Raw genomic sequence first — 491,559 nt, 5'->3', positions numbered from 1 at the left:
CACAGCATCCAAAATAAAATGGGGGAACAGGAGGCAATAATCCGTAGCGAGGAACGAGACGTAGTAGGAATAACTGAAACATGGTTACATAAAGAACAGGACTGGCAACTAAATATTGTAGGTTATAACATAATCAGAAAGGATAGGGAAGGATGAAAGGGGGGGTGGAGTAGCTTTGCTAAGTAGAGATAACATAATAATGGCAGCAGAGAAAAGGGACATAACTGAAGGATAGAAACAGAATCCATATGGACTGAAATAAAATGGGTTCGATCACACTAATAGAGGTATTAAACAGACCACTTAATAGTGGAAGGAAGTGGAGAAAGAACTATGTAAGCAAATATGTGAAATGAGTAAAGGACATAAATTAATAATTATGGGAGATTTTAACTATTCCCAAATAAACTGGCAAGAGAGGTAGGTAAAGGGGTACAGGGAATGGAGTTTTTACAATATGTGCAGGACTCCTTTCTTACCCAGTATGTAAAAAGCCCAACAAGAGACAGAGCATTGCTGGATCTGGTAATGGGAAATGAACCAGAACAGATAAGAGAAGTAAGGGTAGGGGAACATCTAGGCAATAGCGATCACAACATAGTACAGTTTAAGATAAAAATTGAGAAGGAAATAAGCAAGACAGAGATCAAAGTAATAAACTGGAAAAAGCTGATTTTCAGGGGATGAGAATGGAACTAGGGAAAATAAATTGGAAAAATTTACTGATAACAAAAAAATAGAATAGCAGTGGGAAACCTTTGCAACGGTGATCAATAGGGCCCAGGAAAAATATATCCCACTAAAAATCAAGAACAAACTAACCAGTAATGATAAATAAAGAAATAAAAGCAAAATTGAAACTAAAGAAAAAGGCATACACTAAGTACATAGACAACAAAGGTGAGGATGATAAAAGGGAATACGAAAAGGTTAGGAAAGAAGTTTTAAAAAAATTAGGAAGGCAAAGAGAAACTACGAAATTAAATTATCAAGGACTATAAAAAGAAATAGTAAAGTATTCTACAGATACATAAATGACAAAAGAAAAATCAGGAAAGGGATAGAGCCACTAAGATACACACGATAAACTCACAGGTAATGACAGCGAAATGGCAGAAATATTAAATAATTACTTTGTCTCAGTATTTACCAAGGAGACTAACATGGTGGGCAAGACATTAGAAGAAGAGATCAAAAAAGATATAAAGACATTTAAGATAGAAAGGGGGGAGATAATTGATAAACTAATCAAACTTAGAAAGGATAAATCCTCTGGATCACATCTGTGCATATTAAAAGAAGTTAGAGGAGATAGCAGAGGCGTTAATACATATATATAAAAATTCATTAGAAAAGAGAATAGCGCCAGAGGACTGGCAGACAGATAATGTGATTTGTATATTTAAAAAAGGAGATAGAGCCAGACCAGGAAACTATAGACCAATTAGCTTAACATCAGTGGTAGGAATCCTTACTCAAAGATTTAATAGAAAAACATCTCGAAACAGAAAATATAATAAAGAATAGTCAGCACGGATTTCAAAAGGGAAGATCATACTTGACCAACCTTATTGAATTCTTTGAGGTAACAGAAAAGGCAGACATGGATAATGCAGTAGGTGTAATATATTTGGATTTTCAAAAAGCCTTCCATAAGGTACCGTCTTAGACTCATAACTAAGGTCAGAGCATGTGGAATCGGGACAAGTACCAGAATGTGTAGCAAGCTGGTTTTAAAACAGAAAACAGAGAGTAGGGATTAAAGGTAGTTACTCAGACTAGCAAAAGGTGGGAAATGGTGTTCCACAAGTTGCTGAGACCGTTGTTCACAATTTACATAAATTAATTGGACTTGGGAATCGGAAGTACAATTTCGAAATTTGCTGATGACACTAAATTGGGGGGTATAGTTAATACCGAGGAGGACTGCGACAAAATACAGGAGGGCTTGCAGAATGGGCGTGTAATTGGAAAATGAACTTCAATATAGATGTGTGAGGTATTACATTTTGGTAGGAAGAATAAGGGGGCCACATACTGCTTGGATAATAAGGGTCTAAATGGGGTAGAGGAGCAGAGGGATCTGGGAGTACAGATACACAAATCATTAAAAGTAGCGACGCAGGTTAATGAAGCCATCAAAAAAGCAAACCAAGCACTGGGGTTCATTTCTAGAGGGATAAAATTGAAAAGCAGACAAGTTATGTTAAACTTATTTAGAACCTTGGTTAGACCACACTTGGAGTACTGTGAACAGTTCTGGACTCCATATTATGAAAGGATATAGAGGCACTGGAGAAAATGCAAAAAAGGTTTCCTAGGATGATACCTATCAGGAAAGTTTGATCAGGCTGGGGCTCTTTTCTCTAGAAAAGAGAAGATTGAAGGGTGACCTGATAGAGATCTTTAAGATTATGAAAAGATTTGATAGGGTAGACGTGGAGATGTTTCCACCTGCAGGGAAGACCAGAACTAGAGACCATAAATATAAGATAGCCACTAATGAATCCAATAGGGAATTCAGGAGAAACTTCTTTACCCAGGGAGTAGTTAGAATGTGGAACTCGCTACCATAAGGAGTTGTTGAGGCAACTAGCATTGATGCATTTAAGGTGAAGCTAGATAAACACGAGTGAGAAAGGAATAGAAGGATTTGCTGATAGGGTTAGATAAAGTAGGGAGTGGCTATCTTATATTTATGGTCCCTAGTTCTGGTCTTCCCTGCAGGTGGAAACATCTCCACGTCTACCCTATCAAATCTTTTCATGATCTTAAAGACCTCTATCAGGTCACCCCTCAATCTTCTCTTTTCTAGAGAAAAGAGCCCCAGCCTGCTCAACCTTTCCTGATAGGAAACCTTTTTTGCACTAGGATGATACCTTTCTCCAGTGCCTCTATATCCTTTTTATAGTCCAGAACTCTTCACAGTACTACAAGTGTGGTCTAACCAAGATTCTCTAAGTTTAACATAACTTGTCTGCTTTTCAATTTTATCCCTCTAGAGGGTGAAGGCTCGTGTGCAGAATAAACACTGACATGAATCTGTAGGGCCAAATGGCCCATTTGTGCTATACATTCTACATAAGCCAGCAAAAGCCAACTCAGAATATCATAGCCTGATGGAATTTTAAAATACCTTTCAAAAGTTTAGTATTTCAGGAGATTTGATTTATTGCAGCACTTGAACAAAAAGGAGACAAGTATCAGAACATCCAAGTCTGCATAGTTAGGAACTCCTAGCCAAATAATTATTTCTGCCTTTTATTTCACCAAATCAGAAAAAGGAACTAGATTTATTAAAACCGCTTCCCTCCTGAAAAATGATGCACAAATTTGATTTGTTATCTTCCAAACCTATATAGCCAACTGTTCATACGCAGATGCAAATTATGCTGGCGAGTTTAAGTACAGCATTTTCCACTTTCAGTAGCAGGTCTCATTGCAAGGACTTGTTGACCACATAGCCATAGGACAGCTGAGGATGGTAGTTGGGCACAACATATCAACTAAATGGAAGGCGGGGTAGGGTGGAGTGGAGTTTACAAATGCCATACATATTGCAAGTGGTACCCCAGTAACAAAGCTATTTTCCCTCCCAAGAGTTTAACTTTTACATTAAAAAAATGCAAAAAAAAATTGAGTACTCATTTGGAAGCTATCAAAATACATTTTTTCCTAAATGAATTTTAAATTAAGTCAAAAGCTGGAAATATGACCCACTAGTCACCTTCGCTCCCAGGAAACAAAACTTTTGATGCCCATTGCCTGTTCTATTAAGGAGAAAGTGAGTACACCTCCCTTGAGTAAAGTAGAGCAGTGCTATCCAGTACAATAGAAACTAGCCATATGTAGCTAATTGGGAATCCAGATATGGCAAATTGTATTTGATTTGTAAATGAGTGATGAGCATATGATCTTAATACTCATATTAGCATGGTCTATGCACATGTACTCCAATCATCTTGTGTGCTTGTTGGTAAAATACCAAGATGAAAAGTTGGTTACTGAATGCTGGTAGATGTTTAAGTATGGCAGGACATTTAAATTTCACAGAAAAGCCATGCAGGAACACAACTACTTGTACTATATAGTGCCTTTAACAGAAGCATCTCAGTACTTCAGCGTAGCATAAATAAAAAAAAAAATGCATGCTGAGCCAAAGGAGGATATTAGGAAGCTTTGGTTTTAAAGGAGAGGTTTAGGGAGGGAATTCTAGAGTATAGGGCCAAGGCAGTTGAAGGCACAGCCATCAATGGTGGGGCAAAGAGGGAAGGGTGCCCAAGAGGCCAGAGATGGAGGAACTGTGAGGGGGTTGGAGGAGGTTATAGATATTGGGAGGGTGAGGCTATGAAGGGATTTAAACACATTGATAATTTAAATTGAGGATCAACAAGGTCAGAGGTGATGGTGCATGCATACAGGCAGCAGTTTTGGATGCTGGATGCCAGCCAGGAGAGTATTGGGATTATCGAGTCTGGAGGTGACAAAGACATGGAGTTTCAGCAGCATATAGGCTGAGGCAGGGATGGAAGACAGCAGTTACAGAGGTGAAAGTAGGCAATCTTTGATTGCCAAGTATATGGGATCAGAAACTCAGCTGTGTTGAATACAGTATTGGAGGTTGTAAAGTGTTTGGTTCAACCAGAGACAGTGGCTAGAATCAATAGCAAGAGGACAGGAGTTTATGGCAGGGGTGAAGCTGATAAACATTGGGAAAACTAAAGTTAACTCGAGGAATTTAGGGCTCATCCAGGACTGGATGTCAGACGTGCAGTCCTTCAACAGAGGCAGTGAAGGGTCGAGAGGTAGAGCTGGAAGTAGTCAGCGTGCATGTGAAAACTGACCATGTCTTTCAATGATGTTGCCAAGGGGCAGCACATAGACAAAGAAGAGGCCAAGGATAGATCTACGTATACTCAAGGAAACAGTGCAGGGGTGGGAAGAGAAGCCATTGCTGAACAAATGCTACAGTTTAACAGCCAAGATTGTAACCAAGTGAGGACAGTCCCACTGAGCTGGACAATAAAGGAGACTTGGGAGGAGGATGGAGAGGTCAATTACATCAAAGGTTACATAAAGTTAGATGAGTGCAAATGGACCATGGTCACAGTAGATGTCATTTGTGACTGATTAGGGCCATTTATGTTGTGGCAGGAGCAAAAATCTTGACTATTCAAACATGGAGTTGCAGGAAAGATTGGCACAGATTTGGGAAGTGACACGACCAAGGATTTATAGGGAAAAGGAAATATTAGGATTTCAGTTAAGAGGGAAAGCTATCTGAAATACCATTTTCAATTTCATGATCAAAACAATAAGCATCCAGCCCAAAGACAGTTGATGTGAAAAGGTTTTTAATTGCCATAAACAAGGAATCCAACAAAACAGTCCTAAGTTATTCTATACAATTGAATATTACAGGCAAGTTAATGGAATATGCAGCAAAGATCTGCAAGAAACTCAAACAAAATATACATCAGAATTTCCTCCAGGTGTGCGCATCACATTTGTCAGGTCCACTTTTCCATGTGTCAACAGGTTTAAAAGCAGATCATCATTGGCCTGGGTTGAAAAACCGATATAAATTCAGTAGATTGAGTTTGATTTCCACCAGCTGCTTACATTTGTCATTTATAGGTAATTGGGAAGATGATTTTCAATCACCTGTTTGAAATAAAGACAAACTAAATGTCAAATACTTGTGTTATGAGTACAACCTATTGTTTGATGTCACTTTTTTAAAATTCATGACCTAGGACTGGATTATGGACCAATGGTTATTAGAAGGTTACAATAGTGCCCACAACTGTACTTTGAGACAGACAGACAACCTCCAAGGTGGGAAAAACTTCTGCTGCAAGATTACAGATGTCTTTATTTTAATTGTATTTTTTTTTAAAAAGTGGATGTCAGATGCAATCATACCCATCAACACAGGCTTCCATTTACTAACCTGAGATTACACCAGATGGCAGGGCTACTTAAAAGCCGATTACAACCAAGACAATTAAAAAGCTACATTGCCTACCCTTCCTCCACCTAACTTTTTCCAGTGGTACAATCCATTTTAACGATTAAAGACCTAGTAATCTATGGTGTTGTGCATAAATGATGGCACTGTTCAGTCCCAATTCAGAGAATGGAGTTATGTTTGGGTTTAAAACACTCAGTAATATTGTGCCTTTAAGCAGAAAAACAAACAAACATTCACTTCAGAAGTGTCAGGTAAATGGACAATTAACTAGAGGATAACCAAAAGCTCTGTTAGAGCAGTGGATTTTAGAGGGTCTTAATCAGAGGAGGAGTTTATAGTAGGAATTCTAGAATGGAAGAGCAAGGTGGAAAAAGAGCACAAGAGGCTGAAGTCAGGAACAGACAGTTGGGAGAGGGGGCTGTACATGAGATAAGCCATAAAGGGATTTAAAAAGACAAGAATCTTAAGAGGCATTGGGGAGCCAACATAGGACAATGAAGGCAGGGGTGATGGGCAGGTGGGACAGGATAGCATTTAAGCAGCAGAGTTTTGGATGGGTTTACAGAAGGTGCAGGATAGGAGATTAGCAAAGAGAGCATTGGAGTTAAAGTCTAGGAGGCAACAAAGGCATGCGTGAGGATTTTAGTAGATGGACTGCAGCTCTCCCTCCTGTTACTGTTCCACCCTGAATACAGTAGTGTGCCTTGGGCACACTCCTTCCTGTTACTGTTCCATCTTGTATACAGTGATAGAAGTAGGCAGGCTTTGTGATGGAGAGGTTATGGGATAGTGACCTTAAATCAGGGTTAAATAGGAAGTAAATGGCCTGGTTCAGCCTGCAGCAGTGGTGAAGAGTCAAAGTTTGTGACTAGGCTGAAGACAATGGCTTTAGGGCTTCTCACATTTAGCTGGAGAAAGCTAAGACCCATCCAAGTCTGGCTGTCAGACAGGTTGCCTTGACAGCAGAGGGTTGAGTTGGGCATCAAAACTGGTGTACATGTGGAAACTGACCCCATGTCTGCATAGGATATTGACAGAGCATGAGGGGACCATGGACATCTTGCTGCCCCCTTTCAAATTGGGGAAACAATGGTTTTTTTTAAATAAAAAAGGTTTAAGTCATTTGCAAGCAAATACCTGCTTGTGTGGGTCAAAGCAAACAAAATGCACATTAGATATATCCTCAGCATCTCCTCCCCATTATAATTTCATTCAGCCATTTATGTGACAGTAGGGAAATATGAAATGATCCCTGCACCAATAGGACAGCAGCTGAATGCTGATGGACTATAAAATCTCAATACAAATTTCTGCCCTGTCTGAAAACTAAAAGGGCAGCAGTAGAAAAACTAAAGAGGCTACATAGGGCTGGTATACAAGGATTCAATCCAGACCTACAGGAATGCTGACTGGTTCCTTCACTGCAAAGAAATTTACATTTTTGGATTGACAATATTCCCATTCTGAAGATTTGGGATTATATTGAACCAGTGTCTAGGTAGAGCAAACATGAATCACTCCATCCAGGGAGGGAAATCGTACATTTTATAATTACGATGAGAAAGTGGAGATATTCATCTCTATCTCTAGCTAAGTACCATTTTCCTTTACCTGATTTTCTTGGTCCTTCCTGTTCTTTCTAGTAACTTGGTTTTCTGCTCCCTTTTGTCAATTCTTTTGTTGCCTTGCCTGCTGGTCTTTTTCCTTTCACTGCACTAAGTTGCTCATTGATAAAGCTTTCCTACTCAAGATATAAAGCCAAAACTATCAAATCTAACAGACCACTAATGCATCTCTTCTGGGAAGAGATGTAGAAAATTTAAAATGTAGGAGCTTATTCTGCAAGGAAACACCATAGAAGGGGGTTAGTTACAGCTAATTCAGAAACCCATGGGCACAGGAACACTAAGTGACCTTCATTAATTGTAATCTGAAGTCCTCAACAACCCTTAATGGGAAATAAAGTTCCCCCAGCTGTAATACAGAAACAGTTACACCAGAATTATTCAGCAGGTAACTTAGTTTTGCTTTTCTTGGAATGTGAAAACTATTATGTTTACATACGAGAAGCCATGCAAAAATTTAAAGAAAAAACCTCCCCAAAAGATAATAGAGTATGACAAATCCTACAGTTTGATGGTCACTCTGCACATTTACAGCATCAGAAGAGGCCTAAAGCAGAAGTGGTCAACTTTTCTCCATAACCCATAAGTCTGTTCAATACACATCCTGGATGGCTCAGTTAGCAATGCAGTATGTAACTGGTCCATATAAAATTAGGACGTTCGCTGTCCAATTCTTGGTCTGTGCCAATTGTCACTAGGGACAGCTGGGTTGTGACAATTGGCTTCAGTGCTCTTTGCTAAACAAAAAGGAATAAGAAAAACCCATACTAGAACTTTGCCACTTAATCACTATGCACCAGTTCTTGCTGGAAAGGGTCAGAAGGACTGGAGTAGGATCAGCAGTCAAGGTGATGTGGCCAATCAAATAGCCTGCCAGTCACTATGAGCTCCCACATGAATGTCCATTTGGGAGAGATACCAGATGTTGATCAATGCCCATGAAACCATACCTAAGTAGGTAGGGGGAGGGCAAGGGGAGAAACCCCATCCCCAGCATATTAATGGCAGGATCACTAATCTGTAACTTAACAATGCTTCAAATGTCTGTGGATAAAGTTCATAAAGACACTAACAGTAGCACAGCATGTTGTTATACAACATAATACAGTACCTTAGATTCCCCTAAAGGATAAGTATTCTATATCAAATGAATTTAGAAATAGATATGATTTTGCTGCACTAGGTGAACTTACTCACTTTCAATTACAACAAGATTCAATTAGACATTCATAGGAATATTGTACTCTGAACAGTAGTATTCTTCACACCACACATTTATGTAACAAGTGCATTTATTTTTATTATTTACCACTAGAAATAATATTTCTGATTTTAACTTTTGCACAAGCATCTATCCAAAACTGATACTGGGCAATGTGCATTTACACATCACAGGTTTAAAAAAAAGCTTGCTAAAAATCATCTGGAACACTGGCGTGGGACAAGACGAACGTGGTAGCCATTCCAAATCAGAAAGTGCCAGTACGAGACTGGGGTAAAGGGTACATCCTTTCGTACATCAAGCACGGGAGGCTTTAATCCAGTTGCAACTTCAAACCAAAAAGAGTTCCAGTTGTATAGATTTGGTCTATAGATGGCCTATTGACAATGCATCCTAAAGTTGCACAAATACAGTTCACATGGAGAACGTTGGTTTAAATTTACTTACCAGAGGGTCATCCATGGGAGAATACCTCTTGACAACCTGACCCTCTTTGTTAATCAGAAACTAGAAATGAAGGGAAAAATTGTTAGCAAGTTAATCATATGAAAAGTGTTGAACAACACTGTCCATTTTGGATTTTTATTGCATGTTCTATAGACAGATGTAGCTGACTGACATGAAAGCAACTAGTCGCCATACCTTGGTGAAGTTCCACTTGATGGCACTGTAAAAAAACAAATAAAGCTTTAGATTTCCTTGAAGACAGTTCAAAGTTTAACATGAATTGTGATAATTCTACATTTATTCCTGATAAACCAATGGAAGTTTATAAGTGAACTGGGTAGCACATCTTTAAGGAGCTTAACACTCTGGAACCAGAGGTTCAGCTTCTTAAGAGCTGAATGTCAATTTTAAGACACCATTATATTTTGGGTCAGAAATGCCCATAACAACTTGAGTTGCAATCAGTTTTTAAGGACTGAAACACCGAACTAGAGCGGGGGAAAAAAAAGGGACAATTATTCTGATCAGGTCACCCTCTCATGCAAGAAAGATTCTACACTTAATAAAAATGACAACATTCCATATTTAAATACGGGTACTGTTACTTGTAGATTCTACATACTTTCCCAAGAGCCCTTTCCCTTTGGGCTGCTCCTTCATCCATTTCCAGAGAGGGTGGGCATTATCACCATTTACATCAATTTTACTGTACATGTCGAACTCTACGTTGTACTGACTTGCAAACGCTTTAATTTGTTCCTCATTTCCAGGCTCCTGAAAATAAGCGACAGCATTTCAAGATGTATTAGTTCCAACTGGAAAATTTTAAATGTGAATTCTATTCAGTTTCCTATACATCAGACTGCAGTACTGTCCCAAATATATAGTTGAAATTCAGTAACCAAACTTTAGGTTTACCACAAGGATTTAGAGTGCATCTTGTACGTGGACAATATGATAGCACTTAGAGATTTGGGACGGGGACAAAATGTTTTCCTACTCTTTAGAAAATCAATAAGATTACACTACCCACTGCTGTATATGATTTTAAATAGTTCATTCAGTTCAAACTAGGTTCAAATCAGAAATGTAATGACAAGTTACAAACCCTAAATTTCTTAAAATTCTGGACCAAATTTAGATAGTTTAAAATACTGTGCCAAAAACTATGCATTACAAGAGATTCTTTTGAGAGAGACGACAGAAAGTCAAGACTTTTGAATGGAGGTAACTTTTAGCCTTGCTTAAACAGTATAATTATGAAAGGACAGTAAGCCAATGAAATTCATCCTTCTTTGTGACTACCTGTCAAGAAACTCCTAACTCAAATCGTTAATAATGGGATGGAAATGTTATAGAAAGGTCGCAAGAAATCTGCATGCATTGGATGTTCATCTTCCTACATTTTCCCAAAGCTTACCTGCTTACCAAACTGATTGCAGGGAAAAGCCAAAATCCGTAAACCCCTCTCAGCATACTGGGAATAAAGTTGAGCAAGCTGAGTGTAGTTTACGGCAGTCTTTCCTCATTTGGAGGCCACGTTTGTGATAATGCAGACAAATCCCCTAAAAAGCAGAACAAGATTTAAAAAGATTGCTGCTGGTTGGTTTGGCAGCACAGAACATAGATGCATGCACTGAAAACATAACCACTTCTCAGGGCAGTTATAGGTACTTGCACAGTATAACTATACCTTGATCACATCAAAGCATTGGGCTGGGTGGGTTTAATAGCCAGGAATTGCATCATAGACTAAAGAAACAATTGCAATATAAGCAAATACAATATTAAAGAAGAATTTACTGTTCTAAAACAAAATATATTTCCCTTGTTCACCAAAGAGCAATTTTTGAAATCCAACTCTTTAAAAAGAGAAATAGCCTTGGAACCAAACTAACTACTCTAGGGGATCAAAGTTTTCAAATCTTGGTAAAGAGTTTGGGGAGAACACCTGTGTCCTAGTGCATTATTCTGATACTAACATTAAAGCTGCATATTAGTGGTTTTCTACAGCTTTACTGTCTCTTGGGTTTATAAAGGCAGATGAACTTCCATATTTTGCCTTTTGAAATCTCATCTTGTCAGAATCATCCTCAGCCAAGTTTTGGGCTCATTGGAGCTAGCAAGATTAACCACCACTGGCCTTCATGTATCCTTCTGAAACTCTTAAAAACTTGCTCAACATCCTGCCACAAGATTTTGAATTGGCGTAGACCAGTCAGCTGAAACTGAACTAACCCAGTTTGGGAAAAAAAATTCTATCAACTCTACTAGTTCAGCTTCACATTTCTTGTACCAAAAAGATCCAGACTGCAACCAGTCATATCTGCTTCTGCATTCGTAGTGTCACAGGAGCAGGAGGGAAAAAAAAGCAGCAAGACAAGCCGATTGTGGTTTTCTAATTAAGACAGTCATTTTAAATTATTCAGTTCATCAGTCAAGTCAGAAAATGGTAGAGCATAAAAGTTTTTAAATTTTGAGTTGTTGCTAGAGGAAAGGAAGGAGACGCACCAAATTAGAACAGTCTGAAAACCCAAACATTAAGTAGCAATACTTGATTGCAATGTCCCATTTAACCACTGCCTTTAGGGTTTTTAAACTCATTAGTGTTCATTTTCTTGATGCCTTTGTGCAGAGGTATATAAAAAAAAAGTAACCCCTCAATTACAGCAACATAGAATTTTACAGAAGGAAGCCATTTGGCCCATGCTGACTCTTTGAAAGAGCTATCTAATTAGTCCCATCCCCTGCTCTTTCCATATAGCCCTGCAAATTTTTTCCCCTTCAAGTACAAATCCCTTTTAAAAAAGACTACTGAATCTGCTTCTAATGTCCTTACAGGCAGTGCATACTTGATCGTAACTCACTGCGTACAAAAGAGTTCTCCTCAGCTTTCCCCTTGGTTCTTTTGACAATTATCTTAAATCTGTGTCACCTGGTTACCAACCCTCCTGCCAGTGGAAACAGTTTCTTCTTATTTACTCTATCAAAACCCTTCATAATTTTGAACACCTCTATTAAATCTCCCATTAACCTTCCCTGATCCAAGGAGAACAATCTTAGCTTCTCTAGTCTCACCACATAACTCAAGTCCCTCATCACTGTGATCATCCTGGTAAATCTCCTCTGCACTCTCTCCTACCTAAAAAGTGTGCTGCCCAGAATTGGACACAATACTCCAGCTGAGGCCTAACCAGTGTTTTATAAAAGGTTTAACATAACTTCCTTGCTTTTATACTCTATGCCTTTATTTATAAAGCCACAGATCCTGTATGCTTTTTAAACAAGCTTATCAACTTGTCCTGCCATCTTCAAAGATTTGTGTATGTGAACCCCCAGGTCTCTGTTCCTGCACCCCCTTTAAAATTGTACCACTTAGTTTATATTGCCTCTCCTCATTCTTCCTCCCAAAATGCATCATTTCACATTTATTTGCATTAATTTCATTGCCATGTATCTGCCCATTTCACCAGTTTGTCTACATCCTCCTGAAGTCTGTTACTACATCTTGGCAAGGGTACTTTGAGATATTGCTGTAAACAATTGGGCATCTGATGCATTTCTGATCGACAATACTTCTCCAAGATTCTCAGTCAGTTTTGTGGATGTGGGTGGATTTAAGGTGACCAGAGAAATTCAGCCATCAGGAGCACTGGACACTACATTGAACGTTTAAAGCAGCTAGCCTCATTTACAATAGGAAAATGTGGTCAGTGATTCAGCAACACTATTCAGCTCAGATCTGAAATCAAGGCACTAAAAACAAAATCTATTAGTCTAATGTTCTTATCAGTTTGATAATGAATTAAGAAAATGCAGTATCATACACCACACAGGTTTATGGGCCAGAATCAAACTGCTGTCAGGAGATTCTTCTGCCTAGCATTTGTGGATGAATACAAGTCTGGCAATATAAATTTATGATTGAGAACCAAATATGTAGACAGACCCCACTGACTAAAAAACCAGCACCAATTGGAGGATAGCAACTTCATTAAAAAGGGAACATTCCTTTGCATTCAAGGGATGCCAAACATGCAAGAGTGCAATACCAGCCTAGGACTGTAAAACCCAGCATTCAGTCCCTTTTCACTTTTTTTTTTTTAAAATGAAAAAGATAATTGTATGCAACCTCTACCAGAATCATACATTGACACTAAAAGGTCATTTGAGAAGGCAAAGAAATCAGTTTATGTTTGGAAGGGGGGGGGGGGGAAAGAAAAGGAGGAGGAGTGTAAAGAGAAAGTAGTGTTTGCTAGGAGAAGATCTATTGGATACTCCCTTTTCTCACTGAATTCATTAATCGATCTTAGCCAGGGTGTCAGAGGTATTACAATTGAGCTAGCGTAGCGACGGGCTTGGCTGTGAAATCCCATAAGTAAACAGCACTCGCTCTCTGCACTCATACATAAAGGATGGCGAGCTGGGCAAAGTAGTGAAGAGTCTCGACCTGATGAACCATACTCGAGTGAGTTTGACTTCAAGAGAATGGAGGAAAAATAACAGCCATGGGAATTTAAAAGATTGTCTCTTCCCATCCTATTCAAGCCCGTGAGTTGACTGAAATAGTCCAAGACTAGGGTGTTTGTGGTGCTACTGTAGTGACTTTCGTTTAGTTCTTAATGGGATTTTATGAAAGATTTATTGTGGCAGCTGACTGTTCAATTGGGCTTTGCTCTTTCATTTGCTGTAATGGAAAGTCTACTGCCAGAGAGTCTTGGGAGAGGTTGTAAATGTAGATGTAAGCAAGCTTTAATAGAAGCAGTTATGATAATCTAGTGAATGGGATTGAGCTACACAGCAATACGCTTGGCTACTCACTTGTATTTTTCCAGAGAGACCTCATTGCCATCTATGTCCTTGGCACTAAACTCATAAATGGACGCGGCCTTTCGCCAGTCTTCTGGTTGTGCGCTCTGAAAGAGATTGTAGAGTATGAAGACATGTCCAATACAGCCAATCCATTTGTTGTTTCCTAAATTTAAACATCAGCTTCCAAGAAGAAATTGTTAACATTAGTATGGCTACATCATAGAATGATTACAGCATGGAATGAGACCATTCGGCCCATCGAGTCTGTGCAAGAGCAATCGAGCTAGTCCCATTCCCCTGCCCTATCCCCATAGCCCTGCAAATTTTTTCCTTTCAAGTACTTATCCAGTTCCCTTTTGGAGGCAATCACTGAATCTGCCTTCACCACCCCCTCGGGCAGTGCATTCCTGATCCTAACTCGGTGTAAAAACGTTTCTCATGTCACCTTTGGTGCTTTTGCCAAACACCTTAAATCTATGTATTCTGGTTCTTGACCCTTCTCCCAATGAGAACAGTTTCTCCCTATCTAGACCCTTCCTATTTTGAATACCTCTATTCAATCTCCTCTCAACGTTCTCCTTTGGAACAGAGAACAACCCCAGCTTCTCCAGTCTATCCACACAAGTCCCACATCCCTGGAAACAATCTAGTAAATCTCTTCTGCACCCTCTCTAAGGCCTTCACATCTTTCCTAAAGTGCAGTGCCCAGAACTGGACAATACTCCAGCTGTGGCTGAGCCAGTGTTCTATAAAGGTTAATCATGACTTCCTGATGAATTGATAAGTTTGAATACAAAAATTTATAGACAATCCCACAACAACTATTATAATTCAGCAGCCAGTTGGATCCAGTCTGGTCATGGCCATCAGCTTACAATCTGCAACTTGCAGTGAGGTGTTGAATGTAAAGTTGTTTAAAAACAAGTTATTTGTTTATCATTTGACACTGAATTATTAGGAACTATAACCAAACACATTTAGGTTTGAGAAAAATTAGGTATTTCACTTAAATACTGATGGCATTTTGCAGTCCAAAGCCTGATACTGAAATACTCATCCATTTCTTCTTCATCTTTGGTTTACAGCCAGAATGCACTTTTATGCATTGACATAAAAAAGGTGCACTGTTCAGTCTTCCCTAATCAACTAAGTCACCTAGTTATAGTTGAACAGGCCTCCAGTGCACTGAGGGATTAATTATGATCCACCATTAGCCAACAGACATTCCCAACAGTTCCAGACTGGTCAAAGCTTTCAACAGACTTCTGCTTAAAGTCAAATCCTATTTAATCCCCACTTAAGACAAATTCACTTAAACTTTAGATAGCCTACTTGCGACTACATTTCCAACCTCTCAGCACAAAGATTTCTAGGGCACTAGACTAGCAAATCAAAGCCCAATTCAGCAGTTAACTTACATCTGATACAGCTGTCACAATAAATCATTTGGTTCTTATAGGATTTTATGCAAGAAATTGCATCGCTATTATTCTACTCATGATCTAAATGAAAGTCACCACAATTGCACAACTAACATCCTACTCGGGCACTATTTCAGTCAATTCACCAGGCATGACTAGGATGGGACGAGGCAACCCTTTTAAAGTCACCATGGCTCAGTTATTTCTCCTCCCCTCTTCCATATCAAACTCATTCTGGGAGTATGGTTCCACAAGCAGAGACACTACACAACTTTGCATATCTCACTATCCTTTATGTAAAGGAGTGCAGATTGCAAGTGCTATTTACTTATGGGATATCACAGCCAAGCCCAGTCACTACCCTAGCTCAACTGCAGCACCCCTATCACCCTGCCTAAGATCAACTAATTTAGCAGAGGATTAAGCCAGAGACCTTGTGTGCTGGTTGCCATTAAGGCAGCCACCTGTTACTGATATGCATAGAGCAAGACTTGCCAAACTGAAGAAATTTGAATTGTATTCACTGTAGGGACTTTAGTGAAAGCTGCTGACCTCTGCCTTTTCTTGATCCCTGTCAATCAGTGTACAAGCCAAAAGGGAAGATAGTGATGCCCTTCCACATTGATTGACAGGTGCTCTATCTTGCAACTCATATTGCAAATTTAGATCTTGAAGGTTTGTTTTCAGACCATGGGAAGCAGCAAGATCAAATCAGCATTTCAGTCCACTTACAGTTCAGATGGGAAGGAAAACTGCTCACTTCATAAAGGATCCTAGATGAAGACTTCGGTCAATATTTCAAATAGTTTATTGCAATTGGCATCTTTAAATCATTTCAGTAATTTTCAGACTCTTGTCATCTTGAGGGAAACTAAAGCAACATTGGACCAGCTTCAAAAATAGTCAGCTACTGACACAAGCAGTAACTTAAAAGAGTTTAAGTAATAAGCCATTATATTTAAGATGACTATAATTAAGGCAGATGGCAATAGTTTATAAGTTTTAAGATTTAATTTGAGGCTAATGTCATGCAACCTAATTAACATGGCACTAAAAATCCATCTGTACAGCAAGGATTACTGAAAGATATTAAAAGTCTGAACCTCCAGTATTTATTACTCAAGGAATCAACCCTTGGCTGGTATCTAAAGCCAGCTTTAGGAAACAGTTGCTATTAATTAGAGCAGCTGAATTACTATGCAAGTACCCAATTAAATTAAAGCTAGCAGATCACCGATGGCATTGCCCACAGAAAGTCAACAGTGAACTTTCCCCTCAGAATGCATTAGTGACACTGAATCTATAGTTATGGGGATCTGCAGCTTCTGGAGCACATAACAGTCCATCTAGTGGTTGAAGTGTGCAGCTACAAGCATGATCACTCAATGGTGACACCCAAATAAGGAGTGTATGAAATGCAAATTTATATTTTGGATTTGTTCCTGCTATATCAGATGCCACAGTAAGCAACATTGATGTTATACAGTTAGACTTTGCTTTAATAGCAAATTGTCTGCAAGCATACTTCTGAACACAATCTATTGTACAACATATCATGGGTCATATTTTGATCACCAGTGGAACAAGTATGGTATTAGGGTTGCACTTGTGTTTAGATGATTCAAAATGGTGATTAGGCAGAAACAAGCAGAAGATCTTCACAATTTTGGGCCACCACAGATATTTCATATCGAACAGATTTCAACCAGGGCCTCTAGAACTTGCCTCAGGCCCCCCCCTCCCACAAGGGTAAATACAGGGTTCCTGCTCCAGAAGACCATCTAGTGTATCTGTTGAGTGTACATATGGATAGTGAGCACAGATATGATTAAGAGCTGATACCCTGCTGACATCTAAGAGAATGGACACTCTGACAAAGTACCAGAGAGTTAGTGCCTTGGAGGAATTGGAAAAAGGCTACAAAAAAAAGAGTAGAGTCTGGTAATTGATTCTAAAGCATATGAAACATTGACTGCCAACAAAATTATCTATATAGTTTACTAAAGGAACTAGTGTACAAACTGATGATATTCTAGAAGATCTGCTTGTGTTGGTATTGAGTGAATCCCAGATCCTAGACCATGTACAATCAAACTGTTTTGCATGGCAACTAATCTGAAGTCTGAAAAAAAGTTAAGAATCACCTAACGTTCCCAACAAAAAAAACTCTGAAAACACTCATTTCTGAAACAAGCAAAATCTCTGTCACAATCCTACAAGTACCAACAAGTCATCAGAAAATTTGTAAATGCTCTTTTAGCAGTCAACCATCCCATACTTTGATTCAAAGATAGAAAGGATTGAAATTTCAAAGTGATGTTTATGTACAGTGAAATTTGTAAACATGGTAATAAGATATCCAAAAAAAGGTTCTCCAATGGGTCAATAGTGGACTATGGAAAGTTTTTTTTTAATTGTAAACAAAGCAACCAGGGTTCCTTCACCTAATTGCTATCAAGTGACTCTTGAAGCGAAGGTGGGGTCAGGAATGGGACGATTCCAGTGTTCTGCTCTGTTCATAGCTCCTCCAATAATGAAACAGCCCATGTCAGCCTACAACAGGACTTGAGGACATCCACCATTGGACTGACATGTGGCAGGTAACATTCATACCACACAAGTGCCAACTAATGACCATCTCAAACAGAAGAAAGCTCAACCATCTACCCCTGACTTTCTACGGCATCACCATTGCCGAGTTCCCCACCAACACTTGTTGGTGTCACCACTGCCAAGAAGATTAATTGGACCAGGGTCATCACTGTGGCTACAAGACCAGGTTAAAGGCTGGGTACTCCAGAGAGTGGCTTCCCCTCTGGACGCCTGAATGCCTCAAACATCGACAAGGCTCAAGTCAGGAGTGTGATGGAATACTCACCGTTTGCCTGGACAGGTTCAACCATAACAAAATCTTGGAATTCCCCACCCAACATCATGAGCACTAAGAGCAACAGGACTGCCGCCATTCAGTGTAGTGGCCCCATCACTGTCTCAGGGCAAGACAATAAGTGTAACTTTGCCAGCATCACCCACATTCCATGAATCATTTTTTAAAAATATGAGAAGTCTCAGGTATGATCACTTCCACCTCCTCTCTTACATGGAAAAAAACATGACTGGATTTGTGACATTGGCCTACTGAACATGCAAAGCTGTTGCATTCATACTGCACGTCAGTTGCAGCTCACTTTCTTTACTGTTATAGAACTACTGTTGCCATATGTCTCTAATCCTATATTCATGGTCCACCCACTACAGTTGGTCACCAGGGCTGGACTCACTACTGTTCTCAAATGGAACAGCAAGTAGGGGGGCTGCTACCCTAATAGCAAGTGGGAAAATATTTTAAAAAGTGAAAGAAAATCTTTCAGTCCCTACGTTATTTCTTCTTTTCCCGCCCCCCCTGAAAGTGGGAGAGGTGGCACCTATAGTGTAACACACCTCAACGTGTGTAAAACTGCAGCCCATCACTCCATGGTACAGTAACCCTCAATAAAGTTAGTACACAGCAACCGTAACTATAAATAAGAGGGATCACAAAGAAACTCTGCAAAAACATGTCAAGCCCAACCGCAACTATGCCTTTCCTACAAACCAAGCATGCAAGGCATGACAGTTACACATACATTAATTTCTTTACAACCAAGAAAGATTATGCATTGTAGCTAGCACAAAATGTAGGAGGATTAGATTTATTTTAATTATATTTCCAATTAGTTTATTGCATTGTATTAAATAAAGGGATTTCTAGGTGCAAGGGGAGATACCATAGACAGATCTAAGTGAACATTTGTTCATAATATTTCTCACTACTTTTGTGAAATTACTTATAGTGTGGAAAGTAGTGAAAAAATGTTACTTGTTGAAGACATTAAAATACCCTTTGGCCAATGAACCCCAGCCAAGAAAAATTGTCACAGAAACTGCTTAATGTTTTGCACATCTTACACAATCCAAAAGGCTAATGCCATGATAGACCCAAGACTGGTCAAGATACAGAATTCAAATTTGGCTTGCAAAAGATTTAACAGAAATCATTTTAAACTGTTCAAATAACCTAGCTTGGTCAATATGAACTTTGGTTTATAGCAGTTCTAATCTGTTACAAATGACTTCGACCCCTTTAAAAGGAAAAGCAATATTGCAGATTAGGAATTCTTCATAATTTAAAAAGGTTGCTAAACTAAACCCTCAGTTTCAAGTCACCCACTTAGAACAAGCAATCATGAAGTAGCAAACTATCCAGTCATTTAAAGAGTGTACATTAGAGGACAGTATTGTACACTTACTGTGTTCCAATGACTCCTACTAGAGCAGAATGAATACTTCTGTTGCCACCGATTGCTTCCCACTATCAGCCTCATCCTCAGCATCCTATTCCACCAGAGTTAAGTTTCAAACCCCATACCCTCTCCATGACAAAGACCAGCTACTTCCACCTCCATAAAATCACTTGATCCCACTTTAACCCATCTACTGCTGAAATGCTCACCCCTGACTTTGTCACTTCCAGATGACTATTTCAATGCTCTCCTGGCCAGCCTCCCACCCTCCACACTTGAGCTCATCCAAACCAAAATCTCTGCTGCTATATCCTATTCTGCACCAAGTCTCACTCACCCATCACTCCTGTGCTCATTGACCTACATTGGCTCCAGATCCTCAAATTTAAAATTCTCATCTTAGCATCCCTTAATGACCTCACCTCTCCCCATCTTTAACCTACTCCAGACCTACAGCTCCCCAAACCCTCTGGCTCTGTCCTTGTGCATTCCCCCTCCCTTCATCCCACCATTCGTATCGGTGCTTTCAGATGCCTAGGCCCCATGCTCTAGAATCTCCTCCACCTCTCACCAAACTTTTGTTGACCACTCCTATCTCTATATATTGCCTCAATAGTAAATACATTATTGTAATATTAATTGGCTATGGTTTTTAAAAATTCATTCACTGAATGTGGGTGTCGTTGGCAAGGCCAGCATTTATTGCCCATCCCTGATTGCCCTCGAGAAGGTGGTGGTGAGCCGCCTTCTTGAACCGCTGCAGTCTGTGTGGTGACGGTTCTCCCACAGTGCTGTTAGGAAGGGAGTTCCAGGATTTTGACCCAGCGACAATGAAGGAACAGCGATATATTTCCAAGTCGGGATGGTGTGTGACTTGGAGGGGAACGTGCAGGTGGTGTTGTTCCCATGCGCCTGCTGCTCTTGTCCTTCTAGGTGGTAGAGGTCGCGGGTTTGGGAGGTGCTGTCGAAGAAGCCTTGGCGAGTTGCTGCAGTGAATCCTGTGGATGGTACACACTGCAGCCACAGGGTGCCGGTGGTGAAGGGAGTGAATGTTTAGGGTGGTGGATGGGGTGCCAATCAAGCAGGCTGCTTTGTCCTGGATGGTGTCAAGCTTCTTGAGTGTTGTTGGAGCTGCACTCATCCAGGCAAGTGGAGAGTATTCCATCACACTCCTGACTTGTGCCTTGTAGATGGTGGAAAGGCTTTGGGGAGTCAGGAGGTGAGTTACTCGCCGCAGAATACCCAGCCTCTGACCTGCTCTCGTAGCCAAAGTATTTATATGGCTGGTCCAGTTAAGTTTCTGGTCAATGGTGACCCCCAGGATGTTGATGGTGGGGGATTCGGCGATGGTAATGCCGTTGAATGTCAAGGGGAGGTGGTTAGACTCTCTTGTTTGAGATGGTCATTGCCTGGCACTTATCTGGCACGAATGTTACTTGCCACTTATGAGCCCAAGCCTGGATGTTGTCCAGGTCTTGCTGCATGCGGGCTCGGACTGCTTCATTATCTGAGGGGTTGCGAATGGAACTGAACACTGTGCAGTCATCAGCGAACATCCCCATTTCTGACCTTATGATGGAGGGAAGGTCATTGATGAAGCAGCTGAAGATGGTTGGGCCTAGGACACTGCCCTGAGGAACTCCTGCAGCAATGCCCTGGGGCTGAGATGATTGGCCTCCAACAACCACTACCATCTTCCTTTGTGCTAGGTATGACTCCAGCCACTGGAGAGTTTTCCCCCTGATTCCCATGGACTTCAATTTTACTAGGGCTCCTTGGTGCCACACTCGGTCAAATGCTGCCTTGATGTCAAGGGCAGTCACTCTCACCTCACCTCTGGAATTCAGCTCTTTTGTCCATGTTTGGACCAAGGCTGTAATGAGGTCTGGAGCAGATTGGTCCTGGCAGAACCCAAACTGAGCATCGGTGAGCAGGTTATTGGTGAGTAAGTGCCACTTGATAGCACTGTCGACGACACCGTCCATCACTTTGCTGATGATTGAGAGTAGACTGATGGGGCGGTAATTGGCCGGATTGGACTTGTCCTGCTTTTTGTGCCTGCTGCCCTTGTCCTTGTCCTTGTAGGTGGTAGAGGTCGCGGGTTTGGGAGGTGCTGTCGAAGAAGCCTTGGAGAGTTGCTGCAGTGAATCCTGTGGATGGTACACACTGCAGCCACAGGGTGCCGGTGGTGAAGGGAGTGAATGTTTAGGGTGGTGGATGGGGTGCCAATCAAGCAGGCTGCTTTGTCCTGGATGGTGTCAAGCTCCTTGAGTGTTGTTGGAGCTGCACTCATCCAGGCAAGTGGAGAGTATTCCATCACACTCCTGACTTGTGCCTTGTAGATGGTAGAAAGGCTTTGGGGAGGCAGGTGGTGAGTCACTCGCTGCAGAATACCCAGCCTCTGACCTGCTTTTTGTAGCCGCAGTATTTATATGGCTGGTCCAGTTAAGTTTCTGGTCAATGGTGACCCCCAGGAAGTTGATGGTGGGGGATTCAGCAATGGTAATGCCGTTGAATGTCAAGGGGAGGTTGTTAGACTCTCTTGTTGGTGATGGTCATTGCCTGGCACAAATGTTACTTGCCATTTATCAGCCCAAGCCTGGATGTTGTCCAGGTCTTGCTGCATGCAGGTACGGACTGAAGCAGCTGAAGATGTTTGGGCCTAGGTCACTGCCCTGAAGAACTCCTGCAGTGATGGCCAATCATCTCAGCCCCAGGACTCCAACAACATTAACATTAGCCATTGCCATTATTTATATGGATAAACAGTTATGTGGTTTCATAGCATTAAAAGAGATAAACCTAAAAACCAGTGAGAAAAATAATGCTCTGGGCCAACAAGTTTCAAATGGCATACTGAGGGCAAAATTTAAAAACCCTCTTTCAAGCAGTACCATGCATCAGTGGTCCAGTGCACTGCATGGTAGGAGGGGGAACAATACATAACTGGAAGGCCCCAGCTTCAAGCTCTGGTCTGTGCAGAGATAACCAATCTCAGCCAAGGCAGTGGTGGGACACTAAACTTGGCCTCACACCCAAAGAATATTTTGAACACAAATTCAGATTAAAAATTAGGTCAAAGTCAAGATTTTAAAAGCGGTTTCAAATAACAAGAGAAAACTCATCATATTGCCCAGTAGCTGGGAGCTTCTCTCGCTCCTCCCCCCCCCCCCCCCCCAAATAAAACTGCCATATTTTAAATTGGTAATCTTAAAAGAATTCAAATCCGATCAAACTATAACAACGGTCTTCAGTTGGCGAACCATAAATATCTGGTGGCTACAATAAAGATTGCGAGATGTTACAAAACACTTAACTGGTGCACTTTAGTCCCATTTCACAAGATAGGGGAATGTCTTGGACGAGTCCATGTACTGCAGGTCACTTACACCAATTCAGATTTACAAGCAATCTGAAACGCCATTTGCAGTAGTTTTGTATACAATTGCCTGAACTTGCAAGGGAGGACGCACAGGCTGGAATGGGGAAAGAAGCCTGGTTTACAAGTTGAAATATGTGTCCATTAATCTACTATTCCGTTGGATCGACAGTTTGTTTGGGCTGAAACTGCTGACCGTAATGCAAATATGTTCTTATCTGTTAATTTCATCACCGACTCGCCACCAGCTCCCAGGATATCGCACTCCTCCAGTTACCGTTAGAAACTAACCAGAGCTTTAATATGAATGATATGCAAGGGAAGGAGACTTTTTGTCCCTCCCAATGATGGTCACTGCACGTAAACAGGGGGGACAATTCATCTACTGGGGTCTCCTGAATTATAAATCTCCAGTATAAACTGCGATTAAAAAAAGGAAAGTAACCCGCAATCATTGAACCTGATACAATCAGACTTTACACCGAGTCCGCTTTCTGCACCCCCAGCCGCTCCAAGTCAAGTTAACAAATGTTACAGTTTTGAATCGCATTGGGGCTGAAAGCGAGTAAATCCGATCAAACATGTTCGAGCTGCTGGGTTTCAACAGGCCCGAAACGGGAGGAAAGCAGTTTTCGCAATGCGCCAGGATTTGGGATGGTGCTTTGTGGGACTTGTGGTTCAGGGGGGGGGGGGGAAAGGGTGAATTCTCCCGGGTTCCTAAATAGGATCAGCCCGAGACAACGCGACAAACTACAGCCACAACCGCATGCTGAGGAAGGCTCCATATTCAGACACGTCTTGCCTGATCTGTTCTCCCCACGGATACTACCTGACCTTGCTGGGTGTTTCCAGCCTCTTCTGCTTTTTGTTTCTAACTACAGCCCCCGAGAGTCTGTGCGGGCTGCAGAGGACCTGAGTCTATAACCTGTCCTTCAAACAAAAAGAAACATTCTTTCTGCAAAGCGATACAATTAATCTCAGCCGCCAAACCCAGTGACTGAAACATGGCAACACTGTGTAACCGATGTGAGCCACTCACCATCACTGCTGTCCTCTTTTGCTCTTTCACCGCCGCTAAACCCAGGAGAAAGATTCGCTTTATAAGGTCGCGGCTGCTGCTTATCATCCTTCTATAATAACACGAGACGGTGAGTCACCCCGGGGAGGGACCAGACACCCTCAAACCCGCCTCCGCTGACAGTCCATTGGCCCATCGCCATGAGCAGAATTGCAAAAGTACCGCCTATTCCCCAGCAAACAAAAGGCACTTTATTTCTCTGCAGTTGCTCTTATTAGAAGTTATAGCACATGCTGGTAGGTCTATGGCGCCTGTGCTGGCGATCTGAAAGAGCTTTGCGGCCAGCCTCACTCCTTTCCCCAAATATTTATGCACTTCACTTTTAAAGTTATTATGGATTCTGCTTCCACTACCATTTCTGGTGGGGCATTCCATATCACCACCTCTGTGTAAAAAAAATTCTACCCTCTCTTATTTTAGTGATGATCGTGAACATTTCTGCTCTCTACTCACCTACCAGCAGTAATAGTTTTACCCTTGTGCTACATTCTCATTAGCCCCGATTTTAACCTAATCCCTCTGGGGCAGGGTTGGGATAGGATTCTTGTCATTAATGTCAGTGGAGTGTAAAATTAGGCAAGATGTAAAACAGGCGTCGAATCTGAACAGGTTAAAATTGGGGCCACAGTATCTGAAGGCTGTAAATTCCATAAAAGGGAGAAGTTTTTTTTGCTGAAATTGCCTTTTTTTAAGAATACGTTACTCATCCCATAGTGGGACTTCCATAACATATAGCAAAACTATTGTTCAACCAATCAGATTGCTCAATTTATTGCACATATACACTGGATTAAAACTGCTTTGAAATGCTCAGTGTGTGATGTATCATTATGCTGTGTTCAAGCCTCTAGTTGAGCAGCAATTTAGTGATTAATCTGGGTTATAATATTGCTCTGCTGTCTTTGATTATGGATCAGTTTCTCTAGAGGACAGCCCCACACAGTGAATTAGTACACTTCTTGTTGCATGGAGTTAAATCCAGCCCAGACAGTGGTTACAAAACTTTAATCTCTGCTAGCTATAAAAGTTTTACATCAAATGAATTTGGATGGTTCTAACCCAAAAGCTCGTGGGTGGAGTGCACAGCACAAAGGAAATTGGTCAGCAGAAGTTGCCATTAAATTGCATTCTCAACCAGAAAATACAAAGGGATAATTATTCAATCAACAATAAGGGTGGCTACTGTGGGAACTTGAAAAATTAACATTAATACTTCAGGACGTACCCATCTGATGTTGCAGATGAGGCAAAAATTGGCTTTGCCCAGGTGAAAACATAGTTACTTTTAAAGCCATTTCTTGTTTAAACACAAGGAACTACATTTTACCTAAATTTTCACACTGTCAATAGCTTTAAAACCTCAACCATCACAGAGACGAGTCAAAGCAGAAGGTCTAAGTGTACACACCCCTTAATATTGCATGTGTAGACCAAACATTTTTTGTGTAAATAAGATATTAGAGCTCGTGACTGTTAAATTCTCTCAAATCATTTCATACAAATTGGATAGAAAGTTAATGAGTATATTTATTACAGATATAATGCGTACACAATTAGCATAAATATTTTAGACATCAGTTTCTAAATCAAAGACCTGCATATGCCACTAATGATGGAGATTAAATGAACATAGCTGTAAAAATACTATCTAATCTAACCTGCTAACTGTTGGAAAAACAGAACAGATGTCACAAAAACTTCAGTTTTTCCAACTATTAGTAGGTTAGATTAGATAGCTTTAGGTGCAATGCTAGTGCAAGGACACATGGATAAAAAGGGTAAGAATGCAGAATGCTGATTTTGGTGAAATAAAGACAGAGTTCCATTCTCTGCTATTTACTATTTAATGACAGACAGATTCCATCCAGCAGTCATATCATTCTTTCAAGTCTGAGACATCTATGCATGGTACTGCATTAAGTTAAAACATAATTAGAGAATGGTCTGGTGACCTCAAAAGGGAAAGATAAAGGGTTCTTGCTTATTTTAGTCAAGTTAAGAAAGTTGATACAAGATGATTGAAGGTGGAGTAATCTTTACCCATGCCAACAGAATCACTGAAAATTATAAATTAATCATGTGCACTGCAGCTAGGAAATGTAAACCATTTCTGGTCCATTCTGGAAAGGGCAAAAGTGATGTGGAACATCTAAATTTGATGCATCAGAAAAGAGGGTTTAAAACTTAAACTTCCAGATTAACATGTCAAAGAGTTTCAGATTAAAGTGAAAAACTGGCTGAGGCACCGATATGGGTAATAGCTTAACATTTTGAGGTGTTTAGCCAAGACAATAAGCCCATTGCAAGGAACCACCACCGCCACCTGATGTAAAATGTTTTTAATTACCATAAACAAGGAATCCAATAAGATGGTTCAAAGTTATTCAATACTTGTTATGAATGAGTTAATGGAATGTCCAGCAGAGATCTACAAAAAGCTCAAACACTATACAGGATTACACGTTATATTCATCAAGCCCAGTGTACCATGTTTATAGACAGACCATCATTGGCCTAAACTGAAAAACTAGTATAAATTCAATAGATTGAGTTTAACTTCAGATGATTTTACCAGCTGCTGGATCATTAATAGGTACTGTATTGGAAAGGTCCTTTTCAATAATCTGTTTGAAATAAAAATGATTGTAAGCTTCAGGATATTCCCAGGTCGGTTCTGATTTCAACCAGGGTGGTGAAAAGGATTGCTACAATTGGCCTCAATGCCCCAGATTATGGTTGGGGAAAAAAGCCAGGGTTCCCATCCCTGATTGCTATCCAGCAACTTCTGCTGGAAAAGCACATGCATCAGGGGAGGATAGAGTCAAGCTTGGCTGTAATCTTCCATAACCCCACCCCACTCATTGTTAAGGCTTATGTGAGAATAATGGCCACTTGGGTGAGGTGCAAGATGACAACCAGTGCCTGTGCAGTAATGTCCCATCAACCAACAAACACCTTCAGGAAAGGAGGAGAGGAGAGAAAATTGGTAAGAAAAATAACAAAAAAGTTTCATCATCGAGACTTCCAAGATCTAACATTTACCATACTAAACACAGTGGATTTAATACAGACAATTGAAGAGGCCAAAGTTGCCTTAACTTTCTCACTTCAAACAAAAATAAACCAGCATGTGCTCTTTACATTGATTATATTCAAATGTTCCCATACAATATTCTCCCTTCTCATCTGTGACTGGCCATTTACAAAGTACATCAAGGAAGTTAGTCTGAATTTAGAATGTAAAAAGACTAGCCAATAATCTTCTAGGTAGTTGCTCACAGAGAAATATCATGTTTTTCTTCCTGTAACTTTGTCTGTGTCATTCTGAAGCAAATTAAGGGACAGCTGTTATCATTGAGGTAAGATTGGACCTGTAATCTGTCAGACAGCTTGGCATATGACCAAAACAAATGTTATTTTTGTGGCAAAAGGTTTTTATAAAGTTGATGTTAGTGCAATTGTACCACTCAGCACAGGCTTCCATTTAGTAATCTGATAATTTGTAAGATTGCACTGGTAGTAATTTTCCGAGGCCGTCACTCCTGTTGCAGCTAGTGACAAATGCAGGACAGAAAATCGAGGCTAAAATGTTGTAGCCCGATCTCCACTACCATGCTTGCCAGTAACAAGACTCTGTAATGGAAGTAGAGCTTCATAAAATCACCCCTAGTTGTCAGGGTTCCATTGAAAGCCATTAGAGGCTGTAATTTCAATCATAATCTACAGTCTGACAGTTTTGACCAAACTAGTCTAAACTAATAAAGGTATAGCTACAGTAGTTAACCTATCACCTTTCAGCAGTATGATCTATTTTATGTGTACTTTTAAACATAATAATCTATACTACATGAATATTGAGTACCATTTCTAAAATTGAAGTCATGGTGAACATGTTACTACTAGAAAGATTGAATATAACATCACTGAACTGATATTCAGGCAGAGATGTTTAACCCTGTTATTTTATTGATAGTGTAATACTTCTTTACACGTTATTAGATTATTTAAACCTGAACTGCCTTGTCACTAATTTATTTGTTAAACACACAACATGACACAGGGGCTTGAGAGCATAGTGGAGGGGTAGCCAACTTTTCAAAACTCAAAAAGCATTAAAAAAAATTTGTATACCAAAAAATGCCACAATATGTACCATATTTTAAATATAGCATGTATTAATATTCTCACTGCTATTTTCAATATAACTACAAATAAATAATACGATAAATTTTGAAACCTAGCCTATCAATATGATTTTTGGCATGCTTTGCTTCCAACTATTTACTTGAAATCTGAACTGTACACTCTCATTTCCCTTCTCCTACAAGCCATCAATCACAATTCCTCTCATTTTCCTCAATGTTGAACTATATGTATAAAACTTTACAGATACTTTAAGTTTGTTTCTCACTTCCAGATTCCTGAAAATAAAGAAATTATAGCAATTCAAGGTGTTCAGATAATTTCAAATAAAAAGATTAAATATCTGAGGGGTGAAATTCATCTACATTAATGAACAGTCACAATATTTGACCCACACTAATAATTGCTCTAATAATTACTTGCACAGATCCAGAAATATTATTTTTTTGCTTCTTAAGGACTTGTTAATCACTAATTAAATGGATAGTCCAAATTTTGCTTAATTCGTATATGCATAAGATGACAGAGAAAGCCAACAGAGGTTGAGAATGAAGCAAACCAGAAGACATTGAAAGGAACAATTCAACTGTTTCAGTCCACACAGCAGCATCTGTGCAGGAACAAGACTCATTTTAACCAATGAGAAGCAGCCGGAGCAGTAGAGGAGAGCCAGGAAGGTCAGAAGTCACCTGAAGAAGATCACCAAGACTTGCTACTACCCATCTAGTCTGTGTTTCTGCAGACATGAGATCCAACTCAACCTCACAGAGAATACTTTGTGAGGAGGCTATGCCATTGATGAATTGTAACATCTTCCTAAAGTCAGACCTGCATCTAAGGAGTAGTATCAGCAACGCATTTCCGGTAGTGGTAAAAATGATGATGGCCCTGAACTTTGTTGCCACAGAGTCCTCCCAGGCAAGGACCAGCCAATTTACAGTTCCGCATTGCATTGTTGAGGTCACAAATATCATGTTTTAATGTTTTAGTAAGTAGATTAAAATCAGCACTGGATGCAGCAATTGGAGAAGCAACAACAACAATTTGTATATATATATATAATGTCTTTAACGTAATAAAATGTTCCAAGGCACTTCACAGGAGCGTAATCAGACAAAAATTGACATTGAGCCAAAGGAGACATTAGGATAGGGGATAGCTTGGTCAGAGAGATAGGTTTTAAAGAGCGCCTTAAAGGAGAAAGAAGTGGAGAGGCAGAGAGCTTTAGGGAGGCAATTCCAGAGCTTAGGCCCTAGACTGCTGAAGGCACAGCTGCCAATGGTGGGGCTAATGAAGTTGGGGATGCACAAGATGCCAGAATTGAAGGAATGCAGAGTTCTTGGAGGATTGTAGGGTTGGAGGAGATTACAGAGAAAGGGAGGGGCAAGGAATTTGAACACAAGGATGAGAATTTTAAAGTCGAGGCATTGGTGGACCAGGACCAATGTAGGTCAGCAAGCACAGAGGTGATGGTTGGACGGGATTTTGTGCATGTTAGGATACGGGCAGCAGAATTTTGGATGAGCTCAAGTTTATGGACGCTGGAAGATGGGACGCCAGCCAGGAGAGCATTGGGATATTCGAGTCTAGAGGTATCAAAAGTATGGATGATCATTTCTGTAGCAGATGGACTGAGGCAGGGGAGGAGACGGATGATATTATGGAGGTGGAAGTAGGCGGTCTTGGTGATGGAGAGGATATGGGGTCGGAAGCTCAGCTCAGGGTCAAATAGGATGCCGAGGTTGAGAACTGTTTGATTCAGCCTGAGACAGTGGCCAGGGAGAGGAATGGAATTGGTGGCTAGAGAATGGAGTTTGTGGTTGGGGCCTAAGACAATGGCTTTGGTCTTCCCTATGTTTAACTGGAGGAAATTTCTACTCATCCAGTTCTTGATTTCAGCCAAGTAGCCTAACATCACAGAGGCAGTGATGAGGTCAAAAGGTAGTGGTTTCATAGAAACACAAGTTTGTATTGAGATGCCTGTGGAGTTGGGGGAGTATTCCTGCTCCTTCTGACTCCATAGGAAGAGTTCTTTTACAAAAGAATTCTCAGACTTACTTTTCGTTGCCGGCCACAGGGGTCACTGATGAATCCTTAGTGGGCAGGCCCGACGCCTGCCCTATTCATCGGGAACTAATGCCTGTTTTAAGCGTCCGCCCGGCACACCGACAGACTGGGCCCCATGAACATAGCAATTGGTCCAACGCCTGCGCAGATTGGGCACAGGCCATCCCACTGCTAAAGTGTTATGCTTTGTACCCGTTTTACACCCGGAAAACAGGCACAACACCTAGCAATTTGATTGCCCTCCATTTTTTTCCCAGAATAGTGCATTTCACAAGTGGATTGGCCTAATGTGGGCTATTTATATCAATTACATGCCTATTTCATTAGTTCATTATCGAGCGTACATTCTCATTAGCTATCCAGTTGTACATTAGGTATAAGAACAGAAATTGTAAGGTGCCATTGCCAGCGTGGAGCCTTGCCAGACATGAGTATTGATTGGGGATAGGAATACTACTTTGTTGCCCCTGTTCTGATCCCTGCGCTTGCATCTAGCAAGGTGTGTCTCTGCAGTACAGCCTTGCAATTTCTGTCCTCCAATGCACCTGATATTTCAGAAAGCACACAGACTAAAGTTGTGTGTTCCTGAGAGTACATTAAAAATAAAGAAGAAAACATTAACTCCATTCAACACATTACCTGTGTGCTAGAAATAATTTCAATCCTCCGTACATTATCAGCTTGGGTTCTTGACAATGATCTAATATAAGTTGAACACCATGCATAATAGTTAAGATTTAGATCAAGCATTTCTTAAATTTGAAATGTATCTTTTATGTTGAGTATGTGATGGCATGGGGGAGGTGCAAAGAAAATACAGTTTAGAAATCATTAATAGGTGAAGAGCTACTAGCCACCCACGACTACCCACGTCTTTATATGCAACAACATGGCTTAGGCTTTCCACCTCCTCCCTGCCATATTTTGCAGCAGAGCTGAGGCAAAAAGTATTTTGGGGATGTGCTCTACTGCGTCTCTGTCTCTCAGCCAGTGTCCAGTCCCGCTAGGAGAAGCTACACTTATCCCCATAGTAAATGCATACATTTGCACTCTTCAAACACTGGACACAGGGGTTGCCTGTTGGGCCCTATTGTCCAGCATTCACAGATCAGTGAAGGGAACACTGGGGCAAAAACTGAGAGGAGCCTGTGCAAGCATTCTCACAGTGCAGCCATATTGGTAAAATCGATATTTTTAAGGCAAAAAAAAATCTTCCACCTCTTTCTCCCAAGGTCTGCCACAGCAAGACAGAAAACCTAGCTCAGATCCCTATTTATGAAAGTTAAGGTACCACATCAAGTGGTCATTGTAAAGCTAAGAAAGTGGCGTGCCCATTTCACTTAAAGAGATGTTAGCCTCTTTCATTCACACCCAATGACAGGACATTAATCGGTCCAAACTATGCTAGAAAAGTTAACACATGCCTGTTGTTGGCCTGACATGGAACAGCATGTGACACAGTACGTTAACAGATTCCTACTCTGTTTACAGACTAACCCTTCCACTTGCTCCAATCGGGCTTTACTCTGGTCGCAACCTCCTCCTGATGGTCCATGGACCCATCTACAGATCGATTGACTTTATTGGTCCCTTCACCAAGTTTCTGGGAAACTATGAGCATGCTCTTGTGGTGGTTGACCAATTTACTAAATGGATAGAGGCTTTCCCGAAAAGGAATAATAAGGCCCGCACAGCGGCACAAATTCTTTTGAGTGAGGTGTTCTGTAGGTGGGGAATACCGATACTGGTGGACAGTGACCAGGGTCCACACTTTAAAGGGGAAATCTTCACTGCCTTACAGGATATGCTGCAGATAAGGCATAAATTGCACATTGCTCACCATCCACAATCCTCAGGGATTGTGGAAAGGGGTAATTGGACCTTGAAAACCATGATACACAAGTTGTGTACAGAACACTCCACTCAATGGGCTGACATGATGCAATACGTTCTACCCCCCCATAATACAACAGGGGTGAGTCCATATGAGACTATGACTGGGAGACAAATGTGGATACCAGGACATGTAACTTTGAAGAATAACATGCCACTAAAACTACAGCCCTGCAGTCAGAAATGGCTCCAGACACTGATAGATCATGTGGACAAAGTAAACAGACTGGTATCAAGGAACATAGGATCCCGTGCTAGGATGACGTCTCGATCTCGTTCCGGGCAATATGAAGCTGCATAAGCGATCAAACCCAATGCTCTATCCAACTTCCACTTTTTAGCCGTAACCTGCTCTTTGATGAACGTCACTGCATCCTCAAGAGTTACCTTTGGTTCCTTACTCAGACATTCCATCAATAGCATCTGTACGTGTGTATTGTCACACCTCTTATCTAACTTCACTCTATACTCTTTCCAAAAATCGCCTTTCGGCATCTTGGTGTATTTAGAGAGACACTATCGGTCGGTAAGACTCTACTTTCCACAAGGATTTCGCCGGGTGGCCAACTGACAATCCTCACGTCTGTTATCTTATACACAACAATACCGGGTTTTAGGTTGTTTGTCAGAGAGTCCCTTCGTGGTCGCCAATTGTAACCTTTGTTGTTACTTTCAGGATTCAATTTAATCCAACTCAAGAGATTTGTTCGTGACAACAACAGACCACTATGGGTACAGGAATGTTGGTTATAAGCACAACAGATTTATTAAGTAATTTTACGTTCAGTACAAAGAAGTAATACTTAACAAAGACGATAGTCACAGTCTGTTCCTTGAAACCTCAGAAGTAGCCCTCCAAGTGGCTGCGGCGCGGTCTCTCTTTCTCTTGCTGTGCCCTGTTGACTGTAGATTCTCTTCTTCCTTCTTCTGGGTTTCGCGCTGCTTTCCGTGTTCAGTAACAGTTCTTTTATACCCTTTCCCTGCCTATGTGGCAATTAACACTTGCATGGGCTATCTCACCCTCGCTGTTAATCATCATTCCTAACCTTCAGCAATACATTGTAGGCTTAATCCTTGTATCACTCTGTTCCTTGCTTTTGCATACTAACCCATTCTTTATCTTTGAGAACTTTACACAAGCAGTCTTCCCATATTAGGTCTCAGATGTTTCAGACCTTCTGTTGATAATTTAATTAACGTTCTGTCCTTGGTTATCTGTTTATTTCAAACATCACGTTACTGCAGCACATTCCTTGCAGATTTTACTCAATACTGTCTGCTTCTTTTAAACATAATACTGCTTCAGCATATTCTTTGTTTTTAACATCCTTTTGGCTACATTAGCCATCATACTTTGCTTCTTAACCCTATGCCATGTTACACTAACGTTATACCTACTTATAACCACTGTTACAATATTTAGGAGTGCATTGCAAATACTCCTAACTCATTCTTACACATATTAAATGCTGAAAATGATCCTAAACAAGTGTATACACATTACTGCTACTCTAACAGGAAAAGACTACATATTAAGCATACTTAATATAAGCTGGTACATATAAAACCTTGCACCATACATGTATTCTAAAACACCACTAAGTAGGCTACATGTTACAGGTTTAAGAGACATAAGCACTTGGCTGCTTATCTATACTTTTCTACCGAGGACCTCAGTGTCATATATCCTTGGCACTTAAAACATAATTGGAGTTTGGCTTCTGCCAGTTTTCTGGTTGTGCACTGTGAAAATGAATTGTAGACCACAAAGGCATTAGTCTAAGTGCATTTACATTATCCGTGCCTTTCAGCACAAATAGGCTCCATGGCACTAGACTTTCAATTTCAACAAACGAGGGTGCAAAACCCATTTTTTATGCATAGCTGTCGATATTTTAGCATTAAATCTATTTCATTGGTAGTTCAGTTCTTCTGAACATCATGAGCGGTGCAGATGGAGGAGATAAACCATCGAACATGTATAGCTGGCAAATTGCGTTAGCACCAACGTGCCCACTATAAGTGGTAGGGACTGTGTTTTGAAAATTATACTGAAGCAGGCAGAAACTCTTGTATGAACTTATGTTTTTTTTAAAGCTTATTCTTTAATTTACTGCATTTTGAAGACTAACATTTCATGCAACATATCATTAACAAGGCACCGAAAAAATCTATCTTTCCTGAAAAAGCTTAATGCTTTCACCCTCAAAAATACTTTAAAATAAAATACAATAAAGCAGATAAAAGCTAAAGAGGTCAATTCCCAATGTGTGCCTGCTTAGCTACGGTGCAATGTTCATCGATAATCTTTTGTTGTGGTCGGTGAGCGGTTTGTGTTGGTTTGTGTGTGTTAAGTTTGCCTATTTCAGTTGTACTGTGTTAAAAGAACAAAAACATTTTGTTGTAATTTAAGTTCTCTGCTTTATTCCATCAATGTTTAATTTCCATGTTATTGTAGCAGCAACTTCTGTTGTCTATTGTAGAGGTAGAGTGGGCAGGATGAAGATTTTGAATTCAGTATGCTCAGAGACCATGTAGCCAATGTAGGTTGGCAAGGCCAGTTTGATAGAACTATAAAGCAAATGAAAGGAAAGAGCTTTATCTCCTATTCGCTGTTTCATGCCGTTTTATATTCCACTTGTCCAATCTACCAACGTTGTTTACTGGAGGACATCCCCACGCATGCGCACTAGTGCCGTATCGTCACCGGCTTCTTGGACGCACGCCAATCCTCAGTCGCGTTGATCTACTACGCACGCGCGGGCCGGCGTGCGGCGCGAGCGATGGTCGTCGAGCAAAATTAACGTAGTAAAGCGGCGCGGCCTGGCCTGGCCCAGCACTCACTCACTCAGCGGCGATGGATGATGAGGAGGAGACTTACCGGCTGTGGAAGATCCGTAAAACGATTATGCAGGTGAGGCCTGGCTTGACTAGTGTTTGCAGCGCCCGGGGGTAGGGGTGAGAGCTGGAGCATTTCCGACCACCTTGTGAGTGTTTTTCCCGGCTGCTGCGAAGTCGCGCTACTTGCTTTTTGTAATGGGGGCTCCTCATTATGAATGTCTCCTCTCAAAAAACCCCCCCAGGGAATTACATAGAATGTACAGCACAGAAACAGGCCGTTCGGCCCACCAGGTCCATGCCAGTTTTTGCTCCACAGGAGCGCCTCACCCTGTCAACATAACCTTCTATTCCTTTCTCCCTCACGTGTTTATCTAGCTTGCACTTAAATGCGCCTAAGTCTGTTTGCCTCAACCACTCCTTATGGTAGTGAAATAAAAACAGAAAATGCTGGAGAAGCTCAGCAAGTCGGGCAGCATCTGTGGAGAAAGAAACAGAGTAAACTTTTAAGGTTGAAGACCTTTTGTCAGAACTGGTTGTGAGTTCCACATAGAAGTTTCTCCTGAATTCATCATTGGATTTATTAGTGACTATCCTGTGTTTATGACTCCTAGTTTTGGTCTTCCCCACAAGTGCAAGCTAGATAACACACGAGGGAGAAAGGAGTAGAAGGATATGTTGATAGGGTGAGAGCCTCCTGTGGAGCATCCCCCATCTTCTCTACATTTAACCTATCAAACCTCTTCATAATTTTGATGACCTCTATTTGGTCACCCCTCAGCCTTCTCTTTTCTAGAGAAAAGAGCCTCAGCCTTTCCTGATGGTTCTAACTCTCAGTTCTGTAAAGAGTATTTTCTTGTATTGGTCTCTGGAATTAGGTCATGGCAGGACTGGAGACCTGGGGGGGAAAAAAAGTACATTTTTTTAAAGGAGCTTGACCTTCTAAAATCTAGAGAGGGAGCATCTTGAGAAAAAAAACTCTTTCTCCCTGGGTTTAAAGCACCTAACTCTTTTCTACTTCCTCTTTCCATGCACAAGAAGTATAGATTCACAACTTCAACCATTCCTCTCATTATGACAAGAGGTCATTGACCTGAAACATTAACTCTGTGAATCTCCACACACCTGAGCATTTTGTTTTTATTTTTGACTTTCAGCATCTACAGTATTTTGCTATTTATTAACTTTTCCTCTATATTGGTACTAATGTGAAAAATATGGTACTAATATTTATTTAAGAAAGGACATAATTTCTTTGGAGGTGGTTCAGAGAAGGTTCACTTGACTGATTCCTGGGGTGATGGGGTTATCTTATGAGGAAAGCTTGGACAGGTTTGGCCTGTATATGCTGGAATTTAGAAGAATGAGAGATGATCTTATTGAAACATATAAGATCCTGAGGGGAAAAGAAGGGGTAGATTCTGAGAGGATGTTTCCCCTTGTAGGAGAGACTAGAACTAGGGGCCACAGTTTAAAAATAAGGGGTCTCCCATTTAAGATGGAGATTGAGGAGAAAATTTTTCTGACGGTCGTGAGTCTGTGGAACTCCCTTCCCCAGAGAGTTGTGGAGGCAGGGTCATTGAATATTTTTAATTGTAAACAATTTTACAACACCAAGTTATAGTCCAGCAATTTTATTTTAAATTCACAAGCTTTCGGAGACTTCCTCCTTCCTCAGGTAAATTTACCTGAGGAAGGAGGAAGTCTCCGAAAGCTTGTGAATTTAAAATAAAATTGCTGGACTATAACTTGGTGTTGTAAAATTGTTTACAATTGTCAACCCCAGTCCATCACCGGCATCTCCACATCATGAATATTTTTAAGGCTGAGTTGGATGGATTCCTGATTAACAAGGGAGTCAGAAGTTATAGTAGGTAGATAGGAAAATAGGGTTGAAGTTACAATCAGATCAGACATGATCTTATCAAATGGCAGAACAGGCTCGAGGGGCTGAATAGCCTACTCCTGCTCTTAATTCGTATGCTAAATAAGTCTAGTGAGAACAGCAGTGTTGTCACCATGTTTATTTAGCACATTGGTACCAATATTCTTAATTCATGACTTCAAACTGCTTGCACTGCTATCACCACCACTATTTCATCTGCATGGTGTTAAGTTGGAAGAATAATATCTATAAATTGTACTGCTGAGTCTTTTATCAGTTCGTGGATGTAATTTGAAAATTTCAGGTGCCGATTATTAGACTTTAACGAAATCATAAAGTCATATAGATCAGAAGGAGGCCATTCAGCCCATCGTGCCTGTGCTGGCTCTTTGAAAGAGCATCCAGGTTTGGGCTCATAAGTGGCAAGTAACATTCGTGCCAGATAAGTGCCAGGCAATGACCATCTCCAACAAGAGAGAGTCTAACCACCTCCCCTTGACATTCAACGGCATTACCATCGCCTAATCCCCCACCATCAACATCCTGGGGGTCACCATTGACCAGAAACTTAACTGGACCAGCCATATAAATACTGTGGCTACGAGAGCAGGTCAGAGGCTGGGTATTCTGCGGCGAGTGACTCACCTCCTGACTCCCCAAAGCCTTTCCACCATCTACAAGGCACAAGTCAGGAGTGTGATGGAATGCTCTCCACTTGCTTGGATGAGTGCAGCTCCAACAACACTCAAGAAGCTTGACACCATCCAAGATAAAGCAGCCCGCTTGATTGGCACCCCATCCACCATCCTAAACATTCACTCCCTTCACCACCGGCGCACTGTGGCTGCAGTGTGTACCATCCACAGGATGCACTGCAGCAACTCGCCAAGGCTTCTTCGACAGCACCTCCCAAACCCACGACCTCTACCATCTAGAAGGACAAGAGCAGCAGGCACATGGGAACAACACCACCTGCACGTTCCCCTCCAAGTTACACACCATCCCGACTTGGAAATATATCACCGTTCCTTCATTGTCGCTGGGTCAAAATCCTGGAACTCCCTTCCTAACAGCACTGTGGGAGAACCGTCACCACACGGACTGCAGCGGTTCAAGAAGGCGGCTCACCACCACCTTCTCGAGGGCAATTAGGGATGGGCAATAAATGCTGGCCTCGCCAGCGACGCCCACAACCCGTGAACGAATAAAAAAAAATATCCAATTAGTCCCACTCCCTAGCTCTTTCTCCATAGTCCTGCAAATTTTTCCTTTTCAAGTATATATCCAATTCCCTTTTGAAAGTTACTACTGAATCTGCTTCCACCACCCTTTTAGGCAGTGCATTCCAGATCATAACGACTTGCTGCATAAAAAAAATTCTTGTCACCCCTCTGGTGATTTGACAATTACTGTAAATCTGTGTCCTCTGGTTACTGACCCATTTGCCAGTGGAAACAGTTTCTCTTTATTTACGCAATCAAAATTATCATAATTTTGAACACCTATTAAATGTCTGTGTTAGGGTGTTTTCATGCTCAAAGTTTAGTGTCACACCAGTGCTAAATTTAGTGCAAATTGGGTGCCAAGATGATTTCGATGCAAAGTGAGATTCCCTAAAGGAGACAGTCTCAATCAGCTTCCTTCCAGTGACAGGTTTGGCCCTGATTCAATCTGCATCTACATGTAACTGGCTTTGCTGACGCTGCAATCAACCACTTTGCGCGAAGGCTACAGTTGGATTCTGAATTCACCTGCAGTCTGTTGGGAACAAACCAGTTCCTTTCATTTACCATAATAACTATTGTTTTCTGAATAATTATGGGATAGATAGGAAACTTTCATGTTAAGGAAAAAGTACTTAATGAAATGCTTATCCTTTGTAATTTGCAGCTTTGCCATGATCGTGGATATTTAGTGACACAAGATGAATTGGATCAGACACTGGATGAATTTAGGGGTCAATTTGGAGATAAGCCAAGTGAAGGACGGCCACGACGTTCAGACCTGACTGTGCTTGTTGCTCATAATGATGACCCCACTGATCAGATGTTCATTTTCTTTCCAGGTACACAAACTAAATTATTTTGGGTTTTAACACTCCCACCTTGGAGAGGTGGGAAGGATACAGTTGACCTATGGATATATTAGTTTAGTCCATTCTTCTCAGTTAAGCAACCAGGACCGAATGTGAGGAGCAACATCTGCACCATTTTGGGCAGCTTCCCATCCTTCCTTAGGCAGAGATTAACTGTACAACTGGTCTGCCCTTTCCCTAGAATCGCAAGCCCAGAGTTTGAGCTCTGATTATCTAGCAATGATGAGCAGCCTGGCCTAGCTGCCATCCTACTTCTGGCCCTCTACCCATGCTGCTTTTAGTCAACTACTCTAAGTCAACTAGGCACACTACAACTACCCAGGAGCAACTGTCCTTTTTTTCTTATTCGTACATGGGATGTGGGCGTCGCTGGCAAGGCCAGCATTTATTGCCCATTCGTAATTGCCCTTGAGTAGGTGGTGGTGAGCCACCTTCTTGAGTTGGTGAAGGTTCTCCCACAGTGCTGTTAGGAAGGGCGTTCCAGGATTTTGACCCAGCGATGATGAAAGCTTGGCAATATATTTCCAAGTCGGGATGGTGTGTGACTTGGAGGGGAACATGCAGGTGGTGTTCCCATGTGCCTGCTGCTCTTGTCCTTCTAGGTGGCAGAGGTCACGGGTTTGGGAGGTGCTGTCAAAGAAGCCTTGGCGAGTTGCTGCAGTGCATCCTGTAGATGTTTCACACTGCAGTCACGGTGCGCCGATGATGAAGGGAGTGAATGTTTAGGGTGGTGGATGGGGTACCAATCAAGCGGGCTGCTTTGTTCAAGATGGTGTCGAGCTTCTTGAGTGTTGTTGGAGCTGCACTCGTCCAGGCAAGTGGAGAGTATTCCATCACACTCCTGACTTGTGCCTTGTAGATGGTAGAAAGGCTTTGGGGAGTCAGGTGGTGAGTCACTCACTGCAGAATACCCAGCCTCTGACCTGCTCTTGTAGCCACAGTATTTATATGTCTGGTCCAGTTAAGTTTCTGGTCAATGGTGACCCCCAGGATGTCGATGGTGGGGGATTTGGCGATGTTAATGCTGTTGAATGTCATGGGGAGGTGGCTAGACTTTCTCTTGTTGGAGATGGTCATTGCCTGGCACTTGTCTGCTGCGAATGTTACTTGCCACTTATGAGCCCAAGCCTGGATGTTGTCCAGCTCTTGCTGCATGCGGGCACGGACTGCTTCGTTATCTGAGGGGTTGCGAATGGAACTGAACACTGTGCAATCATCAGTGAACATCCCCACTTCTGACCTTATGATGGAGGGAAGATCATTGATGAAGCAGCTGAAGATGGTTGGGCCTAGGACACTGCCCTGAAGAACTCCTGCAGCAATGTCCTAGGGCTGAGATGATTGGCCTCCAACAACCACTACCACCTTCCTTTTGTGCTGGGTGTGACTCCAGCCACTGGAGAGTTTTCCCCCTGATTTCCATTGAGTTCAATTTGACTAGGGCTCCTTGGTGCCACACTCGGTCAAATGCTGCCTTGATGTCAAGGGCAGTCACTATCACCTCGCCTCTGGAATTCAGCTCTTTTGTCCATGTTTGGACGAAGGCTGTAATGAGGCCCTGTCGGAACCGAAACTGAGCATCGGTGAGCAGGTTATTGGTGAGCGAGTGTCGCTTGATAACACTGTTGACGGCACCTTCATCACTTTGCTGATGATTGAGAGTAGACTGATGGGGCGGTAATTGGCCGGATTGGATTTGTCCTGCTTTTTATGGACAGGACATACCTGGCAATTTTCCACATTGTCGGGTAGATGCCAGTGTTGTAGCTGTACTGGAACAGCTTGGCTAGAGGCGCGGCTAATTCTGGAGTACAAGTCTTCAGCACTACAGCCGGGATGTTGTCTGGGCCCATAGTCTTTGCTGTATTCAGTGCACTCAGCCGTTTCTTGATATCAAGTGGAGTGAATCAAATTGGCTGAAGACTGTTTTCTGTGAAGATGAGGATATCGGGAGGAGGCCGAAATGGACCATCCACTTGGCACTTCTGGCTGAAGATGGTTGCAAATGCTCATTTTATTGGGGCTGTGTATGTGTGTCTTCTACTAAATCCTCTATGTTCAAATTATTTTTAATGCTGCTTAATTTTAAGCAATGTTCGACTTAAAAGAAAAAGTTGAAATAGTATTGCCCATTAGCAATTTTAGCTTATTCTATTGTAAATTAATCTTTTTCAGAATATTACAGCTGGGGTGGGAAAATAAGAAATTAGTTTTGTGACACAGCCTTAGCGCAGTACTTGTCCCTGAAGGAAAATGTGCTAATGTGAATTTCCTTGTGTTTGCTAGTTACAAATGTATGCCTTGATGAAGTAGATGAATAACAAACAAGCATGTTGTTGCTTCTCAAAGCAGTTCTTCCTATTAATTGTGTGGATATGTTTGAGACTGATATTAAAAATTGTTCATTTTTATATCAGAGGAGCCTAAAGTTGGGATTAAAACCATTAAAATGTACTGTCAGCGCATGCAGGAAGAAAATATTACCAGAGCCATCATTGTGGTACAACAAGGGATGACACCATCAGCAAAACAGGTACAAAATGGCAGTTTAATTATATTACAGAAACTTGCTATTTTTTCTGTGTGCTAATTTGTAAGTATTGAATCATTAAATGAGAGGATGAAGAAGTAAACTAAATCATCCACTTTAATCAAAATACAAATCCACACCACGGTAGGAATTAGATGGTGTAAGCAACCACCACAAGGTCCTTGAACCTAGCTAGTTAAGTGCTGTCCATTCTAGACAGACTGAAATATGGAGTGCCATATAGTGAGTGAAGCGTTGTGCTCAGTGAGATGTTTCTCATGAATACTACTGCTAGCCTACTGTTGGTTTGACCTGAAGGGTACCAATGGTGCAGACCATCCTTCCCTTTTTACTGGATGAGAGGAATAGGAAAATTTCAGTATCTTCAAATATACTGTTTCACGTGTATTAGTTTTGGATCCTGTTACATGATCATGCTAGACTTCGGGGAAATTATGAAACAGAAAAAAGGGGAGCAGAGAGTGTTGCTTGCCCACAGGAGAGGAAATGTCTTGTCATCTCCTGAGACTGGGTGACCTGCTTATACTTTGTGGAGTGGTGCATGATACTAAGGCATAAAAGGGCAGTGATATGCAGGACTGAGGAAAATATCAGACGGTTCTTATATAGTAAAATAAAATGATACGAGCATAAGTTTTCCTAAGCTAAAGTATTAATGTTTCTATTTGATTTCTTATTTTTGCCCAGTCCCTCGTTGACATGGCTCCTAAGTACATACTTGAGCAATTCTTGCAACAGGAGCTCCTAATTAATATTACAGAACATGAGGTAAGTTTGGAAAAACCTTTCTTTGAAATTACTGCTCACCTTGAAGAGCAAAGGTACCACTAAAGTGTCAGGCAGGGATCAGGTGCATATAATCTGAGATGCTTAACCTAACTGTATCTAGTTTAATTTTTTTAAATGTGCTATCTTTGGAATTGTTTTTGTTAGTTTATTCTATATAATGTATATGATAGGGATGATAATGGGGTCATAGTGTAACTTTGGCATTCGGGTTGTATTCGACTGCTTCAGCCCCATGATTTGACTTTTAACTCTTAACACCAATACAGTTATTACACACACAATTGCACTTGGTTGTGCTATTCAATCGAGGCTATTTTTGGTTTCTCTCTGACATAAATTTGCTGATTATCCAGCAGAATGCTGTTCTTAAATGTTCTGCACAAGTACTGTAAAAACCTGGTACATAAGCCATCTGCCTTCATGCAAACTTTTACAAATGGTAATTTTGAAAATAAAATAAGTTTCCTTGTTTCCATGAAGTTCTTATTTGCAAAAATCCATTTCTTTGTTATAAAGTAAGACTCTCTGGTGCTACAGAGTAGTAATTAGATAAGTGTATATAATAAAAGTAGTTATCTAGTGTGAAGTCCTGGAGGTGAGATGCTTACTGACCTAATACGTTTGAGTTTTTATGAACCTTCTACTGAAGTTCAAGTGTCAGGACAGTTGATAGTTAATATTTCCGCCTTTTTAAACAAGGAATATTCCACTGAAGCATCTATTGAGGTTGGGAGAGTAGTACATTGGCTATACTATGTATGCCCTGGAGTCTTTGAAAAGTGAAAACTTTTTTAATTGCCTGGGACAATCCTTCCTCACAAAAAAGATGGAGTGAGACGACCATTCTTATAAAAAAGGGAGAAAGACAACTTGGAGCAACTGTGACAGTTCTAATAGAAAAAAAATTATACATTGAACAATACTTTAAATCTTTTGAGTTTAAAAATAAACTTGCAGAAGTGAAATCTCTATTGCAATTTTCCACCTCCTGACCCAATGGACCAGCATGGAAAGTGGAATCTGTGACTGTTCTTTTCCATTGACATGATTAGGCATGTACTGGGGAACGATTTTAAATTGAACATGTGCATCGTCAGACTATTTCTAAAGTGGACTCTGTTTCTGTAAATGAATTTAATTGTTTATGTATCTTAGCTTGTTCCAGAGCATATAGTCATGACCAAGGAGGAAGTTACAGAGCTGCTGGCACGATAGTATCCTTTCTCAACACGTTAAATTGTGAACTATGTAAACATTGCTGATATTCCAAATGATGGCAACTGTGATCTTTCTGTGGTGTATTAAAATTATGCTTTTCTATAGGCTACACTGTCAATATGAGAACCAAAGTTGATTGTGAGATTTGAACTTTAACACAATATGGTGACTTTTGGTTCTTATTCTCTGGAATTTATTGTACACAGGATGTCTTTAAAAATCTAATTTGTATAGTTTTACTGTGTAGAACTGATGGTTTTTGTGTTGCCTTTTCATAATCTATTTTGTATGCTTTTACCTTTTTGTTCGTCCTCTCGCAAGGATAGTGATCCCAGGTTATTTATTTATGCACTGTTTCCAGAACTTACTTAGTGCTCCCGAGTTTCTGTTTTCATCCCATGATATTCCTAGTGTTGCTTGAGTGACACCCTGCCCCAGTACTCCAGGGGGGCACTCCGCTTTAGCCTGATGCTTCTCTTTGTGGCCAGGCTGAGATTTAGAACTTGCCATATGACATCCTGGATTTTGAAACTCAAAGCATTTTTTTTTATTAATTTTTTCTCTGCCCTTCCCCTTCAAAGGCATGGACTCCTTACTGCTACCACATCCAAGAGCCTATTATTCTTGGCAGCCTTGAACATGTGTTGGCAGGATACATGACCACATTACAGATGTGCCAGAGTCTTTGATCATCTGATTTCCATACATAGACTTCCAGCAGGGATCACCAGATAGTGGTCAAGAATGAACAATTTTCCCCTTCCTAACTCAGGAAAATGGTAGTCAATTCTAACACTTCTACTGCTGTGCTGGCAGAAATGAGCTGTCTCCGCTACATCCAAGTGCTTTACATTTCCCACCTCTATTGCTCCCCCAGTAAAATTAGCACCACCACATTCTTAAATATGACTGTCAAAAGAAGGCCTGCATCATGTACCTCCTCCCATATCTCACCCCTACTGAAAGTGAAACCCACCACTACTCTGTACACTATTTTTATATTCACCTCCAGGAAGCACTTTGGGATGTTTTATTACATTAAAAATGCTATAAAATTGCAAGTTGTTACTCTGGATAAACTGTGGTGGTAGAAGATTGTTTTCACTTTTTAAGCTACATTCTTTTGTAATGAACATAGTTGCTTTTTAGTGGTAATTTGATCCCAGTTTTCCTTTTGGTCTTGCTGTGAAAAAAGTGGGAAGCAACGTGAGACATTATGCTTGGGGTAAATCGAAGATTAGCTGCAAATTAAAAGACCTGATTGTGCTATAGCAGAGATCATCCCTGATCCACCTGTTTAACATTACCGAACAAGTTATAATACGGGGAAAGTTGGCCTATTGCAATAAAATATTTAATTACTATCTCTGCATTTTGCTAAATAACCATGATATGCCTTAACAATGTTTACTAGTAAATTAAAGGAGAGCCAATTGCCAAGAATACAAGCAGGTGATCCTGTGGCACGATACTTTGGATTGAAAAGAGGACAGGTTTGTTGCAATGCATTGTACAATTCTCGAATTCGCAAGTTTATTTTGTTGTGCATTTTTGCTAATAAGAGACCTGTGAGTGGCACTCAGCTTTTCTCCTGTTTATAGGTGGTTAAGATTATAAGACCTAGTGAGACAGCTGGAAGGTACATCACCTACAGACTTGTACAGTGAAGCATACTGTAAGTATCTTTACAATTTTTGGACATACATGCCTGCTAATTTGTTCCTCATGGTTGTTGCATCCCATTTACAGCTAGTGTTTATAATCCTGTGGGAGAAATGGAAATACAGATATTTGCAAAGCTATATTATCCTCTCCCACACCCTAAAGAATTAGGGCCAGCATTTTTCCATTTATGAAGTGACTGACTCCATTTGTGGAGTGTTTATCATAATAGTGGCTGAAATGTTGTTACAATTCCAGGCTTTAACTAGATATTTCTTTCATGCTCTGTGCCAAAGGCCACTCCTGTAAGCAATCCCTCAGACCCTTGAAACTGGAGTGTGTCTTTACATACACAATATCTGGTAATGATCATCGACAACAACTACTTGCATTTATATAATGCCTTTTAACGTAGTAAAGCGTCCCAAGGCATTTCACAGCTTTATCAAACTACATTTGACACTGAGCCACATGGAGATATTAGGACTGGTAACCAAAAGCTTGGTCAGAGATCAGTTTTAAGGAGCGTCTTAAAAGAGGAGAGAAAGAGAAGTTTAGGGAGAGATTTCCAGAGCTTTGGGCCCAGGCAGCTGAAGGCACGGCTGCCAATAGTGGGGCGATTTAAAATTGGGGATGCACGAGGCAAGAATTGGAGTGCAGAGATCTCAGCGGGTTGTAGGACTGGAGGAGGTTAGAGATAGGGAGGGATGCGGCCATGGAGGGATTTGAAAACAAGGATGAGTATTTTAAAATCGAGGCCTTCCTGGATCGGGAGTCAATGGAGGGCAGGGAGCACTGGGATGATTGGTGAACGGGATTGGTGCAAGTTAGAATACGGGCAGCAGAGTTTTGGATGAGCTCAAGTTTATGGAGGGTGTAAGGTGGGAGGCTGGCCAGGAGAGTATCATTGCACAGGTGTCATTCAGAACCACCTGTTACTGTATGTACCTTACTGGATATGCCACAAGTCTTTGTCATTTCCTAGTCTTTGGATAATGGAAGAATAAACACTTTATCAGATTTGTGTTTAGGTTGTAAATGATGAAACAGACTTTTTGAAAGTAACTGATGAGCAGTAGCACTTTTCACTTGCACGCTACATGAATGCTACCCTTTGGTATAGAGAAAAGTGCTCCCTGTGCTAAATGGAAAAAGCTACTGTATGCTGACAATGTTCCCAGACTTTATTTGGTTTGACCCTAATTTTGGAATTCATCTCATATGGTTAAATCCAGTCGTGAATGGTGGTGGACAATTAAACAACTAACGGGAGGAGGAGGCTCTGCAAACATCCCCATCCTCAATGATGGCGGAGTCCAGCATGTGAGTGCAAAAGACAAGGCAGAAGCGTTTGCAACCATCTTCAGCCAGAAGTGTCGAGTGGATGATCCATCTCGATGATCTCCCAATATCCCCACCATCACAGAAGCCAGTCTTCAGCCAATTTGATTCACTCCACGTGATATCAAGAAACAGCTGAGTGCACTGGATACAGCAAAGGCTATGGGCCCCGACAACATCCCAGCTCTAGTGCTGGAGACTTGTGCTCCAGAACTAGCTGCGCCTCTAGCCAAGCTGTTCCAGTACAGCTACAACAATGGCATCTACCCGACAATGTGGAAAATTGCCCAGGTATTTCCTGTCCACAAAAAGCAGGACAAATCCAATCCAGCCAATTACCGTCCCATCAGTCTTAATCATCAGCAAAGTGATGGAAGGTGTCGTTGACAGTGCTATCAAGCGGCACTTACTCACCAATAATCGGCTCACCGATGCTCAGTTTGGGTTCCGCCAGGACCACTCAGCTCAAGACCTCGTTACAGCCTTGGTCCAAACATGGACACCAGAGGTGAGGTGAGAGTGACTGCCCTTGACATCAAGGCAGCATTTGACCGAGTGTGGCACCAAGGAGCCCTAGTCAAATTGAAGTAATTGGGAATCGGGGGGGAAAACTCTCCAGTGGCTGGAGTCATACCCAGCACAAAGGAAGATGGTAGTGGTTGTCGGAGGCCAATCATCTCAGCCCCAGGACATTGCTGCAGTAGTTCCTCAGGGCAGTGTCCTAGGCCCAACCATCTTCAGCTGCTTCATCAATGACCTTCCCTCCATCATAAGGTCAGAAATGGGGATGTTCGCTGATTGCACAGTGTTCAGTTCCACTCGCAACCCCTCAAATAATGAAGCAGTCCGAGCCCGCATTCAGCAAGACCTGGACAACATCCAGGCTTGGGCTGATAAGCGGCAAGTAACATTTGTGCCAGATAAGTGCCAGGCAATGACCATCTCAAACAAGAGAGTCTAACCATTTCCCCTTGACATTCAACAGCATTACCATTGCCGAATCCCCCACAATCAACAACCTGGGGGTCACCATTGACCAGAAACTTAACTGGACCAGCCATATAAATACTGTGGCTACAAGAGCAGGTCAGAGGCTGGGTATTCTGCAGCAAGTGACTCACCTCTTGACTCCCCAAAGCCTTTCTGCCATCTACAAGGCACAAGTCAGGAGTGTGATGGAATACTCTCCACTTGCTTGGATAAGTGCAGCTCCAACAACACTCAAGAAGCTTGACACCATCCAGGACAAAGCAGCCCGCTTGATTGGCACCCCATCCACCACCCTAAACATTCACTCCCTTCACCACCAGCGCACCATGGCTGCAATGTGTACCATCCACAGGATGCACTGCAGCAACTCGCCAAGGCTTCTTTGACAGCACCTCCCAAACCCGCGACCTCTGCCACTTAGAAGGACAAGGGCAGCAGGCACGTGGGAACAACACCACCTGCACGTTCCCCTCCAAGTCTCACCATCCCGACTTGGAAATATATCGCTGTTCCTTCTTCGTCGCTGTGTCAAAATCCTGGAACTCCCTTCCTAACAGTACTGTGGGAGAACCTTCACCACACGGACTGCAGCGGTTCAAGAAGGTGGCTCACCACCACCTTCTCGAGGGCAATTAGGGATGGGCAATAAATGCTGGCCTTGCCAGCAACGCCCACATCCCATGAACGAATTTATTTAAAAAATGATTGAACCCAAACATCAGAAATCTTACACATAAGAATCTAGCGATCAGATAAGGTAAAAAGTATCTTTGCCCCTTCAGAATGCTGAAAAACTGTCACCCTAAAATGATGTACTAGTAGAAGTATCTGTTATTTACTCCTAAGTAACATGGTGAATAAGATCAGTTTGACACGTCAGAAATACAGACGAAAGGCAGCACAGTAATCTTTCTCCTTTTGTTCTAGGCATGAAAATGACACACCGATTGAAGGCAGGCATTGAAAACTCAACTGTTGCCACTTTGTACTGATTCTTAACTTGAGCAAAGGGTGGTCTTTCAGTTAGTTCTATAACTGCATATGCCCTGTGATTTAATTGGGTTTTTTTTTTAAATAAATTGTGTATTCACAAACTGTTTAGTCTTTTTGCTTAAGTGTTAGAATTTGGTTGATATTTATTGATCAGCAGAAACCTGCCTCTCACATACATGTGCATTTTCTTCATCCTCCATGAAAGGGTTTAATACTGTGAATAGGGAAAGATGGTTTCCTCTGGGTTGGGGAGTCAATGACTGCGGGTCATGAACTTAACATGGTCATTGAAAGTGTGAGACGACAAACTAGGCAAAATTTCTTTACACAGTTGGAGTATAGAACACTTTGCCAGAGGGAATAGCTGACGCAGAGAACATTGCATCTTTTAAGGAAAAGTTGAATAATAACTTGCATTTACATAGAGCCTTTAACATAGGAAAGTATCACAAGGTGCTTCACAGGAACGTAACCAGACAAAATTCCAGAGCTTAGGGCCTAGATGGCTGAAGGCACGGCTCCTAATGGTGGGGTAAAGGGAGTGGGGGTTCCACAAGAGGCCCGAGTTGGCGGAACACAGTTCTTGAAGAGTTGTAGGGCTAATGTAGGTTGTATAGAGGTAAGTATTTGAAGCAAAAATGCAGGGCATTTGGAAGAGGGCAGGGTAATGATTTGTTTTGGATTGCTGTAGCAATGAGCTGGCACAGTCAAATTGTACCAAATGGCCTAATTCTGTCCTACAAACTTCTATGGTTTTATAGGGATGCAGTTCGTGTGTGTTTCTAATGGTTTATGCTTTTAAAAGTAACTAAACATTGCAAAAGCACCATTTTATGTGTGCAGAAGTGTCTAAAACATGTTGCCTTTTTTATTTTTCAACATGAAACATCACGAGCTATTTTTGTTTGTTTGTGCTTAAGTGCATTGCCCTATTTCCTCTAGTTCCTTTTCTAATGTTAAGCTGAACTATTGCAAGCTTTGGTTGTGTGCAATACTTGTAGCATTCAGAAAATGCTGGAAATACTCAAGTCTGACAGCATCTGTGGAGAAAGAAACAGTTAATGTTTCAGGTTGACCTTTCATCAGAACTGGAAGAAGTTGAAGAATTAACAGTTTTTAAGCAAGTATAGAGCCAGGCCAAAGGTGGGGGTGGGATGAATGGGAGGAAAACAAAATGGAAGGTCTCTAATAGGATGGAGGACAGGAGTGATTAAATGACAAAAGGGATGATGGTGCAAGGCAAGGAGAGTGGTAATGGGATAAAACTTTCTTGACCTCGTCCTCGCCAATCTACCTGTCGCAGATGCATCTGTCCATGATAGTATTGGTAGGAGTGACCACCGCACAGTCCTCGTGGGGACGAAGTCCCGTCTTTGTACAGAGGAGACTATCCAACGTGTTGTGTGGCACTATCACCTTGCTAAATGGGATAGATTCAGAACAGATCTAGCAGCTCAAAACTGGGCATCCATGAGGTGCTGTGGGCCATCAGCGGCAGCAGAATTGTATTCCAGCACAATCTGTAACCTCATGGTCTGGCATATTCCTCACTCTACCATTACCAACAAGCCAGGGGATCAACCCTGGCTCAAATGAGGAGTGTAGAAGAGCATGCCAGGAGCAGCACCAGGCATACCAAAAAGAGGTGCCAACCTGATGAAGCTACAACTCAGGACTACGTGCATGCTAAACAGCGGAGGCAACATGCTATAGACAGAGCTAAGCAATTCCACAACCAACGGATCAGATCAAAGCTATGCAGTCCTGCCACATCCAGTCGTGAATGGTGGTGGACGATTAAACAACTAACGGGAGGAGGCGGCTCTGTAAACATCCCCATCCTCAATGATGGCGGAGTCCAGCACGTGAGTGCAAAGGACAAGGCTAAAGCGTTTGCAACCATCTTCAGCCAGAAGTGCCAAGTGGATGATCCATCTCGGCCTCCTCCCGATATCCCCACCATCACAGAAGCCAGTCTTCAGCCAATTCGATTCACTCCACGTGACATCAAGAAACGGCTGAGTGCACTGGATACAGCAAAGGCTATGGGCCCTGACAACATCCCGGCTGTAGTGCTGAAGACTTGTGCTCCAGAACTAGCTGCGCCTCTAGCCAAACTGTTCCAGTACAGCTACAACACTGGCATCCACCCGACAATGTGGAAAATTGCCCAGGGATGTCCAGTCCACAAAAAGCAGGACAAATCCAATCCGGCCAATTACTGCCCCATCGGTCTACTCTTAATCATCAGCAAAGTGATGGAAGGTGTCGTCGACAATGCTATCAAGCGGCACTTACCAATAACCTGCTCACCGATGCTCAGTTTGGGTTCGGCCAGGACCACTCGGCGCAGCCTTGGTCCAAACATGGACAAAAGAGCTGAATTCCAGAGGTGAGGTGAGAGTGACTGCCCTTGACATCAAGGCAGCATTTGACAGAGCGTGGCACCAAGGAGCCCTAGTCAAATTGAAGTTAATGGGAATCAGGGGGAAAACTCTCCAGTGGCTGGAGTCATACCCAGCACAAAGGAAGATGGTAGTGGTTGTTGCAGGCCAATCATCTCAGCCCCAGGGCATTGCTGCAGTAGTTCCTCAGGGCAGTGTCCTAGGCCCAACCATCTTCAGTTGCTTCATCAATTACCTTCCCTCCATCATAAGGTCAGAAATGGGGAAGTTCGCTGATGATTGCACAGTGTTCAGTTCCATTCGCAACCCCTCAGATAATGAAGCAGTCCCCATCCACCACCCTAAACATTCACTCCCTTCACCACCGGCGCACAATGGCTGCACTATGTACCATCCACAGGATGCACTTCAGCAACTCGCCAAGGCTTCTTCGACAGCACTTCCCGAACCCGCGACCTCTACCACCTAGAAGGACAAGAGCAGCAGGTACATGGGAACAACACCACCTGCATGTTCCCCTCCAAGTCACACATCATTCCGACTTGGAAATATAGCACCGTTCCTTCATAGTCGTGGGTTCAAGAAGGCGGCATCACCACCTTCTCGAGGCCAATAAATGCTGGCCTCGCCTGTGATGCCCACATCCCATGAACGAATTTTTAAAAAAAGTAAAGAAACAAAAGACGGAGAATTAAAATGGCAAGTGACCGGAAGGTCAGGATCACTCTTGCGGACTGAACGGAGGTGTTCAACAAAGCAATTGCCCAATTTGTGTTTGATCTCCCCAATGTAGAGGAGACCGCATAGTGAGCAGCGAATACAGTATACTAAATTGAAAGAAGTACAAGTAAATTGCTGTTTCATCTGGAAGGAGTATTTGGGGCCCTGGACGGTGAGAAGGGAGGAGGTGAAAGAGCATGTGTTGCATCTCCTGGGTTCGCACGAGAAGGTGTCGTGGAGAGGAAAGCGGGTGATGGAAGAGTGGACCAGGATATCATGGAGGAAATGGGCCCTTCGAAATGCTGATGTGTTAGGTGGTGGCATCGCGCTGGAAATGGCGGAGAATGATACTTTGAAAGTGGAGGTGGGTGGGTGGAAGGCGAGGTCATGGGGGACCCTATCATGGTTCGAGGAGGGAGGAGAAGGGATGAGCGTAGAAGTGCGGGAAATGGGATGGGCATGGTCGAGGGCTCTGTCAACTACCATGGAGGGGAATCCTCGGTTGAGGAAAAAGGAAGACCTATTGGAAACACTGGTGTGGAAGGTGGCATTGTCAGAACAGATGTGATGGAGAAACTGGGAGAAGGTAATAAAGTCCTTACAGGAAGCGGGGTGGGAGGAAGTGTAATCAAGGTAACTGTAGGAGTCGGTGAGCTTGTAGTAGATGTTGATTGACAGCCTATCCCCAGAAATGGAGATAGAGAAATCAAAGAAGGGAAGAGTCAGAGATGGAGCATATGAAGGTGAGGAAAGGGTGGAAATTGGAAGCAAAGTTGATGAAATTTTCCAGTTCAGGGTGAGAGCAGGAAATGGCACGATACAGTCATCAACGTACCGAAAAAGAGGTGAGGAAGGGGGCCTGAGTAGGACTGGAACAAAATGTTCCACATATCTCACAAAAAAGGTAGGCATAGCTAGGACCCATACGGGTTCCCATAATGACCCCTTTTATTTGGAGGAAGCGAGTGGAGCCAAAGGAGAAGTTATTCAATGTAAGAACAAGTTCAGCCAGGTGGTGAATGGGGACTTGTTGGACCTCCGTTCAAGGAAGAAGTGGAGGGTCTGCAGGCTGTCCTGGTGAGGGATGGAGGTGTAGAGGGACTGGATGTCCATGGTGAGAAGGAGGTAAATAGGGACAAGGAACTGGGAACAGTTTGTGGCGGTGGGTGTCAGAAGAGTCGCGGATGTAGGACAGAAGAGACTGGACAAGGGGAGAAAAAAGTCACGATAGGAAGAAATAAGTTCCATGGGGCAAGAACAGGCTGAGACGATGGGTCTACCAGGGCAGTCCTGTTTGTGGATCTTGGGAAGGAGGTAGAAGCGGGCTGTGTGGGGTTGGGGGACTATGAGGTTGGAGGCCATGGGTGGAAAATCTCCAGAGGAGATGAGGTCAGTGAAGGTCTGGGAAACTAGCTTGATGTTCGGCATTGAGGTCATAGTCCAAGGGGAGGTAGGAGGAGGGGTCGGAGAGTTGCCGTTCAGCCACTGCACGGTTGTGGTCTGTTTGCCAAACAACAACAGCACCACCCTCATCAGCAGGTTTAGTGACAATGCCAGGGTTGGACCTGAGAGAATGGAGTGCTGCAAGTTCAGAGGGAAGTAGGTTAGAGTGAGTGAGGGGAGTAGAGAAATTGAGACAGGCTATGTCATGCTGGCAGTTCCCAATGAAAAGATCGAGAGGGTAAGAGGCCAGAGGGAGGGGTCCAGATGGAATGAGAATTCTGAAGGCGGGAGAAAGGGTCCGCTGTACAGGGGGAAAGCTCCTGGCCAAAGAAGTGGGCGCTGAGGCGAAGGCCACAGAAGAGTTCAGCATCGTGTCGAGCTCAATTCATTGAAGTGGGGGCGTAAGGGGATGAAGCTGAGGCCTTTGCTGAGGACTGATTTTTCAGGGTCAGAGAGGGGAAGGTCAGAGGGGACAGTGAAAACACAACTAAGGGTGAGATTGGAGGGAGGGATAGGGTCAGAGGAAAGTGAAGGGGAAGAAGGATCTGGAGGGGCGTTGGTATCTGAGTTGTTGAAGCTTGCGGTCCTTGACACCTGAATGGAAGAAATAAAGTTTTTTGTTAAAGTGCCGGATGAGGCGAAAGGTGAAATGGAACTGCGGACCAGGTCAACTCCTGAAGTAGCAAGTCGGTGCTGCTGAAGAGAGGTAGAGAGCGTGCATGCGGTGGCGCATAGTGTTGAGCGTGGCTCTCGGGAAGTGGCAAGAGCAGTGGTTCGAGGAATGCTGAATATCATGGAGATATCTGTAATCATGGGTGATCCGAAACATGAAGGGTGAAATTTAAATCCGAATCTCCGTGGAATAAGTCTGAGCCAGAGACATTTGCTGAGGAAATAGGTGTGGCTGTGAAAGTGAGCTTTAGTAGATATCTGGTCAAACACGAGACTGGAATCAGAAAGCAATGAAGGTGAACAAGATAAAAGAAACAAATGGAAATCCTGTCAGAGAGAAGGGCATAACTTCTGCAAGGTGGGCATTTCTAGAAGAGAAGTGGCCGTGAATTAAACATTAAATCAAAAGCAAAATACCGCGGATGCTGGAAATATGAAATAAAAACAGAAGATGCTGGAAATACTCTAAGTCTGACAGCATCTGTGGAGAAAGAAACAGGTTGACATTTCAGGTCGATGAACTGCAGTCTTCATATAGGTTTAGTTCCTCCCTGTCTCAAGTCTGACTCCTGTTGCTCAATGATCTGTGATGTTTATTAGTTTCTAAACTAGTCTGTTTCAGGTTAATTCAGCACTACATTGGAAGCACCAGCCTGTACCCCTTTGAGAATGTTAGCGTGCTAAAGCTTTCAATTGTAAGTTGCAGCTTGGATACATGTCTTGTTGGAGCATGGTAAGCAGTATAAAACTAGGGTGGTGTGAGAGCTTGGCATGGATCAGGAGTAAATGTGCAACAGGTTGACAGGCAGAACTTTGTGGCATGCATACTTGGATCATCAATCTATTAAATGATACAATTGGATAGTCTTACCTTGGCAGTTTCTACATCTGTTCTCTGGTCCTGTGGGTAGTGTACCCAACATTGACCCTCACTTCTTGCCAGGCATACTGCACTGTTGTCCTCATGGAGTACCACACAGGGCAACCCTCCTCACACCCACCTCATGTAGCAGCACCTTCACTTCACCAACCATCAAACCAAATTAATTTGGGTGCTATGCCAAACCATCACTTGCCTACAAACTTTTAATTTTTGCCTCCACATTTGTTTGGTATCCACTTGTTTTTGCTAGCCAATTCTTTTGCCTGAAATTGTCCCCACATGCAACCACTTACCTTTAATTGGCTGCTTCACTTTAATGTGACATGCAGCCCTTTAAGGGTTGAAATGCACTGGATTTTGCTCCTTTCAGTTTTCATAGTCTAAAGATGGAGTGGCATAGTTGTTTTGAAACCACCCATTTCCCTCCAAAGCTGTGGTTGATGAAATAGAAAAGCAAAGCACTAGCATCATTGGGTTTAACATTTCAGTTCTGGTATATTATTTATATGTAGGTATATGTATATACTTCCCCAATACATCTCTCTTACACCCTGTTTAAACACTAGCCTCAGATGCTACATCTTACTAATGCCCTATTGATGCTACTCCTTGATGAGTCCACTGGGGGGCATATTTGAGCAGTATTGCAGGCTACCCCTGAAACACCAATTAACAAGCAAAGAACGTTATTGTACTGATACTGATGATGCAACATATGTTTTAGCGGTTAACAGGATTTTTCAGACTTTATTGTTTTCTAAACTTTAGTAGGATTAAGAAAGAGAAGAGAGTGACCAGGAATAATTTAAAGTTAAGATTTTTGACTCAAGACATGAATTAAAAACGTAAAACTTGGAGACCAACCAGGAATCTGAATAATAATATAAGCCATTGATTTTATATAAACTAGGTAGTAATAATGTCCCATTTTTAGTTTTAAGGCAAATGGGTTGTCTCACAAGGATGTAGGAAAAATAGCTTTGTACAGGCATAATACAATAACATCTGAAATAAATTTTCATGATTTATTTTTGTAAAGGAATGTCTCAACTATGAGTTGTGAGAGCCCATCAGCTAATTCTAACGTGAATCTGAAAGAGACTAATACTGAAAGAGCCAAATAGTCTGGGTATTGCCTGTTGAACAATAAGCAAAGGCAGAAGGTGAAGCACAATAGCTGACCAGTTTGTGCATGTGAAAACTGCAAAAGTTGTCAACCATCAATTTATGTGTGCAGAAGTGTCACAAATCTTGTTTTTATTTTATTTTTCAACATGAAACATCACAGGAGCTGTTTTATTTGTACTTGAGTGCATTGCTCTATTTCCTCTAGTTCCTTTTCTAATGTTCAGCTGAACTATTGCAAGCTTTGGTTTTGTGCAATATTTGTAGCATTTATATAGGTTCAGTTCCTCCCCGTTTCAAGTCCGACACCTGTTGCACAATGATCACATTTATTACTTTCTAAACTCTTATAGTTATCAGTTCACTAGCCCCTGGCCTATATACAATTTTACACTAATTTCTGTAAAAACTAACATTGAGGAAGGATTATTAACTAAAGTAGGGATACTGTTTGAAGAAAACTCTTTATTCCCCAATTTTCACTCCTCTCTTGTATTCACTGAGTTTTGCTGGGGCACAGTTTAACAGGAACCTCACATAAGGGACCATTATTCATGTGTGAGCTCACAGCTTCTCACCCACAACCTCTGAAATCCTGCTCGATATATAATTAGCTCTTTGATGTTGTAGTGTTGTTTGTAAAATTGATAACAGCAAAACCTATAGAGGGGGTTTTTTGAGCTGTTGTTAGCATCCATGTAGGAGGCCATTAACAGATAATTAAAATTGGTTAAGTTTCAGGTTGTTCAATTGTACAGAGTATCACAGCTGAGCCTCTCCACACCCAGCGCCCTTGCGTGCATACCTTGTAGTAAAGATAATTAGAGGGCGATTAGGAGTGGTAATCTTTGCTCAATTTCCCCCTTTCTTGCCCTGAGCGTGAAGACCAATTGCAACCCTTCAGCCACTACCTTGACTGAAATCAGCTAACTGAACACACAAGAAACAAACCTAATCTGTGTGACTCAGTGCGACTATGGATGGTGAATTTACCCACTAAGCAACCTGGAGATCAAACTCAAATATTTTATGAGACATATATTATACTGGCATAATAGATGTGGGCCTGGGAATTCCACACTGTTTTCAGCGTAATCTCAGTGTATAATTGGGGCAAATAGCATTTTTTAGCATCAAAATGGGGTCGTTTCTACAAACTTTCTACCCCAAAAATGAATTCCCCTAAATTCCCTCATGCTTTTTGGCCTTTCCTGTGATCTGCCCGCCAAATCCAAATGAGTTTATTTACTACATTATCACAAGGGCCAGTGGTGCTGCAGTGCCAGGTTTCCTGCTTTTACACTCACAATCCAATTGGGGTAAGTTAGACTGAGAATTATAAGGTGCAGCTGTTGCCAGGATCGACTGGGACAGGCAGAAGTGAGGCTCCTCTTACATAGAATGTCATAGAAATTACAAAACAGGAACGGGTTGTTCGGCCCAATCAATCCTTGTCGGTATTTATCCTCCACATGAGCAGTAGTCCTAATGCCGTGTTCCCATATCCTTTTATTCTCTTTTCCTTCAACCGCCTTTCTAACCTGTTCTTAAATGTTGATATAGTCTCTGCTTCAATCATTAACTCCAGTAGTGCATTCCATAGCCTCACAGCCCTCTGTCCTAAATATCTTGCATTTAATCTTGTATCTATGTCCCCTCATTCTAGACCTCTCAATGACTGGAAAAAATCTGTTTCTATCTGCTCTTCATAATTTTAAACATCTCTGTCAAATCATCCAGTATTCTCCCTGTTTACAAGTGTTCATGTTTGTATTTCCTCATACCAGGCAACATTCTAGTGAATCTGCGTGGTACCCTCTGTGTTGCTTCAACATCCTTCCTATAGTGTGGAGCCAAAACTGCACACTGTACTACAACTGTGGCCTTACTGACATTTTATATAGTTTCGCCTTTACATCTCAACTTTATATTCCTCACCTCTTTCTATGAAACACTGTATTCTATTTATGGCCTTATCCACTTAATGTTTTGTGAACCCAAATCCCCCTGTTCTTCCACATTACCCAGCTGTTCCCCCATTCAAAGTATAATTACTTTTTTTTATTAAAATGTACAATGTTGCAATTACTGACATTAAATTCCATCTGACACTTTTCTGCTCATTCTTAACATTAGTGCCTTGCAGCTTCCTTTGGTTCTCAGAATTATTTACTACGCCTCCTATTTTAGTATCATCTTCAAATTTGGACACCACTCCCTCTAGCCTAGATCCAAATCATTGATGTATACAGTGAACAGAAGTGGTCCCAGAACAGAATCCTATGGGCCACGACTACCCATTTCCAATTACTCTGAGAAACTGCTCTCAACTCCTACTTTGCGAGCCAGAACAGTGTGGTGAGTTTCAATAGCGATTTCTGAAACTGGGAACAGCTTTTTGAAGTGATTATTTTGGAATTCTGCCTACACACACCTGGATTTGCTTCTCACTGTTTCTGACAGAGACCACCAGGAGATTTTCACCCCCTGCCACCCACAGTGAGACTTTTCAGGAGCAGGTATTGCCTTCCTTGTGGGCGTACCATTGTAATGAGGAGCAGCAGCAAAGGAGAATCAGGCAACGTTTAAGGAGCATGGACTCCAGCAGGTTTTAGCCCCACCCCTAGAACATGCAGGCAATACAGGTCATATAAGATCCTTAGTGAAGAGATATGTATCAGAAGAGTGCACTTCACTAAAGAGGCAATAGAGGAATGTTTCCACCTGCAGCCATGGTTATCTTCCCATCTGCTCTCCCTGTGGCTATGAAGGTGACAACTGCGTTCAACTTTTATGGCACAGACTCATTTCAGGCAGCCACAGGGGATCTCTATAATATCAGCCAGGATACATTGCCAGCATGTATTGAGCAGACATGTAACCCTATAATACATATTAGCCTACTTTAAATGTTATTGACTCTTAAGTCCAGACTTTCAAATAAAATGGCACTGAATTAAAACTACTAAAGTGCCCCTGTTGCTTGAGGTTTATTGGAATCACTATTGATTAACTGGTGTAAATATGGTAACTTTACCAGTTAGTAATTTATTGGTACTCAACAATCAGATTGTCTGGTTGGCAGGTATCAAGCACTTTAAGAATGTTTTTAGATAGATTCTAATAACCTATTTCAAATAAAAGCCAGCACTGTATGCATCCATTTAATTTACTGCTGGCTCCAGAGTCTGAGTAGATGGGTTCAATTTTGGAATAGAGACCTTAAGCTAGCTAAGGTCAGGTTGCACATGTATGCTGACAACACCTACTCTACCTCACCACCACCTCCCTTGACTCCTCCACTGTCTTTGATTTGTCATACTGCTTGTCCGGCACCTAGTACTGGATGAGCAAAAATTTCCTCCAACTAAATATTGGGCAGACTGAAGGCATTGTCTTCAGTGCCTGCCACAAATTCCGTTCCCTAGCCACTGACTCTATCGTTCTCCCTGGCCACTGTCTGAAGCTGAATCAGACCGTTCGCAACCTTGGCCTCCTATTTGACCCTGAAATGAGCTTCCGACCACATCACCGAGACCATCTACTTCCACCCTGTAACATCGGGCGTCTTCGCCCCTGCCTCAGGTCATCTGTTGCTGAAACCCTCATCCATGCATTTGTTACCTCCAGACTTGACTATTTCAATGCTCTCCTGGCCGGCCTCCCATCTTTCACTCTCCATAAACTTGAGCTCATCCAAAACTCTGCTGCCCGTATCGTATTTCATATCAAGTCCCGTTCAACCATCACCCCAATGCTCGCTGACCGACATTGGCTCCTGGTCCAGGAACGCCTCGATTTTAAAATTATCATTCTTGTTTTCAAATCCCTCCATGGCCCCACTCCTCCTTATCTCTGTAACCTCCTCCAGCCCTACAACCCTCCGAGATCTCTACACTCCTTAATTTTTGCATCTTGCGCATCCCCGATTTTAATCGCTCCACCATTGGTTGCCATGCCTTCAGCTGCCTAGGCCCTAAGCTCTAGAATTCCATTTCTAAACCTCTCCACCTCTCTCTCTGAGTGTCTTTAAGATGTTCCTTACATCCTATCTCTTTGACCTGTGAAGTGCCTTGGAACATTTTACTACGTTAAAGGCGCTATATAAATACAAGTTGTTGTTGTAAAGCAATTGGTTGTCACTTCCTACTTTAACCAGTTTTGTGTCCCATTTTTATAATTTTTACATACCAGGCTATGATCTGTTCTTAAGCAAAACGACATAGAATGGGTTGCAAGATTTAGGATAATAAGTAGTAACCCCCATGCTGCTGTATTGTTGAACAAAATATGGACTCATAGGAAGTCTGTATCAATGAGTACAAAAAGGAATAAAGGTGCAGACCCAGGGAGCAAAAGAAAATAAACATCTAATGGCAACCATTAGTTGTTTATTTTTTTTTGCTCCCTGGTATCAATGCTTTTATAAGAGGAGGGAGAAAAGGTGGGGAAACTTGAAAAAAGGGAAAACAATCCCAGTGAGAGTGTAAACCCGAGTGTGAGTGATACATTTTGGTAGGAAGAACGAGGAGAGGCAATATAAACTAGAGGGCACAATTCTAAAAAGGGTACAGGGACTGAGAGACCTGGGGGTATATGTACACCAATTGTTGAAAATGGCAGGGCAGGTTGAGAAATCAATTTAAAAAGCTTATGGGACACTGGGCTTTATAAATAGAGGCATAGAGTACAAAAGCAAGGAAGTCACGATGAACTTTTATAAAACACTGGTTCGACCACAACTGGAGTATTGTGTCCAGTTCTGGGCACCGCACTTTAGGAAAGATGTGAAGGCCTTAGGGTGCAAAAGAGATGTACTAGAGTGATTCCAGGGATGAGGGACTTTAGTTACATAGATAGACTGGAGAAGCTGGGCTTGTTCTCCTTGGAACAGAGAAGATTGAGAGGAGATTTGATAGAGGTATACAAAATCATGAAGGGTCTAGACAGACTAGAGAGAAGCTGTTCCCATTGGTGGAAGGGTCAAGAACCAAAACACATAGATTTAAGGTGATTGGCAAAAGAACCAAAGGTGACATGAGGAAAAACATTTTTACACAGCAAGTGGTTAGGATCCAGAATGTACTGCCAGGTGGGGTGATGGAGGCAGATTCAAATGTGGCATTCAAAAGGAAACTGGATAAGTACTCGAAAGGAAAAAAATTGCAGGGCTACGGGGATAGGGCGGGGGAGTGGGACTAGCTGGATTGTTCTTGCATAGAGCTGGCACGGACTCAATGGGCTGAATGGCCTCCTTCTGTGCTGTAACCTTTCTATGATTCTATTTCTTCTATATTGATACTAGCTTTAACTGTATCTTTTGAATTTGTACTAAACCAAACACTAGAAGCTCTCCCAATGGTTCAGAGAATACATGCATTGTGTTTTTTTTTATTCATTCATGGGATGTGGGCGTCGCTGGCGAGGCCAGCATTTATTGCCCATACCTAATTGCCCTCGAGAAGGTGGTGGTGAGCTGCCTTCTTGAACCGCTGCAGTCCGTCCCACAGTGATGTTAGGAAGGGAGTTCCAGGATTTTGACCCAGCGACGATGAAGGAATGGCGATATATTTCCAAGTCGGGATGGTGTGTGACTTGGAGGGGAACGTGCAGGTGGTGTTGTTCCCATGTATCTGCTGCCCTTGTCCTTCTAGGTGGTAGAGGTCGTGGGTTTGGGAGGTGCTGTCGAAGAAGCCTTGGCGAGTTGCTGCAATGCATCCTGCGGATGGTACACACTGCAGCCACAGTGTGGTATGGTACTGAAGGCTCAGATCTCAAGAAAGGTTCCAGGTTCGATTCTTGACTTTTGCTAAACCATTCCCATAAGGAAGATCCCAGCTTCAATCCCTGACTCGTTGAGTTAGCCAACTTTAAGCAACCAACCTCAAATGGGGAAAAATTGACTAGTGTTCCCACTTCTGATCTTTGTTTGATGATCCTATTGGAAGTTCTAGCTGTGTTCAATTGTGATGGACTCCATGGAAAATAATCCACTGGGACTCACTGTCCACGCTCATGTGAAGAATGGGTATTAGGTGAGGTACTAGATAGTCATTACTGCTGGTAGGACTGTTCTCTAGAATGATTTGCCACCTTTAAGATATAATGGTGGGAATGAAAATGTGAATTTAAAAAGAAATACATGAAGTAGCATTCAGAATGATTTTATAAAGGAAAAAATACCGTAAGCATTGCTTTGTAGAGTTACAAAATCTTTATGAAGTACGGAAAAACATGCCAGTTGTTCCTTAAGCCTCTACCAGATTTACATTTCCTGATGGAGAAAAGAGTCATTTGAACTTCTTCAGAAACAATCTTATTGAAAAGATTGTGACAGATATATAATCACTTACCATCTTGGGTATGACGTATATGAATTTCTGGTTCGAACAATTTTAAAGCCAATATCCACTAACTCTCTATACTGTGGTGCATTTTTCAAACAGTAGTGATTAATTGGTGCCCTGATCATTGTACCATTGAATCAATGCTTTTCCATTGAATGTACTGACTGCAGATTACTAATATAATGAGAAGACTGCTGTGAGCTATCCTCGTTAAACCTATTAAAAGGAGGCAATAAAAATATACTTAAATAAAATAAAAGTTGGATATTAGCTTTGTAAATTACAGAATTCATATTTTAAGGGACACAAAGATTTCAAGACAGAATTAAGCTGTTATTGAACAAAATTCTAGGCATTCATTACCGAGATTGGCCACAATCTGAAATATCAATGATAAGTGGAGTGACAAACTCTGAATGCCTCATTCCCAGAGAGAATGCTGGGACACTTGGCTTATTGATTGTCACTTTTTCAGGGCTATGTGCTCCAGGACCTGGCTTCTGAGTATAATAGGTGGGCAAATCATATCGACCCAGCATTGAGTAGGCTGGTAGTTTCTGCAGGTAAACATTGGGGTCGGTGCGATTGTACCTGCCAGGCCCAGGGGTTTTGGACAGATCTTCTCTTTTCGTCCTCCCAGAGACTGAAAAACTAGCACTGGAAGGCTTGGTAGGAACCTTTGGTCCCATTAGGGATGGAAGGGTATAACTATTAGGAGCAGGAACTGCATCTAACTTGCGATATCTAGTTCGGGATCCCATGGAATACGCTGGTGTTCTGTGTTCATTGAGACGGGGTGCACTCTCTGGATTATATGCGCCTGGCCCGGGTGTTCTTGGTGTCTGCGAAAAATCTAAATAATCCAAAAAATTTAAATTAGCCAGACAACAAGACTATAAAAGCAAATACTGTATTTTAGAGATTGAAATATGTTTCTTACATTTTTATTTTTATTTCAGTTTTTTTCTCTAACTTTCTCCCCTGACTCTTGTTACAAGAAGGCTCCACAGGTGCTCTCAGTCCTGTGGTACCTTGACCAAGTGACCATTCTTCATGCATGAACTTAGACAGTGGATGTTGGCTGGGCACTTGACTGTGAAGGAGCTGAGCCCATTCCTATTCTCACCCAACATCCACAGCCTTCGGTTTAGTCCCGACGACTGGAGACCAGAGTTCCAGCTCTGAATTCTGGGGTGACATCCAGCGAGATACTCATGTTTGGTGGGTGTGGATGAACTCCCCCCATTACATGGGTTGTGGGAGCCCATAAAACCCTCCCGATGGTTACAACCTGGAAGGAGCGTTCATGTCATGGCCTTCCAGACTGCTAATCAGCCTGAGAATCCTTCTACTACTTCATACTATTCTCCAAGGGAGAATCAGGAAAAGGATTCTAGGTGTATTTTCCAGTTGCCTACACCGGGGTATTGCAGCTAATTGTATCACCCAAACTGCTGCTCCAGATGAGAAAGGGGGTAAAATTTCCATCGGAGTTCCCCGATTGTCCACTGTAACTTCAGTCGATTATCGGCGGAAATCCTGGAAAAACAGCACAAACAGCTATTTGCACGTTTTCCTGCCAGGCCTCTGCTGAAGTTACGGCTGGAGATCAGGAGAAACACCCCCTCCGCCTCCATCCGTGGAAATTACTGGCACAGCTAACTTAGCAGAGATCAGGATCAGATTAGGGATGAAACCTGGGGCCTCCTTGGTCTGTGTGGCTCAGTACCACACCGGGCTCAGTGCATTTACCCACTAACCCATCAGAGAAACATTGGGGCAAATTTTCATCCTCCCACTGGGCGGGAATGGGGTGGTAGCACAATGAAAATAGCAGCACAGTACATACTCCCCCATTCCTACCACAACTGGATCTCCACCACTCTGGTGGGGGCCTTGAAATGGGTGGTCCAGATGTTCTGCAAGGAAAGGGTTGGTGCCTCATTAGCCCATTCAAATCAGGGGCCTATGACATGTAATTTTGAGGTACCAATGGGCAGAGCATAGGCCATGCATGGGCTGTCCATTGGTACTTGGCATTGAGTGGCCTAACCAATGGTTAAAGGGACCACTGCAGGCCACTCAAAATAATTTCCTAAAAAGGCTTTTGTGCAATTTTTATGGTTGGGGGGGGGGGGGGGAGGGGTGGTGTTGATGCTCCTCCTGGCTCCACAATTGATACCACTTGGATTACAGCCCCAGCAATGTGCTTTACCCAAGTACACATCTCCAATGTATTTTGTAGTGTGTTTCCTTTCTAATATTTTGTACTTAATTTTCTGTTTTTCTTTAGCTTAGCCAGTGCTCCAAGGTAGAATCATAGAATCATAGTAAATTTACAGCACGGAAGGAGACCATTCGGCCCATCGTGTCCACGCCGGCTGAGAAAGGAGCCATCCAGCCTAATCCCACTTTCCCGCATTTGGTCCGTAGCCCTGCAGGTCGCAGCTCTTCAGGTGCACATCCAGGTATTTTTTTAATGAGTTGAGGGTTTCTGCCTCTACCACCCTCTCAGGCAGTGAGTTCCAGTCCCCCTCAACCCTCTGGGTGAAAACATTTTTCCTCATTTCCATTCTAATCCTTCTACCAATCCCTTTAAATCTATGCCCCCTGGTTATTGGCCCCTCTGCTAAGGGAGGGGTCAATAACCAGGGGGTAATAAAATAAATAAAAGCTCTTTAAGAACCAAATGATGAGGACGCTTTAAAGAGTCTTTGTTTGAAACCGTCTCAGAATTTAAACTATATTTAATTACAGCTTTTCTCACCTGAAGTTTTTACTCTGCCCAACATGGAGTAAGCTGGTGTTCCATTTCTGCCAAATCGGGTGATCTTTGGATCAACATAATACTGAGGCCCTGGGCTGCAGTTGTCGTAATACACTGACGAGAGAAAGAAGAAAATTGCTTTCAGGTTTTTTTTGTCAGCTTACATATATTGAATTTGAACTGGGTAATGCTCCCATTTTCTTTTACATGTTCTACATTTGTTACCACTTGTAGGATTTGTTTGTAGATTGAGCTAATGTTGATACAGGCTGTACTATTGCCATCAAATACCTGCATTTATATTATATGGCTCCACACAAAGAAAAGAAACTGGGAAACTGCAGTAGGCACAGCTTTTACAGAACTATAGCCCAGGAATTATTGTGTGGAAAACTTGCATACAAACACTTAACATATTCATATAACACATTATTGTGTTCAAAATGGGTTAAACCTCCTTTAAAATAATGGAAAAGATAACATCACAGCCACATATTAAGCATTTAGACGCATACAATAATTTACAAAGTCGCATGTATATGTTTTTCAAAAGACTGTAGTGCATTATTTAAAAGTCTAAAAGTGCATCCGAAGGTGGGTACAGAATCTATTAATTATATAACAACAGTTTATTTTTAAATATAGTGGAAAGAACATTTGGTTGATTTGCTCTCAAAATATTTTTTGAAACATTTAATTTTGTCTACAAGTTCAAATATTTTAAAGCAGCTGCCTGTGTTATTTTCCAAAAAAAGTTTATTGGACATTCACGTACCCTTGTCCAGGTCATGTCATGTGACAAATTTGACAGTGAGCCTATCATATTGGATACTGTTGCATGCACTGCCTGGATAATGGAGTTAGGCTGAAGGTGGGTGAGGACATAGAGCTGGAGTCACTCAAACAGCCAACTGGCAAAATGGCAGCCCTGGTAGGGTAGCAGGAATTCTGCGCTGCTTCTGCTTTTTTATGCTCTTCGAAACGGCCAGTGCCGATTTTGTGAGAGACAGCTGTCCTAGTAACAGTTGGCATATAATATATACACAAACAATAATTTAAAGCAAAAATATAATTTTCTTTTTATTTGGCCGATTGTTAGTGGTAGAATTGGAATATTAGTCATTTTAGGAAGAGAATTTGCATTTATATAGCACCTTTCACGACCTCAGGACGTCCCAAAGCACTTTACAACCAATGAAGTACATTTGAAGAGTAGGCACTGTTGTAATGTAGGAAATGCGGCAGCCAGTTTGCACACAGCAAGGTCCCACAAACAACAATGAGATAATAACCAGAGAATCTGTTTTATCCTGTTGGTTGAAGGATAAATATTGGCCAGGACACCATGTGGAACTCCCCTGCTCATCTTTGAAATAGTGCTATGGGATCTTTTACGTTCACCTGAGATGGCAGATGGGCCCTCGGTTTAATATCTCGTCTGAAAGATGGCACCTCTGACAGTGCAGCATTCCATCAGTACTGCACTATTTTACCAAAGCAATGACAGAATAACGTATATAGCCCTCTTAATACTAAATTTTTGACTGAACATATTTAAATTGTTTTGCTTTGTCACGCTATGATGAAACAGACAGTTGTTTTATTATTTGAATTATAATCACTTACATGCACTGCTGTGTTTTTTCCCAAAAGTGTAAGCTGGATTGGTGTGTTTGGTATAATCATGGCCCACAAACCCAATTGCTGGGGGTAATCCATATCTTCCCGGTCCAGGACCTTTACAAAATCAGAGAATGAAAAGTCTTTTTAAAATGAAGATCACAGAAAAGATACTTCTCAAAGGAAGAGTTGGCAAATTTGCCTGCAGTGCACGAAAGGACCTTCTCGTGACTGGATACAGATGGAATCCTAATCTAAGAAAATATAAATTCATCCTGTGGAATTACTACTTTTAGAATATGTTGATACGTTTAACCAATGATGGTACCAGCAGGATGGAGGAAAAATATCACCGGCAGCAGGGACGGCAATTGGAAAAAAACATGGCTGCCACAAACTTGTCCGCCTGCTGAGCTCTTGCTTCAGATCTCACAAGAGGTCAAGTTTTTTCAGTAGGCCTACCTGTGACTTTTCACCTCTTGTCTAAAAGGAGCACAGTTTTGTTCTGTTTCTTTAAAAAGAATCAACCGTGTGTCAATGTACATTTGAAGTCAAAGTCTTAATTTGTTGGATGGTCACAGTTACTTTAATCATTAGCCCTGATTTGTTTCAACGTCTGAGCTTGGGTGTGAGCCAAATTGTGATTTGCCTGCATGGGGTACAATTCTAATAAATATATAATCTGGATTCCGCACAGATGCACTACAGGAGGTCCCTCACGAATGTGAAAAAATAAGTTTTTTTTCCAAGAGACCAAATAGATTGCACGTGGAAATGAGAAAACTGACTAGCAGTTAACAATTAATGGTACAGGTACAATACATTTTTTAATTAAAAATTTTCAAACAGAAAGGTCATGCACTAATTTTCACACTAACGTAGCACTAGTATATATTCTCAATACAGCATTTGCAGAGAGTACATTGACCAGCTGAGTTGTGCATATTTGTACAGTAGTTTAGGTTTGAGACAAACATAAGGTGCATTGGACCTTACATTGGACAGGGATGCACATGGGCTAGCTCAGCCCCTATATGAATGTCTTTTGGTTGGGTCACTTTTTCTGTAAATCTGGGGAGCAATGGTGCTGTGTGCATTCTTGGACATTAACACATTTCTCCATTTGCAGAGGTTTATTATGAGTTTGAGAGAGGGGATCGGTTGTATTAGTCTCCAGGAAGGGAGCCTCAACTGCTTGATTTACTTGCACTTCTAGGCAGAGTATATACATCACATTCTTTGACTGGCATATGTCCCATAGATAACTAATCCACATTTTTGTGGTGGGAGATAAAGGGCTATAAATTGGGCCATATAGCGTCCATTTTGTAGGTGCTACACGGCCTCCTAAGGACCCAAAATAGCGTAAGGAATGCGCGCGCATGTGTCTAGCGTGACGTGCACCAGACATCATCTTGGTAAAGGCGTTTGCGCACACGCAGGTAACGAATGCCGGCAGCATATAAAGTAAGGAGAATATGCGTTAGATCAGTGTGCAATGCTGATTTAAAGGGACAGATGCGATTTTGGAACTCAACGCTCCAGCCAAAACACTGTCTTAACCTCACGCAGCTGAACAGGTCGTAAACAGCATATTTAAAGGGATCATGCAGAATTTACAGGTTAGTTGCTGGATTATTGCTTCTGGCTGCTGTTGCATTTGTACCTGTTTTTGGACGTCTCCTATACTTGAATACTAGGATTAGTATTAGTGCCAGGACTTGCAGGAGTGAAGTTAGAGAACATTTCTACATGCAAAGGGTGGTAGAAGTTTGGAATGGTCTACTGCAAACGGCAGTTGATGCTAGCTCAGTTGTTAATTTTGAATCTGAGATTGATAGATTTTTGTTAACCAAAGGTATTAAGGGATATGGGGCTAAGGCGGGCACATGGAGTTAGGTCACAGATCAACCATGATCTAATTGAATGGCGGAACAGGCTTGAGGGGCTAAATGGCCTACTCCTGTTCCTATAATAAAGTTTCAATACTCTACAGGGAGTGGGCTGGCTAGCTGACAGGCAACAGCAAGTGGCAAGGGTGGGACAGGAATGTTGTCATCCTGAGAGAAGACAGGAGGTTTATGTTCCACAGAGCCATTGCTCTTGCTGCCTCCTGTTATGCACCATCTTCTCCTGCAAGAAAGCAGGACGTGTGTCAGTGAGTGTCCTGCAAAATGTTTGGTTGATGCGCCTGTTATGGTTGAATAGCTGCCAGTGTGTGTGACCTGTGAGTTGTTGGTGTGCAGCTTGCAAAAGTGGTAATGTGTGAGGGTGAGAGGAAGCATCTGATTGGAAGAGTTGAGTACTGATTGAAAGAGTTTGTTGGTAGGTGGGTGATGGGGGGGTGTAGTGCGTGGATCAGTGGATGCGGCTAGTTGGTAGGAGATGCCGCTTGACAGTTGACCTCACTCACCTTCACCACTCCTGTCAAAGCATTGAACTTCTTCCTGCACTGCATCCATGTTCGTGGTGCTATGCGCCTGGCATTGACTTCATCCCCTACTGCCGCCCACTGCCTCTTGATCCTATGAGGGCCTCTTGCCCCCGCTGTGGATATAGGATGCCCCTCCTTCTGTCCACCTCTTGCACCAAGGCCTCTAGTGCATCAGCAGAGGACTATGGTGCACGTCCTCTCACAGGCCTGGTACAAACTCAGATCGACAGATTGGTGCGGTCTAGCATGCTGATTGTAGGATGTGGGATTTAGTAGTGTGTAACCTTTATTCAATGTTTTAATATAACTAAACAGTTTGTAAACATAGGGATGGGTCTTGCATCTGTGTTTTACGTGTGCAATATCTGATGTCCATTCAGGCTCCGTGCGGACCTGTATCTTATATTTTGCAAATAAGAGGTGCAGGCTGCCTTTAAGAAGTGCAGGATACCTTTACTTGATGTTAGCCACTCGCGCGATATCGGAGCCCCCTTGTTGGTGAGCAGCCACTCAACAGCCGAGCTAGGCCAGGCTGCTCACAGATATTAGGTAAATGACCAGGCAGCACGAATTTTACGTACTGCCTGCATCTCAACGACCAAGCGCAGGTTAATCACCCCTGCGCCCAGTTTCGGAGGTTATCCAATTTAACCCCCATAGGATTTTGCCATAGAGAGTGAATGCATCTTCTTGCCACTGACAGTGAGTGCTGTGTTAGTCTGTGCATCTCATGTAGATGTTGCACCCCTCGGGGCAGGCTAATAGACAGGGGAATGGATCTGAGGAGACAGTAATGCTGATCATGGCCTTTATGGCAGCCCAGATCATTCTGCAAAATGGTTGGATTTGGGGGTAGGATGAGAAGGTGCAGATCAATATATAATTCTGACCACATCTTCTCCAGCTTTCATCCAAGGGGGAGAGGCAAAATCTTTAAGTAAAGTGTTAAATATCAGATGGGAGGTAACTCGGTAGTCCGGTCTGTTTTCTTTGAGATACATTCTGAAAGACACAAGGTCAAATTCTGTTCTTGGATGATATTCGCACTTTGCTTTCTCCCGATAGTGAGTTGTCAATCTCAACCAATTCAACAAAAAGCAAGGAAAAGTCAGCAAGGATTTCACTGACCCACACTTCAGCACGCATACTGGCCACAAAGCAGCAGTGACAGAGAAAATACGTAGAGATTGTGAAAAAGTCAGAAAAACCTTGCAGCTCAAAGGTTTCTTCTACACAAGTGAGTTATAAACAACACTGTCACAAGTGGAATAAAATGGCTGCTGCATCATTCTCAGTTTTTTTTTCTGTCTCAATCACAACAACTATTTAGACAAATAAGCCAGGTATTAATTTATTACAAAATAGTTTTCAAATATGTTGAAACCTTAAAACACTTGAGTCGCTTTATTATATTTTGAGGAAGTTAGTGCAACACCAGCCTATTGTGATATCTTAGAGAATTAATATTTTCCTGTAGAGGTGAAATATGCAAACAATGGAATAGATACTACAATGTTGCATGAAAGAACAGATACAGTAATGATTTCCATTTGTTGCCATTATCTGTGGTGAAACCGGTTTTATTTTCTGTGTAATGGCTTTCCATGGAATGAAGCTTTGCGGTGTACCCAGTAAGTAATTTATATAGTGCCTTATCACACCCTCAGGATGTTCCAAAGAACTTTACAACCGAGGAATTACTTTTTGTAGGCATGTAGGCAGGCATGGAGGCTAATTTGTGCTCAGCAAGGTCTGACAAGCAGCAAATTGATGGATGACTGGTTAATCTGTTCTTTGGTGATATTGGTTGAGACATTCGGAGAATTCCTTGTTTTTCTTCAAAGAATACTATGGGATCCTTGACATGCACCTGAGCAGGCAGACATGGCCTCATGTCTTATCTGCAATTCCGACAATGCAGCATTCCCTCAGTACTAGATTGTGTGCTCAAGCCCAGGAGTGGAATTTGAATCCACAACCTTCTGACTCAGAGTTGAGAGTGTTACCAACCCCAAATTGACACAGCTTGGCTCAGTTGGTAATGTGTTTTCCAGCAGCTTTAGTAGTTCTGGAACCATTCCAGGATGCTGTCCGTTCAGTGACATCACTGCAGCAGCTACCAGCAAGATGACCTGATATACTGGGTTTCTGCACTCTTGAGAAATTTGATGTCAATGAAAATTTTTATTCCCCTTTTTTAACAATAAAATGGAAGAATGCTTTGAGCAAAAAGCGATCCCCTTAGACTTTCCCTCTCATTTAAGGTTTCAGTATGAACTGTGCACCATACAACAGATGTTCATTCACTGGTGTAAAAGATCTTCACAATCTACAAACAAGTTGGACAGGATGCATAAATAATGACATGCACATGAAAAGAAATGGCACTATAACCCTGCCTGAACATTGAACAGAAAGAACAGGGTTTCATTTAAGGCTTCTCTGTGTCAATGAAGTGTAATTATCTTAATATTAATATATTCATCTAGCACATAATTTATGGTCTGGATACTAGTTTATACTTCAGTAATGACACACTCCTAATTTCTGACCTACAGTATTTTCTGCCATGTACACGCAAATTGTCGCAGTACTGACATCTTACGCAACTCAAAATATCCACTCTACCCTCGATCCAAGTGGTGACTATTATAAAACAGAATATGAGTGTTGTACAGAAGTACTGAGCCCTGCTTCTTTGCTTCCAGAATGAACACTGCAGATACTGGCTGCATCGTAGCACTGTGTTGAATTGTCTAGATACTTGAATATTGTACATAGTATTTGGATAGGTGAAAGAGCTTTACAAAATTAAACATTTAGCATTAAATGTGAACTATGATTTCATTCCACTATATAACTTCTTACACTCAAGCCTGTTATACAGTAGTAATCACAATTACATACCTATTTTGAATAATTATGCATGGATTTATTCAGCGCATCTTCCTTTCTTAATTTCTGTTACAATCTAATGTAGTTAATATAGCTTCATAATTACTATGATGTACATTTCTTAATACAACAGGTTACAAGAGCAGAAGGTTACCTCTCTCGCGAGCAGCAATTGTGGGATACACTCTCTCACTGTTATTGTCCATCTTCAAGGCAAAAAAATTTCTTTGTTGAAATTGCTGAGGCCGGAGTTGAGCAGTTCGAGTGATTACTGAAATGCCACCCTGATGGAGCAGTAATACAAATGTTGCTGTCTTTAACAACCACCAAGTTACCATGGAAGCAAATGCACTTAGCTCATCCAGGCATACAGTTACACATACTGTGAGTGGGACATGCGCTGCAGTACTGGATTCAGCTGACTATTCAATTCAATGCAGTGAGTGAACCTCTGACAGATGTACAATGCAGTCTAGTGGTTATGTTACTCGACTAGTAATCCAGAGGCCTGGACTAATAATCCAGGGAACGTGAGATGGCAGTTTGAGAATTTGAAATCAGTTAAAAAAATCTGGCAATCAAAAACTGATTATCAGTGAAAGTGACCATGAAGCTGTTGAATTGTCGTAAAAACCCAACCGGTTCACTAATGTCCTTTAGCGAAGGAAACTGGCCATCCTTACCTGGCCTGTGTCTATATTTAACTCCAGTCCCACGCCAACATGGTTGACTCTTAACTGCCCTCGGTTTTATCAAATTGCTTCAGTTCAAGAAGAAGGCTTGCCACCTTCTCAGGGCAACTAGGGACCAGCAATACATGCTGGCCTTGCCAGCAAATTGCACATCCTAAGAATGAATTTAAAAAAAAAATATGCTCAATTGTTCACATTAACTATGGTACACCTCAACATTTATTTAAGAAGTGCATAAATTATCCAATCAATATCTGTATCCATAAAATGCAAACTGTAAGCTTTGCAATGACTACATTTTCAAAAAATATTTCTTTAAAAAAGTTTGACAGAACTATTTCCAAAGTGAATCATCCAATTTTTTTTTCATTTACTGATCCTAACCCATTGTGAGATGTGGTGATTTGAGTGGAAATTTTCATAAAAGATATGTACGGAGACAGTGAAGTAGGAAAGTGAATGAATGAATAAATTGTATCTTTCTTACCAACAGCAGATAGATAAATAAAGCAATGTTTCCCCTTACATACCAAAGTAACATAAATGAATAAATTAGTGCATGTAACATGGAGGAGAAGGGTAGAGCAAAGCAAATTAGGACCATGTGGTCACATAATTCTTTTGTCCAGCAGAATGTTGTAGGAGATCAGGGTCACAGGTAATGCATTCAATTACTGGCCGGATTTAGTAAGGATGCAGGGAAAGGCCAAGAGCCTAGATATGGAAACCAAGCCTGCATATTGGGAGCAGGGTAGCTGAGGAAAGTGATTGGGGGAGTGGGAGGAATCTGTCTGTGGAACAGTATATAAGTACATGGCTGCTTTAATAAACAGAAATTGAATAAAAAATTCATGTATATATTATTTATGTCATTTTTCTGTCAAAACTCCAGGGGAGCAAAGCAAATTTTGTCCAGCAGAATGTTGTAGGAGATCAGGGCCACAGGTAATGCAGTCAATTACTGGTCAGATTTAGTAAGGATGCAGGGAAAGGCCAAGAGCCTTACTATTTACCAATATTTATTTTCAAACCCACAATAATGACTTCCTGGTTTTGTGCTGCCACTACTTTTCTATCACTGGACAGGGCAAGAGAGGAGGAGGGGGATGAATCTTACAAACAGCAAGTCCTTGCATTCTCCATGAATAGCCAGTCTTTTAGTCAATCATTGAAACAATTCTGGGAGTCGTCAGCACAGATGCATATTGGGAGCTGGAGCTGTACTACCTTGTTCAGTCTCTTCAGCTATGATCATACAATTTCAAGTGTGATACTTTGGAAACGTGATACTTTAAGGTGTGATAGACATAGGTCCACAGTAAACCCGAATCTCCTATATATAGATCAATGGAGTTGAAGTCTTTAGTATCAGTATTAAGTTTCTTTGGTTTATTGAGAGTCTGAGGTAGTGGCTGAAAGAATTTTAAAAAAATATTTGGAACAATTTCATTGGTTCCCTCTCTTTTTATATGTAGCTTTTGCTCATTGCTCAGTGCTGATTAGCAAATTTTGTTTCTGCTTGCTACCTGTTGTTTGGTACATCTTTAACCTGTTCAGTTGTGTTTGGTCAGTATTTTATTAAAATATATATTTAAACCCAATCAGGTACAAGTGTGACATGCTTCTCAAGTGTGATAAGCAAGGCTATTAAGGGTTATGAAACCAAGGCGGGTAGATAGAATTAAGATACAGATCAACCATGATCTAATTGAATGGTGGAACAGACTCGAGGGGCTGAATGGCCTATTCCTGTTCCTATGCTACTTTGAGGTATGTAATTTTGACGTGTGACAGACATAAGTGCACGGTAAACATAAATCTTTCATAATTAGATAGATGGCCTTGGATTCTTTAGTATCATTTCATGTTGAATTATGGGTAGTTTCATGCTGATTAGGAAATGAATTGAAATTGGTCATAAATGTGCTGCAAAAATCTAAACAAAGGTATATAAAAATGTTTGCCTTTATTTGTAATGTACACAGAACAGGACAACATATTAAGCCAAAGTTAAGCTTGTGGGGGTTCCTACTAAATTATGCAATTTTTTTTATTTGACTAGTTTGAACTCACCACTTATACTCCAAAACAGCCCATAAAAATGTTGTTGTAAAAACCAAGGGATTTGTGTTTTTGCCTCTGACTTTGATGTTTGTCATAGGTTTTACAATAAAGATGTTATGGATTCCCCCATTGGTGAAAGGGTTTCATCCAGTGAGAGACTGAGCCATACAGAAAGTCCAAGGGTTGATCCCCAGTCTGAATTAGTCAAACTGAATTGGAGTAAGCAGCCTCTGTATTCATAGGTTCAGGAATAGAAAATGGATCACGGTTGTCATGCCTGATCACTATCCAGTGATCCCAGATGGAAGTACGCATGTGTGAAGGGCAACTGAGGGCAGGATTGCACTTGCTGTGATGTTTAGCCAGACATAAAGAATAGCTGCCTGGGTAAGGTACTGGAGGGTGGCCTGGTGCCATTGAGAACCATACCCAGTATAGAATCAGTACCTTCAAATAAGGTGGGGAGGAAATTGGCAGAAAATGAAAATGAATCAAAAAGGGAGAACAAGTTGGTAGCGAAAATATTGCAGTTTTTATGATAAAAATGCGTGGAAAATATTTTCCTATATTGAAACTTGAACCTGCTCAAGATCAATATTATTGTATAAGTCGCAGTGAATCAGTGTTTCAACTTTGATTCTTTCCCAGCTTGCCATTATTTTTAATGAAGGAATTTCTGACCTGCAAGCCATTAATTCATGATTATTTTTTTGATGCCCTGCATTGCTTTTCATGCTTAATGTAACAGCCTGAGTCTGCAGCTCGCCTGGAAACTGCTTTAACAGTTAATTTTTAAAATAAGGATAGGAGTGAGCCTGGCATAAAGCTCATTTAAAAATTATTTATAACTTGGTGCTACTAAACCATAACAAAAAAAACTGATCATGATGAAATGTGCCATGTGGGTTTTTTAAAAAAATAAAACACTGAAATCAAAGAGATTTTAGGGATGAGAAATGTAATAATATTCAGTTTGGTCACTTTTCAATATCAAGTACTCTGGGTATAGAGATAGCAGTGCTCATCATTAATGTTGCTCAACCTTCTCCCTTGTCCCCCAGGAACCAAAATCCAACAAGTCCTGACCTGGCTGCTCACTCACAAGGTTCCTGCCTTCTCCTGGATTTTATGAATCAAGTTTGCCATTAACAGAGTGTAGCAATGAGCATTGGTATGTTTCATTTAAACTGGTGATGTAGTGATGAAAGCACCCCTTGTACTCTTGGACAACATCCAGTATAGATGACAAAATATGAAAGCAATAGCAGTGACTCAACTTCAAGCCACATAAGTAGGTGCAGTCCTAGCATCACCTGACTTACATGGAACCGAGTACAGGCATTAAGGTTTTTTGTTGAATTTCATGGTATGAATAGAATGTACTGAGAAGCAGTGAATACCAGAATATAGAATGATACAGCATAGAAGGAGACTATTGGTCCATCGTGCCTGGGCTGGCTCTTTGAAAGAGCTATCCAATTAGTCCCATTCCCCTGCTTTTTCCCCATGGCCCTGCAAATTTTTCCCATTCAAGTATTTATCCAATTCCCTTCTGAAAGTTACTACTGAATCTGCTTCCACCACCCTTTCAGGCAGTGCATTCCAGATCACAACAACTTGCTGCATTAAAAAAATTCTCCTCATTTGGTAGAAATGCATAGGATTTGAAAGAGATAAGTTAATGAGATATATCAGCCCAGAAATTCTAGTCAGAGTAATTTCCAATTAAGAGCAATTTAGACCAGGTGTGGGGTTTCTACCTGCTCATTTCTATAACATTAAGTGCCCGTTAGCTAACAGCTGCTTTTAAAAACATTAGCTACAACACACCCCAATAATCTAATATCATATTATGCTGTAAACCCAAGTTCAATTGATCCATTTTTGCCCCTGAAGTGAGTCTCAGTTACTTCAGTATCAGATCAGACTGGTAGAAGTAGGTAGTTTGTTAATGGCAAATACAAGTTGCACTTTGGGATGAATCCAACCTTGTTTTGCCACTCTAAGCTGACTATAAATTAGATCACTTTGCACCTTTATTCTGTAACTGGCTCCACCAATGATACATTAATTGCCAAGTCACAAAAGAAAAACCTCAGAATATATTAATAGAATCATCAAAATGTAAGATGCCATTTTTCCAGTATTGCTTCTGTTTCATGTCATTTGCCTACAGATGTTGCTGTCGCTTTAGAAAAATGAATGTTGTATTTTACAGTTGAATCCACTTAAAACCAAAGGATTTAAGGGACATTTAGTCCTGTGTGATCAGTCAGTGTGTTTCTGTAGAACATGGCAGTCTGTGCCCATTTCTTGTCTGTCAGATTGTGTGTTTTGCTACTGTGAACCCTTCCATTTCCCACCTCAGTCCGAGGGGGAGTCGGGGAGAAAATTAGTCCAGGTTGCTGTCCCTGATTGCCATCTGCTGGAATGAGCTTGCACAGAGATGCAGGATTGGGTACAAATGCGATGCTTTCCACAGTCAAATAGCCTGACACACAAGGGTAGAAATTGCATGAATTTTTTAGTGCAAACCTAGCATAATCTTGATGGGGGAGAAGATTGGAAAATGGGCAAGACCCAGACACAGACCTTTTACAGTTGAATCCACTTAAAATCAAAGAATGTAAGGGACAGTAAATTCTTCTGGGGGGTGGATGGTGGGGGGCCCCCGAATCTTTTTTTGCCCATCCCTTTATATTGTGGTAGCAATTTAAAAGTCTTGACTGAAGGTGTTTCCTGGCTATCTTAAGAGTTCTACCAGATACTCCTCTGATCCCTGATTGACTCAGTAGTACCTACGACTGCTGAGAGCACAAGTAGGTTCCTTCCTTGGCCTAAAGTGGGCCCCACAGTCACAGAGGGATCAACTGTCATCAGAACAAGAGTCTAACATTGTGGGAAATCACTAATTTGAAAATGTGGCATATTTACCTCTTCAGCCTGATCAACCTCTGGCTCTGATCTCTTGGGAATGGTAGGGTACACCCCTGAAAATACTCTGGCTCTGGGAGGGGTGTCTGCTCTGTTGTACCGCTACAGCCATGGGCACCCGCCCCTTTATTTAAATAACCCAGTCTCTGGGATTTGAGACGTGGTCATGTGGGATGAAAGCAGGAGGTGGAAGTTCTGCCCCACTGCACTAATTACTAGCCTCACTCGTGACAAATGGGCCCTTTGACATTGTTTTTGGCTCACTCGGAACTGGACCCCAGAATGGGGGGGAGGGGCGTCACTGCCCACAGGAGAGGTGAAGGGGTGTAAAAAGAGAAGAAACTGTCAAAGAAAAATAAGACAATAGATTAAGTAAATGCTATATGGACTGTTACATCTCTTACAGTATTACAAATAATGTGGGATATGGATGATCAGTTAGAACTGAGAGGTCACAATTCTGTATGCCAGCTAAAGAAAGTTTTTACAAAGCACATCTGCACCATTTTTAAATTATTTATCAAATCATCGTATTCTAATATACGACACATTGTTAGGTGATCTCTGTGACATTACTTCTATTGGAGTCAGCCCCTTTTACCCCCCACAGCCATGACCTTGTTTTTTTTGTGAAGTGGGAGAGGGGTTAAAAGGATGCTCTGATATATTCTGTTGTGATATTCATTTTAATAGTGTGCTTTCTTTGATTTGCTTTTCCTGATGTTAATTTGAATTTGGCACGTGTTGAAGCCAGAAAAAGCTTCAGGTTTTTACTCAAAACTGTGCAGTGAGTAATGGGAACATGTTAAACAGGTGTTATACTCAACAATAACAAAAACGTACATTTATATAGTGCCTTTAACGTAGTAAAACGTCCCAAGGGATTTCACAGGAGCGTTGCAAAGACTCCGAACCACATAAGGATATATTAGGACAAATGACCAAAAGCTTGGTCAAAGTGGTATGTTTTAAGGAGTGTATTAAAGGAGAGAGAGAGGTAGAGCTGTGGAGAGGTTAAGGGAGGGAATTCCTTCAACTTGGGGCCTACGCAGCTGAAGGCACAGCCACCAATGGTGGAACAATGAAAATCGGGGCTGCGCAAGAGGCCAGAATTGAAGGCCTGTAAATTTATTCTGTAAATGTTAGCGGACTAAACTAGGAAGGCACATTCAATGGTCTCCAAACAAAAGGTGTGTGCAATATCCTCATATGGCTCTCCGATTGGAGTTTAACACATTCAGTAATAACAATGCAGGTACAGAATAAATAATGACAGACACATCCATTATTAAAGAGCCTGAAATATAATGTCAGAAATATAAATCCATTTCAGCTTTTTCCCCAGGATGAATGCAAATACAGTATAAGAAAAAATTCTTATATTTACATAATCAAATAAAAATGTATAAAACAAACCCTGTTATACAGAACAATTGCTTTTACATTAAAAGTCCAACAAAAAAAAGAATCAATTCCCCCTTCTCCATTGTATATACACATCCACCATTGTACAGCTGGGAATTAAACTGTACTCGTTTGATGAGATCTCACACATGAAGTTACTTGAACTGCTGAATAATTACACAGATATGTTGCCATAAGGCTGCACATACACACACACATGTACATGCACACATACACACGTGTACACGTCATCGCACAAATGCTTATTTGCTCGCACACGGTATCTTCGATGAATCTGAAGCAAATTAAAAAAAAATAAATGTAGCCACAAAGCGTTCATGCCAAGGACCTGCTCAATACCCTGATCTAAAAATACAAGTGCGGTATCATTAGATAACATCAATAAAACTCATCAAAGGCTGTATTATAATAAGATGTTAAATCGCATTATATTGTACAACAAATGTGGCCATGTGATGATGAGGGTTATTTTAGTTATTTTGTGACCCTGAATTATGATTTCACAGGGCCTTCACTAACGGTAGTAACTGTACCATGTAACAGGTGGCATAAACAGAATTACCAAGTTGGAAACAAGGTGATTCAACACTAGAGATCGAGAAGTCTGAAGTATACTAACCTTTCCTTTATGTAAGCACATTAAAGTATTCCCTTTGATATGGAAAACTGCTCAAATACAATTGTATTTCGGAATTAGCATTTGCAAAACATGAAATGAAAACAGATGTTGGGAATACACATCAGGTGTGTCGGCATATGAAAGGAGGAAAGATAGGTTATCGTTTTTGGTGTAGACCTTCATCAGAAAAATATGGCACAAAATTCCAGTACTCCAAAGCAAGTTGCTGCAAAGTGGTAGGATTTGTGTTCATGATTCAACGAACGGGGAGTTCTGGATCTCACCTGTCACTGGAAGGTGGAAAAAGACTGGAGTTCTCAATCACCCTGGGCTCCTCTCCTGTACCTCCTAGTGGCTGGCTCCAGAACAGCAATGGCAGTGTCCTAGCAATAGGACTGCTCTTATAGCCCAGGAATGGTGACAGGGACTGGAGACTTAACAGTTGGGGAGAAAGCAACGTTTGCTATAAAAAATAAATAAACATGCTTCCTTTGGGAAGGAATCAATGTTCAGCATAATAATGTCCCCATTGCACAAGCTGCAGAAAGAACATTCTTAAACTGCAGCAGTTTGGATAAAAATAGAATGGATTTCTTCCATAATAATTTTAATATATTCATTATTTGTTATTACAGCTGTGAAATTTAAATGCTATTAATTTAATATTTTTTAAAACAACATGTTACTGGTAAATTTAATCTCTTTTCCAGTAATAAAAATCTCAGTTTGGCTGCTCTACTCGGCTGACCCGTTCCCATGCATTTGGGACACGGAGAGGCACAACTGTGCTAAATCCAGTTTGCCTGACTATCTGTAGTCACTAAAGAGTTCAGGTATATATTTTCTTCATTGATAAATTTTGGTTAATATTTGTTTTACCAGTTCATTTGTAAAGGAGATTACTGCAATTCACACTCTAGCCAAGCTTTTCCAGTTCAGCTACGACACTTGCATCTATCTACCCGACAATGTGGAAAATTGCCCAGGTATGTCTTGTCCACAAAAAGCAGGACAAATCCAACCCGGCCAATTACCGTCGTATCAGCCTACTCCCAATCATCAGCAAAATGATGGAAAGAGTCATCAACAGTACTATCAAGCAGCATTTACTCACCAATAATCTGCTCACCGATGCTCAGTTTGGGTTCTGCCAGGACCACTTGGCTACAGATCTCATTACAACCTTGGTTCAACCATGGACAAAAGAGCTGAATTCCAGAGCTGAGGTGAGAGTGACTGCCCTTGACATCAAGGCAGCATTTGACCGAGTAAAACTGAAGTCAATGGGGATCAGTGAGAAAAATCTCCAGTGGCTGGAGTCATACCTAGAGCAAAGGAAGATGGCCTTGGGTGTTGGAGACCAATCATCTCAGCGCCAGGACATCGCTGCAGGAGTTCCTCTGGGCAGCATCCTAGGCCCAACCATCTTCAGCTGCTTCATCAATGACCTTCCCTCCATCATAAGGTCAGAAGTGGAGATGTTTGCTGATGATCACACAGTGTTCAGGTCCATTCGCAATTCCTCAGATAATGAAGCAGTCCATGCCCGCCTGCAGCAGAACCTGGACAACATCCAGGCTTGGGCTCATAAGTGGCAAGTAACATTCGTGCCACACAAGTGCCAGGCAATGACCATCTCCAACAAGAGAGAGTCTAACCACCTCCCCTTGACATTCAATGGCATTATCATAGCCGAGTCACCCACCATCAACATCCTGGGGATCACCATTGACCAGAAACTGAACTGGACCATTCACATAGATGCCATGGCTACTAGAGCAGATCAGAGGTTGCGTATTCTCTGGCAAGTGGCTCACTTCCTGACTCCCCAAATCCTCCCCATCATCTACAAGGTACAAGTCAGGAGTGTGATGGAATATTCTCGACTTGCCTGGATGAGTGCAGCTCCAACAAATACTCAAGAAGCTCAACACCATCCAGAACAAAGCAGTCCGCCTGATCAGCAGCCCATCCACCACCTTAAAGTTCCACTCCCTCCACCACCGGCGCATCGTGGCTGCAGAGTGTACTATCTGCAAGATGTACTGCAGGAAATCGCCAAGGCAGCTTTGACTGTCCCTCCCAGACCCGCAACCTCCACCACCTATAAGGACAAGGGCAGCAGGTACATGGGAACACCATTAGCACCAAGTTCCCCCCTAGTCACACACCATCCTGACTTGGACATATATCGTTGTTCCTTCATCATTGCTGGGTTAAAATCCTGGAACTTCCTATCTAAGAGCAGTGGGTGTACCTTCACCACAAGGAGTGCAGTGGTTCAAGAATAAGGCTCACCACCAACATTTCAATGGCAGCTTGGGATGGGCAATAAATGCCGGCTTTGCCAGTGATACCCATATCCCGAGAATGAATTTAAAAAAATACACTCAGGTATTTCTCTCATTAAAAATCTATTGTTGAAATTTCAAAGTCCAGTTTGACTTATTCACATATTAAGTACAAAATTAAATTTCCTTTGATATTTGCTTTGATTTTTTAATAAAAATGTCAAATTAAAGTCGCTATTGTAATTAAAGGCTCCTCCAAACATGCTGGCTAATGTCAAAGAACACTAATTTAATATTCTTAAATCTAATAATTACAGTTCTGATCAGCTACACTGAAAAGTAGGCCTTGAAATTAGACAGTCAATTTTAGACTCTGTTTTGAGGCAACTAGTTGTATTTCTGAATGGAGAAAAGATTGAAGGATATGGGGTTTGGTGTGTGTGTGGGGGGACGGTGGGGAAGGTTTCCTCTATATAAAATTGTACACGTGTTTTACAGAACAGATTTCTACACCTGGCACACAGAGGAAATCTTCACACATGATGAGAAGGTGTGACCGAAACCTATGAAAAAGGAATGGATCTGTTGGGCTTAATGGTTCTCTGTGTTCTTAGCAGCTCTTGGGTCCACATTTGCAAGCTGGGTCAGACCACAACAACAAGCGCATGTGCACAGAAAATATGCACCTAAAGCCGGCTGTAATTTTCTCCATTTTGAGTTCAGCTATATGGCTACAACTGGATCCTGACAAAGAAGACAACAAGCTTGTTTCACTGCTCGGAGACAAGTCACTTACTTCAACCTAAGCAGCTGACGCTTCCTATTGCACTTCAACAAATCATGAACTCACACTGCAACAGACTTGCTTGGCCATATACAATATAAAAACAAAAAGCAAATCTGCTACTATGTCCCACAAACAGCTAAACTGTTGCTTTGACCACAATGCAGGTCTTCAGGATCTACTAGACTTCCTTGCAGTTTTGGTCCTTAGAACACTTCCACGCAGCTGAGCGTAGATTAGTGGGAGTATTGGCCACTATCCCCCGCACGGTCATTCTTGCCCTAAACGCTTCCTCATATGATAGTTGGCACTCCATTCTTCTGCACTCTAAATCATCTCCATCACTCCTAGCCCTTTCCTCTCTTCCACAGCCTTCTTAATAATCTACTCCTGCTGTCCTAATGGCGCAAAGATAAAGTCTTAATCTCTGAGCTATACAGAGCAGATGGTTCTAGGTTCAATCTCCTGTCTACACTAAGTTAGTTAATCTCATCCAGGGCAGTGATGCGGTGCTACATGGTTCCTGCGGTTTGGATGTGATGTTCTCCAAAGCAAGATGTGTCTTGGTTCACAACTGAAGCATAGCTACTTGGGCGAGGTACCATACAGCAAGCACTGCCTGTGAAATGATCTCCTTGTGTGGGGGTCAACAACTTCAGGAGAGGAGGGGAGGGGAGAAGAGAAAATATGTTTTAAAAATTCTCCCACAAAGACCTGACATCCACCTTACAATTCCATCCCACATTTCCATCTGCTGCTTAATGTTGATCTATACCTCATTGATATGATTTCATGAAGCAACACTTTTACCTATTAGGTCTGTTTCATTGTATTAATAAGAAAATGCAGCTTTTGTAAAGGCACATTTTCTCTCTGAATTCTAGAAATCTGTATTAAACCAAGGAGATTAATTTCCTGTTCCGCCAAAATACTTCAGGCTGGCTGAATACAGTCAGCTGACTGTAAAATGTAGATGCACCATCTTTGAGGCCCTGTAAACCCCTATACACAAAGGGCACAAGAAGGTGCACAAAAGTGATACTTATAGACAAAGCTTTACAGTCAATCATCGTGAGTTGGGAAGGAGGGATCTACAGATCGAGAGCAGCTGTGGGCAAGGTTTTGTTTGCAGGTCCTTTGCATAATGCACTAATCAGTAAACTCTATTATTCCACTCAACCAGACATATCTTAAAATACAATTCTAACATTCAGATTTTATATTTCTCATTCCAGCCATGTTTTCTCACACCAGGAGTCACAAAGCCACAAGCTTGCTTTGTCCGTATTACAGGTATGAAATATAGCAAGCAAAATAAACCAAATAAATTAAAACTTTATAGAATGCAGATAGGACAAAGATTGAATGGCTATTTAAATGTCCTTTACAAAAAAAGGTTTTTGAAGTAAGATTTTGTTGCAGGGTTCAGTGGACTATGTTCTGGGCTATAGAGAATACTGAGACAGTTAAATTCTCATGAGATCACAAATGTAAAATGTAGAGTTGGAACCAGTAACTGATTGAACTAGACTTTGATATAGTAAAAGATTTGTATTAGAGCCAAGTATTTGGTCCAAACTAACATTCTGATTTAACATGGGGAGCCCAACATCTTTGGCTAAACTTTAACTTTAGGTAGTAATTAGGACAGCAGCCATAGCACAGGCAATAGCTGGTGAGTTCCACACTGAAACGGTCAAAGTCATAGCTATTTACCCAAATGCACCACCTGACATCATATCAAGTCATAGAGACTGGGAAAGTCCAGGTTCAATCCCTGATCTGTGTTGAGCTATCTAATCTCAGCTGGAGTGGCAGACGTGGTGCTACAATTGGCCTCAAGTCTCTTGGATTAGGTAGGAGGAAAAGAAATTCAGTCAGGTTTCTGCTCCTGGGCACTATCCAGTGACCCCTGCTGGAAAGCACATGAGTGTGGACATTGGATGAAGACAGGATTGGGCATGGTTGTGATGCCTCCTGTGATCGAATAGCCTAGTCTCACATTTGAAGAATGGCCACGTAGAGGGCTGCCAATGCCCAGTATGAAACAAAAGCATAGAGAGAGAGAGAGGTGAGGAAATTTTTAAAAAATAATTGAAAAAGCATAGATAATTCTATTCCTTGTGCCTCATGTACTGGCCTCAAATGTTTAATTATCTGCATCCTACACTCATGAAATACAAGAGATTTTGATTGTTCTTCATCAAAACATCCTTATCTACCTGCTTCCCACGAGTTCTAAGGTGCAGATGCTTGTAATCAATGTCTGACCAAGTTGCTTTATGATATGTCCAAAGTGGCTATTTTTCAAATCTGCTTTTTTTATATAGCATTTTTCAATGTGTTACATGCTACTGAAGTAGATTTCTACTGAATGTTGGTACCATGACATTACTTCTGCAAATTGTGAGGATGATTCCAAGTTTTGGATTCACCAAATTAATTCACCTTTTAATCAAAACAACCTCTCGATGTGACCATTGTTATAGTGCTGCACCTCCCTGCATCAAAAGAATAACTAGCAAACACTTTGAAAGTGTAATGAAATTGGATTGTATGTCTTGCCTCCATCAATACAATCCTTTGTCCCAGAAAAAGCATCATAGCGCTTGATTGTGGAAAACTATACTCTAAAAGCAAATTTGTGATAAAATATGATCAGACAAATTCCGGGTCCCGATTTTCAAGGCCAATGTCTATTTTCCCATGACGCATTCGTACCCATGGCAACTGACTGCGCCGCTCTCTCACATGTAGTGGCCTCCTGAAATGGAGAGGCAGCCAACTATTTCTGTCCACATTATTTGACTGGTTTGTATTGAAATCTGCCAGATTTTTGTTGGAATTACTCGCTTGGTCCAATTCCTCATCACCAGCATTTTCCTGCTCATCTTTCTTTAGCTGTCGAGGTGAAGCCGTAGGACATTTGTCAGTCTTTTCAGACGCCAATCCCTCAGTCTGTGACACATCAGCATCAGTCTGTTTTGAGACTCTACCGCAGTCTTCTTCTGCATTGTCACTGTAGAATGGAGGCTCATCAGAACTGACTACACTCTCCTGTTTGGGCAAACATCCCTTTCGATTTCTCTGGACTCCTTCCTCAGACCCTGTCTGTGCAGTACCACATTCTGGTGCCCCATCTTCCAGCTCGAAATCAGAATCCAGTGACCGCTCGCGAGATTCTGAAGACTTTTCTGATCCTAAAGAGTTTTCTAAAATAAGACACATGTAGGTTAGTATCATCCCGTTGACAGTGTGGGACAGCAAAATCAGTGAAATTCACTGCCAACAATTTCTATTAATAGTATTAAGATAGTAATAACAGTACAATAAATGATCAGGAGTGGGAATCCTTTCCTATTTTTCCCTTCCTAATCCAGGGTATCGAGGCAAGACATACAATCCAATTATAGAAGTCCCAATGCTACCCTGGGAGATCAATTAACTCAAGGATCGAACCTGGGATCTTTCTAGTCTGCATGCCTCAGTTAGTCACTGGATAAAACTATTGAACCATTGTGGGGGGGGGGGGGGGGAAACCTATAGAAATCAATTTCAAAGAAACTTGAATCAAACTACATTCACTAAGTGGGGCATTGGCAGTAAAATTGGACATTTAAAAATCTTTCCTCCAAAGCCATGACATGCAATGCATGTGTACATGTTAACTGCCATGTGTGCATAGTATTGTTTAGTAAATCTGTAGTTTGCCTGGTTAGGTACGAGCAAATTCATGCAATAAAACACACTACACTTTTGGTTAAGTCACCTATGTGGATTTGGTGTAAGGAATTGACACTGAGCCAGGCCACAAGTGGAGCAAAAGGTGCAAGAGTCCTGAATAGTCTACCAGTGCACTGAGTTGAAGTAGCTGGGAATCACCTTTCACTACTTCTTCTGACACTAAGCAAGTTATTTCACCATGATAAGAATGTTAGGCTGAATTTTCTGGCCAGATTGGGCACTTGGGTCAGAAATCCATCTTGTTGAATCTCCACCCATGATGCACTGTACATGATGTTCCAGACAGCCTACAATACTCTTGGCCAAAATAAAGAGAGAGCATCATTTTAATATTATATTCAATTAAAATAAGGTGAGCACGTCTGTTTGCACTTTACTTACCACAGAGTGGATCAGAGTACAGCCTGTCTGTGTCAAACTCCAAAGTCTCATCGAGGTGAGGCAAGTCACTCCCTGATCCCACTCTTGCTCCAGAAGACCCTCCCTGAAACACAGACTTAATTAATGAAATCTCAGGTAAAATATCTTCTGTAAGGTCAATATTACTTAGGACAAAAACATTAGCCTATAAATTACTGTTGGTGATAGTAACTGAAGAATGCTAAATGTGTTCGGATGATATTCTCTGATCATATTTTAATATAGACGTCAGTCCAGTTATTCTAAATGGGTTTGGTTATTCTAAATGGGTTTGGTTATTCTAAATGGGTTAACGACTTTGCTAAAATAGAACCATAGGAGTTTACAGCACAGAAGAAGGCCATTTGGCCCGTTGTGTCTCCACAAGCAACTAGCTAGAGCAATCCAAGACTAATCCCACTGCCCCACTCTCTCCCCCTCTCTCTTGCATCTTCATTTGCTTCAAATGTTTATCCAATTTTCTCTTAAAAGATGCAATGGTCTCTTCCCCAACCATTCCCTGTGGCAAAGTATTCCATGCTCAAACAACTCTGTATAAAGACATTTCTCCTAACCATTCTCCTCACCCTCTTAGTGACAATATTAAATTGATGACTCCCTTCACTGACTTCCCCACCAGAGAAAATAGTCTTTCCCTATTCTATCAAAACCCATCATAATTTTAAAAATCTCTATTAAATCTCCTCTTAGCCTTCTCTGCTGCAGTGGCATTAGTCCCAGTATTTCAAACCTCTTCTTGTAACTATAGTTTCTCATCCCTGGCATCATTCTGGTAGTGGACAAAGAAATGCCATAAGAACACATTTAAAGTGTTTGCCCACTAATACTGGCAACAGTAAAATCTGGACCAATGCGTTTACAACAAAAGAACAATATTGAACTTAAGTATTAAAGTATTGCATGCATCAGACATGAACAGTACATCACTTCTACAGGAGACATACATTCTGTGTATGCTATTTATATTTTAAAAATATTTATTCTTGGGATGTGGACGTCGCTGGTGAGGCCGGCATTTATTGCTCATCCCTAGTTGTCCTGAGAAGGTAGTGGTGGGCCTTCTTCTTGAACTGGTGCAGTCCGTGTGGTGAAGGTGCTTCCACAATGCTGTTAGGTAGGGAGTTGCAGGATTTTGACCCAGCGACAATGAAGGAATGGCGATTAATGTCCAAGTCAGGATGGTGTGTGACTTGGAGGGAAACTTGATGGTGATGGTGTTCGCATCTGCTGTCTTGTCCTTCTAAATGGTGGAGGTCGCGGGTTTGGGACGAGCTATCAAAGAAGCCTTGGCGAGTTGCTGCAGTGCATCCTGTACATAATATATACTACAGCCATGGTACGCGATGGTGGAGGGAGTGGATGTTTAAGCCAGTGGATGGGGTGATGATCAAGTGCACTGCTTTGTTGTGGATGGTGTTGAGGTTCTTGAGTGATGATGGAGCTGCACTCATCCAGACAAGTGGAGAGTATTCCATCACACTCCTGACTCGTGCCTTGTGGGTGGCGGAGAGACTTTGAGGAGTCAGGAGGTGAGCCACGCCACAAAGTGATCAGCCTCTGACCTGCTCTAGTAGCCATGGCATTTACGTGGCTGGTCCAGTTCAGTTTCTGGTCCTTGGTGACCCCCAGAATGTTAATGGTGAGGAACTCAGCGATGGTAATGCCACTGAATGGCAGTTATATTCATTCGACTTATGAGAGAAGTTAATTCCATTTCCATCACTACCAGGGTTGTTTGTCTTGTTCTCATTTACCATTTGTTTTAGTGTACTGGGACAGGAGATGAATATTGGTCACATGCTAATTATGCTTTGTTAGATAGGAACACATTATAAAGCTATCTGTAACTCAGTACATAAAGAGTAGATAGAAAATAATTTAAATAGGCAGTGTCACTGAATTATAGAGTTTTCAGATACACACAAATACTGGAACAACCTCTTACAAGTGTATTTTTTGTGTGCTGGTATTATAATTGCATAGTCCAGTTTGATGAAGGAAATCCTTGAAGCAAAATTAAGGTCTTAAAATTGTGCTGTACGATGTTAGTGTACAAACACTTAACATTTTCATGTGAAATTCCTTTGCCTACTGTTTTAATGGAAGTCCTAACTCATTCAGAATAAATAAGATGACTTTCACTAAAATAGCATACAAAGGAATTTCATACAACTCTGCTAATATCGCAGTGTAATTTCAAGTTCTGGGTGCCTACTGCAGGTGTTAACAGTAGAGTGACTTCACTAGTGACTTGGAAATATATCGCCGTTCCTTCATCGTCGCTGGGTCAAAATCCTGGAACTCCTTTCCTAACAGCACTGTGGGAGAACCTTCACCACACGGACTGCAGCGGTTCAAGAAGGCAGCTCACCATCACCTTCTCAAGGGCAATTAGGGATGGGCAATAAATGCTGGCCTCGCCAGCGACGCCTACATCCCATGAACTAATAAAAAAAACTATTGGCTCAAAACTATTGTAATTACTGCCCCCACTCCCAACAATTCTTTGTGTACTCTGCGAGGCTGAACACACAAGGCTTTATATAGTCCGGAATAGGACACTTCCAGTGTCCAATCATAGATCCATACCTATATCATGTTGTACATCACACACTGAAAAGTCTTGGATCACATGAATCAATTACAGTCCTCATAACAATTAAACTCATGCAAGTTACTCAACGGGTCACAATGAAACAGTTACATGATTACATGGCCTCCCACAATGAAATGGAAATTTCCCGACTGTACGATTAACCAATTCTTAGGGAAATCGTGTGCTATTCCAGACCAGTTTATAATTGAAAAAAATAAACAGATTTTACCAAAGAATTCCACATCTGCAATAAACAGTACAGTTCATTACAGCTTTCACATTTTGGAGAAATGTCTTACCGCATTGTAATTATCGGTTGGTGATGCTTCATCTACAGTATCTTCATCTGAAGGCATACTAAACTCTGCTTTAGCTTCGAATATGTTTGTGTAGAAGACAATTAAAGTTTCCACAATACGAGCCTGATGAGGGTAGTCAACAAGAGATGACAAGGACACGGTTGCCTCTGTAGGCCTGGGCCTCATCAATGTAGGCCCGAATACAATCCCAAGGTTACTCGGAGACATCTTATTATGTTGTTCAAGTTCTGAAATTCTAAACATAATGGATATACATTACTCAATGGACATTGTCAGAAGATTGACATTACAATATTTTTATGCACTACTGAAAAAGGGAGAGATTGATAAATCAGGTAACAATAAATCAGTTGCAATTTCCGGTGCATCTCTGCCCCTTTAAGGTCCCTCATCAGATCTTCTGGCACTGCAGAATGCATCCCGAAGCAGCACCACCAGGATTCTGCTCTCCTCACTGAAGGGCTCTCTCCTGACGGTGGTAATCCTACCACGAGTCCACCATGTATCTCTATTGAGACCCAATCTGGAAAATGAGTCGATGCTAGGGCAGACATGAAGGGGTGGGTGGAAGTACCACCCCAATGAAACTCTGCTTTAAAGAGGAGAATTTGGGCCACTGGCACTATTTCCCCTGGAGAGGAGAAGGAGATTTAATAGAGGTTTTTAAAACTATGAAGGGGTTTGATGGGGGGAATAGGGAAAGACTATTTCTTCTGTCTGGGGAGTCAATGACGAGGGGTCAGCAATTTAAAATTGTTACTAAGAGAGTGAGAGGAGAGTTTAGGACAAATTTCTTTGTACAGTGATTTACTAGAGCACAGAATGTAGACGAGGCAGAGACCGTTGCACCTTTGAAGGACAAAATGGACAAGTCCAAGCCTATGGGGTGACAGCAGGGCAGTGGGATTAGTTTTCAATTGCTCCAGCAAAAGAGCTAACACCACTAAATCACATGGGGAACTCTAATCAATTAATCCTGTCAATCTTCTGTGTCTGCTAGTTATGACTAGACGAGTTTCAAAATCCAGATTATGGTATAAATCTGATTATAATTTTTTGACAGTGTTTTAAAGATGATGGTGTCTGGATGTTAGAAATTATGTTAGGGATGGGAATTCAGTTTCGGCTTCAGTGCTAATCTGGTGATCCAAAGGTCAACTTTTGGATTCCTCAATTAAATATGCTAAGGACACATTTTAAGTCTGACTCATAGTTTATTCAAGACTTTTATTATACTGATTGCTCACATGTAGTCTGGGGTTTGGAGCACCTTTGGATCTTTAGCTGCTAAGATGGTAAGTTTAACCTGGCCTGTCCTTTTAAGGCTGTTGCTCAGGGACTTTCTGTGGTGAAGCAGTCTAAGTAGGTACATTATGATGTCAATTAGAGGCTAATTACTGAGAAAAGTTTTTTTTAAGTTGGCGACTGCTCATAAATCCTGTGGGAAAGGTCAGGTTATCTAGACCAGATAAAAAACTGCAGGGGAATGACGAGCTTCCTTTTTTTGTACTTTAACACTGTAAAGTGTGACATCTGACACAAGTGTGCACATAAGATACAATACTATTTTAATATTTATTATAATAGACCATACCGAGATATGCACACACAACAGCAATACTACCTAAAGAAAAAAACAATTAAAGCAAAAAACCTCCCGAAAAGGTAACTGACAAACACAGCCTAATAAAACTTATACTTCCTCTTCCCCTCATCACCAATAGGCCATGGTTAAGGGTGCACTTAGCGACTGCCTTATGGAATATTTGCTGTGTCTGGACTCACCTGCTAAGGTGTCTGATGATATACTGCAGCGTGGCCTTGTTTGCAGATGGCAGGTCCTTCAGCAGGTCTTTCAGTCGTAGCACAATCAGCATGGACTCCTTTTCGATTGGTGAATCTTTATTTCCTGCATCCCCTTCCCCAGCGCCATGCAGGCTTTCTTTGGCCAGGCCCATCAAATCATTATAGAGGCGGAACAGCATAATAGGTTCTGGAAGCTAACATTAGATACTCAGATTAGTTACTTTGATTTTAGAATTCACTAGCCTTTTTGACAAGGTCTATGGACGAGTAATAGGGTTGCCAACTCTGGTTGGACGTATTCCTGGAGGTTTCATTGCATGACCTCCTGCCTCTATCCACCCCACCCCCACACTCTCACCATTGGTCACCCGACATGTCCATCCTCGTGGTGTACCGCCTTCCTACACCAATCGGAAAGAGAACAGACTCTTCATTCCCCGACTGGATGATTCTTGACTGTCGGTCAAACAGACTTTTTTTTTCCCATTTCCAATATTTTTATAACTAGTAAACAAAAGTGTTCAAAATTTTTTTTTAATAACACAATTTTTTCTCCTGGGTTGCTTGCAGCAGTGTCCTGGAGATTAGTGTTTAATTCCTGAAGACTCCAGCGCAATCCTGGAGAGTTGGCAACCCTAACGAGTAATAGTTTATGAAAATAATTCAGTCTTATTGACTAATGAGCAGGCACTAATCTGCAATGTGATCTGCATTCCAAGAACCAAGTTAGAGTTTTGTACGTGGTACTGTGCATCGTCTGTATTGAACCATCTAACATTAAACTGGAAATGGCTATTGCGATGAATGTTTAATGTATTTGTATAACAAAACAGTGCAAGCAAATACTTATAAGTCATGTTGATTGCACTAAGGATTAACTTTAGGGGCAGGTCACAAATTTCCTCTTTTTTTATCTCTGAACGCGTGAAATTCAGAATAACAAGGGCCTGCCTCTCAGGATTTATACTAGGCCAAGGACCTTAGAAAAGCTAATTACTGCTCTCTATGTTTTTTTTTTATTCGTTCATGGGATGTGGGCGTCGCTGACGAGGCCAGCATTTATTGCCCATCCCTAATTGCCCTCGAGAAGGTGGTGGTGAGCCGCCTTCTTGAACCGCTGCAGTCCGTGTGGTGATGGTTCTCCCACAGTGCTGTTAGGAAGGGAGTTCCAGGATTTTGACCCAGCGACGATGAAGGAACGGCGATATATTTCCAAGTCGGGATGGTGTGTGACTTGGAGGGCAATGTGCAGGTGGTGTTGTTCCCATGCGCCTGCTGCTCTTGTCCTTCTAGGTGGTAGAGGTCGCGGGTTTGGGAGGTGCTGTCGAAGAAGCCTTGGCGAGTTGCTGCAGTGCATCCTGTGGATGGTGCACACTGCAGCCACAGTGCGCCGGTGGTGAAGGGAGTGAATGTTTAGGGTGGTGGATGGGGTGCCAATCAAGCGGGCTGCTTTATCTTGGATGGTGTCGAGCTTCTTGAGTGTTGTTGGAGCTGCACTCATCCAGGCAAGTGGAGAGTATTCCATCACACTCCTGACTTGTGCCTTGTAGATGGTGGAAAGGCTTTGGGGAGTCAGGAGGTGAGTCACTCGCCGCAGAATACCCAGCCTCTGACCTGCTCTCGTAGCCACAGTATTTATATGGCTGGTCCAGTTCAGTTTCTGGTCAATGGTGACCCCCAGGATGTTGATGGTGGGGGATTCGGCGATGGTAATGCCGTTGAATCCAGATTATGGTATAAATCGGGGAGGTGGTTAGACTCTCTCTTGTTGGAGATGGTCATTGCCTGGCACTTATCTGGCGCGAATGTTACTTGCCACTTATGAGCCCAAGCCTGGATGTTGTCCAGGTCTTGCTGCATGCGGGCTCGGACTGCTTCATTATCTGAGGGGTTGCGAATGGAACTGAACACTGTGCAGTCATCAGCGAACATCCCCATTTCTGACCTTATGATGGAGGGAAGGTCATTGATGAAGCAGCTGAAGATGGTTGGGCCTAGGACACTGCCCTGAGGAACTCCTGCAGCAATGCCCTGGGGCTGAGATGATTGGCCTCCAACAACCACTACCATCTTCCTTTGTGCTAGGTATGACTCCAGCCACTGGAGAATTTTCCCCCTGATTCCCATGGACTTCAATTTTACTAGGGCTCCTTGGTGCCACACTCGGTCAAATGCTGCCTTGATGTCAAGGGCAGTCACTCTCACCTCACCTCTGGAATTCAGCTCTTTTGTCCATGTTTGGACCAAGGCTGTAATGAGGTCTGGAGCCGAGTGGTCCTGGCGGAACCCAAACTGAGCATCGGTGAGCAGGTTATTGGTGAGTAAGTGCCGCTTGATAGCACTGTCAAGAGTTAAGTTATGAGGAGAGATTACACAAATTGGGGTTGTATTCTCTAGAGTTTCGAAGGTTAAGGGGTGATCTGATCGAAGTGTATAAGATATTAAGGGGAACAGATAGGGTGGATAGAGATAAACTATTTCCGCTGGTTGGGGATTTTAGGAGTAGGGGGCACAGTCTAAAAATTAGAGCCAGACCTTTCAGGAACGAGATTAGAAAACATTTCTACACACAAAGGGTTGTAGAAGTTTGGAACTCTCTTCTGCAAACGGCAATTGATACTAGCTCAATTGCTAAATTTAAATGAGATAGATAGCTTTTTGGCAACCAAAGGTATTAAGGGATATGGGCCAAAGGCAGGTATATGGAGTTAGATCACAGATCAGCCATGATCTTATCAAATGGCGGAGCAGGTGCGAGGGGCTGAATGGCCTACTCCTGTTCCTATGTTCCTAATATGAATGCAACAGCATTTAGAAACAGGAAAAATAAAAAATGGTAAATTACAATAACCGTGTCAGTGCAGCTTAGAGATGTTAATAGAAGGTGTGTAGTTACTTCTGGACAAATCCTGATCAAATGAGACATTGCACACCAGCTTTTTGAAACTAAAGATTGCTAATTACCTGTCGCAGGTATAGCTTGAGTACGTTGCTGATGTCATGAGGCGAAGCTTGTGAGAGTTCTACCAGTTCCTTTCCATTTTCGAAAGCCTGGCACAGCTTCTCAACTCGGGTCTTTACACCATTGACGCGATAGATTCCCTACAAAACGCAACGTCAAAAAGTCAAATGTCAAGTTTTCCCGGGTGTGCAATAACACAAGCCATCCTTAATCCTACGTAACAGGAAGCAGAAAGTGAAACGGTGGAGACAAGAAGGAGGTGGGGGCTTAGTGAGAGAAAAAGGGTGGGAGAGATTGAAGACAAAAAAAATTTAAGATCAGAAAACTGGAAGAGACAGTAGGTAGGAAAATACAATGTTGACAATCTCATTGTTTTGAGGTAAACAATCATATAAAATGACAGACTATGGCCCTTCAATAACTATGTTACGAACTATTAATGAGTTCATCTGAAATTTTTCTCTCTGTAATTTTACTGGAGGTATTAACTTAATTTCACTGCTAAAATATGAAAAGAATCTCAGATATATGCGTGTACCCCAAGGAGTAATTTTAGTGCCTTTTGAATAATCTGTTAATTATTTCAAACAATCCTTCTTTGAATGCTCTGATTTTGATATTAATGTGGAGGCTTTGGGGCTGGTTTTCAAAGTCTGCTCCTGAATGCTGAGGATTTACTTACTTTCGTGCTCAAAGCCCTCCTCTCAATCTCAGAGATGCACTTCTTGATGATGAACGGGATTCCATCGTGACTGTCGCGTGAGGTCTGGGTAAAGTCCCTGCCAAACAGCTGCAGCTTCCGCTGTAACTTCTTGTGTCCGCATTTAATTGCCAGTGTCTCCAGACACTTCTTGTGACAAGCCAGATTGCACTGTAGGGTACATTACATCATGGTTAGTAATTGGACAAATTAGCAGTATATTCACTTGAGGGGAATTAGTTTGCGATACTTGTTAATCTGTGTCTCACTTATACAACATTTTGATTAAAATTATCCTTGTGAAATTTCTGTATGTGGCATTATCAGGCCACATGTGCTATAAAGCAATGTTTTATTGGTAATATTCTTTTTTAATTTTATAAACTTACCTATATGGTTTATTCTCTTGTCCAATGCATCTGGGGAATGCTCGGTTCCCAAGAAGTAAATAGAGGAAATGTGGGCAGAGACCCATGATGCCGGGGCTCTGCCCACTTTACATTGCCCAGTTTGCCCTGCAAGGGGACCTGCAGCAGGCACAAGCGAAGAGCAGTCATGGTAATGAGGTGGGAAGGGGAGTTTCCGGCCCTCCCCCCTCACTTTGCTTTCCAACACCAAAAAGGAGTCCATTTTGAGACGTGCTCAGAAGAAGAGACCCTGTTCACAGCCCTTCTCAGATTGGAGAGGAACAAGTAGCAAAGATCAGAGGACCCATGAAGGCAAGCTCCATTTTCTTTCAGGGACAGTGGGACAGAAATTAGTGATGGAGACCTTCTTGCTGCTGTTTTTGGACCATATGTCTATCAGAAAGGAGAAGTTGTAATCTGATTCCAGCCTTTTATTTATATGTAAGGGTGTTCTTATACTACAGATAGGGGAAGTGATCACAACATCCTGTGACAAACCCCGTGAATTGCCATAATGACCTATGCACAGCACGATTTGCTGTTCTAGTACTGCAATTTTGCATTAAAAGTTCCGCATTGCAAATTCTGGCTTCTGAATGGATGTGAGTGGTAACAGTTCACTGGCTCAGACAGGTACCAGTATAAGATCGCTCTCTCTTTAAAAAGATACACAACTGGCAATACCGAATTATTGTTGCTTAGTCAGAGAAAGCCAAGAAAGTACAGAGCTCCACTCACTTATATCCAACAACTGGCTGGATTTTAATGTTAGAAAGAAAGAACGTGAATTTATATAGTGTCTTAATCATGCCTTTCAGGGTGTCCCAAAATGTTTCACATCAATGAACTGCTTAGAAGTGTAGTAACTGTTACATTGTAGGTAAATGTGGCAGCCATTTTGCATGCAGCAGCTTCCACAAACAGCAGAGAGACGAATGAGACAATTAATTTGTTTTGGTGATGTTGGTTGAGGGAAGAATGTTGACTGAGACATAGAATGGAGAGACCTTCCTGCTCTATGAATAGTTCAAAGGGATCTTGAATATTTATCTGAACAGGCAGACAAGGCTTTGCTTTAACGTCTCATTCAAAGAACATTAAGAAAAAAACGAATGGGACAGTCATCTGTCTGTTAACAATAAAAAGGTTAAAAACCCATTACATTAGTGCAAAATGTGTAATGTAACTGGTGTAAAGGGTTCACAAGATTATTTATTGTGGAGACAATGATAGAGCTAAAGAAAAACCTTTACATGTTCTACTGAATAACAAAAATCATGGGATTCCACAGCTACTTTAGTTCTCTGATTCCATGTTATTTACCTCCTCACATTCAGCCCCCTGGAAATATACGTAGCTGTCACATTCTCTGCATTTTGATGGTGTACGAAGTTTCCTGAGGCGATGCGTTTGTGCGGCCTTCGAAAGGCCTACACTTTTGAAAGGGCCAGTAGATACCGCTATTTCTGGAGCCATCCCATTGATACCTGCTTGAAAATAAATCACCTGGCGGTGAAATAAATAGCAACAGACAAATTCCTTTCAAAAGTCCGTACTGGCTGCTCTGAGTTGGATGAAACGCGAGCAAAGACTGCAGCTTATCTTTATGTAAAATTGCTTCACTGCAGTTAATTTTGGTTGGGACAATAAAAGTCTATGAGCAGTATTAACAATCAACTGGTTGAAACGAGATGCACCAACATCCTTGGGGTGGTTCAAGTGGGGCTGATCTGCAGATCCTGCCCTGGACCCCCAAAGGTTTGGGAACATTTCTCAAGTTTTTTTTCAGCCCCCTTATAAAGATCCTCCCTCCCTCCCCTAGAGTAGGCAACCTGGCCGCTCCAACTAGCACTGGTTGGCGCCCAAGATGCCGCCCTAGTGGTGTGGGTGCTCGCCATTGGTATTGAAATCAGGGAACCTCCCCCGACCCCAGATAGTTTGCCGAGATCAGCGATGGAGGTTCCTGGTGGGTGCTTCCCAGTACCCACTCTGGGATGTCACCCCTGCCGATTTTGGGGCCATAATCTAACTTAACACTTCAGTGCAGTATTGGGTGAATGATTCATTGTTGGAGGTGCTGTCCTTTGGACGTAACGTTAACCGAGGCCCTGACAGTTATAATGGTTCAAATGGATGCCAATGGCACTATTTTGAGCCCTGAATTTATACAGGCGGGCCCCAATTTTAACCCCGCTCCCCCCCTCCCAGCGGGAACGGTGCGTGGCAGGGGTTAAAACTTAAAAATTCTACCTCCCGGTTCCAACCCGCTGGCTTCCCAGCCGTTTAAATTTTTACTACCACAGATCAGTCCATTGACAAGGCTCCAGCAAAAGGCAGCCACACCTGTCCCACCCTCCCTTTAATATCGAGGATGGGTCCAGTATAATCTAAGTTTCTGTATCATGGTTTAGAAACAAATCCTATTTAACTTACTTTGCTCGAAGGTTGAGCTGCTGTCTTTATCTACTTCCTCTGTGGATGACATGGCACCAGAGGAGGGAATTCTGGGCAATTTTCTGGTAAAATCACCTATGGATTGAGACATTTTTGTCAGTGGAGATAAAAAGTTTGTTAATATTATTTATTAAAAGATCATTTACTAAAACTCTACTTTTAGTCAAAAGAAACAGGTAAAAACACGTCGTTAAAAGTTCTGGAATTCAATAATTATAATGTTCTCAATGTGCATTGATGTTTGTGTGCTTGCAGTTTTCACAGAAATTAATATAACATGCAAGAATATTGCAGCCGCCCAGCTCTATTGATGGTACTGGAGACTATATGGGCTTTGTAATTGTAAATTTTTGATGTTCTAATCACTGTACCTTGATTCCAAGTGTGTGGACAGTCAACTGGCTGATTCACTTCTTAAATTTGTTATTTTTTTATACTTTACCTCTATTTTCTTCAAATTGATTTTGCTGTTCACTTTCCTCTGATGGGAAGATGGATAAACCACTTTTATGACAATACCAGTAATACTACATACTTTGTAAACAGGGAGTACACCCACTGTGGAGTGACTCTCAGGGGACGATTTTAATCCACCCCTTCTGATGGGAAGGGGACAGCTATGCAGTTAAAGTCGCCACTGAGAACTTATCGACACATACCCGTTTTAACTGAGCCCTGTATTCAATGGCTGAGGTGCCTGCCTGACTCAGGCTCATTAACACATGCCAATCAGGGTCCTATGATGTCATTTGGACCCCGATGGCATTTTAACTGCCGATTGAGCACGGTGCCCGCTACTGCTGCCCTGTTCAGTAAAACCTGTCGGGGATGAAGCGGAGGCCCGAAAAATTAAGTTTTAAACTTATATTTGTGAGGCCATAGGGGCAGGAATGTTGCTCCGGGCTCCACAAGGAAAGTCTGGGCCTCTGCTGCCCCGGGCTTCCCACATTCCATCCTGCCGAACCCCCCCACCGCCTGTGACTTACCTGAATGCCAGTGGGTGGCCTCTTGGCTACCTGGTCTTCGCCTGCCAACAGCCGGGCAGCCACCTATATATGCCTGTTTCGGGCAGGCAACTGGCTGGTGGGATGTAAACGAGGCCAGGAATCAAAATAGTCCATGCCTCAAATTGATGCCGTCAAGTTTGACATTCGCCATGCCTGCCCGAAACCTGCTGCCAATTAAACAACAAACCCCTCTCCCCCCCCCACCCACGGAGTTTGTGTTTCTTTCTCCCACAGCTGCAAACAGCACTACCAGAAGGAGTTAAACCTAGTGCCCTACCAGAGAACAAAGTAAACTCAATGCATATTTAACTGCCAGGCTTCTGTGTTAGGTTGCCTGGAAAACAAACATTTCAACACGATTGACACCCTAAAATATTTAATTTGTCCACATGACTCCTAGCCAGACCCTAATAAGTAAGTGATGGGCGGTTCATATAACTGCAGCAGAAGAGGACTTGACCCCCATTTGGGCAGCCCAAGTCCAAATCCTGATCTTCAGTGTCATTCAAACTTGGTTTCCTTCAACAGTTGAGTTTTGGCAAGTTTTTGATGGGTTCCAAGACAATGAAACAATATTATACCTTGGATCACAGGAGATACTAGCAGGGATTCTGTCCTGCACCATGAAAGTGCTCTACTCACTGGCCCTGTTGTGAACCAGTAAAGGCCTGTGGTCTGAACCACCCACCCTACCCTCTAGGCAATAAGAGAATAGTGTTTTGAAAGGGGCAAATGAAGTGAGGGCGAAATGGGGGTAAAGCTGAATAAATTAAAGTAAAATTAACTTAATGGTATATCCCCAGTCACCTTCTAAATCATTTAGATTCATTTTGTTTTTGTATATTTTCGGTGAAAGTTTGGTAATCCTACCTGTTGTAGAGGAGGGAGAATCCAGACCACTGCCTCCTCCAATGCTGTCTGCATCACTAATGGTAGTGGGCCAGGATTTGTGTACCTGGTGACTGCGGACTCCTGAAAGGGTCAAACAGGACTACCATTTACTGAAGGACAATTTAGATGCAGATTCAACTCCATTAGTTAGCATTCTCATACAAGTAACATGTATACGTAACTCTCAGCTCCTGCTTGTTACTCTTTCAAGTACACTATATTAATATACAAAAAAGCAATGAAGTAATTTTAAAAAATGCTTTAGTTTAATTCAATCTAATATACTCTGACTATTATCTTCTGTTATCAACTGCGGATCATCACAATCATTACTCCTTCAGTGAAGACATTAACATGGTTCTCAGTCTCCAGAAGGACACCCATATCCATGAACTGAAGAAAAAAACCTGCTCTTACCAACTGCATTGCAAAAAAGGTACAAAAAATGGATACAATGACAGTGATTGTATGGCAGTAATCTGACTTTGGGGTTCACACCCCTATAATGTTATGTGAACTTGCCCAATCCTTCCTGGGTATCCGTTTTCTAAATTTATTAGGCTTTTACTTTTGGAATAACCAATGTGCTTAAATACACTTCAGTACGATCATATAACTGGTGTTTACAATTTGTTTACGTGCATTTTAAATTTATAAAAGTTTATACAGGGTTAGTTTATTTCATTTAATTTGCCAATCTAAATGCTATACTTATATACAGGATAATTAATACCAGCTTCTCCATTTAGCAGGAAGCCACATAAGCGTAAATTGTGGTTAACACTTCGAGCAGAAACAGTTAAGGGGAGACCTAATCGAGGTATTCAAAATTATGAGGGGTTTTGACAGAGCAAGTAGGGAGAAACTGTTGCCTCTGGCAAGTGGGTCAATAACCAAAGGTCACAGATTTAAAATAATTGGCAAAAGGACTAGAGGGCTGTTAAGATCTGGAATGCATTACCTGAAAGAGTAAAGGAAGCAGATTCCATAGGAACTTTCAAAAGGTTATTGGACATGTACTTGAAGACTAATTTGTGGGGTTATGGGGAAAAAGTTGGGGTGTGGGAACAAATTGGACAGCTCTTTCAAAGAGCCGGCACAGGTACGACGGGCCGAATGGCCTCCCTCTGTACTGTAAGATTCTATAAGACCAAGTTTATTCCATGTCGGACATCAAGGCTCTTGAGACGGTGCGGAAGAGGACTACTACATTGATACCTAACCGTAGGACTCTTAGTTACAAAGACAGGCTCCAAGAGTTAGGGCTAATCGCTGTAGAGAAAGGCTTAGGGGATACATGATTGGTATTTTTACAATGATGAAGTAATTGGATTCAATCCAGTTAGATAGGTTATTTGAGATAGGTAGGGATGGTAAGACTGGAGGTCTTGGCTCATAAGATCCTTAGACAAAATGTTATGTTAAATGTCAGGAAGTATTTATTTTCACAAAATGTTATTACCGACTGTAGCAGACTACCAAAACATAGATCCGCTAGCCAAGTTCCTGAGTGAAGAGGACATATCCAGATATAGAAGGCAAGTTGTCAGTTAGCTGGGATGATCATGAATAATGGACCATCCTGGTCTTCTGGAGCCTCACTTGTTTGCCTTAGGGGGTCACAGATGAATTTCCCAAGAGTTTCTCCTAAATTGGCCCCAAGTTTTTTTCTGTGTTTGTTTTGCCTATTCTAAGTGGTTGAATAGTTAAGGGATGGGTAAATGGAGTGTATGGTTGCATTGTTTCTGGATGGGCCTTTCCTGTCCTGCTTTTCATAGGTTTGTATGCAGTGATTCCCCCTTCATTTCTATGGCATGAACTCCTATTCAATGGTAGTTCAATGACTGATCTGTGGTGAACTTGTATTCTTTGATCTATAGTTTATACAAAATATTGTATTATAATGTATTAATTAATAAGAAAAATCACAAATGCTAAAAATCTGAAATAAAACATAAAATGATGGAAATGCACAGCAAGCCCTGCATCATCTGAAAGGGAAAGATTGGTAGCATTATGAGGGGACTATTATTGAGAACTTATGAGAGGCCCCACCCAAAACATGAACCTTTCTCTGTCAGATCCCGATTAACCTCCAGTGCATTTCCAGAATTGCCTGTTTTTATTACACAATATTTTTCAAGTCCATTGGTCCAAGGTGAGACCAAGATTGGCTTTCACATTCAATGTCAGCTGTCAAATACAGTTTACTTTGGTTATTAATAACTGACTATTTATGCACTGGATGGCAATAGAATTACATAGAATTTACAGCACAGAAACAGGCCATTCGGCCCAACTGGTCTGTGCCGGTATTTATGCTCCACAGGAGTCTCCTCCCACCCATCTTTATCTATCCTATCTGCATATTCTTCTATTCCTTTCTCCCTCATGTACCTATCTAGCTTCCTCTTAAAGGCATCTATGCTATTTGCCTCAACTGCTCTATGTGATAGCAAGTTCCACATTCCAATCACTCTCTGGGTAAAGAAGTTTCCCCTGAATTCTTTATTGGATTTATTAGTGACTATCTTAAATTTATAGCCCCTAGCTTTGGACTCCCCAACAAGTGGAAACATTTTCTCTACATTTTTTTATTCGTTCATGGGATGTGGGCGTTGCTGGCAAGGCCAGTATTTATTGCCCATCCCTAATTGCCCTTGAGAAGGTGGTGGTGAGTTGCCTTCTTGATCTGCTGCAGTCCGTGTGGTGAAGGTTCTCCCACAGTGCTGTTAGGAAGGGAGTTCCAGGATTTTGACCCAGCGACGATCTTCCCTATCAAACCCCTTCATAATTTTAAAGACCTCTATTAGGTCACCACCCCAGCCTTCTCTTTTCTAGAGAAAAGAGCCCCAGACTGTTCAGTCTTTCCTGATAGTTTTAACCTCTCAATTCTGGTATCATCCTTGTAAATCTTTTTTGCACATTCTCCAGTGCCTCTATATCCTTTTTATAATACGGAGACCAGAACTGTAAACAGTACTCCAAGTGTGGTCTAACCAAGGTTCTATACAAGTTTAACATATCTTCCCTGTCTTTCAATTCTACTCCTCTAGAATAGGTAAACAAGATTGCATATTTCATACACAGATGAGATGTTCATGATGATTTACAGTCCAAGATATTGATTCATTTACACCGAATGGATGTATATGAGTAGTACAGACCGTTTCCATTGCTTTCTATTTATAGTAAAAGTATAAATGCATTCTTTATGCTGATATTCAAAATGTTGACATAAATAGGAGAATGGAAATCTTCCCTCCTGGTAATTGCAACTTCAGCAAGAAGATGACGACCTTAGAAGTTACTGTTCGGAACATTAGTGAACAGATGCGTAATGTGTCCTCTGTTCTGGCTGTTCTCCCTTCTCAAACATTAAGAAGTTTGCTGAACACTTTTGCAGGAAGAGGACTGGGCTGGAGTTATAGCTTAGGATCTGATTTATAGCATTAGGAATCCATAAATTATTTATTTTGACTTTGCTACAAGCAAATGTAATGATTTGCATTTGGCAGGTGAACCGGGTAAAGTTGTAAACCTAGGGTTTAGATTCAGAACAGCTGTGTATACATTTACAGACGGTTGCTTGTGCAATCTTCCCGTTTACATATAAGATGACAGATTAACTGTGCACAGATGCACAACCACAAAGCCAGCACATCTGTAAAATGCCGCTTTGCATTGGTGGCTGCAGAGGGTGTAAGATTTCACAGTTTAAACTGGCTAAATGCATGGTTTTGCAGCAGAACAGCTTTATTTGTTTAAGATGCTTTTAAAAAGTTATTCAAGTGTTACTGCATTCATATTATTACTTTGTAAGGAACTGGAGCTTAATTAACACTGCAGACTGCTTTCATTAAGAGAAAGTAACTTTTGCAAGTCCCAATGATCACGGTAGTGTGTAGGGATACAGGAGAGTTATGCTTGCTTACTGCAATATTGTGGTTAAACTAAAATTCCAACAGCCGTTCCCATATCATTAAGTTTAGGCTGTGCTAAGCACAGTCAGCTACTGGTGCAAGCAGCTAAATTGCAACAGACTCTCTGTAAGCCCAAGGGAGAATGTCCCTTTCTGCTTTTCTTCTAGAGATATGCTCTGAAATCTTGCTTTATATTGCTCTGATAAATAGGGCATTCTGTTGCAACCTTTTCCACCAGTCTATTTGCCTAATAAAATCTAATCTTACAATTAAACATGATCAAAAACTAAAAGATTATATAATTTGGATTGCTGGCCTATACTTAAACTGGAAATGATGCAAAAGTTGAGGATAGAGCTATAGTTTAAGACATTGTCCACAAAACGATAGAACCGGAGATTATGAGTATTAAGGTTCACCTCTTCTCTCAGTGAGATGACCTCCACCCCGTGCTTCCTTCTGGGTCGGCCCTGCCTCTGGACTGCCAGGCTCATCTATTGAGGACTGTGATTGCACCTCTTGTGAGGTATTTGAAGGAAAGTCATGAGCATTGAAGCTACCGTTACGAGCCCTAATATGGGGAGACCTGTAAAATAAGAAAAATCAGATTAAATAGTAATCAGACTGATTTTTAGGCCTGGCACTTAGGGAGTGAAATTTGACTCAACACACAGTAACTATTTGGTACAACAAAGGTATTTTCAATATATCTGAAAGTTCAATTAACAGAATCACACATTAGCTGATTTTGAAGAAGCTTTACTGGGGAGCTGCGGCCTACTGAGAGGAGGCCTTGGCTAACTTTGCCTCAGCCATGCTTGCCAGGTTATACCGGTTGCACACAATCGGGTAATCCAACGTCGTCCAAACCACTGTACATGTGTAGGCCAAAACAAATTGTGTCATGGGTTACATACATGCTTGTGAAAGTACAGTGATGCTTTGAGTGTTAAAGGAAACAGGAGAAGCTAGTGAACTTGCCTATATAGCTGCTCACAAATCTTACCTACCTATACATAGGAAATACACTCTCATAAAATGTGTATAAAATATGTACACACTACATATACAATCACCTGATAACATTTCTAAATGAATAGCCCTTATCTGCACAATGGCTTCAGAAAATAAATGTGAATGCACACCTATATGTATGATAGCTTCCTGAAATATATTTATGAATGTAAATAATAAAACTTAAAAAATTAAAAGTTGAGGACAATTTTTTTTAAGAAAGAACTTGCATTTATGCCCTTTCATGCCCTCAGAATGTCCCAAAGCACTTCACAACCAATGAGCTACTTTTGAAGTGCAGTCACTATTGTGTTGCAAATGAACGTGGCAGACAAATAGTGTACAGCAAGATTCTACAAACAGCAAATAAGATAAATATTCAGTGAATCTGTTTTGTTCGTGTTGGTTGAGGGATGAATATTGGCCAGGGCACAAGGGGAACTGCCCTGCTCTTCTTCATATTATGCCATGGGATCTTTTATGACTACTTGAACAACAGACAAACTTTGATTTAACGTCTGATCTGAAAGGCAACACTTCCGACAATGCGGCACTCCCTCAGTACTGCAGTGAAGTGTCATCCTAGATTATGTGCTCAAATCCATTGTGGGACTTGAACCCAGACTACTAATATTGCTAAGCTATGGCTTCTGTCAATGCCACACATCTATTATTCTATATATGTTTCAGACACACCAGCATATGTATGACTGTAGCAGTAACCAATCCTAAATGAGTCTCTAACGTGAATACTGTACTGATTCTTCGCACCTCAGGTAAAATGTACAGGGAAAACCATAAACTGGCATAAAACATAGCTCAACCAATGAAGAGAAGTTAGAGAGTCATAGTAATAAAAGGATACACAGATGCACCACTTCATTACCAGTGTAAACTTATCATAAAATCCTGCTCTTCATAACGTAGCCTGTACCATACTATATAGGTAGAAATAATTGTCAGCAATCTTATTGTACAACTGCCCAACCTGCTCACACCAAGTTCCTTTAAAATAAGTTATTTCAAGCACATCAATGCCTCCATTAAAATAACAGACAGAGAAGTGTCATTCAAATGTATCGCTGTCATTTTCTCAGCTATGGTTTGAACCACGCAGGGTATTGGAATGTTGATAGAGATTGAAAGGCTGTATGTGAGGGGTTCATTTACACTCCCTTTTACAGCCCGGAAAGCAATCTAACCAACAGCAGGTGTTAATAATTCACTCTCATTAAAACCTGTGCTTCCCTATTTGAAAGATAAAGAATGTAAAAAGAACGTTGAAGAATCTACAAACATTTAAATTTGTTTCAAACTTGATAAGTGCTAACCCATTCCAGCTCTGGCATTCTGTTGATTGTAAATGCTTATTGTCCACAAAAACCTTTCTTCTCCAGCCTCAATTCTCTCCCTTCTCGCTGAAGGTTGCAACGCATGTTTGGATACAGTTCCATGGACGCCGGCAGGCTGTCTAACTGTGGTGAGAGGGCATCACAGCCGAGCTCACTCCAGCTAATGTCTACACAGGCACACTCCCAGCTGAGCTAACTGAGTAATAGTCATCAATGAAACTTTGGCTGATATTTTCTCCCCTTCTCATCCCTGGGACTGAGGCCAATTGCAGGGCCCCTCTTCATGCCCTGGCTGAGACCAGTTAATTTAGCACAGGCCATGAAATGAAACTGAGAACTTCATGGTCATAATATGATAAGCTCAACGTGAAATTCTGAGTGATGTACTTAAGACCGAAACTAGAGTCTTAAACTTAAATAAAGCCAATTTCATAGGTATGAGGGGCGAGTTGGCTGAGATAGATTGGGAAATTAGATTAAATGGTATGACAGTAGATAAGCAATGGAAAATATTTAAATAAATATTTCAATATTCTCAATGAATATACATTCCATTGAGAAATAAAAACTCCAGGGAAAAGTGATTCATCCGTGGCTAACTAAAGAAGTTAAGGATAGTATTAGGTTAAAAGAAGAAGCTTATAAAATCGCGAAGAAGCGTAGAAAGCCTGAGGATTGGGAAAGTTTTAGAAACCAGCAAGGGATGACCAAAAAGGAGAGAAAACAGGGGACTACAGGCCAGTTAACCTGACATCAATCGTCAGGAAAATGCTGCAATCCATTATTAAAGAAGTGGTAACAGACCACTTAGAAAATCATAATATGATTAGGCAGAGTCAACACGGTTTTATGAAAGGGAAATCATGTTTGACAAATTTATTAGAGTTTTTTGAGGATGTAACTGGCAGAGTGGATACAGGGGAACCAGTGGATGTAGCATATTTGGATTTTCAAAAGGCATTCGATAAGGTGCCACATAAAAGGTTGTTATGCAAGATAAGGGCTCATGGGGTGGGGGCATGGATAGAGGATTGGTTAATGGACAGAAAACAAACAGTAGGGATAAACGGGTCATTTTCAGGTTGGCAAGCTGTAATTAGTGGGGTGTCGCAAGGATCTGTGCTTGGGCCTCAGCTATTTACAATCTATATTAATGACTAAGATGAAGAGACCGAATGTAATGTATCCAAGTTCGCTGACGATACAAAGCTAGGTGAGAAAGTAAGCTTTGAGGAGGACACAAAGGGCCCGATATTACCAGGGGTGCGGGTTCTCGGCGGGTAGGCCATCGGGCGCATTTTCAATGCGCCCGGTGAAATTAGTGGGTTGCCCGCGCGATCGTAGCAGGCAACACACTAATTGGATCCACTTACCTGCTCCTCCGGGTTCCCCAATGCTGATCTGCGCGTCGGGCGGGCTGCGCAGGCGCAGTAAGATCTGTCAGCTGGAGGCGCTCTATTTAAAGGGGCAGTCCTCCACTGACAGATGCTGCCACAAACAGCAAAAATTACAGCATGAAGCAGCCCAGGGGGAAGGCTGCTCCCAGTTTAATGATGCCTCACCCCAGGTATCATTAGACGGGGTGAGGAGGAGGGGGAGGACAGAGATCATCCCCCCGGCGGCCGGGAGGAAGCGGCCTGCCTCTGCCACCAAGAAGGCCTGGCTCGAGGTGGCAGAGGGGGTCACCTGCGCCACCAACATATCGCCTACCTGCACACAGTGCAGGAGGCGGTCCAATGACCTCAGTAGGTCAGCCACAGTGAGAACACGTAGTCTTTCCCCTACACTTCGTCTGCCACAACACTGCCCCCACCCCACATCTCCTTCGGCACTGCCAACACTACTCTTGTCAAATGACCCCTCATACCCACTCAAACCTCATCCTCATCTTACCTGCACCTACTCACCTCGCGAGTACTCACCCCGCCACTACCACGCAACCCAATCCTCATACAGTCTCATGGCTCTATCCCATACTCACCCTCTCGTGCATCTCTCTCACGGCCGGCCTCACTCAACCTGCCACCACCTGTGCTGCAGCCACAGGGCATGCATCACATATGTGCAGTAGGCAGCGTAAGGCAAACGTGTCATGAGCATGAAGGGGATGCACAAGGGTGTTTGAGGGTTTGTCATGGTTCTTACTTCTATTGAATTAAAGATCAACTCACATCACACATTATATTGGCTCCACTACTGCCATGTCTTCGCGAATCCTGTCCAGTTTGTGCAATAGTGCCCGCTCCTGGGTATCCCTATGAGGGCCCACCACTGATGCCACCCAGTGTGTCACTGCAGAGTGGGTGTAGGTGTATTTGCAGGGCTCTTCTGCGCAGACGACTGAGAGACATCGGGGATGTCCCCGGTTGCAGCCTGGAAGGCTGTGGAGCAGAAGTTCGGGAGGGCAGTGGTGACTTTGACAGCGACAGGTAGGAAGATGGTGCACGGGCCAGCCAGGAGCAGCTCGGCATGAAAGAGGCTGCAGATGTCCACGGCTACATGTCGAGTGACTCTGAGCCTCCGTGTGCACTGCTGCTCAGAGAGGTCCAGGAGGCTGAGCCTCGGTCTGTGGAACGTGTGGTGAGGGTAGTGCCCTCTGCGACGCATCTCTCTCTGCGGTAGCACTCCCTCCTGCTGTACAGGTGGATGTGTCACAGCACTCTGTTGTGGAGCTCCACGTGTCAGAGGTGGACGGCGTGGATGGCGAGGCTGGTGATGCTGTTCGCCCTCCGAGGAGGTCATGACTGCAGCTACGGCGGCCCTCATCCACAAGATGTACATCTGAGGGGGTCCGCAAGCTAGGTACATGTCTCCGGACCCCGGGGTAAGTGTGTAGGTTGGTGACTTCGACCATCAGGAGGAGGGTGGTGGAGGCCAAACTTTGTCCCAAGTGACAGAGCGGCCTCCTGCAATGGCTGAGGGTCTCCTCCCCCCCCCCCCACCCCCCTCCACCTGTCAAATGGACCTTTGCAGCTGCCACAGGCTGACGGCTGCAACACGTCCATTTCAACTGGGACTGTTTCCCCCAGTGTGTGAAACAGTCCCATGTTTATCCAAAATCACACACAATCCCTTAATCAGGTCAGTTAATGACCTGAACAAGCAAAGTAAATACACTCAAGTGGCATCCCGCTGGCTTTAATTGCCTGCGGGATTCCCACCAGTGGGGGCTGCGCACGCACCCCCGCACGTCAGCGCGGAACCCGGAAGTGGGCGGGATCGAGGCGCGATCCGGTCCCGCACCTGGATTTCGGGATTTTCGGGCCCCCCCCGCCGAGAACGCACCCGGTAGCGGGTGCTAAAATCGGGCCCAAAGAGTCTGCAAAGGGATATAGACAGGTTAGGTGAGTGGGCAAGAAGATGGCAGATGGAGTATGATGTGGGGAAATGTGAGGTTATTCACTTTGTTAGTGAGAAACTATTAAATTTTGGTGTTCATAGAGATCTGGGTGTCCTCGTACATGAAACACAAAAAGTTAGCATGCAGGTACAGAAAGCAATCAGAAAGACAAATGGCATGTTGGCCTTTATAGAAAGGGGCTTGGAGTACAAGAGTAAGGAAGATTTACTACAATTGTACAGGGCTTTGGTGAGACCTCACCTGGAGTACTGCATACAGTTTTGGGCTCTTTATCTAAGGAAGGATATACTCTTGTATTCCAACCCCCTTTTTATAAAAGCCAACATGCCATTTGCCCTCCGAATTGCTTGCTGTACCTGCATGCTAACTTTTTGTGTTTCATGTACGAGGACACCCAGATCTCTTTGAACACCAAAATTTAATAGTTTCTCACCATTTAAAAAATATTCAGTTTTTCTATTCTTCCTAACAAAGTGAATAACCTCTCATTTCCCCACAACGAAGGTTCACTAGCTTGATTCCAGGGATGAGAGGGTTGTCCTATGAGGAGAGATTGAGTAGAATATCCCTATACTCTCTGAAGTTTAGAAGAATGAGAGGTGATCACATTGAAACATACAAGATTCTGAGGGGGCTTGACAGGGTAGATGCTGAGAGGTTTTTTCCTCCTGGCTAGAGAGTCTAGAACTAGGGGGCATAGTCTCAGGATAAGGGGTCGGCCATTTAAGACTGAGATGAGGAGGAATTTCTTCACTCAGAGGGTTGTGAACCCTTGGAATTCTCTCCCTCAGAGGGCTGTGTCATTGAGTATATTCAAGGTTGAGATCGATAGATTTCTGGACTTTAGGGGAATCAAACGATATGGGGATCGGGCAGGAAAGTGGAGTTGAGATCAAAGATCAGCCACGATCTTATTGAATGGCGGAGCAGGCTTCAGGGGCCATATGGCCTATTCCTGCTCCTATTTCTTATGTTATGTTCTTATAGTGTGTTCTGCCTGCATTACTGCACATTAATCCTGGAACGTAAGCGTAAGGGTGTGTCAGCCGTGGCTCAGTCGGTATCACTCTTGCCTCTGAGTCAGAAGGTTGTGGGTTCACAGTCGCACTCCAGAGACTCCCTCTACTGAGGGAATGCTGCACTGTCGGAGGTGCTGTCTTTCAAATAAGATATTAGACTGAGGCCCTGTCTGCCCTCTCAGGTAGATGTAAAAGATTCCATGGCACTATTTTGAAGATGAGCAGGGGAGTTCTCCTTGGTGTCCTGGCCAATATTTATCCCTCAACCAACGTCACTAAAACAGATTATCTGGTCATTATCACATTGTTGTTTGTGGGATCTTGTTGTATGCAAATTGGTTGCTCTGTTTCCTACATTACAACAGTGACTAAACTTCAAAAGTACTTCATTGGCAGTAAAGCGCTTTGGGACATCCTGAGGTTGTGAAAGGTGCTATATTAATGCAAGTTCTTTCTTTCTTAATAATTAGGAAGTACGGAGTGACCAGGGAAGCCAGGTCGAACTTTTTCAATCAAATGGTACTGGACTTGTAGAACGAGTGACCAGGGAAGGCAACTGAAATGGACAGTGTTGATATAAAGGAAAAGGCGCACTTGCTGGAAATAAAAACAGAAAATGCCTGAAATGCACAGCAGGTCCATCAGCATCTGAAATGATGAAAAAATAGGTTAATGTTTCAGGTATAGACCCTTCATCGGATCTAAACCCAAAACACTAACTATCTTTTCTCCTTTCAGATGCTGGCAGACCTGTAATGTACCTTCAGTATTTTCTCTGTATAACAGACAGTATAAATGGGTTCGAGAGACAGTTGGATGTATTTCTGGAGAAAGAAGGGATTGATGGATATGGTGAGAAACTGGGTAGACAGGGTTGATATCTGACAAAGGGACGGGTTGTTGGGACTAATAGCCTTTTCCTGTTCCAAAGCATTCTTATGTTCTTAGATCATACAGTAGCGAAGGATAATGCACACTGAATAACCTTTCATTTCAAGCTGCCTTTACGCTTTCTTGAAATAAGAGATTTTGAGAATGGAAGAAACATTTCTCCAAGGTTCAAGACCTTTATTATTAACCCAACTGTTTATCTTTCTCCAGGCCTTTGGAATGCTTGAGGACCTCATCCAGCAGTAGCATGGATTACCTCAGGCTCTCTGTTTAGTGTCATTTAGTTAGATGGTGCCAGCCTGGAGCAGGTAGTTAGAACAGATTAGCTCCACAGCTGATAGGATGTCATTGAATCAAACAGACAGAAAACAGAAGTGGGACCTGACTTACTGGCACCTGTGATTGATAAGCTTTTGCTTGGCCCATCCCCCTTATAACTAGTCTTGTGTTTAACAGGAATGGCTTTACAATTACTAAGCTTTTGTGAATTTGTTAATCCTGTAAAGTGTCTTCAAAAACAGGTTGCTGAATGGTGTAATTTTGATCGTGGAATAGTGAGAGGCTGGTGAGGTTTTGTTGGATATTGGCACTGCACACTCAAATGGAGAATTGAGTGTGCAAACTTTGCCAAATACAGGCATTAATTTGTCACATGAAGGTATATGTTTGCCTACGTAACAACTGCACTCCAAAAGAATAATATATTTTATGAAACACTATGAGACATTCTTCAGATATGATAAAGCATTATTGAAACGCAGGAGATTATTTTTTTAAAGTGAGCCTCAACTCACCATTCGGGCTGAGGAGAGGAATGGGAAAATACGCATCATCGACAGCTACAGGTGAGGTGCCTGAAGATTGGAGGGTAGCAAATGTTGTGCCTTTGATTAAGAAGGGCGGCAGGGAAAAGCCTGGGAACTACAGACCGGTACATCTGTAGTGGGTAAGTTGTTAGAGGGTATTCTGAGAGACAGGATCTACAGGCATTTGGAGAGGCAGGGACTGATTAGGAACAGTCAGCATGGTTTTGTGAGAGGAAAATCATGTCTCTCGAATTTGATTGAGTTTTTTGAAGGGGTAACCAAGAAGATAGATGAGGGCTGTGCAGTAGACGTGGTCTACATGGACTTTAGCAAAGCCTTTGACAAGGTACCGCATGGTAGGTTGTTACATAAGGTTAAATCTCACGGGATCCAAGGTGAGGTAGCCAATTGAATACAAAATTGGATTGACGACAGAAGACAGAGGGTGGTTGTAGAGGGTTGTTTTTCAAACTGGATGCCTGTGACCAGCGGTGTGCCTCAGGGATCAGTGCTGGGTCCGCTGTTATTTGTTATTTATATTAATGATTTGGATGAGAATTTAGGAGGCATGGTTAGTAAGTTTGCAGATGACACCAAGATTGGTGGCATTGTGGACAGTGAAGAAGGTTATCTAGGATTGCAACGGGATCTTGATAAATTGGGCCAGTGGGCCGATGAATGGCAGATGGAGTTTAATTTAGATAAATGTGAGGTGATGCATTTTGGTAGATCGAATCGGGCCAGGACCTACTCCGTTAATGGTAGGGTGTTGGGGAGAGTTATAGAACAAAGAGATCTAGGAGTACAGGTTCATAGCTCCTTGAAAGTGGAGTCACAGGTGGATAGGGTGGTGAAGGCGGCATTCAGCATGCTTGGTTTCATTGGTCAGAACATTAAATACAGGAGTTGGGATGTCTTGTTGAAGTTGTACAAGACATTAGTACGGCCACACTTGGAATACTGTGTACAGTTCTGGTCACCCTATTATTGAAAGATATTATTAAACTAGAAAGAGTGCAGAAAAGATTTACTAGGATGCTACCGGGACTTGATGGTTTGACTTATAGGGAGAGGTTGGATAGACTGAGACTTTTTTCCCTGGAGAGTAGGAGGTTTAGGGGTGATCTTATAGAAGTCTATAAAATAATGAGGGGCATAGATAAGGTAGATAGTCAAAATCTTTTCCCAAAGGTAGGGGAGTCTATAACGAGGGGGCATAGATTTAAGGTGAGAGGGGAGAGATACAAAAGGGTCCAGAGGGGCAATTTTTTCACTCAAAGGGTGGTGAGTGTCTGGAACGAGCTGCCAGAGGCAGTAGTAGAGGCGGGTACAATTTTGTCTTTTAAAAAGCATTTGGACAGTTACATGGGTAAGATGGGTATAGAGGGATATGGGCCAAGTGCAGGCAATTGGGACTAGCTTAGTGGTATAAACTGGGCGACATGGACATGTTGGGCTGAAGGGCCTGTTTCCATGTTGTAAACTTCTATGATTCTATACACGTTCCTGATCGACCAGGGATATACACTTTATAATGAATATAATATTCATATTCAAATGGTATGAATTTCTGTAACATATCACGCCACATGGCTTTTCTTTCCTTAAAACCTACAGCATTGAAAGGGGAAGAGACTGCTCTTCTCCCTCTTCTGTGACAAGGCCGTTTTTCAGGAACAGAAAGCCAGGTGAACAGGAATGGAGATCTCTGTCATGGCGTCAAGTTGAACTGTGACTCTAAAGGTCACACTTTCCCTGATGCAGCCTGACATCACATTGATATTGAATTACAGCATTGAAGTCCCACTATCAACTTCTCACGGGCAACTAGGGATGGTCAATAAATGCTGGCCTCGCCAGTGACGGCCACATCCCGAGAATGAATAAAAGAAAAAGAACACATCCATCTTGTCATCTCGCTTGACTTTCTGACACGACTGGCTCTAGCTAGAATAAAGATTCAAGGTAATAAGCCGAGAGGTAATAAAACAGGTACGCACCATGTCATCTGAGATGAATAGGACTCAAAATCATAATGTGCTTCTGTTTCAGCCTCCATCTGGAGGTCTTTGACGTAAGATGCGTACTGCTGGCCCGGGTCATACAACTTGCTGCTCTCACACAATGTCTGGAAGTGCACTGGGAGAGGTGCTGTTTGCATGTGCATCATCTGATAGTAGGAGATGGTGGCCTGCAAATTCCAACAAAGAGACTAAATAAAGTAAACAGAATTTGGACTTCAACTAAAAGAATTTGGAGGGAACTAGTACGAAGAACTAGAGTACTTACCTGCAGATGGCTGCCAGCAAGTTATTTTTATCCAGTCTCTGTACCACTAATCTTTGTTAGGCTCGCTCAATGGCTCAGTGAGTTATCCAATGAGTGGCTGAGCCATACACATAACGAAGGTCCCAAATTCAATACTAAGCTGGTGCTGCGATAGCTGATCTCAGCTGGGGAGGCTTTAAAGGTCTTACAATTGGCCTCAGCATCCTGGGTTGGGATGGAGGATCGGAAGGATGTGCTCCAGTCCCTGAGTGTTTACTTTATTTCAGCAAATACTGAGTAGGGATGGAACCCTGCCCCTTTTAAATGGCTGTGTACAGGCCTCCAGAGAAGATTAACGAAAAGATCAACTGAAAAATCAACCAAACTACTAGCAACTATTTGGAAGTAAATACAACTCAGTACTTATCCATACAACTTGTTGCTCTTTAACTGTTTATGGTAGAATTATACACTTTAATTAAACAATAATTTTTTTTTAAGAAGGGCCCAATTTTCCTGGGCCCTCTTTTCCCCGGCACTGGGCTGGAGCCATGCACCCAGGAGCACCTAAATTTCCTGCCCCAGGCCATTAACATGGCCTAGATCACTCCTGGGTTGGGCTCAGCAGCAGAAATCAACGCAGGAAACAAGAGCACAGTTCCAGGCCCCAAGAATGGAGACCTTTGTCCTGATCAGCACTGGAGACCTGGAGCTGCATTCCAGACTTCCGGCTTTGGGGTCCTCTGGCTATTGCTGGAGAAAGCCAATCTGAGGGGGTTCAAAAGCACAAGCCAACTTCCAGCTTCATGGGGTATCTGCACCCATCCCCTACCCACCACGGTCATAACTGGCGAAAGAGGCAGGAAGCCTGGAATGCCCCCTCTTACTTCATTATCATTGGTACATTGGCCCTGCTGTCTCCCCAACCCGAAGCTCCAGAATGCCCAGAGCAATGTAAACAGAGGCCGAGACCCAGCATAATAGAACTTCGCATTCGTTTTCCTGACCTCTGTGCCCACGAATTGGACATTCCACTTGAAAAAATATCAGGACGATCGGCCCCTATATATTTCTCCCTTTGTTGGGAGTTTAATATTCAATTTATAAACATAAGAAAACATGTCTCCACAATCACTGATATCCAAACCATGGTTTACTACCCCCGCCTCCCACTGTGTGAATATCTGTCTGGCCCTGGTTATCAACCACTTTACCTGGGCTAAATTAATATTTGCATGCATCTTCATTCATTCTCCTTAAGTCGCTATGAAGCTGCTGACTGTGAGGTCAAGAGACATAAATTGACAACTGGCAGACTGGACAAGAACTGAAGAAGTTGATTAACTGGTATATGCATGTAAATGGGCACAGTGGGTGCCAACTACTGCCAGGAATTAAACCTTTGACCGTGGCAGTGTAAAGTGAGCGTTTTAACCTCTATGCTGAACTCTGGCTAGCCCTCATCCTGCCTGCTGTCTCTGTTGCTTCCTCTTTCAGCCTAAACAGAAATAGCAATATTAAAACTAAAGTGGATGAAGGTATACGCACTGATTTCAATGTCTGGTCGCTCTGTCTGATGATTTCCTGAATCTGCCGCAGTACATTCACTTTCACATCTTCCAGCTCTTGTTTTTGTGTCTTGGCATCTGCAATGCATGTTCTGTACGTTGCCTCAGCTTCATCGGCCTGCAGAATACAAGCATTATAAAATATTAATTTCAATATGAACTGAAGGGATTAAGAAGTATCAGAACAATTCTGTTAGATCACTACTTATTGATCCCATACTCAATTTTGTCAAGAAAAGGATAAATCAAATTGTTGTTGGAAAAAATGTGAAGTTCTGAAATATGGTTAAGGAGCTTAGGGGCTCATGTTTTTTTTTAATGTATTTATGGGATGTGGGCATCGCTGGCAAGGCCAGCATTTATTGCCCATCCCTGATTGCCTTTGAGAAGGGGGTGGTGAGCCGCCTTCTTGAACCGCTGCAGTCCGTGTGGTGAAGGTACTCCCACAGTGCTGTTAGGTAGGAAGTTCCAGGATGAAGGAACAGCAGGCATATGGGAACACCACCACCTGCACGTTCCCCTCCAAGTCAGGAGGATGTGTGACTTGGAGGGGAACGTGCAGGTGGTGGTGTTCCCATATGCCTGCTGCCCTTGTCCCTTCTAGGTGGTAGAGGGTTTGGGAGGTGCTGTCGAAGAACCCTTGGTGAGTTGCTGCAATGCATCCTGTAGATGGTACACATTGCATCCACGTTGCGCCGGTGGTGGAGGGAGTGAATGCTTAAAGTGGTGGATGGGGTGCCAATCAAACGGGCTGCTTTGTCCTGGATGGTGTTGAGCTTCTTTAGTGTTGTTGGAGCTGCATTCATCTTGGCAAGTGGAAAGTATTCCATCACACTCCTGACTTGTGCCTTGTAGATGGTAGAGAGGCTTTGGGGAGTCAGGAGGTGAGTCACTTGCCGCAGAATACCCAGCCTCTGACCTGATCTTGTAGCCACAGTATTTATGTGGCTGGTCCAGTTAGGTTTCTGGTCAATGGTGACCCCCAGGATGTTGATGGTGGGGAATTCTGAAATGGTAATGCCATTGTATGTCATGGGGAGGTGGTCAGACTCTCTCTCATTGGAGATAGTCATTGTCTGGCACTTGTGTGGCACGAATGTTACTTGCCATTTATCAGCCCAAGACTGAATGTTGTCCAGGTCTTGCTGCATGCGGGCACAGACTGCTTCATTATCTGAGGGGTTGCGATTGGAACTGAACACTGTGTAATCATCAGCGATCATCCCCACTTCTGATCTTATGATGGAGAGAAGGTCATTGATGAAGTAGCTGAAGATGGTTGGGCTTAGGACACTGCCCTGAGGAACGCCTGCAGTGATGTCCTGGGGCTGAGATGATTGGCCTCCAACAACCACTACCATCTTCCTCCAGTCAATGGAGAGTTTTCCTCCTGATCCCCATTGACATCAATTTTACTAGGGCTCCTTGATGCCACACTCGGACAAATGCTGTCTTGATGTCAAGGGCAGTCACTCTCACCTCACCTCTGGAATTCAGCTCTTTTATCCATGTTTGGACCAAGGCTGTAATGAGATCTAGAACCGAGTGGTCCTGGCGGAACCCAAACTGAGCATCGGTGAGCAGGTTATTGGTGAGTAAGTGTCGCTTGATAGCACTGTCGACGACGCCTTCCATCACTTTGCTGATGATTTGAGAGTAGACTGATGGGGAGGTAATTGGGCAGATTGGATTTGTTCTGCTTTTTGTGGACAGGACATAAATTGGCAATTTTCCACTTTGTTGGGAGATGCCAGTGTTGTAGCTGTACTGGAATAGTTTGGCTAGAGGCGCGGCTAGTTCTGGAGCACAAGTCTTCAGCAGTGCAGCCGGGATGTTGTCAGGATCCATAGCCTTTGCTGTATCCAGTGCACTCAGCCGTTTCTTGATATCAAGTGGAGTGAATCGAATTGGCTGAAGACTGGCTTCTGTGACAGTGGGAATCTCGGGAGGAGGCCGAGATGGATCATCCACTTGGCACTTCTGGCTGAAGATGGTTGCAAACGCTTCAGCCTTGTCTTTTGCACCCACGTGCTGGGCTCTGTCATCATTGAGGATGGGGATGTTCATGGAGCTTCCTCCACCTGTTAGTTGTTTAATTGTCCACCACCATACGACTGAATGTGGCAGGACTGCAGAGCTTTGATCTGATCCGTAGATTGTGGGATCGCTTGGCATGTCTATAGTATGCCGTTTCCGCTGTTTAGCATGCAAGTAGTCCTGTGTTGTGGCTTCACCAGGTTGGCACCTCATTTTTAGGTACGCCTGGCCATGCTCCTGGCATGCTCTTCCACACTCCTCATTGAACCAGGGTTGATCTCCTGGCTTGAGTGGTAGAGTGAGGAATATGTGGACCATGAGGTTACAGATTGTGGTGGAATATGATTCTGCTGCTGCTGATGGCCCACAGCACCTTATGGATGCCCAGTTTTGAGCTGCTAGATCTGTTCCATTTAGCCTGGTGGTACTGCCACACAACACGATGGATGGTGTCCTCAGTGTGAAGACAGGAGTTCGTCTCCACAAGGACTGTGCAGTGGTCACTCCTACCAATACTGTCATGGACAGATGCATCTGTGACAGGTAGATTGGTGAGGACGAGGTCAAGTTGGTTTTTCCCTTGTGTTGGTTCTCTCATCACCTGCCGCAGGCCCAGAATGGCAGTTATGTCCTTCAGGACTCGGCAGCTCGGTCAGTGGTGGTGCTACCGAGCTACTCTTGGTGATGAACACTGAAGTCCCCCACCCAGAGTACATTCTGTGCCCCTGCTACCCTCAGTGCTTCCTCCAAGTGGTGCCCAATATGGAGGAGGTCTGATACATCAGCAGAGGGAGGGCTGTAGGTGGTAATCAGCAGGAGGTTTCCTTGCCCATGTTTGACTTGATGCCATGAGACTTCATGGGGTCCAGAGTCAATGTTGAGGACTCCCAGGGGCCACACCCTCCTGACTGTATAGCCACCACCTCTGGTGGGTCTGTCTTGCTGGTGGCTCAGGACATAGCCAGGGATGGTGATGGAGGAGTCTGGGACATTGTCTGAGAGGTATGATTCTGTGACTATGGCTATGTCAGGCTGTTGTTTGACAGTCTGTGGGTCAGCTCTCCCTATTTTGGCACAAGGAGGACTTTGCAGGGTTGACTGGGCTTGGTTTGCCTTTGTTGTGTCCGGTGCCTAGTGTTCCGATGCTGGGTGGTCCGTCCGGTTTTATTCTTATTATGTCTTTTTGTAGTGGGATTGTACAACTGAGTGGATTGCTAGGCCATTTCAAAGTGCGACTAAGAATCAACCACATTGCTGTAGGTCTGGAGTCACATATAGGCCAGACGAGGTAAGGATAGCAGGTTTCCTTCCCTGAAAGGACATTAGTGAACCAGATGAGTGAAGAGCTCAGTCAATATGGATTAAGACACGGGGGAAGATTTTGTCCCTGCATTACATTTACCCCATGGGCGTAGTGAGTGTTAACTCAAAGGAAATTCCAGGGTGTTCACTAGCCCACTGTTTGACTGAGTTTTGCACTTCCTCCACAATACTCCCCAGGTATCTGGAGTAGTACCTGAAACTACAGTGTAACTTGTTAAAAGGCCAATTAAGGGGACCATGAATTAAAGGCACCCTGCGTTAGTGCAGAAGGAACGTGAAGGTGTAGAAGGTGAACTGAAATAAATAAAAAGAGCATGCGAGATACCAGGCAAGCTAAGGCAGATTCATAGAGTGACAAAGAGCATGGGATTAAATGATAGGAAAATGCTCCACATCATGGCCCTGAAATTCTGTGGGGGTTCTAGCCGTCCCCCACTGTAATACCAACAGGGGAACAGCAGAATCATCAGGGAAAGGGCGTAAATGACCAAATTCAGCCGGGGGTTCTGCTGATCTCCTGCTGGAGTTTCATATGAAAAAGCAGAGCTGAGAAGGAGCATCACACAATTCCATAACCATATTAACAATGTATTATGAATAATTAGGTACAGCATGTTACTAACAAGAGTGCCAGAATGTACTGAACCCAGTAAATTGACATTCAATCTACTGTTATCATGGCATGAAATGAATTTCATTTTCCAAAAATACAGGCATTCAAATTATAGGCCAAAAGGGAAATCCCCCCACAATTAGCTGTCAAAATGAGTCTTTTTTTAACTGAACACAGGAGTTAGCTGTTGCTACTGTAACTAGCCTTGCAGTAGCAACTGTAAGAGTAAAGAATTTTTCAGTATCGCAATATTAAGCATGCACCAACAGTGTGTCACTCCACTGACACATGTCCTATGGAATCTTATACTACTCTTCAATGAGGTATTTGTTTTTTATGAAATATTTGCACTAAGATATCAGGAGAAATTTTTCAAAGGGTGATCTTTTTTGGCTTAAGGTATTTGTATCAAATTCCTACCAGCATCATCTTAAGGCAGGCATTAAGCTGTTAATTTTAAACACTCACACAAAAAAGTTTCCTCTAGTTAAGTTTTAGGTCTTAAATAAGAATATTCTTGGATTCGTGCTATCTTCATATGGTAGCTTTGTAATAATAATGAGGCACAGATCAGTGAAAGATCATGCAGAATAATGATGCACAATGTACAATGTCTAGTTGCAAGCTACAAAATTTACTATTCTCTTCCATGTCCTGTTATATAGTGGTTCCACTTGAAAAGAACGAAAGAAAGAACACGCCCTTCATGACCTCAGGTTGTCCTCAAGTGCTTCAGAGCCAATGAATTACAAAAACACACAAAATTACGGGGGAAAAAAGTACAACTGTAGTTCCTTTTGCTCTACATATTCAATTTAAGTACAGTAACACTTGCGAGCTTTGTCACTTTTTCATTACTTACAGTGCAAAATAATGACATTTTTGTTTAATTGGGTTCTCAAGATAAGTGCATTTGCATGTATTTTATGCAGCTATTCTATATATACGTGTACATTCATGCATATATCTTAAGAAGAAATTGAATAATTAAGAGTACATTTATATATATTTTATGAGGCCATTCTATATTCAGATGTATGTTCACACAAATATGAACATTCATAATCTTGCAGGCACACAGAATTACATTATCTCTATTATAAATGTTAAAATTACCATTGGCAACAGTAGTGGAAGAATGTTTCACATATCCATATTGCATTCCTCCCTCCTGTTTTACTGCAGGTATTTGTATGTTTATTTGAAATGGGCTAATACCTCTGCTGAATTAGAGAACAGAGGATACGATATGGCTGCTGTAGAAATCGCCCTGCAATACAAGTGTAGCGGGTGCTACGCCATCTGGGACAGGATCTCCAATTGAAACAGTTCTGCAATATTAGTATGCCATTGGAAATTTGCAAAATGATTTTTTTCTTTGTTTTGAACTTCTGTTAGGGACAGTGTAATATTCCACAGTGTGTCTGAGGTTGTCATCCCATTGATAGAACAGCACAGCCAGTTCCCAGTAGCAACAGATCATACTGACTTGAAGACAAGTGCATGCATGGTATACGTCACATTGGCCTGTTTACAGCTGAATGAGATAAGGGTTTCAATCTTATTTGTCGACTGAATGATCTCAGGATATTTATGTGTACATTTTAACTGCCAATATCCAATGCACCTGGTGCCTGTCACATTCCTGTACTTGGCATTTTATGCTGGCCACTCTCTAATTAAGATTACTCTGTCATGTAATTTGACAAGTTAAATCTTTTTAAATGACAATAAAAAATGAATGACCATGGAGGTCTATTTTCCTCTGTTCACTATATTTAATATAAAGCAGTGTTCTCTACTTCTACATTTTTGCTGAAAATAAGAAACTGAGGCAAATACATCCCATATTTTGCTACAAAAAAACCTTTGAAACAGATTAAAATTGGTTTTGTCATTTTCTCACAAAAATACAGAAGATTAAACCCTTCCATTACAGTGGTCTTATGACATATTGACAGACAAACCAGTCTCACTCAACCAGAGAGCCAGAAACAACCAATGTTTACATACGCTGTACAAGCTGAACCTGAACCCAAATAATGGTCCTTTAAGATTCACATTAAGCATTTGGAGAAATGAACTTTTGGTTTTGACTATCTGATTTGATTTTAAAATCTTAACCGCCCAATTGAATAAACAGATTTTCACACAAACCTGCTCCCAGGTTGAGTTGTTCAAGGTACAATATGTGCAGCCGATATTACCACAATGATACTGACTGACAGGAGAGCCTTCGATCTCTCCAAATATCATTGTGCATATCAGGAAGTGTAGGAAGCCAGACTGAAATTTAAATTTTGCAAAAATAAACACTACTTGTAAGGTAAATATGAGGCACAAATCTAACACATAACAAGTCGTCGAGATGATTTCTCTATAACGTAGAGTACCTGGTAGATGCGTTAGTATATGCAGTTGATAAAACAAAAATGAGCAGGGAGTTCTCCTGGTGTCCTGGCCAACATTCCTCCATCAACCAACACCAGTAAAACCAGCTGTGCACAAATTGGCTGCCGCATTTGCCTATCAAACAAGAAAGACTGCACTTCAAAAGTAACTCATTAGCTGTGAAGTGCTTTCGAACATTTTGTGGATCTTTTAGGCGCTATAAAAAAGCAAGTAAAGCTAGACAAATAGGTTACCTACCAGCCTGGGAACAGCTGTAGAATAGTGTGTGGCACAAGAGGGCCTAAAAGATTAGTAGGGGGTGTGAAGGGGCACATAAAAAGGCCCAGAGGCTATTTAAAAAAAATAATAATCGGATTAACGTGAGACCAGTTTTAAAACATTATGAACAGTTTACACATAAAAAAAGAAAGACTTGCACTTATATAGCACCTTTCATGACCTCAGGATGTCCCAAAGCGCTTTGCAGCCAATGAAGTACTTTTGAAGTGTAGTCACTGTTGTAATGTGGATAATGCGGCAGCCAATTTGCACACAGCAAGGTCCCACAAACAGCAATGTGATAATGACCAGATAATCCACTCTTTATTGATGTTGGCTGAGGGATAAATATTGGCCAGGACATCGGGGAGAACTCCCCTGCTCTTCAAGGAGTTCTTCTTGTACATGGGAGCAAATAGACATGAATGCTCTTAGAGCCAGGCTGGAGCTTTCACCCTGCTCTCCTTACCTTACTGCGTGCATCCTCCTCCATTCTCCTCCTCTTGTCCCGAGCTTTGCTGGCATTGCTGCTGCTTGTGCTCTGCTGGTCCTCTTCTGCTTTCACCGTCAGGTACTTGGCCTTCTCATGCTCCTCAGAACGTTGCATATATGCCTGCTTTGCCTTTTTAAGGTTAGCCTCAGCTTCTTGCTGTAAGATGTCAACAGAAAGTCAGGTTGATTAACTGTAAAGGGGCCAGATATTGTTGATTCAGGTCAGAACAGGTCAGATGAAACTCTGTTATTTTACCAAAAGTATTAACACATTTGTTACTAATACTGCACAGCAAAATTTTAATCCAAATATATTTAGAACTTGTTCCATGCTGTTATATTTGTATCTGTCATTACACAGTGAGATAAAACAAAGTAAACACACAAAGTGGCCTCACACTGACGTAAGCACCTTAACTGTGCAAAATCCACTGGATTGACTAGTATTGTGGATCTTTAAGACATATGATTTTTGTTTTTCCAAATCTTTCTGACAGGTTCAAAAGAACCTCAGACATCAAATATTTTCTTATTACATGATGGTATTTTAACATGAGTTTGTGTTTCTTTACAAGAAGGAGGCTGACCTTTAGATTAACGGTAACACAAATTAGCAAAAATAAGGCAAAACCAGTTGAAATAAATCCTATCAAAGGACTTTCCCTTTAAAGTAAAAATTTAACTCCAAGAGGTTATCATCTAGCTGTATATTGATACTGTGGAATTTCTTACATTTCCTTTGATGTGAGCAGCAATCACGATGTGACACCAGAAACTGTACATTACAAGTTTCTCTCATTTATTTTAAAAGGACGCATGGGATCCAGCAGCCTACTGTCTTCATTGCAAATTCACTCCTGATTATTTTTGCACCATTTATTTATACCCACCCCCCCATCCCCCAGTCCCAACTGTGGCTCCCGTACTTTATGCTCAATAACTCCCATTGGCTAACAGGTAGTTCTCCATTTTTGACTCATTCAAACCAGGAATATCCCAGGTTCAATTGCTGGTGTGTCCTGATTTCAGCCAGGGCAGTGGTAGTGGCGCCACAATTGGTCACACCCATCCAGGGATCAGGAAGGGAAAATTGTCCAAGCTTTCCACTCCTGATCACTGTTCAATGCTACCTCTGTTGACATGTGCACAATGGGCTTGGTTAAGATGTAACCCAAAGTCAAATAGTCTGCTGGCATTCCTCATCAGGATTCACATGTTGCAATGACCACTTATGCCACGTAACGGAGGGCATAAGTGCTCCTGAAAGCATATTGCAGCAAGGGAGTCAATGCCTTCAGGGGGTAGGGGAGGGAAGAAAATTGGAGAGAAAAATAAACATGATTCTGCCTAACTGGAAATGGAGGAGTGTTTGGGGGATATTATGGTCTACATTGCAAACGTTACCCAATTTACAAATGTTGTACCGTTTTTCCAAATTTGAGAACTGGGCAGAGAGGGACAAAGGGTGGAATTTGATAAAGACCCTGACCGTGAAATGGCGGCTCACATTGCGAAATGTAGATACTTTTAGCTTGGGTCATAGTAAGTGCAGGCTCAACTGCCAGCAGTCTGAGTATTTCCTGTGCACTTCCTCTGTCTGTAGCACAATTTCATAAGGAACCCATTTCCTGCAGTTGCTTTATCTGATACCTACTGTTAGTGTAGCTGATCGGCACAGGAAAATGGCATCTTCAAAGCTCCACTACTCCCTTCTGTGGTCGGTGTGGGTCAATTTTAAACAATGAAAGCCTCATTTCATGTCACCTTTATGTTATTTTTAATAACTATTTTGAAACATAAGCTCATACAACATATTTTCTTTTATGAAATTTTTAATTAGAAACATGTCTCATCAGTTATTGCATGTGAAAATAATGGGCCCTGTGATTATCAAAAATGAAGGAAAAAGCAGAAGGGTGTGGTTCTTGAGTGTCTTTTTTAATTTATTAAAATGATGTACACAGACTGTTCTCACAAACCCTTGCAGAGTTAGTCACATGCCTGCTGGGCCGACTCAGTAGAGAGCAAGGGCCCTTCGAGCACACAACTCTCTCTACTAGCTGCAAGGAGGTGTAGTCTCCATTGTGGCTGAAACATTTATAGGATATCTCTCAATTGGCACAAGGGATGTTCAACCTCTGTCTGAAACTGGGAAAATAGAAGATGGTGTGCAGCCTCTTCCTAGAATCTCACTCAACACAAGCACCACCCCCCACCCCCACTTCCAATGCCCAAGCCAGGTACCAGGAGCAGAAAGCAGACCATCCTAGGAGGACTGCAGAAAAGATGGTGGCCTTTCCCTCCAGCAGCAGTGCTTATGTTGCTGCTGGCATCCAGAGGTCCTGGTGGAAGGGAAATAAACCAGCAGCAATGGCCTACCTGAAACCAGACAAGGGGGTGACCCCCTACCAACAGTGCTACTATTTGGGCAGGACTCCCAACAACAACAACTTGCATTTATATAGCGCCTTCAATGTAGTAAAACGTCCCAAGGCGCTTCATACGAGCATTATCAAACAAAATTTGACATTGAGCCACATAAGGAGATATTAGGACAGGTGACCAAAAGCTTGGTCAAAAAGGTAGGTTTTAAGGAGCATCGTAAAGGAGAGAGAAGGAGCAGCTTAAAGGAGGCGAGAGAGGTAAAGAGGCGGAGAGATGTAGGGAAGGAATTCCATAGCTTAGGGCCTAGGCAGTTGAAGGTACTGCCACCAATAGTGGAGCGATGAAAATCAGGGATGCGCAAGAGGCCAGAATTGGAGGACCGCAGAGATCTCAAAGGGTTGTAGGGCTGGAGGAGGTTACAGAGATAGGGAGGGGTGAGGGCATGAAGGGATTTAAAAACAAGGAAAAAAACTTCAGGGACCAAGACCAAACAAATTTCTCCAACTCGTATGCATACATAACTGCCAGCTTATGCACTGCTGTACCAAGAACCCTACCATAACCATGTTCTCTTCGCACAGGTGCCATTATGGATGCACTTTCTTGAAACTTTGAGTTAAAAAAATTAAAAACGATTCAACCCTCCAGTAACTCAGTGGTGCTGAGTTTATCCAGTGAGTAGTTGAGTCATACAGACCAGGAATGTCCCAGCTTTGATACCTCAGTTAGCTGATATCAGCCAGGGTAGCGGTACCTGCAGTTGGTTTTAGCGTCCTGTGTTTAGGAGAGTGAAAATGAGCCCGAGTTCCTGCTCTGGATGCTCAGGATCCCCGCTGGAAGTACGCATGTGTGGACAGCAGGCGAGAACAGGATTGTGCTCTGTGCTCTATCAAAGTTCAGATGTGAAGAATGGACACTTGGACAAGAAGAGGAGGTTGATTAGCACAGTGGAAATGTTCACTGACAGGAGGTCAATGCCTCCCCGAGAAGGGGGAAAATTGGTGAGAAAAAGGGAAAAATATGTAGCAGAAATACTGGCCTACATTCCCCTCCCTAACCCAGTGGTGCGGAGGCTAATCGTGATCACCTTGGCTGACACCGGCTAATTTTATTAGTTTAAGTTTATTGAGTATAATGGGCCTACATTCTCTGGAGTTTAGAAGAATGAGAGGTGATTTCATTGAAACATATAAGATTCTGAGGGAGCTTGACAGGGTAGATACAGGGAGGTTGTTTCCCCTGGCTGGAGAGTCTAGAACTAGGGGGCGTAGTCGCAGGATAAGGGGTCGGCCATTTAGGACTGAGGTGAGGAGGAATTTCTTCACTCAGAGGGTTGTGAATCTTTGGAATTCTCTACCCCAGGGGGCTGTGGATGCAGAGTCGTTGAGTATATTCAAGGCCGAGATAGATAGATTTTTGGACCCTAGGGGAATCAAGGGATATGGAGATTGGGCGGGAAAGTGGAGTTGAGGTCGAAGATCAGCCATGATCTTATTGAATGGCGGAGCAGGCTCGAGGGGCCGATTGGCCTACTCCTGCTCCTATTTCTTATGTTCTTATGATCTACTTGAATGGCAGAACAGGCTTGAGGGGCTGAATAGCCTACTCGTGTTCCTATGTTCCTAACTCACTTACTTTACAGCACAACTGCTGAAGTCAGAGCTGTCATTGGTGAAAGTAGCATCAATCAGAACGGTATGCCTTTAGAAAGAATTAGCTATAGTTAGCTATAGCTTCCCTGATGGCTCATCCAGTTTGTCCAGTGAATAATTAAGTGATACAGATCAGGAAAGACCCAGGTTTGCTCCCTGGTGATCTCAGGTGTTACGGTCAACTATAATTGGCCTCAGTACCCTTGAGTTTCTGAAGAGGAAAACCATTCAGGCTTCCTGTTCCTGGTCACTAGGACTATCAGGACTCCTGATAGAATTGACCAAATGTGAAGCTCGGATGAGGATAGAATCACACTTGGCTTTCAAGCGCCTCGTGGTTGAATAGGTTGCCAACATTCACAGCCAAAGCTCACACATGAATAATAGATACTTGGACAGGCTACTGGAGTCCTCAGGGTTGTATTGCGGCAAACAGTCAGAGAGAAGGAGAAGGGAGAAAACTGGCAAAGAGAAAATAGAATAACTGCAATGTAAAAGAGCAAATAATAAGGGGGCGAATCAAAAAAATACAGAACTGAAAATTCTTTTGCTAGGCAGTGTCTATATTCTATTTCTATAACTGAGGGCTGTCCAAACCTTAGCAGGAGAGAGATGGATCAACTGGTAAAGTAGGTTGTTGATTTATACCATTCCAAAAAAAAATCTAAATGAATTGCATTTGAGATCTAACCATTGTAAATACTTTACACAGAAAGCACAGTAAATATATATATCGCTTTCAAATCAGGAATCCAGCAACGGATGAGGTGGATTTCATTTTCAATTATCGGTGGATTTACTCCAAACTCTTAAAACTTTATATCTGGGAAAGACGGGCAGAAAACAGCACACTGTAAAAACCCAAGCATGACAGTGAAACAGACCTCCTCCACTTAAAACTTACAAATATATTTCAATACTAAGCGACTTTTAGAACATAAGTAATTCAGTACATGACAGTTTCTCGTACCAGCTTCCTCTGTGCTCGGTGCCACAGTTCTTTAATTTCTTTTCTGCGTTTTTCATGATCCAGTCTTCTTCCAGCTAACGGCTGTGTAAAGAAAGAACAATCACACAAGTTCAGGGTGAATAGCCCCTTACACATGTTACTGAATATAATGCTGTAACAGAATCAGTAGAAGTATTGGCCTGAAATTCCAGCTAGGGTCAAAGTGTAAACCCGGAGGATCTCCGGATTGGGCGGGCAGAAAATTGGGGCCGAACTCAGAACTGCCAGGGTTCTGCCTTGTTTCTTCTGCCCTGCCATTTACTGGTGGGTGGAGATCGTGGACCCACAGAGGGGGTGCGGCAGGCGGGCATGGTTAGGAACGGTCCCAGCAGTCATGGAAGTGGATCGGGGGGGAGGGGGCAGACACAATTGCAGTTGAGGGAGGGAGGAAGCCTCCTGCTCCTCCTGGCCCACAAGGAAAACTTTTAAAATAAGTAACGCTTACCTTCTCAGCCCTTGGCCTGCTGCTCCTTGGCTCCCGGTGAATGCGTGACATGCAGTAAAAATATCGTCAGGGTCTGAATGACCTCATCAGACTATTGCATCTCAATGAGGCCCTCGTCTGCATCTGGCTGTCTAAAACACGCCTGTTAAAATGGCGCGTGGCCGCTGCCACGATTTTAACACCCCCCGTGCACCACGTTCTCATCGGGTGTGAGGGATTAAAATCAGGGCTCTATAGTTTGTTGGCTTTTGGGTTGGTCTGAACTGACAATGATCCCAAATCAGTAATTCATTTCTGACAGGCAGATTATGAACTACACACACTGCACAACTCACACTGAGGGGACAAGTAAAATAACTGAATGATTGCTGGTCCCTATTTGACTGAGAGAATGCGAGTACAAACTTAATAAGCTTCAAGCAACAGTAGTGATTAAATGATGTCTCCATCTCCCACAGACTGGTGAATATTTGGAAGGATTAACGGAGAAAGCAACTAATGCTAAACCAAAAAGAGCTGGATAATTTCTTGGTTAAAATTCGGATTGAAGGCTATTGGGATAAGTATTGGCAAAAATGATCAAATATTACAAAATATTCCATAAGTCCCAATGCAAATTAGACTTTTGGCGGATAAGACGTGTCCAAACAATTCTCCCTGGTAGAGAACTCCTTGACATTCAATGAAAGGCTTCCTTTGGCCCATGTGCTAGATCCAGGACCAAGCTGTCAGGTGGATCTGTGGCAAAATGGGAAATGGCTGTGTAAAAGACCTCCAGCCTATACCAACCTGTCACTGAGCACTCTAAAGCCTCATTAAATGCATGTCTCTTTACAAAGCCCCTCACAGAAGGAGCTGGATTAAGCAGCTGGTGACAAGTAAGCCTAATATGTGGCACTGGATTTGGATGTCTAGAACATCAAGGTGGCTGGCACATTGTAAGCTGCTTTGTATACGTTTCCTCATCATGCTGAGAGCATGCGTCCAGCGTAGAACTGATAAGGAAACATTCAAATGTGGAATGACGGCTGCTGGAAAGTGTTACCTGGAAGTTGGGTATGAGAACATGGACTCATATATCCAGGGTCTGGTATCTATCATAGTGGGGTTGCAGAGTGGTAAGTAACCACTTCTCAAGTGTAGCAGCTCCCACAGGTTGAGCCACTCTTCGACATGGCAATGATGTATTTCCATGTTGTGGTCAGGAGGATGGTGGCACTGAACTCACACATTTTATGGGATGTTGTGCTGCTCACCATGCCACTTGATAGGAGTTCCTGGTACCTCCTGTCCTCCTGATGAAGGAAGGGAACCCCCCCCACCGCCCTCTCCTGCTGAGGTATTTTCTCAGCTTTTGCTCCCCCAGCTCCATTCCCTCTCCGTCCCCTTCCCCATCCCCCAACATCTTTCCCACATCCTCTTTCCCACTCCGCTCCTTTCTCCCACCTTTTCCCCTCCCCTCCTTTCTCCCTCTTCTCACTCCCCTCCACTCTTCTTTCCCCTCCCACCCATCCCCTCTCTCTTTCCTGTCCTCTCTGGTGCCTGGGTCTAATTATCCTGCACCTGCTAACTCTGCTTGACCTGAATACTGCACTTGGTCTTGATTCCCTGTGTGCAATGCTACAGGAGATGGACTGGTATAAAATAAATTTTAACTTTACATATTTACAACAACCTAATAGGCCCTTATTACAAAATGCGTGTAATTTTAAGAAATAGTCTTTAATTTCCTCCGAGAACACCTGGACGATAATGGTGGACCTATTCTAATTTATGGATTCCTGGCCTAACTGTATCTGGTTACCTGGAGGAAGGTTTGGTTCTGGAGGATGTTGATTCCTTGCGTCACGCTGTGTCCGTATTCCAGGTCCTGCTCCAGTGCCAGTGAGTAGATTGACAGAAAGGGCACGTGATACTAAGGAGACACAGTAAAAGGTAAAAATGTTGAAATAGAAGTCACTTAAAGGGAAACACTGAATTAAGTATTAAGCTGTAATGTATGAAATAGTGTTTCCACTGTACAGCCAGACGAGAGCTCATACAACAACGACACTGCGATTGGACATATGTGCTGCTCAGTGGTCCTAAAGCTTAAATCAGAGGACTGTGCCAGGAAATCCCAGTAACTCTCTTCACTTTCTTTAATTTTAGTGCTTCTACGGCAGGTGGCGGGAGCAGAGAGGACTAGGGCCTCTGACAGGAAGGATTATTCTTAGATAATTAGGTTGAAAGATTATAGTGTACATGGCACAGGTTTAGTTAATTGAATGTAAATCCAAATTAAATATATACCATTTGAAATGCTGTTGCCACTCTGAATTAATTTTGGAATAAGTTCAGTTTGTTTCTTTTGTTTGTTCTTGGCATGTGGGCAATGCTGCCTAGGCTGCATATATTACCCATCCCTAGTTGCCAATGAGAAGGTGGTGGTGGGCTGCCTTCTTTAACTACTGCAGTCCTTGTGGTGGTGGTGTCTCATGATGATGTTAAGTGGGAATTCCAGGATTTTTTGACTCAGCGATGATCAAGGAACAGCAGTGATATATGTCCAAGTAAGGATGGTGTGTGACTTGGAGGGGAACTTGGAGGTGATGGTGTTTCTGTGATGTTGTTCTTTTGTTCTTCTTGGTATTAGAGGTCAGAGGGGTGGGAGGTGCTGTTGAAGTAAGCTTGGTGAGCTCTCTCAATTACATAGAATTACAGACAATTTACAACACAGAAACAGGCCATTCGGCCCAACTAGTCTGTGCCGATGTTTATGCTCCACACGAGCCTCCTCCCACTCTACGTCATCTAACCCGATCTGCATATTCTTATTTTCCTTTCTCCCTCATGTACTTACCTAACTTCCCCTTAAAGGCAGCTATGCCATTCGCTTCAATTGGATTCATCTCGGAAGTAAAAGTCTCAACATGAATCATACGACTGCCGTATGAAGCAGAGTTAGAGACACAACATAATGAAACATACACTATCTATGGTTCAGTATTTGTCATCACATTCAACTACTGTGTGTGAACAAATCCTGATGTTAAGTGAATTATAAATCAGCTTCTTTAGTGCAAATTCAAATTCAGCAGCAAGTACAGCCCCACTTTCGATACAGCTCTATTTATTTATGCGCACACCAGTTTCCTCATGTCCTTACCTCTTGTGTGATAGCATGTCTACAGGTATGGATCAGCTTTGTCAGCCCTTTGGCAAAGTCCATTTCTGCACAAAATCATAAAATACTATTGTCATAATCTGGAAGTTTGGAATGACATGGCAGTTTTTCTATCTTCTAGCACTTTACATGGATAGCTTTTCATTGAAACCACTCACTGTCAAACACTGATAATCATCAATAACTGAAGAAAACAATGAGGCACTGGGGAAAGTCAAATGGCAGGAGTGCCAGAGCCCTGATTCTAGTGTTTGAATCTGCCTGTAACGATCAGTTGAGATTTGTCGGATCTCATTCAGACCATTAGATGGAAGTAAGACAATCCCTCTTGGGCCCCTACCTCAGCCAATCTGCTGCTGGAACTTTCATTTATGCCTTTTTCATCTCCAGATTCAACTATTCCAATGCTCTCCTTACCCCTCTCCCATTCTCCAGCCTCCCTAAACAATAGCAGCTCAACCAAAGCTTCCTGCCCGTAACCTACTCTGTTACAAGCCTTGCTCGCCTATCACCCCTATACATTGGCTCCTGATCTCCCAATGCCTCAAATTTAAAATTCTCATCTTTGTGTTTAAATTCCCCTTTTGCATGACCCCTCTTCATCTTTATAACCTCCTCCAGTGCTACAATCTCTCTCACCCCTGAAATCTCCATTGCTGTATCTCTGGCCTCTTGTGCAGCTCTCCTCTCTTCTTCCCACCATTGGTGGCAAAGACTTTAGCCACCTAGGCCCTAAGTTCTGGAATTCCCTCTCAAAACCCCTCAACTTCCATCTCTTCCTTTAAGACCCTTCTTAAAACTCAACTCTTTGACTAGACTTTTAGTCACCCCTACTAATATCTCTTTCTTTGGCTTGGAATCCATTTCTTTCCTTACACATTTGTCATGCACATTGGGATGTTTTTCTATGTTAAAGATGCTATATAAATGCAGGTTGTCGTTGTTAGAAAGAAATGTAATTTCCCTTAGCTAGTGAGAACTTATTATAAAATCCAGTATGTTGGTTGCACTAGTGTAAAACTTGCACTTGATCTCCAACCTCTATCAAGTCCAAATTGCTCGGGCACCTCTGGGTATTGACTAAGGTTGCAAATGACATTTTGATGATAGTGACCAATAACACCATGGAATTCGGACGTGCCAATCAGAAAATACACATTGAATGAACTGACTTCAGTGCTATATGTCTCTTTGTCTTAAGGCCACAATGACTATGACTGGAACAAACTCAGCACCCCCTCACCCAAAGCTGTTCTTTTGTCCAGGTAGTTGATCAGATCTTTCATGTACTTGGAGACAGTTTTGGCATATTGCAAAGCAGCTTCAACACCGCCCTCAGATCTCTGAAGTATTATGTCCACTTCTTCTGCAGAAAGGCTGCCTGTAATCCAGATATAAAAGAGGTGAGAAACAAGACATCTTTTACTTACAGTGCTACAGGTAAAAGTAATCAATTTGTAATAGGTTTCATATGGATTGTGTGGGATGTTTCGTTCCCTGACATATTTAACCACTTTTCCTCTTCTCCGTGCCTGGGGGATGCTCAATTCTCAGGTGCAGTGAAGAGGATAAAGGGGTAGAGACTCATATCAAGTCTCTGCTCCTACTACTCTATGTCTGAATTGCCAGATAGATGGAGCTTGGCCTGTGCCTGAAGTAGACAGGCCCAGTGTAAGAATTCAGATGAGGTGAGAGGATGAATTCCTAGCTTCCTGCCTCAGTTTGCTTTGTGTGGGACCAAGTAGAGGGGGCAACAAGGCTTCCGGGTTACACTGGGATCCCCTATGGATCGGAGGATCTGCTGGGGTCCCTGGAACACCCCAAAGATTTTGCAGGAAAGTTTGATTTTAGTCATTTCAACCCCCGCCCCCCCCCCCCACCCCGTGACAATCTTCGGAGCCTTCTGGCTTCGCTCTCCAGCAATAGCCAGAAGGTCCCAATGCCAATGGTCAGATGGTCGGCTGCAGACCTCTCAGGCCTGCTGCAAAGCTCCTGTTTCCGTCACCGGATCCCAGTGCAAGACGCAGCTAGAATGGAGGTGTGCAAATAGCCTGGGACAGGAAACTTGGGTGCAGCTCTGGAATTACAGGTGCAGCACACCTGTAAGGTGCCTAGCGAAGAGGGCAGAGAAAAATCTACCCTCTTTTATTCGTTTTCAAATGTCCAACACAGTGCCACCTACTGCAAGTTCCAGGAGGATGATTTTCTGCAACAGTTTTGTTTGATAAAAGGGGTCCATTGTCGAGGACGGAAATCCATTTTCTAAATATTCAATTAGACTTCCTAGGCTATGAACAGTGGATTTGACTGCACCTGCCAGTACTTATTTTCCTTAACTATAGTTTTTCAACATCAACAACTTGCATTTATATAGCGTCTTTAACGTAACAGAACATCCCAAGGCACTTCACAGGAGTATAATTGGACAAAAATTGGCACCGAGAAGAAGACATTAGGACAGGTGAAAGAGGTGGGTTTTTAGGAGTGTCTTAAAAGAGAGAGAGGTGGAGAGGCGGAGAGGTTTAGGGAGGGAATTCCAGCGCTTAGGGCCTAGACTGCTGAAGGCACGGCCACCAATGATGGGCTGAAGGAAATGGGAGATGGAGAAGAGGCCAGAATTGGAGGAACGCAGTGTTGTTGGAGGATTATAGGGCTGGAGGAGGTTATAGAGATAGGGTGGGGCGATGGCCATGGAGGGATTTGAGCATGAGGATGAGAAGAGAAGCAATTGCAGGAGATTCTCTGGCTATGACTGGATAGGTACGAGTGGAACCAGGCGAGTGCAGTACCACTCAGCTGGACAATGGAGGAGAGGCGTTAGAAGAGGATGGTGTGGTCCACTGTGTCAAAGGCTGCAGATAGGTCGAGAAGGATGAGGAGGGATAGTACATCATGGTCACAGTCACATTGGATGTAATTTGTCTCATTCTTATATGTCACTCATTCCTTTATGCTTTCAGAAAAATGATTCAGTGTTTAATCTATGCTGACTAAAAGCCACCGAATGTATATTACCTGAATCGCCGAACTCATCCTTCATTTGTATCATATCGCCTTGTGCAGCAATTCCACCACACAGATTCTCCATTGACTGAAAACATACACAAAGAAAATAAGACTCCATTAGTGCATTGATGAACAAACCAAGTGGCCAGGACAGGTGATCAATGTAGACTTTCAGCTCATCTTCTTAGAACAACCATCATCAACTAACAGGAATGAGGAATATTCCAAGGCGTTTCATTATGTGGGAGCCTGAGGTTTCGATCAGCTACAATATTGATGACAGCCTTATTACAAGATGCAAAACATTAAGATTGCAGTTTTAGTCCGGTACTTCATTCAGGTTCTGCCTACACTGTCTGAACCCTTGCCTTCACTAAATAAAACTGCACCGCTGCTAAAACGCTATTAAAGTTATCGCATCCTTTTTTTCCGATAACTTACAAAGGGACAATGACAGTAAAATTTCAATTCATGTTTTGCTTTAGTTTAACTTGAACATTCTTGCATTCTGACACAGCAGCTATTTGCCTTAATAAACAATACCAATACTTATACCAGCAATAGATAATACTTTTTGTGTAGACGCTATGCAGAGAAAATCTAAAAAACATAATCACCCAGGACAAGTAATGCAGTAACAAGTAACGCTTTGTACAGCTCAATGGAATAATATGTTGCCATTACAGGCATCAAGGATTCTCCAATGGATCAAGGCAACTTATGCTGTAAAATCCTGGGCTCTCTGAATAAATGGTTTGTTGGTGGGGACATGAGATCCCACTTTGGTTTGAATTTTCAGTTCAATTTGACTTGAGTTGAGCTCAAGGTTTCAAACTGAAGTCCAGATCTGAACCACTGAAACTACCCAGCGAAGTCTAACTCTTCCAACAAAGGCTCCCATCTAAATCGTGAACCTTTCTTTCTCTTTGAGTTGTTGGTTGACTGCTGTGTATTTCCATAATTTTCAGCTCTTCTTTCAGATTTCCAGCATTTGTAGTTTTCCTTATTCTCTCTGTATAGTAAAAGCCAAACCTGGCTGAGCTCCAAGTTTAGGATAGGTGGAAATTCCTAATTCTTCACATACACGGGCAAACACACACACACATCACACAGAGATATACACACCCAGACACGCACACACGCACAGAGGTATACACAGCCTGACAGGCACACACGCAGAGATGTACATAGCCAGATACTCACCACACACAGATATACACACCCAGATACGGACACACACATGCAGATATACACACAGATACAACTCATAAAACTTGCCAAGTTCAGGAAAGCTTTCCTTTTCAGCAAATCTATACTCATCCTTACCTGCTAGTAGATGATGTGTAGGGTTAAGAGTCAGGCAGATGTTAATGATCAACCTCTCTATATTTAGAGTATCGTTCTTGTGTCTTGCAGTACAGATGTTATTTCTACTCTCCCACTCTCTTTCTCCTGCCTTTCAACTCTACAGAGCTACTAGATTACACTCTCGAGGCAGCTGGTAACGGCCTGCCCCTGACAGTTAAAGAGAGCACATCATCCTTTAGTGGAGCATTTGGAGACTGCTTCAGTTGGAATATCCAAGAGTAAAACTTGTGTTGCAAAGTGACCCTCACCACATGGGGAACAAGTGTGGAAAATCAAACAAAAATAAAAATAAAATAAAATGAACTTGCATACACCAGACCAAAAACAAATATGTTTTTGCAAAAAACACTCAGCCCTTCACCCCGGAGAAGAAATGGTGTTTCAATTTTTAGTGCACCAAGAAGGGTCGTTTTCTCTCTGACAAAATTCCTGTCTGCTAGATATATTCGAATAGTCTGGTGCCTTGTGGCTAAATAAAATTGGTAAGAACAGGGTCGACACACATGGAAACCAAAAGTGGGTTTGGGGCCAGAAAGATCAGACATTTTGCACTTTTCAAGCAACAATACAAAAGTACATTCTGCATTTTAATTTTATACTTCATCAACAGACAAGTTCACTTATATACAGGTCAACATGCAATTACTAAAGGTACCAGTATCTATCACTGACAACAACTCATTGTGAATACTCTCCTCACCTTAGAAAGCAGTAAGAGGTGTCATCCTGAGGTAAAGACTCTCTCTGTAGCTGAGCTCGTGACGCCAACCGTAGTCTGTGCTGAGTTAGCTGATCTCAGCCAGGACAGTTGTAGGGGTGTTAGAATTGATCTCAGCACCCCTACTTCTGACCCCTACCCAGTGACACCACTGGTAAAGTTGGGCTCGGCTATTAATGCCCTCTGTGATCAAATTACTGCCTTGTTTCCTACAGTAATAATGACCACTTGGGTGAAATACCAGAAGGCGATTGCCACTTGTGGAGCTGTACCTCAGCAAGGAGTAAATACTTTCTGAGGAGAAACGGAAAGGAAGCAGCAAGGGTGTCACCATCTTATCTTTGTAATAACGTGAAACATTGAAAGAACATCTTGACCAAAGCAGGCTGTAGTTTATTTTATGTTGCTGTAGTTTGGACAAAGAGACTGTGAAAGGACACACTGTACCTGAACTGTTAGTTAAGTGTGGCCATAGTAGCTGACATTATTTAGTCAGCTGAGTAGGATAGTTTGTTGACGACACTACTAACTTCTTAAAACAAAAGTTTAATTTATTTCTAACTTACTGAAAATACTCCAGCTTTTGGAAACTTCACAGAGTCACATCAAAAAATTAGAAAAAATATTTACTGCAGGACTGTAAAACAATTGGCGTAATGTCACAATGTCATCACCACTAGGCTGCCTGAACTCCCAGAGCCATGGTCCAATGGTGTCATTTCTGTAGAATTCCTCGGATCATGGTCCAAAAATGTCACATCCATCCTACTTTGTGCATCTCTGCCTCAACCGTGTGACATTGGCACCTGTTTTTTGTTCCTCCATCTTTGGAGCTGCAACCAGTAAACAAACAACACCAAGAGGAACAACATCCCTCTTCTGGCACCGTGTTCCGACGGGTGCTTCTGTCTTGCTACTTAAGAATAAATTCCAGTTTGGAGATTTGGCAATGACTTCACAACTCATCCCTAGCTTGTGGCTTGCGACAAGAGCAATTGTGGCTTTACCGCCAGGGAGAGGAATTGGGGCTAGGAAAGGCCCAAAAAGGTAAGTCTTTTTATTTTTTTTTACTTTCCTGGTGGGGCCAGAAGGAACAGGAATGCTCCTCCGTGCCCCATCAGCAAAGTTTTGTCCTTCATTGCCCCGGCGCCTCCATCCCCTCCCCCCCCGCCCCACTCCTCCCTGATCTACTTACCTGAGTGATGGGGACTGTTCCTTCAGTCCCCAGTGGCAACCTCCTGCACCAAACATTGTGCTCCTGCCTGCTGGCCAGCTGCCACTTCCCACCAGTTTCGAGCAAGAAACTGACCGGTGGCATGCAGATGAGGCCCAGGAGTTAAATTGTCCTGGGCCTCACGCCACCGAGGTTGGGCTGGTTTGCCCCCATCTCAGTTCCACCAGTCTGATTCCCAATCAGTGCCGTAATTCAAAACTAAATCCTAAGGACACGTTTACAGGCACATATGGTAGAGTAATGTAATAATTTTGCTATCAGTATAACTTCAGCTAATCTGCGATAGCCCCTTTATCCTACACATGCAAATTCACCTTTCCAGTGAATATAATGCTATTTGAACAACAATAACTTGCATTTGTATAGTGTCTTTAACGTAGAAAAAATATCCCAAGCTGCTTCACAGAGGCATAATCAAAGAAATGGACCTCGAGCCAAGGGAGGGGTGCATAGGAGGCCAGAGTCAGGGGTTTGGGAGGGGGGGAGGTTGTGTAGGGCTGGAGGACGTTACACAGATATGATGTGGAGATGCCGGTGATGGACTGGGGTTGACAATTGTAAACAATTTTACAACACCAAGTTATAGTCCAGCAATTTTATTTTAAATTCACAAGCTTTCGGAGGCTTCCTCCTTCGTCAGGTAAATGTTACACAGATAGGAAGAGTTAAAAGGGACTTATGTATTTCACACTGAATGTTCAGCTGTAAATGGTGTGGAGTTGTTCTTTCCAAACATAATTCTGAGCAAAAGGCCCCACCTCTTGATGCTAGATCTTATCTCGGGTAAGTAACAGGATTTGCATCAGGCTAGTGTAAACATCTGATATGAATCTCCTATTGTCTTGTGGTGGGGAGAAGGCTTCAGGTTCTGTATTGGCTTGATAACTTGGTTGGGGTCTAATTAGTTCCCATTTAATGCTGTATCATTATTTGGCAATAATTAACTGTATGGAACAGAGGAAGATAAAATTACATTTCACCACTGAGATGTATTATAAAATATAAAGGTAACAGTTCTGTAGAAATAAGAACTGATTCTATTTGTGAAATATAACCCTGCATTGACCCAGACAAATCATGTTGTTATTTAATTACTTCATGTACATTAAAAAATTTGCACAGAGACATTAGGAGGTCACTGAGCTTCAAAATTAAAGACAATGCATCAGGAATAAATCCCTTTAATGCATAACATATGTAAGTATAAACCTTGGGAGATGGCACGCAGATTAGATCAATTTGATTAAAACTGAATGCCATCTTCGCAGAGGTAATTTACCATTCTAATGCTTCGAGACTCTTCAGCAAAAATAAGGGCCGCAAGGCCCACAATTTACAACGCTCTTCCAGAAATTAATTTATGAAGATTTAGACAAAGAACCTTTCATAAGTGGTTAGTGCATACACGCAAAGGTCTTTGTACTACACTGGCTCATTCCATGAACTCACCCTGCATTTATCTGTTGGTGGTAATGATAACAAAGTGCTGCTGTCCACCTCTCCCATGAGGAATTCCGAGACACTGCCAAAGAGGAAATAATGATTAGCCATCAACAAAACTCAACCTGTACATTTCTATTTGCTTCTTTTAAAAAAAAATCTCTTCCTACACATTGTTAGATTCACTTCCCTTCACCAAGACTCCAGCCAGAAAATCAAGCGGACACTTACTCCCAGACCCATGAGTGCTGCTTTATAACTAGTTACCAGGAGATACACAAGAGCAGCTCAGGTTGATTCCTCCTCTGAATCTATCCTCCCTGTAGTGACGAGCCTGCGCCTCCCCCAGAAAAGTGAGGAGGTGGGGGGCGTAATTATGACTTTGTGCAATCGTGTAAAACCGGTGATAGCGAATCGGCAGCCTGTTTTACATCTCTCCCGATTTTTATTTCCACAATGGATTCAATACGTTGGCACTACCTACTGTTTGAGGAACTCTTCTGGTACTTCTCCTCTAGTCCTTTTTGAAGTAAATTTACATCCATATTATAAGATCCCCAAATCACACGCACACAATTTCTAAATTTATACAGTTAAGAAAATATTATTTTGATGTCAGGAATTTTAACGGTCGTCAAAAGCAATCTGCCAGCATACTTTTCTCAGCTGTTCATGTGTTACTCAAATCTATACAGATCTGAATTTGAAAACATCTAGATTTCAACATGATTATAAAGCCGAGGTAAATATATCTGAAAGGAATGTGAACTGGGATTTGAAGTTTTTAGGAGTGACGCACAATATTTCAGTTAGGATGAACTTTTACGATTTAATCATATCAACCTACTGTATCTGAGTAGGTTATACTTCTGAATACTCGTACAGAATTTACTGAACAACGTGCAGAATTTACTGAAGAGCTCAGTGCTTCAAAGCAAATAATATGATGCTTTTGCAATCGCTTACTGAATTTGTCTGGAAATCTGACCCCCTTTTACATTATAAATGATTTGAACAGCTCCCCTTATGGGTTAACGCACTGCCTCTTGTGCTACTGAGCAGGGGGTTCGAGTGCTGTGGCACTTCATTACTTGCCCACTAACTCCACTTCTTACCTCCTTATTTATCGTGGAACCATTAGATTTTTCCAGCCACTTTTCTGCCCAAATTACTTCATAGAGAGAGGCTGAAATATGTATTAAAAAAATTCACAGTCTTTGTCAATGGGACCTACCGTCTCCTAAACCCGCCACGTCTGCCTCCTGCCTGATTTGCAGATGGACCTGGTGGTAGGAACAATCCTTGATTTCCTGTTATCATTAGCCACCCTTTGACCAGAAAGTACTCCCCTTTGTTTCCCTTTTTTGTCGTCTTTTTTTTAAATTCATTCATGGGATGTGGGTGTCGCTGGCAAGGCCAGCATTTATTGCCCATCCCTAATTGCCCTCGAGAAGGTGGTGGTGAGCCGCCTTCTTGAACCGCTGCAGCATGCGGTGAAGGTTCTCCCAGTGTTGCTAGGTAGGGAGTTCCAGGATTTTGACCCAGTGATGATGAAGGAACGGCGATATATTTCCAAGTCGGGATGGTGTGTGACTTGGAGGGGAACGTGCAGGTGGTGTTGTTCCCATGTGCCTGCTGCCCTTGTTCTTCTAGGTGGTAGAGGTCGCAGGTTTGGGAGGTGCTGTTGAAGAAGCCTTGGCGAGTTGCTGCAGTGAATCCTGTGGATGGTGCACACTGCAGCCACAGGGCGCTGGTGGTGAAGGGAGTGAATGTTTAGGGTGGTGGTGGGGTGCCAATGAAGCGGGCTGCTTTGTCCTGGATGGTGTCGAGCTTCTTGAGTGTTGTTGGAGCTGCACTCATCCAAGCAAGTGGAGAGTATTCCATCACACTCCTGACTTGTGCCTTGTAGATGGTGGAAAGGCTTTGGGGAGTCAGGAGATCAGTCACTTGCTACTTGGTCTACTCCAATTGATGTCCTGAATATTTTTATTGAAATAGTGAGCGCTATTGGTGTATGGAAATTTGCTAGAATGAGTTCAGGTTTTTGAGGCAATGAGCTGTGTTAACCTGCACAGACACAAATGGTGAAGCATCCCAGGTTGCACCGGACTGACCGTGGTAGAAGATAATGGGGGAAAAACGGTAAACAAGAAGTTGACTGGAGTTACTGGGCTGGAACCAATGCATAGCAATTCTTCTGACGGCTCCTATTTCAGTGAAGCTGCCACAGTATATAAACAGAGGGATGTCACAAACCACAGGCACTAATAAAGCCTGGGCACTCATGAAACAGTATAAAGCAAATGTGGATTACACCATATTTCATATTAGGGATGCGAACCCTCCAGGATTGCCCTGGAGTCTCCAGGAATTAAAAACTAATCTCCAGGTCACTGCTGTGAACAACCCAGGAGAAGAATCATAGGGACATTAAAAAAATTGTGTTTTTAAAAAACTTTTCTTTGAACACTTTTGTTCGTTAGTTATAAAAAATATCGGACATGAGTAAAAAGGCTGTTTGACAAGTCAGGAGTCATCCAATCAGGTAATAAAGAGGCTATTTGATTTCCAATTGGTGCAGGAAGGTGGTGCATCGCAAGCATGGCGTGTTGGTGACCAATGGCAGGAGTGTGGGGACCGGGCAGTTGGAGGCAGGCGGTCATGTGATGACACCTCCAGGAACAGGTCCAACCAGAGTCGGCAACACTATTCTATACCCACATAAAAATCACAAAAAACATTTGCAATATCCTTTAGACTTACAACTACCACAAACAAATATCAAAAATGTATATATCTTACTATTAAAAAGTTTTGTGTCTTTTTAATAAATGTACTAACATTGGATCTTTCTTTTCTCTCGGATTGGTCTGTGCTGAACACATGTTATTACCGGTCACTTGTCCAGCAGTGACCAATCAGAATGGAAAAGCAAAAGCAGAAAGAAAACAAAATAAAGGATGTGGGTTTGTACATCGCGTAACTACTGGTTCTGCGTCCATCTTTCACAGCTCCACCCTGCTCCTTGAATGCACAGGGTCCAGTCTATTTCCTCAGCCCACCTTGCCTCCTACCCACACCATATGTACCTCAAACTCACCCTCAGGTATTTGGGAATCAGGATAATGTTGACAGTGTCTGATTTGGGAGCACGGAGATATCCCACATACAAAGCCTGGACTCACTGTCACTCCACAACAATTCCGTGGTTATTTTTTTGAAAATACAGGCATTTGAGGGTCTTGAGTCAGTCACACAAACTTAGGGTTTAAGCAGTAGAATCTTAAATGATCATAAAAGATTTGATTGTGTTATTGCCTTGTGACTCTCTTCTACCTCCTTACCATGGTTCTGTTAGTCTCTTGTTGTTGTCCCTTGATCTCAGTCAATCAATGATTTACTTACTTGCTGCTAAATGCCACCGCCATTGTTTCAATTGCCTTCTCAAACTCGTTTTTATCATTTTCATTGTTGGATTCATAATGAAAACCTACAGAAAGAAGAGACAAGTGCTTTAACGGACACAGCTTTTCAGTAAAAATTATATTAAATGGAATTGGTGCTATTTTGGGGACAGAGAGTGAACAGTCTGGCTGTGCATCATGGTGATGTCACAAGCAAGCAACGCAGTGATGCTTTTCAATATTAATGACATCATCATGATGTGAGTTACATATTCACATTTCATGTTTTTGTAAAAATTACAAAAAACAATTTGCTCAAAACATTTCTGGAACGATAAGGGAGGCCCCTTTAAAGAAAGCACAGTAAATATTCATTAGCTAAACAAGAAATGTACAATCTGTTGGAGAGTCTACACTACTCCTGGTTTAGGTTTCAATCCAACTGAAATCCAACTCTCCCTGTCTCTTGAAAACTATAAATTCAATGAGCCGGGGTGGTTTTAATCCACTTGCAAGTTAGCAGAACTGTATTGAATCATCCTATCCCCAGTCAGTGACAATACTGCTGTTGAATGTCACAGAGACTTACAATGCAGCAAAACAGCTGGATCAGGGCATCGTCGGGAAAGAGGTCAGTCATGGACTTGTATGCACCTCCATCCATAAAATGATGCTGTTACATTAGTGTGAAAGAGATCTTCCGACACCTATCAGATCAGCAAATGATAGTTTGCTTCTTAATGGGGGAGTTTTAACATCCTCTTTATACTTATTCTAAGATCAGTTGACCATAGACTGAGGATTACACCAGAGAGCTTCTCGATCTGTGGCTGAGTACTTTGAACAGGAAGTACTCCCCCTTGTTCCCTTTTTTTGTCTACTTCTATTGATTTTCTGAATATTTTTATTTAAATAGTGAGTGCTATTGGCGTGTGGAAACCTGCTGGAGTGTGTTCAGGATCTTGATGCAATGGGCTGAGTTAACTTGCAGAACTGAAATGGCACAAATGCTGAAGCATCCCAGGTTGATGATCGTCGCTACAAATGTACATATTACACTGGCAACAGGGCTGGGAAGACCTAATATGGCAGGTTTACTGGGGCTCATATCAAAGAGTGACCTGTAAAGAGAGGTCATGTAGCCTACACTTTCTTCACAGAATTATTTGTATCTAAACATTCCTGTGTTTTTGAAGAGATAGAATTACACTGGCCCTGAAATTCTTTCCGGGGGCAGGTAGCGGGGGTTCTGTTGCAGTTACAACGAGAGTCCCATGGAACCTCTGCAGAATTTAGAGGGCCAACATCTTTAAGGCAATCTGTGTAACTGTGCCACCCTTCTCTATTCTGCAAGCTGGCAATGACTTACCTACTCAATTTAGTAAACAGTCCTCAGTAAAGAATCTGGTGAGGTGTGTTTGGACATTCCTGACAAAGTGATATTTTCACACAGTTAGAGCCTAAGATAAGCACAGTAAACTCATCATTAATCCTGTCTCTGAAACTAAGATCCCCAGAGGGGGTCTGAAGGCCCATCTGCACTCCCTTCGATTTATCAGGTTCCACCCTGTAATCTTCTCCCTCTTTGTGTAAATCAGGATTGTTCCGGGGGCCACTTTTGCTGTTGAATATTGAGCCATAAATCACAATTGGAGAAATGCACAGCAGCAAAGCTGAATTCTAATGCTGCTGGATTCTCTGAATAAGCCACATTTTAATATTCTGTAATTATTTTTATTGGGTTAGGTAAATCTTTTTATTTTGTTGGAAGGTTTCTTCAGAATGGGTTGCCAAGTTTATTCAATCTCACTCCAGTTTACAATGCAGGCTGCAGGCTTTCCATGTTCATTTACATGTGCTATCTGAGAACGGCAGCATTCCTTGTTGCCAAGAGACACCTGAGGAGATCAAAAGGTGTTCTTTGATTCCACTAGTGCGGCTGGGTTCTGGAAGTGAGGGCAATGCACAGCCTGCTGGCAAAACTGCTTGAGGAGGCCATTGCCCTGGGAGACCACTAAAAATGGATCTGCCCAACAGTCTGAGCTAATCCTGGCAGTTTTACATTTGCCTTGGAACTGGCTGCGCTATGAACTATGCTTCAGGAACTGGGCGGCATTAGTGTGGGTCTCATGCAATGTAAAAGGATTCCCTCCAATGTGGGACTAGGCACAAATCTCACAAGAAGAAAGGTTGGTTTTCATGTCTGTATAATACAATTGGGTAGGCTACCCATGGCTTTACACCGGTGGACTGGTTTCAGAGCGGAGTAGAAGCTGGATTCATTCTGGACTAACTTTGTATGTTTGTTGAGATGATGTGCGTACAGCTGGACTAACATATGGCTGTAGGACACATACTACTGTTCAGTGAGGATTAGTTGAGGCATTACAATTATTTATATCTCAAACTTATTTAACAGCACAGGTGGTATGGAACAATGGTTCAATGGCCACTACACCCTACCATCCCATGAGAAGGTGTTTATAGAGCTTTATGGGATTAGTGTTAATTTCCTGTGATTCAGCCTTTCCCAGGACAGTTTAATCATCATTTCCAATTGTAAGCCAATGTGATTTGTACCCACTGTTTTATTGACAGCTTAAATAAGCCCTTTTTTGACAGAGTAAACAGTATGAACTCAGTGAGCAGCAAGTTTCATACCAAAATTAGTGCCCCATCCTGCTTATTGCTATAGTAATACTATTACATAGGGACATTTTTATGCAACACAGTGAATGGGAAGTGCTGGATGGTAGAGAAAGCTCTCATCTAAGGTATTGGTCTATAAACAACAACAATAAACTTGCATTTATATAGCACCTTTAACATAGAAAAACATCCTAAGACATTTCACAAAGGCGTAATCAGACAAAAATGGACACCAAGCCAAAGAAGGAGATATTAGGAGGGGCATCCAAAAGCTTGGTCAAAAAGGTAGAATTCAAGGAGGGTCTTAAAGGAGGAGAGGGAAGTGGAAAGGCGGAGGGGTTTAGGGAGAGACTTTCACAGCATGGGGTCTAGATGACTGAATGCACGATCACCAAAGGTGGGGCGAAGGGAGGGGGGATGCACAAGAGGACAGAGTCGTGGGGAAAGAGAGTTCTGTGCAGGTTTTTAAGGCTGGATGAGGTTACAGAGATAGGGAGGGCTTGACCAATGAAGGATTTAAACTTGAGGATGAGAATTTTAAATTGGAAGCGTTGTGGTATTTGGAGCCAATATACGCCAGCAAACAGGATTGGGATGATAAGTGAGTGGAACTTGTGGGATAGACATGTTCTTATACCCAACTGAAGCAACGGGCTCTGTGCTGAGCAGTAATCAAGGGAACAGAAGGTACATACTTGTTACACAACTCTGATTACAGCAGAACAGCACCATTCCATTTGTACTCACTATCATCACATAGAATTCCTGATCCTGGTAGAATATTTAAATACAGGATAGTGATTCAAGCATAAAATCATTGCACCACACTCTGAGGATTGTTAGTCCAGTACAATGTCAATTTATTGTCCATTAACAACTTCATAATATATGTGATATTTTGTATAATAATGATTTTTAATTTACTCCAACAGAAGTAAATAAATGAACTGAGGTGCAGCAATTAGAAACAGTCATTTTGTTAATAAGCACTTTATAGAGATTCAGACATAGATTTCTTGACAAACTATTAGTGTTTTTATAAGGATTTAGCAGTGCTTGAATCTATTTACAATACTGCTGAATGACAGCTATCTTTACTCAGTATATTGTTATTTTTAGACACACTGAGATTAATGACTATTGAGAAATGAAACAAGCCAGGATTAATTGTTTAAAGAGGCCCTTGAAATATTGTCAATAAACTCTTTGTAGGATTACTGCCACAAATCACAATTTCATCCCACCCTGCTCCTGATTTAGTGGGTTTTGGCATCTTGCATAGTTTTACAATATTTCAAATTATAGCTGATTATAAAATAATGTGATTGATCAAAGCAACACTGTATGGACACAGCACCAAATAACATGGATAAGCTTCCCATCAAATTCAAACAACTCCTGAACAACTCCTAACTGTCAGGTTGCTAACTAACCTGAATTATACAGTAAACATAACCTTCAATCCTGCAACAAACTGACAAATTCACGACCTTTCATTCAGTGGCATTTGAACCCTTAACCTTAGCAAATAAGGTGCCACCTGCGCTCCATCTGTGTCCTGCCCTGAGGTAAAAGAAACAGCTGGAAGAGTTGACTTGATTTGCTTGGCAGGTCCCAAATAATTAAACTTCCCCTACAATATCCCCTGATTTTTTTTGTCCCTTTAAGTATTCGCATTATCTTCAAAATGAAAGGGTTACCTTGTGAATGTTAGGCTAACACCAGTTGAGAGTCTCCCCCCTCATACCTTTCACTTTTGAAATCAAAGTGCCTGCAGCAGTCAGTGTTTCCACGGTGTTGAGAAGTGGATATTTGTTGATGACCAGTCGCAAGATCCTCAGCACTTCCCCAAGGCACTCGTGAGCAACTGGACGACGAGCTTCCTGTTTTTCTATGGGAAAAAGAATAAAAGTCCAACATTAACATCGAACATATCATAAAAATAACGGCTTATTGACCTCAGCCAGCCACTTATCAGCTTTCTCTTCTCAAAAGGAGGGTCGAGAAAAGCAACTCATTGTTGTGTGTCTCTGATTTGTTCCGCACTGCACAAATTTGATGATAATCCTGGTGAAACATCAACAAGTTTTGAAGAGCAAAAAGCAGGGTCTGCACCCGAAACGTTATCTTGTCTATTCTCTCCACAGATGCTGACTGACAGGTCGTGTGTTTCCAGCACTTTAAGTCCAATTCTGGCCTCTTGTGCATCCCTGATTTCCATCGCTGCACTATTGGCGGCTTAGGCCCTAAGCTCTGGAACACCCCACCAAAATTTCCGCCTCTCTATCTCTCTCTCCCCCTTTAAGTCACTCCTTAAAACCTCTCTCTTTGACCAAGCTTTTGGTCACCTGTCCTAATATCTGTTTACGTGGCTCAGTGTCAAATTTTGTCTGAAAACGCCCCCGTGAAGGGCCTTGGGACGATTTATTACTTTAAAAGCACTATATAAATGCAGGTTGTTGTTATTGTTGTTTTCAAGAGCTGTTAATAAGCTTATAGAATGTAAGAAGCACCGCAAACCTTGTGATGTGCTTTCCACATAATGGTCCATCTTTACCCATTAAAGGTGCAGAATATTTATGTCTGTGCTCTGTGAATGCTCTATGGGACAGAAGGCTGGTGTACTGAGCCACCATATCAGTGGTAGGATGTAGATGTGATCATTTGTGATTCCTCATATAGTGAATTCCTGATCTCAGCTCGAGCTTTTGGGACAGTACAGATTGGGCATGAAGTGCTTCAGCACGGGGTCAGGAGGAAGTTATACAGGGGGAAGGAAAGAACCCACACCACCCTAGTGCACACTGTAGGTTAGCTCACCAACAGCAGCAGGTGTGGGAGCAGTCTTTCTCAATTGAGGAAGAGTGGGGAGAGGGGACCCAATAAAGGGGAAAATTACAAAAATGATGAAGAAATATGAAGATATAAGAGGTGAAATTGGTCTTCCCCAGTAGCGGGAAACGAGCTCATAGCAAATCGGCAGCCCGTTTCACATGTGCCTGATTTTCTTTTTCATTGAAGTCTGTTTACCCGAGAACGGTCACTGGAAGGTGCGTGAATTAAATCCAGTAGCTAATTTGGTTCTAACTAAAATTTTTACTGGCTCAAAGAATTAAGTGGAGCATTACTCAGTTGGCTCCAGTTCAATAAAGATGTGATTTCTAGAGCCGAACTCCTCCAGTTCAAAGCTGAAGCCACCCAGCAGGCTTCTGTTGGTCTGGCTAACATCTCTGAATTGTTATGTTGGATAGTGTAAATATCTGATCCCAGGTAGTGCTAACAGAATAGTTTCTTCATTCCAAATATTACACTGGAAGGGCAGTCCACTGATTGGAAAACAGCTAATTACCATCAAAAGAGACTTGCTCTGCTTGTTTCCATTTCACTCCTGGTCTGGTTTACTCCTGATTTGCTTTGCACCAGAGATTGAATGCTAAAGTTGTTCACAATACTAGGCAGGGCCGTAACTACTTTTAGTCACCTCAGTTTCTTCTGACTGTAAAACTCTTTTACATGTGTAAAGATAAAATTGTACAAGTAACCTGATAAATTGAACATGATGTTGCTGGGATTGCTGCCTGGCTGTTTTTTTTTACTGGATGAGCTGAATTTTTATAACTGCTGCCTGTTGACAATTGTCAGCTTTAACTGCAATACAGTGGCCAGTTTTCTCTAGCTATTAATTGCTGAAGGCCTCACTGTTCAGTGTTAAAACAAAAATTGGCCACTGTGTTTCGGGTTAAACTGGCAACTGGCAGCAAATTCAAAGAAAAACATGGCAAACCTGCTTGTTACAGAGAAATACTGTAGTAAAATATAAAATACCACAGATTATGGGTGACCACATTTCTTGTGGACACGACGGCCAAGTTTGACCCTGGTTAAGGTGTTGTAGTGCAATGACTACTTAAATTTCCATAGTTCTCCTCACGTACAGAAATGTCTTTATAGAAAGCTATGGCACAGAAGGAGGCCGTTCAGCCCATCATGTCCGTGCCGGCGAGTCTTAAAGCATCTTACAAGATGAAAGAATGATCATGGACTCTGAGCAGAAGGGAAAAGAAGGACAAAAGAATTTGTTTTGGTGGCTGGGGGGTGGAGGCATGGTCAAAATGAGGGGTTTTGAAAGCAGGCATTGAGATGGACACATTACACCAGTCACGTACCCATTCAGAGGTTGGTTTCTGCCATACTGTTGATGTTTCCTGGTTTTGCACATTGCAAATTTGAGTCAGGCAACAGTAGATGGAGCACTGCTCAGTACTGGTACATTCCACTTCAGGAAATAAAAGCTGCCAGGCCAAGTGCCATCATACAGAGGGCAGGCACGGCCTCAAACCAACAGAAGATAACCATGGTAACATTTGTGGCTTTAGGGGCCTTTACATTGCGGGTAAAGTCTCAAGAGAGCCACCTAAGAGTGCTGCTCTCCCGCAGTTAGGTTTGAAACGCAGGCAGTCTCCGTGGAGACCAGCTTCAAAGTTGATCCCGGGACAATGTGTATGCGCAGACTGGCTGTGACACTTTGGCCAGTGCGCATGCATGAAGTACTGATTTGATAACATCATTACAGTGAATTGTCATGCGCATCTACATGCTTACATCAAAATGTCACTACAGTGGTCGGAACAGCATGTTTCCAACCTTGTATCCTCTCTGTCACAAAGACCACCTACTTCCACCTCCATAACATTACCCACCTCAGCCCATCTGCTGCTGAAACCCTCATCCATCTTTGTCCCCTCCAGACTAGATTACTCCAATGTTCTCATGGCTAGCCTTCCATCATCCATCCGCCATAAACTCCAGCTCATCCAAAACATCCTAACCCGCTCCAAATCCTGCTCACTCATCACTGACGTACATTGGCTTACAGAGTCTCAAATTTAAAATTTTCACCCTTGGGTTTAAATCCCTTCCTAGCCTCACCCCTCCCTATCTCTGTAACCTACTCCAAAGTTACAGCACCCACCCCCTACCCTCTCCCCAAGTCTCTGTTCCTCGGATTTAAAGCCTCTTGTGCATCCCCTCTCCCTTTGCTCACCATTGGTGGCTGCACCTTCAGCTGGTTAAGCCCCACTCTCTGGAATTCCCTCCCTAAACTCTTCATCTTTTTACCTCCCTGATTTCCTTCGAGAGCCTTCAAGTTTTAGGTCACCTCTCCTAATATGTCTTTCTTTTACATTACATCCATTATTTTTCCTTTTGTCTCTATAAATTGCCTTTTCTATGTTAAAGGTGCTATATAAATATAAGTTTTTTTTTTACCTGGGCCCAGGAAAACCAGTGGAAAGTGGGAAGATCTGATAAAGTTGAGCAGGTATATTAGCAACACAAGAACAATATAAAAGGCAGATATTGGCCATCATGTGCACTTGACTAAGAGAGAATATTTAGTGGTGGGAGGCGACAATTAAAAACAGAACTTGATGCAGTCTCCATATCAAATCCTTGAGTTCAGATAGCATTGTGAGCCAAATGAGCATTAAAATCCTTTCATTACTGTAACTACCTGCAACTCACTCACAGTCACTCTTTAATGTGCATGATGTGTTTCATGTTTACAGACGAGTATTAGTCTTTGTTACAGATAAATGTAATCGTAGAAATGAATAAAGATAGAATAATGGAAATATTAAAGTGTGCATCAATCTTCTTAGGACACAATATTAATCTATTGGTATGTAAGAAATGTCATCACTGTCCCCTAGTTTCAAAATACAAATCCACCCTACATGCTTTCTGGTAACTTAACTATAGCTATCTGTCCCTATTTACAAGAACTAATGTACGTAAGTTACTACAATAGCATGAGTGCTTAGCATATCAATAGTGCTTAGTACCTCTTTTAACACTGCTGATTGCATTTGCAGCAGCCATTCATATAACTACAACAACTCGCATTTATATAGCATCTTTAACGTAGTAAAACGACCCAAGGCGCTTCACAGGAGCTTTCTCAAACAAACTTTGACACTGAGCCATATAAGGATATATCAGGACAGGTGGCCAAAAGCTTAGTCAAAGAGGTAGGTTTTAAAGAGCGTCTTAAAGGAGGAGAGAGAGGTAGAGAGGCAGAGAAGAGAGGTTTAGGGAGGGAATTCCAAAGCTTAGGACCTGTGCAGCTGAAGGTACGACTGCCAATGGTGGAGCTGGAAGGGCGGAAGCGGTTAGAGATAGGGAGGGGCTCTAACTCAAGATATTAAAAGAAAAAACTGCAATTTTGGAAAATTTTAAATAAAAAACAGAAAATGCTGCAGCTGCACAGCAGGGCTATTAGCATCTGTAAAGAGAAAAGATAGGTCAGTATTTCATATTTAGATGGGGGAGTAAGTAGAGTCTCTGAGTTTGAGTTGGCTCCAAAATGATACGCTGGATATTGAAGAATGGAATCAAGTCTACTCTCGTGGCGAACTCTGACCACTGATCTAGGTAGGTATGCATTGCTCCAGGGTCCTACTGATGATTGATCTGCCAGTCTGACTCAATAAAGGGGCCTGGAGGGGTGGAGCTGTCACTGGGGCTGAAACTTTTCCCACTTGACTCCAGATAACCTCGCAAGCTAATGTGTAAGGTGGCCCTGACTAGACAAGCAGCATTAAGGGGTAAACTGTGCAGTTTTAGTTTGTTAAACTCTAGTTTTACCCCTGTGCACACGTGGAGGTCCCCATATCCTTGGCTCTTGCCAACTTATGTCTAACCCCTCAGAACTTGGATAAGTTGGGATGTGTCCCTATGGGGAGAGAGTGTGCACTCCATATCGGGCAAACAGAAACACTTTCTCAGTAACTTGATTTGGAGACTCTCAAACATAGATGGGTCTCCACACATATCAGACACTCGCCTAACCAATAAAAATGTATTTTCCTTTCCAGATGTTGACAGATCTGCTCGCTATCCCACCATTTTCAGCCTCACTCAAGAGTCTGTTTTAGCCTATTGATCTTAAAGTGACCAAAATGAAGTCAAAATATATTCATGTAATATAACTTCAAATCCAAGGGTTCTTTCTGTTTTCGGTGTAAATCTTTGCATTGCTATAAATCTGGTGTAGCTGTTGAAGGCCCAGGCCTGGACACTCAGGCGGGCCCCACTTCCCCAGGTCAGCAGGCCAGTACATTTGCTTTCACCTGGTGTATGGCCTACCGGCAGATCCCAGACTGGGGACGAGAAGCCTCCCAGCCTGGGCGTCTCCTACCTCCATGGCCACACCCCCCTCTGATACAGGTGACAAAGCTGGCACAGTATTTACACAGAAACCCTGTGCCACAATTCACACTGAGAACATGGTATATATGTGGATGGATGAGAGGAGCTGTCTTGATATACTGGCTCCTCTCAGCCAAGCAACTACACTGAACGATTGTTTTCATTTCTTGGCTGTCTGTGCAGATGCTTTGTACAGTATGTCTGTTTGCAGAAAAATATTCCTTTCCACCCCCACCCGATTTTATTCCCTCCTCCTCTTCATACTGTGTTTGGTTGCAAGGGGAGCCCACCTAACCATTCTTCATGTGTAAACCTCTCTAGACGCCAAGCCCGATCCCATTCTTGCCCAATATCCAAACACATGTACTTTGCAGCAGGGCTTTTTAACTGCTTTTCTATTGATCTTTTAATTCAAATACCCGGAGCCCAATGTCCATAAGCTGGTTCCTGGTTTCCACAGAGGGTCAGCAGACTTGTAGACCGTGCCTATGGATAGCGATCATATTTCAAGACGATGCAAATGAGATAGCAACCACTTTTAACTGCTTTTATATTGTTCTTTTAATTAGGATTCTGGAAGCCTGGCACCCAGAGGCAGGTGTGAACAGAAGCTTTACCTCGATCTGCAAGTCTGGCTCGGGGCTACAGAAAATGGATTTGACAACATAAGCACCGGGCGTTAACTCACAAGATGCCAGACTCCTGGAATCCGAATTAAAAGGATGACATAAAAGCAGTTTTTGTATTAACCTGATTTGGGTTTCAATCCAAACCACCAAAAATAAATTCCATTTACATCATCAAGTGACAATCTTCTTTGAGACTGTTCAAAATGATGCTTGTAACAGCAGATTCGATATTTAGGGCTCAATTTTAAAAGGGGAGGGGTGTGATAGTCCCTGGTTACTGGCTGGCTGCCGACAGGAGCTGCAATGCTGAGGAGGGGGGGAAAGGGAGAGGGAAAAAGAGAGAGAGAGAGAGAGAGACACACGTCATCCGGCGCTGGAACAGAGAGTGGAGGGTGCTGAAGATCGGGGTGGGGGGGGAATAGGGGAAGATCGGGGGGGGGAAGGAAAGATTGGTGGCGGAGAGGGAGAGATCGGCGAGGGGGGTCATTGGACATCGGAGCAGGGGGTTGCAGGTGACATCGGTGGAAAGGTAGGTTTATTTTGTTTTTTAAACTTTGTGCAATGGTTTTTTATTTAATTTATTTACTTTATTTTTGCCTGATCCGGCCTGAAACCAGGCATGAATCAGAAGCCGTGGGAGAGCCGCCCAGGTAAGTTAAAAATCGTTTAACTACTATGTCAGAAATAAAGTACCTTAAGTACTTCAATGAGGTACATTTGGTTCTTTAACTATCTAAAGCCGGCGGGACTTACGCATTCAGGAAATGCGCGCGCACACAGGCATGTCTGTGGGAAACCCGGAAGTCGGCGGGTTGGGGCCGGCTCCCTCAACCGCTGGGGATTATCCCGATTTTCGCAGTCCCTAACACACCCGCAATTTCATTTGAAAATCGGAGCCCTAGTCCCTGGTTACTGTCCTCAGACAAACTGCAGCAACAGCCTCCTTACCAGAAACAATAAATTACTTTAACAATTTAAATTTAACAAATAATGTAACAACATCTTGTAATGATCCTACAGGTGATGTTTTGAAAGCCTCTGTTGCTTTTTCCCTTGAGGTATTAATAAGAATTGCTTTGAAATCACTGTCGGTGACATGTTATCAGATGGATGCTTAACATCTTCATGTGACATTCTCTGTCCACAGTAATGTCCAGGCCAGAAATCTTCATTATTTTAATAGAAATCAGATGAAGTCACACCTGTTGGATGTGCACCCCAGGGAGCCAACACTTAACAATGATTGGATGGCACAGTGACACATTCTCCATTCGGTTGCTAATATAACCTGTAAAAGGATTTTGCCCTCTAGGCACTACTCCAAGCAGTTATCTAATTATAGCTACATTGATCTGTTTTTGGTCAATTTAACATAATTATCTTACACTTATTGGAGCTGGAAACAGTTGTAACCCAGAGCCCGTAATCCTGTTCTCATTACCATTTCAATCACCCATTTTGGATAAAATGAATAGGTGGGTGTTCTGCACAATCACTGTAATTCGCATGGAACTGGGAGCTTTAAAGCGAAAAGCAAATGGTAGTTCTCAAGTAACCTGGCTTGAAAACTTTCATTTAAATGATTATATTCAATATTGACTCGGCTGTCCCGAGGGGAGCTCAGCTGCTTCCAGGTGCAAAACATGTAATGAGATTGAAAGCTTTCAAGCATTGTTTGTGGAGTCGAAGTGGCTTTACTGTGTGTTTCAGTGCCTTTGATGACATTTTCTTGCTCCTTTGTTGTGCTCAGACCCGTATTAGTGGTCCTGGCTCCAAACTTGTGAGCCTTGTGCAGTAGGCTACCAATTGAAAGTAAATTTGCTGGGATTTGGAAAGGCCCGAGGCCAGGATCCCTACTTGGCCTGTGCCCTTAGAGAATCCCAGCAAGTTTACTTGCGGATTGCAGTTGGCTATGTCAGCTCTGTGTGTTGGTAGCCAGTAAGGCTGGCACAGGTGCAGTACCAAGGCAGTTTATATTGAAATTGTTTCAGTTTGCCCAGACCCCATCCTGTCCTCATTTGGTGTCCACAAACATGCACTGCCACTGGGGATAACTAGGTAGTGATCAGGAAAGGACCCCTGACTGATTTGCCCAGAGGTGCTATGGCTAATTGTAGTGCCCCTCCGCCCCACCCCTGCAACTCCCCCCCCCCCACCGTGACCCCCCCCCACCACCACCATGGCTGTCCGACTGATTTCAGTTCACCCAGCACCGAAATGTTGCAGCTATTTACTAAACAAACATTTCGTGGAATCTCAGTGTACGTCCAATGATCTGTTAAGCTTTCCTTTTATAATCCATTTCCCACCCCAAAGGCCTGAAAAGTTTCTTTTAAAAGTTAAATTTGATCGCCTTAGAGCATAGGTTAATCTTATACATACTAGTGGTAAAGATGATAGGTAATTATTGACAGATTATGTATTTGTGGTTTCTTTATCCCAGGATGTTTCTAAAATGTATTTAATATGAATGGATTTTAAATACAACCCCATCATTTAAAGTGAAATTACTATTTTGCCTCCAGAATATTAAAAAAAACTGTTGAGACACATTTCAACTGACAAGAAGTTTAAATAACAACAACAAATTGAATTTATATAGCGCCTTTAACCTAGTAAATCATCCCATGCTGCCTAAATAAGGAGGATTTGTATTTATTCTTAATTGTGAGAAACAGTTTAAGAAGATAACCACTGTCTAATAAAAAATGTGTGTAGATGTGAGCCCCTTAGGAAGGTTGGTACCTAAAGAGTTAACCTGTGAAGACAGAAAGACCTTTTCAGTCTTAATTGCATGCCAGACAAGGGCCAGGCAATGACCACCTCCAACAAGAGAGAGTCTAACCAACTCCCCTTGACATTCAACGGCATTACTTTCGCCGAATCCCCCACCATCAACATCCTGGAGGTCACCACTGACCAGAAACTTAACTGGACCAGCCACATAAATACTGTGGCTACAAGAGCAGGTCAGAGGCTGGGTATTCTGCGGTGAGTGACTCACCTCCTGACTCCCCAAAACCTTTCCACCATCTACAAGGCACAAGTCAGGAGTGTGATGGAATACTCTCCACTTGCCTGGATGAGTGCAGCTCCAACAACACTCAAGAAGCTCGACACCCGCTTGATTGGCACCCCACCCACCACCCTAAAAATTCACTCCCTTCATCACCGGTGCACTGTGGCTGCAGTGTGTACCATCCACAGGATGCATTGCAGCAACTTGCCAAGGCTTCTTCGACAGCACCTCCCAAACTCGCGACCTCTACTACCTAGAAGGACAAGGGCAGCAGGCACATGGGAACAACACCACCTTCACGTTCCCCTCCAAGTCACACACCATCCCGACTTGGAAACATATCGCCGTTCCTTCATCGTCACTGGCTCAAAATCCTGGAACTCCCTACCTAACAGCACTTGGGAGAACTTTCACCACACGGACTGCAGCAGTTCAAGAAGGCAGCTCACCACCACCTTCTCAAGGGCAATTAGGGATGGGCAATAAATGCTGGCCTTGCCAGCGACACCCACATCCCATGAACGAATAATTAAAAAAATCACACTCAGTGTCCTCTCACACGTGGATATCTTGAGAGAGCAAGGGGGATTCACGAGCAACGCAAGCAGCAGATGCTCGCTCTCAGTGATTCAGCGCAGCTGCACTTCTCATTACTGTACCACAACCACCTTTGTGACATGACGCTACTGAAACTGTTTCAGATCATTTACAAGAATCACACTCAAGGGGGTACATTAAATAAAGAAAGAATGACATGCATTTATATGGCGCTTTTCATGACCTCAGGATGTCCCAAAGCGCTTTACAAACAATTAAGCACTTAAGCAAGGTCCCACAAACGGCACTGAAATAAATGACCAAGGTTTTAAGGTGTTGGTTGAGGGGTAAATGTTGGCCAGGACACCAGAAAAACTTCCCTGCTCTTCTTCGAATCGTACCATGGCATCTTTAACATCCTCCTGAGAGGGCAGACGGGGCCTCGATTCAACCTCTCATCCGAAAGATGGCACCTCCAACAGTGCAGCACTCCATCAGTACTGCACTGGAGTGTCAGCCTGGGTTATGTTCTTAAGTCTCTGGAGTGGGGCTTGAACCCACGATCTTTTGACTCAGAGGCGAGAGTGCCACCAACTGAGCCACGGCTGACAAAGTTTTAACTATATAACATTTCTTAATTCATAGATTTCTTGGAAGAAACTAACCTCTTCAGATTGCAATCTTACTTTTTTTTTGATTTGGATGAAGAAATCCTCCTTTCACTCCTCAAAAGAATTCAGCGCCAATCCTGCTTTATTAGGTGCTTTTACATCAAGTGCCTCCGTAGTCTGGGTCACAAGAGAGTGATCTAAGTCCACTGCTCTCTCTCCATGTGGGAAAGGAGCTAGTGTCTGTGCAGACCGATTCCCGATCAGAAACTCCACCATTCCATGCATGCGGGAGTGGCTTTGGCCACTGCACATGTGCAAAGTGCTGGCGTCACAATGGCAGCAGAAGCTGGCTCTACTTGTGCACGTAACCATGGGAGAATGGAATACTTGGGTTTCTCTCCCACAACCCAGACTAAAAGCCCCTAATATAAAAGCACTTAAAAGATCAAACAGAACTGGCGTGGGCCATTTAGAGTTCAGGCCTTGTCACAGTGATACTGAGTGTGTCGAGCTGGTCTCGTGCGACCTGAACACTGGCATAATCTTGCTTCACCGCACTCGGCGGCCCTGAGATCCCGCAAGGATTCTCCCGGTCCTCCTGCCGAAGACCAGCGAAGCAAAGAGCAGTGTTCCAAGCAACCATTGCCGATTATTTATATCTGAGCCTCGACACTGAGCGTTAGCAAGCTCTTTGACTGCAGGAGGCAAGAGAACCACGTCCAATCCTGTCCTCATTCAACATGCGGATTTCCAGCAGGGGGTCACTGGATAATGTTCAGGAGCAGGAACCTGGGCTGATTTCGCCAGCCCCCCCACAGTGTACACACTCAGAATCGATGTACACACTCAGAATCGATGTACACACTCAGAATCGATGTACACACTCAGAATCGGCGCACACACTCAGAATTCAAGCTCCAACCCTTCTCTTTCTTGCGTCTTCTCTTGCAACTGTTCATCTACTTTTAATTATCTAAATATTTATTACGATGATATCAGGTAAAAATATCTCTTAATAATAAGGTAATAATAAGGCAACAAACTGGTAATAGCAATAACTAAAATAAATAACATGACGTGGAGTTTGGGTGCAATTTACGCCAGACAATCTCAGGTGGGTTAACCCTCATTAAATTTCTCATTTGGTTTCTTTTTTCTCAACAATAGCATCTCAACAATGTGAAGGCAACTCACAATGGGGACATTAACGACATACACACAAACACACACACACATATACATACTCATACACAAAAGCACACATACACATACAGACAAACATATCTGTATAGTCATACACACAAGTACACTTATAAACATATACACACTGCTTGTCAAGAGTGGTGTTTAACCCTTTACTGACTACACTTCTGCACCAAATGTACTCTAAGAATACAACCAACTGAGCTACATTTGGTTATCTATGTTTCTACAAGTCCAATTTATAACCCTTACCTGCAGCTATTTGCATTACATCAGGTTTGCTGACTTTACATATAAGCAAACAGGTACACATTTTGAAACCTGAAAAATTAGCTCAATATTCACTGGGCTAATAAAATGAATATGAAATGTGAAGCTGGCCTTACAGTCCCAATGTTTCTCAGAGTGACTGCCCTTTACTATCCTGACAGAATTTCAAACTTTCAGTGCAGTGACCACCACCAGAAGGTCTGCAAGATTGCAGCCTGTGCTATGAGAGTTCTCTGCAAGAAATCTTAAGAATGTAATCTTACCCAACATGTCATGAAGCTGAGAAAGCTGTTTCTCTTCCTCCAGATCACTCAGTAACAAATTAACCGCATCACACAAGCACATTTTAGCAAGTGTAGATAACCTGCTGCTGTACAGACTGCCCGGTAATTGAAATCGATGCCAGGAATATCGATAAACTGAGACCAAGTGCCCGACGAAGATTGAAGTCTCTGCTCTTTGTTCAATATTCACTGAATCAGTTCAGGAGAGGTCAAGCTTTGCATGCTGGGCTTTGCCTGGGGCTATGCTCACTGCAGGATAACATGTTGGGAATAATGAGGACAGGAAGGAGATAAAAAGCTTCTGACTCTTAAAAGGTTCACCTCATTAAAATGCAGGTGACAGTAATGTAACTAGTACACAATTAGTTGTAACTGGTGACTGATGGTGCAGGAGCCGATAAAGCAAAGGAAATCTCGGTGTAGCCAGACAATCTTAATCCTCAGAAATGGCAGATGTATAGTTGCTTTTATACTCGTTTAGTGTCACCAGTTCCTGAAATGCGGGCCTTACGCAGTTACTGTTAACACCAAAATAAACTTGCCTGATTCAGTACAGGCAGGGGCTGGGAAGATATGTTTTTTTTAAACTGGGTTCCCTCGGAGACCAGCTCTGGTGAATCCGGCGAAGATTCATTCGGGGTAAAATTCGACTTGGGCAGCAATCAACGGACAAGAAAATCGGGTGGAGTGTAAACCGGGCGACTGATGCTCCATCACCCGTTATGTGAACCGCCCAAGACGAAATTCACCCCCATTTTATTTAATCATCTTTCTTCGTGCCAAGCGTTTTCCCTCCAATCTCCTAACTCCTTGCTGGGGTATAATTTTACCACCGTCCGGTACATCACCCAAGTGCTGGTCTTGAGAGTGAGGGCCAGCAGACTATTTGACCACGGGGAGCATCACAACCAAGTGTGATCTGTGCTCATCTGAAACAACAAGCATTGGACAGTGATCAGGTGTGGGAAATCCTGGCCAGTGTTTTTCACTCCCTAACCCCGAGGTGCTGACGCCAATTGTAGTGTTCCGACTCCCACCCTGGTGTAGCTCCGCACAGACTTGGGATTGACTAGATAAATTTGCTGAGCCACCGGGGAGCACATGCAAGTGAATTCACGCCTCATTCCAGCAGCGAGCCATGCTTCCAGCATGGTGATGAGGCGCATGGAGGTCACTGCAAAACTGTGTTCAGTTCTGGGCACCACACCTCAGGAAGAATATATTGGCCTTGGATGGGGTGCAGAGCAGAGTCACCAGAATGATACCGGGGTTAAAACGATTAAATTATGAGGATAACAACAACAACCTGCATTTGTATAGAGCCTTTAACATAGTAAAATGTCCCAAGGCGCTTCGCGGGAGCGTTATCAAACAAAATTTGACACTGAGCCACATAGAGATATTGGGACAGATGACCAAAAACTTGGTCAAAGAGGTAGGTTTTAAGTTGTGTCTTAAAGGAGGAGAGAGAGGTAGAGGGGTAGAGAGGTTTAGGGAGGAAATTCCAGAGCTTAGGGCCTAGGCAGCTGAAGGCGCGGCCGCCAATGGTGGAGCGATGAAAATCGGGGATGCGCAAGAGGCAAGAATTGGAGGAGCTCAGAGATCTCGGAGGGTTGTAGGGCTGGAGGAGGTTACAGAGATAGGGTGGGCCGAGGCCATGGAGGGATTTGAAAACAAGGATGAGAATTTTAAAATCGTTGGTTACATAGACCATACTTGTATTCCCTCGAGTATGGACGATTAATCTAATTGAGATATTAAAGGATTTGATAGGGTAGATACAGAGAAGCAATTTCCTCTGGTGGGGGAGTCCAGAACAAGGGGGCATAACCTTAAAATTAGAGCGAGGCCATTCAAGGGTGATGTCAGGAACCACTTCTTCAGACAAAGGGTAGTGGAAATCTGGAACTCTCTTCCCCAAAAAGCTGTTGAGCCTAGATAAATTGAAAATGTCAAAACTGAGACTGATAGATATTTGTTGGTCAAGGGCATTAAGGGATATGGATCCAAGGCGGGTAAATGGAGTTAAGATACAGATCAGCCATGATCTAGTTCAATGGCGGAACAGGCTCATGGAGCTAAATGGCCGACTCCTGTTCCTATATTCCTAATACAGCTCCTGTGGCTGCCTGGGCTCACATCAGCTGAATGAGCAAAGACCAGTGGGAAATTTTAACCCCCAAAAACGGGCGGGTTGGGGGTGGGTGGGAGGTTAAAATAACAGCATTTTGGAATGGGATCACATCCAGGCTCCAACCCATCCATTTCTGGGTTTAACCCAGGTAGGTTTGTATGCGTGCGCACAACAGACAACAGGAAGTCCCGCCCCCACTTAAAGCCAGCCTTAAAAGGGCAATGTGACCTCATTGAAATAGTTGAGGTACTTAATTCTTCGTGTATTGGAAAATATAAATGAATTTAACCTTACCTATTCGGGTTTCCCATCGCTTCCGATTCACGTCAGGTGAAAGCAGGTGGGAAGGGCCGGATCCACGAGGTGAGTGCTTTTATTGCACTGCTTGTGGGCCCGGAGGAGCAGGAGTGCTTCATCCAAGCCCAACAAGCTCACCTGGCCGACAGGACCCCCGCGATCGGCCAACCCCCAATGCTGACCCCCCCGATCCCCAATGCCGGCTGACCACCCCAACCCTGATCCCTGATGCTGGACCTCCCCCCACCAATGCTGGCTGGACCCTCCCTGATCCCCAATACTGGCTGGACACACCCCACTGATCCCGATGCTGGCTGGACCCCCCCACCCCCACCAATGCCCTCCACCTCCCCCCACCTCCCCCCCAACTTCTGAATGTTTCCAGGGCTCACGATCTCTCTCCCCTCCCGCCCCCCCTCTCTGATTTGCGGCTCCTTTCCCTTCCGACAGGCAGCCAGCCTGTCAATCTGGCTGCCTGGTGTGTGGGAAACCCGGGAGCTCAAATACTCACCTTCAATTGAGTTGCAATCGCCAATTGCGCGCACTCAATTGGCTTCCAGGTTCCCCACCCGAATATCAACGGACGTGCTGAGTACCCAGCTCCAAGATAAAATCATGCCTCAGGAATCAAACCTCGAACCTTCCTATAAGGTTCAGCTATTCACTGGATAAACTCAGTGAGCCACCAGGAGAGGTCAAGTGTCAGGTTTCTAATCCCACTGTATGCACAGGGAAATAACTAACACAGGCAGCCCATTCAGTGAATCTGCCTGCTGTCACCTGCGCTTCAAAGTTCACAGCACAAAGAAAACAGCAAACCAGAGTGACATTATAATACAACCACTCCACAGGTATGGTGTAAACTGTTAACAGCTGGAATTCAATGACGCAAAATTGAACGTGTTAGAAGCTGAAAAGTGCTTATAGAATTATAGAATCATAAAAGTTTACAACACAGAAACAGGCCCTTCGGCCCAACATGTCCATGTCGCCCAGTTTATACCACTAAGCTAGTCCCAATTGCCTGCACTTGGCCCATATCCCTCTATACCCATCTTACCCATGTAACTGTCCAAATGCTTTTTAAAAGACAAAATTGTACCCGCCTCTACTACTGCCTCTGGCAGCTCGTTCCAGACACTCACCACCCTTTGAGTGAAAAAATTGCCCCTCTGGACCCTTTTGTATCTCTCTCCTCTCACCTTAAATCTATGCCCCCTCGTTATAGACTCCCCTACCTTTGGGAAAAGATTTTGACTATCTACCTTATCTATGCCCCTCATTATTTTATAGACTTCTATAAGATCACCCCTTAACCTCCTACTCTCCAGGGAAAAAAGTCCCAGTCTGTCTAACTTCTCCCTATAAGTCAAACCATCAAGTCCCGGTAGCATCCTAGTAAATCTTTTCTGCACTCTTTCTAGTTTAATAATATCCTTTCTATAATAGGGTGACCAGAACTGTACACAGTATTGCCAGTGTGGCCTTACTAATGTCTTGTACAACTTCAACAAGACATCCCAACTCCTGTATTCAATGTTCTTACCAATGAAACCAAGCATGCTGAATGTCTTCTTCACCACCCTATCCACCTGTGACTCCACTTTCAAGAAGCTATGAACCTGTACTCCGAGATCTCTTTGTTCTATAACTGCTTGGGTTCAGCAGGGACACCTTGAGAAAGCTTCGTTGAACTCCAGCACTATACTTTCACACACTTAAGCCTGGGCACTTGTCATCCTGCTCTTAAATTTCTGGGTTTAACTAAGTGGGGTATGTCCCAATGGGCACTCAGTGTTCACTTCATATCAGGCAAACAAAAACACTTATGTAGATTTCTCAATATTTGATTTGGTTTGGAGACTCTGACGCAGAACAATGGCCCAGAAATTGCGCTGACTGGCGAACGAACCTCGCCCACCGCTCGTTAGCTACAAATTCACCCACAAACTATTCGCGGGCTTCTGGGCGGCAACTTGCTTCAATGGAGACCTGCAAAAAGTGCAGCGATCTTTCCCAGGCTTCTGTGAGCTGTGAGAGCGAGGGAAGGATCTCTCTCTCCCCTCAAACAATCAGCTTGAAGCATCCCTCACAAGCTGCGCAGTCACAACCAGGAAGTAAAGCATCCTTCACAAGCCGCACAGACTAAGAACCAGGAAGTGTCAGATAGATTGGTAAATTCACTATAAAATCAGTTAGAGAAAGTGAAATAGAGTGTAAGATTAAAAGACAGCGGTAAAAGAGACAGAAAGAACAAGTACAAAAAAATATTTTATTTAAATGTCCAACAACAATTAATATCAGGAGGAATGAGACTCCACATTTTTAAAAGTTAATTTTCAGTTCCAGAGAGGTTGTTTGGCAGTCATTAATACTTACCATGCGTTAAAAGTTAGTTTAGACCTGATATAACTCAGGGTACCTTTTTTCTGGCGAGGTTATTTAGTTTCCAGCTGGGCAGTACAGCAAGTTCCCGTTGGTCCATTCGTTCAGCCAGTGAGCAGCAGCTTTCAAACGAGCAGGGCAAATGGTAGAGCAATTTCTGGATTTCTGCGTTTGACTGCCCATGTGTGCTCGCTGGAACGTGCTCTTTCATTTGGCCTTAAATAACTGTGAGCCCTGTTAGCCTCGTTGTTGTTTCATGAGCAATTTCCGGGCCAACAGGTTTCCAAATATGTGAGACACTCAGGTAACCAAAAAAGTCTTCAAGAGATCTTTAAAACTTATGATATTCCTATAAGCCTTGCTAACCTAAGCAATAAGGCAACGTTTATAGGCCAAACAGTCTCTTCTCATTTTTACCTTCTTATAATTAAATGTAAACCTTTAGACCACATTTTGAAATCTGCCAATGGTGCTGGTGTTGCAAACACCACTAGGGGCTTGGATCTCACAATGCCATCTTTGTTTTTTAAAAAATCTTTGTTTCTGAACAATCCAGAAAATTCCACACAGCTTTGAAGTTGTGTTTATATTTTCATGTTGTGAGAAAGCACTGCAGATTCTGAAATAAGCGTTGGCTTGAATTATCCAGTTGAAATCGCCCCTCACAGTGCACGGCTCCACTCAACATTTAGGCAAACCTCGGGCATAGTTTAATTCGTGACAAAGTGGCAGATTTGCAATGTGATCTGGGTGTGTGGAGAGGGCAATCAAAATGCCGCTTAAAACCAGGACACTATTTACCCTGCAGTGTCTGTGTAGCTGCACAGGCATAGCACTCACCTGTGGAAAGGTAAGTTTCTGTGCCTACTTGTTACCAGATTGTCCACTCTGACAAAAGTTAGCTAACCAGTTCATTGGATTCACCTTGGCACAAAACAGTGGCACTGTCGCTTTAGATTTTCTAACTTACACTGCAGTATTAGGTCGGTGGGTGAAGAATCACAATGTCCCCATTGTGCTTACGTCACACTCATCGCTGAGGTGATGCCTATTCCCTCCCAGTATATTTGTAAGCAATTGGTTTGTGACCTGGGAAATCCTGAAAGAATCCATGTCGATTTTTCCTCAGAATGTGGTGAGTTTTGAACCCAGAGTGAATCCAAAGTATGGATTGTACCGTAGAGTTCATGTGGTGAGTCGACTAATTCCATGAAAACTTATGAAGTAACTATTTTGACCTGTATGTGCCTGGAAGGTTTAAAATACAGGGCTCAATTGGTAAGTGCACTACTGAGTGTGAAACTGATCCATACTGAACAAGGAGCTCCTAGATTTAATCCCCAGTCTGTGCTGAGTTAGTGGATCTGAGCAAGGGTGGTGATTGGGATATTAGATTCGACCTCAGCTCACTAGACTAGGGAAAGGAAGAGAATCAGTCAATAGGGTCCCAGCTCCTGACTGCTATCCAGTGACTCCTGCTGGAAAGTGTGAATGTTTGGACATTGGGTTAACGCAGGATTGGACTTAGCTGTGATGCGTTCCATAGTCAAATAGCCATCTGATGCTTCCTGTATGAGCTCACTGATGGAGAATGGCTACCTGAGTGATGTTCCAAAGGGCTGTTAGTACCCCAACATGATTCAGCAACTTCAGGAGAGGAGGAGGGCAAATAAATTAATACAGAGTACTTGAACTATTAAACTTGTTCCTTAACAAATGGCTTCAGAGAACAAACAAAGATCCAGTTTATGTGCATAAACGACATGGTGTTTGTTAGACCACATGAGCCTCTGTCAATATTTGCTCACCCTATTGGCATGTAAAGTCCATCCTTTTCTAGACAAACTCATTAACTATCACTCAGTTGGAAATCCAGCCTGATTCTTATATAAACACTCGCTTTCCCTGTCAGACCTACTACAGCTATGAGCCCCCTTTAGTTTTGTAAAACTGTGTTTAAATTGGATTCAGACAGGATGTTGAGAAATGTAGATGTTCAATTTAGGGAAATGATATGTGTAGCAAGAGGTCAACATTTTATTCATAACTGACAACATCTACAGTTATTTTGCAATCCTTGGATGTCAACCTTTGTGCTGTGTATGAGTAGATACTTAACTTCACTTGCACTGGTGGTACTCACTCTAGGTGCAGATGAGATAAGGCCCAAGGCCTGAAACTGTTTCCACTCCTGCAAACCTGAGACCCCTGAATGCAACCATGGAAAGCACTCTATGGTAACAAGACATCTCTATAGTTAGCTTCTGTTGCCTGGAGACAAACGTTTGGTGTTTACATGGCCATCTTACACCAGTTTGAAGCAGGAGAGATTTCCAACTGATATGAATTGACGGTGTAAATACAAGGCCAGAGGAAGGAAAAATCAGCCAGCTTCCTGCTCCTGATTGCTTTCCAGTGATTTGTGCTCAGAGTTGTACATGTGGGGATGTCAGGATTAGGGTCAGCTGTGATACTTTTCATATTCAAATAGCCTGCCAATACTAACACATGAAGAATGGCCACTTGAACAAGGAATCAAAAGTCTGCCAGCACCCATGGATTCAGTGACCAGCAAGAATCAGTACCTTCAAGAGAGGAGGGCATAAAAGGGGGACATCGTTGAAGGAGGTGGAAATTAAAAAGAAACTGGAGAGAGTAGTTACTTATTTGCCATGTCTTGTGAGTGGGTTTCAACAACTCGTTCTCTCTGTACACCGGTCTGGTTGCTAACTCTAACTGCTAGGGGCTATCCCATTCTTTCATTTGTTTGAAGTTTAATGCCCTCTAATCTCTGATTTGAAGTGCTGCACAACTAAACATCAGATGAGGACACATGCAGCAAAACCTGAGAAAATATTCCAAAGGCATAAAACTCTAACATTGTCCAACATTGCCATGGTTAACACGCACAACCCACATAATTCAAAGACACACTGGAACTGGAACAGGTATAACTCCCCCACGCCCCATGACTTTGTATAGTACTGAGACATACAGATCAGGTGGCCTCTAGGATCAATCCCCACTCTGTGCAGTTAACTCATCTCAGTACCCTGGACAATGGAGGAGGGAAAATATCAGCCACAGTTCTTGATCGTGCTTGCTATCCAGTGACCCCTGTTGGAAAGTGTGTGTGCGTGTGTGTATGTCTGTGTGTGTATGTGTGTGGGGGGGGCATTGGTTAAGAATGTGATCATCCCCTCTGTAATACCCTCATGGTTGAATAGCCTGCTGCTGCCTATTGTCTAGGCTCATATAACTGTTACACCAGCAACATTTCTGAGGGCTGACAATCAGAAGGACAGCAAAAATATATTATCTTAACCAAGTAAAAGGGAAATAACCATTTCATGTGGAATACTAGGGATACTGTGACTGTAGCACATGTAGATAATAGAAGGGGCTGTACCACCGAAACCAACGGCAGGTAATTTTTACTAAATGTATTAATGATTCAGTAGACTCCATTTTGAAAACTGATCTTCTGCTACATTAAGGTAGTCTTTTAATTTTCATGATGAATGGCAACAATTTACATTTATATAACACTCCTCACATAAAAGAACACCCAGGAACATGCTGGTCACCCATGTACCTCTGGATTAGGATATGGGTCTGCCCCACTTCTGAAATCAATCTCTTTTCACTGCAGTAAACACAGTAAGTCGTCCATTTTCAGAACATGAAGCAGGGTGGAACAGTATAGCCTTCCATTAGCATTCCATGGATCACGCTCATTATAAGACCAAGAACAGACAGGACTAGCCATACTTAATACAAGCAGTCAAAAGTGGAGCTCAGAAGTATTTGGATTGGGAGGGAGGCCTTGGAGAATATTGGGAACCAGGGAGAATGCTTCAGAAGCACACTGACTTGGAAACATTGGGTGGCTGGGAGGAGACCTTGGAAGCATGTTGAAGGGACGTGCGGACCTGGAAGCACACTCAGTTGGGGAGGGGGCACGGAGACACAAAAGATGCCGTTGAAATGAACTTGGAAACACACTAAGCAGGAAAAGGGGGTCACAAAAGCACATTGAATGGAGGTGGATATCGTGGCACATTATGTTAGTTAAAACATGAAATGAATCATTAACTGATGGAAACTAAAGATGGTTTTCTGTTGATAGAGGGCCACAAGGAGACTGGTGCTTAACGTCAAATGAGCACTGCTGTCCCTTCTTCTTTACCAGTTTGGCCATTTTGTAGAGCCAAAAAGGAAGCCATGTTTTCCGCTGCATTTGATGACTGACCCCAGGACCTATAAAAAGTGTGGACCAGAGCACCTTCTGTTACGTTGATAATGTGCTGCCAGCAGGGAAATGGCATCAATATAAAAGCCCTCTAACTGGCTTGAGAGCCGCAGTGAGGTGGAGGTAGTCAACAAGTACACCTGGACCGCACTCTGAGTAACCCTGTGCCAAATCATTTTTTTTCTGGAAGGAATTTTGTTCCAGAGTATTTATCTCACCCTGACTGAAATCTTTCTGCATTGTATAAGATCAATACATTATGCCCCAATGCATAAATAGTTCTAACAAATAGAATTACTGTGTCCTAATTTATGATGCAGACTATTATTGCAGCCTGTCGATTTCTGCCCAGATGTCAGTACTTCTGGTTAATCAGTCATAGAGATGCACTGTCATACAAGCCCTAAAAAGAGGAAGCCAAAATCACACTGCTATCTTCGTACCTATTGAAAGACACTCTCCTTCCATTTTATTGAAAGGGAGGGACAGTAACACTCGGCTTTGAAGACCATACATTGTAACCTCAATTATCCACTCTTCATTTTTCATTAGAATTTTCACAGAATTCCAGAACCTTTGCAGGAGTCAGGTTGGGAGACCAGTGGGAGTTAGGGCTGCCAGAATATATTAAAATCTTAATTTAAAAAAAATAAAATAGAGATCATCGTTATGTTAATTCATTTATACTACCTGTTGAAGGGACTCTCGATTATCCACTAGGGCCCATCCCCTCTATTATGGCCGATAATGGAGCTTCCATGGTATTATTAAAAGATTATGAAGAATTGAGGAAGCCAGGTGCACTTAGCAATGACAAACAGACCATTGCAACAGAGTACAAGTCTCATGTTAACAATTGTAGGATGTGAGTTGTCTGTCCGAGATTTCTATCCCATCACTATTTATGTGACTGGGATATTCTTTACTGTTATGATGTGTATATTCTAAAAAGCAAGCACTTCTACTTATAGCTATGTTTGTCACAAAGACTAATTACAGTCCAGCCTCACTGTAATGTACTGTTTGGGAGCTAGCTACATGGTGCAGTTTAGCACAATTGTTATTGATTCTGAGTATCAATGCAGTGTCAGTGGATGGTTTAACTGATCTGTCCTGATTTGGGGCCACAAATATTGCATTCTCTCATCTCTGTCTGTCGATCTACCCTCAAAAAATACAGCCCAAATCTTATCAGGGAAAAGATTGTGGATGTGTTTTTACAGTTTTTACAGGCTGGGGCGTCCAGAACCAGGAGTCACAGTCTCAGGATTCAGGGTATGCCATTTAGAACCGAGATGAGGAGAAATTTCTTCACTCAGAGGGTGGTGAACCTGTGGAATTCTCTACCACAGAAGGCAGTGGAGGCCAAGTCATTAGATGTATTCAAGAAGGAGATAGATATATTTCTTAGTGCTAAAGGGATCAAGGGATATGGGGAAAAAGCGGGAACAGGGTACTGAGTTAGACGATCAGCCATGATCATTTTGAATGGCGGAGCAGGCCCGAAGGGCTGAATGGCCTACTCTTGCTCTTATTTTCTATGTTTCTCCGTTTCTAAGTATGCTGTAATTTCGTATGATAAAATCCAACAATGAAACTTAAATTTTATACGCTGTTTTGAAGGAAGCTGCGTGTTCTGTAAGGATGCCTTGCCCCTTCTGATGGAGTGTGTAACAATATAGTGATGTCGTCATATGGATAGGGATGATTCATTCTGATGCTAGTATCTTCATATTTTTCCTGCCCCCTTCAATTTCCTGCCTTCCTCTCCCAAAAATGTCAACTCGTGATTCCAGGGGTGGCGGCTGTACTCGGGCACTGGGTCCAGATGGCCATTGTTCATGAGTCTGTCCAGACATTGAGTGTTTGAAGACAGTTCAATGTGATTTTCCTTTTTCACCAACCCCTCCACACCACCAACATCCACCAATTTTGCAGTAGAATAGAAATCTAGAGTGAGAACTGTGGCTGATTTTTCCCCTCCCTAATGCAGTGGCACTGAGTTCAATTATAGTACCCCTACTGTCACCCTGGCAGTGATGAGCTAAATCAGCACAGACTGGGGATTGAACAACAGACCTGCATGATCTGTATGGCTTAGTTGCACACCAGGCAGTACGCTTATGAACTGAGTAGCTGGAGAGCTGAAGTCTTTATTGTTATTATTAGTTTGGTAAAGGTGGGAGAAAAACGAGAAGAAACAACATCACAAAAGATGCAGCATCTTCCAAGGTGCAGACTTTTACCAGTAGCCAACAGGTGACATCTAAACCTCGAAACAGGCCGTTCTAGGAGCTGAAAAAGTCACTAGTCTGGTGCTGGCTGCTTGTTATGGCAGTGTCCTGCGAGGTATTTTATCTGGTGTATAGAGCTGTGCACAATGACTTCATGGCATCACCAATCATCTATTGCTAGATTGTCTTTTTGGAAATGTTTAAGTCAATGCTCACTAAAATATAAGAAACAAAGCACTTTATGAAAGTCTCTACTGCAGCATTTGCAGTGTCAACTTACCACCACTTGAAAACCCCCTCTAAACAGCTGCAGAGATGTTTTTCCCACAGCTCAGTAGGTAAGTATACCACAATAGCAATAATAAGGGGATGGACCCACTGCCAGGGGGTGGTAAGATGTTGGTTTATATCTCCTATTGTCTACAGAAGGCCCTTGTAGCAGAAGAATGCCAATCTGATGCCAGGTGGTAAAGGGCCAAAGAGTGAGTTAACCATTTCAAAGATCTCCTAGCCAGTTGGTACAAAAGCAACGTAGGTATGGCCTGGGATCAGATCAATTGTCAATCTTCTAAATTGGAGGGAGGAACTTAAAGGGGTAGGAAAAAAATAACTAAAAACATGAGAAAATATTTCAAAAATTCTTTAAAAAGTTGCATACGTGGCTCGGAAGGTTTATTCAGTGAGCAGCTAAGCTGTACATACCAGGAAGGTTTTAAATTTGATCTCAGGTCTATGTTATCAGCTGATCTCAGCGAGGTTGCAGTAGGAGCACTACAATAGGCCTTGGTGCCCATGGGTCATGGAGAGAACTGCTTTTGATCATTATCCAGTGACCCCCTACTAGAAGTGCATGTGCGTGTTTGTGTGCGTGTTTGTGTGCGTGTGTGTGTTGGGATGAGGACAGGATTAAGCTCGACTGGGATAGCAGTTGAAAGTCTGCCTACCCTTAATGTCAAGGCTCATGCATGAATAATGGCTATCCAGGTGAGGTACCAGAGGGTACTTGGTGCCTGCAGAGCTGAACTCCAATGAGAAGTCACCACCTTCAGAGGAGGAGGGTAGAAAGTGAGGGAGGAGGAGTTATACATTGTAAAGAGACTGAATGCTGAATTCAAACAGCTCAAAGGTATACTATTTTACCTGGTTTTACTGCTACAGTTGGATTAGATCCCAATTGATAATGGTTCCAAATGACAATGCATCATCACTCAGAATTTTTGGGGTCCACCAGGGAAACCCATAGAGCTCCCATTGTGAGATCCTGTCCATCTGTTACCACATTTCTCTATTTAGTAACTTACTGGCACAATATTTCTATTGCTGAAAATTCTCTAATGATAGTACTGTTTTCTTTGGGTAAATGACATTCTTCTGGAAGTTAGGGCATACAGACTCCCCCACTCCTGGCGTGTGTCAATATTTGCGGGTGGTCCCCTCTAAGAAAGTTTAAAAACCACTGCTGTAACTGAGACAGCGCCACGGCAAACAATCCAAGGAGAGTCTGTTGTGCATTGAGTGCATCTAGACACTGCAATGCAGTTAAGGTATCACCATCACCAATCTCATTCAAGGACACACTTCAGTCATTGTAATCTTACTGTTTACACTATGATCTGGATTCATTTTGGATCCCTGATCGTCTATTTTGGTCCACGGTTTATACAGGGCATGGTTTGCATGGTATAAGAATATAAATCTGATGCTTACACTGGTAAAGTAACCCATGTGGCAAAGTGAGCAGAGACTCAAAACTGTAGCCTGATCCATCCACAAGAGTTCATTTTAAGCTGCAGTCAGAGGAAGACAGCTTTTGTAATCTTAGTATAAATAGAATATATTTTTTTAATTCTCCCTTCTCTCATAAAGGGCCTGACTCACTGTAGGATAGGGTTCATGCATGCTAGCTGACCTCCTGCTATTGCCTATTCTGTGAGCCTAGACAATAAGGCCCCAGCTGTCTAGGTCCCACGCTTTGGAATTCCCTCCCTAAATCCCACTACCTCTCCACCTCCAGCTCCTCAAAACCCACCTGTTTGACTGAACTTTTGCACTGATGTTGGTTGAGGGATAAATATTGAACAGGAAACTGGGGAGAACTCCCCTGCTCTTTTTCAAATACTGCCATGAGATCTTTTACTCTGTTTAACATCTCCTCCAAAAGACAGCACCTTTGACATTGCAGCACTCCCTCAGTACTGCACTGGAGTATCAGCTTAGATTTTGAGCTCAAGTCTCATGAAGTGGGACTTGACCCCACAAACGTCTGACTCAGAGGCGAGAGTGCTACCAACTGAGCCACGGCTGACACCGTTTAGCTCTTCAGTTTCAAGGCCTGAGAAACACACCATAACCATACACAGAGTTACAGCAACATCAAAAATTCTCATAATCTGTGAACATATCAACATATCAGACAGATTCAATCTGAAACTCTCTGCAGGTTTCCTGTTGTTCAGACATTGCTGCAAGAGCTCAAGGTTTGTGACAAGTCACAAGCTCAGTGATGTGGCTTCGGGTAGTCAGTGGATTTAAAAAACTGGGCTCTGAACGGAAACTTCCCTTTAACATTATCGACTGAATGTATTATTACAGAAAAATGGCAAACATAGAAACATAGAAAATAGGAGCAAGAGTAGGCCATTCGGACCTTCAGGCATGCTCCGCCATTCAAAATGGTCATGGCTGATCGTCTAACTCAGTACCCTTTTTTTCCCCATATCCCTTGATCCCTTTAGCATTAAGAAATATATCTATCCCTTGAATATATTTAATGACTTGGCCTCCACTGCCTTCTGTGGTAGAGAATTCCACAGGTTCACCACCCTCTGAGTGAAGAAATTTCTCCTCATCTCGGTTCTAAATGGCATACCCTGTATCCTGAGACTGTGACCCCTGGTTCTGGACTCCCCAGCCATCGGGAACGTCCTCCCTGCATCTCGTCTGTCTAGTCCTGTTAGAATTTTATATGTTTTGATGAGATCACCTCTCATTCTTCTAAACTCTAGTGAATATAGGCCTAGTCGACCCAATCTCTCCTCATACGTCAGTCCTGAGTTCCAAAGCAGGAATAGTTCCTCAATTTGCATGTTACATCTGTAGGAGATGCAGGAGTCATTGTGGCTGGAAGGAAGAGTAGGTTAGGGACCTGTGTCACCTTCATTAAAGTCCCAACATTCCACCAACAGATATGGAGGAGCAGTGAAGCGGAGGGGAGGAAATGGGTGACCCACAGCAGAAGCAGGAGGAAATGGAAGGAACTAATACAAGAAAACCCTGTGGGCTTGGACTTGTCCAATGGGTACATAGAATCATCGAAATGTACAGGTCTGGAAGTCTATCTGATCTAAGAAATATTATACCCCACAATACCGCTCGTACTCCTCCATCAAATGCTTGGCAGGTACTTACTCAACTCTCTTGAATTATTGATACATTAAGTCCTCACTGCCTCTGTTCACAGCCTGTTCTATGCATTCAGCACTCTCTCCGCAAAGTAGTTCATCTAATCTGTCCTGTCACCCTCCCTCTTCTAAGTTTAAGGCTGTATAGAGAGGATTTTATGTTGTCTGTGGAAGGAATGGGTTAGTGGGCTGCGTGGCGAATTTTACAAGGTTTCTCATATCTTTCACAGGAAATAATTATGAAGTAGTGTCATTTTTGCTAAAAGCAAACATATCTTCTAAATACAGCAACATTAGAATAGCACAGAATGAGCTGCATCAGTATTCACCTGATGTAGTCTGTCCTTGGAGGTGATAATGCTCCGTATGCACTGTGTGTGTATAAAACACAAGATGGACTTGTGCCAAACCACAGTAAGCTCTGGTTCGACAGTTCCTTTTACACAGCCTCTTGCTCGCTAAAACAATTTAGACTAGAACCGATCTAAAACAAAGTGTCTCTTCACATTTACACTCTGCTTAAAAGCAGCTGAACGAGTCCATGGTGAGATAAAATGATAAAAAGCACAAATACTGGAAATCTGTACTAAGATGTCAGAAACACGCAGCAGGTCTATCAACTTCCCCAAAGAGAAGAGACTTTGGCATTTCGGGTGTAGACTCAGTTCTAACAGAAACAAGCTTCTGTTTATATAGCACCTTTAATGTAGAAAAACATCCTAAATGGAGGCATGAGGAAAAATGAACACCAAGTCAAAGGAGAGATTAGGAAGGGTGGCCAAAAATGTCTGCACCTGAAATGTTAACCTGTCTTTTTTTTAAAGATGCTGGTAGACTTGTCAGTATATTACCAGAATTTTCTGTTTTTATTTAAGTCCGAAGTGCACCCTATCTCTCCAGTCCTACTGGTATCCTTTTGTACCGTGGCAATTCGCTGTTACGTAGAATTACATAGAAATTACAGCACAGAAACAGGCCATTCAGCCCAACAGGTCTATGCCGGTGTTTATGCTCCACACGAGCTTCCTCCTACTCTATTCCATCTCACCCTATCAGCCCTGTTGCTGGGAGTTCTGCAAAATTTCTACTGCCAACACTCCTTTTCAGTAAAAACTACACAAACTTCGCACCTCCGATGGCACCTTATGACTGAGCTTTTGTGATTCTTGGGAGCTGCTGTCACAGATAATGTAAAATAAAGGCCTCTATAACTATTGGAGCACCAATGCATGGCACACTGCAAGATGAAACAGAAAAGCAGAGCTCATAGGTCATGTGTCTCCGCTGCATTGTTGTCTTCCAAACTGCCCATCCAGCAACATGAAAACACAACAACACATACTCACTCTGTCTTATGTCGTTTGACGCTATTACAGACACAGTCGATGCTATTACAGACACAGTCGACGCTATTACAGACACAGTCGACGCTATTACAGACACAGTCAGCTCAGCGGGAAACCAGTTAGTACGTGCTTCTTGAAGAGATCGCCCAATGTGAACTTTAAACTTATCTCGGAATGTCGGTAGCCTCGAACGCCTGGGATTCTGAACACTTCCAATGTTGTCATTTATTTTCGAATAGTTTGATAAAGGGGGAGATCCTGACTAACTAATCTCCTTGACTTTTTTTTTTGAAGAAGTCACATGCCAAGTGGACAATAAAAAAAAATTAGATTTCCAAAATGCGTTTGATGAATTCTCCTCATGAAAAACTGCTACAGATACAGAAAGCAATGGTTATGGATCAGGAAGTGGCATTGTATTGAATTGAATTGGCAATTGAAGAAAGGAAGCAGTGGGGAAATCATGTAAGGGTTGAAGGAAGTACTGAGTGCTGGGGCCCTATGGTCCTAATATACATTAATGAGTCGGATCCAAAAACTCAAACTGGCCAAATTCACAGATATTAGTGAATTGGTGAAGTTGAGTCGGAGGAAGCAGCCAAGGACCTACAAAAGGAGCCGATAAAATTTGTAAATGACAGAACAGTGGCAGATGAAACTCAATACACCCAAGTACAAGGTACTTACACATTGGAAGGAAAACTGGTGTCACATGTGTTGTCTGGCTAGTATAGATTCAGCTAAAGGTGAAGTTGAAAGGGATCTGGGGGAAGATTGTAAATTCAGCTCTTAACGTCAAATCACTGTGTATGCAATAAACACAGCCAATAGAGTATGTCACATTATATTGCTAGATCAGTTGTGTGTAAGTTGGAAAATATCATACTAAAACTGTACCTTGTCCTGGTCAGATCACACCTTGAGCACCATGTTCAGTTTTGGTCACCAAGCCGGGATGATGGTGCAAAGGCTGATCCCTGCCACCAAAGGATTGAGTTACAAGGAAAGACTCTGAATAAACTGGGGCACTTTAGCATTGAAAGGAGCTAAATATGTATTGTTTATAAGATGTTAAACAGTATACTATTTCACTATGTCAAGGCAAGCTTAGACACTAGAACAAGGGGAGATAGGCTAAAAGTGATGAAATGACAATTTAATACAGATGTCAGGAAGAATTTATTCATGTAAAGTAAACCCAATATTTAGAATGTTCTTCTGGGTAGCATAGTGGAGGCAAAAAGCTTGGATTCATTCAAGAGGCAGTTAGATGATGTGATGCAGGGACTGCATAGTTGTTTGGATGGATAATCTAGGATGAGCTGAAAGGCCTTCCTCATCTGTATTTATCTTGAGACAAGGTCACAGTTCCCACTTTGTCTCCCTGCCACTTTACTATCAGGGATTAGTTTTTACAGCTTTTCAAAACACCTCTTCTCCACAAGGGGGCACCCATCAGTCATGAACTCTGAAGTGTGACCGTTCACTATTGGTGTTCCTCCTAGTTCTACATCACTTAGAATTTTCATTGGTTTGATCTGTATATTTGAATCCCTAGCAACTTTAACAATTTTTTTAACTGAGAAGCTTAACCCCAATCATTTGTGAAAACATTTTTAGTTTTTATTTTTCAGAGTGCAACACAGATACAGTGCAACGAGATATTTAAGTTCATAATTGAGCTATTGCTTTAAACTATTTGATTTCAGAAAGCACATTTTCATTTATTTTCCACTCAAAGTTCAGATCTATGAAAAAATATCTTTTTAAAGATTACTAGACTTTTAAAAAAAGGCCTTGAAATTAAACTGGATATTAACGTAAGAACAGTTAACACATTTGTATGAAATTCCTTTGTATACTATTTTAACAGAGGCATTAACCTGTTTATTTTAAATGAATTAATGGCTTTGCAGATTAAGGAATATATTTACAGTCTTATTTTAAGCAAAAAGTATTTTGTGCACATTTCTCGATTTATTTTAAAATGCTGGCTGTGTAATATGGCAGTGATCAGTGTCTAGGGGATGCCTGTATTGTTTCTCGCTAAGCTACACCATCTGTAAAGTTAGACAAGTTTGCAGGATGGTTTTGATGCAAATATAAACACCCACTAGAAATCCCTCCTTTCTGTGGGGTGAAGGGGATTACGTCAAGGCCTTAGGTCTAAGTCAGAACATGTGTCTTCTGAATTTTTGTCTGTTACCTTCTATCTTGTGACATTAATACCCCACTAAGAATGCTGGGTAAGTGGCAAATTCACATCATACCAGATGCCTGGGTGAAAACCTGAATTATTTACTTGGCAGTGGCACTTCACCAATCACGTACTGATCTAGGCCCCAACATTCTTCAGGGGTTCCACTGATCTCCTGCCATATTTCAGGCTGGAGTCAGGAGGCACCCCCATGAAAATGGGGATGCCCCAGGCAGGTACTCGGTTATGCCAAGGCTCCCATTTCCGGGTGTTTCCTGGTTACCCTCTAAAGGGTGGAACCTCCTTCCACCCCTTACCAGGCAAATGCCGGCAAGGGGGTGGGGTCCCCTTAGGCTCAGTCGGGCCCTGGCGTATCAGTGGAGGCCGGTAAGCCAAGTGAGGTAAGATATACCAGCTTCCACAAGGAGAAATGTGGGCCCCACTGGGAGGGGGTCCAGGCCAGGCAAGTTACCTGGACCCCAAAGAAACTACATTTTAAGAAAAGGATCTGCCTCCTTGCAGAAAAGGCTCAGCCGTGACATCTCAGAAGAGGCTATCCAAAGGCCCTACTTCATTAGTCATGGTTCAGGTGAATCTCAAGTTGACGACAACCTGCACTACAGGTGAAAAGCCAAATCAAAATATTCATTCCTAAGCATGTGTGCATAAACAGAATGGACATTCATGAGCAGTGCGTTACATAAAAAAGTTCCACTTTTGATATAGACCTGACAAATTTCCTGTACATGTGGAGCTCATGAGTTTTATAGCCTGACGTTACCCAGTGGGATACTTTCATAAACCAGGGTCTGGTAGTATGTTTATTACATCTTTACATTGATCAATACACTGGTACCGTAGCCTGCAGCAGCGTGACCGTGGCCACTTAGCGATTACATAACGAGCCAGTGAAAGACCACAATCCCATGATCATCAGCTGGGCTTTCCTTAGCTATATTTCATCCAGTCTATGATTAGTCACAGTGTGTTATATTTAGTACTCAATGAGTTGTATTTTCTGTCCAGCACTATTCCCACATAATAAATTCTTCTGTATGTGTTTTTCACCCTGTTAACCAGTTTAAAATAACCAGATTAATACGTGTGGTAAAAAAGCGCACAGAGGGACTTAGTGTGAGAATGTTAAGTATTCATGTGGGAAAGGCAAATGTTGCATAATTTTAGTTATCCATAACAGTGGCTTATTAAATTGTTCCAACGCTGATACTTGTCATTTTAAAGTTTGACAGCTGGATATTTCAATAATGTAAAGTTTAATTATAAATCAATGAATTGACTTTTTCCTCTTCCTCCCATAGCGACTTGGAGACTTAATGTCCTTACTGCCACTGCAATTGATTTCAGCTAACAGCACAGACTGAAGTTCAGAACAACAACTTGCATTTCTATAGTGTCTTTAATGTAGTAAAACATCCCAAGGCGCTTCATAGGAGCGACATCAAACAAAATTTGATACCGAGCCATATAAGGGGATATTAGAACAGCTTGGTCAAAGAGGTAGGTTTTAAGAAGCGCCTTAAGGAAGGAGAGATATAGAGAGGTGGAGAGGCTCAGGGAGGGAATTCCAGAGCTTAGGGCAAAGGCAGTTGAAGGCACGGCTGCCAATTGTGGAGCAATGAAAATCAGGGATGTAGGGCTGGAGGAGCTTGTAGGGCTAGAGGAGGTTGTAAGGCTGCGGCCTTCCTGATCTTCACACAACAGGTGATGTATTTACCCGTTTTTGAGTTATTAACAAAAATGTGAAAATATTTATGCCCAAGAACAGTAAACAGCAATCAATCTGACCAAGCTGGGTGTAAGGAGAATGGAAGAATGCACAGTATTATGATTTCTGCATTATACTCCCACGTTTAATTTTAAATGAACCACCAATAGAAAAATGTCTAACCTCACTAATCTATGGGTCCCTTTACTGCGTGGATTTTCAAACCAGCTGCCCTTCCCCCAGGGTATCTGCGAGCGGATCCCAGGAGGTCCACAGGATCATTAGATTTCTGTCCCTCTGTCATTAGATTTCTGAATTTTTCAGGATCCGTTGATTTACTAGCATAAATATCTCTATTGCTGCATATAAAATAAAACACATTTTCTGTAATGATGGAGCTGTTTCCTTTTGGGTAACTAACACTGATTTTTGGAAAGTTTGAAAAACTCTGCTTTCCTGGGAATTTTCCCCTCCCTCTTTTAAATGTCAGCTGACATGTTCAATTAAAACAGTCACGCTAAAGTAGCGCCAAGATTCTCAGAATATAAAAACAATTAGAATTCATTTTAAAAAAATACAGAATTGCATGTCAGAGAATCTAGTTCACATTTTAACCACAATGTAGTCTCTGGTGTTCCTGTCACTTTTTTCTCTGTCCTGCTCTCCCCCACTGTTCTTCCTGAACTCACAAAATGTCCCTACCAAGGGAACGAAGGGATGGTTTGGCTGGCCAGTCACACATGGCATGTGTACAGAAGTGTCTCCTGATTCTGGCTAAAATTTATCTTAAGCACTTAGTAAGACAGAAGTAAAGAGACACAGGCAGATAGAGGCAAGAGCAAAGAAAATTGATACTGCAGATGGGGTAAAATAAAAAAACAAGGCCATTGAATTGTTTTGGATGTAGTGCAAAAATTCCACTTCATTCTTCAAAGGAATTCAAATATTGTTTTAATACAAACGCAGTGTGGTATAAGTAGAATAAACATCGATTCATACTGCTTTACAACCTGCCCTCCCACAAAAAAATACAGACATTTCAAATTTCAGACATTCCTGAATTTATCCATTATAACTGGTGAATTCCAACTCTATTTTTCCAGTTATATTGGGAAAAAGTAGACACAAATGAAAGGGGCTATGTAATAATTTTAGGAGAGCTTTAATCCAGGCCCAGTCAGCCTTGAACTCTGATGCCTTTTTATACACATTTAGAATTCATTTTTAAAAAATGGTAGAATTGTGTGTTAGAGAATCTAGTTCACCATTTTAAGCACAATGTAGTCTCTGGTGTTTCTGTCACCTCTTCCTTCCCTGCGCACTTCCTGTTCTGCTCTCCCGCACTGTTCTTCCTGCAACTCAAAATGTCCCTACCATGGAAATGAAGGGATGGTGAGTATATTTCCATTGGTTCCAGTCACCCTCTGGTACCTCAATCAAATTCTTCATGTATGAGTCTAGAAGTTCACTGTGGGATGGAATGTAGAGGGCATTATTGCTGAGCCCAATTCTGCCATCACTTGATGTTGACAAAAGCACACATCCAGCAATAGTGACCAGGAATGGGAACTCTAGTCTAGCAGTGCAGCAACCTGCTGCTGTTTTGGCTGAGATCAGCTAACTCATGACTGACCAGAAATTAAATCTGAATCCTCCTGGTCCATAGGGCTCACACACTGAACTGTGTCTTTACCAACTGGATCACTGGGGATCCACCTTTAATTTTAAATTGGATAAGATCATTGGATAGTTGATTGGTTTTGAAATATCTTAAGCCAGAATGGTTAAGAGATCATGCAATTTTAGATGAGCCTGCCCCACACCAGGGCACTCACAGTGCAGTCAGTAACTGTTCAGGGTGTATCTGTGGATGGTTCGACACAAACATCACCCACTTCCTCTTCCTCTGTGCCTATAGAATATGTTTTTATTCTTGGTTACATACGTACTTCCTCCCAGTGTCTGAAAGAGAAGCCACTCTTTAATTTCCTATAAACACAGTAATGAGAGTCTCACAATGGTTTGGGCCTAGCAGATTATTGTCTATAAGGATCTTAATTACGACAGATAGCCAGTGGCTGTGAGTAATGTTATCACAAGAAGAGCAACTGGCAGAACTGGGAAACTTCCACCCTCACAGAACAATTTGCATGTGATAGCTGGCGTTAGGAAAAACTTCCTCAGGGAACAGTGGGCTGCTGAGACAATGATGCATGTCACAGCAGGTCACCATCTAATGTTTCCCTATCCTTCATCAGATAAAAACGTAGGAAATAATATTCCCAGATTAAATGTCACAACATATGGATTTAATTAATAGTTTATAGCTGTGTTGTGAGCAGACTAGGTTTTTAAAAAAAAAATAACGATCTCTTGTGGCATTGCTCATAATGAGTCAAAGATTAAGCCGTTGCATGGCGGAGGGTGCTGGGGTTCGGGAGGGGTTCATAGTGCCACTGAAAGGATTTGGCAAGAAATTTGTGAGAGATCTCTTCAGGGGCAGTGAAGTAAGTATTTTTGATTCGTTCCTGAAAAAAAGATAATTTTTGGTTTCCTTCCCCACTTCAGGTAAATAAATAAATTTGCTCCCCTCCCAAACCACCATTACATAAATAAATAATCTGTGCATGTGATGTGGGAGAGGCAGGCGACTCGAGGTTTAGCTACTGTGGCTGAGTACTTGTTTTGTCCAGTAGAGTGATGTAAGGGACTGGGGCATAGTGACAATGTGTTGAATTGCTGAACAGCTTTAGGAAGAACGCAGAGGGACCCAGGGCCATAGACTAAAACTTGCGCCTGCTCATTGGGAGTCAGAACCAAACTGAAGTAGTATTCCTGAGAGGGAGGGGAGGAGAGTGAATGGGAGAGCAGGACGAGCCCGTCTGAGGAACAGTAAATAAACTCATGGCTGCTGTGAGTAAATGAACAACCCTTTCTTTATAATAAAAGGAAAAACTGCAAAAACTGAAATTAAAAAAAGGGAAGTGCTGGAAATACACAGCAGGTCAGTCAGCATCTGTGAAAAGAAAGGACACTTTATGACATTTGAGGTGTAGACCTTTCATCAGAACTGGTTGTTCTGGTCAAGGCTCCACACACAAAACACCCTGTCTCCTCTCCACAGTGCTGACCCTTTCTTTGGAGTTACAGTATTTACATTCTTTTTCCTGTTAAGTTACCTCAGAGAAAGAGAGGGTGACATTTGGTGCACTGCGGGAGTTTTGATCCCAGAGTGCTTACACAAAGTGACACGGGTGCGTTATCATTGTGGGTAATGCACCGTGTGACTCGGTTAATTTAAAATCTGCAGCATTTTCACGCTCAAGGCTGATGGCAGGTTCAGAGAACTCCTTTGTTTTCAACTCCTGCATTGTGATAAACATTAACTTAACAGAAATAAAGCCACTCATACATCAGGATTATTGTAATAATAAATTAAACATAATGTACATAATTTTTTTTTAAAATGTGCTAGCCCTGTTGTCCCATTTTCCTCCTATTCTCTCTACATTTAACTTCCTTTTATTTTGATTTTATTTTATTTAAATACTGCTCTGTGTGAGCCAAAGCCCCAGATTTGATCTCTGGTCTGTGCTGAAGTGGCACATCTTAGCCAGGGCAATTGTTGGGGTGCTACAGTTGGCCTTACCACAATGGGCCAGAATGATACCAGGGATGAGGGACTTCAGTTATGTGCAGAGACTAGAGAAGCTGGGATTGTTCTCCTTCGAGCAGAGAAGGTTACTGGGTGATCTAATAGAGGTGTTCAAGGTTATGAGAGGTTTTGATACAGCAGATAGGGAGAAACTGTTTCCAGTGGCAGGAGGATTGGTAACCAGAGGACATGGATTTAAGATAATTGGCAAAAGAACCAGAGGGAAGATGAGGAGAAATTATCGTTAAGTAAGAAGAAATGAAAGAACTTGCATTTATACAGCATCTTTCACAACCTCAGGACATTGCATAGCACTTCACAGCCAAAGTACTTTTGAAGTGTAGTCACTGTTGTTATGTATTGCAATGTGTCGCTTGTGTGTGATTCAATGTGACAAATATTTCCCTACATAACAATCAATGCATTTCAAAAAAATCATTGGGCTCTTTCTGGGAGATGTGATAACGGATCACATCACATAAATCTTTCTTTTTAAAACAGTGTCAGCTCTTCGTGTTCATCTTTCCCAAACCAATAAATAAGCTTTGCCAAAAACTTTTTCATGAAGTTAGTGCTCCTAGCTCTTCCCCTCCTCGACCCGATGGCTCACGGCCAATCATCGGCCGGAGTTTTACACTTCTGCGTTCTTCACTCCTGATTTTCCGCTCATTAAAGTGAATGAAAGCTGGAGAGAGCAGAGTGGAATACCCTGGCCATTTTATCTGTGCTTTACAGACTAGGGAGGCCCCAGGTTTGATTATTGGTCTGTGCTGGAATTGTTGATCTCAACCAGGGCAGTTACAATTCGCCACAGTGCCCCAGTTTAAGGAAGGGAAATCTGCCAGGGATCCCAGTACCTGAACATTATCCAGTGACGTCTACTGGAAGTGCAAGTGCGTGGGGCCTGAGTGAGGATAATATCAGGCTCGGATGTGTTGTCCTTCATAGTCAGATTGCCTAGTGACCCCGAGTATCAAGGCTTACATGTGAATAATGGCCACTTGGGCAACTATCAGAGTGTGTCTACTATCCTGCAGAACCATACTGGGGCAATAAATCTAAAGCCTTCATGGGGAGGAGGTGTGGGGGGAATGGGTGCAGAGAAAATTAAAATTGGAGAGAAAAATATATATATATATATGAAAAATGGGTCCCTTTAAATTTCAAATTATAAGTTCAATGAAGCTAATGTACTGAGAGTCTTATAGTGGCAGAGTCTGGTGTTTGACATAAACTTTTATAACAGTATGGCGTTGTCTAGAGTTTTTATTACTCACTATATGTTTTAATTATAAAAATAAATAAATAGACTATATGGAGTTCGGCCAGGGCAAGCAATTGGGTTCAGCCTGTTCCACAGCATCCATCAGATCTGCTCAGGAATGGTCCCTTCTTAAATATGGCAAATGGCCAGAGTCAACTTTTTTTTCCCATGGGAGTATTTTTCTGGGTAATTCCCACCGTCCCCACCCACCCCCCCTCCCCCCGCCACCAACCCAACGACTTTGTCTTGTGTATTTCTTTTCTTTGACTACCTTACCTGACATTAGTGGCTGAGAATGCTATCAATGCCCCCTGTGCCTGCCTGCTAGGAGGTGCCAGGCACTGCCCTGGCATGAATCTCTCGTCTGATTTTCCCAGCTCAGAGATGCCACAGCCTCCATCTATATGCAACTGGAATAGGAAACGAGCGAGGCAGGGCTCGAACCCGAGCCCTAGCACTGCCCCGGAGGTCACATTTAACAATATTTATATTGTATACATTTGAGTTGCCCTGTGCTCCAGAACTTCCAAGCTATCAAGATGGTGTTAATATTTTTATATAAAGCACTCACCCCTACTTTGTTTACTTTAATATGTTTATCATGGAACATAATTATTCATTTATTTTTTAAAGAACAGCAATTTGTGCTGTGACACAGGACATCAGCATTCATTTCATTTCAGCCTGCAATCTCTCACCACACTCACACTGTAAGTAAGTCTAAATCATTGAATAATAACAAAGATTAATTTCAACTCTCTTAAAAAGTTTTTTTTTACACCAAATGTGTTGTGTAAACTGAGTACACTATGGAAATCGATGGGTTACACATCTAAATCAATATTGGTATTCTGCGGCGAGTGACTCACTTCCTGACTCCCCAAAGCCTTTCCACCATCAGGAGTGTGATGGAATACTCTCCACTTGCCTGGATGAGTGCAGCTCCAACAACACTCAAGAAGCTCGACACCATCCAAGACAAAGCAGCCCGCTTGATTGGCACCCTATCCACCACCTTAAACTTCACTCCCTCCACCACTGGCACACTGTGGCTGCAGTGTGTACCATCCACAGGATGCACTGCAGCAACTCGCCAAGGATTCTTCGACAGCACCTCCCAAACCCGCGACCTCTACCACCTAGAAGGACAAGGGCAGCAGGCACATGGGAACAACACCACTGTACGTTCCCCTCCAAGTCACACACCATCCTGACTTGGAAATATATCGCCGTTCCTTCATTGTCGCTGGGTCAAAATCCTGGAACTCCCTTCCTAACAGCACTGTGGGAGAACCTTCACCACACGGACTGCAGCGGTTCAAGAAGGCAGCTCACTACCACCTTCTCAAGGACAATTAGGGATGGGCAATAAATGCTGGCCTCGCCAGCGACGCCCACATCCCATGAACGAATAAAAAAAGACATCTGAAACATCGCTTCATATTTTTCGCCAAAACTTGCAAGGTCCTCTGAGCGGAGCAGCTCCCTTTATTCACCTTCAGTTTTCTTCGCTCCTCTCCAGAAAGTACTGCTTCGCTCCTCTCCAGAAAGTACTGCTTCATGCTGCACTGATCACCCAAGTGACCATTCCGCACGTGTGACCCTGGACAGAGAGTCTATTTGACTCTCTGGGGTATCACAGCCTGATTCTATCTTTACCTGATGTCCACACTTGTGCACTTTCCAGCAGAGATCACTTGATATTGGGGAAGAGTAAGAGCCATGGCTGATATTTGTTCCTCTCTTTTGCCCAAGATCGCTGAGGCCATTTGTCGCACCCCTACAACTGCTCTGGCTAAAATCAGCGAACGCTGCACAATATGGCTATTGAACCCAAACAAGTCTGTATGGCTCAGTTCAGTGCATTTACCAATTAAGCCGTCAGGACAGCCTTTGGACTTTCCCTCTTTAAATGAAAGCAGTGCTGAAATTGAACCTTAGAATATTGATATTTAATTATTTTCTGTAAAATTCCTTCACCTGCTATTTTATATCAACAACAACAAGAACTTGCATTTATATAGCACCTTTAACATAGTAAAACGTCTCAAGGCGCTTAATATCTTATTAACCCATTTATTTTAGACAGGTTAAAACAACGAAGGAAGAAATTTCAGACTAGCACGTTAAGCATTTGTATGCAAGTATTTCACAGTGTAATGTCAGGATAATTTCAGACATATACAGAAACAATTTTGTACGAGGCTGCAGAAATACATTTTTTTAAAGCATGTGTCACACTGCCAGGTGAAGGAGATTCAGTAACAATTATAACAGAGCTCAAACACCCTGAGCAATGAGTTAGCTCACTGTAATGCCCAACATATTGTTACTGTCACTTTAAGAATGTTTAAAGCTCCTCTCCCAGTTTCAGGCGCGTGTGGTTACTATGGGAAAAAGAATACGAGTGCAGAAGGATGGAGTGAAAGTTGCAAATTATAAGACTGTAAATCTGTAAACCTCTGTACTGTTTCTTTATTGGTAATTTAAAATATTCACCAGAAGACGTTACACATGGATCTTTCCAAGATGGTGGCTAAATCTGAAAAATTCCTGTCAGCCCAGGATTCAGAAGAGCAAAATGTTGCAGAGTGAAGATCATATTGGTTTGTGGAAATGATAGCACAAAAGGAGGCCATTCGGCCCATTTTGCCTGTGCCAGTGCTGGTTCCACATCAGTGCTATCTGCACTAATTCCATTTCCCTGCTCTTTCTGTGTATCCTTTAATATTTTTCCTCTTCATGTATTTATCCAATTCCCTTTTAAATGTCATTACTGTACTGATTTGGTTTCAATGGCCACTTGTAGTCATGCGTTCTATATTCTATATGTGAAAACAATTCTTCTAATCTCCCCTTTCTAGTCCTAATCCTCAGTTCAAGCCCCTGATTCACCAACCAGTAGAAATAATCTTTCAATATTTATCCTCTGAAACCCTTTCAAAACTTTGAGCACTTTTACTAGATTCCCCCTTAACTGTTTCTGCTCAGTCTCTGTCCATTAGGAACATGCTTCGCAACGCTCTTAACAAAAACAAGCCATCCTTTCTGGACACATCCAAAGCTACTAAATCCAGTTCCCCTTCACACAAGACTACTGCAATCTAAAATACATGTACGGGAACATAATTCTGTAGGAATAGCCTATTGTTCCTGCATAATTACTTCCCAGAAAAAACCTTCTATGTGGCAGGCAGTGACGGCATTTAATTGTGTAACACTCCACCAAACCTCACCAGCAGCCCGTCCTTCAGTGCATGTCCATTATGAGAATGTAGCCAATTCTCCTGTTGCACTGCAAATGCTGCATTTCTGATCGCCTAATAGATTATCTTTACCCCTGTACAGTTTAACTCCCGGGCCTCATCAACATAGTGCAGGCCCGACTCTCATCCAAACCCGCCTGGAATTACGTGAGGCTGGCAGGTGGGAGCAGGGCCAGCGTGGCAGGAGAACCAGCGGGAACAGTCCTTGGCAGTCAGGTGAGTGGATTAGCGTGGGGGCCAGACATGATCACAGTTGTGAGAGGAGGGGGAATGCCAAGGGCAAGGGAGGGGAGGCCCAAGGATTTCTTGTAAGGCGGGGAGGAGCCTCTGGAATGTGCTGCCTGAAAGGGCGGAGGAAGCAGATTCAGTAGTAACTTTCAAAAGAGAACTGGATAAATACTTGAAAAGGAGAAAACTTGCAGGGCTATGGGGAAAGAGCAGGGGAGTGGGATTAATTGGGATAGCTCTTTCAAAGAGCCGGCGCAGTCATGTTGGTGCGTGTGGCCTCCTTCTATGCTGCATAATTCTCTGGTTCTATGATTCTTCAGGCCCTGGAGCCTTCTCATGCCAGCTTCCCTGGGCACAATCAACACTGTGCTGAGGCCCGAGGTTAAAATAACGTCGGGTCTAAATGATGTCATCAGACCCTAACTTTTGCATGTCAATGAGACCCCCACCTGTTGCCTAAAACGTGCCTGTTAAAATGACATGGGGGTGCGAGGTCGACGGGAAGCCAATGAATTGCAAGCCGACATAATTTTAACCCCGTTCTCCTTCGGGGCGGCAGGCAGGGGGAGGGGGGGCCGGGGGTTGGTTAAAATCAGTGCTTTACTGTCAAGGTTCACACACGAATAATGCTTTCTTCGGCCGGTACTGGAGGATGTCCCCTTCCTGTGGAATATGGCACTGCACACCAGGAAAGAGGCAACCCCTGCAGGAGAGGAGTGGAGGTGGAAAAATTGGCAAGAAAAATATATATAATGCTTTTTAAAAAATTGTAACAGCAGCCAGCGTGCAGACGCAATCGCTCACCGACATTCAACGCACTTCCTGTCTGATGATTTTACTGCACAGATCCCTTTCCCACTCATTGTGGCTTTAAATAATCTCTGATGATAATGGAAAGCTCTACAACTTCTGGGAAGTTCCTATTTGAAGCAGCTCAAGACAGGAATATTTAATTTTCCATCAAGGGAATTTGGGAATTCCCATTGATTCTAATTGGAACACACAACTAGTTGTTCGCCTCTGAATGGGAAACAGCAAGGAGAAAACAAAGTGACTTTTTGAAGCTAGCCTATGGGAAGGATGAACCCTGTAATACCACAGACTGGAGTTAAAAACTGCAGAGTCTATTTTCCGACCAGCAAAGTTCGTGAATGAATGATAAATGCTGGTTAACGACTGCCTAAAAACAGCAGGCAAAACAATATACTACGGATGTGCTAAGTGTCCATACTTGAACTTCTACTGATCAGAATAACGTTGTGTTACAAATGGAAAAGTTCAATGTTCTGTCACACCCTGAGGTGCTACAATTATATGTAGGGTGTTTCCCGTGAAAGACATCTTTCTACTTCAATCTTTGTAAATTTTTTTTTTGCAATTTTCTCCCCTCCTCTTCTGAAGCCATAGGGGCCAATTTGATGGGAATAGAGGGAGCTATCGTTTCACCAGTGTTAATATTAGGGGCACAATGTTGCTCTAATCCAAGATCGTTGCTTCTGTTCAGTCATACTCACTGCCAGATCTTTCTCTGTCATAGGGAACTTGTCTATTGCAGCCAATTAAATCAGTCAATTCAAAATTCCCATGCTTCAGGGACAGCCGTGTCAGTTATAGCAACTCCCTGGAGTGTGGACAATTTAGAGTTGGCTGATTTTGACTGGTTGCAAGGGTAAGCAGGTTGCCAGCTGGCAAGTTCTGGCCTGCTCCAACAGAGCTAAAGGCCCAATGAGTTGGGCCAGAACTGAAACATGGATGACTTTGATAGTGGGTTTGTTCAGTCTAATGATTGGGAACCGCACAAGAAGAGGGACAGGTGGAGCAATGGCAATTTAGACCCCCGGCAAAGTTTACGGATTCAGTTTGCGGTACAGTTTCACAAATGCCAGTAGTGCTTTAATACTCCACCCAAATTCATGAGTAAGCCTGGGTAATGAGTGTCAACAGGCTATTCAGCTGTGGGGAGCATCACAGCTAAGCTCAATCTTGTCTTCATCTGACTTCCATACATATACACTTTCCAGCAGGGTTCACATGATTGGAATCAGGAGTGGGAGACCTGGCTGATTCTTCTCAAGGGCACTAAGGCCAATTATAGTGTCCCAGCTCTCTCCCCCACCCCCATCCATTCAAATGTACTAACTCAACATAGACAGGGGACTGAACCTGGGCAAATCAAGTTCTGTATGGCCAGTATCACACTGAGAGGCACACTTATTTACTGCACGAGTCATTCCACTTTACGTTTTGCTGCAGGTCTCCTTTCCTCGCATACTCGTTACTAGCAACGGGAGGGGGCGAGGGCGGGGGAGGTGTCAACTAATTTTAAAACTTGCACTAACCTCCCACGTTCTTTCTGCCACCATTTCCATTTAGCCAAGTTTAACCTGGGATAACAAGAGTGCACGAATGGAAAAAAACATTTTTGTTTTGCGAATATGGAACAAAAAAAAACCCCTCAATATTTCAGCGTGCCTCTGGGTCACAAAGTCTCCCTTTAATATATGAAGAATTTTCTTTCCTGTCAACAGCCCCGTTTTCCAAATCCCCGGTGGTGCTGCGAATAGCACAACCGGCAGGCTCATTTATCTTTCACCTCAGTTGAATATTTCCCTCCTGGGAAAAGCATGGGAACATTTCTCTGCCGAGCTTTCCTCAGAGTCCCGTTTATAATGGAATCCCAATGCCTTGGTGTAGTTGCTTGCGCAAGCTTCCTCCAGCTTGTCTCTGATATTTGACTGACAAACTCGGTACCAGGGTGCACTCTGAGGAAGCCCCTCACGAGCACAGAAAACCACAATCACTCCCGAGAATTGAAGAGCTCCGGCAGCTGTCGGACGCACCCTCGTATTCTATCACACACCTGTGAGTGTGGGCTGAAGAATCATCACAGAAATGAGCAACAAGAGAGCACGAGGTGCATTTGCATTACATTCTGAACACTTCTCTCTCTGTTTTAACAGCACTTTTGTTGCTGTTTATTCAGATCTAATCTTCAAAGGGCTAAATGTTACAGTATTTTCTGTTTGAAGCTTTTGTAGTCCGGGTCATACATTCGGAGTGAGAGGTTGGTCTCCTTTAGCGCACTGGGCTCAGCTTCTATATTCAGCCCCACAGACAACAACTTAATGCGACGGCCTTCCACATTTAAATTGGTAAAACCAGCCTCCTTATAATAATATATAAAACATATAAAATTCCAAAAGGACTAGACAGACTAGATGCAGGGAGGATGTTCCCGATGGCTGGGGAGTCCAGAACCAGGGGTCACAGTCTCAGGATACAGGGTATGCCATTTAGAACCGAGATGAGGAGAAATTTCTTCACTCAGAGGGTGGTGAACCTGTGGAATTCTCTACCACAGAAGGCAGTGGAGGCCAAGTCATTAAATATATTCAAGGAGATAGATATATTTCTTAATGCTAAAGGGATCAAGGGATATGGGGAAAAAGCGGGAACAGGGTACTGAGTTAGACGATCGGCCATGATCATTTTGAATGGCGGAGCAGGCCCGAAGGGCCGAATGGCCTACTCTTGCTCTTATTTTCTATGATTCTATGATTCTTATCCCAATGCAGAATTGTGGACCCATATTTTCAAGGGTTTCATATGCAATCGGGATAAGACAGCCAGGTTTGTTTACCCCAGGTTTGTTTTATTATATACTATAGTGTAAATATAGTATACATATATAGTAAATATTATATATATATAAAACCCTTTTAGACATGTCCTGTCTCTAAAAAAAACACTGATGCTCTTCTGGAACTTTCACTAATTGAACTGTGGTAACAATCTTTTTAAAAGTCTCCTCTGTACACAACGCACAAATGAATATACCTGCTGAATCGCTGCACTTTTTGTGGTAAGCAAGGTCTTCAACAGGAAATGAAATGCACAGGATGAGATACGTTGAAGAGGAAATGGTGTAGGTATAATTCTTCACCGTTCAGAAGCCACCAGTCTCAACCTAACTGGAGGGTTGCTGTTCTTTGTAAATTACTGGTTAAAATATGCTGCAGAAATGTTGGTAACACCTGCAGTGAAGGCGCTGGTGATTCAAATCAGCCAAAAGAACGGTAACTGCCAGCTTAACATGCGGTGCCAGACAATGACGCATTGCAAAAATAATCATCATGTTGGGTGGGGTGTTTTAAATTAGCCATTCAAATACTGAACTTTTCCTGTCAGTTTTCAATCATTAAAATTAACAACCAACCAGCTGTGAAACGGGATTTTCATCTTCAAAGACCATGAACTTTTGTACTAAGCTGATGCAGCGTGTAAGCATGCTTGTGTCATGATGCAAAATAGTGTCAAAATAGTACATCGATGCAAGAAACCGGTTCACTGCCAAAATCTCGAATCACCGATTAGAAGTCTTTCAAAAACAAAACATTATCAGTTAAGATTTTAGGGTTTGTGGCAGGTCAGCTGTCATTGTATTTGGAAAATATAATTCTGGGGTATCCTATAGGCACACAGATGGAACATGTCAAGCAGAAAAAGGGTTCAATAGCATGGTGGTTCTAATACTGACTGGAAATCATGGGGCAATTTTAACCTAACCCACCCGATGGGAAATTGACAGGATCGGGTGCAACGCTGGTTTTACACACCGCCTGATTTTGCTCTCCATTGAAGTAAATATTGGGCAGGGTCCTGTGGGTTTCTCACCCGGTGGGTTGGGTTAAAATGACCCCCCTCCCCGCCCCCATCATGAGTTCAAATCCCACCAAGGCAAGTTGTGAAATTGGATTCAATAAATCAGGTGGTTTGTGAGCTGGCATCAGCAAAAATGACCATAAAAGTTGCTGGATTGTTTTAAAAAATCCAACTGGTTATTAATGCCCATCCAGGGGGACCTGCAACCCCCGTCTGGTCTAGCCTACATGTGACTCTAGTCGCACACTGTGTGGTTGATTTGTAATGCCCTCAGAGCAACCAGGGATGGGCAATAAATACTGAACTGTAATTGCTACCTTGAACAAATGTTAAAAATCTCCATGGAGCCAATCGGCCGAGAGACCAGAAGCTGGCTTCAAAAACCAAAAACTGTACAGTAACACAAGGAGGTCACTTTAATATTACGGTTTTAGATCTCAGACAACATCAAAAGTCCTTTAATCTCCTTACAACAGGTGATTACAAGATAATTATGGATAAGGAAGGCCATTTGGTCCATATTAGATCATCCATCTAGAATGACCCTTAAATCCTCCCATTGTGGTTCTTAAATAATTCCAGGATTTTTGCCTCGAGTACTCTGTCATTATAAGTGAACTCCATGACTTTTATGTTTTATTTTAAACTGAAAGTTTTTTTTTCCCTCTTTTTAAAAATAATTTCTGGCAGCTTTAACTCCTGACTGAAAGCCCTGACTCCTTGCAAACGTTCCAGCAGCCCTGACTCCTGGCAGGTAATCAAAGGTGCAGATAATGGCAGTGTGGATAACTGAGAGTGCAGATACTCAAGGTCCCACTGAATTTCTATGGAAGTTGTTTACATTACAGAGGATGTTTTGAGGAAGTCCAAAAGGCTCTTCTAGAAATTAATTGAACTCATATGGCCATTCAGATGTCCATGTAGACCCAATTCTACATACCATTAAATTCTGATAGCTAATGATTTCCTGCTTCACAAAGCAACAAAGCTGTTGTTTCCCCAACCATGGAGGTCATCAGGCATCATTCAACCTGGGGGCCAGTTAGTGTCAGCTGCCATTCCCAACAGTCCTTGAACAGTCATTCTTAGTTTGAACCCTTTCTCATGTGATTGTTGCAACCCAGTTCAAAAATTCAAGATACTGAACCTTTAATATTATTGTCAAGATGCTGTTGCTTTTCTCTTCTCGTAAGACCTGTTCACCGCCGCGATTTACAAGCATGCAGGCTCCCCGATGCCTCACTGAAGGTGCACTTCCTGATGTGCTCTCAAGCCATACTAAGCAAGAAGTCACATATCTGATCCCTGGTCTATGCTGAGTTGGCCACTCTCCACCAGGGCGGTAGTGGGGTCATTACAATTCCCTTCAGTATTCCCAGTCCAGAGAGAGGATGAATGAGACAAGGCTCCTACAGATAATCACTCTCCAGGGACCCACTTGGTAGCTACAAGCATATGGACATCATATGAGGCTCAGATGTGTCACTGAAACTAACTGTAGTAGTACATTGACTACTGAGTCCAAACATACTTGTACTAACGGTTCCATTAGTCATGTGAATTAAAAAGTTCCCCCGTTAGAAATTTAGGTTAGGAATGTACTTTAAAATGAATCTTCCAAAACCATCAGTGGAGCGTTAAGAAGTTTACCCCCATCCCGTTTTACGAAATGCCAATATTTTTACTGTTAATTCTTATAGCCACACATGCACAGTTTTCAGAGGTTCAGCAGCAGCAACGGCCCAGGATCACAGGTCGCTAATTGGAGGCTGCCATGTTCTAGCCACCCCATGGTAGGTTTGACCCCTGAAAAAAGCTATTGCAACAATCAACACCTAACAATTTTCATGCACAACTTTTTAATCCATAATTTCCTTCCTGAATTTCCTCTACTTACTGCCAGCAAAGATTGTGCTCAGTTTTCCTCATTAGAAAGCTTGATGAACCAAGATAAACACTGCTGATTGCTCTATTTTTCTAATAACATTTTATCTTCCTAATTTTTTCTGTCAATTTTCTCCCTTTTTCTCCTCCTCCTCCCCTGCCCTCACCTCCCTCCCCTCCTCTCCCTTCCCCTCCCTCCCCTCCCAAAGGTGCTGATTATTTGCTGGAGTATTGTTCCGGGCATACCTTCATCACTTCCCCCAAGTGGCCTTTTGTTAGCTGTGGCAGCGACTGCCAGCAAACTATACAAGCTCGATCTGTCCTCAACTAATAGCCAGAAATGCACGGTTTTCAGCAGGAATTGCTGGAAGGCAATCAGGACCAGGAATCCCAGCCAATTTCCTCCCCTCCTTAACTCAACATCAACTTACACCTTTATAAAGCGCCTTTAACGTAGTAAAACGTCCCAAGGTGCTTCACAGGAGCGTTATCAAACAAAATTTGAAACCGAGCCACATAGGAGATATTAGGACAGGTGACGAGGTAGGTTTTAAGGAGTGTCTTAAAGGAGAGAGGTAGAGAGGCAGAGAGGTTTAGGGAGGGATTTCCAGAGCTTAGGGCCTAGGCAGTTGAAGGCATGGTCTATGGTAGAGTGAGTAAAACTGGGGATGAGCAAGAGGTCAGAATTGGAGGAGTGCAGAGATGTTGGAGGGTTGTAGGGCTGGGGGAGGTCACAGAAATAGGGAGGGGTGAGGCCATGGAGGGATTTCAAAACAAGGATGAGAATTTTAAAATCACGGCGTTGTTGGATTGGGAGCCAACATAGGTCAGAGAGCACAGGGGTGATGGATGAACGGATTTGGTGCGAGTTAGGATACGGGCAGCAGAATTTTGGATGAGCTCAAGTTTACTCAGCAGTTGTAGTGCACCTGTTGCTGCCTAGGCTGAAATCAGCTAAGTGAGCAGTTAGTTTTGTTTGCAGGCATTCTCAAGTCATTGAATTGAAGTTGTCTTCCTTTGCTAATTCTCTTCCCTGCAATAGTATTTAAATGTCTGACCTATCTGGCCGTGGACCTTACCCAATATCAGGAAGGTCTGTGCAGACAGCAATGCAAGAAACGTTGTGTTAGCCTGTACGGGTAGGCCAGAGTGCACAGTCTTAAACAGGAAACGTGGCTGCTTGCACCAGTGGAAGCAACTGTCACTGTGGGGAAAAAACAGTCTTCAGGTGACATTGTGCCACTGAAGACACTCACTCTGCTGCCAGAGTCAGGGCTGCTGTCCACCGCAGCACTATAATACAAACGCAGCACGACCTGGAGCTAAAATACTTCATTCGCATTCAATGGAGCATCTCTAACTGCTGTCTTTGCTCTGCTCAGACTGGTGCAGTGACACTAGATGGCAGTATTACAGGTCATTCTGGCATCATATGGAACTTTACAAACTGGACATTTGGTGGAATTCGTACCTGTCTGGAAACATTATTTTCTGCACAGGTGTGGTGCCCTAGAGTAAGATAATCTATTTAAGTAAGAAAGAAAGAATTTACATTTATATAATGCCTTTCATGGCCTCAGGACTTCACAAGGCACTTCACAGCCCATGAAGTGCAGTAAAGTACTGAAAATTTGAAATTTAATGTACGGAAAATTTAGACTATGCAGTGACTGTTCTTTTCCTGTAGCATTTAGATAAATGTATACGTACCACTGCTGTTTTATGTCACATAACGCAACAGCATTTGGTTAGTCCTGGTTGACAATAGTAGACTCTACACCCATGGAGGTCCATGTAATATCCCACTGGTTGCACTGGAGTGAATTACATTTGTGTTTAGAACATCCTTTGAACCCCTTGATTTTATTACAGAATAACATACTGCAGCCCCTCTAATTTTCCTCTGTCTTTGTCCCTCCAGTTCTTTTCCTCCTCTCCTAAAGGTGGTAGCTCATGCTGAATTCCATGCGCACTAGCTACCCTCTGATACCGCGCCCCAGTGATCATTCTTCATGTGTGAGCCCAGAAAAGTAAATGGTCTCAGGCAATACTCCGTGGGGTGCATTGCAGCCAAGCCGAAACCTGTACTCACCAGATCTCCATACGTTCACTTTCCAAAGGAGTCACTGGACAGCAATCAGGATTGGGAACCCTGGTTCGTTTCCCATTTCTACAGTAGGGGTTCGGAGGCTAATTGTAGCACCCCTATTACTGTTCTGACTAAAATCAGTCAACTCAGCACACATTAGGGACATAACCTATGGACATATAATTTTTATGGCTCAGTTCCACACTGGCAAATGAATTAACCAACTGAGCTATCAAGGGAGCTGAACTTTATGTATTTAAATCAAGAATTACAATTCCCAGACTTCATTATTTATTGCATGCTGAGATCACATATGCAGCTCCTCATAAATCCTCGATCTGTCAGAAATAGGAGCACCAGTGAAATAGTTTGAAGATTTTCAGTTTCTTCTGTGCTGTATCATTCTATGATTAGAACATATAAAGCATGGAAAAAGACAATTCAAAAAGCCTATCAAACATGTTCCTTCCACAAACCATGTACATTTCACCAGGAATTCTACCCTGTCAATTTAATCTCTGAAGGGAAAATTCTAAACAAATACTTGATGCTCAAAAAGTTAATCAGTTGAAACTCCAGGCAACCTATCAATTCCCACGTCTCCAGGCTACCTTGCCCACAGCCAAGAGTGCAGGAACTATCAGACCCCTGGAATACTTCATCATCTCAATCTATACTTTTTACACCTATAGCCTTCAATCCCACTCCCAGATATTTATCCAGCTCTTTTTTTTTTGAAGGGATAAGAAAAAAATGCAAATACTGGGAATTTGAAATAAAAATACAACATGCTCCAAATACACAGCTGGCCTGAAAGCATCTGTAAAAGAGAAACAACGGGATAATTTGCAGTTCTGATGAAGGAAGCAGGTTACAGTGCCAACTATAGAGAACTCCAGTCAACAGTGATTTATAATCCTCTGGATTTCCATTAACATGTACTTTGTGATGTTGGCGAATAACAAGACTGGAAATTATGATGGGTGATCAGAGCAGATGAACAATCCTCTGTTGGGTGGAGACCCTCAGACTGAAGGATGTGCGATGTATTTCCAGCATTTTCTATATTCAGTTCAGATATCCGGCAATTGCAGTTTTTTTTAATCTTTACTAATTTGAACCCATTGTTACAGTACTAATTCCATCAGTCACATCAGGGGAACACACTGGCATCTCCCGCGGGCTGGATTCTGAAGATGAACCCCCTCTGCCATGTTCCTTCCCCTATCTGCACGTAACTAGTGCTAATTCTAACTTCAACTTGGCATTGAAGCCTAACTGCTGAGGTGCATTTTCATTCTGGAGTACACCCAGGGATTGAAACCATAACATATTATTGTAGGAATGCTTAATTTTGTTAGAGTGAAATTCTTTTGCCAGCCATTTTAACGGAGACATTAAACCATTTATTTTAAATTTTAAAATAGTACACAAAGACATTTCATACAAATGTATTAAGTGTCCACACACTAATATGGGACAGTGCAATTTAACCTCATGAGGTTAGATCTGGTTTTACATGAAGAGATTGCACTGATATCTTTAAAAGTAGGAGGAATCTAACAACTAAAAAGAGGAAACTGGCTTGTTCTTGGGGAGAGAGGGGAGAGGCCACAATTAACTCCACTATTGTATTGTGAATATTCTATTTTTTTTGAAGGAGCTACAGGAGCTTTAATTTCAGAATATTTCATGTTTATATTCATGGTTCTTTTTTAAGTGGCGCAAAAAGAACACTGCACCCTTAAATTTAGCTTAAGATCAATTATAACACCAAGCTCTTACTTCCTGTGATAAGGAGAAGTGAAAGAGGATGCAGTGCCAGTGATACCTGCTCTCAGGGTGAAGAATGCCTGTATTGGCACATCCTTGTGATGTGTAGAAAAACAGGGACATTGAGTGTTTCATACTTAACACCCAAGTTGAGAATAAACAATGAGGTGCTTTTAGCAAAAAACACTTTTTCTTAACTACGTGATATTAGAGGACATCACACGATATCAAAATTCAATTTTTGCCACCTTTTTCATAAATCTGTAGCTCCCTTTCATATGTTCTATTTATCTTCCTATTTTTTCTTTTGGTCAGCCAGGTGTCTGACATGTGAAAACCCATCATTCTGTTTAAGAGTCTCCAATTATGACTATTGAGAAATCTACACCAATCTGCCGAGCTTCAGTTTGGTCATTATGGAGGGTACACTCTCTCCCTGGAGGGGCATACCTAGTCCAAAGGCTTTAGACAGAGCCAATATTTAGAAACTGCTAAGTGTGCAAAGGGATGCTGCTGGAGCTTAACCAGCAAGGCACTGGTAAACTTTATACAGCTCATCAAACTAGGGCCACCCTAACTGTTAGGCTTTGACCTGCAGGGTTATCTGGAGCCAAGTGGTAAGAATCCTAGCAGCCAGTGACAGGCCTACCCTTCCAGGCTCCATTAATGAGCCAGGCTGGCTCAACATCAACAGAGTCCTGGAGCACTGCTGGCCTGCCTGGATTACTTAGCCTGCCACAGAGGACTGACTTGGATCTGAACTCCCATCGTCAGACCCACCCTCTTGACTTTGAGCCAACTTGACCGCCAATGAGGATGGTCACCAGTTGGTCATTAGACAACTGACTAGTGTAAATTTGAGCCCTCACTGGATGGATAGCAGCCACTAAGAGCTCCTCGCAAGTGTCATGGTGAGCAGCATAACTCACCATAAAATGTGTGAGTGCATTGCCACCATCTTCCCGATCACAGCTGTTTGTGGAATATATTTTTCATGAGTGCAGGACTCAGAAAATATTTTGAATTGGTTTAAATTGCAAACTAAAATGAGAAATTCAAGGCTTCCCAATGGTTTAGTGATTAAATGCACAGCCTGGTGTCACATTTTGTTTGAAAATCGCTCCTGTGAAATGCCTTGGGATGTTTTACTACGTTAAAGGCACTATATAAATACAAGTTGTTGTTGTTGTTGTTGTTGTTGTTGTGTACCATACAGAGCAGGAAGGTCCCATGTTTGATTCCCAACTCTGCAGTGAGCTAGCTGGTTTTGACAGGGGAAACAGTGAGGGAGGTGGGGAGTTACAATTGGCCTCAATTTCCCTAGGATAATGAGGGAAAAAATCAACCAGAATACCCACTCCTGAAAAGGGTCTGTATACGGATGTTAGGTGAAGACAGGATCGGGCTCAGTTTTGAAGCTCCCCATGGGTGAATTTCCTGCTAACATTCACCATTTGGGCTCACACATGAAGAATGGCCACTTGGAGGAGGTGCTGAAGGGCTGCGGGAATCATGGAATCATATTTCATATTAGAAAATAATGGTAGATTGGGGCCAACAACTAGCTGATATCATTGTCATGTCTGATGCTTATGAAAAGACCTCCTTGTTGCTGTAAATATCCAGCAGTGAGAAGTTCAACTCACAATGACATTAATACACAATTAATACAGCTAGAAATGGCCACAGTGTGTTGCCCTTTGGGTACATTGAATCATTCACATGATGACAGATACAGACACTCAATACCACACTGCTGAACTCTGTGTAACTATTCATATACAATATGTACACTCAAACCAGAGAACCTTTGGTTTAAAAAATACATGGTTTTAAATCAAAACAAGGATCTTTGCCAAGCAGTGAGGAGATCTCGTTGTGACTGATGATGAGTCAGTCCTCTCAAATGTCAGTATTATTTGCAGGTTCAATCACTACTAAATTAAATAATTACTAGTAAATGTCTCCAATGTGTCCAGATAGCTTGGAACCAATGTTGCTTAGTTTTAGTCTTTTTGTTCAACATAGTTTGACACTGTAGACATTAGCTTTGAGATATACTTCTGGGTCTGACATCACAACCAACTTCATTACCCTTTCTTCTGCATCATGTTGTCGCTCATACCGACAACAGAAAAAAAACTGGAATATAAGTAATTTTAAAACTATTCACTGTAGATTATATACAAGCACAATAACAAACAGCCGAGAGTGAGGTTAAGGCAGTAGTTCGTTCTTGAGGATCTGCTGATACTCAGAAATCTCCCAAACTTTACTACGTCTGTTTGTGACATGATCAGAATCATTCAAATGAATCAGTATTATAAATCACCAGCTATTTATTATTCTATATTATTCAAATATGTTAACTTGGAGGCATTCAGACTTCTTTGAACCTTTATTGACTATTCCTGCATGCAGCAGACTTATCCCACAGGCATTGGAGTTTTCCCCTGGTATTAATGGGATGCAAGTGCAAAAAGCTCATTGATTTCTTTGTCCCCAGATTGAGACCATCCATTCAGCTTTCTCTGCCACTACCTACCCTTCCTCTCCTCCCCCCACCCCCGACTCCCTAATCTCTCCCTTGTCCTTCACCCTAGCCCTAATCTCTCAGTACTCTCCAGTTTTACCCCCATCTCCCCATGCCCTCTCCTTGGTCATTTGCTCCAAGACACCCATCTCCCTTGATTTCCTCCCCACTTAACCTCTGATCATTCTACTTCTCCTACTGCCTCCCATGCGAACTGACATTGTTAATGGTTCCTTTTCCTCAGGCATCCTCGCCCTCCCTATCAAAACCTTTCCGTCCTCTCCAACTACCTCCCTCTCTAAACTCCCTTTCCTCTACGAGATTCTTGAATGCATCGTTGTCTCCAGCTTCATAACCATCTCTCCTTAAATTTCCTGTTCGAATACCTCCAGTCCAATTTCTGCTCACAGTACCGAGATGACCCTAGCCAACATCATAAACATCTTGTGAGACTGTGCTCATTATCCTTTTTTGTCCTCCTTGCCTTCTCTGCAGCATTTGATATGCTGGATCATGCCAGTATCTTCCATCATCTTTCCTTCTTTGTTCAGCCCATTGGGACTGCCCTTGCTTGATTCCAATCATATCTTTCTGAATGCAGCCATCTCATCTACAGCAATGGCTTCTCTTCGCACCTCTACACTGTCACCTCTGGAAGTCCCTCAAAGTTCTGTCCTTGGCCCTCTCCTTTTCATCATCGACATGCTACCACTTAGCAACAGCATCTGAATCGCTCCATCACCATTACCACTGCTGTGCTGTCAGACTGCTTGTCCAACATCAGGTCATGGATAAGCCAAAACCTCCTTCAATTTAACACAGGGAAGATCGACGCGATCATTTTCAGCCCCCAATAAAAAATCTGCTCTCTTGCCACTAATTCCATCCCCCTCCCAAATCACTTGCTTAGATTGAATTAGATGATGCATAGCCTTGGCGTCCCTTTGACCCTGAGCTGCGCTTTAAACCCCACACCCTATCCATCAGCCTATTTCCACATGCAGAACCTACCTTAGTCCTTTTGCAGCCAAAACCCATACCAGTCTTTTGTCACATCTGGACTCCATTATTCCAATGCTCCTCTTGCCAGCCTCCCATTCTCCACCCTTCACAGACTCCAATTTGTCCAAAATGCAGCCGCCTGTATCCTGTCCTGCACTAAGTCCTGCTCGCCCATTACCCACATCCTCACTGACCTACACTGGTCCCTGTTCTCCAAAATATTAAACTTAAACTCCTCAATCTTGTCTTCAAATCCCTCCACGGTCTGCAAGCTTCTCCAGCCTTCTATCCCACCCACTGCATCCTGCGGTCCTCTGACTCTGGCCTTTTGTACAACTCACCACCCCCCTTCACCCCACCATTGGTGGCAGAGCCTTTCCACCACCTTGGCCCAACCCTCTGGAATGCCCTGCCTACAGTCCTATGCTTCTCCACTTCCCTCTCCTCCTTTAAAAATCTTTTCAAAAAACAAATTTTCAGCCAGTCTTTCAGCCCCCAGTCCACATCAATAAGACACCTTGGGATTTTTTTTTACATTAAAATCAATATATAAATGAAAGTCGTTGCTGCTGCTGCATGGAGGAATTTCTAGCCACCATGATGAGAATGAAGGGATGATTTTATGAAGTTTCGCTCCCAGCTTGGAGCCTGGCTAGGCCAGAATGTGCGTCGGAGATTGGGCTGTAACACAATAGGGCAGATTCTATGACCAACTCTGGGAGGCTAATCTTGCAAAATTACCACTTAACTACGTAGAACAAAAATAGTGAAACCAAGCACGTATCAGCTTTGGTTCCAAACTATCTGGTCACTTCGGAGTCAATCCCTTTCATGTGTATGATGACTGAAGCTGAAAATATTACTGACATTTGCTCGGACTAACCCACCATCAATCACAATGAGCTCTGCACGCTGTTTGGCAAAGAAGTCATCACAAAACTAGACTGAAGCTCCTTTTGATTTAAAACTAAATTGCTCACAAACAAAGTGCGCAACATTTTAGTTTCAGTTTTACAAGGGACTCTTTTTTCCAGATACTTTTTGGAACATGCTGAGCACATCGCCTTCTCTGTCATCTCTTTGTTAAAGGGGAAGTTGCTAGTACCACAATTGATAGCAACTTCTAACCACAGAAATGAAGAGGTTTGCTGAAACTCTGTACAAGTCCTCTAAACAACTCCAATTCTGTAGCATTGTGAAAGCAAAGTGAAGCTTGTACTTCACTGACTTGGGATCAATTCAATTATCCAATATTTGGCTCCTGGATGGAATTTCCCCCCTCCCATTTGTCATGCAAGGGAGGAAAATTCCATTCCTGGAACCATTATGAGTTCCTACTGGAGGCACATTATCTACCTGAATGATGAATGTCTCCTCCACAAAAATGTGACTTATTGTCTGGCAAAGAAATATGATTCAGTTGATTAATAAGAGTGACTACAGGAAATAATCATGTTTTATCCTCATTACACAGTTTCATTCCACATAGCACATGTTAGAGACATCCATCAAAATGAATGATCAACAAGAAGGCATCTATGGGACTTTCCTTTACAGCTTACTCTGCAGGTCACAATATTAGTGCTGAAAGCCTGACCATTAGAGGTCAGCTCACTTCAAAATTAGTCCACCCGTGAAAAATGGAAACGCTTGCACAAACCCACACACGGTGCATTAGAAAGGTTTTAGTTCCATTACTAGGTTTGAAACAATAAAATAATACATTTTTCATAGGTTAAAAAGTGAAACAAAATACACCCAATATCAACAAAATGCTTTTATTAGGCCCCAATATTACAAAGATTAGCTAAATGCAAGATTTGGAAATAGCTACTGAATATCTACTTTCAGGCTTTGTTCTTCATGGCTATTTCCTTAAAACTTATTAACAGTTTAGCTCAATAATAGTTATTTTATTAATATGATTATATATCAGGGACAATCTATAGAAGTGGACATCCATTTTATTTCCCTGATCAAGGCCCTGCTGTAAACTCTTCTGATAGTTACATTAAGACTATTTCCTCCTTCATGCTGTATTTTTTTTTCATTATAACCTCACGATAATTGATATTTCCTAAGTAGGAAACGTATCAGTAGAGCAATAAATAGTTGTCACTTGGTTCATGATTTAAGGGTGAACTTTGAAAATTCCTACCTTCGCTAACCAAACTCTCTCTTTTTAAAGTTTATATATATTTTAGGTGAATTTTTTATTCACATTATACTGGGAGATGTCAGTGCTAGGGAATAGAACACTCTCCCATTTTGGGAAACCTGTGTGAGCAACAAGCACTCCCTGATTAGGAACAGCAAGGCCAAATGCAAAGTATAGCTCCCTCTAATCTGCCCAACAATGTGCTAACTCTAGCCTCAGCAAAGCAACTCATGATACATCAGACTGTTTTTCTTCCCTTGACCACACTAATCATCATTATGAATTTTTAAAAATGTTCTTTCTTCCTAGTTTCTCTCCCAATTTGTTCCCCTTCACTCCTCCTCTTTGAAGATACTGACTTCCTCCTGGATTCATCTCCACAGGTTGCTCTCCAGTATCTTACCCAAGTGAGTGTGAGCAGTATGTGACTATACAGTGTATCAGAGAATTGTAGAATCACAGAATGGATACAGCACAGAAGGAGGTCATACGGCTCATCGAGCCTGAACCGGCTCTTTGTAAGAGCAATCCAGTTAGTCCCATTTCAGTCTCTTTCCCCGTAGCCCTGCAAATTTTTTCCCTTCAAGTATTTATCCAATTCCTTTTTGAAAGCCATGATTGAATCTGCTTTATTTTAAATATTCGTTCATGGGATGTGGGCATCGCTGGCGAGGCCAGCATTTATTGCCCATCCCTAATTGCCCTTGAGAAGGTGGTGGTGAGCCGCCTTCTTGAACCGTTGCAGTCCGTGTGGTGACGGTTCTCCCACAGTGCTGTTAGGAAGGGAGCTCCAGGATTTTGACCCAGCGACGATGAAGGAACGGCGATATATTTCCAAGTCGGGATGGTGTGTGACTTGGAGGGGAACGTGCAGGTGGTGTTGTTCCCATGTGCCTGCTGCTCTTGTCCTTCTAGGTAGTAGAGGTCGCAGGTTTGGGAGGTGCTGTCGAAGAAGCCTTGGCGAGTTGCTATAGTGCATCCTGTGGATGGTACACACTGCAGCCACTGTGCGCCGGTGGTGAAGGGAGTGAATGTTTAGGTGGTGGATGGGGTGCCAATCAAGCGGGCTGCTTTGTCCTGGATGGTGTCAAGCTTCTTGAGTGTTGTTGGAGCTGCACTCATCCAAGCAAGTGGAGAGTATTCCATCACACTCCTGACTTGTGCCTTGTAGATGGTGGAAAGGCTTTGGGGAGTCAGGAGGTGAGTCACTCGCCGCAGAATACCCAGCCTCTGACCAGCTCTTGTAGCCACAGTATTTATATGGCTGGTCCAGTTAAGCTTCTGGTCAATGGTGACCCCCAGGATGTTGATGGTGGGGATTCAGCGATGGTAATGCAGTTGAATGTCAAGGTGAGGTGGTTAGACTCTCTCTTGTTGGAGATGGTCATTGCCTGGCACTTGTCTGGCACAAATGTTACTTGCCGCTTATGAGCCCAAGCCTGGATGTTGTCCAGGTCTTGCTGCATGCGGGCTCGGACTGCTTCCTTATTTGAGGGGTTGCTAATGGAACTGAACACAGTGCAATCATGAGCGAACATCCCCTTTCAGGCAGCACATTCCAGATCTTAACTACTTGCTGCGTAAAAAGGTTTTTCCTCATACCGCCTTTGGTTCTTTTGCCAATCACCTTAAATCTGTGTCCTCTGGTTCTTGACCCTTCCACCAATGGGAACAGTTTCTCCTTATTAACTTTATCGAAACCCTTCATGATTTTAAACACTTCTATCAAATCTCCTCTCAATCTTCTCTGCTCTAAGAAGAACAACCCCAGCTTCTCCAGTCTATCCACATAACTGAAGTCCCTCATCCCTGGAACCATTCCAGTAAATCTTTACTGCACCCTCTCTAAGGCCTTCCTAAAGTGCGGTGCCCACAATTTGTCACAATATTCCAGTTGTGGCTGAACCAGTGTTTTATAAAGGTTCAACATAACTTCCTTGCTTTTGTACTCTAAGCCTCTATTTATAAAGCCCAGGATAATATGTGATTTTTTAACCGCTTTCTCAACCTGTCCTGCCACCTTCAAAGATTTGTGCACATATATCCCCAGGTCTCTCTGTTCCTGCACCCCCTTTAGAATTGTACCATTTAGTTTATATTGCCTCTCCTCGTTCTTCCTGCCAAAATGTATCACTTTGCACCACTGTGCGTTAAATTGCATCTGTCATGTGTTCGTCCATTCCACTAGCCTGTCCAGGTTCTCTTGAAGTCTATTACTATCCTCCTCACTGTTTATTACACTTCCAAGTTTTGTGTCATCTGTAAATTTTGAAATTGTGCCCTGTACACCCAAGTCCAAATCATTAATATATGTCAAAAAAAGTAGTGGTCCTCGTACCGACCCCTGAGGAACACCACTGTTTATCTTCCTCCAGTCCGAAAAACAACCGCTCATCACTATTCTCTGTTTCCTGTCACTTAGCCAATTTCATATCCATGCTGCCACAGCTCCTTTTATTTCATGGGCTTCAATTTTGCTGACAAGCTTATTATGTGGCACTTTATCAAATGCCTTTTGTAAGTCCATATACACAACATCAACCGTATTGCCCTCATCAACCCTCTATGTTACCTCATCAAAAAATTCAATCAACTTAGTTAAACATGATTTGCCTTTAACAAATCTGTGCTGGCTTTCCTTTATTAATCCACACTTGTCCAAGTGACTGTTAATTTTGTCCCGAATTATTGTTTCTAAAAGCTTCCTCAACACCGAGGTTAAACTGACTGGCCTGTAGTTGCCGGGTTTATCCTTGCACCCTTTTTTGAACAAGGTGTAACATTTGCAATTCTCCAGTCCTCTGGCATCACTCCCATATCCAAGGAAGATTGGAAGATTATGGCCAGCACCTCTGCAATTTCCACCCTTACTCCCCTCAGCAACCTAGGATGCATCCCATCCGGACCGGGTGACTTATCTACTTTAAGTACAGCCAGCCTTTCTAGTCTCTCCTCTTTATCAATTTTTAGCCCATCCTGTATCTCAACTACCTCCTCTTTTACTGAGATTTTGGCAGCATCTTCTTCCTTAGTAAAGACAGGTGCAAAGTACTCATTTAGTGCGTCAGTATCATGACTGAGCCTAATCCTGTTCTCATCTAAAGTCCAAAAATGTGCACTTCCACCTGCGATCATGGGATAGTGATCAGGAGCAAGAAACCTAGTCCATTTTCCCTTCCCTAAGCTGAGATCAACTTTAGCATTCCAACCACTAAGATAGCTGAGATCAACAAACTGAGCACAGATCAAGGATAGAATCTGGGACCTTCTAGGACTGAATGGCTCAGCTACTTACTACCTTAACAAGCTCAGCCATGGAGTAGCCCTGTTATGACCTCTGTAAATAAGATTGTTAATTGAGTTTCAATTAATATCAAACTTGTGTTGTGGGCTTATATTTGCCAGGAAGTAGCCTGAGACTCAAGAGATGTGAAATTTATAACTCATCTGTCTGAGCTGAGTTCAAACTCAGGTTTCAGAAGTATGAGCAGTATGCTTTTTTTAAATTTCTTTTTGCCAGTTTTTGTCCCTCCCTCTTCCCAGCTGGGTTGCAATTCCATTTATTTTGGTTATTCTGATAACCCTTCATGTGAGCTCGGACAGTGAGTTTTATCAAGCTATTAAATTATGAGGGGATCCTCTCTTCACCCGCCATCCATGGATTTGCACATTCCTATAGGAGTCACTGAGTAACAATCAGGAGCAGATGCTACAGCTGACTTTTCTTTCCCCAACCCTGGGACTTAAAGGCCAATTATAGCATCCTACTCCCAGCCATAACAGCTGAGATCATAACAGCAATTTTCTAATCCACTGGACTGTCCAGTCCGCATCATTCCTACTATGATTATGTCATCAGGTACTAACAGCGTTATGCATGTGTGTGTGGTGCCATTAGCTATCTACCCTGTATATACGACCATAAACCAATAGGCAAATTCAAACTCCTGCAATGAACTCAATGTGAAATCAAATTAAAGTCCAACAGTATCAATTCAGAATCTCTAAGCTTCCCTGAATTTCTAAGACTGTCCTCATTGTCCAGAATCTTGTCAAGTTTTATCACAGGTTGTAATTTGCCCTGAAGGGAAATTCTCCACATAATGAAGGACACCTCACCATGCACTGGCAGGTGTATCTTGGATGATGGTAATGGGGGTCAGCAGTTGTAAGGACTATTCTCACAATGTGTCACTGGAACAGAATTTTGAAGTTTGGAATGTGGACACTGCTTTGCAAGTAAGAAATTTAAAAAAAGTTGAAATATTTTGACCAATACAGGAGGACTATTTATGGTCGAGCCATGCTCTTAATACGTGATATCTTATTGACCACAAATGCTATATAAGTCAATATAAGCCTTAAAAATGTACCATAAGCAGGATTTTTAATTAATTTTCTACTGATTTGGTAACTGCTGTGGTTTAGTTTCTCCTGGTTTGTGTTTCCTGTATACTTTCCTGTATATGTTACTATATGTAGCAGCTTTACTTTAAGTCAGCAAATCTACACGTTGACCGATGGGTATTTATTTAAACTATTGAAGTTCATTCTTTTTCTATTATAACACTTTCTCTTTGAAGAACCCTGGCTTTATTGAGGAGTTCCACAGCAGTCCTTACAGTAATAGGATCATCAGGATGGTCAATAGTTGCAGTCCAATTTTACAAGCTCCCCGTGAGATCACCAAAAGGGAAATGGTTTGTCTGCAGGAGATCAACTTTGCCTTCATTTCCTCACCAGCAGAAAATGAGCGATGCTACTTTTCCAAAAAGAATTCTTTGATAAGGTGAAAAGTTTAATGCCAAAAAAAAAGTGTCTTATTAACTGCATTAATACATCTGATGCAACTCAACACATGCCCTAGAAAGATCACCCCAAGATAAATCTATGTGAAAATAAATGATTTTTCTAAATTATGTAATGCTAGGAACTATTGTGTTTCTTTTCAGACCAATGTGTTAGAATTTTCTCTGTTCAATGTTTATAGTAAAAAAGTAGACATGAGCATCAAGCAATGCCCCCTGGTTTATACTTTTTTGCTAAAATTAGTGAACTAAGGAAAATATACCCCACGTTCTTATCCTTACCCAGGTGCTGACACCCAACAATGTTGATTGTCCATCAGCTGCTCAACATGTCCTGCCAAATAAGCAGTAAACTCACAGATGCTACATACCGGCTCATATCCTGCCTGGGCCAAAGATCATCAGTCAAGCATCTTCATCACATACCGCGTATCACCACAGGGCACTTGCTTGTATTAGAATTGTGCAAACATTAAAATCACTATTAGAAAGACAACCTGCTGTCTTAAGTTTGTTGACACAGTAAACCTTCTTATAATGGTGTCTTTGGGAGTCATACAAAAATGCTTCATAACGGGGGAAATGTTATGGAATATGGAGAAGGTGTTATTGTGATTTCTCCATTTATAGAAATCATAGACTATGGATGTCACATCAGAGCCTATGGTGTATCAAAGAATGAGGAGCATTATACAGGGTAATATGTTCAATTTGATGGAGTGTGGTTTATTCCAGTAATAATACATTGTTGCCCAACATTAAAAAAGGGTTTGTTTCAGAATGGACTGAGATAGTAATTTTGCCCTTGTGATATTGCCAGTGCCAAGGAATCAATGTTTGTGCCACACAAGTGGGGAAGGAGCACACCAGTCTTTTTTCTACTGGATTTCCCTAATAGAAAGAACAAAAGGTTCCTTTTCTAATATCAGTTGAATATATATATATATATTTATGAAAGCCTGGGAAGGTAAATGTGAAAAATTAAACTATAACAATAAGGAAAGAGGCCACAGGTTCCAACCAGTGAATAGCAAATTTAGGCCTGACATCAGGAAGTTCTTCTTCAGTCTAAAAAAAATCACATGGAAAGGACTCCTGGGTGGGCTGTCAGAGGTAAAACCATGGAATCATTTAAAAGACAGCCAGGTACTATGATTTGGAGGAGAACAGCTGTTTCTGGATTGATGAGCTAGGGTGGGTCAAACGACTTCCTCCTCCATATCTATCTTGTGACTGCAGTCCTTAGAAGAGCAGGAAGTCAAGACAACTTTATTTTTTTTCATTCATAAATGGTCAGACATTTCACAGAACAATATTTTGTTCCATATCAGTAATTCCAATGTGGTTCATGAAGCAGAGCAAAAGTTTTTCCTCCTGTACAGTCAGTACCTTACTTAGCCTTGTAGTGAAAGTCAGTCCTAGTACTACACTAGGCAAAAATTCTGCCCAGGATGTTTCATATTTGTTAGTGAGAGAACCATAAAATATACATATTATATCAGAGGTTGCAGCACATCCCAGAGTATAATAAGGAGCTACAGTATTCATTAAAATGAAATAGGCACAGAGTGACTTCAGTGGGTTGCATACTTGCAGTCTTCTGGGCCTGATTTTAATCCTTATTGTACTTAAAGCTAATTGAAGGCAATCAACATTTTACTGTAAAATGCGCCAGTGAGTAGCTCCAGTATTGCATAACCCACCGGCACACAGAGATCTTGGGTTATGTCGTGCTAAGGTGATGCACCTCCTGTTAAATTGTTTTATCTCAATTATACCATATGTTTTAGTAGCAGTGATGTCATTCCAGCAGCGGCTCCTGACGGCAATAAATCTTTGTCCATATGAGGCATTAAGGTCACTGGGGGGAGTGCTGCAGGATGCCTAACCCCTTCCTTTCATTTGCAAAACCTTCAGGGCATTAGTTTGTGTCTTCCACTATAAGCTATGTTCCTTTCATACCTACTTGATTCTTTCAGTATAGTGAAACCTTTCAATTATCAACACACCTTGCAACCTAATAGGATGGCTTGTTATATTGTTGCTGATGGACAATTACTACTGTTATGTTCTTTGCTCCATAATAAATTCACTCACTAGAAATTATAAGGACAATCTGATATAAAATAGAGTAGAAAAAGACAGGAGCATTGCATAACTCTTTGTAAAGATCGTATCATGTGTAGATCATCCATCCTGCCCCAAACATTCTTATCTAAGTCCACCTATTGTACAGGTATATAATGTAGAGACAAGTTATGGGAAAATTTAAATCGAAGGGGAAAAGAAAGGTGCTATTAATTTGACAGCATCACATTAAGCATCAATGTCCTTAATCCAACAGGAGCACAGTAACCCAAGGACCCCTGAATTACTAGTAGAACATAGGAAGGGAGGTTCAATTTCATTTAATATGCCTGCTGTTTATGAATTTGTAAATAGACTCTGAAGTCTGTGTGGGTTGGGTGTTTATTCTAAAACTTCAAAGTGAATCTATACCATGATTAGTAATCCACCTCCAGGTCCACTTCTTCCCATTTTCCAAATTTATTAGATGCACTTTAGGGCCAATTTTCCGCACTGCCAATGTGGAACTTTGCAGCCAGCTGCAGAGAGAGAGAAATCTCCAGCATGTTGCCCATGATTTTCCATCGATTGAAATTAATGGATGGAAATTTAGTGTCAGTGGACCTACAGTTACCAGAAATGTGTGGCCAAGGGGCAAGTCTCTGCCTTGTACTCAGAATATTTTCCTGTTCAATGCATCCGGTTCCAATGAAAACCAACGGCTCTGAGACGATTTGTCAATGTTCTTACATGTTAAATTAAATCACAAGATTTTTCCATTGCTGTACTTTTATAAATGAATTAACTTCGAAAATTATTTTTGAGCAATGACATAGATTCAAGTATACATATTATGGAAAAAATGCCTGAATTAATTTATAAATTACTAAGTGAATTTAAAAAGAAATAAAAAATCTTTCCAAATTCACTCCCAAATGGTATAACTGTTAAAACAAATTTAGAAATCAATTAATAATTTGCAAGAATTAGTTTATAATGATTCTTGAATGCAATGGTGATTCACGTTTGAGCTTAGTTATGTCACTGCAGAAGGTGTTTATTTGGAGGGACAAGCATTCTCAGGTCACTTTCACACAGACGCTAATGGCTGCTTTAACCACAGCTGGCTCAAAAGTTCCTCACAAACCTTTGTAAACATAAGTCCAAAACATAACAGTGGCCACAATTTGCTAAACTGCCAATCTAACTCACAGTTAACTCCCTCTGGTAGAGTAGTGGTAATACATTCAATCTTTATGTCCTATTTTAACACAGTCATTACCTGTTCAAAATAAACTAAAATGCCAGATTGGGGTTCTCATAAATTTATTGAAGCGATGCCAAGAAAATGTTATTATAAATCGAATCCCTACTAAGTACACACTTGTACTGAATAACTTTACATTGACAGTAAGTGCAAAATAATGTTCCATTCGGTAGCACTGACATCCCTCAACTTTCGAAGCACAGCGAAAAAGAAATTACTAAAATAAAAATTTAGAAAGGAAGGGAGTGACTTCCTGTTTACGTTTGGTGAAACCTAAATTAACAGCTTGGATTTGATAGCGTTTCTTTATTAGGTGCGAAATATATGGATGAAACCTTATTTAATGAGAATTATTTTCAACAAGGTTTCTTAAAGCATGTTTTTTCTTCAGCAATTGCTGTAAATGCTTATCTAGGTGCTGCCAACTGTCAGATGTGCAACACCCCACTAGAGGGTAAACAGGAAACCGTGACTGCAAAAATAGTGCAGAAACAGGAAATGTTCTCATCTTGATCAGACCCTCTCCCAGTCCACAGTCATGCTCCAGCGCAGTGATATTAAGCAAAGAAAAATCCCAAAATATGGCCAGCTGAAGCAAACAACCAAAAGCACAACATGTCAGAGGAACATTTACTATCTGGTTCCTCAAACAGTCAAGCCCATTTGTCAGCTATCTGTTGACGAGCCACACTAACATTTTGCGGCCTGACGATGACAGTTCTGTTTCTGAATTTCACAGTAGAGTATGAAAGGATTATCTTTTGTAGCAATTGGATTTTGAATCTGCACATGCTTCACTGCATTTTGAAACACAAATGTGTTCATTAAATGAACCTTTGGCACACAATTCCTTAAAGTGAACCTTGGATGCAACAATACACATTTTCAATTCTTAGTTGCAACCCCAAAATGGTTAAAATCCAGAGTTCAAAAATCCTGGATCTGAACCTTAAATCTTATTACTAAACATACATTGCTCCCCTCTCTTTGCATGACCCATTCCACTGAGTAACAGGTGGAACAGACAGTTGGGTTGAAATCACACTGTATGATGATTGCATTAAGACATTTGCGTGAAATTCTTTGCTATTTTAGTGAATGTGTTGACTCATTTAGCATTCTTTAGTGTCATTCTTCTAAGATAGTGCATCCCCATAAAATAAGTTTTATTTGTTTTTGTGGATAGTTAGGAAGATCTGTAGTGCTGTGAGTGGGCAGGTGAATATCTCTCAGTTGTTTGATTTGTAAGTCATAGAGTCATAGAGTCATAGAGTCATACAGCACGGATAGAGGCCCTTCGGCCCATCGTGTCCACGCCGGCCATCAGCCCTGTCTACTCTAATCCCATATTCCAGCATTTGGTCCATAGCCTTGTATGCTATGGCATTTCAAGTGCTCATCCAAATGCTTCTTGAGTGGTGGAAGATGGTTAAGTTGGTGTACAACTCTGAGAACTTCAAAGGACATGATGGAGCCATCGCGGATGAGTTAAAAGACCCTTACCATGCCCTTATTGTGACATGACCTTAAGCCCCCCCAGGTTGCTAACATAATGCCCAGATTATGGTAAATGGATGATGTCATGGTTAATCCAGACAAGGGGTACAAGTGGACCATGGATGCTGTTTTTGGGGAAGAACAGGAAACTTTCTTATCCTAATTTTGTAATTAATATTATACCTTTTCAGACATATTTGATGGAAAAACGCTCTCAAAATTGAGAACAGATGGTGGTCTCATTGTCTTGCTTCTCAATCTATGTATCAATATAACTTGCACATAAAATTTATGATTACTTTCATTTTTTACCATATTAACTGCTAGGGAGGAAGACTTTCTGTGTGGTAAATGCAGCAAATTGTATACCCATTCTTTATGAATGCATTTATGGATTTGGTACACCTAATGCTCAAGGGAAATACATGATGAAGAGATTAACGAGTTATCGGGTCAGGCCACTCACGATATAAATCATATGCCATATCTCCTCTATATTAAAGGAATAAAACCAACTTATTTTTATAATTAAGGACTGCTCTGGTATTTCACTCTTAGCATTAATTAACCTGATCATTTTGTGTAAACAAGTTTCGCACTGAGTGATTTCAATGTATTAACATCAGCCATTAAATTGCTTTGGGAACATCATTAGCACCTTTTGTTACTGGATGTTGTCACCTCACTGAACATTGAGAATTTAGAAGCATCAAACATATTAGAGTCTGCATTAGGAAATTTCACAGGAGTAGGAATAATGGCTCGGTGGTAAATTGTACCACTTGCTGTCATAAAATGGCCCACCTGTGTGGTATTGAGGCATAAAGACCAGGTTTATTCCCAATCTATTCTTCATTACCTGATCTCAGCTGGGTGACTCCAGTGATCCTGGGCGAGTGAAGGGAAAACAATCATCCTATATTGGAGCTCTTGCTCACCTATTGGAGGTCTTCAAGATGATGAGAATTTAGGATAGGGTTAACATTGGTAGATCATTTCCTCTGGTTGGTGAGACGGTAATGAGATGGCACAAATTTTAAATAATCATCAAAATAATTAAAGGGGAGATAATAAATAATTTCTTTATAGAGAGGGTCGTTTGGTTTGTGGCAGAGAATTCCACATCCTTTGTGGAAGCAGAAACCATAAGAACTTTTAAAGGGGAACTAGTTAGTTGCCTGAAAAAGAGGAATATTGAAGGCAATGGCGAACGAATAGGATTAGACTAGGTGGCTCATGTAGGGAAAAAAAACTGCACAGATTTGATGTACTGAATGGCCTGTTTCTGTGCGTAACATTCAATGAATCGATGATCGAATGACCAATGATGAAAAATGCAAGTGTGTGGACAGGATCGGGATTGAGCGTGATGCCCCTCACCGTTAAATAACCAGCTGACACTCAATGCCTGAGTTTGCACATGAAAATAGCAACTTGGGTGGTGAGCTGATGGGTTGCCAGAAACAATGAAAGCCTATCTCAGCACGCGACAGCTCCTTCAAGAGAGGAGGGGAAAGGGGAGAGAAAAGAAATAATAGGATCTGTTGTAAGTGATTAAACAGCAGAGGAGTATTCTGTTTCTCATGGTCACCATAAATTCTGCTGAAACAAAAATATGAACTTAAAACCCATAGAACTGCTGGATCGCCACTTATTTTAGCATAGATCTCGAAAACAAACATCCCATATCTGTCCCCTGGAGTGAAATACAGAGACTATAAGAAAGACCTCAATGATTCATCATTAAGGAGATACAATAATATTGCCTTTGTTCATTTACACAAATTCTATTATAAATTACACTTTTTACTTGAATCACGCCAAACCCAGCTGGACCATTCCCACTGTAAGTAACTGAAATTCCCGAAATTCTTCAAAGTAAAAAGACTCATAGCCAACTTGTACACATTCCTGTTTATGTATCACTGCCTTGCTACTAACCCTTAGGCTGCTGGCATCTTCAGGGATATTCCTGTTTTGTTTTGCTTTTTCAGCTCACGCACCAAGACACTTGAAATTTTACAGTAAAAAAGATGCTCCTACTCCGTTTTTCCCTATTTTTAAACTTTAATTTGACTCTCTTTCCAATTAAAATACTACATTCTACTTATTATAAACGTCCTATCATATTTTGTTTCATTCTAAAATGTTTCGGTCTCCCTGCTCCCATTGTCCACTTTGGAAACTTGAGCAATTTTTCCTAAGAAGAGTTTTCATTGGCTGAAAACTAGCTTTGGTCAGTTTTTCATCCAATCAAAAAGACTGTTTCTGAAAATTTACTTGGTCTCATGAGACAATTACAGCCAAGCCAGAAAGCGCTGCTGCTGATAGGTGACCTTGTTGGCCATTCAACATTCAACAAGGCTCAGAGGAGTAAATCCAGCTCGAGCACATGAAGGGTTAAAAATAAAGTTGAGGAATGTCAAGGCAGATGGCTCTTTGTTCAAGAAAATAATAGACTCCCCATAAATTTTCTTAGAAATTTTGGTAAATATGTTCATTTTATTGTTGGCATGGAGACACCTGGTAGGAAGTGTCGCGGACCAGCTCTGGAGCAAATAGCAAAGGTGAGGGGGAGAAGGGTCAGACTGAGGGCCTTTCTGAAGCTCCAGAACCAGACCGGTTCAAAGCCGCACTCCTGCTGTTCGTTATGGAACTGTTCCAGGATGCCTGGAGCTGCTACTTATCAGTGATATTACTCAGGCAGCTGAGCAGGGAGGGAGATACTACTTGAAGGTCTCCATGCCATCAACAAAATGAACATTTTTACTAATACATCAAAGAAATTCATGGGGATCCTCTTATTTTCTGCTGCAATAATGTCGAGCACTTTGAGTTAAAAGTACTCTAGACCTTTCTTCCCCATGAGTTTTAAAAATGGCAACAAAACTAAACAGATTTGGCCTCTGTTATTGTTATAAACATCCTTATGTTAAATTCTGAAAAACCAATCTACTCCATGTCATGTTAACAATTCTGATTGAATCAACCAATAAAGTACCAACCGCAGGCTGTGTCATTAAAAACTCTTGGGAACCAGATTAGTTTGATTACCAGATATTTAAGGAGGTACAAAGCAAAATTGATCAGGATGAAATAATTACGGTAAGTCACCAGATACAATAGTGGAGAAATTGGTTAGTGCCGGACTATGGGCACGAAATGGGCAAAGCGACTGCAACACTTTCCCCAAGAGGTTAGCCCGAGGATCTCCTGAAATTGATCCTCGGGCCTCATTACCATGACACTGGCAAGCTGCGGGTGCCAATCGGGCATCCCAATGAAACTTGTCGGTCAGACCCACAGCAAGATCAGCCAGCTCGGATGCTGGTGGCGTCCCTTTGGTAGGTACTGGAGGAGGGGGGTTGGTAGGAGATGAACTGGATGGAGGTGAACCCAGGATGACAGCAGCCTGCAATTTTGCTGTGGAGGTAGGGGGAGCACTGTTGCTCCTCCTGACTCCACTTTCAGGTAAGTGAAGACAAGTTTACTTATCTTGTCTTTAGTGGCTTCTAGTGGTTTCATTAAGGACCGCTGGTTAGGCCGCTGTAGAACCTGAAAAACTAGTCGGAGATCGCGCATTGCAAGCTCTGCCTAGTTTTTGGCCAATTTCAGAGTGGAGTTCTTAAACAGGTGTTAGACCTATCAGCATGTTCAGATGAGACGTTAAACTGAAAAGTCTGCCCTCTCAAGCGAATGTAAAATATCCCACGGCATTTTGAAGAAGATCAGGAAGTTCTCACTGTGTTCTGGCCAACATTCATCCCTCAACCAACATCACCAAAAACAGATTAACTGGTCATTTAATTCATTGCTGTTTGTGGGACCTTGCTGTGTGCAAATTGGCTGCTGTGTTTCCCTACATTATAACAGTGACTACACTTTAAAGGTACTTCATTGGCTGTAAAGCGCTTTGGGACATCCTGAGGACATGAAAGGCGTTATATAAATGCAGGTTCTTTCTTTTCTTTCTATGTAAGGGGCTTAACATCTGTTTAAGACAGCTGCCAGGGAAGCCTGAATAGTACCTGAGCCAATATGGCATCGGACGTATTTCAGGCACCCTTGGGGAGCGAGACACAGCTCTGCCACAATGGTCATTTTGCCCCCCGTTTTACACCTGAAAAATGGGCAAAACTGAGTCCAATTTCTTCCCCACAGAGTTTTTATAAAGAATTTGAAGAATATTCCAGTTATCATTGGTATTATTAAATATTTCATTTACTTTGCACCATCCAGCAGCATTCCTGAGGAAAGATGGTTGTTGCTCTTTGATCTAATGTAGCAGGCTCTTCATCCTGTATCTACTTTTGTGGCCACTGGATGTTTGGCTATTTCAATGGTTTCAAATTCCCTTTCATTGACCCGACAGACAGCTCTATAATTCTGTTACATTTTGCAACTCTTCCCTATTTGAAAAGAACCTGCGACTCTACCAATGAAAAGAATTATAGATTTATAGTAAAATTAAAGAGGATGTCTTGCAGTCAGTATCCTATTTTTAAAAAATAGTTATAAAGGGCCACAATTAGTTCTGCTGTGTGTTTTTGTTCTATTTCTGTTTATTTTATTTGAATACTTTGATTAAGTCGTGAGCTCTGGCAACATCTTACGGCTGGCAGAAGCAGTTGCTGTTTAAAATAGCGGCAGCTCACTGGACCCACCCACCCTCCACTGCTATGAGACTGTAAGAAGGTCCAGAGAAATTCAAGTCTCTATGGCCTAACCATTTTGTTTTACATTTTTAGTTCATGCACTGTTACAAACACAAATATATTGTAATAAAGTTACTGGAGCATCAGAACAAGTCTTATTACTGTAATATTAATGTTAAACTACAAACATACACAATAAAAAGCTTTAATTAATAAACACGTAGACACTTTACTTCAGTCCATGTTCCCAGCTGATTTCTCAGGGTCAGAGTAGTTTGAATAATTTTGTCAATCTCCTGGGGGTGTTTCCTCTGTGCTGGGTTTTCCACCTCTGATGTGGCCAGCGGGGGGAGGGGGGGTAATGGTTGCAGTATCTCCCACAGTAAGCATTAATAAATTAATATTTTTTTAAAGTTTCTTTTAAATTTCTGCCTTGCCTAGTGTAATAGATTGTTCCACAATTGACTACATTAGGCAAGGCGGCTCTTTAAAATTTAAATCCCTCCAATGGTCCCATAGCAACCTTAGATACCAGGAATTCATGGTGTTCCTTGTGCTCAGGGCTCCTCTGGTGCAAATGATGGGAAACATCTATGACCTAATCTGATCATCTGCGTCTCGTTAAAACATGCTATATTGTATGTCTGATGTCACTTCCCGCAGGAACTCACGGATATGGCACTGGATGATGGAGAACTAGCGGAATGGCTGCCTGATTCTCCTTTCCCACCCGTCCCAGCTCCACTCACAATCTGGCGGGAATGGGAGACAGAAATCTGCCCTCATGTGCGTAGGGATGTCAGTCAGAACTGGATTGAGCTCAGCTCTGATCACTTCCATGGTCAAATGGCTTGCCAACACTCATTGCCTAGACTCATATATGAAGATTGGCCACTTGGGTCAGTTACTGGGGGGGCCTGCTGGTGCCTGACGACCATACTCCAGCAACAGGCAGTACCGCGAGGAGAGGAGGTCAGATAATTGGAAGGAGAGAGAAATGCAAAGCAGCTTCACAAAAGAGCATTCTACCAGCTTACATGAGTGGGCAAATAAGACCAATGAAAAGAGGAGGAAGTTTTCCTCAGAGATCAGATTATGGGAAGTAACTTTCCATCATTTATACTACCTCTGTCCCTGAAACTGTGCAGTGAATTTACACCAAGGGCATGATTTTAAACTAGGAGGCAGGTTCTCAGCAGGGGGGTCACTCAACTCAGCTTCCGGGTTTCGTGTCCTTAGGCTGCGCAGCGGACGGACTGCGCACCCGCATGACACGTTTAAAGCCCACTATTTAAAGGACCACTCCAGCAATGCATTTTGAAGGAGAAAAAAGGAAAAAATGAATGGGGAATGTCGTAGAGCGAAGCCAGCACCTAGATTCTCCGCCGCCGCCCTGGAGACATTGCTGGGAACAGTAAGAAGCAGGAGGGAGGTGCTGTACCCCGCAGACCGCAGCAAGAGTCTTGGTCGTGTCACCAAGAAGGCGTGGCTGGAGGTGGCAGAAGAGGTGAGCAGCAGAAGCACAGTGCCCCAGTCGTAGCTTCATTGCAGAAAGAGATTTAATGACCTAACCAGGTCAGGAAAGCTGAGTACAGTTACTGATTGACCTGCATTCCGTGGTGAACAGTACCCCCCACCCCACACTGCCATGCGAAGCCTACTCCTTCACATCACTCCTCACACACACTTAAGGCTCAGTCTCGACTCACCTTCACTTTCTATGCACTCCTTAACCACCCCCCCCCACCCCATTTGTGCACCCACCTCTCCCACTCATCCCAATCCTGATGCAATGTGATCAGTCTGTCTGATAGTCACCCTCTGATGCATCTGCTTCATTGTCATCCTGACCCAAAGCAATGCATCCACCGGGTGACCACATCACCCTCACTCACTCACACGTCTGTATTTTCTTCCCTTGTAGATGAGAGCGCAAAATGTGAGGGAATGGGCGAGAAACGGAGGTGGGGGGGGCCATCCACAAATCATGGTCCTCACAGAGGTGGAGGAGGAGGCCTTGGATGCCGGAGATGCCGAGACTGGCACCCCGCAAATGTCTGGTGACAGAACTTTAACATCCCTCACACATAACATGGATTGACGTTATCAATGATTGATCTGTCGCGCACCTCAATATGCTCATCGCAACATTAGTTCTGCGATGATTATTAATATTGCTATATGTTCTCTTCTGGGGCATCACGGACCGAAGACGTGGTCGAGGGCAATTCCTCAGAGGAGCTCCCTGCCTCTGAGGGCACACCGTCACATCTTAGCGAGCCATCCACCAGCGCAGATACTCACACCTCGGTGAGTCCTATTAGACAGGTAGTTGGGTTGTCACCTGGTGAATCAACACATACAAGTGAGCAAGAGCACACACTGGCGGCAGGGGCAATGGTGGAGAGTCCGCGTCGGTGGGCGCACTCCTCTCCAAGCTCTGCTCAGCTTGGCACAGATGTGCCTTGAGAAGGAGAATGATAGAGGTACAGGAGCAACTTTGTGAGGGAGTGGAAAACGTGCCATGCACATTCACCACAATAGCAGAGAGGATGGAGGAGTCCAACTCCATCGCTAGTGGATTGGATGCGCAGATAAGTGCGGGAATGTCTGCGATGGAGAGAATGGCAGACTCCATTGAGCTTCAAGCAAGGCTCATAAATGACTCCATTTAGGCCGTGGCAATGGCCGTGCAGACTCAGGGCGAACTACTTTCTGCTGCCTTAGACAGACAGACAAATACATTAGCACTGGCATCAAACATGTCCTCTAAACTGTTGTCCAGCAGAGTGGTAGGAGTGATGTGGCCCTGGCCCAGGAGAGGGATGATGGCGAAAGGGGACATGGAAGTGGGGACGCCACTCAAAGCATTCCCACGTCACACCCGTTGCCCCCTCCACCCCCTCCCCAACCGGTACCCACAATGCTGCCTCGTCTCCAGCTGGACGAGTCTGCCCTGCACAGGTGCAGGTGGAGCAGTCTTTGGAGGAGCCCTCACGGGCTCCAAAACCCAGAGGCTGTAGGCCGAAAGCATCTAAGCAGCCTGGGCATGAATCTGAGCACCCTGCCACTACCTCTGCTGCAGCCAGAGGCGACACACCATGTAGAAGCTGCAGGAAGAGGAAGTCAAAGGTTTTGTAATCACAAAGGGTATGCACAAGAGTGTCCGACAGACTGTCATGTTTTTCATTTCTATTTGGTTTATGTTAACATCACATTAAATGTTATGATTCTCACCACCACTGCCACGTCTTGCCCATTCGAGTCCCTTTTGTGAAAGTGCCTTTTCATGGTACTCATGAAAGGCGAGTTGATGCCACCCATTGGGTGCGTTTGCAATGGGTGTATGGAAAAGGATGTCGTTGTTTGATTGTTTTGTGCAACCTGAAAGGTAGAGGGGTTTTGGTTGTGGTTGTGGTGGTTATTACAGGTGGTCTGAGTACTTGGCTGTAGTTACTTTGCAGATCTCCCTATGGGAATCTATCAAGTATGAGTGACTCCCTGGCATGATGAGCAGCCAGATGAGACGCTGCTTCTCCCTTCTCATCCTCCTCCTCCTCCTCGTCTTTCTCTTCAATGTTGGTGGTAGGTGCGGCTGCTTGTGGAACAAATGGGACCTCATCCACCAGTAACCCTCTCTGCTGAACGATGTTGTGACACACGACTATTATTCTACACACCCTCGTTAGTGAGTACTGAAGGGCTTCCCCAGATCGATCCAGGCATCGGAAGTGCATCTACAGCAGTCCTATGGCTTGCTCTATGACAGACCTGGTGGTGCTGTGACTGTCGTTGTAACGCTGCTGTGCCTCGCTGGTGGGGTTCCTCACAGGTGTCATGAGCCGTCTGCAGGGGGTATCCCTTGTCTCCAAGAAGCCATCCCTTAAGTGTGTCATCTGGAAGAGGGCCGGGATGTTGGATTCATGCAGAATGAAGGAATTATGGCAACTGCCTGGGAACCTCTTCCTGTGGTCGCAAACCAGCTGCGCATTGATAGAGTGATATCCTTTTCTGTTGATGAACAGTCCTGGCTCATGTGGAGGTGCACGGATGTGTGCAATCAATTGTGCCCTGTACCCGTGGGAAGCCAGCCAGCAAGTGGAAACCCACTACCTTCTCAGTCTGGCTGATGTCGTCGATGGGGAAGTTGACGTAGTCGGATGCTCTGGCAAACAATCCATCTGTAACCTGTCGTATACACTTATGGACAGACGACTGAGAGATCCTGGTGATGTCACTGATGGTGCTCTGGAAGGATCTGGAGGCGAGAAAGTTGAGGGCAGTGGTGTCTTTAACTGTGACAGGCAATGCATGGCCACCAAGCCCAGTCGGGAGCAGCTCTGCGTGAAGGAGCCTGCAGATGTCTGCGACCACCTGGTGACACAATCTAAACCTTAGTAGGCACTGCTCTTCGGAGAGGTCCAGGAAGCTCAGCCTCTGCCTGTAGACCCTCTCACGAGGGTAGTGCCTCCTGCAACATCGGCCCCTCTGTTGTTCCCCTCTCTGCTCTTCTGCAGGTCCCTCTGTCTTGTGGAGCTGCAACTCCCAGAACTGCACACCATGCCTGGTGCAGATAGTGATGTGCCTCCTCCTCAGATGTAATGCTGAATACATCCATTGCATCCCCCTATCCTGGTGGTGTCAGATTGAAGGGGTCCAAAATGCAGGCAAATATTTCTGAACAGAAGAATTCTGAGTGTGAACAAAGAAATCTGAGTCTAAACGCTAAGAACTCCCAACCAAATGTTTGTCTGAGAGAACTGCTTGCCCTGCTGCAAAAACTCACCTTTTATCCCCATTTGTCAATCACTGGTTTAAATGTCCAAACGGCTGCCGGCTGCAACTCGCCTCTGTTTCCATGGCGTGTTTCAGAGGCCATGGGAGACTTGTTCAGGCAGAGTTAAAATTGTTTGTCTGCCTCAATCCCCATAAATGTAATTGATTTAAGTACTTCAACTATCTTAATTCCCCTTTTAAATGTCATCCTGCTGGTTTTAATTGCCGGCGGCACTTCCGGGTTTCCGAATCGCACACGGACCCAGGTGCGTCTGGGTGAAATTCATTTTTTGGCATGTTGGAGCCGGGACTCGTTCCCGCTCCCAACTTTAAAATTTTTTACTGCCTCCCCTGCCCCCAACCCACCTGTTTTTCGGGGTTAAAATCATGCCCCAAGAGTCTGCAGTGCAACAAGAAGCAGAGTACATATACGTATCAGTTCTTGTTCCAGTGTATAACAACAGGGCCAGCAGGAAGTAACATCTAACACCAACCTACTTAGATAAGGCACAGATGCCACGAGCTTCCAGTGAGCTGATGACTCATGGGGGTGTGCAGCCTCATACAAGAAAGGAAAAAGTTAGTTGTCATGGATACTAAAATAATGGTTATTAAAAACCTACAGTAGCATCCTGATAGCTGATGAGATATTTGCAATGTATCTCAATACTAGGATTTCCAGCAGCCTCCATATCAATGTCATCTGTCAACATCAACATCCTATTTACCTGTGTTTACTTAATATTGAATGAACTCTAATGGCAACATTTTTAGTGCTGTCTTCAGTAGGTCAACAGGATCAGCGCCACATGAGGGGAACATTGCATAAACCAAGCCTGGTGTTTAAGTGAAGGGGCTTCATCATCCCAACAACAATTTTCAGGTGATTATACTGCAGTTGGAACATCCACAAAAACAGTCCAGCCTACAAATTTGATGACACCACACCCATTTTTCAGGCACTAAACGGGTAACCAGGCCTCCTCCTGTATTTGATAATGTGTTTCAATCAAGGTACTTGTCTGATTTTGCCTTGAAAATATCCAAGCTACTTGCCTCTACAAATCTCTTGTGAACTGTTCAAATACCCAACTACCCAGTCAGTAATGTTACCTTAAACCTCCTCTGAATCTACCTCTTCTCAGCTTAAACTCGTGTCCCTCCCCCATTATGCTGTCTTGTGCCAATACAAATTGCCCTGACTGATGATCCACGTCTCTGAGCCTCACTATTTTGGACAACTCAATAATATTCCCCTCAGTCTTCTCCTTTCCGATGAGAAGATTCTCAGATTCTTGAGTCTATTCTTATTCTTTAACCCTCTGATTATTGTAGTAACTCTTTTTTGTACCTTATCCAGTTCAGCTCCATCCTTTCTTTAGTATGCGTTCCAGAACTCCACATGATACTCAAGGTGGGGCCTGACCAATATGCTGAATAATGATAGGATTACTTCCATTGATCCACTTTCAATTCTTCTTTTTATGCAACATCCACTTTAATTTTTGACAGGAAACTTTGCGACTTCCCTTTTCCAGGCTTCCCTCCCACTCTCCCAACCATGATGCCCTCCCAATCCTCCTCCTAACCACTTATCGGAGTGCCGGGGACTGTTCCTTCGGGTCTCCAGCGGTGGCCATAATGTGAACCCGTAACAGCTGAATCAAAAAGAAATCAGCAGCCCGCCAGAATAAGCGAAAGGACATGTGATTAAATGAAGCTGTGCATTTCTGGTGTAGACATTCTTATCTGTAATACCTGTTGTTTTCACAAACAACAATTTGCACTTATATTGCACCTTTAACATAGCAAAAGGACCCAAAAGGAGGGGGCACTGAATAGGAGTTGACAGAATAATTACTGAAGTTAAGGTTGGAACAATTGCTTTTGAAAAGGGTTTTGTAAGTGGGGGGAGAGATACCAAGGCTTTAGGAAGGCAATTCCAGGGATGCACAGGAGACCGGTGTTGGAACAGAGGAGAGTGCAAACTGGGACTGGGAGATTGTAGACCAAGGCCACAGAGGGATCTGTGAACTAAAATGAGGATTTTTAAACCAATATTCTGGGAGATATACAGCGAGTGAAGCTTGCCTGAGTTGGCAGCCTGGAAGAGAAATAGAATCAGTGGATGAGATCTAAAGATTGTGGCAAGTTTGCTTTGCTCTTGTCAGTGTTGAGCTGGAGAAAATTCTGGCTCATCCACAACTTAATATCAAACAGTCAGACAGCACAGCAACAGTTGTGGGCTCAAGGATGATGGTGGAGAGGTCAGGCTGGGTCTAAAACTTCAACACTAGTAGGGATTACAATCACTCAGAATCCAAAGGGATCATTTATAGTTTTCGGAAAGAGGTGAGGCCCTTGAATCCGTTAATGTTGCACAGCATTGCTCGCGTTCTCAGCAGTATTATCATCTGACCAGCCAGTGACCTGCAGTGACACATTCTGATTTGGTGACAGGTAATAAACTCAGTCATTTTTGGTTCATCTCAACTCTACTTTCCAGTCTTCTCACAGTGTCCCTCAATAACCCCCTTTCTCAAGAAACAAATCATGATGTCTCTTGAAACCATTTATACAATGTACTTCAATGACCTTCCCAGTAACTTATTCCATGTGTCTTTTCTCTGTTGTGTGAAATATTCTGAAATATCCCTATCTACAAGTCACAATGATGTGATACCATTTGGCCCAGTCACCTCACCCCATCATTCAAGGCTTGCCCAGACCATATTCACCTCCCTTGGTGTCAAGCCAGTACCTTTTTACCCCCTGCTAAATTAGAAATCTGTCCATTTCCTTATTCAATGTTTCAACTTAATCTGCACTCACTGTATAGATGGCTGTCTATCCCATAAATTAATTCAAGGTGTGACGGAAAGAACGAGATTGATGTGAAATCACTCGATAAGGTTTATTTATATTTGTCAGTTAAAGTGCTTCAATGACCTGTGAAAATTAGGTCAAAAAACAGCTTTAAATGTACTAATTCCCAAAACTGAGATGCATGCTTTGAGAAAGCCTAGGCTCTACTGTTAAAGCCACCCGGCTGCCCTCCAACTTTTACCTGAAGTTTATGTTAAATACATCATAACTTGCTGTCTCTAATCTACCCCCAACAGTACAGCTTAGGCCCAATCTCAGAAAAGTTCCATCCATTGCTGACATTTCCATTTCCCACACCAGCCATTCTTCTCCCCCCTCTGATTAACTCTAATTTAGTAATTTCAATCAGGACAATCTTGTGCTGTTGGCTCTCACCCACTACGAACCAGGTTGAGACTGCCTGAACTCATTTCACATCACACACAGTCAGCAGAGCCTTTCAACACACCAGTCTGGATTGGATTGCTCCCTGAGGTGAAAGTGCAATGGGCACTACAATACCCAATCTACAGGCAGCATATTTTAAATCTCAAATATCTTACGAGGACAAAAAAACAACTTCTCCTTCTCCTACAAGAATACTATTATCCTGTTACTGTTGGTCTTGTGGTACATGATCTTCCCTCCCCAAGTAAAATGATTCAGGCTAAAATATTAGGGATACAACAACGTGATCCAGAAGATTTAAAATATCTGTCAGAGCTCGAGAACATTTTAGTTAAGGTGTTTGCTTCGGAACCGGTTATTGTACAGTTGACAGACTGAGTGAATAAAGGAGAATTTCCTGTTTCATTGTGGCATACCACAGAGTTGCAGAAAGGAAACTGAAGGTCACCATTGTGCAAGTTAACGTTGTCACATGTAGAAAAACATCATTTAGGGGAAGGAAGACAGGACACTTTGGACTAAAAACATTACAATTTGCCTCTGAATTTTTATAGCAGTAATATTATGTCACTTTAATGATCTTCTTATTGATAACCACCATGATTTTCCTAGTAATGATTCTCTATTTTAAATATCTTACTTTGGCACCTAAGATCAGATAAATTTCGAAGATCCCCTTAGCTACCAGGGCTGTTCTACATCGCGAACCCTCGTGCTGCTTTAAACATGTACTTTGCGCAGATTTAAATAAAATGTCTCCGGTGGAGTATCAGTCTAGATCATGTGCCCAAGTCCCGGAGTGAGACTTGAACCCATGACCTTCCAGCTCCTAGGTGACAGTGTGTCCTTTGGACTGATTTTCACCAGAGTCAATACAGTACTGAAGATCAAAACTACTGCTGCTACTGGGTTCTTTGCACTGATTTGTTATCGCTTGAGATTCAAGCATTTTCCAAAGCAGTAAAAACAGTTCATTATTAAACTGTTAAAAATGTATACTACCACTTACAGATTAAAGCAATTTTAATAAAAAAGGGAAGATGGCTCAGTGGCACAGGATGTTGGTATAGAAAGTAACAATGGCAGAAGCCTGAGTGACGACTGCATTCCTGATCCAGGATCCAGCAGTCAGTGTGCAATACTGAGGACATAACAATTACAGATACAAAATTTTGATTTGGGAAGTTTCACTTTGGCATTCAGCCACTGTTGTGCTTCACAAGGAGACACTTTTGCATTCAAAAAATAGTATTTCCTTGTTCATTGTTCTCCATCATTTTTGTTCAGATTGAGAGGCTGAATAAAGGATTAAATGGGCTGTGGTACAAGGGTTCTTAAAGTTGCTTTTTATGCCAGCATGGCTGAGTTGTTAGCACTCTCACCTTGGAGCTGCAAGGTCATGGGTTCAAGTCTCACTCCAGGACTTAGGCACACGATCTGGACAGACAGTCCTGTGCAGTGCTGAGCGAGTGTTGCATCGTTGGGGTGTTTTCCTTTGGATGAGATGTTAAACCAACTCCCTCTTTGCACATTGGACATTGAAGAGCCTATGGAACTAGGTGAAGAAGAACAGGGAATTTTCCTGGTGTCTTGGTCAACGTTCTTCATTCAACCAACAGAATTAGATTACTTGTTTTTTTATCTCCTAGTTGTTTGTGGGGTCTTGTGGTGCACAAAAAAGCTGCCACGTTCACCTACTTAATAGTAGTGACAAGATCACAAGGAAAATATGAATGAGAAAGGCCAATCAGCCCATCCTGGCACATATCTAGAAAATCCCACAGTCCCCCCAGCATGGCATCCAACTGTTTCTCAAGTGATTCCAGGATTTTTTCCTCGACTAGAAGTCCATCACTTTGTATAAAAAGAAGTTACTGGCATCAGTCCTGTTTGAACCTGTGTTTTTTTCTCCTATTCTCAGTTTACTTTGAAGTAATTTTTTGGATCTACTTGTTCTATGCTGTTCATTATCTTATATAAGGTCACCTCTAATCACTCTTTTCAAGACTGAAAGTTTCTCCAATGTTTTCTCACACCTCAGTCCTATGGTGCACGGGATTAGTCTCATGGATCCAGGGATTGAACATTGTTTGGTGACTAGAACTGAAAGAACTACTCAAGGCATTGTCTGACCAGTGCACTATACGGTTTCAGCATGACTTACCTACTTGGGTTCTACTGTTTTATCCATGGAGTTAAGCATTCCAATGACCGCAAGGTGGTTGGACATCTTGAGTATGAAGTCGACTAAGATTTGTGGATTTCTTTCTACTTCATGTTTAGCTATTTCAGCAACATTTATGGGGTACGTATGTCATCTATTGTTCCTTCCTGTGTGCAATACTGTACACTCATTGCACTTCAAGGTAGTTCATTGTATGTGAAACACTTTGAGACATAATAATGTGCTCTAAAATCGCAAGCTTTTTTTCCATTTATAGCAATCCTGATACACAGAAAAACATTTCTTAGCACACAACGTGTCCAAGGTTTTGTGGGAATGCGTCACTTGACTGGCAGAAGAGTAACAAACAGGATCCCCAGTCCGCTCTTGTAGTAGGCTGTAGACCCCGTTCCAAAATGCAGGGAAGGGGTCATTTGCATGGTTGGAGTTGCCTGCCAGCGCCTTCAAGGCACTTCAGCAGCACCTAGCCCAATCTGGCATTGTAAAGCAAACAGCTCACAGCCACTCTGCCTGAGATGCCCCCGGGCACTTCTGAGGCAAAGATAAAAAATAAATATTGAAGTATTTGGTTCCAGAGTTAGAAGCCTTCCAAAAGGCCTCAAAAGGAATGAATTCTGTTGAGGTATTTTAATGGCCTACAGGGTGGATGTGCTAGGATAGTCTGGAAAGTCCTTGATGTGGGGGTTTTCGAGTGGAAGATTCGCCAACAGCCCCTCTTTGCCAGAAAATGGCTGGAGTGTAAAAACAGGGCGGCAGAACCGAGTTACGCCCCAAATTCCAGTCGCAGGTAGCTGATCCGCCTGCACTCCAGCGACTTGAGCACAAAATCTAGGCTGATACGCCAGTGCAGTACTGGGGGAGCGCTGCACTGTCAGAGGTGCTGTCTTTCGGACGAGAGGTTAAACCGAGGCCCCGTCAGCCCTCTCAGCTGGACATAAAAGATCCCATGGCGCTATTTTGAAGAAGAGCAGGGGAGTTCTCCCCAGTGTCCTGGCCAATATTTATCCCTCAATCAACAACACTAAAAACAGATTATCTAGTCATTATCACATTGCTGTTTGTGGGACCTTGCTGTGCGCAAATTGGCTGCCGCGTTTGCTACATTACAACAGTGACTACATTTCAAAAGTATTTCATTGGCTGTCAAGTGCTTTGGGACGTCCTAAGGTTGTAAAAGGTGCTACATAAATGCAAGCTTTCCTTTCTTTCTTTTTTGATCCGAGCCAGAAATTTTGGGCCCTATGTGTTTATCAGCTGTACAGAATTTCAAAAATGATATTAACTGGGCAAAATTAATCTTAACATATATACACTGTAATTATACATGGGATTCTTTTTCATTATTAGCCATTATAAATCTATAAATACAAGTCCTACCATCAAATTTTAAGCAAGAAGCCACTCTACAGTATAGCAGAGTATTAACTATTCTTGTAATAAACGTAACTAGCCGCTAGTCTTACTGGAATTAACTACATGTTACAAATCCTGTTATATTTGTCTTTGCCTAGTGGGAGACATAAACATCTGCAATATAGGCCAGGAGCAGACATCGTTTTGAAGTCTGTGAGCATGCGGTTATGAGCCTGCACCATGAATCGTACAGTAATCCTTTATTTCACTGTGTTAGTAACAGATCACTGTATGAAGTACACATAAGTGAAAATTAAGGACATGGTTACCTGTGTGCTCTGAAAATTTAAAGCTGTTAGAAATGTAAAAATGGTACAGTTCATTTTCTGAATACTCTTTTGTATGGGTTCTTTACAATATCATTATGCATCTTACTTTCCACCATGTTCCCAATGCAGTTTCTAGGAAAAGGCGCAGAGAGACCAGCAAAAGCATGGCTGTTTTAAAAAATTTCTGTAGACCTGTACCCGCTTTGCACTGGCACAAGACGTGTAGTATAACTGCAGCATCATATAACAAACATTTCTTCATTAGAGCAGGCCTCATGAGCAATCAAACAGAACATTCTCTTTATACTATAGTAGGCTTTGTACTCAAGGGTAGCCACTACTATACTAAGGGACAGTCTCTAAATTCATCTCAGGATGATGTTAGTGTCTACTATATACCCATATTATTTGAGAGAGTTTCTGTTACTTTGCGTCATCACTGAATCAGTGAGTTCAAATTCCATTATAAAGAATGTGTAGGCGCAATGATAAGTACAGAATTAACTTTTGTATTTTGACATTGTAGTACATTCACACTGAAAGCTGGGAAGGCCTGGCTTTCCGTTTAAAAACTCTCCCAGCTCCAACCATCCTTTAAACAAACCACAACTCCTGATAAAGCAAGAAGATGAGTAACGAGTAGAAACCAGGGGAACTGTGACATCAGCACTGAAGGGGAACATGTGCCTGAAAGTGATTTCATTTTGGCAGGTTTTGAGATTCAGTAAATTCTTCTGGAGTATCAGTCTCAGGGTATCACTGCACTAGATCAATGGGGGTGGGGGAGGGGTGGGGGGAGATGGGGGGTGGGAGTCTCTGACCCAGCATCATGCTTTAACTTCCTTCTACACTTGACCTGCCCAGGATTGGCAGCATACCTAGGTATGAAAGTCAGCAAAGGTTTCAGTTCCAACTGGAATCTCCCAAATTCACTTCCATAATATTTTGCTGAAATTTATTATGGAGTAACAGCAACATTTTGGAATTGGAAAATGAAATAACTATATTGCCACTGGCACACAGCATTGAAATGGAATGGCGCAGGTTAACCCTTTTGAGTACTGAATGTCTTTTGGAACTTGCATGTTTGTCACCTGCCAAAAATGTTTTTTTAAATCAGGAATTATGTTTCTTTCTTCGACCCCAGCACTACAAATGGCAAAACCAGGAGCAGCGGGGATAGTATTTGTATGAATGCTGGAGGCACAAATGGGTAGAAAGAAAAAAGAGGAAAGAAATTGTAAAATAATTCATAATGTAACAAGACGAGAGAAACATAACTGTGACTTGTCTTTACGGCCAGTTTTTAGCCAGGCCTGCGGCATCTTTGGGTATGGATAGAAATACAATTAAATCAGATTGAAATCTATATATTATAAGCATAAAGGACATCAGTATTAATCAGTAAGAACAATTCACAGTGGTTAATGATTATGTGGACAGCTGAATGCATTCTAAATCTTGGACCAGTGTTTTCTTAAAACAGCCAATCTAAATAATCTTGCTAAATGCAATACTGACGTCAATGGAAACGAGAATTGGGAGAGGTGTTTAACAGGTGGTTGCGTAGATATCACCTGTTTTTCAATATCGTTCAAAGTCAAATTTACCCCCAACATATTTATAAAGATCATGGAGCTAAATCCAGCAAATAAATAATTTATTTACTTCCTCCCCACCTCGCCTGAAAGCACTCATTCTAGCTGGGGTACAGTCCCAAAGTTACCAATAGCCATCAGGTACCTCATCGCTCATTCAACTGGCTATTTTCATTCGTGATATTAGACAATGAATGTCAGCAGGTTATTGAATGTCAACCACAGTCAAACCCAATCCTATCATACAAGTGCCTTTTCCAGCAGGAGTTACTGGATAATAATCAGGATCAGTAACCACTTTCACCCTAGGTCAGGCACATTATGGCCGATCATACCTACCCAACTGCAGCCCCTATTGAGATCAGCTAACTCAGCATAGGAAGGGAATCAAACCCAGGAATTTCTGGTCTGTACGTCCATAAGACCATAAGAGATAGGAGCAGGAGTAGGCCATTCGGCCCCTCGAGCCTGCTCCGCCATTTAATGAGATCATGGCTGATCTGATTTTTATCTCAACTCCACTTTCCTGCCCTTTCCCCATATCCTTTGACTCCCTTGCTGATCAAAAATTTGTCTAACTCAGCCTTGAATGTATTCAATGACTCAGCCTCCATAGCTTTTTGGGGTAAAGAATTCCAAAGATTCACGACCCTCTGGGAGAAGAAATTCCTCCTCATTTCCGTCTTAAACAGGCGACCCCTTATTCTGAGACTATGCCCCCTAGTTTTAGATTCTTCCATGAGGGGTAACATCGTCTCAGCATCTACCCTATCGAGTCCTCTCAGAATCTTGTACGTTTCAATAAGATCTCCTCTCATGCTTCTAAACTCCAATGAGTATAGACCCAACCTGTTCAATCTTTCCTCATAAGACAACCCTTCCATATCCGGAATCAACCTAGTGAACCTTCTCTGAACTGCCTCCAATGCAAGTATATCCTTTCTTTAATAAGGGCACCAGAACTGTAGACAGTACTCCAGGTGTGGTCTCACCAGCACCCTGTGCAGTTGTAGCATGACTTCCCTGCTTTTATACTCCATCCCCCTAGAAATAAGGGCCAATATTCTGTTTGCCTTCCGGATTACCTGCTGCACCTGTATGTTGACTTTTTGTATTTCATGTACGAGGACACCCAGATCCCTCTGTACTGCAGCATTTTGTAGTCTTTCTCCATTCAAATAATATTTTGTTTTTTTATTTTTCCTCCCAAAGTGGATGACTTCACATTTTCCCACATTATATTCCATCTGCCAAATTTTTGCCCATTCACTTAACCTGTCAATATCCCTTTGCAGACACTTTGTGTCCTCATCACAACTTGCTTTTCCACCTATCTTTGTATCATCAGCAAATTTGGCCACAAGACACTCTGTTCCTTCATCCAAGTCATTGATATAAATTGTAAATAGTTGAGGCCCCAGCACTGATCCCTGCGGCACCCCACTAGTTACAGATTGCCATTTTGAAAATGACCCTTTTATCCCGACTCTTTGTTTTCTGTTAGTTAGCCAGTCCTCTATCCATGCCAGTATATTACCCCCAACACCATGAGCTCTTATCTTGTACAGTAATCTTTTATGTGGCAACTTATCGAATGCCTTTTGGAAATCCAAATATACTGCATCCATTGGTTCCCCTTTATCCACCCTGCCCATTACTTCCCCAAAGAACTCTAATAAATTTGTCAGACATGATTTCCCTTTCATAAAATCATGTTGACTCTCCTTGATTGTATTATGAGTCTCCAAATGTCCTGCTACTACTTCCTTAATAATGGATTCTAGCATTTCCCAATGACAGATGTTAGGCTAACTTGTCTATAGTTACCTGCTTTCTGTCTCACTCCCTTCTTGAATAGGGGTGTTACGTTTGCGGTTTTCCAATCTGCTGGGACCTTTCCAGAATCTAGTGAATTCTGGAAGATTACAATCAATGCATCCACTATCGCTGAAGCCACTTCCTTTAAGACCCTCGGATGCAAGCCATCAGGTCCAGGGCACTTGTCAGCCTTTAGACCTGTTAGTTTACCTACTGCTTTTCCTCCAGTGATAGTGATTGTTCCTCCCTCCCCATTCCCCCTTGATTTTCTACTATTATTGGTATGTTGTTAGTGTCTTCTACTGTGATGACAGATACAAAATATCTGTTCAATTCCTCTGCCATTTCTTTGTTTTCCATTATTATTTCCCCAGTCTCATCCTCTAAGGGACCAATGTTTACTTTAGCTGCCTTCTTCCTTTTTATATACTTGTAGAAGCTCTTACTGTCAGTTTTTATATTTCTTGCTAGTTTACTCTCATAATTTATTTTCTCCCTCTTTATTATTATTTTAGTCATCCTTTGCTGGTTTTTAAAGTTTTCCCAATCTTCAGGCTTACTGGTAACATTTGTCATGTTGTATGCTTTTTCTTTTAACCTGATACCATCCTTGACTTCCTTAGTTAGCCATGGTTGGTTCGACCTTTTTGTGGAGTCTTTCCTCCTCACATGGATATATTTTTGTTGTGAGTCATAAAATATCTTTTTAAATGTTTGCCACTGCTTATCCACCATCATACCATCTAATCTGTTTATCCAGCCCACTTTAGCCAATTCCGCCCTCATTCTTTTATAATTGCCCTTATTTAAGTTTAATACAATACTTTCAGACCCAAGATCCTCATTCTCAAACTGGATGTGAAATTCTATCATGTTATGATCACTGCTTCCCAAGGGATCCTTTACTTTGAGATCATTAATTAATCCTGTTTCGTTACCCATTACCAGATCCAAAATGGCCTGTTCCCTGGTTGGTTCCCCGACGTATTGGTCTAAGAAAGTCCCTAATACACTCTATGAACTCCTCCTCAGGGCTATTTTTGCCAATTTTATTTGTCCAATCTATGTGAAAGTTAAAATCGCCCATGATTATTGCATTACCTTTTTTACAAGCCCCCCTTATTTCCTGATTTATATTTTTCCCTACAGTGTAGCTACTGTTAGGGGGTCTATATACTACTCCCACCAGTGATTTCTTTCCCTTGCTATTTCTTACCTCCACCCAAATTGATTCGACATCTTGATCTTCTGAGCCAAGATCATTTCTCACTATTATACCAATTTCATCCTTTATTAACAGAGCTACCCCCACCACCTTTACCTTTTTTCCTATCCTTCCGAAATGTTAAATAACCCTGAATATTTAGCTCCCAACCTTGGTCACCTTGCAACCACGTCTCTGTAATGGCCACAAGATCATACCCATTTGTTTCTATTTGTGCCGTCAATTAATCTATCTTATTACGAATGCTGTCTTAGTACAACACCTGGCAGTAGCTTTATCCACTAGGTCACCAGGAGAACTACCCATTCTATTGTAAAGTAACGTATGTACTCTGGTACTATTAATGCCTCTATGGACTGAGACCATACAGAAAACCATGAAACAAACAAGTACATGCTTCAAACTCTTGACGGACTACAAACTGGGTAGAATCCTGATGCGTAACATATTGATCTATCTCACTCTATTGAGGATCAGATACTGAGTTTCAAATAGTAACTCTAAGCTCTGTTCGAGTGATAAATCTGAGGCCATCTGACAAGTTACTAACAGTGAAATGTATTAGTTTAGAGGAAAGAGCAGCTCAATTCATCGAAGTCTGTAGTCAAAAGAATATCATCAGATTAAGCATGCACAACTCAAACGTGCTGTTCTTAAAATACATAGAATTTACAGCACAGAAACAGGCCATTCAGCCCAACTGGTCCATGTTGTGTTTATGCTCCACCTGAGCCTCCTCCCACCCCTCTTCATCTAACCCTATCAGCATAACCATACAGTACATGAATGATGAGTCTAAGCAAAAGGTAACAATGACAGGTATACTGCAGTAAGAGAACTTAAGCTGAAGATAAACCAACTTTCTAACACACAATAACACTTTCAACAATTAACAGGATGTGATTTTCAAATGTGAAATTGTAATCAAGATAAATTATCAGGTGTTCAGCTTCTACAATGAGTGTATCTGCTAAGGCAGACCATAATTTCTGAAGGTCCTCACTCACCTTCTAACACAATGTCCTTCAGTTTCTCCACTGTTTCAGCAAACCTGGCCACGTCATTAAGTAGCTGTGTGATCTCCTCCACCTCAGGTCCCTCATAGCTTTCTGAATTGGTACTGTACACTGGAGTGGCTTTATACCCTTTGCTGTATCCCCATGTTCCAGAGCCTGCTATCGAGAAACCAGCAGCACTGGAGTGTCTACTCAGGGTGGTGGGCCTCTTGAGAGTGTTGACGGCACTTGGACTACTACTGAGCTTTGTCATGGAGGTGATCCCAGCAGATAGCTCAGATAAGGTGCCGGTCTGCGAGGCAGGTATCTCAACAACATCTTTACGAGGCAGCTCCTAAAAACGTAATAGGAAAGAATCAGAAACCATGATAATAGGAAGACTGGAAACCAATTATGCACATACAAGAACAGTTGGGAGGCATGTTTTGATGTAAACTCACACTTCCCACTCTGCATTCCTCTCTTTATCTGGAAAATTCACACTACTGCAGTTTCCCATCTGCACTTCCTTGTATATGTGACTTCCAACTCCCCTTCCCTACTGTCATTAGTAACAGAAAACTAAGCATTCAGTATGTAAACAATTAGATTAACAATGCAGACAGATGCACAATAACAACTCAATCAGCGCTGTTTCATACAGAACTTGGTGCATCTTCCTTACAGTACCACCAACCACTGACAGCCCCGATTTCAGCGGCAACATCGTAAATGAGCTTGTTCTCCTGCCTCCAGCAGTGCAGGGAACTAGTTTAAGAGAGGTTCTGTTCCCATGTCATCTGGAGACATGGAAAAATTGTGGCAATATAACTGACTGCTGCTGGTGGCGCCATCCACCATTTGTTTTGGCTTTGGGCGCTTAGTCCGCCTCTACAGGCCGATGGCCCTGACGTTTGTGTTGCTGGAGTCTGCTTCACAATATAAACAGGGTGGTTTCCACATCACCAGGAGCCAAGACTTATGAAACAGCTTTGAATAGGAGCAGCCTTGTACATCATATAAACGTACCATGAATGTTATTCTTTATTTTAACTATGTTAGAATTCATTGAAAACACCAAAATAATTGACAGACTTTTATTTTTTATTACCTACAATGAACTATATTCTTAAGTCAATTTTTTACATAATATCTAGTTTTCCTCTTGGATCTCTGTTTCAATCCTGAAATATAATGTCAACTAATAAACAAAATCAGTTAATAAATTTAACATATATATATAAAAAACTAAAAGCATAAGAACATAACAAAGGATGGAACAAAGCCATTGAGCTGTCAAGCTCCTTTCTTCCACATACCATGTCAGTCAGTTATCATAAACAGTTTGGCAATAGACACCTCAAGACCTTGCCATTACACTCTTCCCTCTGCCAACTCCCCACAGCTGTCTGGCCATTCTCAAAGATCATGTACAAACTGCTCTATCACAGACTCTATGCGACCCAATTGATCTCCAGAGGAAATATCCTACCAAGTTTCTCCCTGTACCTAAAGCTAAATCAAGCAAAACCCCAGAACTGCAGCAAACCATACAGCCTGCGTTATACATGCCTGGTCTCAGCAGCTCAGGAGCCATCACTTTCAGCTCAATTACCTCTATGTGCATTTATATTTATAATCCCCAATTCCAATCTTGACAAAATGTTTATCCAACTCATTCTAAGGAACAGAGTTTTAACTGGTATTAACTATTCCACATCTCCATCATTCTGTGGGGAAAATAAAACCCACAGCCATTTATTGGGACAGTGCTCAGGATCATACCTGAATTTAGTAAAGAAAAAGAATGAGTCAAAAGCAGTTACTTTTTCAGCTGTTTGGAGAAATTCCTCGACTAAGAGCGAAACCAACCAGAAGGAGAACGCAAGTGAGGCCATGATCTAAGATGACCCCCGCATCCCATTTTAAACCCCCAAATGGACATGTAGACTTCTCAACTTATATGCCTATATGTAGTATTTAACTTTTAGCATACTGTGGACTAGTTTACTTGTTCGACCATGATTAGATTTTGGGTGCCGCCTTCTGTTTCCGTGTGATTTGCAGTGACTGCACCAATCTTCAGACTATCAGTTTTAAACTGGATGAAGAATGGTCTTTGTAACTGGTTTTTAGCCAATTAATACCCAATTTTTTAGAGATTGCTTCCACCTCCAAAATGGATGCTGAGAGCCTGGAGGGGAAAAAATAAGCAAAGGATTCAAAAGTTATTTTTAAAAAGAAAAAATTTGGTATATAAAGATTAGACTAGACTAAATATCAAATCATAAAATAATAGAAACCAGGCTGGCTGGCCAATCATCAACAGTGGCTTGGAGTGCCCTAAAATAATAAAAATTGGAAATAGAATGTGGCGAAGGGGAAGACAGAGCAGAAATACAGCAACTTCACGCCATTCAATGCATTTCAATGGTGAGACAGACAGCCGGGTGCCGTCTTCGCAAAGCTAACAGCGGAGCGGCACAACTGGGACAGCAACTTTTGGATGTCCACATTTAACCTTGCATTTGGCCCTCGCCTGAAGTCGCTGTGCTATTTGCACATAAAAAATGGCGAGTGCCATTTTTTTTTTATTCGTTCATGGGATGTGGGCTTGGCTGGCAAGGCCAGCATTTATTGTCCATCCCTAATTGCTCTTGAGAAGGTGGTGATGAGCCGCTTTCTTGAACTGCTGGAGTCTGTGTGGTGAAGGTTCTCTCACAGTGCTGTTAAGTAGGGAGTTCCAGGATTTTGACCCAGCGACAATGAAGGAACGGCGATATATTTCCAAGTCGGGATGGTGTGTGATTGTTACTTTGACAGCAAATTCTGGCCCATTAAGTTTTAGCACTACAATGTGTGAGCAAAAATATTTTTAAAAAATATAACCAGTTTAGGGAAACTGGAATTTTCCCGGATGTGTCAGGAGTTGAGGGGTTAATACACTGCAGAATTGAGTTAAAATTGACTTTGTCTGATATGAAAGGATGTGAACTAGATCCATATGAGGAAAGTTTGTATTTTGTAGTTTGACATTTGATTGCCCAATTTACTTCCTCAGTCACTGCCAACAAGGCAATTCACTTTCATCTCTTTCTCCAAACATAGATGGCAATTGAAAACGTCTTACATAGATTTACACAGAATGTACAGCACAGAAACATTTGGCCCAACTGGTCCATGCAGGTGTTTATGCTCCACACGAGCCTCCTCCCACCCTACTTCATCTAAACCTATCAACATAGTATTCTATTCCTTTCTTCCTCATGTGTTTATCTCATTTCCCCTTAAGTGCATCTATGCTAGTCGCCTCAACTACTCCTTGTGGTAGCGAGTTCCACATTTTAACCGCTCTCTGGGTAAAGAAGTTTATCCTGAATTCCCTGTTGGGTTTATTAGTGACTGTCTTGTATTTATGGCCCCTAGTTCTGGTCTCCCCCACAAGTGGAAACATCTTCTCTGTGTCTACCCTATCAAACCCTTTCATTATCTTAAAGACCTCGATCAGGTCACTCCTCGGTCTTCTCTTTTCGAGAAAAAAGAGCCCCAGCCTGTTCAATCTTTCTTGATAGATATAACCTCTCAGTTCTGGTATCATCCTTGTGAGTCTTCTTTGCGCCTTCTCCAGTGCCTGTATATCCTTTTTATAATATGGAGACCAGAACTGTGCACACTACTCCAAATGAAGTCTAACCAAGGTTCGATACAAGTTTAACATAACTTCTCTGCTTTTCAATTCTATCCCTTTAGAAATGAATCCTAGTGCTTTGTTTGCTTTTTATGGTCTTATTAACCTGTGTCACTATTTTTAGTGATTTGTGTATTTGTACCCCTAGAACCCTTTGCTCTTCTATCTAATTTCGACTCTTATTTTCCAAGGAGTATGTGGCCTCTTTATTCTTCCTACCAAAATGCACCACCTCATACTTATTTATATTGAAATTCATTTGCCAATTACATGCCCATTCTGCAAGTTTGTTAACATTTTCTTGTACTTTGTCAGTCTTCCTCAGTATTCCCAATTTGTTGTCATCCGCAAATTTTGAAATTGTACTTCTGCTTCCCGAGTCAAAATTGTCTATGTAAATGGGATCTTTAATTTGTTAATACACAGGGTGTGTGGCTGTTTCATAGGAAGAGAAACTGACAGAAACTCCAGGTAAAATCAGAGCCACTGCTTATCCTTGTGAATATTAAACATAAGACAGGAAAAGTGCAGTTTTATGCTATATTTTTGTATTTGCACTAACTCAGTGAAACCTGTCTTAAAACATCACTAATAAACCTTGAATTTGCACATTTTTGATAGAAGATCAGCTGGAATAAAAGTGCAGCAGCAGAGAGCTGTGAAAAGGAGTAAATACAGATTACTGTATTTTTAAGATGCAGATTGTTGGAACTAAATTAAGCAACACAAAACGGCAATATCATTTCAGACCCAGTAAGTAAATGAATCTAACCTGAACCTGTAGAGTAACAAATGACCTGAAGTCAAACCCAAACATGCCCATCATACAAATGTTTCACTGATGGCTCCACATCTCACACGTGTAAATCTTCATTTTACAGATCCATTGTTAATAACTGACTCTTCACACTTACCTTATTCTAGAAATCCTTATCAAAATGCCAGATTATCCAAAATAACTTCTATGTCTTTCTTAAATATCTTGCAGGATCTTTCCACATCACATAAGATCTACAGGGTAATTACTTGCCAAATGTGGAATCATACTGGATTCTTTAAATTGTGACTAGATTATGGATGTACAGTACATTTACTTGAACAGCAGAAACACACGTTCATTGTAGCTCCTAGGTGGCCAACTACAGACACCAACCTTTGGTTCAGAGGACCTACAATCAACCAATGTCAGCTAAACCTGCAACCTGCATTATTATAGAAATAAAATGAAAGGAGCTCATTTACCAAACCTTCATTTGTTCATTTGTGTTGTGATCTATAGAACAGCATTGTCATTCTTTCTGATAAGGTTGAGAACTCTAACTTATCCAGTGTTTTACCATCTGGACTTAACGATAATTCTGCAATGGAAGGTGTTCTCTTTTGGGAGTGAGAATTAGTCACAGAATTAGTGGCAGTGCAATATGTATATATATATGTGTGCGGATATTACACAGTGTGCTGAGAGTTCGGTACGTGTGGGAGTTAGGTGAAGTGGGGGAAGGAGGTGCTGCTTTGCCTTGCTTTTCTTGCAGAGCGGTAGTGGACCTGAGAGCGGTGAGCGGCGGGAGAGAGCGAGACCAGAGCGGAGATATAAACAGCGCGGAGAGAGCGAGACCAGAGCGGAGATATAAACAGCGCGGAGAGAGCGAGACCAGAGCTTACTCTGAGAGCGAGACTCTGAGACCAGCGGCAGTTCGGGGTGACGTCACCAGTCAGAAAGTGACGCGGCACAGGGGAGGCAGCTGATTGGTGAGTAGGTTCAGGTGAGTATTTCTACCATTTTACTGTAAGTAAAGTAATAAGAAAGGGAAGATCTGCAGGTTTTATAGCAGATAGTGTTTTTTTTAGTGAACCTAGGTCCCTAGTATAGTTAACATTTTCTAATTTCAACGTAATTTAAAAGGGGTAACTCAGCTAAGGCAAGTCATGGCAGCAGACCTCGCACCCGTGATATGCTCCTCCTGCAAGATGTGGGAAGTCATGGACACTACCAGTGTCCCTGCCGACCATGTGTGCGGGAAGTGTGTCCACCTGCAGCTACTGACCGATCGTATCTCGGAGCTGGAGCTGCGGGTGGACTCACTGTGGAGCATCCGCGATGCAGAGAAACTCGTGGATAGCACGTTTAGTGAGTTGGTCACACCGCAGGTAAAGGGTATACAGGCAGGAAGTGAATGGGTGACCACCAGGAAGAGTAAGAGATGCAGGCAGGTAGTGCAGGGGTCCCCTGTGTCCATCCCCCTCTCAAACAGATATGCCACTTTGGATGCTGTTGGGGGGGATGACTTATCAGGGGAAGGCAGCAGCAGCCAACTTCCTGGCACCACGGGTAGCTCTGCTGCACAGGCTGGGAGGAAAAAGAGTGGCAGAGCTATAGTGATAGGGGACTCAATTGTAAGGGGAATAGACAGGCGTTTCTGCGGCCGCAACCGAGACTCCAGGATGGTGTGTTGCCTCCCTGGTGCAAGGATCAAGGATGTCTCGGAGCGGCTACAGAACATTTTGGAGGGGGAGGGCGAACAGCCAGCTGTCGTGGTGCACATAGGCACCAACGATATAGGTAAAAAAGGGGATGAGGTCCTAAAAGCAGAATATAGGGAGTTAGGAGGTAAATTAAAAAATAGGACCTCAAAGGTAGTAATCTCAGGATTGCTGCCAGTGCCACGTGCTAGTCAGAGTAGAAATAGGAGGATATTTCAAATGAATACGTGGCTAGAAGAATGGTGCAAGGGGGAGGGATTCAAATTCCTGGGACACTGGAAACGGTTCTGGGGGAGGTGGGACCAGTACAAACCGGACGGTCTGCACCTGGGCAGGGCCGGGACCGCTGTCCTAGGAGGAGTGTTTGCTAGTGCTGTTGGGGAGGGTTTAAACTAAAGTGGCAGGGGGTTGGGAACCTGAGCAGGGAGAGAGAGGAAAGCGTAACAGGAAGGGACAGAAGGTATGGAGTAATAGGTAAAGTGTTAAAAAAGGAAAAAGCAGGAACTAAGCGTCACAAAACAGATTTGAAAGTTCTTTATCTGAATGCACGTAGCATTCGTAATAAAATGGACGAGTTAACGGCACAAATAACTACGTATGGGTATGATCTTGTGGCCATTACAGAAACATGGCTGCAGGGTGACAACGACTGGGAATTAAATATGCCAGGGTATTTAACAATCAGGAAGGACAGGCAGGAAGGAAGGGGAGGTGGGGTGGCTATGTTAATAAAGGAAGGAATCACTGTAATACAGAGAAATGATATTGGGACAAAGCATCAAGATAATGAAACAGTTTGGGTGGAGATAAGGAATAATAAGGGAAAAAAAACATTAGTGGGCGTAGTATATAGGCCTCCTAATAGTTGCAACTCTGCTGGAAGAAGTATTAATCAGGAGATAGTCGGGGCATGTAATAAGGGAACAGCCATAATTATGGGGGATTTTAATTATCATATTAACTGGACAAATCAAATTGGGCAGAGCAGCCTTGAGGACGAGTTCATTGAGTGCATCAGGGATGGATTTCTTGAGCAGTATGTAACTGATCCTACAAGGGGGCAGGCAACCTTGGACCTGGTCCTGTGTAATGAGTCAGGATTAATTAATAATGTCCTAGTTAAGGATCCCCTTGGAACGAGCGACCACAACATGGTTGAATTCCACATCCAATTAGAGGGTGAGAAGGTTGATTCTCAAACAAGCGTACTGAGCTTGAATAAAGGAGACTATGATGGTATGAGAGCGGAATTGATTAAAGTGGACTGGGAAAATAGATTAAAGGGTAAGACGGTACATGAGCAGTGGTGTTCATTTAGGGAGTTATTTTACAACTTTCAAAATAAATATATTCCACTGAGGAAAAAAGGGTGTAAAAGAAATGACAGCCACCCGTGGCTAAGTAAAGAAATCAAGGATAGTATCCGACTAAAAACAAGGACATATAAGGTAGCCAAACTTAGTGGGAGGATAGAAGATTGGGAATTCTTCAAAAGACAGCAAAAAGTAACTAAAGGATTGATTAAGAAAGGGAAGTTAGATTATGAAAAGAAATTAGCAAAAAATATAAAAACAGATAGCAAGAGTTTCTATAGTTATATAAAAAGAAAAAGGGTGGCTAAGGCAAACATAGGTCCCTTAGAGGATGAGACCGGGAAATTAATGGTGGGAAACATGGAGATGGCAAAAATGCTGAACAAATATTTTGTTTCAGTCTTTACAGTAGAGGACACTAAGAATATCCCAACACTGGACAAACAGGGGACTCTCGGGGGGGAGGAGCTAAATACGATTAAAATCACTCAAGAGATGGTACTCAGTAAAATAATGGGACTCAAGGCGGATAAATCCCCTGGACCTGATGGCTTCCATCCTAGGGTCTTGAGGGAAGTGGCAGTGGGGATTGTGGATGCTTTGGTGATAGTTTTCCAAAATTCCCTGGACTCAGGAGAGGTCCCGGCAGATTGGAAAACTGCTAATGTAACACCGTTATTTAAAAAGGGTAGTAGGCAGAAGGCTGGAAATTATAGGCCAGTTAGCTTAACATCTGTGGTGGGTAAAATTTTGGAGTCTATTATTAAGGAGACAGTAACGGAACATTTAGATAAGCATAATTTAATAGGACAAAGTCAGCATGGCTTTATGAAGGGGAAGTCATGTCTGACAAATTTGCTTGAGTTCTTCGAGGATATAACGTATAGGGTGGATAAAGGGGAACCAGTGGACATAGTGTATTTAGACTTCCAGAAGGCATTCGACAAGGTGCCACATAAAAGATTATTACTTAAGATAAAAAATCACGGGATTGGGGGTAATATTCTGGCATGGGTGGAGGATTGGTTATCAAACAGGAAGCAGAGAGTTGGGATAAATGGTTCATTTTCGGACTGGCAACCAGTAACCAGTGGTGTTCCACAGGGGTCGGTGCTGGGTCCCCAACTCTTTACAATCTATATTAACGATTTGGAGGAGGGGACCGAGTGCAACATATCAAAATTTGCAGATGATACAAAGATGGGAGGGAAAGTAGAGAGTGAGGAGGACATAAAAAACCTGCAAGGGGATATAGACAGGCTGGGTGAGTGGGCGGAGATTTGGCAGATGCAATATAATATTGGAAAATGTGAGGTTATGCACTTTGGCAGGAAAAATCAGAGAGCAAGTTATTTTCTTAATGGCGAGAGACTGGAAAGTACTGCAGTACAAAGGGATCTGGGGGTCCTAGTGCAAGAAAATCAAAAAGTTGGTATGCAGGTGCAGCAGGTGATCAAGAAAGCCAACGGAATGTTGGCTTTTATTGCTAGGGGGATAGAATATAAAAACAAGGAGGTATTGCTGCAGTTATATAAGGTATTGGTGAGACCGCACCTGGAATACTGCATACAGTTTTGGTCTCCATACTTAAGAAAAGACATACTTGCTCTCGAGGCAGTACAAAGAAGGTTCACTCGGTTAATCCCGGGGATGAGGGGGCGGACATATGAGGAGAGGTTGAGTAGATTGGGACTCTACTCATTGGAGTTCAGAAGAATGAGAGGCGATCTTATTGAAACATATAAGATTGTGAAGGGTCTTGATCGGGTGGATGCAGTAAGGATGTTCCCAAAGATGGGTGAAACTAGAACTAGGGGGCATAATCTTAGAATAAGGGGCTGCTCTTTCAAAACTGAGATGAGGAGAAACTTCTTCACTCAGAGGGTGGTCGGCCTGTGGAATTTGCTGCCCCAGGAAGCTGTGGAAGCTACATCATTAGATAAATTTAAAACAGAAATAGACAGTTTCCTAGAAGTAAAGGGAATTAGGGGTTATGGGGAGCGGGCAGGAAATTGGACATGAAGCTGAGTTCGGATCGGTCAATGCCCTGTGGGTGGCGGAGAGGGCCCAGGGGCTATGTGGCCGGGTCCTGCTCCGACTTCTTGTGTTCTTTAGATTTGTGGTTGGGATCAGATCAGCCATGATCTTATTGAATGGCGGAGCAGGCTCGAGGGGCCGATTGGCCTACTCCTGCTCCAATTTCTTATGTTCTTATGTTCTTATATATATTAATGGTCCTAATCTCTCCCAGAAAAACTTAAAATATTCCTGTTTCAGGTAGTGGTTGGATATGTGATTTTTATCCTCAATGCCAGTAGGAGCCATACCTACTGGCATTGAGGTCTCCGAGTTTCAAATGCATACCCAATAATTAATATTTCTGTTAATGGCTCTCAAACCCCAGTCTCCCAGCTACACATACTATTAATTTCTGTTAGGTAGACCTTCTTGTTAAATGAGAGCATTCTTCTGTCCAATTTTCCTCCTTCCTCGCTAGAGGACGCTGACTCATGCTGGCGAATGATTCCATGAATGCCAGCAACCTCTGGTACCTCCCCCAAACGGCCACTCTTCATGTATGAGCGTAGACCGTGAGTGTCAGCAGCTGATTCAACCCATCAGAGGGACATCGGAGCAGAGCCCAATCCTGTCCTTACCCGACATCCACATAGGAAGGGTCATTACATAATAATCAGGACCTTAACTTATTTTTTCCCTCCCTGGGCTATAGGCATTGAGTCCAATTTTGATGCTCTCATTGTTACCTTAGCTAAGATCAAGTAACACAACACGGGAGATTGAACCTGGAACCTTCCTGGTCTATGACTCAGAACCACACCTGATGATTCCCTCACCCACTGAATTATTGGAGAGCTGCAGATCCTATTTTCTTATGGAGTTTGTATTTAAAGTTACACCCAGTCAGATTTCACCATCACTTTCTCATTGCCATGTGTGCTGTATATTTTTGTATTTTCATTCTCGTGTGGGTTGGCAGCTGTGGCAATGTTTTCCACATTTCCACAGCTGTAATGTTGCAATGACTTAGTGACAGTTTTCTCCACTTTTCCTGTTTTCAAAAGTGTAGAAAAATGTTTTAAAATATCATTTTTGAAAACTAACTGAGACAGTCTGACAGTCCAAATATTCGGTGCCTGCTGATATCCAACACATCATTGTCTGAAATGCAATTTTTATTCCCACTCATGACATTGAGTAATGCACCCTTACTGCATCATTAACAATTATCCAGTTCATCTCAAACATAGAGACAAGAAACATACTTCACAAAGAGGCATTGAATATTTTCCAATTATCCACAAATATACAGCACATTAATGTAAGTTAATGACTTTTAATTTCTGATATACTCCCAATATTGCTGAATCCATAACAAAAGTGTTGCAATGCAACACCAGTACTAATGCACAGCATAGGCTACTCTGCTTAAAGCAAGTCTCATGACAGCAACTTCTATGATGAAATTTGCCCTGTGAGCAGACTATTCTCTGTTTTGTTTCTATAACACTGAATTGCTTTTAAAAGGGAATGATACCCAGAAGAGGAACATTTTGAATACAGCGCAAGCTCCTCTAGCACTGAACTTTTCAAACTGCAATGCGTTGCTGGGATCCGCATCCAGGAATGGGAAGTTTGCTGATCCTGAATCATCATAATGAGAGCCAGTCGAAGATGCACCTACCATATACATCACCCAAGCACCTCTTTTCTGTCCCTGAGAATTTACATTGTTGCCTTTAGGCAAAATAGATCATAAACATTTTTTTCGAAGTTTTTGTGGGAAGTGTGTCACTATCTGGGGGTACAGGTAAATAAATCACTAAAAGTAGTGACACAGGTTAATAAGGTCATAAAAAAAAGCAAACCAAGCACTGGAGTTCATTTCTAAAGGGATAGAATTGAAAAGCAGAGAAATTATGTTAAACTTGTATAGAACCTTGATTAGACCACACTTGGAGTACTGTGAACAGTTCTGGTCTCCATATTATAAAAAGGATATACAGGCACTGGAGAAGGTGCAAAAACAATTTACTGGATGATACCAGAACTGAGAAAGGAAAGATCAGGGAAGATTGAGCAGGCTTGAGCTCTTTTCTTTAGAAAAGAGAAGACTGAGGAGTGACCTGATAGCCGTCTTTAAGATTATGAAAGGGTTTGATAGGGTAGACATAGAGAAGATGTTTCCACTTGTGGGGGAGACCAAAACTAGGGGCCATAAATATAAGATAGTCACTAATAAATCCAATGGGGAATTCAGGAGAAACTTCTTTACCCAGAGAGTGGTTAGAATGTGGAACTCGCTACCACAAGGAGTAGTTGAGACGAATTGCATAGATGCATTTAGGGGGAAGCTAGATAAATACATTAGGGAGAAAGGAATAGAAGGATTTGCTGATAGGGTGAGATGATGGAGGGCGGAGTCTCGTATGGAGCATAAACATCGGCATGGACCCGTTGGGCCGAATGGCTTGTTTCTGTGCTGTACGTTCTATGTAATTCTATGTAATACCATTAATTGAAAGTACTTATTCCAGAGGATTGTTCTGTTTGAAGATCCAAAGCTATTACACATCTTAACCAGGCAAAGTTTTAGATTACAGCAAGTAGTGAAAATGTGAATTAGTCATAACAACAATTCCTTCTAAGAATGCATTTTTGTTGGAAAATTCCACTTGTCTTTAAATGAAATTTTATTGTGATCTCATGTTAAGGAAACCGTTAAGTGGCAAACAGTTTATTCCCTTAAAAGGTGTCAACTGTGCTTCTGCATAATTTAAGTTTATCAAACTCACTGTACTTGAGAGATCTCAATTTCCTGTCTCAGTACACCTTGCTGTCACATTGGCTCTTTGTATTTCATTTTATTGCAATTTGTAAAAGAGATCACAAGAATTGGATATGATTACACACATGCCAATCTAGGAAACTTGCAACAGCTTCAAAAAATTATACAGCCCTCAAAAACATTGACAACTGAAGATCAGCCCTTTTTTATACACCTATGAAATGTAAAAAACAAATAACTACATGGGTGTTGCAATTAAAACTGTAAGTATGGCCAACATTCATTCACTTGTAATGATGGAAAAATGAACATGAGTACACGAAAGTCTGAAGGGGGAAAATTCAAATGTTAAAGGCTGATGCATTTCTGAAGGGGGGAGGGGTCAGGAGGCAAGTTCTCCTGGAAAGTTTGAATTTTTACAATAAAAATTGGGTATTCTGGTTCATTTTAAGTGTGTACATACTTCACAATTGATAGAAAGGTAAAACAAAGTGACATTTGGATTTTAAAACAGGCAAACCAGATCATCCTAAAAGTTACCATAACAGTCAGTTTTTCACATCCAACCCCCACTGCCTCAGTTCACAGATGTGGAGATGCCGGTGATGGACTGGGGTTGACAATTGTAAACAATTTTACAACACCAAGTTATAGTCCAGCAATTTTATTTTAAATTCACAAGCTTTTGGAGGCTTCCTCCTTCGTCAGGTGAACGATGTGAAAATGGATGGCAATTCGAGGATTTCATTTTCACATCATTTTCAAATGGATGGCAATTCAAGGATTTCATTTTCACATCGTTCACCTGACGAAGGAGGAAGCCTCCGAAAGCTTGTCAGTTCACAGAGGCACTCTACCCCCTCCAGACCCAATTCGCAGTGCCCCATCCACTTACCATCCTTTCACAGATCCTCTCCTTCCAGTTCATACAAGCATTCTTCTCCCTCCCCACCCCCACCTCAATTCAACCTGGTTCTCTTCTTCCCCTCCAACCCAGTTAAAAGTGATACTCCTTTTCCATTCCCCATTCAAGCTGGCACTCTTTCCCTCTCACCCCAGTTCATGCTAGCACTTTCCCTCCCCATTCCCGCTCAGTTAATGATGAAATTCTTCCACCTCCCCTGCCCTAAAGGGCCACTCTCAGCTTCTCCCAACTTCCCCCCTCCTCCCCCACATCCACCACTCCTAGTTTCAGCCCTTCCCTCTCCTCTTCATTTTTCCACTCCATTTCCCTTTCACTAGGATTCCTCTCCCTCTTCTCTTCATTGCTCTCTGTTTCCTCCTTCTCTTTTCTCTTCATTGACATCGATTTTCCATGTCCTCCTCTTTATTGCCATCCATTTCCCTCCCCCTTTGTTTCCTTATTACCTCAGTCCTTCATTGCCATCCATTTTTCCTTCCTCTACTCTTTATTGCCATACATTTCCATTCTTCTCTCTCCTTTCAGTGCTACTCCTACACGAGTCCTACCGTTAATGAAAGGTGAATTGCCTGGGAAAGAAGAGGTCAAACAACTGAGGTTACCCCCGAAACAAAGTACTTCATTTCTGCCGCCATAATTTTCTTCCCATTCCTAGTTCTACAAATGCTAGAAGTCCTCCCTTACCTCACCCAAGTAGCCATTCTTCGCATACGTGAGCCTACACAATGAGTGTTGACTGTCTGTTTGGTTATGAAGAATATCAGAGAAAACATGACCTGTTCTTACGTGATATTCACTCATGCACTTTCTAGCAGGAGTCACATGACAGTGATCAGCAGCAGGAGCTGTGACTGACTTCTCTCCTTCCTAAACAAATTCCCATTCATATACATGAAAGAAACTTATTTTAAGAGGCTTAATATCCCAATATATAGAATCATAGAATCATAAAATGTTACAGCACAGAAGGTGGTCATTCGGCCCATCGTGTCTGTGCTGGCTCTTTGAAAGAGCTATCCAATTAGTCCCACTCCCCAGCTCTTTCCCCATAGCCCTGCAAATTTTTCCCCTTCAAATATTTATCCAATTCCCTTTTGAAAGTTATTATTGAATCTGCTTCAACCATCCTTTCAGGCAGTGCATTCTAATCATAACAGCTCACTGCATAAATGTTTTTTACCTCATGTCTCCTCTGGTTTACCTTAAATCTGCGTCCTGTGGTTAACAGCCCTCCTGCCACTGGAAACAGTTTCTTCTTCTTACTATCAAAACCCTTCATGATTTTGAACATCTCTATCAAATCTCCCCTTAACCTACTCCGCTCTAAGGAGAACAATCCCAGTTTCTCTAGTCTCTCTGTAACTGTGCAGTGTGTGCAGTTTTGGTCTCCTTACCTAAGGAAGGATATACTTGCCTTAGAGGCAGTGCAATGAAGGTTCACTTGATTGATCTCTGGGATGAGAGGGTTGTTCTACGAGGAAAGATTGAGCCTATAATCTCTGGAGTTTAAAAGAATGAGAAGATTCTAAGAGGGCTTAACAGGGTAGATGCTGAGAGGATGTTTCCCCTGGCTGGAGAGTTTAGAACTAGGGGACATAGTCTCAGGACAAGGGGTCGGACATTTAGGACTGAGATGAGGAGGAATTTCTTCACTCGGAGGGTGGTGAATCTTTGGAATTCTCTACCCCAGAGGGCAGTTGATGCTCAGTCGTTGAGTATTTTCAAGACTGAGATCGACAGATTTTTGGACTCTAAGGGAATCAAGGGATATGGGGATCGGGCAGGAAAGTGGAGTTGAGGTAGAAGATTAGCCATGATCTTACTGAATGGTGGAGCAGGTTTGAGGGGCTGTATGGCCTACTCCTGCTCCTATTTCTAATGTTCTTATGTTCTTATATAACTGAAGTTTTTCATTGCTGGTAACATTCTAGTAACTCTCCTCTGCACCCTCTCTAAGACCTTTACATCCTTCCTAACGTGTGGTGCCCAGAATTGGCCACAATACTCTAGCTTGAGTCTAACCAGTGGCAGATGGAGTGTAATGTGGGGAAATGTGAAATTATCCACTTTGGTAGGAAGAACAGAAAAGCAGAATATTTTTTAGAAGGTGAGAGACTAAGAAATGTTGGTATTCCGAGGGATTTGGGTGTCCTTGTACACAAATCACAGAAAGTTAACATGCAGGTGCAGCAAGCAATTAGGAAGGCAAATGGTATGTTAGCCTTTATTGCAAGGGGGTTGGAGTATAAGAGTAAGGAGATCTTGCCGCAATTATATAGGGCTCTGGTGAGACCACACCTGGAGTACTGTGTACAGTTTTGGTCTCCTTACTTAAGGAAGGATATACTTGCCTTAGAGCGCGTGCAATGAAGTTTCACTAGATTGATTCCTGGGATGAGAGGGTTATCCTATGAGGATTGACTAGAATGGGCCTATATTCTCTGGAATTTAGAAGAAGGGGAGATGATCTCTTTGAAACGTATAAAATTCTTAGAGGGCTTGACAGGATAGATGCTGAGGCTGTTTTCCCTGGCTGGAGAGTCTAGAACTAGAGATCATGATCTCAAGATATGGGTTCGGCCAATTAGGACCGAGATAAGGTAAAATTTCTTCATTCAAAGGGTTGTGAATCTTTGGAATTCCCCACCCCAGAGGGCTGTGGATGCTCAGTCATTGAGTATCTTCAAGATTGAGATTGATGGATAGTTGGACACTAAGGGAATCAAGGGATATGGGGATCGGGTGGGAAAGTGGAGCTGAAGTAGAATATCAGCCATGATCTTACTGAATGGCGGAGCAGGCTCAAGAGGCTGTGTGGCCTATTCCTGCTCCTATTTCTTACACTCTTATGTTCTTATAAAGGTTTAGCATAACTTCCTTGCTTTTGTACTCTATGCCTCAATTTATAAAGCCAAGGATCCCATGTACCCTTATAACAGCCTTTTCAACTTCTTCCATCTTCAAAGATATGTGTATGTACACCCTCTTTCAAATTGTACCATTTACCATTTTGCCTCTCCTCATTCTTCCTACCAAAATGTATCATTTCATACTTCTCTGCGCTAAATTTCATCTGCCATGTCTCTGCCCATTTCACCAGTCTGTCTATGTCCTCCTGAAATCTGTCACAATCCTCCTCGCTGTTTACTACATTTCTGAGTTTCGTGTCATCTACAAACTTTGAAATTATGCCCTATATACCCAAGTCTAGGACATTAATATATATCAAAAAGAGCAGTGGTCCCAATACTGACCCCTAAGGGTCACCATTGCACATTTCCCTCCATTCTGAAAAACAACTGTTCACCACTACTCTCTGCTTTTTGTCCCTTAGCCAATTTCGTATCCACGCAGCCACATTCCTTGTAATCCCAGGAGATTCATTTTTGCTAACAAGTCTATTATGTGGTACTTTATCAAACGCCTTTTGAAAGTCCAGATGCACAACATCAACCGCACTACCCTCACCAACTCTCTCTGTTACTTCATCAAAGAACTCAATCAAGATTTGCCTTTATCAAATCCATTCTGGCTTTCATTTAGTAACTCATTTTTTTCCAAGTGCCAATTAACTTTGTCCCAGATTATTGTCCCTAAAAGTTTCTCCACCACCGACGTTAGGCTGATTGGCCTATAGTTGCTGGGTTTATCTCTCTCCCCTTTTTTGAATAGAGGTGTAACCAGTCCTCTGGCACCATTCCCATATCTAAAGAGGATTGGAAGATTGTGGCCAAAGCCTCCGTCATTTCCATTCTTACTTCCCTCAGTAACCTAGGATGCATCGGGTGACTTTTCTACTTTGAGCGCTGCCAACCTTTTAAATACCTCCTCTTTACCTATTTTTATCCTATCCAATTTCTCTACTACCTCCTCCTTTACTGTGACATTGGACCTCCTCCTTTACATTGGCAGCATTCTCTTCTTTAGTGAAGATAGATGCAAAGTACTCATTTAGTTCCTCAGCCATGCATGCCCTCTACCTCCATAAGATCTCCTTCTTGGTCACTAATCGGTCCCATCCTTCCTTTGACTACCTTTTATTATTTATATGTTTATAAAAGACTTTTGGGTTCCCTTTTATGTTACCCGCTAATCTACTCTCGTACACTCTCTTTGCCCCTCTTATTTCCTTTTTCAAATTTCCCCTGTACTTTTTGTATTCAGCTTGGTTCTCTACTGAATTATGAACCTGACATTTATCATAAGCCTCCTTTTTCTGTTTCATTTTAATCTCTATAACTTTACTCATCCAGGAGCTCTAGCTTTGAATGCTGTTCCTTTCTCCCTCATGGGAAAGTGTCTAGTCTGTACCCAAACTATCAACTCTTTAAAGGCCTCCCATTGCTCATCTACTGTTTTACCTGCCAATTTTTGATTCCAATCCACTTGGGCCAGATCCCTGTTCAACTCACTGAAATTAGCCCTCCTCCAGTTGAGTATTTTCACATTTGATTTATCCTTGTCCTTTTCCAGAACTACTCTAAACCTAATGATATTTTGATCACGGATTCCCAAATGTTTCCCCACTGAAACATGCTCCACTTGCACACTTCATTTCCCAGAACTAGATCCAGCACTGCTTTCTTCCTCATTGTGCTGTAAACATACTGATCAAGAAAGTTCTCTTGTACACACTTCAGGAATTCCTCCCCCTCTTTGCCCTTTACACTGTTATTTTCCCAGTCTGTTAGGATAATTGAAGTCCCCCATTATCACTACTCTAACGTTTTTGCACCTTTCTGTAATTTGCCTGCAAATTTGCTCCGTCTCCTTCCCACTATTTGGTGGCCTATAGTATACACCCAATAGCGTAACAGCTCCTCTATTGTTCCTTAATTCTAACCAAATAGATTCTGTCTTTGGACCCTCACGTACATCATCCCTTTCTGGTGCTGTGACAGTATCTTTCATCAATACTGCCATCCCCTCCCCCTCCTCTTTTTCCTTCCCTATCTTTCCTGAATAAACTGTAGCCAGGAATATTAAATGCCCATTCCTCCCCTTGTTTGAGCCAGGTCTCCGTTTTTGCCACTATATCATAATCCCATGTGACTACTTGTGCCTGCAGTTCACCAACCTTATTTACCAGGCCCCGTGCATTTATGCACATGCTCTTCAAACCCATCTTAGTCTGCCTTGTATCTCCCTCCTGTCTAATCCCTCTTATTTCTAAACTACTCTTTATTCTAATGCTATTTGTCTCTCCCAGTCCTCTGTGCACCTTGTATCTCCTATCTAATGCTTCATCCTGGTGCCGCTCCCCCTGTCAATTTATATTTTACATTCAGATTAGGTCTGCTTATGTCTATCATTTATGTGTTTATATTTCTGTTTTTGTACCCATTTATCTATTTGTTTCTATGTATACGTAATTGTTTAGCATCTTTGATACTCGGCACCAGTCTTAACAAATCCAATTCTATCAACATCAGAGATATTCCTTTTTCATCAAATAATAATCTGAGGGAGGGATGTTAGTGCTGGAGAATTTTGGGCATCAAGTGTCAGCTTCAACAGTATGAGATATGGTATAGCAATGTTAGATGCAGAGTAAAGTTCCCAACATGCTGCCCTAACAATGTACCTCAGCCCCAACTACAAAATAGCACCCCCTATTGCACCAATGTGGCATCTTTACATTTTCTACACCGGCGACTCTGTGGCCAGTCTTAAGTGGGATTTCTAATTTAGTGCCAGTTAGTGCTGAATTAAGGACTGTTTGTGCTCTAGAATCGAGACCGGTCACACTAAGGTTCTTTATAAAACTGATGCAGTACGAACTGTTTGTAATTATACACATTCTGAACTGTAAGGCTATCACAGCTAGGCCCAAACCTGTCCTCACTCAAAATTCAACCATGTGCACTTTCCAGTAAGGATAGTATTCAAGAGGGTGAATCCTATCTAATTTTTCCCTCCCTTAACCTGGGGGCACTGAGGCAAATGGTAACAGCCTGACTACAGTTCTGGTTAATTCAGCAGAGCAGGAATCAAAGCGAAGGCCATTCCTGCTACTTATCATACAGGCAGTGCATTTTCTTAACGAGCCACTAATGCACCACAGAATTCCTCTTTACATTTATTTGATAAAATTACAACTATTACATTCACTAAATGAAAAAGAAAATACAGGCTGAATATCTGCTTATGTAATTAATAATTCCCTTGACACATAATGTCTTTTGTTAACTTATGGTTAGACCAAGGACATACGTAGAGATGGTAGTGTGATGACAGTCAGAATCTATTTCCTTCCACAGTCGATATCGCGGGCTTGTTTCCTTCCCTTTTGGTGAATGCTATATATCATATCAGTTTAAAGTTATAAATATGAACTATATAACAAACAGATAAACTGTAAGAGTAAAGAGTCCTGACGCGGTTTCAATTTGCTTTTTAAAACATGGATATTATATTATATCATGACAATATTCAAGTATTTGAATTGAAATTTCACAGTTCGAATAAGCTTTATAAACTTCTTTACTTATGCCATCAGCTACACGCTTACACAGACCATGTGCCTTGTAGCCCTCAGTAATTAATTACTGTACAGAATGTTGATGAAATAAGATAGAAAAAATTTAACTTGTGGACTGACTCCACCTACTTTCTTTGTGTTACCTAAAATAGGTGTTGTGGGGGTCTGACAGTGTCAGATGCTGCCTGCCATTGGCTGCTGCTACTTGTTGAAGCATCGCCTGATGGTTCTGACTCAAAATCTTTCCTGGTGATTAATTGGCCGACATATAGGCAGTGCCACCAAAGACTGAACTTCTGGCCCCTTTGAGCGAATATTGTAGACTTTATGTTATAACTGTGTCAATGGTCATTGTGCTGTTCGTACAAAAATATTATAAAACTGCTTCCAAGCAGCTTTAGCTGTTAATGAAACATCACTGGCAAGTAAAAGTGCACAGCATTTAATAATAAATATAACAATGATGCAGAGGGGTTGAGGTTATTGCACAACTGCCCACAGTGCTGCAAAATAACAGAGTTACTGCTAACACTTATTATGAAGTATTAAACAGAGGAGAATAAAAGGCAAATTTACTGAGCTACATGTTATAAAATAGTCTTATCTCCCCAAGTTTCTTCTACCTACCGTGAGCCATACCTTTGGACGATTGGGAAGCACGTCCAGGCCGGATTTTGTTCTCGATTTCTTCCCCCTCAGTCCCACAGTATAAGGACTGTAACTGCTTTTCCCAGTGCTTCGCTTGCTCAGCATCCTTCTCCCAACTTGTCTCTCTCATATATGTATATATTGTAAAAAAAATCTTATTAAAAGCAACCTCGCAGAATCCACACACGCACACAAATAAATAAGAGGGGTCTAAATATTCAAACTTTGTCAATCTTTTGCAACTTCGTTATTACATTACAATTAATTTGAGTTGAAAGGATCCTGCTCATTTCCAGTTAAACCTGCATCAATTCACTACTTTCCGCCCAGACCTGCCCTGCCCTGACAGCTAAAACTGCAAGTGCTGTGTATTTTGCAACCTCCCCGAAGATTATTTAAATACATTCCTACACAGGCAGAGAGGATGCTTGCGACTTACAGATGTGCTGTGCGGTACGGGACTTCCTGTTCTGTTCTTCTTAGATATTGAAGGCGTTTTCATCAATTCCCTTTTCTTGCGAGAAAACATTTTCTTGCAAACGGCGAATACTATTTTTTTTTCTGTGCCCCCCCCCCCTCTTTCTTCTTCCTGGACGGTCCGATGTGGCAGATCCTCCCCACCCCGACCAGCGACTGTTATAAAATTGTCTCCTTTCTTATTCCATCAAAACTTCGCAGCTCAGTCGCGTTGCACTGAAACCGCAGCGATCAGCCAACGTGCAGAGAGAGAGAGAGCTGGTGACAGTAACCACATTCCGTTACTTTGTTCTACCCTCTCTGAACAGCCATGTGACACCCATCCACTCATCTCATTGGCTTCTAAACAGAAACATACACCTCATTTGCAACATTTCCATACTTCACTCCACCTAATGTTATTTACCTAGGGATCTATATATATATATATAATCCATATGCAGTCATCATCTTGTGCACTTGCTGTATATCTCATGGAGGGTAGCAGATGTCTAAATTCAATACCCAAATCATACAGGACAGAAGGAGCCCATTCGTCCCATTGCCTCTGTGCTGACACTTGCTGGGATAGTTATACATATGGAAACAGTCTTTCGATACCTTGCACAAGCAGCCATTTTTCACGTATGAACCTGAACAGTGAGTGTTATCAGGATATTCCATCATGGAGGGCATCACAACAAACCTGATTCCGTCCTTACCAGATGTCCACACATCCAGCAGGGGTCACTGGATCATCATTAGGAATGGAAACCTAGGTGATTTTCCTCTGCCTAGCCCAGGGGCACTGATACTAGTTATGGCACCCCTACCAAGTCCTTGCTGGGATCAGCTAATTCAGCAGAGACTGGGGCATCAATCTTGGGATCTTTCGGAGACTTTCACAAGCTTTCGGAGACTTTCTCCGAAAGCTTGTGAATTTAAAATAAAATTGCTGGACTATAACTTGGTGTTGTAAAATTGTTTACAAATGTATTTTTTTAACACAGTTATGGTGCTGAGACTTACAGGTCAAGAAGATCCCAAGATTGATGCCCCAGTCTCTGCTGAATTAGCTGATCCCAGCAAGGACTTGGTAGGGGTGCCATAACTAGTATCAGTGCCCCTGGGCTAGGCAGAGGAAAATCACCTAGGTTTCCATTCCTAATGATGATCCAGTGACCCCTGCTGGATGTGTGGACATCTGGTAAGGACGGAATCAGGTTTGTTGTGATGCCCTCCATGATGGAATATCCTGATAACACTCACTGTTCAGGTTCATACGTGAAAAATGGCTGCTTGTGCAAGGTATCGAAAGACTGTTGCCATATGTATAACTATCCCAGCAAGTGTCAGCACTTTCAGCAGAGGAGGAGAGAAATGGGGGAAGCAAAGCATGTAAAATACTAGATAACAGTCAGATAATTAAGGTTGGCAGTACAATTTCAGGATTCAGTGCTGAGGTTTGTAATGTTATTTGTACCTTTGGAGCACTACCATGTAATGCTATGACAGCCCATTATATAATATTTACTGCACACTGTACATTTCAATATCAGATTGCCAAATTATATTCCAACTCCCTGTACCATGCAGTAAAATTAAATATCACTGAAGTTCAAATCATGTGGAAACCTTCTATCTGTTGGCCTATCCACCATAACACCAGCTGCAACACAGCTGTCCCAAAAAAATAAAAGCCCCATCTATGAACTCCGCCTTTACATATTATAAATATTAACTGTTTGGACTAATTTTGAATGATGTGAATCACTTCAACCTGTGCATCATTTTAAATGCAATACACAGGCATGAGTTCCATCAATTTAGTTACAATGTCACAATGCAGTGACCACAAAACTATTTATTTATTTAGTAGCATCAGATGGTTGCACTCTCACTTCAAAGTCAGAAGGTTATGGGTTCAAGCCCCACTACAGGATATTAGAGGGTAATTTCGTCTGACATCAGTGCAGTACTGAAGGAGTGCTGCATTATTTCAGGTGCCGTCCTTCAGATAAGGTATTAAGCCACGGTGAACATTATAGATCCCATGGCAATATTAAAAGAACAGAGAGTTCTGCCAGTTGAGGGAGGCTAACATACCTCCCTCAATACCACCAAAAAAACAGATTAACTGGTCATTAATCTCATTGTGGTCTATGAACACAATAGCTGCTGTGTTTGCCTACATGACAACAGTGACTACTTCAGAGCAATCAGGTAACTCAGTTTAGGCTAGTGGTTAAACCTGGGACCTTCTGATCTATGGTTCAGTACCATACCAAGATATTAGCAGCACTAGCTTAATACATAAGGCCATTGGAGACACTGCAGCCAATCCACTTCTATGCTGTGAACACATCCTTTGTGTCTTGCTCCTCTCCAATCATATCCTGTTGATTTATTAGCTCTGTAGCTACATTTCTCCATCTCTGTAAGCTCAGCAAAATTTTGAAAAACAGCCAGTATGTTCTGGTAAGAGTTACAGCCTTGAACAGAGTCTTAGGTGGAGCACAATGATGGAGCACCATGTAGCAACAGCACCATACACCACGGAATTCTGAATGTGTGTTTGTAATGGGATAACTTGAATGGTGAGTTCCTGATCCCAACTATGCCACAATGGGAGGCACAAAGCAGAGGACAGATTCTTCTCTTACGGAGAGATGGAAAATTGGGTGACCATTTACTGAGGAGGATTATTAGACACCTCCTGGTGGCCAGTTGCAGAGCAACACCTTCAACCTGGGAAGATATTTGCCTGGAAGAGAATAGGAGAGGAATAACATAATAAATGGTAAAGTACATCAAAAAGAAACAAAAACATACGCCCAAGTATAATTTATTTCTTGAACATAAACAGGCATTGTATGGTTTCCCATCTTCCATTACCATGACTTTTGGCATATTGTTTAGCACGTGACAGGAAAAGGGGCATTTTACAGCACTAGGCGTTTAATGGGACCAACTGACAGGAATAAATAGTTTTACTGAGAAACAATGCACTCTGTTTTGGGAGGTATCTTTTTTTTCTATGTGACTCCTTGCTTCGGAGGTGGGCTGCCAATGCACTGTTCTATGTGGCCATTCTATCTTGTAATCTTTCACCGTCAACTTTACCAGGCAGTAACAGCCACAACAACATTCCTTGTGCCTCCCGAATAAGGTGCCCTGAATATGTCATTTTTCTCATCAGAATCAATCTCATCACTTCTCTCTTTCCTTGTGTCAGCTCAAGGACCTTCATTAGTTATTCTTCTTTTCCAACTAAGTTTCAATGCATGTCTGTAGCATCAGAACTCATTGTGTAAATTGTCTTTACTATATTAACAGTCTTGCATTTAGCGTGTACTTCCTGCCTGCGTCACACTTACTTCCTGTAACAATTCCCCATCACAGATTGTTGATTTGATGGAACAGAATTTGACTTATTCAGGGGCCAAAAATCAATGGCCATGATAGTAATACTTTGCTGCTTTACATGGCACAATACCCCCTCATTGTTATAATAGAGTGTATTCCCTAACTTGTCTTAAGCAACGCCCTAGGAAATCTGCTAGCATATCGAAAAATGGACTCTAGTAGTGATTACAGGGCATTGATCTGATAAAGAGTTTCTGACAATATCATAACCAACATCTAAACTAGGTAAGGCCTAGAATTTCAGGTCCCTGAAACAGGCTCCCTTGTCCTAACTTCAGAATTCTGATTCTGACGAAGGGTCATCTACCTGAAACGTTAACTCTGTTTCTTTCTCCACAGATACTGCCTGACTTGCTGAGTATTTCCAGCATTTTCTGTTTTTATTTCAGAACTCTAATGTTGTCTCATTTAAACAATCACCCATGTAAAAGCACCTTCAATCTTCATCTGCTAGAAATTAAAAACAAGCTTTTAGATCTGTATAGAAAGGCTAAGCATCAACATCACATCTGCAGCAGTAAAGAACTGGTAATGTTTGTTAAATTGTTCTCGTATAATCCAGATGGGATAAATGTCAAAGCAATTGAAAGGGAATTCATACTATTAAAAAGATAATCAGGGATGAAAAAAGGAGAAACAAATTTCAAGGTTTTTTGGGGGATTAACATTTTTTGGTGGGGAAGGGTCTGTTAATATTAAGACTTTAATTTAAGGATAAGAAGTGAAAAATGTGACCACATATCTTGGTTTGTTTTACAGTTTCTACAGTAGAAATCAACAATAATCCTTTTTTCTGTATTTAGGAGGGATTTCATGAAGGGACCAGTGATTTCTTTTTAAAACACCAAGGATCACAGTACAGGACATTAATGGGGTTAAAAACAGTAAATCAGCAAATATTGACTAGATGACAGTTGTAGGAGGAAGGAAAGACTGAAGTAGGCAAGGAGCTCACAGTTTTGAGGCCCTGGTAAAGAAGATTAGTAACGAAATGGTCACAAAAAATTTGGAATGCTCAAATATTCGTTAGGGAAGGACAAGATAAATACATTCAAAATTTTTAAGAAAATAAGATGGATTTAGGAGGAGCTGTGACTGACATTTTTTTTTCTTCAGTTCATTTGAAAATGGCTAATGTTTTAAAATCCAACAGAAACATGATCCTCACAACCACAGACGGGACAATGAGACTAACATGAAGGGTGCATTTCAAGAGCATTTAATAAGAGTAATGGCGGAACGTTGAAGACAACATGGGTTTATGAAAAGCACATAGATCACGTCCAATAAATTTATTGGAATTCTTTTGGGGATGCAACAGAATTGGTGAATAATGGCAATGCCTTTTTTAAATGATCCATAAAGATGACACTGGGTGTCATCAACATAACTTTTTTTTATACGAGTCCCCCTTTTTTTAAGGAGCATAACTAATAAAGGAACTTAAACATGAAACTTAAACATGCAAAACAAAAGGAAACATATAAAACTAAATCATAACATTGTTGTTCATTCCTTGTGGTGCCCACTGGTGTAATGACGATGTGGTGGAGGTTTTATATACATATTGAGACTCTCAGGAGGCATTCAATCAGGATCCTTCAACGAGAGACTTGCAGTTAAAGCAATATCTCTGGGGGATAAAGGAGGAAGTAGTAAATTGGATAATAAATTGGCTAAATAATAGGAAATGAAGACGAGTGATCAATGATAACAATTGTAATTAGAAGCTGTCACCAGACGATTACCTCAGGCTTCGTTCTGAGATCCAGGCTTTTTGCAACAATTACAGATGATCTTGATAAAGGTGTTAAAAACAGAATGTGCAATTATATAATTGTGTAGGTAAGAAGGAGATAACATTCAAAGATATCTACAATGGTTCAATAATTGGGCAGATGAATTGTGAGTGGAATTTACATTGAGAAATGCAAGTTAATACATATTGGTACTCAATGTGATTACAAAAAGAAAAACCTAGGAGTAATAGTTGACCAAACATTGAACAAAAATATACCTCAGTGTATGGCTCAATTTTATTCTTCCTCCTTTTTCCATTGGTTTTCTCTTCTCCCCTTCTCTCTCCTCCTGAAAGTTTAACTTCTTGATGGGACATGATTATACAGGCACCAATCATCCTCCAGTACCTCAGTTAAGCAGCCATTCTACATTTGTAAATCTAGGCAGTGTCAGCAAGATTATAGTCAAGCTCAATTCTGTTCTCAGCCAGTATCAATACTCATACACTTCCAGCAGGGGCCACTGGAACCCAGATAAATTTTTCCCTTCCCAACCAAAGGTACTGGGACTAATTGTAGCACCTCTACCACCAATCCAGCTCAGAACAATTAACTCAGCACAGAGTGGAGATCAGACCTGGGCCTATTGTGGCCTGTATAGCTCTATTACTTACTGTCTTAACAAGCTGAAACATTGGGGGAGCTCTAAGCTCTAAGGATAACAAATGGGTAAATCCATGGAAATGACGTTGACAAGCTATAAAGCTCTAGTGAGACCAGCACCTGGATTGCTATGTCCAAGTGTTATCACCTTACTTCTGAAAAGCTACATAAACAGTGGAAAGGATTCAGAAATGGAAAATAAGGATAATTCCAGGATTCAGCTCGTCGAACTATGAAGAGTTAGAGAACTAAATAAGATTATTAAGGAACTGCAGCGATTTTTTTAAAATTCCAGTAATTATTAAAATGGTCAAATTTTCTTAAATGAAAACGAATATCTGAATATTCATCTCAATTTTCACTTGAGGAAAAAATTCAAATTTCATCTACAGATAAAAGCAATCCACCTGGTGCCTTGAAATTCACTTTTTGCAGCTCCAACAACACTCAAGAAGCTCGACACCATCCAAGATAAGGCAGCCCGCTTGATTGGCACCCCATCCACCACCCTAAACATTCACTCCCTTCACCACCGGCGCACTGTGGCTGCAGTGTGTACCATCCACAGGATCCACTGCAGCAACTCGCCAAGGCTTCTTTGACAGCACCTCCCAAACCCGCGACCTCTACCACCTAGAAGTCAAGAGCAGCAGGCACATGGGAACAACACCACCTGCACGTTCCCCTCCAAGTCACACACCATCCCGACTTGGAAATATATCGCCGTTCCTTCATCATCGCTGGGTCAAAATCCTGGAACTCCCTTCCTAACAGCACTGTGGGAGAACCTTCACCACACGGACTGCAGCGGTTCAAGAAGGCGGCTCACCACCACCTTCTCGAGGGCAATTAGGGATGGGCAATAAATGTCGGCCTCGCCAGCGACGCCCACATCCCATGAATGAATTTTTAAAAAATGCTGTTAGATATATGAGAAAATTCTACCATGTACAAAAGATTATTAATTTTAACTTTCATTTTTATACAATTTTTCAGATTTGAAATCTGTTGCTCGGAAAATGAATTTAATGTCAATACAATCAATCAAGTGATAAGTTGAGGACACGCATTTAAAATGAGATAATGAATCGGATATATTTCGAAACGTCAAGCAGACACGTCAATATAAGATAAAAGTAACAGGAGCATTGTCACTGGTTTAAATGGAAAATAGAATTACTGGGAAAATATATAATTAATGTGTTTTCTCTTTTCTGCCAGTAGACGGCAGTGCAACCTGCAATCAAGTCTGACTAAAGAGACCTGTTGGATTGTAAGGAGGTACAAAATACAGGACTAAAGTGGTTCATCTAGCTGCTTTCAAAGTTTAAAAAAGCACCACATCCTGCTCCTTCTCTAATACCCTTCAATCATTTTCTCTGCAATACATCCATACAGTTTCCTCTTGAGTGTAAGAAGTAAAAAACGATTATTCTCCCTTCTGCCTGACGCAATCTATTTCATCTTTTATTTTTGATAATTTAGTTTAAAATACAATTTGCCTTGGTGTTTTGATGGCAGTGTTTTTGTCTTTAACAATGACTTGACATCATTGTCAATTATTGGTATGTTTCATGTTCAGTGGTTTTCCAACACAATTAATGATGTCAGGAAACATTTAGATGTTGCTTGGCTTCAAGTGGATCCTGCTGTGTGTTTGTTGGTCATGGCTGCTACTTTCACAATTGCTGCTACTTATGTTATTTTATATGAATAAATCTTCTTTATATAACATTTTTTTAAAATTGCAAATAGTTCGGGCTTCCTGTGCTTACAGGAAGGTCAAGTCAGGCCATTCCTGTCACATCTGGGTGTCACGCCTGTGTATCCCCTCTGGGTATTAGGCTTAAGCATGTGAGATTTAAATTCCCATAGTCTTACCATAATATATTTCAGTCCTCCTAGCTCCTGTTTTGCATCTCAAAGGTAACAGCTCCACAGCACCACCCCTCTCACATTGCTTTTTTCTCTAGTGTGATCACTTCCTGTTCCCTGATGCCAATCTATGGCCCTGGCTGGATCCCTTTCTGCTCCAATATACGAGTCCACTGCTCTGGCGAGATCCCTTCCAAGTTGTAAATGCCGTCCTGGGACCCTGACTGGATCCGATCCCGCTCCACATCTACCACCAGAAAATGAGGCCTGTGTCCCGGAACCCTCCCTTACCCACCAGCTGCCTCCTGTGGCTCACTTAGGGTTGCCGACCCTGGTTGGAGGTATTCCTGGAGGCTTGATCATGTGTCGTCTGATCACGTGACATTATGATTGCATGACACTTACCCACAGTTTGCAAATGTTATTGCGATTACCTTATAAAGGTTAAGTCCTCTATAGTTGAGAACCTTTGCTCCTGGTTTCATGCCAGCAGCTATGGTGCGAGAAGTTCTTAGAATGAGGCGGCCACCCGCAAGCAGGCGAAGAACATACACAGGCACAAACCACAGGTGCGAAGTCCAAACTCTACACCTGGGTTGCTGGCAGCAGTGCCTGGGAGATTAATCATCCATTCCTAGAAACTCCTGGGTGTATTCCAGGCCTACCAAATGTCTCACGTTCATCAGGAGCTTCAAGCTTGGAGATCATGGTCTTTAGGTGTAAGCCTTGGCTCAGTGGTAACACTCACCTCTGAGTCAGAAGGTTGTGGGTTCAGGCCTGATTCCAGAGACTTGAGCACATAATTCATAAATTTCAAGGGCCTCTCCCTCCATCATTGGGAGTGCGGGTTGGTGACTTGAAGCAGGTAAAAACACAGACAGGACGTTTTACTTTTCTAACGGGCTGTTAGCAGGAAGCCAGATAAGGTGGTAGATGAGATGCTCTCATTTCAGATTTCCAGCATATGCAGTACTTTTCTTTTGTGCTTTTGTTACACTTCATAGAAACTGGTTTGATTGTTTGAAACAAAGAGGGCATTTTTAATCCTTATACCTGCTCTCAGCAAATTCTTAGAAACACACAGGGACAGATAATCTGATGGCACATCAGGTGGCTGCTGCCCATATTATCAGGTGGGGAGGCTTGAGGCCTGCAAAGTACCTGAGGAACCAAGCGTGCCGCTATGGGGGCAGCCAGTGCAAATGGACGGTGCAAGCTGTGTGCAAGCATCGGGTCCAATAATAATAAAATTAGGTAGCTGTCCCATTATGTGCTTTGTGCTATCTACACCACGATAGAAAATCAGCCAGCTGAACAGGCAGCCAGCAATGCTTCACTGTTTACCAGTATCTAAAGTTTCCAGCACTTCCATCACATCACGAGCAGTGCAGCTGGAGCAGCAGAACATTTTTCAGCGAGGCCAGCTCATTTACTTGTAGGGGAATGCAATGCCTGAACAATGCAAGCACTGCTTGTGTTGCTCAGGGGCTGGATTATCAACAACATTGTAAGTTAAATTGTTTACTGAAGAATGCATAAGGCACCCGCCACATTCTTCTGTCACATCAGAAATTAGAAAATACCACACTGGCTGAACTACTGCATTGAATTTATTTACAAATAAAATGATACACCAAAGCAAAAAAAGCACAGCAGAATAGAAAACAGCACAATATTTAATGAGAGAACTGGAAACAGTCCACAGAAAGTAGAACCCTTTACAGTCTCTTGGAGAGTAACGGTTCCTTAAAATGAACCAGCTGATCAATCCACAGTCTTTTGTGATGTTCCAATATGCACTGGCTGTCTGCGAGGTTATGTTTTTCCGACATGCGCGTGCTCTGTACCAGGCCTCACCAGCAGTGCTGATGGGATGGGTCTTGGGGTAGCCTTGCATTGTATTCTGGAGAGAACAGCAGGGTCCTGGTGTAGATATTGTCTCAAAGCAATTAATGTCAAATACAGCCTGAAACTTAATTTTGAGCGGATTAGGACGTGAAGTAACTGCACCAACAATCAGTTCAGAGGAAATTGAGTGAAAAGCCTAATCTTAATTTTCAATGTGGATACCCCATGCTTATATAACATGTGCAATATTTGAGCGATAAAGCTGCGAGTGTTTCTTATAGACTCAGATTCACTCATTATATAAATACAAGATCAGCTCCCCTGCTGAGTATTTGGAGGGTGACTGTTGCCAATGGAAGCATGCCCCAGCAAGCCGTCAATGTTTTCAGGAGAGGGGGAAGAAAATTGGACAGAACTTTTTCTTAAAATTCATCTGAGTTCGTGTAAAATGATGAGTCATTGTTACACGTAAGATCAAACAGACATACAGAGATATATCGATTGTGTTGTACAATTGGGTTGCACTGCTTGGAGATGGGAATGGTTTCCATTTTGATAGTTGATCACAGGCTACGCTATGGGGGTTGTGGGGTGAAGGCAAAGTTGAGACACATTATTTACAAGATACAAGCATTGAGTGTGGTTTGGGTATTTAGTGGTTGGAAGATGGAGCCTGGGGAACTAGCCCCTTTTTATTCCATCTGAGTTTAATCTGGAACAATCCATGTCACCAGTACATTCTGTAGTTTGATCAAATTATACATTTACGATTTTATATTTATTTAATTGTCAGGAATTTGACTTTAAGTTTAATCTTCACTGAAAGGGAGCTGACAGGCCTGGGAGTACATAGAACTTGCTGGAGTTTGGGAGCATTTGGGGAGGGACTGCAATGTCTTTGGGCAGAATTTTGTTTTGCTGTAACATGATTGGGGAGAATTGCTTTGGTGGAATGTGACTGGAGAAAGAATTTTGGAGAAAGATTTTGCACAAAATAATTGGTAGGTAATGAAGATAACTAATTAGAAAGGAGAAAACACAGAGACTTAAATAATGGGGGAGAAAATAAGCTTAACTAAAGAGGAAGAAGAAAATTTCTAGACAGACCCGATGGGGATGACAGTCACAAGATTGTCCAGAAATTTTATTATAAGGATTTGTACAAAGCTAGAAAATTACAGGAAATAAAATGAACCATTACTTTGTCCAAATAGATTGTCTTTGCTAATTGGATGGAACACTCCCTTTGCAACATTAAATAAGGAACAATAAATCAAAACCTCACTAACTATAAATTGCCACTTCGGTTATACAATTAATCAATGGAGGGCATTATACAATAGGATCCTGATTTGATAATATATGAAACACAATGAAATACAGGGAGTCCATGTAGAGTTAACTTAGGTTTTCATATCCCCAGCTTCAAATTCTATTATATTTGTACAATATGAATCTTCTTAAAGTAATGTTGTCAGCATTACATATATTGTTATTACAGATCATTATTATAACTCCTTCCTTACAGACTGCACCGTGATGTAATGGGATGGCCCTGAGAGTTATGCTGGTGAGAGTATAACAGTTGTTATATAGGCAAATGCAGCAGCCAATTTTACACACAGCTAGATCCCACAAAACAACAAATGAGATATACTGTTTGTCCAGTTAATCTGTGGTTTAATCTTGTGTAGACAATGTTGTAGAATGATGACTTTTTGGTAGTACTTTTAAAATCAACCTACAAGCACGACTATTAAAAGGAACATTATTAGTTTGAAAACAGGCTTTGAGAAGGTAGGTTTAGAGCTGTCCAAACTATTTGTCCTCATGGGATGTGTATCAAGGAGCTTTGAGGCTACATTTAAATAAAATCCATATTCCTATTACATTGTATATGTCTTAACTTGCAGATACTAACCAATCTTGATATTCCAATTTTGGGTATATGCACCAATGAGACAACAGTGCTAGGAATAACCCTTTCCAAACTTCCACAAAATTCAAACAGGATGAATGAAGGAATAAGAAATGTAAGTGCAAGGACTGAGTTGCCTGCCCTTTGAGGGAGGGTTGCCAGGGCTCACAGTTCGGACACCCCTGGGTTACTACAGTCTGGTCAGGTTGATTTTACCCATCTTTATTGCTTCCCATCAACATTACCAGCAAAATTTGATCCCTTCTCTCTCATTCACATCTTTAGTTTTCCCTTTATTTTGAAATGTTTGAGAGTTGTTCCCCTCCGTCTACTTATTTCGATACAGCTGGATTATCTTTCCCCTCCTTTTATGCCCATGTTCTATCCCCCACTTCTCCTCTTCTAAAGGAACCTGACTCAATTCCATAGGGATCAGTCACCCTCCAATACCTCATCTAAGTGTCCATTCATCCTCCATGAGCTGACATAGTGTTAACAGGCCTGATTCTGTTCTCACCCACTGACCCAACATATACACTTCCCAGCAGAAGTTACTAGATGAGGAGCAAGAACCCTAGCTAATTATTTTCTCTTTGGAGTAGGAGCCAATTTACCAATTCTGAAAACAAGGCACTGAGCTCAATTGTGCTGTCACCTTAGCTGAGGTCAGTTACTCACAGTAGAGTAAAGAGTCAACTTGGGACTTTCTTTGTCTGTAGGGCTTAGCTGTTCATTCCTTTAACCAGCTGAGCCATTAGGAGAAGCAGCTATCATATCACTTTTTATGACCCCATTTCTCATGGTGTGAAACCTCAAGTATGGCTGGGAATCTTCAGTCCTGTCCTATGAAACATATAGAACTGCGTAACTTCAGGACCTGGGTTCTGGTTTTACAATGTATGTGTAATACTGCATTCAGAATTATATAAAATTAATAGCAATGCTGTGATAAACTAATATAATATCATAAACGCTTGTTACATGCATCTTGTTTCAAATCAAATGCCAGCTGTTGGCTCTACATGATATTTCTTGCATCTGTTTATCCACTTTTTCTCCCAATATTTTTTCCAGTTTAATTGCAAATGATAGCCTAGAAATTACTACTGGCGATATTAGTAGCCGAACACATTACTAAGACAGTCCTCAGTTTGTTACTTTAACAAAGGTGTTAACCTATTATTTATTTTAAATGGATTAATGCCTCCACTAAGATAACATGAGGGATCATATAAACCCATTAAGCGTTCACCTGAAAATACCGGCAACAGTAACTTGTAGCTTAACATTGATGTATGTTAAATGACAAACTTCTGATCTAATGTCATGAATTTCAACAAGAGAAATTCTGATGATTTCCCATTGGATGGTGCCATTCATTATTACCTACTCTAAGTTCTCATATATGACCTGATGTGTGCTGAGGCTGTTGGCATATATTTGATCTTGTGGGGTCTCAATGTTCTGGCGTGGAGTTGATAGTATATATACGCCATGACTTTCATATGCTGATGTGTTCTGTTGCATTGGGCTAGAAAAAAAATTGTGAAGTTTGATTAATTTTCTTTCTTTGAGAAAATAAGTGCACAAAAAATCCAGGTTAAGAATATCATCAGATCTAATGCAGACATTTCAGTCACTTGAAAAATCGTCCTAATAATCCAATATCATCCTTGAGGAGAAAGACAATCCAGGACTCCCTTTTTCAATGACCAATTAACTCCTCAAACTCTTTACCCCTACCCAACCCCTCCAATCTCACGTGGGAGAAGCATATGGACATGTTAGTTTCAAAGATCAGGACTTCTCCCCTCCATTCCTACACCCCGCCTTCCCCCCCACCCCCACACAGCTTAACCTTCACCCCAGCCTGATCCCATATCACAGAAACTTCTCCTGTTTTATCTTTCTCCGGCTTCAGCAGACATTTTCTTTACGAGACCCATCTCTTGCTCTTTCAATCTGCTCAGCATCCTACTACCAACCGTTTAGCTGCCTCTCCTTGCCCCAGTAGGCCTCCGACTCTGGCCTTTTGGGTATTTCCCCATCCCACAATGCTCTCTGGTGCCAGAACTTTCAGTCGTCTTAGTTTGATTCTCTGGAACTCGCTTCCTAAACGTCCTCGCCTTGCTACTTCTCTATACACCTTTACAAACCTCCTGAAAACCTAAATCACCTACTTTACATCTCTCCTAACTCTGCTGCTCCTGCTCGGTTGCCACTTTCTACTGTCTGATGTGCGTTGGGGCTTATTATTACATTAATGGTGGTATATAAATTCAATTTGTTGTTGCTAGCTGTGCAAAACCCGTGCTGGTGGTATCGACTCGCAGCATGTGGATCTCATGCAATTGGGTGGAGCCCGAAAGTAAACTCTGGGATTCACTAACATCAATGGGAAGGAAGATCTGTTAAAAATGGGTCTTACCAGCTGCTGGTCTTAGCAAATCCTAATAAGTCAGGAGCTGGCACTAGCATGAGTCTTACTACAATATAAAAGCAGCTGTTGTTCATAAAATACTCAATTTCCACCTTACAGCATATAGGATAATAGTTCAACAGTGACAAGTTCTATGAAATAAGAAGTTTTGCTTTTTGTATCAGTTTGTATATTTACAACTCAGAATGGAACTTTCTCAGGAAAGCCTCAGGTCTGATCCCCAGTCTGTACTGAGTTAACTGTTCCCAGCCTCGGCAGTGGTAGTGGTGATAAACATTTCTCAAGGCCTGGGACCAGAGAGGAGAAAAATCAGCTTGGGTTTCTGCTCCTGATCACTGTCCGTTGATCCCTTAATGGAAAGTACATCAGGCAAAGAGTCGGTTCTGATGGCTTCACAGTTGAATAGTCTGCTAATATTCACTGTTCAGGTTTATAAATGAAAAATGGCCATTTGGCCAAGGTACCAGGGGTCAGGCAGCACCTACAAAAGCATGGGGTAGGGTTCCAGGCTTATAAAATAATGTTGAACTATGGAAGTCCTACATTCTATCATAGCTATCAAAATGGTGTTTTCAGTGATGTTTGCAGTATTTATTAATCTGCTAGAATTATTTGATCCTATATTATTTAATATTATTAATATTATCATTTATTTTAAATTTATTAATATTATAAAGTGCAATAAAGGAAATACAGAGGAAGATCTCAATATTCTCAGAATAAACCAACAATATATTCTTATTTTATATTTTAAATTTGTACATATGAATATTTATTATGAACTATTTTTATAGATATGGGAGTGAAAATAAGAAACCTTTGTACATACAGTGTTAAATGTACCCTATCCAAAATTGCAGTCTTCAATAATTTAATTGCATAGAAACCAGTCACTTTTACGATGGCTGTCATGCTGTTGAGAAATTCACTTGTAACACTTGTAGTTTTTCATTACCAAGAGGACACCATTGCTTCTCCTTGAATAGGATTAAATCACTGGGGATTTGTAAATATGCTGTAAAACTCGCTGGCTTATTAGTTTTTTGAGAGTCCAATATTTTGTGGAAATTAATATGCCACATTTCATGATCCAGACTCCGTGGCAGGAAGGGAATGCAGCGGTGTCCCCACATTAATGAATGAACCAAGGAGACTGGCTGGATGTCTCCACAACACAGCAGTACTGGTTCTAAGCACTTGTCAGAGATTTTCATATGGCAGCAACTACTGAAATCTTAATTTCCTTTTTAAATTAGGTTGAGTTCTTATTTAAGGTCGTGTGCACTATTGGCTGAAAGTTACTGTTAGTGTTATCATATGCACTCATTTAGATTCTTTTCTCTCCTGCTTAAAATTAATGAGTTGATGCCTCTGTTCACTGACAGTAATTTCTAGGCTATAGTGTCCACATTTTTCAAGACTAACATCTGACAGGTTTAATCTGCATTGAATCAAAGTGAGTGATGAAACTAAACTTCTGTCAGTGTACAGAGCCACTTAGCCACAAATCTGCTTGAATTACAAAACAACTTGGTTTTAATAACAATGGCCTAGAAATGCTCGAGCGGCATATCTCACGGCTAGCATCGTGAATTATACTTTTTACCTCACCCTTCAGATCACACTACATTTGCACCAGAAATTACTGGAAATGCGAATTGATAATGGCGCAGTGATGTTAACGATGCATCTGGGACCTCATAAGCATCATGCCAGTGGTCTATCTCCTTAATGGAGAAGGAAATAGGGTAAATTAGTATCAATTTAGAGACAGAAAAAGAAATAAAGAAAGGGAAAGAAGGAGAGTGGATTGATTGAGGCAGAAAAAAGAGACAGAAAGGAAAAGGAGGAAAAAACTTAAAAGAACAAGCAGAAGAGGACATTTTAACACCATTGTGTTTGAAATTGTTGTATTGGTCCTTGAGAAGTTAATGAGTGAATGGCAGGGTAGGTATGTGAAATGTACAAACATTCTTGACCTATGAAGTATAGAACCAGCGGCCCCATCCAACATGATCAGGAACAGTAGAACTGCTTTCATAGGAACATAGGAATTGCTAGATCAAAGTCCATCTAGTTCACCTTCTACCATCCTGGTAGTTGCATGATACAATGATAATGGAGTTGTTGATTAATCATAGCAATCAATCTCTATCGATTAGTCCACAACAGACCCAAAAATTATACAAGGAAAACCCCAGTAGTGGAGAGCTTTAGGAATCATAGGTCCAAAGTCACCTTTTTGCTCAAGTGTGCTATGCTTACCACATCGTGTCTCAAATTACTTATATACTGTATCCCAAAATGCTAATTTCTGAAAGAGATCTATCTAATTTGCATTTCTGAATGTCAAAACAGTTTTGGATCCTGAAAATTATTGCCTTCCGACACTAACAGGAGTGTGGATGACAAGACTGGCACAACAATAATGCCAAGACAGATAAAAGGTTTAAAAAACCTCTAGAAACAATTCACTAGCTGCCTGAGTGAGACTCCATAGCTTCATTGTTCCCTTTCTGGGTTTCCAAAGTTGAGTGTCATGTCAGGACCATAAATCACGTCATTAACATGGTCCTTGTCCGTTTTTGCGAGGTTAACTGCAGAGCAGCGCAAATCGTCCAGCAAGTTGTGGCGATTTGCAACTCATCACTTATCTCTTCCTCACCACAAATTGCTGTTTTTTTACGCACTAATAATGGTGGGTGGCGTGAACTCGCCGTTACTTTTCCAGCAATTTCTGGGCAATAGATTTTCTTCCCATTGACTATGAGTGGCTGAAAAAGGTAGCTCAAACATTCTACAACCATATGAGAAGAACTTTCATAGACTCCACTCCTGGTACGGAATCCCAAGAGTGGTATCTTTGAAAATGTATCCCTACTGTAGTAAATATCCTTGCAGAATATTTTTAGGAAGGACTCGCTATTATTTAACCAAGATAATCAAATACTAAATACAATTCCCAACTTTTTAGTTAGATTTATATCAGTACTTTTAGGGCAGTGTACAGCAAAGGCAGAGATTTCTATGAGTTCCTTCAGTCTCAGTCACGCACCTGTTATGCTTTTGACTGAAATTATCCTACAGTACCATGAAAGAAACAATCATTATCCTACAAAATGTTACTGACACATAGAAAATAGCAGTTTCTGGAACTGCATACAATTTTGAAGTACCAAAGGCTATTGATGGTTTCAATACTCACAGGTCATTGCAGGCATTGTTTTGCTCTAAGGGAGATGAAAAAATAGAAAGAAGTTATTGGGATGGATTCATCTCAAGAGGCTAAAATAATCTATAACACTAAATTTCTGCTGCCTGTATCCTATCCCACACCAAGTCCTCCTCACCATCACCCCCATCTCCACTGATATACATTGGCTCCCACTCCCTCCTGTTTAAAATCCTTGTCCTTGTTTCTAAATTCCTCCATGGCCTCTCCCTTCACTAACTCTGTAACCTCCTACAGCCTCCCCCACAAACTCGCCATTACTCTGACTGACCTTTTGAGAATTCCCCCTCCCTTCGCCCCACCATTGGCAGCCATGCCTTCAGCCATGTAGGCCCCACTCTCAAGAATTCCCTCTCTAAACCACTCCACCTCTCCACCTTCTTCGCCTTCTTTAAGACCTTCATTAAAACCCACTCTTTAACTAGGTCTTGGCCACCCCTCCTCATATCTCCTCCTTTGGTTCACTGTCCATATTCCTCACACCTCTGTGAAATGCCTTTTTCCCTTATTAAATGCAACCCACTGAATACGGCAGAGCCAGGGATACTGATAAAGTGTCCCATATAAAATGTTAGTCTTTCAGTCTCTTTCAAATACCGATTAGTTGTAGACTGCCAGAATATTCTACTTTTATTTTAGATTTTGAACATTGGCATTTTTTAATCCCTGGGTACATGAAGCTTGGCAACATTCCATGTGAACCGAATTATTTAAAAGTGTATTTTTTAAAATAATTGCTCTTGGGATGTGGGTGACAATGGGCAGGCAGTATTTATTACCGTAAGGGTATCAAGGGTCAACCATATAGTGTGGGACTGGAATCACACGCAGGTCAGACCAAGTAGGGGCGGCAGGTTTCCTTCTCCGAAGGACATCAGTGAACCAGGTGGGTTTTTACAACATTCCAGCGGCTTTCATTATCATTTTTTGGTGCCAACTCACAAATTACCAGATTTCTTGAACTCAATTTCATAACATGCCATGATAGGATTTGAACTCGCAATCCTTGGCTGACTAGTCCAGTGCAAAACCATTAGGCTACCATACATATGAGAGCTATGCCTTCCTATTCCGATGGCTTGAGTTCAAATTTCTACCACAAGTAACGTTAAAAGGCGTTACCCTCCTCAGATAGTTTTGCCAGTGTTGGCTAGACTACCAAATGAAGCATGTCGTGGTGGTAGATTGCTTCACCTTAAGGAGTGGTAGCATTTCTTGGAGGGATCTATCCTCACCAACTGAATACTCCACCAGTCAACACTAACCACAATTGTGGAGAATTCAAAGGTTGAATTCAAATACCTTCTTCCTGGCTGAAGGAGAACTGAGTGCTGACAGAGATACAGGAAATAGAAATATACAAGTCGAAAAATTACAAAATGAACTCGATTAATGCCAGTTCAAGGTGAGTTCTGCCCAACAGCTGCAAACTGCACTGTCTGTCTCTCATTGTGTAAAACAAGATGGACTGGCAATCCAACTTTCTTTTCTCAAGCTATACTGGTGCTAGGCCATAGTGGACTCTCTCTTTCTCTCTCAAGTTTAACTAATAAAAATCCATCATGAGGCTTGCATCTCTCAAGCTGGGTGAGCACTAGTTTGTAGACAGATATGCCTCCCTCTACCCCTTTCAATTTAAGCCAGGCTACATCCATAGTAGCTCTTCTCCATTTCGATCCTATTTCCTCATTTATCTATTTTTATTCTCTTGCTTCTTTCTCTTCCATTTTTCATTTCCGTCTTGATCTCAATCGTCATTTATTTTTGTCTTTCTGTTCTACTGTCCCAGTAATCTGGTTTTAATTGACTCCATCTCACAGATCTACCTTCATAACCTGTAACCTGTGGTAGTGGAGGGGCATGGGTGGTCAGCTCATCACCTGAGGCACATACTCCAATATTACAAGCCCTGCCGCCATTACTACCACTTTATTGTTTCATATGGAATTTAGACAATGTCTCACTAACTGAAAATTAGTGATATCAATGCCCGCATTTGACAGTTGAGGCAAATTCCAAGCCAATTCTTTGCTTAACATCCATTGCGGATCTAGTAGAGCGATATACAGGTTTCTTTCCCCAAAACAACTGTTTTAATGCAGTCAAACTTCATTATCACAAACTCTATTACAAGTGAGGTTTCCTCTGCTCCCAGGACTGGCTTCATTGCAACCATCACATTAAGAAGCTGGATAAACTGAATTCCAGATTTAAAAAAAAAACTAGTTTGCTGCTCTCTGCAAACTTGTAATAACAATTTGAGATGAAAAGAAAAAAACAATTGTGGAAATCTGAAAGAAAAACAGAAAATGCTGGAAATCAGCCAGCATCTGAACGAGAAAGGTTAAGGTTTCAGGTGAGACCCTTCAACAGGATTGAAATATTAACCTTTTTTTCTGATGCTGATCAACCTGCTGTGGAGTTCCTGCATTTTCTGTTTTAATAATTAGGTTTAACTGTATAGAATACCTGTAGATTCATGTGCAAATTGGTGTTTCCTACATTACAACAGTAACAATATGTTAAAAGTACTTCATTGGCTGTAAAATGCTTTGGGACATCCTGAGGTTGTGAAAGGTGCTATATAAATGCAAGTTCTTTCTTCTTTCTTAATGAAAAGTGAAATACTAAGTATTATAATGATGGTTACTGTATCAACACAACATATTACCTTGACCATTTCTCCTCTTCCACCAACAGATCACTGATAGGACCAAAAGAGCTACTGCTCCCATGGTAACAGTAATTAGGATTAATTTGAGGTAATTAACAGTGCCTAGAAATCCACAACACAGAAAATGAGAGTATTAGATTAATGAATTGCTACACACAGTGAACTAGGTGTGGTGTTGGCACAACAGGGTTAATTTTGGATATGGAAAGTTTCCATATTCGGAAAATTATACCAAACATGTTGGGTTTGTGCCTGTGATTCCCCATATGGTAAGTTCCTGGTCCCAACTGCCAGGCAGATGTAGAGACTAAAGACTTGGCATTTCCTCATGTAAAGGGGAAAAACTGACAGCCAAGTCATCCTACAATGGTCCTGCAAAGCTCCTTGTAATCAAACCATGGATGCCATTGGCAGAGGCCTGGCAATAATTCACCTGTGCCAATCTTTCATTCAAGGAATGATTATGTGGCATAGTGACATGTAAAAAAAGAAACAAAATAGAGTATCTTTAAGAATGTGACAGTTAGTGGCTGTGAAGGAATAAACAGATCAGTAAAGGTCAGTTAATGATGACCCCTCCTGGTATGTGTTACAGTTTATAATAAATAGACTTCACTGAAACTAAAGAAGCTAAAATGCCACTAAAATTTTAATTACTTGATGTCCATGTGCAACCAGAAGAAGCTGCGTATGAGCATTGTATTCATACTTACTCATGGCTGCCAATTGGCATCATTTTGTTTTGAAATATTTTTACTGGATTTTGTAAAACTTGTATAGTTTTACACAAATGGTGAGGTATGAGGCATTTTGTTCATTCTATATTTGCAGGCCCATTTGTCAATCTGCTGAGCTCTTGAAACAGTTGGATGAAACTTTTATTTAAAGGACTTAATGGGGGAACATGGGTGAGTTGCAACCATTGCTGTACAACAACAATATGGGGTGGGAATGGGGAGTTTCTATCACTGAAGGCTATTCTCTTTAGCACAGAGAATGTTAATTCCACTCTTTCCTGTCAAAAACTTTCATTACGTTGAAGGAGAACACCAGAGTATGGGTATTTGTAGTGTTGCATTGACAAATACCAATATTTTAACACCATTTTCTCAATACAGCAATTGGGTAATGGTTTGGTGCTACGGTAATATTTCCATTAGAAGGGTTCTAGTGAACTATATTAGTCTTTATGTAATGTGGGAGCCAAACCTCTGTTCAAAGAACCTTCCTCAATAAATCCTATTGCTTCATTTTTCAGTTTTCAATGCGTGGGGCCTTTGGGGGCTCGGTGCAGTGTGGTTATATCACGTGGAAAATCTAAACTGTTTCGAACTAGCTGCCACGTTCTTTCCGCTTTATAAAAAGCTAAGCAAACAGGAACTAACACACATTTTTCAGTCCTGTGTGGTGAAATTTGAGGAAGCTGTGAAATTCAAGAAATAAATTCTGGCCTAGGCATTTTTTCCTACATACAAGATTCTTGTTATTGTTTGCATTTTCTGCATTGGAAAATAGGTGGCCGTTATGTCAGAGTGCAATGTTTGTAAGAGTTTGCAGATGGCAGTTGAGACTAAATCCTTTGCAATTGTTTTCCTTCAATTAAATTTTAATAAACACTGCTTCTTTAGTTCAGCAAGGGTTTTTTTTAGCATGCCAGCAACAAGCTTTTCACACAGCTAAATGTTATCCTAGAATGCAATTATAAAGTTACTTTTGTGACACCGTTGAAATGGTCTGGACTTTACATCAATACAAGAATAATAGTACGGGCCCGATATTACCAGGGTGGCGGGTTCGTGGCAGGGGGTCGATTGGGCGCGTGGGTAACGCGCCCGGTGAAATTAGTCTGCCCCGCGTGCACTCGCAGGCTGATTGGATCCACTTACCTCTTGTTCCGGGTTCCCCGCTGCTAAGCTGCGTGGCGGGTGGACTGCGCATGCGCAGTAAGGTCTGTCAGCTGGAGGAGCTCTATTTAAAGGGGCAGTCCTCCACTGACTGATGCTGCAAGAAATAGGAAAAAGTACAGCATGGAGCAGCCCAGGGGGAAGGCTGCTCCCAGGTTTAATGATGCCTCACTCCAGGTATCATTGGATGGGGTGAGGAGGAGGGGGAGGACAGAGATCTTCCCCCCGGCGGGCGGGAGGAAGCGGCCTGCCTCTGCCACCAAGAAGGCCTGGCTCGAGGTGGCAGAGGACGTCACCTGCACCACCAGCATACAGTGCAGGAGGCGCTGCAATGACCTAAATAGGTCAGCCAAAGTGAGTACACTTACTCATTGCCCTACACTCCGTCTGCCACATCACCGCCCACACCCCACATCTCCTTCTGCACTGCCAACACTACTCTATCACATCACCCCTCACACCCACTCAAACCTCATCCTCATCTTACCTGCACTTACTCACCTCGCCAGTAATCATCCCGCCACTACCACTCAACCCAATCCTCATACAATCTCATGGCTCTATCTCATACGCACCCTCTCATGCATCTCTTTCACAGTCAGCCTCACTCAACCTGCCACTACCTGTGCTGCAGCCACAGGGCATGCATCACATATGTGCAGTAGGCAGCGTAAGGCAAACCTGTCGTGAGCTTGAAGGGGATGCACAAGGGTGTTTGAGGGTTTGTCATAATTTTTACTTCTATTTAATTTCTGATCAACTCACATTACATATTATATTGGCACCACTACTGCCACGTCTTTGCGAATCTTGTCTGGTTTGTGCAATAATGCCCTTTCCTGAGGATCATTATGAAGACCCACAACTGATGACACCCATTGTGTCACTGCAGAGTGGTGTAGGTGTATTTGCAGGGCTCTTTTGTGCAGACGACTGAGAGACGTCGGCGATGTCCCCGGTGGCACCCTGGAAGGATGCGGAGGAGAAGTTGTTGAGGGCAGTGGTGACTTTGACAGCGACAGGTAAGAAGATGGTGCTCAGGCCAGCCGGGAGCAGCTCGGCATGAAAGAGGCTGCAGATGTCCACGACTACATGTCGAGTGACTCTGAGCCTCCGTGTGCACTGCTGCTCAGAGAGGTCCAGGAAGCTGAGCCTCGGTCTGTGGACCCTGTGGCGAGGGTATTGCCCTCTGCAACGCATCTCTCTCTGCCGTTGCCCTCCCTCCTGCTGTGCAGGTGGATGTGTCACAGCACTGTGTTGTGGAGCTCCACGTGTCAGAGGTGGACGGCGTGGCCGGCGAGGTTGGTGATGCTGTTCGCCCTCCAAGAAGGTCATGACTGCAGCTATGGCGGCCCCCATCCAGAAGATGTACATCTGAGGGGGTCCACAAGGTAGGTACATGTGTCTGGACACCGGGGTAAGTGTGCAAGTTCGTGAATTTTATTGTTAGGAGGAGGGTGGTGGAGGCCAAACTTTGTCCAAAGTGACAGAGTGGCCTCCTGCAATGAGTGAGGGTCTCCCCCCCTCACCTGTCAAATGGACCTTTGCAGCTGCCACAGGCTGATGGCTGCAACACGTCCATTTGAACTGGAAGTGTTTCCCCCTGTATGGGAAACAGTCCCAGTTGTTTGTAAAATCCCAACCCTCCTAAAATATCTCGTTAATCAGGTCTGTAAACGACCTGAAATACCAAAATAAATACTTTAAGTGGCACCCCGCCGGCTTTAATTGCTGGCGGGAGTCCCACATGCGGGGGCTGCGGGCGCATGTCAGCGTGTCTGTGGGAAACCCGGAAGTGGGCAGGTTGGAGCCGGGCTCCCGACCCGCCCTGGGAATCCCCCGATTTTCGGAGCTCCCCCCCCCCAGGAATGCACCCGATCGCGGGTGCTAAAATCGACCCCTATGACTCTGAAGTTGGGTTCTGATCTGACTCCAGAGAGATGTGGTGTGAGATTCCCTGGAGGATGGGTCTCTCCAGGTTAACACTGCATGGAGTATAAATCCTGTGCAGTGTCAAGCCTAGTCCCTCCCTATCTCTGTAACCTCCTCCAGCCCTACCACCCTCCAAGGTCTCTGCACCCTTCCAATTCTGGCCTCTTGCACATCCCCAATTTTGCCTTCAAATCACTGCCTAGGCCCTAAGCTCTGGAATTCCTTCCCTAAACCTCTCCGCCTCTCTACCTCTCTCTTCTCCTTTAAGACCCTCCTTAAAACCTGCTTCTTTGACAAGCTTTTGATCACCTGTCCTAATATCTCCTAATGTGGCTCAGTGTCAAATTTTGTTCGATAATGCTCCTGTGAAGTGGCCTGGGGACGTTTTACTACGTTAAAGGCGATATATAAATGCAAGTTGTTATTCTTATTGTTGTTGTTGTAGTTTAAAAAGTGTTCAGGGGGTCCTGGGTACTTTACAAACCTACGGAGAGATAATATAAATGTTTTGAGAGTGTGGCCACTCCCATCTGCGCTTTGAAAACAATCAAAATTTACCGTCTGAAGCATGCATACGCAGAGTTCTTGTGTCCACAAGATTCTCATGTTGCCAACTATTAGCTGACTATTTTCAATAATAGTCAAATTTTTCTTTAAAAAGGAAAAATTATGTAAATTAACAATTTAAAATCCAGAGTTGGAGCATTCAGCAAGGTTTAGGCAATAATGGATGCCCAGGATTGATTACAAGGCGGTCGTTTCATTGATGTTACCTGTTCCCTCAACAACAACAATTTATATTGGTATAGACCCCCTCACTCAGGAGAATGCCTTGTGGCACTTAATGAGGAGAAAGAGAACATCAAGTGGGCACAGAAAAAAAAAGAAAGAATTTGAATTTATATCACATCTTCAGGATGTCCCAAAGCACTTTATAGCCAATTAAGTAATATTGAAGTGTAGTTTTAGTTGTTTTGTAGGCAAATGCGACAGCCAATTTATGCATAAACAGAAACATTAGATAAACGTCCAGTTAATCTGATTTTGGGTGCTGTTATTTGAAGGAGGAATTTTGGCCAGAACACCACAAAATCTTCCTATTCTTCATTGAATAATGCTAAGGGATCTTTTTTGTCCACCTGAAAAGACGGTCAGGGCTTCGGTTTAATATTTCATCTGACAATGCAGCACCTCCTCACTCCTGCACTGAAGTGTCAGCCTAGATTATGTGCTCCATTTCTAGAATGGGGCTTGAACCCAGAACCTGCTACCTCAGGTGGGCATGAGCCAAGCTGACACCGAAATTAAGTGGGGGGAGGGAAATATGGTGGAGGAGATATTTTTAAGAAGCTTTTGAAGGAAGTGAGAGAAGTGGTGTGACAGTGGTTTAATACGAGAGTTCAAATGGGCAACACATAGTGACTGAATGATTGGCCACTGGTAGTAGAGTTGAGAAAATGGGGAAGTAATAAATAAGAGTCTGAAACGTTTAGTTGGAGCCATGGCCATAGAGAGATTTGAAAATGAATACAAGATATTTGAATTAGATAAGCTAGGTGCAGGGTCAATAAAGCTTGGCAAGGATAAGATAGCTGAATTATGTAATCTAGTTTATTCAGGTTTTTCTTTTGCTTGGAGATAGGTGCCATGATGAGGTAAGATTTGACATGTAGCTGATGTGGTAAAAATTTTATTTGACACAAATATTTCATATGTTTCTGTTCATATCGACTGGATTGGGGAGACATGTCACATTCAAACAAAATATATTGTGTGATTTGCTAGATTATGTGTATGATTGGCAGTTACTTTTAAATTTAGCTGACAAATTTATTCAACTTTATAACTGCTGGGGAATATTTATGAGTGTGAACTGTTCAAATTATTGAGTTCGTTTGGAAGTTTCAAAGAGGAAGGTCTTGTGCAGGCAGAGGATTGATCCAATAGACAAGGAAAAATTAGGTACATTTTGGTAACATCCTGGGCACGTTACAACAACATACCTAGACATCAGGAGAAGTGAAGATATTCTCACCATAAAGGGCTAAGAACTCTGCTTGGCTCAGTTGGTAGTACTCTTGCCTCTGAGTCAAAAAATTGTGGGTTCAAGACCCTTCTCTCTCCCACTTTCTCCCATCTGCCTTCTTCCTCCAAACCCCCACTAGCCTTGATTTGAATACTGCACTTTGTCTCAACACCCTGGGGGATCAACTAATATTTAGAACCTGCAGTGGCACGGTACCATTGATGCTGTTTTATAAAGCTGTGTATTAAATATGCTTACAGGTTTAATATAAGAAAAGTTACCTCGTGCCAACATAGCAAATTATATTGCATCAAAAATGTCAGAACTTACACAAAAACTCACTTTGAAGGAACCAGTAACTTATTCAAATTCATCTAACCATAAACTTTATCAAATATTACAATTTGCTTTTAATAAACTAGCACACTGACCATGGCAGATTGTATTGTAGGTCGTCCAGGAGCCTGACGCTCGGCATGTTGATGAATTATTCCCATTCAGAATAAATCCTTGATCACAAATAAATGTGCACACAGATTGGAAATGGTTCTTGCCGTGTGTTCCTTCACATTTAACTGCGCTATGGTCTGGTTTTGTAATGACTGGGCATGACGTAACTGTAAAACAAAGAGATTAATGCAGGGTTTTTTGTGTTATGAATACAGAGACCAAAAGGTCATGCCACACGTTGTAATTTGTGCTGTAAACAAATGGTTTTCAAACTTTTCTGTGTGGGGCCACCACTAAAAGTATTGAGACGTACCAGGAGACCCTGTCCTAACTTCTGAAAGACAGTGCTAGCTACCTAAAGGAAAATGGCGCTATTGTTGCAGAAAATATTTATTATTATACAGCAAATGAAATAATGTACAAGTAAGTCAATAAATGCAAAATCCTGATGACATATGGGCAGAAACCTGAGGACTATGTGGACTCTCTGAGACCTGTTCTGGACCTTTAGGGACTTTGAAAACCTATATGCTGTAATCAGTAAGTCTGGGCAAATATATAAAAGTTAAAATGATTGACTTAAGCAGGAATGAAAGCAAAGGTTGCAAATGGGAAATAATTTTGGATTTTTGATCTACATTCACTTAAAAAACATGCACTGTCTCAATTATCAAAGACTCTGCCCGGTGTGATGCAGAGCTAACAAGGCCAAAAGATCCCATTTCATTCATGGGCTGTGCTGAGTTAACTGATCTCAGCCAGAGCAACAGTTTGAAACATGTTCTCAAAAGAAGCAGTGAGACTGGATTACCTTCTTGAATACATATTTTATGCCATTTTTTTCTCCAGCTCTTACCATTTTCACAATTATTTCCATAAAAACCTTGGTCACAGGTGCAACTAAAACCATTAGCCAATTCAATACATGTGCCTCTTCTGTTGCAGGTTGTTGCTTGGCATTGGACTGTAGAGATATTAGCACAAGCATTAATATTATCATTCAAATGTGACTTATTCGCTGTCATTTGTAGATTAATTATTTACATTATGTAGTCTGATTGGCTGCTGAGAATGCATTAATTAAACAGTAATGTAATCTGTATGACCACCTGGTATTAAGAGAACTAGTATCCAACAAAAGCACAGTTCAATTCTACAAATTAATATGGATACGTATCCTCAATTATTTTGCTGTGATAAAATGCATATCACATTGTTCTTCCATCACACCTCAAAGTATTGAAGGATGTGGCCAATATTTTTGTTTCAAAACAATGCCTGTTTCACCTTGGCTGGGAACAGGATTTCAACTTCATTAGTGAATGAAATGGAAGATTTGTGAGGATACTTGCCTCAATGGGCTCCTCATTCCAGCTCATATCTTCAAACACAGTGCTGCGTAACCAGTAGCAAGAGAGGATTACCAAGAGGGGACAGAAAACCTGAGGTTTGGGCTGTGGGAAGTGGGCAGGTAAGCACTAAAATAGAGCCAGCTGGAAGAAAGAACTGCTGACAGATCACATGGCAGGGGTGGCAGTGGGTGGCACAAGGGTGCAGGTGAGCATCCAGATGAGGCACCTGACTGGGGAGAGGCAACAGGCAGTGAGTGGGAAGGAGTGACTGGAGTCAGGTTAACTGGAAGGCAAGACCCACAGGAGTAATAGTGGCCAGGAGTGAAGGCAGCAGGCAACAGGCCTTCAAAAAAAGTACCAGGGAAAGAAAAGAAGAAATAAAAAGCAGGGAAGGGGTAACACTGGCCGAATTTAACTGTAGACAACTACTGCTTCAGTTAAGCCTTCTGACCTGTGACAGACCTGGAGGTCACTGCTGACGGGACCATGTCACGATCTATATTAATGATCTCGATGGAGGTGTTGGGGAAATTGTCCATTAGTTTATGGATAACACAGATTTATGCTTGGATGTTAGGACCTTGGATGAAAAAAAACAACTACAATCAGATCTAGATGCAATGGGGAAATAGGTCCACATCTGCCAGATGGCATTTGACATAGATAAATGTAGTGCAGTGCACACGGGTAGAGGTTTTGCCAAGCATGTTCACACTGTGCAGGGTTCCTAACTAAAGTCTTTTGAGCAAGAAATAGTCCTAGTGTCATAATGCATGAGTCTCTAAATAAATGTTTATAATGATCATAAATGTTCACGATGAGTGGTGAAAGGTTATAGCAAAAGCAAATAGAGCATTAGGACGTATAGCTGATATAATCCAATACAAGAAAAAAAGCACTACAGTGTCCTTCTACAAGAACTTGGTTAGGCCTCATCTAGAATACTGTGTCCCATTTTGGTCCCCTGACACGGTGGGTGATATAAAGGCCCTGGAAAAGATTCAAAGGAGGATCACAAGATGGATACCTAGTTTAAAAGCCATGAGTTATCATGGTAGGTTTAGAGAGCTCGGTCCTTTTACTCTGGAAAGTGTACACTTTGGGGGGATTTGATTGAGATATTAACAATAATATAGAAACTAGACTGTGTCCATGTGGATCAACTCTTTGAATTAGATAGGTTAGGGCGAACCAGGGATATGCGTTTAAGTTACATAAGCATTGAACTAGTTAGATGTGAGGAGGTATTTCTTTTCGCAGAGGACCTTTGGTACAAGTTACATCGAGTTACATCACAACTACCGCACAGAAACAGGCACAGCCCAACTGGTCTTTGCCGGTGTTTATGCTCAACATGAGCCTCCTCCCCCCCGACCTCATCTAACCCTTTCAGGATACCCTTCCATTCCTTTCTCCCTCATGTGCTTATCTAGCTTCCCTTTACATGCATCTATGCTATTTGCCCCAACTACTCCTTGTGGTAATGCGTTCCGCATTCTTACCACTCTTTGGGTAAAGAAGTTTCTCCTGAATTCCCTGTTGAATTTATTAGTGACTATTTTATATTTGTGACTTCTAGTTTTGGACTCCCCCACAAGTGGAAACATTTTCTCTACGTCTACTCTATCAAAACCCTATCATTGTCTTAAAGAGCTCTATCAGGTCACCCCTCAGCCATCTCTTTTCTAGAGAAAAGAGCCCCAGCCTGTTCAGCCTTTCCCGATAAGTACTTCCTCTCATTTCTGGTATCATTCTTGTGAATCTTTTTTGCACTCCCTCCAATGCCTTTACATCCTTTCCATATTATGGAGACCAGAACTGTGCACAATACTCCAAGTATGTTCTAACCAATGTTCTATACAAGTTTAACGTAATTTCTTTGCTTTTCAATTCTGTCCCTCTAGAAATGATCCCTAGTGCTTGATTTGCCTTTTTTATGTCCTTATTAACCTGCATCGCTACTTTTAGTGATTTGTATATCTGTACCTCTAGATCCCATTGCTCCTCTATCCTGTTTAGACTTATTATCCAAGCAGTATGTGGCCTCTTTATTCTTCCTACAAAAATGCACCACCTCACACTTATCTATATTGAAATTAATTTGCCAATTACATGCCCATTTTGCAAATTTATTAACGTGCTTTTGCATTTTGACGCATTCTTCCTTTGTATTAACTACAAGATTGTCATCCTCTCCTTTATTGTCTATGTACTTAAAGTATGCCTTTTTCTTTAGTTTCAATTTTACCCTTATCTCTTTATTCATCCGTGGTGTTTCATTATTGGCTAGTTTGTTCTTGCTTTTTAGAGGAATATATTCTCCCTGAGTTCTATTGATCACCGTTTTGAATATTATCCACAGTTATTCTATTTCTTTGTCTGTCAAAAATTCTTTACAGTTTACCTGACCTAGTTCCATTCTCATCCCCTCAACATTAGCTTTTTTCCAATCTATTACTTTGGTCTTTGTCTTACTTATGTCTTTCTCAATCATTATTTTAAACCTTGTCATGTTATGATTGCTATTGCCTAGATGTTCCCCTATGCTTACTTCTCTCATCTGTTCTGGTTCATTTCCCATTAGTAGATCCAGCAGTGATTCATCTCTTGATGGGCTTCTCACATACTGGGTAAAAAAGGAATCCTGTAGGTACCAAAGGACCACCAGTACATATGAAGTCCTACTCCAGCAAGAGTCAGTGTCCTCAAGAGAAGCAGTGAGTCTGGATTACCTTCTTGAATACATATTTTATGCCATTTTTTTTCTCCAGCTCTTACCATTTTCACAATTATTTCCATAAAAACCTTGGTCACAGGTGCAACTAAAACCATTAGCCAATTCAATACACGTGCCTCTTCTGTTGCAGGTTGTTGCTTGGCATTGGACTGTAGAGATAGTAGCATAAGGATTATTATTATCATTCAAATGTGACTTATTCACTGTCATTTGTAGATTAATTATTTACATTATGTAGTCTGATTGGCTGCTGAGAATGCAATAATTAAACAGTAATGTAATCTGTATGACCACCAGGTATTAAGAGAACTAGTATCCATCAAAAGCACAGTTCAATTCTACAAATCAATATGGATACGTATCCTCAATTATTTTGCTGTAACAAAATGCATATCACATTGTTCTTCCATCACACCTCAAAGTATTGAAGGATGTGGCCAATATTTTTGTTTGAAAACAATGCCTGTTTCACCTTGGCTGGGAACAGGATTTCAACTTCATTAGTGAATGAAATGGAAGATTTGTGAGGATACTTGCCTCAGTGGGTCTCCTCATTCTAGCGCATATCTTCAAAAACAGTGCTGCGTAACCAGTAGCAAGAGAGGATTACCAAGAGGGGACAGAAAGCCTGAGGTTTGGGCTGTGGGAAGTGGGCAGGTAAGCACTAAAATAGAGCCAGCAGGAAGAAAGGATTGCTGACAGATCACATGGCAGGGGTGGCAGTGGGTGGCACAAGGGTGCAGATGAGCATCGGGACGAGGCATCTGACTGGGGAAAGATGACAGGCAGTGAGTGGGAAGGAGTGACTGGAGTCAGGTTCACTGGGAGGAGAGACCTGCATGAGTAATGGTGGCCAGGAGTGAAGACAGCAGGCAACAGGTCATGGGGAAAAAAAGGTCCTTCAAAACAAATACAAGGGAAAGAAAAGAAGAAATAAACAACAGGGAAGGGGTAACACTGGCAGAACCTAACTGTAGGCAACTGCTGTTTCAGTTAAGCCTTCTGACCTGTGACAGACCTGGAGGTCACTGCTGACGGGACCATGTCACGATCTATATTAATGATCTCGATGGAGGTGTTGGGGAAATTGTCCATTAGTTTATGGATAACACAGATTTATGCTTGGATGTTAGGACCTTGGATGAAAAAAAACAACTACAATCAGATCTAGATGCAATGGGGAAATAGGTCCACATCTGCCAGATGGCATTTGACATAGATAAATGTAGTGCAGTGCACACGGGTAGAGGTTTTGCCAAGCATGTTCACACTGTGCAGGGTTCCTAACTAAAGTCTTTTGAGCAAGAAATAGTCCTAGTGTCATAATGCATGAGTCTCTAAATAAATGTTTATAATGATCATAAATGTTCACGATGAGTGGTGAAAGGTTATAGCAAAAGCAAATAGAGCATTAGGACGTATAGCTGATATAATCCAATACAAGAAAAAAAGCACTACAGTGTCCTTCTACAAGAACTTGGTTAGGCCTCATCTAGAATACTGTGTCCCATTTTGGTCCCCTGACACGGTGGGTGATATAAAGGCCCTGGAAAAGATTCAAAGGAGGATCACAAGATGGATACCTAGTTTAAAAGCCATGAGTTATCATGGTAGGTTTAGAGAGCTCGGTCCTTTTACTCTGGAAAGTGTACACTTTGGGGGGATTTGATTGAGATATTAACAATAATAAAGAAACTAGACTGTGTCCATGTGGATCAACTCTTTGAATTAGATAGGTTAGGGCGAACCAGGGATATGCGTTTAAGTTACATAAGCATTGAACTAGTTAGATGTGAGGAGGTATTTCTTTTCGCAGAGGACCTTTGGTACAAGTTACATCGAGTTACATCACAACTACCGCACAGAAACAGGCACAGCCCAACTGGTCTTTGCCGGTGTTTATGCTCAACATGAGCCTCCTCCCCCCCGACCTCATCTAACCCTTTCAGGATACCCTTCCATTCCTTTCTCCCTCATGTGCTTATCTAGCTTCCCTTTACATGCATCTATGCTATTTGCCCCAACTACTCCTTGTGGTAATGCGTTCCGCATTCTTACCACTCTTTGGGTAAAGAAGTTTCTCCTGAATTCCCTGTTGAATTTATTAGTGACTATTTTATATTTGTGACTTCTAGTTTTGGACTCCCCCACAAGTGGAAACATTTTCTCTACGTCTACTCTATCAAAACCCTATCATTGTCTTAAAGAGCTCTATCAGGTCACCCCTCAGCCATCTCTTTTCTAGAGAAAAGAGCCCCAGCCTGTTCAGCCTTTCCCGATAAGTACTTCCTCTCATTTCTGGTATCATTCTTGTGAATCTTTTTTGCACTCCCGCCAATGCCTTTACATCCTTTCTATATTATGGAGACCAGAACTGTGCACATATACTCCAAGTATGTTCTAACCAATGTTCTATACAAGTTTAACGTAATTTCTTTGCTTTTCAATTCTGTCCCTCTAGAAATGATCCCTAGTGCTTGATTTGCCTTTTTTATGTCCTTATTAACCTGCATCGCTACTTTTAGTGATTTGTATATCTGTACCTCTAGATCCCATTGCTCCTCTATCCTGTTTAGACTTATTATCCAAGCAGTATGTGGCCTCTTTATTCTTCCTACAAAAATGCACCACCTCACACTTATCTATATTGAAATTAATTTGCCAATTACATGCCCATTTTGCAAATTTATTAACGTGCTTTTGCATTTTGACGCATTCTTCCTTTGTATTAACTACAAGATTGTCATCCTCTCCTTTATTGTCTATGTACTTAAAGTATGCCTTTTTCTTTAGTTTCAATTTTACCCTTATCTCTTTATTCATCCGTGGTGTTTCATTATTGGCTAGTTTGTTCTTGCTTTTTAGAGGAATATATTCTCCCTGAGTTCTATTGATCACCGTTTTGAATATTATCCACAGTTATTCTATTTCTTTGTCTGTCAAAAATTCTTTACAGTTTACCTGACCTAGTTCCATTCTCATCCCCTCAACATTAGCTTTTTTCCAATCTATTACTTTGGTCTTTGTCTTACTTATGTCTTTCTCAATCATTATTTTAAACCTTGTCATGTTATGATTGCTATTGCCTAGATGTTCCCCTATGCTTACTTCTCTCATCTGTTCTGGTTCATTTCCCATTAGTAGATCCAGCAGTGATTCATCTCTTGATGGGCTTCTCACATACTGGGTAAAAAAGGAATCCTGTAGGTACCAAAGGACCACCAGTACATATGAAGTCCTACTCCAGCAAGAGTCAGTGTCCTCAAGAGAAGCAGTGAGTCTGGATTACCTTCTTGAATACATATTTTATGCCATTTTTTTTCTCCAGCTCTTACCATTTTCACAATTATTTCCATAAAAACCTTGGTCACAGGTGCAACTAAAACCATTAGCCAATTCAATACACGTGCCTCTTCTGTTGCAGGTTGTTGCTTGGCATTGGACTGTAGAGATAGTAGCATAAGGATTATTATTATCATTCAAATGTGACTTATTCACTGTCATTTGTAGATTAATTATTTACATTATGTAGTCTGATTGGCTGCTGAGAATGCAATAATTAAACAGTAATGTAATCTGTATGACCACCAGGTATTAAGAGAACTAGTATCCATCAAAAGCACAGTTCAATTCTACAAATCAATATGGATACGTATCCTCAATTATTTTGCTGTAACAAAATGCATATCACATTGTTCTTCCATCACACCTCAAAGTATTGAAGGATGTGGCCAATATTTTTGTTTGAAAACAATGCCTGTTTCACCTTGGCTGGGAACAGGATTTCAACTTCATTAGTGAATGAAATGGAAGATTTGTGAGGATACTTGCCTCAGTGGGTCTCCTCATTCTAGCGCATATCTTCAAAAACAGTGCTGCGTAACCAGTAGCAAGAGAGGATTACCAAGAGGGGACAGAAAGCCTGAGGTTTGGGCTGTGGGAAGTGGGCAGGTAAGCACTAAAATAGAGCCAGCAGGAAGAAAGGATTGCTGACAGATCACATGGCAGGGGTGGCAGTGGGTGGCACAAGGGTGCAGATGAGCATCGGGACGAGGCATCTGACTGGGGAAAGATGACAGGCAGTGAGTGGGAAGGAGTGACTGGAGTCAGGTTCACTGGGAGGAGAGACCTGCATGAGTAATGGTGGCCAGGAGTGAAGACAGCAGGCAACAGGTCATGGGGAAAAAAAGGTCCTTCAAAACAAATACAAGGGAAAGAAAAGAAGAAATAAACAACAGGGAAGGGGTAACACTGGCAGAACCTAACTGTAGGCAACTGCTGTTTCAGTTAAGCCTTCTGACCTGTGACAGACCTGGAGGTCACTGCTGACGGGACCATGTCACGATCTATATTAATGATCTCGATGGAGGTGTTGGGGAAATTGTCCATTAGTTTATGGATAACACAGATTTATGCTTGGATGTTAGGACCTTGGATGAAAAAAAACAACTACAATCAGATCTAGATGCAATGGGGAAATAGGTCCACATCTGCCAGATGGCATTTGACATAGATAAATGTAGTGCAGTGCACACGGGTAGAGGTTTTGCCAAGCATGTTCACACTGTGCAGGGTTCCTAACTAAAGTCTTTTGAGCAAGAAATAGTCCTAGTGTCATAATGCATGAGTCTCTAAATAAATGTTTATAATGATCATAAATGTTCACGATGAGTGGTGAAAGGTTATAGCAAAAGCAAATAGAGCATTAGGACGTATAGCTGATATAATCCAATACAAGAAAAAAAGCACTACAGTGTCCTTCTACAAGAACTTGGTTAGGCCTCATCTAGAATACTGTGTCCCATTTTGGTCCCCTGACACGGTGGGTGATATAAAGGCCCTGGAAAAGATTCAAAGGAGGATCACAAGATGGATACCTAGTTTAAAAGCCATGAGTTATCATGGTAGGTTTAGAGAGCTCGGTCCTTTTACTCTGGAAAGTGTACACTTTGGGGGGATTTGATTGAGATATTAACAATAATAAAGAAACTAGACTGTGTCCATGTGGATCAACTCTTTGAATTAGATAGGTTAGGGCGAACCAGGGATATGCGTTTAAGTTACATAAGCATTGAACTAGTTAGATGTGAGGAGGTATTTCTTTTCGCAGAGGACCTTTGGTACAAGTTACATCGAGTTACATCACAACTACCGCACAGAAACAGGCACAGCCCAACTGGTCTTTGCCGGTGTTTATGCTCAACATGAGCCTCCTCCCCCCCGACCTCATCTAACCCTTTCAGGATACCCTTCCATTCCTTTCTCCCTCATGTGCTTATCTAGCTTCCCTTTACATGCATCTATGCTATTTGCCCCAACTACTCCTTGTGGTAATGCGTTCCGCATTCTTACCACTCTTTGGGTAAAGAAGTTTCTCCTGAATTCCCTGTTGAATTTATTAGTGACTATTTTATATTTGTGACTTCTAGTTTTGGACTCCCCCACAAGTGGAAACATTTTCTCTACGTCTACTCTATCAAAACCCTATCATTGTCTTAAAGAGCTCTATCAGGTCACCCCTCAGCCATCTCTTTTCTAGAGAAAAGAGCCCCAGCCTGTTCAGCCTTTCCCGATAAGTACTTCCTCTCATTTCTGGTATCATTCTTGTGAATCTTTTTTGCACTCCCGCCAATGCCTTTACATCCTTTCTATATTATGGAGACCAGAACTGTGCACATATACTCCAAGTATGTTCTAACCAATGTTCTATACAAGTTTAACGTAATTTCTTTGCTTTTCAATTCTGTCCCTCTAGAAATGATCCCTAGTGCTTGATTTGCCTTTTTTATGTCCTTATTAACCTGCATCGCTACTTTTAGTGATTTGTATATCTGTACCTCTAGATCCCATTGCTCCTCTATCCTGTTTAGACTTATTATCCAAGCAGTATGTGGCCTCTTTATTCTTCCTACAAAAATGCACCACCTCACACTTATCTATATTGAAATTAATTTGCCAATTACATGCCCATTTTGCAAATTTATTAACGTGCTTTTGCATTTTGACGCATTCTTCCTTTGTATTAACTACAAGATTGTCATCCTCTCCTTTATTTAAAGTATGCCTTTTTCTTTAGTTTCAATTTTACCCTTATCTCTTTATTCATCCGTGGTGTTTCATTATTGGCTAGTTTGTTCTTGCTTTTTAGAGGAATATATTCTCCCTGAGTTCTATTGATCACCGTTTTGAATATTATCCACAGTTATTCTATTTCTTTGTCTGTCAAAAATTCTTTACAGTTTACCTGACCTAGTTCCATTCTCATCCCCTCAACATTAGCTTTTTTCCAATCTATTACTTTGGTCTTTGTCTTACTTATGTCTTTCTCAATCATTATTTTAAACCTTGTCATGTTATGATTGCTATTGCCTAGATGTTCCCCTATGCTTACTTCTCTCATCTGTTCTGGTTCATTTCCCATTAGTAGATCCAGCAGTGATTCATCTCTTGATGGGCTTCTCACATACTGGGTAAAAAAGGAATCCTGTAGGTACCAAAGGACCACCAGTACATATGAAGTCCTACTCCAGCAAGAGTCAGTGTCCTCAAGAGAAGCAGTGAGTCTGGATTACCTTCTTGAATACATATTTTATGCCATTTTTTTTCTCCAGCTCTTACCATTTTCACAATTATTTCCATAAAAACCTTGGTCACAGGTGCAACTAAAACCATTAGCCAATTCAATACACGTGCCTCTTCTGTTGCAGGTTGTTGCTTGGCATTGGACTGTAGAGATAGTAGCATAAGGATTATTATTATCATTCAAATGTGACTTATTCACTGTCATTTGTAGATTAATTATTTACATTATGTAGTCTGATTGGCTGCTGAGAATGCAATAATTAAACAGTAATGTAATCTGTATGACCACCAGGTATTAAGAGAACTAGTATCCATCAAAAGCACAGTTCAATTCTACAAATCAATATGGATACGTATCCTCAATTATTTTGCTGTAACAAAATGCATATCACATTGTTCTTCCATCACACCTCAAAGTATTGAAGGATGTGGCCAATATTTTTGTTTGAAAACAATGCCTGTTTCACCTTGGCTGGGAACAGGATTTCAACTTCATTAGTGAATGAAATGGAAGATTTGTGAGGATACTTGCCTCAGTGGGTCTCCTCATTCTAGCGCATATCTTCAAAAACAGTGCTGCGTAACCAGTAGCAAGAGAGGATTACCAAGAGGGGACAGAAAGCCTGAGGTTTGGGCTGTGGGAAGTGGGCAGGTAAGCACTAAAATAGAGCCAGCAGGAAGAAAGGATTGCTGACAGATCACATGGCAGGGGTGGCAGTGGGTGGCACAAGGGTGCAGATGAGCATCGGGACGAGGCATCTGACTGGGGAAAGATGACAGGCAGTGAGTGGGAAGGAGTGACTGGAGTCAGGTTCACTGGGAGGAGAGACCTGCATGAGTAATGGTGGCCAGGAGTGAAGACAGCAGGCAACAGGTCATGGGGAAAAAAAGGTCCTTCAAAACAAATACAAGGGAAAGAAAAGAAGAAATAAACAACAGGGAAGGGGTAACACTGGCAGAACCTAACTGTAGGCAACTGCTGTTTCAGTTAAGCCTTCTGACCTGTGACAGACCTGGAGGTCACTGCTGACGGGACCATGTCACGATCTATATTAATGATCTCGATGGAGGTGTTGGGGAAATTGTCCATTAGTTTATGGATAACACAGATTTATGCTTGGATGTTAGGACCTTGGATGAAAAAAAACAACTACAATCAGATCTAGATGCAATGGGGAAATAGGTCCACATCTGCCAGATGGCATTTGACATAGATAAATGTAGTGCAGTGCACACGGGTAGAGGTTTTGCCAAGCATGTTCACACTGTGCAGGGTTCCTAACTAAAGTCTTTTGAGCAAGAAATAGTCCTAGTGTCATAATGCATGAGTCTCTAAATAAATGTTTATAATGATCATAAATGTTCACGATGAGTGGTGAAAGGTTATAGCAAAAGCAAATAGAGCATTAGGACGTATAGCTGATATAATCCAATACAAGAAAAAAAGCACTACAGTGTCCTTCTACAAGAACTTGGTTAGGCCTCATCTAGAATACTGTGTCCCATTTTGGTCCCCTGACACGGTGGGTGATATAAAGGCCCTGGAAAAGATTCAAAGGAGGATCACAAGATGGATACCTAGTTTAAAAGCCATGAGTTATCATGGTAGGTTTAGAGAGCTCGGTCCTTTTACTCTGGAAAGTGTACACTTTGGGGGGATTTGATTGAGATATTAACAATAATATAGAAACTAGACTGTGTCCATGTGGATCAACTCTTTGAATTAGATAGGTTAGGGCGAACCAGGGATATGCGTTTAAGTTACATAAGCATTGAACTAGTTAGATGTGAGGAGGTATTTCTTTTCGCAGAGGACCTTTGGTACAAGTTACATCGAGTTACATCACAACTACCGCACAGAAACAGGCACAGCCCAACTGGTCTTTGCCGGTGTTTATGCTCAACATGAGCCTCCTCCCCCCCGACCTCATCTAACCCTTTCAGGATACCCTTCCATTCCTTTCTCCCTCATGTGCTTATCTAGCTTCCCTTTACATGCATCTATGCTATTTGCCCCAACTACTCCTTGTGGTAATGCGTTCCGCATTCTTACCACTCTTTGGGTAAAGAAGTTTCTCCTGAATTCCCTGTTGAATTTATTAGTGACTATTTTATATTTGTGACTTCTAGTTTTGGACTCCCCCACAAGTGGAAACATTTTCTCTACGTCTACTCTATCAAAACCCTATCATTGTCTTAAAGAGCTCTATCAGGTCACCCCTCAGCCATCTCTTTTCTAGAGAAAAGAGCCCCAGCCTGTTCAGCCTTTCCCGATAAGTACTTCCTCTCATTTCTGGTATCATTCTTGTGAATCTTTTTTGCACTCCCGCCAATGCCTTTACATCCTTTCTATATTATGGAGACCAGAACTGTGCACATATACTCCAAGTATGTTCTAACCAATGTTCTATACAAGTTTAACGTAATTTCTTTGCTTTTCAATTCTGTCCCTCTAGAAATGATCCCTAGTGCTTGATTTGCCTTTTTTATGTCCTTATTAACCTGCATCGCTACTTTTAGTGATTTGTATATCTGTACCTCTAGATCCCATTGCTCCTCTATCCTGTTTAGACTTATTATCCAAGCAGTATGTGGCCTCTTTATTCTTCCTACAAAAATGCACCACCTCACACTTATCTATATTGAAATTAATTTGCCAATTACATGCCCATTTTGCAAATTTATTAACGTGCTTTTGCATTTTGACGCATTCTTCCTTTGTATTAACTACAAGATTGTCATCCTCTCCTTTATTGTCTATGTACTTAAAGTATGCCTTTTTCTTTAGTTTCAATTTTACCCTTATCTCTTTATTCATCCGTGGTGTTTCATTATTGGCTAGTTTGTTCTTGCTTTTTAGAGGAATATATTCTCCCTGAGTTCTATTGATCACCGTTTTGAATATTATCCACAGTTATTCTATTTCTTTGTCTGTCAAAAATTCTTTACAGTTTACCTGACCTAGTTCCATTCTCATCCCCTCAACATTAGCTTTTTTCCAATCTATTACTTTGGTCTTTGTCTTACTTATGTCTTTCTCAATCATTATTTTAAACCTTGTCATGTTATGATTGCTATTGCCTAGATGTTCCCCTATGCTTACTTCTCTCATCTGTTCTGGTTCATTTCCCATTAGTAGATCCAGCAGTGATTCATCTCTTGATGGGCTTCTCACATACTGGGTAAAAAAGGAATCCTGTAGGTACCAAAGGACCACCAGTACATATGAAGTCCTACTCCAGCAAGAGTCAGTGTCCTCAAGAGAAGCAGTGAGTCTGGATTACCTTCTTGAATACATATTTTATGCCATTTTTTTTCTCCAGCTCTTACCATTTTCACAATTATTTCCATAAAAACCTTGGTCACAGGTGCAACTAAAACCATTAGCCAATTCAATACACGTGCCTCTTCTGTTGCAGGTTGTTGCTTGGCATTGGACTGTAGAGATAGTAGCATAAGGATTATTATTATCATTCAAATGTGACTTATTCACTGTCATTTGTAGATTAATTATTTACATTATGTAGTCTGATTGGCTGCTGAGAATGCAATAATTAAACAGTAATGTAATCTGTATGACCACCAGGTATTAAGAGAACTAGTATCCATCAAAAGCACAGTTCAATTCTACAAATCAATATGGATACGTATCCTCAATTATTTTGCTGTAACAAAATGCATATCACATTGTTCTTCCATCACACCTCAAAGTATTGAAGGATGTGGCCAATATTTTTGTTTGAAAACAATGCCTGTTTCACCTTGGCTGGGAACAGGATTTCAACTTCATTAGTGAATGAAATGGAAGATTTGTGAGGATACTTGCCTCAGTGGGTCTCCTCATTCTAGCGCATATCTTCAAAAACAGTGCTGCGTAACCAGTAGCAAGAGAGGATTACCAAGAGGGGACAGAAAGCCTGAGGTTTGGGCTGTGGGAAGTGGGCAGGTAAGCACTAAAATAGAGCCAGCAGGAAGAAAGGATTGCTGACAGATCACATGGCAGGGGTGGCAGTGGGTGGCACAAGGGTGCAGATGAGCATCGGGACGAGGCATCTGACTGGGGAAAGATGACAGGCAGTGAGTGGGAAGGAGTGACTGGAGTCAGGTTCACTGGGAGGAGAGACCTGCATGAGTAATGGTGGCCAGGAGTGAAGACAGCAGGCAACAGGTCATGGGGAGAAAAAGGTCCTTCAAAACAAATACAAGGGAAAGAAAAGAAGAAATAAACAACAGGGAAGGGGTAACACTGGCAGAACCTAACTGTAGACAACTGCTGTTTCAGTTAAGCCTTCTTACTTCTGACAGACCTGGAGATCACTGCTGAGGGGACCATGTCACGATTTATATTAATGATTTTGATGACGGTGTTGGGAAAACTGTCCACTAGTTTATGGATAACACAGAGATTTAGGCTTGGATGTTAGGACCTTGGATGAGAATAAACTACTACAATCAGATCTAGATGCAATGGGGGAATGTGCTGCCAGATGGCATTTAACATAAATAAATGTAGTGTAATGCACGTGGTAGGGATTTTGCCAAGCACGTTCACACTATGCGAGGTTCCTAACTAAAGTCTTTGAGCAGGAAATAGTCCTACGTGTTACAATGCATGAGTCTCTAAATAAATGTTTATTATGATCATAAATGTTCACGATCCATGGCAAAAGGCTATAGCAAAAGCAAATAGAGCATTAGGATGTGTAGCTCAGATAATCCAATATAAGACAAAAAGCACTGTAGTGTCCTTGTAGAAGACCTTGGTTAGGCCTCATCTAGAATACTGTGAACCCTTACATGGTGGGTGATATAGAGGCCTTGGAAAAAGATTCAAAGGAGAGTGACTAGATTGATACCTAGTTCAAAAGCCCTTAAAGAGCTCGGTCCTTTTACACTGGAAAGTGTACACTCTGGGGGGATTTGATTGAGATATTTACAATAATAAAGAAACTAGAATGTGTCCATATGGATCGACTCTTTGAATTAGGTAGGTTAGGGGGAACCAGGAACAAGCGTGTAAGTTACATAAACCTTGAACCACGTTAGACGTGAGGAGGTTTTTCTTTTCGCAGACGACCTTTGGAACAAGTTGTTTGTTCAATGATTGTGGAATCGCTGCAAATTTCCAAAAGAAAGTTGGATGAGTTCCTGGCTGAGGCTGATATCACTGTGTACAAAAGGTAGGTGGGATGTTGGGTGATGTGCTTCATGGTCACTGTGGACTCCTGGAACTCATTTTGATTGCCTTCTGTGGTCAGATAGGAATTTCCCAGAATCCTTTTCTCCCTCCTGGATTGGCTGAGGGTTTTTTTGTCCTCTCCCAGGAGATTACATGACTGCTAGTAGGTCGGGAGTCATGATGCTCACTTACAATATAATTGTGTGGGACAGGCTTGATAGACCAGCTACACTTTTGTTGTCCGTTATTTTCGTATGTTTATGTGATCCTCTCTATCCAATCACAGGTAAGTACAAAGCAACATTTGTCCCACAGCACCACCTAGCTGGGAGGTTCAACCAGGAGGACTGAATAGAAAAATTCAAGTTTGACAGAAGTAGCATGAAAGCAATAGTATGACTGTGACAGAAAAAGAGTGACACAAAAAGTGCAACAGGAAATGAATGCATTTACAGGAAGTATGTGCATAGACAAGACTTTTACTACATTATATAGCCACATTAAAACTTGAAAAACTTCACCAAAAATTTATCTTGTACACCTTTCAACACACATACAAAGTAAGTTAAAATGGCCTTTCCTGTAAGTGAAAGAATTCCCATAGCCCATCCTCCATCAAATGTCAATATTATTTATTTCATGGAAACTCATTTTAAGTTTTAAAAGCTTTGTAGGATAAAAAGTCCATTAGTTGATAATGCCCCGCACTGAATTCCAATTGCAATAGTGTGAATTTATTCTGATTCTGGGCAATGAAATGATAGTTGGAAATCCAGTATTGTGCATCGATACCAGATATTGAATTTTACACAATCTAATTAACTGAGCAGTGGGGATTGATCCCTATTGATTTCCATGTTCTAACAGCTTTCAAGAATTATATTTGAATTGAAAGTGTTACAATGAGCAAGCACCAAGCTACCAATATGAACATAAGAAAATGTAGGACAAGAAGTGATCCATCCAGCCTGTCCCATCCAGATAAGATGCAGCCTTTGCAACATCAAGCTCAAATAACCAATTCACCTGAACAGAATTTAGTCCCTTCTTATGTTCATATTGGTAGCTTGGTGCTTGCTCATTGTAACACTTTCAATTCAAATATAATTCTTGAAAGCTGTTAGAACATGGAAATCAATAGGGATCAATCCCCACTGCTCAGTTAATTAGGTTATTTTAAAGACCTCAATCATATCCCCTTGGAATCTACATTTCTCCAATGAAAAATGACCCAGTTCCCTGAGCCTGTCCTGGTAAAAGCTCTGAGACTTGGTGTCACTCTGGTAGCCGTCCAGGGTCTTGCTATCCTGCAGCATGTGAAGGGACCAAGTCTGGGCACAGTATTCTAGATGCAGCCAAACCAAGGTCTCGTACAGGGTAAGTATCATATTTCTAGTTTTGTATTAAACAGTCCTAACTCTATATCCTAACACCCTGTTCACTTTCTCTACAGCCTTGCAGCACTGGTCATGAACCTCCAATTTTCATGAACTTCAACTCCTTCACCTGTTCTGCAGCCTTTTGAGCGTAACCATGCATACCGTACATATAGCTGGAATTACTGTAACCCAAATGCATTTATTGACATTGAAGGACGTATGCCACATATTCTCCCACTGTATCTTAATCAGCCTGCAGTCTATTTATTTTGTCCAAAATCCCAACTCTCATGAACCCCTTTGTGTAATCAGCAAACATAAGGACTGTACCCCCGATGCCTTCATCCAAATCATTGATAAAGACAGTGATGAGCAATGGCCCTAACATAGATCCCTATGGATCGGACTCCACACAGAGCTCATGCTATTAATAATCACTATTAATAAGTGAATGAAATCAATTTGCAAACAAGCTTAAAATTTGACCTTGATATAATGCAACAGGTCCTGCAATGTAATACAGAATTGTGAGCTGACTAAAATATGAGTGCTTAACCTGCTCTCAATCTTTTACAAATCAGAATCTGCTGAAGACAGCACAACAGCTACATTAATGAGAGAGAATCGTATTTCATGTATATATTTTCTTGAGAGCACTAAAATCAGAAAATACACAACATTGTATTAGCGCAACTTGTCTGGTCTATGTAGAGCAATGCTGCCTTCATAAGCTTCAGTTAATCCAGAAATCTGTGGCTCTCTCTATCACACAAGGTCCCACACACCTATTAACCCTCTCTGTTCCCCAACTTCAAGGTCCTCATGCTAATTTTCAAATCCTTCCACAGTTTAGCTCCACTTTATCCAAGCTATCTTCTCCAGCTGTGTCCCAGCTACAGCCTGCGCTCTTACAATTCCAAATTACTGCCTGCCCCCACTACATAATCAGCTAAATCTTCATTCACTGTGTTCTTTGGAACTCTCTCCCAAAACTACTTTTCCTTGCTACCTTTCTTCTTTCAAAAGCCTCTTCAAATCTACCTCTTCAATTGTGCTTTTGGTTCCCCCAGCCTTAATTATTTTGATGTGGAGATGCCGGTGATGGACTGGGGTGGACAAATGTAAGGACTTGCACAACACCAGGTTATAGTCCAACAGTTTTATTTTAAATCACAAGCTTTCGGAGCTTTCCTCCTTCGTCACCAGGAACCCGATCGAATCCTCCAAAAAGAAAAACAGCCCTATTCCTGCTAGAAACACATTTTCCTGGTACACAGCAATAGGAATAACTGAAGCCCATTTATAGTGAATGGGTGGGAAATCTTAACAATGTTACTAAATAAAGAAATCTGATGACACATCAGATCGTGGATCCCCTAGTAGATCCTTGTAGATATCATAGCGTCTGCTTTACGAATATAGAGAGATATGAGAGACTAGTACTTACATTGTTGGCACACAAAATAGTTTTGGTCAGAACAATTTTCATCATTCCATTCACGGCTACTGAGCATCAAAACACAATTTTCTTCTCCAATAATGAAGGAGAAGTGGTTGTTGGGTTCCCCCTTTGCCCAGTTGGTGTAGGACACCATTCTACCTGAGCCAGTATAGCACCAGTTTTGCCTACATTTTAACACTCCAATCCAGACATTTTTGCCATCTGCAATTAATGATAAATACCGCTGCTGTTTTTCATTGTAGACTTCAGCTAGTCCATCAAAATAGCTTACACAATATTCATGACAATATTGGAAGGATAGTTCAGTTCTCTGTAACCTGTAGACTACACTTTCGGAAATATATGGAGAACCTAAACACATGAGAAAGAAAAAACACAACCATGAATAAAATTTATCTTTGACTAAGATTCCTAATGAATAGGCTGGAATTCTTTGAGAACTATTGTAATCATAAAGACTGAGCAAGCTATGATACTTTTATACAGATGTTAAATTCAGATTAGTAAGATTGGTTATAATATATGCATTTGTTTTACAACTGCATCTCTAAAATCTATGTCTACATCTTTGTAATTACTTAGTTGCAAAAATAAAGACATGTAATAAGTTATCATACCAGACATGAAAAGGATTGTGATAATGTTGCTCCACATGCTGACAGAACTGAACCCAGTGAAACCAGCAGAAAATGAAATTTACCCAAGGAAATAGCTCATGTTTAGGAGGAAATGAAAAAACAGTCCTTGATTGTAATACAAATAAATTATTTAACGAAGCACCAATTTTAAGTCAAATAAACAAACACTAAGACTTGGCTTTTTTCATGTTTATTAAGATGTTGCATAATTAAAATTAACTTGCAAAACAAACCCATCTGAAAATATTTTGATGTTATTCCTACCTTTTCTTTGTAGATCTTGGTACAGTCCAAGTCCAATGTGGTTTCATCAATAGGAAACATATTACAAAAAAAGATATAGAAGCACTAGAGAAAGTGCAAAAAAAGATTTACAAGAATGGTATCAGAACTGAGAGGGTACAACAATCAGGAAAGATTGAACAGGCTGAGGCTCTTTTCTCTAGAAAAGAGAAGACTGAGAGATGACCTGTTAGAGGTGTTTAAAATTCTGAAGGGGTTCAACAGGGTAGAAATAGAGAAGATGTTTCCACTTGTGGGGTGGTGCAAAACCAGAGCAATAAACATAAGATCGTCACTAATAAATCCAATAAGGAATTTTGGGGAAACTTCTTTACTCTGAGAGTGCTGAGACTGTGGAACATGGAGTGGTTGAGGAGGATAGCATAGATGCATTTAAGGGGAAGCTAGATAAATACATGAGGGAGAAAGGAATAGAAGATATGCTGATAGGGCTAGATGAAGTAAGGTGGAAGGAGGCTCATGTGGAGGATAAACACTGGCATAGACATGTTGGACCGAATTGCCTGTTTCTGTGCTGTAAATTTCTATGTAATTCTCTTTGACATAAGAACATAAGAAATAGGAGCTGGAGTAGGCCAACCTCCCCTCGAGCCTGCTCCACCATTCAATCAGGTCATGGCTGATCTTCAACCTCAATTCCACTTTCCTGCCCGATCGCCATATTCCTTGATTCTCCATGAGTCCAAAAATCTATCTATCACAGCCTTGAATATACTCAACGACTCAGCATCCACAGCCCTCTGGGGTAGAGAATTCCAAAGATTCACAACCCTCTGAGTGAAGAAATTCCTCCTTATCTCAGTCTTATTCTGCGACTATAGCCTCTAGTTCTAGACTCTCCAGCCAGGGGAAACAACCTCTCAGCATCTACTCTGTCAAGTCCCCTCAGAATCTTACATGTCTCAATGAGATCAGCTCTCATTCTTCTAAACTCCAGAAAGTATAGACCCATTCTACTCAATCTCTCCTCATAGGACAACCCTCTCATCCCAGAAATTAATCTAGTAAACCATTGTTGCACCGCCTCTAAGGCAAGTATATCCTTCCTTAGATAAGGAACGGACCTTCTGCATGATAACCTGCGGCCACGCTTATCTGCGCTCACTGGTCTCTCTGTGGCTATGAAGATGCCCTCAAATTTTATGGTACTGGCTCATTTAAGGCAGCCATGGGTGATGTCTGTAATATCAGCTATGCTGCATTATTGGCATTCATTTGTCACTGATGCCCTTTACAGAGACCTGGTGAATTCATCAACTTTGGCATCGCAGCAAGGTAGCAGCGAGTTAGTTTATGGAGCTGCTGGCTTCCCCAAGGTCCAAAGTGCACCCACATTGCTTTGCATGCTCCAACAGAAAACCCCCTCAACTACCTCAACAAGAATGGCTTCCACTCCCTCAAAGTACAGATGGTTGGTTTAATGGCAGCTATCAGATCTAGAAAACTCTGAGATTCAGCAGCATGCATCACAGTCACCATGATCTAGAAACTGCTTTGCAGAGTGGTCTTTATTCCCTGCCCTACTGCCACCACAGCTGCAGTATGTACTTACATGGTGGTGGAGGTACTGACTGATATCTGGCCAATTGTTAGCTGTGAGTCTGCTGCAGATTCTAGTGAAGCTGCCATATGCCCCATTAGTGCCTGCAATGAAGAAAATGTTTGCCTGACGTTGCCGCAAATGAGAGCTGTAGACTCTAGAGTCAGTTGCCACACATCCTCAGCCACATTGGCAGCCATCAAGTTGGAGGTGCAGCTTCAGATACCTTCTTAGGAGGTTTAAGAAGCGAGAAGTGGGGCCAATGCTTTGCAGACAGCATTAAAGATTTTGGAGCAAACTGAGCTAAGTGCTTGGTGCATTCATAGTACAGCTATCCCCTTTGCTTTGAATGGACATCCATTGGCCACTTGACACTCTTCCTCAGTCCAGAGAACTTTTTCTACATTTGTGCCTTTGAGTGATGCATAGACAGCATTCATCTGATTGGATACTTGGCCTTACCTTCTGCACACTGAGCTATATTTGGTGGATTTCTGTTAGCCCCAAAAATAGACACTTTCCTCAAGTCCACCTTTGTTAGTAAAACCTCCAAGTTCTCCTCTGTGTTGGACATAGTTCTGGGAGCTTCTCCAGCCACGTTTAGCCAGCTTCCAAACCAAAACTAGCTGCCTCCCTTTAAGAGGTGCTGCACTCCTAGTAACCCAACTTCAACTATCACCCACCCACCCCCCCCCCACCCCCCACCCCACACACACACCTCAGATAGAACAATGCTCTCTGTGCATGGGAAAAGTGTGCAGGGTGCATATTTAAATTATTTAAATAAGCCAACCTGGTGGAACTTGGTTGGGTCGGGCTGACTCTCTACCACCCTGGGTCCACCCAGGAGCACAGACCATTTTGACCCTGATTTGGGGAATTGTTTCTGAAATACCTGCCATTATGTTCATAAGAAGAAACGTGAAACAAAAACAGAAAATGCTAGAAACACTTAGCAAGTCAGTCAGCATCTGTGCAGAGAACAAATAAGTTAACATTTTAGATGTAATTCCTGTGTCTATTTTTGAGGCTGAGAGAAATCCTCTACATGCAGCCAGTTTACAGACTGCATGGCCGGAAGTGTCCAATCATGTGAGTGCTGTGTACTAGATCCACACCGTTCCCCTGGTCTCCTGCAGAAAGCCTACTTGGGAGGACAATGCTCTGCTTTGCCTTCCTTCTTGTCCCCTTCTTAAAACAGGGATGTCCAAACTTTTTTTGTTTCATAGGCCACAGTTGCTTTTCATGAAGTCTGTGGGCCATATATAAAAACTGGTGTATTACTACTATTAGCATTGTGTACCTGCTCAGCATGGCCCAGGTTTTCTTAACTACTTTAAATCCCTTTGGTGTGTTACTTACTTACCCCTTAGTCAAAAGCCCTAGATTTGCCACCTGTAAGGTTGATAAACCTCATGAATTCATATCTTGCTGCCTTGGGACATTGTGGTGGATGGAATTTCCTTATGTTTCAAAGTTTAGGTAGAAGGTTGGCAGATTGAAAAACATTGCTTTCTGATTGGTGGAAAAGGACATTGCAAAGACCATTCTTTCAAAGATGTAGTGGCCAAAATAGCGGAACAGAGGAACTATGGGGTCAATTTTAGGATGGCCCGAGTGGGTGCGTTCGTGGCGGGGGGTTCCTAAAATTGGGGAATCTCGGAGCGGGTCCGGAGCCCGGCTTCAACCCGCCCACTTCCAGGTTCCCCAATGACGCGAATCGATGCGTGTGCAGCCCCCGCATGCGGGACTTCCACTGGCAATTAAAGCTGGTGGGATGACAGTTTAGATAGTTAGGGAGGTACTTGAGATCATTGACAAACCTCATTGGGAAGAGACTTTAGCAGGGATGTGATTTTGGACTCTCCTCAGCGTGTTTCACATGCTGTGGGAAACACTCCCTGTTGTTGCAGACATGTTTCAGTCAGCAGCCATTGGGAGATGCAGAGGATTCCTTGGCAGTTGGGGGGAATACCTCATTCATTGCAGCAGATCTGTCACCTCAGATAAAGTTTTGCCTGCCACACCGTTGTCTCCACACTCAAAATTATTACATCATACCCTAACTCTGCTGTCCAAACACAATTACCTACTTTGCAGACCCCCTCACACTCACACCGTCAGGATGGGGGAGGGGGGTTTCCATAGCTGCATTCATCACTTCATTGGTGGACGAGGAATATCACCAGCCTCGCCGGGCATGCCGTCCACCTCCGCCACGTGGAGCTACACAACACAGTGCTGCGCAACAGGCACCTGCACAATGTAGTCATGCAACTACACACCCACCCACTGTAGGGTGACCCAATGGGTGGCATCAAGAGTGTTCATGGAGAACCTCATGAAGAGGTCTTATTGCACAAGCCAGTCAAGAATGGCCAAGACGTGGCAGTAGTGGTGACAATATAATATGTAATGTGAGTTGATCAGAAATCAAATATAAGTAAAAACCATGACAAACCCTCAAACACCCTTGTGCATCCCCTTTATGCTCACAACACGTTTGCCTTACGCTTCTTACTACACATATGTGATGCATGCCCTGTAGCAGGTGGGGTGAGGCTGACCGTGAAAGAGATGCATGAGAGGGTGAGTATGAGACAGAGCCATGAGATTGTATGAGGATTGGGTTGAGTGGTAGTGGTGGGATGAGTCCTTGGGAGGTGAGGAAGTGCAGGTAAGATAAGGATGAGGGTTCAGTGGGTGTGAGGAGTGATCTGATAGTTTTATTGGCAGTGCAGAAGGAGATGTGGGGTGGGGGCGGTGATGTGGGAGACTGAGTGTAGGGGAATGAGTAAGAGTACTCACTTCAGCTGAACTGGTTCGGTCATTGAAGTGCCTCCTGCCCTGTATGCAGGTGCGTGATATGTTGGTGGTGCTGGTGACCTCCTCTGCCACCTCGAGCCAGGCCTTCGTGGTGGCAGAGGCAGGCCACTTCCTCCCGTCTGCCGGGTGGAAGATCTCCCTCTTCCTCCTCACCCCATCCAGTAAGACCTGGAGTGAGGCATCATTAAACCTGGGAGCAGCCTTCCCCCTGGGCTGCTCCATACTGTAATTTTGCTTATATTCTACAGCATGTCAATGGAGGACTGCCCCTTTAAATAGGGCTCCTCCAGCTGACAGCCTATGATGCGGGTGCGCAGTCCGCCCGTTGCGCAGCTTTCCAGTGCGAAACCCGGATGCCAAGGTAAGTGGCTTCAATTTACTTACGATCGCGTGCCAAACCCACCGATTTCACTAAGCATATTACCCACACGCCCAGTCGACCCCCCGCTGCCAACCCGCCTCCCTCCTAATATCGGGCCCTATGTCTTTGTAGATCAGATAACAAGAGCTCATAGGCTAGATCCATATTTTGGCTGTGGAATGCTTGGAGATAGCCTGAGGATGTGAAAGGCACTATACTATAGTAGTATTAATGGAGCTACTGCATTTACTGACTTGTTAATTTCTCCTTTCAACCTCAAAATACTCCACTAAAAAGAGAACCTACAGAAAATCACTGCACTCAATTGAAATCATGGCATCACCTATACAGGTGTTTCAGAGCGGTAAATCACCGAGCCAAGCAAAATATAGATTTCCACAGGTTGTCTGTGCCATATTACTGTAGTGTCACTCCTAGATTGGGACAATTAGAGGGGGGGGGGGGGGGGGGGGGGTGGTTGGCAAGGGGTTCCTGACAACTATGTCCAGCAGATTCAACACAATTACACTGGAGTTTTAACTTCAAAATGAATTTGGAGAAACTACTTTTTGGGATCAATACTATTTGGGCTTCACATTCAGGATACAGCCTGAATTATATTGTCACTTCATGCCTTTTTGGGATGTTTGGATACTTAATGTGTCTCAGTTTGTAACAAAAGTTTACTTGAATGATTTTTAATTTCCTTCTTAAAACTTTCAAATACATGTAACGTTTGATGTCTGTATACTGCTTTTGGGAACCTCTCCATTGCTGTAATCATACACAATATGAAAGGCACTATAAGTGCTGCATAAATTTAAGTTTGTTCTTTATTACAAAAAGGTTGAGATCAAAAGGAACGAAGAGCGCAACCAGTGACTTTAGATAATGGCAAAGGTTTTTGAAATCCAAGATGTTTGTACAAAGGATGCGAGTGAAATGGGTGTAGATCAAACAATTTTTTTAAAAACAGGCATTGCAATAATTAGGTTGTGATTCCAAAGTTTAAGGGTGTTTATTTTCTTTCTAAATATTTTAATTATAAGATGCATAGACATTAAAGTGAATTACACAGGGATGATTTTTTTAAAACCTTTATTTGTAACAAAGTAGATTCATGAAACACAACTTTTTCTGAGCTTGTACTTCAACTATCATACCAACATTAGGTTATATCAATCATATTTTTGCCACAGTGATTTTTAAAAATTTTTGTGTCATCCCTACTTGTAACATGCACACATTGACATCACTTGAGGATTTGAAGCAGTTTTGAATTCAGGAATTCATACACATCCATGAATAAGATTCAAACTGTATATTATAAAAATAATAGGTAGGAGTGGAGTAAAAGCATCAACAATCTGTGGGGCTGATAATATGTATGCATCATTCAAGCTTCAATCAGAGCCCTTCAATGATATAACTGCCTGGTTAACTCCCTCCTACCAATTCATTATTCTATATATTACCTCAGACCAGCCATAATCAATAGTATTATACATGGCCTAAAACAGAAGCCACTCTTACACACTTAATGCCATTAATGCAACCCACGTGCAAATATTCATAATTGACTGCTCAGTTACACTCAGGGTTGGATTTCCAGTGCCAAGTGAGGAGATCCCAAAACCAACTTTTCAATTTCTTACCCTAAACATCCCAACATTCACTGACCAACTGGTTTACTTCCCTAACTGCCTCCTGCAAGAGGCTATTAGATTACTATACACCCCATGAACTTTGTGCACCTGTATTCCAAAATGACAAGTTATAGACACGCAAAATAAATGAGATAAAAAATACACTGTGGTTCTAAGTTGCTACGCTGTATACCAGGACTGCACTGTAGTACCATTTATGGCCAACTAATGGTGCTGCTGGAAACAGTGATCTCTATAAGCTCATGGCTCTGCAGCGGTTTGTAAAGTGCATATTAATATGGAGTAACTACATTTCATGATCATGAATTTTCAGTTTTAAAAATGCCAAATGGTCATAAAAATTAATGGAGCTACTGCATTTACTGACTTGTTAATTTCTCCTTTCAACCTCAAAATACTCCAAAGAGAACCTACAGAAAATCACTGCACTCAATTGAAATCATGGCATCACCTATACAGGTGTTTCAGAGCTGTAAATCACTGAGCCAAGCAAAATACAGATCCCCACAGTAGGTCTGTGCCATATTACTGTAGTGTCATTCCTAGATTGGAACGGTGAGAGGGAGGAGGAGGGAGGGAGGGGGCAAGGGGTGCGTGACAACTATGTCCACTCGACACAATTACACTGGAGTTTTAACTTCAAAATGAATTTGGAGAAACCACTTTTTGGGATCAATACTATATGGGCTTCACATTCAGGATACAGCCTGAATTATATTGTCACTTCATCCCTTTTTGGGATGTTTAGATACTTGTGTTTCAGTTTGTAACAAAAGCTTACATGATTTTTAATTTCCTTCTTAAAGCTTTCAAATACAAATAATGTTTGATGTCTGTATACTGCTTTTGGGAACCTCTGCACTGCTGCAATCATACACAATGCCACTCCACACACTTCCACTGCAGTCTTGCTGAATTGTAGACATCTTGACAAAATAGGCTCTCAAAGTTTATGAAGTGAGAATACATTTAGAATAAGTTTACTGATCATTTTATACATTCATCAAACAGTATCTAAGATTCTAAGTACTCCTTTTGAATTTACATGATATATTTGCTTGTGAATGCTAACAGGCAGTTTCTAAAATAAAATTACCAACACATTCAGTCTAAATAAGCAAAAATTGTCTCATTAAGTAATGCTTGTGTACTAGTTGAAAGGGCCATAACAATGTTGCTGTTGAGCAAGCCTTCAAGTTTCAGTGCATCATTGGTGGCTAACTGCAGTTGTGACATTCTTATTCCCATTTTCCCATAATGCAAAGCTTAATTGTGTACTTGGTAGCTGGTTCCAGTAGATTAAAGAAGCGCATGTAGAATTAAAAAAATTCACACAGCAGTGACACCTTAGAAATCAGCATCAACTAAGAGGTACCTCCTAGCCGAATTGGGTAAAAATTTGTAATTTCCACCATCAGGCTGTCGGCCTACCTACTTATTAGTTTGGGTAGCATCGCACAATTGTAAAGAAGCCTTTTTCAGATCTTCAGCTCTCCCTTGTTGTAGCCTTGCAAGAACTAACCATTTTAGATGAATATTTCTTAACAAAATGTGCACCTCCATATGACTGAGTTAGTAGCCCAATAGATCAGTAACTATGAACCACTGTAAATATCAAGACATGTCTGAAATCCTAAAAAAAATGTACTATAAAAACTCAATAGATACTGTCCTCGCGTCATTTGGACTGCATGTTTGACTCTTATTTTGAATTCAGCTGATTCTTCTGTCAAGTCAGTTTTAAATGGATCCACTGTCTTTAAAGGTTGGCTCAGATAATGAAAAGATTAGAAGACTGTTTAACAATTAGGAAAAAATTACTCTAGCCACATTTTACCATTTTTAACATCATTCCTTTCTTTAACTAAGCCAGGTATTTAATCCATTTTCACTGTAGTTTTCCATATATTAAAGATATTATTACTTAAGGTAATTTAGGGCAATTTATTGCTGCAATTTAAATTGCTTCAAAAACATAAAGTATCAACATTTTCTCAGGTTCAAACAATTTTAAAGTAAAACGTTAAAAAAAACTGCAGCGACGGCATTATTTAAAATAGCACTAAAGTGTATGTTAGATCACAGTATATACCACAGCATACTGCAGTTCAAATATCAACCAATCAGAAGATTAACCTTAATTTAAAGGCAAACAAATCCAAGAAAAAAAATCTTACTGATTGTGCTTAAACAATGACTGCAATTGGATTTCTGCACCAAATAAAAAAAGTAAACTGGTTTGTTAGCTATTTCACAGTACTGACAATTAATCGGCATTTTGGCAAGTCCCTGAATTCTACTTCCCAATGGTACATTTGCAGTTGTAAAAGAGAAACTGGGTGGGAGGATTACAAACGGTGTAGCACTTGAAGATTATTAGGGGCCAAGTAGTGGAAAAAATGTCTTTGTACAATGGAAGCAATTCCTCATCTTCTCATTGGGATTAAATCTGGTAATTTTGTGAATGTGGGAAAACCAAAATTCACACACAGGGCTTAGGCACCAAACTGGTTTTCCTGATATATGCAAGATAAAATAAAATACTGCTAAATCTTATTTACAAGGCAAGTTTTGAATTTCAAAATGACCACAACTACGAGTCTTATACCAAGATGGTTGGTCAATTAGCACCTTTGTGTTTTCTAGCCTTGCATGTGCAACTATGTATTGATAATAAAAACGCAACTACAATGCCGTTTGTTACAAAAGGACTTTTCTACATCTAATTTCATTAAGATCAATGGTATCTGCAGGGCAACATGTGCATAACAGTTATGCTCTTGGAGAGCACTAATGCAATTAAAACAAAAGAATCAAAAATCAACATGCAAATTATTCTATTGTTAGTCTGAATACAATACGATAGGGAGCATCCTTGAGGTTTCATTAGTGTGTATTACCTCAATCAGCGCTAGCACAAAAACAGAGGCTAAATTTTTAGCGTACATTTAAAAATATTTTACTGCATTATTGTACACAGTTTTGACCGCAAGACACAGAAGGGAAAAAAAAGACCATCTTCCACGGATGGCTCATTGGGTACAAACGTTTGGGTTTGTTTGCTGCTAAACGGAGTCAGGTCCGTGGTTCAATTCCAGTTGTGTGCACAATTGGTTTACAGGGAACAGGGAAACCCCAGCGATATAGGATCAGAGAAGATAAGTCCAGTGTGGCACTAGCACTGGTACAGGCAAATGGGCCAAAGAGCTTCTTTCAGTGCTGAAATTTCTATAATTCTTTTCCAGTGTGTGTGAAACTGGTATCTATGTCCTTTAAAATAAATGCTGCCCTAGTGATAAGCTGAAACCAATGCGGTACCTAGGTTAAACCTTTCATCTACAATTTTCACAATATAGGAGTTTAGATCAATTAGATATATTTTTCTACAATACCAGACTTTTACAAACCACCCTAGGCTTAGTGGGCTCGGACACATCTTTTAGGGTTTTTTTTTTAAAAAAAGAGGGGGGAAAAAGGAAGAGAGATGAAGTCAATTAGTAAATTATTACAAGATCTTTTGTGCATAAAATCAAAGTGGTGGCCAGGAGGACAGCAGTACAGGATTTCTGGGAAAAAAAAGCTCGAAACAAACTAGCACAAGGGAATGCAAAGATGCAGCTTTCGTTGAATGGGATCTTTGTTTCAAACTGTTTACTTTCATTTTACTTTACTCAGTTTGGGTTACGTCGTCCTAGAATGCAACACAGTCCCCTAGAAAGATTCTTCTGACTTTCCTGAATCTGTGCATCTTTTATGCTGCTATCCCTTCCGATCAGAGGACACTTTCTACTTCATACTGTCCCTTTTATACTGATGTCCATGGATCTGGCACTATTCTGATTGAGTTCCAGTTCTATCTGAACCAGATAATGCAGAACAAGGACTGCAGGTCTGGCCAAATCCACTCCAAGTCTAATAGGCAACTCAGCAGTATCTTCACTGAAATTCAAAGTGCTCCACTCTGCAGTTGTCAGTATAGCAGGGTAGAAGTTAAATGCTGAGTGGGTGGAAACGTATATTTACATAGTACTCCAGTAAGAGTGACAGTCCCTTAAACTGAATACAAAATCATCTTTAACTTGGAAAAGTGTGCAGATTTTGCAGTGGTATCTTACTAAACATAATGTGTGTATTTTTTTTAAAAATTGTAAAATACACCAGTATCAGGATACACCACTGATTAGGTTATTACAAAATACTGTTAATCAGGTAACTTTCCTAGAAATTGGACCCATATATAGCTGGCAAAACACATGTAATTATGGTAATAGTCTGAACTGATTTCCTAGTGAAATGTTAGGGGTACACCATTTACAAATGTTAAGGAGAACAGCAGCTGGTTAGCTGAAAATGGGTTGTACACATTGCAGCTTTCTAGTTACATTTTGGTGCTGATAAACATGCTCACATTTATTTACTAATTCACTTCATCAAGCATTACAAGTTAACACATTCTCGTTTTAAAATCTGGATAGATACTGTTCTTTGCTGGTCCAATCCAAGGTTTTTACAGAACAATGTGTTATATGCTTATTTGAAGCCCTCCTCTTCGGCAGTTTAATGTCTTTGGCCTTGACCACCAGCAAGATATTTCTTCATTGTAATAATACTTTGGCTGCTTAAACTGAAACTTCAAGGCTTGAATACTCAGCTTTGCTACAGCCCTGGTTACATAAGTGCTTTTCACACATCAATAAGCAAAATGTTTGCTTAGAATTGGCACCACAATATCAATACTCCCACATTCTGCGACAATACAGAGCTGAGGGGAAAAAAAGCTTTTTTTTTACACTGTCAGCCATTAACATTTAAAAATAAAGCACAATATTCAAAACCTGTGCCTAGCAGTAGGCACATTGCTCTTCATTTCAAATATACAGTAGCATACAACCAGTTTGTATTTGATAGACCCAGCCAAGGTCTCTTGAGGTCCCACTGAGCTTGACTACGTATAAAAGATAATCTCCGGGACCTGTCCATCCTCTACTGATGTTCCATTATTATTTCCAGCAGCATAACAGAAAGTGAAGACCGTTTTTGTGCCCGTTGTGGGAGATTCGTGGATGACTTTACGAAGTCCTTTTGTTCCATAATGTGAATCTGGCCCCTATATATGTACATACATATAAAGAATCATTGTAAAAAAAATCTTTAAGGATCATGGAAACTAAAAAAATCATACAATTAAAACTGTAGTGCTGTAGAAGTGATCTGTTATCTTTACTTTGGCTTTGAAAATTACTCAATGAAAAGGAGCTTTTGAAAACTGTAAAATGGTATTCAAGAAAGGCTGGAGACACAGCAGGCTGTGCTACCACATAACTGCAAAGATTGATTCATAGTATAGTATGGTTGACCCACATCTGCTCAATGAATTTACTGTATGGGTGTTTTCTGTGGGGTGGCTTGGGAGAGGCAGGGGAAGAGCAGGGTGAGAACATATAAGAGAGGTTGACACTTTCCCACTTGAAGAGGAAGGGAGAGGGACCATGAGATGCTCTTTTACTGCTGGTTACTGTTAGAAAGTACAACTTCTAGGAGGTGTGGAGCAGTCACCTAGACACATTATCTGAGGAGGTGTAGGAAAAGGGAAATTTAAGTTTACTTTTTAAAAACAAAACAGAAAAGAGGGGGAGAATAGTGAAGGATAGGGAGTAATTGATGACACATATTTGGGAATGATTTAAAGACATTAATCTCGGAGAATGTTCAGAAGACAGTGAACCATTTTGTTCTTATAAGTGGCGTGACCTTGCCAAAATTAAATTACAGCCAGATAATTCTTTATTAAAAAAAAGTTTACATATGTAAACTGTGATGTTCATGGGACACGTTTTGCCCTCATTTCCACTTTTTGTTATTGGCAATAGCTATTATCACGGTGGAAATATCAGACCATGATGTGTTGATATTCAATTACTTTATTCCAAATTTTGTAAGTGATAATCTACTGTTGATTCCCAAGAATTAATAGTTCAAGCCACTTGAAATACTCTATTTTATGTGGTTTATTAATTTCTATGGCTGTTAGTACTAACAATCACAATTCTTCCAGAGAAACACAGTTTCTGATACATTATTTTACTTAAAGCTTTTTGTGGTCTTTATACTGGTTCAATAATCTTTCAGGGACTCAAGTATAATAAAAGTATGTGCAGAAGTAAATAAAAACAGTTGGAATAGAATTCTTCCAATCGGATTCTCAAAGTTTTCTGACCCTCCAGTACTGTGATCTTTGAAAAGTAGATCCCCTTCTGACTTCAGTCCCTGCTTCTGTAGCTGATTTTTAAAAAAAGGAGACAAGCAAAATAGGCAAGAGAGAGCTCCAAGGGGAGATCTTCCTAGGACTATACCCAGGTGCACTGGATCACCTGGGCACACAAATATTGGAAAATGTGCCGAGCAGAGTGCACACCTGTTAAGGAACCCATTCGATTTTTCCATATTCGCTGCACCCAGGTCATCAAGTGTTTCTGGATGCAGACCCAGGAAAATCTCCCCTCTAAAAGGTCCGCAGTTGGAGCCTGGTCTGAAGTTGGGAGGGAGAAATGGTTTCTAAATATCACAGCATTGGAAAAACAGAGTACAGCAACAGCCAATAGGAATGTGCTCAGGGGAACATTTTCCAGATGAAAAAATAAAGTCACTTTGTTGCTGTAACTGTTGATCAAATTTGTGTGCAAGGTTCTGTTTAAAATCCTGAGTATGCACTGGAGTAAAGAGATAAAATTTCCACCATTTAACTTGTAAACGATAAAACATTTTTAACAAGTCTATTGACATACCTTCAATGTAGCACATGCAGTATAGTTAACATTGGGCAAAATCTCCACTGGTTCCTTGAACATAACCCTGAAAGTGTTGGATGATCCATCACAGCTAAAACCAGTGTCATTCTGTCCCAAAATTGTATTACTGTCAGTGTGAATAATCTAAAGAAAAATTAAATGCAACACATTACAACAAGTAAACCATTGCCATCAGAAAAGAGCATCTGTAATTTTACAAATAAATTTGAATAAAGCTATTACTGTATGAACACAGGCTGAGTGTACAAGATTTACATCCTTTATAGTCAGATGCAAATTGAACTAAAAGCAGCACAAGCCTAGAACGCTAATTGCAAGGGAGTAACAGGCAACACTTTGTGCATTCAGCACTTCACCAGCATTTGACATTAGAAAGTCCAAAAACCTAGTTGTTCTGAAGAGGAGGAGAAAGATACAGAAGGATGAAACCCTGAAACAAAAACAGTGAGTATGAGATCAATTACAGAGGCATCCAAACTAATTAAAGTTGATGCATTGAATAAGCAAAACATTTTTTTTCCATGTTTAACAGTCCTTTTTTTTGCTCTCTTCCCCCCCCCCCCCCATCAAAAAACAACTGCTTTAAAGTAAGTGCCTAATTCTACATCAGTGGTCAGTTATAATAGTTTGTATTGAGTTTAAATCCCATCTCATTACATCATTTTTTTGTATGATGCCTGTAGCTGGTGACTGTTACCACCCCAGTTTAACATCTTCATATAGCTCTAACTCCCAGAATGGGTTTCTGAATATCAAAGCAAACCAACCTGATGCTACAAGAGATCATAGGGTAAAGTTTTTTTCTTTCTTAATGTTAGTGGAAAAAGTTGGTGTTAAGTATAGCTTTGTACTCATGCCGAATTTTCACTAATCTTAGTAAAAGAAGTAGAATACTTCTACTGCATACTGCAGCAACTTGCAAAGCTTACTTTGACAGTGTCTCCCAGTCCACAAACTCTATTACCAAGATGGACAAGAACTGCAACATCACGGGAAAACCATCACCTCCAAGTTCCCCTCAGTCACACACCATCCTGACCTGGACACATACTGCTGTTCGTCGCTCGGTCAAAATCCAGGAAATCCCTACCTAATGCCATTGTCTGGGCATCATCACCACAAGGACTGTAGCATTTCAAGGAGAAAGCCCATCGCTACCTTCAAATAGGCAATAATTGCAGCTTTGCCAGTGCTGCCCTCATCTGAAGGCAATTTAAACAAAAACATTTTGTACATCTCCCAAAAAATGGTCTTTTTTCAAAACGAAATTGTCTTGAATTTTCAGAGTAGTTATTTTACATTCTCTCGAGGATAATTTGGTGATCTAGAAAAATTCTTTAGTTCTACTTTATATTATTCATTTTAGAGATTTACAGAAAATGATTTTAAACATACTAAAAGAGCAACAGTTCCCATTTTCTGAAAATATGTTTTAAGTTAGTCAAAAAAATGCAATTGGTTGCCCCTTACAGCTTAATTCTATTTACTCTCTTACACTCAAATTCTCCCTCACTTCATTTGTCTCTAAACTCTTCTAGTAACAATTTATCTTCATTGCCAATTGCTCACAAAATCTGCTTGCACTTTAAACGAGTTGTTAGCATACACGATAATTACATAGCCCAGATTACCTGTATATTTACTTGATAGTCTGTGGGTCCATGTATTGATCCATACAAGCCAAACCCAACCACAAATATCCTCCTATTCACAGTGAACCTGTGAAATTAAAAGTGTATAAGATACATTAGAATAGTTCAAATACACCTCTCACTCTCCCAATCAGAGCAAAATTGACCAGTCAATTCCCATTTAAAACTCAAATTCTATTCAGATCAAGGATCTGCTGAGGCATCCTTAGTGGCACTGAATTTCTGCCCTACACTATACATCTTACATTAACTGCAATGATTAGAGTCTGTTCCATGTATAATTTACTTTAATGCTAAAGTGTCCTAATTGCAGCACACAGTACATTCTGGTTATCTGTTCCCTGATGCTGCATTTCACATTGGCAATACAGCTTGCTTAAACTACTCTTCAGCTGCTCAGTTTCTCTTTTCAAACATTGTAGGTCTACTAGATTAGAAAATGCTGTTACCTTTTTGGTGGAAAGGGCAACTCTCTAATTGGTGGATTTGGGACCTAAATCCCCAACGAGATAGCAGACCATTCCAATCTTCAAAAGTGTGAGAAGAGACTTCTAATATAAAAATGAATATTTAACTTGGCCAACATGAGATACTTGTTTAGTAAGTGACAAAAGCAGTATTGTCCTCAAAATACTCCTTGAAATCAGTGTTTTGTACTGCAGTTGTCTATGTATGGCTTGTGGGGTTCCTCCAACTGAGGAAACTGAGTGGCCTATGAAGACAAAAAGTTTGGATACCCTAGTTTCAACAGGGTAAGGATTTACAAACAGAATTTATACAATTGCACTTGAATCATACAGCACAGAAGGAGGCCATTTGACCCATCGTGTCTGTGCCGGCTCTTTGGAAGAACTATCCAATTAATCCCACTTTCCTGCTCTTTCCCTATAGCCCTAGTCATCTAAGCTGGGGTAGTGTTTGGTGCACCAGAATTGGCCTTTGTGTGCTCTGGACTAGTTAATCATCCAGGATTCTTGCTCCCGATTGCTACTCATTGATGCCCCGCTAGAAGATTGGTTATGTTACCCCTTTCATCCCCCCCACCCCCTACCAAGTTCAAATAGGCTGCTAATGCTGTCTGCACTCACAGATGAAGAATGGCCACTGGTCTGCTTGTACCATAGAACCATATCCATCAGCAGGTGTTGGTCCATAATTCTCAGTATCACACCACAGCTTGCAGTTACCCACTGAACCCTTAGAGGAGCACATCAGTACAGAAACACTACCTTATCCGGTCACTTGTACCACTGTAACCCCAGCGGCTTTCCACCTGTTGGAAACGATTGATGCTGCACTCTTTGCCTCTTAGACAACAGCGGGGTCTGTCTATGAACTCTACTCGAGGCTTCGGGTTGACTGTAAAATGTAGGAAGAGACTAACAACTTCTCGGTCCGTTAGAATTCCTGACTGTGCAGGTCCTGTGTGGGGAAAAAAAATGTTATTACTTGATATTGTTCAACACAATTTTAGAAATGAGTCAACAGCAGAACAGGTTTCCTATTTGGTACTGACCCACACAGACTAAAAAGCTAATCTCAGCCATGGTGGTAATAGGGGACTGACAATTGGCTTCAGCAACACTGGGCTGAGGGGAAGAAAAAAAAACTTGATTGCTATTCACTGATCCCGAACATGTGAATATCATGCGAGGACTGGATCAGGCCCCACTGCGATATTCCTCAGTCAAAAAGCTGGTTTGTACTGTGTCTATATTTGCACAAGAATGGGTACTTTAGCAAGGTATTAAAGCAAGCTGGCATTATGGAACCACACACGAACATGAGTCAGCATCCTGAAGAAAGCAGAAGAGAAAATTGAAAAAAGTGGTACTGCATTGGGACAGGCAATTTTTAGAAATGCCAAGCTGCAGTTAATCAGAAACCTGCTTTGAACGACGCCAGGAACGCTGCTGGTCATTAACTGAAGTGATGACAATAGCAAGCAGCCTTTCAATTTATGCGCAATTACAATAAAGCTTAATTTTTGTTCTTCGCCTCACTGTTAACAAAAAAAAAATCATTTTTCTACCCCCTTCAGGTCTCTCCAACTGATGGGACCAGTGACCTAAAGCAACTCACTATGTGAATTTCCCTCCTTTCAAGACACTTTCACTGAACACCTCTTAAGGAACAGCAGAAATCAGGAACTTGCATGGAGGTAATTAACTACAGCGATGAACCCGTGCCATACAATATTTTTTCTCTCCTTTGGATCTACTTGCGCTCATGCAAACCCATTTACTCAGAATAGGACACTCCAAGCCTCTGATTTCACAAGCAGTCTATATTGCTCTATAATTGGTTGACAGAAGACACGTTGTTTTTGTGCAAGTTAATAACAAAAATCACCCAACTGAGATAACAGAGTTTGAGCAGTGGCCAACCCTAGCAGTTGCACTCAGCACAACACTACAGGATCAATTTAGCTGCACTTCAGTACAAATGTGGTTGAGTACCCTGAGCTATATTTCAAGTTTGTTTTTAGGGGTTTCATATTGGTCAGATGTGCTACACAAGCTTCGACCATATAAAAAGGACTGGGTGGATGGAGCAATTGGTTTTTGGAGACAGACATCAGGATAAGAGTAGAACTTATACAAAAGGTTGTGAATAGAGATAAACTAACACACTGCATATTGTGACAAGTTCTATATTACTTTGGCCCAATAAGTTTGTAAGAAAAAAGTGACACATTAGCATCCGTTCTTTCAATAGTTTTACATTATCTGAATATATCCAATTTTACAATTTACACTCCGACTCATTGTCCAGTCAAAGCCTGTCACTATGGACCTCTGAATTCCATTAGTTTAAATCAAAATATACTACAAAAGTTTTACTGATTGTTCTCAAGTCCTATTCATTTCAGCAGGAAATGCAAGTTATAATAATGCATCATATAAAATCTTTCAAAATTCATATAATGCTTTTAAGTTTTTAAAAGTCATAACATACGCCATATTCAGAATCACCTGCTGCAAACTCCTCGATGGTCATTAGTGGAAACCGAATGAGTGACAATGCTTTCCCTAACACTTTACGCTTGTTTTCAGGAGTTAGTTGAAGCTGCTGTCGTTGACATTCTGCTTCCGCCCAGCGAACCACTGCATTAAATAACCGAATTTCCCGAATCCCAAGAGTATCTCGTTCTAGCACCGCCATTAGTGTATCTGTAACAGAGACTGACATTAAAGCCAACAATTTGGAGGTTTCAAGATGAAAAATATTTTTAGTAACAAATACACTTCCCAAAAAAGGTCCAAAAACCCTCTCAGCTAACTGAACCGAGCGTGTTGCACATTAACGCCTGAATGCCAATATATAAAGTAACTGTAGCACAAGTCACCACACGTCCAGAAACCAGTGTCTAAGATCAGAAGCTTTTATAAGAATGCCACAGGTTAGACAACTGTTTGAGTGCCAACGGCAAGAGTTATAGCACCATGACAAATCTCTGAAAACTCAACTGGAAGACTGCCATCCTCTCTAGCCATCCAAAGTAAACCAGAGCAAAGAGATGATACTGCAATAGAAGACTAGCAGAATGTGTATGACTGGCAAAATCCACAAGCAGTGTGTGCAGGAATCCAAAACACACAAAATTTAAGTTTTACACAGGCCCAGCACTTTACCTTAGCATTGAAAAAGTGTCCAATTTAATTGCACCAGATAAACTAACTTGCTGATGATAGCTACAGCTACTCACAAAAATGTGCTAGCTGTGAAAATATTAAATTCAAGTGCTGGATAACTGATTTTAAAAAGGAGTGTACCTTTGTATTAAAATTTGTTTGTACTTTGTAACTGGCCCTGGGATTGATGCAATACCAATCATTTTACATTTCAATCAATATGAAGAAGTTAAAAAAGCAAATCTGGAGCAAATTCTAAATGTAGCAGCACAGCTTGTGGTTGAGAAGACATTGATAAAACTGCACAAGTTTAATTTTCATGACTTAGGATGTCATCTCAATCCTATGATGTTTTATTGCCTTGGGAAGCTGCATTCTAGTCTACATTACCCTGCATTTTCAGTCGAACTGTTTGAGCCAGAATCTCTGAAATTTAATAGTTACCTTAAGCTTTTTGGAAACTAATGTTTTCAATCCAGCTAAGGCTGAATTTATTTTATTTTTTATACAAACATTACAATTTTTGTGGCACATGCTTACATAAAATATATTTTGAATTAAAACTAGAAATAACAAGTATAGAAAATCCAAAACATAAAGTCAACTCTTTCCATTTCCTATCACATCCCAGCAATGTCATCCTTCATTACTCGCAGAAAACGTAACTCAGGTTTTTGTTAAAATAGGTTTAAAATCTAACATCCTTTTCCTTTCAATCGGATACGTCATACACTTACCTAAATCAATATCCGTAAAACCTTCTGCATTGATTGCATCTGAAGTATTTTTATCAATATTTTCCAGGCATAAACTGGCAAGCTGTGGCTCATCAAAGAGTCTTGCCTGAGGAACAAACAAACAGGTGTATTAGTCTTGCACCATTTACAGTCAAGCATACAGTTTCCTCCTACGAATAAACAGTTTAAAAAAGGTGACAAAAACATTTTATACTCAGCAAAATTTGCCATCTTATTTAAGGCCTTTTACTAGAGTTGGAAGGCATACTAAGTTTAAAGCCACACTTGCTGGAATGTAGTGAAAAATTTCAAATAGAATTTCAATTCAAATGGTAAATAGTCTCATTAAATTTTTTTTACAAGTCATTCAATTCTACGTGCTTTCAAGTTACAGTCGAAATAGTCTTGTAGTAGAAATAAACTGGGCTAAATTAAGGCCAGTGAAACTTATTGCTCTCATTATAGGGCGTTCCAGAATAAGCTGATTTCCTTCATTAAAAAGCTTCCCCATTGAATTTGCTATGCCTGTTGCACTTGTGGTAAATTGGCTGGATGCAAATAAACATTAAAAGAGTAAAGGCTTGTATTAATATAGATGCTGTGGCATTCCTCTATAAGGCTGTAAAATAAATGCTCATGTCACTTCTAGCTTTACCAAATGGTACACATCAGCATCAGTTCACCTTATCACTGCCTACCATGACACTTCCACTGACCAGGAGTACAGGAAAAAGATTTTTAAAATGTCTCTTAGGGCCTCATCTAAAGCCATAAATAGGTCACAGCTTGTGACTTCACACTTCCAACTCCGCTATTCTGTATTTAGTGTGCAAAAGTTTTCATTTGCATGCTTTTTACAGACACCACTCCAATAGCAACGTTTTTTTTCGGGAGGGTGGGAAGGAAGAAAAAGAGAAATAGCAAAGAAGGTAGATAACAAGCCCCCACCCCACAAGCCAGATTTTCTTCTCAGAAGATGGCAAGTTGCACCACAATACGATTTCTTTGGCGCTGGCAGCCCTCCAATATCTTATCCAAGTTGGCCATTTTCTCATTAGTCTGGACAGCAAGTGTAGGCAGGCTATTTAATCTTAGATGCATGACAGTAAAGCCCATCCCCATCCTCAGTGTCCAACACAAGAAGTTGATCAGGAGTGGGACCCTAGATTGACATTTTCCCCCTTCCTTAGCCCTGGACCAGGAGCTGATTGTAACATTCCCACTGCTGCTAACTCATCACAAGCCAGGGGTAAAATTATTTTGGAGTGGGACTCCTCTTCCTGTTGATCAATGATCTGATGGCTTTACATTGAAGTGCAAGTTGAATACCTTGAGTTTTAGCCAACATAATCAAGACGAATACTTTAGGTTTTTTTTTAAAAATTCGTTTATGGGATGTAGGTGTCGCTGGTGAGGCAGGGATTTATTGCCCATCCCTAATTGCCCTTGAGAAGGTGGTGGTGAGCCGCCTTCTTGAACCGCTGCAGTCCGTGTGGGGACGGTTCTCCCACAGCGCCGTTAGGGAGTCCCAGGATTTTGACCCAGCGACAATGAAGGAACAGCGACATAGTTCCAAGTCGGGATGGTGTGTGACTTGGAGGGGAACATGCAGGTGGTGTTGTTCCCATGTGCCTGCTGCTCTTGTCCTTCTAGGTGGTAGAGGTCGTGGGTTTGGGAGGTGCTGTCGAAGAAGCCTTGGCGAGTTGCTGCAGTGCATCCTGTGGATGGTACACACTGCAGCCACTGTGCGCCGGTGAAGGGAGTGAATGTTTAGGATGGTAGATGGGGTGCCAATCAAGCTGGCTGCTTTGTCCTGGATGGTGTCGAGCTTCTTGAGTGTTGTTGGAGATGCACTCATCCAAGCAAGTGGAGAGTATTCCATCACACTCCTGACTTGCACCTTGTAGATGGTGAGTCAGGAGGTGAGTCACTCGCCGCAGAATACCCAGCCTCTGACCTGCTCTTGTAGCCACAGTATTTATACGGCTGGTCCAGTTAAGTTTCTGGTCAATGGTGACCCCCAGGATGTTGATGGTGGGGGATTTGGCGATGGTAATGCCGTTGAATGTCAAGGGGAGGTGGTTAGACTCTCTCTTGTTGGAGATGGTCATTGCCTGGCACGCATGTTACTTGCCACTTGTCAGCCCAAGCCTGGATGTTGACCAGGTCTTGCTGCATGTGGGCTTGGACTGCTTCATTATTTGAGGGGTTGCGAATGGAACTGAAGACTGCAATCATCAGCGAACATCCCCATTTCTGACTTTATGATGGAGGGAAGGTCATTGATGAAGCAGCTGAAGATGGTTGGGCCTATGACACTGCCCTGAGGAACTCCTGCAGCAATGCCCTGGGGCTGAGATGATTGGCCTCCACCAACCACTACCATCTTCCTTTGTGCTTGGTATGACTCCAGCCACTGGAGAGTTTCCCCCAATTCCCATTGACTTCAATTTTACTAGGGCTCCTTGGTGCCACACTCGGTCAAATGAAGCTAATTATTTTAAAAGTCCATTTGAGTAATCTGCCCCAGGCATCTCCTCCTTAAATCTGAATTAAGTAGACAGAATTGTTGGCAAGATAATTCATTAGGACTGGTGGCATAATTTAACAGTCAATTTAGTCACTGACTAGTAAGTTTAAGTCTCCTGCTAGTTTCATATTTTAGCTGGAATTTTCCATCTCACAAGTAACACTGGAACAGATACCAGGACATGGATTTAGCAGTTGGCAACAGTAAGCCTGGTATGCAGCATTGGACTTGGGCAGCTAGAACATCAAGGAAACGGACATACCACTAGCTGTCTTGTGTGGGCCCTTCCACCACACTGAAGGCAGATGTCTGCTTCTTGGTGATAAGGAATCTTAGGCTTAGAATGACAACTGGTGTTACCTGGAAGCTAGATATATGCATGTGCATTTATATATCTGAAGTTCATTCCCCATCCACGATTGGGTTGCAGAGGGGCAGAGTTTCTGCTGAAGCTCTACTCCTCCAACTGGTGGATTGACCATTTGATGGAGCTGTGTGTGTTGCAATGCTGTGATATGTAGAATGGTGGCAATACACATTTTATGGTGAGCTGTACTGCTCACCACGCTGCTTACAAGGAGTATCATGCTTAGGTTGGCTTGTAAAACCTCTCAGGTCAAGTTGACTCCAAAACAGAACATTGGAATGGAGTCACTTAGTGACAGATTTGGGAACTGGATGCCTGATGCAATACTTCAGGGCACTGTTGATGATTGACCAAGCAGCCTGGCTCACTAATGGGACCTGAAGAGGTAGACCAGTCACTAGGGGCTGTAATTGTTCCCATTTGGCTACAGATAACTCTATAAAGCCAATGCCTCAAGAAAAGTGATCCAAATTACAGCCGGAAAGATTAATAGTGCTCTGTTGCTAATAAGCTGTGCATTTTGCACATATTTGCAGGTCCCTGTGCTTTGAATCTCATCAATCTGCACCTAAATGCTCTGTACTTATGGCCCAATGGGAAGACTGTGTATTCCACATTAGACAATCCTGTGTGGATTTTGCAGCAGTTTACTATGGTGATGAGTTGCCACAATGTCAGAAATCCAACCAACCAAAAAAAAAACTGAACAAGCATTTTACTTAAAAATATTTGGAATGGAGGTCCAGTGATATCATGGTTAAGAAGTAGCAGATCCTTAGTGCAATAATTAGTTTAAAATGAACTGTGCAAAGTCCAATTTTCCTTGAACAGAGAAATCAAATCAAACAGTTCTCCCCCAACCCAGTCATTACACCTAAATGTGTTGATTCCTTAGGCTTCTACGGTACTCATATGGATCCAAAAAGCAAATAGCATAAAAGTGGAAGTTTCCCTGACTTTGTTTTAAATTTGTATTCTGCGAGATTGCCATCCATGCTGCCCCCTTCAAATCACTTACGCTGCTAAATCTGACTTCCTTATCCAAGCGTAGGCCTACTTTTCCTGGGTCTGCAACTCTGCTGTGGGATAAGGAAGCCAGGTTAAGCAATGTAACAGCTGGAAGTTGGCTCATGGATGTCGATCGTCTGGAATCTAAATTAAAACAAGGTCAGCTTAAAGCAGCTAATAGTTTACTTTGTAACTGATCTGCACTGGGCAATAAAGTGAAAAGGAATAATTGCGACTGTTAACAGAAGAAATAGACCTCTGTATCCAAAATCGATCTTGGATAAGTAAACTTGAAAGCTTTTTATTTAGAAAGTTACTGTCTACATGAAATTCTGCAGTGATAGTACGCTTTATGCCAATCAGGAAAAAATGGTGCTGCCCCATTCAAATCAAACAATAGACCTAGTAGATGCTTTACAATGCATTAATGAACTAACTAGTAATAATTTATAGTAGACGTCCTGTATCAGTACAAATCATTGCTAGCATAATTCTTTCAGACTTCAACAAAATTCACGTCGAAGTATAAGCAGCCTGCCCAACCATTTCTTTCCAGTGCTACAGAGTCTGGTCCAACCACAGTAGGGACTTTCAATGTTCCAGGGTACAGATGCTATAGGAAAGATAGAGCAGGAGGTAAGAGAGGAGGGGGAGTTGCGTTCTTGATTAGGGAGAACATCACGGCAGTAGTGAGAGGGGATATATCCGAGGGTTCGCCCACTGAGTCTATATGGGTAGAACTGAAAAATAAGAAGGGAGAGATCACTTTGATCGGATTGTACTACAGACCCCCAAATAGTCAACGGGAAATTGAGGAGCAAATATGTAAGGAGATTACAGACAGCTGCAAGAAAAATAGGGTGGTAATAGTAGGGGACTTTAACTTTCCCAACATTGACTGGGACAGCCATAGCATTAGGGGCTTGGATGGAGAGAAATTTGTTGAGTGTATTCAGGAGGAATTTCTCATTCAGTATGTGGATGGCCCGACTAGAGAGGGGGCAAAACTTGACCTCCTCTTGGGAAATAAGGAAGGGCAGGTGACAGAAGTGTTAGTGAGGGATCACTTTGGGACCAGTGATCATAATTCCATTAGTTTCAAGATAGCTATGGAGAAGGATAGGTCTGGCCCAAAAGTTAAAATTCTAAATTGGGGAAAGGCCAATTTTGATGGTATTAGACAGGAACTTTCAGAAGTTGATTGGGAGAGTCTGTTGGCAGGCAAAGGGACGTCTGGTAAGTGGGAGGCTTTCAAAAGTGTGTTAACCAGGGTTCAGGGTAAGCACATTCCTTATAAAGTGAAGGGCAAGGCTGGTAGAAGTAGGGAACCTTGGATGACTCGGGAGATTGAGGCACTAGTCAAAAAGAAGAAGGAGGCATATGACATGCATAGGCAGCTGGGATCAAGTGGATCCCTTGAAGAGTATAGAGATTGCCGGAGTAGAGTTAAGAGAGAAATCAGGAGGGCAAAAAGGGGATATGAGATTGCTTTGGCAGATCAGGCAAAGGTGAATCCAAAGAGCTTCTACAAATACATAAAGGGCAAAAGGGTAACTAGGGAGAGAGTAGGGCCTCTTAAGGATCAACAAGGTCATCTATGTGCGGAACCACAAGAGATGGGTGAGATCCTGAATGAATATTTCACATCGGTATTTACGGTTGAGAAAGGCATGGATGTTAGGGAACTTGGGGAAATAAATAGTGATGTCTTGAGGAGTGTACATATTACAGAGAGGGAGGTGCTGGAAGTCTTAACGCGCATCAAGGTAGATAAATCTCCGGGACCTGATGAAATGTATCCCAGGACGTTATGGGAGGTTAGGGAGGAAATTGCGGGTCCCCTAGCAGAGATATTTGAATCATCCACCGCTACAGGTGAGGTGCCTGAAGATTGGAGGGTAGCAAATGTTGTGCCTTTGTTTAAGAAGGGCGGCAGGGAAAAGCCTGGGAACTACAGACCAGTGAGCCTGACATCTGTAGTGGGTAAGTTGTTAGAGGGTATTCTGAGGGACAGGATCTACAGGCATTTGGAGAGGCAGGGACTGATTAGGAACAGTCAGCATGGTTTTGTGAGAGGAAAATCATGTCTCATGAATTTGATTGAGTTTTTTGAAGGGGTAACCAAGAAGATAGATGAGGGCTGTGCAGTAGACGTGGTCTACATGGACTTCAGCAAAGCATTTGACAAGGTACCGCAAGGTAGGTTGTTACATAAGGTTAAATCTCATGGGATCCAAGGTGAGGTAGCCAATTGGATACAAAATTGGCTTGACGACAGAAGACAGAGGGTGGTTGTAGAGGGTTGTTTTTCAAACTGGATGCCTGTGTCCAGCGGTGTGCCTCAGGGATCGGTGCTGGGTCCGCTGTTATTTGTTATTTATATTAATGATTTGGATGAGAATTTAGGAGGCATGGTTAGTAAGTTTGCAGATGACACCAAGATTGGTGGCATTGTGGACAGTGAAGAAGGTTATCTAGGATTGCAACGGGATCTTGATAAATTGGGCCAGTGGGCCGATGAATGGCAGATGGAGTTTAATTTAGATAAATGTGAGGTGCTGCATTTTGGTAGATCGAATCGGGCCAGGACCTACTCCGTTAATGGTAGGGCGTTGGGGAGAGTTATAGAACAAAGAGATCTGGGAGTACAGATTCATAGCTCCTTGAAAGTGGAGTCACAGGTGGATAGGGTGGTGAAGAAGGCATTCAGCATGCTTGGTTTCATTGGTCAGAACATTGAATGCAGGAGTTGGGATGTCTTGTTGAAGTTGTACAGGGCATTGGTGAGGCCACACTTGGAGTACTGTGTACAGTTCTGGTCACCCTATTATAGAAAGGATATTATTAAACTAGAAAGAGTGCAGAAAAGATTTACGAGGATGCTACCGGGACTTGATGGTTTGACTTACAGGGAGAGGTTAGACAGACTGGGACTTTTTTCCCTGGAGAGTAGGAGGTTAAGGGGAGATCTTATAGAAGTCTATAAAATAATGAGGGGCATAGATAAGGTCGATAGTCAAAATCTTTTCCCAAAGGTAGGGGAGTCTATAACGAGGGGGCACAGATTTAAGGTGAGAGGGGAGAGATACAAAAGGGTCCAGAGGGGCAATTTTTTCACTCAAAGGGTGGTGAGTGTCTGGAACGAGCTGCCAGAGGCAGTAGTAGAGGCGGGTACAATTTTGTCTTTTAAAAAGCATTTGGACAGTTACATGGGTAAGATGGGTATCGAGGGATATGGGCCAAGTGCAGGCAATTGGGACTAGCTTAGTGGTATAAACTGGGCGACATGGACATGTTGGGCCGAAGGGCCTGTTTCCATGTTGTAACTTCTATGATAATGACTGAGGGGCCCCGCACTCAACCTACAGCCAAAGATGTTATCTTGAATCAAACAAAATTTAACTTTAGTTTATAAAACACAAATTATTTGGCAGTTCCTCAATAAATATGAGTGAGCCAAAACAAGCAACAGTTCTCAACAACCTCTACAATCCTTTTACATGCTTGTAAGAAATCCTATTCAACAGTATTATGAAACCTACCTTAAATCTCAAATTGGTGTTTGCTGGAAGTCAAGACATTTACTACTTACAAAATAAACTGCAAAAAAAGCAAGACCTAGGGAACAAAATACAGACTGATCCATCAGCAACAGCTCATGAACCTCACTAGTGGAAATTTGCTGGCAGTTATAATATACAGTAGTTAAACTGAAAAAAGCCTTATTTTTGTCAGTCAGTATTACATTCAAATACTGTATGTTGATTTCATAAATTGTCAAACTTACAGTTAAAAGTAAATTGAAAGTGTATAAGACTGTTAGCCACTCACCTGCTAAAGGAGGAATTTTTTTTTTTAAAAAGAGTATTTAATGTTCTTGACACAAGCTTTAAAAGGAGCATTCAATCCTGGTTGTATAAACAACAGAGACTGAACTTACCAGTTTTTTCAATGCATTAAAGCAAATTGCATACAAAAAAAAATTATATAAACAGACAAACTTAAAGTTAGAGAAGCATTGGTGCTCGCTGGTGACCTAGTGCTTAAGCACATTGCCTGGTCTGATCTTGGTGATACAGGCAGGGAAGATCTCCGATTCAATTGCTGGTTTGTGCTGATTTAGCTGATCTTGTTCAGGATAGCGGTAGAATAATTAGTCTTGAAATATCCTGACCTATCAGGGCGTTCTCTTGATCATTTATCGAGCGACCCCTACCAAATGTTGATAGTCAGGTACAACTGTGATACCATCCTCCCAACACTCTTGAATAGTCTTCTGACAGTCGCTGTCTAGGCTTACACTTGAAGAATGGCCACGAGGAAGTTACCAACACCAATAGAACCTCACTCCAACATGAGCCATTGCTTTCAGAAGAGGGAAGAATATTGGAGTTGGTGTGATAGGGAGGGCAGGGCAGGGAGAACTTCCCCTAAATATTGATTGGAGCAGGGTGGATTGATTAAGTAGGCAGATCAAGAGTGGAGGCAATTCAATCTCAGACAGGCAAATCTCAGTGGTTTGATTTTGGGCAGAAACACCAAATGAAAATAGAAAATACTTTAAGTTTATTTAATCCGTTGGAAAGATACTTTAAGTGATGTAAAGAATATTTCAAATTGTTTAAAGGACATTTTGTGATAGAGAAAATGTTGTAAATGCATTTAGATCAGGCCCTTAGTTATGGAAGAAACGGAATATGAAATTAGAACAATTAGATTGCTTCTGATAGCAATGGCAAACGGTATACAGGGGTCAGAGCAGAGGAGTTCAAACATTATTGTGACTATTACTAATCAAGGAAATGAATGGCAGGTGTGGACTTCAAGACTACAGGATCTGTGTATGTGAAAGGTTAACAGATGATACATGCCTGGTTCTGTATTGGACTCAACAGAAGAAACAGCTGAGCACAGGGACCAGCTGACAGAGGGGTGTAAAGAGATAGTAAGGAAATAACCAAAGAGAAAGAAGCCAACAGAGGAGGCAGGAATTGGGTTATAGTAAGGAAAAGCAGATGATTAATGCAAGAAATAAGTGTCAAATAGGTTTCAAACACTAGATAACATGATGGGTGTTACTCGGAATGAAGATTTGTAAATCCAGAATACTCCTTGAAACTAAACCAGGAAAGTAAGACAAGACGACATAAATTTAAATTAGTGAAAAATACATATTTTTTTGAAAAGATATCAGGAAGAACTTCTGTACTCCAAGAGTGGTAAATGTTTGGAATAATTATTTACAAATCCCTCCATTTCTGCTTCCACCTACTGTGGCAACCACCCCGTCCATTTGCTTCAGTCTTGTGATTCTGGCCTCTGCAAGTATGTCCTTGCCCCACTTCATGATTGATGACCGAGCCTTCAGCCACTGTGAACCTACTTTCTGGAACACGCTCCCTAAATGCTTTCCCCTTGCTATCTGTTGCTAATCTAGAAAAGATCCTCAAAACCTACATTTTTGGTCACCCTCTCTAACTTATTGCCTCAGTGAAGTGTCTTGGAAGATTTATTACATTAAACAGACTATTTAACACTATTATTGTTGTTGTAATCTACCAGGCAGATAGTACAGTCAAAAATATTAAGGATGTTCAAAATGCAGCTGGATGCTATAATGAAGTTATACAGCATTATAACAGTGATTGGTTAAATGGTCTTTTCTTGTCATCTTATTTTAACAGTTTGACATTAAAGTCCATCTCAGCATATCCCAAAGTGCTACAGGGTTCATTAAACAATCCTTTGCCTAAATGAGTGTGACACCATGTAAACTTCTGCCTGTCCCCAGTGCTGTCTTCAATATGGTAATTGTAAACAATTTTACAACACCAAGTTATAGTCCAGCAATTTTATTTTAAATTCACAAGCTTTCGGAGGCTACCTCCTTCCTCAGGTGAACGATGTGGAAATGTCTTCAATATGGTAGTCAGAGTACCTCCATCTCCATGGAAAAAAATACCATTAAAGCCTAAACAATTGCTACACTGAGACTGCCACCAACCAATTTTTAACATCCACTTTCAAATGTCTAGAAGTCTAGGTTGTAATCAGGATGGAATGCTCTTTTAATTGGTTTGTGATTCTGGGAGTGGAGCCTGCGGCAGCATGCGTGGGAGAGACGTGTCATTGCATTGACCTTTCCATTATATGGCAATGGCTGATTTTTCATAAACAAGATTGCTAGAGGTAACATGGCCGACCTCCAGCAGCAGCAGCAGGAGACCCAGGAGCTGGCCTCCAAGCGGGTGGACATCCAGAACAAGCGCTTCTACCTGGACGTGAAGCAGAACGCCAAGGGCCGCTTCATCAAGATCGCCGAGGTGGGCGCAGGCGGCAACAAGAGCCAGCTGACCCTCTCCATGGAGGTGGCGGTCGAGTTCCGCGACTACCTCGGGGATTTCATCGAGCACTACGCGCAGCTGGGCCTCTCTGACTCGGACGCCGGCCTGAGCTCCGACGAGCCCGGCCGTGCGCTGAAGAGCGAGTTCCTGGTGCGGGAGAACCGCAAGTACTACATAGACCTGAAGGAGAACAAGTGAGGTCGCTTCCTGCGCATCCGCCAGACCTTAAATCGAGGCCCCGGCTTGGGGGGGGGGGACGCAAGGCCAGACCATCGCCCTGCCGGCCCAAGGGCTCATCGAGTTCAGGGACGCGCTGGCGAAGCTGATCGACGACTACGGCTTGGACGACGAGCCGTGCGGCCAGTCTGAGTTGCCCGAGGGCACGTCCATCACCGTGGACAGAAAGCGCTTCTTCTTTGACGTGGGCTCCAACAAGTACGGCGTGTTCATGCGAGTGAGTGAGGTGAAGCCCTCTAACAGGAACTCCATCACCATCCCCTATAAAGCCTGGTCCAAGTTCGGCAGCACCTTCAGCAAGTACGCAGAGGAGATGAAAGAGATCCAGGACAAACATCGGGACAAGAAGGAAAACGCAGGAACTAAGTGTCACAAAACATATTTGAAAGTTCTTTATCTGAATGCACGTAGCATTCGTAACAAAATGGACGAGTTAACGGCACAAATAACTACGTATGGGTATGATCTTGTGGCCATTACAGAAACATGGCTGCAGGGTGACAACGACTGGGAATTAAATACGCCAGGGTATTTAACAATCAGGAAGGACAGGCAGGAGGGAAGGGAAGGTGGGTTGGCTATGCTAATAAAGGAAGGAATCACTGTAATAGAGAAATTATATTGGGACAAAGGATCAGGATAATGAAACAGTTTGGGTAGAGATAAGGAATAATAAGGGGAAAAAAACGCTAGTGGGCGTAGTATATAGGCCTCCTAATAGTTGCAACTCTGCTGGAAGAAGTATTAATCAGGAAATAGTTGGGGCATGTAATAAGGGAACAGCTATAATTATGGGGGATTTTAACTATCATATTAACTGGACAAATCAAATTGGGCAGGGCAGCCTTGAGGAAGAGTTTATTGAGTGTATTAGGGATGGATTTCTTGAGCAGTATGTCACTGATCCTACAAGGGGGCAGGCAACCTTGGACCTGGTCCTGTGTAATGAGCCAGGATTAATTAATAATGTCCTAGTTAAGGATCCCCTTGGAATGAGTGACCATAACATGGTTACATTCCATATCCAATTAGAGGGTGAGAAGGTTGGTTCTCAAACAAGCGTACTGAGCTTGAATAAAGGAGACTATGATGGTATGAGAGCGGAATTGATTAAAGTGGACTGGGAAAATAGATTAAAGGGTAAGACGGTACATGAGCAGTGGTGTTCATTCAAGGAGTTATTTTACAACTTTCAAAAAATATATATTCCACTGAGGAAAAAAGGGTGTAAAAGAAATGACAGCCATCCGTGGCTAAGTAAAGAAATTAAGGATAGTATCCGACTAAAAACAAGGACATATATGGTAGCCAAACTTAGTGGGAGGATAGAAGATTGGGAAGTCTTCAAAAGACAGCAAAAAGGAACTAAAGGATTGATTAAGAAAGGGAAGATAGATTATGAAAATAAATTAGCAAAAAATATAAAAACAGATAGCAAGAGTTTCTATCGTTATATAAAAAGAAAAAGGGTGGCTAAGGCAAACGTAGGTCCCTTAGAGGATGAGACCGGGAAATTAATGGTGGGAAACATGGAGATGGCAAAAATGCTGAACAAGTATTTTGTTTCAGTCTTTACGGTAGAGGACACTAAGAATATCCCAACACTGGACAAACAGGGGGCTCTGGGGGGGGGGGGGGGGGGGGGAGGAGCTTAATACGATTAAAATCACTAAGGAATTGGTACTTTGCAAATTAATGGGACTCAAGGCGGATAAATCCCCTGGACCTGATGGCTTACATCCTAGGGTCTTGAGGGAAGTGGCAGTGGGGATTGTGGATGCTTTGGTAATAATTTTCCAAAATTCTCTGGACTCGGCAAAGGTCCCGGCAGAATGGAAAACTGCTAATGTAACACCCTTATTTAAAAAGGGTAGTAGACAGAAGGCTGGAAATTATAGACCAGTTAGCCTAACATCTGTGGTGGGTAAAATTTTGGAGTCTATTATTAAGGAGACAGTAGCAGAACATTTGGACAAACATAATTTAATAGGACAAAGTCAGCATGGCTTTACGAAGGGGAAGTCATGTCTGACAAATTTGCTTGAGTTCTTTGAGGACATAACGTACAGGGTGGATAAAGGGGAACCAGTGGACGTAGTGTATTTAGACTTCCAGAAGGCATGCGACAAGGTGCCACATAAAAGATTATTGCTCAAGATAAAGAATCACTGGATTGGGGGTAATATTCTGGCATGGGTGGAGGATTGGTTATCTAACAGGAAGCAGAGAGTTGGGATAAATGGTTCATTCTCGGACTGGCAACCAGTGGCCAGTGGTGTTCCGCAGGGGTCGGTGCTGGGTCCCTAACTCTTTATGATCTATATTAACGATTTGGAGGAGGGGACTGAGTGCAACATATCGAAGTTTGCAGATGATACAAAGATGGGAGGGAAAGTAGAGAGTGAGGAGGACATAAAAAACCTGCAGGGGGATATCGACAGGCTGGGTGAGTGGGCGGAGATTTGGCAGATGAAATACAATATTGAAAAATGTGAGGTTATGCACTTTTGCAGGAAAAACCAGAAAGCAAGTTATTTTCTTGATGGCAAGAGACTGGAAAGTACTGCAGTACAAAGGGATCTGGGGGTCCTCGTGCAAGAAAATCAAAAAGTGCAGCAGGTGATCAAGAAGGCCAACGGAATGTTGGCGTTTATTGCTAGGGGGATAGAATATAAAAACAGGGAGGTATTGCTGCAGTTATATAAGGTATTGGTGAGACCGCACCTGGAATACTGCATACAATTTTGGTCTCCATACTTAAGAAAAGACATACTTGCTCTCGAGGCAGTACAAAGAAGGTTCACTCGGTTAATCCCGGGGATGAGGGGGCGGACATATGAGGAGAGGTTGAGTAGATTGGGACTCTACGCATTGGGAGTTCAGAAGAATGAGAGGCGATCTTATTGAAACATATAAGATTGTGAAGGGGCTTGATCGGGTGGATGCGGTGAGGATGTTCCCAAGGTTGGGTGAAACTAGAACTAGGGGGCATAATCTTAGAATAAGGGGCTGCTCCTTCAAAACTGAGATGAGGGGAAACTTCTTCACTCAGAGGGTGGTAGGTCTGTGGAATTTACTGCCCCAGGAAGCTGTGGAAGCTACATCATTGAATAAATTCAAAGCAGAAATGGACAGTTTCCTAGAAGTGAAGGGAATTAGGGGTTACGGGGAGCGGGCAGGAAAGTGGGCATGAATTTAGATTTGAGGTTGGGATCAGATCAGCCATGATCTTGTTGAATGGGGCCGATTGACCTATTCCTGCTCCTATTTCTTATGTGATCTCATGCAGCATAACACAGATTAACAGAAAGTAAACTAAATTGATTTATGCAAGATATTATATTGTGAATTCCATACAAGTGTATTAACAGAAGTTTATTTTTTTGCCGCCACTAGATTCCACAATGAAATATAAATGAAGTTATATAATTATGGGTGGTGGAGAGAGAGAAAGAACAGGATGCTGTTATGAGTTTATTTCCTCAGTTCAGTAGTTCCCCCCCCCCAAAAAAAAGTCCCACCAGCATTTTTCCACTAGATTGCTTTTCAAGACTCTCCTGCCCTACCTCTCCCTCTCCAACTTGGTCTCCTTCCTTAATTTCCTCGTCCCCGTTTAGTGCTTTCTCTCGATCCTCCCTGTTCCGTGGCCATACAGAAACTGAACCCTGGCATCCAGATGGCTGTCCCACGACTGCTTCGCCTGACCTTACGCAGGTATTACCACACATAGCTCTGTGCCTCTGCAATATTATTAAAAACAGTTTTAAAAACTGCAATTTTAAAATTTAATACCACAGCTATGTATGGTATAAAAAGGACACATGACAGGGAACAGTAATTTTAGCACAGTAAACCACCCTACATGCCAAAGCTTATGACTCATCATCATGCTTGATACTACTCTGTTTGTTTCCCATTAAATCACTGCTGTTTACATGTATCCCATGCTGCCCTAAAATAAATGTGTATGGATTTTGAACAGCACTATATAAATATGGACATTTCTGTACAAGTGAATTTTGGTGAATGAAATTCCCCAATATTAAAAGTACTATAGTTTTCCAGTCTTCCTGATAAAACCAAAATCTGAGGCCCCAAAGCTGGATGGCCTACTTACTCTGTTCCAGGAATACATCGCTTACTAATTTGCAGATGATACAAAAATTGGCTGCGTGGTTGATAGTGAGGAGGAAAGCTGTAGACTGCAGGAAGATATCAATGGACTGGTCAGGTGGGCAGAAAATTGGCAAATGGAATTCAATCCAGAGAAGTGTGAGGTAATGCATTTGGGGAGGGCAAACAAGGCAAGGGAGAACACAATAAATGGGAGGGTACTGAGAGGTGTAGAGGAACAAAGGGACCTTGGAGTGCATGTCTACAGATCCCTGAAGGTAGCAGGACAGGTAGTTAAGATGGTTAAAAAGGCATACGGGATACTTTCCTTTATTAGCCGAGGCATAGAATATAAGAGCAGGGAGGTTATGCTAGAATTGTATAAAACATTGGTTAGGCCACAGCTTGAGTACTGCGTACAGTTCTGGTCACCACATTACAGGAAAGATGTGACTGCACTAGAGAGGGTACACAGGAGATTTACAAGGATGTTGCCAGGGCTAGAGAATTTTAGTTATGAGAAAAGATTGGATAGGCTGGGGTTGTTTTCTTTGGAACAATAAGGAGGCTGAGGGGAGATTTTATTGAGGTATATAAAATTTATGATGGGACTAGATAGAGTGGATAGGGAGAACCTATTTCCATTAGCAGAGGGGTCAGTGACCAGGGGCATAGATTCAAAGTATTTGGTAGAAGGATTAGAGGTGAGCTGAGGAGAATTTTTTTTCACCCAGAGGGTGGTGGGTGTTTGGAACTCACTGCCTGAAAGGGCAGTAGAGGCAGAAACCTTCAACTCATTTAAAAAGTACCTGAACATGCACTTTGAAGTGCTGTAACCTACAGGGCTACGGACCAAGTGCTGGAAAGTGGGATTAAACTGAATAGCTCTTTTTCGGCTGGCATGGACGCGATGGGCCGAATAGTCTCCTTCTGTGCTGTAACTTTCTATGATTCCATCTCGCCTTTCAGTTGGTGTCTCTCCTTCAACTGTGTGACCTTTTTTCTAAGTCTGTCTCCCACTTTGCTCCCTTTCACTAGATCTATGCCTCCCAATTCATACCTCTATTTTTCCATTGTTCTTTCTCTGCAGTTTGTTCTGCCTCCCAAGATTTATTCACTTGCTCATTCTTGTAACTAGTTTTATTTGTTCAATTTCTGATGGTGCTATTAAAATGAGTACTTCAATCCTAGAGGCCAGTAAAACTGTAAGTTTAAACTTTCAAGCTAAAATCTGTGTTTTCCATTTTCATTCTTTCTTGCAAAGTACGTGCATCAAGATATAATGGGAAAAGTTTAGAGATTCCCCGATATTTAAAATGTTAAACATTTTATACTGGATAGAAATTCCCATGTTTTCCCCAATGCTAAAATATTCCAATACATTAGGAGGTTATGCTGCATGGTATCAGATGTTGTACAACTAAATCCTCTTATTTACAATATAGCTGGAGGATAGACCAAAAGGTTGTATATAATCAGATTATGACAGCTATACCAGAACCTACTGCACAAGAACCTGGTAACAATCGGTTTACATACTCAGTTCTTCAGAATTCCAGTATATTTGATTACCTCAACCAAATCAACATGTTCTACAGATTTAATGATTCAAAGCCAGTAACACAACTACAAACTATTTCTCCCCCCCACCCCACCCCCCGTTTCTTTGCATTATGTAACATCTGCGTCCAACCAGCTCCAAGGCCTCTGCCATTGCAGCTCTAAGCCAGCTGCAAGGTGACATGCAAGAACAACCAGGATTGGTTACCCCTCAAGTTCTCCTTTCTCCCATAGGAAGATGACTGATTTATAATTAGCCCCATTTCCTTCACCAGCACAGCCCAGATTGGGAACTCAGCAGAATGGGGAAACTGAACTAGTGTCCCACTCCTCCACGGCGTTAATACCAGTGCTCCAACACACTGCCACGCAGCATGGCACAAACGCTTCATTAAACATTAAAGTTTTCTAGTTTCATGCCTACCAACGATAGATTTTTCCCCATAGAAAGTTACCATACTATATGCAAAATTCAAAATATTTTAAATCATATCAGCTGCTTGGCATTCCTTATGAGGGCATCAATATCAGCTTTAAATCAGTGTACTGCTGCAATTTAGAATAGAACTTACCCCCGTTTAGCAACATATTCTTTCAAGATAAAAACGGCTAGCTGCTCTCCATCATCAACAGCCCAACCTGTGCTACTCTCTACATTAAAAAAGTATAGCTGGACTCACCAATCGCTTGTGAATAAATGCACCCAGCGTGGTGCTGAGCCATAGACTCGGTCCCCAGTCTGGGCTGAATTACTTAATTGGAATTGGCTATGGTTGAATAGCTTGCTCCGCTCTACATCTGGGCTTCCCCATGAAGAATGGCCATTTGATTGAGGTATAGGTATTGCACCCTAATGATGGATACCGCAGCTTAAGTGGCCACCATCAGGAGAGGGGAGAAAAAGGAGCAAGAAAAGGGGGCAAAAAAAGTACAGTGGAGGTTATGGAACTGGATTTTACCAATTTTTTTTGCCAACTCCAATTGATTGCTACCAATGAATAACATGACTTAATGTGGTATCATCACACCACATGATTTGAACTGTACCACCATAACTACCTTAGAGGAACAGCAAACTTTATTATATTGATCATATGGGAAAACAACTATCCTTGAAGCTAGATTCAGAAATATTCAAATTTAGAAGCTGTTCTATCCTACAGATTGGTTATCTGGAAGAAAACAGTCAGACTAAAATATACCTGAAGGCAAGTCTACAGCAGGCAGACCAAAGCAGTCACTCTTACTTAGATGTAAATCTGTCCAATGCTATTTTCATTCAGGAAGGAAATTTAAAACAAAAATGCTCTTCCCAATAGTACAGAAAATTTATTCTGTGAGTAGCTTATCCATACAGGCCAAGAAGGGTTGATCCCTGGCATTTGCTGAGTTTGTTGCTCTCAGCCAGGGATAGGTCTTAGTGGCCTTGAGTTTTTGGGTGGGGGAAGGAGTGGAATGGAAATACCACCTAGGGTTCCCCCTCTTGATATTTATCTGGTGAATCCTACTGTAAGTGATCATGTATACAATGGACAGGGAGAGGAACCTCAACCACTGTGACATTCGCTGCAGACGATTAGCCTGCAAAGTTGGTGTCAAGGCTCACTCCACAATTTAGATTTGATCAGTAAATTCTAAGAAATGTTCTGATGTGTTCCCAATCAAGACAGAGTCACTGATGGTTTATGTAGGTCAGTTTCGAAGCTTTTATGAAGTTGAGCAATGAACTAGGTTTTTTATTAAAATGATGGAAAAATGGAACCATAACTTGCATTCTAGCAATTCCTTTCCTTAAAAGCAGCCTTGCCTGGGCTGGATTAGTGGCAATTTCCTAAAAACAAAATATTATAGCACTAAAAAAACATTTCCATAACACAACAGTGCATCTGGGTAGTCTAAAGCAAGTCCTGCATCACTTGTATTTTATACAACATTTCACTTCTGTGAAGAAGGCAGATTACACTAACACCTCTGTATTCATGTTCAACTTTTTGTAATATTCTGCTTTTTTGGCATGGTAGCCAGCATCACATGGGAAAAACAAAACTGAAGGCTTATATACTTTTAGTAATAGGATCAACACTTACCATCTTTCTCAGTTTCTTCTGCAGACAGATATCATGCACGACATGAATGTTCCAACGTACCTGTGTAAGAAGCATAAACGCATTGTCTGCTCGGAGGTTCTTCTTCAAGAACTCCACACAGTGTGCTTCAAGGGCAGGTACTGCATACTTTTTAGCAGTGTACAGTGTAGTCATAACAGTCTCTGGTCCAATCTGGACTTCGTCAGAATAGAGGAATCTGGAGAGAAAAATAAAATACGTCAACGATCCCTTTTCTGGAACTTAAAATGTACACAAACACAATCTGGTGCACAACATAAATTTAGTTCAGTCTTTAAAAATGGATAATGGATTTTGTAAATGTAAATGCACAAAATTCAACTGGAGTAAATTCACATTGCTGGTTTCTTATAGTGCCGGTTATGCTTCAATTCATAAGTAAACATATGATAGTTTACAGTTTGTTACACATTTAAAATTCAGGGTTGCCTCTTTTTGCCAAATTCAAAACCAGAGTTTGACAGAATCTCTATCTGCAGCTTATTTAAGGATGTGTTTTCAAAAGGCTGCTAGGATTGTATAAAATACAGCAAATTTAAAGTCTGTTATTCACAGACTGCACCACCATAGAATGTCCCAGGATTAGGAGCAGATTCATTATATCCTGGAAAACAATGCAATGTGTGAACATCGGGCAAGGACATGATCAACTTTGGGTGTGATACTCCCTACTGTTACACAGCTTACCGACAATCGTTACATAAGCCGGAATATAAAGAATGGCATTTAGGTGGAGTATGCATGGCTTTTCAATAGTAGATGGAGCATCAGCCAAAACTGACAATATCTTCATCCCATGTCCACACAGTTTCTAGAAAGGTACTGTACAGTAATCAGAAGCAGGAACCCTTAGCAAAATTTTCCCCTCCCTGGTCCAGGACCACTGAGGCCAACTGTAGTATTGCCATTGCTGCCCCATGCAAGATCTACTAATTCAGCACATACCAGGGATTGAACCTAGATCTTTCCTGTCTGCTCAACTCAACACTCAATACATTTACGCACTAAGTCATCAATGGGAACGATCAGCTTTTTCTGAAGCAAATTCGTACATTATCAAAGACTCGGATTAGATTTTGAGGATGCAAGAGCCCTGTTACCCTGAACTCTGGGTTAGTGGAAGTGCCAAAGCCATAACCCAGGACAACAAGCAATCCTAATAATTCACACATAGAAAATATCCCCTCTCTAACTCATTCCTTGCTAGTGTGTTGTGTGCGGTTCCAAAGAACACATTGTTCATGGCCATCTAGTTAAGAGAAACCATGCAATGACACAATTCCCAAAGATCCAACTGTTGATGACTCCCCCATCTATAGATAAACCATAACACACTATTATAAACAAGCTTTTATATGGTTTCCATTGTCAGTTATAGGATAGTGCATTATAATTCTTTAAAAAATAAGCATCAAGTGCAGTAGCTGCCTCTGGCATCCTTTGTAAATACTGATAACTCTGACATTTAGTGATGTAATTAAGTTCTACAGTATAGCTATTCTAAGTATTTCATGCTAAAGTAAGTTATTATGGAATATATTTGGTCTATCAACTTGTCGCTTCTAAACTGTCCAACATTTTCGTAAAAAGTATATACATTTCTTCAGTTTTCAGGCCAAATTCAAATCCTTGCAACCATTTTATCTAATTTCAGCAGCCAAACTGTGGAAGGATACACTGGGATGATCCAAGTCTGGGGGGTGGGAAGTTCCCTTGGAGCTTGTCCATTTGTTCCCTTCTATTTATCATCACTGGGTCAGTATGGTTGGTTTTGTGCCCTCCCCTCCCCAAAATGTGTTAAAGCCTGTTAATCCAGATACATTTATTTCAACAAAGTGGGTTCAGAAGGAGACAACAGTCTTCCATTTAATAAAGAAAGGCACATTTCCAGGGAAAAGATAGCAATACACATTAAGTATTTTTTTAAAACTAGGGTTCACCACCCAATAAAAAAAGAACTTCCACTTATATAGCATACTTCACAATTTCAAGATGTCCCAAAACACGTTACTGCCAATGAAGTACTTTTGAAGTGTAGTCAATGGTGTAATGTAGGGAAATATTCAATCACTATGGTACACAGTGAAGAGCAAATAACCCCTGCACTGCAAAGCATATAGAATCATTAATAAGATTGCAACAACACTGGCAGAATGAAGAGAGCACATTCGCTGAACCTTATCCACAACCACCAGGTACACTTTAGAAAACCGCTAGGTCTTTTTAGGTTCATCTCCACATTCATGAGCTCCAATGGGCAGTGATGGCTGTAACCCTAGACACAAAAAAGGCCTTAGGGAAGGTGGAATAATCCTACATCCACTTAATGTGTTGAGGTCTTTGCCTTTGTTGATCAAAGGCTCGGTATGGACTTTATAATTTACGCTCCAGCTCTGTGTTACTCGGCTACACCATCTCTGAATCCTGCAGTCTGGAAAAAATGCATAACACATTTGCTTAGGCTCCCTCTAGTTTTTTTCTGCCTTAGGAGCCACTGGCAGACTATCAGAGGTTGTGACTGTGTCTGGGAGCCAAAAACATTCTTGATGATCATGAAATATATAGAACATTATTTTCTTACAAGATCTTGTTAAAGACGCCACCAAACTGTTGAAGCGATGAATGAGCTCAGCAGCCTCTCTGGGCATACAATTAACAGGAGTAAATCTGAACTATCTGCAGGTACAATACCTGATACTGCGCCTTGTGCTTTTTGCATGGCTTTTGGATAGGCTGTGTATGTAGGAATAAAAGTCATGGCTGAAGTATCAGAGGTGGTGAAAATTGAATTTCTTAAGATCTACCAACAGTGCCCTGTATACACCTTTATCCTGTTTCAGGTCTTCAGGTGCAACAGTGCTCTGGAAATCATCCTTAGAAATGTACTTGCTGCATTTTTCCACCACATGGTAGTGCAGGATTTTTAAAAAATGCATGCAAATTTGACCTTCGGGGCTGGTAGATAGTAGGAAAGTCTCAAAAGGATTCCTGTAAACCTTCTCTACAGTAACCTTTCATAAATACATTAAATAAAACAGCAAAAATCTGACAGGCCAATCATATAATTTCACTTCACACCTGTTGTTTGATCCCTGCTAGATCATCTGTATTTTTTTTTAAAAGTTAAACTGAATTCTTCAACGACCTCCTTCACCTTTAGGGGCACAAAATCCCTTCCTGCAGCTAAATCAAAACACGAAAAGCATCATGAAAATAGTACAGATGATCAGAATTTGAAGAACCTAATTGGTAATCCTGGCAGAACTGCCACTTCACTGTGGGAAACTGAATTGAAAATAGTATGCTCCAACTAGTTGGTGGTATCAATAATTTAATCCCTAATAATCTGTCACATAAAAATTGCTGCTGTATTGACACAGAGAGGCTAGATAAGTGGTTGGGCTGGCTGAAGAGAGATGGGTGCATTAAATTGACATTAAAACAAAATCACAACTCTCCTTTAAGACAGTTTCCTGATTTGATTGTTTAATTTTTTTGTCATTTTGCACAAAGAGGCCACTTAACTAAATTCTAACAAACACAGCACCCCACAATTGGAAACCTCGGACAGTTACTGTCCAGTTTTAACATGATGAGAAATCAATAGATGGCTCACCAGCTTGAGAATACACTACTGAATTTACACCCCACCATCTTTTAAATAATCTTTCCAAATCCCAAAATTAATGTTCGATTTATGTGTTAATTTCATTGAACTAAACGCAGATATTCAGCAACTCTGTCCTGGTCTTAAACCGGCCAATACCAGTTCTGCACTTTCGTCCAAGACCAAAACCAACTTGGAGTTTAGGTGTGGAGTGGCCAAAATCACTGCTCCCTGAATTTACTGTCAATATCTCTTATGAATTAGCTGCATAGACGAAGAGCATGCAGAATGTCCCTGACAAATCAGTCACCACACATGCGCAACATAATTTTGTCATGACATTACCAATTAGTGGCACCACAATGCATAAAGTGTATATGGAACAGGGCCATTTATGTGATAAAATCAAGAGGGTGTATCTCGATCGTGGTGCAGTGCTTTTACTAGGTACAGTTCGACTAGAGTGGGAGGCCAGGGAAAATAGGTCTTCCTGGACGCGGTCTAACAAAACCCAACAATTTTAGTTTCATCTAACCCTGGCTAAGGGAGAACTGGGCCATGGGAGCCAGCAGGTGAAGAACTAAATAAAACATAAAATCATTAACAGAATGGCTAGATGAAAAATTTTGGGTATGATGAAGTGCACCAAGACAAAGATTGGTAAAAATACCAAATCGATCATATCTTATGATTACTGGCCTGCTACTAAAAAATAGTTGGTTTCTGTTTTGTATACTGTTAATTTTAAGCCTTATCAAATATTTTATTTGGAAACCAGGACAGTTACTTTCCAGCTTTAACATGATGAGAAATTAAAAGATGGTTCACCAGCTTGAAAATACACTACTGAATTTATGCTCCACCACATTTTAAATAATCTTTCCAAATCCCAAAATGGATGTTCAATTTGTATGTTAATTTCACTGAACCAAACGCAAATATTCAGCAACTCTGTCCTGGTCTTAAATTGGCCAAGACCAGTTTCACACTTTCGTCTGAGGCCAAAACCAACTCAGAGTTTAGGTCTCTAAAATATCAGGCACGTTTACTCATGTATTCCACAGACCTAAAAAGTTACCTTATGTCTTGATGAGTAAATGCACCATGTGGTAATGAGCTATACAGAACAGGAAAATACCAGGTTTAATTACTGCTCTGTGCTGATTTCAGTCAGAACAGTAAATGAAGCACAACCTACAGTTCTTGTTCCTAGACTGCTTTTTAGCAGTGGTCAGTGAATAATAACTGTACGGACACTGGTTGAGGACAAAATCAGATTCTGTGTGAAGTCCTCTGTGACAAGCATCCTGCTAATACTCACTCCCTATCTAGGCACACACTTGAAATCAGGAACTGAAAGGTTGATACTGCCAAATGAATTGTATCCTAGCATGTGTCACCATCTTCAGGACAAGAGGAGGGAAAATTGTGGTTGGCAAGGGAAGCCACTTGTACTACTAAGCAGGATTTTATTTCTCCTTACCTTCACCACTGCTGGACAGGGACCAGCTGATGAAACATGGCTGAGAAGTTAGTGAAAATGTTACAACATCCAGAAGCACTATGAACACACTTATGCTTTTGTACCATTTTTTCTTCTATTTTTTTTTAAAAACATTTTCTAGTTAAATTTCTACAGTTGTACACTCTGCAGCAGCTAAGAGAAAAGGCCCAGGAGGGTAGAAAAGACAGAATGGAAACCCACATAATGAGGGGGCTTCCCCGTCAGCCTAGCAGGTAAAGAGTAACATCCTATGTAATATTAAGCCATACAGAAGGTCCTTGGTCCACAGTTGGAGTGCTACAACTGTCATAAGAAACAGGAGCAGGAGTAGGCCTTAAGGTCCCTCAAGCCTGCTCTGCTATTCAATAAGATCACAGCTGATCAACTCCAATCGAGGGATATCCCCATATCCCTCGATTCCCTTAGTGTCTAGAAATCTATTGATCTCAGTCTTGAATATACTCAATGACTGAGCATCCACAGCCTTCTGGGGTAGAGGCACCAAAGATTCACAACCCTCTCAGTGAAGAAATTTCTCCTCATCTCTATCCTAAATGGCCGACCTCTGATCTTGAGAATATGACCCCTAGTTCTGGACTCTCCAGCAATGGGAAATAGCCTCTCAGCATCTCCCCTGTCAAGCCCTCTCAGAATTTTATACGTTTCAATGAAATCACCTCTCATTCTTCTGAACTCCAGAGAACATAGGCCCACTTTACTCAATCTCTCACACGACAACCCTCTCATCCGAGGAATCAATCTAGGGTGTCAGTTCCTTATTTGCATCTAGTGACCTCCCCCCCAGTTAGAAAGTGTGTATCAACATTCGGTAAGAAAGTGTGTCTGTATCAACTGTGATGACACCCATAGTTGAACAGCCAACCAACACACATTGCCTAGGCGCAAACAAAAATGACTCTTTGATACAGATAAATACACACATCACAATTAATTATGCCATCCTGGTGTCACAGATAGCAGTTATTTTAAGCAGACTTTTGAAAGGCTGGCATTGAAGGAACAGTGGTAAGAAAGAGCACCATACGAATGACAACTAGTAGAAAACTTCAATTTGCAGAGACAGTGCCAGCTATATTGTCTCAAACTGTGCATCAATGCACAATTTCTTACTAATTTAAGATGCATATCAACACTGGCCATCACATCAAGGTGGCCTTTTACGAGATACAAAACACTAATCCAGTATAAGTTTAGCAGAGTTATGATGTGCATTTTGTATCTACATAGTGTTTTTAAAAGAACATTGTACCTACACAAAGCATGCATCCTAACTAGTCATAAAATACACTGCTGTCTCCAGAATCTCAAAACGGAGGGAACCTGCTAGCAAGTCTAGAGTTTCAATCCTACACAATGATGCAACAGTGTAAAAGAACTGGGTGGGGCAATAAACAGAGTAGAAATCTGGGCCCTCTTTAAAAAAAAACAGTATGTTGGTGACACCCTTGCTAAAATCAAAAGTATAAAACAAACATTGTGATTTTTTTTAAAACAGAAATCCAATTTCTAAAAATAATCTACAGATTGATGAGGTATGACAGCTTTAAGCTGCTCTGCAGTGAATTAGCCATCTTGCCGTCGTCCTTCCTGCGTAATAAGCATTCAAAAAAAAAAGAGATGTCTCCGTCTGCACCGTCAAATAAAAAAAAATGTTCAACCCCACACAAGTGAAGCATTATCCACCACAAAACATCTAATCACCGACAAAACAAAAACCCTAGATGTGTGCAATCCAATTTATGTACCTTAAAAAGGGCAAGTCTGCCTTAAACATTCCCCATTTACTCAGGAGATCATCATCACTGCTGCAACCTTCTGCCGACTGTATGAATGAAGCCCTCAGGATGCAAAAAAAAAAGCCGGCCTCCCGCCACCCCCCACACACGTACAGAAAGGGCGTGATTCACTTCAACAAAAAGCTTATTTGCAGAGTTTCTAGCCGCGTCGCTGTTGAATTTAACAAGCTGCAAATGCAATATCGAGTTGGGCAGTAATTAAAATATCCTTCACATTGCTTCGAGTGAAGGGGAGATAAAAAGATAACATTTAATTTTGAATCCTGTTTTTTAAGTTTCTGTCCGAAAGGCTGCAACTGCCCCATCAAGGTCTTTAGGAAAAATAAATAAAAGCAGAGGACAGATCTGCTCTTCATTTTCTTCCCATCCTTTACTCAACAATTGGCCGCAAACCCCCCCCCCCACCCCCCAAAAAAAACCTTCCTCCCGGTAGCCGGGACTACCAGAGCGCGGCGATAGGCCTGGACTCGGGAGTATGATTATTTTATATATAAATCGCCCAGCAGGAGCTTTATTTTCCCTCCCCCTCTCCCTCTCCCTCTCAACCCGCCCGCCTCATCCCATCCGCCGGCCGGAGGCCTCACTCACTTGAGCAGGGCGAGGAAGGCGGCCGGCTCCACGTCGGGCAGCTCGATCTCGGTGGAGGTGGTGGCCATGCCCCCGTTGAACATGGCGTCGAAGACGGCGCTGCCGACGGCCAGCACGAAGCGGTGAGCGGGGATGCGCTGCGTCCCCATCCCCTTGCCCACCAGGAAGTGCACGTCGCTCAGGATCTCGTTGTTGAACAGGAAGGCGAAGCGCTCCTTCACCGTCGTCTTCGTGGCCTGCCAGTTGTACATGGGCTCCCGGTAAATCACCACCGCCGCCGCTGCTGCTGCAGCAGCTGCAGCCCCCGGCCCGGCCCCTGATATCGAGGGAGGTGGGGATGAGCCGGTGCCCAGGGTCGGGCTGCCCGAGCCGCCGCCATTAGGAATGTTGACTCTGTTGCAGGCGCTGAGGTTGCTCCCTCCCGCCGCCATCTTGAAGTGGCATCTGTTTACAAACAGCAGGCTGAACAGCATGGCCCTCCTTAAAGGGAGATAAGAGGCAGGGGTAATCTTAACTCCCACTTACACAGGACAACTCCACCCAATAGTCTTTTATCTAACAAGGGAAAAAAAAATATTATGAGCCAATATGGACCTTATTTGTTTTTTGTATATACCTACATGATAGTAAAATGACCCAGTATCTTCAGCCCCCATGGATACTAGCAACAACATCATTATTTACGTTTATAAGTTTCTTATGGTTTAGTTCTTTATTAGTTGTGCCCCCTCTAAAAATGAGGCACTTTTTGTTTGATGACACTGGAACAACCCAGTATCTCCTTATTGGTTTGTTTAGAAAAGATATGCTGAAATTCTAACTTGCTCAGAAGTGGTCAATTTGATTCCATTCTTAAGTATCGTTCTGGTTTGGAGTCTGACTCTTTTGTGATCCTTTGGATCTTTAGGCGTTTCCCAGAACATAGGAGTCCATATCTGAGCTTTGGCAACCATGTGAATAATTATCATCGTTGGGCAAAATGGTGTACATGCCAATGAGTTACCATCAAAACTGCATTTAAGAAAAGATTACTTGAGATATGTTGTATCCAACTGCAGTCACTATGAAAATATGTAGAAGTATTAGAAATTACCATGAAGGACAGTAAAGGAAGTTCCACATTTTAAATCATTAAGCTATAAAGAAGGAGGGAACAATGAAAGCTGTGAATACTGTCCAGCTGATGCCTTCTTTTCACAGGGAAGGTGATGGAATTGTTGCCTGTTGCAAACACAGCATCTATCACTTGCGTGATACAGGTGGGCACTACAGACTGCTGGATGTACCACACGTCTCTGGAGTGGCTTGGAAGCATGCAGTAACATAAAAACTCATACTGCAGTAATCTTCACTTCTACAGGAAGAGCTGTCCCAGCTCCAGGTGTTGTCTGCAGGTCATCCTGCAGCAGATGGCACAATTGTGTGACAGCCCCAGTCCTATGAAGCAGCTGCAGTAAAGACAGGTCTTTTCTGACATGTCTGGATACATCTGGAAGGATCCTGGGGTAGTGACAGGTGCAGGCAGAAAGCCTGGGTGAATTTGGACCTTTATTTGGGAGCCACTCATGAATTCCCCTTACTCATCTGAGCACGAGAACAGGAGTAGGCCATTCAACCCCTTGAGCCTATTACACCATTCAATTAGATCATAGCTGATTTGTACCTCAACATTTGCACACCGTAGCTCAATATCTCTTCATATCCTTACCTAACAAAAATTTATCGATCTTAGTTTTGAAAATTTCAATTGACCCAGCCTCCACAGCCTTTTGGGGGAGAGTTCCAGATTTTCACTACCCTTTGTGGGAAAAAATGCTTCCTGATTTCACCCCTAAATGGCCTAGTTCTAACTTTAAGATTATGAACCCTTGTTCTGGATTTCCCCCAGCAAAGGAAATAGTTTCTTTGTATTTACCCCATCGAACCCCTTTGTCATTTTAAAGACATGAACATCCAGTGTATTCAAAGCATGGCAAAAAAGGCCACGCTTAGCACTTTGTATGGTGCCATTTAAATGTTTAGAGAAACCAAGAATACCGAAGGAAAGCATTGGCAGCAAAACCTCCCCAAAATGCAAAAATGGCAGAGTTCCTAGCAGAAACCACAAATGTATGGGCAAAAATACAGAAACATTGACCAGAAAAAGCAAAAACGACGTTTCTGACGATGACAACAAACATCTACCTTTAAAGAGTCCTGCTTGAGTAGGCCAGGTTCCAGGGTCCCTGATATGCCCATGTAAAACATCATTGGTGGTCTCACACCAGCAATTGGAAATTCTGGCACGGGACATCTTTTGGATAAAATAATCAGTTTAAATGAGACGCATCCTTATTTTTGCCCAGGAAATTACCAGTTGGAAAATGGGCATGCCGCAAAACAAATGCACTCCCACGTGTCAGATTTCATCCTTGTTACATGTGAGGCTCCAAGCTGCTGGCAGAACCTAAGGGAATCAGTACTTAAGTTTAAACACTGTTCCCCAGAATGTGTCTTCAACAAATAAGCTACGGATTAGAAATCTAAAATCTTGTGCACTATATATACCGCTGCATTTTCTTTATTCGGACATTAAACCATGCACTTCAGCAAAGGAGAAAAATCATAGTGGTTTCGTTTCAATGGGTTGTAACTGCAAATGGATTGTAGTGGGTGTGGCATTTGCCAGATAACAAATGCTGATGAAAACATTCCTGTTTCCACAAGTATCAACCTTTGTAATATTATTATATTACATACTTTGTTGATTTAACTTTCAAGACTGTACGTTATCTAAAATTTGTACATTTTTTAAATTTGCTTTTGAGACGTGGACATAAGCTCCAGTAATTCCCCCGGGGGTTTTTCTGAGCTCCTGTCGTAACTTTGGTGGAAGGCCCAGAGAAACATTCACACTTTTTCCATCGATCTTACAGGGGGAGATCAGAGAATTCCCATGGAAATTCTACCACTTAAGAGTCAACCACATACTGGAGTCACATGTAGGTCACACCAGGGTTCCTTCCCTGAAGGTTATTAGTGAATCAGTTGGGTTTTTACGACAATCAAGCAGTTTTCATGGTCATTTTCTGGTGCTAGTCCACAAATTACCAGATTTATTGAATTCAATTGTACAACTTGTCATTGTGGGACTTGAAGTCGCTAGCTTCTGAGTTGCTAGTCTAGTCCTATAACCACTAGGCTACTGTACCTGCTAGATTTTTACTTTGAATATATATTACTGATGTATTCATCATAGTATGATCCATCAGGAAAGAAACCCTTATTTTCCTTTTTAAAAATCCTATTGTGTGTAAAGATGCATATTCCCTTTTTCACTAATCTGCTTAATTTTAGATGAAGTTTATCTTTTCAGAAATTAACCACCCAGTCATCTATTTTGTGCTAGTCTTGGAGCTCTCAGAACTCACAGGGTCTTAAGTAGCTATTTAGCTGCTTGCAAAATGTTAAAGAATCATTGTTTAAAATCCGTCATGACTGCCTAAAAAATTGCTAATTAATTCATATTGGACATGACACACAGTAAAATTGCTTATACTCATTTTGTTTGGGTCATAAAAAGGCTGCAAAAAGTGTCATTATCTCTCTTGTTAAAAAAAAGCCCAATGTCATCCAATATTAGGGCAGAAATTGTGAGGCTCTACTGCTACCGCAAGTCTCACTAGGTGTGACTGTGGGATGCAAAATCAGGGCTACAGTGCTGAAGCCTTATCTCTCTTTGTTCAGCGCTCAAGTCAAGTGAGAATTTGGGTGAGCAGCCTAGCCTAGCAATTTCTGCCCCATTATGACAATGCAGAAAGGGAAAGCACTGTTCACAATGGCCACTAGATGGAGCATTAATTTTAATTTTTCAAAATTAATTTTAAAATAATGAAAAGATTATATTTTCTATCCCTGCACAGTATTGGTAAGGAACACAAGCAGGTTAGCTGATGGCACATAAAAAAATACACCATTAATAACACTAGCATCACAGAAAACCATATTTTCGTGCACATCTCATGAAAGAGAGGATACACAATAGTGGCTTGCTGGGTAGATTGATCCAATGGACAGACCTGACCAAATAACCTGAGTGACAAAGTCCTGTGTCTAACATTGGGTAGACCTGTTGGATATGTTTATTGAATTGGTCCTTAAAGGTTTTTAAAATCAGTTATTACAATTAATACATTTTAAGTAGTTCAGAAATGAAAGTGAGATGCTTTTTTTATTACCACAGATTAAGGATGTGCAGCCTGTTTCAACATTATGTGGTAAGGAACATGAATGGCTTCTCAAAGCAGCAAAGTAAATGATTGGTTCTGCTGTTGTCATGACTGTGACTGCAGCAACACTAGGTCTCTTGTTTATTCGTGGTAAGGTGGTTACTAGTGCTACATTTGTGCTCTTGTCCAGGAATATTCTGCAGTAGGGATACAAAATATATTTATCAGAGTTTTAACATCTAGGACCATATTTTCCTCTTTTGTCCAAGAATTGGATTACTGCTTCTGATCTGCTAATAAAATGGTGGAAACATGTGGTTTTAAAACATACCATTTTGTTGATTACGATTTCATTCACAGGATTGAGAAAAAAACAGCCAATCTCAATGCACCTGTAATAGTGATCCTTTAACATTTCTCAAGCAGAAAACAATCCACTTAACCAATAACTAAGTGTCCAAAAGCCATCACAAAGTAATGCTGTCCAGCAATTGCATGCATGGAATAGCATACGAGACACAGGTCAAAGGTTGGTCTGCCTATTATGTAACCCTGCTTCAGTGAAAGTAAAGAACCCATAACTCAAGCAAAGGAGTACTCCAGCACTCAGGCAGGTCCATCAGGATTAGTCGAAGATAAAGGTACTCTTTCATATAGGGCGGGGGGGGGTACATAGAGTGGGGCATATCAATAACTAATCAGGCATGCAAGAGGGAAAACACAGCGCATTAGAAATTTGTGACATACAAAGCACATTTAACACATAAACTACATGTACTCAAACACAAGTAACTTATTCACTTTTAATCTCTCCTGCAATCTATCATTCTTTTTTTTATGCAGAACATAACAGCTATCTAAAAGACACAAGAAATGAGCCAACTCTTGAAATGTTCCTGGTGGATACCTGGAAGGCCCATGGGATGTAAGAAGACATTGGACTGTGTGCAGTATTGGGGCTTTCTTTGTTAGAACAATGTAGATTATGGAGCAATATGATAGGTACAGGGTAGATCTAGAACCAGGGGCCATAAATATAAGATTTACAACAGGCAGTAAGAGAAACTTCTTGACACAGAATTGTGAGGCTGTGGAACTCACTTCTCAGGTTTGTGATTGAGGGAGAAACTATGTCAACATTCAAGATTAAAATGGATGAAGGAAAGGGAGATAAAACGATATAGGAACAGGGTGGGTAAATGTGATTTGGGCTATTTGCTCTCGTAGTGGGTAAACACCAATTGAATGACCTATTTCCATGTTTTAACTTCTATGTATTTCTAACTGAGGACAGTGATGACCTTCTTTATCTCTGAAAGTGCTGTGTGAATGGTAGACTATCCTGCAGGTCTTCGATTGGACAGAATACCTTAGCCTCCTTGCTGAGGCTGCTTCTCACGATGCCTGTCTTAGTCTTTTACTAAGTTTAAGACCATCCATTCAGCTGCCTCTGCTGCTTCCTCCCCCCCCCCCCAATCTTGCCACTGATCCACCTCCCCGGCCACTGTCTCAGCTTGAACCAGACTGTTTACAACCTCGGAATCCTATTCAACTTTGAACTTCAAACCTCATATCCTCTCCATGACTAAGACTGTCCACTTCTACTACTGCAACATCGCATCCACCCCTGCAACCTATTGGCTTGGAAAAGGAATTGTTTAGAAGGTAGGAGACAGAGAGTGGGGATAATTGGTATGTACTCAAACTGGCAGGATGTGACTGGTGGTGTCCCCCAGGAATCTGCACTGGGGCCTCATATTTATAAATGACTTGGATAAAGGAATAGAGAGCCATATATCTAAGTTTGCAGTTGATGCTAAATTAGGTAGCACAGTAAATAGTGTTGATGGGAGCAGCAAGTTGCAATGGGACATTGACAGGTTAAGTGAGTGGGCAAAATTGTGGCAGATGGAGTACAATGTGGGGAAGTGTGAGGTTATCTACTTTGGATCTAAGAAAGATAGATCAGAGTATTTTCTAGATGGCGAGAAGCTAGGAACTATGGATGAGCAGCAAGATTTAGGGGTCCAAGTACAGAAATCACTAGAAGCTAGTGGACAGGTACAAAACATAATTATAAAGGTTAATAGAATGTTGGCCTTTATCTTAAGAGGGCTAGAATACAAAGTGGTGGAAGTTATGTTACAACTGTACACAGCTCTGATTAGACTCCAACTGGAGTACTGCATTCAGTTCTGGGCACTGCACCTCTGGAAGGATATATCAGCCTTGGAGGGGGTGCAGCCCAGATTCACCAGAATGATACTGGGTCTATGAGAAAAGGTTGCATAGACTAGGCTTGTATTCCTTCTAGTTTAGAAGATTAAGGGATGATCTAATTGAGGTGTTTAACATGATTAAAGGATTTGATAGGGTAGATAGAGAGAAACAGTTTCCTCTGGTGAGGGAGTCCAGAACAAGGGAACATAATCTTAAAATTAGAGCTAGGCTGTTCAGGGGTGATGTCAGAAAGCACTTCTTCACACAAAGGATAGTGGAAATCTGGAGCTCTCTTCCCCAAAAAGCTGCTGAGGCTAGGTCAATTGAAAATTTCAAAACTGAGATTGATAAATTTTTGTTAGGCAAAGATATGAGGGGTTATGGAACCAAGGCGGGTAGATGGAGTTAAGATACAGATCAGACATGATCTAATTAAATGGTGGAACAGGCTCCAGGGCTGAATGTCCTACTCCTGTTCCTATATTCCTTTGTAAACATCTGGTCATTCTATCCTACCCCGCAACAAGTTCGACTCACCCATCACCCCTGTCCTTGCTGAGCTACAAAGGCTCACTTCCTACTCTTCCAACACCTTCAAGTTACGTTTCTCATCTTCATGTTTAAATCTCTTCATCACTCCTTACTCTGGTCTTTTGTGCATTCCCTCTCCCGTCGTCCCACTGTTGGTGGTCGCACCTTCAGCCATTTAGGCCCCACGCTCTGGAGTCCCCTCCTTAATTCTCTCTGCCTCACCACATCCCTTTCCTCCTTTAAAACCCAGGTTTTGACCAAGCTTTTGGTCACTGCTCCTAATACCTCCTTCTTTGTCTTGGCATCCATATTTGTCTGATTATGCCTCTGTGAAGCGCCTTGGGATGTTTTTCTACATTAAATATCTGACACAGAAGTAGGCCTTGACAATAAAATCTTTCCCAAACATTTAAAAAACTATATTATGAGAAAGAATAAGCATGTTATTCTGATTTTAATTTTTTTATGGGTTTCTTATAAATGTTACTTACGTGGGCTGATTTCCAAGTAACTAAAAACTAAGGATAGAGACTATTTCTAGAATATTTTGAGTGATGTGATTAGTCGATTCTGTTATGTGCCAATTTGAGATTGATACCTTTTGGTTTGATTGCTCAGTTTTCTGATGTTCATTCCTTCTTTAATGGTATTTACTGACAGCTTTTGATTTGCTCACATGTAGTCAATCGGATATTTGGTAATTTAACGGAAACTTCTCATTTTAACCAATCACTAATTTTTTTGCTCAAAGGACATATCATATTTGGGCTGTGATGACCTCAGGTGTGATGAAAGATGTGTCGGGTTTATGTTAAATACAAGACTTTTAATTATATGGATAGATACATATACCAAGTTCCCTCTGAAACGGAAGCAATGCTTGTATAGTTATACCACCTGAATCTATGCCAACATCAAGAGATAGATAAAAGCCGTGATTAACAATACACAGGCCAGTGCAAAGACAATGGGCTCGATTTTAGGATCGTGTTTCCGGCGGGTTCCCAGCGGGGGGGGCCCCGAAAATCCCGATCTCCGGTCACGTGACCGGATCGCGACGAAATCCCGGCCACTTCCGGGTACCGCGCTGACGTGCGGGGCTGCGCGCGCAAGCCCCGCTGGTGGGAATCCCGCAGGCAATTAAAGCCAGCGGGGTTCCACTTGAGAGTACTTACCTTGCTCGTTGTGGTCAGTTAATGAGCTGAAGCAGCTGTCAAAAGAGGAAGTGTGGGATTTTCGGTTCAAGGCAGTGAGTTTCCCACACTGGGGGAAACAGTCTCCCTCCAACCAGGCGTGTTGCAGCCAGCAGCCTGTGGCAGGTGCCAAGGTGCGCTCCACGGGGGAGAGCCCTCACCCACGCAGGAGGCCACCGCGTCACATAGGGCAACCCCTGCCCTCCACCACCCCCCGCCAAGCCAGAGGACAGACCGACACGAAACCGCAGCCCCAGTCCGAGGAACCACACACCTACCCTGCACAACCCCTCAGACCAACACCTGCCAGTTGGGTGGTATGTGGAGACCCTCGGAGGACGAAGAGCATGACCAGCACCAGCAGCCTCGCAGTCCACGCCGTCCGCCGCAGAGACGTGGATCCCCCCAACACGGTGTTGTTGCACGCCCACCTGCACAGCAGGAGGGAGGGCTACCGCAGAGAGAGACACGTCGCAGAGGGCACTACCCTCGCCACAGGGTCCACAGACCGAGGCGCAGCTTCCCGGACCTCTCCGAGCAGCAGTGCACAGGGAGGCGCAGATTCGCTCGACATGTAGTCGTGGAGATCTGCAGCCTCTTTCATGCCGAGCTGCTCCTGGCTGGCCCCAGCACCAACTGCTTACCTGTCGCTGGCAAAGTCACCACTGCCCTCCACACCTTCTCCTCCGCATCCTTCCAGGGTGCAGCCGGCTACACCGCCGATGTCTCTCAGTCGTCTGCGCGGACGAGCCCTGCAAATACACCTGCACCTACTCTGCAGTAACACGATGGGTGGCATCAGTGGTGGGTCCTCATAGTGATACCCAGGAGCGGGCATTATTGGACACAACGGACAGGATTCGCGGAGACATGGCAGTGGTGGTGTCAATATAATGTGTGCTGTTTGTTGCTCTGAAATTCAATATGGGTAACACCCATGACAAACCCTCAGACACCCGTGTGCACCCCCTTCATGCTGACGAGACGTTTGCCTTACGCTGCCTACTGCACATATGTGATGCATGCCCTGTGGCTGCAGCACAGGTGGTGGCAGGTTGAGTGAGGCTGGCCGTGAGGGAGATGCACGAGAGGTGAGTATGGGATGGAGCAATGAGATTGTATGAGGAGTGGGTTGCGTGTTAGTGGCAGGGTGAGTACTGGCGAGGTGAGTAGGTGGAGGTAAGATGAGGATGGGGTGTGAGTGGGTATGAAGGGTGATGTGACAGAATAGTGTTGGCGGTGCCGAAGGAGATGTGGGGTGGGGGCAGTGTTGTGGCAGACGGAGTGTAGGGGAAAGACTTCGTGTTCTCACTGCGGCTGACCGACTGCGGTCATTGCAGCGCCTCCTGCACTGTATGCAGGTGGGCGATATGTTGGTGGCGCAGGTGACCCCCTCTGCCACCTCGAGCCAGGCCTTCTTGGTGGCAGAGGCAGGCCGCTTCCTCCCGCCCGCCGGGGGGAAGATCTGTGTCCTCCCCCTCCTCCTCACCCCATCTGATGATACCTGGGGTGAGGCATCATTAAACTGGGAGCAGCCTTCCCCCTGGGCTGCTCCATGCTGCAATTTGTCCCATTGGTTGCAGCATCTGTCAGTGGAGGACTGCCCCTTTAACTAGAGAGCCTCCAGCTGACAGATCGTACTGCGCATGCGCAGCCCGACCGACGCGCAGGCCAGCGCCGTGGACCCCGGAGGAGCAGGTAATTGATTCCTATTAGTGGATTGCCTGCTACGATCGCGTGGGCAACCCACTAATTTCGCCGAGCGTGTTGACCACGCTCCCGGAGGACCACCCGCTGGGAACCCGCAGGCCTGCTAAATTCGGGCCCAATGGCAGTTTGATTTAAACTTCAGTCAACACAAGAAAATGCATCAGAGGCTCTGCCGTATAATTATAATTTTGTTTTCGAGCCTTTTTACTTTAGAACTATTTAGTATGTAACGTACCTTCATTGTAATGAAAACTGTTTAGTTTATTTTTTCTAAATAATATTTAATGCTACATATCGTTCAAGTTACAGTGAGCCAGTTTCCGGTGCATACTACTTATTTCTAAGCATATCAGCCTCCTGTAATCACCACTTACGCCCTGTTCTAACCACATCAGCTTTCTAAACAGGAAGCTTTCATGAAATTCTCACCCTTTGGCAGGAATGAACATTTTGATACTTAAAATGATTTCTGGTTACAGCTCACCCAGTTTTGCTTTTTGTTCTCTTAATCAGCTTTCATTCATCTTTAAACATTCTGTTTAGTTTTTTAATGTTACCATTTAATTGATCTGTGTACTCCCATTACTACCACAAGACAGAGTTCAAATTTAGGTTCTTCTGATGGGAGCAAAGCTCCGAAAGCTTGTGATTTCAAATAAATCTGTTGGACTATAACCTGGTGTTGTACGACTCCTTACATTTGCCTTGAGTATGAAAGTGTTTCATTGAAAGGCAAAGGGCCATATCAGTCAGTGTGGACAACACTACTGCATTTGATCTGTGACATCACCTAAAAATTGAGCCTTCACAAGATTACGAAATCATATCAAGAAGGACTGGTGACCCAGTCTTATAGATAGAGTTGACTTTAGCTTTCTGAAGCCCAGGTAATACTGGATATTTTATTTCTAGTTTAGATTTGAAAGTCTCCAGTGTAAAAGCTATGAAAATGATATTCTGCTGTAAAATAGTACAAAACCTGTGGCTTCAGAACTGGCTTTAAAGCGAATAAATGCAGGCTGTACACTTTCACAGAATCTGAGTCAGGGTCCCTGTGAAACAAAATTCAGAGCAATTTATTTAAATGTTACCATCCCATATTTAACTTCCGTGGGGGATGGAGGATGGGTGAATTAGTTTGTATCTGATGTAAATTATGAAATGAAGAGGAAGGAAATATATATTATTTTAGAGGTGGAGTATATGCATGAAAGAACGTTAGGAATGTAATTGGTCAGAACATTGAATACAGGAGTTGGGATGTCTTGTTGAAGTTGTACAAGACATTAGTAAGGCCACACTTGGAATACTGTGTACAGTTCATAGAAAGGATATTATTAAACTAGAAAGAGTGCAGAAAAGATTTACTAGGATGCTACCGGGACTTGATGGTTTGACTTATAGGGAGAGGTTGGATAGACTGAGACTTTTTTCCCTGTAGAATAGGAGGTTTAGGGGTGATCTTATAGAAGTCTATAAAATAATGAGGGGCATAGATAAGGTAGATAGTCAAAATCTTTTCCCAAAGGTAGGGGAGTCTATAACGAGGGGGCATAGATTTAAGGTGAGAGGGGAGAGACACAAAAGGGTCCAGAGGGGCAATTTTTTCACTCAAAGGGTGGTGAGTGTCTGGAATGAGCTGCCAGAGGCAGTAGTGGAGGCGGGTACAATTTTGTCTTTTAAAAAGCATTTGGACAGTTACATGGGTAAGATGGGTATAGAGGGATATGGGCCAAGTGCAGGCAATTGGGACTAGCTTAGTGGTATAAGCTGGGCGACATGGACATGTTGGGCCGAAGGGCCTCTTTCCGTGTTGTAATCTTCTATGATTCTATGATTCTAAAGGGGAATGGAAAAGAAAACAAAATAAATTTGAGGTTAGATGTTAATGATATGACTTAAAACTTTTCAAATCCCTATCAAGTATTGGCATTTATATTTTTTCCAAAGGATTTCCTTCTTCTCTCCTCTCCATTCCTGTGCTGAAAAGTGACAATCTGGGATGAAAGAAGAAGAGAAGCCAGGGATTTTGCGAATCTCAAATGAAAACAGAAAATGCTGGAAATGCACAGCAGATTGATCAGCAGCTGAAAGGAAAAGATTGGAGTGTCTATTGTCACCAATGAGTTGGAGTCGGGGTGGGACTTATGGCCAAACAGTGTATTTTACAGCAAACAAAGTTTATTTACTCAGCAAACAGCAAAGCAAACAAAGTCTGTTTACAGAGTCTATTTAAAAAGAATCTCTAGGAACTGCAGCAAACAGAACTCATGTGCGTAAAATCATTCCCGGTCACTTTCAACAGTGTGGTCTCCAGGCACGATTGACGGGGGAATTACCCAATCATCTCAATTCTGGCTGGGAATAGTGCTGTCACTATATGCAGCCGAGAAAGATAGCTTAACTATTCAGGGTGACAGTTCAAGCAGGTTCCATGGATAGCAGCCTCTGGTGCCTAGCCCCTGTGGGCATTTGTTATGTGTGAGCCTAGAGAAGGGGCTCTGGCAGGCTATTCAACAATGAAGTGAATCACAACCTGGCTTTGTCCTTTGCTGATGTTAGCAAGTGCAGAGCAAGTGTTAGCAAGGGGTTGTTGGTTAGTTACCAAGAGTGGGACACCTGGCTGATATTTCCTCTCCTTAGGCCACAGAGACGCTGAGAACTCCCACGTCCTGCTGAGGCACACCCAACAACAGCTGAAAGCAACCCTTCAAGTGAGGAGGAAAGAAAATTGTGGTTGAGGGCAGTGGGGGGAAGGGCAACTACACAAAAAAATGTGCTCAATGTCAGTAGGTATGTGGATAAAAACATCACTGACCGAAGTCTCTTTATTTCTTAAGCCAATGTTTTTTCTCCCACTGATTGTATCTCTCAAGGAAAAGTAAACTGTCTGTTCTGTCCTCAAACTTTCTCGCCTCCATTTGTATCTACTTTTCCCAATCTTTAACAGGCTCTCGACACACCACTTGTGCAATGAATGAGAATTCCTTTGTCTTCCTTTCTTTGCACACACATGAACCCATAGGTCTACTTATCGTGCATTCTTGCAGCTTTAGAACTAGCTTTAGCACCCAATCAGAGCGCACCTGCGATAATAATGCTGCCGAATCATACATCAAATTGCCTAGTAGTAGTACAGAAAGGACATGGTACTCTGGTACATGCAACACAAGGAGACAGCGCAGTAGGTGCAACATATTAAACATGTTGGACACATTCACCTTTTCATTAATAAAACAAATGCTCAATAGTATAAATATTGCAGTAACTTTTTTATTTAAAAATAAAATGAATTTTCTATACAAAAATTTAAAATGAAACATTTTGTTTTCTTCATAAAACAAAAAAATTAACAAAACGGAGAAAATGTTTATACAAAGTTCTGCATTCTTCGTTTCCATATGCAATTTTTTTTTGATGTATGCCCATTGCACGTGTGACACTTTGGAGCCTGGCTGATGTGCTGCAGGGTAATCATGTTCCCCTTTGTCCCCTTCCTGGGAATCGCCTTGTTGCATCAATCATGTGTACACCTCTTTCAATGATAATACTGTGCTGTGCAACTTATTAGAGTTATTTTTCCAGCTAACTTCAGGTCAGCTGAGTAGTCCAAACATCTGTAGAGCTTTATTAAACCAAAGTCTTCTCTATTAATTTTTTGCCTTACGGCATGTCATTGTAAGCCCTTTACTGTAGTATCTGGAGAATCTACAGAGGTATCAGGTACAGTTGTAGCAGGTAAACCATGGCCAGAATTTTGACTTCAAGCCAGGAAGAGAGGCAGGGGGATGATTTTCAGGTGCAAAACCTGGTAGGCAAGCTTGATTGCGACCTTAATGAGGCCAATGAATTTTACTTCTGGGCTTTGTGCCTGGAAGGAGGGAGGGAGGGAGAGAGGGATCTTTGGCCAAGGAGGAGATCGGATGGGCTGGGGAGGAGATCGGAGGGTCGGGGAGAAGATCGGAGGGCCAGGAAGAAGATTGGAGGTCTGGGACTTGGAGATCGGAGGTCGCTGGAGGTTGGGTGAAAAGTCGGAGGTAGATGGGGGTCCACCATGGGGTTGGGGGTGGGGGTTGCGGCCGATTGAAGGGTTCCTGTCAGCCAAGTGAGCTTGTTTAGCCTGGATGAAGAACCTCCTGCTCCTCCGGGCCCAAAAGCAGTGCAATAAAGGCACTCACCTCATGGACCGACCCTCCCCGCCGGCTTTCACCTGACCTGAATCAGAAGCAATGGAAACCTGAACAGGCAAGGTTAAATTCATTTTAATTTTCCAATACACAAAATATTAAGTACCTCAAGTATTTCAGAGAGGTACATTGCCCTTTTAAGTATCAGCCCGCCAGCTTTAAGTGGGGGCAAAACTTCCTGGTGTCTGCTGTGCACACACATACAAACCTGCCTGGGTTAAACCCAGAAGTGGGTGAGTTGGAGCTGGGATGCGGTCCCGGAACAAAAAGCTGTTATTTTAACCTCCCATCTGTCCCTAACCCACCCGTTCTTGGGGGTTAAGGAAGGCTGTTGTCTATTGACGCATGAATGGTGATTTGAGTGCAATCAATGATGTCTTGTACTTGGGAAGTACCATATGACTGGAAAATTGGGTCTGCCTCTAGTTGATGCTGCCTGGTGTTGCTTCTTGGCTACAGGTTTGGTTCACGGAGATGATGAATGTCAGAGATTATATCCCTGTCAAGGTGCAACCTCCTTACAAACTCTCCCTCACAGAGGTCCAGGTAGCTGACAATCTGTTGTACTCACCCTGCCTTTGGTGGTAGTGTGTACTGAATTTCCACCTCCTATGCCATCAAAATTTTCAATTTAACTACATCTCAGAGGTAACAGATGTCCTTTTTCGCTACATGTCTACAAATATCATGTTCAGCATTGGCATACAGCACTGGTTAGAGAGGAAGACCCAATTTTTCCAGTCCAGCCACCTATAGGCCATACCCTCCCTTTAGATACCTGATGGTTATAAATTACTCAAATCTGTGTATAATTGTTAACTGAATTACAGCACTGTAACTTACTGCCAGTTTCTCATCTTCCTATATCTGTACAATCCTCCTCCCAATCCATCTTACCCCTGCTATTAACCTAACAACAACCTTACTTTTGTGATACAGAGCTGTCAGAACATAATGATGGCAGTAGTGTTTGATATACAATATGCTGCGTCCCCATGTAATTCAAATGGAACAGCTTTAATGCAGAGCAAATAAAACACCAACGTGAACACCAAACACAGCTGGTTGAATGCATGAATTTAATACAGGAAACCCAGTTCAAAGTCACACTGATATATTTATTATATTTATATGGAACTAAAAGGAAATAATCCACCTGCAATTAGTCACCCTACCTTCTTTGGGACTGTAAAACCTGCTCACAGGATAGTAAGTTACAGTTAAATTTAGCCACTTTATCTCATATGTGGAAACATTTTGAGGTAATGCCCTCAGTTCACTTATTTTTGAGTTTTGTCAACAAGGAATTGAATTTATGGATAATTGGAGACCAAGTAGCTTCAGTATGATGTTTATTAACAACGATAAGTTCAAGTTCTAGCCATGGCCTGTCTTTTCAAACAGTCTCCTTCAGCTGAGAGGATAAGCCAGGCAATTGGATTCTGAACCAATGATGCAGGAGGTACATATAACACAGGCAAGATGTGTTCAAAGACAAAACACTCTTCACATTTTCAGTTGGTTTTGTTAAATGGGGCAATGTCAACATGATAAAGTATCCTCTATTTACAGAGGGAGGCACACTTACACGATCAGTAGTGTGATAATATCATTCTATCCCAAAATGTCTGATGCAATAGATTTATTTTATGCATTTTAAAAATAGGTATGGTAGCATAGTGGTTACGTTTCTGGACTAGTAATCTAGAGGCCTGGACGAATAATCCAGAGTCAAGAGTTCAAATCACGCCACGGCAGCTGGGGAATTTAAATTCAATTAATTAAATAAAATCTGGAATAAAAAAACTAGTATCAGTAATGGTAGCCATGAAACTACCGGATTGTCGTAAAAATCCATCTGGTTCACTAATATCTTTTAGGGAAGGAAACTTGCCGTCCTTACCTGGTCTGGCCTACATGTGACTCCAGACCCACAGCAATGTGGTTGATTCTTAATCGCCCTCTGAAATGGACGAGCAAGCCACTCAGTTGTACAATCTTGCTACAGAAAGTCACAAGAAGAATAAAACCGGATGGACCACTAGGCACCGGACACGACAAAGGCAAACCAAGCCCAGTTGACCCTGCAAAGTCTTCCTCACTAACATCTGGGGACTTGTGCCAAAATTGGGACAGCTGTCCCACAGACTAGTCAAGCAACAGCCTGACATAGCCATACTCACAGAATCATACCTTTCAGCCAATGTCCCAGACTCTTCCATCACCATCCCTGGGCATGTCCTGTCCCACCGGCAGGACAGACCCACCAGAGGTGGCCGCACAGTGCATACAGTCAGGAGGGAGTGGCCCTGGGAGTCCTCAACATTGACTCTGGATCCCATGAAATTTCATGGCATCAGGTCAAACATGGGCAAGGAAACCTCCCGCTGATTACTACCTACCGCCCTCTCTCAGCTGATGAATCAGTCCTCCTCCATGTTGAGCACCAACTTGGAGGAAACAGTGAGGGTAGTAAGAGCACAGAATGTACTCTGGGTGGGGGACTTCAATATCCATCACCAAGAGTGGCTCGGTAGCACCACTACTGACTGTGCTGGCCAAGTCCTGAAGGGCATAGTTGCCAGACTGGGCCTTTGGCTGGTGGTGAGCGAACCAACACAAGGGAGAAATCTACTTGACCTCGTCCTCGCCAATCTACCTGTCACAGATGCATCTGTTCATGACAGTATTGGTAGGAGTGACCACCGCACAGTCCTTGTGGAGACGAAGTCCCGCCTTCACACTGAGGACACAATCCAATGTGTTGTGTGGCACTACCACCGTGCTAAATGGGATAGATTCAGAACAGATCTAGCAGCTCAAAACTGGGCATCCATGAGGCGCTGTGAGCCATCAGCAGCAGCAGAATTGTATTCCAGCACAATCTGTAACCTCATGGCCCGGCATATTCCTCATTCTACCATTACCAACAAGCCAGGGGATCAACCCTGGTTCAATGAGGAGTGTAGCAGAGCATGCCAGGATCAGCACCAGGTGTACCTGAAAATGAGGTGCCAGCCTGGTGAAGCTACAACACAGGACTACATGCATGCTAAACAGCGGAAGCAACATGCTATAGACAGAGCTAAGCGATTCCACAACCAATGGATCAGATCAAAGCTCTGCAGTCCTGCTACATCCATTCATGAATGGTGGTGGACAATTAAACAACTAACGGGAAGAGGAGGCTCCGTGAACATCCCCATTCTCAGTGATAGCAGAGTCCAGCACGTGAGTGCAAAAGACAAGGCTGAAGCATTTGCAACCATCTTCAGCCAGAAGTGCCGAGTGGATGATCCATCTCGGCCTCCTCCCAATATCCCTACCATCACAGAAGCCAGTCTTCAGCCAATTCAATTCACTCCATGTGATATCAAGAAACGGCAGAGTGCACTGGATACAGCAAAGGTTATGGACCCGACAACATCCCGGCTATATTGCTGAAGACTTGTGCTCCAGAACTAGCCGCACGTCTAGCCAAGCTGTTCCAGTACAGCTACAACACTGGCATCTACCCAACAATGTGGAAAATCGTCTAGGTTTGTCCTGTCCCCAAAAAGCAGGACAAATTCAATCTGGCCAATTACCGCCCCATCAGTCAACTCTCAATCATCAGCAAAGTGATGGAAGGTTTCGTCGACAGTGCTATCAAGCAGCACTTACTCACCAATAACCTGCTCACTGATGCTCAGTTTGGGTTCCACCAGGACCACTTGGCTCCAGACCTCATTTCAGCCTTGGTCCAAACATGGATAAAAGAGCTGAATTCCAGAGATGAGGTGAGAGTGACTGCCCTTGACATCAAGGCAGCATTTGACCGAGTGTGGCACCAAGGAGCCCTAGTAAAATTGAAGCCAATGGGAATCAGGGGGCAAAGTCTCCAGTGGCTGGAGTTATACCTAGCACAAAGGAAGTTGGTAGTGGTTGTTGGAGGCCAATCATCTCAGCCCCAGGACATTGCTGCAGAAGTTCCTCAGGGCAGTGTCCTAGGCCCAACCATCTTCAGCTGCTTCATCAATGACCTTCTCTCCATCATAAGGTCAGAAATGGGGTTGTTTGCTGATGTTTGCAGTGATCAGTTCCATTTGCAACCCCTCAGATAATGAAGCAGGCCGTGCCCGCATGCAGCGAGACCTGGACAACATCCAGGCTTGGGCTCATAAGTGGCAAGTAACATTCGCACCAGACAAGTGCCAGGCAATGACCATCTCAAACAAGAGAGAGTCTAACCACCTCCCCTTGACGTTCAACAGCATTCCGATCGCCGAATCCCCCACCATCAACATCCTGGGGGGGGGGTCACCATTGACCAGAAACTTAACTGGACCAGCCACAAAAATACTGTGGCTACAAGTGCAGGTCAGAGGCTGGGTATTCTGCGGCGAGTGATTCACCTCCTGACTCCCCAAAGCCTTTCCACCATCTACAAGGCACAAGTCAGGAGTGTGATGGAATACTCTCCACTTGCCTGGATGAGTGCAGCTCCAACAACACTCAAGAAGCTCGACACCATCCAGGACAAAGCAGCCCCCTTGATTGGCACCCCATGCACCACCCTAAACATTCACTCCCTTCACCACCGGTGCACCGTGGCTGCAGTGTGCACCATCTAGAGGATACACTGCAGCAACTTGCCAAGGCTTCTTTGACAGCACCTCCCAAACCCATGACCTCTACCACCTAGAAGGACGAGGTACATGGGAACAACACCACCAGCACGTTTCCCTCCAAGTCACACACCATCCTGACTTGGAAATATATCGCTGTTTCTTCTTCGTCGCTGGGTCAAAATCCTGGAACTCCCTACCTAACAGCACTGTGAGAGAACCTTCACCACACGGACTGCAGCGGTTCAAGAAGGCGGCTCACCACCACCTTCTCAAGGTTAATTAGGGATGGGCAATAAATGCTGGCCTTGCCAGCGACGCCCATATCCCATGAACGAAAAGAAAACACTACAGTAAAAAAACCTAATTATATTATAAAATGTAGCACTATATTTGCCTTCTAGATGTACCAAATCCTGTTTGCCTATCACTCTCAACCTTGCTGACCTACATTAGTTCCTGGTCCCTCAACACCGGAAATTTAAAATTCTTATCCTTGTGTTTAAATCCCTCTTTGGCCTTATCTCTCTGTATCTTTGTAACGTCCTCCATTGTTACAACTCTTTCCAAAACTCTCTCTTCCTCTGACTCCGGCCTCTTGTGTATTCTCTGCGACCCCCACCCCCACACCCCTTCGTTCCATCATTGACCAGACCTTCAGCTGCCTAGGTGCTATGAAATTCCCTCCCTAAGTCTTTCCATCACCCTATGTTCCTTTCTTCCTTTAAGACCCTCCTTGAAACCCACGTGTTTGTCCAGGCTTTTGGTCACTCCACCTATTCTTTGCTTATTTGGCTCATCATCCATTTTCCTCATGCGACTGTGAAGCGCCTCAGACTTTTTTCCACATTAATAGCACTGTGTAACTGCAAGTTATTGTTGTCATGTTGGCAGCCAATACACACCAGTATAGTGCAGCCTTTCAATGGGCTGTTTCTGGACTGGCAATGCCCAAAAACTCAATATGGCAACACTACCCCTTCAAACAAAAGGCTTATTTACAATAATTCCATTTGAGAGTTTTAGCTTGTCATTTTCCTTTTAGTGTCTTTTAAATTGAATAATAAGAGTTTTGGGAAATGCCCTCAGTTCATCCAGGTGTCAGGTACTGAAAGATCACCTGGAGACAGGTAGAAAATAGGCATTGTGTGAGTATGTTGTGCTTGTGGCCTTGTAATGTACACTCATAGAAATGGAACAGGCTGTAGGAGGTGGGTACATGCAGCTGACTTGTCCCTGTGCTGGCAAGCATCCAAGTGATACAATAGAAAGACTGCTCTTTCTTGTTTCATGTTTTAATTGAAGTTCATAATATGTAAGAGAAGAGTTCTAAATTAAATTGCAAGTCCATTGTGATTCACCCTGGGTTTATTTATGAATTTGCTTAAATTAGGATCACTTCAATGCACCTGCCTAGTTAAGCAATGGTGCTGTGCGTGCATGGATTGATCTAGCAAAGATATGATGGGTCAAATGGCCTCCTTTTGTGCAGTGAACTTCTATGGTTTTATAATTTCCGATCCAGGTTGGAGATGCTGGCCGATGTGGCGGCCAGACAATACACATACCACATACCACATATATTTGCGAAGAACAGCCTTAAGTCCATTGAGCACATGAGTCTCTATCCCTTACACCCTCCCAGGCGACAAACCAAACCATTTGAGGTCCTAGTGTTAGACAATAGGAATGAATGATAGAATTTGCTTCCAGACATGAATACAAGAGCTGAATGCCAGAGGAGGTGAGTGCAGCTGCGCTCGACATCAAGGCAGCATTCAACTGAGTACGGCACCAAGGGACCTTCGCAAAACCGAGGTCAGTGGGTGTTTGTGGCTGGAGTCATACCTGACACAAAGAACGATGGTTGTCAGAGGCCAATTATCGCAATCTAGCATATAGCCACAGGTGTTCCTCAGAGAAACTTCCTTGGCCCTTCTTCAGCTACTTCATCAATGACCTTCCATCCATCATAAGCTCAGGGATGGAGCTGTTTGCTGATAATTCCACAGCGTTCAGCTCAGATAAGGATCTGGACAACATTTAAGCTTGAACTGACAAGTGGAAGGTAACTTTTGCACTACCTAAGTGCCAGGAAATGATTATCTCAAACAAGAGACAGCCCAGCCACTCCCACCACCGCCCCCTCCCCCCCCATCCAACCTTCAATGAAACCACCATCGCCGAGTTTCCCACCGTCAACAACTTGTGGGTCATTACTGACCAGAAGTTTATTTGGACCAGCCACAGCAATAAGAGTAGGGCAGAGGCTGGATACTCTGCAATGAGTGGCTCACTTCCATGACCCTCAAAGCCTCTTGACTATCTACAAAGCTCAAGTCCAAGAGTGGCCTTAGCAGTATTACTCATATTCTGAGAACAAATGTAAAAAGTCACCATCAGGATATCTGTTAAGAACATTCACAGTCAGATCCCTTACCTTTGATCCAGTTCCAGCCATGTGCCCATTCAGAAGGAGCCTAGCACCACTCTGACTTCAAGAAGAGTGGTATTATGGGCCAAATGTAACAATTAATTATAAAATTGATTTGTGCGGTATTAGAACTTCCTTTGCTCAATTTGCCTCACATTGTTTAGCTCATTTTTACTATGCCCTCTGGTGGCCAGATAATTTGGATGTCAGAGCACATTGATTGCATGCTTTAAAATAAGCTCTTTATTAATGTCTGCAGCTATAATCCTTCGTTACCTAACGCTGAGGGCTATAAAATAGAATCACAGAGGCAAACAACCAGTTTTCTTTTACAGTATATTCTCAAAATAAACCAAAAACAGATCTCTTTTTTCTTCTTTGATCTGAGAAGCCCCTTTATATCCAAAAGAGATATGGGATGTTTCAAAAGCCTCTCCTAAGTGTCTCTGCACATATATTTTTTAGTTCTCTTCCTCATTCTCTTTTTTCCTTTATATTTCCCCTATATGGATAATAAAGTGGCTGAAACACTTCCAACTCCCTGAAAAATTGGACATGGCTGCCTAAGTTGGGGCATCCAGTGCTCCCCAATGCAGGCAATGAGAGCAAAGTAGCTGGAAGCCTGGACACAGTTGTGTCCTGGACTTATTAGGCCCCATGAGTTCAACTTAAATGAGGTCACTGCCCTATAATGTAACTGGAGCACCTTAGCAATGCTCCAACTTCTCAGCATCTGTTTGGAACGGGCACTGAAGGGATGCCATTACACTATTATAAAAAAATCAGGCACTCTTGTCCTTTGCCTCTCTGGCCCCTTGGTCACTCCTTTACCCTTACCAGGTGCCCTCTGTGTCCTTTGTGCCCCCCTTCTCCTTGCCTGGTGCCTCTTCTGCTTTGCCGGGAATATGACTTGTGCTCAGCAGGTAGCCAGTGGCCCATCACTGGCTGCTGCCACCCATCAGTGCAGCGCTGGTACTCCTGGTACATCATAAGAGACGTGCTGGAGGCAGCAGTTATTTTTGAAAATGTACTGACCTTGCATTATAGGGTGAGGTCAGCCCATTTGTGTGTAAATACTCGTAGTGCCTGCATGGCATTTGTACCACAATGCTTGGGCTACATTATTATCTGGTATTATTATTAAATTATTAAATGCTCGTAATGCCTGCGTGGCACTTATACCACAATGCTTGGGCTACATTATTATCTCGTATTATTATTAAATTATTAAATGTTCGTAGTGGCTGCGTGGGGCACTTGTACCACTGTGCTTGGGCTACATTATTATCCCACCCACACAGATCACACATCAGCCCCAGTGTATGCAGTCCACACTTACCATAATGCCACACAAATATAAAAAAGTCACTTTGCACGATGATGCATACAATCTCTCTGTCTTGCTCTTTCCCTTTTTATGTTTTTAACTTTGTGAATATATTCCTTTATTTTTCCCCAACTTCCTTCCTCTCCCGAAGGCAGCGACTCATACTAGAGTATGGTTCCCTGAACACTAGCAGTCCTCTAATGCCCTTGCCCAAGTGGCAGGCCGATTGATTATGGGGGCATCACAGCCAAGCCTGATCCTGTCCTCATCTGATGTCCACACACAAGCACTCTAGCAGTGGTCACTGGATAGTAATCAGGAGCAGAAAGCCTAATGGCTGATTTTTGCCATCTCTAGCATAGTGGTGTTAAGGCTAATTGTAGCACCCGAATTGCTGCCCTGATTCAACAGCTAACTCAGCGCAGGTCAGAGTCTGACCTTAGATCTTCCTGGTCAATCTGGCTCAACACTGCACTACATGATACGTTTATCCACTGAGATGTTGGGGAGCCCTTTTTTTAAAAACTTATTTTTTAAAAGATAATCTTTAAATTATTTTTTGAACCACACCAAGAAGAGTCATGTTTCGGATAGATTCCTGCGCGAGGGATGTCTGGCCAGAAGTGTGAGGTGACAGCCATGTTTGGCTTCTCTCACTTGGTGAAACCTGTATGGTACAAAAGACACAATTTCATCAACAGGAAGGATAAACTCTTGAGTTATCACTAGTACTATATTATTAGGGTCAGCTGTTAGTTGCATTAATTTAGAGAAAAAAGGAAGAAAGAACTGGCATTTATGGCATCTTATCATGTCTTCAGGACATCTCAAGGGACTTACAACCAATGAATCACTTTTGAAGCACAGTCTGTTGTGATGCAGGCAAATGCAGCAGCCAATTTGCACATGGCGAGGTCCCACCATCAACAAATGAAATGAACGATCATTGATCTGTTTTTCGTGGTATTATTTAAGGAAGGAATATTGGCCAAGACACTGGGCAAACTCCTTGCTCTTCTTCGAATAGTGCCATGGGGTTTTTTGTGTCCATCTAAACAAGCAGATGGGGTCCCGGTTTAACATCTCACCGGGAAGATGGTATGGACCTCTGACAATGCAGCAGTCCCTTGGTACTGCGATAATGTGTTAGTCTAGACTGTGGGGTCAAGTCCTAGAGCAGGGTGAGAATTAAAATGGTTAGGTTACCAGCTGAGAATGTTAACTCGTGACAACTACAAGTAGGTTCTGTTTGGTAGATCCAGTTTTCTTTACAAAAAGCAGAGGAGGTATTCCAGATGAGATCAACTGATCAGCAGTATTGACTTATACACGCACATAGCAAAGAGAGCAATGTGGAGGTATTGTATTTCCATATTGACAAAACTCCTGGTTACTTAGAATCTATGAGCAATTTTCAAGGCAAATCCCAAAAAAGGCTATGGGGGTGATTTTACCCCCAAAAACGGGTGGGTTGGGGGCGGATGGGAGTTGAAAATAGTTGTTTTTTGGTCACGACCGCAACCCGGCTTTATTTCCGGGTTTAACGTTGGCGCGTAAAATGTACAGGCTTCCCATTGGGAATGCAAAGTCTGAAAATTTTGCCATTGCGACCCAAAAAAACAACTATTTTCAACGCCCACCCACCCCCAACCCACCCATTCTTGGGGTTTAAAATCACCTCCTATGTATTTTGAAAGCACCAACTTCAGGTTTACAATGGGATAAAACCACTGTAGCATAGGTGAACCTATTCCAGAGAGAATCAGAGATGGCAATATCTGTACATTTTCAAATGACTCATTGCTCTGAAGTTGATGCGATTTGAGAACCTCTCATTCACTACTAACCTGACGAAGGAGATAATCTCCGAAAGCTTGTGATTTTAAAATAAAATTGTTGGACTATAACCTGGTGTTGTAAGATTCCTTACATTGATAGGAATAGTCAGTGGTAAGTTTTAATCATTCAATAGTTATGGCTTAAGTCAGTAAATATTATCAAGCTTGCAATATCTTTGTGGTGATTTTTGCCATTCACATTCCAATAGGTGAACAATACTGAAAGACATATTATTGAAAGTTAAGCACACTAGGACTAAAGATATTTGAAATGGGTTACCATGCAGTCTGCATCACATCGCTCAAGCATTCTCAAGTAAGGAAAATGTACACTTGGTTTTCCAGTCAGTGTTCAGGACATCCTGTGTGGAGAGTGGGGTCGACAGATAGGAGGAAAATATCCTCAATTTGATTTATATTTTGCAATCACTTTAACCACTGTTATGAACATCCCCCTTTCATCCAATGGATTTTGCACGGTGCTTGTCTTTTGGCAGGTTGCTGAGCCATCTGCATTACTTCAACAAAGTAAACAAATCTATCTATTAGATAAATTGAGCACTGATGTTCTAAGTGACTTTAGAAACATAGACCAACATACCCCATTTATATCATTACAACCTGTTTGTTAATTACAGTCAGGCCAAAGTCCTTCTTATAAGCAGTCTTCAAGTAAGCATGTCCCAGTGATAGAGGGAGGGAGTGAAAGAACAAAGCGAAGAGATTATGCATCTAGCAAAGTGACTTTTTATATTTGTGCAGCATTATGGCCAATGTGGGCTGAATACACTCGGCTGATGTGTGGTCTGTATGGGTGGGGCACAATGCAATAGAGGGAATTCAACTTCCTGCATACATCATTGATAGAACTGTGTTTCTGTATGATTATAATTTAGACTGGCCTCTTCCTCCACTTTGTTGCTGCCTGTGTCTTTCTCCACCCTGCTTGTTCCCATCACCACATATGTGGGTTTTGCTGCATTTTTAACACCGTGAATTTAACCCTTCGTAAACATTTCAAACTGCTTCATAAAATGAATTATTTTTGAAATAAAATGATTATCATTATGTTGGCAAATGCACAGCAATCCTATAGCAACAACATCCCACAAATAGCAATGAGATTAATAAGCAGTTAATCTAATTTTGGTAGTTTTGGTTGAGGTAGGACTATTGGCCAGCACACAGGAAAAACTTCCAGCTCCACTTTGAATAGTGCCATGGGATCTTTTAACATTCACTTAAATCACAAGAATAGGAAAACTTTAACATTTGATTTGAGAAACAGCACCTCCGATGATGCAGCACTCGCAATATAATGCACTCAGGACCTGGTGTAGGTCCTTTAGCCCAAAATTTTCAGATCCAGGAGATGAAAGCACTACCAATTGAGTCAAGCTGACACACAGGTAAGAAAGATCCAATAACTCACATTAGAGTTACCCAGGTCTTCTTGAATTGGAGGAAAATGGAGGTGTTCTGAAGCTTCCTGCTGTGTATTCTAATTATACATTGTAGAACCATAGAAAAGAATTCACTCCCTTCACCACCGGCGCACTGTGGCTGCAGTATGTACCATCCACAGGATGCACTGCAGCAACTCGCCAAGGCTTCTTCGACAGCACCTCCCAAACCCACGACCTCTACCATCTAGAAGGACAAAAGCAGCAGGCACATGGGAACAACACCACCTGCACGTTCCCCTCCAAGTCACACACCATCCCGACTTGGAAATATATCGCCGTTCCTTCATTGTCGCTGGGTCAAAATCCTGGAACTCCCTTCCTAACAGAACTGTGGGAGAACCGTCACCACACGGACTGCAGCGGTTCAAGAAGGCGGCTCACCACCACCTTCTCGAGGGCAATTAGGGATGGGCAATAAATGCTGGCCTCGCCAGCGACGCCCACATCCCGTGAACGAATAAAAAAAAAAGATACAGCACAGAAGGGGGCCATTTGGCCCATCGTGTCTGCGTCGGCTCAAAGAACAACCAGGTGCCCATTCTAATCCTACCTTCCAGCACCCGGTCCATAGCCCTGCAGCTTACAGCATTTTCGGTGCTAGTCCAGGTGCTTTTTGAAAGAGTTGAGGGTCCTTGCCTCTACCACCAATTCGGGCAGCAAATTCCATACACCCACCAACCTCTGGGTAAAAAAGTTTTTCCTCATGTCCCCTCTAATCTGTCCGCCAATCAGCTTAAATCTATGTCCTCTAGTTCTTGAACTCTCCGCTAGGGGAAACAGGTACTTCCTGTCTACTCTATCTAGGCCCCTCATAATTTTGTACACCTCAATCAAGTCTCCCCTCAGCCTCCTCTGCTCCAAGGAAAACAACCCCAGCCTATCCAATCTCTCCTCGTAGCTGCAATTTTCATGCCCTTGCAACATTCTTGTAAATCTTCTCTGCACTCTCTCCAGAGCAATTACGTCCTTCCTGTAATGTGGTGACCAGAACTGCGCACAATACACAGCTGTGGCCTTACCAGCGTTTTATACAGTTCCATTATTACATCCCTGCTTTTGTATTCTATACCTTGGCTAATAATGGAGAGCATTCTGTGTGCCTTCTTCACAACCTTATCTACCTGTACTGCCACCTTCAGGTACCTGTGCACATGCACTCCAAGGTCTCTCACTTCCTCTACCCCTCTCAATATACTCCCGTTTACTGCGTATTCCCTTTTACTGTTTGCCCTCCCTATGTGCATTACTTCACACTTCTCCGGGTTGAACTCCATTTGCCACTTTTTGCATGTAGCTGTATGTAATAAAATCCCCAAAATAAAATACAAGATTTTATAATTGGACTTTCACAAGTCGAAAAGGCATTTTATTAGCACATTATATCATATGGCCAGCTTCTCACCTCTCTCCAGATGTGACTTGTGGCCATCTTGCAGGTTCCCTCACCAGGGCCCCAAACATCTCTTCTCTTTCTATCAAAAGCAAAGTACTGCGAATGCTGGGAATCTGAAATAAAAACAGAAAATGTTGGAAATATTCAGCAAGTCAGGCAGCATCTGTGGAGATAGAAACAGAGTTAACGTTTCAGGTCGATGACCTTTCATTAGAACTGGAAGGAGTTGAAGATTAAACAGTTTTTAAGTAAGTACAGAGCCAGGGAAAGGGTGGGGGGAGAGGGAGGAAGGGGAGGGGAGGGGAGGAAAAAACAAAAGGGAAGGTCTCTGATAAGATGGAAGACAGGAGTGATTAAATGACAAAAGGGATAGGAACATAGGAACAGGAGTAGGCCATTCAGCCCCTCGTGCCTGCTCCGCCATTTGATAAGATCATGGCTGATCTGTGATCTAACACCATATACCTGCCTTTGGCCCATATCCCTTAATACCTTTGATTGCCAAAAAGCTATCTATCTCACATTTAAATTTAGCAATTGAGCTAGTATCAATTGCCATTTGCGGAAGAGAGTTCCAAACTTCTACAACCCTTTGTGTGTAGAAATGTTTTCTAATCTCACTCCTGAAAGGTCTGGCTCTAATTTTTAGACTGTGCCCCCTACTCCTAAAATCCCCAACCAGCAGAAATAGTTCCCCTTAGTATCTTATAAACTTCGATCAGATCACCCCTTAACCTTCGAAACTCTGGAGAATACAACCCCAATTTGTGTAATCTCTCCTCGTAACTTAACCCTTGAAGTCCGGGTATCATTCTAGTAAACCTACGCTGCACTCCCTCCAAGGCCAATATGTCCTTCCGAAGGTGCGGTGCCCAGAACTGCTCACAGTACTCCAGGTGTGGTCTAACCAGGGTTTTGTATAGCTGCAGCATAACTTCTGCCCCTTTGTACTCCAGTCCTCTAGATATAAAGGCCAGCATTCTATTAGCCTTATTGATTATTTTCTGCACCTGTTCATGACACTTCAATGATCTATGTACCTGAATCCCTAGGTCCCTTTGGACATCCATTGTTTTTAACTTTTTATCATTTAGAAAGTACCCTGTTCTATCCTTTTTTGATCCAAAGTGGATAACCTCACATTTGTCTACATTGAATTCCATTTGCCACAGTTTTGCCCATTCACCTAATCTATCAATAGCCCTTTGTAATTTTATGTTTTCATCTACACTGCTTACAATGCCACCAATCTTTGTGTCATCGGCAAACTTAGATATGAGACTTTCTATGCCTTCATCTAAGTCGTTAATAAATATTGTGAATAATTGAGGCCCCAAGATGATGATGGTGCAAGGCAAGGACGGTGGTAATGGGACAAGTAGAGAAACAAAAGATGGGTCTAGAGGAGCTGTAAATGGCAACAGCAGAACTATTACCAACACCTGTTGTCCCAAAAAAAATGGGAGCAGTGGTTATGATCTGAAGTTATTGAAATCAGTGTTGAGCCCAGAAAGTTGTAAAGTGCCTAATCGAAAGATGAAGTGCTGTTCCTTGAGCTTCCGTTGAGCTTCATTGAACAGTGTAGGAGACTGAGGACAGAGAGGTCAGAGTGGGAGTGGGACGGAGAATTAAAATGGCAAGCGACCGGAAGGTCAGGGTCATGCTTGCGGAATGAGCGGAGGTGCTCAGCGAAGTGATCACCCAATCTGCGTTTGGTCTCCCCAGTGTAGAGGAGACTGCATTGTGAACAGCGAATACAGTATACTAAATTGAAAGAAGTACAAGTAAATCATTGTTTCACCTGGAAGGCGTGTTTGGGGCCCTGGACGGTGGGAAGGGAGCAGATGAAAGGGCAGGAGTTGCATCTCCTGCACTCACACGGAAAGGTGCCGTGGAAAGGAGAGCGGGTATTGGGGGTGATGGAAGAGTGGATCAGAGTGTCGCAGAGGGAACGGCCTCTTCAGAATGCTGAAAGGGGAGGGGAGGGGAAGATGTGTTTGGTGGTGGCATCGCGCTGGAGGTATTTTTTATTCGTTCATGGGATGTGGGCGTCGCTGGCGAGGCCGGCATTTATTGCCCATCCCTAATTGCCCTTGAGAAGGTGGTGGTGAACCGCCTTCTTGAACCGCTGCAGTCCGTGTGGTGACGGTTCTCCCACAGTGCTGTTAGGAAGGGAGTTCCAGGATTTTGACCCAGCGACGATGAGGGAACGGCGATATATTTCCAAGTCGGGATGGTGTGTGATGTGCAGGTGGTGTTGTTCCCATGTGCCTGCTGCTCTTGTCCTTCTAGGTGGTAGAGGTCGCAGGTTTGGGAGGAGCTGTCGAAGAAGCCTTGGCGAGTTGCTGCAGTGCATCCTGTGGATGGTACACACTGCACCCACTGTGCACCGGTGGTGAAGGGAGTGAATGTTTAGGGTGGTGGATGGGGTGCCAATCAAGCGGGCTGCTTTGTCCTGGATGGTGTCGAGCTTCTTGAGTGTTGTTGGAGCTGCACTCATCCAAGCAAGTGGAGAGTATTCGATCACACTCCTGACTTGTGCCTTGTAGATGGTGGAAAGGCTTTGGGGAGTCAGGAGGTGAGTCACTCGCCGCAGAATACCCAGCCTCTGACCTGCTCTCGTAGCCACAGTATTTATATGGCTGGTCCAGTTAAGTTTCTGGTCAATGGTGACCCCCAGGATGTTGATGGTGCGGAATTCGGCGATGGTAACGCCGTTGAATGTCAAGGGGAGGTGATTAGACTCTCTCTTGTTGGAGATGGTCATTGCCTGGCACTTTTCTGGCGCGAATGTTACTTGCCACTTATGAGCCCAAGCCTGGATGTTGTCCAGGTCTTGCTGCATGCGGGCTCGGACTCCTTCATTATTTGAGGGGTTGCGAATGGAACTGAACACTGTGCAATCATCAGCGAACATCCCCATTTCTGACCTTATGATGGAGGGAAGGTCATTGATGAAGCAGCTGAAGATGGTTGGGCCAAGGACACTGCCCTGAGGAACTCCTGCAGCAATGCCCGGGGGCTGAGATGATTGGCCTCCAACAACCACTACCATCTTCCTTTGTGCTAGGTATGACTCCAGCCACTGGAGAGTTTTCCCCCTGATTCCCATTGACTTCAATTTTACTAGGGCTTCTTGGTGCCACACTCGGTCAAATGCTGCCTTGATGTCAAGGGCAGTCACTCTCACCTCACTGGCGGAAATGGCAGAGGATGATCCATTGAAAGTGGCGCCTGGTGTGATGGAAGGTGAGGACAAGGGGGATCCTATCATGGTTCTGAGAGGGAGGGGAAGGAGCGAGGGCAGAAGTGCGGGAAATGGGACGGGCACGGTCAAGGGCCCTGTCAACCACAGTGGGGGGGAATCCTTGATTGAGGAAAAAGGAAAACATATCGGAAGCACTGAGGTGGAAGGTGGCATTGTCAGAAAAGATGCGATGGAGACGGAGAAACTGGGAGAAGGGAATAGAGTCCTTCCAGGAAGCAGGGTAGGAGGAAGTGTAATCAAAGTAGCTGTGGGAGTCGATGGACTTATAGTAGATATTGGTTGACAGCCTATCCCCAGAAATGGAGGCTCTCTTTCTATCTTCTGTCTTATGCTACCTAAAGAAGTCAGATTAGTAAATTTCCTGCCATGTAAAGTCATGCCTTCAGGTCCTGAATCATAGTCAGTTTTATTTCTTTACCAAGCCTGCCACATGATTATAGTTAAAAAAAATCAACAAAACTTGCATTTACTTAGCGCCTTTAACATAGGAAAACATCCCAAAGTGCTTGACAGGAGCATAATAAGACAGAAATTGACACCAAGCCAAAGGGTTGGTGTCAATTTCTGTCTTATGCTCCTGTCAAGGGCTAAAAGCTTGGTCAAAGAGGTTAGCTTTAAGGAGGGCCAAAGAGAGGCGGAGAGATGGAGAAATTTAGGAAGGGAATTCCTGAGCTTAGGGCCTAGACCACCAATGGTGGGGCAAATGAATGGGTGATGCACAAGATTCCAGAGTTGGAGGAATGCAGAGTTCTTGGAGGGTTGTAGGGTTACAGGTGGTTCCAGAGATAGGGAGGGGTGAGGCCATGTTCAGTATGCTGCAATAACAAAGATCTGGCTGTCGTGAAGAGTGGCTTTTCTTTCAATACAACAGATAGGTTTTTACAGAACCCAGAATGTGTGAATGGTTAAGTGGTACTATCGAACTACAAAGACCAGGATCAATTCAATCTCTAGTCCATGTTGCATTAACTGATCTCAGCTAAGTCAGCGGTGGGGTCTCAGTGTCACTGGGCTAGAAAGGAAGAAGATGGAGGAGATCAGCCAGAGTTCTTGTAGTAATTCCTGGTAGAAAGTGTGCATATGGATGTTGGGTGAGGATTGGATTGGGCTCAAGTTTGATGACCCCCTCCAAGGTCAAACAACTTGCCAACATTCACCGTCTCAGTTCATACATGAAGAATAATCACTTGCAGGGGTCCTGGCATCCAACAAACTGTACCCAACCATCAGTGCCTTCAGGAGAAAATCAAGCAGGGGTGTGTGAGGGAGAAAATATGAGTGCCAGGAGGACCCTGAGATATGCACTGGGAATTTTCTTGTGATTCTCCCGATCGGCCGTTATAAATTCAGGGCAAACCCTGTTTACGAAGTTTATCCGGGGTTTCCACCGAAGTTACAGCAGCTGATCAGGAGAACATATGGGATACTTGCCTTTATTAGCCGAGGCATAGAATATAAGAGCAAGGAGGTTATGATGGAGCTGTATAAAACACTGGTTAGGCCACAGCTGGAGTACTGTGTGCAGTTCTGGTCGCCACACTACAGGAAGGATGTGATCGCTTTGGAGAGGGTGCAGAGGAGATTCACCAGGATGTTACCAAGGCTGGAGCGCTTCAGCTATGAAGAGAGACTGGGAAGATTGGGTTTGTTTTCCTTGGAGCAGAGGAGGCTGAGGGGGGACATGATTGAGGTGTACAAAATTATGAGGGGCACAGATAGGATGGATACTAAGGAGCTTTTTCCCTTCGTTGAGGGTTCTATAACAAGGGGACATAGATTCAAGGTAAAAGGCAGGAGGTTTAGAGGGGATTTGAGAAAGAACTTTTTCACCCAGAGGGTGGTTGGAGTCTGGAACTCACTGCCTGAAAGGGTTGTGGAGGCAGGAACCCTCACAACATTCAAGAAGCATTTGGATGAGCACTTGAAATGCCATAGCATACAAGGCTACGGACCAAATGCTGGAATATGGGATTAGAGTAGACAGGGCTTGATGGCCGGCGCGGACACGATGGGCCGAAGGGCCTCTATCCATGCTGTATGACTCTATGACTCTATGACTCTAACCCCTAAGGAAATTCTGTCTTATATTGGTGGAGCAAATTTTCTAGTTTGAGGGTGATAAAGCATTTGGAGCAGATTCACTTTTGGAGAAAAATACATTGAGAATTCACTACTGAATTATCTTTCACAACAATACTAGCATTTTCACTGGTAAAAAAAATAAGACATCTAACCAACAGTCAGTTGTAATTGTTCCAAATTACGACCTTATATATCAGAAGTAAGCTATCTGACTGATGCAAATTACTTTTTTCCATTGCATCCAGGCAGTAAACAGCAGTGAGACAAACAATGGAAACCCATATTTTCAACAATGGCTGTCAACCTACATGTGGAACTGTTTACAAAACTACAACATTTATTTCCAAACACAAAAATTCCTACCAGTGAACATAGATAGCTGGCAACACTGTAAATAATGGCTGGAAAATGAATAAGGTGCATCAATGTCCTGTGATATTTCACTGAGTAAAAATTGCCTTTAATACAGAAGAACACCAGCAGTTTCCCTGGTGGTCCATGGACTGGTAATGAACCATACAGACCAAGAAGAACCCAAGTTCAGTCTCTGGTTGGTGCTGAGTTACGCAGTAGTGGAGTTGCTACAATTTACCTGTTTGAACTGGATTTCCTCTCCTGATTGCTATTTACGGATTTTCCGCTGGAAAGTACCTGCGTGCAGATGCCAGGTGAGAACAGGATCGGCTTGGTTATAATGCCTTCCATGGTGGAATAGCAGCTAGAACCCTATAGAACCATACACCAGCCACAATCAGCAACTTTAGGGGAGGAGAGGAGGTGGTTGGGGGAAAGGAAACATGCTTGAATGTCACATTAGCACTTTATTCTGATCCAGGAATTTAACTGTGGGTGGATCTCATTCAGTGCCAATGGGACTGGTGATTTAAGGCAGCTGTGTGCTATCAGAATCCAGTCCCAGATCTTTGTTTACATGCTAAAAGCACTCTCCCTTCTCAGCTCAATGGTGCTCCAGGTTAACATTCAATAATGGCATCAACTACTCGAATTTACTCTGCAAACTTTTAATCAGTTTTCTTATAATATTTAATACATCAACATTTGTAGGAAACCCACCAAAGCAAAGTAAGTTTAGATTCAGGGATACCTAATCTACATTGAGTGCTATTGAACAATCTGGCTCTTAAATTCATGTTGTCCACCTGTATTTCAGTGAAGTGGCTCAATTTATATTGAAGGATCTAAGTGTAGCTCGTTCATTGTTTTTGGAAAGAAAACCTACTCTTCACACTCAGTATTGCTATGGCAGTAATAAGGGCTGCTGGGAAGTAGAGTCAGCTGGAATCCGTATTTCAGCTATCCTACATCACCTCTTTTATTGCCAATTGTCTCCCCTCCTCCTGCCCTGAAGATGTTGATTTCTGCTGCGGTAGGGTTCCACAGTTGCCAGGTAGTCGCCAACATTGCTGAAGGAGTTCCTCAGGGCAGTGTCCTAGGCCCAACCATCTTCAGCTGCTTCATCAATGACCTTCCCTCCATCATAAGGTCAGAAATGGGGATGTTCGCTGATGACTGCACAGTGTTCAGTTCCATTCGCAACCCCTCAGATAATGAAGCAGTCCGAGCCTGCATGCAGCAAGACCTGGACAACATCCAGGCTTGGGCTCATAAGTGGCAAGTAACATTCGTGCCAGATAAGTGCCAGGCAATGACCATCTCCAACAAGAGAGAGTCTAACCACCTCCCCTTGACATTCAAAGGCATTACCATCGCCGAATCCCCCACCATCAACATCCTGGGGGTCACCATTGACCAGAAACTTAACTGGACCAGCCATATAAATACTGTGGCTACGAGAGCAGGTCAGAGGCTGGGTATTCTGCGGCGAGTGACTCACCTCCTGACTCCCCAAAGCCTTTCCACCATCTACAAGGCACAAGTCAGGAGTGTGATGGAATACTCTCCACTTGCCTGGATGAGTGCAGCTCCAACAACACTCAAGAAGCTCGACACCATCCAAGATAAAGCAGCCCGCTTGATTGGCACCCCATCCACCACCCTAAACATTCACTCCGTTCACCACCGGCGCACTGTGGCTGCAGTGTGCACCATCCACAGGATGCACTGCAGCAACTCGCCAAGGCTTCTTCGACAGCACCTCCCAAACCCGCGACCTCTACCACCTAGAAGGACAAGGGCAGCAGGCGCATGGGAACAACACCACCTGCACGTTCCCCTCCAAGTCACACACCATCCCGACTTGGAAATATATCGCCATTCCTTCATCGTCGCTGGGTCAAAATCCTGGAACTCCCTTCCTAACAGCACTGTGGGAGAACCGTCACCACACGGACTGCAGCGGTTCAAGAAGGCGGCTCACCACCACCTTCTCAAGGGCAATTAGGGATGGGCAATAAATGCTGGCCTCGTCAGCGACGCCCACATCCTGTGAACGAATAAAAAAAAAACATCTTGCCCAAGAGACCATTTCTTCATATGTAAGCCAAATTAGTGAATGTTGGCAGGCTGTTTGACCAATTTGGTATCACAACTATGCCCGACTCTGATCTCCATCCAAGGTCTACATACAAGAAAATTGCAGCAGGGATAGAAATCACGAGCAGAAACTCTATCAGATTTTCCTCTCCCTAACCTGATGCCAGTTGTAACATCCCCTACTGCCAGCCTGACTGAGATCAACCAACTCAGCACAGACAGGTTTCCATGGGTATGATTTTGACCCCGAGCCAGGAGGGGGGCAGGGAGATCAAATTGCGGATGGGAAACCTGGAAGTACGGGTTTCCTGGATGTCCTTACGATTTTGACGTGTACATCTTTTATTTTTTTTGTCGGTTTGTCGTCTGACTGACCGGCCTGATTGACAGACTGGTCTCAGTCAGACGGGAGACCAGCCAGGGAGAGGACGTGTTCAGGTAGGTCTTTGTTTGTATGGATGGGGGGGAGGCATGGGGGGCATCGGTGGGCACAGGGGCATCGGTGGGCACGGGGCATAGGTTGGCATGGGGTCACAGTCATGGGGGGAGAGATCGGGGGTCAGTCACGGGGGGTTGTTGGGATCGGGAGGCATTGCGGGGGTCTGCGATCATTGTGGGGGAGGATTGGGGATCAGGATTTGGGGATCCACGATTGGGGTCGGGGGTCTGCAATTGTCGATCGGGGTTGGGGGGAGTCCGTGATCGTTGGGGGGTCGCTGCAGGTAGGCTAGTTGGGCCTGGGGGAGGACTTCTGCTCCTTCCGGCCAACAAGCTGTGCCTGAAAGGCACCTACCTGTTAGTCTCGGGCCTTCTAGCCTCCTTTCACAAGGCGTAAAAGAGAAGGCCCGGGAATCCCGACTCCCCAGGGTTGAAATCGGCAACTGTGGGAAAATGGAGGCCTGCAGCCTCCTTGAAAGGTTTTAAGAGCCGACTCGCCTCCTGGGAGCGGGTTGGTCGCCTGCCCCAATCCCGCCCCAGTGAAAACCGGAAATGGGCAGCTTGGAGGCGTGTCTGAAATGGTTGCCATTTTGAATGCCCTCCCGCCCCCAACCCACCCGTTTTTCATTGTTAAAATTGTGCCCCATGTCTCAATTACATACTGCTTTTACCAGCTGAGGCATTCAGGGACCTCCTCCAAAGGGTTAAATCTGTGACTGTTTGTAGTTTTTATCCAATCATCTTCAGAGGCAGAATTCACCATGTCTTCTATTCATACAGCTGCTGGACAACAATTTCTGCAACTCCTGACTGCAAGTGGGAATTAGTCAAAAAATTGTATAACTACCTGGACTGTGCAACATATAATTAAAGGGACCTTATTCAATTCTTCGTAGGATTGTTACCATAGCCTATGCGTTTCCTGGAAGCAATCCAGATCAACAGTGGGAAATTAGATACTTTTGTTATTTATATTGGAAAGAAGGATCACAAGTCTACACATACTTTGCTGTGGCAAATGTTGTGCCACTTAGAGTGGACCGTTAAGGCCAATTTTACAAAATCAGGTTTCTGTCGGGGAGCCTCGCCTACCGCAGCACTTATTGGGAAATCAAAGCCGCACTCAACACGATTTTCTGTCCCATCTGTTAATTGGCCCTTTAGTGTCAGCATGCTAGCAACCTGGGAATGCTTAATGCTGTCATAGGATAGCAGAAATAGAAAGTGTTCCATTCCCCAGCATTAGTATTTCACCTTGATGAGCAGAAAATAGTTAAAAACGTTTGTATTTGGGAAGAGGGAGGGTATAGGATAGAAAAACACAGGACAACCAGGCCTCCACAGATATCCCCTGGACTGCGGACCCTTAGAATAACTTTCTTTCACATAGTGCCTTATCGCATCACTCAGGACATCCCAAAGCATTTAACAGCAAATGTTCACTTTTGCTTGGGTATAGCTCCCACAGCACCCAGTTATCCTTCAGTGCCATGTGCAAGTGTTGGCAGAATATTCAGTTAAGTGAAATCAAGTCAAGCCTGACCATTTCCTCATTCAAAATCCACCGGGTGGGGGCGGCGGTGGGAGGGAGGGAGGCAATGGGATCGCTGGAAAGGAATCAGGAGCAGGAACCCAGGCTGTTTATTCCCCTCCCTATTTCATGGCCCAAAGGTCAATTGTAGCACCCCAACTGAACTTAACCAATTCAGCACAGACTGGGGATCAAATCAGAGACCTTCCCTGTCTATTTAGTAATGGTCAGTACTAATGAATGGTGCATTTATCAACCAAATCATCAGATTTCCTTTTTTCACTTTTAGTTGCATAAACACATTCTTATCATAACTAATCACACCTCCCTCGCCTGATCTCTCATTTACACAGTAACAGGCATGATTGGACCAACGCCAACATTAAGTTAACCTATCAAATTAGTCACTGTACCATGTATTACCTGGGCAGGAATAGGGGAGTGAGAGGAAAGAACACCAACTTTAGGAACAGAGTTACAATAGCCATTACAACTACCTAAATTCAAAATGGCAGCCCTGTCAAGCACTACTTCGCTTGTAAATATGTAAATTACAAACTAAAAGTACTACCAATGCCACATTAAGATTCTTTACTTGGGATGTGGAAGTCTTTGAGATTTTTTGTAGTTTGTCGTATACAAAGCTTACCAGGAGTAATGGGGAACCAAAGGTCTAATGAGAGTGAGGAACTTAAAGTAATTAATAATCAGTAGATAAAAAGTAATGGAGAAACTAATGGGACTAAAAGCCAATAAATCCCCTGAACCTGATGGCCTACATCCTAGGGTTCTAAAAGAGGTGGCTGCAGAGATAGTGGATTTATTGTTTTGATCTTCCAAAATTCCCTAGATTCTAGAATGGTCCCAACGGATTGGAAGGTAGCAAATGTAACCCCGCTATTCAAGAAAGGAGGGAGAGAAAATGGGGAACTACAGGCCAGTTAGCCTGACATCAGTCATCAGGAAAATGCTGGAATCCACTATTAAGGAAGTGGTAACAGGGCACTTAGAAAATTATAATATGATTAGGCAGAATCAACATGGTTTTATGAAAGGGAAATCATTTTTGACAAATTTATTAGAGTTTTTTGAGAATGTAACTAGCAGGGTAACTACCAGTAAATGTAGTATATTTGGATTTTCAAAAGGCATTCGATAAGATGCCACATATAAGATTGTTACACAAGATAAGGGCTCAACGGGGTTGGGGGTAATACATTAGCATTGATAGAGGATTGGTTAACGGACAGAAAAGAGAGAGTAGGGATAAATGGGTCATTTTCAGGTTGGCAGGCTGTAACTAGTGGGGTACCGCAAGGATCAGTGCTTAGGCTTCAGCTATTTACAATCTATATTAATGACTTAGATGAAGGGACCAAATGTGCTGTATCCAAGTTTGCTGACAAAGCTAGGTGGGAAAGTTAGCTGTGAGGAGAACACAGAGTCTGCAAAGGGATATGGTCAGGTTATCTGAGTGGGCAAGAAGGTGGCAGATGGAGTATAATGTGGGGAAATGTGAGGTTATTCACTTTGTTAGGAAGAATAGAGAAACAGAATTTTTTTAAACGGTGAGAAACTATTAAATGTTGGTGTTCAGAGAGATTTGGGTGTTCTTGTACAAGAAACACAAAAAGTTAGCATGCAGGTACAGCAAGCAATAAGGAAGGCAAATGGCATGTTGGCCTTTATTGCAAGGGGGTTGGAGTACAAGAGTAAGGAAGATTTACTACAATTGTACAGGGCTTTGGTGAGACCTCACCTGAAGTACTGTGTACAGTTTTGGTTGTCTTATCTAAGGAAGGATCTACTTGTCTTAGAGGCGGTGCAACGAAGGTTCACTAGATTGATTCCTGGGATGAGAGGGTTGTCTTATGAGGAGAGATTGAGTAGAATAGGCCTATTTAAAGTAGAATGGGGAGTTTCGAAGAATGAGAGGTGATCTCATTGACACATACAAGATTCTGAGGGGGCGTGACAGGGTAGATGCTGAGGGTATGTTTCCCCTGGCTGGAGAGTCTAGAACTTGGGGGAATAATCTCAGGATAAGGGGTCAGCCATTTAAGACCGAGATGAGGAGGAATTTCTTCAGAGTCTTTAGAATTCTCTGCCCCAGAGGACTGTGGATATGGAGTTGTTGAATATGTTCAAGGCTGAAATAGATAGATTTTTGGACTCCACGGGAATCAAGGGATATGGGGGATCGGGCAGGAAAGCGGAGTTGAGGTCGAAGATGAGCCATGATATTGAATGGCAGAGCAGGCTCGAGGGGCCGTATGGCCGACTGCTGCTCCTATTTCTTATATTCTATACAGATGGTTGTTTCCACAAAGCCAGAAAAATTGGTCACTTTGTAAGTAAACCTCAAAATGCAGTCACTTAGATTGGTAGTAGAAGCCCCTCAACGACTCATTGCCTGGTGTGCTACATAATAGAAAGTCTCCAGGTTCAGTCCTTGGTATGTGCATATCTCCATCAGAGCATCTATAGGGGCACTACATTTGGCTCAGCTGTCCTGGACCGAGGACACTCATGGGGTTGGGAGTGGGGGATGCCACCGTTTCTACACCTTTGATTGCTTCTAGTGACCCTTGAAAGAACTTAGGAGATTCCTGGGGCCACCAATTGAGGATGGAACAAGGCACAGTATAACTTCTGCCTGCTCTTTGATGTGTCTCTGACTCATTTAAATTCTGGTGTCAGGCTAATTTGCATAATAAGGTATCTGCACCACTTTTGTCACGTACGAGGTACCTGCCTCAGGAGGGAGGGATATTCCTGCTGTACCTTGCCACAGCATAAGTGGTACCACCGTAGCATCTGAAGAGGTTTGAAAAAATTTGAAAACCTAACACTCAGAGCTCACTGATACATTTGCCGCTCTCCAAACAACAATTAAATTATTTGCAGAACGATTGTCAATGGGAAAGTGCCATTTTACACTTGTGGGTCCCACTTCCACCAGGGTCTAATTCTGGCACTCCACATATGCCTGCATCATGCAAGTTATACTTAGTATTGGAGCCTACAGAGGTGAAGCTGGCAAGAACTTTGGCAGATTGCGTTATCCCATCAGTGCTGCCTCTTGCAGTGACGTCCTCATGATGGTGATGGGTGGGGAAGACACCCGAAGCATATTTACATATTTCTGGTGGAAATTGAGAATGCACATAAGGGGGTGGATTCCCAACGTAACTGGGCCGTGCCTGAAATTTTTTCCTCCACCCTTAATGAGAACAGTAGTTTTGCACTGGCAGGGGCAGTTTTAAGTTGTATGCCCATCACTCAGAAAACCCCAAAATGCTTCACATCTATTGATTACTTTCTGAAGTGCAGTTAGTTGCTGTTGTTATGCAGGCAAACACAGCAGCTATTGTGCAATGTGATCCCAAAAACATATGAATAACCAGTTAATCTGCTTTGGTGATGTGGGATCAGGGAGCAATGTTGTCCGTAACATCAGGAGAACCCCCTGCTCTTCTACAAATAGTTCCATGGGATCATTAATGTGCACCAGAACCACTGGAACGCAGATATGGCTTCAGATATACTGTCCCATCCAAAGGATGGCACTTCTGACAATGCAATCCAGCGCTCTCTCAATAATCATTTAAGTGCCAGTCTAGATTATGTGCTCAAGTTTTGGAGTGAGACTTGAACCCACAACCGTCTTGACTTGGAGGCCAAGAGCGCAGAGTCAAAGTGACACTTACTGGAAACTGCACATAGTTGGTCATGATGCCCCATGTGGTCAAATAGCCCAATACTGGCTGATGTGAAGAAAGGCCCATGGACAGCAGTTGGAGAACTTCTGCTGCCTCTGTACTGAATCATGCTGGGATACTGCTCCAATCACCAGAGTGTGTTTGAGGGGTGGGGGTGATGAGAGAAAATGAAAGTTAATAAACTTGTAACATAAGAAACCAGCTTATAGAGTCTATAGGCAGATATTTGATCCCTTATATAAAAAAAATCCACATCTTTTTAATTAGGACATAATTGTTTATTCACTGTATACAAAATTCAGTCAACCATGCAAAATTTCAAACAGCAATCTTTCTGTAACGCTTCATAGCTTACTGTATTTAGTAGCACATGTACTAATATAACTGACCACCAGAATTTTATAAAATACAATATCCATAAAATGACCAAAAAAGTAAAATACAAAGCTTCCAGTAATACCAACTGCTACGTGGGTACTACATATACAGACTTGAAACACAGGGATACTGATAGTGAGGAACAGGATTTCTTTAGGCACATTTACTGGTGATTCCTGAATAAGAGGCTTCTTTTCGAAGCTGTGTCTATTTTGAGAAAATAATTTAAAACATTTTTCAAATTGCCAAACTTTGACAGACTACATACACAAAGATCCAGTTCCTATTCCACATTAGTCTGCACTTTTTAAAAAAAGGTTTATTATTCAATGTTACTCCCAGCAAATTTATCTTTTTTAAAAAAACTCATGGTCATCGTTTCTTCTTTTTAAAAAATTACTTTTAAAAAAAAGCCAATTTAAAAAATGCTCCTTCATTGAAAATCCCTGGTCACAACTCCCTCCTTTTCCCGATGGCTCAGAATGTAAATGAATTGTGTGATGCAGTGAGCCATACAGACCAAGAAAATCCCAGACCTCTGAGTTAAGTGATAGAGACATTACAGCCGAGGAGGTGGGGAGAAAAAAACCTCAGCCAGAATTCCTGCTCCTGACCATTATGCACTTTTGGATGTCAGGTGAGGACATTATTGCATTGACAGACATTTGCTGTCCAGACTCACACATTGATACTTTGCCCAAGTGGGTATTCTAAGACTGCCTGTAAAATTGTAAGCCAGCATGAGTTGTCACCGTCACGAGAGGGACGGAAAGGGGAGAAAACTGAAAAGGGAACAAAGCAAACGGCATTCCCCATCACATAGCTGATGTTTGTCCTGTATTTTATCCACATAATTATACATATAAAAATCAAAAGACTAAAAGGTTGCCAAAATAATACAAATTCAAAGAACACAAATTGAATACAATAACGGTCTATTTAAAAAATGTGCAATATGTTCTGGAGACCAGAAGTGCATTCCTTACAAGAAATGTGTCTACCATTCGGATTCCTCAAGACAGTATTGTTTTTATGGGCCTCAATTATGCAAGAGTCATGCCTAACAACTTCTTCCCCCAGTTACTAATATCACAGAATGCTAGAAAGTGGGAGAAGGCAGTGAAACATTAAGTCAAAAGTGACTTTCAGTTTAAGATGTTAAGGATTTCACACATCACTGAAGCTGATTGAGAAATTGAGTAATTTATCCTCACAATCTGGAAATGGCAATTTGCTCAACATAGATAAAATTGGCCCATAAGAAATAGTGCCTGCTTAAACTGAAATCCTAATGTTAGATCTTCACCTATGCCCCATTACTGGCCTCACTGTATTGGATACTTATTTTATTGCAAAGAAATGGTAAGCTGCCCGCAGCCATGGATGAAGATTATGAATTACAAACTGGAATGTTACGATCCTTCCATCCTTAAATACTAACATCTCAATGTATGGCATTCCTCACACCTCATCAGCAAGACCTACAAATAATTGAAAGTACACTACAAAATAGAAACTTCTTGATTACCCATTTTTCAGTCACACAGCATGGGAAAAAAAAGGTCTCCCCTCAAGATAGCATCTCAGCAACAAGCAGCACCTTTGGGTGGTAGGGTGGTGCAGGCTGACCGAGTTGGATTATATGCCTGGCACCCTACTCAAAAAAGCTGGACTGTTGCAGGCAATCTGCTCGGCATCTCAGTCAAACAGCTGGACAATTACCTGCGATCTGCCCCGGGAAAAAATATGCTTTCTGCCAAATGTGGCAGGTTGATTGATATGTTATGAGCTATTGGTATTGTGGCACAAACCAATCTTTATACTGAAAAATAACCCATACTACTGTCAGCATCATAGCTCTGCTGAGCTAGGCATTAGGAACATCACCACTTCTCTAGTTAAAGCAACATCCAGTTCAAAAAGAACCCTGATGACAGAGTGTTTCAAGAGACTGAAACTGCAACTTCAGTATCTTGGGGTTGCTCCTGATAGTGATAATGTGCCTTGGCAAATTGGACTTCACTATAAAAAAAAGTTACACTATATTACAGTGTCTTTTTAAAAAAAGATAGCAACCAAGATAGCCTATTAATTATATAAATGAATTGAACAAGCAATTAATAATGATCAATGAGAGTTGATTTAACAAAAAAAAAAGCAGCAGAGGGCCTTTTTTAAATTAAGGAAAGGAAGGTTTAAACAGAGTCCAAATATAGCATTTAAGCGGGAGTCCAAACGTAGCACCAAAGTAGAGCTGAAAGACTCAAGTGTCAGCAATGCTGAATTGGGAAAACCCAGAATATTGCTTTAAAGTAAGCCAGGGAAGCAGGACCTGAGTGAAAAGTAAATTCAATATTGATTATTAAAAAAAAAATCTAACCAAGAGGAAAATAGAGACAAAAATATTAGGGTTATGAGGTTAGACACTGAGATGGAAAAGTTATGATACTGGAGAGATGAGCTTTGATTGGCTGAATAGCCTTTTCTGTCCTGGACTTCATGTTCTGATGACTCAGGTTCCAAATCCTCCAACGTTAGTTTGTCTTAATTTCAGTTTTATAATGATCTTATTTAGATGAATTTAACAATACCTTGCAGATGAGATAACATCACCTGAGCAGAATGGTTTAGTACCCAAAAAATCCAATGCAGCATCAGAGACTGCATCGCTGTGGCAATGTTAAAGAGCGAGATATGAGGGAGTGAAATTCCTCTTTAAAAAATGGAAATAAATCTGTTTTGTATGAAATTGCATTCACTGACTTTGAAATGCTCAATTTCTATAATTCCTGTGATTTTACTAGCAGATCACTCACTCATTTCCACTTCTCGTTAAAAGAGGAATTTCAGCCTATGCTTCAAAAAAGATGGCCATTAGATATATTAATGGAGATAATGGCGACTACTGTCCTATTATGTGGGGACAATTTTTAAATCACAAACCAAAAGAATTTGCTTTCCCTTTTCTTTCTCCACTATCTTGATACTTGAAAGAATTTTGAATTCATTTATAATACCGGTCACAATTCTACTGTAAACTCCCACTGATTATGCCAAGACACACAGATAAAAGTAACAGAATTGTGTCCACCATCAGCACTTGTACCAGTAAATGTTTTAACTTGACGCTGACCAGATATCTCATGGGTAGTCACAAACAAGTTATGCCCAGCCTCACAGGAATAAAAATATACATATTGGAGGGTGGGAGGTGGATCACAGCTGCCCATGGAGTATTCTATTCAGAACACTCAGTGAAATGGTGTTCTTTTTTGGAGCACAATGCAAGATTGGAGACTGAAATAAGAGGCATTTATATGGATTACAGCATATGGTTGAATTCCTGAAACACAACTGGTTGAGAGGTGGGTGCATTAGTGCACGAGCTATTTATAGTAAAATAGTAATTAGTGTAAATTTAAATCACTACCTTAAAAACATGCTTCTTTCCACAAATATTTACATTACTTTCTTAAAGTTATATTTATCTTTTTTTTTTCCAAACACAAAGCTAGCAATTTTAGTAGAGTAGAACACTTTAAGATAAAGAATATCTTATTATATATGGTAACTGATCAACAGTTTACCATAAGCAAACTACTGGGAACAACAATCTTCCAATTTCACACACTGAAACACACACTAGATACACACACGCCCCCACGTTTGTATGGTGAAATGCATGCATCAGCAACACAGCCCCCTGAGTAGAAACATTACAAAAATACCATATATATATAGCACTTTAAGAAAGGCAGTATGCACATAACCCCATAGTTAGATCATTTTTGCACACAGATGACTTTTGGTGAAGCCAGTCAATCTCCACCTTTCAATAAAAAGCCAGTGAATGCTTTGACTACATATGACTTTCTTCATGTGTAAGATGTGTTTGTACCAGTCACTAATGATGAGCAGATCTCAATAAATACCTCAAGTATTCTGAAAAGTCTGCAGCTCTTATGCAGAAGCAGTTTGTAACATTTGTTTTGGAATCATAATGGACAATGTCATTTTTCCTTCTTCCTACCAACTTCATTGTGAGCAAGTTTCCCAGGAAAAAGTGGTCACAGGTTGGGAACTGTCCTCCGTTGTACTGGGATACAAAATACTGTTGTAATTAAGTATTGTGAAGAAAGATGTCCTACTTGGGCACATTTTTGCTGGCAAACCAAACCACAGTAAAGTTAGCCAAAAAGCTGGCCATAGTCACCATAGATACCATGTTACAAGCTTGATTTCTCCATGATCGTTTAAGACCTGGGGCATATTTTATCTTCAGAAAGATTGATCACATGTAAAGCCAGATTGACATTACAGGTGTCAAGCTGGAGTCATGTCCAGTATCGAATGGTACAGTTCTTTGTAATCTTAAAATCTCACAGCAACAGGAGTTAAACTGGGCTGTAAACCAGGAGATTTCCAACAGGCTGCTAGTAATCCCATTCTGGCCTACTCACCATGTAAGGGTCATTATTATACCAGCAGTACATTACTTGTATACCAAATGTGCAGACACATTTCAACAGTTTCACTGTACAAAACAATTTAACCTCCCCCCCCCAAAATATTTAAAGAAGTTTCTGCAGAGGTATACCAGTGTCCAGAATTGCAGTCCTATGTCTGTTTCTGTGACATGTTGGCAAGCTCCTTCGTAGCCCTGAGACATATCAATCAAATGACTGCAAATTATTGTCACTGTATAAACCTTGCAAGTTACAGTAATTCAGTTCCTGAGCTGAACCCAATGAAAACTCCCTAGGGAGGGGAACTGTATTACACAATAGATGACTGAGAATTGATGGACAAACTAAGCAGAATTGATTCCATATGGTTTTTAATTCATATTTGAACATAGTATCAAGACTTATTTATAAAACCTGTGAAACCGTAGAAAAAAGTGACTTCATGTTTACTCTACCTGCTCCAGTTAAAACTGTCCTAAAGTGTCTTTAATACATCTTTGAAAAAGAAATATAATCAAATCTATGTCACTGTATTAACACACAGTGGAGCTCTGTGTGGCTGTTTAGTTTACTTGTAGAGCTGTGACTCAGTTAGTCTGCATGGCCTTTTTTAATTTAAGAAGAAGCCACTAAAATAGGTCAATTTTCAACTAGGTTGACTAAACACAACGGCTGCACTTCAATTTACTCCAAAAGCCTGCCCGGAGTTACTGCAATAAGTTAAAAATTCAAAAATAAAAATGGGCATCAGGTCTAACTAGGGCAGATAATAATATTGGGGACAATATTAACAAGGTCCACAACTCACACTATTTTACTCTCATACTAACCCAACAAAAGAAGCAAGCTGCTGAACTTCTGTTGCTGGCTACAGTCACTGTGTGTGCAAAAACAATGCATATGAAAAAGGCCCTTCCCCCAACACTTGTCCACAAAGATCAAATGGTTCAAAAGCAAAGATCTACAAGCACAGTCCACACATGCTTGGACGGTGGGATGCTAGACTCTCAGCTTAACAAGACTTTTGGTACAAACTGTGTTTTTTTCAGTCTAATTGAACACAGGATTAGGAGAAGGAGACGGGGATGGGGATGCCAGGCTGTGGAAGGTGGGTGCCAGCACGTTGGGGGGTGATGCACTTCTGCTGTTTGGCTTGACGATCATGCTGGGCTTGAAGTCAGGGTGTCGGCGAGCATGCTTCATCAAGTGGTCGCTGCGCATGAACCTCTTCTCGCACATTGGGCACCTGAATTTCTTCTCACCCGTATGGGTGCGATAATGTCGAGCCAGCTCATCAGAACGGGCAAACTTCTTCAAACACTGAGGCCAGGTGCAAGGAAAAGGGCGCTCCCCTGAAAGAAAAAATGGGATAAAAATAAGACACGACGAGACATTGTGAGCTCAGCTTAAACAAAAGCATGGGAATGATTTTAGTCCGTAATCTCATGCGAGGGTCCAATGCTTTTCCCTCATGGATCTCCTCCTCCTCCTCCAATATAGCCACCTACCCATTACTATGGTAAAGTTTAAAGCTGCCCACTGATACTTTTCCCCAGTGTGTATGCCTAGAAACTAAGGGGGTAATTTTAACCTAACTTGTCGGGCAGAAAACCCATGGAATCGGGTGCAACGCTGGTTTTATACCCTGCCCAATGGTAAAACCAGCGTTGCACCTGATCGCTTCAGTTTCCCACCCAGCGAGTTAGATTAAAATGGCCCCTTTAAGTGTCACAATTTAACGAAAGTAAAAATTGCAACCAGGCAAAATCCTGAACTCCACTGGATATCCACCTACTTGCACAACCCTAGCCTGTGCTGCAGTTAGCTGATCTCAGCAAGGCAGTATTAGGGGCACTACAGTAGTCTCTGTGCCCCTTGGATTAGCAAGCCCTGCTCCTGCTGGCTATCTAGTGACTGCTGCTTAAAAAAAAGTGCACTTTTGGTTTTGTCATTTGAGGCCTTCATTCGATAAGATTACTCCCAGCTATCCAGTATCTCTGGTAATAACTTGATAGTGTTAATTGGGAGATAAAGCTTTGTGTCCATAGTGTAATATTGACTTCTTTCCACACAACAGAAACCCTCAACTAATGCAAGAAGTTTATAGCACATTAGAAAGCACAAAGCAATAGAGAGACATAGGCCAATTACCTCCAGTGCACATTCAAAAGATTACTTCAATTTTATGTGATCACAAGTTGTAAGGCCAGTTCTTCACTTCAGACTCAGACCACCACAACCTGGAGCAAAGTCCCTTGGGACTACATGCAGGCTACTAATAATTCAGGTCATTTGTGCTAAAGAAAAACTGAATTATCGAACAATTTGGATTAGCAATATAAACACAGCAAAGTGGGAACTTAATGCTTAAAAATGATAAGTTGAATTAACTAACTGTGAATTCAAAGTAGACTGAATCAGGAAATAGATTGATGCGGTTGTTCTTCAAGACTGCACAGGGTTCAATTAAAGCAAGATCAGCAGAGTGTCACACTTTTTTTAAAAACTCTCCCTTGCCTTTCACCCCATCTGTCTGGTCACAAATTAAAAGGACTATTCAATCTAATCCATTACACCACCCAGTCTCCAACAGAGCTCTCATTTCAATAGCATGTGAATCTGGATTAAGGAACTGCTTGTTACAGAGTCACTGACAACACTAAGACAAAAACAGGTTAATGATACGAGGCACATGAATGACACTGCACGTGGTTTAAGCAGCTGCTTGGGCAAGGGAAGGTTTTAGGAGTACAGTAACAGCTATCAGCCTTAAGTAAGTTTAATTGCCCGTACAGCACTGCTGTTGCCAACAGCCTTTACTGCAGTGAAGGTGCTGAAAAATATAAACAGCAACCTGCATTTATATAGCATCTTTAACATAGGAAAACATCCCAAGGTGCTTCATAGAAGCATTTATCAAACAAAATTTGACACAGCCACATATTAGGACAGGTGACCAAAAGCTTAGTTTTAAGGAACATCTTAAAAAGGAGGAAAGAGAGGCAGAGGGGTTTAGGGAGGGAATTCCAGACCTTAGAGCCAAGGCAAACAAAGGCACAGCCACCAACGGTAGAGCGATTAAAATCGGGGATGCGCAAGATGCAAGAATTGGAGGAATGCAGAGATCTTGGAGGGTTGTACAGCTGGAGGAGATTACAGAGATAAGGAGGGGTGAGGCCAGGCAGTGGAGGGATTTGAAAACAAGGATGAGAATTTTAAAATTGAGGTATTCCCAGATCAGGAGCCAATGTAGGTCAGTGAGCACAGGGGTGATGGGTGAAAGGGACTTGGTGCGAGTTAGGGTACGGACAGCAGAGTTTTGGATGAGCTCAAGTTTATGGAGGGTGGAAGATGGGAGGCTAGCCAGGAAGAGTCAAATCTAGAGGTAACAAAGGCATGGATGAATGTTCTCCAGAGATAAGCCACCTAAATATACCAGGGCCATGAGGCATCAGGGCCCACACTGTGGGACACTGAGGTCTGCAGGGTGCCCAGTGTGTGCACTAAAGCAGGCTTGAAAAGAAAATGTGGCACTATGAGCATCCAAACCAACCATTCAAATATGTAAATTGTATGCAAATTAGGGGATCACTCATAACATCTTAAGTGTCTGAACAGTGTTCCAGATACTCAGCACCCATATAAAATGAGCATTGTATGGGAAGCCCTTTCCCTTATGTTGAGTTCTTTAGCTTTACAGGAGTGACTTGCAGCCGGTAGTTGCTGCACCTATTTCTGTGCTTCTGTTCTTCATTTGTTAATCTGTTGAGATGCTTTGCAAGAAATGAATTTAGACAGCTTCTTAAAGCTGAATCTCATCTGCCTCCACACCTTTTTCTAAAACAAAAATTTCTTGAATTTTGATAGTTTCCCCTTTAAGGATCACCAGCACCACCTTTAAGAGCAGCTGCACGCCCACTAGTCCTTGTTCCTTCCCAGCGCTTTCCCAGAGAGCACCATGTCAGAATTCAAATGAGCCAAGCTTGCATTATAGAGCGAGGTCAGGTCAGTTCAGGATCATGTAGGGCCTAAAGTACAGCTGTCCTGCTGCAAATGTGCTGGGACAGTATCACTGGTCCTGTGGTTTTCATCATCACCACGAGATAAGCTACCACATTTCTTGGTTACGGATTAGTGATGTGGTTTCCCCCATCACTGGCCTGTACTGACCTTCCTCAGCAAAGAAGTTCTGGCAGCCAAGAACAAAAATCACAATTTTCAAGTAGGTGCACATGAAAAAAAAAACAAGTTTGTACATCTGCAGCTGTTTGTTAATCCAGTGCAAGGAAACCCACTCCAATATAAAAAAGGAGGGGAGATTCATAGCAACAGAATCATCAAGTATCACAGAATTACAGGCAGTGCTACCATTTGAAGAGCGTATATCAGTATCTTAGCTATGTTTAGATATATTGAAAGTTACTAAATAGATAATGAGTCTATTAAAGCATGTTAACATACATGCAAATCATTGGAAAAAAGGATCATCAAGATAGATTGAAACAATAGTGGTGTTTTTAAAAAGTTTTGGTCAATGCTCTCCTGATGCCCCAGTAAGTAAAACCGTGACATGTAATAATACTAAGCCAGAAAAACCAAGGTGGTCACAGATTGCATCCTTGTTCTGCAATGAGATAGCTGGACAGTGGTGTGTGCATCCTACAATTGGTTTCAGTATCTCCAAGCTGATGGAGAGAAAAAAAAAGGGTGTCCATTCATAATTGCTATCCAATGACCTCTCTGAAGTGCTTGTGTGTGGGCATCAGACAAGGACTTGAATGTGCACAACTAACTTGTTACTTAGCCGACTGACAGTCATCTAGGGTCACACAAGGGTAAGATGCTGTGTGCCACCCCAGGAAACCATGCCATAGTACCACCATCTTCAGAAAAGATAGGGGGTAAGGTGTGGGAGAAACAAAATGACTGAGGACAAGTTCCATAAACTTGGTTTGTATTCTACTGAATATGGGAGATTGAGGTGTTTGATAAGGTAGATGGGGAAGCTATTTCCTCTGGTGGGGGAAATCAAGAACAAGGAGACATAATCTTAAAATTAGAGCTAGGCCATTCAGGAGCAAAATCAGGAAGCACTTTTTGGAATTTGGAACTCTCTCCCCTAAAAGGCCACAGGTGTTAGGACAACTGTTTTCAAGACTGAGATAGACAGATGTGTTAGGTAAGGGTATCAAGGGATATGGGGCAAAGGCAGGAAAATGGTATTGAGGTGCAGGTCAGCCCTGATCTAATTGAATGGCAGAGCAGGCACGAGGGGTTGAATAGGAACAGGTGTAGCCAATGTTTCTAATACTGGCCCTGGCACAAGACCTGCACATATGGGCACAGTATAAAAACAGTTTAAACAATAGGATATCACAGTGGGAGAAAGGGGGCACCGTAGGGGCATGGTGGGTCGATAAGCCATGGTGAACCAAATGACACAGGAAGGGCAAACATTTTTTTTTAAAAAGGGGAAAAAATTCCCTCTCCTCCACTACACCCCCAGTTAAATTCTGCTTCACAAATGGCTTGAACCTCCTAGCTGGAAAGAAAAGGAAGCTGTCACAGCGACCCAGCATAGGCGATCAAAAGTAAATATAAATTATTCCACCCTCTTAGGAGTGCTGTGAAAAGATAGAAGCCCACACAATCTATCAAAACTATATGTTAAGAAGTAGATTATGTAACTATTGCCTGCTCTGCAAATATAGTTCAAATGATAATGTATGTTTAATGGACTACAACTCAATATCTTTTAAATGTCAAATTAAATATTTTTTTAAAACATGGATGTACAAACTAATTTGAATGCTTGGTTATAGATTACCTATATTCCATCCAAACCACTAATGCTTTTTGAGAGATTTTAAAAATAAAAAGTTAAAAACAATATTCCTCAGAAAACCTTTTCAATGACTCAGGTAATTTGCCTGTGTCAATTTTGAAACCATAATCTCATCTCCACAACTAAATCTGGACTGACATTTTTATTCATCTTCATTTGGGATTTGGAAATAACTGCAATGAGATTTACTGTTGCACAGCAGGACAGACAAAAACTGGGAGTGGGCTTCTTTGGTGAAAACCATATAAAAGCACAGCTACATTTTTAACACTAATGTACATAACCAAAGAGCTCTAGACTATTGAGGTCCAAGGACAGCCAGATTTGTTGGTCTGACAGTAGTTTGCTTCTGTACCCATCAGTGCAGCATTTGGGATCATCCAAGTACCTTTCAGCCTGCTGACCAACTAGTTGTCACCTGTTCCTATTTTCTTGGTCTGTTTAGTTTCTAAATAATTTTCTATCTAGCTTATTTAACACTGGCAGTATCCCCAGACTGCTTCTCTTCCATCCCCATTGCCGCTGCATCTAGTCATCAGTTTGTGTCTTATGAAGTGAATGGGTCAATGGACACTGATCAAGAACTACAAAATTGGTCTGCTGCAAACCTTATTAATTGGAATGAAGACTGTTCTAAATGCAAATTGTTTCACGGTGCATTGTTTATTTCAACAAGCTTTGAAATCAATGGAAGGGACCTATACAGGACCAGAGCTGCAAACATGGTCAAACTGAATTTATTTTTGTTTGCAGATTCTCTCAGTGGGAATTTGCAGCTAAATTTATTGAAAGTGAATAAATTGATTGTACATCGAATGATTATGCCCCTCTTTTCCTGAGGGCATGGACTCATTGGTGAACAGCTCCACAGGCACCCTCCAGTGCCTAATCCAAGAGGCCATTCTTTATATGTGATCCCAGTGAGTGTTAACAGGCTTTGACCACATGGGGCATTACAGTTGAGCTTGGCACTGCCCACTCACTTTCCAGTAGAGGTCACTCCGTCCCTAGCCCAAGGAGGCAAAAACTAATTGTGGCATCTTCCCTGCTGAGATTAGCTAACTCAGCTCAGACTAGAAATCAAAGCTGTGACCTTCTGTATGTAATTGAGTTAGTTCTCATTCTCTCAATCCTCATTTACTATAATGAGAATCAGGCTTTGCCTCAAACTCTACACTTCCTATTTTCCAGTTTCTCCCTTAAAATATATAATAGCCCCCCCCCAGGAGTGCTTGATCAGGGACGATAGGGAGCTATGGGGAGACAGTAGGGAAATGGGATTAGTTATAGATTGTTTTAGCAAAGAGCTGACATGGGCATGATGGGCTGAATGGCCTCTTGCTGTGCTGTAAACTTCTATGGATAAGTCCAAGTCACACTCTATCGCTAGAGAAGAATGGTCAATCAGAAAATACACTTGGAATGGATTATTATACCCTTGAAAGCATCGACATCTTCACTCAGGATCAACTACTGGTCTTTTCCCTGTTAATAAATGAATGCTTTTTATGTTACATATTAAATTTAAAAATCTGTACAAGATTTTAAAAATTATTCAACCTATGAAATACAATCTGTGTGGCTAACACAATTCCACACAAGCTACTAAAAAACTCTTTAGAACATATCTCCTTTCACCCGCACTGTCCCAATTACAATTGTGTCAGGTTTGATAAAGCGTTTTGGCCATAGTTAAGAAAAAAATCAGCGAGTTAAAGCTATAAAAAAGGATCTGGAAATTAAGGATGCTGAAATTCTATTTAGGATTGGCAGAATATCTGAGGCCGAATTTACACACGCAAGCAGAAAAAAAACAGGATGTGCTCGGCAGTGACATCAGAACCACCATAAATCAAGCAGTTCGCAGAAAATCCATTCTATTTGCATCACGCTCAACAAGCGGGTTGTGTTAACAGCAGCCCCTCGGGCTGCAAAAACAAGCGTGGCAGCGTGCGAGGGAACAGGCGAGCCGGCGAGCACACGCTACTGAGTCACCGGGAACCGCTCGTGTTTATCACTCGGCGGCTCCCCAAAAAAAAAAACCACGTGGGGCAGAGCCGCCAGCGCCCCGCCCCCTCCCTCTCAACCTCCCGCTGATTGGCCGACACCACCAACTACGCCCTAGATTGTTAATCATTGGCTGAAAGTGTTAGGCAGCTCCGCCCACACCCACACTCAGCGTCGCATCGTGGGCGTTGTAATTTGTTACCCAGCCCAGCCTTTTAACTTTAAAAAAAAGTCATCCAAATTCTCAAGAATTTTGAATGTATTCTATCAATTTAAATATTTAATAGATTTCTTTTTTTTTTAAAAACATTTTTCTCCCCAATCTTAAAACTTGCTGAACTTCCACCCAGTCTACTCCACATGTGCCTCAATTATAACCCGCCAGATGCAAATAAGCCTCCACCCAAATTTCACAATCCAGACCCCCCCCCCCCCTCCATATTGTTTGATGAGTTATTAAACTGAACATTCATCCTAATCACACATTAGGTTTCCAGTAACTAAACGCGTAGTGTGTGTCCACACACAGATATATTTGGAAGCCAAACCCTAAACAGTTAAGTTTCTTGGATTAAAAATGTGACGAAACGCTTCTCGCCCTCGCTGAAATCCAGCGACTCAGCTGCTTTACCATCAATTTACAAACAATTCCGGTGTTTCCCAATTATGGGCTTTTTTTCCTTTTAAGAGGAGAAACGTGTTTAATTCCTCCCCCTCCTCCTCCTCCTCTCTCTCTCTCTCTCCCCCCCTCCCTTCAGGCAACGAGGAGGCGGAGATCTCGATACTGGCAGTCCGCCAGTGTCATGATCTCGGGCTCAGAAGCTCGTTCTCTCTCCCCGCCACACCCCCATGGACAAAAAAAAAACCCTCCGCCAAGGGCACACACACATTGCAAAGAGTGGGAAATGACGCAAACTGGGGACATTCTGACGTTTTATATGGGATGGGGGGGGGGGGGGTTAGCAGCCTGCAGAGAGACTGCTGGCAGAGGTTAGAGGCGACCCATCACAGGATAAGGCCACTGCCCGCTGAGTGCCATGTGGCAACGAATTGCCAAAGTCATTTGTAACCCATTTCCCCTGATGCTACGGGCACCTGTAAGATTACTGATGCCCGGCCTCAATATAGGTTTAGAGCTAAATAGCTGCGTTTGTTAGAGCTGGCGTCACTGCGAGTTGGCCGACTCAGTAACAGGTCGTGTTGTCTACCCCGCCCCCCTCACTCCCTCCCTCAAGATTATCCAAAAAGAGCTAAAGGAACTCTAGCATTAAAAAGGTACAACACAGCTAGAATTCTGCCAGCATCAGATCCCCTAAACCGGTTACATATGTAACAGTTACATAAGTAACGATGCGCTCTCTCTCTCTCTCCAATGGACCCTGGGAGCTGTAGTCCTCCCTCCCAGACCATGTCAGTCACACAGCTCCAACAGGTCCTGGATCTGTCGGGGTTCTTCCAGACAAGTTGAAACATGCAGACCCCCCTGAGAAACTTAACCCAGCACAAGCAACAACTTCTAAATATCACTTCCTCTTTGTTAAGCAACAGACGTCAAACTGAATCTACCTAATTTTACCATATTTATAGCTTACTACCCAGAGCCTCACCAGAGTGACCCCTCCCCTTCTCAGAATTGCTAAGTCTGCTAAAAGGGACGTTAACCTGCAAGAAAAAAAAAGTACGGTTAAAGCAAACTTCTTTGTTCTACTCAGGTCAACGGCACTTTTAAAGCACAGATAAAACGGTTATCGTTAGTAACATCCGTAACCGAGGGGAGTATTGCCGCGGATTAAAACAAAAACCATCTGACATGAAACTGTAACAATATTATCCACGACAGTTAATCGCCATAAATTACCCCAGTTTACACTATGAAAGCAGCGTGGTGTAACAAAAGACTAAGGAATGCGAATGAATAGGAAAGAACAAAGAAAACTGGCAGGATCATCAAGACACAAAATGAAACGTGGCGACAACTTTGTTACCAATATCAAGAGAATAAGGCATTAATTTCTACCTGTGTGAGTTCTCATGTGTGCTTTCAGATGGGACGATTTTCCGTACACTTTGTCGCATCCCGCAAAGTAACACTGATGTTTTTTCACCGTAGATTTGTCCGATCGTTTGGTTTTCCTCTTTTCCGACATGCAGTTTGTCGTTATTAGGGTCGGGGTCGTGACCGGGGTAGAGGGTCCCTCGGACAGCGTGGTGTAGCCGCTCTCCAAACTCTCCCCGGAGGACGAATTGCTGCTTTCGGAATTGGAAGACATCGGTCTGGATTTCTGCAGATCGGTCAAAATGCTCGCCACCATCAGCAGGTTGCCGCCGTCTTTCAGCGTGTCGCTCACTTCTTTGTCCTCCTTTGAAGTTATCTCGGAACTTTCTTCTTCTTTCACCGGCGAGCCGTGCACCACCGCCCCGCTGGAAATGGACATCAAGCACTCGGCAGCGAAGTAATCGCGACAGGCGAACGCAGACATGGCTAGGAATGGAAGGAGGGTCTCTCTCTCTCTATGTATGTGTGTGTGTGTGTGTGTTGGGATCTCTCCCTCCTCCTTCCCCCCGCCAGGGACTGGCCGGTACTTGGTTAAAATGCAATCTCCAGCTGGACAGGAGCCGGCGAACTGAGCCCGGTGTGCTGTTGCCCCGATGCTTTGTCTGGACAGGGGAGGACGTGTAACACGCCTACTCCAAATGGGCTGTGACGCGCCGGGCGGATCCCAGGCTCAGAGCCACTCCGTGACGAGCGCTTATTGACGCTGGAAACCCCTGTCTCCAGGGGAAGAGAGAGACACGACGCAAGAGAGAGAGAAAAAAAAAGTTTGGCAGTTTCCCAAATTTCAGAATCTAAAAACATTTTTTTTAAGAGTGCGTGAGATTGAAGATAAATTCTGTATTTCTCTTACAGGCGATTCTCATGCCGGCGAATCATGAAATTCGCAGATGATGCTAAATTGGGCGGGGGAGGGACGAGGGGGGGAAGTGCAACCACTGGAGTCTGATGAAGCAGCCAAGGAGCTAACTTCAGAAGGAGCTAGACAAAATGTGCAAGTGGGCGGAACCACAGGCCATTAATTTCACACAGAGAAGCACGGAAACAAGCCGTTCGGCCCATCCAGTCCATGATGAGTTTCATCCTCGACGTGAGAACTGGCCCTGATGCCAGGTGCCCTGTGTCTGGCTTGGGGAGAGGCTGAAAGGCATCTGCGGGTGATAGTAGACTCAAGACTTAGGGTAGATTTTCCTCTGAATACTGTCTGATTTTTGAGCAGTATGCCAGTTGGAAAATAGTGATTGGACCCAAAAAGGTGGATTGGCTCAATGGTAACACTCTTGCCTCTGTGACAGAAGGTCATGGGTTCAACCCTCACTCCAGGAGCATGTAATCTAGGCTAACAGTGCAGTACTGAGAGTGTCGTAAGTGCCGTCTTTCAGATGGATGTTAAACCAAACCTGAAATCTAACTGGACCAGCCACATGTGGCTATAAGAGCAGGTCAGAGGCTGGGTATTCTGTGGCAAGTAACTCACCTCCTGAATCCCCAAAGCCTTTCCACCATCTACAAGGTGCAAGTCAGGAGTGTGATGGAATATTCTCCACTTGCCTGGATGAGTGCAGCTCCAACAACACTCAAGAAGCTCGACAAAGCAGCCCACTTGATTGGCACCCCACCGACCACCCTAAACATTCACTCCCTTCACCACCGGCACACTGCGGCTGCAGTGTGTACCATCTACAAGATGCACTGCAGCAACTCGCCAAGGCTTCTTTGACAGCACCTCTCAAACCTGCGACCTCTACCACTTAGAAGGACAAGGGCAGCAGGCACATGGGAACAACGCCACCTGCACGTTCCCTCCAAGTCACACACCATCCCGACTTGGAAATATATCACCGTTCCTTCACCGTCGCTGGGTCAAAATCCTGGAACTCCCTACCTAACAGCACTGAGGGAGAACCTTCACCACACGGACTGCAGCGGTTGAAGAAGGCGTCTCACCACCACCACCTCAAGGGCAATTAGGGACAGGCAAATAAATACTGGCCTCGCCAGCAACACCCACATCCCATGAACGAATAAAAAAAACAAAGACCTGTATGCTTTCTCTCTCACAGAACAGCAGGGGAGTCCGCCTGGTATCCTGACCAACATTTATCCCCCAATCAACATCACTAAAACAGATTACCTGGTCATTTATCTCATTGCTGTTTGTGAGACCTTTTTGTGCCTACATTACAAGAAACTACACTTCAAAAGCACTTTATTGACTGAAAGGCTTTGAGACATCCTGAGGTTGTGAATGTCGCTATATAAATGCATGATCTTCCTTTTACAGCAACAACTTGCATTTTATATAGGGCCTTTAACATAGTAAAGCATCCCAAGGTGCTTCACAGGAGCGTAATCAGACAAAAATTGACACTGAATCAAAGGAGACATTAGGACAGGTGACCAAATGCTACGTCAAAGAGGTAGGTTTTAAACAGTGTATTAAAGGAGAAGAGAAAGGCGAACAGGTTTGGGGAGGGAATTCCAGAGCTTAGGGCCTAGATGGCTGACGGCACGGCCGCTGAAGGTGGGGCAAAGGATGTGGGTGATCCACAAGAGGCCAGAGTTGGAGGAAAGCACAGCTCTTTGAGGGTTGTAGGGCTGGAGGAAGTTACAGAGAAAGGGAGGGGTGAGGCCATAGAGGGATTTAGACATGAGGATGAGATTTTAAAATCGAGACATTGGTGGACCGGGAGCCAATGTAGGTCAGCAAGCACAGGGGTGATAGGTGAACAGTTTTGGTGTGACTTAGGATACAGGCAGCAGAGTTTTGGTTGAACTTGTTTATGGAGGGTAGAAGATGGGAGGCCAGCCAGGAGAGAATTGTAATGGTCGAGACTGGAGGTAACAAAAGCATGGATAAGAGTTTCATCAGGAGACTGGCAATATTACGGAGGTGGAAGCAGGCGGTCTTTGTGATGGAGAGGATGTGGGGTTAGAAGCTCAGCTCAGGTCAAATAGGACGCCGAGGTTGCCAATTGTCTGGTTCAGCCTTTAGTAGTATGTTGACCCCAACCCATCTTTACATCTGTTGAGTTTTCTGACATTACTTCTGCCAGATGATGAAAGTGTCTGCCCAAATATGGTTGGGCGTACTGTATTTAAATGAGGTGACAATAATATGGTGAAATCGAATGTAATATTTGCTGTCATTATCACTTCATGTTACTGGGCTAGTAATCCAGAGGCCTGGACTAAAATCCAGAGTCATGAGTTCAAATCCCGCCACGGCAGCTGGCGAATTTAAATTCAATTAATTAATTAAATTCAATTAATTAAATAAAAATCTGGAATTAAAATACTAGTATCAGTAATGATGGCCATGAAACTACCGGATTGTCGTAAAAACCCATCTGGTTCACTAATGTCCTTTAGGGAAGGAAGCCTGCCGCCCTTACCCGGTCTGGCCAAAATGTGACCCCAGATCCACAGCAATGTGGTTGATTCTTAATTGCCCTCTGAAATGGCCGAGCAAGCCACTCAGTTGTAAAATCTCGCTACGAAAAGTCATAATAAGAATAAAACCGGACGGACCACCCGGCATCGGACCACTAGGCACCGGACACGACAACGGCAAAACACCAAGCCCAGTCGACCCTGCAAGGTCCTCCTTACGAACATCTGGGGACTTGTGCCAAAATTGGGAGAGCTGTCCCACAGACTAGTCAAGCAACAGCCTGACATAGCCATACTCACAGAATCATATCTTTCAGCCAACGTCCCAGACTCTTCCATCACCATCCCTGGGTATGTCCTGTCCCACCGGCAGGACAGACCCACCAGAGGTGGCGGTACAGTGATATACAGTCAGGAGGGAGTGGCCCTGGGAGTCCTCAACATTGACTCTGGACCCCATGAAATCTCATGGCATCAGCTCAAACATGGGCAAGGAAACCTCCTGCTGATTACCACCTACCGTCCTCCCTCAGCTGATGAATCAGTCCTCCTCCATGTTGAACACCACTTGGAGGAAGCACTGAGGGTAGCAAGGGCACAAAATGTACTCTGGGTGGGGGACTTCAATGTCCATCACCAAGAGTGGCTCGGTAGCACCACTACTGACCGAGCTGGCCGAGTCCTGAAGGACATAGCTGCTCGACTGGGCCTGCGGCAGGTGGTGAGCGAACCAACACGAGGGAAAAACTTACTTGACCTCGTCCTCACCAATCTACCTGTCGCAAATGCATCTGTCCATGACAGTATTGGTAGGAGTGACCACCGCACAGTCCTCGTGGAGATGAAATCCCGTCTTCGCACTGAGGACACCATCCAACGTGTTGTGTGGCACTACCACCGTGCTAAATGGGATAGATTCAGAACAGATCTAGCAGCTCAAAACTGGGCATCCATGAGGCGCTGTGGGCCATCAGCAGCAGCAGAATTGTATTCCAGCACAATCTGTAACCTCATGGCCCGGCATATTCCTCACTCTACCATTACCAACAAGCCAGGGGATCAACCCTGGTTCAATGAGGAGTGTAGAAGAGCATGCCAGGAGCAGCACCAGGCGTACCTAAAAATGAGGTGCCAACCTGGTGAAGCTACAACTCAGGACTACATGCATGCTAAACAGCGGAAGCAATATGCTATAGACAGAGCTAAGCGATTCCACAACAAACGGATCAGATCAAAGCTGTGCAGTCCTGCCACATCCAGTCGTGAATGGTGGTGGACAATTAAACAACTAACGGGAGGAGGAGGCTCTGCAAACATCCCCATTCTCAATGATGGCGGAGTCCAGCACGTGAGTGCAAAAGACAAGGCTGAAGCGTTTGCAACCATCTTCAGCCAGAAGTGCCGAGTGGATAATCCATCTCAGCCTCCTCCCGATATCCCCAACATCACGGAAGCCAGTCTCCGGCCAATTCGATTCACTCCACGTGATATCAAGAAACGGCTGAGTGCACTGGATACAGCAAAGGCTATGGGCCCCGACAACATCCCAGCTGTAGTGCTGAAGACTTGTGCTCCAGAACTAGCTGCGCCTCTAGCCAAGCTGTTCCAGTACAGCTACAACACTGGCATCCACCCGACAATGTGGAAAATTGCCCAGGTATGTCCTGTCCACAAAAAGCAGGACAAATCCAATCCGGCCAATTACCGCCCCGTCAGTCTACTCTCAATCATCAGCAAAGTGATGGAAGGTGTCGTCGACAGTGCTATCAAGCGGCACTTACTCACCAATAACCTGCTCACCAATGCTCAGTTTGGGTTCCGCCAGGACCACTCGGCTCCAGACCTCATTACAGCCTTGGTCCAAACATGGACAAAAGAGCTGAATTCCAGAGGTGAGGTGAGAGTGACTGCCCTTGACATCAAGGCAGCATTTGACCGAGTGTGGCACCAAGGAGCCCTAGTAAAATTGAAGTCCATGGGAATCAGGGGGAAAACTCTCCAGTGGCTGGAGTCATACCTAGCACAAAGGAAGATGGTAGTGGTTGTTGGAGGCCAATCATCTCAGCCCCAGGGCATTGCTGCAGGAGTTCCTCAGGGCAGTGTCCTAGGCCCAACCATCATAAGGTCAGAAATGGGGATGTTCGCTGATGACTGCACAGTGTTCAGTTCCATTCGCAACCCCTCAGATAATGAAGCAGTCCGAGCCTGCATGCAGCAAGACCTGGACAACATCCAGGCTTGGGCTGATAAGTGGCAAGTAACATTCGCGCCAGATAAGTGCCAGGCAATGACCATCTCCAACAAGAGAGAGTCTAACCACCTCCCCTTGACATTCAACGGCATTACCATCGCCGAATCCCCCACCATCAACATCCTGGGGGTCACCATTGACCAGAAACTTAACTGGACCAGCCATATAAATACTGTGGCTACGAGAGCAGGTCAGAGGCTGGGTATTCTGCGGCGAGTGACTCACCTCCTGACTCCCCAAAGCCTTTCCACCATCTACAAGGCACAAGTCAGGAGTGTGATGGAATACTCTCCACTTGCCTGGATGAGTGCAGCTCCAACAACACTCAAGAAGCTCGACACCATCCAAGATAAAGCAGCCTGCTTGATTGGCACCCCATCCACCACCCTAAACATTCACTCCCTTCACCACCGGCGCACTGTGGCTGCAGTGTGCACCATCCACAGGATGCACTGCAGCAACTCGCCAAGGCTTCTTCGACAGCACCTCCCAAACCTGCGACCTCTACCACCTAGAAGGACAAGGGCAGCAGGCGCATGGGAACAACACCACCTGCACGTTCCCCTCCAAGTCACACACCATCCCGACTTGGAAATATATCGCCGTTCCTTCATTGTCGCTGGGTCAAAATCCTGGAACTCCCTTCCTAACAGCACTGTGGGAGAACCGTCACCACACGGACTGCAGCGGTTCAAGAAGGCGGCTCACCACCACCTTCTCGAGGGCAATTAGGGATGGGCAATAAATGCCGGCCTTGCCAGCGACGCCCACATCCCGTGAACGAATAATAAAAAAAAAATTTACACTGGGTGTTAATCACACCCTTCCAGCATTCCAAGGAGCTATGTTTCTGATCTGTTTTCTTAGGGTTAATTTGGCTTTTTGTTGCTGAATCCTGGTTCTACATGCACCTTTGTGCCTTCCAATGCGAGACTCCTATTTTTGCCCCTGTTGTTCATAACTAGGCCAGAATGGCTATCCCATTGGGACTACCCTCATATCTTGCTTTTTGGAGGAAGAAGAAATGAGGAGAGAAGGCTGGTCAGGTACCATAGGAGGCCTAGGGCACCCACCCACCTGTATCTCCAGAATGCCATGCTTGCTGTGAGATACATAGAAACATAGAAACATAGAAAATAGGAGCAGGAGTAGGCCATTCGGCCCTTCGGGCCTGCTCCGCCATTCAAAATGATCATGGCTGATCGTCTAACTCAGTACCCTGTTCCCGCTTTTTCTCCATTTCCCTTGATCCCTTTAGCATTAAGAAATATATCTATCTCCTTATTGAATACATCTAATGACTTGGCCTCCACTGCCTTCTGTGGTAGAGTATTCCACAGGTTCACCATCCTCTGAGTGAAGAAATTTCTCCTCATCTCAGTTCTAAATGGCAAACCCCGTATCCTGAGACTGTGACCCCTGGTTCTGGACTCCCCAGCCATTGGGAACATCCTCCCTGCATCTAGTCTGTCTAGTCCTGTTAGAATTTTTTATGTTTCGATGAGATCACCTCTCATTCTTCTAAACTCTAATGAATATAGGCCTAGTCGACCCAATGTCTCCTCATTCATCAGTCCTGCCATCCCAGGAATCAGTCTGGTAAACCTTTGTTGCACTCCCTCCATGGCAAGGACATCCTTCCTCAGATAAGGAGACCAAAACTGCACACAATTCTCCAGATGTGGTCTCACCAAGGCCTTGTATAACTGCAGTAAGACATCCCTGCTCCTGTACTCAAATCCTCTTGCAATGAAGGCCAACATACCATTCGCCTTCCTAACTGCTTGCTGCACCTGAATGCTCGCTTTCAGCGACTAGTATACAAGGACATCCAGGTCTCTTTGCACCTCCCCTTTTCCCAATCTGTCACCATTCAGATAATAATCTGTCTTTCTGTTTTTATAACCTCACATTTATCTACGTTATACTGCATCTGCCATGTTCTTGCCCACTCACCCAACTTGTCTAAATCACATTGGAGCCTCTTTGCATCCTCCTCACAGCTCACTTTCCACCCCAGCTTTGTGTCGTCTGCAAACTTGGAAATGTTACATTTAGTTCCCTCATCCAAATGATTGATATATATTGTGAATAGCTGGGGCCCTAGCACTGATCCCTGCGGTACCCCACTAGTCACTGCCTGCCACCTGGAAAAAAACCCGTTTATTCCTACTCTGTTTCCTGTCTATCAACCAATTCTCATCCATGCCAGTATATTCCCCCCAATCCCATGTGCTTTAATTTTGCACACTAACCTCTTGTGTGGGACCTTATCAAAAACCTTCTGAAAATCCAAATACACCACATCCACTGGTTCTCCTCTATCTATTCTACTAGTTACATCCTCAAAAAACTCCAGTAGATTTGTTAAGCATGATTTCCCTTTCATAAACCCATGCTGACTTTGTCCAATCCCGTTAATGCCCTCCAAGTGTTCTGTTATCACATCTTTTATAATAGACTCTCGCATTTTCCCCACCACTGATGTTAGGCTAACTGGTCTGTAATTCCCTGTAATTTTAAATAGTGGGGTTACATTTGCCACCCTCCAATCTGTAGGAACTATTCCAGAATCTATAGAATTTTGGAAGATGATCACCAATGCATCCACTATTTCCAGGGCCACTTCCTTTAGTACTCTGTGATGTAGATTATCAGGCCCTGGGGATTTGTCAGCCTTTAACCCCATTAATTTCCCTAGCACTATTTTTTTAATAATACTGGTTTCCTTCAGTTCCTCCCTCTTACTAGACCCTTGATTCCCTAACATTTCTGGCAGGTTATTTGTGTCCTCCTTTGTGAAGACAGTACCAAAGTATGTGTTTAATTGTTCTGCCACTTCTTTGTTCCCCATTCTAATTTCCCCCATTTCTGACTGTAAGGGACCTACATTTGTCTTCACTAATCTTTTTCTCTTGACATAATTATAGAAGCTTTTACAGTCAGTTTTTATGTCTAACCCAGGTGTTAGCAGGCAGACTAAAATAAGGTGTTGACAGATGCCTGAGCCAAGCAATTACATACCAAGTGAGACTTCTGGTGGAGTCCATGCATGTAAGATTTTGAGTAAAGGAACAGATGAAGACAGGGGCTATAAAGAGCCTAGTGGAATCGCCGAGTTATTTACGATCAGCTTGGATGCACTTCAACATTGGGAGGGGAAGTTAAGTGGCAAACATGCTTAGTACAGTACATTCTTGAAAGGTGCAGCTATCTCTTATCCTTGTTTGACCTGGTAAGATAATTAAACTTCTTGCGGAACTAGTTGCCTTGCAGGGTTTGCGGAGATGGCATTTACTGGCATGGTTCTCAATCCTGCTTGTCAACAGAAAATATTTCTTGAGAACTGAGTTATGAGGAAAGGATAGAAAAAATTGGACTCTTCATCCTTGGAAGGAGACCAATAAGAGAACATAAGAATATAAGAAATAGGAGCAGGAGTAGGCCAATCGGCCCCTCGAGCCTGCTTTGCCATTCAATAAGATCATGGCTGATCTGATCCTAACCTCAAATCTAAATTCACGTCCAATTTCCTGCCCCGCTCCCCGTAACCCCTAATTCCCTTTACTTCTAGGAAACTGTCTATTTCTGTTTTAAATTTATTTAATGATGTAGTTTCCACAGCTTCCTGGGGCAGTAAATTCCACAGACCTACTACCCTCTGAGTGAAGAAGTTTCTCCTCGTCTCAGTTTTGAAAGAGCAGCCCCTTATTCTAAGATTATGCCCCCTAGTTCTAGTTTCACCCATCCTTGGGAACATCCTTACTGCATCCACCCGATCAAGGCCCTTCACAATCTTATATGTTTCAATAAGATCGCCTCTCATTCTTCTGAACTCCAATGAGTAGAGTCCCAATCTACTCAACCTCTCCTCATATGTCCGCCCCCTCATCCCCGGGATTAACCGAGTGAACCTTCTTTGTATTGCCTCGAGAGCAAGTATGTCTTTTCTTAAGTATGGACACCAAAACTGTATGCAGTATTCCAGGTGCGGTCTCACCAATACCTTATATAGCTGCAGCAATACCTCCCTGTTTTTATATTCTATCAATAAAAGCCAACATTCCGTTGGCCTTCGTGATCACCTGCTGCACCTGCATACTAACTTTTTGATTTTCTTGCACGAGGACCCCCAGATCCCTTTGTACTGCAGTACTTTCCAGTTTCTTGCCATTAAGATAATAACTTGCTCTCTGATTTTTCCTGTCAAAGTGCATAACCTCACATTTTCCAATATTGTATTGCATCTGCCAAATCTCCGCCCACTCACCCAGCCTGTCTATATCCCCTTGTAGGTTTTTTATGTCCTCCTCACTCTCTACTTTCCCTCCCATCTTTGTATCATCTGCAAACTTTGATATGTTACACTCGGTCCCCTCCTCCAAATCGTTAATATAGATTGTAAAGAGTTGGGGACCCAGCACCGACCCCTGTGGAACACCACTGGCTACTGGTTGCCAGTCCGAGAATGAACCATTTATCCCAACTCTCTGCTTCCTGTTAGATAACCAATCCTCCACCCATGCCAGAATATTACCCCCAATCCAGAGGGTCTTTCTAGAGGTATAAAAGTTGATTAGATAAGGTTAACTTGGAGCACTAATTGAAAATAAAGCAGGATTTTAAGGCAAGGGAACATAGTTACAAACTAGTAAAAGGCAAGTTCAGGACTGATGTCAGGAAGCACAAGGAGTTATTATTATCTAGAATGCCCTTTCAAGTAGGATGACAGGAATAAAAACCCTGGAATCATTCAGGAGGGAGTTGGATGCCAAATTTCCTGGCCCCTCCAACCTCCCCCACCTTGCTGGACAGGCACAATGCTCGAATGTAGTGAGATGCATCGTTAGCATGGCACAGTCACACCACCAGCACAGGCTCACCTCCTGACAGGGTCTTGTGCTGAGTAACAGGGGCAGAAAGAGAAGCACAGCTGCAGGCCTGAGAAGTTTACAACTGCGAGACTAGATGCTGGCCTTACAGCCATCCCGCTACTGTTTCCCACAGCAGCCAGAAGGCACCTCTGCCCAAATTTCAATAGGTTCCAGTAAAAAAAAACACTCACTTTATTGGGCATTCTTTGCTTTGCTGTCTGGCCACCTCAGACCTTCCAGTCTAGAGCAGGTCCCAGGCTGAAGGCCCACCACCAGTTCATTAAGGAGTCCTTGTGCCTGGGCACTGTATGGTCACAGAAAGATGAAAGTGAGCCAGGAGGGCCCCACATAATTTCCATGAGAGCCCTTGTCTGCACTCATTGCAGCTGCAGGGCTAGGTCTGGGTAAATACTGGGGCAGTGTAAAGGGGGTGGAGACCTGGGCCTCACTTTATACTCAGGGCGGGGTTGGCACGTGGGGGTGGGGGGGCGCCATGACGAGCGACAAACTTGCATGCCGAGGCCTGATGAAATTTTAGCTCCAGCGCCTCATTTCTATATTTAGGATCAGACTGCCGCACAAACCCAGCAGGAAGCATTGCCTGGCTGGCGGGCATGAGCGGAAATTTGGGCTTCAGGTAAGTCTCGGGGAGGGGAATCCTGAACGGGGGAGGGGAGAAGCCTGGGACAAGAGAGGCCCAAAGTTTCTTTGTTGGAATCAGATGAGCACTTATGCTCCTCCTGGCCCACAATGGAACAGAAAAATAATTAATAAAAAATTTTGGGCCTCTTCTGACACTTGACTTGGATCCCGGTGCAGGTTTGGCCTGGTGGGGATCTAAATTGCTTCCTATTGTCGTGAACTCTGGCTTTGTTTAATGTTAACTTGCTATTTGCATACACAAGCATCAGAAGATTAAAAAAAAAACTAATACTCTATTTACATTGCACATCAGCTTCCAATGGTAAGTTGAGCAATACCACAAACTCATCCCATTTACACTATGAAGCTGAGTCGGAGTAGCCATGGCAGTAAATCTTGCTGGCAGTAAATCTTGTGCATGCACAATGGGCCAGAATTTGCTGGAGCTGAACATCTCGCGGCATCATGCCGGTTAGTTAGACTTTTTCCTGCACTCTTCTGCTCAAAAAAGTTTTTCCCACAGAGTTGCTGGAAGTACGAGCTGATAATGGCACGGTGAGGGCAACAGGGCACCTGGGACCTTGGTGAACAACGGGACCAACAATCTATCTCATTGAGAAATAAACAGAGGAAGGAGGGTGAATTAGAGTGGATGAATTCAATGTCAAATCAGGTACCGAAAGAGAAATAAAGAGAGGGAAAGAAAGATTGGATTAAGAGAGAGAAAAAAAAACAGACAGAAAGGAAAAGTAAGATTAAAAATTAAAAATTTGACATTTTAAAAATCTCCAACAACAATTCACTAGCTGAAGGAATGAGAAGCCAAACAATTGTTCACTTTCTGGGCAAGAGAGGTTGAGGGCAAGAGGCAGTCATTAACAATTATCACATCGTTAAAAGGATACTTACACTATTAATTACTAGACTTAACTTTCTGTGGCAACTTTAACGGGCAATTAATGTGTAAATGCAGCAACTTTATGAAACTCATGAGGAGGATAAGGGCGAGATGCTGTTTACACAAAGGTAATGGTGGAGCGGCGCAAGTCGTCCAACAACTTGTGGCGATTCGCAATTCATGGGGCATCTCTTCCTGCCACAAGTTGCTGGCTGATTTGCACATTAATAACAGCATGCGTCGTTCATATGCCATTATTTTTCCAGCAAATTCCGGCCCACTAGCTCAAAAGTCGTGACTTTGCGATTCTCATCACAGACCAGAATGTCAAAAGAAAATGAAACCACATTGCTGGCCTAAATGAGAGAGCTCAGCCTGCATGTATTCAAAACAACATGGAAGTACCAGCAACCAATGCCACCTGTGGTGATCATTTACTTTGACCTCAGCAGCAGAGAACGAAGCCACCTGGCACGGTGGTGCCTTTTGTAGGTATCTACACCACCTTGTATATATCACAGTGTTGCTTTTGAAAATGGGACTGTCTCTAGTGGCTGCATCATAATGTAAGTGGAGCATAGGCATAACCACTGATGGGAAGAAGGGGACGCTTCAGTATTTTGGCTTGTGTCCCCCACTTCCCCTACTACAAATCCTAGCATTATTCTTGAATGTTCCCCCAACTCTTTAAACTTGGTTGCAGCTCTGAAATGGGGTATTAGAAATCAGACTTGAACCTGGCAGATGTACGATGGTGAAACACATTGATGCTGTACTGTACTGTGCAATAGGATTTAGGAAATGGATTCCTCACACAATTCCCCAGGCTGCAAAATATTTTGGTCACACTGGCAAGATGAAGGAGTGAGTAGAGATCGCACACTTGCCCACAGGATGGTAGGATAAATTGGATGGTGAGTCACCCCAGGTCACTGTTGATTCTTTATAGAGACCAATTCTGAAATAATCAAAAAGCTGTCTTTTTGATTGTGCCTTCTATCACCTCCCCTAACCTCTCCACTCCCTGCTCATTATTCATTGCTCTCACTCCAAGCCACTTTGGAATGCGTTGTTACACGAGGAAGCTATATGAAATGAAAGTTGTTGCTCTTGTTGTTGAGCTAATTTCTAGTACAGTAGTGGCAGAATTCAAATTATGCTACCTTCATGTTCTCTCTGTTTACCTCCAATCAACATTTTCGTTAAAATTCTCCATGCACCAGTAGGACTGGAGTGGACATCAGCCAAATGTTATTGATTTACTAGAACCTCCAATATAAAATGATTTTACTTGACAAATTCATTCTTAACTCCAAAAAGAGGTTATAAATTATGTCAGATTAATGCCATTAACTTTAGAATTCCAATACAGTCCCATGATTAACTGTTTAACATTCCACAGCACCACAGTTATAGTAACAGCATAAACATAAGCCTTTATAAAAAAAAGTGTGACTCCATTTTCTAAGTTATTTTTCCTTTCTTCTTTCTTGGTCTCATTTACTCAAGTGCAGAACTCCTGAGCTCATGATCCTTAACCTCACTCCAAGTACTGTGAGAGAAGACAACATAATTCCATGCTAACTGTTCATAACACTTCAAAAATGGTACTAGTATCACATTGGTACAGTAAAACTGAAGCATTATGCATTTATAATGGTTCTTTGTTCTGCTTGAAATAAACACAATTGTTACTGACATTTATCTTAGCTGCTAGGATTGCATGTAACAAGGCACAGTTTGTGCATGAATGGAAGGGAGTAGTATTCCACTGTTGACTGAAAAGTCATGCTTCCCTCTCTCTTAGTCTTCAGAAGGAATCAGCAGTCTCGACAATGATACAAATTTCCCTTCTTGTACATAAAGTGTCAGCAGTGGCTCAGCAGTAGCACGCTTGCCTCTTGAGTCAGAAGGTCAATGGTTCAAGTTCCACTCCAGAGATTTAAGCACAAAATCCAGGCTAACACTCGAGGGAGTGTTGTATTGTTGGAGGTGCCATCTTTTGGATGAGACATTAAACCGAGGCTCATCTGCCCTCTCAGATGGATGTTAAAGATCCTATGGTACTATTTCAAAGAAGAGCAGGGGAGTTCTCCCTGGTGTCCTGGTCAATATTTATCCCTGACGAAGGAGATAATCTCTGAAAGCTTGTGATTTTCAAATAAAACTGTTGGACTGTAACCTGGTGTTGTAAGATTCCTTACATTTGTCCACCCCAGTCCATCACCGGCATCTCCACATCATCAATATTTATCCCTCAACCAACATCACTAAAAAACAGTTTATCTGGTCATTATGACAATGCTGTTAATGAGACCTTGCTATGTGCAAATTGGCTGCTACATTACAACAGTGACTATACTTCAAAAAGTACATCACTGGCTGTAAAGCGTTTTGGGACGTTCTGAGGTCGTAAAGGGAGCTATATAAATACAATTTCTTTCATATTAGTGCCCAGTTTGATTTCTCATGACTTGAGGTAAGTCATTGAAAATCAATTGTATTTCCAGACTGGAAGGAGCCACGATGAAAAATTACATTAGTCTAACTTCGTCTTTATATTATACAGATGCTGTGTAATATAAATGAAGCATAAGATGTTTAAAGTAGTGCCAAGTTAACTGACACATTCTTCAGCAACTTGTCCGATGCCTCAAAGTAATGAGGGATTTTTTCAAGTTTTTGTCTCCAACTTCCCCTTTGTTTCTCATTTCCTCAATGGTGGCTCATGCTGCAATGCAATTCTGTGACCAGCAATAGCCCCCTGGTTGCTTGCTGAGGTGCCTGCTCTTGCTGTGTGATCTTAGGCAGTGAGTGTCGGTAGCCAAACGTGACCTGCTCATACCTGGCATCCACACATGTGCACACACTTAGGGGAGGAGGATCACTGCTCATCCAACTAAGACTATTACTAACAATAGGTGCCGATGGAAATAGTGGTAGAAACACTTGGGCTGTTTATTAGGTTTCTGTGGCAGGGATAGCTTAAGAGTTTGGGTGTACAACTACACATCCTGCACCACCCATAACTACACAGCTCATACAGAATTCTCTGTGATGCAGCATCTTGTGACTGGTCCACTTTTCTAACCCTCCATTTAAACAGCTGAACTGAAGGAGGCAGCAATGGCACATGAGCATTCCTACCATGAGGTCAATCTGTATCTCCTGTTGCTGCATGTGGCCTTTCCTGCTGCATTTGTGCCTCATCTGACCTGAACAGCTGGATCTGGTTGCATCTCTGCCGGCAACTGAAGTCCAGACAGGCAAAAAGACCCTTACACTCTATGTCTTCTGACCTCTTTTAAATCCCATCCTCACACACTTGCAGCGTGGGAGGAGCCTGCGGCTGGAGATGTTTCAGTGGGGGTCACAGGGTCACATGAGCACACTCCCAAATGCCATGACATCAGGGAGCTGCCAGAGAGACCCTCAATCCTAGGAAAGCCAAACTTTTCCAATTTGATGGCATGGGATGTTGGCTCCAGAAAGCCCTTTCCAGGCTAATTTCTTGGGTGGGTGAAATGCTCTGTATGCTCACAGAGAGCTCACTTCAGGGAGATTGGCTGCTTTGCATATACATGGTTGCCTGCAGCTGTCATTTTAGAGAGGAGTAGGAATGTTGGTCAATTTTCCATTCCTTAGCCTGGGGATACTGAAACCACCTTCATATCTGTGATAGTTAATTCAGCTCAGTTAACCAGGGATTACATTTGGGACTTTTTGATCTGTATAGTTCAGTAACATATCACACAATGCATTTACTTACTGAATCATTGGGGCACATAGAGCAGAGTCTTCTAGCACCAGTGTAAACTTGCTTTAATGGTTTAGGATAAAGAATGGAGAAAGTGGTTGCCTCAAAGTCCTATATACAAGTGCCAGAAGCTTGAAGGAGAAAATAGTGGATCTAGAGGTCTATGTTAAGGAATATGATATACTAGGATTCACAAAGACTTAGCTTAAGGATATAGATATGAACTTACAAATATATAGATTGTTCTGAAAGGAAAAATAGGAGGTTAGTGGTTATGTTAAAGATCATCTAACAGTAACCCGAAGGACAGTTTGAGTTCAGCTATAGAAGACCTGGAAACTTTGTGGATCAAGCTGAGTAACAAACTAGTTAAAACAATCTGTTATAAACCATCACATCAGGCAGAGGATATAGATGGGGCACTTTATGTTCAAGTCAGGAGAAAGTGTAAGGAAAGTCAGACAATTGTGATGGAAGATTTCAATTTGTTGGGGATTAATTGGCAATATTATAATAGGAATAAGAAAAACACATGACAATTTCTGGACATTATCCTGGACTGTTGTATGACTCAAATGGTCATAGAATTTACAAGGGGGAGCAATACTAGCTTTGCTATTGTGCAATGGCTAGGTAATGGTGGATACAGTCAAAGTCAGATAGCTAACAGGACAGGACTCCAAGGACTTGAGAGAGGTGTATGGGATGCCACTTTATGAAAAGGGACAGAAGGATATTGCAAGGAACGGTAGAATTTTAAAATTTGTTTTCAGGATATTGGCAAGACTGCATTTACTGCCCATCCTGAGTTGCTCTGAGAAGGTGCTGATGGACTTTTACAACTGAGTGGTTTGTTAGTCCACTTCCAAAGGCATTAAGAGTCACATGTAGACCAGACCAAACAGGTAGCAGGTTCCCTTTTCTGAAGAACACTAGTGAAGCAGTTGGGTTTCCAGGACAATCCAGCAGCTTTCATTCTTTTCTCCTAGTGCCAGCCCACAAAGAATCAGATTTAGGGTATTCATTGTTATAATTTTCCACAGTGGGATTTAAACTCACCATCTCTGGGTTGCCAGTCCAGTATCATAACCGTTACATCCTGTTAGCTTGGCATCACTAGTTGGGATTTTTTTTAACATACCCTGAAAGAAAAATTATTGAAGCATGACGAGAAACCTAAAAGCAGTCAGCATGGTTTTACAGGTGGTAGACAAATCTACTAGAGTTCTTAGAGGATGTAACTGACAAAGGGAACTCATCATAGAAACATAGAAAATAGGAGCAAGAGTAGGCCATTTGGTCCTTCGGGCCTGCTCCGCCATTCAAAATTATCATGGCTGATTGCCTAACTCAGTACCCTATTCCTGCTTTGTCCCCATATCTCTTGATCCCTTTAGCATTAAGAAATATATCTATCTCCTTATTGAATACATCTAATGACTTGGCCTCCACTGCCTTCTGTGGTAGAGAATTCCACAGGTTCACCACACTCTGAGTGAGGAAATTTCTCCTAGTCTCGGTTCTAAATGGCATACCCGTATCCTGAGACTGTGACCCCTGGTTCTGGACTCTCCAGCCATCGGGAATATCCTCCCTGCATCTAGTCTGTCTAGTCCTGTTAGAATTTTATATGTTTTGATGAGATCACCTCTCATTCTTCTAAACTCTAGTGAATATAGGCCTAGTCGACCCAATCTCTCCTCATACGTCAGTCCTGCCATCCCAGGAATCAGTCTGGTAAACCTTCGTTGCACTCCCTCCATGGCAAGGACATCCTTCCTCAGATAAGGAGACCAAAACTGCACACAATACTCCAGATGTGGTCTCACCAAGGCCTTGTATAACTGCAGTAAGACATCCCTGCTCCTGTACTCAAATCCTCTTGCAATGAAGATTTAATATCCTAGACTTCAACCCAATTATACGTAAGGGGCCTCAAAAAGGCGCTTGGTCCCTGATTAGCATATATAAAGGGCCTAATGCCTGTTTCTGGTGTGGATACTGGACGCCAATTTTGTTGCCTCTACCAATATGGTGGGCGGCGCATTCCTGGCTAATAATGAGCGTGTTCTCCCTGCCCGCTATATTGGAGGCTTAGGCGCCCGTTTACCGCTTGAAAAACGGGCAAGGCACCATTGAATTTCTGGGGCAATGTTTTTTTTTGTTTGTTTCTGTTACAGAGTTGGTTCCTGCATTTATCTCTGGCTGTATGCTTTTTGTAACTTGGTTGCAATGCAGGTTATTTTATATTAGATTAAGTTTCTAAACTTTGTGCTGTATCTTTAATTGTAAGTGTTCAAAATAAATAATATAAATCCTCTCCTAAAGCCACTGACTCCTTTTAAAGACATGAGCCTTTCACACAGCCATGGTTAGTGTTTATTCCATAACGCCACTACATGGTTCACTGATAAAAGGAGTCTCTGTTGACCAAACAGAAAATCTAATGCAAAATGGATAGCACAAAAAAAAATTGTGAGATTATGGGATAAAGTTTTGAAGTAGGCAGCTTAGAATACTCACTTTACAGCTATACTATGGTTAGTTTTCAGTACTCGTGCTGTCTGACACTCAAGTCTGCCAGCTGCAGATGAGAAGAGTTCAGTCAATTCTTGGCCAGCTCGGTGGTGCAATGAGTCATGCTGATCAGCAGCTAAACTCTTATTCTAGAACATTATTGTAAACTAGTGGCTTCCACCTAAACTGAGCTTTCCTGTATAAAGTTTTTAAGCAAACTGAGAGAAAGGGCCCCCTGATGTTTAGGGTTGTCATTTCTTGCCAGGCCTAAAACCGAACAGGGGGCAAGATAGGGGTACAACTATGTTCTGATGGTTTTCTTTACTGTTGCTAAAAATTCATTTAAAACCTTAATAATTAATGGCTTCAATCATCAGAAGCAGAAGTAAAGGGTTTTTAAAACAGACTTCTATTTAAAAGAATACAGACCATTTGTCTGGTTTGCATCTTGGAAATTTTGAGATAACCACTCAAAAATTGGATTGCGCAGTACAAAATCGGACGGGTAGTAATCTTACTGAGTCTGTCTTCTTATAAAGTGGGCTCAATTCTATTAAATACTAAATTAATATTGGTATTAGTATTAGTAATGGACTAAATACTATTAGTAATGTAATGCAAGATGTTAATGCTACTTAGAAGTCTGCTGTCAAAGTACTTTTCCCTCCACCATGGCAGGAGTGGGGAACATATTACTGTGGTGTTAGAATTACATGCAGCACATAATTTGACTATTCATGTGACAGGCAATACACTGGTGCTATATATGATATATAGTCAAGGTATCCTTGAAGGTAATTGTGTTGTGGTACTGAGTCACACAGACCAGGAGAGTTCCAAATTTGATCTCTAATCTGTGCTAACTGATCTCAGCAGGGGTGGTGGTAAAAGAGCTAGACTTGACCTCAGCACTTCTGAGTTAGGGGGAGAAAATATCAGCCAGGGTGCCCACTACTGGAAAGTATGACTGTGTGGTGGACATCTTACAGAATACCCTGCTGACATTCAGGGGCAATTTTAACCTAACCCGCCCAATGGGAAACTGATGGAATTGGATCGGCCGCCCATTTTATGAGAAAGCAAAGTTGGGCGAGGTTAGGTTAAAATTATCTCCTCATTTTCTAGGCTCATGCAATAACAACTTGTATTTATATAGTTCCTTTAACATAGTAGAATGTCCCCAGGTGCTTCACAGAGGCAAAATTAAGTTAGTGCACAAACCTGTGTATCATGTCCTTAAATTTGTTTTTTGCATAACTCCATGTAGAATTGCACTCCACATAATCATCCGTGCAAATACAACTTAGGTAGGTATGCTCTTAGCTAAAAGAAGTAACAACCTTTGGGGAGAAAAATTTGGACAAGTTGGCGAAAACTCTCCATGCATAGACAGCCACCTTTATTAGGATTCACTCATTAGAAACTGAGAAGTCACTGGTCCCCCAAATTTAGTTTGGGTGTGAAGGTGGAAGTGCTATTTATACCTGGAAATATGGGGATTTGTTGTGAGGCATGTCCCCAAGGCACTGTTTTCACGGTTGTGTTTGGTAGGGGAAAATACATATTAACATTGACTTTCTATTGATGTGCAGAATTTCATAGGAACCTGGGAGGAAGACCTCAACTGGCTTTATATATCATACAGATATCATAGAATCACAGAAAGGTTACACCATGGAAGGATGCCATTCGGCCCATCGAGTCCATGTCGGCTCTATGCAAGAGCAATTCAGCTAGTCCCACTCCCCCGCCCTATCCCCATAGCCCTGCAATTTTTTTCCTTTCAAGTACTTATCCAGTTCTCTTTTGAAAGCCATGATTGAAACTGCCTCCACCACCCCCTTGGGCAGTGCATTCCAGATCCTAACCACTCAATATGTGAAAAAGTTTTTCCTCATATCGCCTTTGGTTCTTTTGTCAATCTATGTCCTCTGGTTCTTGACCCTTGGGCCAATGGGAACAGTTTCTCTCTATCTACTCTGTCTAGACCCGTCATGATTTTGAATACCTCTATCAAATCTCCTCTCAACCTTCTCTGTTCCAAGGAGAACAACCCCAGCTTCTCCAGTCTATCCACATAACTAAAGCCCATCATCCCTGGAATCATTCTAGTAAATCTCTTCTGCACCCTCCCTAAGGCCTTCACATCTTTCCTAAAGTGCGGTGCCCAGAACTGGACACAATACTCCAGTTGTGGCCGAACCAGTGTTTTATAAAAGTTCATCATGACTTCCTTGCTTTTATACTCTATGCATCTATTAATAAAGCCCAGGATCCCGGATCCCCGTATGCTTTTTTAAACGCCTTCTCAACTTGCCCTACCACCTTCAACGATTTGTGTATATATATCCCCAGATCTCTCTGTTCCTGTACTCCTTTTAGAATTGTGCCCTTTAGTTTATATTGCCTCTCCTCATTCTTCCTACTGAAATGTATCACTCTGCATTTTTTTGCGTTAAATTTCATCTGCCACGTGTCCGCCCATGCCACCAGCCTGTCTATATCCTCTTGAAGTCTATCACTATCTTCCTCACTGTTCGCTACACTTCCAAGTTTTGTATCATCTGCAAATTTGGAAATTGTGCACTGTACACCCAGATCTAAGTAATTAATATATATTAAGAAAAGCAGTGGTCCTAGTACCGACCTCTGGGGAACACGATTGAATACCTCCCTCCAGTCCGAAAAACAACCGTTCACCAATACTCTCTGTTTCCTGTTACTTAGCCAGTTCTGTATCCATGCTGCTACTGCCCCTTTTATTGATATGATATGAAACTCTAGTAAGTGACAAATTTGTGGTGTCAAAAGATTTTAAAGTTCCTGTGATTTCTTAGTTCACTTATAAGCAAGAAAAATGTTAGTGAACAGTCCAGTGAGAATAATGATCTTACATAATTTAATATAATTTACCTTTTTAAAAAGTTGGAGTTGCAGAAATTTGACAGCATCACCGATTGCATTTTGGAGAAGTGGGTTTTCCGCTCCTGGCCTTTTGTTGTGGTGTAAAAGCTACCAGCTGGTAGTAGAAAATGGGCGGGAATTCCTGTCCACTGGAACTCCTCACACTTTAGCACCCGCCTATTGTCCAATGTTTTGTGCGACTCAATGAAGTAATATTGAAATGGTAACATCATACATTTTCCATTATTTCCACCTCATTTGCACCAGATCATGTTGTTTCCTATATAAAATAGGTATACAAGATCGCTATGCACTGCAGAAAAGGCAGAAGTGAATTTAAAGAACCCAGCTGCTATTTTTGTAGGATAGCCAGAAACCTTATTTTGATAAGGTTTCTGGATTGATTTTGGTGATGTTTTGTGTTTGTTGTTGGGAGCTACTTTTCCATTTGCCTTTGTTATAGTGCTGCTATTTACCTCTCCAATCTGACAGCCTAAGCTTCCTCTTACTGTGGCACATCTCGAGGAGGAAAATAGGTTTGAGTGGTTTCCTGAGGAATGGAAATTACATGCCACTTTCAGTAAGAGGAGTGACATTTCATTATATGGTCCATTAATATTAAAGCAGGGTGCAATAGGAAGAGAAGCAGAACGCAATGATGAACCCTTAGTTGGTACAAACCCTGTTACTTCTCTATCTGCAACCACCTTCAATGGTCTCCCTCCTCCCAATGTGCTTCCTCTTTATAGGGGATGATAAGGCAGAAGTCTCCAGTCCACCAGATGTTGTTCACCTCTCCTGACTGTCTTCTCCTTGTAAAAGAATGAAAAAAGTGAGAATTACATTTTGTTGCTATGACAATGAATAAACCCAAGTATCAATACTAAGCCCATAATGGATGTGATGATAGGGGAATGTAATAAGCATTACAATCCACGTGGGGTGAATAGGTGTAAGGATATGAGTGAAGGTGCACTTCCAGGTGAAGGCTGGGGGTGTAAAGGGCATCACCATACCTCATGGATATTGACGATAAGCAATTCAAACATTTTAATGTAATATAATGCGGAGGTGATTGTAAATGGCAGACATGCTTTGTACAGTGCATTTTTGGGTGATGTGGCTGGCTTCTTTTGTCTTGTCTGACCTAGTAAGGTCACTAAACTTTTTTCAGCATTGAATGGCTGTGCATGGGTTGTTTGCATTGACACTTACTGCTCTGGACACTTCCTTACCCTAAGCAACTCTCCTTATGACCCTCCACCGGTCCGTTTCAAATAGCACCTCCCTCCTTGGCCTAACCTTTTATAGCAGCATTTCAACATCAGAGTCTGCAAAGCAGTGGGGGCAGGGGCTCTGAACCCCTCATTAGATCTCGCCGACATTTGGATAATAGTAAATGGGTCTCTTGCTGATGATTCCTGGTCCCTTTCACATGTTATTTTCCCATACACAAGTTCCCAGTCAACAACATCAATAACTTGCATTTTTATAGCGCCTTTAACATAGTAAAATATCCCAAGGCGCAAGTCAGACATGCTTCCAATGAGAGGAGCTTGCTTTCATTTTCTTTTAATTTCAAAATATACTTTATTTCATAAAATTTAAGGATGCACACAGTTCAATGTAAATATCACAATTACAATTTAAAACAATACAATACAGATCGTACACATTACAATCCCATTATTATAATTCAAAACGCAGTACATATGTTCAAGGTGGGATGGCCTTACACGGTGGTCTTTCCCCATAGAGTCTTTGTGCAGGCCGCATCTCACTTCAACTCACTTTAATTATTCACATGAGCCTGACCCTGGAGACTACAGAGAGGTCATTTCTCATGACATTGTGTAGACACCGTTCCCGCCATGCCGCTTTCTGGTGGTGATTTTGCCCTGTCGGAAAATCTAGGCTAATTTCTTCATCATTCAGATCACATTGCCTTGGCAATGATCAAGGCTGGTTACTGTGACAGGCGTGAAAGTATTACAATTGAAAACAGGCACTAGGACAGCACATATAAATATTCTGAATGAATTATCTGTGATCATAGAGTACGCGTGCTGGCATTATTTTAAAATTATCAGGTCCTTCCCTTTTTTGCCTTTTCAGATAAAAAGACCAGGATTCTCCTCTTCAGGGTGGAGCTCTAAGGACCTCTCCAAATCTGCCCCAATCCCGGCCCATTTCCCAGCATCTGGATTCATCCCATATGCACAGCAGGATCCCAGCAAGATTCCCACTAGCTAGAGGGAGTCCGGCAGTGCTAAAATGGGAAAATCGACGGTGGGAATATGACCAGAAGAGTCAGTCAAGACTATTAAAGAGGCAACAGCACCCCAAAAATCGCAGTTCTGTGGAACAGCTCAACCAAGACTGGGGACTTCAGTGTTTGGGGCCAGACAGGAGGGAGAGGAGGTTGCTACAACAAACAACAACTACTTATATAGCAGCTTTAATGCAGAAAATCATCCTAAGACATTTCACAGGGGTATAATCAAAAAAAGGAGCCATTCCATCCATGGAGGAGGACCTCACGCTCTTTACCGCCACTCCCTGGGGCCTACCGCCTTCATCCCCATAACGGCCCTGGGATGGGAAGCGGTCATAAGGCAAGAGGGAAATTCTCTGGAGACCCAGGCACTGCCCTCCCACTGCCATTTGGGCACTCCCAGCGGTGGCGGGAAATCCATTAGGACAGTTACATTGAAACTACAGCACAGGAAACCGACCATTCGGGTCGACTGGTCTGTGCTGGTGTTTATGCTCCACTCGAGCCTCCTCCCTCCCTACTTCATCTGACCCTATCAGGATACCCTTCCATTCCTTTCTCCCACTTGTGCTAATCTAGCTTCCCCTCACCGCCATAATTTTCCCTCATTCTCCGATGTGATCTTGCCCAATTTTGGATGGGATTGCGGAGAGAATTGCAGCCAAAGACTTCGTTTATTGACAAACTGAGACCAGGCAGTTTTTTTTTGATTAAAAAAAGTTGTTGTCTTAACTTCTGGTACATTTTCTGTGTGGGTGCTTGCTGTTAGTCATCTCATTAGAAGGCAGTCACCCTGACTCCGTCTAAGGTGTGGTCACACCTCAACACTGGAAGATTTATTGTTAAGGATGCTGATAAAATTGGACTAACCCAGCAGGTTTGACAAAAGTTTGAATACTTAATCAAACTGGGACAGGGTTGTTTGTTTCACAAAATGTAGTATGGTGACAGACATAACACAGAGGTAGGAAAACAATCACGGAGATCCACCCAAACCAATCCAAAGGAGGGTCTCTCCCTTTCTGGCCAAAACTTGGATTTGTTGAATGAAGTTCATTTTCCCCCGTGTTATGGCATAATCCACTGTAAAGGCTTCTGACAAATGTACTTAAAGCCTCCATGTGTTCTGTCATTTGACAGTAAACAGGCTGATGTGGTGAATTTAACACCCCAATGTCATCACCACCACATTTCCTGTTGGGTATATACAATTGGCTTATTGTACTGTGTCAGAGAGGTTTCTCTATTGCAGTCATGACCTCAAACCTTGCATTTGCCTGAATTCTTGGAAGGGAATGATTACACTGAGCCAATGTAAGCTTTTGCTGTTACATCTCAGAATTACTGCTTTTGAAGTACAAACTCTCGCTCCACCCCTAAAGTCCCAAAAAGTGGAACCTCATGCATGTGAAGTTTCCGGTTAATCAGCTCCACTCCATTGAGAAAAAAATAGAATTTGTTTCAAGACTATAGCTGAACCTAAATGAAGATCCACCAAAGCACGTTTTGTGACTTATTTGTATTTAGGACATTTAAGAAAAATAAGCAGTATCTAGGTTTGTGTTTGTGGGTAATAGTCAAACTGAGCTGAACCTAACATCGCAGCCTTTTCTTGCCACCTCATCCATGACTTTTAATGACACCAACTCCTTAAATGGTCTGGAGACACCATTTCACCGGGGTTTCAGCTGAAGTTACAGCAGGAGATCAGGGGAACCCATGCGTAAATTCTACCCCAGGGCCTCAAAGGAATCCTGGCAATCAGGCAGCGGGCCCGATCACTCCAAACTCTGTTCTTGCATGAACTCGGCACGGCCAACCCCACCGAATCTTCCAGGGTCGGCTCTAATTAGATATGCAGTGCGAGCTCCCAGCTTGGATTGGACTTTTGAAATGTTGCAGCACTCACAAAAAAATCCTCTATTTAATTATGCAGCTGTGGAGCTTTTCCTTCACTAACCAGGCCAAAGGAGGGTTACCCTGTTTGCCACTGAAAGGCAGGCTCCCCACAGGAGAGATCAATGGGAGGAGGTGGTAAGAAAGGGTCAATGTGGTGTCCAATATTCAGAGGATTTGGGAGCAGATAAGGAAAATGTTTGTCAACCTCAAATATACTGAGCTAAAACTACTCAACACTTCCGTATACAAAGTAGATAGGCAAATATGCATACAGCAAAGAGTTTCCTCTCAACTTGTTAAATGTAAGGAATCTTACAACACCAGGTTATAGTCCAACAATTTTATTTTAAAATCACAAGCTTTCGGAAATTATCTCCTTCGTCAGGTGAGTAGTGAATGAGATCTTCTCAAATCGCATATCTTATATTAGGCTGGGACACCATCACACCAATCAACGGTGTCATTGGTGTTCAGACAGGTTAGCCACGGAAAACAGTAGGTCCCAGTATGCTGAATACACATTGTGTCAAATTACACAGACAGAGAGAAAGGGACCTGAAAGGCAGAGAGAGAGAGAGAGAGAGAATTTTCAGTTGTATTAAAAACAGATAACTTTTTTTTCCCTTGCTGGTGGGGTTACGTGTAGCGTGACATGAACCCAAGATCCCGGTTGAGACTGTCCTCATGGGTGCGGAACTTGGCTATCAATTTCTGCTCGACGATTTTGCGTTGTCGTGTGTCTCGAAGGCCACCTTGGAGAATGACAACGACAACGCAAAATCGTCGAGCAGAAATTGATAGCCAAGTTCCGCACCCATGAGGATGGCCTCAACTGGGATCTTGGGTTCATGTCACGCTACACGTAACCCCACCAGCAAGGGAAAAAAAAGTTATCTGTTTTTAATTCAACTGAAAATTCTCTCTCTCTCTCTCTCTGCCTTTCGGGTCTCTTTCTCTCTGTCTGTGTAATTTGACACAATGTGTATTCAGCATACTGGGACCTACTGTTTTCCGTGGCTAACCTGTCTGAACACCAATGACACCTTTGATTGGTGTGATGGTGTCCCAGCCTAATATAAGATATGCGATTTGAGAACCTCTCATTCATTACTCACCTGACGAAGGAGATAATCTCCGAAAGCTTGTGATTTTAAAATAAAATTGTTGGACTATAACCTGGTGTTGTAAGATTCCTTACATTTGTCCACCCCAATCCATCACCGGCATCTCCACATCATCTCAACTTGTTACACCTTGATTGAGGCCACATGCCTATGACAACCTTACTCAGACAGCCTTACAGCTCTTGCCTAGCTTCACATAAAATCATACAGCACAGAAGGAAGCCATTCGACCCATTGTGCCTGTGCAGGCTCTCTGAAAGAGCTTCCAATTAGTCCCACTCCCCCGCTTTTTCCCCAAAGCCCTGCAAATTTTTCCTTTTTAAGTATTTATCCAATTCCCTTTTGAAAGTTACTGTTGAATCTGCTTTCACCACCCTTTCAGGCAATGTATTTCCAATCATAACAACTCACTGAGAAAAAAAAATTGTTCTCATCTCCCCCCTGACTTTCTTGCCTGCTGATATTGTATTAGGAAATGCTGGTATGCAGAATGGGCACTTAGGTGTCAACACGTGGCCTCTAAACTTCCAACATCTCAACACTATGGGATGAAGTTGGTCAGTGCCAGTAGAGCAAAATGGGCTGATAGCGAATGGCTTATTCTAGCCAAGCCTGATTCTGTCCACATCCAATGTCGACACATCCACATTTTGCAGCAGGAGTCACTGGATAGAAATTAGAGCAGCAACCCTGAATGATTTTTCTCTCCCTAGCCCTGGGAAGCCAATTATAGCACCTCAACTGCCATTCTGGCTGAGATCAGCTAACTCAGCACAGATTATGAATTGAACCTGAGGCCTTCTGGTCTGTGTGTCTTAACATTACACTGGTGGGTAGCATCACAGCCATACCCAATTTTGTCCACACCCAATATCCACATCTGTGTACTTTCCACTACTGGATAGTGATCCAATCCGGGAGGAAGCATGGAATCCAATCCATGGCAGGAACCCTGCTTGATTTATCTCATCTCTAGCCCAGGGACACTGAAACTAATTGTAACATCCTTTCCACTACCCAAGCTAACTCAGTGCAGAGTTAGGATTAAATCTGGGAGTTTGCTGATCTACATGACTCAAAACCCCACCGGGTAGCACGTGTATCAAGTGAGCCAATGGGGTGTGGCTCGATACCATTTTTAATAAGTATTTCAAAGAATTGTAAAGACCTTTTTAAGGAAGTTGCCTTTAATGTGTTAAAACAACAGGTTGCTACAGTGGCATTTTAAAAAAATCATTCTGGGGATATGGGCGTCACTGGCAAGGCCAGCATTTATTGCCCATCCCTAGTTGCCCTTGAGAAGGTGGTGGTGATCTTTCTTCTTGAACTGCTGCAGTCCATGTGGTGAAGGTACTCCCACATTGCTGCTTCATGGAAGGAAAACAGTAGCAGAAAGTTACTTTAATGCTGCAATCAAATAAACTCATGCAGCCATCAACAAATGAACAATTCTGAGATAATGGATAAGCAGTAAAGTTTATCTATAAGGCTGTGCTAGAAGAATGAGTTCAATGCCGATCAGTAGCTGGATGGAGAATGCCCATACTCATTTTACCTCGGAGGCAGCAGACAAAAGCTGCTTTTATGTGACACTTGTTTAGGTCAGATCATGCCCATAAGTTGGCTCACATTTATACTGCTAAATCTTTTCTCTTATTCACTCTATTAGCTTTTCACGGGGCTATGATTCTGCTGTTGGGGTAAGGGCGTCGGATTTAATGGTGTAAACACCAGGAACTGGGTCACAAATGCTGGTCTCCCAGAATCTGACTTTAAACTTTAGCCTTAAATGAGAGGCTAAAGGAGATTGATTCCATCATTCTAAGTCAAATTCAATTGCAACTCCAGAAATGAAGAGATTGTGTCTTAACTCACTGGTGGGTGAAATCATTGAATTAGGTGGTACAGTGGACCAGAACAAATTACAATGTGCAAAGTGTCAAATTGTGTATACAAGTGAAACAAATCACAGAGGATTAAGCATACATAGGTTGGGGATATCAGAGGTTTACCTGGCTCCCACATCAGTAAAAAAGGACATACAACACCAATATCTGTAGAGACGGAATACTGTAGCACATTAGAGTAGGTCCACCTCAATTTCCCAAACGGTGAGTTCCCGATCTCAGCCAATCCACGATGGAGAGGTGACTAGCAGAGGTCAGATATTTTCCTAAAGGGAGCAAACACAAATCAGAGGATGGATCATCCAAGTGCACTCACAGCAGGTCACAGCAGCAGCTCTCCTTCTCATTACCAACATTACTGCTCATGCCCTCACAACAGTCACAAACAGCAGTCCGGGTTAACCCGGTCACAACTGAAAGGCCTTTCATTCTTCTGCTAATTACTTCCACCTTTTCTCACCGCAGCCACTCTCTTGCATAAGAGCACCACCCCATCCTTCTCCAAACTTGCCGCTTCTCCCTTTTGGCATGCTCTCTAGATGAAGAAGCCTCACACAGCTGATCAGCGGTTTACAACAAGGAAATACTAACTTTCTGCAACTCTTTCTGCAGGAGAAGACAGCCCACAACAAGAGAGAGGATCCGCACCCAGGGGGTGAGGGGCTGCCTCCATCCACTCACTCAGATGGAGGAGGAAGCGATGCAGATCTTGGGGCAAGAACAGCCAGAAGCATCGGAAATGGTGAGGCTAGTTCAAGCCCACAGCGGGGTGTTTGCCTTTATAACTACAATCTCTCTTTCCTCTCACTATCCTCCATGTAGACTCTGCGGCACCTTGGTGCTGGCTACCGCTGACAGTCCTCCACTGCTTTGTTAACTGTTACCTCCTTGTCCCTTCTCCCCTTCTCTAAGTTCTCCTCATCCTTTGGAATCTGAAGCAGAAACCTTGGAGGCGGGGCGGGGGGGTGGTGGAGAACCCTTCCGAAGAAGCATTGTCAAATGCTTCATCTCTTCCAAGCATTAGCTCAGAGATTGGCAGCCCCAGTTGGGATTGGCAGAAGTAGCGGAGGATGCGCAAATGAATTCACACAGATGGAGCAGGAAGCAGTGGAAAGGGAAGTCCAGGAAATGGCTTGCCAGAGGGCAAGCCCAGGTCCTAGCTCTGCCATAGAGGATCAAGATGCAGACCTCAGAGGCTCAGTCTACAGAAAGAGACTCCTTGACATGCACCAGCAGTTTTTGGGGGTATTGGACCGTCTGTCTAGGAGTTACCGCAACTTCTTCACTCAGAGGGTTGTGAATCTTTGGAATTCTCTACCCCAGAGGACTGTGGATGCTCAGTCATTGAGTACATTCAAGATTGAGATCGATGGATATTTGAACACTAAGGGAATCAAGGGATATGGGGATAGGGTAGGAAAGTGGAGTTGAGGTAGAAGATCAGCCATGATCTTATTGAACGGCAGAGCAGTCTCGAGGGGCCGTATGGCCTACTCCAGCTCCTATTTCTTATGTTTCTATGACTGAGACAATGGAGGAGTTCCATTCCAGCATGTTCCGCATTCTGGCCAGTGGCATTTGCAGTCTACCATAGAGCATATGGACACAAATGAACATATGGACACTGCAGCCAGGACCTATTTACAGGAGTTTGTGTCATCAGCTCAGGCAGCTCTGATGAAAGCTCAGACTGGTGCCATTCAAGCTCCAGCCTCCTCAGTATCTACTGGCTTCAAAATGCTCGTGGAACACATTGATGTGGGCTTCCAAAGCGTCTCTGATCTCCTACAGTCTGCTCTTCCTCAGATCACTAGCAGTGAGGTCCTACCCATGGGAGTGGCAGTGGCTCAATGGGAGTAGCACATGCTGCCCTCTCTCAGGATGACAGCAGGTCTGCTCCCGCGCCACCCTCTGAACCAGTGCCCACCATGGTGCATGGAAGGCAGCTAGCCAGACTGCCCCAACATCAGCCAAGATGCGCAGTCTCCAGCTGGCCTCTCAAGACCGGAGCTGCTAGAGGTCACCGGCCATAAGTATCTCAAGGACCCTCACCTGAGCATCAGTAGACTTCCACCACCCCTGTTGAAGCCACTAGGGGAGCATCTCATAGATTCAGTAGGTTAGATAAGAAAACACTTGAGAAGAGCACGATGGGGTTAAACTCAGTTGAAATTATTCTGTAATGCCAGCCTGTGAAAACATAAAAAATTATAATAGCTGAATGGTGTAAGTTTGTCTGGATTATAATGAAGTATTCAGCCATCAGTGGTCAGATTCTGGGGGGTTTCCCTGCAATATGAGGGTTAAGATGAACTGTTGAAGGAACGGTTAATGCAGGGGTTATGTGAAGGGCTTGGTTCTGAATGTTATTTTACTGGAAGCGCTGGTCTATGAGTGCCTGGTTAAACTGAGAGTTTCCTTCACTATTGATGCCATCGTGTCTCCTGTATCATGGTCATCTGCTGCATCTTGCATAACCTCACCTTTCAATGGAGGCAAGACATTGAGCCAGCAGCAGCTGAAGAAGAGGAGTCATTGAGTTGATCTATGAGTTGCAGCCTAATAGCCCTGGCTGCTTGCTGTGCAGGTCTTGCTGCAGCTTCTCCTGCATCCTCTTCTTTCTGGGGCTCTTCTTCCTCCAATAATGACTCCTCTGTTTCAACACACCAATGACTTACTCTATTACTGCGTTGGTGCTGCCATGGCTATCATTGTACAGGTTTTCAGCTGGGGTTCATGGGTGCCGCCGGATGGGTGTCATCGTCCATGGCAATAATGGGTAGGCTTTTACTGCCAAGGATTACTGAGTAGTCCCACCTCTCAGCACTACTTGCATTTTAGCCACTAAAAATAGCACTGGGGTCCTATTTGCACGATAGGATCTCGATTTCCATAAGATTATTAACTTAATGTTAGTTGACGGCCACCTAAGCTGAGGACCTTGGGGAAATGGCCCTGGCAGCACCATTAATGGAAATGGGGCAGTGAGTCTTTCCCCGACATTATCGGGGTGCTACCACCCCTGTTTCCACTGGGCGGGGGGGCCTCAAAATTCACCTCAGGGATACTTAATGAGGGAAAGAACATCCAATAATAAACACACAACACTTTTGAAAACAAGAAGCTCGAGACCTGCTCAAGAAAATTTCTTGTACGTCCTTAGATATGCTGATTGAAACAGAAGAACACAGATGTATACTTAAAATATGTAATAAATTAACAGCAGTAAACATGGGCCAAAATTTTTTTAAAAAATGACAAGCCAACAGCAACAACATTGTGTGAGATGTAAAGAATTGTAAAAATATCCTAAAGAAGTAAAACAATCAGTGACCCCTCAAACACTTACCTACTCATGCATATTCAAAAGTCCAAAGATAACATATATTCATTCACATTCCATTCTGAAGTCTGCATCCAGGACAAAATCCTGTAAATGTCAGTTCAAAATATGTAGTCCTGACTGAACTGTATTTCTGAGAAATGCAGCTTTAGTAAAGTAAACAACAATCAGAAGTTCTGTATTTCCTGCGTACCAGTTGCCACAAACAGTTGGTGATGATGTAATATGTTTCACTGATTCCATGAACTGCTCTACTTTCCTGGAAGATCATAATTAAAAAGGAACAAGTACCAGCATCACTGAGACTAAAATCACAACTGTAATACTATGCAGTGTAGTTATGAATAATTTATACACTTACATACCTCCTGAAGTTTCTCAGCTCATGAAGTAACACACTTGAGATATCTCCAGGGATTATACTTGTTCCATATATGGACATAACAAAAGATGCTTATTGAACTCTTGTCTTCCTTTTACCCACACACTTGAGAAAATTGTATGCTGAACAACAAACATTCTCTTAAAGCAGCAACAAATGATGATGAAAATATTCAGACCGTCCAAGGTACTTGGCCAATTACCAAATGCTGCCACGGGAGACGAATCTTACTTTAACTTCTTTCCACTCATACCCTTTTTCATACAGTGACTGTATTTGATCAAAGAAGCAGTCACTTAGACTGCCAAATCCGTGGACTGTACACGTACTTGGGACAGTCAATGATTCTATTTACTGTACTTTGATACATAGTTTAAAATTAGCTCAATCTGGGTTTCCTTAAACGGTGATTCAGTACATTTACTTACGAGGGTCAAGTTCTGGTGAATTGAACTGAATGACTTCTCTTATACAGTGAGGAGTTTATTTGGAATCAGGATACACCAAAAATAGACTGATTTCTAACCCCAGGGCTCCACAATAAACTAACTCAGGTGCTAAGTTCTGCAGTAAATACTGACAGCTAAAACCAGAGTGGACTGGAAAAACTAACTTATTGTTCACTTATGTAAACAGAGCTTAAGGGTCCTGTGTCTTCTGGGTGGTGGTTGTCTTGGACAAAAACATCACAACTGGAACAGCTGGGAACAGGCTCAAGTGTTATTATCTCACAGAGACCTGAATGATGTCATTTTCAATGCCAACAGCAGAAATAACACTGGTGGATTTTATTTATTTAAGAGTAGATTGTTTTGAGGTATAACTCCTAAAGGGATGTCGTCAAATCTCCCTGGTAACTTTAAGTGTTTGCACTGATTGCCTTGACCACAGAACTAATATTACAACACAGTTAAAAAAAAATCATATGGATCTCTTGACTTTATTTACTCTTCTACAACAAACAACAACAACAAGGCAGCGAGGTGGTCTGGTGTGTTGGAACACATCATGTGGCATCATGGAATAGTGAGACACAGGTCTGTACTTGTGATCTTCAATGCTTTCAGATCTCAGCCCCACCAGTGAGACAGGAAGTGAGTAGAGGCTAGGCACGTCTTCAGAAAGAGGGAGGAAAAACAGGCGGAAGAGTCACTTCAGGCAGCTTTTACTTGCCTCAATGTGGCTTATTTCAAGACAGCATTAGCAAAGGTCACCTGACCATGCTGTCTATCACAGACTGTGCATGGTGTGGGGACAACTAATTGAAGTGGATAAGAAAATAGAGTCCCACCATTGCAAGACATCAATAAATACGTTGTAGTAGCTGGGACACACAACATGGAGCTCCCTCAATGGCTCAGTAAGTAAATGTATTCATTTCATGGTGTGATGATGAAGCATAGAGGTCAGGAAGATCTCAGGCTTTATAAAAGATCTCTGTGAAGGCAGAATTCAAGCTGGGGTGTGGTTCCACAGCACAGATCAACAACAACAATAACAACTAGCATTTATATAGCGCCTTTAACGTAGTAAAGTGTTCCAAGGTGCTTCACATGAGCGTTATCAAACAAAATTTGACACCGAGCCACATAAGGAGATATTAGGACAAGTGACCAAAAGCTCGGCCAAAGAGGTAGGTTTTAAGGAGCGTCTTAAAGGAGGCATTACCTTGCCCTTCTGTCTGATTTTTCCCACTCCAGCCCATGGGTACTAAACCAATTGTAGCAGCCCTACTGCTTGACTGGTTGAGATCAGCTAACTGATCAGGCACAGCCTAGGAATCAAACCTGGGACCTTATTGGTTTCTATGGCTCATCTCTACACAAAGCAATAGAATCATAGAAAGGTTACAGCATGGAAGCAGGCCATTCGGCCCATCGAGTCCGTGCCGGCTCTATGCAAGAGCAAACCAGCTAGTCCCACTCCCCCGCCCTATTCCCATAGCCCTGCAAATTTGTTCCTTTCAAGTACTTATCCAGTTCCCTTTTGAAAGCCATGATTGAATCTGCCTCCATCACCCCCCACCTACACAGTGCAGTGCCCAGAACTGGACACAATACTCCAGTTGTGGTTGAACCAGTGTTTTATAAAGATTCATCATGACTTCCTTGCTTTTGTACTCTATGCCTCTATTTATAAAGCCCAGGATCCTGTATGCTTTTTTAACGGCTTTCTCAACCTGCCCTGCCACCTTCAACAATTTGTGCACATACACCCCCAGATCGCTCCGTTCCTGTACCCCTTTTAGAATTGTGCCCTCTGGTTTATACTGCCTCTCCTCGTTCTTCCTACCGAAATGTATCACTTCGCATTTTTCTGCATTAAATTTCATCTACCACGTGTCCACCCATTTCACCAGCCTGTCTATATCCTCTTGAAGTCTATCACTATCCTTCTCACCATTCACTACACTTCCAAGTTTTGTGTCATCTGCAAATTTGGAAATTGTGCTCTGTACACCCAAGTCCAAGTCGTTAGTATATACCAAGAAAAGCAGTGGTCCTAGTACCGATCCTTGGGGAACACCACTGTACACCTCCCTTCAGTCCGAAAAACAACCATTCACCACTACTCTCTGCTTCCTCTTACTTAGCCAATTTTGTATCCATGCTGCTACTGCCCCCTTTATTCCACGGGCTTCAATCTTGATGACAAGCCTATTATGCGACACATTATCAATCCTCGGCCATGCCCTTCGCCTCCATAAGTAGGTCTCCTTTATGGTCCCTGATCGGCTGCACCCCTCTTCTTACTACCCATTTACTGTTTACAGGCCTATAGAAGACTTTTGGATTCCCTTTTATGTTTGCTGCCAGTCTATTCTCATACTCTCACTTTGCCCCTCATATTTCCTTTTTCACTTCCCCTCTGAACTTTCTATATTCAGCCTAGTTCTCACTTGTCCTTTCAACCTGACATCTGTCATACGCCCCTTTTTTCTGCTTCATCTTACTCTCTATGTCTTTTGTCATCCAGGGAGCTCTGGCTTTAGTTGCCTATCTTTCTCCCACGTGGGAATGTACGTAGACTGTACCTGAACCATCTCCTCCTTAAAGACCGCCCATTGTTCAATTACAGTTTTGCCTGCCAGTCTTTGATTCCAATTTACCCGGGCCAGATCTGTTCTCATCCCACTGAAATTGGCCCTCCTTCAATTGAGTATTTTTACTTTAGAGTGGTCCATGTCCTTTTCCATAGCTATTCTAAACCTTATGATACTATGATCGCTGATCCCTAAATGTTCCACCACTGACACTTGCTCCACTTGGCCCACCTCATTCTCCAGAACCAAGTCCAGCAATGCCTCCTTCCTCGTTGGGCTGGAAACATACTGGTGAAGTAAGTTCTCCTGAACATGCTTCAAAAATTCCTCTCCCTCTTTGCCCCTTATATTATTACTATCCCAGTGTATATTCAGGTAGTTGAAGTCCCCCGTTATCACAACTCTACGGCTTTTGCACCTCTCTGTAATTTCCCTGCTAATTTGCTCCTCTATCTCCTTGTCACTAGTTGGTGGCCTGTAGAATACACCCAGTAGTGTAATGACACCTCTATTGTTTCTTAACTCTAATCAAATAGATTCTTGTAAACAATTTTACAACACCAAGTTATAGTCCAACAATTTTTATTTGAAATCTACAAGCTTTCGGAGGCTTCCTCCTTCCTCAGGAACATTTACCTGAGGAAGGAGGAAGCCTCCGAAAGCTTGTAGATTTCAAATAAAAATTGTTGGACTATAACTTGGTGTTGTAAAATTGTTTACAATTGTCAACCCCAGTCCATCACCGGCATCTCCACATCACAAATAGATTCTGTCCTTGACCCCTCCAGGACATTCTCTCTCTCCAGCACTGCAATATTTACACATTGAACCACTAGGGATCTGCTAAAGTTATGGGTTTGATCTTTATGCTGAGTTAGTTAGTCTCAGGTGTACTGCCACGGAGAAGGGGAGGGGGGCTGTAATTAGACTCAGCAGCTCTGAGCTGAGGGGAACAAAATCAGTCCTTCTCCCATATAGTCTGACACCACTCACCGTCTAATCTCACACGTGAAGCATGGCCACTTGGGTAAGGCACTGAATGGCCTGTGAAACAGTGTAACAGTACCCCAACATGAGTTCTGGGAAGGAAGGGAGAAAAGGGAGACAATTGAGGAGGGAAAAAAACACAGCAGGGCATGATAATATATAATTTTATCACTAATTGCATCCAACACTACAAATGTATTGCTAGTTTCATTAAAAACAAATCAAAATCAATGGAAATGAGACAATTCCTATTTATTTGGCAATGTAAAGTGCTGTTGTATGGCACCAAATAGAACAGCAAATACACCTTGAGGCACTCTGAGTCACAATAGGTAGTCATCTATTCTTATACAAACATTGTAAATAGAATTCTGTCCTCCATTGAGAAAGGATTTATGAAAGGTTAACTAAAATTAAGAAGTGATAATCTCAATTTTTTTTTATTCGTTCATGGGATGTGGGCGTCGCTGGCAAGGCCAGCATTTATTGCCCATCCCTAATTGCCCTCGAGAAGGTGGTGGTGAGCCGCCTTCTTGAACCGTGTGGTGAAGGTTCTCCCACAGTGCTGTTAGGAAGGGAGTTCCAGGATTTTGACCCATTGACGATGAAGGAACGGCGATATATTTCCAAGTCGGGATGGTGTGTGACTTGGAGGGGAACGTGCAGGTGGTGTTGTTCCCATGTGCCTGCTGCTCTTGTCCTTCTAGATGTTAGAGGTCGCGGGTTTGGGAGGTGCTGTCGAAGAAACCTTGGCGAGTTGCTGCAGTGCATCCTGTGGATGGTGCACACTGCAGCCACAGTGCGCCGGTGGTGAAGGGAGTGAATGTTTAGGGTGGTGGATGGGGTGCCAATCAAGCGGGCTGCATTGTCCTGGATGGTGTCGAGCTTCTTGAGTGTTGTTGGAGATGCACTCATCCAGGCAAGTGGAGAGTATTCCATCACACTCCTGACTTGTGCCTTGTAGATGGTGGAAAGGCTTTGGGGAGTCAGGAGGTGAGTCACTCGCCGCAGAATACCCAGCCTCTGACCTGCTCTTGTAGCCACAGTATTTATATGTCTGGTCCAGTTAAGTTTCTGATCAATGGTGACCCCCAGGATGTTGATGGTGGGGGATTCAGCGATGGTAATGTCGTTGAATGTCAAGGGGAGGTGGTTAGACTCTCTCTTGTTGGAGATAGTCATTGCCTGGCACTTGTCTGGCACGAATGTTACTTGCCACTTGTCAGCCCAAGCCTGGAGGTTGTCCAGGTCTTGCTGCATGTGGGCACGGACTGCTTCATTATCTGAGGGGTTGCGAATGGAACTGAACACTGTGCAATCATCAGCAAACATCCCCATTTCTGACCTTATGATGGAGGGAAGGTCATTGACGAAGCAGCTGAAAATGGTTGGGCCTGGGACACTGCCCTGAGGAACTCCTGCAGCAATGTCCTGGGGCTGAGATGATTGGCCTCCAACAACCACTACCATCTTTCTTTGTGCTAGGTATGACTCCAGTCACTGGAGAGTTTTCCCCCTGATTCCCATTGGCTTCAATTTTACTAGGGCTCCTTGGTGCCACACTCGGTCAAATGCTGCCTTGATGTCAAGGGCAGTCACTCTCACCTCAGCTCTGGAATTCAGCTCTTTTGTCCATGTTTGGACCAAGGCTATAATGAGGTCTGGAGCCTAGTAGTCCTGGCGGAACCCAAACTAAGCATCAGTGAGCAGGTTATTGGTGAGTAAGTGCCGCTTGATAGCACTGTCGACGACACCTTTCATCACTTTGCTGATGATTGAGAGTAGACTGATGGGGCAGTAATTGGCTGGATTGGATTTACTCATAGAGTCATAGAGTTATACAGCACGGATAGAGGCCCTTCGGCCCTTCGTGTCCGCGCTGGCCATCAAGCCCTGTCTACTCTAATCCCATATTCCAGCATTTGGTCCGTAGCCTTGTATGCTATGGCATTTCAAGTGCTCATCCAAATGCTTCTTGAATGTTGTGAGGGTTCCTGCCTCCACAACCCTTTCAGGCAGTGAGTTCCAGACTCCAACCACCCTCTGGGTGAAAAAGTTCTTTCTCAAATCCCCTCTAAACCTCCCGCCTTTTACCTTGAATCTATGCCCCCTTGTAATAGAACCCTCAACGAAGGGAAAAAGCTCCTTAGTATCCATCCTATCTGTGCCCCTCATAATTTTGTACACCTCAATCATGTCCCCCCTCAGCCTCCTCTGCTCCAAGGAAAACAAACCCAATCTTCCCAGTCTCTCTTCATAGCTGAAGCGCTCCAGCCCTGGTAACATCCTGGTGAATCTCCTCTGCACCCTCTCCAAAGCGATCACATCCTTCCTGTAGTGCGGCGACCAGAACTGCACACAGTACTCCAGCTGTGGCGTAACCAGTGTTTTATACAGCTCCATCATAACCTCCTTGCTCTTATATTCTATGCCTCGGCTAATAAAGGCAAGTATCCCATATGCCTTCTTTACCACCTTATCTACCTGTTCCGCCGCCTTCAGGGATCTGTGAACTTGCACACCAAGATCCCTCTGACCCTCTGTCTTGCCTAGGGTCCTCCCATTCATTGTGAATTCCCTTGCCTTGTTAGTCCCCCCAAAGTGCATCACCTCGCACTTTTCCGGGTTAAATTCCATTTGCCACTGTTCCGCCCATCTGACCAACCCATCTATATCGTCCTGCAGACTGAGGCTATCCTCCTCGCTATTTACCACCCTACCAATTTTTGTATCATCAGCGAACTTACTGATCATACCTTTTACATTCATATCCAAGTCATTAATGTAGACCACAAACAGCAAGGGACCCAGCACCGATCCCTGTGGTACCCCACTGGCCACAGGCTTCCAGTCACAAAAACAACCTTCGACCATCACCCTCTGCCTTCTGCCACTAAGCCAGTTTTGTATCCAAAGTGCCAAGGCACCCTGGATTCCATGGGCTCGTACCTTCTTGACCAGTCTCCTGTGGGGGACTTTATCGAAGGCCTTACTGAAATCCATGTATACCACATCCACTGCGTTACCCTCATCCACACGCCTAGTCACCCCCTCAAAAAATTCAATCAAATTAGTCAGACATGATCTTCCCTTGACAAAGCCATGTTGACTATCCCTGATTAATCCTTGCTTCTCCAAGTGGAGACTAATTTTGTCCTTCAGAATTTTTTCCAATAATTTTCCTACCACTGATGTTAGGCTCCCTGGCCTGTAGTTCCCCGGTTTTTCCCTACTCCCCTTCTTGAATAATGGTACTCCATTAGCGGTTCTCCAGTCCTCTGGCACATCCCCTGTGGCCAGAGAGGTTCTGAATATATGTGTTAGAGCCCCCGCAATCTCCTCCTTTGCCTCACACAGTAGCCTGGGATACATTTCGTCCGGGCCTGGGGATTTATCCATTTTTAGGCCTGCTAAAACCGCCAATACCTCCTCCCGCTCGATGTTAATATGTTCGAGTATATCACAGTCCCCCTGCCGTATTTCTATGTCTACATCGTCCTTCTCCATAGTGAAAACAGATGCAAAAAATTCATTTAGAACCCCTCCTACATCTGCCGGCTCCACACACAGATTGCCATTTTTGTCCCTAATGGGCCCTATTTTTTCCCTAGTCATCCTCTTACCCTTAATATACTTATAAAACATCTTAGGATTTTCCTTTATTTTGCTCGCCAGTGTTATTTCATGGCCCCTCCTTGATCTCCTAATTTCTTTTTTAAGTATCCCCCTGCACTTTTTGTACTCCTCTAGGGCTTCCTCCGTCTTTAGCCTTTTGTATCTGCCAAAAGCCCTCCTTTTTTTCCTAATCCATTCTCGTATATCCCCTGACATCCAAGGTTCCCTGGAGTTCTTGGAACCACCCTTGACCTTTACGGGAACATGTTGCCATTGTATGGTCTCAATCTCCCTTCTGAAAGACTCCCATTGCTCCGATGCGGATTTTCCTACAAGCAGCTGATCCCAGCCCATTTTGGCCAGATCCTGCCTTATCCTATTAAAGTCGGCCTTCCCCCAATTTAGAACCTTTATTTCTGGCCCCTCCCTGTCCTTTTCCATGACCACCTTAAATCTCACCGAATTATGGTCACTGTCACCAAAGTGCTCACCTACTAGCACTTCTTCCACTTGGCCGGCCACATTCCCTAGAATTAGGTCCAGTACCGCCCCCTCTCTTGTAGGACTTTCTACATGCTGGCTCAAAAAGCTCTCCTGGATGCACGTTAAGAATTTTGTACCCTCTAAGCCTTTTACACTCTGAGTATCCCAGTTAATATTGGGGAAGTTGAAATCCCCCACTATTATTACCCTATTATTTGCACAATTTTCTGAGATTTGCCTACATATCTGTTCCTCTATCTCCCCCTGACTGTTTGGGGGCCTATAGTACACTCCCATCAAAGTGCTTGCCCCCTTTTTGTTTTTAAGCTCCACCCATATGGCCTCATTAGAGGAACCTGCTAATATATCATCCCTCCTTATGGCAGTAATTGATTCTTTAATTAATATTGCGACCCCCCCTCCTCTTATACCTCCCCCTCTGTCTCGCCTGAAGATTCTGTACCCCGGAATATTGAGCTGCCAGTCTTGCCCCTCCCTCAACCATGTCTCTGTGACAGCAACAATATCATACTCCCATGTGTTTATCAACACCTTCAGTTCATCCACCTTATTCGCAAGACTCCTTGCATTAAAATAGATGCCATCCAGCCTTGCCCTCACATATTTACCCTGTCTTCCAAGCTGACTTGTTTTTTTCTCTATATTTGGCTGCACATCACCCCCTATTGTAGCTCCACTCTGTATCCCATCCCCCTGCCAAGTTAGTTTAAACCCCCCCCCCAACAGTGCTAGCAAACCTCCCCGCAAGGATATTTGTCCCGCTCTGGTTCAGGTGCAACCCGTCCGACTTGTACAAGTCCCACCTTCCCCAGAAGCAGGCCCAGTGATCCAGGAAACTGAAACCCTCCCTCCTGCACCAACTCTTTAGCCACGCATTCATCTGTTCTATCCTCCTATTTCTATACTCACTAGCCCGTGGCACTGGGAGTAATCCAGAGATTACAACCTTTGAGGTCCTGCTCTTTAATCTGCTACCTAGCTCCCTAAATTCTTGATGCAGGACCTCATCTCCCTTCCTACCTATGTCGTTGGTCCCAATGTGGACCACGACCTCTGCCTGCTCACCCTCCCCCTTGAGAATGCCCTGTAGCCGCTCAGTGACATCCATGACCCTGGCACCAGGGAGGCAACAAACCATCCTGGAGTCACGTTTATGGCCACAGAAACGCCTGTCTGTTCCCCTTACGATAGAATCCCCTACCACTATAGCTCTTCCACTCTTTTTCCTCCCAGCCTGTGCAGCACAGCTACCCCTGGTGCCAGGAAGTTGGCTGCTGCTGCCTTCCCCTGATAAGTCATCCCCCTCAACAATATCCAAAGCGGTATATTTGTTTGAGAGGGGGACGGCCACAGGGGACCCCTGCACTGCCTGCCTGCTCCTCTTACTCTGCCTGGTGGTCACCCAATTACTTCCTGCCTGTACAACCTTGTCCTGCTTTTAGTGGACAGGACATACCTGGGCAATTTTCCACATTGTCGGGTAGATGCCAGTGTTGTAGCTGTATTGGAACAGCTTGGCTAGAGGTGCAGCTCGTTCTGGAGCACAAGTCTTCAGCACTACAGCTGGAATGTTGTAGAGGCCCATAGCCTTTGCTGTATCCAGTGCACTCAGCTGTTTCTTGATATCACGTGGAGTGAATCGAATTGGCTGAAGACTGGCTTCTGTAATGGTGGGGATATTGGGAGGAGGCCGAGATGGATCATTTACTCAGCACTTCTGGCTGAAGATGGTTGCAAACGCTTCAGCCTTGTCTTTTGCACTCACGTACTAGACTCTGCCATCTTTGAGGATGGGAATGTTTACAGAGCCTCCTCCTCCCGTTAGTTGTTTAATTGTCCACCACCATTCACGACTGGATGTGGCAGGACTGCACAGCTTTGATCTGATCCGTTGGTTGTGGAATTGCTTAGCTCTGTCTATAGCATGTTGCTTCCGCTGTTTAGCATGCATGTAGTCCTGAGTTGTAGCTTCACCAGGTTGGCACCTCATTTTTAGGTACACCTGGTGCTGCTCCTGGCATGCTCTTCTACACTCCTCATTGAACCAGGGTTGATCCCCTGGCTTGTTGGTAATGGTAGAGTGAGGAATATGCCGGGCCATGAGGTTACAGATTGTGCTGGAATACAATTCTGCTGCTGCTGATGGCCCACAGCGCCTCATGGATGCCCAGTTTTGAGCTGCTAGATCTGTTCTGAATCTATCCCATTTAGCACGATGATAGTGCCACACAACACGTTGGATGGTGTCCTCAGTGCGAAGACAGGACTTCGTCTCCACGAGGATTGTGCGGTGGTCACTCCTACCAATACTGTCATGGACAGATGCATCTGCAACAGGTAGATTGATGAGGACGAGGTCAAGTAAGTTTTTCCCTCGTGTCGGTTCACTCACCACCTGCCGCAGGCCCAGTCTGGCAGCTATGTCCTTCAAGACTCGGCCAGCTTGGTCAGTAGTGGTGCTATCGAGCCACTCTTGGTGATTGAAAAACACGATGTGCAGGGCTCATTAAAATAAAATAAACTATAACATATTTAGTAATACATAATATTTAAAATTAGCACTGTTGCATTCAAGAGTATGATTTTGTAATAAGAACATATTAAAAAAAGATTTTAGTGTGGTGATACACTGCACCCTGAGGGGGTTGGATGGGAGTTCAGTTCTTGTTATAACCACATACAGCTTCCGATCTCAATCAGAGGCACGTAACCTGAAGATGAAAGAGAAACCTGAAGGACAAGTCAATACATATCACTCTTGTATACCACTGTTTTACTGACTGCTTGAAATCGATGCAGGTCAAGGTACTGAAGTGAATCAGTCACCCACCACCTTGGCAAAGAAATACTATGTGGAAATGGCAAAAAGATAATTCCACAACAACAAAAAAAATCATGCATTTATATAGCAACCTCAAAGATCTTTGCAGCCAATTAACTACTTCTTTAAAGTTGTGTAATGTAGGAAACACAGCAGACAATTTGTGTACAGCAAGGTGATAATAACCAGATAATCTGTTTTAGTGATGTTGGTTGAGGGATAAATATTGGCCAGCACCCCAGGCAGAACTCCCCTGCTTTTCTTTGAAATAGTACCATAGGATCTTTTACATCCACCTAAGAGGGCAGAAGGGCCCCTCAGTTTAACATCTCATCCTTCAACAGTGCAGCACTCTCTCAGTGCTGCACTGGAGTGTCAACCTAGATTTTGTGCTCAGGTCTCTGGAGTGGGATTTGAACCCACAACCTTCTGGCATACAGAGGCACGAGTGCTACCATTGAGCCATGACTGATACTTGCTATGACAATGCAATCAGAAATCAGCAGGCTCTCAGTAACTGTTGAGTCTCAGGGCCTACTGCATGCTTTTGGATAACAGCAACCAGAAGGGTTTTAGAGCCAAAGATCTGGAGGGTCCCTGCAACAGACCACAAGATCACTCACCTTTTTGAGCCTGCTTTGCCTTGCTGCTAGTTTCCTTCAGACTTTCAGATCTGAGAGAGGCTGCAGACACATGGCCCATTGCCAGCTTCTTTGGGCACACTACCAAGGCATCAACAGGAAAGTGAGGTGGGAGTGCCTGGAATGGACTTGGTCTGTGTTTGCAGGCTCTGCACCTTAGGGAAAGTCCCAAAAATCCTAAGGCAATATAAAGGGAGTGGAGGCAAGTGTCATTGACCTCTTCCCTGTTTTGCCAAACCTTTGCACCCAGGGAACAGGTACTGACCCCAGCAAAGTCAGCCCCAAGGTATCGTCTACTAAAAAGTGCTACTAGACTCCTGATAGTTTGGTGATCTCAATGCATCATCTGGTGTGGTACTGAGCCATGCGGAGCAAAAAGCTTTCAGATTTGATCCCTGGTCTGTGCAGATCTCAGTTGGGACAATGGAAGCACTCCAATAAAAATAAAAATCAGGAGAGATGTAAAACGGGCTGCTGACTCGTTGTCACCCGTTTTACACTATCGCACAAAGTCAAGATCTATCCCAATGCCCCTGGCCTAGGGAGATGAAAAAATTCAACTAAATTACTCATTCCCTGTCTAGTGACTCACTCCTAGAATGTATGTGCATGTGGACATTGGACAAAGGCAGGCTATGCACCCAACAACAACAGCTGGCATTTATAAAGCGCCTTTAAAGTAGTAAAACGTCCCAAGGTGCTTCACAGGAGCATCATCAAATGACACCGAGCTACATAAGGAAATATTAGGACAGGTGATCAAAAGCTGGGTCAAAGAGGTAGGTTTTAAGGAGTGTCTTAAAGGAGGAGAGAGAGGTCGAGAGGCGGAGAGGTTTAGGGTCAGAATTCCAGAGTTTAGGGCCTAGGCAACTGAAGGCAAGGCCGCCAATGGTGGAGCGATTAAAACTGGGGATATGCAAGAGGCAAGAATTAGAGGAGCGCAGAGATCTCGGACGGTTGTAGGGCTGGAGGAGGTTAGAGAGATAGGGAGGGGCAAAGCCAGAGGGAGGGGCAAGGCCATTGAGGGATTTGAACACAAGGATGAGAATTTTAAAATCAAGGCGTTGCCGGATTGGGAGCCATTGTAGGTCAGTAGGCACAGGGTTGATGGGTGAAGGAGACTTGGTGTGAGTTAGGATATCGGCAGCAGCGTTACAATACATTATAATAGCATTGTTTTGGCTCATACATGAAGAATGGCCACTCTGGCAGAGGTACTGGACAGCTTTTAGCACCCAGGGAGCTACCCGAATATGAGTCGCCGTATTTAGAGGAGAGGGAAAAAAAGACTGAAACTAAATAGAGGCGCTGTGATCAGTGTAAGATTGGCTTTATCTCTTCTGTACTTTGGAGCCAAAAATCTGCAGCCCTTGAGGGGCACTCCCACTGTAAGTCCAGTTGGAGTGCGGTGCAAGGGTCAGGAATTAGGTTGGGACCTGGAAAGCTGAGTCCCAGTCTTCCGCAGCAGTTTCTGCGAGGCCTTGTTTGAGGCTGAGTCTTTGCCGGCCCCAAGCAAGATCACAGGCATTAGATGGGATGTGGCTGGGAGAGGGGACACTCGGGTTGGGAATTTCCTCGTCCCCAGCTTGGCAGAATATTGGCGGACCGAGTGACAGCAGAAAGCAGGTGTATCGTCTTGCCAACTGGCAGATCTGAGACCCCCCTGTGGGCCAAAGCCTGGGTGTTGGCCTGGACTTCTGAAGACATAAAGGGGACCAATGGGGCACAGATGGGCTGTTTCTGGAGGGGACCTTAGTAACCCTCTCTGAGGCAGCCAATTACTGCTTCACTTTGAGGCCTTCCCCATCGAACCTGAGATGTGGTGCCACTGACCTTTTGAAATGAGGTGACCTCTTCCTGACCCCCCCCGTACTTTGGTGGGGACAGCATTGAAAGTCATAAATGGGCACTGAGACTTGGATTTTCAGCCCCAGTCTGCTTCTGGTAGGTGCAAGATGCTCATCATTTGCAATGTTGCAGACTACACTTCTCCTAAGCACATGGAGAGGGGGAAATAAATTGCAGAAATTCAACTGCAGCTTGCTCCAATTTGCAAGATTTTCTATTTGTGTGGAACTGAAAGAAATATATAGATTTAAATTATTTGTTAATGGCCTAAGTTAATGACTCACATACAATTAATAACCACTTTTAAATGCTGCAGTCAGGAGTAATAGACAACAACAGCCTCCCTGTTCAGTGAAGACACGGTGTTTCCCTTAATGGTAACACTGGAAATCTGATCGAGCCCAGTCTGCGACTGATATTAAAAATAGAAAATGCTGGAAACACCCAGCAGGTCAGGCGGCATCTGTGGAGAGAGAAACAAGGGTTAACCCTTCAGGTCGATGACCTTTCATTAGTACACCAGCATCCACAGTAATTTGCTTTTGTTACTTCTGATAATACAGGTTTCACACTTCTGAAATGGAGGCTTAATAGTCACTTAACCTATATGTGTATCACTTGCTGACATTAATCCAGCTGTAGAGAGAAGGACAGGGGAAGAAAACACAAATCAATCGCCATTGCTGTTCATGTGCTGGCTTTTCTTCCTCAGGTGGCGAATATTGTGCCCCCTACTCATCCTCCTCTTTCTTCCATCAGTAAACTGTTTTGCAACATGCAGCACACCATCGTCATTTTGGCCATATTCTGTATTGGCTCAGGGTGTATGCATCGTGGGTACTCCTGGGGATGTGGACATTAACATGCTGTGGGATAACAGCATTTGTATTTGTACGCAGTTATCTAAGTCATACATAATGTGGCTGCCACATTGGTCCAGGTAGCTGAAGCACTGCTTGAGCATGCTAGAGGCCAACTTGATCAGCTCCCTGCTCTGGCCATTATAGTGCACCTCACATCCGGCACACAGGTTGTGCAGAGACATAATGAGTCATGTGGTACAACACATAGCCCATATCTCCCAGCAGCAAGCAATCGAGCCCTACCTCCCTTTGAAAGGGCTTGATAATGCTGAATTGGCTCGGGATTTATAAATAATGGTAGGCCCGGGGATGTGGGCGTTGATTTACATAATATGGTCAGTGGTCACATACCATCTGCGCTTTAAAGGAATTAAAACTTTTTTGATTTACATATGCCATGGCACTGATAGACTGCTCAAATAGCCACATGGGCACACTCAATTATTTCTTGAACCCTAGGCAACTGTATGTGTTGTCAGAAGCCCTGCTGCCTTTGTTCTGTGCCAAAGTTGATGTACTGTTGGACATGGACAAATCGGGCATTAGCCACCTGTTTTATGGCTACAGTGGATTAAATAGCAGCTCACATCCGTGAGGTTCCCTGTTAGGGCCAGTAGCTGGTATTGGAGAGCTGGCAGTACTTCTGACTGCCGCAGGGAGGTCAATCCTGACTGAAGACTGTCCCTTCACTCAGGATGTGGCACAGGTCAGTAATTGGACAGCTTCAGCCAATGCATGTACAGTTGCTCCACTAGGGACAAATAGCTGCTTTCTAGCCTGTAAACGTGGCCCCAGGAGTAGTTGGTGTGGCCAGTGGTGACTCTTCCATGAAGCTATTGCTACAGGCACCAGTGATGCAGCTGGAAAGGATCTCCAGCACACTTACTTTATAATACTGTAATTCCAACTTCAGGTCAGGAGGAATGGGTGGCATTGGAGAATTTATTACACTTGATGGAATACTTGCCATTAACAGCCATTCATTGACATAATTAAACAAGCCATTAAAATTAAGCCAGAACATTGGTCTCTTTTTAAGTTCTTTTTAAGTTCCATTGGCTCTAGCGGTCTCCCCGCCTTGCTTTTTCTCTCCTTCCTGAATATAAAATACATTTCTCAGTGGATCAATATCATTTACCTCCATTGCAAAATGGAAATATTGGGCTATTTTTTCCACTGTTTGAACTCATTTTAATTCATCTTCCTCGCCCCATTTTGATCCCCATGCTTGACACAGCATTCTTCATCTGAGGACAAACAGGTGATTTTTAAAAATTATGTCACAGGATTATCACGTCGCTTGTGCATAATGCCATCACAAAAAATATGGCACTTAGCTGTTTTAGCTGATTCCATCTCCATGGTGATCAAGATGATGTCAAAATTCATTGTACGTGAAGCACTTGGAGGGGTTTCTGTTAGATGTGATAAGGTGCCTCTTTTTAAATGAGGTGCCTTTTATTAAACACTGAGCAGTCCCAGAGAAACAAAAAAAAATTTAGCTGTGAAAAGGAAAAATACCAATTTAGCAGAAGTATACATTTTGGGCTCATTTATGTTTTTTTTAATCTGCATTAACGTATATGTGACAGATACCACATACTACTGCATTATTTTGTATTTTATACCTTCACTATGGCATATTTTTTCATTCTGTCCCTCTGCTCGGTGCAAATTGCTGTTTCCATATGTATCATGTATGAAGAGTAAAAGATGTTTCCAACAGTTCCAGGGATAAGGGTTAAAATAACTGTTGAGCTGGAGCTTTGAAAATGATCTGCCAAAAATATTTATTTTCATGACCTAACAGATTGTATTCCTATGGGAAATAAAGCTCTATTTAAGCCTGATTGATGTGCATATATTAGGTCCACTGGTCTAATACAATTACTCTCATAGATATGTACAGTATGACTGATTTGGCATTTATATCCTATAGCATTGACTTAAGTCCAGATTATTTCTTTCCCAAAGAAGCTTGTCAATTATAGGAGAGGTCTATAAAGTAACAGAATACTTCAGGGTGGGCTCATGAAAATTATGTTATATTATTGAGCTTCCTCTTGTTACTGTTTGTTTGGTAAAAACTGGAGGTAAAATGTAATTACATGTTTTATTTTTTATTTCACAAATGGATGTTTTGTGTGTGTGTGGATCAAAGTGATTACTAGACTGCTTCCAAAGTCATTTGGGACAATATGTGAAGTCCTGGATGTGTATTCCCCAATCCCATGTCTTAGATTTGAGCTAGATACCAAATTAAAATAAAGTTTTATTATTAAAAAATTCTCCCTCACAATAAACAGTCCCTTTTAAATCTTCATCACACAGTTCCTAAAATGAACACAACAATGTATTTTAAATGATTTATTTCCTCAGTACTCTCCCCTTGTCTCCTGTGGGTGATACCTCATACCAGGATACAGTCCATGAGCACTGGCTACCCTCTGGTATCCTGCTCATTCTTCAAGCATTAGGCACTAAGGCCTAGATTTTCTGATTGGCATTATTTTAATGCTGGCAGTAACCCTATTATTTTAGCCTGTTAAAATAACACAGTTAAGAAAGTCTAGTGTATCTGCAGGTTAATCCACCATAGGGGCATCACAACGAAGTCTATTTCTGTCCTCACCTGACATCTACAAACACATATGATTTGCAGCCGGGGATCAATGAATAGCAATCATAAGTGAGAACGTTGGTTGAATTGCTTTTCCTAGTCTGGGGACACTGAGACCAATTATAGTACCCTAACTGCTGTGAGTCACTCCAACCTTAATGCTTTGATGGCCAGTAACTCCAGAGTATTCTCTACTCCCTGAGTTGCTCAGTTCAACTCCAGTTGTGACTCTATGCACACGTGGAGGTCCACTGAGGCTTGACTCTTAGCAGCCTGACCGTAACCATTTGGATTTAGATCGTACCCCAGGTGAGATAGCTAACTCTGCATAGATCAGAATTGAGCCTGGCCCTTCCTATAATCTCAATAGCTCAGCATTACATGAGGTGCATTTACCCACAGTCATCACAGGACCCTAAGCACAAGAACAGTTTAATTGCTACTGTATGCGGAGCAAAAGGCTTTGAGCAAAGAATTTACAACGACCGGGGTGAAACTCATCATTACTATTTGTGCGAACCTTCCCTGAAGTATTCCTTAGAAAAAAAATCAAATAAAAATGACCTGGATGTTAGTCTAATTCTGATGAGGGGCTGCCAGTACAGAAAAAGGCAAGTGCAGGGTACATCTTCCAGATGGTGAATGTTGTGTCAACAAACGGGAGGATCTGGCCAGAAGTAAGAAAAAAGTTACACAACTGAAGAAGCAGCACAAAGCTAATGCTAAGAAAAACTGATTTAATAGATTGGTTTCATCAACTTCAACTGACACATAGGAAGAAAATTATTGTTTGACAACAGTGGGTCACTCCAGCCTTAATGCTTCAATTGCCAGTAGCTCCAGTGTATTATCTATTCCCTGATCTGCTCGGTTTTAGCTGGTTCAACTCCAGCTGTACCTCTATGCACACTTGGAGGTCTACTCAGGCTTCACTTTTGGCAACCTGACCATAACCCTTTGGATTTAGGTAAGTGGGATGTGTTCCTATGGGGAAGAGAAGCACGCCATATCGGGCAAACAGAATCGGCTTGCATGGATTCTTGGTAATTTGGATTTGAATACAAGTTCTTTCTCTGAAGACTTAAACTTGGTAAGGGTTTCCGTGCAAATCAGATACCCCTCTGACCAAAAGACCCTCAACTTTTATATCTTTCCTATCTATTATAACTTATTTTACTTTCTTTAAAAACAAAAACTTACCTGTGTTTTTGTGCAGATGCTGTTTTGATCTCTGTTCTGGAGCTGAGGCCTATGGAAGCAAAATTCAACCTCTAATTGACTCTAAACGCCAAATACCAGTTTCCAGTCAGTCAAAAGCTTATAAGTTAAAGTTTGACATGGTTGCATCATTGGTGTGATTAGGCCAGACTTATTTTTTCAATATATGAAAGCCCACAACACTGATAAGATAAATAATTGTCACACCCAGGGGAGTGGCGCACCAAAACGTGAGCAGCAACACAGGAATTAAGTGAATTTTGAACTTCCTTTACAACTTTAGACAGATTCTGTTACTCAAATTTCACAAAAACATTTGTAAAGTGGAATACTAAGCAGTTTTAAAAATGTAGTGATCTGATTGATTAGCTGGTTGGCCTGCAGAGCAGTTCTGTGTTTATCCAGAGTATAATGGCTACAGTGTGAAATCACAGAGGCCCTGTGCTGAAATATATGGGATCTTAAGTTAATTAAAGCATTGACTACTGCCTCATGCTTTAATCACTTCTCTATTCCTCCATTCAAACATAGAACCAGTGCATTATACACTGTACACTTTATTCCAAGCTACACAACGGGAACTGAGAAAGGCTCTTGAGGGATTGAAGGAAAAGAATGTTAAAAAGTTAGGTGTCTCTCTTAATTCGTGACACTTCTTGATTAGGAACGTGTTCTAAATAAAATGTTTTAAATTGGTGATTTTTAAAATTTCTGGTGCAAACTTTAATCTCTAAAGTTCATTAGTCCTTGTGCATCAAAATCTTCAAAATGGCTTTGGCTTGTTAATTCTGTAGTATGCAACATGAATCTGGAGAATTTGGACACACTTTCGATATGTGGAGGTACGTAAGGCTAATTATAATGCATAAGTCAAGCATAAAGGGATAAAATCTATTAAAAAAAACGCAACAACCGTATACAATTATTTTTATGCCAGAATGGATCAAATCAGTTAAAATCTTTACTTCTCCCAATGAAGTTATGATGGACAAGCGGGAGGACCCCCGCAGAAATTCCACCCCCACCCCCAACATGTGTCAAATCTGTTTGGGATATTTACTATTGGAACAGGGTGGATGGATTCCAAAAGCGACCACATCACTGTGAACTTGCCAAAGTTTCCTCTGCACTGATCAGGAGGAAGACTTATCCATCAGAGACTGTCGTTGTGTGACAAAAAATTAATATTGAATGCCTTTGTATCTGGTTCGCATTTTCATAAACATAAAATATTGTTACATTAAAAAGCCTTTAAGAAAATATCAGTAGTTTTTCTTAACAAAAGTTATTGCATTACCTACAGTTATCTTTGTTATCATCAGTCCTTCTCTGCACTTCTGAGAAATTGGCTAATGAGAGATATGATTTTGTCAGTGTTCAGCAGTCATGTCATCACGTCAAAGCAACTTTAGTTTCTTGCTTGCAAGCAAAAAGATAGATGACATAGCAGAAATGTGAGTCGGAGTGTGATGCTTATTCTGAATCCAAACCAACAGAAAAAGTCTGATCAAGGATGTGCACAGCTTCTGGAATAGAAGTGGTCATTATTCTTAACTTTCTTTCGCACTGCTTCCTTTCCTCTTAAAGTGACATCATCAGTTAAACTTTATAAAAATCAGCCCATAAACTCTGGACTGCAGACAACTGATATAGAATAATGATGGTGAGGCACAGACTATCATTTTCTCTCCCTACAACCACCGCCCCCCACCCCCTCCCAGCTTTGAGGAGATAAGTATAGATAAGTATGTCAAAGATTTTGAGGAGGAAGAATAAACATATTACTGTCTTCAAGACAGCGTGGACCTAGACAGTGTATTGATGGCATATTTTACCATAGAGGGCATCATAAAGCTCCCGCAGCAGGGGAGCTTCTCATTAAAGCAGAAGCTTGCACACTCAAGCATTATCTTCTAACCAGAGTTAAATTATCCATGAAGGCAACTCCATATTTAAGCCCAATCCTGTTCTCATCCAATAACCACTCACATCCTGGGGTCACTGGATAGCAATCAGAAGGGAAACCCTGGCTGATTTTCCTCTCATTAGTACGAGCACTCAGGCCAATTGAAACACAACTCAGGGGCAAACAAGACAACAAGGTTTTGCATAGTCTTAATTAGCCTGAGTGAGATGCCAGGGAGGGGGTGGACTCAATGTCAAGGAAATGGATTTTGTAGCGGGCTCCAAGAATGGTGGCTTTGGTTTTCCCGATATTTAGCTGAAGGAACTTATGACTGATCCAAGACTTAAAATCGGAGAGACTGTGTGACAGCAAGAAAGTGGTGGTAATGAGGGTGAGAGAGATGGTGAATCGGAAATTCCCCCACATCCCTTTGCCTGCACATTTTGGCTGCTGCTCCAGACCCGAACCCATTACTTCGATTTTCCTATTTTTTCTCTTGGCCCCTCTCGGGCCTTCTTTCCTTCCCGTCACCCAGTCATACGACCTTTTATTTCCTCCCCGCCTTCATCCCCAATCACTACTCCTCTGCCTTCCAACTTCCCTGCTGCTGTTGCAGGATTGAATCCCCTTTGGATAAGCCCACAGCTACCCTTAGTGCCTCTCTCAGCAATCTCCAAAAGGCCCAATGAGGCACTCATCACTGCACCCTTACGGACAGCAACCCCAACTGCCCTGTCCTATTCTCTCACTGACCTTCTTGCCCACTGCATACGCTAGGGGCTAATCTCACCAACCTGCTTCCCATCTCACTCCAAGCCCCATGCTGAGTTTCTTCCTGAGATATCTTCCCTGCTTTCCTCCCTTTGCGTCTGCAGTGAGCGACTCCATCTCAACTCAACGCGCTCTCTTTCCTCTGATTTCACTGGAGTCTTGACCTCCCTAAACCTTTCCCTCCAAATAAACTCTCCTGCCCATATTAATGACCATCCCCTTGACTTTGCCATGGTCTCAATCACAGACAAGGCCATCTCCAACCACTTCCTTATACCCCTCACCACCCACATTCCCCATTCTCCTTCCAACCCACTTCTTTCTGCTTCTGCCTCTGGAAAAAAAACTCTTCCCCCAAGTCACTTACAATGGCACGTCCAAGCGGCCAACTACTTAGCCTTTGGCCCTCCATTTACAATACTTCTGCAGCCATCAATTTGTTCAACCATTCCCTCTTCTCTATTTTTAATGTCCTTGTCTCCAGTAAAACCTTTGCTCGCTCTCTTCCTGTTGTTCCCTTTGGTATTGCCCCCATCTTTGGCCTCTCAAGTCTAAGGGATGCAGATTGAGCATATGCGGTTTAGCCATCCATCATCAGCTTTGCAGGACCACATCAAGTGCTCTCGGGTCTCACTCTCCTCTGCTAATACATGCTTCCTGAAACCCGAGAGTTAAATTGATGGTGGGCGGAATTGAGGCATGAATAGTAGGGTTACCAACCCTCCAGGATTGTCCTGGAGTATCCAGGAATTAACAATTAATCTGCTGGGCAGAAGAAAAATCATAGGGACATAAAAAAATTGTGTTTCTTTTTTTCATTTTCGTTGAACATTTTCATATATGATTTATTAAAATATTGGCAATGGGAAAAAAAGGATGTTTGATTAGGCCGGGCGGTTGGAAGTGGGAGGTTATGTGTGATTATATGAAACCTCTAGGAATACGCACAACTAGAGTTGGCAACCCCAGCGAACAGGAAAGCAAGTACTCTGCCCCTATTACTTAATATCTGTGTTGGTGAAAGTGGTGACAGAGTCACCAGAGCTGCTAAAGTGGTGGAGCAACTCACTGGCCAGACTCCAGCGTTTTCTAAAGCTCGCTATACTGTACGATCTTTTGGTATTAGAAAAAATGAGAATTCCATGTGAGCATATTTTGTATTGATCAGGTAATATATATATTTGTGGATTTGATTTTTCACATTTTCACTGAGTCCAGGAACTTCTGAAATAGATCACTGTCTGAATTTATTGAAAATAAAATTCACCTAATGCCATAGTAATGACACAATTAAATCTAAAGGCTTTAGCAGAAACAGGCCCAGTTATTGTCAGGCACGGCTGGGTTAAATTCAGGGCTATAAAGTATTGTTGCCGCTTTATAACATCAGTAAGTGCTACTACATATGAAGAACTGCACATAGATGTAATATACCTGCTGAGTACTTGGAGTTGGCTGCCTATCTCCTTATTTCAAAGGAAAGACAGATACAATGTAGCAGAGATTCACGCCTCATTCCAAATACACAATAGAGGGTGTCACTGTGCTGGTGTGATTATAACACTATTCAAAACTACAATAGAGGATGACGTTAGCATAAATGTTTTACTTGCACATAAACAGTCTTTGAACAGAAATTAACATTTACTTGGTAAGCATTTCACTTAAATGACATTGGTAAAATTAAGTCAGAACAAATGGGGAAAAATTGAAATTTTACAACTAATTCCATGTGAGCATATTTTGTATTGATCAGGTAATATATATATATATTCGTGGATTTGATTTTTCACATTTTCACTGAGTCCAGGAACTTCTGAAATAGATCACTGTCTGAATTTATTGAAAATAAAGTTCACCTAATACCATTGTAATGACACAATTAAATCTAAAGGCGTTAGAAGAAACAGGCTTGTGTTACTATGGTGATCCCCTTACAGAAAGCATAACAGCAGTTGATTCTTCTTGGAAGCATGTAGGATTTCCTGACAAAAGAGCTGTGGTTCACTGAAATTGTTACTGAGAAGACTTTGTCACCATTACAATTTGATCAGAAAGTTAGTACAGTGCATAAAGTGGATGGCAATGCACTGTGTGGTGACCAAGGCACTGTTATGCTTTGGGCGCGAGTGACCTGTATTATCAGGTGCGGAGGCCTGAGTCATACTCTGCGCCCAATGTGCACGGCATGCATTTTGAGCTCTTAGAGTCTGCACATACACTGGGTACAGAGCTCATTAAATTTAAATTAGGGAGAAGTCCCATAATGTGCTTGAAGTGGCTGAGCAGCGTCTGTTTTAAACGTGTGTTTCAAGGGAGACCCATTCACCAATGTTTTACGTTGCCTGTTAAAGTGGGGTTTTGTCAAAAAAATCAATGTCATGACTTTATTTTTTCTTATTTAATAATAGTTCTTTGCAATAGAGCTAGGTAATTGTTGCCTTTTCAATTATATGGTTGAGCACAAAGGGCCTTTTTAACCAGTTCACTCAGCTTCTTAAAGCAGAACACCATCTGCTAGCTCAGCCTTTTAGCCCTAAATATTTCATAGTGTGTGATACATATGTGTATTCATCTGCACCATGCTCCAGTTTTGGAGAGGAGGAGGAGGATCAAAGAAGGCATGCCAGACACGTACCTTCTCAGCTTATTTAAGATGTGCCCTTATGTCATCACCCATCTCTACAGGCCCAGACATTTCTATTGGAACTTTTTACTATGTTAAAGGTGCTATATAAACACAAGTTGTTGTTGTTAGACATGCAAGAAGACACCTGCACATGATGACAATGATAAGTGCTATTCTGTGGTCTGGCTGCTTTCTTAGTATGAAGGGTGATCACACTTTTTGTGCAATATCCTCATTAAAGATTCACAAATCATATTAATTACCAGGTGCTGCCATTTCCCAAGTTTTGCACCTGGAATGAACCAGAGTCATTCATCATCCATTTAAAATGGGCATTGCATTAAAAGCCTCTTCAGCTATTTTGAAGATTGTATTCTTAAAAGCGGAGTGCTGTTATTAGCTGTAAGGCTGTTCTGCTGTGATGCTTATGGCTCATTCATTTTTTATTTACTGCTGGTTTCAGTTGTGGCCCAGTTTTTTATTTTATTTGCTGCCCCATTGCCACCTGTAATTTAAGTTGTCATGAGTGAGTGAGTGAGTCAGAATAATAAGCAAAGAATGGTACTAGCTCTCAGCTTCGGGAAGGCCTCTGATCTCCCCCCCCCCACCCTCCCTCTATGGCTCCCAACCCCAGAATTTGGAGGGTATTTTCTTCAATAGTGAGTCAATGAGTGATAGTTTGATGCGACTTCTCCAGCTCATCATTGTTCCCACCTGTTATGAGAATATGTATATGGTCCTTTTGTTTTAAGCCGATGCAAACTGTGCATGTGTTGGAATTTGGAAGAGCAGACTCACCCAAGTGCCTAGCCTATATGCCACTTGTGTGAAGCCAAGGACATGCAGTATGCAAATAGCTTTGCTGACAGCATGCTTGATGGTTCAAAATGGTGAGATTTATATGTGACATTAGAAGCATGTTTCTGTGCCAGCAAAAATCTACCCTCCAGCAACATGGGCACGCATGTGTATGTCTCAAAGTATTTGAAAGGTTGACTGAGTGCTTTGCATGCTGCCTTAGTGAAGCAGCACCAAGTGGGGAGTGAAATCTTGATGGCATTTATCCTAAAGATATATACTAAAAGTAACTAGTCTTCCTGGCATAATTTTTATGGGTCCATGCTGGCAGCGCATAGCGGAAATTTAGACACATGCTCGCATTTCTGACATGCAGTGCTGGTGAACGAGACTTTTCCCACCGACACTGCAATCTTGCAATATAACCCATCCTGACTCCAGAAGATTTCTTTTTCATCTGCGCCCCCATATCCTCTCCATCACCAAGACCGCCTACTTCCACCTCCATGATATTGCCCGTCTGCACCCCTGCTTCAATTCATCTACTGCGGAAACACTTACCCGTGCCTTTGTTACCTCCAGACTCAACTTTCCAATGCTTTCCTGGCCAGACTACCACCTTCTACCCTCCCTAAACATGAGCTCATACAAATCTCTGCTGCCCGTTTCCTAACTCGCACAAAGTCCCATTCACACATCACCCCTGTGCCTACTGACCTACATCGGCTCCCAATCCAGCAATGCCTCAATTTTAAAATTCTCATCTTTGTGTTCAAATCCCTCCATGGCCTCGCCCCTCCCTATCTCTATAGCCTACAACCCTACGAGATCTCTGCACTCCTGCAATTCTGGCCCCTTGCGCATCCATGATTTTCATCACTCCACCACTGGCAGCCATGCCTTCAGCTGCCTAGGCCCTAAGCTCTGGAATTCCCTCCCTAAACCTCTCCACATCTCTACCTCTCTCTCCTCCTTTAAATCACTCCTTAAAACCTAACTCTTTGACCAAGCTTTTGGTCACCTGTCCTAATATTTCTTTATGTGGCTCGGTGTCAAATTTTGTCTGATTACGCTCCTGTGAAGTGCCTTTGGACATCTTTACTAGTTTAAAGGCGCTGTATAAATGCAAATTGTTGCTGTTGTTGTTGCTCCTAGGAACCATGAACACAGAAAACTACATTAACTCCACTTCAACCCAGACACTTCTAACAAAGCTTCTAATCGGAGTGGGTCCCTGAACTCAAAAGAGGGAAACCCACCTTTTTATGTAAGACCTCCAGAGCAGCTTTCTCAAAAGGGGCAGTCCTGCACTTGGCCATCCTGGCTTCCATTTTCAATTGCTAGCAGCAAGGTTTAAATTTTTTTGCTATGCAGCTTTGCTTAAACTGTGAGCAGCAGCCCTTTAAGACCTGCTGACTCATTGGATATCTAGCCTATGCACCCAGTGTGTTCCGTGTGCATTAATCAATCTATGCGGGGAATGCTTGACAATTACTAAAATAGTCTGACCATACAAAAATCACACATGGTCAGCTTTCTGTACTTCTTGAGAACTGTGCACATGAATGGGACTGTGACAGAACTGGTTAATCCCTTTGATTGTAGACCTCCATTTGGAATCTGCAGCAATTCACATGTACATAACTTGGGCTTCAGCAACCACAGGGGTCAAGTTTATGAGACATTTAGACTTGTTGCAATTGCCTTCATCTGCACCCTGTTCCTATGCCACCTAACATCTAATGTATAAAAAAATAGAGGAAACCGCTCTGACTCAACTTGTGGTTAAGTGGACCAACTGTAACCAGTTTGTATTGATAGAACAGTGAAAATGATGGAGTAATTGACAGCTGAACATCCCCTTACCGTCCCAGCCCCCATCATACCATCAGGCATAGGATGACAAAGGGAAGTCCACAAGTCACATGATTAAGCACAACTGTTCACGGAATGACCTGCCCACTCTCATTTACAGTAATTCATTAACAGTCTTTACCAAAGGAGCAGAATTTAGTCCAGCAGAGTCATGTTTGTTAAAGATATACAACCCTGAGACACAATGAAGCCTACTTATAACATTCTATTTATGTAAACATTTTCAAGTTCCATTTTCCCCCAGTTAACCTACATGATAAAGGCTGTGATAGCATATCTTTATGTCCAAAATCCCACTTACAAGAAAAATTTACTTGGGAGAATAGAATGATTTTCTTTTAACAATTCACTGAACACCTCACTGATGCCTGCAGTAGGGTCCATAGCCTTGGAGCCTGAGGCCCTTGTACTTCTATGTAGAGGGCCGTTCTCCTGATTCAAGAACACAACAACAAAATTAGTGAACCAGTGTTTCTGACAATAGCAGAAAGCACCTTGACAGTGGTAAATAGGGAAGAGATATTAATCGAATCTTTAGCTTTCATCCCTATACATAATTCAGTTTTTAGGGTTTTATTCCTCTTTCCTAGACAAATTCATGTTCATGCATCATTCATGCATATTCTTTTGAGATTTAAGATCTAACTATAAGGTAACATGTGTTAAGTGGTATGTTGATTTACCGCTATGCAGAGAGTAGAAGGATGCAAATTGTACTCTGGAATCACTAATAGTAAGTTTCCAATACTGTGATGGCTGAGGCTCTCATTTTACACAGTAATAGTCATTAAATTTGACATTCCTAATGCTTAGATGAATCTAAAGACCTTTTGATAATTTTAGTAACACTAGGTGAAGGACCAACATTTCTTCATCGATTAGGAAGGAAGATTGGAGACTGCCGAGTGAGTCAGTCCTGTACCACTATTATCCATCCCCTAGCAGATGATTACAAAGAAACATTGACAGAGGGCTGGAGCTTCCTTGATGGCTCAGAAAGTGCATCCAGTGAATATCTGAGCTAAACAAACCAGGCAGATGTCAGGTTCGATCCCCATTTTGAGTTAGTTGATCTCAACCAGGGTAATGTTAGGGCCTCAGTACATTTGAAATGGGGAGGGGGAAATTAGCTGCTCATCACTATCCAGTGACGTTGCTGGAAGTATTGATTTATGAATGTCAGATAAGGACACAAATGGGCTTGGCTGTGATCAAACTGCAGTCAAGTTGCCTACCAAAATTCATTGTCCAGTCTCACACATGAATGGAGACTTCAGCAAGGGTTCGAGTCCTGGCAAGTAGTCAATGCCTTTGGGAGAGATTTTGGACTCTAAGGGAATCAAGGAATATGAGAATCAGGCGGGAAAGTGGAGTTGAGGTCAAAGATCAGCCATGATCTTATTGAATGGTGGAGCAGGCTCGAGAGGCCGAATGGCCTACTCCTACTCCTATTTCTTATGTTCTTATGAGAGGGGAGGAGGAGAGGAAATTGATTAAAAAAAAGATAAAATCCAGGAGCAGGCCATCTGTCTGGCCCTCAACGAGGCAATAGCACATAGTGCAGAGAGACGTAAATAAAGAGAAGCAAAAGAATCAAGTAGAAATGAAATAAAAATCAAAAATAGACAATGAAATGAATGTACAAAGAGCCTAGATGACTAGGACTATGAAAGCTGAGACTTATTATCCCCAGTAATAGCCAAACGTTGGCTTGGCCCTGTGGCAGTACTTTCTCATCTAAATCAGAAGGGCATAGGTTCAAGCCCCACTCCACAGATTTGCTGACACTTCGGCGTAGCACTGGGGCAGTGCTGCATTGTTGGAGGTGCTGTCTTTTGGATGAGACGTTCAACCTGTTCAGGTAGACATAAAAGATCCCATGGCCCTATTCAGAGAACAGCGAAGTTGTCCTGGGCTCCTTATCTCTACTGTCTGCGAGGTTGCTGAGTCTGCCTACAAAACAGCCGTAATTATATTTCAAAAGCCATTCTGGCTGTGAAATGCTTTGGGATAGTCTAAGGATGTGAAAGGCACTACATAAATGCAAGTTCTTTCTTGATTCTAACCTTGGACATAGTTGCTGGAGCCTCAGATCACAGCAACAAAAGGGACCGACATGCATCAGTATGTGGAAAATAGATGTTTTTGGAACTACTGAAATGATGCTGTGAGCTTTCTTGTTTTCACACTATGCCAACAGGTAGAGGGAATCACCTCAGATGAGAAAAACTGACACTCCAGTCCATGAAATTATGGACTGAATCTGATTGCTGATGTTTCACAAGTCAGCACATAAGCAGAAGACGGAAAAGTCAATGGTCCAGCTATTGTGAAATGTGTAGCATTGAGCATCTTTGAGAGGAAACAGGAGCAATCCTCAGCTTATCTTTGAAATAGTGCCATGGGTTCTTTTACGTCCACCTGAGAGGGCAGACGGGACCTTGGTTTAACGTCTCATCCAAAAGACAGCACCTCCGTCAGTTCAGCACTTCATCAGTACTGCATTGGAGTGTCAGCCTAGATTTTATGCTCAAGTCTCTGGAGTGGGGCTTGAACCCACAACCTTCAGACAACTAACTGGATAATAAATCTGTTCTATTTCACATAGTAGACCTCCATATAATGAATGTTTGTAGCTTACCTTGATTGCCAATGGTCACCCATCCCATCTCAAGCCAAACAAGAAGTGCATAATGGAGTCTGTACAATAATCTTAAAATGTATTTCTATTATTTATAAGTAAGCCTGGATGCACTCAAAGATATTACGCAAACTGTACCGCTGCTCTCAAATTGGCTGATGTGGGAAGAAATGTCAGTCCGGTACCTTCACATTTATTCTAAAACAGCAATAAAACGAAAGCATTTGCCAATCATGTGTTATGTAATTTCCAATGGTTATAGTGTCCCTGACTGTAATAACAATGGACTGTCCCTTTAATTATGTTGCAGACCTTTTGTTTCCCACATGTAAAGTTTCATTCAGTCAACATAGTGGGTGTCTGTAGCAGGCCTGGGATTGACTTCAAAGGAAAGATTTCACTTTTAAGTCTGACTGCTTTATTTGTGCCAGTTACTAGTCTGGACCCATTCTTCACAGGAGTATAATGGGGGAGGAATTTGCCCTATCACTGAGGAGTGTGTGGGGTGGGGGTACGTTTGTCGCAGTCTGTTGAAGATTCCTCCCATTCATTCATTCACCTATTAAAATTCAAAACTTTTGATTCAAATTCAGAGTTAAGCATAAATTTATCTGAATGCTTATTCCTAACACACATTTCGCTTGTATTCAGTTAAAAGGCAGAAATACTTGCATTTATATAGGACTTTTTCATGTCTCTGAAGATGTTGTAAAGTGTTTCATACCCAATGAATTACTTTGAATTGCAGTGCCTGTTGTTATATAGGCTAACATGGCAGCTATTTTTCTCAGAAAAAGATCCTAAAAAATAACCACTTAGTCTGTTTTTAGTTGTGAGGAATGTTAGACATGATGCTAGGAGACAGGGCCATGAATTAACATCTCATCTAAAGGACAACACCTCTGACAATGCAACAGTCCCTCGGTTCTGAACTGAAGTGTCAGCTTGAATTGTGTACCCAAGTTCGGCTGTGGGACTTGAACCTGCAGCCTCCCTGACTCATAGGAGAGGGTGCTACCATTGAACCAAGATGATACAAGTATGATATGCTTCAAATAAACAATTTGCATTCATATCACACCTTCCACATCCCAAAGGGCTCTATAACCAATGAATTACTTTCTTAAGGATAGTCACTGCTGTTTTGTAGGCAAATGCTGCAACCAAATTGTGCACAGCTAGATCCCACAATCAGCAATGAGATGAAAGGCCAGCTATTCTGTATTTGTAGAATTAGTTGAGGGATGAATATTGGCCAGAACACTGGGAGAACTCCCTGCTCTTCCTTGAAAATGGGCTATAGGATTTTTAACGTTTACCTGAACAGGCAGACGTTCAATGTCTCATCCAAAAGACAACAACTCTGACAGTACTGAAGTGTCAGCCTAGATTAGTTCTTGAACCCATAATCTTCAGATTCAAAGGCAAGAGTGCTATTACTGAGCCAAGCTAGCACCTTTTAGAGTCTGTTTAAGAAAATTAAATATGCAACAGTCCTTAAATGTTTAGGAAAGTAGGCTCCACTTTTTGGATCCAATATAATGATACAATATCTCACGATTACGTTTTGCCATGTAAAATTAAAATGGCTACTTACAACTCCCTCATTTTCAGTGGAAAATTCAGTGTCCAATAAAGAACTAAGCCATGCAGACAGGAAGACCTCTGGTTTGATACCTGGTCAGTAATACATTATCTAATCTCAGCCAGAACAGTAAAAGATGCTTCTTTAGGCTAGTGAGGGGGAGGCATAAATCAGCAAACATTTCCACTCCTAATTGCTATGCAGCAATTCCCTCCATACTATGAATAGTAAGTGCTTGCTTCTAGACTTATCCAAGCTATCTAGGTTATTTTTATACTTATTCATTTTTAAAATATTCTCATTTTCAGACTCCTCCATTTTCTCAGTAAAAAACATTCCAGTGAAGCCTTCAGTGAGAATTGCATACTATAGGTGTCACTGTAATCGGTCTGTTTTTAGATCAGTTGAGAATCATCCATTTTGTTTCTTAGTCATCCACTGAGATTTTGTTGACTTTTAGCAAAATTGCCCTGAGACTGAAAAGAAAGTGAAGTTTAACCAATTAAAAACATGCACTCTTACAGCACAAGCACTGGTAAGCTTCCCGCTGCTTGTCCAGCTAAAACTGCCCTATCCACTAGAGCAATAGATTGTTGAATTATCTGGAGAGGACTGGGAAGAATCCCAGCTCCTAGTGTCAGATCTACCACGCTAGGTACCATTAATGAACTGGGCTGTTGAGTAAACCATCAACATCCACCAGCTTAAACATCCATTCCCTCCACCACCGGTGCACCTTGGCTGCAGTGTGTACTATCTACAGGATGCACTGCAGCAACACACCAGGGCTTCTTCGGCAGCACCTCCTAAACCCGCGACCATAGAAATATTGCTCACGTGCACAGCTGCAGACAGTGCGAAGCCCATTTTTTGAACTTACTGTTAAAAAAAACTTTGACAGAAGGAATGGTGGCTCCTCCAAAGGTCTAGTGACCAGTGGGGAACTAGGTTCTATTCCTGGCTGTTTTAATTGGCCTCAGCACCCCTGGTTTAGGGAAGGGAAAATTAGCCAGGTTCCCATTCACAATTATTAGCCAGTGAACTCTACTTGCAAGAATACGTGTGTGGACAGGACAGGATTAGGCTTGACTGTGATGCTCCCGCATACGAATAGCTTGCCGGCACTCACTGTTGAGGTTCACACATTAACAATGGTTATTTGGGGAAGTGCGCCAAAGGGTGACCAGCACCCTTGGAACCCCAGCAAGGACTCAACATCCTCAGAAAATAAGAGAGAAAATTAGCACAGGAAAATTTGGAAAAAGACAACACTAATGGTCATTGTACCACCATTCACTTTGTAAGGATGGAAAAGAACTGACTGTTTCATCAGTCCCTCCTATAATTAGTAAAATATTTAATGCTCGTCACAGGCCTGGAGACGGTGTTCTATGCCTGTGTATGAGTGTGCATACAAGTACTGGCTTCCCTATCCCACAGCAATGTAAATAAAGAACATAGTTATTCTCTGCCTGCATCACTGCTGCAATGCACTCAGTACTGATTTGACTGGTGCAATACAAATATAGTATCAGGGCACATTTCTATTACAGGAAGGCAGTCGACAGAAAACGTCCCCTTCTCCCTCCATCAGTTGCACTTCTTACTATGGACGACTGACCTACTTGGAACCGATGGCATCAGGAAAATGTGGGTCTATGAGTCTGCTGTTAGGTTAAGTCCACCAGTCCCCATGTTGACACTCCTTATTAATCATGACGTTTGCAGCCACCATAATTTTTCCTCTGCCATTTCTGTCCTGGGGACCTATGTGCCAAAGCTCCACTCAGAGCACAGAGCGCTGCCTTAATAAAACTTCCTGTTGCTATTACTTTTACCAGGATGGAGAGAGAAAGAGATCTTTGCTTGGAGCTGAGACAAACATGCAGGAGTTCAATACCTGGTTTAATCATTTAAGGTAGGTAATTTTATGGGCTGCAGATATTTTCCCGGTGGATGTCTTGGTAGTGCATTAACTCTGAGTCTCCATGCTATAGTGTGGAGCCAAGCAGCACTACGGAGATCGGCAACTGATGAAAAGGGGAGGTCGCTCTCCCCAGACAGAAACATTTTTTAGATTGTGTAAAATACCTTTAGATCCAATCTCATTTAAGTTGTTTTCCACAAGAACTTGTTAATCAAATCAATGCATGAATAGAATCGTTGCAGCTGTAAATCACGTCTAACATTTCTGATTAACATTGGAAACATTTTCTTTAAATGCCAACTACGCCTTGCTAATGTTTAGCTAAAGCTGTTGACAACAAGATCTAACCACAATGTTCGATTCACACAATGGTTTGATAAAGGAGGTACTGTCCTAGTTAAGTGCCACCAGATGTCTCAGAACTTTTGGAAAAGCTCCATAATATATTTACTCAGGGAATTATCAACATCAATTGCCAGATAAAGTGTGGCACCAGCTATTTCTTTATATTCAATATTAATATAGCGAGTACCCGGGCAGATCAACTCTTGGCAAATCATTGGGGTTCCACAATATTAGAAGTCTGGAGACATATTAAGTTCCCAATGCGAGGATAGAACATTCTGGTTTTACATAAAGCAAACAATCACTTTAGTACCTTTAATTTGCATGGTGGAATGTCTTGAGATGATCCATGGCTGATGTGGCTATTTTTCCCCCACTTGCTGCATTTGTCTTGGGGAAATAGTTTTGTCTTCATGTCTTACAGCTAGGAAACGGGGAAGCTCACACCGTGTTCTTCACCTCTTGGTCTCTCACATTCCTTCTATCGCAATTTACAGTTAGCAGAGAGAAGACCTGCAGTCAAACTGAAGAATACAATTGTAAAGTAGGGTTAGCCAAACAAGCACAATGAAGACAAGACAGTGAAACACTCTAATTCACACCCAAACATAATGCTCAAGGAAATAAATCAATGAAATACATAAAATACCCATAAATCGCTTCATGCAATTTAGAAAAACCTCAAACAGAAAAAAACTAGTGCATTGAAATGTTATTTCATGCTTCATTTTCCATTTCTTCCTTGTTCCTAAGTTCCTTTCTTTCTGTAACTTTATCTCTCTATTTTTCATTCTCATTTCATTCTATTTATTGTCTAGTCTTTCTCCCAGTTATCCCTCTCCATCCATTATTCTTGCACACCTATACAAACGCAGGCAACCTGTTGTTAAATCAGACGCCCCAGTTATCTGACAACTGTTTCAATCCAGTGGCTTTTATATTAGCTCTGTTCATGTGATAAGCATGTGAAGGAAAAACCTAACAATTCTAATTAATTTGGGATCTCATGACCAGGAAGGACGTTCGTCTTAAGACCTGTCTCATGACCCAAAAGAAGCCAAACGAATCCATCAATAGGGGCATTCTCCACCACCTCGGAACAGTAAAATCGCTGAAGCTTTAGTGACCCAAAAGCTATTTTATGATTTGCCTTCTTCTACTGTTACATTTTCCTTTCATTATCCGATGAAATTAATACCCCGAATGTAACAGGCAACTCTTCGTAGGAATATTTTTCCCTCTTTTTCTTTTATAATGCTTGAAGTTAAATGCAGTCTGAACTTAACCCAGGATTTCAACTGCAACAACTTTTGTTTTTCTTGCAGAAAACGTTTGTTTCTCGATGTGTGACATTCCTGGTAATTATATTATAAAAGTACACTTGAAAGTTAGGCAGTGGAAAACATCTTGGAGGTCACCATTTTATTTTCTGTTAACTGCATCAACTAAAAGCCCTGTGCAAAATGTGGCTCAAAAGATCCTCCCTTTATTCATCAAGTTGAAAATAAATATATCTGGTATGCTATTTATGCATCATATTTGCTCAACAGCACAAATTACATAGCCCTGAATTAAAAACATTCTGTATAGAAAAATGGCCATTTTAGAGAACGCATTCAAAACAGAGATTTCAAACATTTTCTGAAAAAATCAAACACAAGTTATCTCATTCTGTTTGTGATAAATAGGATTAAAAGTATAGCACCAAATCCATTTAGCACACCATTACAGCTTTGAAGATGCAATTTCTACACTGTATCTAAAGTAATAGAAAGATTGGCATTTCTTTAATAAACTCATGCTCTGTCATGTGCCTCTGCTTCGTTCAGATTGTGCTCTGTGCAATATTCAATATGCAGATCAGCTAAATGATAGAAAGATGTGAAATATGAACGAGAAAAGTTCTTCAGTCCTCACAGAATAAAACTATACACATCTTTTAAATGGGTTAAAAAAGATACAGACATCATTTCTGAAAAATCATTGGTATAGTACAGTTCGTGTGAGTTAATCCTTGTTTCCTAGTCTGTATTCAATTAGTTTTTATTACATACTCATTAGACTAAAAATTTAAACAGAATTTTTAAGAACCTTACTTGAGGTGAAAATTTACATTTGCTACAACTTTGCGGATGAATTTCAGGGAACGGTTAAGTTTAACTGGGATGTGGTCATCTGTTTAGCTGATAATCAGCTAAAAACTCCCACCTCTTGGGATGCAAAGCAGAAGATTCACTTCACAATGCTGATGCAAATTTCCTGCAGGAAACAAGAACTCAGTGCTTTGATGGACCAGGTAATTTAATATTGCCCAGGCAACATCTGATTCTTGACAGCATAGAGATTAAAATGCATCCATTTTGCCTAATGGGATCGGGGAGATGGGAGAGCAGGGGTGGTGGGGGGGGGAGGCGGGGGAGGGGTTAAGTGTCCCTCTTCCCAGGCAGTCCAGGCAAATTTGTGTGCCATTCCAATCCATGAGGATTGGAATGGCACACAAATTTTGTTGTTTTTTTTTGGTGATTTGTATATTCTGTGAGACCTGGCAGGTAACACCTGTCTGTCTGCACACTGATTGCCTTGGCAACGGGCAGTTGAAAAAACTGTCTGTACTCACCAAGCATTGTTCTGTGAATTATAAATGCGATTTCATTTCGAGGATTTCATTTTCACATCGTTCACCTGACGAAGGAGGAAGCCTCCGAAAGCTTGTGAATTTAAAATAAAATTGCTGGGCTATAACTTGGTGTTGTAAAATTGTTTACAATCCATAAGGATACTTTCTTCCGAGTTGACTTTCAGAATACCTAAAGCTGCACAGAGCCAAATCCTAAAACAAATCTAAATTCTCACCCCCAATAAATACAATATTTTGAAACTAAAAGTAAAATATGGTTATATTAGCCGGTTTTAAAACCTGTATCTAATTATTATAATGAATAAACAGTTGGAGCTATTCCATTGCTGTCCAGTTGAACCCTAGTTTAACTATCTTTTCATGCATCAACTGACCTGGCCATCTCAATCTACCAGTCTATGTATTTAGCTATAAACTTGTCTATGTTTATAGTAGAATGAACTAGGCAAGTTCGTAACATTTGTATTGAAATGTACCATTGATTAAAACAGCAGACTATTCTGTCAGGCTGTAACCATGACAGTCCTGATTTCAGAAACTGAGTAGAACTCAGAATTTATGTTGTTCCATACAGACTATGAATGTAGACTGACCTGGGCCTGTTTGACTTTTCTTCTCAGAAAATTTAGTATAGCATAGAGGTTAAGTTGCATGAGACAATCAAAAATCTATCTACACAGTAAAGGATGAGAATGTGAATGAGGTTCTGTACAAAAGTCATGATCACATTCAGGAAACTTATCAGAGCCTTTTTAGTTTGAGCTATTTACATCATTTCTACAAAAATTTCAGATGTAGACAGCCAACCGCCAATGATTCTGTCCAGAGATTCTCAGACTATTTTGAGGGATACTTCTGTCTCAACGAGTAACAATTTGATGGTCCAAGTGTTGTTGGGGATCCACCATATAGGACATAATTCCGCAAAAAGTGTGCACACCCCAGTGAAGTCTCCTGTGCATAATACAGAATCATACGTAGCTGTTAATAGTGACATTAGGCCCCTGTTCAATCCTTAAGGACCCGGAAAGTTGTTTTATTTAAAACAAATTTTTACCTTAAATTCTTGGATTTTTTTTGGGTTCGTGGATCGATTGTCTCCCAAATTCTTCAAAATTTTTTCTAAGAAAATTAGGACAGGGGATTTAACCTGTGATGTTTGCAGGCAGATGAAATGCCTGGGAATCTCATAAATTTATGCAAATCGGGGGTCCTGATGCAGTTTTAAATGGATCAGAGCGGGGAAAGTGCTGTGGCTTTTCTACTAGGCAGAAGTAGGTCTGAAGTTGCTCTGCAGACAGAAGAGGCCCTGTCAGGTTAGAATCATAGAAAGGTTACAGCACGGAAAGAGGCCATTCGGCCCATCGAGTCTGCGCGGGCTCTATGCAAGACCAATCCAGCTTGTCCCACTCCACCGCCCTATCCCTGTAGCCTTGCAAATTTTTTCCTTTCAAGTTAGACCGCACCTGAAGTACTGTAAGCAGTTCTGGGCACAGCACCTTCGGAAGGACATATTGGCTTTGGAGGGAGTGCAGCGTAGGTTTACTAGAATGATACCCAGACTTCAAGGGTTAAGTTACGAGGAGAGATTACACAAATTGGGGTTGTATTCTCTGGAGTTTGGAAGGTTAAGGGGTGATCTGATCGAAGTTTATAAGATATTAAGGGGAACGGATAGGGTGGATAGAGAGAATCTATTTCCGCTGGTTGGGGATTCTAGGAGTAGGGGGCACAGTCTAATAATTAGAGCCAGACCTTTCAGGAGCGAGATTAGAAAACATTTCTACACACAAAGGGTGATAGAATTTTGGAACTCTCTTCCGCAAACGGCAATTGATACTGGCTCAATTGCTAAATTTAAATCTGAGATAGATAGCTTTTTGGCAATCAAAGGTATTAAGGGATATGGGCCAAAGACGGGTATATGGAGTTAGATCACAGATAAGCCATGATCTTATCAAATGGCGGAGCAGGCACGAGGGGCTGAATGGCCTACTCCTGTTCCTATGTTCCTATGATCCTGAGTAGTTATCCAGTTCCTTTTTGAAGGCCATGATTGAATCTGCCTCCACCAACCCCTCGGGAGGTGCACTCCAGATCCTAACCACTCACTGTGTAAAAAGGTTTTTCCTCATGTCACCTTTGGTTCTTTTACCAATCACCTTAAATCTATGCCCTCTGGTTCTTGACCCTTCTGCCCATCCCTGGAATCATTCTAGTAAATCTCTTTTGCACCCTCTCTGACACCTTCACATCTTTCCTAAAGTGCAGTGCCCAGAACTGGATACAACACTTAAGTTGTGGCCGAACCAATGTTTTATAAAGGTTCAACATAACTTCCTTACTTTTGTACTCTATGCCTCTATTTATAAAGCCCAGGATCCCATATGCTTTTTTAAACGCTTTCTCAACCTGCCCTGCCACCTTCAACGATTTGTGCATTTATACCCCCAGACCTCTCTGTTCCTGTACCCTTTTAAATTGCCTCTCCTCGTTCTTCCTACCGAAATGTATCACTTTGCATTTTTCTGCATTAAATTTTATCTGTCACGTGTCTGCCCATGCCTCCAGCCTGTCTATATCCTCTTGAAGTCTGTCACTATCCTCCTCACTGTTTACTACCCTTCCAAGTTTTGTGTCATCTGCAAATTTTGAAATTGTGCCCTGTACACCAAGTCCAAGTCATTAATATGAATCAAGAAAAGCAGTGGTCCCAGCACCGACCCCTTGGTTAGTCTAAAACTTTCCTTTTTAAGGCCAGGAGGAGAAGGAGTGATCTTCAGGGCCCTGAAGGAAAATCGTGGCCTCCCCTCACCCAGACTTCCCTCCGAAACCCCCTTCCCTGCCACTTACCTGGAAGCCTGCGGGCAGCCAACAGCCACCCGATCTTCACCTGCTGCCAACTGCTCTGCGTCCTCTTCACACCCGTTCCGGTCGAGATGGGACCGGTGGCATTTAAATAAGGGACAGCAATTAAAATCAGCAAGACCTCCTGCTGTCTCTATCGGGCGGGAAATTAACTCGCCAGAGCAGTTTCCCGCCAGTAACCCGTTCTGAGTTAAAATCCGCCCCACTGCTTCATTGGAGTATTGGCACATCCCTAATACAGACAGAAGCACAACCACTGGACAACATCTTACTCCTCATAATCAGGACAGATTGCGTAGATTTTCAATACAAAAATAGCTGCAGTGGGCTGTATAATTTATTTTGAGAACAGTGGGCACTTCAGACAACTGGGCAGCACGATGGGTTACCACACTGTCATTTCATGTCTTGGACCCAGGTTCAAGTCCAGGCCAGACCGATGGGATGAAAGTCATCCCTCTCCACAAGCTGTAATAAGTCCTATGTGAAATTAGTACAGGCAGTCTAAGCCCTGTTCTTAGTCAACACAGGGCCTGCCCACTGGATACAGATTCAGAGGGAATCCCACTTAATGAGGCTATAAGGTTAGTGCTGGAAATGAAATGAAAGTGTCACAGTAGTGGGTTCTCGTTTGATGTTGATTGTAAGCCACTTTGTTGAAGCACTATTGAAAAAGTTTCCAATCTGGTCTTGGCATCCTTCACTCAGAAGCACACAAAAAAAAATCACTTAACAAAATAAATTCAGAGAATGGAACATTTCCTTAATCAACTCAGGATAGGAGTTCAACTTTTGAGGTTATACAAACACTATGGGCTCGATTTTCGCACCCCCGAGCGGGTGCGTTTGTGGCGGGGGGGCTGCGAAAATCGGGGATTCCCAGGGCGGGTCCAGAGCCCGGCTCCAACCCGTCCACTTCCGGGTTCCCCAGTGACGCGCTGACATGCGCGCGCAGCCCCCATATGTGGGACTCACGCCAGCAATTAAAGCCAGCGGGATCCCACTTAAGGTAATTAGCCAGGTACTTCAGGTCGTTTACTGACCTGATATTTTAGGAGGGGTGGGATTTTGCAATGAACTGAGACTGTTTCCCGTACTGGGGGAAACACTCCCAGTTGAAACGGACGTGTTGCAGCCACCAGCCTGTGGCAGCTGCAAAGGTCCATTTGACAGGTGGGGGGGGGGGGGGGGGTGTTTGAGACCCTCAGTCATTGCAGGAGGCCACTCTGTCACTTTGGACAAAGTTTGGCCTCCACCACCCTCCTCCTAACACTACAATTGACCAACTTGGAACCTCAACCCCGGTGTGCGGACATATTTACCTACCTTGCGGACCCCCTCAAACGTACATCTTCCGGATGGGGGCCGCCGTAGTTGCAGTCATGACCTCTCAGAGGACGAACAGCATCACCAGCCTCGCCATCCACGCCGTCCACCTCTGACACGTGGAGCTCCACAACACAGTGCTGCGACACATCCACCTGCACAGCAGGAGGGAGGGCATCCGCAGAGAGAGATGCGTCGCAGAAGGCACTAACCTCGCCACAGGGTCTACAGACCGAGGCTCAGCTTCCTGGACCTCTCTGAGGAGCAGTGCATACGGAGGCTCAGAGTCAGTCGCCAGGTAGTCGCGGACATCTGCAGCCTCCTTAATGACAAGCTGCTCCCGGATGGACCGAGCACCATCTTCTTACCTGTCGCTGTCAAAGTCACCACTGCCCTCAACTTCTTCGCCTCCGGATCCTTCCAGGGTGCCACCGGGGACATCACCAGGGTCTCTCAGTCGTCTTCACACAAGTGCATAAGGCAGGTCACCAACAGCTTGTTTCACAGGGCCTCGCACTATATCAACTTCCCCATGGATGACCTCAGGCAGATGGAGAGGGCAGTGGGATTCCACGCTGTGGCTGGCTTCCCACGGGTGCAGGGTGTAATCGATTGCACCCATATAGCAATACAAGCACCTCCACATGAGCCAGGACTGTTCGTCAGTAGGAAGGGCTATCACTCTATGAACACTCAGCTCATCTGTGACCACCGCAAGAGATTCCCTCATGTGTGCACCAGATACCCTGGCAGCTGCCACGATTCCTTCATCCTCAGGGAGTCGACCATGCCACCCCTCTTCCACTCACCCAACATCCGCAAGGACTGGCTCCTCGGGGACAAGGGTTATCCCTGCACACGTGGCTTATGACACCTCTGAAGAACTCCACCACCGAGCCACAGCGTCGATATAACGACAGCCACATCGCTACCAGGTCTACAATTGAGCATGCTATAGGGCTGCTCAAGATGCGCTTCAGGTGCCTTGATCGTTCTGGGGGAGCGCTTCAATACGCACCAGACAGTGTGGGATGCATTATAGTCATCTGTTGTGCCCTGCACAACATGGCACAACAGAGAGGGGTGCCGCTGGAGGAGGCCCCAACCACATCTGCCACCCATATTGAGGAGGAGGAGGAGGACGAGAAGGAGGAGGCCGAGGAGGAGGAGGAACAACCCATGGGCAGAATAGCGGCTCACCTGGCTGCTCGTGAGGCCAGGGAGTCACTGATATGTGAACGGTTCTCCTGACATCAGACAGTGTGACGAGTCCAGTCCTCATCATCTGGACAAAGGAGCGGCCATACCAGCCCCCTCCCCTGCCCCCTGCACGAAACAGTGGTGCAACTACACCTACACCCACTGTAGAATGACCCAATGGGTGGCATCAAGTGTGCGTGTTCATGGTGAACCCCATGAAAGTGACCTATTCCACAAGCCAGTCAAGAATGGGCAAGACGTGGCAGTAGTGGTGATAATAAGAAGATTTATTGTGAATGTGGCAGAAAACAAATATAAATAAAAAACATGACAAATAGTCAAACACCCTTATGCATCCCCTTTGTGCTCACAAAACCGTCACCTTGCGTTTACGGGAACCCCTACATGGTGCTACCCCTGTGGCTTCAGCAGAGGTAGTGGCAGGTTGCTCTTGTCCATGCCCTGACCGATTAGATGCTTTGCGTGGACGCCTTCTGGGTTTCGAAGCCCGTGAGGGCCCCTCCAAAGACTGCTCCACTTGCACCTGTGCAGGGGCAGACTCAGCCACCTGGAGAGGGGGCAGCATTGCGGGTACTGGTTGAGAGGGGGGCAACGGGTGAGACGTGGGAGCACTTGAGTGGCGTTCCCACTTCCATGTCCCCTTTCACCATCATCCCTCTCCTGGCCCAGGCCCACATTACTCCTTCCACCCTGCTGGACGACAGTTTGGAGGACTTGTGTGAAGCCTTGGCAGGCCAGTTGTAAAGTATCTGTCAGCCTGTTTAAGGCGGCAGAATGTTGCTCACCCTGAATCCGAACGGCCATTGTCAGGGCCTGAATGGACTCATTGTTGAGCTGTGCTTGACGCTCGATGGAGGTTAGCCTTTCCTCCATCGCAGACATTCCTGCACCTACCCGCGACACTATCGCAGCGATGCCTTCACGTCCCTGTGACAGTATTCCACTCATGCAGGAGTTGGACTCCTCCATTCTCTGTGCGATTGTGGAGAGTGCGCGTGGCAACTGTTCCAGTGCATGCATTGGTGTGGGTGGGGTTGAGCGTGAGGGAGATGCATGGGAGGGTGCGTGTGTGATATAGCCATGAGATTGTATGAGGATTGGGTTGCGTGGTAGTGTTCGAATGGGAACTGGGGCGGTGAGTACATGCAGGCAAGGTGAGGATGATAGTTGAGTGGATGTGAGGAGTGATGCGAGAGCGTTGTGGTGGCAGTGCAGAAGGGGTTGTGTGGTGGTGGAGGTGATGTAGAAGACGGAGTGTGGGAGAATGCGTAAGTATACTCACTTTGGCTGACCTGGTTAGGTCATTAAATCTCTTCCTGCACTGCACCCAGGTTCGTGGCACATTGCCGCTGCCGGTGACCTCCTCGGCCACCTCCAGCCAGGCCTTCTTGGTGGTGGAGGGAGGGCACTTCCTCCCATCAGATGGGAAAAGGATTTCCCTCCTCCTCCTCGCCCCATTGAGCAGAACCTGGAGTGAGGAGTCCGAAAACCTTGGGGCAGCCTTTCCTCTGGCCTGCTCCATGGGTCAAAATTGGTTGTTTGCTGCAGGAGGAGCATTGGTGGCCTGCCTCTTTAAATAGGGCTCCTCCAGCTGACAGCAGTCCGCCCGCTGCGCAGCTTTCCAGCGCGAAACCCGGAAGCAAAGGTAAGTACCTTCAATCAAGCTGCGATTGCGTGCGGAGCACCCCGATTTCACCGGGTGCGTTACCCACGCGCCCAGTCGACCCCCCCACCCTCCTAATATTGGGCCCTATATTTATTATTCTCACTAGTTTTCAGAGATGTGTTTTTTCCATTATTTCACTGAAACTAGTGGATCATCTCCATTTAGTATAGTGAATTCTACCAACTCACTCCACCAACCTACCCATTCAGAATCAGTAAAGTCACAGCAAACACCCATCCACCCAGACATTACCGTTCACAGCAGTAGAATAAATATTGGTTTATTTAGGAGTCCACAGTTTATGAAAAGTTTTGTAGCACAGAGTAGGAACAGACCACACGGATGACAAAATGAACAGCAGAAAAATAAATTGCTTATAATCGCCAAAATTTATTTTGTGTGCTATGTGAAAGGAAACCATAAGTGTAGGGGGTGAATTTCTTTGCCCCAACTGGGGTCCGATCTGCATATTTAAAGAAGTACCCCGCCAGCTTCAGGTGTCTTTGCTGCCAGCAATTTCTGCCAGGTGGGGGAAGTTAAAATTCTCCCCATGGTGTCAGGTTCCACATGTACGCAGACGACACCCAGCTCTACCTCTCCACCAACTCTCTCGATCCCTTCACTGCCTCTGTGTTGTCAACCTACTTGTCTGACATCCAGTCCTGGACGAGCTGCAATTTCCTTGGTAAACATTGGGAGGACCAAAACCATCACCTTCAACCCCCATCACAAACTCTGTACCCTCACCACAGATTCCATCCCCCTCCCCAGTCACTGTCTCAGGTTGAAGCCGACTGTTCGCAACCTCAATGTCCTATTTGACCCTGAGCTGAGCTTCATACCCCATATCCTCTCCATCACCAAGACTACCTCCGTAACATCGCCCGTCTCCACCCCTGCCTTAGCTCATCTGCAGCCAAAATGCTCTTCCATGCCACTTTTACTTTGAGACTCGACAATTCTGATGCTCTCCTGGCTGGCCTCCCATCCACCACCCTCCATAAACTTCAGCTCATCCAAAGCTCTGCTGCCCATATCCTAACCTGCAGCAAGTCCTGTTCACCCATCACCCCTTTGCTTGCTGACCTACATTGGCTCCCAGTCCCCTAATGCCTCCTATTTAAAATTCTCATCCTCATGTTCAAATCTCTTCATGGCCTCAGTGTCAATTTTTGTCTGATCAGGCTTCTGTGAAACACCTTGGAACACTTTTCTACGTTGAAAATGCTATATAAATGTAAGTTGTTGTTATTGTACATGCAACTACCGGGCTGGTAATCAGGAGAGGATATGGAACATACAGAAATTTGACTTAATATGCTCCTCTTTCAGTTTAATACAGATGGAAACCATCAGTAATAATTTTTATAATACATCTTTACAGGGAGCTCAAAACGGAGACAGGGAAACATCTGAAAATAATTCACAGTACAATATCAGGAAGCACTGTAAAAAGTGCATTAAGTGTTTGCATGAGAACAGCGCAGTTGTACTTTCTACCCTAATGAGGTATTGTTTGATTGCAGAAGATTCTAGTCGGTGATCACATTGAGATCTGATTGTCCAAGTTGACAATGATGGGCTTCCTAGTGTAATTACAGAGGATAAGTAAATATAGACTTCTCGAGTGCAATTGTGTGGTATTCACATGTTTATACACATGATTAAATACTGAAAGTAACTATTCATGATCATATAAACCCCAGGGTATCAAGCAGAGACTGTGGTAATGCAGCAGAATCATTGAATAATTTGTTTCAAGTCTTGAAACAGAAATTGCTATTCCTTACAGAGCATAGTCTTGATGGTTCCATTTCAGCTCTCTTGAATTAAACCCAGACTACAATGTGGAGATGCCGGTGATGGACTGGGGTTGACAATTGTAAACAATTTTACAACACTGTAAAATGTTTCCTCAGGTAAACATTTACCTGAGGAAGGAGGAAGTCTCCGAAAGCTTGTGAATTTAAAATAAAATTGCTGGACTATAACTTGGTGTTGTAAAATTGTTTACAAAAGACTACAATGTAACATAGTTCTTAAGTTGATGTATTTTTACACATCCCACTGCTCCAAAGTTGCTTCATTTATTTATGCCTCATGCAGCTCTGCAATTACAAACTCACACATTTTAACTTGCTTGTCACCCAAGATCGTGCAACAATACTACTTGGAGGTTACAGAACAATTAACCAAACAAAACCTTTCACATAAGAGACTGCGTGGCTGATATAAATGTGGTTAGGAATGGTTCACATCATTTAGCGACTGAGGACGGTTTTGGTTAATGTACACAATTGACATCTCAATTGGTGACACACTGACGGACAGTGAAAGGACAAATATTTACAAGAAGATCTTAAAGACATTAGCCTAAGAATTACCGCCCCAGAATCAACAGATAAATGCTTCATACGTTTGTGTGACATTCCTCTGTCCGGTGTTTTAATGTAAGCATTAACCTGTCTACTTTAAATGGGTTAATATTTCTACTGAAGTAGAAGACAAAGAAATATCATACACATGTATTACATGTTTATCCACTGATATCGTCAATAGTGCTGCTGAGGTGATGGCTGTACAACAGGTCTAGGAAATTCTACATACAATCTAGTCAGGGAAACTTACTTTCCAGTTTTGGCAAACTAGAAAAGCAAAGCAAATTGTAGCAATGGCCTTGTGTTTATCAGTCCAATCCTCAATCCTTTGTTTTGTGCTATATCATATCCTTTGTGACCATTGGTTGGTTCTTCCTTTGCACCAAGAATGCATTTTGTCCCTTCTTAACATTCATTCTTCTGCCTAAGATTTAATAAGTATTCTGGGAAATGAAAAGTGAATTTAGGAGGTTTGAAAAATAGAGAGTGAAAAATTCATGGGGAGACGAAAGTGGGAACAAAGGTTACCTGGTTTTATTGGATGATTGATTGGGCAGTGTCCTAGGCCCAACCATCTTCAGCTGCTTCATCAATGACCTTCCCTCCATCATAAGGTCAGAAATGGGGATGTTCGCTGATGACTGCACAGTGTTCAGTTCCATTCGCAACCCCTCAGATAATGAAGCAGTCCATGCCCGCATGCAGCAAGACCTGGACAACATCCAGGCTTGGGCTGATAAGTGGCAATAACATTCATGCCAGACAAGTGCCAGGCAATGACCATCTCCAACAAGAGAGAATCTAACCACCTCCCCTTGACATTCAACGACATTACCATCGCCAAATCCCCCACCATCAACATCCTGGGGGTCACCATTGATCAGAAACTTAACTGGACCAGCCACATAAATACTGTGGCTGCAAGAGCAGGTCAGAGGCTGGGTATTCTGCGGCGAGTGACTCACCTCCTGACTCCCCAAAGCCTTTCCACCATCTACAAGGCACAAGTCTGGAGTGTGATGGAATACTCTCCACTTGCCTGGATGAGTGCAGCTCCAACAACACTCAAGAAGCTCGACACCATCCAAGATAAAGCAGTCGGCTTGATTGGCACCCCATCCACCACCCTAAACATTCACTCCCTTCACCACCGGCGCACCGTGGCTGCAGTGTGTACCATCCACAAGGTGCACTGCAGCAACTCGCCAAGGCTTCTTCGACAGCACCTCCCAAACCCATGACCTCTATCACCTAGAAGGACAAGGGCAGCAGGCACATGGGAACAACACCACTTACACGTTCCCCCCCAAGTCACACAGCATCCCGACTTGGAAATATATCACCATTCCTTCATCGTCGCTGGGTCAAAATCCTGGAACTCCCTACTTACAGCACTGTGAGAGAACCTTCACCACACGGACTGCAGTGGTTCAAGAAGGCGGCTCACCACCACCTTCTCAAGGTCAATTAGGGATGGGCAATAAATGCTGGCCTTGCCAGCGACGCCTACATCCCATGAACAAATAAAAAAAAGGTTTCAGAAAAAGTCTACCTTGCTAAAGGGTGAGGAAACGTTTTGCTAGCAGCCCTGGGCAAGTGTCTTGGTTTTACGAATCCCCCGAATTTAGACTCGTATGTAATCTAAACAAGTAGCTACTAATCTAGAGAAACTTCCAACAGCAACAGTAATTAGCCTCTATTTGACCTTAAGATGTGCATCTTTAGACCATTTTCCCACAGGGAGTATCTGAGCAGTGGTTTAAATAGACAGGCAGGATTAGCAAGTAAAAGTCTCAACCTTGCTCCAGGACTACCAAGGTTGTAATCCCTATCTGCCCTCACTCAATTTCAAATTCTTTTTATTGAAATAATTACATCATATTGTTCACATGGGTAAAACAGTGGACAATTCTGAGATTACCGTGCTTCTTTTGTAAAGCCCAGTATTCATTCTCTCTCTCTCTCTACTGACCTATTTGTCAAATTTCATAAATTCACAATTAACTAACTAGTGATCTGTGTACATTCAATCTAATTTGGATTAATATAAAAGCACATTATAGCAAAATGAGTGTCAGAAACTAAAATGAACAATAATGTCCTTTTTATTCCTTTACTAGTTTAAGTCCAGGGCACTACTTGCAGATAAAAAGTGAAAGGTTTAATACCAGGGCTTAAACACCTTGTGACCCACTCCCCCGCCCCGATATGCTCACGCTGTGAATGGGCTGCACTGACAAGTTTGCAGCCCAGTGTCTTTCTCACTTGTTTGATATTGATTGGGAACTTGAACCATCAGTAGACCTGACAGAGTATTGTTTTGGGACAAAACTGCACTCTGCATTCCCAAGTCAGCAGTTTATAAATAGTTCCAAGGCTCGGCTCTTAGCACTGTCAGAATATCCCCAACTTTCTGGGCTATGATGGAGCTACCATGATCCTGCTGTGGACCTATTCGCTTTTCCTCTTCTACCTTTTGCTCTCCGTTCCTTCCTCCTTCCTTTCTCCTCACCCCACCTTCCCCTTTCGCCTCTCCTTCCTGCCCTTCTCCTTTTGTCCCTACCTCATCACCCAATTTTCTTTGCATTTCTGTTTCTTTTGCTCTCTCTTTCTCCCTTCCAGGAAGTCAGACTCCTTTTTGGTATCACTCGCTTTAGAGATTTCTTGCTTCCCCCAAGTATTTGTTCCAAGCTCCATTGGCTTTCTCAGGCCCCTCTTCTCATTGTCCTTTGCAAAACCTGTATTTTTTTTTTAATGGTAAAATTATATGAGTTGTCAAACTGGATGACAAACAGCAAGTCCAGGAGTGAGCGGCCATGAAAACAAGATGGAGGAGAGAGTTGGTCACAAGAATGAAAAAAGGCAAGCCATAAAGAAGTGAGAAACACTGGGACCTGGATCTCACAGGTGTTTAGTGGTAGTGAGGCAGTGCAGGCACAGAGGCTCCAAAATAAATTTTGCAGGTTACTGAGCTTGAGCATACATGGAGCTCAGGAAGTAACAGCAAGAAAAATGGAAGTGAAGACTGATAAATCTGGGAATGGAGTAGAACTGAAGTCCTTTAGAGAGGGCCAGGCAGGGGAAAGTTGGTGCAGGAAGTTCTAACATACAATGGGTAAGCTTAGTGTTTTCTTTAAAGTATATAATTATTAATATTTATTATGCTAGTTATAAATTTAACTGTAACATTACTTTGCAGTCCTCCAATGCATTGAATTTAAAATCCTGGTTCTTGTTTTCATCTCTGCAAACCTCTTCAGCCTTATATCCTCCTTCACTCTTCAGTCTTCCAATTCTGGAGCTTTGTGCATTATGCCCTCCCTTTGTCGAACCTCAGTGACAGACCATTTAGCCATTTTGGTCCTACTTTTTCGAACTCTCTCCCTAAACTCTTCCTTTCCACTTTTCTCTTCACCTTTAAAAACCTTCTCAAAACCCATCTTTTCAACCAAGCTTTTGGCCACCTTTCCTAACACATTCACCACGACTCAGCATCCGTTCCTTTGTCTAACTTCTTTTCTTTTCCCCCTCTGTAAAATGTCAGATTTTTTTTACGTTAAAGGCACTACATAAATGCAGGTGGTTGCTGTTATTGAGGTCAGGACAGAAGAAAAGAAAAAAAGTCTGGGATCTTCCTGCTCTGTATGTTGGCGGTACATTTACACTACAAAGATGTTACAGCCTATTATAGTCAATGGAAATTCAGCTCAATCACCCACGTCAAGGTCCAGAGTTTTCTTTGGCGTAACAGAGTTGCTGTTCTTCACATCTGGCTGTATGCAACAGTAAATTAAAATTTGAAACTACAAATATTTAGTTGATGAAAATCTCTATGGTCTGTTCTGCCAGGCTTCCAAGACTAATAAAAGTTTCCATATAAATACTGCTTGAAATTTAACTAAACAAACAAACTCCTGGAGGAATTTTAGAATTTAAAAGGTTAAATTTGACCAACCCAGCCTTAAGGCATTACCATTCTCTTTCTCACATGAAGGCACCACATCACATGACTGCTTTTAAATCCTGATAACTCCAAGTAAGTAGATTAAAACTGTCACATGGTCCATTCCCTCAGGCATGAGATATTTCTGTGAAACAGGACTGAATGTCCCATTTCATGAACAAGTAATAAATTGTAGGCACAAACATAAAGCTATTTAAAACTTAAAATTATATATTGATGTAATGCTGTTCCTTATTTTTTACTTACTGCGGAATAATCTCTTTGGTCCACTTAGATTGCTCTGAGACAGACAGCCTTAGTCACGAGTAGAAGTGCTCTTCATACAAACAATTCTTGCTCGGAAGAAAATGTAGCTTCCCGAATGGTTCAATATATAAATCAAGTATGCCCGAAGTCCAGAAGGTTCCAGGTTTAATTCCTGATCAGTACTGAATTAACTGGTCTCATCTGGGTTGGCAGTAGAGGCAATACAATTGCCCTCAATGTTTCTTGGCTACAGATGTGAAAATTAGCCAGGGTTCTTGCCGTTGATGACTTCTGTTGAAATGTGTGTGTGTGTGTGTGTGTGTGTGTTGGATAAGGAAATGACTTGGCTTGGCTGTGATGCCCTCGTGGTCAAATAGTCTGCCTGTTATGAAACGTGCCCATTGGAGCCTACTCCAAAATGAGTCAGGAGAGGAGGGGAAAGAAGTATGACAAATGAAATGCAAGCCAACTACCACTTAGTCCAAAGATGTTTCAGCATTCCCATACCTCCAAGTTTTCCCATATTTTACAGGGAAAATGTATCCAAATTAGAGGAAGGCCAGTCACTTTAACCTCAGTGGTGGGGAAACTTTTAGAAATGATAATCCGGGACAGAATTAAGAGTCACTTGGATGAGTGTAGATTGATTAGGGAAAGCCGCACGGATTTGTTAAAGGCAAATCTGATAGAGTTTTTTGATGAGGTAACAGAGAGGGTAGATGAGGGAAATGCAGTTGATGTGGTGCATATGGACTTTCAAAAGATGTTTGATAAAGTGCCGCATGGCAGGCTTATCATCAAGATTGCAGCCAATGGAATAAATGGGGCAGTAGCAACATGGATACAGAATTGGCTAAGGGACAGGAAACAGAGAGTAGTGGTGCATGGTTATTTTTCGGACTGGCGGGAGGTGTATAGTGGTGTTCCCCAGGGGTCAGTGCTGGGACCACTGCTTTTCTTGATATATATTAATGACTTGGTAGAGGTTGGTTGGGTGTAGAGGGCACAATTTCAAAATTTGCAGATGACACAAAACTTGGAAGGGTAGTAAACAGTGAGGAGGATAGTGACAGACTTCAAGAGGATATAGACAGGCTGGTGGCATGGGCGGACACGTGGCAGATGAAAGTTAACGCAGAAAAATGCAAAGTGATACATTTCAGTAGGAAGAATGAGGAGAGGCAATATAAACTAGAGGGCACAACACTAAAATGGGTACAGGAACAGAGAGATCTGGAGGGGGGGTGCTATATGTGCACAAATCGTTGAAGGTGGCAGGGCAGGTTGAGAAAGCGTTTAAAAAAGCATACGGGATCCTGCGCTTTATAAATAGAAGCATAGAGTACAAAAGTATGGAAGTCACGATGAATCTTTATAAAACACTGGTTCGGCCTGGAGTATTGTGTCCAGTTCTGGGCACTGCACTTTAGGAAAGATATGAAGGCCTTAGAGAGAGTGCAGAAGAGATTTACTAGAATGATTCCAGGGATGATGGACTTTAGTTACGTGGATAGACTAGAGAAGCTGGGGTTGTTCTGCTTGGAACACAGCCAGTTGCGAGGAGATTTGATAGAGGTATTCAAGATCATGAAGGGTCTAGACAGAGTAGGTAGAGTGAAACTGTTCCCATTGGCAGAAGGGTCAAGGACCAGAGGACATAGATTTAAGGTGATTGGCAAAAGAACCAAAGGTGACATGAGGATAAACTTTTTTACACAGCAAGTGGTTATGATCTGGAATGCACTGCCCAAGGGGGTGGTGGAGGCAGATTCAATCATGACCTTCAAAAGGGAACTGGATAAGTACTTGAAAGGAAAAAATTTGCAGGTCTATGGGGATAGGACGGGTGAGTGGGACTAGCTGGATTGCTCTTGCATAGAGCCGATGTGGATTTGATGGGCTGAATGGCCTCCTTCTGTGCTGTAACCTTTCTATGATACTGTGAAAACAGTAAAACCTCTAACTTAACAGAGTTTGGGCTTCTGTTGTTTTCTGTCTGATCAGTCAGAATTCAAAATCATTGGCTTGTGTTTCCATAAGCTAGAATTAAGATGTGCCGTTATGTAGCGCCTTATCACAGCTCTCAAAAATATTTTAAAGCAACTTATATACAATAAATTAATTTGTAATGCTATGACTTATTATGTAGGCAAATGTAGCATCTCCTTTTGCACTCAGTAAGATTCTATAAACACTAAGGTGAATGACAAGTCAATTTATTTTTACTGGTGTTGTCTCAGAGAGGAATGATAGCCAGCACACTAGAAGAAGTCCTTACTCTGTTTTGAACAGTACCATGGTATTTTTAATGTCTATCTGGAAAAAAACAGATGAGGGCCTTGACATAATTCCTCATCTAAAGGAAAGCAAGACAACAGGACAGCACTCCTACTGCATTGGAGCGTTAGTGTAGATTATGTGTTGAAATCCAGTAGTGGGGCTTGAATTCATCATTATTTAAAATGGTGTGGAGATGCCGGTGATGGACTGGGGTTGACAATTGTAAACAATTTTACAACACCAAGTTATAGTCCAGCAATTGCTGGACTATAACTTGGTGTTGTAAAATTGTTTACAATATTTAAAATGGCACACTGAGCACTCAAACATTCATAGACCATCATCTGGTCACAACTTTATCTGCTCTATAGTTGGCTGAGTTATGTTCTGGTGACTCAAGAGAATTAGCCTGAGTGTTATAAGAAGCCCCTTTCTTATTTGCAGTATGCTGAGTCACATGGAGCACCCACATGGTTAACATACTTTGCACAAGGCCAGAGAATGTAGTACACTGAGATCACAAGCAGCAGCCATTTCCTTGTGCTCTTAGATTACAAAACATAAGCAGAGTTTATCTCTTACTGTACTGGTGGTTTAGAGTTGGAAAAAGAGAGAGAAAGCCAGCAAGTGGGAGAGATGTTTCAAACAAGAATCATGATGTGCTTTTATATGCACTGAGAAAGAAACAGACATTTTGTATTGAGATTACTATAAAAATACATGAACCAACATGAGCCAGTCAAATTTGTTTATGATCTGAGATCACAGCCTTTGCAGAGTGTTTCAAGTGTGATCTTTGTGCATTTGATATAAAAGAACGTACATTTAAACCCTTGCTTTGTGGTGGACTTGCAATGTGGTTAAAATTTTGTACAAGTATAACCCTGACTACTGCGCCCACCTGCTCACAATCTCACCTAAAGCTATGATAACAGTTTAAGGCTGTTCAAGTTTCCCATTATTTTACAGCTCTTTGATGGCTGAGCTGTAAAAAGTAGGGCTGCTGCCTCTAAAGGCTCTGAGGTATGTACCTAAAGAGATAGGCTTTGTTGCAGCTCTTGGAGACAGTGGCACTTCCAACAGCAATGTAACATTGCAGCTGGAGGCACAGGCTGTCATTTTTATTTATTCATTCTCGGGATGTGGGCATTATTTGGTTAGAGTTAACTAACAAAAGAGGTGCCATTACACTACTGGGTGTATTCTCTAGGCCAGCAAGTAGTGGGAAGAATATAGAGGTGCAAATTTGCAGAGAAATTACAGAGAGGTACAAAAGCCATAGAGTAGTGATAGTGGGGAACTTCAACTATCCTAATATAGACTGGGATAGTAATAATATAAGGGGCAAAGAGGGGGAGGAATTTTTGAAGTGTGTTCAGGAGAACTTTCTTCACCAGTATGTTTCCAGCCCATCGAGAAAGGAGGCATTGCTGGATTTGGTTTTAGGGAATGAGGCAGGCCAATTGGAGCAAGTGTCAGTGGGGGAACATTTAGGGAACAGCGATCATAGTATCATAAAGTTTAGAATAGCTATGCAAAAGGACATGGACCACTCTAAAGTAAAAATACTCAATTGGAGGAGGGGCAATTTCAGTGGGATGAGAACAGATCTGGCCCGAGTAAATTGGAATCAAAGATTGGCAGGCAAAACTGTAATTGAATAATGGGCGGCCTTTAAGGAGGAGATAGTTCGGGTACAGTCTAGAAACATTCCCGTGAGGGAGAAAGTAGGGCAACTAAAGCCAGAGCTCCCTGGATGACAAAAGACATAGAGAGTAAGATGAAGCAGAAAAAAGGGGTGTATGACAGATGTCAGGTTGATAATACAAGTGAGAACCAGGCTGAATATAGAAAGTTCAAAGGGGAAGTAAAAAAGGAAATAATTGGGGCAAAGAGAGAGTATGAGAATAGACTGGCAGCCAACATAAAAGGGAATCCAAAAGACTTCTATAGGGTGGTAAGAGGAGGGTGGGGCCAATTAGGGACCAAAAAGGAGATCTACTCATGGAGGCAGAGGGGATGGCCGAGGTACTAAATGAGTACTTTGCATTTTTCTTTACCAAGGAAGAAGATGCTGCCAGAGTCTCAGTAAATGAAGATATAGTTGAGATACTGGATGGGCTAAAAATTGATAAAGAAGATGTACTAGAAAGGCTAGCTGTACTTAAAGTAGATAAGCCATCCGGTCCGGATGGGATGCATCCTAGGTTGCTGAGGGAAGTAAGGGAGGAAATTGAGGAGGTACTGGCCAAAATCTTCCAAACATCCGTAGATACGGGGTGGTGCGAGAGGACCGGAGAATTGCGAATGTTACATCCTTGTTCAAAAAAGGGTGTAAGGATAAACCCAGCAACTACAGGCCAGTCAGTTTAACCTCGGTGGTGGCGAAACTTTTAGAAACGATAATCAGAGACAGAATTAGCAGTCACTTGGACGAGTGTGGATTGTTTAAGGAAAGCCAGCATGGATTTGTTAAAGGATAATCGTGTTTAACTAACTTGATAGAGTTTTTTGATGAGGTAATAGAAAGGGTAGATGAGGGCAATGCATTTGATGTGGTGTATATGGACTTTCAAAAGGCATTTGATAAAGTGCTGCATAATAGGCTTGTCATCAAAATTGAAGCACATGAAACAAAAGGGGCAGTAGCAGCATGAATGTGAAATTAGCTAAGTGACAGGAAATAGTGAGTAGTGGTGAACGATTGTTTTTCAGACTGAATGGAAGTGTACAGTGGTGTTCCCCAGGGGTTGGTACTGCTTTTCTTGATATATGTTAATGACTTGGACTTAGATGTACAGAGCACAATTTCCAAATTTGCAGATGACACAAAACTTGGAAGTGTAGTGAACAGTGAGGAGGATAGTGATAGACTTCAAGAGGATATAGACAGGCTGGTGGTGACATGGGCGAACACGTGGCAGATGAAATTTAACACAGAAAAATGCGAGGTGATACATTTTGGTAGGAAGAATGAGGAGAGGAAATATAAACTAAAGGGAAGGTTGAGAAAGCGGTTAAAAAAGCATATGGGATCCTGGGCTTTATAAATAGAGGCATAGAGTACAAAAGCAAGGAAGTCATGATGAACCTTTATAAAACACTGGTTCGGCCACAACTGGAGTATTGTGTCCAGTTCTGGGCACCGAAGTTTAGGAAAGATGTGAAGGCCTTAGAGAGAGTGCAGAAGAGATTTACTGGAATGATTCCAGGGATGAAGGATTTTAGTTGTGTGGATAGGCTGGGCTTATTCTCCTTGGAATGGAGGAGGTTGAGAGAAGATTTGATAGAGGTATTCAAAAATCATGAAGGGTCTAGACAGAGTAGATAGAGAGAAACTGTTCCCACTGGTGGAAGGGTCAAGAACCAGAGGACACAGATTTAAGGTGATTGGCAAAAGAACCAAAGGTGAGATGAGGAAAAACTTTTTTACACAGCAAGCGGTTAGGATCTGGAATGCACTGCCCGAAGGGGCGGGTTGGTGGAGGCAGATTCAATTGTGGCTTTCAAAAGGGAACTGGATAAGTACTTGAAAGAAAAAAAATTGCAGGTCTACGGGGGTAGGGGAGGGGAGTGGGACTAGCTGGATTTCTCTTGCATAGAGTCAGCATGGACTCGATGGGCCGAATGGCCTCCTTCCGTGCTGTTACCTTTCTGTGATTTTGTGACACTGGCAAGGCTGGCACGTATTGCCCATCACTAGTTGCCCTTGAGGAGGTGGTAATGGGACACCATCTTGCACCGCTGCAGTCCATGTGGTGAAGGTGCTCCCACATTGCTGTTAGGCAGGGAATTCCAGGATATTGACCCAGCGACAATGAAGGAACGGTGATATATGTCCAAGTCAGGATGGTGTGTGACTGGAGAGAAACTTGGAGGTGATGGTGTTCCCATGCAACTGCTGCCCTTGTCCTTCTAGGTCGTGGAGGTCACAGGTTTGTGAGGTGCTGCCGGGGAATATAATCTTTTCTGAAGAGTTGTGTTGCTCACTATGACACTCAAAAGGAGCTCCTAACACCTGGGGGAAAATTTAACCCTACAAACAGGTGATGTAGGGGCGGGTGGGAAGGTAAAAATTGTAAAAAAAGAACTAAAACCCAACCCCAAGTCGCCTCCAATCCACCCACTTCTGGTTTTAACGGAGGCAGGTCGAGAGGCGGGCAACCAACCACTCTCAGCAGGCTTTTAAGGAGGCTGCGGGCCTCCTTTTTGATAGCTTTTTTATTTTTAACTCCTGGGGGCCGGGATTCCCGGGCCATTTGCTTCATGCCACGTAGGAGAAGGCGAGAAGATCTGGATCAGCAGGTAAGTGCCTTTATTGCACCACTTGTGGGCCAGGAGCAGCAGGAGTTTTTCCTCCGGGCCCAACAAGTCTACCTGCTGCGACCCCTCAAACGTGATCGACCGACCCTCCGACGATCTCCGACCCCCGACGATCAATCCCCCCGATGACCCTCATCCCCGGTGACCGACTCCACCCTGCCCGATTACCCCCAGCCCCTATGACCGCCCCATTGACCAACCCCCACCCTGAGACCTCCGACCCCCCCATGACCCCAACCTCCGATCCCCCCAATGATCCCCCCGATGACCAATCCCCCAATGACCCCCGACCCCGACCTCCCCCACTGATGACCAACTGCCCCCCCCCCCACCTGCTGGCAACCGCCCTCTGGCTGTTCTCCCGTCCGATTGACAGCCAGCCTATGAATCTGGCTGGCCTATCAAGCAGGAAACCTACAAGAAAAAAATGAAAACCATCCTTATGCCAAAATCGTAAGGACATCCAGGAAACCTGTACTTCCGTTCAGTCTCCTAACAACCAACTCTTTGGGAGTGGAGGTGGGGGAGAGGAGGCAGGCAAGGCCTCTTTACGGTCAAGGTGGCTCCAAGGTGATAGCCCTGACAGTGGAAGTCTGGACCAAGTTAGCCCTCCATGGAAGACGTTGTACTGCAACATCTGAGCCAGTTCGGTCTGCAGTATTCCAGAGCTCAAGTGATGATCAACCAAATAGCCAGGTTCATTAGTGAAACCTGGATGGATTCCCGTCACTTGGAACTGAGATTCTTCCTACTCGGCTACAGGAAACCCTACATCTAAAAGCTCTAATGGGTAGGGTGGTCCTAACTTGATAAGACAGCGGGAAATTTAGTGATAATCTACTCTGGTAAACTGTGCAGTGTTAGC

At 42.5% G+C, this 491,559-nt stretch overlaps 8 protein-coding genes, 2 long non-coding RNA genes and 1 pseudogene across 17 annotated transcripts; 2 read left to right on the top strand and 9 right to left on the bottom strand.

Moving 5' to 3' along the window:
• Positions 1-5,337: 5,337 nt before the first annotated feature.
• Positions 5,338-24,313, bottom strand: LOC137299530 (phospholipid hydroperoxide glutathione peroxidase GPX4-like). The gene is made up of 7 exons (XM_067968339.1): positions 24,203-24,313; positions 14,090-14,184; positions 10,689-10,833; positions 9,891-10,042; positions 9,464-9,488; positions 9,269-9,328; positions 5,338-5,664 (listed from the first exon to the last, which is right to left on the bottom strand). Exons 1-7 carry the CDS (start codon positions 24,287-24,289, stop codon positions 5,632-5,634), a joined length of 597 nt encoding a protein of 198 aa, XP_067824440.1. The 5' UTR covers positions 24,290-24,313; the 3' UTR covers positions 5,338-5,631.
• Positions 24,314-35,089: 10,776 nt separating this feature from the next.
• LOC137299529 (DNA-directed RNA polymerases I, II, and III subunit RPABC1) lies at positions 35,090-48,807 on the top strand. Its single transcript, XM_067968338.1, has 8 exons — positions 35,090-35,258; positions 38,958-39,132; positions 41,580-41,695; positions 42,401-42,481; positions 43,658-43,716; positions 45,135-45,213; positions 45,322-45,395; positions 48,641-48,807. The coding sequence occupies exons 1-7, from the start codon at positions 35,202-35,204 to the stop codon at positions 45,385-45,387; spliced, it is 633 nt and encodes a 210-aa protein (XP_067824439.1). The 5' UTR covers positions 35,090-35,201; the 3' UTR covers positions 45,388-45,395; positions 48,641-48,807.
• Positions 48,808-62,149: 13,342 nt separating this feature from the next.
• Positions 62,150-72,330, bottom strand: LOC137299772 (protein CIMAP1D-like). The gene is made up of 4 exons (XM_067968716.1): positions 72,172-72,330; positions 66,695-66,805; positions 65,069-65,182; positions 62,150-63,154 (listed from the first exon to the last, which is right to left on the bottom strand). Exons 1-4 carry the CDS (start codon positions 72,221-72,223, stop codon positions 62,661-62,663), a joined length of 771 nt encoding a protein of 256 aa, XP_067824817.1. The 5' UTR covers positions 72,224-72,330; the 3' UTR covers positions 62,150-62,660.
• Positions 72,331-78,992: 6,662 nt separating this feature from the next.
• LOC137299528 (rho GTPase-activating protein 45-like) lies at positions 78,993-257,123 on the bottom strand. Of its 5 annotated transcripts, none has more exons than XM_067968335.1 (23): positions 256,820-257,123; positions 236,053-236,395; positions 147,694-147,837; positions 143,299-143,383; positions 139,903-139,975; positions 135,143-135,218; positions 133,371-133,508; positions 132,110-132,174; positions 130,766-130,876; positions 128,478-128,558; positions 123,448-123,627; positions 116,316-116,453; positions 114,500-114,690; positions 104,476-104,642; positions 100,113-100,214; positions 98,215-98,310; positions 97,105-97,271; positions 95,357-95,545; positions 94,677-94,814; positions 91,692-91,906; positions 89,886-90,141; positions 86,952-87,054; positions 78,993-86,038 (listed from the first exon to the last, which is right to left on the bottom strand). In XM_067968335.1, exons 1-23 carry the CDS (start codon positions 256,907-256,909, stop codon positions 85,485-85,487), a joined length of 3,702 nt encoding a protein of 1,233 aa, XP_067824436.1. In that variant the 5' UTR covers positions 256,910-257,123; the 3' UTR covers positions 78,993-85,484. The 5 variants fall into 5 exon arrangements, with proteins under 5 accessions (XP_067824436.1, XP_067824437.1, XP_067824433.1 ...); XM_067968336.1 differs by having other exon boundaries at positions 97,105-97,268; positions 256,820-256,991; XM_067968332.1 differs by lacking the exon at positions 256,820-257,123 and adding an exon at positions 256,360-256,714.
• Positions 257,124-266,131: 9,008 nt separating this feature from the next.
• LOC137299771 (L-selectin-like) lies at positions 266,132-287,195 on the bottom strand. Of its 2 annotated transcripts, XR_010957977.1 has the most exons (5): positions 287,094-287,195; positions 283,820-283,927; positions 282,945-283,130; positions 273,951-273,975; positions 266,132-269,836 (listed from the first exon to the last, which is right to left on the bottom strand). XR_010957977.1 is itself a non-coding variant. In XM_067968715.1 (4 exons), the coding sequence occupies exons 1-4, from the start codon at positions 283,986-283,988 to the stop codon at positions 269,692-269,694; spliced, it is 525 nt and encodes a 174-aa protein (XP_067824816.1). In that variant the 5' UTR covers positions 283,989-284,002; the 3' UTR covers positions 266,132-269,691. The 2 variants fall into 2 exon arrangements, 1 of the variants encoding a protein (XP_067824816.1); XM_067968715.1 differs by lacking the exon at positions 287,094-287,195 and having other exon boundaries at positions 283,820-284,002.
• Positions 287,196-288,168: 973 nt separating this feature from the next.
• LOC137299688 (E-selectin-like) lies at positions 288,169-302,323 on the bottom strand. Its single transcript, XM_067968627.1, has 6 exons — positions 302,272-302,323; positions 301,640-302,005; positions 296,965-297,072; positions 293,671-293,778; positions 290,388-290,495; positions 288,169-288,188 (listed from the first exon to the last, which is right to left on the bottom strand). The coding sequence occupies exons 1-6, from the start codon at positions 302,306-302,308 to the stop codon at positions 288,169-288,171; spliced, it is 747 nt and encodes a 248-aa protein (XP_067824728.1). The 5' UTR covers positions 302,309-302,323.
• Positions 302,324-311,685: 9,362 nt separating this feature from the next.
• LOC137299526 (BTB/POZ domain-containing protein 2) lies at positions 311,686-348,081 on the bottom strand. 3 transcript variants are annotated; one of them, XM_067968329.1, is made up of 9 exons: positions 347,624-348,081; positions 340,129-340,285; positions 335,875-336,048; positions 321,823-321,928; positions 320,426-320,623; positions 318,680-318,872; positions 317,430-317,517; positions 315,775-315,921; positions 311,686-314,096 (listed from the first exon to the last, which is right to left on the bottom strand). In XM_067968329.1, exons 1-9 carry the CDS (start codon positions 348,052-348,054, stop codon positions 313,935-313,937), a joined length of 1,656 nt encoding a protein of 551 aa, XP_067824430.1. In that variant the 5' UTR covers positions 348,055-348,081; the 3' UTR covers positions 311,686-313,934. The 3 variants fall into 3 exon arrangements, with proteins under 3 accessions (XP_067824430.1, XP_067824431.1, XP_067824432.1); XM_067968330.1 differs by lacking the exon at positions 335,875-336,048 and having other exon boundaries at positions 340,069-340,285; XM_067968331.1 differs by lacking the exon at positions 335,875-336,048.
• On the top strand, positions 331,922-335,727 carry LOC137299745 (transcriptional activator protein Pur-alpha-like; annotated as a pseudogene).
• Positions 348,082-388,488: 40,407 nt separating the features above from the next.
• Positions 388,489-403,609, bottom strand: LOC137299525 (Krueppel-like factor 9). Its single transcript, XM_067968328.1, has 2 exons — positions 402,946-403,609; positions 388,489-394,428 (listed from the first exon to the last, which is right to left on the bottom strand). The coding sequence occupies exons 1-2, from the start codon at positions 403,406-403,408 to the stop codon at positions 394,127-394,129; spliced, it is 765 nt and encodes a 254-aa protein (XP_067824429.1). The 5' UTR covers positions 403,409-403,609; the 3' UTR covers positions 388,489-394,126.
• Positions 403,610-429,560: 25,951 nt separating this feature from the next.
• Positions 429,561-435,444, bottom strand: LOC137299523 (uncharacterized). Its single transcript, XR_010957913.1, has 3 exons — positions 435,131-435,444; positions 433,475-433,612; positions 429,561-431,688 (listed from the first exon to the last, which is right to left on the bottom strand). It is a non-coding gene; the product is annotated as an uncharacterized lncRNA (long non-coding RNA).
• Positions 435,445-436,252: 808 nt separating this feature from the next.
• Positions 436,253-449,597, bottom strand: LOC137299524 (uncharacterized). Its single transcript, XR_010957914.1, has 3 exons — positions 448,895-449,597; positions 439,184-439,269; positions 436,253-436,262 (listed from the first exon to the last, which is right to left on the bottom strand). It is a non-coding gene; the product is annotated as an uncharacterized lncRNA (long non-coding RNA).
• Between the last annotated feature and the right edge of the window lie 41,962 nt (positions 449,598-491,559).

This window comes from Heptranchias perlo, chromosome 29 (genome assembly GCF_035084215.1).
Source record: "Heptranchias perlo isolate sHepPer1 chromosome 29, sHepPer1.hap1, whole genome shotgun sequence".
NCBI classification, from domain to species: domain Eukaryota; kingdom Metazoa; phylum Chordata; class Chondrichthyes; order Hexanchiformes; family Hexanchidae; genus Heptranchias; species Heptranchias perlo.
The sequence above is the reverse complement of the archived record's forward strand: the minus strand, read 5'-3'. Positions and strand labels throughout refer to the sequence as shown.

Excerpts from the sequence above, each read along its gene's own strand:
- LOC137299525 (XM_067968328.1), bottom strand. The coding sequence starts at position 403,408 with ATGTCTGCGTTCGCCTGTCGCGATTACTTCGCTGCCGAGTGCTTGATG. Across the intron at positions 394,429-402,945 it reads ACACATGAGAACTCACACAG|GGGAGCGCCCTTTTCCTTGC; the intron begins GTAGAAATTAAT and ends TTTTTCTTTCAG.
- LOC137299688 (XM_067968627.1), bottom strand. The coding sequence starts at position 302,308 with ATGTGGAGCAACATTATCACAATCCTTTTCATGTCTG. Across the intron at positions 297,073-301,639 it reads CTATTTTGTGTGCCAACAAT|TCCAATGCCAAGCAACAACC; the intron begins GTAAGTACTAGT and ends CTATCTCTACAG. Across the intron at positions 288,189-290,387 it reads TGGAAATAATTGTGAAAATG|GTCCTAACATCCAAGCATAA; the intron begins GTAAGAGCTGGA and ends TTTTCATCCAAG.
- LOC137299526 (XM_067968329.1), bottom strand. The coding sequence starts at position 348,054 with ATGGCGGCGGGAGGGAGCAACCTCAGCGCCTGCAACAGAGTCAACATT. Across the intron at positions 321,929-335,874 it reads ACCAAGTTGGAGAGGGAGAG|GCAAGACTCTTTGATGAGCC; the intron begins GTAGGGCAGGAG and ends TTTGTTCCTCAG. Across the intron at positions 320,624-321,822 it reads TTTTACGGATATTGATTTAG|ATACACTAATGGCGGTGCTA; the intron begins GTAAGTGTATGA and ends TCTCTGTTACAG.
- LOC137299771 (XM_067968715.1), bottom strand. The coding sequence starts at position 283,988 with ATGACAGCGAATAAGTCACATTTGAATGATAATATTAATGCTTGTGCT. Across the intron at positions 273,976-282,944 it reads CTACAATACAATCTGCCATG|AGCAAAACAATGCCTGCAAT; the intron begins GTCAGTGTGCTA and ends CATCTCCCTTAG. Across the intron at positions 269,837-273,950 it reads AACAATGCCTGCAATGACCT|CCCAATGCAACAGAACACAT; the intron begins GTGAGTATTGAA and ends TTTTTTTTCTAG.
- LOC137299528 (XM_067968332.1), bottom strand. The coding sequence starts at position 256,485 with ATGCTGAGCAAGCGAAGCACTGGGAAAAGCAGTTACAGTCCTTATACT. Across the intron at positions 135,219-139,902 it reads CACCAACAGATAAATGCAGG|TCAATGGAGAATCTGTGTGG; the intron begins GTGAGTTCATGG and ends GTATGTTTTCAG. Across the intron at positions 132,175-133,370 it reads GGACAAAAGAACAGCTTTGG|AAATGGACTTTGCCAAAGGG; the intron begins GTGAGGGGGTGC and ends GATTTTGTGCAG.
- LOC137299772 (XM_067968716.1), bottom strand. The coding sequence starts at position 72,223 with ATGGACAATAACAGTGAGAGAGTGTATCCCACAATTGCTGCTCGCGAG. Across the intron at positions 65,183-66,694 it reads GAAAAAACACAGCAGTGCAT|TGTATTACGACAACTGCAGC; the intron begins GTAAGTGATTAT and ends TTCTCTCGTCAG. Across the intron at positions 63,155-65,068 it reads GGGCAGAGTAAAAACTTCAG|ATTTTTCGCAGACACCAAGA; the intron begins GTGAGAAAAGCT and ends TGGATTATTTAG.
- LOC137299529 (XM_067968338.1), top strand. The coding sequence starts at position 35,202 with ATGGATGATGAGGAGGAGACTTACCGGCTGTGGAAGATCCGTAAAACG. Across the intron at positions 39,133-41,579 it reads GATGTTCATTTTCTTTCCAG|AGGAGCCTAAAGTTGGGATT; the intron begins GTACACAAACTA and ends TTTTTATATCAG. Across the intron at positions 45,214-45,321 it reads TTGGATTGAAAAGAGGACAG|GTGGTTAAGATTATAAGACC; the intron begins GTTTGTTGCAAT and ends TCCTGTTTATAG.